General features: G+C 39.1%; 4 protein-coding genes and 6 pseudogenes across 6 annotated transcripts; 5 read left to right on the forward strand and 5 right to left on the reverse strand.

Annotated features, from left to right (window-relative positions):
- The first annotated feature begins 557 nt into the window (after positions 1-557).
- CUNH12orf56 (chromosome unknown C12orf56 homolog) lies at positions 558-83,460 on the forward strand. The gene is given in 20 exon segments (XM_045829351.1): positions 558-596; positions 4,206-4,380; positions 4,383-4,516; positions 28,640-28,727; positions 28,730-28,798; positions 36,043-36,115; positions 50,250-50,275; positions 50,278-50,318; positions 50,321-50,408; positions 50,411-50,461; positions 50,464-50,642; positions 55,308-55,358; positions 59,566-59,594; positions 60,528-60,672; positions 63,117-63,223; positions 63,835-63,926; positions 71,119-71,228; positions 71,912-71,924; positions 80,984-81,161; positions 83,295-83,460. Coding segments are annotated over 20 exon segments (1,815 nt in total). The 3' UTR covers positions 83,422-83,460.
- LOC123812971 lies at positions 29,548-30,008 on the forward strand (annotated as a pseudogene).
- LOC123812508 lies at positions 52,023-53,540 on the reverse strand (annotated as a pseudogene).
- A 31,395-nt stretch (positions 83,461-114,855) lies between the features above and the next one.
- KICS2 (KICSTOR subunit 2) lies at positions 114,856-142,262 on the forward strand. 2 transcript variants are annotated; one of them, XM_045829932.1, is made up of 3 exons: positions 114,856-115,153; positions 121,989-122,271; positions 139,012-142,262. In XM_045829932.1, the coding sequence occupies exons 1-3, from the start codon at positions 114,919-114,921 to the stop codon at positions 139,826-139,828; spliced, it is 1,335 nt and encodes a 444-aa protein (XP_045685888.1). In that variant the 5' UTR covers positions 114,856-114,918; the 3' UTR covers positions 139,829-142,262. The 2 variants fall into 2 exon arrangements, with proteins under 2 accessions (XP_045685888.1, XP_045685889.1); XM_045829933.1 differs by lacking the exon at positions 114,856-115,153 and adding an exon at positions 115,164-115,709.
- Positions 142,263-145,490: 3,228 nt separating this feature from the next.
- On the reverse strand, positions 145,491-146,003 carry LOC123812560 (annotated as a pseudogene).
- A 25,025-nt stretch (positions 146,004-171,028) lies between these two features.
- Positions 171,029-434,912, reverse strand: SRGAP1 (SLIT-ROBO Rho GTPase activating protein 1). 2 transcript variants are annotated; one of them, XM_045829578.1, is made up of 22 exons: positions 434,015-434,912; positions 316,769-316,964; positions 310,978-311,140; positions 289,587-289,649; positions 264,208-264,390; positions 263,584-263,712; positions 243,586-243,807; positions 241,407-241,508; positions 230,766-230,963; positions 230,176-230,260; positions 223,851-223,878; positions 219,531-219,564; positions 216,387-216,447; positions 216,154-216,231; positions 213,935-214,069; positions 194,960-195,065; positions 191,861-192,085; positions 189,188-189,267; positions 181,693-181,873; positions 180,369-180,503; positions 179,890-180,229; positions 171,029-175,686 (listed from the first exon to the last, which is right to left on the reverse strand). In XM_045829578.1, exons 1-22 carry the CDS (start codon positions 434,079-434,081, stop codon positions 175,309-175,311), a joined length of 3,189 nt encoding a protein of 1,062 aa, XP_045685534.1. In that variant the 5' UTR covers positions 434,082-434,912; the 3' UTR covers positions 171,029-175,308. The 2 variants fall into 2 exon arrangements, with proteins under 2 accessions (XP_045685534.1, XP_045685533.1); XM_045829577.1 differs by lacking the exon at positions 219,531-219,564 and adding an exon at positions 220,073-220,175.
- On the forward strand, positions 398,558-399,451 carry LOC123812509 (annotated as a pseudogene).
- Positions 434,913-450,298: 15,386 nt separating the features above from the next.
- On the reverse strand, positions 450,299-466,638 carry RXYLT1 (ribitol xylosyltransferase 1). Its single transcript, XM_045829573.1, has 6 exons — positions 466,328-466,638; positions 465,298-465,453; positions 461,342-461,444; positions 454,915-455,229; positions 453,689-453,859; positions 450,299-450,727 (listed from the first exon to the last, which is right to left on the reverse strand). Exons 1-6 carry the CDS (start codon positions 466,494-466,496, stop codon positions 450,310-450,312), a joined length of 1,332 nt encoding a protein of 443 aa, XP_045685529.1. The 5' UTR covers positions 466,497-466,638; the 3' UTR covers positions 450,299-450,309.
- Positions 466,639-485,599: 18,961 nt separating this feature from the next.
- Positions 485,600-489,118, reverse strand: LOC123812561 (annotated as a pseudogene).
- Positions 489,119-562,767: 73,649 nt separating this feature from the next.
- Positions 562,768-564,910, forward strand: LOC123812910 (annotated as a pseudogene).
- The last annotated feature ends 11,806 nt before the right edge of the window (positions 564,911-576,716 follow it).

Genomic DNA, 576,716 nt, shown 5'->3' on the forward strand with positions numbered 1-576,716 from the left:
AATCTAAAAAAATGAAACAAATGAATAAACACAACAAAAGAGAAACAGATCCATACATATAGGACAATGGTGGTTGCCAGGGGGGACGGGACCAAGGAATGGGTGAAATTTAAAGATAATTAAAGTTTAAAAACTGACTATAATAAAAGGAAAAAAAGAAATAGTTTCATTCATTCTTTGAGAATTTGTTGAATGCCACCTCCCTCATAAAGTATTTCCAGATTTCCTCAACCAGGTTTTTTTGATTATTTCTTTGATGTTGATTTTTTAACCACTCTTATGTCATTAATATATTTTAATATGTTCTGTTCTTGTTTTGTATTAAATTTGTGTGGTTATCTTACTCACCTATTAGTCAATTCCTGAAGGCTTAAAATGTATTATCTTGATTGTGTTTATGGGTAATAACTTCTGGGTAAATATTTGTGAAATGTATTCAATTGAACCAAAAATAATATAATTTTTAGCAGATAACTACTGAGTCCTGTATCAAATTCTTAGGCTTCATTTCAATGCTTGTTAAGCTTAGTGCCATTGTCACTAAAAGCTCATTCATGATGGGTTTCTTGGCAGAAAGAAGTCGAAAAATAGGTCGGGTAAACTATGTTTATTGGTTGTAGTCCATTCGTTGGTTTCTCTGAGAGAAAGTGGGTGTGAAGCAGAAAGCCTGAGGCAGAATAGAGCATTGCAGCATTATTTAATAAAAGAAAGAGCTTTTCTTTTTAAAATATCTTAAAAATTTTTATTATAAAGTGATACATACATTTTATTAAAATTTGAATATTCCATAGACATTTAATGCTGAATGTGAAAAGTCCTTCACAGTCCCACATCCCCCAAGAAACAGCTTTTCTTAATCCAAAGCACCTGCATGGTCCTTTTAACTTCATTACAATGCCAATTGATTGCTAACTGTAGATATTTAAATGGTCAATATACATGAATAACAAGTAGAAACAGCAAGAGATTCCTAAATCAGACACTATAAAAATTCAGGTTCTATTTACCTACCACAGATTTCAAGTATCTTTCTAAGCATGCCGTCTTTAGTCTCAAGTTGAGAGATGGGACATTTGGGGTCCATAGAGCCATTGAAAGGTAATTCTAGTTTGAAATCTTTACAGTGTTCTTATGACCTATGGCCCACTAATCACTTCTCTACCAAAAATGCAACTAAAAACAAGTAAAAATGTTTTGTTTGTACGTGTGTGCATGTAGATTAGACTTTTGTCATGCACCTTAACTTAAAGTTTAAAAAGTTAGGCTATGTGCAACAAAGAAGAATTTGGTATTACTTTCTATATGGGAAACCAAATATATGTACCAGAAAATCACATACTTGTTCAATTTATTTTTAGAACACTTATATAGTGTTTATACTCAGGTATACTCTGTACTCAAGTACCTTTTAAAGTACTTTAGAAAAATTGTTAATTCTCATAATAACCCTATGGTGTTGGTACTATTACTTAATTTTACAGATGGGGAAACTGAGGCACTGAGGGATTAAAGTAATTTGTTCAAGGTCATTTAGCTATTGAGTGTGAGAACTAGAATTGGAACCCAGGTCATCTGACTCTGTGCTTACAACTGTCCCTTCAAACTAATTGAATTGACTTAAGGCTAACTCCATTCTTTGGGTGAAAGTTCTCCTGCTTAGGGAGAGAGCCTTAGGGGATTAGTTCCAGGTAAATAATATTTCACTTCTTTTGATAGTTTTATCAAGAAACATCTATTAGGTGCTTGATTATACAGGATATGTACCAAATGCTTCTTGAGTTTGGACAGACTTAGAAGAATAAAGAGGAAGTTCCATCTCGGGTGTATTTGTTAACTTTACTAAAAGAGAAGGGACTATGGATACTTTGCATGTCTATAGTGCTCTTAGAATTCATACTCATTGCCTTTGCTCCTCACATGAACTCTTTGTTGGCAGGGCAAATATTAGTAGTTTCATTTTAAGGATGACAAAATTTGAAGCTTGAAATTGTTCAGTGACTGTCCAGATAGTGAGCAACAAGGTCAGCACTCGAATCCAGTTTTCCTGACTCCAAGTTCAGTAATCCTCCTCCTGTATTAAAGTCCTTTCCTGCAACCTGAACTTTGCTGTTTCGCTGGCCACAGTGCAGAACACCAGGTGCCTGGAAACCAGAATACTGCCTTCTCTGAGTGCCACAAAGTTAAAAGTTTAACCGAGGCCATTACCCACCAATCCCTATGTTAATTCCCTTCATGTGCTTCATCTTAACCTTTGTTAAACCTATTGCCCTTGTTACCAGAAGCTCAATTTTGATGGGCTTTCCAGGCAGATAGCTCAGGTGCACTCTTTCCTGCAAAGTCTAGACATTCTGTTTCTCTTAGTCCTGGGTATGAAGCCTGAGAGACACCTAACAGCGGCCTGGGGAGAGGCCTTTTCCCTTACTTGGGCCTCAAGTTCCACCTCTGATATAGCCATTTCTGTCATTAGCTCTTGTGAGATGTGGCTATTTGGCAAAGCACCTTTGCCTTCTGTTGGTTTGAGGTAACAAACTCTGTCTAGAGTGGTTTATACAGGGAATAGTCTTTATTTTAGAGGAAATAGCCATGCTTGTTGAGTTCCCTTTTCGTTCAGTTACGAAGTTCTGAGAAGTCAGATGTATGATCAGATTCTAAGAAAACTTTAAATGTTAGGTCATTTAAGATTTTTATCAGCAGGTGGCACTGCTCTCTTTCCTCACCAAATAGTCTCTCCCAAAAAACACTTGCTTTTTCTTTGTTGCTTTTGAATTCCTTAGGCTTGTTTAGCCAAACACAAACATTTCTTCTGAGTTCCCTTTTGTAGCAATTTAGTCTACAATATCTGTTTATGCGGTTTAATTTATTTATACCCTCTCTACGCAAAGGATTTGAAATTGCTTACAACATACAGTATATAAGGAAAAGGAAGATAGAACTTGCAATAAAGAATATATAATTTGATTCTGGGTTGTGGGTAGCTGGAGAAAAAAATACACACACACACCGTATTTTGTCATGAATAATGCACACTTTTGCCCAATTTTTTAGGGAAAAATAGGGATGTGCATTATACATGCACAGCGCTGAAATGTGGGTGTGCATTATACACGGCGAAATACCAGGCCTCTGGGTAATGACTGTTTTAGGATTTGAAATTAAAATGAATGCTCTCACCTAAGATTAAGCAAGTTTCTGTTGTATTCTTCTCATCTCTCTAACCTATTTTATAATATTATTCCTTTTTAGCCTGGTTGGCGTAGCTCAGTGGATTGAGCGCGGGCTGTGAACCAAAGTGTCACAGGTTCAAAGTCAGGGTACATGCCTGGGTTGCAGGCCATGACCCCCAGCAACCGCACATTGATGTTTCTCTCTCTCTCTTTTTCTCCCTCCCTTCCCTCTCTAAGAAATAAATTAAAAAATCTTTAAAAAAATTTTTAGAAAATATAATATTATTCCTTTTCTATCAAAACTAAGCTGTTCTTTTACCACCCTGCAGCCTGTGTAAGTGGCTGCGTAATTAGCATTTCTGAGGCTATAATTTTCAATTTTTCAAGATGCAGGCCTAACCCATTCATTCATTCATCCTACACAGATTAAGCTCCAACTGTTTCCAAGGCCTTGTCCTGGCTATTGAGACCACAAATACACCCATTAGGTAGTTTTGGCTGTGCCCAATTTATGATAGGATTCTCTTCTCTCAGAGAGTTTGTAGCTGGTTGGAGAAAGAAGACCTATGCTCATACTCATTAAAATTAGAGAGCTATTGCAAGCAATGTTATAATCAAATGCTAAATCAATAGGGATCTAGGATTGTTCTGCCTATATAAAAAAAAATGAATCGGTAAATTTCATCTCATTCAAGTTTCTAACGGAAAACCAGAATGAAACCGCTGCTTCAGTACAGTAAGGAATGGCACGGTCCGCAATGGCTGGGGTTATTGGGATGGGGGCACTCTGGGCGGAGGGCCCCACGCAGCCCTGACGCTTGTCAGTGGTTAACTGGAAGGACCAGCAGCTCACCACCACCCAGTCCCCGCCCCTGCCTCCACCGCACTGTTGTCGGAGGCTGGGGCAAAGATTGCTGGGGAGGCCTCCAGGGAGCCACCCTGCCGAGTCGAACTCCAAAGCTGGGGGCCCAATTCCCTGCACTCGAGGTGAGGGGCGGGTGGCAGGGGCTTCGTGGAACACGCGGGTTCCACCAAGGGTAGCGCGCAGGCGGGGCCGGGCTAAACGTCCAAGGTTCTCCGCACTCCGCCCCTTGGTCCTGCAAGCCCAACCCGGCAGGGTCCAGCTTCCCAGCGCGCTCGAACAGCCACCTGGACCCGTTCCTGCTCCAGCATCTGGCGCCCGAGGTCTACAACGCCAGCCGCGTCTAGGAACCATGCATGTGTTGTCCGACTCTGAGAATCACTCATTAAAGTACTTGGTCCTCTGTTACCAGCTCATCTACCTGACCGAGACCTCACCCAAGTCCAAGTGGCAGGCCGTGGTGCTGCAGGAGGTTGTGGCCATTGATCTGGTGAGCAGCGTGGGTGGGCAGGCGGGTTTGTGAGAAACTCCTTCTTCGGCCCGCGCCCCGCCCCAATTCCAGCCCTCCTGCACCCGGGAAGGAACAAGAGGAGGAAGACTTTCCTCTTCCTCCCTGGACTCTGGAACTCTCTTTAACTTTCTTCAGTACTAGCAGCCACATAGGGAAACTGTGGATTGCTTGTGCACTTCCTATACAGATGCCTTGCCCATCTCATGGTGTGTGCCGGTCATTCCTCCCAAATAGGGCTACAGATTTGAGAATATAGCCCCCTATCAAAAGTATGTTTTAAAGTCATTTGTTCTTTCAGTACGTACCTAGCCTGTACCAGGCACTGTGCTACACACTTGCGGATGCAAAAATGAAATAAGTCTCCTTCCTAGAGGCGGAAAGCCATCACCCATGCAATAAATGCCGTGCTATACCTGTCTTAAGTGCTCTCGTGCCTTGTTTACTTGTTTTTTTAATCTCCAGCACGTACAGCCGGTTAAGTGCTCAATATGAGCGAGCGAATGAATGGATGCATTAATAAGATGCGAACAGGGTGCCTGACAATCTCAAGCGGGTCACTTGATCCAAACTGCGCTCAGGTCACGCTGGAAAAACGTCCTTGGCAGGACTGTCACCAGGGTGGAGCCTTGAAGGAGATACAATCTGGCACAGCCACGCCTTGTCCCAGTTTTTAGTGTGCTACTACTGTATCCCCTTTGCTCCAGGAATAGATTTACCTTACAAACCAGCAACAGATTGGAAGCAGGCTGTCTTCTCCGGTTACTGTTTTTCCTCCCTTGGCTCTGTTTGTTTGAGCTGCTCTCCAGGTGTGATCTTTTTCCACTGGGGACTGGCGTCTAGCCTTGTTTATTTTCCCCTCCACTGAGTGTCTGTGTTCCCCCAGGGAGAGGTCAGTCAGACTCTTAATGGGGCTGTTTTGCCAAGAGAAGCAGAGCTTGTGTGGAATAGTCTGTAAGAAGAGAATAAAACTAATGAAAAATTTTTTTTCTCCACTTAAAGTATCTCTGGGGGATAATATCTCAGCGCAAATTTATTCTTTTTTTTTTTTAAACCAAAATGTGGGAAGTAAAACTGCCTTTTCCCCTACTGTCACTATTTCTATTATCTTGAACTAAAATAAAAAATATTGAATTTCCTTTACTAAATTTTTTTAAATTAAATGCTCAGCTTCTTCTTGTGTCTGGCAAACATTTGTTGTTTTGACAAAAAGTAATGATTTTAGGATTTGGTTACTCTGCCCAACAAGAGACAGTCTGCACACGCAGTAGTTGTTGTGTATCTTTCTTTCTGAGCTGCTAGAATCTGAAAAGTACAGTGGAGCTCCGCGGGCGCTCCTCAGCCAAGAATCCTACAGAAAAGTTTACCAGTCAGTATGGTAATACTTCACGTACAAAATTTGCCTTTCAGGCAGATAGATGATTGTGTAATGTCTGTAAAGGTGTAACAAAATCTAAGATTTCAGCACTGCTGATAGAGTTTAACTTTGGGTGAAGTTGTGGTCGGCAGATTAATGACCCCAAAAGATTGCCCTGGGACCTGTGCATATGATAGATACATTACAGAGGGGAACTAAAGGTACAGGTGGAGTTAAGGTTGTTTGCTAATTAACTAACTTTAAAATAGGGAGATTATTTTGGATTATCTGGGTGGGCCCAAGGCAATCACAAAGTCCTTAAAAGTGGAAAAGCGAGGCAGAGGAAGAGTCAGCGGCAGAGTGATACAGCATGAGAAAGACTTGCTGCTTTTGAAAGTGGACGGAGGCCACAGGCCACGGGATATGGGCAGCCTCTAGCAGCAGGAAAAAGCAAGGAACCAAGTTTGTGCCTCCAGCAGAAATGCAGTCCAGCTGACGCCTTGATTTTAGCCCAGTGAGACCCATCTCAGACTTCTGCACTACAGAATGTGAGAGAATACATTTGTGTTGTTCAATGCCACCAAGTTTGTGATAATGCATTGCAACAGCAACTGAAAATTAATACAGTTTTCCCTATTATGGTGCTTTAAAATGGGTAATTGTTTTAAAAAATATTGTTTTAGTGAGAAATAAATATAATCATGTCAAGCACAAATTCCTTAACAATCATTTTTTCTGAAATTTAATAAAATAATTCCGGGGTTATTATTATATTTCATGGCTTGTACTAAGCTGCATTGGATGTGTGAAAATGGGTGTTATGGAATTGCTTTATCTGTTATCAGTTAATAACCATAGAGGTATTTGACCATCATCCCCCTAAGAACACTATGCCCTTACTTAATACCACAATGTATGGAATTTCCTGCTTTCTGGGTTATATCTCATGTAGTTGTCCTCCTGTCCACGCTAACAAAAGGCCAGAATTTGGATTGGGTACAAGTGAGATTTCCTTTGCATCAAAGATCAGCTTAACGTGCACTTGGAGATCTCAGTAGGCATTTGATGGTTCATCCCCTGAATGAAAGTTTCTACGGTTGCTTGGGCAGAGCTTGTATAAAAGGCGGGCATTTTCCTTAAAAGTTACTTTTGGAATTATTGTCTAGAGTTCTGCTCTTGTGGCATACATCAAAACACTATTCTTTACGTGCTTCTAAGATTAGACACATTGTTAGAGAACCAAATATCTAGAACAGTCTGTGAATTTCCTATGGGTTCATTCCATCCCAATAGCTACAGAGAAGAGAAAATCTCTCAGTTCCAGCAGCTCCAGCCTCAGTGTCTTGCCTTTCTCCTTGTCCTTTCATGGCTGCCTCCTCATTGAATATCTGCTCTCCAGTTATCCCAGGCTCCATGTGGCTTCTTGAACAAACAACAAAGGTACCTTTTACAGCCTGGCCAGTTCGCTTGCAGTGTTCATGCCCTCCTCCTTGTTCAAGGTTGTTCAGATCATCATATTTACAGTCCTTTTTCTCCTCTTCCTTTTTCTTCTCTTGTTCCTCCTCCTCCTTTAAAAAATGTCATAAACATTAGCTCAGAATGGTCCCAGGCTTGCTGAAGAGACCACTGTAGTTTGCCAAATGATCCCTGCTTTCCCCACTTCCATAATCAGATCCTACACATTTTCTAGGCTAAGCCCAAAGTCATTCTTTCTTTCTTCAAATCGCTTTTCCTTGACTGAGCCCATAAATGGCAGGTTTTGGGGTCTGTTTTGTTCATTTCTGTAGCTCTGGTTCCTAGAACACTGCCTGGTACAGATAAGACACTCAATAAATATTTGTTAAATATTCAACACAGTCTGTTCCCTGTCTCTTTTCTTTCTGAATTTATTACCTGCAGTATACACTTGGGCATTTTATACAACATTTGTATTCAGCCTTTGCTTTCCACCTGTGCATAGACTGGGTCAAGTTTGTTAACCTCTATCTGTGCCCCACGTCCTCATCCATAAAACGGAGATAACAGCACCTTACTCAGAGAGGGTTGGAAGGAGTAAATTAACAAGTGTAACACTTAAAACAATACTTGGCACATGATAAGAGCTATATACATGTTAGCTTAATTAATAATCTTTATTCATATATAAGAAGTCAATTAAGGCTCCCCATGGATCTGTTAAGTTCAACATTATTATCCCCTTTCCAAGGCAGGGCATTTAGCTTTAGGAAATTTAGGAAAATGACTTTTTGAGCATTTATTATATATTAGGTGTTTTGAAATACATTATCTCATTTATTCTTCTCAAAAATCTGCCCAGTAGGTCTGACAAATTTATTGCATTCAGAAACAAAATTCCTGATCTTCACCCCAAATGTGTTCATGCCTTAGCTTTTCCTGTTTTCAGAGATAATATCTTCCATTGTCTTTAATTCCGTCCTTCTCTCCCACCTCCAACATATCAGTACATCCTCTTTTTAAAAATGTATTGAGGTAACACCGGTTAATAACATTATATAAATTTCAGGTGTAGGTTATAATTCGATGTCTATATACTCTATTGTGCACTCACAGCCCTATGTCTGGTTTCCTTCTGTTACCGTGCATTTGACTCCCTTTACCCAATTTACCCTCCCCCCACCCCCCTTTCCTTCTGGTAACCACCATTCTGCTGTCGGCATATGACTTTGTTTTTGTTTGTTTTGTTAGCTCATTTGTTACTTTTTTGTTTTATATTCCACATGTGAGTGAAATCATTTGGTTTTTGTCCTAACATTGCATTTAGCATAATACCCTCAAGATCATCCATGTTGTTGCAAATGGCAATATTTCATCTTTATTATGGCCGAGCAGTATTCCATTGTACGTATACCACATGTTCTTTATCCATGCATCCATTGATGGACACTGAGGTTGTTTCCATGTCCTGGCTGTGGTAAATAATGCTGTAATGAATATGGGGTACATACATCTTTACATACTAGTGTTTCCATATTTTTTTGGTAAATACCCAGAAAGGTCATTGCTGGATCTCATGATAGCTCTATTCTTACATTTATTTATTTATTTATTTATTTATTTATTTATTTATTTATTTATTTATTTTTAGAGAGGGAAGGGAGGGTGATAGAGAGAGAGAGACAAACATCAATGTGCAGTTGCTGGGAGTCATGGCCTGCAACCCCGGCAAATACCCTGACTGGGAATCGAACCTGCAACACTTTGGTTCGCAGCCCACGCTCAATCCACTGAGCTATGCCAGCCAGGGCTATTCTTACTTTTTAAAGTAACTTTCATACTAGTATATCCTTGTCCAGTGTAAAGGAGAAAAAAGTTTTCCTCAACACTTTTAGGATCTCGGCTGGGTCTCTAAACCAACAAAGATAGATTAATAGGAGAAAAGCATACAAATTTATTTAATGTACATTTTACACAACATGGAAGCCTTTATAAGGAAACAAAGACCCAAAGGAACAGTTAAACCAGTGCATTTTTATACTGGGTTTGATGGAGAATGAAGAGTCATGGAAAAGTGTGAGAGCACAAACAGGGGGATGAGCCAAGGTTACTGAACTGGGGAGGCTTAGCCAGCCTGTGTGGCGTGGATTCCCCGAGGCGTGCCTGTCTCACAGATGGGATGTTTCTTTCCTCTGGGCTTGGGGAGGGCACCTCCCCCATGCTTGGGGGAAGGTCAGAGAAACTTTCTGCACTTGCCTTTTTCTCAAATTCCTTCAGCTTAAAATATTCAGTATGCCAAGGTGCCATATTTTGGGGTCACATGTCCTGAACCCTGTCACTTGTCTTCCAAAATATATCCAACTATGACCTTTGTTATTATGCCTTTTCCTGGTGCCAGCTGTCCAACCCCTTGTCTAGACTATTGAAATTGCCCCCAAGTTGATTCCTCTCCAAATAGCAGCTGGGATGATCTTTTTAAACATAAATTATGAATTAAATTATGTCACTCTGCTGTTTCAAAGCCTCCACGAACTTTCAAACTCTTTATTGCCTGTAAGAGCCTCCATGATTTGACCTCTCCATCTCAGAGTGACCTGCCACCACTCTTCTGTAAGCTCTTTGTGCTCTTCTTCCACGCCTCGGTGCCTTTGCACTTGCCATCCCTCCTGAAACACTTGTCCCAGATCCTCCGAGGGTTGATTCCTTCTTGTCAGCTGTGTCTCCAAGTTCAGCATCACCTCCAAAGGGATGCCATTCATGGTCACCTCGTCTGAAGTATCATTCCCCCATCACACTTATTGTATCTTTTTGTCTTAAAGCACTGATCAGTATCAGCATTATAAGATTAACCTTGGTAATGATTTATTATCTCCATGAGAGCAGGACCTTGACTGTCTTGTTCATTCCTGTGTCACTGGGCACTATTTTCTGACACATAGTATATAGATGGCCAATAATTATTTGTTAATTGGAAGAATTAATAAATGAACGAATGGATTCTCAGGTCCATTGTACAGGTTACCTCTTAGAAAGGGAGATCATATTTCATTATTCCCAGTTATTGAGGGACTCTAGAGACAGCTCATCACACTGGCCAGAGTCACACAACCAGTTAGTGGCAGAGTTGGAATAAATTCTCACTGGTCTCCTGATGCTCAGGTTCAGATCTGTCTTGCTGCTTTTCGTGTTTGCATGATGTGATCCCTGTGCTGTTTATCCGTGTCATGCATTATGAGAGGTAATAAGAGTTACATAAAATGAGGCCATGTTAGGGGTGCTTCTTCTTTAGCTTTCTTTCTCTATTTGGATTCATTTGCAACATTTCAAAGCTCTCATTGTAGGAGGCAGTGATAAACTCTTATCAGTCATTTTGGCTTCTTAATATTTTGTTTGCATATAATAGTTGGGATATTGTATTCAAGTCTTGAGAAACCCCACGAGGGCAGGCATTTGGTCAGTTTGATTCACCTTTGTGTCCCCCGTGCCTGGAACAGCCCCAGGCTCTCAGTGCTTTCACGTCACATAGAGTCTGTCATACTCCAGCTACTGGTCCACCGTAAATCAGCAAGGGACTGTATTTATCCATCGTAGTCACAAGATAGGTGATACTTAGTCACATATTTTAGTATCTGAGGCTGTATGTCAGTACATGCTTGCTTAATCACCACGGCAGGGGGAAATTAACTCAGCAAATTAGCTACTGGGTTTTAAGCTTCAACCCAGAGGTAACACATATCACTTCTCACGTTTCATTAGCCAGAGTCAGGCACATGCCTAACTTAAAAGGGGGCATTCTGTGTCATTCCATGTGTCTGGAAGACAGAATAGGAATCTTTGTGAACAGCTTTAATGTCTACTCAAATTCCTGACATTCTATCGAGCATTCACTACAAGCCACCCAGCTGCTATTCTCAGTACTTAATTTGGAACTTCTTTATCCTTATAATAACCCCAGATGATACTGCTAGCTGTTTTATGGATAAGGAACCTAAAGTACAGAGAATTTGAGCAGTTTGCCCAAGGTCATTAAAAAATGGCAGAATCAGAATCCGAGCCCAAGTCGTCTAGCTCCAGAGCCGGTGCTCTGAGACTCCAGGCTACGGCCGCCTTGGCACATGGTATCCATTGACTGACTATCCAGAAGACTCTGGGCTCTTTGAAAGCAGAAACTCCTTCTTGTATTTTTTATGTTTCAATTTTGCACTCTGCAGTAGGAACTAAAAAATAACTATGATGAATTGAACTGAATAAATTAGAACCTAGATAATCAACCACTGAAAGCTAGGGCTCTTTTATTCTTTGACATTAAAGCTGATAAGGGAAATCTGAATCAAAACTCTGAAACCAAGACTAAAGTATGAGGTAAAAATGGAATTGTTAACAAAATATTGGAAAAAAAGAAATAAGGGGTATCCCTTTGCCTTTTGAAAGTAGTATTTTAATATAAGTAAGAGTAAGTCAGTCCCAGTTGCCAATATAAATATGGATAAAAATGATATAGATACATAGATAATGACATATTACTCTCAGAGGTTTAGTCAAAGGAGTTAAGGACATTTTCAGATAAAGCCTTAGTCATTTGTGGCAATAAAAAAAAAGAGCATTCTCCTCTCTCCCAAAATGCCCCTCACTGCCACCATCAGAGGCAACGCTGGACTGAGCGCACCTTGGGTCTGGCTCAGTGTTGCGTTATTGAGGCTCTTAACCATCAAAGGTCACTAATTATAACAGATATCTTTTGGGTACGTACCTTGTTTGAGCCATGAGCCAAACACTCTAAATGGATTATCTCATTTAATCTTATTAATTCTATAAAGAAGGTGATATTAGCTCTTTTTTTACAGGTGAAGGACCGGGGCAGAGAAAGGATAAATACTCCCACAAAGTCCTGTACTCAGAAAACACCTGAGCTGGAACGTAAACTTAGGTCTTTTTTACCTCAGAGCCAGCATTCCAAACCCACTGTGCACATAGGAACAGCTGGTCTCCTGTGAATTTGTGGTATTTCTTTCAAAGTTTTTAGGCTTTGCAATAGGGACACCATAGTTACCTCAACACGCAGATAGCATGGCTCCTGAGCATTGGCTGTCAGGAGGGGGTGAAGTGATAAACGCCTTCTTCATTCTCAAACACCACATCTCTGTAGTCAAGGTTATTGTCCTTCGGAACTGAGCCTGGTGTCATTGCTATTGCTGATGAGATTCAAGGACAGGTTTGCCCGAAAATACCCTGGTGGGAGCAGCATCCTTTTCACAGTGCCAAGCCTTGAAAGCTTTTTTCCTGTTAGTTTTTCTTAGCCGTAGCTCTTGGCCCTGAGGCAATGAATCGTCAAGCCTAACACTGAACTAGTCTAGGGAGTCTCCAATATTATGAGACAGTGTCCAATTCTCCAAAGTGCTAATTCCTTTTGGAATATGTGGGTGGATCATTCATAAGGGCTATATTAATAGATTACAAAAATAGCTCATCTACTCAGACTTCCTTAGGGATTGGCATGCTCAAGGAGACAATAATGGGGAAAAAAAACACCTGGTTGAGACAGCAATGAGTTTGTTAATTATGACAGTGGAAAAATTTGCAAAATGCTAAATGTAAAAATAGCTTTTACTTTGGTTTAAACATATGTACAGCATGACACAGGTAATTGCTAATGTTGTTTAATTAGAGAGAAAATCACTCAAGATACCTTCATATATTCATTGGTTGCTTCATCAGTTGATCCAAACCTTTGGGTTTACCATTGGTCCTTGTTCAGATTCTCTCTGGCATACTCTTGGAAAGGGTAATTCATCAAACTGTAGTTTGAGTGAATTAATTTATTACTTGCTTTTCTCTCTTTGTTGGAGACAGTTAGAATTAGAGCCTGATTTGCAGAGAGGAAGTTCAGTCTTGAAAGGACCATGGAAGCAGAAAAATACAACACAATTTAGCTCTTTTGGGGCCTTCCACTATCTCCAAATTTACCTCAACTACATGAGGTGTGCATTCAGTTCTCCCCTTTTCACTTTTCCCCAGGTTCATGTTTTTTCTCTCTTCTATGCTGGGCAGTTCTATTGAACAGATATTAGATTTTATATGGAGCATTCTACCAGTGTTTTGATTTACCAGGTACTATAAATATATAAATGAATAAAAAAATGGTACCTGCTTTTAAGTACCTCATAATTTAGAGAGGAAGGCAAGCAAATAAGAAAGAAGAAAAGTAGTTATAAGCAGATAAGTATAATGAAATGTGAAAACAGATATAATAAACAATATGATGAAAAACCAGAAGAAGAACGAACATATTCTGTTTGGGGAAATGAATGGAAAAAGGTTCACCAAAGAATTAATTTTTGATGTTGGCCTTGAAGGAAGAAGAATAGGTTCCAGACAGAAAAAAGGACAAGTGGATTCCAAAAGGAGGGAATAGCATATGCTTAACTAACTTTCTACAAAATGTCTAAACCCACATCAGTGGAACCAAGTAGAGCCCTGTTTTAGTGAAGACCACATAGCTTTTTCTGTCTTTAGCTATCTTTTATAATTTGCTCAAAGTAGGATCCTATCCAGAATCACACATTGCATTTGATTGTCATCCTCTCTTTTGTTAACTTTTTTTACGGAAAAATTTCAAGCATAAACAAATGAGAATAACAAGTATAATAATAACTTGCCAAATGCCCATCACCAGCTTTGGTAATTATAAGCATCTAGCTGATCATGTTTTACCTATGTTCCATCCAAGTTTCCCCTGAAGGATTATTTTAAAGCAATTCTCATATTCCCATGAGGAGGATGTTGTTATGCTTTATGTTGTCCCAAAGGTTTCTTAAGCTCTCCTCATTTTTAAAAAATTCCTTTTTCTTTTTGCTGCTGTGCTTGGATATTTTTTCCTACCTTGTCTTCCAAATCACTGATTCAATCCTCTGCTTCATCTAACCTACTGTTTATTCCTTCCAGTGTATTATTTATCTCAGATATTGCAAAATGCCTCTTGCTGACTGGTCCTTTTTCATGATTTCTATGTCTTCTTTTCATGCTGTTGAGTATCCTTATAATCATTACTTGAAACTCCATATTTGACAAATTGCTTGCCTCTATTTATTTTAGTTCTTCTAGTGGAGAACTCTTCAATTTGGGGCCTGTTTCTTTGTCTTCCCATTTTGGCTGCTTCTATGTACTAGGTAGATCTGCAAAGACTGTGGTGCAGACCTATGTCAGATGCTGCCTGTGACTGGCCCCGGGCAACCTGTTTGGAGCTATCAGTGATCCACAACTTGTGGCTCCTTCTGCTGGGTCTGGGTACATGTAGAAAGAACGACACTGCACACCAACACTGGCTTTTACTGGCACTGGGACAAGGGGAGGATCATCTAAAATCTCAGAGCTTCCAGACATCCACCTTTGCCGTTAGGCTTAATCAGTAATTTAGCCTCTAGCTGTACACAGAAGCCTGGCTTAAGCTCTACAGGGTGGGGCAAGAGTGATTTCTGCAAGTGGAGCTATTGCTTCCCCGCCTCCTGCCCTGGCTGATACCACTTGGAGGGGAGTGCTCTGCCTGAGAAAGATGGCTTCTGCAGGATGGGGAATGACTAAACAAAGGGATCCTAGCAGCTGTTCCTTCAGTTCTCTCCCCAGAGTCACCAACCCCAGACTCCTCAAACATCTCTAGTCCACTCTGCCCTTTCTCTGCTGGAGCCCAAGGTAAATAAATGGCTGCAAATGAAATTTTGTGCTTTGGCCCTTTAAGAGGTTCTCTGTGTCTCTAGCTGCCTCTCTGTGGTGGACAGAAACCCTGCTACTTTTCACAGCCAGATGTTATTTGGGTTCCTTTCCCAGTTCTGGAGCTGTAGGCTGGGGAGCCCAGCTTGGGGTTTAGACCCCACACTTCTCAGGGAGAATTATTCTGACCCCTGAATTATCCCTTTAGAACTTCAGCTACTGCCCATGGGAGCCCAACCAGCCCTCTTGTGCCTCTTCCACACTCTACCAGTCTTGCTGTGGTGAAGTGGTTTCTTCCGAAAGTCCTTTGTTATCAGGCTTCTCTCCAGCTAGTGTCCATCTGGTTATTCAGGATGATTTTAATTTAGTTGTAACTCCAGTTTTGTCCTGGGAGGAAGTTAGTGTAGCTTCTACTTACTCTTCCACCATCTGGGGTCTCCCCTTCAAAGCAATTCTCAAACATAGTATTTCATTCATAGACAGTTCAGTGTCTATTTCTAAGAAATAAGGGCAGTTTTAAAAAAGTAACCACACTGTCATTATCACACCTAAAAGAATTAACAATAGTTCCTTGGTAATGTTAAATATTCAGCCAATGTTCACATTTCCCCACTTGCTCAAAAATGTCTTTTTATGGTGGTTGTGTTTGAATTAGGATCCAGATGATGTCCACACATTGTGTTTGTCTCTTAAATCCCTTTTAATCCATGAAAAATCTTTCTTCTTTTTCATTTTTTTTCTGTATCTTATTTGCTGGAAAAGTCATGACACTTGGCCTAGAGAATTTCCCACATTCTGGACCCACCCAATTGTGACTCTGGAATCTTTTAACATGTTCTTCTATCCCCTGTATTTCCTGTAAACTGGGACGGTAGGATGCGGTTCAGTTTTGTTGGCACGGATACTCATAGTTGGTGCTGTGTACTTCCTATTACATCCCATCAGTAGTCATGTGCCATCCTGTGCCTCTTTATTTGTTTTGGTCAGGCAGGCCTGTGGGTTGTTGTATGTCTTAGATCCTTTTTAAAAATTTTTTTTTGGGAGAGAGATGGGTGGGTGTGGGTAGGGGGTTGGGGGAGAGAGAAAGAGAGACAGACAGAGAGAGAGACATCTATTTGTTGTTCCCCTTATGTATGCATTCATTGGTTGATGCTTGTATGTGCCCTGACTGGGGGTCAAACCCACAACCTTGGAGTTTGGGATGACACTCTAACCAACTGAGCTGCCTGGCCAAGGGCTCTTAGATCCTTTTGTAACTGAAACTATCACCCCTCCCTCCTGCCCTCTTTTTATATGATTTGTTAAAGAGATGGCCCAAATTTTTTGTAAACTGTCTTTCTTCTGGATTTGCTCATTGTTTCTTCCTGCTGCTATTTTACTCGAGGATACATTTTTAAACATTAAAGTAAAATTGACATGCAACACTATATTAGTTTCAGGTGTACAACATAACAATTCAACATTTGTGTACATTGCAAAATGATCATCACAGTAAGTCTAGTTATCATCTGTTCCCATACAAAGTTACAATTTTTTTTTTGTGTTCAGAGTTTTTAAGATTTGTTTTCTTTTTTTTCTTTTTTGTAGGCATACTGTCATGTCTTTATTGGCCAAAACAAATCACATGGCTAAGTGCAGAGTCACCTTTTTTGTTTGTTTTTTTTTTGTTTTAATTTTATTTTAATTATTGTTCAAGTACAATTTTCTATCTTTTACTCCCACCCCAGCGCACCCACCTAGCCCTCCCCACCTCCCTTCCATTTCCACCCACCCCTAGTTTTTGTCCATGTGTCCTTTATCCTTGTTCCTATAAGATTTGTTTTCTTAGCAACTTTCAAATGTGCAATATATTGCTATTGATTATAGTCACCATGCTGTACATTATATTCCCATGACTGATGGGCTTTGTATCTGAAAGTTGAAAATACATATTTTAATCAGATGTTATCATAACCAAGTCTTCCCTTGTTTGGTGTCACTTCTTAATAGAGAAACTGATAGTTTTGTAAATTAAACAAACAAACAAACAAAAAATCCAACTTCCCACTGACTATGTTTAGGCCATGTGGTAAATGAGGGGATCAGAGCAATTCAAATAATAATCTCTCAAACCCTTACTTTCTAAATAGGAAACAACTGACATCATGAAAGTCAGGTTTCATCATGCCCTCACGGACACTTCATTTAGAATTTTCTTGAACAAGGCAGTTAATTGCATGAGTCGATGCTTGTGCTGAGGTTTGTTATAACTCTCAAACTCCAGTACCTTTTAATCTTTTTAAAACATGTTTCTGGATTTGGTTTGTAAGCATTTTGTTGAGGAATTTTACATCTGCATTCACAAGAAATATTGGTCTGTAGTTTTTTTTCTTTTGGTGTCTTTGTCTGGTTTTTGTACCAGGATAATACGGGAAATGTTTTCTCCTCCTCTACTTTCTGAAAGAGTTTTGAAGGATTTGTGTTAATTCTTTAAATATTACATAGAATTCAACAGTGAAGCTATGCCTGTGGTATATATGTGGTTCTATACCTGTCTTTGTGGGAAGTTCTTTTGATTACTAATTTAGTCTTTTATAGTTCTCTTCATTCATATATATATATGTTTTATCCTCACAGTAGGACATTTTCTTATTTTTTAAGATCTTATTTATTTATTTTTAGAGAGAGAGGAAGGAAAGGAGAAAGAGAGGGAGAGAAACATGTGAGAGATTGACCAGTTACCTCTCACACCCCTCCAACTGGGGACCTGGCCCAAACCCAGGCATGTGCCCTGACCGTGAATCCAACCTATAACCTCCCAGTTCACAGGCCAGTGCTCAATCCACTGAACCACACCAGTCAGGGCTAGGACTTTTTTAGAGAGAAAAGCAGGGCTTGCTTTTAGAGAGAGAGGAAGGGAGAGGGAGAGAAACATTAACATGAGAGAGAAATAGCAAACAGCTGCCTTCTTGTACATGCCCCGACTCGAACCTGCAACCCGGGTAAGTGCCCTGATCAGAGATTGAACCTGCGACATTTTTCTGTCAATGGGACAACACTCTAACCAACTGAGCCACAGTCGCCAGGGCTTCATATTGTTGTTATAGGTCTCTTTATATTTTCCGTTTATTTCTCTTGAGTTAGTTTTGGTAAGTTATGTCTTTTTAGAAGTATGCCCATTTTACCTAGGCAGTCTAATTTGTTGACAATCAACTGTTCATAGTATTCCCTTAATCTCTTTTTATTTCTGTAAGGTTGGTAGTAATGTCTCCTCTTTCAATCCTAATTTTAGTAATTTGAGTCTTGGAGTCTCTTTTTTTTTGTCAGTCTTGTTAAAGGATTATCAATTATGTCGATCTTCTCAAAGAACGAACTTGATTTTGTTGATTTTCTTTATTGTTTTTCTGGTCACTATTTTATTAATTTCTGCTCTAATTTTTATGTGGGAGTAATGAAGCTCCAACTATTATTGTTGAGTTTATTTCTACCTTCAATTCTTTCATGTATTTTTGGATTCTGTTCTCATGTACATATGTATTTATAATTGTTATAACTTCTTAATGGGTTGACCCTTTATCATTAATTTATCACACAGGTAATAGTTTATATATTACGTGCCTATTGACACAAATCTATAATTATTGCATTACACAGTTGTCTTTTAAATTACATGAAAAGAGTTACAAGCAAAAAATACATTTAACTGTCTTTTATTTTTACCTGTAGTTTTCATTATCAGCACTCTTATTTCTTCATGTGGATGCAGATTGCTAGTGCCCTTTCATTGCAGCCTGAAGAACTCTATTTTGTATTTCTTGTGGATTCTTTGGGATATAGATAGTGAATTATAAGGAATGTCCTTAACAAAATGCATAGGTAAATTACATATTTACATAAATATACTGTCTTCCCCCCAAATCAGAACTCTGCAGGTGCTCTTTGGAAAAAAAAAAAGCCCATCTGGTTCTTCCTATGCAAGTAAATACATTTCCTGAAATACAGTCATGAGCAGAGTTAAGTTTTAATATCTGAAGATTATAATGTAGCTTTGTATTTATATATGTGTGTATATATACATGTGTATATTTATTTCAAACTAAAAGAGATTATAACCAATTCATTGTACCTGTGAGGAAATCAAAGCCAAAAGAGATTAAGTAATGTGACCGAAGTCGCACTGCTAGCTAACATGGAGGCCAGGCTAGAAATTGGACTTTCTGACTGCTGGTTCATAGTGTTTCCCCGGCATTCCACATTTCTGTCCAGGCGCTGACTGTGATGACTGGGTTTGGTCACAGTGTACTTCATAATCAGGGCACAAAATTCGAGGTGGTCTGTAAGATCTGACCTGGAATAACTGACATGGGCTGATCAGGCTGCGGCCTGCCTGAGGGCTCTCCGCCAGGACGGGTAAGTGCCTTGCAAGTCAGAAACCTGACTTTCAGGTAATTTTAATCCTGATCTTTGCATATTAATTTAAGTTCATTTTTAGGCTTTCTTTGTCCGGGGTTCTCTTTCATGTTACTGAACAATCCCTCTTTGATGTCAATCAAGCCTTTGATAGACATGGTAGGTGGGCAAGTCATGAGCATGCACAAGGAATGAGAGCTACCTGGGCAAAATGGGTCACTCCAGTAATTAGAAAATTTAGAATTTTTGAGGGTTGTGTGATATTTGTTATCTACTACTCATGTTTGTAGAGTCTTTCTCCTTAAACATTGTCTCATAGTGGAGATACAAAAGTCCACCTCCTTGTAACATTTTTCTATCTTGTAATGGAAGCAGTTGTGTTTTTAGACCCACAGCATGTTAGTTTTATGGTATATGTGTGTTTTCTACTTTGTGTGTCATAAATTAAGAGCAAAGGCTTCATCCTGAATCTCTGATCTGCTACCTCCTCATGTTACCTGATGGGTGACACTGAGTGAGTCTGCCTAGGGCCACTCAGTGTGGTGTGTGTGTTCTTGACTTCATGTAGGAAAGATTTCACAGCACGAGTCCAGGTGACTATCAGGGTACGTTTATTAGTGTTGGGACAGTAAAATAAGGGAGAGCTTACCAGAGAAGAAGCAACAGGACAGCCTAGACTGGGCTGCCTTAGCTCACTGGGAGGTCAGAGAAAAGGGGGCCTTGGAAACTGATTCAGGGGATTACCCGGGACAAACTGCCCACTGCCTGCAGCGGTGTCAAACCCTTTGGCGTCTCTGGGCCACACTGGAAGAAGAGTTGTCTTGGGCCACACATTAAATATAAAAACACTAATGAAAACTGATGAGCAAAAAAAAGGGTTTTAGGTAAATTTACGATTTTGTGTTGGGTCACATTCACAGCCATCCTGGGCCATGTGCACCCTGTGGGCCATGGGTTGGACACCCTGCTAGAGTTTAGGAGACAAGTGTCTGGGAAGAAAGAAGTGGAGGAAGAAGAGAGGAAAGGGAATGGCTCTGGCTGCACTGTGCTGGATCCTTTGTCTTCAGGCTTTTCTCTCTTCCTTGCAGGCATGAGTCCTAGGGGAGGCCTCAGGGGAGGGTTTCAGCAGAATATGCACCAGCTCTCCAGGTGTGCCCTTTGAGGGTCATGGTCTCCTCTGATTGGTCAGTGGCAGGACAGGGGGTGGTTAGTTATTGCAGTTGGTTCTGGTTTTGCTGCTTCTCTGGGCCTGAAGCTAAAATGCAACCGAGGCCTAGATGTTATCTCTAGGGGAGGGGTGAATCTTTTTTCTGGCTATAAGTTGCTCAGCCACTGTGTTCAGCCATCTGTCTCAGTTTCTCTATTCAACTTGCCAAGAAATTTTCCTAGCTCCTTATTATCCTGTCTCACTAGCAGTGGATCCCTGGAGAGGCCACTTAACTCTCTGAGTTCCAGGTTCCTTGAAAAATGGGAGTAGTTCTGACATATGGAGATGTTTGAAGATTCAGTAAGATAATTCCTAGAAAGCACTTAAAAGAGCATGTAATAAGTGTTCGATAAGTATTGGCTTTTATTATATTCTGCGTGACAGTATTTGAACATTTAATTTCTTCCTCTTCCCCATATTCACACTGGACTCTCTACAAGGATCAGAATCCTTATGAGACCTTTGAAAAGGAAGGATGGGCAGGTGGGCTGGCCCCTTTCTCTGACTTATAGCTTGAGAAAGCATGAGGTGGTGCAGTGCCCTCCAGAGGCAGGACCAGTTTTCTGAGCAGCTGGTGGCCTTACGCCTATGTATGGCTGTCCAGCTATGTAGGAGGATCCCCAGACTGCCTTCATGCTTGAAGATTCACTAGAAGGAGTTACAGGTGTCAGAAATGTTTTGTAATAGTGAGAGGCTATAGATTAAATTCAGCAAAGGAGAATACACATAGGATGAAATCCAGGAGGAACTAGGTATCCAGGTGTCCTCTCCTAGTGGAGAAGCATGGATGTGCTTAATTTTCCCAGCAAGGTGTTACATGTGCAAGGTGTTACCAGTGAGGGAATCTCACCTGAGCTCAGTGTCCAGAGTTTTTATTGGGCGTCAGTCATGTTGGGGTGCAGGACCTGCATGAGCGACCTCAGGGACTCAGACTCCAGTCTCCTCCCACATCTCCACCCTCACCCCCTGAAAAAGCAGGTACTTACCACAAATTACATTTTCAGACAAATTTATCTGATCAAAATTTATTTAACGGGTAGAGCATGGCCCCAGGTGTCAGACATACAACAACACTTTTATCAGGCAGAACCCAAGGCTCAGAGGTTATCTCCCAGGATCAGGCCAAGGGCCAGTCTAAAGATAGGCCTTTCTCTGGAGTCCAGGTCTGAGCAATCCAGGTGGGTGGAATTAACCCTTTCTTGCACACCTACATAACCATTTAACTTCACAGATTGAGAAAGGTGTACCTGGCAGGTAAGCCAGCATAGTTTCCTTTTCTTCCCTTTCATACAGGTAACATGGTTCTTAAGATTTTTCCCAATGCCCAAATTTTACTGGGAGAATAGCAGTTGGTGTAAACCAACTCAGCTCCAAACTACAAGTTATGGGATTATATAGTACACACCTTTCTCAGAAGCAAAGAAAGTCAGGTCAGATATTAGAAAGTGCTATAACTTAGAGTTTTTATAATATTGACTGGGAGGGAGAACCTGGGAGGCCATTTGCAAATAATTCCAAGTTCCCTAGCCCCAGTTTGTAATGACAGAAAAAGTTACCATTTATTTTATTGTTTTAAAAGATTTTATTTACTTACTTTTTTTAGAGAGAGGAGAAGGGAGGGGGAAAGAGAGGAAGAGAAACATCAATGTATGAGTGATACATGGTTGCCTCTAGCACACCCCCAACTGGGGACCTGGCCTGCAACCCAGGCATGTGCCCTGACTGAGAATCAAACTTGCGACCTTTCAGTTTGCAGGCTGGTGCTCAATCCACTGAGCCACACCAGCCAGGGCTAAAGCTATCATTTATATTATTGGGGCAGTACAAGTCCTGGGTCAATAATGATTTCATACAAATATATTTTTAAAAGGTGATCTATCAAATGTACAAATAGTGTGATGTAATTGTATTATGAGTTTTTAATGTCAGCAAGTCATAGGAAAAAGTCTGTCATGCATCCTGATTTGGAGTTATGAAGTTATTTTCATGTAGATATTCTTAGTTATCATTACCTATGCTAGAAGTTGTCTGGGTACAAACAGTTCTTTCTCCTTTGATAAATAATCCTGACTTCCGGCCAAGATGGAGGCATAGGTGGTCGCACTGTACCTCCTCACGCAACCAAAACTAAGGACAACAAGAATTTACAAACAAAAAACAACCAGAACAGAAAGAAATAAACTGAACAAAAGTCGTAATACCATACCGGTAGGAGGGGCAGAGTCGGAGGCCTACGGAGAGGGGTCGAGGGGTACCGTCAGGAAAAAGTGGTGGCTGGCAGACGCAGGCACGCAGGGTTCAGACGGCAGTTAGCGGACCCCAGAAGCACAGGGGCAGCTGACGGACCGGTGGCAGACCCTGGGTGAGGGAGGCAACAAGCAGACCCAATGAGGTGTGCAAGGCAGCTGCACACATTCGTGTGCAGACAAACTAAGCGAAAATGGGCAGCGACACAGACCACGCAACCCAGGGACCCAGTGCCGGGAAACAAAGCCTAAAGGCACTGACTGAAAACTGTGGAAGTTGAGGCCGGGAGATTCTTTCAGCCTCACAGGAGGCTTCTTGGAGAAACCCACAGAGTCTGAGAAAGTACACAAACCCACCCGCCCAGGAGCCAGCACCAGAAGGGCCCAATTTGCTTGTGGGAAGTGGCAAAGGGGACTGAAGTCCTAGAGAGAGTGGAGCAGGCTCCATTGTTCCCTCTTGGACTCTGCCCCCACATACAACGTCACAACCCATTGACTGAGGTGCCCCGCCCTGGTGAACACCTAAGGCTCCGCCCCTCATACGTAACAGGCACGACCAGACCAAAGGAAAAAAATAAAATAAAATAAAAAAGATGGCTCAAACAGAGTTAAAACCCCAGAGCCAGTTTTTTTAAGCGACCAAGAAATAGCCAACCTATCAGATGCACAGTTCAAAGCACTGGTGATCAGGATGCTCACAGAATTGGTGGACTCTGGTCATAAATTAGATGAACAAATGCAGACTACAATAACAGAAATGAAGGAAAATGCACAGGGAACCAATAGTGATGGAAACAAAACTGGGTTTCAAATCAATGGAAGGGACCAGAAGGAGGAAAGGAACAACCAAACAGAAAAGAATGAAGAAATAAGAATTCAAAAAAATGAGGAGAGGCTTAGGGACCTCCAGGACATCTTTAAACATTCCAACATCCAAATTATAGGGGTACCAGAAGGGGAAGAGGAAACACAACAAGTGGAAAAGTTATTTGAACAAATAATAAAGGAGAACTTCCCCAATCTGGCAAGGGAAATAGACTTCCAGGAAGTCCAGGAAGCTCTGAGAGTCCCAAAGAGGTTGGACCCAAGGTGGAACACCCCAAGGCACATCATAATTACATTACCCAAGGTAAAAATGAAGGAGATAATCCTAGAAGCAGCAAGAGATAAGGGGACAGTTACCTACAAAGGAGTTCCCATCAGAATGCCAGCTGATTTCTCAAAAGAGACCTTACAGGCAAGAAGGGGCTGGAAAGAAGTATTCCAAGTCAGGAAAGGCAAGGACCTACATCCAAGATTGCTCTATTCAGCAAAGCTTTCATTTAGAATGGAAGGGGAGATAAAGTGCTTCTCAGATAAGGCCAAGTTAAAGGAGTTCATCATCACCAAGCTCTTATTATATGAAATGTTAAAGGGACTTATCTAAGAAAAAGAAGATAAAAATATGAACAGTAAAAAAAGACATCAAACTCACAGTTAGTAATAACCATACCTAAGACAAAAGCAAACTAAGCAAACAAATAGAACAGGAGCGGAAGCACAGAAATGGAGATCACATGGAGGGTTAGCAACAGGGAAGTGGGAGGAGGAGAGAGGGGGAAAAGATATAGAGAATAAGTGGCATGGACAATAGGTAGAAAATAGACGGGGGTGGGCAGGAATAGTGTGGGAAATGTAGAAGCTAAAGAACTTATGACACATGGACATGAACTAAGGGGGGGAATGTGGGTGGGAGGGGGTGGGCAGGGTGGAGGGGAGTGAAGGGGGAAAATGGGACAACTGTAATAGCATAATGAATAAAATACATTAAAAAAAGAAAAAAGAAAAGAAAATAAATAAAAGAAAAAAATAAAAGAAAAATAAAAGAAAAAAATAATCCTAAAAACACAAATTCAATGCTATATGAAACAATGCATAATCCTAATTTATTCCTAACCCTAATAAGCTAAGAATTCATTTACAAAATAGAATTAAACTCACAATATTTAAAGCTTAAGACATAAAGTTAGAAAATTATAAACAAATTAGTTCTATGGGACCATTACAATATTATCTATTTTATCTACCTACCTACCTATCTGTGCTTTGTGCTGAAATGGAAGCTTTGGCTCTTGAATTTCTTAAAGGTGTCTCTGATGTAAATGCAATTTTTTCCAGACAATACCATGGCTAAAATACATTCTTAGCAAGGGACTGAGTTCAGCTATGTCCCTTTATACAGCTTTCTTTTCTTCCTTCAGGCGTTGACAGTGTATTCCTTGGACTAAGTGACCTGGCCCTGTTCACTGATGACACTGGAGCTTTCTAGTCAGGAAACTCTTTGCCCCAGGGATGTATAAATTAACCTTGCTTAGCTCTCATGTGGTCCTCTCATGCCTCACAAGCATGCTGTGGTGTGGTTTTTACAAAAGGATTTTGATTGATAGAGAGAGGGAGAGAAATCACCTTCCTTATTTTAACACTTCACCCTTATAATTTGAGTCCAAGTTGAATGAAATGTTTTCAGTTTTGTTCTGTCTACTTAAGTTACTCTGTAGCCATAGGCTTTGCACCTGAGGTTATGACTGTTAGATAAACCAACAGGAGAGATGGCGGAGGTGAAAAGTGATGGGTCGTGGATCATTTTGGCACTACCACTATTCATAGTTACTCTGTTATCCATCATTACCGCCCCCCCCAGCTGTGTGACAGTCACAAGTGTCATCATTTACCACCTCCCTTACTGTGATGGAGGCCTCGTAGTGTGCATAGAAACAAATGCCTTTTTAAAGTTAGGTTGCTGTAAACAGTCTTCATATTAGGTATTGTCCTTAATGCCCCTCTCTATGTTTAATTCTCTGATGGCAAATTTTCAGAGAAGAATGTGCACATTTTTTTTAATAGAATTATTTTTTTTAAAGATTTATTTATTTATTTATTTATTTAGAGGGGGAGAGAGAGAGAGAGAGAGAGAGAGAGAGAGAGAGAGAGAGAAACATCAATGTGCGGTTGCTGGGGGTTATGGCCTGCAACCCAGGAATGTACCCTGGCTGGGAATCGAACCTGGGACACTTTGGTTCCCAGCCCGCGCTCAATCCACTGAGCTACGCCAGCCAGGGCTAGAATGTGCACATTTTTGTTTATGACTCTGAGATTCCAGGATTGCCAATTGAAATACTTTCTAAAATATTAGCCAAACAACTATCTTTATCATAGTATGTAGATGATTCTTAGAATTAAAATAAATAAAAATTAAAATTATATACTTATAATCTGTTACAAACAAGACAGCAAGCCCCAAATGAAGTCACCTAAGCTCCACATTGCTTGACTGAGATTTAATGATGATTTCAGCTTTCTCAGAAATGGAACCCTAAGCCAGTCAGTCAGGAATCACCTTGGTACTGGTCTGAAGTCCATGTGCCTGATGCTTGAAAAGGCCAAAACTCAACACATCAGAGCTGGGGAAAGGAAAGGTTTGAGCAGGTGCCAGCTGAGAAGATGGGAGCTTTGGTGGAGTCTCAAATCCATCTCACCAGGGTTCAGGCTTCCTTTACGTCAAAGGGAGGCGGAATGGGAGGGGTGTGTTTGTAAAACTCAAGCGGAAGCAGAATTCCTCTAATGGTTAGAAGCTGTTAGCCTGAAGGTCATGGGACCAGAGCAGCCTGACAAGATGGAGTCAGACAGAGACCCAGCATGTCACTCTGTCACCACCGGGTGAGCACGTGGCTGAGCTGCCTGAGAGGCCCTGGCCACCCTGGAAAGGAAAGCAGCCTTGCAATAACCAAACCAATCCACTTGGTTTTTTTTGCCTAGTATAATGTCCTTGTTCCCACTTCTTGTTGCCTATAAAGGCCTTTCATTTTGTAGGGGTCCTCAGCGCTCCCTTCTATCTGCTAGATCGGATGCCGCTTGATTCAAATAAATTTTTGCTCAAATAAACTCATGCTTTTTAATATGCCCCAGTTTCTCTTTCAACAAGTCTCACCATCCAGAGCTAACCACAGGTAAGCACACACATAAGAAAACTTGGTGTACAGCACTCCAGACTGTGTTCTGTGCATTGACACACACGGAGCCACACCACACACACTGTTTTATAATCTCTTTCTTTTACATTTTTATTGTATTTTTTCCATTGCCATAGCCTCTTTATACCCCCTTCCCTCCACATGCACCACACTGGTGCGCATGTCTCCATGAGTCCTTTTACTTTTGCTTGATCCCTCTATGCCCTAAACTACCCACCCCCTTAGCTGTCTTCCTGCTCTCCATGAATTGGTCTCTATTTTGCTTGTTAGTTCAGTTTGTTCATTGGTTTCCACATATGAGTGAAATCATCTGGTATTTGTGTTTTCTCTCACTGGCTTATTTCACTTAGCATAATGTTCTTATTTTTACTTTATAGCATAACATGGACATTACCATATCAATGAATACAGAAAAAAATTTACATGACTGCTTTATATGAATGCCACTGTAGTGTATTTCAGAAAGGTATTCTGTCTTGAATGACAAAACTAACCAAATTTAATGATTACAGCAGCTAAAAAGAGGTCTGGCTCTACTTCCTTCCAAATAATGGAATTAGCATAATTTGACTGAAACTCTGACATAATTAATCCAGATCCTTGATTACTGTTTGGATTCAACCTGTTTTCATAAGAAAGACTTCTGTCTCTCCCCAACAAAGTCCCCACCTCCGACTAGTAGTAGAGCTGTATTCTTAAACTGTTTCTGTAAAATTGGCTTTGGACAGACTGTCTTGCCTTCTAGTTCTAGTTCCACCACTTACTAGTTTTGTGAGGTTAACTCTCTGAACCTCAGTTTCCTCATTGTAAAATGGGGTTGGTAATAACTATCTCATAGACTTGTTGTTTTATTATATATGATGGTGTGCACTATGTTTTATAAATTGTAATTATTATTCAAATTATTGTAAATACTTTTTTCCCTCCAAAAGTCCTAATAAAAAATTTGACTCAGAAATATTTACTATTTATTTGCATTCAGTCTTTACTTAAAGCATACTTTTCACCAAATCAATACTAAATAGTCTTGGAATCACAGCCAGTGAGACTAAAGTCTTTTTTTCTTTAAAGATTTTATGTATTTATTTTTTAGAGAGAGGGGAAGAGAGGAAGCAAGAGAGAGAGAGAGAAACATTGATATGAGAGAGAAACATCGATCGGTAGCTTCTTACACAGGGATCGAACTGCAACCTAGGTCCGTTCCCTGAACCAGAATCAAACCCACAACTTTTTGGTGCACGGATGACACTCCAACCAACTGAGCCAGGTGAGAAGGGATATATTTGAAAATTTTTAGAGGGGAAGGGAAGGAAACATCAATCAGTTGCCTCTCACTTGCCCTCAACTGGGGACCTGGCCCACAATCCAGACATGTGCCCTGACTGGGAATCAAACTGGTTCTCAGGCTGGCACTCAATCCTCAGCACTCAGTCCACTGAGCCACACCAGCCAGGGCAAGGGGAGGGATATATTTTAACAAACAAAAACTGTTACTATTTATTTAGCAATCTTATGGTGTAGATAGTATCTTGGGTTCTGTTGCTGAGCACATTTTTAGTAAGGACTAAAACAAATAGGGGAGGAAATAGGAAACCAACAAGAATAAGGAAAAGTTACCAGGAAAAATAAAAAGAAAGAATGCAGTTTAAACTTGACCTAAGCTTTGGGGAATTTCTTATCCCACAAAACATAAGCAGTTTGTATTTGTCTTTAGTCAACTCAACTTTTTTTTTTCAGATTGATGGTTACCCAGAATTTTTGAGTCCACAAGATAGAGAAACTAACCAACACATTCATATAGTCTATTCACCTCTTTTGAAAAAGAGTGCGAAAAATCAAAAGTTCCCAGGAAATTTTTGTTACCATTTCATCACACCAATGCTAACAACGAAAAAGGTATGTAATATATTTCTTAAAGTAACACAGGAAAAGATACTTTTCTTTATGAGACAAAAAAAGATAATGTTCTTTTTTCCTCCCCAGCTTTACTGAAGTATGATTAACAAATAAAAATTGTATATAGTTAAGGTATAGAGTGTGCTGTTTTGATATCTGTATACATTGTGAAATGGTTACCACAATCAGGCTAGTTAAGATACCCATCACCTCACACAGTTGTGTGTGTGCGTGGTGAGAACACTTGAGATCTACTTTCTTTGCAAGTTTCAAGTATATGGTGTAATGTACTATTATTAACTGCAGTGACCATGCCGGGCATTTTGGTCTCCAAAGCTTAATTATCTTATACTGCAAGTTTGTTCCCTTTGACCAACATCTACCATGTTTCCACCCCCCTAAGTCCCTAGTAACCATCACTCTGCTCTCTGTTACTATAAATTTGCCTTTTTTAAGATTCCACATAGGTGAGATTATACAGTATTTGTCTTTCTGTGCTTGACTTATTTTACTTAGCATATCTTTCAGGCTCATCCATGTTGCGGCAAATGACAGGATTCTTTCTTTTTTAAGACTGGATAATACTGCATTTTGTGTGTGTACCACAAAATACAATTCATCTGTTTATCCATTCATCTGTTGCTGGACACTTAGGCTGCTTCCATGTCTTGGCTACTGTAAATAATGCCACTGTGAATATGGGAGTGCAGATATCTCCTTGAGATAGTGATTTTAGAGCCCTCCTTCCCAGCATGGCACAGTTGGCCAACATCACTAAGCGAATCTCCTACAGCTGGAAATGCTCCAGAACCAGCTGGACCAAGAAGTGGGGTTCTTCTCCACATCCACTGCTCAGCTCAGGGTGGTACAAACCAAGTATGTGGAAGCCAGGGACTGTCTAAACATGCTGAACAAGAGCAACAATGGGAGAGAATTATTCGTCCCATTGATGAGTTCTGTGTGTGTCCCTGGGAAGTTACATGATGTGGAACACATGCTCATCGATGTGGGAACTGGCTACTATGGAGAGAAGACAGCTGAAGATGCCAAGGACTTCTTCAAAAGGGAAACAGACTTCCTCACCAAGCTGATGGAGAAAATCCAGCCAGCCCTGCAGGAGAAGCGCCGTGAGTCAGGCTGTCATGGAGATGAGGAGCCAGAAGATTCAGCAGCTCACAGCCCAGGGGCAACTTGGGCTGCCAAGGCTTAAGACCTTGTTTTGGAAATCTGGCAGAGGGACCCTACCTCAGGGGCCTGGGACTTTGTGGTGGGGAAGATTAGGATTTTGTGTGTAATGCTGATAAATGTTCCAGGTGGGGGAAAAAAGAGTGATTTTATTTCCTTTGCATATATACCCAGAAGTGGGATTGTTGAATTATATGGTAGTTTTATTTTAAATTTTTGAGGGGCCTCCAATACCAGTTTCCAGAATGACTATACATTCCCACCACCAGGGCACATCCTTGCCAACATTTATTTCTTGACTTTATCATAACACGAAGTCATCTGAACAGATGTGATGCTTCACTGTGGCTTTGATTTGCAATTCCCTGATGATTAGAGACATGGAGAAGATCGTGGTCTTTACAATGAGGATGAGCTGACCAATCCATCAGCAGCAGCATGGTGCCAGGGCATAGTCTGCCATGAATAAGGATCTGTAGAAAGGAAGGGAAGAAAGAAAAGGATGGAAGGAAATGAGGGAGGGAGGGATGGGTGGGAAAGAGAAGAAGAAAGAAAAAAAAGAAGAAGAGTGATGCGTGGGTCCCCGGCCAGCAGTGACCACGGAACGCTGTGGGTGGCTCAACGAAAACATGCGAGAAAAAACACACATGCACAGAGACAAACTAGTTTCTGTGGGGAAGTAGGGACGAAATGGCCACCCCCTCTAGTGGGGAGCGCACGGATTTACAGTCCATACCTGCTTTTATTGGGCTCATTTTGCATAATAATTCAGGTAAAGTACAGTACTCATTAGTGGGAAGTAAGGAACCATAGAAAACAAAGAACTCTGCCTGTCTATTGAGTCGGGGTCAAAGAGCTGTAAGACTGAGGAACAAATTAACTTCCTCCTAAGACCCTTCTCATTCAACTGAGAGCATTCTAAACAAAGAAGGTTTCACAGTAATTTACATGTTCTTTCTTAGGCCTGATCACCCCGGGGAATCGGGGAATCCGCACTTCTCAGTACAGAGCTGCACCACCCTGTCATTGTTTCAGGCTTAGGTGGAGACAGGGAACTAAGGCAACTGGGAGACAAGGAGGTTTTTTCCCAGACGCTGAGAACTCAGGCTATGTCAAAGCCGAGGAGCGAGGGTCCATCACCCCCTTTTGCTGCAGCCCCCCAAGTCCTTCTTTTGGGGGGTCCCCCAAAGTGATCGTGCCTGTATTAGGTCATTCCCCCCATGGGGAATCTTACCCGTCTTTGGCTAACCGACCAAGCTTTTTGGGGTTCAGTTATGAATAAAGCAGCAGAAGCAGCATTCCTGCCAGGAAGATAAGCTTTTGTCTCCTCCTGGCTTACGGTTCCAAGGGCGTTCCCTTAGCCTTAGCCTAGGCGGGGGTTTCAACTTCTGATACCAGTCAGGGTGGTTCCCAACAGAAGAGTGTTCACTAAATATTGGTTTTTAAAAAATGAATTAGAATTTGCATTCCATTTAGTTGGTTCTTGTTTGATTTTAACAATCTTATTAACACCATAGACTTGAATGAAAAAACCTAGTGAGGATGTGCGGGGGTGACGGGAAAGACTGTGCCCCTGGCTCAGGGAAAACTCCCGCAGTCTTCGCTCTGGACCTTCTCACCTGCAAGGGAAGCCACAAAGTCCTGCCCTGATTATTATGGTTATTAACAGTATTCACTCAGAAGTATTTGTTGGGAATCTGTTCATCCAAGAATGATGATACATACCTACATAAAAAGATTTTTAAAAATCACCTTCATATTTTGTGTTTAGAGAGCTCCACAATGGATACAGGCAATTTTCCTGCTGTACCTAAGGGGCTAGAAAATCAGTAGCTGGGTGGGGAGGATGAGGAGTCAGGGGCTCACCTGGCTCAGCCGAAGCTGCCCTGCTCTTGTTTCACATTTGGGGCTTTGCCTACATGTTTCTTGTGAATTTGTTTTTAAAACTGAAAGATGAATGGATGAAAAAAAGAGTGCAGTTCAACATTACAGTGTTTCCTTTCAAGGTTTTCTTTTACATACATGTATATAAAAGATATATGTACATAAAGGAACCCTTTAGGGTATTGATCCCCATATTTAGTTGTTGGTAAAAAGCAGAGAAAAGAGCGTGGACTTTGGATTCTGAAACCTGGCTCTCACCTTTCCTGGCTGTGCGACCTTCTGCAAGTCACTTAACCTTTGTGAGCCCCAGTTTTCTGGTCTTTGCTATCTTCACAGGGTTGGTGTATTCCAGGAAACAAGGCAGGCAGGGCTGGGCACACAGTGGGAAAGCAGCTAAGACCTCAACTGTAGTGCAGAAGGTGAAGGGAAGAATGAGGTCCAAGGTGGCTGGCTGCTGGGTAGAGGCCCTTCCATTTCTGGCATCTGCCCAGGGCAGCCCGGCCATCTCGCCAAGCCCATTTCCTCCTCTCTGGACTCCACTCCAAGGCAGACTCACAGCCTCTTCAGTACTGAACAGGCACAAAGTGTGAGCAAATTGTGCAGTGTTTGTACACTCACAGACGAGCACTTTTCCACGCTGACACTCTGTGGCGTGGCAACTGTCTATAGAAGCTGTCATGATGAGCAGACTTATTAGATCCCTGGGTGCTCCCCAGGTCTCTTGTCACACTAATTAGGACATCTAGCTGGTGTTGGTTGTCTTAAATGCATATTTATCCTTGTCCACAAGCATAATTATTTTTGGCCTTTTCCCCTCCCAACGTGTATAAGAAGACAGAAGCCAATTACAGGTAGAAATTTTATGAAATTTAAATTCCTAGAAACTCTGCAAATTTTGTTAAAAGCAGTGAAGTTTTTTAAAAAACTTATTGGGTGTTCATGGACACAGTTATTCATAGAATTACACCTCTCCCCACCTGGTTTGTACTTTCATAAGGCCCTGTCACACAAGGACTTTTGAAAACACAAAACTGCCACTGTCACCAGGAGTCACACACAGCACACGTGAGAGGGTAAAACACACGCCCCCTTTCCAGCATGCCAACGTAACATGCTCGGTGCATCCTGTTCTCCTGGTTGCCTGTTCCCTGGGTTAGGGACCGCTGTATACAGATGACCCCTATGGCTCGTTAGACATTCTGGAAAACGCAGTCCTGAAGCAAGACATAGGCCCAAACCTGTGTGACCCCCCACTTGACAGCAGTCATCACTAAGGTCGTTAATTTTAAAGATGCTGATGTCATGCCTAGAGTGGCAGCACGTATCAATGATGGAGCATTCAAATATTGACAATTATTAGGACTGACTGTGGCAAAGGTGCTTATGCTCTGAATAGCTGGATCATCTTAACAAAGGAAGCTCAAAATCACAAATAATTTATCATAAAAATTCTTAGTTTCATTATCACACTTTTACCAGGATTCCTAATTAGGCCCAAATCTTCTGGAGAAAAAGAAGCTTTTCTCAGCAGCATGCACATGTGCTCGTATGGGCCACAGTTATCACTTTGAATTGTGCTTTTTATGTTTAGATGAAAGAGGATGATTATTAAATTCTAAATGAATGGTGCTAATGGGAGCAGAGGGACAGTGGTGAAGTGTATGAGTAACTAAAACTCTAGAATGAATTGGGTTATTAACCCCTTACTTTCAGGCACATTCTAGAACAGCACTATCCAATAGAACTTTCTGCAGTGATGGAATTGTTCTATACATATCTAGTCAAATTATGTTTAATATACAGTAGCAATCAGTTACCTCTGGCCGTTGAACATGAGATGTGCCTAGTGTTACTAACTGAATTTCAATTAAATTAAATTTAAATTTAAATAGCCACAGGTGGCTAGTGACTACCAAATGGATCACTGTAGCTCTAAAATCAGAAAAAAAGACCTTTAAGGATTTAGTGGCACATTTGGAAAAATTGCCATAAAGTGAAATAGACTAATCCCCAAACCAGAATGAAAAATAATAATTTAATAAAATGTGAATTGAACCAAAGTTTGTGTGTGTGTATAATTTTTATTTTAAACATAAAACATAGACATTTTCTAAAACCACTGATGTGGGGGTACAACTAAAAGAACAAGGCGCTGATATGTCTCTCAGCTTTAGTGGATAACTTCTACACAAGCTTGGCACTCTCCCCTTGGGAGATAGGATTTAAAAAATATCATTCAACTTCCTGCAGTTAAGAAGGCAGGTGCATTGTTTTTGTAGTGTTGCTTCTAAGAGTGTTTCTCAGCTGATCAGCACTACTGAACGTGCCATCAGATACACATTGTGCTGCGCGGCTGAAGGACTTCATATGCAAGGTACCAAAGAAGAGTGTAACTGCTGTGTGCACACTAGAAAATGCACTGGCAGACACCTCTGCTATCTGCTTTCTCTATTCAGGCTCTCTTGTCAGTGTTGCTTCATACCTGTCAGCTTCTGGTTATTGGTGTCCAGGAGACCAGACATTCCACTCACTGTAGAAACAGACCTCGAGCCATACTTCATTTCTCAGTGGAGCACACAGATGAACCTAAGGTTCTCCATACCATTGTTACAAATAAAAATTTAAAGCTATCATAAAGAGAGGCAGGCACATTGACACTACAGTTGTTTTGTCTCAACATTTTAATGACCTCACAAAAAAAGAGCAAGTTCAGGGTGGTTATTGAATGTGGATGAGGTTAAGTTCTAGACAACATAAACCTAGGTGCAGCTTGTTACTTAGGTAACACTGCTTCCACATAGAGAAGCCTCAGTGATCACTCCCTCCTTTCCAGCAAACCGTCATCAGTGATGTGCTTTGTGTTGCTAGTCCTCCTCTAAGTAGCTTGTTCCCTGGGTGAGGTATTGCTGTATACCCAGGACCCCTGAGGTTCACGTACCAGAAATTCTGTAATAAGTGGTCTTGAAGCAAGAGATAGGCTTCAACCTGTCTGGCCTCTGGACCACATGTGCTATGTTCTACTTAATTCCAGCAGTAATCTAAGGCATAAAGTCTATCACATTTAGTACCTGTATTTGTGAAATGCCTACTATTAGAAGTGTCTTTGATGACGGGGGTCTTAAACACTAATGTATCAGTAAAGGTTCTTAGCTTGCAGGTAGGAAAAAAAAACCCTGACTCTGCCTATCTTAGTGCCAAAGGGAAGCCATTGGAAGGATTTTGAAATCTCTCAATGAATCAAAAAGGGAACAGAAGAGCCAGATAGTAGGATACCAGAAATCAGGGGCCTGTTCCAGGGACTACGGCGGGGGCCTTCCAGGGTCCAGCCAGCTTCAAAGACTCCTAGCTCTGCCTCTCCGGTCCGCGTGTCATGAGTCTAGGTGAGACACTGATGGGTCCAATCTGGGTCAGCAGCGTACCCCTAGACTATTCATCTATGGCTAGGGCAGGGGTAGGGGTGGATCCAGGTTTTGTGGGGACTAAAACTCATTGAATGTGCAGAGCCCCCTTTAAGAAAGAGAGAACACCACACACAATGACTGTAGCACTCCAAAGAAACCCGGGCAGAAGAAATCACAAATATCAAGTGCCTGTGGTCACTCCCCAAGAGGGGAAGTGAAACCGAAGGAAAGTTGAAGTGGGAAGAGCCTGTGGTCTTAAATGATTGTGATTGAAATGTCTTTCCTTTGCATATTTTATGAGAACATTTGACCATGTAAACACATGGTTAGGGCCTCTCCTAAGACTTGGGAGGGAACTTGTGCAAGTGAGGGGCACTGAAATTTAATCACCATTAGTTTCATGGAAGGGGCAATCTCTTTTTTAAAGATGGGGGCACCTGTGGTAACTGTAGGAAGAGAGAGTTTCTCCAAACAGGAAGGTGCTGGGAAGACAAAATGACAGATGACCACACCTTGACCCCTTCAACAGTCACCTGCAACTGCGGCTTCCTGAAGAACACTTTTTATACAGCACCAGACCTTTTGCCTCAAATCCCCAGGTGGTTTTCAATTCTGATGAGCTTACACCAGACTTCAAGGGGGCTACACTGACCTCTTAGGCCCAGACTAGAGCAAGCCTTCGTGGCCTGCACCCTCCTTCTTTCCATAGGTGCCATCCCATCTGGCATTGCCTGTGGTTTTAATGACTAAAACCATTTTGTGTTCCCCTTTTAGTCAAGGAAAAGAACAGTGGCTCTTTCTTTTGGAGAGGCAACGAGCCTAAAAGTCTGGATGAATCCTCTCTCAGGTGAGATTGTTGTTTGGAGTATGTTTTTAACTTGCTAACCAAAATTTATTTTACATTTCAATTTGTTCATTTTTTTAATGCTTTTTCTCTGCTAATAGCTTTGGATCAAATTCTGTTTTTATCATATATGTAATAATAAAGAAGGTATTTTGACAGAACTTGCTTTAAATTCAAATAGTAAATAGTAAAGTATAATTTTTCTCATTTAGTTAAATAGTAAATAGTAAAGTAAATAGTTAAATAGTAAAGTATAAATTTTCTCATTTTAACTGAATATATAGATGTCAAAGCAAATAACTGATTAAAAATAAATTAAGAAAACAGGGACTTCTGGCCAAGAGGGAGGTGTAGGTAGATACACTTTGCCTCTTCACAAAACTAAAAGAAGGAAAGCAACAAATTTTAAAACAAAAAATAAGCAGAACTGCCAGAAAGTCGAACTGTATGAAAGTCTGACAACCAAGAAATTAAAGAAGAAACATTCATTCAGATGGGTAGGAGGGGCAGAGACAGGAAGCCGGGGCAGAGAGGACGTGTGGCAAGATAGAGACTGGTGGACCAGGCAGTCCCACATTTGCATGCAATAAACCAGGAGCAAAACTGAGGAGTGAGACAGACTGTGCAACCCAGGGTCCCAGTGCAGGGAAATAAAGCCTCAAACCTCTGGCTGTAAAGACCTCTAGGGGTTGCAGCATTGGGGAGACTCCCAGCTCACAGGCAAGTACATTGGAGAGACCCACAGAGCCCTAGAACATACACAAACCCACCCACCTGGGAATCAGCACTAGAAGGGCTCAATTTGCTTGTGGGTAGCTGGGGAAGTGACTGAAAGCCTGCCAAGAGCCAAGCAAGCATCACTATTCCCTCTCAGACCCCCCCCGCCCACACATACAGCACCACAGCACAGCAAAGTTGGCTGGCCTGCTCTGGTGAACACCTAAGGCTCTGCCCTTACAATGTAACAAGTGTGCTGAGACAAAAAAAAATTGGCCCAAATGAAAGAACAGATCAAAGTTCCAAAAATAGAACTAGGTAATGAAGAGATAGCCAACCTATCACATGCAGAGTTCAAAACACTAGTAATCAGGATGCTCCCAGAAATGGTTGAGTATGGTCGCAAAATGGAGGAAAAAGTGATGTCTGTGCAAAGTGAAATAAAGGAAGACATACAGAGAACCAAGAACGAGGGAAGGAAACTGGGACTTAAATCAATGATTTGGAGCAAAAGGAAGAAATAAACATTCAACTAGAACAGAATGAAGAAACAAGAATTCAAAAAAATGAGGAGAGGCTTAGGAACCTCTGGGACAGCTTTAAACTTTGCAACATCCAAATCATAGATGTGCCAGAAGAAGAGGAAGAACAAGAAATGGAAAACTTCTTTGAAAAAGTAATGAAAGAGAATTTCCCCAATCTAACAAAGGAAATAGACTTCTAGGAAGTCCAGGAAGCTCAGAGTATCCCAAAAAAGGTGGACCCAAGGAAGCACATAACAAGGCACATCATAATTGCATTATCCAAGATAAAAGATAAGGAGAGAATCTTAAAAGCAGAAAGAGAAAAGGAGACAGTTACCTATAAAGGAGTCTCCATAAGACTATTAGCTGATTTCTCAAAAGAAACCTTGCAGGCAAGAAGGGGCTGGGAAGAAGTATTCAAAATCATGAAAGGCAAGGACCTACATCCAAGATTACTCTATCCAGCAAAGCTATTGTTCAGAATGGAAGGACAGATAAAGCGCTTCCAAGGTAAGGTCAAGTTAAAGGAGTTCATCATCACCAAGCAAGCCCTTTTATACAAAATATTAAAGGGACTTATTTAAGAAAAAGAAGATGATCAAAACTATGAACCATAAAATGACAACAAACTCACAACTATCAGCAACTGAACCCAAAAACATAAAAACAAAACAAACTAAGCAAACAACTAAAACAGGAACAGTATCACAGAAATGGAGATCTCATGGAGAGTTATCAGTGGGGAGAATGGGAGAAAAGTTACGGAAAATAAGTAGCATAGATGATAGGCAGAAAATAGAAAGGGGGAGATTAAGAATAGTATAGGAAATGTAGAAGCCAAAGAACTTATATGTATGACTCAGGGACATGAACTAAGGGCAGAGAATGTCGGTGGGAGGGGGGTACAGAGCAGAGGGGAATAAAAGGGAGAAAAAAAATGGGACAACTATAATAGCATAATCAATAAAACATACTTAAAATTTTTTTTTAAAAACCACATTTATTGAGCTCTGGTTCTGTGTGATGAATACAAAGATAAGTAAAGCATAGTTCCTATCTTTGAGAAGCTGATTCTAACCAGGATACATGATGTATGTATAAATAAAGATAATAGAAAGTATACATGCTGCATGTCATGAATAAGCTTGGGCAATTATCAAAGAGATTTAAAGAGGGAAAGGTTTATATTCAGTTCTGGGGAGAAGTCAAGATGCCAGATGACAGCTGGTGAAGAATATAGCAAATGGAGGTGGAGAGAATAGTAGAAGCTAAGAATGAGGCAGAAAAAAATGGACTATTTATTAGGAAAGTTAAACAGTCTAGTGTGATTTAAAAATACACAGGGGTCTTGGTGTGCATTCTGAGTTACCTATGATTTGCAATGCAAAACAGAACACTTACTAGTCAAGCCTGTCTCAGCCAGTAAGTGTTTCTGATGTTTTGGCTTCAAATATAATTAGAACCTCTGAAGCCTTGAGAACCCTGACAGGAACACAGAGACCATTTTTAAAAGCTAAAAATGGTAACTTGATATAAAGTTAGAGAGTAAAATTAGGCCCATATTTTGGAGGGTCTTAAAAATCCAGGTGAAGATTTTACATGTAATTTTATAAGTTATTAGAAAAACTATTGAAAGTTTTGAGTGGGAGAATATGATAAAAATCACTATCTCAGAAAATAATCTGACAGTTGCGCTTAAAATGGATCGAAGCAGGGAGAGACCAAAGATTGCTGGGAAGTAATGGGAATCGAATTGGGCTAGTGGTAGTAGAAATAAGAAAAAGGGAATAGATGGGAGAGATACTTCAGAGGTAGAATCCACAAGACTGTCATTGATTAAACATGAGAGAGGAGGGGAGAGAAACCCCTGTGGTTTCAAGCTCAGGTGACTGTGAGGTGATGCCTTTCAGAGAAATAAGGATGTCAGGAGGGATCAAGTCCAGTGCTGGTTTAGACAGGTTAAGCGTGAGGTCCTCCTCTGGTGGAGTTCATCTGGCAGCTAAATTTTTAGTCTGTACAGTGGGAAAGAAGCCCAGGTATAAATTTAAAAAGGAGTTTCCTGAGCTTCATAACTCAAAATATGATTCTATTACACACTTTTAAGTATTAGACATTAGAAGGAGGAGGGGAGCACAGGATTCTAAGAGCTGTGAGTCAAGAGATACACAGGCATGGGGAGATTAACCCATGGTGGGTTGGGGCCTGGAAAGACAGGTCACGGCAGGCAGAAAGAGCCACGTTAGGAAAACATTGCACAATGCTGTAAAGGAAAAGTGAACTCCAGCTGGGGAGTTCTCACAGACCTGTGGTGTACCACGCCGTGCAGTAACATGGGCTTTGTCCAGTGTATGTTCTCTCAGTCTCACCTTCTCTTGCTGTTTTATCAAGATGATCTACAAGGCCTCTTCTAAATCTAAATTTCATTACTATAACATCCTTTCTCACCAAACATTATTTTGGGTTTAGGAAGATTCTTTTTGCTACTGAGAACGCATCACCCAGAGATGCTTTACAGAATTTTAACTTTATAAGCAACTATCCTGGATAAGAAAATTGATGGAAGATGGTTACAGTAACTAACTTTCTTAAAGGTTTTTAGAGTTTAAGGAGTTAGCTTTTAAAAATGGTCTCTGTGTTCCTTTCAGGGTTCTCAAGGCTTCAGAGGTTGTGATTATATTTGAAGCCAAAACATCAGAAACACTTACTGGCTGAGACAGGCTTGACTAGTAAGTGTTCTGTGTTGCATTGCAAACCACAGATTAGCCCAGCATGCACACCAAGACCCCTGTGTAATGCAGGCATTGGGAAGGAGACCAATGGCCTGTATAACCGAATTCCTTCCACTAAGGTTTCTCAATGGGGTGGGACCATTCCTTGCTCTGCAGAACAGTCCCCCACACTTTGGCACTTGAAATTCTCTGGCTCTTGCCCACTACTGCCCAGTAGTGGGCTCTTTTGTCCACTAAAGGCCAGTAATGTTCCCCATTATTGTGGCAACTGAAACACAGCACCACACATTGTTGCTAGCTGACAACACACCCCTGCTGTTGCTAGCTGACAACACACTTGTAAAGTTCAGTGCATTTCCCCATCCTGCGCTCTTTCTCCCTTCTCTGTGCAATCCTCTCTCTAGCCTTCCCCAGTAGGCATCCTTGCTCTCCCTATAAAATCCTGCACTTGGGCTTTTATTGACACCACAGTGTGAGAACTTAATAACACAAATTTAAACTGGTCCCCCTGGTATTTCCCCATGGTATTTCCATTTTAACAGGCATCAAAGCCAGAAATGCAAGGAAAGCTCTGTTAATAGAATTTTGTTTTAACAGCTTTTTTTTGAGGTATAATTTACACACAATAAACTGCACTATTTAAAGCACACAATATGATACATTTTTTTCATATGTGTACGCCAATGAAACCATCACCACAACCAATCTCTTATCACCTGCTTCCTGCACCAGGACCTGGAAGCTTTTTTAAGTCAGTAACCCAGGGCAACTGTTAGTTCTCGCCTTTTCCCACCTCTCAGAGTTCAACTCTCTTAAGCTGTTTGATGTTCAGTGTCTTAAAAGCTGTTTTTTTTAATATATTTTTCAAGTTCTTGGTTGTTTCATGCGGGAGGTATATCTAGTCCTTATTATTCCATCTAAGCCTGAACTAGACGAAATCTAGTAGGATTTTAAGCTTATACCAGTATATATGGAAAAGGATTTGGACTGGTATTGGGTCCTTCCTGGAACCAGTGATGGTTCCAGAATTTCCATAAAAGAGATTCCATAAAAGACAGTAGCAAAAGGAAGGACCAGAGGACTCATTTACTTAGAGTGCATGCTTATTCAGAGTGGCTTCCAGCTCTCTTCCCTTTGGTAGGCACAAAGGCACTATTATGTTATGTTTTGTAGTGTGTGTGTGTAGAGTATATAAAAATATATATATATTTCTATATATTTGTGGTGGCTTGCTCGGGGTGCGGGTGGGTGGCAGTTATTGGAGGTCCTAGGGAGTGAGGGGCATGAAAGCCCCCACCCCTTGGCCTCTGCCTTTGGAAGCCTGCTGTTTTTAGGCCAGTTCAACTCACCAACTCCAGTTCCAGACTACAATAATGCAGGTAACCCTGAAGCTCAGACGGACTCCAGTTATCAAAAATTCATGTATGCCTACTATGTTGCCTTTTACAAAAAGATAAAACCACAGCACTTTTAGAAAACTTTCTTAGCCAAGTTAAGTATCCAAAACAAGGTTAGAGAATCAGTTCGGTAGGAGAGCTTGTTTCCCCACGGGCTCCTGCTGTTTGAGGTTAGAGTGGCTATGGGGCTTAGACTTGTTTGAATAAGTCAGAATCTGGGACACGGTTGCTGCTTCCTAATGTATTATTACTGCTTTGAGATTAGTCTGTGCTCTTAACAACGTGCTGGCTGGCTATGTGAGAAGATGGCCCAAAACATCTGAAGTGTGGGAATAAAGTCAGCCTGGAATAATGGCAAAAATTCACGTTTTTTTTCCCAAGCCTGGCCTTGTATCACAATCTCTCAAGGGCTTGTGAAAAGTTCAGACTCCTGAGCTCTACCCTGGGCTACTAACCCTAAACTTTAGGATGGGACTCAGTAATCTGGTTTGGTAGCCCCCTAGGTGCTTCTGTTGGTGAGCTAGCAAGGTTTGGAAATTTCTGGGCTAGGTAGTCAGTTTACTCCTGGATTATAGAGACTCCTGAGTTCTTTCTACACCCATAGCATATCTCTAATCCATCAATTTTCTTCTGTTCTCCACTGCCAATATCCCAGCACAAGCCACTGTCATCTCTCACCTGGGCTAGCAACACTTCTAACTATCCTCCCCTCCTCCATGCTCCATATTTGCTATGGTCTGAATGTCTGTGTACCTCCCAGATTCATATGCTGAAATTTGAACCCACCACAGTGATGGTATTAGGGGGTGGGGTTTTGGGGAGGTACTATAATCAGGAGGGTGGAACCCTCAAAAAAAGGCATTAGGGCCTTATAAAGAGGTTCCTGAGAGATCACTGGCCCCTTCCACCATGTGAGGACACACTGAGACAGCACCGACTGAGCCAGGAAGAGGGTCCTCACTGGAAGACAACCATAGCACCCTGATCTTGGACTTTCCAGCCTCTACAACTGTGAGCAATACATTTTCTATTGTTTATAAGCCACCTAGTCTGTGGCATTTTGTTACAGCAGCTCTCGCAGGCTAAGACAATGTCTCTCTGCCCTCTCCTGAATCCATTATTCATTCTAAAGCCAAAGTGCTTAAAATCTTCCAAGGGTATAACACTGCACAGAAAATAAAACTTTTTACATGTCTAGACAATTCTGTTAGACATGGCCTTTGCTTACTTCTCCAGTCACTTCGCCCCTTGCTCACCACACTGGCTAGAGCACCTTGAGCTTTTCCCAGCTTGGGGCCTTTGCACTTCCTTTCTTCTCTTAACATGGCTCACTCTTTCTCATCCTTCAGGCTTTCGCTTGAATGCCCACATCTTGGAGAGGTCTAGCCTGATCATCCAGTCTACAGCATGCCACTCTCCAACAGGTTTTCTTTAGCACTTTCATGAACTATAATGACATGTTTGTTGATTATTGTCTGCTCACTAGGATGTAAGCTACACAAGGCCAGGGACTTTGGTATTCTTGCACACCAATATATTTCTAGTGCTTGGCCCAGTTCCTGGTACATAGCCAGTGCTTAATATTTGTCGAATGATTCATCATGTTCTTGACAACCTAGCCTTACATTACATAGTCTTTGGGGAACATAATTTGATCTAAACCCATGCAATAACAGACCATGTTTTGAAAGGGCTGATGCACTTTCATTGTTGTCAAGTGCCGTAAATTATTGGTTTCTGTGAGGAGGGATCTCTGCCTTTCTGTTACGGGCCACTAAGTAGAGTTCCCAGCATGGCCTTTGTAACTGGAAGTACTGAGGTTAAGGCATTGCTAGTGATAGCCATCCACATGCTCTTGGACTCAATATTCTTTATTGCACACTTTGACATAAAATACTATATAATTTGACATATAATTTTTCTAGAGAACTCTGATAGTCTCATTCTTTTCTTCCAATTTAGAAAAATAAATGAGATGGCTAACTGATTTTTACAGTAATTGTTTTAGGTTATTGTGGAAGGAGTCCTAGATTAAAAAGGGACTTTATTGGAATTATTGGGGACCACTCATGTAATTCAACATTCATTCAACAGATGTATATACAGGGGTGGGCAAAAGTAGATTTACAGTTGTGAGTATGTGAAACACAGAGTTTATTCTTCTATTATTATTTATTCTTACATTAAATATTTTTCCACATGAACAACTGTAAACTTACTTTTGCCCACTGCTGCAGATATAGACCTAAATATAGATACAAATGTAAATCAATCTTTCTATCTATAGTTTATCTGATCTGTCATATTCTACTTGCTGGGGCTTTGTGTTTGATTTTAGATATAGGATGGTGAGCAAAATTAGCAAGTTAGAGACTGCTTCATAGGAATGCAGGAATGGTAAGAATGAAGCTGGGATTAGGCACAGCTCGAACTTTGTCTCCTCTGATGTCTGCGGATCAGCTTCATCTTCTCTCACGGAATACAACGTGAACCCTGGGACAGCAGGTGAAGCCGCCGACACTCTTTAGTTTGCTTTTCACAGCTCCCACCACGACAAAGGCTAACTTGAATCAAATTTAAAAATCTTGGGAAAGTCTCTGTTGCTCGGCTTGAATAAATGACTCACTGCTGAAAAATATCCACCATAGCCAAGAGGTCAGGGTCTTTAAAAACATGTCAGCTTTTGAGTTCTCTATATGTGGGTGGGAGGAGTAATTTCCAAAAAAAGAGGGGTGAGAAGGGAACTAGGTCTACTACCCCAGAGTCTTCTAGCACTGTCATCTCCATAATTAGACATCTCAGTCAAAGTGTAACAAAAAGTACGCTAGGATAGAAAACACTAATTAGGCCGAGGACTAAAGAGTGTTATCACACACAGAACTTTGAAACAACTTGGAGGTATGAAGTTTTAGGTTTAATTATGAAAAGCTGCAGGTCACAAAAAAGATGTAGTTATCTTGAAACATCAGAATTTTTATTATTTTTCAGGGTAATAGTTAAAAAGCCTTTTTCACTAAAGGGATAGAAAACTGACTAGTGATCTCTGATATGAGATTCTCTACAGGTTTCTCTACATTTAAGTGTAGCTCTTCATTAATGGATACTCATATGCATTTTACAAAAGAAAAATCAAGTAAATATCTCATCAAAATGTTCTTTTAGTATCAGTATATAGTGACCTACTTAAGAGTTCCCCAAAGCTAGAGGAAAAGAGATTGCTTATGGCTTGCAAGTGTAAAAAGAAACAGAGGAAGATTAAGGTAAGCAGGATACTTTTATAGTGCTGGCACAGAGTAAGACATATAAATTTAATTGAACTCATCTTGATACAGAGAGATCTGATCAGATTTCTGGGGAGAAGTAGGGAGGGGCCGAAGGAGGAGGCAATGGTAAACAGTCTAGATGGGATTGGCTAAGAAAACTGAATGCCCCCAGAGCACATGGAATTATGGGTGAGATCTGAAATAAAAGAAGGGCTCTGGGGCAGCTGGCTCAGGCTCTCTGGCTCCCGGACTGGTTGGCTCTGGCTCTCCAGCTTTCTGCCTCAGGGATCCCTGGATGATTGTGCTGCAGCAGCCTGTATTTCCCAGTGGAAGGTATTTTGTATGGGAAGGAACTCTGGACACAGCCTAGGACTGAGCTGGCCTGGCAGAGGGTGGCAGAATTATTCTTCTCTGGGTGTTCTGGAGGGGACCACCTCTAAGGCAGAAACCTGCCATTCTTTCAAAATTGTGAAGCTTTTGAATAAAGACTCCATTCCTTTATCACCAAACCTTTGCCTCTGGATTTTTGCCTAGAAGGTGGTGGTGGGCAGCCAACCCCAATTGCTCAGTCCAGAACTGCTGGGCTCATACCCCCCAGGGTGGATTTCGATCTGCTTATATCCATCTATAGCCTCGATTGATAGATTTAGCTAATGAACATTTAAAAGTAGATTATCTGATCATAGGGCATGGCATGTAGAGGAATGAGCTTCTAGAAAAACTCAGCTGTTTAATAAACAGAAGTAGAGCTGACCAGCTTGGCATCCTTATGCAATAAGAATGTATTACAATTGATTATATATTGTTAGCAAAACAGAAGGAAAAAAACAACAACCAAGAAGGTGAGCCTTACATTTTTTTCTAAGAAGCAGCATTTCTTGGTAGGCAGTAGAAAAGGGGAGTTGTGTCATTCCTCTCTGCATAGTAGATAAACATACAGGCTTTGTAGCCACATTGGCTGCCTTCAAATCCTGACTCAGCCTTGGGCTAATTGAATCTTCCCAGGCTTTCCTTCTTATGGGTAGGATGGAGCTCAGAACAGTGCCTCTCCCACAGGGATGATATGTAAGGGCTAAATAATGCATGTGCTTAACTAAAGTGCTTAAACTGTGTGTGTGGCCCTCAGTAAGTCCTTACCAAGACGTAGCTCTTTCATTACTGCTGGTTATCAGGAAGTCAGTCACTGAGCAATAACCTGTGTGACATTCTCAGAATCCTTGCTCAAGCCTTGGGACAGGATGACTTTCCTCTATTCTAATCTTACTAGTAACACTAGAGTTCTTAAAAAATGTAAATATTATTGTGCAATAACTTGGCATGAGGCACCATCTGTATTAGTTTTCCAAGAATTTCTTATGCATTAGTTCTGTTGGAAGACTGAGACCTGTGTTTATGTAACAAACTATAAGTGTAAGTAATTCGAATCCAGAATGGTTAGAAACTCAAGAAAAATGATTCAAGGCCTCCAACAACTGTTCATATAATAAGCTGGTCTTGATACTCCTCAAAATTGACTCTGGAAACATTAAATAGATATATTTTCTTACATATAATTTGTTCATAGTTTATCATTATTAAGATATTTTCATTATTAATTACACATTTATAAAAATACAAAAAATATTTACTGAGCATTGGGGTAGCATTCATATTTATTTTTCTTCTCCTCACTCTCTTCCACCCTCTTATTCCTACCCTCCCCTTTCTTTCTTCCCTTTTCATTTCCCTGGGACATATATTCAGGAGCAGAATTGCTTTGCACATTTTATATATTAACCTGCTTGTTGGTTTTAGATATTGAAAGTATCTCCTTCCATTTTGTCAGCTACCTGTTACCTTTGTCTGTGTGGTGCCTCTTACCAAACAGATTTTTAGTTTTGGGGTAATCAGATTATGGTTTTGATTCTACTCAAGATGGAGTGAGTATTCTTTACCCCACTTCTCCCCATGAATGTAAATATACTGAATAGAATGCATATTATAGTTGATTGCCTAATTAAAAATATAAAAATAAAAAAATCAATATTCTCCAAAGAATTTAAACAAGGCCTAGAGTCAACGACAGCTATAAATTTTCCTCTAAATTGTTTTAGTTAAGTCATGTGTATTTCAGCATGTATTGTCATTCAATTCTAAGTATCTCTTAATGATTTTTATTATTTTCAGCGGTCTGATTATGATGTGGCTGGTATGGGATTCTTTGAGTTTATCTCATTTGGAATTCACTGAATTTCTAGAAAATAGAAGTTTATGTCTTTTGCCAAATTTGGAGAGTTATCAGCCATTATTTCTTAAAATATTTTTTATTGACTACACTGTTTCTCCTCTCATACTAGGACTTTGAAGACATGAATATTAGACATTTTCATATTGTCACATAGTCTCCTGATAGTCTGTTCATTTTTTCTTCAATCTTTATTCTCTGTGTTGTTCAGAATGCATAATTTCTATTCATCTGTCCTCAAATTCAGTGGTTCTTTTCCTTTGTCATCTCCATTCTGCTTACTGAGACCATTTAGTAAATTTAAACATTTTTGGTTATAGTAATGTACTTTTCCCTCCTAAAATCTTCATTCAGACCCTTTTTATATCTTCTGTTTCTCTGCTGAAACTTTCTATCTTTCCATTTGTTTCAAAGAGGTTTCCTTTTATTTGTTGAAGCATGATTATAATGGTTACCTTAAGTCTTTGATAATCCCAAGTCTTTGTTATCTTAGTATTGGTATCTATTAACTGTCCTTTTTGCTTTTATCCTCACTGGAGGCCATTTTTTCTTTGCTTTTTTAGAGAAAGAGGAAGGGAGAGAGAGAAACATTGATGTGAGAGAGAAGCATCCATTGGTTGCCTCTAGTACACGCCCATTCCAGAGATCACACACAGCTGTACCAGGGATCACTCATGCTGGGACTGGGGCCTGAACCCACAACCTAGGCACTTGCCCTGACTGGGAATTGAACCTGCAGGCTCTCAGTTGCGGGATGCTGCTCCAACCAACTGAGCCCACTGCCAGGGCTTTATTGTCTTTTTCTTCATAAGATATTGAGATTTTTCTGGCTCTTCAAATGTCAAGAAAGTTTAGAATGCCTTTGGGACATTTGAGTACTATATTATGTGACTCTATGTCACATGAGCATGAAGAGTTTGGAACTGGTCTCTGTGAGCCTCTTAGTGCTTAGATGCTTAGATATCTAAGAATTATTTTCTGACTTTGAATTCTTCCATGGAGAGTTGCTTATATATTTCCACTTCTGCTTTAGTAGCATTTTGATGGGGAATTTTTTATTAGGAGAGCTCAAATTCTAGATCTTGAGATCTCAGTCTTTATGACTTCTTATGAATCATTGTTCTCTATTCTGCTTTTTTCTTATATTTCAACATATTAATCTGATTATCTTTTTCAACCTTATAGGTTTTTAGCTGTCCATGAAACAAAACTCTCCATTTTCATATTTAGTGAACGTCTTTCTTATCCTTTTTAAGAGTTTCTTAAATAATTACTTTTTTTCTAATTCACCATTTTTCTTGATAGAGGCAATATGCTAGCATATATATACTTTTTATTCTTAGCTGAACTTGTACCTATCAGGTTTTTCTGAAGCTGTTCAATTCTGCATTTTTGGACTCTGACTTTTAACCTGATGTTTACAGCCTCAAGGAGTGTGTCTGTCTTTGATGCAGAGGGGAAAAGGAGAAAAATGGTGCATACTTTTGATTTTGGAGTTTTCTTTCCCATTTCTCTCATCTTTTTCTCCTTTGTGACTTTTTTTCTCCCAAGAGATGCATAATCAGCTCATTAGAAAAACACTTGACTTTTAGCAACTCAGTTCTATAAATGTAAAGTTGACACATGCAAATTCAAGGTTCTAGAACTCTTGCTTGGTAAAGAACTACTCTTTAATCAGACTGGTGACGAGGGTACTATTGAATTTCAAATGAAGGGCACAGTGTGGTTTTGTGACTTGGCTTGCTTAACTAGTGAGGCTATAAATGGCCATGGCTGTTTTCTTTTATGCTGCCACAAGGCAATCCTTTTTAGAAACTCTTTTAAAATCTCCAACACAATAGATTTTTCCTACAATTGAGAAAATAACAGTCCATTTAAAAAATAGTGAGACTTTCTGTAACTACCTGAAATCATTTTGCTGATTTGTCACATGAAACATGCTGTGCCTACTGTGAACATTGTAACATATTTTCATAATATTATCTCACGTAATCTACGTACTGGTTATTTAATTCTCTTCGATTTCCATGGAGAAAATCTTAGAAAATATTATCTTCAAGAATAGAAAAACGGTCACTTTAAAGAGGACTGGAGTATGTGTCATCCATTTCAGACTAGACATATTCATTTAACTGAAAATCCTAGTGTGAGCCTCTTATGTTCTTAGATACTTTTATAACACTGTTACATAATAGAGTCCTATGAAGAAACAGGCTAATGTAAGATAATTATGGCTGTTGAAGGGGGGAAGCTTGACCGGCCTGCGTGTGTGTGCACCTGTGCACATGCAAAATCAGTGGGCAGGGGAGCTGAGGGTTGGCACTCAGCACAGTTCATAGCACTATACAGATAATGAATGAATTTTATACCTATTTAAAATTAATTTAGGAACTAATAAAAATTAAATGGCTTCCACTTTCATGGCAGTTACAATCTTGTAAGAGAGACAGATACTTTAATACAAAATGATAAACCAGCAATTTCAGGCAATATAGGATAGTTATAGATGGCACTTACTGAGTGTTTCCGGTGTTACAAACACATTGCATGTATATTTTCTCATTTAATTCTCACAGAAACTGTATGAGGTTGGTGCTGTTATTGTTCCTGTTTTAAAATTAGGAAATTGAGGCTTAGGTCAACCAAAGTCACATAACCACTGAGTGGCACAGCTGGGGTGGAATTTAGATCTAATCATGCTCTGCAATTGCTTCCTTGTGCTGCAGAGTAGAAATGGGTGGTGGGGAGCTAGAGAGAACAGGGACAGTAAAAGGTTGATGCTGAAGAAAGTACTGAGGCTTCGGGGATGCTATTGGCAATATCAGAAGAGTATAAGCAACAGATGCATCAAAACACCATTAAAAAATCGCTCTTCGTATCTCCATATGAATTGTTTTTTCTTTGTAGGATCCATTGGAAATGCACAATGAAGGTAGTAAAATCAGGTTTCGGAAATAGAAAGAAAAGTCCTTTCAATGGAAATACTGGGCCTCGTGAAGGACAGGCACAATACTTTAGATATAAAAAGTGTTTCTTTAAATGACTTTGGGTAGAATTTTATTTCTAAAAACAGAAAAGTGTACCGCACAATTGTGCCGTATCTCCCCTAGGTCAGTGAGCAAGCAAGTGAGATTACATTACTCCTTTCTCTTAACAAATTTCCCTTTTATGTGAAAACATTTACTTTCGGAGTTTTAACTGCTCCAGTCGGGCCACTGGTTTCTCCATGTTCCTTCCTATTACATTCTGAATATCATGTTTAATGCTAACTTCTGCCTGACAGGAAGCACCAACAGAGCAGCACACTGTCCACGGTTCAACTCTCTGTCCTCCTTCAGACCTATCCGTTCTGGCCAACGTGCCTTTCGACCCCTAGCCGCCCCCTCCAGGAGGAGCTGTCTGTCCACAACCGCCACAGGCAAGGCTGTCAGAGTGCCATCTTGTGCAACACAAAAGAACCCCAGGGACTTTCAGATCACAAAGACTCTCTAAGTGAAATCCTTTCAAGTGCAATGGGAACGGAAACGAGTTTTACTTAGGAAATTCCTCCCTGGCCTCCCCTTTACAAAGCAAACCAAACCTAGAGAAGAAAGAATCAAAATTTCATTTGTACATTATTTCCACAACGTCATCAATATTTCTGTACTTAAAAAGTTCATGGAACAATTATATTATAGTAAGTTGTCCTGGTAAATTAACCTTGACTTGAGTATTGTTTTTTAGGGTAGCCTTCCCTGCTCTACCTTCCCATTTTGGAAATTTAGCCTTGGAATTTAATAATACCATGAAAGACAAAATGCCCCGCACAATTAGGGAGGTGATTTTATTCAGTTATTGCAACAGGGAAGATGCTCACTGATGAGAAGTGTCTGTCCCACAGAGCAGGAGACGGTCCTGGGTCTTACAGAGCAGGTAGAAAAGGGGGTCAGCAGTGAGTTCCATGAGAGTCATGAGGAAGGAGACGGGTCTTACCTTGGGGTATTTGTGAGCAGGGTGGGCTTTTGCAGTCAGCCAGGGTGATTTCTCAACCATTTCTGCTTTCAGAGAGCACAGAGCTCAGATAAAGTTTGACATTGTCAAAACGTTTCCCTATTTTTTAGCTGTGCTACTGAAAGTAGGTTGATGGGAGTCACTGCTGTAGGATCAGATAGTTTCACTGAAACCACCTCTGGAATGTCCCTTTTAAATGAGGAAACTGAAGCACACCCATTTTAAGTGACTGACTCAAGTTTAAGGGCAGAGTCAGAACTCCCAGGTAGGGATCTTTTGTATTACAGCAGGCTCAGTTTAAAAATAAGTAATTTATTCAAAAATGAATATGATCCTTTTCAGTTATCTTCAATAATACATAATTTTTATTATCGATCTTTTAACATAAGAACATTAAGAAATACCAGAGGCTGTTTCCACTCTGAAGAAGCTAGGAAGCAGGCTTTTTTTATAAATGGCTAAAAATTGTTGAAAGATTGTAAGACAACTCTATTTTTTGTTCACAGCACAGTTAGAATGTTTAATGTTTAAATTAAATGTTAAATATTTAAAATTTCTCTCTAAAATTTTAAACAGCTTTCTCCAAATTAAGAATGTAAATGAACCATAGAAGGCAAACCCTTGTCTATTAAAAGAAGGCTTCACATGTTCTAACAGAAAAACCAAAACTTAATCGACTTTAAAAAATATATCTAAATATCTCAAAATAACTGCTTGTACTTCCCTGAACTAACTCTTAGTTTTAAATACAACTTTTCAATCCTGCAGCAGAGGCATGGTTGAGGCAAGTCAGAAAGACTAACTCATAGTCCTTCTGATAATAAAAACTATAACAATAACTAACATGTACTGCTATTACCCAGTAGGAACTGTCTGATGCTTTAGATTTTTTTTTTAACTAAAATGATGGTTTTCAATGGGAACCAGAGATATGGTCACAATTACATGGTAATGCAAAATTACACAGTGCAAAACCCCGTGTGTGATCAGGAGTTGGAAGGTTACAAAACAATGGGGCTAACATTGGGTACAGAAGAAAAGCTATCCCAGAACCTCAGGAGGCAGGCTAACATGGCCTCTCCCTGCATTCCCGTCTGTGGTCACCCATCTTGTCAGGGCCAAAGCCACTTCTGTCCCCATCACCTCACCCCTTCAGAAACCCCATGGTCCCTGCCTCGGCCTCAGTAGCCACCCCAATCACAGCCCCCTCTGCCATCACGATGATCCTCTCCATAGCTAGCCCCCCATATGAGAGCCTCCCAGTGCTCTTCCTGGGCCATCTGGTTGAGGGGCCTTACACTGGTTGCATTCATTCCTTCAAGAGACGTTCATGTTCTCACATGCAGGATTAGGACACATCCAGTCCCCAGCTTGCTGCAGTCCCCCATCGCCACCACCTCCACTGGGGAGTCCTCCCCAGCTGCCACCACCTCCATGGCCCATGGGCTCTCCTTGCCCTCAGCCTCCACAACCATTGCCACCAACCCTATTGGAATCTGCTTGCCAACTAGCAAATACAGTTTAATAGGATTCCCAGAGAACTCTTTATCATCAAACCAGTCAACAGTTGCTTTAGCAGAAGGTGAGTCACCAAAGGATACTGCTGCCTCTCCACTTCAGCTTGCCTGTTTCCCTGTCTGTACGGATGAATCACAGGCTGTCCTGTTTTCATGTTTGTCTTAATAATACCAATCTGCTTGAAGTAATCAGCCACAGACTCAATTGTAATGTTCTCGCCCAGGCCTTTCATGAAGATGGTGGTGTTCGAATTATCCTGTTCAGAGTCATGTCGGGATCCTTGCTCCCAAGGGCCACCAAATACATTGAAGCCACTACCATCCCTTCCACCCATGCCACCTCTGCCTCCATGGCCACCTCCATGATCTCTGGGTTCATTGCCACCACCGCTGTGTGGTTATAATCACCACCATAGCCCTGGCCTCATCCCCCACATTCCTGCTGGCCACCCCTGTAGCCACTATCACCACCACCACTCAGGTCCTGATGGCCATAACCACCACCACTGCTGCCACCACTCACTGAGGACTGATCTTGGCCACAGTAACCTCCACCACCCCATCTGCTACCTCCACTGCTGCTGTTGTTCCTGTTCTGCTGTCCATAGCCCTGAGGAGGACTGCAGGAACTTTGCTGCTGTGTGTAGCTATGCTGCTGTCTGCCATAGCCAGACTGCTGACCACAGCCCCCATTCGGACTGCTTGTAGTTGCTGCTCTGAGAACTGCTACTGTATCTTCCCGAGTGCTGCTAGGAGCAGGCCGCTGGCCACAGACAGCCAGGATAGGACTGCTGCCCATAAGACGACTGAGAACTCTGGCCACTGCCACAGTCAGCAGTTGAGCTCTATCCTCTGGAGCTGACTGAGTGTCATAGCTGTTCTGTGTCTCTCCGTAAGAACCATCACAGGTGCTCTGGCCACAGCCTGAGTGTCCACTGACTGGCTGTAGCCACCATAACTCTGCTGTCCACAGGGCTGATTGCTCTGCCCGGAATAACCCTGCCCAGGTCGGGTGGGGTAGGCCCCAAGCTTTGAGATGCTTGTTGGGTATAGCCATTTAAGGCCATGTTGGCGCACACACCTGAGGCTTTCTGTATATTAACTCATTCGATACGCACAGCAACCCAATGAGACTGCTATTCTCCTTTTATAGATAAGGACATTAAAGCACTGAGAAATTAAAGGATTTATATGCAAGTTTGCACAACTAGTCTAGAGCTGGGATTTGAACCCAGACAGTCTGATTTTTTTTCTTCCTGTGATTACCAAAATAAATGTGGGTGGAGGTTTATTACTTGATACTATAATATAATATTAAAAATAATGTTCTATCTTTAAAAGATGGAAAATGAGTAAGCAGATATTTCACATATAAATGACAAGTCAGGTTAGCATTAATTTTTGTAAGAAAAAATATTAATTCAATATAAACACTTAAAAGTTCTGACTTTTTGTGACATGGTTGAATTTTTCATCAGGCTGGCCTCCTTTGGTTAGTTTTAGTGATGTCTTCATAAGTTTTAGGAAATTGGGGGAAAAATTCAAACTGGTCAGACTTATCTTAGTTAACTGATCTCTTGTGATCTGGAATGATCTTCCACATTGAGGCAGGGAAGTGCTCCTGGGAAAAGGAATTGGACATTTTAACTCTCCTTATATTTTCAGTTAAAATTAACCTAAATTATCCAATTAGAAACAAACACTCATGGACTTCAAGGGTTTCCAAAGAGTTGAGTCTCCTTCAGCAACCAATTTTATTTGTAACTTTTGCCAAATTAATTACATCTAGGTTGTTTAGCATCTCAAATTCTACAAAGATTAAATGTGGTGATTCTTTGCCCTTTATATGTTGTGAAGATTGCTACTAGAAAGCTAAAGAATGAAGGGATATCCCCTAATTAAAATGATAGATTTAGGGCAACATAAACCTTTAGAGAGGAAAAAAAAGGCAGCTTTTTTTTCTTCCAACTTAGAGCAATGACAAAGTAGTAAGAAAAAGCACATATTTCCTCTACTACCACCCATTCTCACCTACCACCCTACTTTGTTAAGGAATAAGGTAGGAGGTAAGCTTGTTTGGAACAGAAAATCAGCAACACTTCAAAAATTTCTTCTGAAATAATCTGTATGTCAAGCCTCTACATAAACAAAAGATTACTTCGAGAACTTGCTGAACACTACATGATCTTTTGTTCTGAGGACCCAGAATGAATGGGGAATGGTAACACTAAAGCTTTGAGGAAAAAATATCCTCATTAGTGGGGGAATAGTTAAATTACTGGATAACTACCAGTATGCTATGGAATTCTAGGAAATCGTTGAAAAGAATGAAGTAAATCTATCTACACAGACACAAAAACTGTCTATCATGTATTAAGTGGAAAAATGTTCCAGATTAATGTATGTGGTATGACTTAGCTAGTATTAAATTTAGTGTAGAATATATTACCTAATATTTAAATGTTATAAACATATGTGTTGTAATTAGTATGTTTTAATATGCTTGGAAGGATATAAACCAAAGTGATAATAGCAAGGTACTTTGAATAGCAGGCTAGAAGGAGTAGAGGGAGACTGGGAACTTTTACTTTATACATATCTGTACTGTTTGAGTTTGATAATTTTATTTTTTAATACTTTTAAGCATAAAACTATTAAAAATTATATAAGGAAAGAATTCCCTCTGGCATTATTAAACACTGGAAGGAGTTACACAAACAAATCATGTACTATAGAAGGCATTAAAGAATAGATCTATGATAATAACTAAAAGTAGGGAAAACTGAATTTCAGTACACAAAAATTCTAACTATTTCCACTTTTCCCTCTTTCAGAAAGCTACTCTTTTACAAGACCCCCTATATGTTAGTGAGCTCAGTCCTGCCGTCTCTAGCCCATTCTCCATTACAACAGAGGACTCTTTCGGAAGCACAGAATCTGATCCTGTAGCACAGAGCTGACCATGTAGCTCCTCCCTTGTAGCCTTTGAATGGTTCCCCAGCCCTCGGAGGAGGTTCTAAACTCGTTAACAGCTCACACAGATCTTCCTCGTGTCTTTTCATTTTTTCCATTTTCAACTGCTGTGTCCTCCCCACTCCTGCCTTACACTCCTGACCCAAATAAACGCCCTGTTCTCAGAAAGCTCCCTGTTCGTTTCTCCTCTGGGCCCTAACATGCTGGCCCTTATTCTAGAACCCTACCTTCTACTCCTCTTCCCCATCATGAATTAACTTCAACTGCAGCAAGTCTTAACTTACTATCTCTTTCTCTAAAAATAACTTCTCAAAACTAAGTTAAGAGAGGCCCCTCCATAGCATCCTGTGCTTATACACCACGTAACACCAGTCTGTATTAGGATTATTACTTCAGTATGTGTTGTCTTATTACACAGTGTGATTCTTAAGGGCAGGGACTTGGTCACTAGCACATAGAGGCTGCCAATAAGCCTTTATAGAATGAATGAATGAGATAAAATAGAGTTAGGGGACAGATCATAAAGGGCTTCAGGGCTTAGAAGTTTGGATTTTATCCAGATTTTGTTGTTCTGTTAGGTTGTTGTCACAGTCAACCTTATATTGAAGCAGTTACTTGTGATGAGACTATCTCTTCTGGTAATCATGAGCCCCTGGAAAGCAAACCGTACCTCTTATTAATTTTTGTATTTTTCTTACTTAAACAGTGGTCTGCACATACTGAGCATTCAGTGAATTGATGGCATCAACAATTTTGATATTAACTTTAAGTTATGGTTCAGTTTTAAAAGGTTGTATATTGGGGGTCATGTGAATGAATTAAAAGTAAGATTGTTTTAAAAGATGCACATTCATTTCCCACTAAAGGAACCAAAGCTCCTGACAGAAATAACTGATTCTGGATCTGGAGCAGGAAGTACACAAAATGAGTCTGAAACAGTGTGTGCTAGAATGCAAAGCGTAACAGAACCCCGCAGCACAGGAGCCCACATGAATAGCCAAAGATGGAACACTTGAGTACCAGAAAAAATAATGAGTGAGATGGTTGAAGCACAATAAGTATATATAAATTTAGAAGTATATAATGATGCACTATAGAGAAAAAGTCCTCCCCACACTTCCACACAGAAAGAGATAAAAATGTATTGAACTCCAAATTAGCAAACCTACAAATTAGCAAACAAATGGGAAGAATTAAGCATTTATCCTGCCTTTCCTGCATGAACTGTAATTAGTTCCGAGTAACCAAGCAGCACGAATTAATGAGGGAAAATTCCATTTTATAGAATTCCAGCTAATGAATGTGGAAGGTTTAACAGAATAAGAAGGTTGCCTTTTTTGTAACTCCTAACCAAATGATAGATTCATGCAGCAATTCTCAATGGATGAAACCATTCCACAGGAAAGTGAAGCAGAACTTCAAGTCAGGGGATTAGTTTGTAAATGACTAAACTCATCGATCAATCCTAGCATCACTGAAGTGGGACAGCCAGATTTTTGTGCCTTTTGATTTGATGTAATATGAAATGCACAGCACTACTTACGAAGTATCTTTGTTAAAACAATTAAATCTGAACCTGACTTTAAAGTGTGGGTATGTCAGCCTTAAAAAGAAATGAGATTCTGACACATGTGACAACATGGATGAATCCTGAAGAAATGATGCTAACTGAAAGAAGCCAGGCATACATAGAAAGGCAAATGTAGATTCTACCTATACAAGGCAGCTAGAATAGGCAAATTCATAGAAACAGAAAGTAGAATTGAGGTTAACATGGGGGCGAGGGGAATGGGAGTTACTGTTTAATGGGTAAAGAGTTTCTGTTCAGGAAGATGAAAAAGTTCTGGAATTTGATAGTGATGGTTGCATAATGTCATGAATGCACCTAATGCCATAGAACTGTACACCTAAAAATGATTAAAATGGTATATTTTGTATTATGGATATTTTATGCCAAATTTTAAAAAGGTAGGCATGTGTGTAAGGGAATTGATAAAACATGACCAGCCAAATGTTGAAAATTATTGAAGGCAGGTGATGGGTATGCAGGGTTTCTTTTACAATTTTCTTAATTTTTGTGTATGTTTGAAAATTTCTATAGTAAAAGTTTTTAAAAGACTTAGGAAACCTATCAAGCAAATATAATAAGTATCCTATTTATTTCTTAATTTTAACAAAGTGAATATAAAAGATATTTTGAAGGCAATAGAAGACCTTTGAATGTGGACTGGGCATTAGACAGTACCAAGAATTATTGATAATTGTGTTGGGTGTGATAATCATGTCTTTGTAAGAAAATTTTTGTTTTATTTTGATATGTAGGGGTTAAATAACAATGTTTGTGATTTCCTTCTTTAAAAGTATGATAATAGAGATAGTTTAGACTTTCTACATGTTTTCATATCTCATTCTGAAAGAGTACTAGTTTTAATTTTGGTGCTTAAAGTGATTTTTAAGCTAATTGTATAACGAAATGGGAGCTAACTTTGTATATATGTGGCCTGAAATTTACACCTGAAGGCAAGAGGGAGAGTCCTGCCACTGTCTTTCTGCAGGAAAAGCATATTTCTTGCAAAGTTAATTCCTGTGAAGGCAACATAGTGAAAGTACAGTGACTTAACATGAATTCTCAGGGACACAGCGTATGCACAGGATACACATGAAATGGTCTTCACTTGCAAGGCACCTTCTGTTTAAAAGAAGTAAATATTTTTTAGGTTTTCAAATTGGAACTCTGTCACAAAGATGAATTCTGTAACCTAACCATTGTGACATACACACAGTGTGTCTGAGAGAATGCATGAAAGCCTTTTCCAGTTGTAAAGCATGATACAACTTTAAGGTATAATTTTATAAAATGACTGGGTAAAAAATGAGAAAGTATAGGCAAAATAGAGCTTATCATTAGATCAAGAATCCTTTTGTTGCCACATTATTTGGATGGTGTTTTCTAGCTGATGAAAATGTAGAATACCTGTTAACATGAATATGATTTTTCCTTATTCCTCAATTGAAATTAATGGAGTCTTCTGGCAGTGACTTTTTAAATCAGTCAAAGGAAGTTTGTCATCTATGTAAAGCAAAAATAATCTGAATGTTCAAAGAAACCATGACTATATTTAACTTTTCTGTAGAAATATGGACTCCTGAATGTACTTTGAACTTATAATGTATATAAGACTTCAGTTTATATATGAATTGATTTTTAGTATGAAGACATTACTCTGCTTTTTCTTATTAAATTTGTTTTGGCCTTGTTGAAAAAAATAGTTTAGTATTACACTCTATTATCATATGTGCCAAAGGATAAAAAGTTTGTTTCTAAGGGTCTTAGCAAATTGCTGACTCCTATTGGGAAAGACTAGAAAATGAATTTCAAAATAATTCTGCTGATATTGTAATTTTTTTCTGAGCTTTTGCTTTTCTAAGTTATTTTGTTTGTGAAAACTACATTTTTGCTGTTTTTCAAGTTCACAAAGAATAGAGGGACTTTATAGCTCTTTTTAAAATGCAATGTGGTAATAATTAGAAGTGGATATATAGGAAAATGGGATATCAGAGTTCATTCCTACTTTATTTAGCTACTATTTATTAAACACAGTGTTAAGCACATGTGGTAATTAAAGTATCAAGACAGCACAATGGGACAGGTTTTATCATCATCCCCATTGTATAGGCGAGGAAAGTGAGGCAGAGACCAAGCAACTTACATATGGTTATTACTAAACGAAGTAGGGGCAGATCTAGGATTCTGATTAGCCTATTTGATCCACACCCCCCCCCCATGCTTATAATCATGTTCTTCTGCCTGTATAATTGCTATCACTGAATTTTTAATGATTATTTCTCTTCCCATGTCTTCACTAGAAAAGAGACTGCTTTAGGAGGTCTGAATATTTTTATTTTTCTTTTCTTCTTTTTAAATTTTTATGTATGTATGTATGTATGTATGTATGTATGTATGTATTTATTTTTAGACAGTAGGGAAGGGAGGGAGAAAGAAAGGGAGAGAAACATCAATGTGTGGTTGCTTCTCATGTGCTCCCTACTGGGGACCTGACCCATAACTGAGGCATGTGCCCTGACTGGGAATGAAGCCAAAGACCCTTTGGTTTGCAGGCTGGCACTCAATCCACTGAGCCACACCAGCCAGGGCTGAATTTTTTTCTTAATAAGAGAGGATTATTGATTGGATAGGGTAGAACATTTTAGTTTTTTCTTTTACTTTTTTTCAATGGAGTGGGGCAGTGGGCAAGAACCAAGACTCCATATATATAGCTGGTTTCAAGATTTGTGAAGTAAGTGGTAAAAATATTTTTAATTCAATTCAGAAATTCTAAGAAGTTTCCATTAACCTGCACAGAACATGAAACATCTCTTCTACCATTACTTTGCACCCTGCTTTTCTGAATCACTAGTTGTGTGAACTTGGACAGGTTACTTAGCCTTTCTGACATTTTATATGTGCAACAGTACAATAATTCCCAGCTCAGCCCCTTACTGGTGAATGAGTCAGTGCATGAAAAGTACCCCATTTGGGGAAACATGATGGACCTAGAGGGTAGTTCACTAAGTGAAATAAGTCAGGCAGACAAAGACAAATACCATATGATATCACTTATATATAAAATCTAAAGAACAAAATAAATGAACAAACAGGACAGAAATAGGCTCATAGAACAACTGATGGTTGCCAGATGGGAGGGGGTGGGGGTGCTTCATGAAAATGGTGAAGGGATTAAGCTGGTAGCTACAAAATAATCACAGAAATATAAAGTACAGCATAGGGAAAACAGTCAATATTGTTGTATAACTATGTATGGTGCCAGACACTAGACTTATCAGAGGGGTATCACTTTGTAAATTATATAAATGTCTAATCACAATGCTGTATACCTGAAACTAATATAAAATAGTATTGAATGTCAACTGTAATTGAAAAATAAAATAAAATATCCAAACAGGAAAAAGACCCATATTAAAATTCCATTAGTAACAGTTTTACATACCTGTCAATAATTGTTGGTATTCCTCAACTGCTGTTTCTTATGATTTTTACATGTTTTCTTGTGTTTATGTAGATTTGAGGAGAAAATTAACCATTTCAGTCAACTTAAATCTGAACTTTTTCTTAAAGACAATACATTAAGGAAGATACTTTATTTAATTATGGAACTTAAAGTAGCAGCCCAGAAAAACTTTATTTTGGAGAGGCTTTTCTGGAAAGTATGTGTCATATTTTTAACCTTTTAAAACTTGTTTCATCTGTTATCAAATGTAGCATATTCAAGGATAAAGTAAAAGGCTATATAAATAAATATCACCTTTGTGTTTTGATGCTGTATTTTACAATGTTGATTAAATTTAATGCAATTGTGTCTTAACACATGAAATGTGATGTAATCAATGTGTGTGTGTGTGTGTGTGTGTGTTGGGGTGGGGGTGGAGAGTAGATGAGAAGAGAGGAGAGTGGTAGCAAAGATCATAGCTCACATAGTTTGGTTTCACAGAGTCAAAGAAGAGAGGTACCCTGGCTGGTGTGGGTCAGTGGATTGAGCACTGGCCTGTGAACCAAAGGGTCACAGCTTTGATTCCCAGTCAGGGCACATGCCTGGGTTGTGGGCCGGGTCCCCAGTAGGGGGCGCACAAGAGGCAACACACATTTGATGATTTTTCTCCCTCTCTTTCTCCCTCCCTTCACCTCTCTAAAAAATAAATAAATAAAACCTTTTTTTTTTTTTTAAGAAAAGAGTTGAATAAGAGGGGGAACTTCTGGCATGCAAGGTGTATGAGTATAGACAGTGGGATGAGAAAGTGGATTTGAAAAAGTTTTACATGTAGGCCCCCCTACAATAAAAATATATCGTACTTTAAAAAAATTACCTTTTAGCATAGGACTGCTATTTTTAAAAAGGTGACCCCTGGAGAGTCAATACAACCTCATTTTCACTCAGTGAGTTACAGGCTTCTCTGTAAGACTTCCCTAGTTTCATTTGCAGTTTCAGGTGAAAGGTATTGAGAAGCCCAGGTAGTGCTGGTCCTGGTGCCAATGAGGCTAATTCTGGCCAGTGGTCTCATACATAGTTGTTATAATTTTAATGAGTACTTGTGCAGTGCACAGCCTCCCCAATCATACAGGACAGTCCTGGCCATTTCTTAGATTCTAAGTGTTTCACATGTGGGATGACCAACTGTCCCAGCTGACCATCCCATTCAAGATTTACATTTCTATCACCCAAAAGGTTACTTTGTGTCCTTTAGCAGTCAGTTACTCCCAACCCAGTCCTCAGGCAACCACTGTGCTTTCTATCACTGTATGAGCCTTGCCTGTCCTGGGATTCCACTTACATGAACTTGTACACTCTGTACTCTTTTGTGTCTGGCGTCTTTTGGCATAATATTTTTGAGATTCTCTCATGTTGCTGCAGGTAGGTGGGAGATATTTTATGAGAGAAAATTCCTAAACTAGTGAGCAAGTGGGAGATAACAATTGGTCTTTAGTAAGACTTGTAATGTGCTAAGTACTACTCAGGCTTTATAAATATTATGTTATTTAATCCTAACATAACATTTAATCCTAACAGTTCCATGAAGGGATATTATTAAGCCCATGGTAGAGATGAAGAAGCTGAGTCACAGAGTGAGTACACAAGTAATTTGCCAAATGTAGTACAGCTAATCAGTAGCAGAGCTGGGACTTGAACTCAGGAATCTGGCTCCAGAGTCAGTGTGTTAAACCACCATGCTATGCTAATTTATTAGGTCTCTGGGTAAGCTCAAGCACTTCTGATGGGCCTGGTGTACATCTTGCTCCTCCCCTGCTTTTCTCTCTCTTCACCTGCCATCCTCAGCCTCTTCTCATGCCCTATCACCTAAACAAGGGCACACATATCCCCGTCTAAACAAAGAATCTAAGTTGTCACTATTTTAAAAAAAGTTCTAGGGGAAAAATGAATAATAGGAATAGAAAAAAGAGAAGCAATTACATTATATTTCTCATTAGTACCAGCTTGTCTGATTTTATGGACTAGTGCTCATTTTCATGCTTGATTTACCTCATGAGACTGGATAGGAATACAAAAACTTGGTTCCCCACTCTTAAGTCAGTGTTTATTTTGGCAGGAAGGGCAATGTGCATTTCCACTGTATTAATAGAAGTTAATATCTGATAGAAGTTACTGTCATTCTGCACCATCTTCATAGGCTACGGTAGTGCTGTCTATTTATTTTTGTAATAGTAAACATTTTTAAATAAGAGCTTATTTGGTCTTGATTTCATTATATGTTCACAAAGTCCAAACTACTTTGGAAGGGCAGGAGTTATAGTATTCCCCATTTAATATATTATTCTAAGGTAACTGAATGGCTTGCCTGATATTATACACCTACTTCTGGATAATCTTCATTCAGTATTAATGATTGAGGTGTGCCTAGAAGGTATCTCCCAGTCTCACTCTCTAGACTTTAGCTCTTGCCCTGTTCACCAGGACTGTGGTCTCCTGATTTTAAGTAAAAGTATGTTTTCAACTTGGGTTATGCTAGTATTAATGAGAGATATTTAAATCATTTCCTTGTCAAAGAAGAAATTATTTCTTTTTATTTTACTATGTAATCATAGCGAGTTTTACCAACAGACCCTTTACTTCATCTTCTTTCCTGCTTGTTTGCAGACCAGTGACCTTTTCTATTTCCTAGTGAACAAACTTCACGAGTACTTGCCAGAGTCTAGGGATAAGAATGTACTTCAGAATAAAAGCCAAAGAGCTGATGAGCTGGTGTAAGTACTAACTGGATAATCATAGATATTTTTTCCCTGTGGTGTTAAAGTTAAATAGAAGACACTAGACAAAATATATACTGCTTTAATGATTAATGGTGCTTCAAGTTTCCTTCACATAGATTTTTAAAAATAGTATTCATTTTGTTCTAATTTTGAAAGAAAGACTACACAAGAAGCTAGGAATATTGGCTGTCCTAAAGGGGAAAAATTGGGTGTCTGCAGGAAAGACAATTTTTATTGTATTTTCTTTATTGCCTTTGGAATTTTGAGCCAAATATTACCTACTTGAAAAAGTTAAAATTACTTTTAAACAGTAGTGTGTGGTTATTGTAAAAACTTTGGGAAAAATGTAAGTACAAAAAACAATATGAAAGTAACTTTTAATCCTGACATCCATTCAACAAACATTTCTGAGTGCTTACTACGTAACACTCACAGGGTAGGTGCTCCACCAATGCTGGCACTTTGATACACAGAATTTCCTTCCTGTACTTTTCTCCACATAGATATCTGAGTGCAATTCTATCAAGAATTACTGACTTTGCGGAATTCTGAACTTGTACTGAAATCATGCATTTTCATGCTTTTTTTCCCCCTTTGTTTTCTAGGGAGTGCACTGAAATCATACAGACTCTGGGACTGATGTTCAGAGAAACCAAAACTGAGTCATCACATCTGAACACATTGGCAGCTAAGTAAGGTCTATTAGAAAATAGAAAATATTGGGACCTTGTAGTTGCAACCTATTAACTACTCTGTTGAGTGTCTTCTAAGACTCATAGCTTTCTAAATTCTCTGTTCAGTCTCCTTATAAGTATATTAAATTCTTTTGTCTCTCCACCTCCTTCTGTGATGAGCAGATTAATGGGCACATACTGAGTTCTCTCTGTCTTTCTAGATTATTGAGGGCGCAAAGACTTTCTTAGCATAATTTTATCTTTTGTTATTGTCTAATGAACTTGAAAAAGACCAATGACCCATGGCACATTAAAAGCCAGAGGGGTTCTCTACTAGAATTTTCCAGAGTACTGTATATCCACTGTAGGGTAAGTGGAGGCAGCTGGCTTGTTCACCCAGGTGTCTGGGTAACTAAGGGGAGCAGTGTTCCCATAGCCTTGAAAGGGCCTGCTAACTAGTGTTCTCATAGCCTTGAGACTGGGTCTTATAAACTGTTCCCATAACATAAAGTGGGCTCACATGCGAGGAACTATTATTATGTTATGTAATATTCTGGCAGTTTTCCAGCTTTATTCCCCTCTAGTACTTAAACAGGTAGGGACTCCCTGCTGGGGGCGATGATAATGAGACACACACAAGGGGACAGGTGCCACGATGGGTGCCATGCAGGGGAGCAGGGGCCATGACATGAGACATGCAGATAGACACACAGCTTGTAGCATGCATGGCTCTCCCACCCATGAATAAAGGCATGCCAGACATCCCAACAGTTCTGTGAACATTTTTCCATCTGCACAAATATCATGAACCTGTCTGGCCTTGAAGGGTGGCAACACATCCATACAACAGAAAAATTACATTGCAAAGGCAGAAATTATAGTAGCTTCATTTAATATATAATAATGTGACCTTGGAGTGAATGATGCAGAAGGGTTTATTAACATATAGCATAAGCTGCTCTAATAAAGATACTCTAAAATATGTGGCCCAAAGAAGATAGAAATGTAAATCTATCACATAACAGTCGAGAGTAGATAGTCAACCTTTCGTCCACAGGATCAACCAGAGACCTAGGTTCCTTCTCTTTTGTTGCTCTGCCATTTTCTGTCAGGCTATCTTTGACCTTATGATTAAAACTGGCTTATCTACTTGATTTCATTATATCCTGTGCAGTGAGAGGTGTGGAGAGAAAGCAAATTTCTTTTTTAAGCAAGACATGTTAGGGTTTTGCTTATGTTCTAATGGTGAGAACTTCAGGTATGTGGCCATAGCTAGCTGCAAGAGAGGCTGGAAAATGTGTCTGCAGTTGCACAGTTATGTGCCTAAATAAACTTTGGATGGTGATGGGGACATCTATAAATAAAAGGAAGAATGCATGAATATATAATAAGGGGATCATAACATTCTTTGTCACAGAACATGTGTGTTTGTATGTTTTGCATAATTTCTGCTTGTCCTTTTATAGTTAGTATTTTTGGCTTTTCAGGCCCTATAGTCTGTTTCAATTACTCATTTCTGTCACTGTAGCACAAAAGCAGCAATAGACAATACATAAATGAATGGGCACAGTTGTGTTCCAATAAAGCTTTATTTACAAAAAACAAGCTCTGGGCTATTTGGCCTGCAGGCCAATTTGTTGACCCCAGCTTTAATATAGGAAAATTCACTCTTGTTATTTTCTCTGCATATGTCCAAGATAGAAATTCAAGATTATTTCTAATATTGCTATCCTCTTCCACAGTGAAATTACTGCTAAATCATGTTACTCTTTTTGTGTCTCTTTTGGTCCCTATGTTTCTGTATCCAAGTTGAAAAAAGAAAATCACTTACTAACCTCTGCTATATAGTGCTGTATTTTAATTGTTCTGTCTTAACTTAGTTTGACCACATCAGCCCTACTATATCAAGTTTCTTTCCTGATATGACTAATTCATCCTTCAATACATATACTATATTGCTGTAATGAGTGTGGTTGTAATACTAACTTTTCAGCCAATTTTCATATGCAGAGGGTCATGTTATCCATAGCATTACTAACACAGTAAACATCTAATATAAGCATATTAGTCTTCTATTGCCCTGTAACAAATTACCACAAACTCAGTAGCTTAAAACAATGTAAATTTTTTATCCCATAGTTTCTGTGGATCAGGAGGTCTGGGCATTGTTTAGTTAGACCCTCAGCTCAGAGTCTCACAAGGCTTGAAATCAAAGTGTCTGCTGGGGTTGCAATCTCCTCTGAGGCTTGGGGTCCTCTTCCAACTCATTTGGGTGATTGTTGGCAGGATAAATTTCCTTACAGCTATAAACTCATGCTGGCTTGCCTCTAGGCAGGAGAATATCTCTGAGCTCAGGGAAGGCCTAAGCTCTTTTAAAGGGCTCCCTTGATTAGATCAGGCCCATTCAGGATAATCTTCCTTTAATTAAGCTAACTCAACTAATTAGGAACCTTAATGAAATATGCAAAACCCCTTTGCCTATCATAACAATCATATGAGTGATACTCTAACACATTTACAGGGAAGGGTTTGGGTTAGGGCATATAAATGGGCAGAAATCTTGGAAACCCAGCAGAATTCTGCCTGTCACAATATCATATAATGACTCCTGAGGCTATGAGTTTGCCTTTCAAAGACTCTATTTTAAAATATAATACATTCAAAATTCTTACATTGGAAATAATAACAATTTAAGCAATGAAAGAATCAAACTGTTTGCACCATGTTTTAAGGCTGTGATGTCAATCCTGTAAGTCTTTATTTTCAGGCTGAAACTACCATTTAGATTACACTTTCTTTTACCAGTTATTGGCCTTGTGGATTTTAAATTGAGTTGGCAGAAGGGAGAGATTACAAATTAAATTCCAGTTGAGCAAATAAAAAAGCATTTAATCATTTCAGTTATTTTCCTCTATTTTTTCATAAGTGCAGATTTTATTAGTCCAACCCACTTCCTTGTATTCTTCTTGAAATGTACCATAATCCTTTCATGTTTCAATATTGTTATGATTGAATTCATATATTATCACAGCAAGTGAACCAGTTTTTGAGTATTCCTTCCCTTAGCCTTAGCCATATGATACTTTGAAAAGAAGGTGTTGCTGAAAATAAAGGACTGAAATTAAATATAACAGTGAATGGAATGTCAGTTCAAACTTAATATCAGGAAAAGCTACTAAATGTAGTGTTTTGTTAATTTTGGAAGGGTCTTCTAAGAGTAAAATTGGCCATTTTTAAATAGCTGAATAAAACATTAGCAAATATCCTGTAGGACATATCCTGCTTTTCTTTTTTGAGAAATGTGCTGATGTGATTCTTCTTTTCACAGATGTGAGAAAACTCGATTTGCTTTTTGAGTTGGAGAAAGGAGAATTGCATTTAATTAGGATTTTTGTTAATCATGAACTTCTAATCATGGTAATGCTTTTAATGATTGTAAAAAGATGAGGAAGCCTTAAATATTAATAAACAAGGACTGTTTATAGTCCTTTACTTCGTTTTGAAAGGAATGCTTATGGTAAGAGGATTTTTATACACTCCTATTTGCAATTCTTTTTTCTACTCCTACCTATCAAAGCTGTTCTTGTCCTCAGTTAGGCAGCTGCACTTCTAGTGATCTGCTTTCAGCACCTTCCAAGCATCCATGGGTTGTTCTGCACGTATGAAGATGGTATTACTAATCCAGCTCCTCAGAATGCTCAGTCTGAATGATGATTTTTTTAAAAATTTTCAGATCATATGGCATGTTATTCAAACACGTAAGTTCATTTAAGGAATTTATGACTGTACATTAGTGAACACACACTACATTTGAAAGCAAAAGACCTGTAGTTTAATATCAGTTTTACTAACAGCTAGTGGCCTTTAGTGGAACAGTAAATCTCTGAAATGCTTGTCTAAAAAAAGGGTTGTAGAGTCAAAACACCTGTTGTCAAATAAGCATTTTAAGAAATGCTTCAGCCCTGGCTGGTGTGGCTTAGTTGGCTGGAGTGTCATCCTGTGAACCAAAGGGTCATGAGTTTGATTCCTGGTTGGGTCACATGCCTGGGTTGTAGGTTCTGTCCCAGTCAGAGCATGTAGGAGGGGCAAACTATCAATGTTTCTCTTTAACATGGATGTTTCTCTCCCTCTCTCTTCCCCTCCATTCCCCTCTCTCTAAAATTGATGAGCATGTCCTCAAATGAGGATTAAAAAAAAAAAGAAAATGAAATGTGTTATACTGTTTCTTTGTCCTGGAGATATACAGTGCATGCACATTAGCATATTGAAGCCTCTGAGAAGTCATGTAGTAAAGATATCCAACAAACTTGGTTGAATCAAGTATTTTCTCACCCCTCTTATTTTTAAACATTTAAAAAAATCCTCACCTGAGGATATGTTTTATTTGTTTTAGAGAGAGAGAAAGGAAAAGAAGGAAGGGGGAGACAAAGAGACAGAAACATTGATGTGAGAAACATCCATAAGCTGCCTCCAGTACGCAACATGACCTGGGGTTGAACTAGCAACTTAGGTATGTGCCCTGACTGGGGATTGAACCTGCAACCTTTTGATGCATGAGACTATGCTCCAACCACCAGGCCAGGACTCATTCCTTTTTTGAATACAATATATTTTGACTATAAAGTTGTCTGAAATTTAATCCATAAAAAGCCCTTTGGAAAATACTGCTATAATTGGAATCACCCAAATTTCCCTTAAATCCACATTTTCTAAGCTTTCCAAGTTATGTGAACTTTTAGAACTGAACTTGCTCTGAGCCAAAAGATCAAGAAATTATATTTTCACTTAAATGGCTTATCTCTGGACATTTGTCTACATATCTAAGGATCCAAAAATTTAGTCAAGAATGGTCTTCAGGTACAGACTTCTGGTCAAGATGGAGGCATAGGTAAATATGCTTCACCTCTGCATACAACTACAGTAAAAATTATGACTAGACTATAAAACAAATATCACCCAGATTCATTGGAAAATTGAGCTGTATGGAAGACCAGCAACCAGGGATTTAAAGAAGTCACAGTCATCCAGATGGGTAGGAGGGGAGGAGACTTGGAAAGCATGGTGATGTGGAGTGGCTCAGAAAGGCGAGGGAACAGTCAGTCCCACACTGACATGGGGTGGATAAAAATCAGGAGGGATACTTTGGGAGTGAGTGATCCCGAACCCAGATCAGACCATGTAGTCCAAGGTTCCAGATCCAGGAGAATAAGTCCCCATAAATTCTGGCTGTAAAAACCAGTTGGGGTTGGGACAGTGGAAGAAACTGTGGGATTCTCAAGGGATTCCTCTTAATGGGACCGAAATGATTTCAGGACTCACACAGACCCACCCCTTCTGGGATCCAGCACCAGGGCAACAGCTGGAAGGGCACCAGTGGCATACAGGGAGGAGGGGAGAAAGTGAAGTGACTGGCAACAGGGCAAGTGCCAGGAGACAGCTTCCTCCAGGGCAATCTCCAGAGGCCAAGCAGCAGCATTGTCTTCTCTCTGAGCCCTCCACCCACATAGAGCCACAAAGTGGTGAAATGGGTTGCCCTGCCCTGGCGATTACCTAAGGCTCCACCCCAAACAATTTATAGGTACCCTTTTTACAGTAGGCCACACTGCTAAGACAGAGAGTCAAAGCAGCTCTACCTCAATACAGAGAAACAAACACAGGGAGGCTGCCAAATTGAGGAGGCAAATAAATATGGCCCAAATGAAAGAACAGACCAAAACTCCAGGAAAATAACTAAACAAAATGGAGGTAAACAACCTATCATGCAGAGTTCAAAACACTGGTTATCAGGATCCTCAAGGAACTCACTGGGTACTGAAACAGGTTAAAAAAGACCCAGGCAGAAGTAAAGGTTGCATTAACTGAAATAAAGAAAAATCTACAGGGAACCAACAGTGAGGGAATGAAGCTGAGAATCAAATTAATAATTTGGAACATAAGGAAGAAAAAAGAATTAAAAAAATGAGAATAAAATAAGGAGACTTTGGGACATCTCCAAATGTACCAACATCTGAATCATGGGGGTGCCAGAAAGAGGAGAGGAAGAGCAAGAAACTGGAAATGTATTAAAAAAATAATGAAAGAAAACTTCCCTAATTTCATGAAGGAAATAGATATGTAAGTCCAGAAAGCACAGAAAGTCCCAAACAAGCTGGACCTAAAGAGGACCATACCAAGACACATCATAATTAAAATACCAAAGGTTAAAGCTGAAGAGAGAATCTTAAAAGCAGCAAGAGAAAAGCGGATAGTTACCTTCAAAGGAGTTCCCATAAAACTCTCAGTTGATTTCCCAAAATAAACCTTGTAGGCTAGAAGAGGCTGGCAAAAAGTATTCAAAGTGATGAAAAGCAAGAACCTATAACTTCTATTACTCTATCCAGCAAAACTATCATTTAGGATTAAAGGGTAGATAAACTGCTCCCCAGACAAGGTAAAACTAAAGGAGTTCATTATCACAAGGCCATTATTATGTAAAATGTTAAAGGGAACTATATAAGAAAAAGAAGATCAAACCTATGAACATTAAAATGGCAACAAATGCACAACTATCAAAAACTGAATCCAAAGAGCAAATTAGGCAAACTAAGCAAACAAGCAGAACAGGAACAGAATCATAGTTATGGAGATCATTTGGGGGATTATCAGCTGGGAGGGGGAAGGGGAGAATGGGGGAAAAGGTGCAGGGATTAAGAAGTACAAATTGGTAGGTACAAAATAGACAGGAGGATGTTAAGAACAGTATAGGAAATACAGTAACCAAATAACTTACATGCATTACCCAGGAACATGAACCAAGGGAGGGGACTGCTGAAGGGAATGGGGGTCCTGGGTGGAGGGAGACAAAGGGGAAAAATTGGGACAATTGTAATAGCATAATGAATAAAATATATTTTAAAAGAATAGTCTTCAGCCCTGGCTGGTGTAGCTCAGTGGATTGAGCATGGGCTGTGAACCAAACATCGCAGGTTCGATTCCCAGTCAGGGCACATGCCTAGGTTGCAGGCCACGGCCCCCAGCAACCACACATTGAGGTTTTTCTCTGTCTCTCTCCCCTTCCCTTCCCCCTCTAAAAATAAATAAATAAAATTTAAAAAAAGAATAGTCTTCAATACTTTGTATTTTTAATTATAATCATATTCAGTGTCTACAAACTTGGCTTCATTGTTTATGTTTTCAGACTTTACTCATTAATTGCCTTTTACTTATTTTTCAAAGGAACACTAATTAATCTCTTGGTAATATTAATTAGCAAGCCTCAGATTCCAAAATCTTGTCCTATCCAGTTGGTGGTTGAGTCTTTAGTTGAGATATCTTTGGATGTTGAGGTGAGATGAGAATTTTGGCATCAATTAAACAAGAATATAGGGTCCCTGGCTTCTTATCTTTTAATGTGGACTGTGACATTGTAGAATATAGATATATAGTTAAATCAAAGAATAACTTTTGTCATTAACCTCAAAACTTAATATATCAATTTTATATGAATTATTTCCCTTAGTATACATATGTAAGACATGTATACTAAGGAAAATAATGAGCATTCTATATATATTAGATAAATCTGTTTGTCTCTATACAAAATAGATATGCATTGGGTTGACCAAAAAGTCCATATAGTTTTTTCCATAAAATAAAAGACACATTTTTAATTTTAACCAGCTGTTATTGTTATTTTGGCTATTTGGCTATACCTATTGTTATAGCTGTTATGGCTATTTTGAGTACGTCAGCTATCTCCTGCATGGTAGAACATTGATTGTTCTCAATTAGTGTTTTGATTTGATTGCTGTCAGCTTCAGCTGGTCTACCCAACCATGGAGCATTGATCATCCAGCAAGAAATCTCAAGCACGAAAACTCGCAAACCGCTTTAGACATGTTTGATCAGTCACAGTACCTTCTCCACACACTGCACAAATCTTTTATTGAGTTTCAGTTGTGTTTTTACCTTTCTTGAAATAATAAAGCATAATATACCAAAAAATACTGTGTATTTTCTTGTCTTGCAGGGGCTGGGTACAGGTGGGGAAAAGGGGTAAAATGGGGGCCATCTGCAATAGTGTCGACAATTGAAAAAAAAAGTTAGTGCAGTAGTCCAGGTGAGGGATAATATGGACCAGAAGGAAGTCTTGTTTGACTCCCAAATAGTACTAGGCTTTCTTTCTAGAGCTCTCCTAACTTCCTATAGTTTTCTTCTATAGCTCTTACCTCATTTTGCCACTATGCATTTATTTATTTGGTTATTAGATTGATGTATATTCCCCACTAGATTGTATATTTCACAGGGTAGAGGCCATGTCTCTGTTGTTCTCCATTGTATCCCCAACACCTAGTACAGAGTCTGGTGCATATTTGCATAAGTATGCAAGTGAAGAAAGAAAAGGGATGGCTGTTATAAAGAGAAGAGATTCCAGAAAATTTTGGGAAACTGAATTGATAGATTGATGTGGAAATAAAGCATGAAGATTAGATGATTTTAGATTCTGGCCTGGGTGTCAGATAACAATTGCAACAAGAAGAGGAGATGCTGTATTTCAAAGGGGAAATACTGAGATTGGTTTGAGGTTGATTGATTTGATTTGGCTACGGTATTTCCATATGAAAATATCTAGTGGGCAGAATAGACAGGTCTGTGTTTCCTGTTTTTGGATTTGCTGACCTTTTGCACCTGGGCTATTACTACAATCATGAGCAGATCATATAAATTTTGTTCTGAGGTCTAATAGAGTGGGAAATTTTTAAACTATTGCTCTTTCTGGCAAAGAATATTGTTAGGGAAAATGTGTTGGCCTATAGCACGCCCACAGACACAGTTCTCATCCGCCAAGCGGCCTATGGGCTAGAAGACATCCTCAACAGTTTTTGGAGTTCTTGAGAGCAACAAACTGTCTCTATATTTACCCAGATCATAAAAGTTATAGCACAAGTTGCATGTAAGCCTAAATTTCCAAGAATCTCCTATCTTAATTCTAGTGAGCATATTTTTACTATTTTGAAAGAAAGTAGAGCAATTGATCTGAATGATTTTGCAAATCAGTGTGCATTTTTTGTATTAGTGTTTGGTGGGACATTGTATCTTCTTTCCCTAACCCACTTTCTCAGACATTATTAAACATGTAGTCTTTTTTATGAGAACCACTTTTTTTTTTGAGAATGACTAAACCAAAGAAAACAGGAAAATTAACCACACTAATTTATACTTTCAGTTAGCCAAAAATTCTTTTATAAGTATCTAAAAGGAACCAGGAGAAATTACCATTTTTGGCTCTGCCAATGATATTGCATTGATTATTATCTAAAATTCTAGTGACAGGAGCTTATCCTACAATATAGCTATAGTTACAGCTACAGCACTTTTGTATAAGATACTTCTTGTTTTTCAGCAGATACAATATACATTTTTATTATACATATTATATTGTGCAGTTATTATATATGTGTAGTATATCATTATATATTATGTGACTACTAATATACCTTTAAAATGCTTGTATTAGAGAAGGTCTCCAAAACTGGTTAACTCAAATGATAAGACTTCTGCTCTTAAGTATTCATCTAGCTTATTTTCTTTTAAGTTTATTTTTTTATTTTAAGTATATTTTATTTACTATACTGTTACAATTGTCCCCATTTTTCCCCTTTGCCCCCCTCCACCCAGTACCTCCCTTCCATCCAGCAATACCCGCTTCCTTAGTTCACATCAATGGGTCATGTGTGCAAGTTCTTTGGCTTCTCCATTTCCTATACTATTCTTAATATTCCCATCTATTTTGTTCCTACCAACTATGCTTCTTAATCCCTGTACCTTTTCCTTCATTCTCCCTCTTCCCCCTACCTGCTGATGCCCCTCCAGATGATCACTATACCTATGTTTCTGTTCCTATTGTGATTGTTTGTTTAGTTTGTTTTTATTTTTTAGATTCAGTTGTTGATAATTGTGTTTGATGTCATTTTAATGTTCATAGTTTTGATCTTCTTCTTTTTCTTATATAATTTCCTTTAACACTTCATATAATAATGGTTTGGTGATGATGAATTCCTTTAGTTTTACCTTATCTGGGAAGCACTTTATCTGCCCTTCAATTCTAAATGATAACTTTGCTTGATAGAGTAATCTTGGTTTTAAGGACTTCTTGAAAGAAGTATTCATCACTTCTGGCCTGCAAAGTTTCTCTTGAGAAATCAGCCGACAGTCTTATGGGAACTCCCCTGTAGGTAACTAACTCCTTTTCTCTTGCTGCTTCTAACATTCTCTCTGTATCTTTAATCTTTGACATTGTAACTATGATGTGTCTTGGAGTGGGCCTCTTTGCATCCATCTTGTTTGGAACTCTCAGTACTTCCTGGACTTGCATGTCTATTTCCTTCATCAAATTAGGGAAGTTTTCTTTCATTATTTTTTTCACATAGATTTCCAATTTCTTTCTCTTTCTCTTCTCCTTCTGGCACCCCTATGATGCAAATGTTGGACTTCTTGAAGTTGTCCCAGAGGCTGCTTACACTATTCTCTGTTTTTTGGATTATTTTTTCTTCTTCTTGTTCTGCTTGGTTGTGTTTTTTTGCTTCCTTATGTTCCAAATAATTGATATCATCTTGGCTTCATCCACTCTACTGCTGTTTCCTTGTAAATTGTTCTCATTTCAATTACTGTATCCTTTGTTTCTGACTGGATATTTTTTATGCTGCTGAGGTCCTTTCTAAGTTCCTTGAGCATCTTTATAACAAGTGTTTTGAACTCTGCATCTGATAGATTGCCTGTCTCCCTTTTGTTTAGCTCTTTCTCTGGAGTTTTGATCTGATCTTTCATTTTGGGTCACAGTTTCTTTATCTCCTCATTTTGGCAGCCTCCCATGTGTTTGTTTCTATGTATTAGGTAGAGCTGCTTTGACTTCATTGTCTTGGTAGTGTGGTCTAATGTAGTAGGTGTTCTGCAGAGTCCAGTGGCACAGCCTCCCCACTGGCCAAGCTGGGTATTCAAGGTACACCCTTCATGTGGGTTGAGTACACCCTTTTGTAGTTGAGCCTTGGTTGCTGTTGGCAGATCAATGCGAGGCATTTACTCAGGTCAGTCAGCTGCAAGGATGGGTTGTGACCACTTACCACCAACCTCTGCCCTCTGTGGGGGATCAGCTGTGCAGGGGCAGGGTGGTGGTGCTCTGAATGGTCTATACTGTCCACTTGGTGGACTGGCTCTGAGGTTTCCCAGGTGGTGCAGGTCAAGGTCACCCCGATCTGTGTTCTCCCCTTGGACTGCCCTTCCTGACCTATAAAGCAATCTGAGATGGCTGCTTCTTGTGCTGGGCTTCGAGATTCCCAGGCGAAGTCAAGCTGTGAATTTAGGCTGGCTGCTGCTAATGCCTGGCCTTGGGGTACTTAGCAAGAGGTTCGAGGATTGAGGGCTCACTGAGTCTGGCTATTGCTTGTTTGAGAGGATTTAGGAAATTCTGAAGCATGAGTCAAGAGCAACCATTCATATGGAAAAGCAACTTGGGTGGACCCATAAGTTGGGTGGGGCAGAGTCTCTGGGGATCTGCAAGACAGAGCAGTGTTAGCCAGGTTGATGCAGTCTCAGATACGTTACCAGCTTGCCAGTTCTGTGGGAGGAGGGTTTAGAAAAGCGACAATGGCCTCTGCTTTCCCTAATGCCAAACACTTCAGTTTCTCCCTGTGTGCCACTGGTGCCTTTCAAGGTGCTACCTTGGTGCTGGAGCTAAGAGGGAGTGAATCTGAGTAAGTCTGTGGTCAAGAGGAAGCATAGGCAGACATGGCTCAGCGCTTCCCACAACCACATCAAAATTACAACTAAAATATAGAACAACCATCACTCAGAAAGACTAGAAATCAAGTTGAATGGTAGTCTGACAACTATGGAGTTAAAGAAACTATATCCATCCAGACTGGTAGGAGGGGCACAGACTCAGAACAGGCTGGTCTCTCACCGATGTGTAGTAGGTAAAAATTCAGGAGGGATATTTCAGGAGTAAGGAGTCTCAGCCCCACACCAGGCCCACCAGTCCAGGGTTTCAGTGCTGGAAAGCTAAGCCCCCACAACTTCTGGCTGCAAAAAAACAGAGGGGTTTGAATTGGTGGAAGAAACTCCTGGAGCCCAAAGCTATTTCTCTTAAAAAAAAAAAAAACCCACACAGACTCACCTACTCATTCATTCTGAGTTCAAGGGCCTGGGTGACAGTTTGAAGGGCACCAGTGGCATAATGGAAGAGGCTGAAGCATCTGGCATCAGGGCAAGCAGAAGCCATTTTCCCTTTTCTGAGCCCTCCACCCATAGAGCCATGGAGTTGGCTTGTTGCTGCCATATTTGAACTCCATTAACCTGACTAACACTGTTTGACCTTCTTGGGGGTCCGCAGAGACTCAGACCTAACCAACTTACAGGCCCACCCAAGCTGTTTTTCCATATGAATTACTGGTCTTTGCTCCTGCTTTACAACTCTCTAAATACTATCAAACAAGCAACAGCTGGCCTAAGTGAGCCCCAGGCCTGGCATTATTAGCAGCCAGCTTAGATTCACATCTTTGCCTCACCTGGGAATCTCCAAGCCCAGCACAAGTAGCAGCCATCTCAGATTGCTTTATAGGTCAGGAAGGGCAGTCCAAGGGGAGAACACAGATCGGGGTGACCTTGACCTGCACCACCTGGGAAACCTCAGAGCCAGTCCACCAAGTGGACAGTATAGACCATTCAGAGCACCACCACCCTGCCCCTGCACAGCTGATCCCCCACAGAGGGCAGAGGTTGGTGGTAAGTGGTCACAACCCATCCTTGCAGCTGACTGACCTGAGTAAATGCCTCGCATTGATCTGCCAACAGCAACCAAGGCTCAACTACAAAAGGGTGTACTCAACCCACATGAAGGGTGTACCTTGAATACCCAGCTTGGCCAGTGGGGAGGCTGTGCCACTGGACTCTGCAGAACACCTACTACATTAGACCACACTACCAAGACAATGAAGTCAAAGCAGCTCTACCTAATACATAGAAACAAACACATGGGAGGCTGCCAAAATGAGGAGATAAAGAAACTGTGACCCAAAATGAAAGATCAGATCAAAACTCCAGAGAAAGAGCTAAACAAAAGGGAGACAGGCAATCTATCAGATGCAGAGTTCAAAACACTTGTTATAAAGATGCTCAAGGAACTTAGAAAGGACCTCAGCAGCATAAAAAATATCCAGTCAGAAACAAAGGATACAGTAATTGAAATGAGAACAATTTACAAGGAAACAGCAGTAGAGTGGATGAAGCCAAGATGATATCAATTATTTGGAACATAAGGAAGCAAAAAACACAACCAAGCAGAACAAGAAGAAGAAAAAATAATCCAAAAAACAGAGAATAGTGTAAGCAGCCTCTGGGACAACTTCAAGAAGTCCAACATTTGCATCATAGGGGTGCCAGAAGGAGAAGAGAAAGAGAAAGAAATTGGAAATCTATGTGAAAAAAATAATGAAAGAAAACTTCCCTAATTTGATGAAGGAAATAGACATGCAAGTCCAGGAAGTACTGAGAGTTCCAAACAAGATGGATGCAAAGAGGCCCACTCCAAGACACATCATAGTTACAATGTCAAAGATTAAAGATACAGAGAGAATGTTAGAAGCAGCAAGAGAAAAGGAGTTAGTTACCTACAGGGGAGTTCCCATAAGACTGTCGGCTGATTTCTCAAGAGAAACTTTGCAGGCTGGAAGGGATCTGCAAAAAAATATTTAAAGTTATAAAAAGCAGGGACCTATAGCCAAGATTGCTCTACCCAGGAAAGTTATCATTTAGAATGGAAGGGCAGATAAAGAGCTCCCCAGGCCAAAAAAAACTAATGGAGTTCATCACCAAACCATTATTATATGAAATGTTAAAGGGACTTATTAAAGAAAAAGAAGATCAAAACTATGAACAATATAATAGCAAAAAATACAAATCTATCAATAATTAAATCTAAAAAATGATGGGGGGGTTGTGGTAGGTGGGTGAAGAGGTGAGGGGATTAAAAAGTATAAATAGGTAGTATGCAATACCCACAGGGATGTAAAGAACAGTATAGGAAATGGAGTAGACAAAGAGACTATATGCATTACCCATGGACATGAACAAGGATGTGTGGATTGCCTAAAGGGAATAGGGGTGCTGGGTGGAGGGGAGCAAATGGGGAAATATTGGGACAATTGTAATAGCATAAATAATAAAACATAATTAAAAATATGATTATGTTATCACTTGCTTTAAATCACTCACAATAAATAAAGACATAATGAATAAAGACTAAATTCCTTACTATGTCCTATAAGGCCATGCACATTATGGTCCTCCAGCCTCACCTAATCCCTCACTCTCCCAGCTATGTGGGTTTTTTACTCACTGCCTACCCCAACACCCTCAACTCTTTCATAGGACCTTTACCACCTGTCTGTCTGTCTGAAATACTTTCCCCTCCCTTTCCCATCTAGTTAACTCCCACTCATCCTTCAGGCCCCAGTAGCCCTTCTTGGGGTGAACTGGGTGGATGATTCCCTGACTTCTAAGTCAGATTCCCCCATTATGGCACACATAGACATAGCATGGCACTTTCTTCCCTTCCTCCATAGGACTGTTACCACTGAACTTCACATTTGTTTGTGTTATTGCTTGTTTCTTCCTATGGTAGCCATTAGTGCCTAAACAAATTCTGGTTCTCTGTTCTTCCAGACACAGCATTCCAGGAATGCACTTCCCTTCCTTATTGAAATTAGGTGGGTCTCTGTTCTTGCTTTCGCCAATGGAATGTGAACAGAAGTAGCCTGTGTCACTTCTTGTCAGAAGGTTTAGGAGATAGTACATGCTTCCCTGCATTCTTTTTTTTCCTTCTGGAGTGGTGACTGGCAACATTCCATATGGTTCCAGGAACTACAATGAGCAGAATGCTGGACCAAACCATTAGGGACATTAAGTATGAGAAAGTAATAAGCCCTTGCTGTTCTAAGCAAAACTTGATATTTTGTGATATTTGTTACCATAGTCTATCATGGCTGATATCTTTCTCCCCCAACAGACCCCAAGTGCCATGAAAATAAGAGCTTTGTCTGTTGTGCGAGGCACATAATGAATGTGCAATAAAATAGATGCTGAATTAATTCTAATACAGGCTTTATCCATTAATCTCTTCTCATCTCCCCAAACTTAGATTTCTTTTATTCATCCATGTATCCATACATTCAATCAACATACATTTAATTAGAAATCTCTTCAAAAGGTAATAATTCAAACTAAATTTTCATTGCTGATGGAGGATTGGACATGAGGTAATACGTTTTCTTTCTATATACAAACCTGCCTCCATTGACCATTCGGGCGCTCCTGCTGTCAGCTGTCTTTCTAGAGTGACGTAGAGCCTGTCCTATGGAATCTAGATTCTCATGCCAGATCCCTGTGACAAAAACCTGGCTGCAGCCAGAGGAGGGTACACTTGTCAGTAGCATAGCCAACTGCTTTATTTGGGAATTGAGCCCATGAACCTGGCTCCTTTAGCAGCACACAGTCCCTAACCAGTCTCATGCTGACATTGAGGAGTGTCAAAGTTATAGTAATTCACAGCAACAGAAGCTTATGTGTGCAAGATGCAAGATGCTTTTTTTTCTGTGCAGTACAGACCCTAGCATCTGAGTCGAAGTGTGAAATTTGGGGTCCTAAGGACTCCAAACAATAGGAACATTTCTTTATCAACCCCTAGGGTTGCTTCACCAAAGGACTGAAGTGAGTATGAGGACAGTCTGTGACCAAAAAGCATGTCAGGATGAAGGTTGGCAAAACACACCCCGCCCCAACACTGTGGAAAGCTTCTGTATTAACCCAGTTCTGAAGAGTATGGGCAAAATTGACTACCTGGGAGAAATGTGCAAGCAAAGAAACTTGGAATCATTGAATATACTTGCTTGTCGGTCAGTTCTGGCTGATTATCTTACTTGGTTAGAGCAAAATGCTAAAAGTTAAAAATCTGGTCCCCAAAAGGTCATTGCTTTGTCCCACTGCTCCAGGCTCTCTAACCTCAATCTGTGTTTGCCTGACACAGTATTTACTCAGGATGTGTAAATGGATGTGGAAAACCTGCTTCAAACCACCTGCCCTACTTAGAAAGGGTCAGTGGCTAGCTACATCAGTAAAAAAGGTGATGCATTAATTGATACTAACTTAATGGATGTGTAGTATGACTTGCTGATAGAGCTTGAAAGAACACTAACATTCTTTTCTGTTTTTTGTAGTAGCCTACATTTATGGATAGTGGTTTGAAAATATACCCCCCTCAGAAGATTTATAGAATCCATGGTTCTCGTTTTTTATTTTTTTTAATATTTGGTTCTGTTGTGAATGACAGCTTTTTGTGTATGTGAGTAGAAGGAACCCAGTAACTTCACATTGTTGCTACTTTTTCCACTTTAATTTCTCCCTGAGAAATGATAACACAAAGTGCTTTAGATAAAAACCCCAGCTAACAGTGATATCACCACCACTTGCTTGTTTCAAGCCTGGTTTTCTTTGTGTTTTCACTTGGTATTTCTCAATGTGTGGTCCAGAGAACAAGTCCATCAGAATTGTTTATGGCAAATATCTGGAGGAGAGGGATTCTGTGTGTTTAGTGAGTTGCATAGGTGATTTTTTTTTGCATAGGTGATTTTTATGCACGCTGAATTTTGAGAACCACAGCCTTGTAGGGACCATCCTGGGAAGCCACAGTCGTGCGGTTTTCACAGTAAGATAGAAGAGAAACCATCTTCCCTACTAGTGCAGGAGGCCACAGACCTTTCCAAGATCCCCTTCTGTCCCCACTTCTGCTTCCAGTGTTCTGTTTCCCCTTTGGAGCCAAACTTTCTTGACAGTCAGTACTTGTTCTGATCCTGCTTATAGGGGGCAACTGGTGAACCCAACTGGCTATAGTCTCGCACTCTGAGTACCATTTCAATGAGAAACAGTGCAAAGGCACTGGCATAAGGGTGGTGAGGGCTTCAGCCTCAATTTCTAGTCGAGCATCCAGCTGCAATAGGTGCTCTTATGGGTGGCATGCAGCCTCTGTGTAACTGCATTTTCCTTGTCTAAGCTACTTTTGCGGCTGGTGTTGTGAAGCAAGTGGTGAAGGGGCTTTCAGCTTCATTTCAGCTGTTAAGTCCCAGCCAAGCAGTTCTGTTGTACCAGCAGTTTTACATCCTCAAGAGTCGCCTGCAGTACAGCAAGACTTCAGCTGAGTATATTAGGAGAAATGACAGAGAAGAATTCAGGTAAGAAGTCTAAATCTAACCTGCAGTAAAATCCATTCATTTCTAATATTCATGCAAAACTGCAACATGGCCAAATATTTAGAAGATTAAGTGACAATGGGAAATTCCATTTTTGCTTTTAATAATATCTCAGTTTGATCTGTAGTAAGGTAGGATTTGGGGGAGCTCTAAGAACCATTGCCATTTGAAATATATTCCCAGGTCAGAAAAGACTAGTGAAACATCAAACTCTCTTTGATGAACTGTTTCTCACCCGTTGTCTTTATTGCAACCAGCATCTCACAGAAGTTGTAATGATTTTAACATGCTGTGAGAATTAAGAGTAACAAACCCCACTGATAAGGATGAAAAATTATGGATTGTGAATTCAACTGAGTCACTGGGGAAGAAACTGATAAAGGAGAAACAATGAATGAATGCAGTTATTAGATTTTTGTTTGTTTGTTTTATTTCCCCCTCTTACTCTCCTCAGTCAGGAGGCAATAAGAAAGAGCAGTTGTAGCAAGCCTTGGTTTCATCAGCCAGCTTGTTCTGCATGCAGCTCAGGGGTTCCTACTTCTATTTATAGGCTGGCAAAGCCAAGTGCACTTAGCTCTACAGCCCTGCATCAGCTCCTATCAAGAAAAAAAAAAAAACAGGTTGTGTCTGACTTAAGATGGAAAGGGTACAGCAGGCATAGCTTCACTACCAGTTTGCATAGAGACATAAAAGGATGTAGAGATAGATATACATTATGGCCTTAGATTGGCTTTAAAAAAATTAGCCCAATTTGTGGATTCTGTTTTTCCTCCATGTAGTTTTACAACATAGGTTCCACTTTGGCTCCTATAAAAGGGCTTTCCTTGGCCTGCTCTGAGTTGGTCCAAACAATCCATTTTTTCCTCATTTTTTGAGGTAAAATTCATATATCATGAAATTCACCGTTTTAAACATTTTAAAGTGGCAATTCAGTGGCTTTGAATACATTTTGCAATGTTATGCAAGCACAACTCACTACCTAATGGCAGAACATTTTCACTGCCCCCAAAGAAACCTGGTACTCATGAAGCAGTTCTCCCCTCCACCAGCCCCTGACAACCACAAATCTGCTTTCTGTTTCTATGGAGTTGCCTATGGTGGACACTTCAAATCAATGGACTCATGCAATATAAAGCCTTTTGTGTCTGGCTTCTTTCACTTAGCATAATGTTTTCAAGGGTCACCCATGCTGTAGCATGTATCGCATAACCCGATTTTTAAAAATGACTTACCCACATTCAAAGATCAGAGGTACTGGCAAAAATGGCATCATACTTCTGCATGACAATAGTTGGCCGAAGCTCAATAGCAGCTACACTCTTGGGTGATATTGCACAGTTTAATTTGCCACTGGCTCCTCTTTCTATTCTTTATCTTAACTTTACTCCTAATATGTTACCTGCAGGCATCTAGATTTGTGACCTGTGTCTTAAACTAGTGATTTTCAGCTTGCCATGCATTGAAATCACCAGAATGACTATTTAAAAAAATGCTAACACCCAGGTCTCACATGTAGAAATTCTGTTCAATTTTTCTGAGGCAGGGTCTGGACATAGACATTGGAAGAGAAAGACTCTCTAGGTAATTCTAATATGCACCCAGGGCTGAGAACCAATGTTTTAAGTCATCCCAGGGAATGGCTAAAAGTTTAATCACTCTTGTCCATTCCCCTGGCCTGTCTTATGCTTTTACTGAGGCCACGGGGATGAACCCTGCTCTTCTCTCTTGACTTGGTCCTAGTAGTCACCACAGTTTTGACTCTTTTATCCAACTCCCCCTGTATATTGCCTGGGAAACAAGAGACAGGGGCCTCAGCTCACACTGCAGGGAGGACAGTCCTGGCTTTCTTATTAATGCTTTCATGACTGATACATCATTCATGAAATTCACTTTCTTGGCTGAAGTGAAGTACTTCAGTGAGCTGAAAACTACACATCTCAGAGATCTCCTGGGTCACAAGTGGGGCAGGTTGGAAGGCTGAGGATGTAGGCTGTCTCGTGGTTGAGAGTCCCACACTCAAGTGCCCTACACCAGCGAGTCTGTGCATACTGTTGCAACCAGTGTCAAAACTCTTTTTTTTAAAGCCCCCTATTTTGTTTCTTTTTATGATTGCAGGTACTGTATTCACATGCCAGCCTTGGGAAAAAGGCTCCCACTGGGTTATCCTATTACCCAGCCTACCACTCAACTTTTTCATGAAGTTCTGAAATTGGTTGAACAGAAACAACGTGTGAAATGTTAAAAATTCAGTATAAAATGTTAATCAAAAGTCAACTTAATATTTATGAGAAACATTTTTTGATTTATTTAGTATCTGGCTAACCCCATGTCCTATAAACAAAGATTGTATTTCAATGTTCCATCAACCCCTTGCTAAGAGAAGTCTTTAAAGTTTTTTATGTGTCACGGAAAATAAACTTTAATACATTGCCATAAAGTGGTGCTAAAAACTAGTGTTTCTCTAACACATAGTTTCTAAAGATGTAAAAAACTACAAAGGAAACAGAATTCTGTGGAGAGCAAATGGAGCAAGTGTAAACTAATGAGTTCTGTGGGTGTAATGATGGGAGTGGCGCGGGGCCACGGAAATACCCAGAGATAAATCATTGTGGGGAGAACCAGCCACAAAGCGGTCATTAGAGAAATGCTGAACGGGACGACACTCTCGTTCTCCACCTGTAAACATTCTAGTGACAGAAGTGTTCATGAAGAATGAGCAGAACACAGGCATGAGGAATGTCAGTCCCTCATCCATCATGGAGGGAGAAGCTTAGACTTTCTTCAACAAAGTTAAATGCATTTGCCACTGTGTTTCAGGGGCCTCTGTGCTAATGTGAGCAGTCGAGTGGAGTCTCTGTGCAAGAACAATTGTCTATAAGCACTTATGATCTCCCAACCACTCAAAAAATGTCTTTACTAATCTTATGGCAATAAACTAATTTAATCCACCAAAAATTTAACTTTGATATCACTGTGAGGTATTACTGAATTTGGGCTTTGAAGAATTTAGCATGACTTGAGGGAGTATCAGAGATAAATCCAGCTTGAAAGAAAGAACTCCCAAGCCAGATTTGCCTGTGCTGTGCAGTGGAGACCGTTAAACTCACTCAGGACATCTTATTTCTGGTTCTGCCTCAGCCACTAAGCAGTTGTTTGACCTTGAACAAGTCAGGTAACCTTTCCAGGCCTCCTCTGCTATATAGAAGGATGGGAGTAGAAGTTCTCCGAGCTTTCTCGCAGCTCTAATATTCTCTACCTGTTATAAGACACTTCTCAACACCCTATAACATAGTAGTGCATTCCTCTGCCATTCTGGCTTAGTGGATGATTTCACATTGATTCCAAATAATCCTGCCTTCTTCAGACCAAACATTTCCCTTTCAGCTGTTGCCAACATCACCCTGCATGCTCTCCTAGCCTTCTCCACTACCCCCCATTGAGGACTACAAGTTTTCTACCCTCCAACCTGGGGGCACAAAGGGGAACAAAATGGTGTTTATGAGTGTCCTGGGCTGTGATGTGGGGGATTATTCCAAAGAGATGGTCAGTCAGAAGAATATGAAAATATCCTTGGGAAACAGGAAAGCAACACTTCAAACTGGACAAATGGTGGGCAGTGGACTGATTACTGGTGAATGGTGGAACCAAAAAGAGACAATGAATCAACTCAGCTCTGTCAGCTTCTAAGCAGTGCCCCCAGCTGTGGGCTCTAGAGAGGCCTGGGGGTTTCTCGCCCATGTGCCTTTTTGTCAATGTCATCCCTTCCCTCCCACTGTTGTGTCTGCTTGAGGACCCACCTCATCTAATCTCTGGGGCAAAAGCTCTGGACCTGAATCTTTCTATGTCGGCTCTTTTGGTTGAATATTTGTCACCTTGATTTTCTTATGGCATATGTCTATTCATTTGTACAGTCTGGGATAGAGGTGGGGCAGAGGGAGCCCAGAAATTAATACTTTGAAGGGTTATCCTTTCACAATTCTTTTCTGTTGTGCTTTTGCACTGTGGCCCAATCCAAGAAAATCACTAAATAATCCATCTCCATTAGTGATCAGATACATTTGATTTTCTAAATATTGACTTCAACCACAGAATAATTATTTTTCAGGAAACCTAACTGTAGAAAAATTTTGAATATGAAAATCGCATAAATAACAAAGGATCACCAAGAAGATAAGCACATGGAGCCAGTTTTCAGTCTGGGCTCACGTCTCTGGACTCTGACCACCTTTGCAGCACAAGCATTGATTGCCCTTTACCACAGCTCCACCAGGGGTAGTCACTCACAGCAGGCAGCTCTACCATTCAAAACAAACAAATAGATGTATTAAGGGGTAAGAACGTGGGTATTTTGAGGCCAAAATGGTTGAGTTTCAGTCTCAGCTGCACACTACTTTTGGACCTTGGGAAGTTACTTAACATCTCCAAGTTTCAGTCAATACAAAGATGATAATATAACCCATCCCATAGTGTTGTTAGGAGATTTAAATAGAAAGGTTGCTAAAGCACATAGAATGGTATCTGGTGTGTAGTAAGGAATCAGGAAATGGTATTCATTATTATGATTATTAAGATAATACTGACGCTGGCTGAGAAATTAGGGGTTAATAAGCACTGCCCTTATTTTTTGGACCAATCTGGAGACTCAGAGAACCCTTGATCTCTATAGCATTGAAGAACACATTCACTTAGTTACTAAGTTGAAAACCCAGTTTTCTATCAGCAGGAGTGTGATTTAATTGACAAGTGACTATTTCTACTGCTCACAGCCACGAAGGACTGTTGGCTCTAATTGACATTGTCAGTGAAAGAGGTATGTGGGAAGTACTCTTCCCGAGGGTAGGCAGAAAGCTTTTTAGTCACAAACTTTTTTCAGCCTTTGACCTGAACAGCTAATTACTGATGAAACTGAAGCAGCCATTCTGTACTTACAGAATTCCTAATAGATTCACAGGTAATGTGAGAGGAAATAAATGAAGAGTTTCTTCATTTTACTGAAATCTAGATAATCTACATACTCTGTAAAGGAGGAAAGGTTGATATTTCTATAGTTGATAATCATATTTTACATGTTTCCATTTAACTCTCGCTCACTGGTAGTACCACCTTCGATTGTGTGTAGGAATGCTTGGGAGCACAGTAGTAAATGTGCTATCAGACATTTGGTAAAAATGGTCGAAGCTGGTTAACAGGGATACGCTCCAACTTGTGGCATTATCTTTTCTGTTTCTGAGGTTAGAATCACTTGTTTTGTATTTAACATATGTGATAAATATGGAAGGGAAGCTGGAAATTCCTTGAAGGAATGAATTTGATGGGAATTTTTGAGAGCACTTTAACAGTGTTACCTCCCTGCCTGATTTCTCTTTGTTCATTGCACTTACTTCTAAAATGCAATACCAACCTGTAAGGTCCACTTGGATTTGGATCCGGCTCTCTGTAGGAGGGAGACAGTCAGCACTTCTCCCTCCAGTCAGACCAAGCACTCTTCTGTCTGTACAGCTGTGTCTTTTGGATCCGAAGTTTTCCTCATTTTGAGGAAGGCAGCATGACTCCACGGCTAGAAATCTGGGTAATTGTAACTTGTGGCTAATGGTACAGATGCTGTGTCATAAATATCTCGTTCTGACCCTTGCCTGCCTACGTACTCGTCATTAGACTTTTGGCAGGTAGTTATATTTGCCCTCTTTCAGAACTTTAGTTTTATCAATTAAAAAGCTTACCTTGAGGGTCTTTGTGAATATTCATTCATTTTTATGTAAACAAATAGTTCTATGGCTAGTATACAGGGTCCAGCACAAATAATGCCCCCTTTTTTATTATAAAATCTTTTATTACAAAATCATAACCATGTAATTCTGTAACATAACAATATCACATTCAAGTACACTATATGACACTTCAGGTGAAACATCTGAAACATCCAAATTAAAACTATAAATTAGTATGCCCATATTATTTACCCTACCAACCACACTCAAGCAGGCCTTACTTCTGCCGGACCCTATATATTGGGATGAACCATATGGAATTGCAATTTTCAACTTCAAACTTGTCAATATCCATAATGTCATATCGTTCAAACAATAAAACCCCCTCCATAAGTGGTAGCTATTATATTAACAGAAACACTAACTTGCTTAATGAACTTAAACTTTAAATACATATCCTTTAGCCTAATATCCCAGATAGTATGGCACCTTGTTATAACATGGCTTATTCCTGCACAGATTAAAATAAACCTTAGATCAAATCATATAGTTCAATTACAAATTATTGAGTGGGCACAACATACTTAAATATGTTCAAAATGGAATTTTAAATTGTCTTGATTGCGTTCCCCAGCAATAAAACTCTGTTCCTCTACCAGTCTTCATGTCAGTAAATGGTACTTCGTCCACTCCACTGCTAAAGCCAGACTACCTCCTTTCTCTTCATTCCCCAGATGTAATACATCAGCAGTGCTTATTAGAAATTCCTTCAACATGGATTGGTAACCCACTGATTTCCCATAATTACTGTTACTACCCTCATCTCAACCTCCATTACACGACTGCAATAGCCTATTTAAGTGACACTGCGTTCACCCTTGACACCTACAGTCTTTTTCTAAGGTGAGCAGAGTGATCTTTCGAAGAAGAAAATCAATACAATTTCTGATTTAATGCTTTTCCATTGCTCCCCATTACCCAGGACAGAACCCAAAGTCTTTACTGTGGCTGTCAAGGCCCTGCACGACCTGGCCTCTGACTACCTGGCTCTGTGATCAGACCCAGTCATTCTTGTCTTCACTCACTGTTCCCCAAACGCATTGGCCTTTGTGGTTTTCCTTCAGGTGAATACCCCAGCTTCTTTCAGGCCTTGGAAATTTGCACTGACAAGTGCTTTCCCTGCCCCAATATTCAAATGTGACTTCAAAGAAAGCTGCTTTGATCACTCCGAAGTATTCTCCTACCCACCTACATCACCTTATAATGATTAAGTTTACTTGCTTATACTTTGCAATGTAAGAATTTAAGAATATAAGTTCCATGAAGGTCTGGCCCTCATTTGTCTTGTTCAATAGTATTTCCCCTGGAATAGTGCCTGGCACAAAGTGCCTGTTTTTTGTTTTTTTTTATTAAAAGATTTTATTTATTTATTTATTTATTTATTTATTTATTTATTTATTTATTTTCAGAAAGGAGAAGAGAGGGGGAAAGGAGAGAAACATCAGTGTGTGGTTGCCTCTCACATCCCCCCTACTGGGGACCTGGCCCACAACCCAGGTGTGTGCCCTGACTGGGAATGGAACTGGTGACCCTTTGCTTTCCAGGCTGGCACTCAATCCACTGAGCCACACCAGCTAGGGCAAAGTACCTCTTCTACACTGAGTGAAGGAATGGCTGAAGGAAACCTATAGACAGAGACCACAGAGAAGAGCACCAGCCAGTTGCCACCTCACAGCAAAGTCCTGAGAGACCCAAAGTGAGACCTGTACAAGAGCCACCCAGCCAGTCCACAGTGTTGTGGGATGTAACAAAGGAGTGGGTTTTTCAGCTTGACTGAGGTAAACCTGACAAACAAAATTGTAAGATATTTAAAGTGTACAGTGCACTCACACTGAAAAGATTTCCCTCTGCTGAGTTAATCAATCCAGCACCTCGCATATTCATCTGTTTTTTTTGTGTGAGAACATGTAAATTCTACTCTGTTAGCAATTTTCAATTATACAATACAGTGTTATTAACTATGGTTACTGCATTATATAATGGATCTTCACACCTTATTCATCTTATAACTGAAAGACTGTACCATTGAAAAGTGTAAGAAAGTACCAACCTTTCCCTATTTTCCCATCCCCTAGCCTCTGGCAACCACTTCCTACTCTGTTTCTATGAGCTCAACTTTATAAATAAATAAATAAATAACTTTAAGCTTGTAAGTTTTGGAGTGGTTTAGTAGATAGCAATAGATAAACAAAACAATGAAGAACACTCATTTATTTTAACTAAAATCGTGCAACATTAAATCAATATTAGGGGGATTCCAAATTACATAACTTACCACCATCAGGTCTCTAACCAGCCTATGTGTTTTACTTGTCCACGTATTCTTTCAGCTAATTTTTCTACATTGTTAAAATCACAAATTTCCCCTTCTGTCACTTTAAATGGACTCAATACTATTCCACAGAATTCTTCTAGTCCCTTTCAAATGGGGCGGATATATAAGTTTATTTAGACACAGCAGGGTCCCCACTGTCACTGGCCCTGTCATGGAGGGCCGTAGGAATCACACAGTGCAAACAATGGCAGACCATTGAAGTGTTGGTATACCCTCTACACTGCTATTGCTTCTTCCCTCAGCCCTTCCTGTCTTCCAGCCAGCCCCTGGAAGGGACTGGTGGGTTAAGTTAGAAGGCTTGGAGGAGACAAGTCTTTGAAGATTTATGTGAGAGATTACTGGCTTCTAGGTTTGGGGAAACGTTGAATCAAAGGGGTTTCTTTTCTTCCTATATTTTTTTGTGTCTTTTTCCTTTCTCATCGCCTTCTTCCACTTGGAAGGTGACTTTGACTCTGGAGAACTAAGAGGGGCTGTTCATGGGGCAAGAGAAAAGGAAGCAAGATTGGCTTAGCAATATTTGTCCCAAGATTCTGAGAGGCAAAGAGGACCTTTGAGTTTCCTTCTAGGTGGCTCATTCCTTTGAAGGTCCCAGAGGGGGTGTGGGGGTTCAGGACAGAAATTGTGCCTATACATAAAGATACTGGATTTGACCAAAGCATAACCCCCTTCTTTCTTCTTTCTACTTCTGGTGGTGATGGCAGCAGAGTACTGGTGGTGGTGACATTGACTGGATTTTATTTGTTTTGGCAGCAAAGAGGGCAGTGGAGGAGGGAGAAGGAGGGTTTAGGTCCAGGGATGCAGGGCCCCTATGGGTTTTTGTGGGCTATCTTGTAATATCTGCTAGTATTTGTAACACTGTTTCTAGAGGGAAATTATTCTTTCTTCTGCAACCTGACCTAGAAATGAATTTTGAAAGGATACATTTATAAAGGGGATAGAGTATTTTACTTCTGTTAGCAACTGTAACCACCAGAGGGCATAGTTGTATTAGGAAGACAAAGGAATAAAAGCAAAACTGCTCCAACCAGGAGCACTGATTGATCTCAAACTTTTAAAACTCATGCAGAATTTTTCTTTTTGTTATCATGCTTCTTTAATATGAACCAACACAAATTTAGATATAAGAAAGATCCTGTTCTCTTATAAAATCAACACAAAATTATAATTTAAAAGTTTATAAAATTAAGTGCAAATTAATATCATTAATGTCATACATCATGTTTTGCCGAAACTCCACCTCCCCTTGCAAAATGATTACTGCAGAATGTACAATGTAGGCCCCTAAGTTCAGTACCCTCTGTTATCACGTTCCACTTTTCCCTTTCAGAACTACTACATGTCTCTCATTAAAAGGCTATGATGACCTTTGACTTTCACTTGGCTGGACCATTTTACTATGTGTGAATTCTGCTCCTGTTCTCTTTTTGGTCAGGGACAATCAAAGTTCTCCCACTTAGGGACAAACAATGGATCAACATAAACAGTGCAAACACAAGCATTTCACTGAAATGAAAACAAAACTTTAAATTTACTAAGGAACCCCACAGACTTTCAGCTGAAATCTAGACCCTAATTTGATAGTCTCTGCTAAAGGAAAAGAGGCTCAAAATGTTTTAAGTATGGTGACTTATCATCACAGTCTCCCTCGGTGGATTACGCCTTTTCTCTCCAGTAACCCATTTCATTTGCAGAAGTGTCCTCATTTGAATGATCAAGTACAAGGTTATATACTCTGGTTATCAGCCAGGCCTGGTGTGGAGTTTTAGGATCAGGGAAGACCTGTGCCTTAACAGTAAGAGTTAGGAAATGAAGTTAAAGTCTTTCACAGAAGTTGCATAGGCTTCTCTTAGAAGCTTATCTAGTCCAATATGAGTGAAGCTTTGGGGGTTAAACGAAACTTCTGACATGTTATAATCTTTCTTTGTGACTCGTGGGCCTCAGGGATTCACCACACTCCCCACACTCTCAAAATACCACCTCAAAACACAGGCCAAAAGAAAGGAAATTGAAGTGAAAGATTTCACCACAAGTAGCATCCTCTGATATCTGAGAGTATGTAAGGTCATTTTAGGGTAGGAGAAAAGAAACTTCTGAAAGTGTCACATTTACTCCAAAAAGTTGCAGGTCAGGACAGCAGTTGTGTAGCTGTGTAATGTGATTTGGTTAACACTGCGCAGTGGCAGCTACACAACAAAATGATTCCTCACCACCACGTCTCAAGACCAAACCCAATAGCCAACAGGACTTCAGATGCTTCAGGGTCAACAATAATGAAAAGATGCTATAAAATAGTACCTCTAAGAAGACTGAGGATGATTTCTCTAAGAAACACATAAAATATTCTGAGGGAAAGTGAGTGTTTGTGTATGCCTCCTGAACCAAATCTACAAACTGAAATTTGCTGATACTGGTCCATTGAAGTGATACTAATAAGAGGATTATGGCAACCTTGGGTCCTCATTCCTTCAGAAGATGACTATTATTAGCATTATTCATATTTATCAAGCCCCAATGGGGACAAACTTGTCACAATAGACAAGGAAGGGAGAGGGAAAAAAATGTACCATATGTCCCTGGCATATGTGTCAGGGGTACTCAGTGTGGGAAAAATGTCTTAAAAGTGGTTTGTCAAGGTTTAGCAAGTTTCATATGACTTTCAAGGATTGCACTGTGCCAGAGAGAAATCAATTCAATTCAATAAAATCAATAGGTACCTCTTCTTAGTTGGGTACTTAGGGTATACAAAAATAATGAAAGTTGGATCTCCATACTAATAAACTAAGTTTTCCAAGCTAAATTATTTTGAGTACAACCTTCAAATTTTTACCATATCATCTATATTTTTATTTACTCAACATTTTTCTAATATCATTATTTACTCAATTTTCTAATGTCTCTACCCACATTAGCCATATCTTAAAGAGTATCTTGGAAATCATTCAGTTGATGTTCTAGCTATATATTTTTAAATACTTGTATGTACATATTTTTAATGGATATTTTTAAATAAACACAATTAAAATTTTTTTAAATGTCTTTTCCTTGGACTATCTAAAAGAGTCCACTCTGGGAATGATAATAGTAAGGAATAATCAAAGAAAATATTTTACAAGGGCAGACTAGGTCAGATATTAGAGGTACAAAGAAAGTGTTTCAGGAAATCATAGGAAGAAAAGTATTATTCTTTTTTAAAAAATATTTTATTATCATTTTTTTAGAGAGAGGGGAATGGAGGGAGAAGGAGAAGGAGAGAAACATCAATGTGAGGGAGAAACATCAACTGGTTGTCTCTGGCACGCACTCCACCGGGAACTGAACCTGCAGCCCAGACATGTTCCCTGACCACGGGACGACGACCAGCCAGCTGAGCCACACTGGTCAGGGCAGAAGAGTGTAATTCTTCCTAGGTGTATCAAGGAAGCCTACTTAGAAACTTTAAAACTATCTAAGTCTGCAATACTTTGTTAAAACCAAAGAACAAAGCAAAGTGTTAAGATTTGACAAAGTTTGGTGGTGAGCACACAGATATTCCTATATTAGTCTCTTTAGTGCTCTGTATGCGAGAAATAGTTCACGGTAACAATAATGAAGTATGTCTAGGACTTGGCACAGAGAAATTCTCTCCAAGTAGTACAGAAAGTGTGAGTGGAAGCACAGAATGCTGAAATTCAGGCTGGGTGTCTGGTTCTATTGAAGGCGAGTCCTAGAAAATTAAGATGAAGTCAGATCACGCAGGACCCTGGCTAAGCGGTCCTGACTAGGAGGTCTGCAGGTACAGGAAACCCTGGGGGGTTTCAGAGCAGCAGATCAGGAGAACTCTGGGACACATTTGCAAGATGGGGAAGCACAGATTTGGAAGGATCTTACAATACTGATTCAGGTAAAAATATGGTGGTTTACCTAATCTGCCTAACATCCTGATTTGCTCCCTTGTTCTGCCTGCTGGTTTTCTGTATTTATTTTTTAAGAATCCATTTCCACTGGGCAGTGGTATTTCCTCTTTCCTATCCCAGATCCTTTGTAGTCTTATCCAACTATGTTGTAGACCAACTACGTTGTAGACCAGGGTTTGGTAAACTTTTCCTGTAAATGGCCTGATAGTATAAATATCTCAGGCTTTGCAGGCCATATGGTCTCTGTTGCAACTATTCAACTCTGCTATAAAGAGAAAGGTAGCCATAGACAATATGTGATGAATAGGTGTGGCTGTATTCCAATAAAACTGCATTTATAGACACTGGAATTTAAACTTAAGAAACTTTTCATGTATCAATAAGAAATCAATATTTTGAAAAAGATCAAGTAAGTCATTAAGACTATGAATACATCAAAAACAGAAAAGTATTGCCCTGACTGGTGTGGCTCAGTGGGTTGGGCATCCTCCTGCAAACCAAAAGGTCACCGGTTCAATTCCTGGTCATGGCACATGCCTGGACTGCAGGCTGGGCCCCTGGTTGGGGGTGTGTGAGAGACAATTGATTGATGTTTCTCTCACACACTGATGTTTCTCTCCCTCTCTTTCTCCCTCCCTTCCCCTGTCTCTGAAAATAAATAAATAAAATCTTTAAAAAACAGAAAAGTATTTTATGACTAAGTATTATAATATAAATTAGAATAAAGAGAATGAAAAAAAGAAGGACCAAGGTATGATTAAAAAAGGAGGAAAGGGGCGGGGGAAAGAGGGAGGGATAAGACAGAAAGGAAGTAGGCAGAATCACAGCTGTATTCCCAGAGGAGTGTGGTGAAAAGACAATTTTATTTAAAATAAAAACTGGGGAGGGCTTGAATGGAGAAGCATTTATTTCAGAAATAATACTTTTAAGAGACTTGGAAAGTTCCAATCCAGGACTGCTACCCATACACTAGTCAGAATAAAGATTATTCCAAATTCTGTAAAGGACAATTTTGTCCAACTCTGTATCTTTTGTCTTAAATCCTTAAAATCTGCCAAATGAAGTATTACACACCTTCCTCAGGAGGGCTAGGAGTTTCAGGAATTAAAGCACATAGCAGTGTTTCTGCTTTCAAGACAGCAGCTTCTCAATTCATTTCCAGGCTCAATTCTGGGGTAATTTGTGCTCCAGCTCCTCTCTCTTTATGCCTTGCAGGTGGTAATTTAAAAAAAATGGAAGGCAATATTTGCTTTTATCATTAGGTGTCAAGAAGAGGTCATTTGTGGAAAGAAATGTTTAATATGCAGAAAGCACAGCCTCAAGGGTCTCCATGAAGACCTCTGCCTCACATGTAAATGGATGAATGGATGGAAATGCCACCTGTTAGTAGTCCAGGCAAGATGACAGCAATGAATGATTATATGAACTAAGAATTTAAGGATACTTACATACTTACGGAAAAAATACTCAAAAGATCTCTGAGGAGTGCAAGATAAGAACTGTAATCATGCTAATGATGTCACTAAAAGGATGAAACAAGTCCATGATCACTTAAAACACAAATGGTGATCTCCATGATCACCATTGAGAGCTGCAATGTCCTGCAGAATTAACTAGAAAGCAAATGTTGACAAAAGTACAATTTCAATCTATTTTTGGAGTTTGAGTAATGCCCATAAATGAGAATAACATTTAGATTTTATTAAGAAAAATGATAAAAATTTGCTGGGGTTTATACTATAGCATTAGCAAACTGATTACTATAATTAATGTGTCAACTGTATGCTAGTCACTGTAAAAATTAATAAGCCCAGTGCCTGTCTTCAAGATATATGTATATATCTTGAGAGAAATGAAAGTTAACCACAAAATAATTATAAGTTGGCTGATAATAAACAAGAGGTTCAAATTTTTAAGAGGGAGAAAAAGCTTATATCTTCATGAATCATGAATAAAATTTTCACAAAGGAGAAAGGAGAAAACTGCATTTGAAAGGAGAAAACAGTAATATTTTCATCGTCTGGGACACTAGAGAGGAGCATTCCAAACCCTGGGCATGGCGACAGCAAAGGTAGAGAAGTAGGAAAGCAGGAGAGGTGTTTAGGAAACTGAGTAGCTATTTTGCCAGAGTGCAAACTAAACTCTAGTTTCTCTTTTTTTTGGAAGAGGAGCACAGGAAATAAAACTGGAAAAGTGGGTAGGAATCAAATTGTGAAGAGCTTTGCATTCATTCCATCATTCAGCATTCACGGAACACCTGTGCCTGGCATTGTGCTGAGCCCAGGAGCCAAAATACAGAAAGGAGACTTGAGTGTTAAAACCACATTGCCCGTGTAGTCATAGATTTTCACAGAGACCTAAACATTCTTTTCATAAAATGAATTCACATTAATTGTCTGCTCCCCAAATTTCACATTAAATTTGTCAAGTTTATCAACCGTTGGTGGTCTGAGTCCATGTGCAGAGGGGGGCCTTCTCCCTGCCTCACAGGAGTTCAAAACTAATTTTGAGGAAGAAAGAAACACATTTGCGGCCAATTATACTTTCAAGTTACACTCTAGTACCAAGGAACTAGGTCAAATTCCTCAGTAGGTTTGGAAGGGTTTAACCTGTTCCTCTCTGAGCATAGTGACTTCTGCAGCTCCTTCCACAAGAGACCAGTCCTGCTTAGTTTGTCCCAGGGAGGGTGGTATCACGAAAATCACGTCGTAGTGGTCGACCCACTGGAAGGGACAAATTTCGGCTTTCTCAACTGGAAGCTACTGCTGAAGAATTCCAAGGACAAATTCTTGCAGCTGTTTTCAGCCTTGAACATGATTAGAATATCAATCTCTCAGCTGGAGGTGGCACACTTTGTGGATCTGCTGGAACTACAGGAACCAGATATTAAGGGGTAAACATGGATGCCACGGCCATTAAAATAAAGAGGGTGTGCCTACATTTAAAGACCTTTAAAAAGAAAGTGGAATTACAAAACATTACAAATAAAAATGGAAGTCATTTAAATGCAGAGCAATTATATAGAGGACAATTAAAATGAAATCTAAGAAGGTATTAGGAAAAAGGCTGTACATTACCATTAACTTGAGGAGTTATAATAAGGAGGTTTTCCAGGCTGAGTGTTAATTTTGTGTAAGGTGGGGGCTTAAAGAGCTTTCTCATTTTGAAGCCTGGATCTGGGAACTCCCTGTCCTCGGGGTTTCAACTCAGGCCTGACATCGAACACTCCAGGGACTGCTGCCAACCTTGTCTTGCACCCAGAAAACAGCACTGCGAGTCCCTGAACAAAGCTTCCAGACTTTGGAATGGCCTCACTGATGAAAATGAATTTACTTATTTTTCTACGACCACTCACATATTAGTTTTCTAATAATACAGTGTCTCAGAGTACCTAAACACCTCAACCTGAAATCCCTGCTGGGCCAGTCCAATCAGAAGCATGACCTAGTTCTGATCCCCTAGGCAAATACATGTAGAAGACATTTTTTAAAATCAATTTCTGCCAGCTGACTCTCTCTCTATAGCTTGGAAAGGAAGACATAGTAGGAACATCATTCATTTAATTCAGTCCATCAGTATATATATTTGTGTGCCTGATATATTCCTAATACTGTACTTGATGCTCATAGGGAGAGAAGTGTACAAGGCTAACAGTCAGCAGTGCAGGATCAACACAATTAAATAAAGAAAGGTATAAGACAGTATATGATTAGTTGAGAGCACTCTCCTTTGTGTGTGCTGTGCTAAGAAGGCACCCTTGTCAAACTGCCTTGCTACCATGGTGACAGTTACTAAGAAATGCATAGATCCGCATATGAACAGGTTACAGAGTTCTGTTTTGTTGTTGCTGTTTTTAAATATGTAGTTTTTCCAGCCAGATGAATAATTCTTAATATTGGTCTCCAATTTTCTATATGGATACTCTGTATTCAAGTCTTTAAAAAAAACTGAACCAAGAGCATGTGGACCCATCATGCTGACCAGGCACAGTCTGGGGGTTTTCTCAGTGCTTGGGGATTGGCTTTAACCCTTAGGTACAGTGTGGAATGACCTCAAGTGTCACAGGCTTCTAAGTTTGTCCAATCTTTTAATACACAGGTATGATTCCCCAAGGTTACCCCAAGGTCAAGAAGGAATTCTTCACCATCTCTTGATCTAAATTTCTGTTTTCTTCTCTCTTGTGGTTCTCTTTGCCCCACTCATCCAAATTGTGACCTTTGTCCTCTTCTCATTTACTCCCCAAGCATCACTATATGTGAGTGGTTGTTTATAATGGACTGTTATTGAAAGTCTGGGAGTAATAATAAAACACAGGACAGGAAACATAGGTACCCAAGGTTCTTTGCCCATTTTCAACATAGGAAATTTTACTGTATTTTCTCCTGGCCCTGCCTGCTGCTATTTCGCTCAGATTTCCTCTTCTCCATCTCTTTTCTGAGTTCTTCAGATCCAAATCTCTATAATTTTATTATTCCAAGCAATGAAATTCTTGTTGTCAAACTCTACCCCGTATGGACTAGCTAACAATTCCCAAGGCCTATGTTTCTTTTCCTCCTCCAAGAAATTTTCATTTACTCTAGCGGTAAATTTTGCTATTCCCCAGAACGTAAACTAGCAGCTAAAAATAGCTATTTTTAAAAGATATTTTCTTTCCCTGTTCACATGCTTTTTGACTTAGCTTTCGAAATATCTTGCATTGTGCATTAAGTCATTCATATGTTTAGGGAGAATTTTAGTTCCTTTTTTTAAACTTGATTCTCTAAAAAGTGATTCCTCAAAGATTCAGAAAAACTATGACATGATTTGTGACTTTCAAATCCCTTTATGAGAGATAGGGAACAGAATAAAAACTGGTTCCCTGCAGAAAACTCCCTACTGGATCTGGCATTATCCACAGGCCAAGACCCTTTCACATGCATGCAGCATAGTTTTCATAAAAGACACCTTTCTTCATTCAGTCACAGGAGTAGGTCCTTGTACAGTAACCACAGCTCTGCTGTAGGGATAAGGATCTAATCTCTGACTGCAAAAAAGTTCCCAAAGGTGCTGAGTGCTGGTTTCTCTGGGACAGCCCTAAATTCCAGTTCAATGTCACCTCCGTACGAAGGTAACGTGACAATAAGCACAGATTCTTATGAAGATGGATGTTTCCCCTTAGACACACCTCAATCCCTATATCTATAAACACACCTCTCATGAGCCTGTTACATAATATTGAGAGCACCAGATTAGGAACCATGGAAAATGTGGGGGAAAAAAAAACAATATAAAACAAAATCAAGATCCTACAGGAATGTAGAATTTGAAGGGTGAGAAAACGCTTGGTACATGGAAGTAATAATTATAGAATTAAAAACAAAATAGAATTCATTCACAGAGGCCTAAGCTTTTAGAACTAGAATTATTTTTAAGATCATTCACTGATGGTAGAGAACATTGGAGCTCCAAAGGGTTAGTATTTACCTGAGATTACACAGTGAATTAGTAGCAGAGCCAGAAGACACCACCGGTCTCAAGAGCTTTGTCTGCCTTGCCATATATAATAACTATTAAGCATCCATTCTATGCAAGGAAGTATATAGCTGGAGAAACACATGAAAAATGCCTAGCACAATGTCTGGAACCATCAGCTGTCACCATTATCACAATCATCATCATCATCATCATCATCATCATCAGCAAGTATAAATTATGGTATTAGCCAGACCTTAATGTGAGTCCCAGCTCTGCCACTTACATGTAACAGTGAATAAGCTACTTCCCTTCTCTAAGCTCCAGTTTCTCCATCTATAACATAGTAATAAAAATAGTGTCTACTGACTTCCGGCCAAGATGGAGGTGTAGGTAGACACACTGTGCCTCCTCTCACAACCAAAATAAGGACAACAATAATTTAAAAACAAAAAACAACCAGTACTGACAGAAAATTGAACTGTACGGAAATCTGACAACCAAGGAGTTAAAGAAGAAACATTCACCCAGATGGGTAGGAAGGGCAGAGTTGGGGAGCCAGAACAGAGGGCTCGAGGTGGGGTGGCGGCTGGTGGACCTAGCGAGGCAGTGGACTGTAGAGGGGTGTGGCCCATCCTGTCCCACATTCGTGAGCAGATAAACCAGGTGAAACTGGGGAGTGGGAGAGACCATGGGACCCGGGGTCCCAGCAATGAGAAATAAAGCCTCAAAACACTGATTGAAAACACCTGTGGGAGTTGAGGTGCCAGGAGAGACTCCCAGCTTCACAGGAGAGTTTGTTGGAGAGACCCCCAAGGTCCCAGGATGTACACAAACCCACCCACACAGGAATCAGCACCAGAAGGGCCCAATTTGCTTGTGGGAAGCAGGGGAAGTGGCTGCAATCCAGCAGAGAGCAGAGCAAGCGCCATTGTTCCCTCTCAGACCCCTCCTACACCTACAGCATCACAACCCAGCAACGGGGGTGCCCCACCCTGGTGAATACTTAAGGCTCTACCCCTCACTATGTAACAGTCGCGGGCAAGACAAAAAAAACTCGCCCAAACGAAAGAACAGATCACAGTTCCAGAAAAAATACAAATAGGTGATGAAAAGATAGCCAACCTATCAGATGCACAGTTCAAAACTCTGGTAATCAGGGTGCTCACAGATTTGGTTGAATTTGGTCATAAATTAGATGAAAATATGAAGGCCATGCTAAGTGAAATAAAGGAAAATGTACAGGGAACCAATAGTGATGGGAAGGAAACTGGGACTCAAATCAATGGAGTGGACCAGAAGGAGGAAAGAAACATCCAATCAGAAAAGAATGATGAAACAAGACTTCAAAAAAATGAGGAGAGGCTTAGGAACTTCCAGGACATCTTTAAACATTCCAATATCTGAATTATAGGGGTACCTGAAGGAGAAGGGGAAGAACACAAGTGGAAAAGTTATTTGAACAAATAATAAAGGAGAAGTTCCCCATTCTGGCTAAGGAAATAGACTTCCAGGAAGTCCAGGAAGCTCAGAGAGTCCCAAAGAAGTTGGACCCAAGAAGAAACACACAAGGCACATCATAATTACATTACCCAAGATTAAAATGAAGGAGAGATTCCTAGATGCAGCAAGAGGAAAGAAGACAGTTATCTACAAAGGAGTTGCCATCAGACTGTCAGCTGATTTCTCAAAAGAGGCCTTACAGGCAAGAAAGGGCTGGAAAGAAGTATTCCAAGTCATGAAAGGCAAGGACCTACATCCAAGATTGCTCTATCCAGCAAAGCTTTCATTTAGAATGGAAGGGCAGATAAAGTGTTTCTCAGATAAGGTCAAGTTAAAGGAGCTCATCATCACCAAGCCCTTATTATGTGAAATGTTAAAGGGACTTATCTAGGAAAAAAATGATAAAAAACATGTACAGTAAAATGACAGCAAACTCACAATTATTAGCCACATCTAAGACAAAAACAAAAGCAAACTAAGCAAACAACTAGAACAGGAACAGAACCACAGAAATGGAGATCACATGGAGGGTTATCAACAGGGTTTGGGAGGAGCAGAGAGGGGGAAAAGGTACAGAGAATAAGTAGCACAGATGGTAAGTAGAAAATAGACAGGCAGAGGGTAAGAATAGTGTGGGAAAAGTAGAAGCCAAGAACTTATAAGTATGACACATGGACATGAACTACAGGGGAGGAATGTGGGTGGGAGAGGGTGTGCAGGGTGGAGGGGAGTGAAGGGGGGAAATGGGACAACTGTAATAGCATAATCAATAAAATATATTAAAAAATAGTGTCTACCTAATAGGATAGTTGTGAGGATTTTATATTCACTCATTTAAGTGTGTATGTGTATATATATGGAAACTTCACACATTAGCTTTTCCATAGTATTAATTAACCTATATAGGTATACAGAGTGTCAAATAATGACACATATATAGGGTATTGGTGGAGCTTTTCTTTCTCATATCAAAAAGAAAGCCAGAAAGTTTTACTGAGCTTTCACTGTATGCAGATACAGCATACGAGAGTATGGAACAAGGAAAATAGGAGAAGAAAGTCTATTTAGAAAGCTATAATATAGGAACTATTTATTATTTTCAACAAATATACACCAATTACTTTCCACAATGATAAATAAGACTGAGTTTCTGCTTTCAAGGAGTTTGCAGTCTAGTGGAGGAAGAATCCAGGCTATTATGATATGGAGGGATATACACATTGAAGAGCCAGAGCTAAGAGCTATGGAAGCTCACAAAAGGGCAATTCACCCAGTGAGGTTGGATGAAAGTAATGGAGTGGCCGGGGTTTCTCAAATAAAAGAATAAGGAGATGGTCAATGATGAGAAGAGTTGGAAAGAGCCTAAAGCCACAAACCAGTGTGGTTTGGTACTCTGAACTGGCTCTCAGCATCCATTCCATACCTGTAGTGTGCTTTCTTATACTGTAGGGGCTAAAGAAAGAAAAAGCACAGTTCTCCACCTCCCTGAAGTTGGGGTTCTGTTTGTGCCAATTAGAAGCACTAGGGAGGTGGATCCCAGGCTAGAGTCATCTGCTTTGTTTCTGTTGGCAAACTCAGCGTGGACACACCAAGGCAGTCTCAGGTGCAGCAGTGGCTTCCTGGTGCTTGGGTCACAGCTACAGTGATATAAATGTCTTTGAACTCAACAGTACAGTGGAGTCCACTGACTCCCCACACTTCTGATTATTGTAAAGGTAGCAGCTGCCCGGTAGACCAGTCCAGCTGTCTTGTCCTAGGAATTATTCCTAGAGGCCCTGCTAAGGGACCTTCCCTTTAGCCTTTGCAGTGAATTTATAAGATCTTGATTCCTTGTATTAAATACTTTTTCCCTAAAATTGTGTGTTTTCTATACTGTGTAGCTAATGCACTAACAGAATACAAAAAATGCAAAATGTGCCATAAATAATATAGTTCGCAGGGGTCAGCAAACTTTTTCTGTAATGGGCCAATCAAGTAAATATTTGAACTTTGTGGGCCAGTTATATTCTTGATTTCTTTTCCCTCCTGCTCAGTGTTAAGTATATTTACATTGTGGTACAAGCATTTCCAGAACATTTTCATTTTTGCAAAACTGAAAGTATATACTCCTTAAAGAACAACTCATTTCCCTCTCCTCCCCACCAGGACCCTGGCAACCACCATTCTACTTTCTGTCTATAAATTTGACTACTCTAGATACCTCACATAAGTGGATTCATACAGTAATTGTCTTTTTGTAATTGGCTTCTTTCACTTAGCATAATGTCCTCAAAATCCACGTTGTTGTATGTGACAGTATTTCCTTCCTTCCTTCTTTCCTTTGCAAGGCTGAATAATATTCTATTGCATGTATATACACCATTTTCTTTATCTTACTCAGCTTTTAGGGACATTTGGGTTGCTTCCAGCTCTGGGCTATCATAAATAATGCTATTATGAACACGGATGTGTGGGTATCTCTTTAAGATCCTCTTTCAATTCTTTTGGATATATACCCAGAAGTGGGATTGCTGGGTGATATGGTAATTCTATTTTGTATTTTTTGAGGAACCACCACACTGTAATGTAAAATGGCTGCATTTTACATTCCTACCAACAGTGGTCAGGGGTTCCAATTTCTCTACATCCTTGCCAACACTTGCTATTTTCTTTTTTTAAAATTCTAGTTTTTCTAATGAATGTGAAATAATATCTCATTGCGGTTTTGGTTTGCTTTTCCCTATGATTAGTGATTTTGAGCATTTTTTCATATATGGTTGTCAGCCACTTGCATACTATTTTCTTTGCTCATTTTAAAGTCAGGTTGTATGTTTTTTTGTTGTTGTTGAACTAGGTGCTCTTTACATATTCTGGATAGTAACACTTTACCACACAGATGATTTACATAGGTTGTTTTTCTCTTTGTTGCTGACGCCAGTCCAGTTTTAGTCTGGGCTCACGCACAGAAGTCTAGTCTAAAGCAGCTTGCAGGTGAGCATGGGCAGATCTGGAGCCATCTTCTATCCTGAAGGCACTAGTGGAAAGGAGCTGGAGCATCTTCATTTTGGACACTTCAGGTCTTATATCCTCTGATTCCCTATGATATTGAAAAGCAGTGCATTCTTTTACTTTGAACCAGGACAAGCCTCAAGACTGGGTGAGTAAGTGGGAGTCATAGAGGTAGAGCCACCAGATTTAGGCTTTGCGTTGTCAAGTGTCTGCCACTAGAAGGCTGAAATCACACACACTTTCAATATTTATTTTTCAGTTAAACCCTGTCCTTTCTGTATCAGTGGATAATGAATACCATGGCAGGGTGCATTTGCCAAAACATCCTATTTGAAGAAATAAGATTCTGATTTATAAAAGATCTAGTTCCTCCTCTAACTACTTGTCTTTTAGAAGAATTTAGTAAGTCTTATGCGCACTATTTTTCTGGTCCCCACAAGCAAAAGATAACGGGAAGGGTAAGGTAAGAACAGAGTTGCATTTGGTTCTCTGAATTAGAAGAATAAATGTTGGAAATGCAGGATATTAATTCTCTTCCTCCCTGACTTTCATGTTAGGTTGTTGCTGTTCAAGTATTTATGTACAATGATGTTCATTACTGTATTACTTCTAACCATGGATGTCAGGGACAGTGGCATTTATAAATTACTTGGGCTGTAAAAAAATAGAAAACTCAAACACAAGTAGGTTAAAACAATAGTTATTTTTTTCATCATAACAAGAAATCCAGAGACTGGTAGTTGCTGGCATTTTTTAAATGTTCAATGATCTCAAGGCCAAAAGCCTTTAATTTTCTTAACTTTTCCCTGATGGATGAAAGATAGCTAATACCACTCTAGACATCTAATTCCGTACAAAGAAGAAAGAATAGGTAAGAGATGATACCAGTTTTGGCTGTCCCATTCAATTTAGAAGGCAAAATTTCTTGGAACTTCCCCCTCAACCTCAGAAATCTTCAGTTTACTTCCCAATGGCTGGAATTTACACCACCTTGGGTTGTAATTAAGGCTAGGAAAATAAAATAAAGGAAGATATTTGGTTTTTCCCATCCTGGAAGCAGGCAAGTGAGACAGAAGTTGGGAACTGGTGTTAGTTTACCACATTTTAGGGAGTGCCACAATGAAATCCAGGAAACAGAAAAATATCTAGGAATACAAGATTGACTGAGTATGATGTGCCATATGAATCCCAGGTTGCAGCACAGAAAAATACTTAGCTGCATGCAAAATTATTCATAAAATGTTGTCAACTAAAAAATTAACATATGAAACAATAGATAAGAAAATGCCAAAAAAAGAAAGACATCAAATGTGTTGGGGGGGGAATAAGTTTAGATAAATTTTAAAAATTTAAACAGATATATGCAAAAAAGAAAAAAAACGACTGTAACTTACACTCTGAAAATGATTACTTTGGTTGGCTTCTCCAGAAAACAGAGTCTGAGGCAGAGATTTGCATGCAGGTGGTTTACTGGAGAGTGCTCTCAGGAATAGCACCTGTACAGAGGTAGGATTGGGCAGAGGAGGATGGTAAACTGCAGGGCAGTTGTCACGGATACTTTAAGCAGTCCAATGGAACTTCTAAAACTGGATGTCCCAGAGTGTCCCAGTTGAGAGACTGTGCCTTTGTACCTTCACAATTGGCCAGTCACTGGATTTGGGCTGCCCCTAGGGAGGGGTTATAACCTAGGGTGACGCAGTTTCTTTCACAGAAGGCCATTTTGGAGAGAAATTCAACTGTGAGCCATCAGCAGCCAACATTCCTGGCAGCTGTATCTTGGGATCTGGGCAGCACACCACAGCATCCACTAGAAATGTCAACAGTGATTGTCTCCAGTTTTGGAATTAAGGTTAGTTCTCTCTCTCTCTCTGTCTCTCTCTCGGTTCTCTTTCTCTTTCTCTCTGTCTCTCTCTCAAATATTTTCCACGTTTTCCATAATGAATATTGCCCTAAGTATTAAACGAGTTAATTCATGTAAAGCACTCTAGAACAATTCCTGGAATTTATTAAATATTCAATAAATTTGGCTATAATTATTTTTATTTAGAAATATATATACATACACAAAATTTTAAAGAGTAAAACATGAATGTAGACGTTGTCAAGAAAGTATGAAATAGAATTAAAATAATAACAGATCTTGCTGTTCATTTTGGCTTATTTTATCTGTGAAATTCTTTTTTTTAATTTCTTATTTATTTTTTACTATATGACATTGCGTTTTTTTTCCAGCATTGCCCGATAGGATTTCCTCTGGTGATGGAAATTTTGGTACTTTTGCCATCCAATACAGTAGTAGCCACTAGTGGCTTCTGAGTTTTGAAATGTGGCTAGTGCAAATGAAGAACTGAAGTTTAAATTTTATTTGGTTTCAATGCATTTAAATGTGAATAGCTACATATTGCTAGTGGCTACCATATTGGACAATGCATCCCTGTATCAATAATTTGGCAATGGTTAGAAAATAGATTTAACAATCTTTCTCTCTTAAAGTTTAAACTACTTTCTCAACTCACTAAGATAATCCCCTAACCATGATTTCAAGATCACATTTATTCAAGATCATATTTAGATGTGTAGAAAAACAAATAAAATAGCCCTGGGTGATGTGGCTCAGTGGATTGAGCACTAGTCTGTGAACCAAAGGGTCGCCAGTTCAATTCCCAGTCAGGGAATATGCCTGGGTTGCAGGCCAGGTCCCCAGTAGAGAGCATGTGAGAGGCAACCACACATGGATGTTTCTCTCTCTCTTCCTCCCTGCCTTCCCCTCTGTCTAAAAATAAATAAAATATTTAAAATAAATAAATAAACAAACCCTTAAATGTTTTTTAAAAAAGTGTTTTGGGTTTGTGGGGTTTTTTTTTGTTTTGTTTTTTGTTTTGTTAGAGTTCTCTACATGTAACAGGAAAAATGTTGGGTTGGCCAAAAAGTTCATTTAATTTTCTCCATATGATGGTTCTAGTAGTGCTTTAATTTCTTTTGAAAAAGTTTTGTTAGATTGTATTGTGGTAGTTGTCATATCAGTGTGCATTAAAAAAATTATCAAAATTGGTGAATTTGGATTCAAGATGGATGCCTAGTAGCTAGAAGCTCCACTCACTTGCTCCCAAACCTGGACTGGTCATGCAGCTAAACCACAGAGTAATCAACTTGAAAATCCAGCTGAGAGTGAGAGCTTGTGTGAGTGTGTACATGGATGAGTGTGTGGGACATGTGTGTGAGTGGGCAAGAGCCTGCCTGCCTGTCTGCAGGGCACTCGGGAGGGCGGGGGGGATCTCCAGTTGGATTAGCTGCCACCGCTGCTGCCCAGCCCGGCACTTCTGGCTGCACAGATTTGGGGTGTGAGCCATTTTGAGGAATTTAAAATATCCTTCTTGGGAAGAAGTGTCCTGAGTGACTGCACCTCAGTGCCCAGATGTATCTCTGTGCCTTTCACCCTGGCAGGCCTGCATACTCCACTGCTTCAGGAGCCAGGAGCAGGGGACTGCAGTACTTACTAGGGTGGGGGCTGTCGCCTCCCTGACCCTGGGGCTCCATAGCATCTGCAAATGGGACAGAGTCTGATTGAGGAGGCTGTGGATTGTCTCAGGAGCTGTGAGCTCAGGGGTGGGGTGGGGGCAGAGAGATGGCTGGGGTGATGCTGGATGCAAAGACAGTATGGCAGGAGCAGGCCTGCCCTCGTCTGAGACTCACTGGAGGGAGCAGTGAGAGCACCCTGCTACCACCCTATGCTATGGTGTTGCTGCTGGACTCTTCCCAATGCCATCAGGGAAAGATCCAGAGAGAAACTTTATCTAAAACTGTCAGAGGCTCTGGCAGGCTGTGGTCAGCTCTGACTGAGAGAGACTTTGTGCTTTTGCCGGTGGGGGATCACACGGAAAACAAGCCCTACAGTATGGGGGGGCACACAGAAATTCTTTTAAAAGAGGAGCTGAGGTGAGACTCAAGACTTGACAGAGATCCTGTACTCGTGTGTGCACATGCACACACAGCTGCTCTGCCAACAAAGAATCCAGTGATAGTGTTATGCTGAAGGGGACTGTGGGACTTAACTCAGCATGGCTGGTGAGCAGGACACTGTGCAGAGTGGAGAGTTTGGGGCTGAGTCTGCTTGTGAGAGCGTGGGTAGGCTGGGGACTTGATAGCCAGGCCCTGAATGTCTGAGATTCCTTGTAGCTAAGCAGGTCACCTAAAGGCAGATGCGCCCAACTCCCACCTTCAGGATTACTCACTCTGCAAATCTGTGAGGCCACGCTCAAGAGCCCCCTGCTGGGTGCATATCTGCAGGGGAAAGAAGGAAAAGCTCTGAAAAGGCTCTTTCTTCTAGACACTATGAGCTACACTGTTCCTCAGGCCCTGATCCTCTGAAACCAACAGGGCAGAGAGAGTAGAGATGGGGGTGTTCAGGGCTCCACTCAGCCTATGCACTAGACGAAGTTGCTGCCTGAGGTGCCCCTTTTACACAGATTGGCCCCTCACAGGAAAAGGACAGCTAATTCACCAGAAACCACACATTATTAGAAAGGATCTGGGATAGATCAAGACATGTGGTGAGGGGGCTGGGAAACACTTCTACCACCTTCCCTGAAAACAGAATAGCACCCTGCCCAGGGGTCATGGGGCAACCAGGGTTCCCATCCTCCTGATTGCAATAGAGGCCCCCTCTAGAGGCCAGGTGGAGGTGGTACTGGCAGTCCTCTTGGGTCATTAAATGAACCACTCCTGGGCCCAAGGCTGATGGAAAGCTGGCAGGATAGAACAGTGGGGACCAGCCAAGCCTGAAGGAGACAGCTGCAGACTGTGGATCACTTATAGTCTCCAACAGGGCTAGACAAGGACACCATCTGACATTACCAGGGGTAGATCCAGAAAGAGAAGACAGTGGTAAGCACAGGACTGCTGAGACAAATTCCACCATGGTCTTCTTCATTATTTGCCTTATTTTGTCTCCTGCATAGCTTTTTAATATTCATTATTTTTCCTTCAAGTTTGTTCCTGTTATTTCACTAGTTTTTAAAATTTTATTTCAAATCTCGTATTTTGTTCCTTCCTTCTCTTACTCCATTTTGCCTTCTTCCTTCCTTTTATTTTTAAATTTTATTTTTTTCTTGCTATGACTTATTTCTATTCCACACTTACTATTTCTCCCCCTTCCAGCCTTTCAAAACCATTTTTTTTGTCATTAGTCATCTCATGTTTTTTTTCCCCATTCTTAAAATACCTTTATTCTCTTTCTTCCTTATTAATCTTTGCATGTTGGTTGTTGATAGGGTGGTTATTTTTGCATTTCTTCAATTTTATTCCTAGATCTTCATTATTTTTGTATTTCAAATCTCAAATTTTTCTGTTCCCCCTCCAACTCCATTTTGCTTTCCTCCTGCCCTTTCTCTTTTTCATTTTAAATTTTACTTTTTTCCTCTGTTAGCCCGGTTTTCATTCCTTACTCTTATTATTTCTTCTCAAAATCACATTTCTTTCCTTTAGACATCTCATAAGCTTTTTCTTTCTTTCTTTTTTCCTTCTTATTTTCATTCTACCTGTATTAATCTTTGCTCATTTGTCATTGATTTGCTGCGATAGGTCATTTTCCCCAATATGTTTCCTACTTTTTCCACTATTTAAAAATTATTTTAAACTTCATAATATATTCTTCCATTTTCTTACTCCATTTTGCAATCTTCCCCACCCTCTTCTTATTCATGATGTAAATTCTATACTTCCTTTCTTTCTTTGCCTTGTTTCTATTCTCTATTCTTATTATATCTGACCCTTTATCCTCTCAAAATAATTTTTTTGGTTACTCATGTCATATTTGTATTTCCTTTCTTATAATAAAAACACATTCAAATATATGGAGACTGAATAACATGTTATTAAATAATGAATGAGTTAACAATGAAATCAAGGAAGAAATCAAAAAGTATCTGGAAATAAATGAAAATGAACACACAACCACCCAAAACCTATGGGACACAGAGAAGGTAGTCCTGAGAGAAAAGATCAGAGCAAGGCAGGCCTACCTAAAGAAGACAGAAAAATCTCAAATAAATAACCTACCCTACATATCCAAGAACTAGAGGAACAACAACAAACGAACCCCAGGGTGAGTAGAAAGAAGGAAATAATCCAGATCAGAGCAGCAGCATTAAATGACATAGAGCCTAAAAAAACAATTCAAAAGATCAATGAATCCAGGAGCTGGTTCTTTGAAAAGATAAACAAACTTTATAAACATTTAGCCAGACTCATCAAGAAAGAAAGAGAAGGGACCCAAATAAATAAAATCAGAAATGAAAGAAGTTACAACCAACACCACAGAAATACAAAGGATTGTAAAAATTACTATGAACAACTATATGCCAAGAAATTGGACAACCTGGGCAAAATCCAGCAATACATTAAAAAGATCAAACACCATGATCATGTGGGATTCATCCCAGGGATGCAAAGATGGTACAATATATACAAATCAATAAATGTAATATACCACATACACAAAATGAAAGATAAAAATTACATGATCATATCAATAAATGCTGAAAAAGCATTTGATAAAATCTAGCACCCTTTATGATAAAAAACACTCAGCAAAGTGGGAAGAGAGAGAGCATATGTCAACATAATAAAGGCCATATACAAGAAATCTACAGCCATCATCATACTCAATGGGCAAAAACTAAAAGCTTTCCCACTAAGATCATGAACAAGACAAGGGTGTCTGCTTCCACCACTCTTATTCTTCATAGTACTGGAAGTTCTAGCCACAGTGATCAGACAAGAAAAAGAAATAAAAGGCATACAAATTGGAATGGAGAAAGTAAAACTGTCATTATGCCCCCTGGTGTACAGAGGGCATTTCTGTACACCAACTATGAAATATCAGAAACAGAAACTAAGGGAACAATTCCATTTACTATAGCAACAAGAAAAATAAAGTACCTAGGACTAAACTTAACCAAAGAGATAAAAGACTTGTACTGAGAAAACAATAGAACACTGAAGAAAGAAATTAAGAAAGATACAAATAAATGGAAACATATATCAGGTTCATGGATTGGAAGAATAAACATCATTAAAATGTCCATATCTCCCCAACCCAAAGCAATCTATAGATTCAATGCAATTCCTATTAAAATGCCAATGGCATATTTTACAGATCTAGAACAAATATTTCAAAAATTTATATGGAACCCAAAATGACCATAATTAGCCTCAGCTATCTTGAGAAAGAAGAACAAATAGGGGTCACAATACTTGATATCAAACTACACTACAAGGCCACTGTAATCAGAATGGTCTGGTACTGGCATAAGAACAGACACATAGGTCAATGGAACAGAATAGAGAGCCCAGAAATAAACCAATGTCTCTATGGTCAATTAGTAGTTGACAAAGGGGACACAAGCATACAATGGAGTAAAAATAGCTTCCTCAATAAATGGTGGTGCGAAAATTTCACTGGATCATGCAAAAAAAAATGAAACTAGACCACCAACTTACATCATACACCAGAATAAACTCAAAAGGGATAAAAGACAAATATAAGTCATGATACCATAAACATCCTAGAGGAAAACATAGGCAGTAAAATTTCAGATATCCCACACAGTTATATTTTTGCCAATATACCTCTTAGAGTAAGGGAGGTAAATGAAAAAATAAAAAATGGGACTATATCAAACTAAAAAGCTTCTGCACGGCTAACAAAACCATCAAAATGAAAAGGGAACTCATTGTATGAGAAAACATATTTGCCAGTGATACCCAGACAAGGGTTTGATCTCCAAAATATATAAAGAACTGATACTACTTAACACCTGGAAATCAAACAATCCAGTCAAAAAAACTGGGCAAAGGATCTGAATAGACACTTCTCCAAGAAGGACATACAGATCACCCACAGACATATGAAAGGATACTTAGCATCATTAGCTATTAGAGAGATGCAGATTAAAACCACAATGAGATATCACCTCATACCAATCAGGATGGCCATCATTAATAAATCAACAAACAAGCGCTGATGAGAATGTGGAGAAAAGGGAACGCTAGTACAATGTTGGTGGGAATGTAGACTGGTGCAGCCACTGTGGAAAACAGTATGGAATTTCCTTGAAAAATTAAAAATGGAACTGCCTTTTCACCCAGCAATTCTACTTCTGGGAATATACTGTAAGACTCCTGAAACACCATTTCCTAAGAACTTATGTACCCCTATGTTCATAGTGGTGTTATTTACAATAGCCAAGTGCTGGAAACAGTCTAAGTGCTCATCAGTAAATGAGTGGATGAAAAAAACAACTGTGGTACATTTACACAATGGAATATCACACAGCAGAAAGAAGGAACTCTTACCCTTTGTGACAGCATGGATGGAACTGGAGAGCCTTATGCTAAGTGAAATAAGCCAGGCAGTAAAAGACAAATACCATTATGATCTCACCTATAAGTGGAACCTAATCAAAAAAACAAACAAGCAAGGAAAATAGAACCAAAGACATGGAAATAAAGAACAAACTGACAGTGACCAGAGGAGAGGGGGCAGGGGGATAAGGGTGGAAAGAAGGGGAAGGGACAAGTCAGGGAACATGCATGAAATGACTCACAGACATAACAACAGGATGGGGATTGACTATAGGAGTGGTGGTGGGCTGGGCAGAGGAGGGCAAAAGGGGAAAAACTGGGACAACGTTATCAGAATGATAATCAAATATTTAATAAAATATGTAATAAAGTGAGAAAGAAAAAAATTGGTGAATTTTTGTGCAGCCATTTTAATATTAATGATGGAAGAAAAGGCACATTTTAGATATGCTTTATTATTTCAAGAAAAGTTAAAACACAACTGAAACACAAAAAAAAAGATTTGTGTAGCATATGGAGAAGGTGCTGTGACTGATCAAGTGTGTCAAAAGGGGTTTACAAAGTTTCTTGGTACTATTGACATTTTGGCCAAGTAATTCTTTGCTGTGGGGGTGTCTTATGCATTGGAAGATGTTTAGCAGCACCCCGGGCCTCTACCCACTAGCAGCCAATACCAGGAGTTAGCCGACATACTCAAACTATCCAAATCAATAAAGTTATTGGAGAAAATGAAAAATGTGTCTTCTATTTTACAGAAAAAAACAAACAAACTTTTTGGACAATCCAATATTTAGTTAAAAGTTGGGTGCTACAGGGCTACATAATACATTGCTAACTGTACGGTATTTTTAGCAAAAAATCTGAAAAGGAATTGAAAGAGGTTGTTCCATAGCAAATGTCTGGTAAGCCAACTAACTCACCAGACATGTGAGAGAGCCACCTTGTAAGTGGATTCTCCAGCTACAAACAAGTCTTCAGATGATAACAGCCCTAGTCAATATCTGACTGCAACTTTAGGAGACTGAAATACGAATGTCTAATTGAGCTGCTCTTAAACTCCTGACTCACAGAAATTGTGAGAGATAATATATGGTTTTTATTGTTTTAAGCCACTAAGTTTTGGAGTTATTTGATATGCAGGGATAAATAGCTAACATATCATCAATAACATTTATTGGTGCTGTATAAAGAAAGTATCCTGCTTGTGGGCTGAACCATATCATCATTTAAGGTAACTTGTTTTATAACTTTAAGGTTTTAACAGCCTGACATCTCATTAACTGTGTATCTTTTTCTATAAAATTCTTAGGAGACAAGAAGAATCAGCCAATCAAATATTTAGTAAACATCTATTAATTTCAAAGTATTATTCTAGGTACTCTGCTTATTAAAAGGTATGATGCTAATGAAAATAACAATAATAGTAACAACAATGATAGGTATTATTAAGCAGCTACTTTGTCTTAGACACTGTTCTAGACACTGTACCTGTATTCTCATTTCATCTTAATATATACTGTATTGTCAAATGTTTTTCTGAAGGGTCACACCAAGTTATACACCCATCTGCAATAATAAGAACAGTCTCACTCTATGTTTACTAGCACTTAAAAACAGTTTAAAAAATATGATAGGTGAAAAACAGAATAGTTTAATTTGCATTTCTATGATCGCTAGTTCTTAATATGTTAACCATATTAAACCTTTGTCTGACATATTACAAATAGCTTTTCCCCAGGCTGGTATAGTGTTTTCCTGTTATTTTTATATAGTCTAGTCAATCTCTTCCTTTGTAATTTTTTCTAATTTTATAAATAAAAGGTTATTCTCTATCCCTAGATAATTAAATTTTCACTTGTACTTTTTATAATTTGTTTGTGGTTTAGTTTTTTCTTTACACATATAATTATTCTTTGTTGCAGAATACAGGATAAAGGGATTTTTTTGCATAATCATGTCTCCTTCACTATTAATTGAATAAATTTTCCTTCCTCCACTGATTCATAAATCATGGTGCCACCTTTACTATCTAAGGAATTCTTATGTTACTTGGGTATGTTTATGAGCTTGATAATCCTCTTTCATTACCTGTTGGTTTTGGTGCTAGCACAGGGTTTGTTTGTTTTTTTTTTTATTGGCTTCTACTCTCTCATTCATAGCCATCACATTCTCACCCTGGTAGGGTGGCTCAGTCGGTTAGTGCTTCCTTTTTCACCTTTATAATACATAAAATTCTGCCTTGTGTCACAGTCAACAGGGTTGATCCTACCCAATTATATTCTTGAGAGCAAGGAATAGGTATAATATATACTCCCATTCATTATAATTAAGCTATGGGATTCGCATTAAAAGGCAGTAATGGCAAAATAGCTCTAGTTTGACAAAGAATGAAAAGAGAAAATTCTCTCATTTGTTCAATAAACATCACTGTGCTATCCATCATGGAAAGATAATAAAGGTGAGTGAACCTTATATTCTGTCTTAGGGAGTTCACCACTTGGTAAGTAAAAGGGACATGTGAAAATACAGGTGATTAAATACCTATAGGTGTGATTAGGTAGTATAAATACAGCATGTACAAAAGAAAAAGGAAAAACTCGCTGAGTACTAGACACACCTATATGCTGGGTGTATGGTGTTTTTTAAATGTGAAAGGAACTTGTAGTTAATCTGAATGACGAAGTGCATGAATTCAGATCTTTTAACGGAAGTTACATTAATTTATCCTTCATACTGAGACCTTTTTAAAGATGCCGAACGTAGTTTAGGGAGTATGGTCAAGCCGAAGCTGTTTCCTTAGCACGAACCTATGACTAGAACGGGATACAGGTGAGAATACACCCTGAGTTTGTGACTGGGTAAAAATTAGACATGTTGATAAGATATAAACCGCCACCTACGTCAGGTTTCTAATCTATAAGCCATGAACAAGAGGTGGTTTAAAAGCTCTGACGACTGACTCCTTGTCACGGTAAGTGAGCATAGCTCCACCCAGGAGTCTCACAATCTCGCCCCGCCCCTCCGGTCCAAGGAGAGCCAAGGCCAGATGTTTGGCTAGGAACTACTGACGTCATGTAAACGTGACGTCATCAGCACAGACGCAGTCTCACGGGAGGGGCCTCTGAGCTCACCTCAGGACGCGGTCAGCTCCGTGGAGCTGCGAGTTGGCCACCACACTTCCTGCCCTGAGGTTCGGAATACTCAGATGTGCGGGAATTGAAGCGCTGAAGCTGCTTAGGAGCTGAGGAGCCACCACTTTCTTCCTTGGCTCTGACCCGCCTCCTCTCTGAGGCCCAGGCGCGAACTAGGCAGCGGCGCGCTCGCGAGCCCGCCGCTTGCGGCAGTCACGAACACGCACGCTTGTGCGCACGTTCCCTGAGAACCCGGAAGTGCGAGGGAGAGCACAGCCACGTGGGTGGAACTGGAGCGCAGCTCGCATGGGGGAGTCTATCCCGCTGGCCGCCCCGGTCCCGGTGGAACAGGCTGTGCTGGAGACATTCTTCTCTCACCTGGGTATCTTCTCTTACGACAAGGCCAAGGACAATGTGGAGAAGGAACGCGAGGCCAACAAGAGCGCGGGGGGCAGCTGGCTGTCGCTGCTGGCGGCCTTGGCCCACCTGGCCGCGGCCGAGAAGGTCTATCACAGCCTCACCTACCTGGGGCAGAAACTAGGTACCTCCGCCCCGCCTCCCCGTGACCCTTGTTGAGGAAGGAAAGGGGATCTATTCCCCGGCTGGCAGTGGCTTGGGTTTCCCGTTTCTGTCACTTCTAGTTGCAAGCTCAACTAGGCACTCCCAGTTCTCCTCCCACAGTTCCCTTCCTTCCCTCGGCTTCCACAAACCCCGCCCACCGGCCTCTTCTGCGGATAGATTGGCGGATGGGGTGGATGCTCTTTGCAGGGCTGTGCCCCAAACTGATGGATGTCTCTGTTTTGCCCACTGCATGGATTTGGTGCCGTAAATGAGAAGTTAAGCAAACTTTATGTCCTCGCTCTTCTAACCAGTAACACTGCGGCCAGAGAAACAAAACTTGGCAATACAATCTAGTTAGAGTTAATGAACACAACTGTGTGGCCTCTTGAAAGGTTAGGGACCTGAGAGTTACAGATGTAGTCCTATCCCCTCTTCCTAGGCCGTTAATAAATATTTAACGAATGAAGAAGTAAATGAATACGGGACAGGAGAGGCAAGAAATATGCCTGGCACTACTAGCAAGAGGGAACTTACAGGTAAAACAGTACACTCTTATCATCCCATGATAAATCTTGTCCTTGAAAATAAAATGCAACAGTAGATTCAATTGATTTTTCACTGGTAGAAACAGTCTAAGTAGATCAGAAGGAAATAATATATGTGAAAGCCAAGGGCTATATGCATACAAGGTATTACTGCTTATAATTATCAATAATAAATATGGATCCCAGATCTTTTACAGTTGTTTACCGTAAGTACTTTGGTCTATTTTAAATCCTTAATTGTCGGAGGCACAGATTCTGGTGTGAATGAAGGACACAAGTATACGCTATAGAATAGTGTAAAATTGAGTGCAGATCACATTTTGATTCTTCTTCACTGCCAGTTCCTTATATTGCCTGAAGGTGACCATGTGTGTATATCTACCTTTCAGTAAACATTCAAGGGGCAAAGCTTTCTGAGATCTAAACTTCTGCCTTAGCCATTCAAATAAGTTGTTACTTAGTATGTTGATTTACTGGCAAAAACTGATCAGATAGTTTTCACTTTGTGCATTTTTTCTTTCCCTTTTTACAGTGTCATGTCTCACAAATTTGCCATTGCTGTTGCAGTGTTATTTTCCTTTCTATAGATTGGCAAATGGTGTATGTGCTGTTGTGTGAGTAACAGAACCCAAACCAAAATACCTGCTTTTGAATTGTCAGATTGTGTTGTATCCATAATTTATAAAAAAGCTGTACATGCATTACAATTTACATATATATGTAAATGGGGAGGATTCTGATTGTAAAATTGAAGGTGGGTAATTTTCTGGCAGTTTTAGTTTTTATTTATTTTTATTTATTTTTAAATTATATTTTGTTGATTATGCTATTACAGTTGTCCTGATGTTTCCCACTTTGCCCACCTCCACACAGCACCCTCCACTACCTCAGGCTATTGTTCCACCACTGTTCATGTCCATAGGTCATGCATATAAGTTCTTTGGCTACTCCATTTCCTATCCTGTATGTTACATCCCATGACTGTTATGTAACTACCTATTTGTACTTCCTAATCCCCTCACCTCTTCACCCATTCTCCCCAACACCCCTCCCATCTGGCAATAATCAAAATATCCTCCTTATCCATGGTTGTGTCTCTGTTATTCTTACTTGCTTAGTTTGCTTTTCACATTTAATTGTTGGTACATTTGTATGTTTTTGCTAGTTTATTCTTCATTGTTTTGATCTTCTTTTTCTTAAATAAGTCCCTTTAACATTTAACAGTTCTTCATCACACCATTATTATGTTAATAACATAATATTAAAATATTATAACATAAATTACATAACATAACATAAATTATTAACATAATAAGGTGTAGTGATGAAGAACTCCTTAGTATTTTTTGTCTGGGAAGCTCTTTATCTGTCCTTCAATTCTAAACAATAGCTTTGCTGGGTAGAGCAGTCTTGGCTGTAGTTCCCTGCTTTTCATGACTTGGAATATTTCTTGCCAATTCCTTGTAGTCTGCAGAGTTTCTTTAGAAAACTTAGATGATTGTCTTATGCGAACTCCTCTGTAGGTAATTAACTTCTTTTCTCTTGCTGCTTTTAAGATTCTTTCTTTATCGTTAACCTTTGGCATATTAATTATGATGTGTCTTTGAGTGGGCCTCTTTGCATTCATCTTGTTTGGGATTCTCTGTGCTTCCTGGACTTGCATGTCTATTTCCTTCATCAAATTAGGGAAGTTTTCTTTCATTATTTTTTTAAATAGATTTCCAATTTTTTGCTCTTTCTCTTCTTCTGGCACCCCTATGATGCAAATGTTGGACCTCTTAAAGTTGTCCCAGAGGCTGCTTAATACTATCCTCATTTTTTTTGGATTCTTTCTATTCTTGTTCTGATTGCTTGTTTTTTGCTTCTTTACGTTCCAAATCATTGATTTGATTCTTAGCTTCATCCATTCTACAGTTGTTTCTCTGTAAATTGTTTTTTATTTCCATTAGTGTATCCTTGGTTTCTGACTGGATCTTTTTTATGCTGCTGAGGTCCTCTCTAGGTTTCTCGAGCATTGTTACAACCAGTGTTTTGAACTCTGCACCTGAGAGATTGCTTATCTCCCTTTTGTTTAGCTCTGTTTCTGGAGTTTTAATCTGTTCTTGCATTTGATCCATGTTTCTTTGTTTCCTCATTTTGGCAGCCTCTCTGTGTTTGTTTCTATGTATTAGGTAGAGCTGCTTTGACTCCATGTCTTGGTAGGGTGGCTTAATGTAGTAGGTGTCCTATAGGGTCCAGTGGCACAGCCTCTCCTGTCACCCAAGCTGGGCCTTACATGTGGGCTGAGTACACCCACCTCTTGCAGTTGAGCCTTGGTTGCTCTTGGCAGATCAACGGGAGGGATTTCCCAAGCCAATCAGCTGCAAGGACTGGCCGTGACCACTGACCACCACTTCGACCCTCCATAGAGGGTCCTCTGTGCAGGGGCAGGGTGGTGGTGCTCTGATGTGGTCTGTGCTGGGGTTTACTAGGTGGTGCAGGCTAAAGTCAGCCCCTACCTGTGTTTTGCCTTGGGCACTCTGCTTGAGCTATAAAGCAATGTGAGATGGCTGCTACTTGTCCTGGGCTTGGAAATTCCCAGGCAAAGCCAAGCTATGAATCTAAGCTAGCTGCTGCTAGTGCCAGGCCTGGGGCTCACTGAGGCCAGCTGTTGCTTATTTGATAGGATTTAGGGGAGTTGTAAAGCAGGAGCCAAGACCAGCCATTCATATGGAAAAGCAGCTTGGGTGGGCCCATAAGTTGGGTTGGGTAGAGTCTCTGGGGATCTCTAAGGCAGTTCAAACAGTGTTTGCTAGGTTGAGTCTCGGGTATTGCAGCAGCTTGCCAGCTCTGTGGGTGGAGGGTTTATAAAAGAGCCAATGGCCTCTCCTTGCCTTGATGGCAGACCACTGTAGTTTATACCACTGGTACCTTTCAAGCTGCTACCCCAATGCTGGAACTCAGAGGGAGTGAGTCTGAGTAGGTAAGTCTCTGTGTGGGTTCTTTAAGAGGAACTGTTTTGGGCTCTAGCAGTTTCTTCCACTGACTCAATCTCTGCTGGTTTTTGCAGCCAGAAGTTAATGGGGACTTATTTTCTTGGCACTGGAACCCTGGACTGGGGCACCTGGTATGGGGCTGGGACTCCTTGCTCCTGAGGTATCCCCCCTGAACTTTTATCCACCACACGTAGGTGTGGGACTAGCCTGTTCTATGTCTGCACCTCTCCTACCAGTCTGGATGGATGTAGTTTCTTTAATTCTGTAGTTCTCAGACTTCATTCAACTTGATTTTATAGTTGTCTATCTTACATTGAACTCAATTTCTGAGGGTTCTGAGTGATGTTTTTTTCTGTGTTTTAGTTGTAATGTTGACGTGGTTGTGCAAAGAGTTGAGCCATGCCTGCCTATGCTGCCATCTTGACTGGAAGTTAGTTTTTGTTGTTTTTAGAGTCTCGTTCCTCATGAAGTGTGGTGATTGATCTCAGGCCATGATTCTTAACTTTTTTTTTTAGCTTATCTATGATAATTTAATTAACCTGTCGATTTAACTCTCTGAAACAATATATATGTAATACAATTTTGTATGTACTCTGAGAGGATTCATTTGGATTTCCTAAAGTATATTTATGGACCCCTGTTAAAAAAAATTTGGAACTTCTGGCCAAGATGAGGTGGAGGTATATACACTTTGCCTCACTGCACAACCAAAAGAAGGACAACAACAAATTTGAAAGCAAAATTTATCCAGAACTGCCAGAAAATCAAACTGTATGGAAGTCTGACAACCAAGGAGGTAAAGAAGAAACATTCATCCAGACCGGTAGGAGGGGTGGAGACAAGCTGCTGGGGTGGAGAGGATTCACAGCAAGGCAGCAGCTAGAGGACTGGAGCGGCAATCCCACATTTGTGTGCAGATATACTAAGAGGAACAACTGGGGAATGAGACAGACTGAGCAACCCAGGGTTTCAGCACCGGGAAATAAAACCTCAAAACCTCTGACTGAAAAACCCCTGGGGGTTGCAGCAGCAGGAGAAATTCCCAGCCTCACAGGAGAGTTTGTTGGAGAGACCCACAGGGTCCTAGAATGTACAAAAACCCACCCAACTGGGAGTCAGCCCCAGAAGGGCCAATTTGCTTGTGGTTAGCGGGGGAAGTTACTGAAAGCCAGCCAGGAGCTGAGGAAGTGGCAAATTGTTCCTTCTTGGATCCCTCCCCACATACAGCAAGGTGGGTAGCCCCACCCTGGGGAATACCTGAGGTTTTGCCCCTTATTATGTAACAGACATGCCAAGACCCCCCTGCCCCGTGCCAAAAAAAATGGCCCAAATGAAAGAACAGATCAAAGCTCCAGAAAAAATAACTAAGCGGTGAAGAGATAGCCAGCCTATCAGGTGTAGAGTTCAAAACACTGGTAATCAGGATGCTCACAGAAATGGTTGAGTATGGTTGAAAAATACATGGAAAAAATGAAGGCTATGAAAAGTGGAAGAAAGGAAAATGTTCTGGGAACAAACAGTGAACGGAAGGAAACCAGGACTCAAATCAACAGTTTGGGGCAGAAGGAAGAAATAAACATTCAACTGAAATAGAATGAAGAAAGAAGAATTCAAAAAAAATGAGACGCTTAGGAATCTCCAGGATGACTTTGAATGTTCCAACATCCAAATCATAGGGCTACCAGAAGGAAAAAAACAAGAGAATGAAAACTTACTTGAACAAATAATGAAGAAAAACTTCCCCACTCTGGCAAAGGAAATTAACTTCCAGGAAGCCCAGAGAGTCCCAAAGAAATTGGACCCAAAGAGGAACACACCAAGACACACCATTATTAAGTTACCCAAGATTAATGATAAGGAGATAATCTTAAAAACTGCAAAAGGAGACTTACCTACGAAGGATTTCCCATAACACTGTCAACTGATTTCTCAAAAGAAACCTTGCAGGCAAGAAGGGGCTGGAAAGAACTATTCAAAGTCATGAAAGACAAGGACCTACATCCAAGATTACTCTATCCAGCAAAGCTATCATTTAGCATAGAAGGGCAGATAATGTGATTCCCAGATAAAGTAAAATTAAAGGAGTTCATCATCATCAAGCCATTATTAAATGAAATGTTAAAGATACTTATCTAAGGAAAAGATGAAAATTATGAACAGTAAAGTGACAATAAACTCACAACTATCAACAACTGAACCTAAAAACAACAAAAACAAACTAAACAGCTAGAACAGGAACAGATTTACAGAAATAGAGATCACATGGAGAAATGTAGGTGATTGTGTATTAATATAGAAGGAAATGATTCTCTGCCATTTGACCCTTTTTGATTGTTGAAAAGGATGTATTTGGCCCTGGCAGGGTAGCTTTGTTGTTTGGGCATTGTCCTGTGCACCAAAAGTTTGTGGGTTCAGTTCCTGACCAGGGCACATTCCTGGATTGTGGGTGCAAGGGCATATGTGGGAGGCAACCGATTGATGTTTCTTTCTCACATCAGTATTTCTTTCTCTTTAAACACACAGATCAGTAAAAACATGCCCTCTGGTGAGGATTAAAAAGAAAGAAAAAGAAAAGGATGTACAATATTTGGCTTTATATTTTACTGATTTCCTTTGAAAACCCTGAGTTACAGCAGCAGTTATTTATAATTGCTTGTTGCTCTTAATGACTCACAATGTGCTGCTTATTATGTTAAAACCTATTTTGTCAACTTTGTCAAGAGTACTAAGTTTTCCTTTTTTCCCCTGAGATCCCAGTAGTCTGTGTTCTTGTGTAAGGGAGAGATAATGTGTGTTTTCCATTTTGTGGTTTGAAAGATAAGATTAAAAGTTGGCTTAAAAGATAAGATTCAAAGGAAAGTGCAACTCTACAGCAGAAATAAAATTTTCTGATTTACCAGGAATAACAACAGTGTTTCATAATCAGGTGTTCTCACTTGTTTTAAATATATTTATGTGGAAGTAGGACTTTTTATATCTAGGTTAATTATTCTCTGAAATGAGTCTGAATCCTCATTAAAGTGCGGTGGGGGAGAGTTGGTGCATGGGTAAGGAAATCAAACACAGGTCCCTTGCTACACTAATGAGTTGTATCAGGCATGGTTTAACTTACTCTTCAGTGAACTTATCAACTGCAAAATATTTAAATCTCAGTCACGGAAGTCATAGAATATGGTAGATGAAAACTCACTGAGCTCAGGAGGTTCAGATCCTTTCCTTTTGGGTGCTGGGAGGTGTTTTGTGCTTCTGGTTTCTCTTCTTTACCTGTCATGTGCTTATGTTATTTGCTTTCCAGGGGGCCAGTCTTTCTTCAGCAGGAAGGATTCCATTCGAACCATATATACTTCCCTGCATAATGAGCTGAAGAAAGTGGTGACTGGCCGTGGTGCCCTGGGTGGGAGCGCTCATGTGGAAGAACTCCTTTCCCACCTGTCAGAGCAGCTTTGCTTCTTCGTTCAGGCTAGGATGGAGATTGCAGACTTCTATGAGAAGATGTACACCCTCAGCACCCAGAAGTTTATCAGTGCTGAAGAGCTCGTTGGCCTTTTGGACACCATCCTCAAGAAATACAGCTCCAGGTCAGTGTAGGTGAGGAGGGAGGGAGGGGAGGAGGGATAGGATGTGGCGGTCTCTGAATCCCACACAGACCCTACGCTTTCACCATACTTTTATGAAAATTTGCAATGAAAAAACAAAGGAGAATAGCCGTGTTAGATTTTGTTCACATGAATTAATCAACAGGAATACATTAGGCACCTTTATTGGGCTTAGTTAACCCCATCCTAAATAGATACTTCTCTAAGCAATAGCGAAAGACCAATAGTGAAATAACCCTTTAAGAGATGTATTATAACTGATTTTGGTGTTTATGAAAGAGTTCATACAACAACAAGAGTATTGTATATAAAATAATGTGACTTTTTAACAAACCACTATTCAACTAAATGCCCCTTCAAAGTAATCACCTTGTTGAATAATCCACTTACTCCTCTTATGTACCAGTTACCTACACATGTTCGAAGCTCCTGTATAATTGCTTTTGGTGCCTATGGCCTCATTTTGGCTCCTTTAAAAAATTTTATTTATTCATTTTTAGAGAAAGGGAAATGGAAGGGAGAAAGAGGGAAACATCAATGTGTTGTTGCCTCTTGCACGACCCCCACCGGTGGCCTGGCCTGCAACCTGGGCATGTGCCCTGACTGGGAATTGAACTGGCAACACTTTGTTTCATAGGCTGGCACTCAATCCACTGAGCCACACCAGCCAGGGCTTGGCTTTGTTTTAAATTTCATCATAGTGGAGGTAGGTATCAGTGCTTCTGAGCAGGTCATATTTAAGGGTTTTTGTTTTTTTTTTTTGATGGTCAGAAAATTATTTGTATCCAATTTAATTTTTTTAAAGAAAGATATTGATTGACTAAAAAACTTGTATTTGAAGAAAACTGCTACTTACAAATAAATGAGACTAATTATAAGGTATTTCTCACTGCCTGATCCTAAAGGCGATACCAAAGGAATTTAAGAAGTGTTGTGAACATCACTGATGTGAATAACCCAGTTTTATTTTTGGTTCTATGGAGCCTGGCCTGCTGTCTTGCACTTAGTAGGTGCTGAGTACTTTTGTGATGGACTAAGTGGAAAGTGATTACTTTGAAGGATACCACTCTTTTGGATATATGAGTTCATACATGTTTGCTTAAAACAGAAAGGTAGATATGTTAACTTACATTCCCAAATGAAGGATAATACTCATCTGACCAATGGACTGGGGAAAGGAGGCAAAGTGGTGGGGAGATTAAGAGGCTTCATGGAGTAGGTAGAATTGGAGATGACTTTTAAGGGCAGGTAGGGTCTGGAAGACAAAGGTAGGAAAAAAGGGAGCAGATGCTTTAAGACAAGAAGGTGATTTCAGAACACTTAAAGGCTTCAGAGGTTCGGTACCTGCTGGGCTCTCTTCCTGAAATACTCTTGTGTGGCTATCTACTCATCATTTAAGCCTCAGTTCAAATGTCAGGGAAGCCTTCTCTTTTTATCTTACCCTTTGTCACTATTCTGTTCCCTGATTTATTTTCTTCACATTCCTTATTGCAATCTGAAATTACTGTTATTTGCTCAGGGTGTTTTTTCTCACAACTAGAATGTGAATTCCATGGCACATAGTGGGTGCCCAATAGCTATTTATCAAATAAAAAAGTGAGTAATTGGTAAATAGCATGGAACCATGAAAGGTTTTTGCCTCCTGGAGTGTTGTGTTCTCATCTTTATCCTGGACTGATTACTAAGGCACTGGTATGGGGGATGGGATGGGATGGGATGATAAGGGGAGAGCGGTTGTAGGAGGGAAGGTTAGCTTAGTAGGCCAGCGCAGTAATCTGATCAGCATAGTAGGGCCTCATGGTTGCACAACAGTGGGAAAGAGATGAGGACAAGACAAGTCTGTAAGTCTTGGCAACAGGTGGTGGGAGCAATGAGAAGTTTCTGTCCAAAGTGATTCAGAGGTTTTGCACCTCCAATGATACAGTCATTTACAGGATTGAGAAGTCAAGAGGGACTGGCTTAGGAGGAAGGCAGTAAGCAAAATTTGGAGCAAGTTGAGCTTAAATTGCTAGCAGAATTTTAAAGAGATTCAGTAGGCTGTTGGGAATGGGCATGTAAAGTTCACATGAAAAGGCAGAAACAGAGAAGACAATTGGAGGTTATCTGTATAGAGGACTAAACATTGTTTTTTGCTTTCAAAACTAACATCAGCGTTTCTGTAGTCACAGCAGCGATTGATTTTTAAGCTCTTGGGAAAAGGGGAAGTATTTATATAGAGCTGTTTTGAAGAAAACTAGCACATGTTGAGCAATTACTGTGTGCCAGGCACTGGGTAAGACCCTGTATATGATATCTGCTTTGAAGTATAGGTGCAGATAGTTTTCCTTCTGTGGAGTCTCAGAGAAGTTAAGCATGCTCCAGAGTCATGCAACTTATGTTTGAACCCACTTCTCCATGACCACAGAGCTCATATTCTGTATGCATTATTGCTGTGTCAAATAGTGAGATGATTTTGATCCAGTCCAGATAAATGCTTTATCTATTGATAATTTTGCAAGTCAATAAATAAGATCAATTTTATTTATTGAATAAATAATAAGACAAAGTAAGATTATGAAGTAATAGTCTGTCACAGTAAGATGAAAAACAGTGCAAGCACTTACTATGTTCCTGCAAGGAGTACAAGTTGTGTGCCGCATATAATCATGAAATGTACATATTCTCTCTGAGCACAAGGTAGTTTGGTTAATATATTATTATATGCTTCTTTTATAAAGTATTCTCCTAAATTTTTTATTTTGAAATTTTCTTTATCCTCACCCAAGGACATGCTTATTGATTTTAGAGAGGGGAAGGCAAAGGGAGAGAGAAGACAAGAAGCACCAATTGGCTGCCTCTTGCACATGACCCGACTGGGGAACAACCCACAACTCAGGCATGTGCCCTGACCGGGAATCAAACCCATGACTTTCGGTTTATGGAATGATGCTCCAACCAACTGAACCACACCAGCCAGGGCTATTTTGAAATTCTGAATCCCACAGGAAAGTTGCAAAAATAGTATAACGTACATAGAGTTATAATATGACCAGTAATTCCACTGCTGGGTATATGCCCAAAGAAAAATACAAAATGAAAACATATGTCTACACATGAAAATTTTGATGTGAATGTTCATAGCAGCATTACAGATAGTAGTCAAAAGGTGGAAACAACCCAAATGTCCATCAACTGATGGATGAATGGATAAATAAATGTGGTATACTCATACAGCAGGGTATTGTTTGGCAAATAAAAGGAATGAAGTAATGAAATATGCTACAACATGGATGAACCTTGTAAAATTGTGCTACACGAAGGAAGCTAGTCATAAAAGATCACATATTGTATTATTCTGTTTATATGAAATATCCAGAATAGGCAAAGTCATAGACCCACAAAGTAGATTACAAGTTTATAGACACAGAAAATAGTTGCCAGGGGTTGGAGGGTGGGAAGGGACAATGGGGAGTGACTGTTAATGCGCATTTGGGGGTCATGAGACTGTTCTAAAATTAGAAAGTGGTGATGGTTATACAACTCTGAATTTATTAAAACCATTGAATTTTATACTTTTTAAAAGTGTATGTTGCATATTTGAATTAAATACTAGTAACACTGTTACTGAAAAGAATTGTACAGTGAACACATATCCTTTACCTAGATTCACTATTATTAAAATTTTGCCACACTTGCTTTATCTCTCTTTATAAGATTTTATTTTCCTGAGTTTTTGGAAGTCAAATGGAAGCATAATGACACTTCACTTCTAAATACTCAGGTTGTACCTTCTAAGAACCATACAAAACTATAATATAGTTTCCACACAGAAAGTTGAACACTGGTTTTTACCATCATCTAATATATAGTCCATATTCAGATTTCCTCAATTGTCCCAAAAATGTCCTCTATAGTTGTTGTTTTCATTGTCCTATATTTCTCATCTTATATATGAGGTCTGTCTAGAAGGTATCCAGCCATGTAATATGAAAAATAGAGACATTTATTGAAGAAGATACAATACAAGAAACAGTGGAGTGTTTCTTGTAATGAAAACTTGGGATGACACTTCATTCCAAGTAGGCACCTTTGGTCCTCACACAGTTCTCCCAATCACCATCAGCTCCTGATCCTATTTTCCTGAATCTCATGGACAGTCTGAAATCCCTTCCCTTTCAAAGGTGATTTTAGTTTTGGGAAAAGCCAGAAGTTATAACGTGCCAAATCTGGGCTGCAGGGGGCTGAGTCACGTGGGTGATTTGATGTTTCACCAAAAACTCTCTGCACGAGATGTGATGCATGAGCTGGCATGTTGTTGTGATGAAGCTGCCAATCACCAGTTGCTCATAGCTGGGGCCTTCTGAATTTGAATAGTTTCTTCAGAGGAATATTCAAGTTTAAGACAAAATTTGATGCAGATTTGTTGCTTCACTTGCTCAGTTGTTTCAAATGCGACAGCCACACAGTACACATGCTCACTCAACAGTATCTGCTGCCCCCACTAACTAGTGCAGTGAAGTCGTTATTGTCCACTCATGTGCATTTACTTCATTCTCCTCTGTTGCCAGGTTACATCAATGTTGTGTAAACCATTCTTGTTATATTAACAATGGCTGGACTTTTTATGGACAAAAAGATCTTATATTTTAAATTTTCTTTTTATTTATTTTCAGTAGATGGTACAATAAAATGACTCAAAGTTTATAAAGTACAAAAACAATGTATAGTGAAAAGTCTGGCTGCTGCCCCTGTCCTGTAGCTACTTAAGTCGCTTCCTATGAAGAAGCAGTGAATGTTAGCAAGTTCTTCCTGTTATGCCCAAGAGATATATACTCATATATACATTTTCTTTTTTAAACAAATATTACATGTGTACAAGTTTTCTGTTAATAAATATATTTCATTCTCAAATATGATTAGTATATATATTTTTTAATGAAGTAATTGTTTGAAAAACAAAAACTAAAGTACAATTGGGGACATGATTCTCAAGGGGAAGGGATCTCATGTGGTGACTGCTAAATGCTAATGTGAAAGTGGTTTGCTCAAACATCTTGGAAACTTGAGGAAATACTCATACTTGGGCCCTTCCTCTTTTTCCCTAGAGGATAAAATTTAGTGATTCTGGATTGGGTGCTCAGATATTTGTATGTTTTAAAAAGTTTCCTGTGAAGACTTCTGGCCAAGGTGGAGGCATAGGTAGATTCACTTTGCTTCCACACACAACCAAAAGAAGGACAACAGCAAATTTAAAAATATCTAACCAGAACTGTCATAAAACCGAACTGTATGGAAGTCTGACAACCAAGGAGTTAAAGAAGAAACATTCATCCAGACTGATAGGAGGGGCAAAGACAGGCAGCTGGAGCAGAGAGGACATGTGGCAAGGTGACAGACTAGGCAAGCGAGGCAGCAGCTGGTGGACTGAGCAGTCCCAATTTGTGTGCAGATAAGCCAGGAGAAACAACTGGGGAGCAAGATAGACTGCACAACTCAGGGTTCCAGTGTGGACAACTAAAGCCTCAAAACCTGTTGCTGTAAAAACTTGTGGTGGTTGCAGTGGTGGGAGAGTTCATTGGAGAGAACCACAGGGTCCTAGAACATACACGAGCCCACCTATCCAGGAATCAGCACCAGAAGGACCCAATTTGCTTCTGAGTAGTGGAGGAAATGACTAAAAGTGGAGTGAGAGCCAAGCAAGTGGCATTGTTCCCTCTCTGACTCCTCCCCCCACATACAGCACCATAACACTACCACATGGGTTGCCCCGCCTTGGTGAGTATCTAAGGCTCCATCCTTACAATGTAACAGGTGTGCTAAGACAAAGAACTAGGGCCTAAATGAAAGAACAGATCAAAACTCCAGAAAAAGAACTAAGTAATGAGGGGATAGCCACACTATCAGATGCAGAGTTCAAAACACTGGTAATCAGGATGCTCACAGAAATGATTGAGTACAGGTGCAAAATGGAGGAAAAAGTGAATAGCCTTCCTTTTGCAGAGTGAAATAAAAATATACAGAGAACTAACAGTGAAGGGAAGGAAACTGGGGCTCAAGTCAACAATTTGGAACAGAAGGAATAAATACATATTCAAGTGGAACAGAATGAAGAAATAAGAATTCAAAAAAAATGAGGAGAGGCTTAGGAACCTCTGGGACAACTTTAAACGTTCCAAAATCTGAATTATACGAGAGCCAGAAGGAGAAGAGGAAGAGCAAGAATTCAAAACTTATTAGAAAAAGTAATGAAAGAAAACTTCCTCAACCTGGTGAAGGAAATAGACTTCAGGAAGTCCAGGAAGCTCTGAGAGTCCCAAAGAAATTGTATCCAAGGATGAACACACCAAGACACATCATGATTACTTACCAAAGATTAAGATAAGGAGAGAATCTTAAAAGCAGCAAGAGAAAAGGAGAGAGTTACCTGCAAAGGAGTTCCCATAAGACTATCAGCTGATTTCTCAAAAGAAACCTTACAGGCAAGAAGGGGCTGGAAAGAAGTATTCAAAGTCATAAAAGGCAAGGACCTACATCCAAGATTATTCTATCCAGCAAAGCTATCATTTAGAATGGAAAGGCAGATAAAGTGCTTCCCAGATAAAGTAAAATTAGAGGAGTTCATTATCATCAAGCCATTATTAAATGAATTGTTAAAGGTACTTATCTAAGAAAAAGAGGATCAAAATTATGAACGGTAAAATAACAAACTCACATCTGTCAATACCTGAACCTAAAAAACAAAAATGAACTAAGCAAACAACTAGAACAGGAACAGAATCACAGAAATGGAGATCATATAGAGGGTTATCAGCAGGTGGGGGTGTGTGGAATGGGGGAAAAGGCACAGGAAATAAGAAGCATAATTGGTAGGTACAGAATAGATGGGGGGAGGTTAAGAACGGTATGTGAAATGGAGAAGTCAAATAACATGTATAACCCATGGACATGAACTAATGGGAGGGGGATGCTGGTGGGAGAGAGGGTTCAGAGTGGAGGAGGATAAAAGGGAAAAATAACATGGGACAACTGTAATAGCAAAATCAATAAAATATTAAAAAAAAAGTCCCCTGTGATCATGATACATACTCTGCATGAAAAATCATAAAAATAAGAGAAAGATGCCAATGCTAGGATACACTGAGTATTCAGTCTTACAGATATGTGTACGTGAGTGTGTGTGTGTGTGTGTGTGTGTGTGTACATATGTGTGTCTCCTAGGAATGATTACTATGATGTAACTTTTTCATTTTTTTATTAGATTGGTGATTTGTCTGTTATCTTGGAGCCTTTGAAATATCCCACTTCCCAGAGGCTTGAGAGTATCTATTATTTCTTGCAATGCTTAGATTGCATTTTTGAAACTCTTTGGGCAGTACTTGGCTGTGCCCGTCAGCCTTTGGGCTGGATGCTGATGGAGTCTGATGGAGCTGGATTGCAGAACCACATACAGTCAAGGGGGTTTGCATTCACAGTATCCATCTTCTGTTCCTGCTTCCTTTCTCTAATCATTTGGGAATCACTGATCACAGATACATCCTAGCCTGAAAATGGTCTGAATTAGAGGCTGTGGGTTAATTTGAACAACATAAATTCCTTACTTAAGAAATTCTGAAAAGTTGATAATCTGTATAATATATTTATTTTCTTTGGGAAGTGGGATTATTTTTGGTATAAATGAACATGATTCTCCCTTTGCCAGAGTAACTTCCTTTTTTCTATAGATTTTTTAATTTGGCATCTGTGCTACACCAAACACATTTCTTTCTTTGTCCTGATGTTCTGGAGAAATAATTCATATTTTGGAATTCTATTGTATTGAATGAGTTAATCCCTTTCCCAAAGGACCCAATTTATCTTTCAGGGAAAGCTTATTTGCCACAATATGTCTGATCCATGTCAAAATACTTGTAAGAAATTGTGTGAATCATCTTTTAAACCATGGAATGCTTTACTATTAAAAAATTAATGAGCATGATATATAGCATGGAGTCTAAACCTCAGCCCTGATTTGAGATGCAGATCTTGTGTGAGTTATTGTGATGTCCAGTCTCCTTTCAGAGATGAATGGAAAGCATGCTTGGTTTTTTTTCTCTGCAAGCCAGTTGTATTCAGAATAGAATGGCGTTGAAGGCTTCCTCTTTTGGTAAACTTATTACATTATTATACAAATACAAATTCTTGTTTAAGAACCACAGTCATTTATGATGCTGCATTTCAAGTTGAATAATTAACATTACTCACATAAGAGGTTTTGTGTGCCTTCTTGAAGAAAAAACATGAATTTAGTTTATTTAGAACCAGAGGCTCCACTATTCTTTGAATACTCCTCAGGAGGGGTAGAACTGTTTGTTTTTTTTTTTCCAAGGAAGCATCAGTGAGCAGTTTTTTTGAGTTGGTAGAATTTGTTTTGACTTTATTTGTACTGTTTTATACAGTGAGCGTAAAAGAAAATTCTGGCTAATCTTTTTGTTTTGTGGTTAAAACAAAACTGGAAGATAGATTTAATGCAAATTAATACTTACTCTCCTAAATCAAGAATATAATTTTAGCAAATGATGCTTTAAAGAAGTCAGCAATTACATATGTATTCTAAACAGCTTTTTAAAATCCCTCTGGTATGGGAATGATACACCGTTCTGTGAGTTTTATTCTTTAATCATAATTTTATAGCTAGAATTTAAAGAACATTTTTTTTTTAGTTACATTTGTTTGCATTTCTGATCTGGATGCTTCAGATGACAGAATTCTCACCAAAGGCAGAACTATGATATATTTAGGCTTTATGCCTTTTTTCCTTTAGAAAAAGATTTGTGATTATTAGGCTGTTAATGAAACAGTTGTGTGTATAGTTCAACAGGGTTAATTGTCGCTCACTGAAAATTTCATAAGCAAAACCTACAATAGCACATTTTCTGTGAGGTGCATTCTACTTAAGGCACCACATGTCAAATCTTAACAGTGCAGACTTAAGGCCTTTTGTGATCTTCCCCTGGCCTATCTTTTCAAATCCATCTTTAGGTCAATGAAATGCCTCAAATTGCAGCCAAACTCTTAGTAAAAAGGAAGAAGACTCAGAGAAATCTTTGAGGATTTTAAGCAGAAGCCACAAAACAGTCCATAATCGTATATGTTCCTTATTTCCTACCTTGGTTCGTATTATTTATTTTGCTTAGAATGCCGTTGAATTTGTGGAGGAGGAAAAATGTCTTTTTTCTCTACCCTTATGAGTTCTCAACTGGGGTCCTTTTGACAAAAGACAGATTAACAGGAGAAAAGCGTATGAAGGTATTTAATATAAATTTTATGTGACAGCAAAGCCTGCGTAAGAAATGAAGACTTGAAGCCATTAACTGTGTTTTTATGCTTGATAATGAAGACTGGAGAGTCAAGGAAAAATGTGCTAGGATGAAAAAGGGGGTGAGCTAAGTGTAGTCAACTGAGGGACACAGCAAGGTCTGTTCGTTCAGAGTTTTCTCTGTGTGCCTTTGTCTTTGGAGATACGACGCCCTTTCCTCAGGATTTGGGGATAGTGCCTTTCACTTGAGGGTTTTATGACCCAATTCAGGGGAGGGTCAGAAAGTCCTTCCTGCACATGTAGTTCCCCAGATTCCTTTAGCTTAAAATATTCAGTATCGAAAATACTAAAGATTTTGCTTACCGTGGTTCAGTCATCAATGTATTTATTTTTAAGTATATTTTCTTGATTATGCTATTACAGTTTTCCCAATTTCTCCCCTTTTATCCTCCTTACACCCTTCACCCTCCAACCCTCTAGCATTCCCCACCTTAATTCGTGTCCATGGGTTATATATATAAGTTCTTTGAGTTCTCTGTTTCCTATACCATTTTTGACCTCTTCCCATCTATGTTATACCTACCAATTATGCTTCTTCTCCCCTGTATCTTTCCCCCCTATTCCTCCCTTCCCCCTCCCCACTAAAATCCCTCCATGTGATGTCCATTTCTCTGATTCTGTTCCTGTTCTAGTTGTTTGCTTAGTTTTTGTGTTCATCGTTTGTTTTCTTTTAGGTTCATTTGTTGATAGTTGTGAGTTTGTTGTCATTTTACTGTTCATAATCTTGATCTTCTTTTTCTTAGATAAGTCCCTTTAACATTTCATATAATAAGGGCTTGGTGATGATGAACTCCTTTAACTTGATCTTATCTGGGAAGCACTTTATCTGCCCTTCCATTCTAAATGAAAGTTTGCTGGATAGAGTAATCTTGGATGTGGGTCCTTGCCTTTCTTGACTTCAAATATTGCCTGTAAGGTTTCATTTGAGAAATCAGCTGATAGTCTAATGGGAACTCCTTTGTAGGTAACTCTCTCCTTTCCCTTGGCTTCTTTTAGGATTCTCTCTATATCTTTAATCTTGGGTAACTTAATGATAATGTGCCTTGGTGTGTTCCTCCTTGGGTTCAACTTCTTTGGGACTCTCTGGGCTTCCTGGGCTTCCTGGAAGTCTACTTCCTTTGCCAGATTGGGAAAGTTTTCCTTCATTATTTGTTCACATAAGTTTTCAATTTCTTGCTACTGTTCTTCTTCTCCTGGCACCCCTATAATTCGAATATTGGAATGTTTCAGGCTGTCCCAGAGATTTCTTAGCCCCTCTTCATTTTTTTGAATTCTTGTTTTTTCATTCTGTTCCTGTTGGATGTTTATTTCTTCCTTTTGTTCCAAATCATTGCTCTGAGTCCTGGTTTCCTGACTGTCACTGTTGGTTCCCTGAATATTTTGCTTTATTTCATTTTGGATATTTTTCATTTATTTTTTCATTTTTTAACCAATCTCAATCAGTTTTGTGGTCATTTTGATTACCAGGGCTTTAAATTCTCCATCAGATAGGTTGGCTATCTCCTCATTGCTTAGCTGTCTTTCTGAAGCTTTGCTCTGTTCTTTCATTTGGGCCATATTTCTTTGTCTCAGCGTACCAGTCTAGTTTTTTCTGTTTGTTTCTTTAATTCCTTGGTTGTCAAAGTTCCATGCAGTTTGATTTTCTGGCACTTCTGGTTGTTTATTGATTTTAGATTGGTTGTTATCCTCCTTTCGGTTGTGCAAGGAAATGAAGGGTTTCTACTTACACCTCCATCTTGGCCAGAACATCAGTCATCAATTTAAATGGAGGCTGCAGGCAAGAAATCAAAGCACAGCTGAGGCTAGTAGGGCAGCAGTGGGAGAACTGGGAAAAGATCATCGAGAGCAAAGATGTGTCATTAGAGACCCAGGCTAAGATCCACACCTTCACATTCCCAATAACTATGTACGGATGTAAAAGTTGGACAGTGAAGAAGGCTGAAAGGAAAAATATTGATTCACTTGAAATATGGTGTTGGAGGAAAGATCTATGGATACCCTGGGCCATCCCTGGACTTAAATTCTCCATCGGATTAGAAAGACTTAGTAATCTTAGAAAGACTAAGTAGATCCTAGAACAAATTAAGCCTGGAACATCACTGGAAGCAAAAATGAAAAAACTGAAGCTGTCCTATTTCAGGCACATCATGAGAAGGCAGCAGTCTTTGGAAAAGACAGTAATGCTGAGGAAAATAGAAGGCAGCAGGAAGAGAGGAAGACCAATTGCAAGATGGACTGACTCTGTAAAAGAGGCCGTAGGCATACACCTACAGGAGCAGAGCTGTTGAGTATAGGACATGGTGGACATCACTCTTCATAGGGTCACTGGGAATCAGCTGACTCAACGACATCTACCTCTTTTAGAGTAGCAAGTTCTGAATTCTATCACATTGTCCTATCATGTATCATTTAGCTATTACCACAATCATTCTGTATAACCACCAACCCAAAATTCACACTTACAGGCTTGCAGGTCTGTTTTGAGTGTTGCTTACCTGGGCTAATCTTATCTGGGTAGCTTAACACTGTTGGTTTCACTAGGCTTGGCTTATTACTGTGAGCTTTGGGCTTATTCTGCCCCACAAGTGCTCATTCTGAGCCCAAGGTTAGAGGGAAAGCAGCTATTCAGTGGCCATGGCCAAAGTGCAAAAGACCAAGCCCAGCCAGGCTCATTTTAAGCTTTGCTTGCATCAGATCTGTTGACATCCCTTTGGTCAAAGCAAATCACATGGCCCGGTCCATCCATAGTCCAGGGTGGGAAAATATACCACTCCTCAGGTGGGAGCAGCTCCAGAGATGTTGCGCGTGGGTCACCGGCCAGCAGTGACCACGGAACGCTGCGGATGGCTCGCCGAAACACACGCGAGAAAAAACAACACATGCACAGAGACAAACTAGTTTCTGTGGGGAAGTAGGGACGAAATGGCCACCCCCCCTAGTGGGGAGCGCGCTGCTTTACCGTCCATACCTGCTCTTATTAGGCTCATGCTGCATAATAATTCAGGTAAAGTACAGTACTCATTAGGGGAAGTAAGGAACTATAGAAAACAAAGAACTCTGCCGGTCTATTGAGTTGGGGGGTCAAAGAGCTGTAAGACTGAGGAACAAACTAACTTCCTCCTAAGACCCTTCTCATTCAACTGAGAGCATTCTAAACAAAGAAGGTTTCACAGTAATTTACATGTTCTTTCTTAGGCCTGATCACCCCGGGAAATCCGCACTTCTCAGTACCGAGCTGTACCACCCTGTCATTGTTTCAGGCTTAGGTGGAGCAAGGGAACTAAGTAACCAAGAGATAAGGAGATTTTCTTCCAGACGCTGAGAACTCAGGCTATGTCAAAGCCAAGGAGTGAGGGTCCATCACCCCCTTTTGCTGCAGCCCCCCCAAGTCCTTCTTTGGGGGGGCCTCCCAAAGTGATCGTGCCTGGCTTAGGTCGTTCCCCCGTGGGGAATCTTACCCGTCTTTGGCTAACCGACCAAGCTTTTTGGGATTCAGTTATGAATAAAGCAGCAGAAGCAGCATTCCTGCCAGGAAGATAAGCTTTTGTCTCCTTGCTGGCTTACAGTTCCAAGGGTGTTCCCTTAGCCTTAGCTAGGCGGGGGTTTCAGCCTCTGATACCAGTCAGGGCGGTTCCCAACACAGAGACACGTGGCAAAGGGTGTTGAATCAGGGGTGATTATCAGTTGGGACCAGAAATGTAAGCCTTCATCTTCACATAGCTAAATCCTACCTCCGCACACCCTCCCCTTTTAAAAAACTGATCCTATGTGCTCCTTAAGCTTTATGGCTCAGTTCAAATACTCTCCTCTATGGCTTGCATAGTAGGAATTGCTCCTTCTTTTAAACTGTTATTTGATTTTACCTGTCGTTAGAGATGTGTTACTTTCTATTTGTTTCCATGATAAATACCTCCCTCTAGCATGGGAGGTCTTACAGGGCAAACTTTTGGCTAATTCATCTTTACAGTGCATTCGTATCTAAAAACAAGTAAACTAAATAGTTTTAAAAGAGGATATTACGGATATTTTTATTGTGGTAAAATTTACATAGCATAAAATTTACTCTTTTAACCATTTTTAAAGGTACAGTTTTGTGGTACTTTAGAACATTCACATTGTTGTTACAGATTTATTTTTAATTGGGCTTCTGATTTCTCACATGGGACCTGCATACTTCTTTTGGAAGCAACTCTTTTCATAGGGATTTATAAAGGAAGGAGTATGTTTGTATATGTGCACTCTTGCTTTTTATTTTTGTTTATTTATTTTGCCTTTTTAAAAAGCAGATGTTCTCTGTAAATACTTGTCAATTCATTCTGTATCCAGACTCATTCAAGCATGTCGCCATAGCTGAAGTGTATATATTTGGGTTACAGCAATTTAACAGATCCCCCTATAGTGTGAGTTGTGAATAGAATGGGTATGAGGCACACAGTGGAGTGGAAATGATACATCATAATACTGATCTCAAAGTCTTGGCAGAGTAATTTTAACATGTATTTTTAGCTTTACTTAAGAATGAAAAATAGCGGTGACATTCACTTTCATCCCCACATTTAGCATGTAAGCACATTTAGTATATATTGTTGGAAGAGCTTGTTCAGAATTCTGTACAAGCTCTGAAGGTTCGTACAGAGAATTCATGTTCTTTCAAGGAGAACGTTGGGTATAAATGATGATTTCCAACTGGAAATAGAAAAATAACTTAGAATGTTGTTATTAGTGGTAGAATTATATCCAATCACATGCCATTTTCTGTTATTAACAGTTTTACTGTGTTTACACCGCCTGATATCCATGGCTATAGAATATTGTGATACTTAATGCTCATTATGTGTTAAGGGGTCTCAGCCTTTGGGCCAAGGGAGTAGGAGCATTTCTTACAGTTCAAAGATTTTGAGACATGCTATTGTGTGTGTGTGTCAGAATTTCTAAATGTTTATTCAGAAGCATGTCATGTTTGAATAGCCCAAATTACTTAATTAAGCATATGCGCTAGAGGATTTGAGGTCTGTTTTATTTTTCTGATTCTTTGAGTAGGTTACTACGCTAGCCCCTCCACCCAGTTTTTAGTAATAGAAAAAAGCAGTCTGTTGTTGTCATCATGTAAATAATACATCCTGTTGATCATGTGATAATCAGTTCCTATCTTATGTCTAACCTAGCTCATTGAGGAAAGAAATAAAGTGGGAGTATGGGCTCCCTTCATCATAATCCCTTTAATTAGTGTTTAAATACATTTGTAAGATATACTAGGTATATCATAATATATACTAGATATACTTGTGACATTTTTTCCTAACTGTTAAATTTATAACTAGCATTTTCCCTTTCCCTGGGGCCCCAAACTGAGCTGTATGAGAAGCTTTTGTCCTTGACAGTGAAGCAATCACATTACATGGGCTCAGGACTGTAAATCATCTCCTGTGTTGTCTGAGGCATAAGATACACTCAGGAAACACTGGATCCTGCCCACACCTTTGAAATGGGGTCACTTACTGACATGATAGTGTACACAGACAACCCTAAAGATTCCACCAAGAAACTACTAGAACTGATAAATGGATTCAGTAAAGTAGCAGGATACAAAATTAACATTCAGAAATCAGTTGCATTTTTATATGCCAATAATGAACTATCAGAAAGGGAAATTATGAATTGGGCTCGCTTGCTAAGATGATTCCTGCAGCTGTTACAGAGGCTTTGGATCTTTATGGGAAAGTGTAAGGGCTTGATGCAGGCTCCTTGAGAAGGAGGGTGCTCCTGACTAGGCAGACACTGAACTTCCCTGGGCATTTCTCAGAAGAAAAGACTGAGCAAGAAAGCTGTGAGTGCTCCAGACAAGAGAGGAACCTCCTCAGCCGTTCCTCCCCCGTTGTTACAGAATTTCATTTAGATCGTAAGCAACAGGCAGAACCAATGAGGCAGAAACTAGGATTTAAATCTTAGCACAGTTAGCACATATACCAAATTTCTACTGTGTGCCAGGTGTTGTAGAGATAAAAGAGTGAAAGAAGCAGACAGGGTTTACTTCCCTTCAGGTAACCAGATGCCCCAGTTTGTCTAGCACATTACATGATTAAGCTACTAAAGAGGAAGATAGGTATTAAGAAACTAGAGGATATAATTGGGGGACCTGACCTACTCTGGGGGTAGACAGCCTAGAGAAGACAGTTCCAAGGAGGTGACTCTGAAGAGGAGACTTGAAGCATCAGAAAGAAGTATTGATGAAAAGGGGCCAGGCTCTCACAAAGACCTCAGGGTCTTTGCACTTAGCCCTCCTCCCCTCTGCCCAGGAGGGAGGGCACTCTCACATCCTGTCCCCTGTCCCCTCGGTATTGTTGTTAGTGAAGTAGAACATGTTATACAAAAGCAGGTAGCAATTCTGTGTCATACAGTTAACTTAGTGAGTAGTAGTAATCCAACTAAAAATATACATATTATTAAGTATCAAAAATATGTTGTACATAGTAAGAGTAAATAATAAGTTAAAGCATTTATTTGTGTGTATGTGCTAAGTCACAATATAAAGTGTACCTCTAACTGTAGATCATGGTCAAAAAATTTTTAAAATATTTTGTCTGGAACAAGTACAAGTGAGATCACACTACTATCCTGACCTTCTTTGCATTTCTAATTACTTAATGTCTAGAGAAAGTGAGAAGAACAGGAATGTGGCTCAAGCTAAGAAGGGACCAGATTATTCAAGCCTTTTTAAGGATTTTAGATTCTGCCGTAAGATAAATGGAAAATGAATTGTTAAATTTTTTTTTGTTTAGCTACTATTTTATTTGTAACTGTGATTAAATGTAAAGAGAATTTGGGAAGTGGGATTGAATAAGGGCTTTCTGGTAAATGTTCTATTCCTTTAATAAACATTTTTTGTTATATACTGTGTTTCAGTTATAGGTTTTACTCTATTCCTAAATGACAAGTAGTTTTAATAATACCTTATATAGTTACTGTAAATATCAAATAAGTTTAGTGTGTTATGTGCACACTCAAGTGACCTTTTCATTACTTGTGCATCTTTAGGAACACACCCTGAAAAGATGCCTTGAGTCACACACTTACCAGAATAAATAAAGTGAGTTAAGAAAGAATTATAGGTAGTTTCCATGTATTTGAAAAGAAGGTGGCCTCTACTCTCATTTTTTTTTAAACATCAGACTATTTCCATCGGAGAATATGGTACTGACATAATTCTGAAATGGTAAAGTTATGTCAAAATGAATTTTAAATAAGTCAACATGGAATCCTTCCATTTTTCCTTCCCCTGCCTCCAAATGTAATATTATTTGTCTAACCACATTTTTTTGAGGGTGGAAAATGTCAACATAGAGTGATATTTCCACTTACATTCTGTGAATTTCCCTCCCCCCCCTCAGATTTCACCACCCAATCCTCAGTCCTTTGGAAAGCAGTTTCCAGCTGGAAGTGGATGTCCTGAGTCACCTCCTGAAGGCCCAGGCTCAGGTGTCAGAGTGGAAGTTCCTGCCGTCGCTGGTTAACTTGCACAGCGCACACACCAAGCTGCAGACCTGGGGCCAGATCTTCGAAAAGCAGCGGGAGACCAAGAAACATCTGTTCGGAGGGCAGTCTCAGAAGGCTGTTCAGCCCCCACACCTTTTCCTTTGGCTGATGAAACTCAAAAACATGCTTCTCGCCAAATTTAGCTTTTACTTTCATGAGGCTCTGAGCCGACAAACGACTGCTTCAGAAATGAAAACGTTGACTGCCAAAGCCAACCCGGACCTGTTTGGAAAGATTTCCAGCTTCATCAGGAAATACGATGCTGCCAACGTGTCCTTAATCTTTGATAACCGAGGGTCTGAGAGCTTCCAGGGTCACGGCTATCACCACCCCCATTCTTACCGAGAGGCTCCTAAGGGTGTGGACCAGTATCCAGCTGTGGTGTCCCTGCCCAGCGACAGGCCCGTCATGCACTGGCCCAATGTCATCATGATCATGACAGACCGCGCGGCCGACCTGAACGGCTTGGAGAAAGTGGTTCACTTCTACGATGACAAAGTCCAGAGCACCTACTTCCTAACCCGCCCAGAGCCACACTTCACCATCGTTGTCATCTTCGAGTCAAAGAAATCCGAAAGGGACTCCCACTTTATTTCCTTCCTCAATGAGCTCTCACTTGCCCTTAAGAACCCCAAAATTTTTGCAAGTTTGAAACCTGGATCCAAAGGTTAGCAGGTTATTTGTGCGAAAGGCTTTCAAGATAAGAACTTGTGTTCTTAATTGCTCTAGTTATCTATGGTCGTCTGTGATTAGAGTTTCAATCCATTCATGCTTCTTTCAGACCTAAATTAAAGACAGATCATCCCTAATTATGTCACATGTTTTATATACAGTTAAGGCCAATTGAAGAAAGTATCCAGAGAGTGATCTAGGAAGTGGTCATGACTACCGTGTATCTCCATGAGATAGCAAAGTACTCCCTGTATTTTCTTCTGTTTTCCTGTATTTCATGTAGACTGAGTATTTATTGGCCTTTAATATTTCTTTCCAGGTATTTTATATTCTAAATATTGTATTCTAGTGTCATTCCAAATGCCCTTTCTCTTCCCCTCCTACCTGGAGGAGTAATTGGGATAAGAGGTTAAATGGCCTTTATAGAATTAAGAACTGTGTGTTTCCTATCTTGTAAACTAGCCAATTAACATGAAGCTATGTTTTATGATTTTGATCTATAAATGAATATTTTTGATGCCAAAATTAAAGTCTTGGTGAGAAATTTCTACCAGTTATTAAAGTTGGAGGTAAATCAGAGTAGTAGGATAACATTAGGTTTTAACAGTTCAGAAGCCCTTGTGGCAACTTTAATAGCCATGGGTTCTTTGGGGTGATCTGCACACCTAACTGCATTTGGTTTTGTCCTTATATATGTTTGAATTCTTCACACTTTTCAAGTCAGCATAAGCTGATATGTGTGATTCTTTACTCTTCAGCATGTTATCTGCTTGGCTTTCTGTTTATCACCTGTCTGCTGAAGTGTATGTTCACGTTTGGCTCCACCCCTGGTTGTGTTTAGGCTGAAACAGCATGCAGTCTTGGTTTCTCAGCCGCTCTTAGACATTCCTGCGACTTAGCCTACTTTTATAAAAATCAAAATGGAATCACTGCACTGGCTAAAAATCAATTGCGCATTCAAAAGACCTCTTCATAGTTGAGTCATCACCTTAAGTGCATCTGAACCTGAGATTCATATCTGTCTCCTCCAAATATTTTTAGAAGTAGTGCTACACCTTAACACGTGCTGCCTCGCCCCTTTCCTTCAGTGGATGTTCTTGAGGAAGAAGGCATAATGTGGAGACCTGCACTTCTACCTTATTGATTCAGAATAAAAATAAGCCACAAAGAGTAACTGAGTTGTTATTGGATAGTTCCTTCAAAGCTTGTGTGTGGTATAATAGTCCAGTCAGTCCTGTTTCTCAGGAGTGCACAGAGCCGCCGTGTCACTAGGCGACGGCAACAGACACGCCGGGAACATCGGCGGAGACCTCCGGGAACATCGGCGGAGACCGGAGGAGCCCTCCCTCGAGTTCTGGGGGCGGGGCTTTCCCGCCTCACTCTGGGTTACCTGGTGGAAGAGCCCACTGGCCTATTTTCTGGGGAGAACACATGTTTTGTTTTTCTTTTTCCTTTTTTTTTAAGTCATATGATTTGTAAAAAGCCGGTTTGCTTTAACTAGAAAGTAGTGATTTATACCTGCATTTTATTCACTCAGATGCTATAAAAATCTGAACAGATTGTACAACTTTGACGTTACATAAAACATTGAAAACAATTGGAACTGAAAAGTTAAATCATTTTTCCTCCTTTGTGTGTTTTGCTAAGCTGAAACATATTCATTGGTGTGCATGTATTTTTTTTGTCCTAGATAAAACCACCATTAGCCTTAATGATATGGTCTCTCATGTACCTGAAAGAAAATAATGTGAAGAGTGTAAATAAAACATATATATAATACTTAAATAATTACTCCTCGCCTAGAACATATTTGAATTGTGTATTTATTTTTAAACATATTTTGGTTCAAGCCAAGAAACAGTCCTTTTACTCTGAGATTTGTTGCCTAAATTCAGTATTGAAGTGACCTGTAAAGTCTATGTTTTGCTAATTGGAAGAGTAAATCTGCATATTTTCCATAGATTGTTTATTTTGAAATTTGTTTCTAAACCACAACCTGATCAATTTTCAAGGATGACTGAGAGTGTGTTCCGTCAGCACCGCGTTTACTGGTGAGCCCGTCAAGGAGGCCTCTGGTCAGGACGCTCGCCACTGTCCTCTCTCAGGTCCTGCTGTACTATGGCATCCGACGATGTCTTTTTAGGGAGTGTGTGAAAACAGAGCCTAATTTGTAACTGAGGAGACAAAATCCCTTATATAATCACTTTGTACATTTGGACATACTGGAAAAAACTTACTTTCAAGAAAGAAGATAGCTGGCACTTCACTGCGCTCCCATTAGATTCACTCAGGTGACCTTTAAAATCCTATGTCTACCCTTTGATCTAGCAGCAAAATCGCAGTTTTCTTTCTTTGCAAGTCGGCCTCTGAACTAGACTTCCCTATCTGTAACATGGGGGTAAGGAAGTGTGGGCTCTTTTTCCAAGAATGTATGTAAGAATGGGTCGAGATCATACATGTAAAAAAGGCTCTGGAAACATACTTGGGTTTGAAAGCTGTATAAATAAAAGGTGGACCACTCTTTCCTTAAAGTCCACGCCTCTCCTGTTCTCATCTTTCTCTTCAGGTCTGTGGCAAACCTGTGCTTAGTCATTAAGTTTGAACAGTACTTAAAGAACTAGTTTAGAAGAGGAGGCAGATAAATGCTTAACCAACCCACCTACTCTTCTTAATTTAGAATCTTTGTGATTCTTTGTTCCCAAGGTTTTATGGTTGGTTGATAGCATCATTTCAGTTCTATATTCAAACTGATATTTGTGTGTGTGTGTGTGATCTATGAATCACACTGAGGGAGGTGTGTTAAAGTCTCCAGCTGTGGTTGTGGACTTTTATTTCTGTCAACTTTTTGCATTTTGTATTTTGAAGCTCTTTTATTAGTCCAATATACATTTATAATTTTTCTGTCTTCCGCATGTACTAACCATTTATCATTACAAAGTTTCCTGCTTTATTTCCACTACTACTCCTTGCCTTGACGCCCATTTTTTATCATCCTTCCAGCTTGCTTGTGCTCATTGCTTGCATGGTATGTTTGCATGGTGTGTCTTTTTCTACCCTCTCCTCATCTGTTTGTGTCTTTATTTTCAAAGTGTCTATAGTAAGAACTAAAGAGAGAAGACTGATTAAAAAGAGCAGTAACCAACTCTGTGCTCTCCAATTGAATAATATCCGCCTTTTGATTTAAGTAGTTTATGTCTCCTATAGTTTTTTTTTTTCCACAGTCAAAATTTTGCTGATGGTATCTTCAAAACATCATTTAGCATGCATGTCTACCCTTTTTTCCCTCTTTATATTTGGAGTTAGATCAAGACGTCTGATCAGCTTTCGTTTAGTGTAGTTTTGTGTTGTAGTGTTGTGCATTTCATGAGGAGGCAGCTAATAGTTGGCATTACCTAGATCAAAATGGTGAAATGGAGAGACTTCCCCTCTGTTCCTTTACCTTGAAGAGCAGTTTGTACAGGAGTGGCTGGATGAATGCTCGGTTCTTATGCCAGTTTTTAAAATAGTGAGTTACTTCCCTTACACCTTCCAGAGATACCAGGGAGTTATTTTTTAATGTTTATGAATTTGTGAGGATTTCTGCCTCTTAAGATTTTACACTAAATTTGTGATAAAGCAGCCATTTTCCCCCTTGCCACAAGACACTTTTATGTAAATATGGCCTGCCCTTATTCTTCATGGTTAATTTTCTCTCTTGATTACTATTGATGATTTTTTCTTCCCCCTTTCCCTCCTTTTCTCCCCTCACCCCTCTTCTCCCTCCCCCCACCTTAGTTTCTGATATCTCCCTCAGCAATTTCACTTCCGTCCCTTCTTTCTGGTGCCTCAGGGAGCCAGGACATACCCCAGTGGTCTCTGACCCAGTTTTGGAAAGTAGCATCAGAAAGTATTTCTTTTGATGATTTTACAAGTAGCCAGTCTTTCCCAAGCAGCCACGGAGGAGTACACTGTGGGGAAAAGTTCAGTATTAACACAAATGGGGTGACCACAAATGAGCTCCTCCACGTCACGAGCCCCGAGTCATTTAGCCAACTACAGCCAACCTGCGCCGTGTGTGTGGGTAGGTCATTGGGCAAGAAACCTGCTCAGAACTAAAGTCTTTGCAAATGTATTTTCTACTAGAAGTTTTAATATTAAGTAAAAGATCATTCTTGGTCTATTTGCTATCATTCGTCTGTGTAAAGCATTACATTAACTTCTGATTTTATTTTCCCTTCAAGTAAATGTTTAACAAAATAGATTTTTCTTCCCACCTGAGAAAGAAAAAATGCGGCACATGACTCCCGGAGGAAGCCCTGTAGGTCGAGTCTAGCAGTTCCCTCTCTGTTTTCCCATCATTTTCTGTTACCAACGCAAGTACTCCATGGCCGTTTGCCTGGGTAATTTTAAGCTGCTTCTCCAGAGAAAATGAATCAGAAGAACTAGGTTTCTGCTTTTGGAGACTTCTCTTTAGATCATGTAAATCCATAAGGCTTCTTTAGTGCAAGTATTTCAACTTGTCTGTGTATTTTTTTCAATCTGGTTTTGATTTCTTAAAAGAAGTCTGTTTCTGGGATACTTCAAATTTAAAGCCATGTGGTACATGTGAGATATCAATGCTGACAATGGAGAGGCAAATGGGGTCCCGTGTCTGCTCTGGGCCGCACTCTGATGGAGGATAGCTTCAACTTGCAGTGGCGATAGAAGGAAAATGTAGATGGCACTTGACGTTGACCCAGCAGAGAAAGATGGTCATTCAGACTTCGGCTAACTTTGTCCCTAGGGGCGTGAACTCTGCTTTTGCTGATCTTAAAAACTATAGAGAAATTCCAGAATCCAGTTAAATCTGGAAATCCGATGGCTCATTTGATCTGAGATCTATAATAACTTAGTTGATCCAACTTTTAGATTAGGTGTGGACTTATTTAATTTTTGTCTGACGAGATAATGGCAGTTCACAGCACCCCTTGACCCTTTGATCTTAGCCCCAGTCACCCCAGGCTAGGCAAGGGTTAGAGAGGTCCCCAAAGCAGAAGTAGACAGAGCAGAAGAATGACACTTTCTCCTATTCAATATTCATGTAACAATGACTAAGCATCGATGGTGCTAAGAGGGGTGACGGAAGTCAACTGGAAGAAACACGGAGTCTGCTGGGTTGGTGCTGGCAGCAAGGCGCGCTCCAGGCTGGCCGGCCGGGAGCTCTGAGAGCTGTAAGTAGAAAGGCAATGAGTACTCTTCAAGTTTATTTTACTTGCACGCCTCTCTAGTTTTGGAAAAATCATGATACCTTGATGGGTTCTCTTTTTAAAATCTGAAATCATCATTATATTTAAATCATTTCAAAAGATACATTTTATACAGTTTATCATGTATTATAAATATTGACATTAAAATTCAAATGTTAGTTCTTTTCCATGTATCCAGTGAAATCTTGGTACAATAGAGTCTTGATAGCCATCATTTTCCATATTTAAAATTATCTTAAGCTTTGTAACAATTGGAAATATTTTATCACTCCTCTTTTTCCTTGAAATCTAGTCCACTTCTCCCATTGAATTTTGTCCTAATATGATTTTTTTTTTGCTTAAAAGTCTTATCGATCACCCTATTAAACACTTCACAGCATTATATATAATACATATATATGTTTTTACTTTTATTAGTATTTATTTTTATGCTGAATTTACTCCTGATTCATAAGCTTTTGTTTCTTCAGTTTCTTCTGGGATATCGTTTTCTTCTGCACAGCCTCCTCTTCCAGTTTAGGAACAATCTGCTCTCGTTCAGCAGGAGCCTCCCATCGTGTTAGGAAGGGCTGCTGTGTGAGGCAATCTGCCCCTGGGCTCTGTGAGTGCCGCACTGCATCCTGGGAGCTTCATTCACCTGGCTGTGCTCAATGACCAGAGAATCGGCATTTAAACCCTTAAATTCAGCATTACTCTCTGCATTTTTAATCATGTGCAGCAAAAACTCAGCACTCTTTTTGGGCCACTGGCTCTGCGTCCAGCCCCACAGTTTGGCCTGTGCACACCTACCAACTCCCACCATTGTATCGATGGAATGGGACACATTGCGTCTTTAAAGTGACATCTGTCAGATACTTGGTGGTTTTTCAAACATGTATACCGTTGGTGGCCTGGGCAGTTTCATGAGTGTTCTTAAGTGAACATGAAGATCTGAACCTCTTGATTTGCATAATTTTGTGGGGTTTTATGGGTCAAGTGAATAGCGAACCTTTTTCAGAGGTCACCTCTGGCTGCTTTCGGGAAGAGCTAATATTTACACTATATATACTATATGTCCTTTCCATTCCATAAGGCTCTAAGAGTTTAATGACCAAATAGCACATGTATTAGAAATCTTATCTGAAATACATCTTTCAATGAAATGAACAGGTGCAATGTTTATGGTGACCTGATTAAAGAAATTGTCAAATTTTTCTTTATATCGGTACTCTGGAGTAACACCTTATGTTAAAACTGTGAAGGGTCTGAGGTTTCACAAGTTGGCGTGCTCCGGGGTCACACTGCATGTTATCAGAGGACACAGGACGGCACTCGCAGCACTGACGCTGAAATGCCACCGGTTTGCCTGAGTTCCCTGAGCCCCAGCACCCTCGGGGCCACCGTGGATGGATCCAGACGGGCGCCTGCTTGTGCAATAGGTTGCACTTCAGGAGAGGAATTACAATCTTAGGAAACTCAAATATTTATAATGGTGAGTAAGCATGATTTCCATTTGCTGGGGGGAGACATTATTCTGGACAGTATGTTTCCTAGGGTGGCCATGACAAAGTACCACAATTTGGATAGCTTAGAACAGAAATGCATTGTCTGCTGGCTGGAAGGACGAGTCAAGGGGTTGGCAGGGCCACCTTCCCTCTGAGAGCTGCAGGGGAACCTTTCCTCTCCTTTCCAGCTGCTGGTGGTTTGCTGGCAACTTTTGGTGTTCCTTGACTTACAGCTGCATAACTCCAGCCTCTGCCTTTGTCCTCACAGGGTGTTCTGTGTGTCTCTGCCTTCGCATGGCTGTCTTCTTATAAGGCCACCAGGCCCACCTCACCCCAGTATGACCTCATATTAGCTACATCTGCAATGACCCTATTTCCAAATAAAGTTACATCTTGAAGTCCTGGGGTTGAAGACTTCAACATCTTTGATGGCGGAGGACATGATTCAACCCACAACAGTAAACATATCTGCTCTTTGCTCCAGAGAGAGGGGACACTGCATTCTAACCATGCTTGCAAGGTAGTCTAGAACTAAGGGCACCTAGTGCCTTGCTCTCAAGACCTGCAGAAACATGAGGAACCCATGGAAAATTGTTTCCTTATGTACCATGTAAATTTAAGGGTGGGAAGAGAGTTCATTTTTATGTGGCAGAGGGGCAATTATTAAGGAAAAGGTAGGAAGAAGTAGCTTGACTTGCCAAAGTCACCTTCACAGAGATTCATTTTGGGAAAGAATGCATACAGAAGCTGAGGATCTGAAATTGAGTTCATTAAAACGGTCCCTGTTCTTGTACCTCTAGGAAATATTCATATACCCCTGGTCCAAAAAGCCCAGTGTAAAGATCACTTATTATGAGAGACTTGGAGGTGCACCTGGGTTGCAAGTTGCCACACCCATTGAGGCTCGGAGGTGTTCTTGGTGTTGCAATGCCCCTTCCATTTTCCTGGACTTCTCTGGAGGAAAGTCTGTGCAAAAGATCACAGTTAGGCTGAGCACTGACCTCAGGTAATTCAAATAAGAGTCTCTGCCCTTGCTGAGGTAGATGCAGACCAGGAGTGGGCAGTAGCAGCTGCAGGGAGATGGAATCCAGGAATTGCAGGGTGTGGTTTGCAGCAGAGCAGTGTCAGCCTGTGCAGAGAGGGTGTGGGTTGGTAAGGAGGCAGACCTGTGGCTGACACAGCAGACAACTGGGGTGATGTCCTGATTCCCAGAAATCGTGAGGAGAGGCATTTGTCAAGGCCCCAGAGATCCTGCAGTTAAGCAGGATGAGGGAACTGAAGTTTTCTTAGAACGGGAATTAATAAATACATGTGGCCTCATTTTGCACTTCCTTTGGCAAGGTCCGGATGTGCCAGCTAACATTTTTGACCAAATTGTATTTGGCTAACCTGATGTGGAGTCAGTCACACAGTCCCGCAGTAAATCATTAATGCAGACACAACGACTTATTTGCATAACTTTTTCAGCTGTGCGTTTCAATAACAAGGGCAGTTTATAAGGCAGGTATTTGTAACCATCTGGCTTGGCAAGTACCCTTGTCCTTGGAAAGCTTGAGAAGGTGATTCTTCAAGTATTTTTTTAAATGTTATTTTCAGTTTTAAAACCAACCCACATCTCCAGCAGCAATAATGTCCCCTTTTATCCGGAGCGCAGTCTCTGCGGTCTTGTTTACTTTTTAAAGGGACGGGTGGCTGAGGAAAGGAAGAGGGGCTTCCTGTTTGTCTGCAGGGACGTTGCTTCCAGGGAAGGGGGCCTGCCGCAGCTAAAGAGGCGCTGGCTTCAAAAGAGTGCACAGAATCGTCAGCTTCACTCCCTACAGCGGAGAATTGTAATAATGAAAAACTGTCCACTACTAAGCTGCCAATAATAAAATTCTTCCTGGGGAAAGTATCAAATGTTTGGAAGAAATACTTTGAGAAGACAGTTGGAGTAGAACTGGCCTGGTTACCAGCGAGTGGGGTATCCCTTTGGCCTGCCCGAGGAAGAATTGGGGTGGGTGGGGGAGGGGAGAGAAGGGCCTTGCTGATGTAATAGAAAGGGGAACAAGCGGCTGAACCCTGCCTAACGGAGTGAAATGGACCCCTAGTGCCCAAGGCTCGCAGGAGGAAGATGCCTAACCGGAGGTCTTTCAGGATGTTAGCTGAGAGGATGCAGTGTAAACCTTCACTTTCTCCCCCTATGGAATCTTTAGGAACTTGAATATATTTTTTGGAGGGGTTACTGAGGGAAGGAACTTCAAAGGCGGGGAAAAGGACAGCTAACATCTAAGTTGCGTGTCAGTGTAAACAATATTTTCTTTTTTCCTCATTCTGTTCCGTAAGTGACAGGAAGAAAGGAGCAGCACCATGCCCGCTGACTCTGATGAGATGGTGATAACGACTTAACGCTGACCATCCATACATTACACTGGAAGGAGGGAATGGAAAAAAAGGCAAAATGTAGCCAGTCTCCTATTTTCTAGCTTTGAGGTATATATGACAAATAAATGTTTCTTAGCTTACTGTGAAAATCACCTTCTATGCACAAAGATGGCATAACTTTTAAATTTCCCAATCTTTGCCTCTTCTATTTTTTATCACTTCATATACATCCCATGGAAAGCACCCTTTGTCTTAATTACCTGGAATCAACAAATATTTAGGGAGCACCAACCATGCACTGTTAGACAATGCTGTAGTTCCCTGGTGACATTGTCACCATTTTGGTATTTATTTTGTTTTTGAGCCTGGTAGATTTCAGATAAAAATTTTTGGACCTTCTTGGGGTCTGAACTTTCTAGAGAGACTCTATCAAAAGCAACATAATCATAAAACCTTTCATGTGGCAGTACAGAGACTGGGAACAAGAGTAACTTGGAACCAGCCAGCAGAGGGCAACCCTAAAGCACAGCTCCTGAGCTGGGGACTCCTTTCTGTCCTGGCCAACTTCTGTGGACGGTGGAAAGCTGAGCAGTACAGGAGTTATTATAAAAATGCCCATGTTTAGTGTTAAAATTTGGGGCTTTAATGACTGCTCTTGTAGTGACAGGTATTTAGGCAAGACTTGGTTCAAGAGATGAGTCAGAAACTCCTGTCATCTGCATTGAATTTTGACCAAGAAATTCCAAACTCTTTCCTCATCTGGTGAGTGTGTGGTGAGCTTCTACTGACTCAGAACCACTCACAAATGACTGTAATCTTGCTGCTGCTTCATGACTGAGAATTTTTTTGTTTTGTCCTGAGATTCCCGCCCCTTCCAAAATTATCAAAGAGGGCTTACTGGCTTGGAGTGTTTAGAAGAGTGAATCGAGACTCAGTAACTCCTGAAGTTTAGTGCCATAAGTCCATACGGACTGTTTTCACAGACATCCTGTAGGAGACTCAGCACTTGCCCTGCTCTGCTTGGCTGCTGGGAGGTTTCCTGGAGCAGCTCCTGTGCCGGGCCCTCTCTGAGAACTCGGGAGTCATCACAGCTTCCTCCCAGTCACCACAAGTGCTGGTCCTCAGAGCAGTCTGGGTTCCGTTCCTTCCTTCGTTACCCTTGTTACTTTGCTCACTAGCCAAGCCTGGATTAGAAATTTTGTCCGTCCACTTCTGCTTCTGTGTATTCCAGTCCATCCTTCTTACCTTTACCAGGCAATTACTTTAAAATCCTGATTTGATTGGGTTTCTTCTCCTCTGGCTCTTTCCTCTTTTTTAAAAAATTCTTGATCAAACAGCTCCCCACAGTCTGCTGAAAAGAGTACAGTTCTGATAGTCAAGTTCAGACTTGTTTCTTTTTTCTCTTCCACTGTTTCCTCAGGTGTCAGTCAAAATGGAGCCCTTGCCCTTCTCTGTATTTTCTCACCTCTTGGCCTTTGCTCATGTTCTTCCTCCAGAATTCTTCTAGTTTAGGGTTCTTAACAGCTTTTTATGATGGATCCTTTTCAGGCTTTTAAAAAAAATCCTCACGCAAGGATATGTATATTGATTTTAGAGAAAAGAAGGGAAGAGAGGGAGATAGAAAGGGAAAGAGGGAGGGAGAGAGGGAGAGATATATTGGTTCAACCCCCACCCCATGCAGGCACCCTGACCGGGGATTGAACCTGCATCCTAGGTATGTGTCCTGACTGGGGACTGAACTTGCAACCTTTCGGAAATGCTACAATATTTTAAACCTCCATGAAAGAACAAGTGTCTTCTTTCATTCATAAGACTGTGAGCCCTTCTAGGGCATTAGCCTTATCTTGTATAGTTGACCCTTGAACAACACAGGTTTGAATTGCGTGAATCCACTTATATGAGACTTTTTTACATTGATCCACATGGTTCAAACTTGTGTTGTTCAAAGATGAACCACAGTTGGGAACCCATATCTGCCTGAAGTCGGTGCCCCTAATCCCACACTGTTCAAGGATCAACTGCAATTTGTGGAAAGAAGGAGTGAGAAGGAAAAGGAAGAAGGACAAACTCCAATGGAGAACTCCTTATTAGGGAAATTTTTTCAGCAGCATAGAAATTAGCTATGGGAGGGAACACCTAGTTTATTCACTTTATTCACCCTTCCTAGGTGCCACAGGTTGAAATGGCCTTTATCATGATGATAAAAGTTTGAACAAAGTTGGTTACATCCTGGGTCCTCCAGCCCAATTTCACAGAGATGTCTGCTAGCCCATGGTAACTGCAGAGGAAACGGCCTCATCCAGGTGCCTGGTACGAATGTTGTATAGGTCAGATCCCTGCGGGCTGAGGGTGGGTCTGAGTTTTCTACAAAGGCTTCCACACAGTGCTTCGATCGTCGAAGACAGAACGAACCCACCGGGGCCCTTAGTACAATATGGCTTGTCCGTACCTGATCATCCTATCCAACGAGTAGCAGCAGTTGAAGTCAGACTGGGAGGAGATACAGAATTAGGTTAAATGCTGACTTACAGGATCCTGGTTTCATCCCTGTACTATTTAATTCTTTACACTCTCTTCATCCCATTTTCTTCCTCTCTCCCTTCCTTCCTGACTCTATGCTTCTCCTCTCCCTTTATCCACTTGAATCCGGTGACTAGGTTAGCCATCCAGAGGTTGCAGGCTGATCTACAGGAGCCTGTTTCCTTCCAGACTGGAAGTTCCGAGACTAAGTAATTGTGTTGTGGTTTTGTTGGTTCCTAAGCTTTGAATCTTACCTGTTTGGCAGATACTATATACCTTTGTGCAGAACCTAGGGGTTCAGCTGAAGCCTGTCTCTGCCTTGCTGTGCTTCTGTGAATTGTGAATCTTAGTTATTCTGTCACATTCAAGTGGTGAATATAAAAGCAAAACAGTATTAATTACCAGTGATGGTGATACACATTTCTGTGTAGTGCTTTTCAGTTGTAAATGACTTTAAGGAGCCCGAATGCAGTCTTTTAATATTAGTCATTCGGTCTGTGTTATTCCTCATCGGGGTCAGAGGGTTTCTCTCAGATGGTAAACTGGGAAGAGCCCATTTTAGTAGTTACTGATTTTTTTCCCCTATGAGGCACAGTCCTGAGCTTTTTACTTTTTCTTTGTGGATTACATCTGTTCTTTTGGTAATAGCTATAAATCAGTTTCTGTTCCCATATGTGTATTTTAAATGAATTTATCCTCTTATTGTGGCTACATAGGAAACTACTATCACTAAATTCTTTCCTAGGAGGGAAAAACTGAAATTTTCTGAAGGCTTAGAACAGCTGTGAGCATAAAACACCGGTTCTCACAGTGGCACCCTGCCAGGTAGTTTGGCAGATTCTCGGACCCCTCCTTCCCTCCTTTCCTGAGGTGGTGGGCTGACAACGGGAACTAATGTTTACTGTGTGCTTCCTATGTGTTCGACACGATGAAAAGCAACTTACATGCTTTATCTTAATCTTTCAAACATCATATGTGGTAAGAAACCAACGAGTCCTGTTTTTTAGGTGGGGAAACTGAGGTACAGAGTAGTTAAGTAACTTGCCCAAAGTTATACAGCTAAGAAGGAGGCAAAGCAGGGACTGGAATCTGCTTTTATCCAACTCTGGGACCTAAAATTCCTAAAACTCCTTCATACTGTTCAGTACTCAGGGATGAGTGAGGCAGTCCCTGCCTTGGAGGCGGTTACAATTTGACGTTTCAACTCAGCGAGATGCAAGCATTCAGGGGAACTCTGTCCCACACATGCGCCTCTCCCTCTGGTCACTTTCTAAACACTCTAGGTGAATCTGTACACTTCCGTGTGTGTGCCTGTGGTCGGGATCCTTACAGTGTGAGACTGTAAGTACTGAGTGGCTGGGTGTTAACACCTCTTTTTGCCTAGTATTGGGTGTAGGCAGTGCTTGAGGACTGTTTGTTTAGTTGAAAATTCTCTGTATTCTAATCCCAAACCAAATTCCCCTTCTTACAATCCCCAAACAAAACCAAAATAATTATTTTCTATGTGTAGATTGGAAGTAAAATCTAAGGCAGAGATTTTCAACTGGTATGCCACAAGAATTTTTAAAACATGCAGTACCTGACTATTTAGTCAGGGGCACTGACGTCTTTTCCTGTAGGTTATCCAATTAAAAACGACAACAGCCCACACAAAAATAGTCTGGTGTGAATGAATCAAAATCATACTTATTTTTTTTTGTCAAATTGGCAAAAAGTGATTTTTTTTTGGTGTGCTGCAAAATTTAGTAATTAGTTTGTGTGTGCCAGGAGATGAAAAAGGTTGAAAACGGCTGATCTAAGAATTTACTTTTCAGTAAATACTGCAGTTTGAGTGCAGCCTTATCTCCCACTTGCTTGCCCGGCTTTCTTTGGGCCTCTGGACATCCCATGCTCTCACATTCTCTTCTTCGTCCCCCACCCCAGGCTGCCCCCTCACTCCTTTGTCCTCCAGCCCGAAGCTCAATCACCACTTCCTTGGGAAGCCCTGGATCTCTCTACCCAGCCTTGCTCAGTCTCCTTCGGCTGAGGGATCTTGGGTTTCTTTTCCTCACAACCCTAATCTCAGCTATAAGCAGATGGCCATTCATTCCTGAGTGACTCCCTCCTTCTCTGTCCTGTAACCTTCCTGAGGCCAGGAGGCGAAGCTGTTTTGCTGAGCTTTGTATATCCAGTCTTTAGCTCGGTGACTAGAATGTAACATGCATGACTGGAAGTGTCAAGAAATGTGTGGGTCGGGGCTCTCGCATTATGCCCACACAAAATACTTCCACTCTTGGATAGAGACATTTACCATTGTTTCCACCTTACGTAATATGTAAATGTAAGCTCCATAAGGGCAGGGCTTATTGTCTGTTTGCTTATGTATTTCAAGCATGTGGTAGAGTATCTGCCAGGCAACAAGTGCTCTGAAATATTTGTTGAATTAATAAAGGCATCTTGAGAAAACTGTATTCTCACTGAGCTGCAATATTCAGTTGTATATGTAAACCCAGATGCAGGACCAGTTCCCTCCCTTTCTTTCCCAACTTCCCACCTTCTAAGTAGATTGCACTTTCAAGCCCCTTGCTTTAGAAACATTGATGTTGTCCACAGGTAGGTTCTCACTATATATTTTATGAGAGCTCAGAGCAGGAAAATATCAAGGAAGTTCCCTGAGAATACATGCCTAGCAAAGCGTGGTCCAAACTAGAGAGTAGGCTGCGGGGAGAATAGATTTCCCAAGGTGTCTCTGCTTCCCAGAGCAACCCAGAAATGGTTTAGAAATACATAAGCAATTGTTTTTTGAGCAAGCACCAGTCAGGGATATCAGGTAGAAATGTTTTTCTTTGAAAAGCTCAACAACTTTTTGAAAGGACAGTCTTTTTAAAACATTATTTTTGTGTCATAAGTAGTTTACGTTTGTATATGAATAGGAATGCTGCCACCTGCCTGTGTCCTCTCCCTCTGTTTTTTATTTATTTATTTTTTTTTTACAGGAACATCACTCTCCATCCTTAAAGGTTCCTTGCAGTTGAGTTTGTCAGTGGCCTCATTAAATAAAGGCAAGAGGTACAAGATGGGGGCGGGGCCTAGGAGGACAATGAACTCAAGCCTTCCCCTTAGCAAACTCAGGTATACCTGGTTGTAGAGAGGGTGGTTACCCTGCTAGGCAACTGAGGGCTGAATGAACAGCTGAACAACAAAGGAGAAAAAGAAACCAAATATAGAAGGCTGGGAAGCTTGCATAAGCCCTTTGGGAGCTGCCAGAACTCTTCTGACCGGAGAAGCCAGTGAACAACATTGTTTAAGTCCTCTTCTGCTCCCATAGGGCCTGATAGGGCTGCCAGAGCTCTAGGCAGGTGCTTTGCCTACTTGCAAGATCACCAGCATTCCCAGATACATTGCCTGGAGACTTTTGCCTCCTAACAAAGGGAGCCAGCAGGAACTCCAGGGCAGTCACCACACCCTTTTGGCCTCCCTGCCTGGAGCCACTCCAGCCCCTTAGGCTAGTGCTCTCAGCCCACAGATGCCTGCCTGGCTCCAACAGTCTTTTCAAAACTACTACCAGGCTCAGAAAGCCTACTTGGGATGACTTTCTCTACAACAGACAAAAGAAAGACTCTATATAGGAGACTGGAGAGCTGTGGGAGCTCTCCAATGATTGCTGAAATCTCTGGGGTCAGAGGTGCCAGGAAGCACCATTGTTTGCATCACCCGTAGACCCCCATGGGGTGGGTGTGGGCTCTGTTCAGACACTCTGGCCTACCTGTAAGTTTGCTGCAGCACATTCCCGGACACTGTATCTGAACCGCTCTCACCCGGAACTAAAGAAGCAGGCAGAATCGACAGGGCACTATTACCTGCACCTGGCCTCTCTCCACCTGGAGCCAGGCTGCGTCAGTAGGCCAGTGCCCTGCATGTTGCAGGCGCCTGTTCACTCCTACTGGCCTGCCAAATCCACATGGCTCACACAGAGGCCGATTTACAATCATAGAATGTCAAACAAAATGATAAGACAGAAGAATATCTCAAATGAAGGAACAACAACAAAAATCCCCACAACAAAGCTCTAACAAAATGGAGATAAGTTCTTTATGAGAACAAAATTCTCATAAAGAATTCAAAGAAATGGTTATATAGATACTCAACAAACTTGAGAGTACATAGAGAAACTTAGGGAGAACTTCAACAAATAGTTAGAAAGTGTTAGAAAGAACCAAGCAGACCTGACTATGAATGAAATGAAATGAATGTAACTGAAATGAAATATACATTAGAAGGAATTAACAGCAGTTTGGATCAGTGACCTCTCAGAGAGACTAGTGGAAATTAACCAATCAGAACAGCAAAAAGAAAAATAATTTTTTTAAAAGAATGAGTATAGTCTAAGGGACCTCTGGAATAACATCAAACACTCAAACATTCACATTAAAGGGATCCTAGGAGAAGAAAGAAAGAACAGAAGCTTTATACAAAGAAATAATAGTTGAAAACTGTCCTAACCTGGGAAAGGCAACAGACATCCAGGTGTAGGAAGCACAGAGTTTTCCAAACAAGATGAACCCGAAGAGAGCCACACCAAGACACACTGTCATTAAAATGGCAAAAGTTAAAGAGCCTATCTCGAAGAAAGCAAGAGGAATATGGGTTACATACAAAGGAGACCCCATAAGGCTACCAGCTGATTTCTCAGCAACATTACAGTCCAGAAGAGAGTGGCAGCATATCTTTAAAATGCTGAAAGAAAGGAACCTAGAACCTAGGATAATTTATCCAGCAAGCTTATCATTCAGATTTAAAGGAGAGATAAGAGTATATTGGACAAGCAAAAACTAAAAGAGTTCACCATTTAACCAGCTTTAAAAGAAATGTTAAATGGTCTTCTTAAAGTAGAATAGAAAAGGCCATAACCAGAAATAAGAAAATGAGAAAGAAAAAAAATCACAGCTAAAGCCAAACATTTAATAAACAGAGACTCAGACACTTAAAAAGCTACTACAGAGGTCAAAAGAAAAAAACTATCAAACTCAATTTAAACTACAATACATAGTCAGGAGATATGCAACACCAAAGAGCTAAAACTGATATCAATAACACAAAGCAATGGGGAAGGAGGGGTGTGGTAAATATGTAGTCCTTATAGAATCTATTCAAACTCAAACACCTATCATCTTAGAATACTATAGATTTAGAATAACATGTATAAACCTCATAGTAGTCACAAACCAAAAATATACAAAGATAAACAAAACTTAGAGAAAGGAACCCAAACAAAACACTAGAGTAAACCAGTCGACTACAAGGGATGAGATCCATAGAAGATGAAAGGAACAAAGGAGGACTGTAAAAACAACCCACGGACATTCCCATCGATAATTACTTTAAATGTAAATGGACCAAATGCTCCAACAAAAAGACAGAGGGTGGCTGAATGCATTGGAAAACATGACTCAACTATATGCTGCTTACAGGAGACTCATTTCAAGTTGAAAGACATACAGTCTGAAAGTAAAGGGATGGAAAAAGATATTCCATGCAAAAAGGAATGAAAAGAAATCTGGGGTAGCTATACTCATATATATATATATATATATATATAAATAAAAGACAAAGAAGGACATTGCATAATTAAAAAGGAGTCAATCCAAGAAGAAAATATAATAATTATAATTACAAATATCTATGCACTCAACATAGGAACACCTAAATATATAAAGCAATTAATAAGGAGCATAAGGAGAGCAATCCACAGTAATACAGTAATAGTACGAGATCTCAACACCCCACTCAAAACGATGGATACATCGTCCAGACAGAAAATTAGTAAGGAAATAATGGCCTTAAATATCACATTAGACCAGATTCACTTAATAGACATTTTTAGAACATTTTATCCTCAAATTGCTGAATACACATTTTTCTCAAGTGCAAATGAAATATTCTCCAGGATAGATCACGTATTAGGCCACGAACCAGCCTCAATAAATTCAAGAAAATTGAAATCATATTAAGCATTTTTTCCTGACCACAATGGCATGAAACAAGAAATCTATTACAAGAAGGAACCTGGATAAAACACAAATATGACGAGACTAAGCAATGCTCTACTAAACAACTAACAGACCAAAGAGGGAATCTAACAGGAAATCAAAAACTATCTTGAAATAAATGAAAATGGAAAGACTAATTGCAAAACTTACGTGAAACTACAAAAGACCCTGAATAGCCAAAGAAATCTTGAGAAAGAACAAAGTGTGTGTGTGGCGGGGGGGGGGGACCATGCTCCCTGATATCAAACTATACTACAAACTACAATAATGAAAATAGTACGGTACCACCATGAAAACACATTTATAGACCAATGGAATAGAACAGAGAGCCCAGAAATAAATCCTCACTTATATGATCAATTAGTTTACGACAAAGGAGGCTAGGATACACAATAGTGTAAAGATGGGCTCTTCAATAAGCATTTTGGGAAAACTAAGCAGATACATGCAAAAAGTGAAATTAGACTAATTCTTACATTATATATAAAAATGAACTCTAAATAAATTAAATACTTCAATGTAAGACTCAAAACCATAAAAGTCCTAGAAGAAAATATGGGTAGTAAATTTTGACATTGCTCTTAGCATTATCTTTTTTGATATGTCTCCTTGGGCAAGGGCAGCAAAAGAAAAAAAATAAACAAAAGGAACTGCATCAAACTAAAAGTTTTTGCACAGTGAAGGAAACCATCAAGAAAACAAAAAAAGATGACCTACTGACAGCAAGAAGATATTCACAAGCGATACATCCAATAAAGAATTAACATCCAAAATATGTAAGGAACTCATACAACTTAACACCAAAAAAATCACTCCAATTAAAAAATGGGCAAAGAACTTGAATAGACATTTTTCTAAAGAGGACATACAGAGGGCCAATACAGATGATGCTCAATATTGCTAATCACTGGGGAAATGCAAATTAAAACCAGAATGAGATATCACCTCACACCTGTCAGAATGGCTATCATCAATAAATCAACAAATAAGTGCTGGTGAGGCTGTGGAGAAAAGGGATCCCTCTTTCACTGCTGGTGGGAATGCAGACTGGTGCAGCCATTGTGAAAACAGTCTGAAGTTTCCTAAAAAAATTTGAAAAAGAGCTGCCATAAGATCCAGCAATTCCATTTCTGGGCATTTATCTGAAGAAAACAAAAACACTAATTCAAAAAGATATATGTTCCCCTATGTTTATTGCAGTGTTGCTAGTAATAGCCAAAGTAAGGAAGAAACCTGGATGTGCATCAATACATGAAGAGATAAAGAAGATTTATGTGAGTGTGTGTGTATAAAGTAGAATATTATTTAGCAATAAAAATTAATAAAATCTTGCAATTGTGACAACAATTGGATGGACCTAGAGGGACCTAGAGGCTCCCAATCAGGGAGCTTCTCTTTAGACAAATACTATGCAGCTGGTTACTATGGCAATGATGGAGTACAGTTGTCATCCCTTAGTACAATGTACTAAGTGAGATAAGTCAGACAGAGAAAGATAAGGAAAATGGGAAACAGAGCATGTACTATATAGCACAGCTGGGATTCAAACCTGTGAAGCCTGAATGCAACAGCCAGGCTCTTATCCATTATATTGTACTGTCTCTTCTGTGTTGGAGGTTTTCAATCATAACTATATTCTAAAATAACAAAAGAAAAAGGAAGGAAGGAAGGAAGGAAGAGGAGCCACAGCACTTCACACAGGGCCACGCTGGGAAGCACCAGAGCTGGTCACAAAACAGAGAGGGGGAAGTGTGGGCAAGAGCCTCTATTTTGGCTTCCATGGGAAGGAATGGATGAGAAGGATGAGCAGGCTTAGGATTGGCTGCTTTGAGCCATTGTAGTGGGTTCTGGAGTGTAGCAGCTGTCTCTAGTATGAAAGCCCAATAGAGGAGGTGGTGGGATGTGTGGGCTCTGGATTGGTGAAAAAAATGAAACATAAATAAATAAATAAGACAACTTGTCACTAGCAACCAATACCTAGTTTGAGCTGTGGCTAGTGTGACTTGTTGCTGTCACACAGGGGACATCATAATCAGCTGCAAGGCGTGGTGAAGGGTGTGCCTGTCAGATATTACTGTACTTCTGCAAAATCAGAAACCAAATCATCTCAAGTTTAGCAGTGACATGTGGGAATACAATTATTAGACACTCCTTGAAACGGTCTCTTTTCAGTATAATCACGTTTGGTTTTAGGGGCTCACATTGGAGAACTGAAACACTGGAAGACCAGAAATAGGTCAGTGTGATTTCGGAGCAGCCTTTTCAGTGTTGTCGTGAGGCTCCTAATGGCTTCCTGTTGGTCTCCCAATCAGGGAGCTTCTCTTTAGACAAATACTATGCAGCTGGTTACTATGGCAATGATGGAGTACAGTTGTCATGGCGATGCAATTTTGGGGACCAATTTCTTTAAAGGAGGTACATTCATTAAGCCTGGTCTTTCCTTCTTGCCTTAAAACTTGACCATATTTCATAGTACTTTTAAAAGGGGTTCATTTTCAAACTCTATGATACAGTTCAGGATTTACATTATCTTCTCTTATTCTTAGATCACATGGTTTAAGTCTTTTCAACTCTGTGATGAGAATAGACACCCCCCACACAGAGTATTTTATGGCTCATATTAAAGAGTGATGCTGCAGAAGCTGGGTTTCTTCTTATCACCCCAAAAAGTTTCTGCCAAATGCCACTGGATTCCTCCAAAGTTATTCTGGTGTAAAGTAGAATACAGTCAAAATAAGTACAATGGGCTGTAAATCATAAAGGGCATTTTTCCAGCTTTATGGAGGTACACCTGATGAATAAAAATTATGTGTATTTAAGATGTAAAATGTGATAATTTGATATAGGGATCCATTGTAAAGTGATTACTTCACAAACTAATTAGTTTGACTTCACAAAATCAAACTAATTAACACATCTATCACCTCACAGTGTACTCCTTTTTGGTGGTGATAACACTTAATATCTACTCACTTAGCAAATTGCAAGTGTGCAATACATTATTACTGTAGCCACCAGACTGTACATCAGACCCCCAGACCTCACTCGTCTCATCGCTGGAACTCTGTGCCCTTTGACCAGCATCTCCCCGTTCCCCCAGCCCGGCCCTGGCAACCAACAGTCTATTCTGCTTCCGCGAGTTCCGCTCTTTAGATTCCACCTAATATGAAAGACGTTTTCATTGATTCAACCCAATCACCTATTCCTCACTGATGTCTTGATTAGAATCACTCTTTGAAGCAAATTATTTGGAAAAGCAGCAAAACCTGGTTCTGTGTGTGTGTGTGTGTGTGTGTGTGTGTGTGTGTGTTTAATGTCTGTTCTTATTTACTTGCTAGTTTTAGAAAATCTCAGTTTTCACTGGACTCAGACTTAGAGGTAGAAACTCTCAGATTGGACAGACTACGCCTCTTGGCAATCTGTTCCAGGCATTTTTCTTTGGCCTCCTTCATTTTTTTAGCCAAGAGTTTAGCATATTCTTTGGCCTCTTCCTTATTTTCTTAGTGGTATTGTTTCTTCAGAGCAACATGTCCATGTTTGTGTTGCAGGGTGTGGAGTAACAAGATGCTGAATACTGGGTGCTTTGGTCCTAGATTTCTCACCTTTGTTTAGGGGCTTTCTCACAGCCTCCTGGCAAACATCATCCAGTTTGGAGAGACTGAAAGTTTGTGGACCCTGTCAGCTCTTCCAGGCCCCATGCGGCGAGGCACAGTAGTATCAGTAAGACCAGGAATATCCTTCTCTTTTTTCCCCTACAATGACCAAGCTGAGAACACTGAGATTGGCATTCACAATGCAGCCATAAACAGAGGAGTTGTGTTTTCTGTCTCCAGTCCTCCTGGGTCTATCACAGGTCTATCCCTTAGTAGCAAGTGGACAGGACTGTGGGTCAAGACCCCTCTTTTGTGGGGAAATCTTCCTTGTCATTCCCACCACTGATTTGAAACACAAAACCCTTCCACTCTTCACCCAGAGAGAGCATCGGCAGCAAATTTTGTGGTCATGCGTTTTTCATAAATGTATGAAGTTTGCATTCATTGTTTACTTCAGTGAGTTCCTGGCCACTTCATCCTGAAGCAGCTGACGGGCTGGAGTGCCACAAAAAGAGCAAAGCCCAGCTCTCACTCCGCCCCCGTGCTCATGGAGGTTTCCTTCCTCTTTGTTTAGAGTTCACTGTGTGGGTCATCGATGGGAAGCGTATGTTGTTCACATGTTGCATGGATGTGATGAGGCTCTTTTTTGACTGCTCCCAAAGAACTAATTTAGCTGCTCATTTCTGAGGTTCTGGAAAAGAGTGGTAATATTAACCATTTGGCTCAATTTGGGGTTGATTAGAGAATTTAGAGAAAATATATTGGAACAAGTCTAACTTCGTGGACCTCCCGATTTTTGAGATTACTTTTGGTATATGAACCTGAACTCTGAGGAAAAAGCTTTTTGGTGTAAATTTATATTGAAAGTTTGCTACTATAGAATTTGCACATGTTATTTATGAAAGTGATTTCAAGCTCTCTTGTGCAGGAAAATTCCACAGAGAGTTTATGAAATGTAGGTTACTGAACCCCATTCCTATTAATTCATATTGGGGGGTGGAGTCTAAGAATTTGTATTATACACAGACATCCCAGGTGACCTGGAGGTAGTCTGTGGTGTAAATGGCATTAAGTAATTGAAGTGGGAGGAAAGTGTTTATTGGAATAAAAAAAGAATTTCTCACTTTCCATGCTTTTTTCTTACAAAAAAATACAGCACCAACATTAGCTTGAATTAAAGCACAATTATGACCTCTGCAGGAATAGAGGTCATTCTGAAAATCACAGACTTGGCAGAGACTTTCGGGAATCATCAATGTCATTTGTCTATCCCTGGATATTAAAAATAAATTATGCAAGTAACACGGGAAGCTCAAAATGCTCAAAGCAAAGTAGGTATTGAAGATGTCTGAGGAGGGTCCAGAGCCCTTTCTTAGCCTGGGCATCTGCTGGTTCTCTGACCTCGATGGCATTCTTTCCTCTGTACATTAAAATCATACTTTAATTTTTTCTCTTATTGTAAAATGAGTAAATGTGTTATCAATACTAAAAAACAAAACACATAAGCAGAAAGGGAAAATAAGCGATCACCTGTAATCTCACCACCTGAAGGAACTATGGTTAAGAATTTGGTGTCTGCAGTGTCCAAACTCGGGCTTGGGACAGACACCCAGCTGAAACTACCCTGAGTTGAGAAAAGGAAAGGTATTGGCTTATGAACCCGGTAAGTCCAAAGCCATATACAGCATTTGGTTTTAGGCTTGTCTGCATTCAAGGGCTTACACAATATCATCAAAATTGGGTTGCTGTCACCTTTTCTTCCCCCCTGAGGTGTTTTCTTCTCCTTGTTCCAAGGAGGAGAAGAAACTGCACTGTTCTCAGGCAGGCTCGCTGACAAGCGCGCCTGCAGTTCCAGGCTTACATCTCACTGGCTCGGCAACCTCAGGGACAAGAGAGAAACTATTTTCCATCAGTAAAACACAGCCCTAGGACTGATCCTAATTTGGCCCATGGCCCACCCTCAAATCATTTAATCTTGTGAGAGGGATGGAGTATGGTGACGGGGTAGGATTAGGTCATTTTGCCATTTACACATTCAACTCATCATGTCTGTCAACTCCCCACCTCTATACAAATCTCCCAGCCCCCTGAGAAGAGCGTCCAACTCCTCGCTGCGGCACAAGCCCCTGCATGATCTGGCCTGTGGTTCACTTTCCTGCTTCACATCCTCCCTCCTTTCCTTTCTCACTCTGCTCCAGGCCCTGCTAGATTCCTTGTTGTTTCTCAAACATTTCAAGCATGCCCTGCCCCCCGGGATTCTGTATTTGTTCTCTCTGCTTAGGAAATTCTTAGAAATTGCTCAGATGTCAGTGTGGTTTGTCTTCTCACCTCACTAAGTCGTTGTCCAAAGAGGTTTTCCACGGTCCCTGACTAAAAACAGCGCTCCTTGTCCCACTCTACCCTGCTTGACTCAGTCGTGGCGTTTACTCTGGTTATAATTAGGCAATAAAAATCCCATGACCACTTAAAGCTATAAACACAGCCTTAGTTCACTCATTTATAATGTTAAGTTCCATAATATAAATAATATACACTTAAAATTCAATTTGAATTAACATTCTCCTTCCCTACTCCAGCTGGGATCCCTCTCCTGGCTGTTTGCTTACTACTTCCTCAGCACTTAGGAATCCAGCTCCATTTTTTCAAGGTTCTGTCCTTGTCTCCAGGCAATCCTCGGACCAAGACGTAAGATGACACTCACTCCGCCTTCCCGTGCATAGAGCTTGGCCTGCATCATGTGTCCCTGGCCCTGCCAGACTTCGGAAGTGCAGCTGGCCCTTGCCGGCGCCTCGCTGTCACCTCTCCATTAGCACCGAGCCAGGCTGCCTATGCCTCACCCTAATGATCTCACAGGGGAAGTCCACCCACTCCACCGTGTCCCTCAACTGCAGGACATAGACTGATGTATTGAACTTTCGGGGTTTCCAATGATGGCCTACCCACTGGAGCTGGGGAGAGGACCAGGTATCTCCTATTTTCTCCTTGGAGAGGAGCTCACAGCACATACCCACTTTTCTCCAAAATTTCTCTTCCTAAATCATTCTCTAATACTCATTTTGACACATTACTAGAGGAGACTGAGGCATTCGCCAGCTTTTAGTGAAATCCTTTGAACATTTGTACATTGTTTGGCCGCCTAGGGTAGAATGTGTTCGGTCCCTCGGAGAGCTCCCATTTTCGTACCCTGGTACATAAAACACAGCCCGGTAAGAGCATAAAGGGGACATTGGGAAAGTGCTGTTTCTAATTTTCCTGTAGAGTAAAAATAATTTAAAATTTATTTAATTTGCAAAGGTAACAGTCACACGAATCATAGACACAAATGTGCATTAAAAAGTACTCCGCAAGGGTCTCTTTTCCATCTCCGTTCGCCGTTCGCCAGTATCTGCCGCTCACGCTGCCAGGCAACGCCTACGAGCACTTTTTCCTGTGTTCCTCCAGAGTTTCTTGATATAAACAAGTGAATACAAGAATGCATTCTTACTTTAGCTCCTGCTTACACACAGGTGTCAGTATACCACATGCACTGTTATGCACTTTGCTTTTGATTGTATATATTGAAGAGCTTCCCATGCCAGGACTTGGAGATCTTCCTCATTCTTTATAGCCGCAAAGTAATAGTCCACTGTATGAATGTTCTGTAAGTTATTTAACCTGTCCTCTGTTGGTAAGTACTGAGCTTGTTTGCAGCCTCTTGTTATTCCACATGTTGTAATGAATGACTTTACGCACATATCATTTCCCCGTGTGTGAATGTATCTGTAGGATAGCTTTGTAGAGGTGGAATTCCTGGGCCAGAAGAATGTGTGTTTGTGATTTGGACCATTGTTGCCAAATTGCCCTGCAAAGGGGAAGAATAGATTTACATCTGCTCAGTCAGTATCCAGGGTGTTAAATTCAGCAGGGTTGCGGGGGGGGGGGGGGGGTGGCTTCTTCGCACAGCTGACATTTGAGCAGCAAGCTGAATATCAATAAGGAGACAGCCAGGTGGAAATCTAAAGGAAGCTCGTCCTAGGTAGAGGGAGCGAGGGGAAAGGTCTGAGCCAGAAACAGCGCAGCATGTTGGAGGAATGCAGAACTGCCAGCGTGGCGGGGCTATCGTGAGGGGGACGGCGAGCAGGACAAGGTAGAAGGGTTTGGCGGAGCTGGATCATGTTGACCCAGGTTGGGAGTTTCGATTCTATTCTAAGTGGCATGGGAGATCGTCGTCTCGGGTTTAAGTGAAGGATGAGGTGATGTGTTGTCCATTTTAGATTATCGACTGCTTTTTAAAAATGCCTTTGTCGGTCTCATTGGAGCATACTGAATCCTAAGTGCAACATAAACATCCATCCTGAAAGCCTCTTCTCAGCAGAGATCTAAGAAAACTGTGATACCCATGGGATTAAAGGCAAGCATACTTTGGTGAAGTGCTAAGAGCTAAGTAACACCATAGATCCATAGTAGGTACGTTAAAAACAAAGGAAAAGGAAACGGGTGTTCACAGAAACAGTGAAGGCCTAGAACCATTCGGAACTCAGTCTCACCACCAGCTGCCTGCAGATGTTTTTATCGTTCATTCCCTGAGTCCCCTGCTCAGGAATATGGCAAAGATACTCCCGTCCACGAAGAGCTTATTTTGACTTGAGCAGAGTTCTTCCCTTTGGTTCCCATGAGCCATGATATAATGGCAACGGGACAACTAGAAAACTCAAATGTTAATGAGTTATCTTAATCTATCTTGCAGAGTTTAAAATAACATTAAATTTTAAGTCAACTCTCAACTCTCTAGGACTTTCCCTGGGAATAGCTGGAAATAAGAAAATTTCTCTTGTTCTCAGTTGGACAAAAGAGCAATTAATCACCACCAAATAAACGCCCAGGGAAAGGTACTAGACCCGGATATGGGACATGTATTTCTACTGAAATGTTGATTTACTCCTCAGTGGTTTGGATATCTCAGTCATGGGCCAGCATGCGCCTCTCTTTGCATCAGCGTTGCCCATCTCAGGTCTGCTGCTTCAGAAGACACTGCTGTCTCCACCCCTGGGTCTGGTGAGAGCAGGATCTTTGTCCAGCGCTGTGCTTTGGGCATAACTCTCAAAGGCCAGCAGCCACTCAGCGGTAGCGGCCTCTCTGCCACACTGTGCATTGCCACCAGATGGAGCGGGACAGCCTCTGCAACCCCCGAGGTACTTGGAAACAACCAGGAACTTCCAGGGCAGGGTGTCCAACCCGCGGCCCGCAGGCCACATGAGGCCCAGGATGGCTGTGAATGTGGCCCAACACAAAATTGTAAATTTACTTAAAACCTTTTTTTTTGCTCATCAGTTTTTATTAGTGTTTGTAATTCTAATGTGTGGCCCAAGGCAACTCTTCTTCCTCCAGTGTGGCCCAGAGACACCAAGAGGGTGGACACCCCTGACTAGGGGGAGGAATGAGAGCCTGGAAGGGAACAGACGGACTTCTGGAAATCGACTGTGACTGGCAGTTGGGGGTCAGGGCCCAAGCAGTTTAATTTTAATGATGTAATAAGGATGAATTACACCATCAAATTGGATGGCTTAACAATGACCTTCTCTCTTTATTGTAACCAATATTTTCACATCTAGAATTTCCTGGTAATTATTTCATAGAAATTTCCCGTCATACTGCATTGTGAAGACCCAATTATAATATCTTCATTCTAAATATATTTCTGAATTCCAGTAGACTTATACAACTCATGACCTGCATTTGACCTACATATAAATTCCTGTTTTGAAATTTTGCTTATTTAATGTAAATTATTCCCAGAGCCCATAGGTAATTTTTTCTGGCACAGTATCAGATACATCTGAATCTCTTTTTCTCCACATAGATCACTGGGGACTTGTTGTTTTTCTTCATTAACATCCTCTCATTCCAAAACAAGCTACATTATAGCTTTTCTTTTTCCAGGTAGAAATGTATGAGACCTTATGGATGGTCGTTTTACTTATTCATTTTGGTCAGGTGTTCTATTTATTCAAAAAGCATCTGTTGTTATGTATTTTGCTTCATACCATGCTAAAAAAGCTTTCCCCACTTTTGATCATCTTTTTCTCTTTGTGACTCAATGGACTGAGTGCCAGCCTGCAAACTGAAAGATCGCCGGTTCCATTCCTGGTCAGGGCACATGGCTGGGGGTATGTGATAGGCAATTGATCTTTGTTTCTCTCTCACATCGATGTTTCTCTTTCTTCCTCCCTCTCTAAAAAAAATATTTAAAAAAAACCCCTAAAATACCTCCAAAATAAAATAGAATCTTTGTCCCACTGTTTTGCTCCTAAGTGCTTTAGTGGTTAAACCAAATAAAGCAAGGTCAAGCCTGGGGGGTGTCTTTTCCAAGCCATGTTCTCCTGAGATAGCAGATGGGATGCTCGCTGACAGTCCTCTGATGGAGAAAGGTGCCGTGTTGCCACTGTTGTGGTCTGCAAAACTTGGGACATTCTCCCTGGGTAAATAGTGGGTCTGGACTAGAATTTACCTCTTTAACATTTAGGGTTCTATTTATTCTACCCTCAAAAATAACTATTTTAGCTTTATAGGTTTCCCCCACTATCTGCAAGTAGAGAGTTCCTACAAAACCTTTCATAAGGTGAGATGGCGTCAAGTGCAGAAGCAATTGCCATTAATTTACATGGAATTTTTGAGAGTTCCCAGACACAAAATTCAATGCATGTTTTTATTTTATTTACCATAATAAAAAGCTGGATTACATCCAGTTTTACACTAAGGTAACACCCTTATGAGCTATTTTAGGCTTTTCTGATATCTTGGGACACATCTTGCTTTTGGATGCATGACAGAAGTTGAGATGCAGCACAGAAACAACATTCAAAGCTACGGCGCTTTGATGCGGAGGCACTGTGTGCAGCTCCTGGGAAGGCACTTGGTGAGGCCACTCCCGCTGCCTCTCGGGGTGCGCTCTGCCTCTATGTCAGCTCTCTGCAAAGCAAATGCTCTTTTCGTTTTTCATCTTTTTTTTGTGAAAGTGAAAATGCTCTTCAGATTTCTCTTGGTTACTCAAAACAGGTAGTAATGTAGGTCGTTCATAAAAAGGAAGTGGCGTAACACAAACATTTGAAAAGAGGAGGATACCAGAATTAGGGAGAACATACTTCCTGAATGTGTGCGTCAGTCAGGGCTTTCAGCTGCAAGCAGCAGCAACCAACTCTGGCTGGCTCAGCCAGGGAGGATTTTGTTAAGAGGCTAAGAGGAGCTTCTGCTTAAAGGTGGTGATTTGAAGGCACACCTTTACTTCTGCTACCTCCCAATAACTTTCTCATTGACAGTAAGGGCATAAAAAAGACATAAGCCCACATGTTAAAGAGAACGAGAGGTAACAACAGGAGGGTCTCTCTCTCTCTCTCTCAACACACAATTGACATCCAGCCAAGTCCCAGCTCCCCAGCAACTCTTGCTGAGGACTGACCTTGATAAAATGGCTATTTCTTTGATTTTTTGTTGTTGTTATTGTAGGAGGCAAGCTTTCTATCTGTTATGGAGAAAAAGATAAATGGATAGTGAAGAATGGTAAACTCACTGTGATTATTTCCCAGAGATATGCTGACCATCTTTTCCAAAGTCCAAATGGGGACAAGCCCTGGCCAAGTGGATCAGTTGGTAAGAGTGTTGTCCCAATACACCAAGGTTGCAGGTTCGACCCCCATTAGGGCACATACAAGAAGCAGCCAATGTATAAATAAATGGAACAACAAATCAATGCCTCTCTCTCTCTCTCTAAAATCAATAAATTAAAAAAAATCTAAATAGGGATATATGGCCGATGGGATGGACTTTGCCATAGTTTTTGGCACTTTAGATCAAGCTTGGGGAATTTTCCACTGTAGGAGTCCCAAGTGCCCAAGGTAGCAGCCAGAAAACCCCATTTTTTCCACCTTCCTAATATTCTTACAGGGTGCTGGCATAAGAACAGTGGGAGATGACAGCCAGACACACCCACGGGGGACTCTAATTCAGGAGTGAGGAATCCAGGTGTGCACTGAACAGGGGGCTGAGGCCCCGTGCACTTCAGGTGAGCAGGGCGGGAGATGCAGGACCTGGGGCAGGGGGGCTTTCCCAGAAAAACCCTGTAATTTGATTTGGGTGTTTGGCCCTTGGGGCAGCCTCTACATCCATCTTCCAGGAAGGCCTTCCAGTCAATGGCTTAGTTCAGTCATTCCATCAAGTTTTGGGAAAACATGTCTTTTAACAGATGGGTTTTGTTTTATTTTTGGTTCCTTTACTTGTCCACATTTAAAGATTTCTGCATACTATAGCCAAAGTTTAATCAGGAGATACTAAAATAAATATAATACCAAGCTATACCACAGTGAAAAATGGAAAAACAAAAACCTACTGCTATGTGCAAGAACACAGACAGCCCTCAGATGTAAATTTCAAGAAAAGAAGCCACACACAAACCTATACATTGTGAGTCCATTGTAGACAGTTATAATGACAGGCACAACCAGACCTGCTTCTCATCAGGAGATTGATGAACTTTGGAGAGGCACAAGATTAGATTAGCTTCTGGGATGCTGACAATGTGCGATTTCTTCATCCGGGTGCTGAATACATCACTGTGTTACTTTGTGAAAACTCTTGTACTAACGACCTGGGCACTTTTCTGTGTATATTTAATGCCAATGAAGTTTTTTCCTCTTGATTTACATGCTTTTTTTTTTAATATTTTATTTATTTATTTTATTTTTAGGGAGAGAAGGGGGGGAGAGAGAGAGAGAGAGAGAGAGAGAAACATCAATGTGCGGTTGCTGGGGGTTATGGCCTGCAACCCAGGAATGTACCCTGGCTGGGAATCGAACCCAGGACACTTTGGTTCCCAGCCCGCGCTCAATCCACTGAGCTACGCCAGCCAGGGCTTGATTTACATGCTTTTTTACTTCATATCTCTTGTCACTATTCAGTCCAGCACCTTGCTAATACAATTTTATGAAACTACTTAACGTGTATTGCTAGTCCTCTAAGAGTTAGTTGTTGTTGTTGTTGTTTAAGTCTGAAGAAAAAAAAATACCAATACCTTGGGGGAATTCTAAACATAGCATATACCTAAGGATTGCATTTCAAAGTATTCAGATGAAACCAAAGATGAACTTGACAAGGTTTCCTATGCCAAGGAGTCCTCAAAGAGATTTCAAGCGGGTGAGCATTTAGAAGGACCGCCCTCTCAGCCTCTCACTGGGCCCTCCCAGTCCTTTTCCCTCCTACACAGGAGTCTCCCAGCTCCAACTCTGAAAAGCCCTGGCTTCGTGGTCAAGGGCCTGTGCATGAAGCCTCATTTTCAAATTCACAAACGAAAATGAGCGTGAGATAACATTTTTTAAAACATGTAGTTTCACATTATTTAATGCAACTTGGTTCTCTGGGGGGTAAATAGTGATTAGAAAAAGAAAGGAAAGGAATGAAAACATCACGGAGAATCACACAGGAAACCCGAAGCAGACAAAGCCAGCCAGAACTACCTTATTTATTATAAAGATACGCCGTGAAGAACAGACCTGACTGTATACTGAAGCCTGGAATGGTACATGCCAAAATGTACAGTACTATACATAAAAGTGCACTGTCACAACGGAGTAACAAAACTTTTCTTTCCTCCTAGAACTGTAAAAGCACTCCCCTTTATTTTCACCTCGGAGACGAGGGAGTATAACGATGCGAGGCAGACCAGAGTGCAAAGGAGAACACGAGGGCCAGGACGCAGCAGCACGTGGGCGGAGAGGGAGGGCCGGAGGCGAGGACGCGGGGGAGAGTTACTGTGGGGAAGGCCTGGTCACAGCCCCGGGAAAACAGAGCGTGATGACGGACAAGGATGCAAGATGGGGCAAAACTGAGCACCAGAGGCACAGGAAGGTGGAGATGGAAAAGCTGGGAGAAAAAGGAGGAAGTTTCAACACTCAAATATTCAAATATGCGGAGGGGGGGCGGTCAGGGGGCGGTGGGAGGGTTGGTAGGGAGGGGCAGAAGAGGACGGAGGTGGGCGGGGTAACAGTGAAAAGCCAGGCTAAAACTAAAATAGAAAGGCACTTTCACATGTACATACTACAGATGTACATTGACACAATTAGGTAACAGTCACAAGCAGGAAGCTACCAGTACTGCAACTGCTCAAAGGACGGGAAAGGACGACACTGGTTGAATTAGGTGGGCAGGGGCTGTCCTTGAGCCCCTAGGCAAGTAGCAGTCTCTCCTGTCACACAACCGCTTAACTATACTTGAAACGTCTATAGTACCCATCCCACGACACACTGGACTTGGATGAATGCTCTAAGGGGGGCATTCACAAATGCACGGTTTATATATTCTCTTTTACTAAACATTTTCTATGCTAGGCATTGTGGAACCCAGAACAATTATATAAACATACAAAATTCCCTACATAATTTAAAGATACAGGTAACCATCTCAATTTTACCACATAGACTATTTTTTAAGAAAGTGTACTAGGGTGAGTGAGAGCTCCATTTCCAGTTTACCGATCTGAGTGATGCTGTGCGGAAGTTGCCCTGCACCGAGCCTGGCTCCCGCTGGTGGCTGGGTTTTCAGTTCAGGGGACGATGGGGTAGGAAGCTTCCTTCACACACGGGTGGAGCCTTCACTTCGAAGCTGCTCTGTGGCTCAGGGCCTCTGCAACGGGTAACGCAGAGCAAGGCTCAGCCCCACGTGCACTTCCTGTGTTCACGGCGGCTCACCACTCCGGCGGGAATGAGTGCCACCCCGATATGAAGTCTTCTCACCCCCTCCACAGACCCACGGGCTCTTAATTTTGGATGTTAGAGGCTGTGATGATCAGATTAAAGTTTCTTCAGTTTGTAGATCCCAGAGGCTGTGTCATTCCTAAATGCTAAGGAGACTACTACTCTCCTCACTTTCTTCTCCTCCTTCATTAAATTATAAGCCCATTTTTGGAAATGGCAAAAGTACAAAGACTGAAAACCGAACTGATACCCCCTGACCTTTCGTGCTCTATGTCCACTGACCCCTTGCCACAACCCTGGCAGTGGGTTTAGGGGGACGCTGCTGCAAATGATTCTGTGGACAGTTCAAGGGGCACCTAAGTCCTATTACATTGCATGAATACGTGCAAAACTGTTGAACAATAGCTTTACAAGGGGCCATTCAACATTTTGAAATAACTTAGAGCACTCATCAGAGAACTCATCATGTGTATCAAGTACCTTTTCCTCCACACTAATCCACACCCTGACCCAAACTTGATAAAGGCCAACTTGGTGAAACTCCTTCAGTGAGCTCAATGGAGGGGACGTGAACATCCAGTGACATGAACTGTGATTACATATTCTTTTGTGAGTGGAATCAGGTCATCTCTGTAGAACCGGCATTTCCCCATCATCAACATGACCCCGTTCCCAAACTGCACAGGAGGACTGCCAAGGTCCCAAAACTGCAGGCATTATCTCTCCATTCCCTGTGCCTTCCCCCGACCCTGCTTGCGCTACATCTGTGGCGGTAAGGCGGGCCACGTGCCAGGTAAAGCCTCTAAGCTGCTGCAGCTTTTAATGAGCTGAGCAGGTGTGAGTTTGGATATTTTGTAAAGTGGCCACCTTGTCTTATGCCTGGAATCTGAAGACTTTTACAAAACAGTAAGGGCAGGTGAGTCCCTACTGAGTCCTTACTCACCATGAGTCACATCCTTCCCTGGGAATTGGGGGAAAAAAAGCCTCAGGATGACAACAGGGGTTTAGAGGGAAAAGCTAGAGACAGGTAAAGTGAGGAAGCGATGGGGCAGTTATTAGAGCTGTTTCCCAGAAGGCACAGCCTCTGAGGCTCTGAGGGTTCAGAGGAGCGAGTCCTCGGCCATCCCAGGCAGCTGAGTCCTGATGTGGTGGTGGAAAGGCCACCCTCATTCATCACTGGTGCAAACAGGGAGGAGACATGGGGAGGATTACCAGGGGAAGGTCTGAAGAATTGAGCTTGGGGTAAAACCTGAAAAGTTATAGTTAAAGCTTATAAAAGACCCTCCTCTCCCACTTTTTGATACCCTTCATTAACATATTACACATCCATCAAAGATGGAAAATGGTTTCTAAAAATCCTTTTTAATTTCTAAAAGAAATTTCTTAAAGTTTCCCTTCCTCCTCTATTACTTCCACCTTTGTTCTTTGCTCCTGTTCCCCCACAGAGTGACAGAGAGTTAGAAACCAAAGTGGAATCCAGAAAAAACTGGGAGATTATTTAGGAAAGTTTAAATTTCCTAGGGAATCTGGGAAGAGTGTTTAGAAGGGTTAGTGCTGTTCGCAGTTTCGTCTTGGCGGTCCCCTTGTGCCCCAGTTGCTGAGGGACCACTGACGCCCAAGGGAATGGCGAGGGGCTGGACAAGATGCTGAGCGGGGCCTCTTTTTCAAGATGGGCAAAAAAGCTGGTTCTGAAAATTAAGAGGTTTAAAAGCTTACCATTCCTGGAAAATACCATTCCTGGATAGGGGGAAAAATTCACTATCTGATACATGAGTGAAATTAGGCTTTAGGCAAGCAACCAGCAGTGTGACTTTGAAAGGTAACTATCTCATTAGTTTAGTCTCTGTTTGCGTTAGAATGATCAGCCTAGCAAACTGAGGTAGATATCAAAGTCATGATCTTGACTGCGGTCCAGATCCTCATCCTTTCCTGCATGCGGCACTCACGAGTGGGTTGATAAAGTCCACACTGTGTAATTCTTAGGTGGGCATGCAACTGCCTGGAAGTTTGAAACCAAATTTAGAAGGAAATCAGTGGTGGTCCAGAGCGGTTAGTTCTGGCCATCTGTTTATCTTAAAAAACAGAAAGGTCTCTTCATGAGTAAGTTCAATGACAGACTAGATTAAATGCTCACAGGTTTACAGATGATAGAAGCCACTGCTGGTGGGAGAGGGGTGATTTGTACCTTAGTGAAAACGACCACATTCAAAGCAACCTTTTTAAGATAGAAAAAAATAAAGCATAAATATGGGCTAAAGAAAAACTGCCTATATGCATGGTGTCAGAGAAAGAGGGCCCTCACGGGGCCGGGTGACTGTGTTAGTTACACAGAGACCACATGTGAAAAGAAAAGTGAAGAAAAAAGTGGTCACGGCTCCAAGGTACAAAGTTGGGAGGAAATGATCCTGGAACCATGAGGTGATCCTCCCGCTGGGGCCGGCACAGCTCCCACGCCGGTACCATGGCCCGTTCTAGGTTGGCTCAAAGAGGCAAGAGGAGTGGAAAGGCGGGCGTTCGATGCAGGATCATCCAGACTCTGCAGCAGGCTCAAAGGAGCCAAGGCCATTCGGGCAGGAGAAGAGAAAGCTGAGTGAACAGAGGACCTGTGTGCATCTGCTGTCTCCATTCTCATGGAGGAGAACACAGGGGTTTAGGGAGCTGGAAACATTGTCTAGGCAGTTATAACCACAGATCTCAGAAGGAGTTTGTGGAGTAGTGTAACCAGAAATTCTTTAAAATTAGACTGTTCTAGTCCTTCGTGAATGCATGGGATGGAGTTGGAAATCTTCTGGGGCCCGGTTAGGCCCATAGAAGCAGTCATATCGACAGCTCTGGAGGACTGTCTCCCTCTCTCTCTCTCCTTTCCCAGGTTTAGTTCAAGCAGTAACTATAGAGGTTTTACCTTCTTCTGCTAGTCTTTAACCTGGACCCAGGGAAATGACTTACTGGGACAGAGGCAATCATCCGATCATTCCGGCTGTGGGCTGAAGTGCCCACTGGGCATGTCCGTCCCACTGTGACAACCGCAAGTCTTTAGCTTGAGCTGAGCCCTGCCCCCTGCATGGAATCAGAGGTGCTCACTGTCAGCTACCACACGCTGCCATTATGGCCTTTCAGCCATTGCCCCAAGTGCCACAGACCAGCGCCGGTTACACTCCAAAGCCTGGGGCTCAGATCCTCGTGCCTCCGGACTGACGTTTCTGACCTGCCCGGGGCCACCCGACCCCTGAAACACTGCACAGTACAATGCGGGGGGTGCAGCGGGGTTGCCTTCATCACACATGGTGCAGCATTGAATTTTCAAGTAAGTCTAAGTGTATCTATTGTCTTTAAAATGACGTATGTCCAGTCATTTAAAAAAAAGAAATTACAAAATACAAATGCCCGTGTTACCTTAGCTAGTCTTGGATGTTACATTTGAGAACATAGAAAAGCCAGATCTCCAGTTATAAGCACAAAACTAAGGGAAGGTATGGATCATTGACGTTTGTCACTAATCCATTTTCTTTTTTTAATCACCTCCTTGTCTGACCTTGCTCAGTGGTCTTTACATTGTGCAAGACTTGTCTGTTGGACCCTGGGAAGGAGGTGCAGGTCCTATGGTCGGGTTTGTTTTTGGAAGAACTGCAGGTTTCGGCCTTAGGGCTGGAGGCTTCAGCTGCACGCCCATTCTGGGCGCCACCATAGGTTTGAAAGTGCTCATGGTGTCACTGGAGGAGCTAGTGCTTCGTCGAATCTGAGGCTCTGAGCTCCTGAGGGCAACGCTGTGCAAAGGGCTGAGAGATTCTGTGGAGGTGGCCGGGGTGGGAGAGTTTTTGACTTGTTCTAAGGTATCCAGAACCACGTCCGGGGCGTGCTTCGCCGTACTCTGCCTTTCCAGTTCTCGGAGTTCATTCAAAGCAGTGTTCATTGTCTCTTCAATATCCTGTTGTAAAATCATTAGAAAGAGAGAGAAAACAAACAGATAATTAATATCAATACACAGAAGCCCAGAATTTCATTTCAAAGCAAACAGGCCAGCAAAAGCATGAATGCTTTAACTTCACAGCAGGTAGAAAGTGTATGAACATAATGTCATCTCATGTAATTATTTTGACTCTGAATGTTCAGGAGATGAAGATGCAGTGGCTCATGGAGCCATTTATCAAACACTTGCCATTCTAAGGTACCAGGTACTTTCTGGTGGTTTCTACCTTACATGTTGACTTTTTATATAGAATTCTACTTCACTTTATGGTGAAAGGTAGCTGAAGTTCAGATACCATAATAGTTTCTCAAGAAGTAAAAGTGAATTGCAAGAGAAAGTCAGGTTGCTCTCACTCATTCAACAAATAATTGTTAAGCACTTCCTATGCACTTGGCTAATTCCTAGCAGTTCTTCAAAAATCAGTGTAAGCGTTCCCCGCATGGCCATGACCCCTGGATCTCAATGGAAATGGTACTTCCCGCAGAGGGCATGTTTGTAACACGGTGTGTGTGTTTAGATGCCACAGCAACAGGGTGGCATTATTAGCCTTGGTCGGGCAGGGGCCAGACACGCTAGCTATCTTGCAAGTGTCCTACATAGTTTACATGCAGTAAAGTGTCCCACGACTTGTTCACCTTTTGAATGTCCTCCAGAGTTATGTGGGTGAAAATCCGTTTATACTAATCTGAGCCTAGAACCTAATTCTTTTTTATATGTAAACATAAAATATATATTTTAAATATTTTATTTATTTATATTTAGAGAGAGGGTAAGGGAGGGAGAAAGGGAGAGAGGGAGAGACACATCTATGTGCTAGAGAAACATCAATTGGTTGCTTCTCACAAGTCCCCAACTAGGAGCCTGGCCCACAACCCACGCATGTGCCCTGACTGGGATTTGAACTGGTGACCTTTCGGTTCTCAGCACGGCACTCAGTCCACTGAGCTGCACCAGCCAGGGAAACATAATATTTTTTAATGGTATTAAGTTTTCTAGGAATACAGTGATCACATAAATTATACTCTATTTTGATTGGGACCACTTAAGAAAAATCACATCATTGATAGAAATACCTTTCATGGAATTTGAGTTAAGATTAACTTAAGACTTTCACATCAATATGTATTTTTAAACATTTTTTTGTTTAAAGATTTTATTTATTAATTTTTAGAGAGGGGTGAAAGGAGACAGATAGACAGGGAGAGAAGCATTGATGTGAGTGAGAAACATCAATTGGTTACCTCTCAAATGTGTTCTGACCGGGGACCAAACCTGCAACCCAGGCATTCCACCAGGAATCGAACTGGCATTTCACCTTGCAGGATGACACCCAACCAACTGAGTCACACTGGTCAGGGCTCAATGTGTATTTTTAATTGTATTTTTGGTAATTCCATGTGTTGGTGAAAGGATCTCACTATTTCATTTGTCTTCTAGTGTTGTTAAGCATTAACTGAAATACATTTGTTTTAATATTTACTGCCTTTTACTTTTCCTTTATATTATATTCAGATATATATATATATATTTTTAAATTAGGTATTTTAGCTATCAATTTATTTTAAATACTAAAGGGGAAATTACAAAATATTTTGTTTCAAAATATGGAGTGTGCTCCTTCAATGGATAAATGGATAAGCAAAATGTGGTATACACGGACAATGGAATACTATCTGGCTTTAAAAAGGAAGAAAATCCTGCCACATGCTACAGCACAGATGACTCTTGTGGATATTATGTTAGGTGGGATAAGCCGGTCAGAAAGGACAGATACTGCCTGCTTCCATTTACACAAGGCGGTCACACGCACAGACGAAGCAGAAAGTAGTGTGGTGTTGGCTAGGGGCTGGGGAGAGTGGCAAGAGCAGGGTTGTTCTTCAATGGGTATACTGTTTCAGGTTTACAAGATGAAAAAGTTCTAGAGATCTGTTTCACAACAAGGTGAATATACTGAAGCATACAGTTAAAAATGGTTAAGATAGTAGACTTTACACTATGTGTTTTTAGCATCCATGCACACAGGAAGTGGAGTGTTGTGTGAGGCAGGCTGAGTGGAGGAGCTCTCCTTCCACTCCCCTGGAGCATAACCCCTGACGGCCCCGTGCAGTGGCAGCAGATTTCCGCGTCTAACTCCCTCCCTAGACTGGAAGCACCTCCAGGCTGCGGCTGGCTACTGATTCAACTTTGGGTCCATAAAGCCTAGCATAGGACCTGGCATACAGAAAGTGCTCAATAAAGGCTTGCTAAATGAATAAACCAAAACATGATGATCACATATGGATGTTGCAGTTAAAAAAAACTGCGTCAGGGATTCCACTGATTTGTTTAATGAAAGAATTTGCATATTTTTTTTGTACGAACACCATGATGGCAGGCTTAGTTGTCCCCCTGGGAAATCTGGAGATGAGCGATGGAAAGATAAATAAAGGACACAGCTGAAAGCCATTTCGTGAGGATGACATCACTTTTCAACTGATTACTTTCATATGTGACTTCCATTTGACGCTAAGCATATGGATTTGTTTTTATAACAAGTTTCTGCCCCAGAGAGAATGTAGAGAGCCTTGTTTATCTGTTGAGCTTTGCTTTTATGACTTACAGTGAATGGATTTCCTGGTTTTAGAAGCAAAATGGTTGAACAGACCTTATTAGATGTTCCCACCCCCAAGCTCCTAGCTCCCTGTCTCTGTAGCCCAAATCCTGCTTCACCTGTTTGTTGTAAGCAGCGACCTTACAGCTTTCTGAAATGGTCAGTCAGCTGCAGTCAAACATCGCTGGCTCTCAACAGGCCTCAAAGGGTCCTGCATAGATACCACTTCAAATAGAGAAAATCAAAAAGGTCAAAAGTCTTTCGGATTTTTGTTGAAAAACTGTTATGCGCTTAAAACTGGTTTAATTAAAAAAAAACACATATTAAACTCCTTACACAATCTTATTTGCTGTCCAAAATTCTTTTTACTTAGAACACTGAAAATATCTTAGAAATGTGTCATATCAATACAGTTTTCTTGGGTGCTTTTTATTGAAAATAATGCATCTTTAATACTTCCCCATATTTGTTCCATTCATTTCTCATTCACTTTCTTTTTTGTTCTATTTAGTTTTAAGCTTCAGTGATAGCTGCAAACTACTTTAGATTACTCGAATGGCAAAGTCTGAATCTATTCACCTCCTTTGTCACTGACTATACACACACTTTTTTCTTAATCCTCACTCAAGGATATATTTATTGATTTGGGAGAGAGGAAGGTGTGGTGGAGGTGAGGAGGGAAGGAGGGATGGAGAGAGAGAGAGAGAGAAAGAAATTGATGAGAAAGACACACACTAATCGGCTGCCTCCTGCACGCGCCCTGACCGGGGACTGAACACGCAACCTGGGTATGTGTCCAGATCGGGGTTTGAACCTACAACCTACTGGTGTATGGGACGATGCTCCAACCAACTCAGCCACCCAGCCAAGGCTACCCAGCCAAAGCCATGCAATTTTTGACGGCTATGCTGCAGAAAGAACTAGAGGAAAAAATGGTAGAACTATGGGAAAATCAATTGTCCAATAATATTATTTTACAGGTACTTTTACTTTTGTCCATTCTAATCATTACGGAAAACTACAAAGCCCTCCTCTGCAGTCCCTGTTGGGAAGCAAAGACACATGTGCATTCGAGAGTGATGCAGTATCCAGACGTGCTGCTCTTCAAACAGCCAGCCGTTGTTTCTCATGTCATTTATTGACTAATCCATCACTTCCTATACTAAATGTTTTCTGTTTCTGGGCTCTCCACTGGGTTCCATCAATTTGTTTGTTTTACTCTCTTCAGCATGCATTTAGGGTCTGATAGGGCTAGTCCTTCCTCACTATTCTTCTTTGCAGAATTTCTCCGTCTGTGTAGCAATGATACACTTGAATGCCCTGGGTCCTACATTTCTGCCGTGACTCTGTTTAAGTCAATATAAACCTAATGTACGTGGGCCTCTCCAGTAACAAATGGTTCTTCAACAGACCCTTAGTGAGGCCTTAAATTAAAGAATGTGCTAATTTCCTTCCTGTTTTCATTAGCTGGTTCTACACAAAATACATGGCTACAAAAAAGTAAATCCTACATAACCCCTCCTTCATACCCCATATACTTAGCAGGCACTATAGCCCTAAAAGCATCCTACCTGAGCGATGGTCTCTGGGTCAAGTGGCTTGTGGTCACTGAAGCCTGAGTACTGCCCCGACGATGTGGACCTTCTAATAGGAGGGCTGTCGATCTTCTTGAGGGAGTCATGCCGGCTGATGTTGGTCAGGCTGCCGTGGCCCGGCCGGCGCCTCCTCTCCGGACTGTCGTTGTTGAGGCCACGGCTCTGCAGCAGGCCCCGGGGGTGACTGGCCAGGTTTGGGGACCCCAGGTCAATGGAGGAGTTGGAAAGAGCATGTGGGGGGTGGAGGGGACAATGACCATCACTGGTTCTACCAGGACGTCTTCCTGGAGGGGGCGGTTCTCCTCTTTTTCTTTGTCTGGACACAACACAGAGGAAGAGAGAGAGGAGGAGAGCTTATCACACTGGGTAATACTGCACAGACGCGGGGACTGTGGCTCCTCACCGCCCGCAGGAGAGGAGGGCATTCGGGAGCCCGAGGATCAGACTCCACCTACCTGGCCGGATAGCCGTCAGGATGTCGGTCTGTCGGGGAGTTCATGTCCTTGGATGAAGACTTGTCTTCCGTGACTGGCCCACTGCTGGCCTCGCTGTCAGCTTTTTGGCTCAGAGTGTCTGAAAACGTATCATCCCTGAAATAATGAGAAGCAAGAATAAGAGTCTTTTGTTAGATAAATAGGAGGAAAAAAAGTGATGGCTTTTATGTATGTAAGTCTCTTATTAATGTAACCTTTTTCTTTTCATTATGAAAATAATACAATTTCATGGCAGAAAAAGTGGAAAAATTCAGATATACAAAAGAGAGTAAAATAACAGTCACCCATAATATAACATCCAGAGACAACTATGGTTAGAACTTGAGAAAATACCCTTTTACACTCTGAAAACTGCCTGGGGCCCAAATCCACAAGGACGTGCACATACGGGCTGGGCAGAAGCAGGTTTACAGTTATGAGTATGTGAAACAGAGTTTTCCCTTGAATTATTATTTATCAATTGTTGCATTATTTTTCATGTGAACAACTGTAAACCTACATTTGCCCCACCCTATATATGTATAGTATATATGTATAGTACATTATAGATGCTAATGTTTATATACTTTGGACACATATGCCTGATCTGTATATACACACAATATTTCTTGGATTCTGAGGCACACATTTGAACATTTCTAAAATGAGGCTGAATCATTTGTTTACCTTATATGTTTTATGTGGTACATTTCTCTCTTCCTTTCAAAGCTGCTCTTAAGCTGGTTTTGCATGCGAACACTATACTCACTGAATAGGCTTCTACTACACGTATCGCTTTGTCGCCTGCTTCTTTCACTTACATATTACGACCATCTTCCCATTTCTTTAAATAATTTTGAAATTAGAGCTTCCTTATCAGCAAAATTAAGAAAAAAAAGAAGAGGAAGCTTGGAGATGATACTTTTTAAACTTTAGGTCAGTATCTTCTCTTTTGGGAATGTGGAATTGAAATAGTAGCCAGACACCCAAAGGAAAACTCCTCTGTTTCTGGATTAGCAGTGTCACTTCAGCTCTCAAAATTACTCTCTGCACAGGTTCTAAGAATCTGAAAGCTTCAAAAGGCATCTCTCACTAGTCCTTGCTCCCAAGCTCCTGATGGAGTTTGGGGAACGAAAACCTAAAGTTCTGTTCTCAGGGATCCACGAGCAAGGCGAAGAATGGTGCCCAGCTCGGAAGTGTTAGCTCAGTTCCCCCTGCTCTTTCCTCACAAGCCCAAGGGCAGTGTGCGAGCAGAGCTGGGGTCTCCTCTTGGGAGCACCCTGGCGATCCATGCTGGACTACTCACATGTCCTGCACCACTATGTACTGGTGAGGCACAAGCCCGTCGATCCCGTTGTGCCTGCCTTCCCACCAGTCCTCGGAGGCACGGTGATACAGCAGCAGGGATGCGCCCTTCTTGAAGGACAGTTCTCTGGCAGATCGCCCAACGTAGTCGAACTTGGCTATGGCTTCTATTGGCTCACATTCTGCAAAGAACACACCAGAAAGTGGTGAGGGACAGGGTTGTTGGGAAGGCGTGATACACTATCTGCAGGCCCAGATGAGGCCTTAGAAACAGCACAAAGCTATTTTAATATCCAGACAGAACAAGGGAATAAACAAATCATCAAGGAAGAGAAAATGAGGGTGTTGAAAAAGATATAGAAAAACATTCTTTGGCTGTCAACAGTTTTTCAGGCAAAGAAACTCTGAACATTAGATCTTAATTTCCCCAGCCTCTTAATACAGATACAATGCTAATCTAATAAAAATATTTTAAACTTTGCAATGTGATATATAAGATCTCTCCTTGGGTTGTGATTTCCTCTACAATAGCTCCAATATTTTTTTGACATTGATGGAGTTCCCTTGCAACATGTTAATCTCATTTATAATGTGGAAAATATCACTATCCCAGAACACAAGGAAGTCTATGTTCTATTTGCTTATTTAAAAAAAATCAAGTTTACTAAAGTGGCCACATTAAATACCAATTGAATACACTTAGTTTCCTTGTCTACTTCTTTCACACTATCAAATCCTCAAACTGCCACCAACGGTAAAGGCAACTTCAGCAACAGACTCTGGATGTGACCTACGAAACAAGCATATCTTACAGCTGTCCAGTACTGTAATAACTAAAAGACCAGAGTCGAAAATCCTATTTTCTAAGATCAACAGATATCCAAGGGAATTACAGTGACTGGAAAAAAGCCCATCTCAAAAGCCCAGCTACATACTGTAGGATTCCATCTGTGCAGCATGTTTCAAAGGACACAGTACTGAGATGGAGACTCGATTAATGGTGCCCAGAGGCTGGGGTGGGGGCGGCAACAGAAGGCAGGCAGTAGCTGTGAAAGGGCAGCACGGCCACCCTCGCGGTGGCCCTGTTCTTTCTGGTGGCTGCTGTCATGGTCCAGCAAGTCTGTACCTGTGATAAAGCCTTAGAGAACTGAACGAACAACACACACACGGGTGTGTGGAAACTGGTAGAATGTGACTATATGGTGAATGGATTGTATCAGCGTCAGTTTTGTGGTTGTGACACGATACCATAGTTGTGCAAGGTAATGTGACCGCTGCAAGAAACTGGGTGAAGGGTATGTGGGATTTCTGTATTATTTCATACATCTGCAGGTGAATCTATAATAATTTCAAAAGAAAAAGTTCAAAAAAGATATTGAATTCTGGGCCTAAAAGTGGAATTTCAGCTCTGATCTTATTCTGACACAAGTATCAAAGGCAGATGAGCAGACAAACTAAATTAAACAACTACAGGAGGTGCTTGTTGTGATTCGGCTTACTACAAAAAGCCTTTCCATGTGGGGTAGTACGATCTCTCTTCCTCTCTCCCCCTATCGCCCCCCATCCTCTTCTCTGTTGTCAGCCACAGGTGAGTAAACTTCTCATCAATCATCAGCAGAACTAAAAAGGGCCAATGCAGGCGGTGTATAGAGAAATAGACCTATGCTACGAGCAATACCTCATTTGCTAAAAACTGCGCATGTACTAGTTCCCAAATACTCTAGAATATATATGCATATATAAGATTAAAACCTACCTATCTGTCAAATACTTTCTCAGGAAAGTGTCTTCTGTTTCCCTTGGTAACAAACCTTTCATTTAAAATGGTTTATTTTTCCCAAAGTTCACTGCAGCATCTTCAATGTCTGTTGTACTTATATGGAATAACTGCCCAAGAAGTCCTTGGCTACCCAGCTAAGCTTCTTTCTCACTTGATAAATCAAAACATTCTCTAGGACATATAAGGTAAAAGCATAAACATCAACAAACATATTGAAAAAGCTTAGGATTTGTCTTATCTGAAGGGCCTGAGTGAATTTCAGCTATACATTTAAAGAAAAGACAAAAAATGCCCCATCCTTTTGCTAGGAGGTAATTTTTAAGGTGAATAATATTTCACATTGCAGTATAATCTGCATGTAGTAAACTTCTCAGCAAGGTATGTGTAAAAATAATTTTAAGACAACAATTTAGTCCTTTAACAACTATCACTTTAGATCATATGTTAAGACTCTGGCATTCTCTCTTAAAATTATATTTTCTTTATTAAAAGAATATAAATAGCATCTTTATTAAATATCTACCAGTCTGCTTCATAGAGGAGGCATATAACTTTATATTCAAAGAGGCTGACTTTTTAGTTTGTTTTAAACTTGCAGATGCAGAATAAATCCTGGTTTATCTAAGATAACAGATGCCAAATTTTTTTACTGCAGTTCTCTTTGGGGAACACAAATAAACATATCCATGAGAGAATGAAGACATGCCAATTTATTAAAAAAACAAAACAACTTCATAAGCCCTGGCCAGTTGGCTTGACTGGTTAGAGCAGGGTTCGATCCCCAGCCAGGGCACATAGTAGAGTCAACCAATGATTGCATAAATAAGTGGAACAACGAATCGATGTTTCTCTTTCTTTCTCTCAAATCAATAAAAAAATAACTTTATGATATGTAATTTGTAAATTCCTACGTGAACACTCCCATGTATTAAAATTTGGTTGAAATAAAAGTGAAAAGATACCAGCCCATAAGATAGTGTACAATCCATACACTTGTCAGTGGGAAATGAAGAGAGACCATTAAAATTCTTTCATGCCATTCATTCATACACTGTCAGTGTTGGCCACGGGCCAGTCAAGACTATTTAATAGGTATGTACATATTTTATCATAATTTCACAATCATAACCTCTGTGCTCAGTCTTTCTTTCTTTCTTTGTTTTTGAGACAACTAGCAACAGGATTATCAGTCTTTGCTTCTTTAGTTCAAATGTAGAGAGGTTATGAGAGAATGACCAGATGAATCAGAAAGGCATTTTATTGGTAACCCTCTTACATTCTGAGCAATTTCATTTTTTTATTTTGACTCTTTCTGCTCCCATGAGAGTCATTTCACAGTCAGGTGTCAATCATAAGCTATTTATACACATCTTAGTCTAGTCACCATGGAGCAAATCAATCTCAGGGCACAGCAACGCACCACAGGCCTTTCACAGAGAGAGCACCATGGCCCTTTAAGGGTAGGCAGAGATTCTGTAGAATGCTGCTGTTACCGATAACAATAATAATAACAGTGTAATATGACAGATTCATTTTTCTGCATGGTTATTACAATTTTGTGCAAAGGGAAATAAAATTTAGCGGAGCTGACCTTTTGGCTGCCTGGTGCTATCAAGTCTTAATTTACATGTCTTCTAATTTTACACAAAATGCCAGTACATCACACTTTCTCCATGGGATCTTCCTGTCCCTGACACGTACCCTCCTAGATATGCTGCCCACTGTCCTGGCAGATGATGGCTTTGTTCTGTGACAGCCTGTCTTTTGGAAACAAAAGCTATTGTCTCTAGTGAAACCATGACAGAAAAAAACAAAATAAATACCTGGGCAATCAAAAAGATAATCAATACTCTAGTTAATTTAGTTACAGGACTTTAGGGGCTGGCTGTGGGGAAGGGTGGCTGTCCTTTGTAAGAATGCTTTTCTTTAGCAACATCAGGTGAACACGATCAAAATGTTATCGAAAATACACGGCCCTCAGCAAAGCTCTTCTTTTACAGGCAGGAGGTAAGAACAACTGACAGATGGTGCGGCGGTGAGACTGATGTTTGGGACGAGAGCCAGGCGGCTTTGTCTTGGCTCCTCCTGCCCCTGGGGAAAGCGAGGAAACACTCAACAGGAGTCATCCGTGAAAAAGGAATGAATCATGTAAAGAAACAAAGAAACTGAAGACAGAAGAATAAATGGTGGCTGAGGTAGGACTCAGAGACTTTCAAAAAGAACATCACAGCTCTCACTTTAAAGAATATCTTCTAGCCTGAGTTCAGAAAATATCAACACACCCTACCTTTTTTATTTTAAAAATATTTTATTTATTTTTCTTTCAGAGAGAGAGAGGAAGGGAGGGAGAAAGAGAGGGAGAGAAATGCTGACATGAGTGAAAAACATCAATTGGTGGTCTCTTGTATGAGCCCTGACCGGGGACTGAAAATGCAACCCAGCCATGTGCCCTGATTGGGAATCAAACCAGTGACCTTTCGCTTTGCGAATGACGCCCAACGAACTGAGCCACACGGGTAAGGACAACTTATCCTACTTTTAAAAACACCAAGAAACTTTCCTTTTGCAGCATGGGGTGGGCACACTAGACACCTTGATTATTACCCTCTTGCTGAAATCAATGAAAAACATTGGATAAAAAAACCCCTACAACGGCATTAGTAAGCCATTGTAACAGTAAGGAATACCAAAGACCAAACACTGAATGGAAGTGGGAATCCAGGGAAGTAAACAGGACACTAGAAAATGTGAGTCAGAGTGTGCCTCGAGGGCATTTTCCCTGCTTGGTTAACTCCAGCTTTCATTTTATACAAAAGATTAAGGCTAGGGGCTGCTTAGTGTGGAGAATCTCAGCTCCTCACCACCCCCCACATCTCTCAGCACCACAGTGAACTCCTGGCCCTCTGTACTTCTCTACAGATTGTAAACGCCCCACCCCTGTTCCTGCCCCTGATTTAAGGAAATCATCTATCTCAAACCTTGGACCAAATCATGTCTGAGAATTACAACTACATTCCAGGCCTTAGGCAGGTTTGCAGATTCAGTTCATGCTAGCTACCTGGGTGGTCTGGAAAACCTCAAGCTTAAAATTCAGTGTGGTCCCAAGCTGATGGTACCCCAGGCAGAAGTAAATGCAAACCCTCTCTGGAAGAATTAACCTTCAATGGAGCCTAAAGGAACTCTACAAAGTTCCAAAAATGTGTAAAAAGACTTACAGATTATACTGGAAAATCAGACTCAATGAGCAAGAGCCAGGAAGACTGCAGATATTAGAATGATCAGACATAAGATCTGAAACAATGGAAAGGATTAATATTATGAGTACAGAGCAAGAGACTATAAAATGTGACCAAGCAGCAAATACAAAAGTGAACCCAAAAGAACAAGTAGGAAAAAAAAAAACCCAACGAATGAGTTTAAAGCATATTAACCATAGCTGAAGAAAGAATCAAAGGATCATGGGTACAGCTAAAGAGGTACTAAGAGAAAAGTGACAGCTTTATATGCTAATATTAAAAAAGGGTATGAAAAGTAATGTTAAACATTCAGCTCAAGATGTAAGACAAAGAAAAAAATGACCTCTACAGACAAAAGTATAAAAGTTTATTGGGAGACATGTAGTAACTAGATATATGTTTGTGGACCAGAGGACTGAACATCATAAAAACATTAATTCTCTCTATATTAATACATGTATTATCCATGTAACTGTAGTCGAAACCCCAACAGGTTTTTAGGGTTTTTTGTTTGTTTTAAGAACTTGGAAAGCTGAGTCTAAAAATTATGTAAAATTGCAAAAAGGCCAAGAATTATTCAGAAGGACAGAGTCGGGGGTGATGATTCACCAAATATTAAGGTCTACTGAAAGGCATCGAAATTAAGACAGTGATGAAGGGGTGGATCAGTTGACCAGAGGGGAAAGAACAGAGACCAGAACCAGACTCACACCCTGAGGGCCCCAGTGTGTGACAGGAGTGTGGAGCAGTGGGGACAGTACAACTGACGCTGAGGCAGCCGGGACGACGAGGGTGGATCCATGTGGAGAAAAAGAAACTGCCGCACACCTCACACCGTACCTCCAACTAAATTCCTGGGAGAACGAAGACCTATGTGTGGAAAACAAAAAGATCTAAAAGAGAACATGGAAGAATTCTCTTGATTACTTCAGGGCACGGGAGGATTTCTTAAAGTAGACACAAAGTGAAAGAACCTTTAACTCCTTTAAAATTAAGATCCTCTCTTTAGCAAAAGTCATAGTAAGCACATGAAAGAAAACCTACAGAACAGAAGGTATTTGTAAAACATAAACCCAATGAGAGACCCAATCCAGAATCACAATGAACTCTTACAAATGAGGGAAAAACCCTCCAAATACAAAAACAAAGCCAAACCAAAGTAAATCAAGAAAAAAAACCCAACAACTCAGTGAAACTAATGGGGCAAATGGGTGTTCATGGGCAAAAGACTTACTAGGAATTTCGCAAAAGAAATCTAAACACATCAAAATGAGTGTATCTGTATTAACCATGTTTTTTAAAATTTTCTGTATTCTGACATCCGGGGCCTTGTTGACCTGCAGGGACGGATTGTCCTCCCCAGGGTCAGCTGGTTCCAACAGGAAGGAAACAGCTCACCCAGAGAGTGCACTTCAAATACAATCCAACCATCTGGAGCTGCACCCAACCACCTCCTGCCTGGGGCTCTCACATTCCAGGTCACTATCCACCTGTCCAGATAACCTCGGGGCCAGGTACCAGACAAGGAGAGACAGTGCCTCTGCCCCAAGAGCCTTTCAGACCTGCTTATCTGGCCTCTCCCGTTCCTGTGGAAACCACAGCAAAGGCTCTGGCTCAGCTGCTCCCTCTCCCTGCCTTCTGACAGACCTTGTTGCTGCAGTCCTGTGGCCACCCAAGGTGTGACGTGGTCCTTCCTCTAGGGAACTGTCAGAAACAGCACCTTCAATGGCAATCATCTCCTGACCTGTTTTCTTTACTATACCCCAAATTTCCTATTAACACACTGTATTTTAAAACATCTTCATTGGTAACCACAGAAACTCGAATTAAACTAAGTGTTGATGGATGTGCACAGCAGAAATGCTGATACACCGCTGGTGGAACTGCACCTCATTCCAGCCACTCTCAAAAACAGTGTGGCACATCTAGCAAGGTTGAAGACACACTTACTCCTAGGTGGGTCTATCCCAGAGAAACTCCTGTATGTTTGCAGTGGGATGGATACATGTTCAAAATATTCATAGCAGCACTGCCTTTAGTGGCAAAAATAGATAACACCCCACAAACTCATCAGTGATGGGACAGATAAATACAATAAAACATTCTACAGAAAATTAGATGATCATAAGTGTACACTACGATGTGGATGAACCTCTGGAACGTAACACCGAGTGGAAAAAAATAAGGGAAAATATATACAGTATGATTGCACTTACAGAAAGTGCAATACAATAGAAAATGAAACAACAAACCATTTAAACACACAGACATGCAGTGGTTGCGCGTGTGGGTGGGGAAGGCCATGGGATATGGGGAGTGATGGCTTTTTTCTTAAACTTGGTGGTGATTCCAGAGTGTTCACTGTAACGTTATTCTTCATACTCTGCACACACTTTTTGTTTCTACTGAATTCTTCATTTAAGCAATTCTTTAAAAAGATATAAAGACTAGTGTTATGACGGCATGACCCCGGGGCGTACCATCTTCACTGGTGTGGGGCTCCGTGCCAGCGTCCTGGTCCACTTCCTCCAGGGTGCCGTGCTCACTGTACGGGCTGTCGCTGTGGGGCGGAAATAGAAATCCATGTGAAGCCAAAGTGGAAAGAATTTCAGAAATGAACAATTGCTACTGCAAGGCAAAACAGAAGACTTGGAATGGCAGGACAGTTACTGGGCAGCCTTTGAATGGAATGCTGGAGCCTCCAACGAGTATCTGGTCCTGTGGGAGGGTGTGTCTTTGGTCTCTGACACAAAGGTCCTTTTACAAGTCTGTAAAGACAAAGTTAACTTGCAGACAACTTGTAGTGTTTACAAATAATTCTTACCCATAGAAATGAAAGTGTGTTGCGTTCTAGGGGAATATGACTTTTGCCCTATGGATGTACCAGTTTTTGTAAATTCATTCCAACATTCCTCACTTCATATAAATTGTTGGCTTTGAATAAAATGATTTCTTCTTTGAATTGATTGTATTTTTTCCATCTTTTCTTGACAGATGTTCACCATATATTTGTGTGAGAGTTATGATTTGATCCTTCAAAAAAACGTGCCCTTTACAACTACAACCCCCTCTCCTCAAATGCTTGCGGATAAATGGAACGTGTATTGGGCACAGATACAAACCTGACTTTACTGTTAAAACCCAATTACACTGTTGATGTTGGGTCACAAGAGTAACTACAGTATTGCTGATGCCCTGTTTGAACTGAGCAGTGCCCATGGAGAGCACTACGTATGGGGAAAGACATAGGCAAGCACGTGTAATGGCTGCAAGCCTCTTTATTATGGGGCTTTTATTCTGTAAAAAAGTAGCAACCACAAAAAGTCTAAGAGTACAACACATCAAATAATACTGATCAGACATCCACATACTTATTTATCTTCTCAGAGCCAAGCTCAGTCAGTACATAGTTACGTGCTCAAGTAAATATTTTTGCACCTAATTTCATGTGTAAAATTGCTGGATAAATAGTAGAACTGGCATCTGTCATACTTGTTGTTAATTTGGAAAGCAGTGCTTCTAGAAAGAGTCAACTCTCAGTTTTCTTAATGCATATGACCACACTGTGTTTTAAGATGTTACTGAGGTTTCAGTAAAAAAATAAGTGTATCTTTAGTTACTTAAGATCTTTCAGCTACTTATCCTACTTCTACTTAATCCCTGGTAAGGCAACGGAAACAGCGAGTTCCCAGGAGGGTGGAGAATGAAGGTTTAGACAAGTTTATTGCCAGCTGCTCCCACATCTGAGCTGTGCAGGGCAGCTTCTGAAATAGGCTGGGAGGTGGCTCCTGAGTGGGAGGGGCTCATGTGGGTTTTGGAATCAGACAGACCTGGGACGTCTCCAGTTACCATCAAGCATTGGCAGGCTCCTAGGTCTCTCTTAACTTACTTGGTAGAGTGATTGTGAGGAGTTAAAAGGTCATATGCATTGAGTAGCTGGCACGAGGTAGGGGCTCAAGAAATCATAGCTACTTTTATTGTATGTGATTTCCTAGAAACTGGAACCCACATATCAAATAGTGAACATATACCTTTTAGGGTTTTCTATCATTGGTAGTATTTCTATCATTGGTAGTATTCAACACACTCTCCATTTTTTATCACTTTAATGAAATGTGTCTACACTGCTGTATTAAAAAAAAGTGATTACCAGAGGGAAAGGGGGTGTGGGGAGGTATAAGAGGGTAAAGGGGGTATAAATGCTGACTGAAGGAGATTGGACTTGGGGTAGTGAACACATAATACAACATACAGATGATACATTATAGACTTCTATACCTGAAACCTATATAATTGTATTAACCAATGTTGCCCTGATAAATTCAATTAAAAACAAATAAATAAAAAATAAAACATGATAAATTGTTATCCTAACAATATATTAATGTAATAAATTTGCTCAAAATAACCACAATTGTTTAGAGTAATATTAGTACAAATAAAAATACATTTGGTTGATAGAGCCTCTTTAAAAATGAGAATTTTGAAACCACTTTATATAGAATTAAAACTATTTCAGAACGAAAATAAAATCTGTCAATTCCAAGTTATCTTCTCTTGATGTAACAATAAAAATTAAAATAGCTCTATAGAATATCAAAACCTTTATTCTCTAGAAAAGCCATGGTAAGGAGGATGTATGTAAAAAGACCATCCTTGGGGAAAAGGAAGGGAGGAATACGAGTTTCTGTAACAAGAAGCCAGTGTTGTTGTGGGTCTGGGCATTCCAGTCCAGCTCAGGTGCTCCTACTGCTGCTGCTTTTTTGTCAATAGGAAGCAATGGCAGTTTATACTCAATTCTTTTTGTTAAAAAGCTGACATCTAGAATCCCACACAGTGCCCAGGCATCAGGACCCAGGTCTCACAATTTGGGGAGAGCTCCTCACCCTGGGATTCCAGCCCTCCCTTGGCCGTTACACAACTCACATTGGTGGGGAACCTGGCGACAAACCATTATTCCACTGCGATCTACTGCAAGTCAGCCCTTGACACAAGGGTTTGGAAAGGAAAGGAAAGGAAAGGAAAGGAAAGGAAAGGAAAGGAAAGGAAAGGAAAGGAAAGGGAGGGAGGGAGGGAGGGAGGGAGGAAGTTAATTGGTACCTATACTTTCATAATTTTCCCAGGAGGAGGAGGATTAACATTTTTGAACTTACCAGTAGTCATCTCCAGCCATACATTTCTCATAAACAGGGCCGTCCAGCTCTTTGGCATCTGGGAAAATGGTCTCATGGTGGATGATGATGGTTTTGACAATTTCATTCACATGAGCCTGGCAAGACACTTGATCCTGTATTTCTGGGACGGGCATCAATGTTGGGCCAAAGCAAATGGCCAGGTTATAAGGGTCCATCATGTTCTCATCACTGTATTGTGAAAGACTTGGGCAGGAAGCAAGGCAGGGTTATAAAAGAATAAGGGGGGAAAAAGAAAATCAATGTTTCGTAAGATATTCCATGTTCCAAAACACAGGGATCTAAAACATTTTCTGTTTGTTGTTGTTATTAGAATAAAACAATACTCCATCTTACTTTACGTTGGCTCAGAAAACACTGAAGAAAATAAGACTTACAACCCTTCAGCCAGATAGAAACTGAAAGGGAAGTGTAAGTCCTACTTACTTAATTAAGTGGTATTTTTCAAAGCCACAAGAGAACTTGAGATAATCTCTACTACGGTGGAAACGGGAATCCACTGAGTCTCATTGGTAAACATAATGGTCAGGCTCTAAGTGCAGCTTGCAGAAATCTGGGAAGGACAGTAGCAACGCCACAAAGCTTTGCTACTAGGGGGAATACTTTTGCTACTGGTTTTGAATAGGGGGAGATCTTTAAAACTGGTCTCCCCCTATTCAAAACCATCTCAGACTGCAGTCTTCTCCTATCAGTCTTGAGGAAAGCCTGGAGGAAAACAAAGCACCTATTCTTTGTAACCACTGAGAGCAAGCAAACAACTCCAAATACCGGAATTTGCTTTTGGGTAAGAATACCAACATGAAGAGAAGGGGAGAAGAACCCTCAGTTCTCGAGTTCCATTTAAAGCTGGGACACTACAGACTTTTGGGAGATTTCCAGTTGTCTACTACTAATTTCTAAATTCAGTTCAGTGGATATTCGTAAGATATTTTCCACAGGTGACTCAAAATAAGCCAGCTCTTTATGCTGTGTGCCTAACACATGACCAAGGCACCGTTCCACCTGGAGATGCTATCTTTCAGTGTATAAAATGTCAATCTTGAAATGTAAAATCCCCCTGCACAGATGACAAATGGAAGGAGAAAGAAGATACCAAACTCCCTTTGTGAGACAGTGACAGACACAAAGAAACTGAGAAACCACATGACATGACACTTTACCCTCTTTTGGAAATAAGATAGCCTAGAAAAGAGAAAACACAAAAGCATAATTTCCACAGCCAACATATGTCTTTCCCTTCTGCCACTTCTCAAACATACGATCTTTTAAAAAAAAGTTCACAGTAACAGCCACGCTCATGTTACAGATCATCTTGAAAATGGATGCAGGGGGGAGTAGTGAGATTCAGAGTAAGAATGGTCTAATTTTCAAAAGACAAACTTAAGCTCCATGGGGAAAGTCAGTTAATCTTTCTGGGTCTTTAATTCAGTGCTGGCTTAAAAAGCGAAAACTTGACATAAAAATGTTATTTATGTATGTTTTGATTTCACAATTGAAAAAGAATAAGCAGATTCTCTTTTCAAAATTCCTGTCCCGAGCACCCTGCCCTGGGGGCTCCATCCTGTCCCCAAAGGAAGGCAGGTGCAGGGAGCCAGGGGGCATCTTTGGGTGGAAATGCTGGGAGCAATTCCAGCTGCCTGACCCTTGTCACACTGGCCATTCTTAAGCGATATGTGATGAGTTAGATTCAGGTTTCAAGAACTTCATTGATTCACAGCCTGCTTTCCTGGTCTGTTGTGGGTTATTGGTTCACAGTCAGCTTTGTTCAGGTGTATCGGGAGAATTGGACAGGGCAGCGGGGACAGAGAGGACCTGCAGGAATGCACGGCACTCCGTACCAGGGAATAGGAGGCACCGGCAAGTAAAGGTGAAAATGGCAAGCCTTCAGATTTTACAACTGCCTGGGTGACTAGGCTTAATATAAAAAAAAAAAAATGTTAAAAAAAATGTTTTTAAAAATTTCAGTTACAGTTTACACACAAAACTATATTAGTTTGAGGCACACAACACAGTGATTAGACTCAGTAGGCCTATTTTAAGGTGAAAATTTATGGCTTCTATTTAACCTAAACATAGTTTATACCCACTCCTCTAGATGCTGCTTGTTTCCAGTGGTGACTTCTGTACAAATGGGTCCTTTCTGTCATTTGTGGATGTTTCAGTTCCATTCTGGATAGTTCCCTGTCAGTACTTCCCCAGTGTATGCTACCAGGTTTGTAGGGTCAGCCTGAGTGGGCATGATTTTGGGAACAGTCAACAGGGTTGTAAAAAAAAAAAATCCCCATGGCTTTGGAGAACTCAAAGCCTCTAGTGAAATGAGAAGAGAACACATCCTAATTTTAGGAAGGGAGAAGCCATGCCAGGATGAGAAGGCAAGTCCCCAAGCTAGCTGCCCTGGATTTATTTGCAATCGCTTAACTGAAACACTGAAGAGCAAGGAGACTCTGAGATACAACTTGGGGAAGATATGCTTAAAACAGAGCCCCTGTATCAGTACTGAAAATCAAACTGCTTAAATTAAAAGCGGTTTCTTCAAAAATAAGCAGTGATTTTTAAGACTTCTGTTACATTTTAAAAAGAGGTTTTAGAGATAACTTTTGCTTAAAAAGGTCTCATTATACTGAATTTGCAGAAATTCTTTTCTGGGTCTGTGTATAAGCCTCTTCTACAATTCCCCTCCTTCCCTGACTACAACGTTAAAAACCACAGAAATTTTCTGCAGTGAATAGGTGGCTTACCTCATTTTGACAAAAACATTCATGACATTCATTAGCTTTGGATGAAAGTTTGAAATACACATATTTCACCAAAAGTGTTCTTTTTAGTTATATTTGTATAATTTTGCATTTTTGACCAGCTTTTCCACACCTTTCATCTATCACACGATGACCTTGATGTGATGAGGGAAAAGGTCCCTTCAGTCTGTATTCAATCATCTGGTGCTGTGCTGATAAGTGAACCCAGCGTACATTTTACATTTTGCAGAACCCAGGAACAAAGACAGTGTTCAGAGCTGTGCCAGTAGAGTTAAGATGGGCATTTTGGTATTAGGGTACTTACTGATTGAGGAAGGCAAAGAGGTACCTCATCACTATAAGGACCGACCTGGGCAAGGTCAGAAGGAGCTTGCGGATGTGAAGCGCCCTCTCATAGAGATTATCGACTCCTGCAGACAGAAGCGGGCATGGTGAGGATCCTTTCACTTGCCACATTTAAAGCACAACACTGTAGGACCAAATTTTACATGTGAACATAAGCAGTCCTCGGACCTTGGGTGAAATGTAGCCATAACCAGCAGAGTGAGTAAGTGACCAGTCTGGGAGTAACGCCATTCCTGAAGGCTTCTCCTCTGACCCACCCTCGCTCCCTCTGACTTCCATGGTCTCAGCCTTGCACAAGTCAGAGTCTTCTAGATTTAAAAATAATTTTTCACTTGCTGCTATTTCTAGATCTTGCATCTGATAAGGTTTCAACTCCTTTTTCGCTCCATGTTAACTAGATTACCTTTGGGGGATGTTCTCCTTCACCCCATTATTCATGGATTTGTCATACATTTATTTTTCTGTTACTATGATTCAGGCAGTCCCTTCTCTGAAACTACCGTAGTATTTTATTTATATGATTTTTACTTCGCAATATATCATTTCATCAATTTTTAAACAAAATATTTTAGGAGAGCCTACTTGGTTTTAAGCACAGAGTTAGGCATTAGGAGTACATCAGTGATAGGGTTCCTGCTCTCACAGAACGTACACCCTGGTGTTTCCAGCTATTTATTCCCTTATCCTGCCTTCCCTGTAGGATGGTGAGCTCTCTGAAGAGAGGGGTATCTGGGACTTTCTAGTATCATTTTACCTCTTTACCAGGAATATATATTGTCCAAAGCATCTCAGTATTAAAGTGCTTATGATCAACAGCAAAAAGGTTCCTGTTAATAATCCATTATCTGCATAATGGTCTGTATTTTACAGTGTATTTTCAGATTCATTACCTAATTTAATGTGGAAAACAATACTGTGCAATGGGCATGGCATGCACTGTCATCCACACGTAATGGACTGGGAAAATGAGAACTGGGGGAGTGGCTTATCCAAGGTCAGCGGACTAGAGGGGCAGAGCTGGGACTAGAACCTGTGTTTTGTTTCCTAAGTCTGGTTGTCTTTCTTGGATTTCAAGCTATCTTTATGAAGTACAACTTTGAACACATCCAATAAGCACACATATGAGAAAAACTTTTCAAAAAAATTTAAAGCTTACTATAATTTCTTATTACTACATTTATTCTTTAATTGCTCTTGGGATATTCATGTATCCTGCTTGAAAGGCTTTAGCTTCTGACAGTATAGCCAACTGAATCTCTTTCCACTTCTCAGATTTCCTTTTTTTTTCACCTCCTCCCATACACAAATGAAGTTTTCACTCCCCAAGGATCTCTACCTGGTTCTCTTTAACAGCAACCTCATCCAGCCCCAAGGTTAGGGTACCACTCTTACGGAGATGGTTATCTCAGCTTCATTTTTCTTACTCGTGTGGGACATAATAAGCCTTGTTGTTTCTACCCCCCTGAATATCTATCTCCATGCCATTTCCTAATTGAAATCTTTATTATTTCTACTGGACCATCACAGTACTCTCCTTGACTCAGTTTCCTATTCTAATTCTTCTTAAACCCAGGGTTCTCAACTTTGACTTGGAATCACAGAAGGAGATTTAAAAAATGCTGATGCCCAAGATTCTTCTATGCAGCCCAGGCTGAGAGCCACTGCCTCACTTACTCGTGCCAAGCACAGGTCCCCGAAATCTCAAGTGCTGACCCCACCTACTTCCCACTTATCAAACCACCCAGTTACCTAGGCATTTTATTTTTCTATCTGCATGGCTGAAAAAGTGAACAGTGTATTAGGAATGTTCTCATTTAACCATTGATGAATTTGCGAAACAACAAATAATTGATCAGTATCCTTGGGACAAATCACTTTCATTCCCATCGTTGAGTATGCCACAGCCGGAACTATTGCTGTCAATTTGTAGAAAATGGAGTTTTGGAAACTCTAATCAGAAAGTAAGTCAAATATGATCATCCAATTAACATTCCTATAACACTTTGAACTTTTCAACATAAACCTATAATTAATAATAATGTGATTTCAGTAATATTGAAATAAGTACATTTATATCCTGACTTAATTTGTAAAGTATTTCAGAATGAGAAAACTATAAATGAACAATGTAGGTTACGGGCACATCTGTTGAATTTAAGTACTTTGTTTAATTTACTTTCCATGCAATGATCTTGATTTTTTTTTCTGAAAAGCAGGAATAAAGGGCTTTAAAAAAAGTTACTAAACAAGGATGTAAATTTACTCAGGCCACAAGAACTCAATAATGAAATTTACCATTGTTTCCACCTAGTTCAGCCCTAGGGTCTCAGTAGGACCAAAACACATCCCAGAGTCACCTGTGTGTCTCCCACAACAGCATCACGGGCCACTCAGCAAACCCACATTGCAGAGAGAGGAGCTGAAATACCCACAGAAGCAGTAATGTACAACTCACTGAGAGTTTAATGGGGAGGGGAGGAGGGGGTCATTTGGCATCTATAAATGCTATATATTTAGGGATAGCTAGATTACTGTTTCATTATCTAAAATTAAATCATTAAAAGGTTATTATCTGAAATAACTGATTTTTTAAAAGAAATGACCGTTGCTCCTTTCAGTTAATATAATTTAGCATACCTGTATCTAGAAAGTCTATCTCAACAAACAAACAAAATCTCTCAAAGGTGAAATTATATATACAAAGAGTCATTCTTAAAGGTATACATTGAAAAAAAGAAGAGTATACATTGAGATTTACTAGCATTTATTCCCTTGGTCATTAAAAATTGTGTGTGCATAAATGACTTTACATTCATGTCTCAAAACAAAGCAGTCACAAAGTTTAACATATTAATGTAAATAATAAACTATAAAGATGAATTGTCCCATTAATGGTCCCCTGAATGGCAATATCTTCTACTCTTTTCCAGCCACTTATAGAGCCATATAAAGGTATAGTTTAAAACAAAACAACAACACAAAACTCTGCCATTGTTTACTGAGGATCTGGGAATATTTCAAGAGTTAAGTGTACTGCTTCTCCAAGCTAATCCTCAGTGTAAGGTTATGGTCAACTATCAGCTAGAGGTTCTCAGCAGCTGGAAACTAGCTTTGGGGTCTTAAAGAAAAAAGAAAAGGAAAAGAAAGAATGCAAAAGGAACACGTTTCAATGCATTGTTGATCTTTAATCTTCGTCAAATCCCATAGGGTGCAAGTCATTTTCAGGCTAGAAGAGGACACAGGCGTTACTTTCAAGGGGCTTAATGTGATTTGAAGGTCCTCTAGTTTCTTTCTCTCAGTTCTAAATTTAGTTCCCTTACCTCATAAAGACAGTTTCAAATTTTATTTTAAAAGAATTGGGGCAACAAATATTTACATATCAACTCCATACCACCATTATTCATAATAGCCAGAAGGCAGAATAGCCTATATGTTCATTGATGGAAAGATGGAATATATATTTGATAAAATATTATTCAGCCTTAAAAAAGGAATGGCATTCTTATATACACTACAAACTGAATAAACCTTGAAGCCATTATGCTAAGTAAAATAAGCCAGACACAAAAAGACAAGTATTGTATGATTCCAGTTATACAATGTATCTAGAATAAATTCATAGAGACAAAAACCAGAATGGTGCTTGACAGAAATTAGGAGAAGGGAGAAATACATAGTTTTTGCTTAATTGATACAAAGTTTCAATCTGGGATAACAAAAAATATCTGGAGATGAATGGTTTAAGGGCCCAAAACTACATTAAAAACAGTTAAAATGATAAATTTTTATGTTATGTGTATTTTACCACAATTAAAAATAAAGATTGGGAAAGGGTACTACGAGATGCAAATGAAAGATTTAAGAGAGAAAAGCAACAGGAATGAAAGACACGTGACACCAAAAAGACCAGCTAAAGTTCAGTGAGTCAGGCATACTTTCTCTGCACCTACAGTAAACACAAATCAAAGCAAACCGGAGTGGCTGGCGTTCCTGAATTAGTAGCTAATCTCTCTGTTGCAAAGACGTCAGAAACCACGATGGCTGTGAGCAGGACTTGGGCATTACCTGACTGGTTGCTCAACAGGCTTGCAGCATGCACCCCTCAGCCATCTTACTCTGGCACAAATGACTCATTTAGTCTCCCGAGTCCAGGTTGCTAAGGACACTCTGATTAATGGGCATCCCTGCTGACTGTGAATTTGGCAATTCAGGTCTTTCTTAATTTTAAGCTGCATGAAAAGATAGATCTTTCCTTCCCTCCAGGAAAGTTGTCAGTGAGGAAAACCAGTGTTTCACTTGAATTTCCTTTATGCTGGGCTTTGTTTCCACAATTCAGATCTTATGTAATTAGGTAAAAGTAGCATTCATCCAATCTTGGTCATGTGCTCTAAGCTCTGCAGGCTAATTTATGTTCCTTTTCTAGCACGGCAAGGTTCCCATGTCAAAAATCCCAACTTCCCAGCGTGGGGGTTTGACAGCTCTGTGTAAATGCATGTGAAAGATTCCCCACAAAGCACAAGATGCTTAGAAAACGGCAAAAAGTTCAAATGGCCTTTATTGGAAAGTACTAGTTCTTCTGTGGCACTACTTGCATAAATATTGGTTGACAGAAGACAAATAATAAATCACAAGATGCAAATTTAACCTCAGGTATGAAGACAGAGAAGGAAATTAATGGCCACCTTTAAAATGGTTTAAGAGCTAGCACACAAACATTTCTGAGCTCTACAGCCCCAAAAGCAGCATTCAAGGTGAATTTAATAGGCTGGGCAGTTAGGTTCACTGTTAGGTTCTAATAATATCAAAGAATTAAATAATTTGTGTATATAATAGTGAGAAAAACGAAGAGCTGTTCTAGTACATCTGGATGGATCTTAGCCTAGTCTTGAGATGAGATACCAGCTGCTGTTCTAGATAAGGAAGGAAATGCTAGCAACTCTCACTAACTATTAATAGATTGACTTCTGTGAATTAAGCCATTGTGCTCTTTCCTAGTTAATTAGTAACACTGTAAAAATATATATATAATGTTTCTCCTTCTGCTGAATTATCATGTTATAGTAAGTGAAGAAACTGAGTCTTAGCCTAGGAAGCTTTATCTATTCAGTTCAGATACTAAGCCTAGAAAACATTATTAAGCATAAAAGAAAATTGTTATAATACATCAAAAAAATTTAGAGTTCAGAGAGAAAACTGCCATGTTTGCAATGAAGCTGAAATAGTTTTTAGTAACAAAAACATACACTAGAGTACTAGAAAAAGAATTCAAAAGCTTTTTAAATGAAAAAATTAAAACAAGCAAATAGATTTATATACTAAGAGTCTCATCATAGTATTTTATATCATTGTAAAATTCCTGAAAACAATCTAAGTTTCTAAAACTATGGAATTTGTTAAATATAATAAAAAACATTATATGGCAACTAAAATCTGTATTTTGAAAATATTTACTTACATGGGGAAACATTAATAATATTAAATTTAAAAGTGGTTTATAAATAGCAAATATAGTATGATAAAGTTTTTAATGACAGATTTCATGAGATATAATTTATATATCATGTAACTCACACATTTAAAGTGTACAATTCAAGAAATCCAAGATGGCAGAGGAGTAAGTGGAAGCTACATTAACCTTTTCCAGAACCAAACGAGTTACAACTAAATTGTAGAGAAGTCATCCTGAATAACCACCTGAACACTAGCTGGGAGAAGCCTTATAACCACGGACAGAGAGAAGAAACCCCTTCACCACAGTGTGACTGGTAGAGAGTGTACAGGAGCTGTGAGAGGGCAGGCTGGGCTCCCATGGGCAGTAGCTGAAGTTCTGGAGGGAATTTCAGCAGCCAGGGTGGGAAGTTACCCCTGAGAAGTATGGGGTCTAAACTCCAACCTGGGCTCCCCAGCCTACAGCACCAGAGCTGTAAAGGGACCCAGATAACAGCCAATAATGAAAGGAGCAGAATTTCTGTTTGCCAGAGAGAGATGGCTGGAGACACTGAGAGCATCTTAAAAGGCCAATGCACAAAATTTCATTTGCAGCCACTTACTCTGGGCTCCTGCAAGGGAGGGCAGAGTGGACTAGAGACACTTGAGGAGAGTCTGGGGCTGGTGACTCTGGGGAGAGAACTGAAGGAACAGTCACCAGGATACCTGTGCTGAGTCATTCCCCATCCTGCAGAAGCCACCTTTCTCAGGCACAGGACTCCTCTCCAAGTAGCATCAACCTGAAGGGAAGCAATAGCCCTGCGTGCAGGAATTATTCTGCCCTGTGATGCTTCAGCCAGGTTGCTGATTACAACTTAAGGCTATATTTCTGATCAGTTTAACAACTGAGACTGAAAATACAAAGAAGCAGCCAAAAGGAGAAAACAAAGAAACAAGCCCCAAATAAAAGAACAAGAGAATTTTCCAGAAGAACAGTTAGTTGAAATGGAGGCAAGCAATTTACCAGATAGAGTTTAGAGTAATGATTATAAGGAAAATCAACAGCATGAAAAAAAGACAGAAACCATTAAAAAAATGACCAGTCAGAAATAGAGAATGCAATATCTGAAATAAAAAAACACATCGGAAGGAATAAACAGTAGGTCAGACGAAGCAGGGGATTGCATTAGTGTTTTGGAAGACAAGGTAGAAAAAAGCACCTAGGCAGAGCAGCAAAAAGAAAAAAGAATTTAAAAAATGAGGAGAACTTAAGAAACATTTTGAACAACATGAGACAGAACAATATCCACATTATGGGAATACCAGAAAGAGAAGGGAGCAGGCAAGGGATTGAGAACCCATTTAAAGAAATAATGACTAAAAACTTCCCTAACCGGGTGAAGGAAAAAGTCACACAAGTCCAAGAAGCTCACAGAGTTCCAAATAAGTTGGACCCAAAGAAGCCTCCGTCAAGATACATCATAATTAAAATGACAAGGCTTAAAGACAAGGAAAGAATCCTAGAAGCCGTAAGAGAAAAGCAGGTAGTTACCTACAAGGGAGCACCAACTAGACTGTCAAGCTGATTTCTCAACAGAAACATTTCAGGACAAAAGGGAGTGGCGTGAAATACTCAAGGTGATGAAAAGCAAGGACCTACAACCAATGCTACTTTAACCAGCAAGCTTATCATTTAAAATTGAAAGAGAAATAAGGAGCTTCCCAGACGAGAAAAAGCTAAAGGAGTTTGTTAACAACAAACCAATACTGCAACAAATTTTAAAGGGCTTGCTTTAAGAAGAAGAAGAAAAAGCAAAAGAAAAAAATGAAAATAGCCAAACAACAAAATGGCACTATATATATACACATATCTATCAATAATCATCTTAAATGTAAATGGCTTAAATTCTCCAACCAAAAGACTGGAGATAAGATAACTGAATGGATAAGAAAACAAGATCCACATATATGCAGCCTCCAAGAGACCCACCTCAGATCAAAAGATACACACATACTAAAAGTAAAGGCATGGAAAAAGATAGTTTGTTCAAATGGAAAGGAAAAAAAAAAGCTGGGATAGCAGTACTTATATCCAACAAAATAGACTTTAAAACCAATGCAACAGTAAGAGACAAAGGACACTGCATAATGAAAAAGGGAAGACTCCAACAAGAGGATATAACCCTAGTAAACATTTACACACCTAACAAAGGAGCACCTAAATTTCTGAAGCAAATATTGATGGACAGAAAGGGAGAGACTGACAGAAATACACAGTCAGGGTTTTGACACTCCATTGATCTCAATGAATATATTTTCCAGGCAGAAAATCAACAAGGAGACAGTGGTCTTAAATGATACATTAAATCAAGTGGGTTTATTTGGTATCTTCAGAGTATTTCACTCCAAAGTAGCAGAATATATGTACTTTTCAAGTGCACATGGAATGTTTTCTAGGACAGACCACGCTAGGACACAAAATAAGTCTCAATAAATTTAAGAAGACTGAAATCATATCAAGGATACTCTCTGACTACAATGCTATGAAACTAGAAATAAATCACATGAACACTGAAAGACACACAGATATGGAAGCTAAATAACATGTTATTAAAAAATGAATGGGTCAACAATGAGATCAAGGAAGAAATCAAAAGAGGACTTAGGCCAAGATGGAGGCATAGGTAGATATACTTTGCCTCCTTGTACAACCAGAAAAAAAACAAAAAACAAAAAAAAACAAACAACACATTTAAAAACAAAAAATAACCAGAACTGCCAGAAAATTGAATTGTATAAAAGTCCAACAACTAAGGAGTTAAAGAAGAAAAATTCATGCAGACAGGTAGGAGTGGCAGAGACAGGCAGCTGGGGTGGAGAGGACATGTGGCAAGGTGGCAGCTGGTGGACCAGACCAGGGCACACAATGCTGCGGCTGGCAGACTGGGTGGTCCCACATTTGTGAGCAGGAACAATGGGATGTGGATAGACCTTGCAACCCGGGTTCCAGTATGGGGAAATAAAGCCTCAAAACCTCTGACCAAAAAAATCTGTGGGGTTGAGGCGGCAGGAGAAACTCCCAGTCTCACAGGAGAGTTCATTGCAGAGGCCCATGGGGTCCTAGAGCACACACAAAAACACCCTGCTGGGAATCAACACCAGAAGGGTCCAGTTTGCTTGTGGGTAGTGAAGGAAGTGACTGAAAGCTGAGCAAGCAGCATTGTTCCTTCTCGGACCCCTCTCTCACAAACGGGATCACAACACAGTGACATGGGTTGCTCTGCCCTCTTGAATACCTAAGGCTCTGCCCCTTGCCATGTAACAGGTGCACTGAGACAAAAAAAAAAATGGCCCAAATGAAAGAACAGATCAAAGCTCCAGAAAAAATACAACTAAGCGATAAAGAGATAACCAACCTATCAGATGCAGAGCTCAAAACACTGGTAATCAGGATGCTCACAGAAATGGTTGAGGATGGTCACAACACAGAGGAAAAAGTGAAGGCTGTACAAAGTAAAATAAAGAGAACCAACAGTAAAAGGAAGGAAACCAGGACTCAAATCAATGATTTGGAGCATAAGGAAGAAATAAACATTCAACCAGAACAGAGTGAAGAAACAAGAATTCAAAAAAAATGAGGAGAGTCTTAGGAACCTCTGGGACAACTTTAAACATTCCAACATCCGAATCATAGGGGTACCAGAAGGAGAAGAGGAAGACCAAGAGATGGAAAACTTCTTTGAAAACACAATGAAGGAGAACTTCCCCAATTTGGCAAAGAAAATAGACTTCCAGGAAGTCCAGGAAGCTCAGAGAGTCCCAAAGAAGTTGGACCCAAGGAGGAGCACACCAAGGCACATCGTAAGTACACTGCCCAAAATTAAAGATAAAGACAGAATCCTAGAAGCAGCAAGAGATAAGGAGACAGTGACCTACAAAGGAGTTCTCATCAGACTGTCAGCTGATTTCTCAAAAGAGACCTTACAGGCAAGAAGGGGCTGGAAAGAAGTATTCCAAGTCATGAAAGGCAAGGACCTACATCCAAGATTACTTTATCCAGCAAAGCTATCATTTAGAATGGAAGGCAGATAAAGTGCTTCTCAGATAAGGTAAGTTAAAGGAGTCAAGTTAAGTCAAGTTAAAGGAGTTCATCATCACCCAGCCCTTTTTATATGAAATGTTAAAGGGACTTATCTAAAGAAAAAGCAGATCAAAAATATAAACAGCAAAATGACAACAAACTCATATCTACCAACAACCAAACCCAAAAAAACAAAAACGAACAAAACAAACAACTAGAACAGGAACAGATCACAGACTAAAGATCACAGGGAGGGTTATCAGTGGGGAGGTGGCGGGGGAAGAATGTGGAAAAAGGTACAGGGAATAAGCATAAATGGTAGGTACAACATAGACAGGGGGAGGTTAAGAATAGTACAGGAAATGGAAAAACCGAAAAACTTACATGTATGATACATGGACATGAACTAAGGTGGGGGAATGGTGATTGGAGAGGGGTACAGGGCAGAGGGGAATAAAGGGGAGAAGAAAACAGGACAATTGTAATAGCATAATCAGTAAAATATATTTAAAAAAAGAAATCAAAAGATACCTTGAATGAAAGGAAAATGAGGACACAACAATTCAAAATCTGGGGGACACTGGGAAAGCAATCGTAAGAGGGAAATTCATTGCATTACAAGGCCTATAACAACAACAAAAAAAGAAGCTCAAATAAACAATCTAACTTCATATTTAAGGGAACTTAAAAAGGAATAACAACGTCCAAAGAGAACAAAAGGAAGAAAATAATAAAGATAAGAGCAGAAATAAATGAAAGAGTCTAAAGAAATGATACAAAGGAGCAATGAATCCAAGAGCTGCTTCTCTGAAAAGATAAACATACCGAGAAACTTTTACCCAGATTCATCAAGAAAAAAAAGGATCCAAATAAATAAAGTCAGAAACGAAAGAGGAGAAAAATCAACACCATAGAAATACAAAGGACTGTAAGAAAATACTATGAATAACCATATGCCATCACTAGACAACCTGGATGAAATGGATAAATTCCTAGAAACAGACAATCTTCCAAAAGTAAATCAGGAAAAATCAGAGAATCTGAATAGACAGTGAAAATGAAGCAATCATTTAAAAAACCCTCGACAACCAAAGCCCAGGACTGGATGACCTCACAGGTGAATTATATCAAACATTCCAAGAGGAAATAACATGTATCCTTTTCAAACTATTTCATAAAATTCAGGAGGAGGGAAGACTCCCAAACTCATTTTATGAGGTCAGCATTATCCTAATTTCAAAACCAGATAAAGACATTACAAAGAAAGAAAAACTTAGGCCAATATCCCTCATGAACATAGATACTAAAATCGTCTGCAAAATATTAGTAAACTGAATATAACAATGCATCAAAGAGATCATACACCATGATCAAGTGGGATTTATTCTGGGAATGTAAGGTTGGTGCAATATTCATAAATCAATAATTGTGATTTAGTACATAAACAAAATTTAAGGATAAAAACCACATGATCATATCAATAGATGCATAAAAAGCACTTGATAAAATCCAGCACCCATTTATGATAAAAATGCTCAGCAAAGTTACATTACAGGGGCTATACTTAAACATAATAAAGGCCATATATGACAACAAAGAAAACCCACTGCCAGCATCATACTCAACGGGCAAAAACTACACGTTCCTGTTAAGATCGGGAACAGACAGGGATGTCTGCTTTCACCTCTCTTATCCAGCATAGCACTGGAAGCCCTAATCACAGCAATCAGACAAGAAGAAATAAAAGGCATTGAAACTAGAAAGGAAGAAGTAAAACTGTCTTCACCTGTAGATGACATGATACTGTACATGGAGAACCCCAAACATTCCATCAAGAAACTACTAGAACTGATAAATGAATTCAGCAAAGTAGCAGGATACAAAATTAGTATCCAGAAATCAGTCACATTTTTATGGCTGATTACACCATACCAACAATGAACTACCAGAAAGGGAAATGAAGAAAACAATCCATTTACAATTGCTACAGAAAGAATAAAATACCTAGGAATAAACCTAATCAAGGATGTAAAAGACTGGTACTCGGTAAATTAGAAGACAATGAAGAAAGAAATTGAAGGAGACACAAATAAGTAGAAGCACATGTCTTTTCATGGATAGGAAGAATTAACATAGTTAAAATTTTCATACTACCCAAAGCACTCTATAGATTCAATGCAATTCCTATCAATATTCCAATGACATATTTCACTGAACTAGAACAAATATTTCAAAAATTTATGTGACACCACAAAAAGAGCTCACATAGCACCAGTGATCCTGAGAAAAAATAAAGTTGGAAGAATCATGACATCTAATATGAACTATACTATAAGGCCATAGTAATCAAAACAGCATGGTACTGGCATAAAAACAGATACACAGATCAAAAGAACAGAATAGAGAGCCCAGAAATAAACCTGCACCTTTACAGTTAATTGATGTTTGACAGAGGAAGCAGGCACATACAATGGGTTAAAGATAGTTTGTTCAATAAATGGTACTGGGAAAATTGGACAGATATATGCAGAAAAATAAAACTAGACCACCTTCTTATACCATATACAGGAGTAAATTAAAAATGGATCAAAGACTCAGATGTTAGACCCCAAACCATAAAAAGCATAAAAGAGGGAAAAATCTTGGACATTGCTGGTAGCAATGTTTTATCAGATATACCTCCCCAGGCAAGGGAAACAAATGAAAAAATAAACAAATGGAACTACATCAAACTAAAAAGTTTTTGCACAGCAAAGGAAATCATCAACAAAGTAAAAAGACAACCCACAGAATGGGAGAACATATTCGCTGATACATCTGATAAGGGGTTGATATCCAAAATTAATAAAGAACTTACAAAGATGAACATGAAGAAAACAAAAAAACCCAATTAAAAAGTGGGCAAAGGATCTGAATAGACACTTCTCCAAAGAGGACATACCGATGGCCAACAAACATATGAAAAGATGTTCAACATCACTAATCATTAGAGAAATGCAAATTAAGACCACAATGAGATATCATCTCATACCTGTCATAATGGCTGTCACCCATAAATCAACAAACAAGTGTTGGGCAGGATGTGGAGAAAGGGGAACCCTTTTGCACTGCTGGTGGGAATGCAGATTGGTGCAGTCAATGGGGAAAACAGTATGGAGATACCTCAAAAAATTAAAAATGAATCTATCTTTTGACCCAGCAATTACACTCCTGGGAATATATCCAAAGGATCCCAAAACACTAAGTCAAAAGAACATAAGCACCCCTTTGTTCATTGCAGTGTTATTTATAAATGCCAAGATATGGAAGTAGCCCAAGTGTCCATCAGTAAATGAGTGGATAAAACAACCATAGGACATTTACACAATGAAATGCTACTTGGCTGTAAAAAATGAGAAAATTTTACACTTTGCAAGAGTATGAATGGGCATGGAGAGCATTATGCTCAGTGAAACAAGCCAGTCAGAGAAAGACAAATACCATATGATTTCATTCATATGTGGAATCTGATGAACAAACTGAACTAACAAGGACAATGAGGACAGACTCATAGATAGAGAATAGGATGAGGGCTAGTGCAGGGGGAGGGACTGAGCAATAAGGAAAAAGGACTCATGGACATGGACAACAGTGTGGTTATTGCTGGAGGGAGGGGGCATAAAGGGACTAAGTAGTAACAGAAATAAAGTCAATAAAGATTAAATTAAAAAGTGTACAATTAGATGGTTTTAGTATATTCACAGGTGATCAATCATTACCTCAATCAATTTTAGAACATCTAATGACCTCAGAAAGAAATCTCATATCCATTAGCAGCCATATGACATGATACAGTTTTTATTAAAAGTATGTGACTGTGGTATATACATATAATGGAGTATTATTTGGCAGTAAAATAAAGTACTAACAAATGCTGCAATATGGAGGAACCTTAAGACATTATGCTATGTGAATGAAGCCAGTCACAAAAGATCGCATATTATATAATTTCATTTCTGTGAAATGGCCAGAATAGGTAAATTTATAGATAGAAAATAGATTAGTAGTCACCTAGCCCTGAGGTTGGTGGTGGTTATGAGTAAATGGGAAGTGTCTGCTAACGGGTTTCTTTCTGGAGTCATGAAAATGTTCTAAAATTGATGGTGGTGATGCATGCATAACCTGTGAATATACTAAGGTGTACCACTGAGTTGTTTATCTTATTGGATGAATTTTATGGTATGAGAATTGTATCTTGAGAAGGTGCTTTCAAAAGTGTACAGGTATATGTACAGAAAAAATCTGGAAAGACATTAAAAAGCTGAACATTATGTTTGTGTAGAGGAATTATAGGTGATTTGTTTTTCTAGTTTATTTTCTAGTTTTTCTACAGAGATCACACATTAACAGCACAATAAACGATTGCTTTTTTTAAAAGCACTGACTATTTGATAATTTTAATGAATTATTTTTTAGGTATGATAATGGTGTTGTGGCTACGTTGTACATACACATATATATAAAAAAGAAAAGAATCCTCGTCTTCCAGAGATATATACATACAGGTGAGGTGATATGATATCAGAGGGATGAAAGGGTACAGGTGGGAAAATTTTGTCCAAGAAATGAAAATTGTTAAAGCTAGGTGACAATTTATACTGGGGCTCATTATTTTTTTCTTTATCCTTTTGTAAATGTTTGAAATTCTCTGTAATAAAAAAGTCAAGAAGAAGGTCGATTTTGAATACAATGGACAGTACAGTTCTACTCTGGTTTAAAAAAAAGTTGAGTGTGCACACAAATAGAAGAAGAGCAGAAGAAAATGTAACACAGTGCATACACACCAATGATCCTCTTTGGGAAGTGGCATTTTGCATGACGGTATTTTCATCTATGTGCTTTTTTTGTGTATTTTTCAAATATTCTACAGTGACCATGTTGATTTTGTGATAGGTAAAAAAATCACCCCCTAAAAATGTTTCCTCATGTTCAGAGCAGTCACCTAAATAACACACACTGTAATGTAAAGTGAAGTGCACATGTTTCGTCTGGGCTCTCAGCTCTCAGTCGGCTGGGAGAGACCATGAACTGCTTGAGTAGCTCTTCTAAGCAAGTCACTTGGACTTTTGCCCTAGGCAAGCTCAGAGCCACAATACACAGATATTCTAGAAGCTGCCCAGACTGTGTGGGCATAACCATTCACAAAACCATTCACAAGGTGGATGGTTTAAAAAAAAAAAGTCAACCCTTGGGTGAGGAAATGAGGTGCCACCAAGTTTGCCACTTCAAATTTAGACTGCATCTGAGTTCATCAGGTCTTCAGATAAGCAATTTTTAAAAAGAAATTTGCAGTGAACTGGAAAGTGAATAGTGCACATTGAAAGAAAAAGAAAGAGAATGCTAAGACCAATTATCTTTTACTATCAATACATATACTGCCAGCTTCCAAAGAATATGGTATTTAGGTGCGTAAAAATGGCATAATAACAACTCATAAAAAAAATCTTTCTCCAAACAATCCAAAAATAGGTAAACAAAAAGTAAGAGGTGCCCCAGAGGTTTATGTAAACTCTTAGAAAAGATGAAAGGGGAAGATTTTTCTGTACAAAATACCTGTCACATGCAATTACCTTGTAAGGGGAGGTTAAAGGCAATTATGGCAATTCCAGGAGACTATGACATGAATAAAAACAATCGATCTCCACAAGAGCTCTCTCCCCGCTACAACTTCTAAATCTTTGTGTTTCTATCACATACTAACTTACATTGCATTTATTTGTACATATCTTATCTCCCCTATTAGATTTTTGGCCTCTTGAATGCAAAAATGAAGTCTTTGAAACTCTAGAAAGTTTTGTACATTATAGGCAATTAATCAATCATTCAAACCATCAAAAGTATGTAATATCAATGAGAGAACATAATGATGAAGGACATATACCATTCTCAAAGATTTTATTGAAAAACCAGGAAAACTACAGACACATCATGGTCACATCAGTAAGAAAAAATCCTTACCTCGAGATGTCAGTAATAGCCAGAAAGTCCCTCTTTTTAAGAGATCAGATTTTGGAGGAAAAGGGGTTGTGATATATAGTGCCATCACATGTTCTTGAAACTATCCTATTCTGCAAAAGTGTGTACTAAAAATAAGAGAACTTATAGGTAAAAGTAGGACTGGGACAGACTGCTGAACACCTATAAAAGTGTAACTAGAACACTAACGAAAACATTAGCAATACTGCTTAAATTACTAGCACAGTTAAATCCCTGCTGGTGTGTGCACTTAGCGTCCTCATCAACACCAAAGCCCAGGGCTGCTGCCTCTCTGAGATAGAGGTCCTGAAGGGTCTTTGTTTCCAATGGAGACTATTTCCATAAGGTCTAACCCAAGGATTATTAATCCACTGAATTTCATTGATTCCCTCCATTGTTTTAGTTAACACAGGGATAAATGTCTTTGCAGCTTCTTTGCACTCGCAACATTTCAGGTAAGGCACTGCTTGCATGAAAGAAAGATATTTCTGGAGATTTCTCATTTTTTCTTTAAGTCTTTGCAGATTGCTAAGCCTAACTCTTTAATTGTGGATGACTTGTCTTTGATTGTTACAAGACATTTAATATGCTGGACAAAGTCATCCTGGAACCAACACAACTTTTGGACTATACTGACATCGTTTCTAAATGCATGAAGTGATAATGTTTAAAAAAAAAACCCTCCCACATATTTAGCTTAATGGACAAACTGGTAAGTGGCTAACCCAGGTATTGGCATCCGTGACCCAAGTTTATAGTAGGAGTAGTTGTAACAGCTGCAAGGATGACAGCTAGTAACACTTATTGAGGCTTACTATGTGCCAGGCATGGAGTGTCTCATTCATTCTTCACACAGACTCTTAAGAAGTAGATAAAGAAACAGATATTTAGTAAGATATAACCAGATATTAATCTCTGTCCAAGATTGCAAAGCTGATAAGTGGTAAAGCTAGGATTGGAACCTAGATGTTTCTGGCTCAGTGGCTTCAGCTTTTAATAACCACAATGAAATAATATTTCTCATCCAACAAAACTGTGAAATAATTTTACAATATAACTGACAATGTAGTCCAGTGTTCTTTATCCAATTGGTACATATATAAACATTGATATGATGTATGTACCTAGAAGACCTCTAAGCATTGTAGAGTGCTTATTATTTTTCCAGATTTCAGCTTTCTGGCTGGGACGTGAGGGAAATCTTTGGACATCGCCAGAAGAGAATTCCAGAAGTGTGATACTTCCTTTTCAGTTCTTTCCAGCTGGGTCAGAGGCCCACTGAGATGACTCAGATTAGGCAAGGGCCTTGGAATGGACACAGACACACTTCTGAAATCCAAACAAGACATCCGACTGTATGGGGTGGGGGTGAAGGTAATTATAACCAAGGAATTCATACCCAGCGAGAGCCAGGACTTTAGGTATGGGTGCCAACAAAAGAATTTTAGTGAAATTTTGACTCTTCATTTCATTTACATTTGATTTAATAACCATGAATTATGTACTTACTATGTGCCTAGAATTTAACTATGCCAAGTGTTGAAACTACAAAACTGAATAATTCATCAAGACCCCATGGGCCTATGGATGGAGCTTAATTAGAGGTGTTTCACTGAACAAACTGCCGGGCGCTTTTCTTGGCACTTTCTATGTATTAACTCATTTAATTCTCACAACCCTATTGATGCACATGAGCTAATATTCTCCCTGTTTTATTGCTCATGAACCTGAGGCGCCGAGAGATTAAGAAACTTGCCTAAAGTCACACAGCTGGTGAGCAGCTTGGACCTAAGATTTCTTTCTGGGCTGTTTGAGTCCAGAGCCTATATTCTTAACCTTTCCTCTGAACTCTCTCTAGCAGAGGGCAACAGAGGGGTTAAAAACAACTGTGATGTAGGGGGATGAGAAAATTATAGACATAGGTATACCGTGGAACATTAATAGAGTGCAAAAAGGACTAATTCTGCTTTGGGGAGGATGATATTCTGGGGGGAGCAGTTCACAGAACAGAATTCTTCCTCTAGATCAAACAGAAGAGGATCTATTTGATCTCTTTTCACATCTGTGCATTCATCTCCTGCTGCCCCTCCTGGTTTACTTTATATTTCAACAATAGCAAGCTGTGAGCATACCGTTTCCCACTCCTATGCCTTTGCCTGTGCTGTTTCATCTGCTGCACACGTCCCGGCAGATGTCAGTGGCGACAGGTGAAACTGTGGGCAAAGGTGTGGAGGTGGGAAATGGCCCAGCATGCCTGCAGTTTGCCATTGCTGAAATGTAATGTCAACTGGGCAGGGGTGGCAGGAGATAAATGCACAGAAGTAGAAAGAGATCAGATAGAGAAAGAATTCTATTCTAGGAACCGCCCATGCTAAGGAGGTTGTTTTTAGGAGGGCAACATTGAAATAGGTTTTAAACAGTGATAGAACCCAACTGGTCTTTCCAAAGCTAGTTGCAACATGAAACATGGAATGATGTGGAGGGTGGGGAGCTAGGGCAAAACCGAGAAGTAAGAGACCAGAACAACAGTTTCAGGGAGAAGATGGTGGTGAGAATGGGGAAGGAGGGCTGGGTAGAGAGATTTTTTGAGGCAAAGTCAATAGTACTTGTCGATTAGGTGTGAAGTTGGAAAGCTGGGGTAGAAGGTTTCCTTACTAGAAGAAAGCTTGATTCTAAAGGAAGTCCTCACTAAGGGATTTAAGTTGGCTTTAGACCCTTGCCTGGGAAAATGGTCTTAAAGGAGTACTGCATTTTTAGATGTATGGAACGAAAGTGCAGTTAATACCAAACTGCTGATATTCTCTTCACCGTCCCTCCTGTGGTGTCTGAAGCCCCCACTGAGGAAAACGGCAGTGCTTCACTCCCCTGATGATTACTGGTTTCATAATACATCGTCCATGGTCCCAGTGCAGCTCTGCCTGTCAGCTGGGGTGCCCACTGACGGATAATCACCACCTGGCGTTTCTGCACTGTAAGGATGATCACTTATCTCAGTTCACCTTACTTCTTTAAGTAACATCAAGATAGATAAATTACCCCACTCCTAAGACTGGTGGAGAAAACCAAAAGCCAAGAAGAAGTTGTATTTCCATGCTTGTGACTTCCTCTTCTCCCTTAGCTGGTTGGTACCTGCCTTACTGCTTTATTTCAGACACTAAGTGGGAGGCTCTTGGGCTCTACAGAGCCTGAGCAAGTTCAGGAGCAAAGCCCACTCAGCTGAGGGCCAGGCCACAGCTGGGAGGATGACTCACGCCAAATCCAGAAAGAAAACACATGGCCTCAGAAACCTGGTGGTAATGGGGCAATGGTGGGGGTGGGGAGGCTATGTGGGCAGGGGCCACTGCCTCTTCCAGGAAACTGGTTAGTGAAACAGTTCTAGTGGAAAAAGACTAAAAATTAAAGTCTACTTACTGATACAAGAAATCAGATCATTAAATCTTTCCTTAGGAAAGAGGGGGTTTTCCAGCCCACGGAAATAGAGCTTCAAAACACCAGCAACTGAGTTAATATCATGGTTACTCTGGTCATCAGCCAAAGGATTTTCACCTAAAAAAAAAGATATGCACAGCATTTCATTTTCTGCCTCTGAGCAAAAATATGCTTTTACACATATACATGTGTGCACACACACATTTCTATATATACGTGTATCTTTTAATTATACTTTATAAAAGATTATATGGTACTAAAATTAAAATAATTGGTTTAGATATGCCACCCCATGATTAACTTAAAATAGTTGACTAAAATAAAGCTTTTTAAAATCTTATGCTACCAAATAATCCCTTACAAGTTACCAAAATCTTAAAATAAAATATTGTGGGATTTAAAATTTTACCCAACTTTTTTTTTTGAAGTTAAAATCTGTAATCTTAGTTTGACATGAATTCAAATACTACATTCTGTGTGTTTTAACCTACTGGGAAAAAGACACAGAATGTATATAGGTCTTTCTGGCTATTCTGTATGGATCAGCAGAATGTATCAGAAATATAGGTTTCACCTGATTGTGAACACCTACAATTAAATTAATAAGTGTTTCCTACAGTGGAAGGTGGTATTCACAGCATCTCTGAAAGCTGCCTTCAGCAGTGGAAGATTCCAAAGGCCAACAGGGCAATTTGAAAATGTACCTTTAACTGTACTAAGGAATTTGTATAGAAAGCAGAAATTTTAAAAATGTATCACAAATATGAAATTTTAATATTCCTTTATGGTAAGCAGTTTTAAAATATTAGATAAGTAGCCTGGCTAGTCTACCTCCCTGAGAAATTGAGATAAAATCCTTGAGTTTAACCTAACATTATGCAGACTTAAATCCAACTCCGTTTTTTTATTCCCAGGATGGCTCTTCTCTTCTGAAGTTCACAAAATTATACATAGCATTTTAATTTTTTTTCTTTTTGCCTCTTGGGGCAGCTTATTTTCAAGGACATGTTTGTTCCCTTTTCTCTGCTCCTAAGGTAGGAAATCATTAAACACAAATTTACCAATTTTTTTTTTTTGTCCAATGTGAGAAAACCTCACCCAAAGAGATCACAAACAAATAACAAACATCAAGGGAATTTCCGAGGAAAAGGAATGATGCCTGTGGTGGCTGGCACGGGAACCGAGGCTTCACTGCGTTTCAGCTTACCCCGATGTGGTCAATGTCAGGGCCTGGAACACTCAGCAGCTGACGGGGGAGGCCGCTCGGCGCTCCGCATCATATCAGTCTGGGCATTTGGAACAGGGAAGCAATCTGGCTCCAAGTTTACTCCTCAACCAAGGTTTCAAAATTTCAAGGGCTCTCTGCCGAGCCTGGGCCACAGGAAATGGCACCGAGAGGAGAAGGTGGTCCTGTCTTCGTGCCGTGATGCCCCCCACGCTGTGCTCTCCACTTGACTTCCATGCAGAGCAGGGAGGTGCAGATATACCCAGATCATTATAATTGGAGAGCATTAATAACTAAGAGCCACCCTTAAAGAGTTCGGTATTTCATGCATCACACCTAATCCTCACACCAATCCTGGAATTTGCAGATGAGGAAACTGAGGTCAAAGAAAGAGATGAGTAACTAGACCCAAATCACACAATTAGTAAATGGCAGAGTCTGATTGGATTCTATGTCTGCCTGACTCAAAAGCATGTGGTTTTGCTATCATAACATGCTAATTAACAGTTTAGTAGGACGTATGTGACAGCTGATTGTGAATAGGAGTAAGGAGCCAACTGGTCACAGGGAGGGAGTGTGGGCATGGGACTGAGGGGAAGGAAAGAATTCCTAACGAAGGAAACAGACACGAACCTGGAATGAGTCACCTCAGACAACTGCTATCCAGGCCCAGAGCTGTTCCCGCCACTCTCCTAGGACCCTTCCAGTGCTGCCTTAGACACACACGCTGGGGGTGATCATGGCCATTTCTAACCCTGGACACAAATCTCATACACTTTCCTAGACTTGATAATGAAGTCACATAATTTTGGCTTCATTTCTCAACTATTCTAAATAAATTCTTACCTCAATATCCAAAATGAAATAAATGCAAAGAGAAAGGTTTTGAAGATACAAAGGATGAGTACGCCACTTCACTCTACAGAAAATGATGACTTTGTACATGACTTGCTTAAAGGTTTAGACATGCAATTACCTCTCTCAAATGAGTTTTTAATGTCGCTGACTTCCACCTGGGAACCAGACACCCTGAAAATCCCCTGGTGCTGAAGACCTAAGGAGAACACAAGGGAGACAAGGTGAGAGACCCCCTTACGCCCTCTAGGTCTCCTGTTCCTCAAGAATTAAAGGTTAAGTAGAAAGATACATTTACTGAAATATTCCTAGTGATTACTTATTGAAATAAAAATTCCATAGTTTATGGCTTACCATAGAGATTGATGAACCGAATACAACTTTCCACAATAAGGGGGATAATCTGTCCTGAGTCCTGGGTGAAGAGACAGAAGCCAGTTAACTGCGAGGGAGAGGCATAAATCACACCTAATAATACACCCACAGTTTAACTACAGGGAGTGCAGGCTCTGATCCTCTTTCAGATGATTGTTTCCAAATACACTCTCCTCCCAATATTCCACAAGGGTCAACTATAAACTTATATTTAACCAAAGGTATATTGCAGTTCTGGAGCAAACCAAATTAAATACATTTAAAACAACCCTGATTCAACTTAACTTGGCTGTGCCTAGAGATGGCAAAGCCAATTCGCCTTTTTTATTTACACTTAGGCATACCTACCAAGATGAATATATGAATCGCTCATTTTTTAAAAGGTTATTTATACAATTAACCTAATGGACCTGAGAAGAACTGTGTATTCTGACTGCAGCATCTCAGGACTGACTGGCTGTCCTGGTCACCAAACACAGCCTCACAGCCACCTCAGGACCCTGTCTGTGACTTCCCAGAGAGGTTTACATGTTTCCAGGCACACGATGTGAAAACTGCTTTATAGATGCTTATAATATGTAATGTATTTATTTAATTTGCACCAGAACTTACATATCCTTATAGATTTTCCCTTGTTATTTTTTCATGTTTTACGGATTTAAAAAATGGCACAAATGCACATCCCAGGAGATCTCGTTTTCTTAGGAAGGAACATTTTTTGCCATTTTCTCCCACATCTTGTAATATAGTCAGAGCACTACACTGAACAAATGTGAATACTAGAAATGCTTTAAAACATGTATAGGATGACAATGAGACAATGGAGCTGAGAAGGTCACAGTTAAATATGGATCGACGCCATGCACTCCACGTAGGAAAAGAAGGTTACTGGCTAGGGAGTTATTTTTCATGTACTTTCAGACTCTGCTCTTTCAGAAATTAGATTTTAAAGGAAACATGGAGGTTTGAACTGATTAGCTGACATTAGGTGCTAATTCATGAGGAATTTTATTCTAAAACACAAGAAGAATCTGACTGTCAACATATTAGAACAATTCAGAATCCACTAACCTTTCCAATTAAGCCACATAGGAAAGATTGGGAATAACGTGGTTCAGCAATTTAAACTCTTTATTGTTCCTAGAATGGGTAATACATGACTTGAAGAAGAGTTTTATTTTAGGTTTTGAGACAATCTAATCAGTGTATAAACCAGTGAATGGTTCAATTACTTCTAGAGCCTATATTAGATTTCTCTGATAGTTAATTTGTTTTAGAAATGTAAACTTTATTAATTTCTTAAAGAAAGTCTTTAAGAATAAAAACTCTTTTCAGTGTGGACTAGTTGACAAAAGAATGACAATGTAATTTTATCAAAACCTACTGAATATGCGAGGGGATTTTTCTTTAAGATACAAATATGTTTTAGGGGAAGTAACCTTTATATGAACAGTGCATGTAACACTGTAAAAGAGCAACAAATATTTAAATATAAAGTGATGAGAGGAGAATATTAGTTTGCATCTCTGGTAAATTTAGTGTTAAAACAAAAAGAAAAATAAAGAATAAAGGTTATTAAAAGGAAAATGTTTGCACTAAAATAGCTCTAAAGAAAGATGTCTTAGGTTTGCATATTACTTCAAATATTTTTACTTTTATATTTCCTCAAGTAATTGCTAATCTTTTAGCTATTACCAGTATTTCTTTCATTCAGATATAATAAATTCTGGATTAAAAAAATGTGTGTGTTTTAATTTACTTTTGTGGGTGCCATATGCTCTGGTAGAATACTTGACAAGAAGTGGAACAGTGAGCACTGCTCACCTACCACTCAAAGAGGCCCTGGCCCTTTTGTGTCTGAGTTGTCCCATGGGAAAGAGAGGAAAAATGGTTTTGCTCTTGCTGTCTCACAGTGACATTGTGGGGACCTCAACTGATGGCACACTTCCTAGAAGGGCGGGGGTCTCTGGGCCTGCTCTGTTAACCCTATCAGCAACGATTCTATGATGTGCCGTCTGGGAGAGGGAAGGGCTCACATCAGGGAATTTCCCATGATAACTGGGCTACCCTTGCTTTAGTGCCTAAATTCAGTTAAACTGTTCTTAAGAAAAAATCTTTTAAAAATACAATACGTGCTTTTCTATTTTCTTAAGCAGTCATTCTCACACTATGTTATCAGACAGAACAGAATCCTCCATCTGCTTTTCTGGGCTTTTCTACACTCTCCCTGCCGGCCTGTTCTGCTGCTCACCGCGGTGCTTCCGTGTCATTGTTCCCTTCTCTCCTGCTAATCTGTCCCTGCTTGTAAGCCCTGCGCTGGGAAACCAGAAGATCAAATTTGATAATAATCTTGTATTAAATTAGAGCCAGTAAGGAGGCTCTTTTGAGTTTAAGGCTTATGGCAGTGGATTTGTGATCGCTATTTAGGTGTTTAGGTTGTCCAGTGGCCTTTCACTTAATTCTAGGGTGAGGGCCCATTTTTAAGGCCCCGAGAGGTATTCAATATCTCTGTGCATGTGTGTATCTGTCTGTCCATACACATACTACGTGTGTGCACACATTTCACAACCATTAGTTTACCCATTCAATAAAAGATGTCTTTAAAGAAAGTAAGCTATCTGTAACATACTATTAAGAAAGTAAGATATCTGTACCATATTATTAAGGGAGATTATCAATGATGTAGTTTCCTATGTAAATTTAGTCTTCAGAAACACTGCAGCCCAGGTCATAAAATGTTAGCTATGAAAGGCTCATTATTTATATATATATATATTTTTTACATGAGGGTACATAATCCAATACTAAATGTGCATTTGGTATTTAACATGGACTTTCCTTAATAAAAGCCTGTGACTCAAATTTGGTCCATTCGCCAAATACAGAATATAAAAGCTACAAGTTTATCCAGTTTTACTAGAGAAGACTATTCTTAAATTAGTGTTTGATTTCTACAATTCCTTTCTAAGGAAAGCCTATTCATAAGCCTGTCTGATTTCTCACTGCAAACATTTTTCTTTTAAAGACCTTAAAAAAACCCAACTGAAGCCAAGCATGACTCTGATTTGGAAATGACGCCAAGAGTGAAAGCAGCCGTGTCCTCGCTCGCCTGCAGCACTATACCTGATGTCGCGCGTGCGAGTTCCTTCGTCCTCGGCTAGAAGCATTACGGAAATACAGGGTGAAAAAGAAGACAGAGTAAACACAGCAGAGATACAAGATATAGGCCACAGGATCTTACGATTTATCCAATATAATGAATTCCTCAAGTCAAGGGAAATACAACTCGTGTTGAGCTTCAGAGCTACCGCAACAATAGGCTTCAATTATATATTCTGTGCCATCTCACTTGCACAAGTAAAACCAAAACATTTTATCAGGTAGCCTTTTTCCTTTTTGTACAAACTGTGGCTTTTTTTTTCTTTTTAAATAAAGAGGGTTTTCTCTCTTGCCAGCATAAGAGAAACCCACATTTATTTCCTCTGCTGAAGGCACTCAAACCAAATATTCTTTTCTGACTTCAGGAAATATTATATTGATTTTCTGGGAAAGCGAAGAGCCCCAGGACAGACTTGGACATAATGACCTGCCTCCTTTTATGAGAGGCTGAGACCATTATAGTAAGAAGCATGGAGATCAGCCACCCAGATGGCTGGAGCCAGTACCTTGACGAATGTTTCCAAATCCCCATTAAACAACTTAGCATTATACTGTGAGCGGGGTCTGGACTTCCTGTGTTTCTGGGGCTTAGGGGGAACATTTGGAGGCCTAAGGGAAGGGAATATAATTACTGAGCATGGCAGAAATCAAACAATAAACAAAACACCCATAGGTGACGTCAAAATTATAAAATACTAATTCTGTGTTCCTTCCCCACCCCTACCCACGGGGAAAATAGTCCTTCCCCTTCCCTGCTGATTTACTTGTACTTACGTATCAAAATCATACAAGCCATTCATTCAGACCACTTTTTTTCATGTATGTTGTAGCTGACATTTATTTGCTAGTTTGTGTAAAAATGAAAAGCATCACCAAAGGGAATGGAGAACTATTTGGCCAAGTGTTACAAACCAAAATTTGTGTTATTTGGCTTACAAGCCACACAGAAGGCAGGACGGGTCACGAAAATTAGGGCTGATAGATCCTAATATGAGAAATTAACTATCATATTTTTAGTTACAACATAATTCTCCAGTGCAAATAACATCACATCTGTTCAGTATCCCCCAGGTATAATAGGATTTGATTTGCTACAAAAGTAACTATTAATGGATCACAGGTGAAAAGACAGAGTTGGGCTTCAAAGCTATTTCTTGTACAGATTCACATGAATTATTATTTTTTTTAAAACAAACTCTTTCATCACCTAAATATTTGTAGAGTATTTGAATGGACCAGTTCATTCTGTTCTGAGTTCTCTCCATCTCCAGCCTGTTTGCTTTGATGGCTAAGCCTTTGGGCGCATGTGTATCAGGTGAGCTATGTACCATATTTATAAACTTTGCAGTATCTTGCTCTGTAACTGGCCAAGTGAAACTTTTCTGTCCTCTCCCTTTACAGCAAAGAGGCTCAGGATTACCTGATTCAACTTCTACAACTGTGCTGAATGGAATACATGGAGGAAGAGTCCCAAGATCTCTCTCTTTGGACACTCCAACGTAAACTTCTTAATTGGAAGGCTTATGTGAGGATGTATATCACACTTGGAAATTAGGGAAAGCCCTTCTTTAAGCTGCAAACTCTCTAGGAAGAATTACCTTTTTCAAGTTCACTGAAGTTCAGAAGGGCCAGTTTGGAAACAAAATCTGTTACTTATGGGGAAGCCTGCCCAGCTTCATTAGATGTTAGTTATCACTGCAATCAAGAGCAGCAGGAGAACTAAGTGTGCTGATGCAGCCTTCCACAGCCAGACACTAAGACTCTCCAGCAGGTGGGCTTATATGACTAATGCAGGCATGCAGCAAGCAGCACCTGAAGCCCCACTGCGCCTGAAAGGTAGAAGGAGCCTTTGCAAATGTCCAGAAGCAAATATGGAGACTTCTACCAGGCAGTATGTCATAATCTGCTGCTGCTGAAATCTCTGAAATCTTTATACACTGAATTCTGTGCCATCCACAGAAGAAAGGGCCTGGTAGAGTTAAGAAAAGAAAACACTGCCCACCAAGGACTCTAACTAACCACATGAGCTTGATTTTATTCACTCTTTTCATTATTTTAGGAGTATTTTAAAATGTAGGCTTTATTTTTATCCATGGCTGGTGAGGGCAACAGGTCAGAAGACAAACTGTCATTGAAAAGACGGTTGCTTACTCACAGTTCTCAAAGGGAGGGGCATGCCCACATGAGCAGCCACCTGGGCAAGTGGCAGGGCTGGTCGGGGAGGGAGGGAGTGAAGGAAAACTGGTCAAGAGCCTTTGTTGTGGATCCCATTGGAAAGAATAGACAAGGCCAGGTAAAAAGGTTTAAGATTGGCTAGTTGGAATAATTTTGGTGGGCTCTGGGGCATGGGAAGTGTCCCTAGTGGTCTGGGACCTGGCCTTTGGGTGATTTGGGAAGGGGAATAGTGGCCCTGAGTATGAACGTTCGACGAAGGAGGTGGTGGAGGGGGCGGGCTCTGGATTGGTTGGTTTGTAAACAAAAAGGCACACGTGCAAGCAGGTCTGTCGCTATCTCTAGGAACTCACTGGCCCCCCAGGGGCAGTCCCATCAGAGTCAGCAAGACTCCAAGATACTAAAGCATCAGTTAAGAAACTAGAAAGCGTGGTTATTAAAAGGTCCACCAGAGCTTTATATCTGATGATCTCTGGAGCAGCTGACAAAGCTAAGATGGTAAGAACACAGGCTCATTTTGCCTGGTCACCGATTCATGGGATAAGCAAAACTGTAGCTGGAGCAAAACCCCTAGTGGCACTGGACAATTGTTCCCGCATGACTGAGAGATGCCCCTGGCTGGGGCTAATACAGGGATATCTTGAGTTTTCTACCAAAGGCCTGAAAATTGCTTCTCTCAATGGCTCTAAATTATGAGGCAAATGTGAAGATACTAATGTTGTGAGAATGACTTGAAATGAAAAGAAACTGCCTGAGTGCTTAGCAAAGTCATTTCCCAGGGCAGAGGTGGCTTATCAGGCAGACTGCTGGGCTGACAGTGGTTCGGGCTCTACTGTGCACAATGCACACCAGGTGAGCAGGCGCAGGGCCATTACTCAGGGTATGACTCACTCTGGGTGTGTGCCTACCACACAACTTCCTGGTGCTCTGGCTGCCAGCGGAGGCTGTCCTTGTGCAGCAGAGAAAGCTCCAGCCAGAGGGATGGGAGTATCTAGCCAGTGCAGCAGGTACTGCTCTCATTGGAAGTTAATATATTTGCATTCCTCCCTTTTTGGCAAAATTATTTCAAAGTGCCTTACATTAATTATAAGTTAACAACAGGTAAAACAGTTGACAGTGCAAAGAAATACTAAATGTAAGAAAATCCCCATAAGCTGCATATTACTGTGCAGCGGTGATATTCCTTTTTGTCCCTGATTCAGGGAAGAAAAACCGCAGTATTTTTGTAAAGTTTTGACAAGTCAGTAGCTGTATCTCCCTGTTTGGTTCACCAAAAAGTAAGAGAAGCTTCCTTTTGAATAAACTGCCCAGCAGGAATATTACAGATCCTTGAGGATCAACTCGCCAATTACTGCAACAGGCACCCCAGTGTGCCAAATGCCTCTCACCTCAAAGAGAACTCAACTGTAAAAGTGTCAATTCTTGCTATGCCAATTAGAATAATTTCTTACTGTTGCACAAATGTGGATGCAGGAAAATAAAAGTTGCCATAAACTTTCCTCAACCCACATCAGAATCAGCTTCCAAAAAGGCTTTTCTCTCTCAGCACGAGTTTTACAATCCTTCCATGAAGTTAAAAAAAAAAAAAAAAAGAAATGAAATGCAATATGGTTGCAGTCGTTAAAAGTTAAACCTTTAAAGTAAACCAAAAAGGGGTAGAGAGCAGAGATCCAAAGAAGACTTGACACAGCTCTAACTTTCACCTGACAGGAGGGAAAGCAGGCGCAGGATGTAACTAATCACGCTTTGCATTTGCTAACACACTGGATATGCACACACTATTGCTGGTTAATAAAATTATCAAAAGTCTTGTTGGACTTTTTCTAGAAACTTAAAAGTGTTTTGAATTAGACAAACTAAACCCATTCAATTTAGGTCTTTTTTTTCTGAGTCTCCTCATTAAAGAACTTTACAATTCCCTTGGGAAATCCTCAGATCTGCCAGCCAGAGCAGATCCTATTTTGGGAGAAGCTCAAACATTTCACGTTACTGTGTTTTGTCAAGCCAAAACTATCTTCCATGCTTGTTAACAAAGTATGTTCAAAGGCTGCTTCTTATTAAAGAAAAAAGTGAGTGAGACACAATATGAGTTACAATAAAAGGTTTTCCTACCTTGTAGTCATATACTCTGCTCTATGACCTGCAGAAAAAAATTAAAATAGAAATGAAATTAGTAGAATGCATTTGGTAATATTTTATATCATCTGTCCATTATTTCAAGATGAGGGTAGCATAAAATAACAGGCAAATAATTCAAAGCAAATATTTCATAGAATCTATACATAACATCTAATAAATTCTATGGATTGTAGAAACACGTTTTACTTGGCAATTTGAAGCAGAGAGGCAAATTATTTATTTATTTATTTAAACAAGAAGTAGCTGCTTGATCTAACTATAAGTTCAAGGATGAAATGCAAACAAACACATCCCAGAATGTTAGTTATTCCCTCTGTCTTGACTGACACCTCACGGGGAAGAAGTAAGGGTTCATACAGGATTGGGAGAACTTAATTTCCTTTAGATTAAATTGCGGTTCTTTCTATAATATGAAATTGGAAGAGAAGCTGCATTTTATAATCAGAAATGACATTTGCAGATATTAAAGTAAAAAGGCATTAAATTTATGCTACATTCTACCAATTTGTGAGCTAGAAGTTCTCAGTTATTTAAAACAAGAGGTTCTTCTTATATAGTCATACTTCTTGACTTGTTTTAAATAACAGCTCCGTACTTTTGTGGTGTTCGTAGAAGCTGTGCCAATTTCAAGTTTAAATGTGTCTATAGTTGCTGTCTGCTCTTTCTTACATTTAGGGTGGAGCCGTGGGAAGGGGTGTGGGAAAGTGAAGCATTCAACTGGCTTATTTGCAAAACAATGAAATGGTCCTCAAACAGTCTGCAGGTACAGCTGGCAGCAAGTGGTCAGGTTGTGGCCCAGACAGGTGCGCCCAGCCCACTGTATCATAAGGCAGTGACTCAGACTTGCAGGGCAAGGGCAGTGTGACAACAGTAGAGAAAGCTGGCTTATTCAGAATGGTGAATGAACCCTCCCAGGCTGCAAAAGAGTCTTTTACTGTATTATCTCCTTTTCAACAAGTAACAAAGTTTTTTATTCACATCTATTTACTAAACAGGGGGTGATGTTTAATAACAGAAGATACATTTCTCAACACAGATCCAGGCCACTGTTAAGTGTTGGCAGAATCAGATCTTAGCCATGACTTGGAGTGGGGGTGAAGGGATAGGAGAAGAATTAGATCTTCCCCCTGCTACCTGGATCTACCTATCATTTACCTGTAAGTCCCCTCTTTTTGCTGACCTTCTGCTATTTTTGGGGAAAAGAGAAACAGAAGGTGGACACCTAACTCCAGAATAATCTATAGCTATTCGTAAGTGGGAGAGAAGGTCCACCAGAAAGTAGAGACAGCACACTCCGAGTTGAGCGTAGCATGCGGTACCTATAGGGTCTCCTTCAGCAGGAACCTGGCTCTACAGAGTGAACGGGCAGAAAGGAGGCGGGGCTGGCGATTAAGGTTTGAGAGTCTTTACCATCCACGTTGTGTTGAGGCCACGGGCCCGGCTTAGATCACCCAGGGTGAGTCACTAGAATGAGTAACGGGCTGAAGGCAGAGGAACTATCTGGCCTGTGCTGTACTGTATTCTGTCATGGTGCCTATTTTGTTATAGCATAACGGTTTGATATAAAATATATTAGCAGCAATGGTAAAAACAGCAATGATAGCTACCGTTTCTTTAGATGTGGTTCTAAGCACTTTCTATATATTAACTCACGATTTTCAAAACAATGTTACTAAGTAGGCACTAGTATTATTCTTATTTTACATGAGAGGCTGGGCATCTTGTCTATGGTCATGCTGTTAGTATGTGGCGGGTCTGGAACTAGGGTCCAGATTTGTTTGAATTCTGGACCTGAGCTCCCAAGCCATGTTATAAACATGTAAGTTTCTCCCCGCACCCAACACTTTGAAAGATCCTAGAAGAAAGGTGGGGGTCATGGCTGATGCCTCTGCTCCATATTTGCCTCTATGAAGTTTTAATACTGAAGATTAAATAAATTTAACCAATTATTAAACAAATTTAATAAATATGTATAAAATTAAATGTAATAACACAACTTAATCACTTTCAAGTAATTCAGTGATAAAGATACTAATAATTCCTTGAAAATGAAATGCTTTGTAACTTTGAAATTTTGCTATTTTTGTTCAAATATCCCAACCAAATATTCTCTAGAGTTAGAAAAAGATCATATATAAAATGGCTCAAATTCATTTTGCTCTGTCTGTCCATGGTTAATAATATGAGATAAAGGATTAAGAACCCATAACAGATGCATTTTGATTAATGAACCAAGAGCAAGCTTTGCAAAAGAACTATCATTCATAGTATAACTGCCATCACATCCGTTTCTTTCAACTAATAGTACTGAGTGTGTCTCAACTGATGAATGTTTCATTTTTTAATCAGTATCATCATTAATAGATCAATAACACATAAGCTTAGAAGAATCTGCTTCCCAGAGAAATGTGAAAGCTTCCAGTGGTCTGAAGATTAGATTTCAATCATTTTCTTTGTAAGGTTACTTAATTATTAAAAGCAACAGACAACTCATTACTCCTTTCCCCCCAATACATGTTGTTTGGAGGGAAAAAAAAGCCTCAGGATTATCTTGTTCTTGATACAAACACCTAATTTGACTACTCATTACAATTTCACTTGAGAATTAGGAAGTAAATTATTTTTTCATACTCAAATGTATTTTTTTCTCCACAGTATAAAAGGGTAAACCAAAATATAGTTTGGTAGTAGTTTGAGATTTAAAACACCCCAATTAAATAAAATATTTAAAATGTGTAAAACTCAAACTGAGCGAAGGTCCTTAATGAATGATTGATGAGCACTCCGGGCATTACTTCCCAGCCTTTTTCTACCTTAATCTCAATGACTGCAGGCTTTTCTGAAAAATAAAAACACCCAATCTTTTTACAACTATGTTCTCTTTTGAAAGTATATTTGCACTCCCACTTAAAGACAGACAACCTGGCTGGCGTAGCTCAGTGGATTAAGCTCAGGCTGCAAATGAAAGCATCCCAGGTTCGATTCCCAGTCAGGGTACATGCCTGGGTTGCAGGCCACGGCCCCCAGCAACTGCACACTGATGTTTCTCTCTCTCTCTCTCTTTCTCCCTCCCTTCCCTCTCTAAAAATAAATAAATAAAATCTTTAAAAAAATTCAGACAATGAATTATGTAAGGATAACCTATTTAACGCCTTTGTCAGAAATCTCGTGCGTGGTGCCAGAAATAACATAGCACGGAACTCCGCGGCCAGTGTCAGGTGACCCGTGTTCTGCAGAAACTGCGCTGATGTTTACCTCCCCTTAATTCCAAATGGTGCACACAAAGAAGCCAATGTGGACATTAAGCTCAGCTACAAAAGAAAAAGATTTCAGTGTTCACTTACTGAGCTGAATGTAACTTCCTCAATTTAAAATTCAATGCGCTCACGAAAGGATGTGACGGGGTTGCTGAAGGGTAAAGAAGATGATGGCGACTTTGGTCTTAACAACTCATGATGTTTCTTTCTATCTCAATCTTTTTCAAAGATTTGGAATTCTGAATTTTGATGGTGCTACTTTAAGAACCCAATATCGTTGCTCAGAAATGTTGTAAATCAAAGGACTTGGCCATGGGTAGCCTGCCAACAGCGAGCAGAAAGACAGGCCAAACACATGTCTGCAGTTACAGCTTCAGCTGTATATGATCAACTGCGAAATCCCTGGGTTAAGCTCTATTTGTTTTAGTATGAAGGCAGTTTTTGGAGTAGTGAGTCTAGTATAATTTAGAGACGTGATTTCTATATAGGAAGTCAGGGCTCTCCCCAAACACACCATTTAATCCTGTGCTACTACTTTATTCAGCCAAACCTAGACTTGGATTTTTTCATAAGGGCTTGTCGTTGAATTATCTCACTGTGGGACAAGCGCCATGAACTTTCCTAGTGTCTTTTGGTGGGAGCCTATTAATGCACGGAGAGCCAGAGGCTCACAGTGGTCGAGCTAAAAGGTAGGGCGTGTTCTTTATGCTCAGTTTTTCCCCAGGCAAAGCTGCCAGTGTCAGCCCCAGGCAGTGACCAACGCCTGGTGTGCTGCCAAGCCTCCGCGTGGGCCAGGCTCGGGGAGCAGAGAGGCCTGCCACCAGTGGGCAGAGGCTAGTGTGCCCGCTGCCACTGGATGAGAACCAGCCAGTTTCCCATGCAGAATACACCTAGTCTCGGGAAGGCCTGGTACACCTGAACACAGCTTATGCCACCAGCACACGGAATCATTGAAAGAAATTCCAAGATAAAGAAATCCCGCCTTAGAGTTCACAAGGTACAATAGAGCTTTACACAGTTCAGCAGCTAAAGACAGAATCTGGAGCACAGATTCAACAAACTGGCTAAAAATGTAGCCCTAAATTGGCTAAAATACAGCCCTATCTAATAATGGCATGTAAATAATATTAACCACCGGAGAGTTCTCTCCTAGAAATGTAAGGGAATCTATGCAGAATGAGTTCCATAAAAGTTTCAGAATGAGATCCCAAGCGTATTAACACATATATCTGCATGCAGAGCCAAGAATGAATTCACCCACTGCTTAATTCCCTCCAACTCACAATTTCTAAAGTGGCGTGCAGTACTGCAGGGACGGGCTGTGTGCCTAAGAGCACTGATCTACACTTGTGATAATTTATGCTTCAGGACTGGCAACTGGCCTTGGGGGCATCAGTGAAATACCAGGCATTTGTAAAAAAGGGAGAAAAGTGAAAAAAGGACCTGATACTATGAAGGGAAAATGGGACACAAATGCTGGGGGAGAACAATTCAGACTAAAAAGGTCTCTTTTTGTTATTGAAACGCCTGTTACAGAAGAGCTGACAGACTAGTATAGAGAACATTCATGTACCCTTAGATTTCCCGATTGTTAACTTTTTGTCACATTGGCCTTATTTCTCTCTCTCTGCTTCTTGGTATCTTATCTCCTGAACCATTTGGAAAGTAAGTTGCAAACATTATGACACTGAGCAAGCATTTCTTAAGGACCTTCTCCTTCATAAACATTCCACCATATCTAGGGAAATTAACATTAATTCAGTAATATCATTTAATAGTCTACATTTAAGTTTTCCCAGTTCTCTTTAAAATACCTTTTATAACTGTTGTCTTTTGATTCAGAATTTAATGAAAGTTCATACATTGTGTTTGGTTATTTTTTAAGACACTTTTTAGTAGTATAAATGTTAATTTTTTTGGAAGTGAAATTGGCCTTTTGTCTTAGAAGTTGGCATCCTAACTGTAATATGTGGAATCTTAGGTCATGATGACCTTTCTCCATGTATCCATACCCTGAGGGTAATGGGTCCTTTGGAGAAAGCAAGGAAATAAGATAGAAAAATTTCTTCATGGGGAAGGAAGGTTCTAGAATGGGAGGAGGCAAGAGTTTATGCCAAAGAGAAGCAAACTGTTTTTGGCCTGAGCTGCTCACACAACTCAGTTTCCTCATTTCCCACTCCCATTCATACTTTCTTACACTTTTTATAACTTCTAGCAGGATCTAGTGTGAATAAAAGATAATTAAAGTTACAGACTATGAGGCATGTAAGACAGGGACTTTGCTAATATTTATTTTTTCCTTTAAATTTCCTGTAGATGAAAAGAGAAGCAGTAACATTTACATAGTCCCCTTTGACTATAATCCTTTTCCCCCTTCAGTTTTCTCATTTGTAAAAATGGGGAAATTTATTGAATCCAGTTAAACATACAGCTCAGAACACTGGTATTTCACTGATGCCCCCAAGGCCAGTTGCCAGTCCTGTGTTAGGACACAGAGAAAGCCTGGCTTGTGTAAATGGTAACTACTGTTGTTGTTTTTACTATTATCACATATAACAATATATTTAGTTAGATTATTTCTTAATTAAAACCAATGCCAATGGAAAGAAAAGAAGTTGCCCAAACTGGTTGAACTGTTTTCTAGAGTCCAAAAAGGCATGAGATAGGACGAAAATACTGGCCCCCTAAAACAAAAGGGGTGGGGCTGGAGGGGTGGAAAAGCCCAGGAAGGGAAGGAAGAAGTGACGGGGGTGGGGGGGCAAGTTCGGCTCCTTCTGACTTCTCTACTGTTAGCAGCCCACCGCTCTGAGGAGCCTTCCTCAGGAGCTCTGGGTTGGCTACTTAAGTCTCCCAAGATTTCACCAAGCTCATGAAGAAAATAGTTCCGGGGAGAACTTAGGTATCACAGAAACCGATAAGCCCAGTCTAAACAGTGTCCCGAGTCTTAAAGCTTAAATGCACAATCCACACACTTCATGGAATATATATACATGATACAATATATAATCCATATTTTCCCCCATCTATTTCAAATAACTGACCTTCTCCAAGGGTCTTCTGCAACAAGTCATGTTTGGCTTGAAGTTTTGTGATGAGATTACTACCTTCCAAATATTCTCTGAGTTTCTGCCAAAGGAAAGATTAATTTTTAATTAAAAAAAAATTCAACGTCAAGGGACTTCCCACAGGATATCTAAACTCCACTCTAACTTCTAGCTCCTAGAACCTTGCCACTCGAAGTGTGGCCTGATGCAGGTCAGCAGCAGCAGCCACCAGTTGGGAGCCTATGGAGGGGCAGACTCTCAGGTCTCTCCCTCCCCAGCCCTACTGAAATCACAACCTACATTTTAACAAGCTCTCCTGCTGACATGCATGTCCATCCAAATTTAAAAGTTCTATTTTAGCACAGTCCTGTGTAAATGTGTTTGCATATCAGAATTACCAAAAGAGTTTTTAGAAAGTACTAACTCTTAAACCCTATCCCTAGGCCAACTAAATCAGAAACTCTGAGGGAAGACAGGAGTCCATACTTCAATAAAGAACCCCAGGTGATTAGAACGGGACTCCAGAAGCAGCATTTGGGGACCCCAGATCTGAGTCCTAAGGGTGGCTGGGGAGGCAACAGACGCACCATGAAGTAGAACTGCTCAGTCTCCTGCTGGTTTGCTCTTCTCTTGGCAATGCTGGGCTTACTCAGGTAGGTCTCCGAGACAGTGGACTTCACGGATTCTGTGGAGCGACTGTGCTGGAAACATTCAGAAACATCATAGTCTTCGATGGTGACCATGTCTTGTATCGTCTGCAAGGTGGCTTCAGTTGTCTTCTTAACCTGGAAACAGGAACATATTTCTCACACTGTATGTATTTTGTAAATCCCACAAACATGCAGTGAGAATCCATAATGTCAGGCAGAGATGAGAGAGACAGGCAAGCAATATCCCATGTCACTGATATAAAAAAAGCAACCTTTTTCAAAATTATCCTAAGGAGGACATCACTTTATATTTGAGTTCTCATAAATCTCATGTATCACTGGGTGCTCTCTCAATTACATTTTTTAAAAAAGATTTTATTTATTTTAAGTATTTTACTTATATATTTTTAGAGAGTAGGAAAAAGAGGGAGAAGGACAGGGAGAGAAACATCGATTGGTTGCCTCTCCTACATACCCTGACCAGGGAGCCAAACTCCCAACCCAGACATGTGCCCTGACTGGGAATTGAACTGGTGACCTTTAGCTTTGTGGTACGACCCCCAACCAACTGAGCCACCCACAGGGTGGCCTCTTATTTTAATGTAATCAAGTTACTGATCTTTTCCTTTATTAGTGCTTTTTGTGTTACTTAAGAGATATTTTTCCTACCTCATGGCAATAAAGATAGTGTTCTACATTATCTTCTAGGAGCTTTTTAACTTACCTCCAACATTTATTTTCCACAATTAGGCTATACTCCACTTTGCTTATCAAAGTCTAATGTAAATCGATAACATTATCCTTTTTCCCAGATAATGTACAGTTTAGAACACCTATCTCCATTGACTTTTCCTGAATTATATGCTGTTTTTGTAATGTACTATTATATGTAAATATTTATGTATGTTTAAATATAAGACAATATATTTAATGTTTTACACATATATAAATGTTGTTACATACAGTCAGTACTCATTTCGTTTTATCCACATATTTTATATTCTTTGATCCTACTCCTTATAATTTTAAGAGCACTCTTCCTTTAGAAATTCATTCTAGCATGAGTCTGTGGTGTTGAACTCTGTCTTTATTCATGTGACATTATCTCTTATTTCACCTTCATTTATAAAAGATATTTTTCCTAGTTGGCAGTTATTTACTTTTAATACATTAAACATATCACTGTACTTTCTTGTGGCTTCCATGTTCCTGATAAATGAGAAGTTTGTTGCCAGTCTATTACTATTTTGAATGAACTTTGTTTTCTTTCTCCATCTGCTCTTAAACTTTTCTACAGTTTCACCATAAGGTTTCTATGTAATAATTAAAAAAAAATTCTACCTGGAACTTGGGGGGGGGCTTCTTGAAATGTGTGATTTTTTTCGTAATCTCTGATAAACTTTCAGTCTTTATCTTTGCAAATATTGTCTCTGCTTTCTTTTTTATAATTTTTCACTCTGAGTATTTAGTTAGTATGCTAAATATCACTGTATTCTCTATATCGCTTACTCTTCTCTTCATATTTCTACCTTTTGTTTTTCATGCTGCATTTTGATTATTTTTTTCTGGTTTGTCTTCCACTTTGATAATTCACTCTTCAGCTGCATCTAATCTGTGGTTAAAACCATCCACTGATTTATTAATTTGGGTTATTATAATTCTCAGTTTTAGAACTTCTATGTGTTTTACTTTTGAATGTGTTATTTCACAGGAAGCAGCTCTTTTGTAGTTTGTTTCTAAAAATCCCAATATTTGGAGTTTCTATAGTAACATGTGCCTAGTTAAACATGTACTTTGCCATGTTTAACGTGCTCCTGTGTACAATGCACACCCACATTGTACGTGTTATACATGTGATTATCATACCAATTACTGTACCCATGCTAAGTAGTCAATACACCCATGTATAATGCACATCCTTATTTTTCCCTCAAGTATTTGGGCAACAAAGTGTGCACTATACATGCATGGCAAAATACGGTATGTCTCTGTTTTCTTGTGTTTCTTCTGGCTATCATGTGTTCTTGTCTCCTCATGTGCCTAGTTATTTCTGCTTTGTACAATTATTTGAAGTCCAGAGTTTATCATTCTCCAGAAAGAATGTCTGTTTATTTTTCCAAACCATTAGGGTTATTAATAGTTAAGAATCATCAGATTTTATTTCTGATCAAAATATCTGACACTCTTCTTTTTTACAAATATATGGTTCCCTGTGTCATGGGCTTTAGGCTTGGCCATGCATCTTGTCCTGGGTAGTGAAATGTGAAGAAACCAGATGAGTGACTCAGTTCATCATTACAGGAAGCAGACATATAAAGATCATTTAAACAAAACCATACTGCAAGTTATTAAAGTCACGATTACATATTTATTGGCTAAATGAAAAGACTCATCACCCCGGAGGCGAGATCAGCAAGGTGGCAAAACAGGATGTGCCCCACTCACCTCTTCCCACAGCAACAAAAATATGGCAGCCATTCACGGACAAAAGTGCATTTTTGGGAGCTCTGGGATCCAGGTAGGAGCTTGCAAAACCTGGTGGAGTCTAAGACTGGGAAGGGCTGATTTCAGGAAGCAGGCCTGTGCCCAGGTGGCAGGCTTGCCAACCATGATCTTTTACAAACCCAGAAACAGCCCTGTCCCCTCTTGGGCTCAGCTACAGTTCTGTTTGGCCTTGGTTCTGCCACCAACTTTACCAATGGACCCAAGAGGAATCCCATCCACCTGGGCCTTAAGTAAGAGGACTGCTGACCTTGACATAGTTCCAGTTCTTCTTAGCCCTGGTGTGGGAATAATTCTCCTCTGCCCAGGACTTGCCAGAAGGCACACTTGTCCATGTTCCTGGAGGCAGACCTGTTGATTCTGGTCCAAGAGCAGATCTTGAAGTTGTGCTGTAACTCTGCTCTTGCCCCTCCCAGCCGCAGTCCAGTAGTCTTGCTCACCTAAGGGCCTGACAGGAGACATGCCCAGCCATGCTTCCAGAAGAAGACCCACCAATCTTGCTCTGGCTGTAGCTCTTGAAGTGGCTCCATAGCTTGGCTCCAGACAAGCTCAGCTGCAGTCCGGAAGCAGTTCGCTTGAAGAGGTTCCAGGGAGGAGACATGTCCGCCTATGCCCTGGATGCAGGCCTGCCAACTTTGGTCCATTTGTGGATAATGAAGCAGCCCTGTAACTTGGTTCCAATACTTCTTAGCAATGACCCATGAGCAGTCATGCCCACATGGGGACCCAACAAAAGGCAAGCTCATTCGTACTCCTAGTGGCAGGCCCACCAACCTGGGTGCAACACTGGATCATGAAGCATCCCTGTTACCTGGCTGCAGTCCTTCAACACAGGCTCAGCTGCAGTCTTAAGCCAGTTCTGCATGCCAGGGTCACGTCCAGTGGCCTGGAAGGTGCCACACCTGTTTGAGAACCTAGTAATACACCTATCTGTTGGACCAACTGTGGCCTGATGTGGACTCCTGACCCAGTACCATCCTAACTAACTAAAGTCTTGGAGGAAGTACCATTAGCCCAGGGACTGGGCAGGATCCACACCCACCCAAGCCTTTGGGGCCACCTATTGTAGACCCTACTGTGGACCCAGTATCTGCCAAGTAACTTCTTGTCATCGTCAACACCACTGTTCTTCTTTTCTCAGTTCTTCCTCAGAAGCAAGAGTGGTACATTACGGTTAAGTCTGGAATTGTCAGGAAAAATAAAAGATGTGGCAGAAAACACCAGACATGATGGCTGGGACTATGTATTATCCCATGGGATGTTCTTGACGAAGAGTAACACTACCTTCTGACACACACAAGCCATGTTAATAAGTCACAAGGGGGAAGATAATGAGGCAAACATAAAACAGCTAGTATGAAATTTGTAATGACTCTCCATTAGCTGCAGGAAAACATGGTTGGGTTTAGTAGAAGGAGAGGCCAGAAAAGCGTGAGAAGGGATTACAAACAACCCAGAGAATGTACTGCACTGGAGGCATGCCCGGGGGGCAAGGACTCTGAGATTATGATCAAAAGAACCCAGTGGGAAAGGTGACTTCTGTCAGCTTCTGTGGATGGGTTTTTTGCCTTTTTTCTCCCAGGACACTGCAATCAATGGAGAAAACAAGAAAGGTGACTCGGTGGTTTCATTCTCCAGACATACTATTGGACTTCTAGGGCTGCTGTAACAAGGTCCCACACACCAGGTGGCTAGAACAATAGAGGTTTATTGCCTCACAGTTCTGGAGGCTGGAAGTCTGAAGACAAGGTTCCTTCTGAGGGCCGTGAGGTGGAATTTGTTCCAAGACTGCCAAGACTGTTCCAAGACTGCTTGCGATGGCCAATTCTAGGTCTCTTCCCATTGTCTTCTGTGTTTCTGTGTCTAAATATCCCTTTTATCTGGACAGAGTTTTATTGGATCAGGGGCCGCTCTATTGACCTGTCTTCAGATAATGTCATATTATGAATTAGGGTGTTACCATGTGATTTTTGGGGGAACACAATTGAGAATACACCACATTATCTATAGCAGTGATTTTCAACCTTGTTCATCTCATGGCACACATAAACTAATTACTAAAATTCTTCGGTGCACCAAAAAGAAAGTATAATTTTGATTCATTCACACTGGATGGATATCGTTGTGTTGGTTCTTGTCATTTCTTTATTTGACAATCTACAGGAAAAAAGGTCAGTGCTCCTGACTAAATAGTCAGCTATCGCATGTTTTAAAAATTCTTGCAGCATGCTGGTTGAACACCGCTGTCTTAGCATTGTGCCTTGCACCACGCGCCTGGTGCAGGCCTACTTGTCCTTTAACACCCATCAATCTACTTGTGCAGGTGACCCCCAGGAGTGCCTTCCCTTCCTCACTTATCTGCTTACTCCTTGCCATCACTGACCTTGGATGTATGTTGATCACAGTAGTGTGTCATTTCAGATGTGTTAAAAATTAGCAGAAGGGGATTGTACACACATGCACACACAGAGAGATTGGATAAATGCCATAATTAAGTAGCTGAGGATGCAGACACTTCCAGGCAGCACAGGCCACAGCAGGCAGGAGCAGAGTCATGGCCTTCCCTCACTTCTGGTACCCAACAGGAGGTGCAGATGCTAGTGACCCTGTCTATGCTGGCCAAGGTGTTATCTGACCTGGAAAGACAGGCCATCTTGGGGAGGGGTCTACCACCATTCCAGAGGAATTCACATTAATTATCTATGTACTTGCACTTAAGGGGATGTTTATAAACACCAAACTTTACTGATTTTCAAAAACATTCATTCTCAGCAATGACACACCTTAATCCAAAGATCATTGCCCATGGCTCTACGAACAACATTCGGCCTTCTGCTACATCTCACAAAGTGTGTTTTCCTCAACTCCAACTTAATGACCCACTGAGTGGACGTGATACTGAATGTGGTCTGAGGAGCACAACGCCAATGGTTGTGACACACAGTCTCATGAGCACCCACCACACTGTTTACAGTACTATGTTTTCAATCGATAAAGGGAACAACTTGAGGTCAGGGACAGCCTCCAAATCTTTATATCTCTAGTCACTAGCACAGTGCCTGGGACACAACAGGCTCTCCGAAAAGTTCACTGAAAGAATGGCGGAAGTTGAAATCATCCTCCTTTCAACTCCACAGATGCCAAAGAAATGTTTGGCACACACCAACAACATGTGGTTTCTTTGCTGACAGTCCTTGTGGTCTCTGACATCTTCTTTGGGGGGTATGCTACCTCATGACTCACATTTACAGCTTTTCTATAACCTCTCCTCATTCTGCTTGGTATCCTTCTGGATCAAGGCCCTCCCTGCAGTGAGTTAAAGCTTAGCTGAAATGATACACACCTACACATACTTATATACATTGCTTCTAAAAATATGTGTTTTCAGTGAAAGGCGGCTGATTCTGTTTTCAATTGTGGCCAAGATGATGCTATCATTTAAGAGGTAAGTGGCAGTTACTTCTTACTTTGGCTTTTCCTGTACCCCTCATCAGTAGAAGGTTGCAGGCATTAAGAAATACTTAAATAAGTAAAAATGAAGTTAAAGCCACAGAAACCATCAGAGACGGCAATTATAAGTTGGTGGTTATCAAGCTCCATCTTATACCAAGTATCTGGTATAGAAGAATCTGACAATTGCTCGTAAGGGTTTGACCACTGATTTATATGACTTGAGATTTTACAGCAGCCTTTGGTACTACAGGAAAACTGGAAGGAAAATGTAATTTTTCTATGGTATAACCAAATCTCTTACTTCCATAAATTACCCATGCCATAAAAGCAGTACCAAATATTTGTCTAAAATCTTGTTCATTATTGTTGAAAATATCCTGTGTAAGGAATATATTTTTGGAACAGTCTGTGAAATACTCCCTAATATTTGAAAACTCTTGGTGGAACATTTTAAGTGATGTTAGGAAAATTTACGTGGGGCTATCAGTTCATTAAATCTTGTTGCAAATTAATTGAGGAATCACAGGCTTCTGTCTTTTCCATTCCTTTCAGGGATAAATCTATAATGTAAGGGGGACTTATTTTATGTGTAAGGTTTTAGTCATAGCACAGAAGTGACATGCTTATAGAACTCTATTTTCTGGACCAACTATTGGGACAAATGGTCTGAAAATGGGACAAGCTACTTAAAACTCAGGCTGTGCTAAAAAATTGAAAGGCATAATTTCTCTAGTTAAGCAGTTCATTTTCACTTCTTTCCTTTGCAGAGTAAAGGAAGGAAAGAAGAACCTGAGAAAAGGGAAATGCCATCTCTGGGGAGTTACTCCAGAGACTGGCTTTGGGAGAAAAAACAGGAATGACTCCTAAACTGAAATCCCTATGACAGAGGTGAAGAGTGAACTTTAAGAAAGTGGACAAGACTGTGTAACATTAGATTGGAAAGAGTTTGGAAAATGTTTATGGGCAGGAAGGTAGAAATGATCATTTAGACTTAGGTTGCTTTTAAAGTGTTACCTTTTGAAGTGATGTTTATTAATGTTTCAAATGAAAAGTTATTCTTTGAAGAAAAAGAACATAAAAAAATTGGGAATAAGTTGTGCAGAAAGCAGGCTCTGCTCTATTTCTATGTGCACAACACCTGGTGGACAGTAGTGTTTGTTGACTGGCTGACTGACTGGAAGTGGGAATCTCAAGAGTGAAGTACCAGTGATGCAAGTTTGCAGCAGAATGAAACAGAAAGCTCATTTTAAAAGGTTCAGCAGGCAAATGGAAAGTTGTAATGTGAAAATAAACGTCACAATCTATTATGAATCTGCAACAACCACAAATTTAATCAAGTCATTCTCAAACTTTTCTTTCAACTTTTAGTATTTATGAGTATATTGAGCTCATTTCACAAATGCTACTGCTCTCTATTCTTTAAGGCAGGCGCTATGAACTCAAATATCTTCAAGAGCCAACGGAGTAATGAAAATGAGGCAAGTGGGCTGAGCGGGGAGCATGGCAAATGCAGCGAAGACGCGGTGTCTAGGGAAGCATCTATTGCTCAGTTCAAGCAGGTCATCATCCTGCAGAAATGTAGGTCTAGTATAACAAGTCTTTCTAATTTTTTAGAAGCTAGAAATCAGTATTTTTATTTAAAAATTTCAACAAATTTTGTACTCAACAAATATGTACTCAACAAATTTTGTACTCAACAAATATGTACTAAAATTATTTAAAAATTTCAATTTTTAAATAACAGCTAATTTTAAAAAATCAAGCACTGTAAAGCAAACAAAATTAATATGCCTAATGGGCTCTTAGCATATGAACCCTTCTAAGAAGGCTTTCTACAGCTTCAAATAGTTCCTATTGTTTGTTGTTGTGTAAGGTTTGGTGAAAAGGTTCAGGTATTTACTGAACTGCACTGTCCATTCTTTTGTAAATTTGGATGAAATTCTGTCTCAACTTTGGTCTTTTTACAGCAGTCAGAATTATTTGTAGGTAACTGAACCCCTGCTAATAGAATTTGGACTTTATGAGTGTGTATATTTTTGGGCAGAGGCAGAGAGTTATATAGAATTATATATGTTTCCTACTTGTATTGAGTATATTTTGGTTTGATACCAATGTGTCAATTTTCTGTTCTATAGTGGGAGGTTGAGAGGCAAGTTCTTCATTTACAGTTAAGTGCTACACAGGACTCCAAAATCAGCAATGGCTGCTCCGTTGTTCCCAAGTTATGTCTCTTATATTTCACATTGTATGAATGACTCCTTACAGCCTGGTCCTTACGCTAGACAGATGCAACTGTGACTTGCTCATCTCTGCACTCTCCGTACCTGGCCAAATATGTGGAGGGTAGAAGTTGCTCAACAAATATGTACTGTGCTGAACTGAACTGACCCAAGAATCCAGTCACCTTAGGTGGGCTCTCCAGGCCTCTCATCACATGACTTCAGCTTCACCCACGGCTCATCCCCAAGGAGAACCTGGGTGATAATCAAACTGCTCTGGGAAAGCAAGGTTCTTCCAGTATCTTTTCAAGGTACCTTAAAATATGTTGAAACATGTTCCTCCTTCTATATCTATAGAAATCTACTGACTGTCAAAAATCTATTTTCCAAAAATCCAATTTAAATCTTACTTTCATTAGGAATCCCATTCCACTACAGTAAATCTGTTCCATACAACAAATCATAAACCACCGGTCATGCTCACAGGAACTATCAAGACAAACCAATTCATTTGTTTCTACAGTGAATTTTTTCAAATTAACCCTCAGGGAGTGCTATCTGTCTCATCAGTTTATATAGACACTGGGCTTCTCCAAATTTATGCCCAAAGGGACATACATAAAATGTTACAAACTCAGAGGCCTGGGGAGGCCAGAGAGGTAACATGAATGCAATGTAACACGAGTCCAATGTAAGAAAGTCAGGAGCTGAACGGCTATGACGAGGGAATTTAGCCCAGCTCTCCCCTTCGTGGGGCAATGCAGGCCCAGAGTCGCCGTCTGCCCTGTTTTTAATAGGCCAGAACCGCGGGAGCCAAATGAAACAGGTCTGTGGGCTGCCAGTACTGACTCTGTGTGTAGCACACTATTTTCCTAGAGTTTGGAGAATTTTTCCAATTAAAACAGCAGGAAGACTTGCATTAAAAAAAGTAGAAGTCACATATAAACTGTAAGTTCAGTAGGATCCAGTAACTGTATTAGATGAATATTTTGTGATGCCTCAACTCTGAAACACTTCAAGGAGAGTAAGAGCTTTCCTTCGGAAAGGCTCATTTGTGGGGCTTTACAGAGATCAAAGTCCTAACCCCATTGGTTACATCTTAAATACACATGTTTGAATAAGGGATGGCTTGGTTCTTCTGGAAAGGATGGAAGCTGGAAAGCTGCAATGGGTTTTGACCAAACTATACTGGTCTTCAAACACATTAGTCTTTTTTTTAATACAAACACACACACATTCCCATAGCTCAAAATGTTCCAGTGGGATTGAAATAAAAGAGAGCACTAAAGTGAATTTTGATAAAATTCATTGCTTTTTTTTCCTGTTCCACGTTCTTTACTTTGGGGAATTGTTTGTCCCTAGAAAGAGATGTTTCTGTTGGGACTGTTAATCAAAGGGCTCTCTGAGTGGGTCTAGTATCTAGGCTGACCATTGAGAAAATCCCATTTCCTGGGATTTAAGGGCTGGTTCAGAAGTATGCATGACAAGTCAGGCCCATGAAGGATCCTTTTTCAGAGAGAAAAGTGCTGGAATGGGTGAGGTGGCAAGCTGTAGGTACCATGTAGTCCTGGCTCTCCCAATACATGGCAGAGGGGAGGAAACTCCTACCCACACACCTGAAGGTATCACTTCAAAGTGATGAAAACAGAGATTCTTGATAATATCATCTGAACACTGATTTAATATGACTGCAGGTACTGAAACCTGATCAATAAGTAAACTTCCAACACATAAATTTGATTTGGTCCCTATAAATTATAACTCAGAGCCATGATAATACAAGAAACATTTATGATTCATATTTTTATTTAAGGAGAACATGGATCTAATTAAATTAATTTCAGAAAGAGGCAGCTGAATTGTATGACTACTTCCTGGCTCGTCATATATTTATAATTCCCATTTTATTGTTCCATATATTTAAATCCACTAATGTCAACAAACAGTTTCTGTTCTTATTCAAGTACTATTTTAAAATGATTTTTGTACTCATTGTATCAGTAATGCCATGTTTAGTCCCAAAAACCTACAGAATACAAAAAACATAAAAAGTGCTAATTTCAAAAGTTATGATTAAATGAACACACACGTCAAAAGTTCCGCGCCACACATTATTGTATATTCTTGGACACACAGGTTGAATTTGATAACCTATCAAAACAATTTTTAGTGTGAATTATAGATTCCATGTGTATGCAGTGAAGCCCTGGCAAAGTATTCATCTATAGAAGAATACAGAATCTGCATTTATCCCCTACAAAGAGTATTTTAGGAACCCTGATTTAGCTGAAAATGCATGATGAAGTGATTGCATTTAGAATGTTAAGTATGCCTAGGTTGTATGAAAATGTCTTCCAGTTGACATTAGAGTTCAGATTACTCGTGGGGCAGAAAGCACGCTCACCTCCTCATTCTCGATTTTGAGAGTGGCCAGTCGGGACTGCAGCTGCTGGTACCTGAGCATGAGCTCCGCCTGGACCGGCTGCTGAGCGCTGACTTGACACACCTGTTGGGGAACCAGAAGCCACAGTTACAACAGGGAACCATCGAGCAAGCCTCCAGAGGGATGGCTCTCCTATTTAAACACTGCATGAATCACACCAATCCCAAGATTCCAATTACATATCTACTTTTAATAGCCTCCTCAAAACCTCAGCTTTAAATATGAACTGGTTATGTAAGTGGGAAGAGCAGAATGCAGCTGCGTGGCCTGGACACGACTGGAAAGAGAGCAGCTGCAGAACCCTCTAAGAACGAGGCAGTTGCTGGAGACAGAGCTCTGATGCTGATGTCTCACTCGTGGAATTCTTAATGACTGTAGGGCAGATGACAGAGTGCGAAGAGTGGTCCAAATGGAACATCCAGGCACACCGGGGCAGGCAGCAGAGCCTGCTGCTTACAGCCCGCTGGGTAAGTGTGGTAAGTTACTAAGCCTTAGTGTTCTTATCTATAAAATGGGCATAATAAGAGTTCCTATGCCACAAGGTTGTTATAAAAATGAAATGAGATAATGTACACAAATTCCTTAGAACACTGCCTGGAACAGTAAAACCTCAAAAAAATGTGAACAGCTATTATTAACATCTTTCAACCAAGGCTTGTCTTGCCAATGCCAGGCAAACGGCGTGAGTCACCATGAACTTCAAGAGGCCACTTATCCTACACTTTGTCAGAAAGATATTTTGGCCATGTTCTCAATGATAAATAAGGTCAAATTAGAATCTCTTAATTATATTAAAATTATGCCAGAAACAATTTCTTCTTCTCTTTCTTGTCATAGAAATATTCTCAGCAGATGAAGACTTTCTTTTATGGGGTCTCCAAAACATTACAGAGATTATTGCTCCCTGCTGATGCAGGCCATTAAAAAAAAATAAAAAAGGCAACAGACTTTATTAAAATAATATTAGTTTTAAAAAAAGGTAAAAATTATTAACCCAACTGAAGTCACTTGTCTGTGATATTTTCATTGTACAGGGTGGGGTAAAAGCAGGTTTACAGTTGTTCATATGGAAAATAATGAAATAATTAATAAAAAAATGACACAAGAATAAACTGTGTTTCATGTACTCACAACTGTAAACCTGCTTTCCCCTGCCCTGGATGTTTAACATATCCACAGTCAAGAAATTAGAAGAGCAACCCCTTGGAGAAGCAAGTCTGGGCAGCACAAGCCACTCGCCCGTCAAATTCACATGCTATTGGTATAAAAAATGGTCACTGTTTCTAATCGAGTAATTCACTCTATCAAATCAAGCAAAAATAAAGTTAGATTAGAAATGAACAGGTACAAACATATATATTATAAGTCTTCACATTAGGTGTTTCAGAAAAAATTATGGCATTAAAAAAATCTGCCTTGGGTATTATAATTACATTTAGTTTAAAAAACATACTGTCACCATGATAAGCTAAAATTGGATTTTTAATGTATGAATATTGCTTTGCACAGCTGGGACATCAAGTGTTATATAGCATGCTCCATTAATTGGCTCGTCTTGTTTTCCCCAGTCCATAGACAATAAAATATACAATTGTAACTCATAAATAGTTTCAATGGATTTTCTTCCCTTGAGAAAATAGGATAGAAAGGTAGATTCATATAAAAAGATATCATTTCTAACGTTTACTTCACCAATTTGAAGTCAAATGGAATATTAAAAATGTTTTGCATTTTTTCCCTCTCTCCCATTTTCCTGCCATTTACAATTACTTTTCTTTATGGGGATCTTTAAAACAGGAAGACAAGAAGTCTTCAGACAGATTCCACTGGGCCAGCACAATGTTTTGTTCTGAATTGAAATTTGAATATTTTGAGGTAGAGGAAGAAGTTTTTAACTAACTCAGGACAGTTCCATGCTTACACCCAACTGAGCTGCACAAAAATCTGTTTGGCCTGTGCAAGCATCTGATTATTTAATCCTTGCTTTAAAAGGTGACATCAAAGGCTGATCTTAATACTATGTAATCCCATGTGAGGGCAGGAGAGAAAAAACTGGGAATTCTTACAACTGTTGGGTTACAGCAGGTGACGAGCAATGGAAGTGAGGAGATAATTCATTAGTTTTAAAACCATTACTAACCTCATCACCTAGGTGAGACTGAAACTCGAACTTCATTGGTGGGCAGAAGGCAGCAGGGTACATCTCCATGAATCTCTGCTTATCACTCCTGGGCTCCAAATTGTCAACCGCATTCTCAATAATGTCTAAGCCTTCATGCCTGGAGGTTTCAAGGTTATACTCCGCAGAGAGATATGTTCTTAGGGCTCTGTTCAGACTTGCATGGTAGCCAAGATCACAGCACTTGAAAATTAAAAGAATACCATATGAAGGGATTGAGAAGTACAGATTGGTAGTTACAAAACAGTTCCAAGGATGTAGAGTGCAGCACAGGAAATACAGTCAATACTATTTTAGTAACTATCTATGGTGCCAGGTAGGTACAGGAAATAACAGGGGGTACACTTTGCAAGTATGTGGTTGTCTAACCACTATTCTGCACACATGAAACTAATACAAAATAGTATTGAATGCAAACAGTAATTTAGAAAATTTTAAAAATTAAAAGAACACCATATACAAATATTACTTTGAAAAGAATAAAAACCTAAACATGACAGCTACAACTATGAAATTCTCAGAAAAAAACAGGTAAACCTTCATGACCTTACATTAGGCACTGCTTTCTTGGATATGCATCAAAAGCGTAAGTAACAACAACAAAAAACACATTGGATTTCATCAGATTTGAAGACTTCTGTACTTCAAAGGGCACAATACAGTAAAAAGATAATCCACAGAATGGGAAAATAATTTTTTTTGCAAATCATATATCTAACAAGGGATTTGCATCTAATATATATAAAGAACCCTTACAACTCAATAATAAAAAGACAACTAACCCAGTTTAAAAATGGGCAAAGGGTCTGAACAGACATTTCTCAGAAAGGGATACACAAATGGTCACAAGCATATGGAAAGGTGCTCAACATCTCCAGTCATCAGGGAAATGCAAATTGAAACCACAGTGAGATACCACTTCACACTCATTAGGATGACTACAGTCAACAAGACATAAAGACAATTCTTGGGGGAGATGTGGAAAAATTCGAAGACTTATACACTGTGATGGGAATGTAAAATGTTGCAGCCACTTTGCAAGAGTGTGGTAATTCATCAAAAGATTAAACAAAGGGTTAACATATGAGCTGGCAATTCTACTTCTAGGTATGTATACAAAAAGTAAAAACATTATCATACAAAACTGTACGTGAATGTTTACAGCAGCTGTATTAATCACAGCTGAACAGCACAAACAACCTAAGTGTCCATCAACTAACGAATAAACAAAACGAACCATTATTCAGGCACAGAAAGAAATGAAGTACTGATGCATGCCACAATATGGATCAACCATGAAACACTGTGCTAAGTGAAAGAAGCCAGTCATAAAAGGCCACATATTATATGATTCAATTTATATGAAATGTCCAGAATAGGCAAATCTGTAGACACAAAAGGTAGACTGGTAGTTGCCTGGGACTAGAGGAGGGAGGAAATTGGGGAGGAATTGCTAAGGGGTATAAAATTGCTCTCTGGGGTAATGAAAATGTTCTAAAGTTGCCTGTGTGATGGATACACAATTCTGTGAATATACTAAAAGCCAACTGTAGGTTTTTAATGAATAAACTGCATGGCATGTGAATAATATCTTAATAAAAGTGTTAAAAAATAAAAGCAAAACCAAACATTAAAGGAAATAATGAAAAAATATCATTCAAGTTGTCCATGCCAATTGTAGGTTTTTAATGAATAAACTGCATGGCATGTGAATAATATCTTAATAAAAGTGTTAAAAAATAAAAGCAAAACCAAACATTAAAGGAAATAATGAAAAAATATCATTCAAGTTGTCCATGCCAATTGTAGGTTTTTAATGAATAAACTGCATGGCATGTGAATAATATCTTAATAAAAGTGTTAAAAAATAAAAGCAAAACCAAACATTAAAGGAAATAATGAAAAAATATCATTCAAGTTGTCTGTGCATACTAAGATTGATACAATGATTTATTGAAATCTTTCTCAAATGCAACCATGCTAAGTGTAATATTTCAGATTTGCCTAATTTACTGAGGACTCAATAATAATCTGTACTCTTTTAGAAATGAGAACAGTTCTGAATCTGCCAAACAGTCTGGGAATGCCTTATTTCTTATCCCTAGAATAAAATTCTTAAATAAGAAATGGTTTAATCTCCAAAATATATAAAGAACTTACACGACTATACTCTAAGAAGACAAGGAATCCAATTAAAAAATGGGCAAAGGACATGAACAGACACTTCTCCAAGGAGGACATACAGAAAGTCCAAAGACACATGAAACGATGTTCAATATCGCTAGCTATCAGGGAGATGCAAATTAAAACCACAGTGAGGTACCACTTCACACCAGTCAGAATGGCCATCATAAACAAAGCAACAAACAACAAGTGTTGGAGAGGTTGTGGAGAAAAGGGGTCCCTAGTGCACTGCTGGTGGGACTGCAGACTGGTACAACCACTATGGAAAGCAGTATGGAACTTCCTCAGAAAACTAAAAATGGATCTGCCTTTTGACCCAGCAATTCCACTGCTGGGACTATATCCTAAGAATACTAAAACACCAATCCAAAAGAACCTATGCATCCCAATGTTCATAGCAGCACAATTTACAATAGCTAGATGCTGGAAGCAACCAAGATGCCCATCAGTAAATGAATGGATCAAAAAACTATGGTACATTTACACAATGGAATTCTATGCAGCAGAAAGAAAGAAGGAGCTCCTACCCTTTGCGACAGTGTGGATGGAACTGGAAAACATTATGCTAAGCGAAACAAGCCAGGCAGTGAAAGACAAATACCATATGATCTCACCTTTAACAGGAACCTAAACAACAAAACAAAGAAACAAGCCAAATATAACCAAAGACACTGAAATAGAGGACAGGCTGACAGTGACCACAGGGGAGAGAAGAGGGAATTTCAGGGGACAATGGGAAGGTTTCACGGGAACAAATTTAAAGGACACATGGACAAAAACTAGGGGGAGGGTGGTAATGGGAGGGAAGTGAGGAGGGTTGGGAGGGTGGGCTGGATTGGGAGTAAAAGGGAGAAAACTGTACTTGAACAATGATTAAAATAAAAAAAAAGAAATGGTTGCCAAAGACCTCTTATTAGAGATAAAATTTTATTTGTATATCTAGAAATAAAAGAGTTTTAGGATTCTTGAATCTTCACTACCTTTAATTTGTATTTATATTCACTTTTTCATGTTGCATTTCAAGAGACTAAAATTGATAATACATATATAGCTCTAAGACTAAAATTGATAATATATATATAGCTCCGTATAAGATCGGTTATAAATTACTGACAAAATTTACATCTACACATAAAAGCAATATAAATCTTTTAAAGAGGAAACAAGTGGTTTTAAAGATACAAAACCAGATCATCCCTATATTGTTCAATTTGATTGAATTCAACTCACTAATCGGCCATCTATTAGGTGCCTGGGAATCTACTAGGCTCCAGTAATATGAAGACTGGAACACAGTAAAATATCATCTCCATTTGTAAGGAATTCAAACACAAGCTGTTCATTAGTCTGCTACTCAGAACAGTAGAGAGGCACAAAGGAGGCAAACTTTGTGTAAAGGATGCATCCATCAGGACATGAACTATCAGCTCTGCCTTCAGGAGGTACAGATTTAATCACTGGCCTGTCCTTAGAAATCCAATGTATTTCATTTCACCCTCGCCCTCCAACCTCAGAATTATTAAATTTGGAGTTTTTACATAAACATATTATAAACATATATATATATAACATATAATAAATACATTATAAAGATATTATAAAATCTTGCTGATCAAAGTGTGGTCTGTGGACCAGCAGCATCAACATCACCTGGAGCTGGTTAGAAATGCAGAACTTGGGCTCCACCCCTGACCTACTGAATTAGAATCTAAAGTTAAAAAAAAACAACCCACAGGTGATTTATATGCACATCTAAGTTTGAGAACCACTGCACTCAAACAATAAAATAAAAAGGTCCCATAATATTGTGTTTTTTTTTGTGGGGGGGGATGCTTCCCCAATCAGGCAAGAGGATCGACTTGATTAAAGATTTGATTTTAAAAAAGCAGAAAGTAACTGCCACATCACAATTACAAAGACAAGCAAAATACACAATTGCGAAATGTAGTAATCAGTTTAATCATTAATACATTTCCAGTGGAATCAGCTACACTCAAATAGAGAGAATGATTTTCAGTTAATTAAAAAATTCTAGTCTCAGATGCGCAAAGTCCACTTTTATTCCTCTGGTTCCTCAAAATCCATAAAGATTCTGTGATGCAGTTTTATACACATCAGAGGGACTGAAAAATTCTATCATTTAATAAAACCTCATTTTATGAACACATGAATTTGTAAAGAAATGGCTTTATTTCTTTGAGATGTACCAGTGCTTCAAAGCACCCTACTCTCCTGCAAGAAGACAGATTCAACTTGATTGTAATGGAGAATAACACACCAGCTGCTTTATTTTATGAGTACTGATCCCAATGGGACTGAAGAGAAAATTGATATTGAGAAGAAAGAAGCAAAGCCCTTCTACTCTTCCCCTACAGAAAACAAATCTCTTTCCCACAACTTAAAAGAGAGGAAGAGAGGAAAAACAAAGGAAGAGGAAGAAAAAAGAAAGAAATGAAATCCCATCTATCCAACTGTGTGAGTTAGACCTCTGAAAATACATACTAACTTTTCATTATTTCCAGAATGCACTAGCAGTTTATTCTTCAGATTTATAAGGATGGCTTTTGACAGGGGTGGGGTGTTTGTGGGCAGGGTGGGGTGGGGGGGTGGTAAACGCCAAGATTATAAAAGCACCGGTGCATGTTTCCACAGCCAGGTCAGCCAGGTGGATCTGGTAGGTCTGGACCCCATCAGAGACTCCTGATTTCACTGAGGTTTCCCAACAGGTTGGGGAGAGGCATGCACGTGGGCTTAGTAACCCATCCAGGGGCCTTGCCAGGTGTCTTACGGACTTTGACTGCTATGTTTAGGTTTCTGTGGTGAGTTTTGATGTGAAGTTTCCTTCTCTGACAGCTACGGGGCTTATCAGTCTGTAAGGTCTCTTAATTGGCATGATTTTTTAATTTCCAATATGCAGTGTTTTCTCCAATCTAGGTTTTTCAAGCACCCTGAACATTAAAAGAAACATTAAACAGGAATAAAACTCTGATTCAAGGTCTCTGGCAACAACAGGGCCCAATACAGAATCATCTTTTTTCTAAACTGGAAGCTAAAATGATACTGGATATGTTAAGATTGAAGAGCTTTGTTAAAAAGACCTAAAGTAATTCTATGGAGCTTATGAATTATTAATGATGATATGAAAAGCCAGCTTTTGCACAAAGAGTTGAGTTATAACCCAAGCACATTCAATGCTGAAAATACGTAAGATACCAATAAAATAATTCATGAAAACAAAAGTGTTGCTCCGATGGATTAAAAAACCCTTCTGACTGGATACATTAAATTATGGATTAAAACTGGAGAAAGAAAGAATGTTGGAAGAAGAAGGGTGTATTATTTTTAAATATCCTAAGAGCTGCTAAGATAGATTCCACTAGATATTAGTGTAAATCACTAAGGTAGGCTAATTTTCTTAGGTGAAAGGTTGCAATTAGTAATGAAGAATGAAGACAACATCCAGGCATTGGAGACTGTGATAGATACTTCGTGTTGTCCGAAAGGCTGAGAGGTCAGCTGAACTACATTTTGTGGGTATGATGTCAGGTGAAACTGGTACCAGCTGTTCTGGGAGATAACACTAATGGCACGAGAAGCCTTAGTGGGGTAAAAGCTTGGTGGTCCTAGATGGGAGTTACCATAATGGAACAGGCCCTACACACATGTAGCTAGTAAGCAGCAATGTCATTTGGAGGACAGCCCTGGAAGTGCCTAGAGGGCAGCCACAAGGTCCTGGGTAACTCCAGAATTAAGCAGTTGTCATGAGAATGGAGAGGGAAGAACTCTTCTGCAGAAGTATTCTACCTGAACTTTATCACTCCTGCCTTTGTCTAGGAGGCTTCCATGATTTTTGTCCTGGGTCCCCATCTCTAGCTTTTAGTAAACTTGACCTTGATGGTTCCACAGCTATGGGTATTGGGTAAGGACTTGGTCTACCCTTTTTCTGAATCTTTCTGAAGAATGGTGTAACCCAAGCAAACTGAAGTGCAAAAACAGCTCTCACATGACCATGGGTAGTTCTGAAAGGACCACCTCTTTAGCTATTCAGCACCTCATCCTAAAACCATAAACACATTTTTGCTAGACATGGGCATCTTGGAACTGGATGTAAAATGGAACTGGATGTCTAAATTTTTACAGGCAGCTTTTACACATCCGCTTTCATGTCTGGGTTCCTGAAGGTCCATCAAGAACTGCAATTTAATTCTTGTTGCTGTTAGTAAAACCTGTCTTGAGTTTCTGTCGAACAACAAAAAGGTCAAAATGGTACATCTATCTATGTGAAGACAAAGTGGGGAATGGGAAGAAATGAGGTCGCAGGTGCCTGTGCCACTGAAGAGGCTGGACAAACCACTTGTTGCCTAATGCAGCTCCCACCCACATGGGCAGTCACTTCTCTCAGAGGAGCTGCAACCACAGACTCATTTGGGCCCAGGCCAAATCTCTGTAGCTACTCTGAATCAAACCACAAGAGGAGAGAACACAAATAAAGCAAGTCCAAATAAATACAGGTCAGATGGTAAATGCTATGGAGAAAAGTCAGAGGAATCGGGAGTGCTAGGTTGGAGGGGTGTTGCTCTTTTGTATAGGGCAGCTGGCAGGTGTAACATGAAGAAAAAGAGGGAACCAGTCTTGCAAAGCTCTGGAATAAAGAGTGTCCTACACAGAAGTAGAAAGGCTCTGGGCAAGAGAAAACTTGGTGGGTCTGAGGAACAGAAAGGCCAATGCACTTGAAGCATGGTGTCCTAGGAGGAAGTTGCAGGAACGACACTGAGTGACAGGTAGAGGCACCACTTCACATAGAGTCTTGGTGAATAGTTTGGATTTTATTCTAAGGGCAATGGGAGGCCTTTGTAAAGTTTTAAAGAGATTGATAGGCCTGATTTATGTATTTTAACACTTTGGCTGATTGGGAAAAGAATGGGTTATTGATTGGAAGGTCTCAGAGGAACCTGCTTCCTAAGAGCAGGCAAGAGGAGAAGAGGCTTTTGTCTAGGAGAATTGGAGTGCAGGTGGTGAGAAACAGCAAGGCTTGGGATATTTAGGAAGTAAAAAAGAGAGGATTTACTGATGCATTTATATGTGGGGAATGAGAGAACTGGATTTTTCGGTTGTTCAATGGATAGAAAGTGGTGCCATTTTCTGAGGTGTAAAAAAATGGTCAGGAAAAGTTGTGTGTTTGGAGGATGATGATGACAATGATGAGGCAAGAGGATATCAAAAGCTGTTTGGAGAGCCTGACATATTCAAGATGCCTATTAGACATCTGGTTAGAGATGTATAGTAGGCAGATGGATACACAAGTCTGAAGCCTGGGAAGGTGATCAAGGCTGGTGATAAAAATCTAGGAGCCATCATATAGTACTTAAGGCAAGGGACCACGAGATAGACAGCCAGAGATCACACCTTAGGTGCTGTGCAATATTCAGAGGTCCAGCCAAGAAGGAAAGCAAGCAGGGAAGCCTGAGAGGGAGCACCCTGTGCTACCAGTGGAAACCAGGAAGATGCAGGTTTTGTTAACAAGGCCCACAACATCTCTCCTGGAAGAAACTCTAAAAGCCATCTACTTCAGCTGCCCAACTCATTTTGGTTTTTAAATACCCTTACTATCACTAAGGGATAAAAACATGCATAATCAGTTTATATGATAACAACACCATCCTAACTCATTTAACATCATCCCTCTATAATCTTCCTAAAAGAGCTCAGGCCTAATGGGGACAACAGTATTACAATTTGGCAGGCTTTCATGGGTAAATCTTAATACTATTATGTATGGGGGAAAGTCAAACTAATTAAGAAAATGTAAATTCTGAGTAAGTTTGTTTTTTGATTAAACACATGTTTCTAGAGACAAAAAGATAAGGCTAAAAGCTTTAGGACAGCTGATTATTTAGAAATGAAAAAACAAACATGGCATGTGCTATATGATATAATCTAATTTCAGTTTCATTCTGTATAAATGGTTAACAAAACCCGACAGTTATCTGCACCCAGAAAATCAGCTGGAGCAGGGGGTTATTCTATGGCAATACCCACTTTCATGGGGAGTGCATGGAGACTGTGATGCCGTCTTGTATGAATAACAAATGCTTTATTATTACTGGGCAGGTGCTCTGGGACAAAGCGCAGATGGGATTTTACTGTTGAGGACTTGGTTTCTCTGAATGTCTTTCAAGGGTGGTAGGTATGGAACTAGACTGAAAGAGGCTATATATTATCAGTTCTGCAATCTTAAAACCAGTTGTTTGAAGAATTCCACACATACGGAATGGTGAATTTGATTATACAAATCAGAGATTCCTAACATAATGGCTTGTACTCTCTTTGCAAATCATAATTACTTGAAAATTTCAGCAATCAATTATAAATATTTCTTGCCTGTATGATTTTTCTTTTGGTGATAAATCCTAACTCTGACAGAATAATTAGCTATAGTCTCTTTTGCACTGAATGCTGGGGCTCTTAATGACCACAACTGTGAAATCTATTGTTTACAAAACTACAATCTATTTTTCCCCTATAATTATGCCTTTATGCTCCCAAACTGATTAAATTTCCTTTGGTGAATTATTTGCAACATATTTCTTACAATTCATACTTATTCCTTAAAATGACATAATAAAAATTTGCAGTGTGAAATTAACTCTGTTCCACTTCCCATCTGATTCTAAACTAAGAGACTATTACTCCACAAACTAAATTTACTTTGGACCTTCTTCAGAGAGAGAGATGAGATGGAATCTTAATAGTCTTCTGCTATTAAGATCCAAAGTGACACTCTGGATTAATTAATACTCTATTCATTCCATAAAGCAGAGGTCAGCAAGCCTGTGTGAGCCCAGTCCAACCCATGGCCTGATATAGTAAATCAAGTCTAGTTGCAATACAACCACTTTCATTGCTTAATTATTACCTATCTATAGCTGTATTTGCACTAGAGTTAAGTAAGGACAGAGAACATATGGCTTACAAAGTGTAAAGTATTCACTATCTGGACACCTACAGAGAAAGTCTGTGAACCCCTGCTCTAGAGCACACTACCAATGCCAGTACACCATGAGCACTCCCAGTTACCAGGCCCCCTCTAATATTCCAGTACATTTCTGCCCCAGCATTTCTGCTCTGTATGCATCCAAGAGTCGATTGCATAATATTTGTGCTACTTACGATTTAATTATAAAGTAATTAATACATTAAATAAGTTGATAAAAAGTGATAAAGAAGTTATTAGAAAGACAGGAGTAAACAAAATTATTATAAATTAGGCAGAGGTATGTTAATTGTGCAACATTATAAAAAACATTGTAAATATCTGGAGTATTTTTTGTTCTACATTAAAGAACTCAAAATTAGAAATCATAGATAATACACAATGGATGTGGTCTGTGTAAATGAAGACCACTCAGTACTCCATACAAAAGATAAATCATAATATTTAAAAGGCTGGCAAGTGCAAGTACATTGGTATGCCTTAGATTAAAATATTTAAGGCACGCTTTTAACCATTTTTTAAAAATAGCTTTCTGATTTTTCTTTTTAAAATACAGAGTTGGGCAAATGTAGATTTACATTTGTAAGTACATGAAATACAGAATTTATTATTGTATTATTTATTAATTATTGTATTATTTTCCATATGAGCAATTGTAAACCTACTTTTGTCTCACCCTGTATAAAATATGCCATACTTATAGACAAGTGCAAAACATATACAACTCCCTTTAAATAAAAAAAATATCACTGATAGTTCATAAGTCTCCTAAATTTCCCCTTCTCAATCACTACCCCTTCCCTTTTCCCTAGAGATAACTCTACCCAGAGTACTTCAAATTGTCTAAACCTGGTTGGGTATTCTATATTCAAATATTTCCAGCAAAAATAAAAGAGTAAATACTTGTTTAACAATTGAGCCATATTTTCTTCAGTGTATTAACCTTAATATAGTTAGTTATAACTTGGTACTTGTTGGCTTCAGAACTCATCAAACCCTGTACTCAATTCATTTCAATGAGAAAAAAATGTTTCAGCACTCGGTGCTTGCTCAGGACTTGTTGCACTTGCTAGAACTTGTATGAATCACGTCAGTGCCCTACAGAAGAAAATGCTTCATTGTTCAGTACTTGTGGGTTTCCGCACTCATTGTGAGTTCTGGAATGAATTAATGACGGGTACTCAGGTATCACTGTATCAATAAACTTTAGAGGTTGGATATCTAATACTTTTAATTTGGACTTATCAAGTAGTTCATTTACTTTGTTTATAAAGTGTTATCAGCGATAGAGTTAATCATAAAATTAATGTATTGATCATAAGGAACAATGAAAAATTAAGGTTTATTAAAAATAAATTTCAGTAGAGATCCAACAACCACTATTTAGAAACAGAAGTGCTTCTACATTGACAGCTATTTCTCAGAGAGAGAAAGAGAGAGACAACCTTACTAATTCAATCTAATATTGACAGGTAAAGATGAAGTTTACCTAAAATATATAAAAACTGGAATTATTTAAAAAAAATCTAGCCCTGGCTGGCGTAGCTCAGTGGATTGAGCACGGGCTGGGAACCAAAGTGTCCCAGGTTCGATTCCCAGCCAGGGTACATTTCTGGGTTGCAGGCCATAACCCCCAGCAACCGCACATTGATGTTTCTCTCTCTCTCTGTCTCTCTCTCTCTTTCCCCCCCTCCCTCCCTTCCCTCTCTAAAAATAAATAAATAAAATCTTTAAAAAAAAATAATTTCTAAAAAAAAAAAAAAACCTTAAAAAAAATCTACTAGCTCACCTCCAAATATATAAAAAAAATTTAGTTTATCAAAATGTTCAATTATTAAAGTTTTTAGATCTGTAGTAATTAAGAAGATTCCATTAAATAGGATATCAATAGTCTATATATATATAAACTGATAATCTGAAGTGCCTGAAAATATTATTCCTTTTTAATTTACATGATTAATTTGTACTCTAAGAAAGCATTTTGCTTCCTTTATAGATCAGATGTTGCTGAGTTTCAAATTCGCAGATTTCCAATTTAATAAGATCCAAATTCAAGAGATTTTAGAATACCCATATTTTGTTGCAAGGGGTAAAATTTAACTGTATAATGGAATAATGAGTTATGTCACCCTGTGCTAATGATCAACTTTAACATCACTACTGGTGTGTTAAACAGATAATGTTACATATCTACATATGATGTAGCAACATCACCTGCGATGTGTTCTGGTGCAAAGGGATTAACTTGAATTCATGAAGCCTTTTATAAAACTCTGCTTTGTAAGAAATGTGGGGAACTGAGAAACAGGCTAAATGACACCCCAATTAAGAAATCTAGAAGCTAAGATGTTTTAAGAAACAACTATGTCTCTTTAACAAGGGATTTGGCTAGATAAAAAAAGACCGAAGGAACACATCACTCAGATGCAATGTGTGATCCTGATCCTAAATTGGGTCTAGTCTAGACACACCAGCTGTGAAACATTTGGGGTCAAAAATGGGAAAAGGCTATTGTTATTAGATGAGAAGGTTTTTTTTTGAAATGGAAAGATGGAGATCAATGATTTTAAAAAGTAGAATAAAAAGCTGTTTGTAAAATATAATTTCATACTCTTCTGATATAAAAATGTCTATGTGAACACACAGAAAAAGTCTACATTTTCAGTGGTGATCTTGGGGGTAAGAATGTGGCCACTTTATTTTTGCTTGCAGTATTTTCTGGTTTTCTACAATGAACATAAACTGCTCCTGTAGTAATAAAAAAGTAGTTTTAAAATACAAATTCTATGAAAAATTATGACTATTTATATTAATAAATCCTTAAATCATGGTCTATCACAAAATTTAGACAGGACGGACACTGAAATGGATAGAAACCAAGGGAAAGTAAAGGTGTATATAAAAAAGGGTCTCAACTTGAACTCTTTGATTATTTATAATGATTTGATTTAACGAAGATACATTTAGTATTTTTCATGTCATTTCACATACAAAATGCTATGCATTAAAAATTTGCCCTGACTTCCAGTTAAGATGGAGGTGTAGGTAAACACACTCCTTGCACAACCACAGAAAGAATTATAGCTAGATCTCAAAACAAGTAACACCCAGAACCATCAGAATATCAAGCTGTGTGGAAGTCAGACAACCAAGGACTTAAAGAAGCCATGTTCACCCAGATGGGAAGGGGGGACAGAGTTGCAGAGATGGGCAGATAGATAAGGAGATGCAATGTGGTGTGTAGAGGTGGCAGCGGCAGTAGAATGGAGGGTCCCCCATTCATGTGTGGTGGATAAAAATCGGGAGGGATACCTTGGGAGTGAGGGATCATAGCCCCAGGCCAGACCATACAGCCCAGGGTTCCAATGCTGAGGAGATAAATCCCCTATAACTTCTGGCTGTAAAAACCAGTGGGGGTTGGGGCAGTGGAAGAAACTGCTGGGTTTTCAGGAGACTCACTTTAAAGGTCCTGCCCAGACTTAGAATATATGCAAATCTACCCACTCTTGGATTCAACACCAGGGCAAAAGCTGGATGAGTGCCAGCTGCATACAGGAAGTGGGTGAAGTGATGGGAAATGGGGTGAATGCCGGGCAAACCTCCAGAAGTCATTCAGCGGCACTCTCCCCTCTCCGAGCCCTTCCCCCACAAAGAACCACAAAGTGGTGAAGTGGGTTGCCACTTCATGACAATCACCATTCTGGTGGATTACCTAAGGATCTACCCCACACAATTTATAGGGGCTTTTTCCTAGACAGGGAGTCAAAGCAGCTCCACCTAATACACAGAAACAAACAGGGAGGCTGCTGAATTGAGGAGACATATAAATATGGCACAAATGAAAGAGCAAAACAAAACCCCGGAAAAAGAACTAAATAAAACAGAGATAAACAACATAGCAGATGCAGAGTTCAAAACACTGGTGATCAGGATACTCAGAGAACTCACTGAGTATGGCAACAACATAAAGAAGAAGTGAAGGTTACCCTAAGTGAAATAAAGAAAAATCTACAGGGCACCAACAGTGAAGGGAAGGAAGCTGGGAGTCAAATCAATGCTTTGGAATGTAAGGAAGGAATAAACATTCAATCAGAACAGCAAGAAGAAAAAAAGAATTAAAAAAAATGAGGATAGTATAAGGACCCTCTGGGACATCTCCAAACATACCAACATCCAAATCATAGGGATGCCAGAAGGAGAAGAGAAAAAACAAGAAATTGAAAACTTATTTGAAAAAATAATGAAAGAAAACACTTCTAATTTGGTGAAGGACATACAAGTCCTGGAAGCACAGAGAGTCCCCAAACAAATTGGATCCAAAGAGGACCACACCAAAACACATCATAATTAAAATGCCAAATGTTAAAGATAAAGAGAGAATCTTAAAAGTAGCAAGAGAAAAGCAGCAAAAGAAAAAGAAATACCTACAAAGGAGTTCTCGTAAGACTGTCAGCTGATTTTCTCAAAAGAAACCTTGCAGGCAAGAAAGGACTAGCAAAAAGTATTCCAGGTCATGAAAGGCAAGGACCTACATCCAAGATTACTCTATCCAGCAAAGCTATCATTTAGAATGGAAGGGCAGATGAAGTGCTTCCCAGACAAGGTAAAGCTAAAGGAGTTCATCATCACCAAGCCATTATTACATGAAATGTTGAAGGGACTTACTTAAGAAAAAGATCAAAACTATCAACATTAAAATGGCAACAAATCCACAACTACCAACTACTGAATCTAAAAAACAAACTAAGGAAACTACCAGAACAGGAACCGAATTATAGATATGGATATCATTTGGAGGGTGATCAGCTGGGTGGGGGAGGGGGGGAAGGTAGGAAGATTAAGAAGGATAATTGGTATGTACAAAATAGACAGGGGGATGTAAAGAATAACATAGGCGATGGAGAAGCCAAGGAACTTATGTGCACAACCCAGGGACATGAACTAAAGGACTGCTGGAGGGAAAGGGGGTACCGGGTAGGGTGGGGACAAAGGGGAAACATTGGGTCAACTGTTAATGGCATAATCTATAAAATATATTTTAAAAAACCTAAAAGGTAAAAAAAATTGCCTTGACATTTTCTCACTAGAGGTATGGCAACTCTCCTAATTATTATTAGATAGCTCAGTATTAAAGGTATTTTGCTAAATAAGCTCACAAAGCATCAAGGATTCTAGATGCCTTTGGATAATAATCAGTCTGTTTCTTTTCACCAGGAATGGTCAATTATGGTTTTTAGGATCACCGCTATATATACAAATTGAATTCCTATTAAATAAGTTGCCATTTTAGAATGTACATAGTCACATCTGATTGCCTTAAAAGTCAACCAATAATTTTCACTAAGAGAATATGCAATTTTAAATATGACAATAAACCAATTTCATATCTTTTGTTTTAAAATTCATATTGAAGTTGTATTATTTGAGAATTGTTCATATTTTAAATTTAAGGCTGATCTTTTTTAAAAGCCCAACTTTTTTAAAATTGAAAATTACTTGCTATATTTAACTGCTATTTATCTATATCAGAGTTAACCGGATCTGGAAGTTAAAATGTCTGAGTTTGAAACCTACCATTTATGAGCTGTGTAACCTCAGGCAAGCTATGTAGACTAGTTGAGCCTCAATTCTTTAAATCTATAACATGGAGAAAATACTACTTACCTCACTAGACTGTGATGTTACATGAGATTATGCTTAGAAACTTGCCTGTTACATAGTAAGGGCTCGATGCATATCTGTGACAATGATGGTGACTCTCTTATAATCCCGATGTGCTATTTCTGTCCTTTATATCACAGTAATGTTGAAGATGCTACTCTACATCTCTACACAGATGCCCAATAGGTTTCTCAATTTTACTAGACAAAACTACTGCTCTCTCCCTTCAACCTGCTTCTCCCTAGGGTCCCCATCTCAATAAAAGTTACCACCATTCACCTCAGTATTTGGGACCTGAACGGAGGAGTCATTATACCCTCCTTTTCACTCATTGTATCAAATTCCTACTAGATCTATCTTCAATCTATTTTGAATCCAGCCACTTCTCACAGGTGTGTCACTAGCATGCAGTCTAAGCCAACATCACCTCTAGCTCGGATGACTGCAAAGACTCTAGGCAGAGCTTAGTTTTCACTCTCGTCACCACCTGAGTATATTTTCCACTCAGGTGACAGAATGAGTCTTTAAAATGTAAGTTAGCTGATGCCACTTTTTGCTGCGAATCCTTCAACAGCTTTCCATCACACTTAAACCAAAATCTAAAGCCCCTTCTCTGTTGAAAAGACCGTAAGTGACAGTGCTTCCACTTACCTCCCTTCTATCACTTTTCTTTTCACTCACTCAGTGCCAGCCATACTGGCTCCTTTGCTGCTCCTTCAGCATCTTGAGCTTGCCCAAAACACCTCTGCCTCTATTCTTTTAGCCTTGGGAGTCCTTTGTATGAGAGATTCCTTCCCCAGATAGCCATGTGGCCCCCCACCTCAATCTCTTCTCAAATATTAGGTTTTTCCTGACCACATCAAAAGCAGCACCCCTATAGATGTTTTATTCTGCTTCATAAACAAATATACTGTCACTACTATATGTGTGTGTGTCTGTGTGCGTGTACATTTGTTTGATTCATTTATGAACTAGCTTGTATAAACACCATGAAACTGGGGACTTTGTTTTGCTCATTGTTGGGTCCCCACTGTCAAGAATAGTACTGGGTACTTTTCAATACATGGAGAGTTCTACTCATGTTAAATTGAGTTGGTTTAGCCAAGTACTGCAACCACTAAAGTATGCCTTAGAAAATAAAGTAAGCAAAGCAGTTACATGGAATTAGTTCTCCTATATTCCATATACTTTGCAGAATCTGTACAGATCTAAGTCTGATAATAAAAAATTATTCATTTTTATTTAGGAAATCTAGCAGTAGTGTAGCAGGAAAAAATGCTTTTATTTTATCAGAGTAACTAGAAGGAAATAAATATTTTTTAAAAGTGTCTGTATTTACACAATGAAGTGATTAGTTACTTGACTGAAATACTTGTAACAAAAGAGAAAAAAGTTTTCCCTGGTTTTATGTATTACTAAATAACACTATATAAATAAATTATGATATTGTGAGATAAAATTAGTTTTAAGACTCAAATAACTTAGATGCCTTTTATTTCTTCTTCTTGTCTGATTGCTGTGGCTAGGACTTCCAGTGCTATGTTGAATAAGAGAGATGAAAGCAGATATCCCTGTCTTGTTCCCAACGTAAGGGAAATGCTTGTAGTTTTTGCCCACTGAATATGATGCTGGCAGTGGGTTTGTCATATATGGCCTTTACTATATTTAGCTAAGCTCCCTCTGTTCTCACTTTGCTAAGAGGTTTTTTTTTTAATCATAAATGGGTGCTGGATTTTATCAAATGCCTTTTCTGCATCTATGGATAGGATCATGTGGTTTTTATCCTTCATTTTTTCTATGTGGTGAATCACATTTATTGATTTGTGAATGTTATATCAGCCTTGTATTCCCGAAATAAATCCCAGTTGATCATGGTATATGATCTTTTTGAGGCATTGCTGTATTTGGTTTGCTAATATTTTGTTGAGGATTTTAGCATCTATGATCATCATGGATATTGGCCTATAATTTTCTCTTTTTCTGTAGTGTCTTTATCTGGTTTTGAAATTAGGATAATGCTGGTCTCATAAAATGAGCTTGGGAGACTTTTCTCCTATTGAATTTTATGAAATAGTTTGAGAAGGAAAGGTGTTAGTTCTTCTCAGAATGTTTGGAAAATTCTCCTGTGAAACCATCTTGCCCAGGACTTTTGTTTGTTGGGAGTTTTTTTGATTACTGCTTCAATTTCACTAGGTATAAGCTGCTTGTTCAGATTCTCCAATTCTTCATGATTTAGTTTTGGAAGATTGTATACTTCTAGAAATTTATCCATTTCATCCATGTTGTTAATAGTTGACAGGGAATGCAAGCACATACAATGGGCCAAAGATGGTTTGTTCAATAAATGATGTTGGGAAAACTGGACAGATACATGCAGAAAAATGAAACCAGACACCTCCTTATGCCACACATAAGAACAGGTTCAAAATGGATTGAAGGCCAGAAACCATAAAAATCCTAGAAGAAAACATAAGCAGAAAAATCTCGGACATTGCTCATAACAATATTTTATCTGATGTGTCACTGCAGGCAAGGGAAACAAAGAAAACATAAACAAATGGGATTTCATCAAACTAAAAAGGTTTTGCACAGCAAAGGAAAACATCAACGAAATAAAAAGACAACCCACAGAATGGGAGAACATATTCATTGATACATCTGATAAGGGGTTAATATCCAAAATTTATAAAGAACTTACAAAACTCATAAAAAAAACCCCAACAAAACACAACCCAATTAAAAAATGGGCAAAGGACCTGAACAGACAACTCCCCTGCCACAGATGACATACAGAAAGCCAATAGACATAATGAAAAGATGCTCAACATCACTAATCATCATAGAAATGAAAATTAAAACCACAATGAGATATCATTTCACACCTGTCAGATAATCAATGCCAATAAATCAACAAACAAGTGCTGGTGAGGATGTGGAGAAAGGGGAAACATTTTGCGCTGTTGGTGGGAATGCAGATTGGTGCAGCCACTGTGGAAGCAGTATGGTGATACCTCAAAAGATTAAAAATGAAAAAAATGGACCTGCCTTTTGGCCCAGTGATCTCACTTCTGGGAATATATCTGAAGGAACCCAAAACACTAATTTGTAAGAACATAAGCACTCCTATTGTCATTGCAGTGTTATTTACAATCTCCAAGATAATGGAAGCAGCCCGAGTGTCCATCAGTAGATGAGTAGATAAAACAACTATGGGACATTTACACAATGGAATACTACTCGGCTGTAAAACAAAGAAGAAAATTTTCCCCTTTGTGACAGTATGGATGGAATAAGCCAGTGAGAGAAAGAAAAACACTAGAAAGTTTCACTCACATGTGTAATCTAGTGAACTAAATAAGCAAAACAGGGACAGACTCCTAGATGGAGAACAGATGACAGCCATTGTGGAGGGGAGGGGGTGAAGGGATTGAGGAAAAAGGACTCATGGACATGGACAAGGACAACAGTGTGGTGACTGTGGGGAGGGGAGTAGTATAAGGGGGCTAAATGGTAATGGAAAAATACAATAAATTTTTTTTAAAACCTCAAATAAAGTCACATCAAAGTGTTAATGAATTAAAAATAATTTCCTTCCTTAACAAATCTTTTGTAAGATTCCCCAGCTGTGGCTCTAAAACAATAGGTAAATTCATGAGACTTAAATTCACCATGAAATAAAGTTGCTTTAACCTACTGCATGTCTAAATTATGACAGATACTCCAAACCAAAGAAAATTATTCTCTAACATGAAACTATTTAATCCAATCACTAAAAACCAACATACGAGTAAAGTTCCCATGGATAACTCTCTGAACCTCTTTTACTTTATCTGTGCTTTTCTTATGACACTTCACTTTTTTGTTTACAGATGTAGGCATTTTTGGACACAGGGTTTTTTGTCTGCTTCATCTTTGCAGGCTCCTCTGCAGTGTCGGCACAATGACTGGGGTCTCAGTACACATCTTCCGATGAAAGAATAAATAATGGAGAAGGTTGAAGTTGAGGAATAATGGCAGTAATCAGAGCAAAAATATAACAGTGGGTATATACTCGCAGAGTTCTAAATGGGCACAATTACTGCTTTTCTACAACAGAACCATGAGTGAAAAGTACAGAGTGGCGATTTTCTAATGTTTTCACCTCATGGCACACATAAACTAATTACTAAAGTTATGAGGCACAGCAAGAAAGTATTTTTGGCTGATCTGACAAAAATAAGTATACTTTAAAAAATATTTTATTTATATATTTTTTAGAGAAAAAGGAAAGGAGGGAGAAAGAGAGAAACATAAGTGTGAGAGAGAAACATCGACTGGTTGCGTCTCACATGTGCCCCCACCGGGAGTGAATCTGCAGACTGCAGGGCACGTGCCCCGAAGGGAATCGAACAGGCGATCCTTCCCTTTGGGGACAACACCCAGCCAACTGAGCCACAACCGCCAGGACAGGAATAATTTTCATTCATTCACACCAGACAGCTATCATTGTGTTGGCTGTTGTGAACACAATCGAAGGGAAAAGAGGCCAGTGACCCCAACTAACTAGTAGGTAGTGTATGTTTTAAAAATTCTTGTGGCACACTGGTGTACTGTAGCATACCAGCTAAAAATCGCTGGTATAGAGTTAGATAAATCTGTAAAAGTGGTTTATGCACACTATTTTGTTTCACAGTATTTATCACAACTATACCAAAACAATTATTTGTGTCATCATCTGATCAACATCTGCTTTTTCCACTTTAAATCCCAGAAGGTAAGAACTGTATAGGGCTTTTCAGAGCCTCAGCATCTCACAGCAGTAGGGGCCCAATAAACGTGTTCTGAATCAATGAATGCAGCTGGGGGCTGCATATTCCCCTTCCTAGCTGGGCTTACCAGGTGCTCACAGCTACACAGAGTCGAGTAATTTGTTTTCTATGGTTTTAGAATGTATCTTTTTTCACATGCCTCTTACAATTGAGTGTCTTAGTCTCATGTATGGTTTAATTAGTAGTATTTTTTCTTTCTGAGTATTACATAAAATAACATTGTTTTAATGAATGATGGTGCTTTAGAGTCAGCAAAATAGTTACTACTAATTTCACTCTAATATGAAAAATATAAAAACTTTAAGTACTTACATCAATTAAATCTGAAAGATCGTGAATATAATACTTGAAAACTGAGGCATTGGTTGCTTCGAGGGTTAGGAGATATTCATTCCGCGCCTTAATTGACTTTAGCTTATTTTCTGAATACTTTGCTTGTCTCTGGCAAAGAAGATCCAGGCATTGGGAAAGACAACAAAGTCATTTTTAAACAAGACAGAAACATACATGAATTTCTATTAATCTAAACAATTTATTCTACATCTACAAATGACCTTTGAAGTCCTTTGAGAAAAGTACATTTCAAATCTGATTTGAATAACAAACTAAAATTACCCAGCTAGGGGGAATAACAACAATGTATTTGGGCTTTGGGCCCATTTGCAATGAAATTTCTTTGTTAATATTCGAGTTCTCTACATTGTGTATTGAATACTTGGCATTCACCACTAAATAGTATCCAGCTGTTATTACATGATTTTTATGTTTCTTAAACATTTTGCATTCCCTTGGGAGAAAATTCATGCCATTTCACAATAATTTACAATCTGTGTCTATCAGTTGTTGCATCAGTGTTCTTCAGTTTGTCACCTCAAATGAGGACAGTAAGTTACCTCAAGTGAGGACAGAAAGACTTGGCAATCTATTTTTACTTACCTTTTCTTTCATTTTTTCGATTTTCTTCACAGAGCTTCGCCGCTGATGTCTCTCTTCTAGTCTGATATGAAAGACTGGATCGCCGGATCTCCCGATTTGCTTTTCTTCCTGTTTCTCGGCCTCCTTCAGCTTGCTCTCCGCACTGATGCTCTCTGCATGATACATGTGGTACGTTTTCATCACCTGCGAAATGTGACCCAAATTGTTAAAAGATGCCTGTTTGTAACTTAGAGTGTAAATGGAAACCATTATCTAACACATACGTTAAAAATATCACCTTCCAACTTTTGGACTGTTAGTAAAATAGATGAATTATGGAATACTGCTTCTACTTAAAGCAAACAGAAACATGCAAATTAAATTTACCTGCCAGAAGAGGTACTTAGGGGACAGGCCTTGATGAAAAAATGATTTAGAGTTTTAGGCATGCTTTCAGTGTACTTGAAAAAATACCTCAAGCTTAAAAGTGTTTCTCTAAAATCTCCTCTGCGCTATTAATTTGCAGAATAAATCATTGTTCATGGATAAATTTTTGTCTAACCTTGGATTTATTTTAAAAAGCTCAAAGTTAGTATAGCCCTTACTAAATTGTATTGCTTAAAATCTACTTGTCAAAATACAAAACATAAATAATAAGGCTCAGACAACTTAAATATAAAATATTGTTTTTCTGACCACAAACTAATAATTTATGTTTAATGTAGAAAACATACAATAGAAAAAGAAAAAAAGGAAAGGAAAAGCAAGCAGGGGTAACCACTGGTAAAATTTTGGTATATAGACTTCTAGTCTTTTTCTTATAAAAATATGCACATACACACACCTCACTTTGAAATGACATATATCATTTCTCCTTTTAAAAAACTGGGACCATATAGTATTACTACTTTTAATGTCCTATGTCCTTTCTTCACTTAATGTTTCAGAATATTTTCTTACATCACTAAATATTCTTCTAAAACACAATTTTAAGGGCTGTATAGTATTTCTTTATATGAGTATACCATAACTTACTTAACTAATTTCCTATTATTGAACATTTTAGGATATTTCAACTTTTTGCTTTATTCAATTCCTTGATGTATATACCCTTTTTCTCTTAGAAATGATACTCATAATTTGCATTTTAATAAATTTAAAAATAGAACACAAATTTTTGCATGGTATCCTTTCTACATGTACTGCAAACTTATACAATGACTTCTTATACTAAAAAATTTGGTTATATTTAATAACAGAAATATTAGTTCACAAAATTGTGTCATATTTCCTAGGATACATTTCCAAAGGAAAATTGCAGGGTTAGAGAATAGGCACATTTTTGAGGCTTTTGAAAATGCCTCCAATTTAACACTCTGCTAATTTGAAAAAAGAATCTCTCTATAATCTCTCAAAGCGCTTTAGATAACATATGCTTAACATTTTCTCAAATATTATATTATTCATTTTGTACCACCATAATTAAACCTATATCTTTTTAAATTTTATTTTATTTTAGTCATTGAAACTTATTATATCTTGATATCATCTCTTCTTAGATAAAGAAGAGTAATAGATTTTCAGAGAGTTTACTTGAAAACCAGAGTCTTCCAATAAAATTTCAATCTGCTTTTATCTCCAGAGTCAGACACCTGGACCATGTCTGAAACCTGTTTGTTTTCAGCACAATTACAAGCCTTAAAAGAAGCAACATGTGTCAGGTGTGAGGACTCCAGAGCAACTGCACCAAGGGACACACCGGGTTTCAGCCCCCAGGTAACGGTGGGGGCACGTTCTCTTAAATTACGTTGGATTCTCGCCCATACAAGATAGGTTGTACTTCATTTATACATAACCAAGACAATTCTGTGATTAAGGTACAGTTGTTCAGAAGTTGAGATCAATGTAATGTTTTGAAGTAAGGAACTTGATTTTTTTCACTTCAAAATGAGTTGTAAAATAGCCTGGGTACCGTAAGCACCACTGGAATAAATACATTTACTTAGGTTGAATCATTTGAAATTGCTTTTTTTAAAGTTATTTTTAAAAAAGGGATAAAAATCAGCATTTTAATGGTTTAATGTAATATACATTCTCAGTATAAGTACTTTGAAGAATAAAATATGGGGTTAATGAAGAGCCTTTACTTATTTTCATAAAATCTGATGATGATGTCTTTCCTTAAAAATGTAAACTAGCAAATTAAGTGGACGGCGCTGCTGACCAAGAACAAAGTAAGTGCTAACCTATAAACTATGGCAGCTTTTTCTAAGTGGTGTGTAACTGCAAAGTTGTCTGTTTTTATTAATTATCAAACCTGTAGGGGGGAGTTTGATTGGCTACTTTGGTTTAAAAGAAAAATAAAATAGCATTAGGAAGCAGCTGGGCAGCTGGGGAATGAAAAGGGAGTCACCCTGCAGCTGGGCAAACAGCGATGTCAATGAATCTACTACACACCTTGCATTTCTAGGCTTGGCTCTGTTTATATTCCCTGCCAAAAGCAAACCCACATACCATTTGGGTGCTGGTTCCAGTTACATCTTTAAATAAGAGGGTGAAAAAAACAATCTTTCTCTCTCCCCCTCTCCCACTCTCTCTCAAACATACACACACACACGTTGCTCAGCTGTCAGTATTCTTCTTGTTCATAGGAAAGAAGAAATGAGAACACGTGACTCCCACCATAGCTGCATGAAAAGGCATCCCAGACAGCCGTGGGTACTCAAGAAATCTTTTTAAAAAATACATCACAAAGAAAAGAACTGATCTCCTGACACTTGCTTTACTTAGATGCTGAGGACTAGTGGAGCGTAATTTGCACAAACTACGCCTCAAAAAGAAAGGATCCCAAGCTGGCTGCCAGCATGGCATTTCTTATTAACTAGTTTGGGTTAAAAGGAAAACATTTGAGTCTCACCTGACATTAGCAAGAAAAGGGTGTAAATATCTCATGTAGTTCAGCACAATAGCTGAGGATTCTTTACCCAGTGAAATGTCTTTGTTCAGCTTTCCAATTTGACTTAGGGTTTCCACTATTCTCTGAAATGTTAACAGTTAAAATGAATGAATTTTTAAAAGTTGGGGAGAAAAACACTAAAAGCTTCTTTGAGAACTCTAATTGCAGATGAGTGCAAGTACAAACTGCATTATTTAAAAAGCTGTTGACAGAAGTTTAATGTATTCTGTATATAAAATAAAATAACCGACAGTTCTCTTTTTCTGAGAAGGAAAAAGCTTTCATTTTTTCAAAGGGGCATTTTGAATACACACAGCAAAGAAAACAACAGGTTCTCCATCAGCTTAATGCAAACACAAGCGTTTGCATACCAAATGATGATAGGCTTATATCCATTTAAATGTACTCCAATAGCATATTTCCCTGTTTGAAATCTCTGCTAAAACTCCATGCATAATTCTCTATTGAACACATTCAATTTACCTTTCTGCTCTGGCTTTCCTTAACTGCAGGAAGGATATAGTCAAGTAGAAGGTGACTGTACCATGGATTTCTTTGTGAGACTGCAAAATACTGACCCACCTATATAATGTATCTGACACCACTTTTGCATGTTAAATAAAAAAAAACCCTCTATAGTAAATTTCAATATTCTGCATCAAGAAATCATGTATTTGAAAACTATCCATGTGTTGGCGAAGATCAGTGGATTATGGCTATAGGTTCTACTGTCTGACTTCTGGCTCAGAGGTTAGAAGACATGGTTCCAGAAAGGGATCTACCAGTTACTAGATGTGGGGAAATTATTTAACACTTCTGCTCACCTTACAAGGTTGTTGTGGATGCCAACTGTGCCTGCGTATGTGCAATTTCAACTTTACTTGAGTACTTACTATATATGTGCATATGAGGCCTGTCCAGAAAAAATCCATTGTTAAAAGAACAAGAAGAGTTTGTACCATACTGATGTAACCAGCCAAGGAGAGTGGATGGAATGCACATGCATAAACAATGATGACTTCACTGTACTAGTCAGTGGGAGCAGTAGACACTGTTGAGTGAGCATATGTATTGTGTGGCAACTGCATTCAAAAAGACTGAGTAGGGCATCGAATCTGCATTAAATTTTGTGTTAAGCTTGAACATTCCTCCATGGAAACTACTGAGATGATTCAGAAGGCTGCAGCTATGGGCAACTGGTGATTGGCAGCCTCATCACAACAATGCACTGGCTCAGCATCGCATCTCATGCAGAGCTTTTTGGTGAAGCATCAAATCACCCAGGTGACTCAGCTCCCTAAAGCCCAGATTTGGTGCCCTGTGACTTCTGGCTCTTCCCAAAACTAAAATATCCTTTGAAAGAGAAGAGATTTCAGATTATGAGATTCAGGAAAATATGATGGGGTAGCTGATGGCAATTGGGAGAACTGTGTGAGGTCCCAAGGTGCCTACTTTGAAAGGGACTGAGGCATCATTGTCTTATGTACAATGTTTCTTATATCTTGTATCTTCTTATTTTTTATATCACATGGTGGACACCTTCTGGACAGATCCCATTTATGTACATTATTTATACCATTAATATATATGGACACTGAGCTGTGCTGCAAGGAGCCTGACTCCTCCAAGGGACCACACGAACCTCAGTCCCTCCCTCCAGGTTAGTCTGCTCTGCTGAGCCATGTGTTTGGGGACTTATTTTAGACAAGGGTGGGAGGCAGGAACTACCCCTAAGAGAGCACTCATTACACAGCCTGCCAGGATCTTTACACCTGCTATCTGGAGTCTTCTTGTTTTTTTCTACACTGAGCCAACCTTGGTGATGAATACAGCCTCTGAAGCCAGGCAGACCTGGATTTGAGTTCTGGTGCCACCACTGACCAGATGAAAAAGTTTCTTAATTTTCTTGAGCTCCAGTTCCTCTGAGGCAATGTTTGGATCAAGTCAGAGGATGTATGGAAGCACAACACAGGGCTGGTAATTCTTATTCTTGACAGTTTCTAAGGTCCAGTGTCTGGGGCCAGGCTGAGTGGCTTTATATCCAGGCTCTTGGCAAAGAGGCACAGGCTGCTGTCTCCCAAAGGCAAAGCAGCTGGGAGAAAGAACTAAGGAACAACAAAGCAGAGGAGATGGAGGCCCTTCCTGCTATTCCATATTGCAATGTGGGCTGGGGAAAAGCCAGTCCTCCAGGGAGGAATGCCCACGAGTTGACTGCACAGATACCTACATGTTCATAAAACACGCTACCTGAATTCACACTTTGAAAGGGCCTATCTGCAGTGTACCTCTCATAGTTAGGACCCTTTCAATGTATGCTGACAGATACTGTGAATTGAGTGGACATTAGCCCAGGTTCCAGGGAGCAGTGTACACTGATCTCATTTATTCATGTACCCAACAGCTACTCAGTATCCCTAAGCCAGGCATTGCATTAGAGATGAAATCCCTACCCAGTAGGAAGACACAAAAACAAGCCTACTCTTATTGTAGGACAAACAGGAAGGGGTAGTCACTTATTTCAGGGAAGGATGAACTAAAGCTGAACTTCCCTGAAATAAGTGACTAGATGGAATAAGTGGTAGATGGAGAAAAATTCCTAAGCTTCTTTTTAATCAGCTTTTATTTAAGTCTGGGAGCTCGCTTGGGGAGAAAAGTGTAGGGGACTATGTTTTATTTGCATAAAGAATATAAAGACAGGAGAAACCAACCCTCAACATTAATGCACTGCCCAAAACTACTAATGGATGTGTCAGTACCCCCCATCCCCTACCTTCCACCTAAGGCCTGTGAGTGACACTTGTCTTTTTTATTGTCGTTTGTGGCATCAGGGCAGAAAAGATGATCCCTGAGGTTGCTCCCAATGATGACCTTCCATAACCTATCTCCTCTTCTTAGGCTCACATGGCTCTCCGAAAGTCAATGAAAGCAGAATTTACAAAACAATCATATTTGCAAAGTAACTTTTACAAAAAAATTCACTTTGAGTGGTAGTATACTGGTGGTGAACAGCTTAGACTCAAAAACAGACTGCTTAGGTTTATGTCCTATCTGTACAGTTACTTGCTGTGTGATCTTGGGCAAGGAACTTGACCTTTCTGTACCTCAATTTCCTCACTGTAAAATCAGCATAACAACATTACTCACTGCATAAGGTAGTTGGAAAGATTAAATGTGTCAACATATGTAAAGAACACAGAAAGAAAGAGCTTGACATATAAAAAGTACGCAGTAAATGTCAACTACTGATATTTGGAAAGTGTGCCATAAAATAATTCATTTTATTAATGGGTAACGGCTCTGGCTGGTGTGGATCAATGGGTTAAGCATGGGCCTGCAAACTGAAACATCTCCGGTTCAATTACTGGTCAGGGCACATGCCTGGGTTGCGGGCCAGGTCCCTGGTTGGGGGTATGCAAGAGGCAGCAAATGGATGTTTCTCTCACATATTGATGTTTCTCCCCCCGTCTCTGAAAATAAATAAATAAATAAATAAAATCTTTTTTTTTTTTTTAAAAAGGGTAATGAATATCACAGAACAAGAACAAATATTCCAAAAATTTATGTGGAACCACAAAGACCCTGAATAGCAATCTTGAGAAAGAAGAACAAAGTTGAAAGAAGCACATTACCTGATATCAGGCTATATACTATTGATATAAGGCCAGAGTAATAAGAAAGCACAGTACTGGCAAAACACCAGACATACAGATCAATGGGACAGAATAGAGACCCCAGAAATAAATTCACGCCTTTTATGGTCAAATAATATTTGACAAAGGAGGCAAGAACATACAGTGGGGTAAAGTTGGTCTATTTAGTAAATCATGTTGGGAGAATTGGACAGATACATGCAAAAAAATGAAACCAGACTACCTTCTAACATCATACACAAGAATGAACTCAAAATGAATTAAAGACTTAAATGTTAGACTTGAAACCATAAAAATCATAGAAGAAGACAGGCAGTAAAATCTTAAGCACTTCTTGCAGCAATAGTTTTTCTGATATATTGGCCTCAGGCGAGGGAAATAAAAGAAAAAATAAACAAATGGGACTACATTAAACTAAAAAGTTTACACCACAAAGGGAACCATCAACAAAATGATAAGACAACACACTGAATGGGACAACATACTCAATGATACATCTGATAAGGGGCTAATAACCAAAACTTATAAAGAATGTATAAAACTCAACACCAAAAAACTCTCCCAAACAATCCAATTAAAAAATGGGCAAAGGACCTGAATAGACATTTCTCCAAAGAGGACATATGGATGAACAATTGCCATATGAAAAGATGCTAATGTCACTAATTATCAGAGATGTGCAAATTAAAACCACAATGAGATATTACCTCACACCTGTCAGAATGGCTATCATCAATAAATCAACAAACAACATGTGTTGGCAAGGATGTGGAGAAAAAGGAACCCTCTGCACTGTTGGTGGGAATGCAGATTGGTGCAGCCACTGTGGGAAACAGTATGGAGATACCTCAAAAGATTAAAAATGGAAAATGCCTTTTGACCCAGTGATTCCACTTTGGGATTATATCTGAAGAAACCCCAAACACTGATTTGAAAGAATACACACACCCCTATGTTCATTGTAGCATTATTTACCCTATCCAAGATTTGGAAGCAGCCCAAGTGCCCATCAGTAGAGGAGCAGAATAAAAAGCTGTGGTACATAAACAATGGAATACTACTCAGCCATTAATAGAAGGAAATCTTACCCTTTGTGACAGCATTGATGGGCCTGGAGAGCATTATGCTATGTGAAATAAGCCACTCAGAGAAAGAGAACTACTAAATGATTTCACTTGTATGTGTAATCTAACAAACAAAATAAACTAACAAACGAAACAGAAACAGGCTGAAAGACACAGAGAACAGACTGACAGTTGTCAGAAGGGAGCAGGGTTGTGAGGCCTGGTGAAAAGGTGAAGGGATTAAGGGAAAAAGAATAGCTCACAGACACAGACTACAGTATGGTGGTCGCCAGAGGAAAAGGGGGTGGGAGAGGTATATAGAAGACAGTAGAGGAAAGGTAAGTGGTGATGAAAGGAGACTTGACTTGGCATGGTGAACACACAATATGATACACAGATGATGTAGCACAGCCTTGTACACCTGAACCCCACATAATTTTATTTTCCAATGTCACCTCAATTAATTCATTGGTTGACTCTTTTGGGGAGGGAGAGAAAAGAGGGCAGTGGAGAGGGAGAGAGATTGATTGACTGATTGATTGATTGATTGATTGACTTGTTGTTCCACTTATTTAGGCATTCATTGGTTGATCCTCTATGTACCTTGACTGGAGATCAAACCTGTAAACCTGGCATATCAGAATGACACTTTAACCAACTGAGCTACCTGGCCAGGATACCCTAATAAATTCAATAAAAATAAATTAAAAATTTTATAAGTACAAAAAAATGAGTAATGATTTTCCATCACTGGAAAGATGATCATTTCTAATTATCAATATTTCTATTTAAGTGTATGCTAAAAATTTTAACAAAGCTCTTTAGGATGAACAGTTAGATGAAGATGAACAAATAAATATGAGATACTGCCTTTCTATGTAGACAGTAGGTGGTTTATCAAAAGAATTTGAGGTATGTTATGACTCCACTGAAATGAAATCAGCGAAAATAGAGAACACATATGCATAGGAAGGGAATATGGCTAATGAAAATCACAAAAATAGTGATACCCTGTTTGGTGTAGGGTGGAAGATTTTGCTTCAGGATTAATTGTACAGAGCAACATTTTAATGGAAAGAGCTCAGGTCTATGAAAGCCAATAAACCAGGATTTTGGTTGCAGCTTTGCTACAAAATAGCTTTATAACCTCAGCCCTTCTGACTCTCCACATGAGTCTCATCTAGTAGAGATAACATGACGACATGAGGTCTCCTTATGGCAGCGGTCCCCAACCTGAGTGGCACCAAGGACAGGTTTCAGGGAAGACAATTTTACCACGGACTGGGGTTGGGGGATGGTTTCAGGATGATTCAAGCACATTACATCCAAGCTCACCTCCTGCTGGGTGGCCTGGTTCCAGCAGGCCCGGAACAGTATAGGTCCATGGCCCGGAGGTTGGGGACCCCTGCCCCACAGGACCAAGATTAGGGGAAGAATCAAATCTAACTATGAACCTCAAATACCTTGAAAAGTGTAGGACAAAAGAAAAAATAGAAAGTAGAGGCCTGATCATAGAAGGGAAAATGAACTGTGTAACTAAAAGGCTTCTTTGCAAGAGAATTTTAATATATCGCTCTGAAAAAGAATATTTGATGAAGCTCTGAGGAACTAAGATAGAATGGCATTAGCAGTCTGTCTGAAAAGAGCAATCCATAATATCATTCCTGTTTTTGTTTTCTGTGGGAGATTTACTGTTTTCTTCTTCAAGAGACAGTGTTAATGGGGGGAACATTCATGTCCTAGATATCCAAGGGTGTGAGTCCTCAATCTACCATGGCCCTGACCATGTGATCTTGCAGCAGGGCTGCATTTAACTCAGCTGGCCCACAGCTTCCTCATCTGTAGAGAAGGTGGTTGGACCATGTGATCTCTCAGGCCTTTCCCATCTCTGAAATTCTATGAGTCCATGATTTCAGAAATTAATCTTGTAACAACTTAATATCATCAGAATTTACTTTTGGGGAAAAATATTGTATATACTATACTTCTCAGAGACTAACAGGGTTGATTTTTTTCAGTGCCGGGGTAAATGGCAGATGAATTTTAACCTAAAGGAAAAACCAATGTCACAACAAATACCGGCACCATATTTTGCTGTGTATGGTACACACCCATGTTTTTTATGCCTTATACATGGGATTATTATACCCATGTATAATGTGTATCTTTATTTTTCCCTCAAAAATTTGGTAAAAATGGTCTGCATTATACACGGCAAAATATAGTATATTCAGTAACTCCTGCTTCTGTTAACATGAGGCAACAAATAGTATACCATGTTATTTTGAAGATACAAAGTTCCTCCTAGAATTCTCTACGGGCACTGAGGCCATAACTCATTGGATCTGTTGCACAGAAAATATCCAGAAATGAAAAATGTCTGCATGGTCTAACATACTGTTACATCGATAAATCTTAACTGGGATATCTATCACTCTAGTGACTTTAGCTCTCAAACTGATCACTGATCAATTAAGTGTTCGTTAAGGAGGGAAACCCAGGAACTATTTGATAGGTACAGGGTTGACACACTTATGGACTTGCAACATGCTTTTATATTTGACTATTATATTTAAGTTAAAGTAGGGCATTAGTCATTGTTTTCAAAATGCTAAATTGAGCAGTTATTTTTAAATGGCAATACAAAATTGCAATTAGTTTCACAATAAAATTATTTAATGAAAGTTTAATTTGTCAACTATAATTGAAAAAAATGATTTAAATAAATTTTATCACAGTTAAAAAAGAGACACTGCTTCTGGCAAAGATAGCAGCGTAGGTAAACACGGTTCTCCTCATTGCACAACCACATCAAGATCACAGCTATAATACAGAACAACCATCACTCAGAACCAACAGAAATCGAGTTGAATGGAAGTATAACAACTACAGAATTGAGTCCACACACGAACGTACTCAGACTCACTCCCTCTGAGTTCCAGCACCAGGTAGCAGCTTGAAAGGCACCAGTGGCATACAGGGGGAAACTGAAGTGTATGGTATCAAGGCAAGAGCTGGTGGATAGTTTTCTCCCTACAGAAAGATGGGCAAAGGCTAATGTCCCTTTTCTGAACCTTCCCCTGTGGAGCTGGCAGGGTGGTATCATATCTGAGAGTCCATCAACCTGGCTAACACTGTTTGCCCCGCCCTGGAGATCTCCAAAGACTCTATCCCATCTAACTACAAGCCAACTCAAGGTTTTTTTTTGTCATATGAATGGCTGGTCTTGGCTAATGCTTCACAATTTCCAAAATCTTCTCAAATAAGCAATAATCCACCTCATACCACTTGCTAAGTTGCTCCAGGCCCAGAACCAGCAACAACCACCCTAGCTAGATTCAGAGTTTGGTTTCACCTGGGAATCTCCAAAGCCAGCACAAGTAGCAGCCATCTCCAATTGCTTTATAGCTCAGGCAGGGTAGCCCTGGGCAAAACATGGGGGGTGAGGACTGACCTTGGCCTGCACCACCTGGGAAACCCCAGAGCCTGCAGACCCAGTGGACACCTAGAGACCACAATGGAGCACCAAAACCCTGCCCCTGCACAGCTGATGCTCCATGGTGGGTGGAGGCTGGTGGTCAGTGATCACAGCCAGTTGAATGGAGCTGGGTAAGATACTCCCATTGATCTACCAACAGAAATCAAGACTGAACTATAAGAGGAGGGTGTACTCAGCCCACATGAAGGGTGTACCCTGAGTATCCAGCTTGGGTGATGGGGAGGCTGTGCCACTGAACCCTTCAGGACACCTACAACATTAGGCTGTGCTACTAAGACAGGAAATCATAGCAGCTGTACCTGATATATAGAAACAAACACAGGGAGGCTGCCAAACTGAGGAGACAAAGAAACGTGGCCTAAATGAAAGATCAAAACTCCAGAAAAAGAACAAAAGGGAGAAAAGCAATCTATCAGATGCTGAATTCAAAACACTGGTTATAAGGATGCTCAGGGAATTAGTGAAGAACTCAACAGCATAATAAAGATTCAGTCAGAAACTAAGAATTCACTAACTGAAATAAAGAACAATTTACAGGGAAACAACAGTAAAGAGGATGAAGCTGAAAATCAAATAAATGATTTGGAATACAAGGAAGCAAAAAACCAAGCAATCAAAATAATGAGAAGAAAAAATCCCCCCCCCGCAACAAAAAAATGAGGATAGTGTAAGCAACCCGTGGGAAAACTTCAAGAGTTGCAACATAGGGGTGCCAGAGGAGAAGAGAAAGAGCAAGAAATTGGAAATCTACTTGAAAAATAATGAAAGAAAACATCCCTAATCTGGTGAAGAAAGTAGAAATGCAAATTCAGGAAGCACAGAGAATCCCAAACAAGATGGATGCAAAGAGGCCCACCCCAAGACACATCATAATTAAAATGCCTAAGGTTAAAGACAAAGAAAGAATATTAAAAGCAACAAGAGAAAAGCAGTTAGTTACTTACAGGGGAGTTCCCATAAGACTGTCGGCTGATTTGTGAAAAGAAACTACAGGATGAAAGGGATTGGCAGGAAACATTCAAAGTCATGAAAAGCAAGGACCTATAGCTAAGATTGCTCTACCCAGCAAAGCTATCATTTAGAATTTAAGGGCAGATAAAAAGCTTCCCAGACAAGAGAAAACTAAAGTAGTTCTTCATCACCAAATCATTATTATATGAAATGTTAAAGGGACTTAAGAAAAAGAAGATCAAAACTATGAACAGTAAAATGGCAAAAAATACATATCTACACTCAACAATTGATACTCAATAATTGAGTCTAAAAACTAAGCAGTAAAGAAGAACAGAGACAGAATCATGGATAGAGACAGAGAACATTTTGATGGTTGCAAGAGTGGAGGGGGTGTGGGGGGAATGGGTGAAGAGGTAAGGGGATTAAGAAATACAAATGGGTAGTCACAGTATAGCTATGGGGCTGTGAAGTACAGTATAGTAAATGGAGTAGCCAAAGAATCTCTATGCATGACCCATGAACATGAACAATGGTTTGGGGATTGCCTGAGGGATTGGGGGGTGCTGGGTGGGGGGGGGGAATGGTGGGTGGGAACTGGGACAACTGTAATAGCATAATCAATAAAGTATAATTAAAAAATAAAAGTTAAAAAAGAAAAATGATTACTTTATCCTATAGAGGACAAATTGTTTTATGCCTTATTGAAAAGAAACTGTTTCTATTTGTAATACAAGTAACTTGTATTTATTGATCTTAATCTGTGCTAGCTCTGTTTCCAGCAGTTACCAGAGGCAGTTTCTGATTGAAGTCTTTGAGTCATAGACAGGGGTTACTTGTTTTGTTTATCTCTAATGGACTCTTGACAAATCATATTCAGTGAAGTTTCTTGAGTCCCCTACTATGTATTACAAATAGACCTTGTCCTATTTGATTCCATTACACTGCAATTACTAGAAATCCAATTATATGTTATTCTTTATTGATTTATACTAATTCATTAGCTCAAAAGGGTACTTTTTTCATGATGGCAATGAACAATTTCATGTAATCTCTGCCCACTTTGCAATTATTGGAGATTTCTAACATGAAGTAAATGTCATTTTTATCCAGGAAATTCTAATTTTACAAAAGATATTTTCCTTTCTTGTCTCTCAAGTCCTTCAATTGTAGTTGGGTAAGGAGAAAGTGATAAAAGCAGTTTTTCAGAAAGTCCTGCTTAATACTCCCTCTATTTTCATACCAATGATTTGCTAATACTGTGACAAGATCAAAGTGGACAGAGTTCCCTGCACAGGCAATGTGGTTTCATGCATCCTTCCCACCCTTCCTTTACTTTTAATTTCAGGTGTGAGCTTCACCAGGGAGCCTCCCTCCCCCGCCCACCACACATACACAGAGTGGCTCTGTGCTTGCATGGAGCTGTGGAGATCTCGGTCTGGCCTAGCATTCTTCACTGTGTATGGAAATACCTCACCAGTCTAGCTCATTGATGACAGGGCTGTGTGTCTGCCACTGATGCTATCACTGATGCATTTCTAGGACCTATATCTTTGTCGAAAGGCACCTCCTGGCCATTCAGTGTGTATTATTTAGATGCAACAGAGATGATCCTGTAACAATTTTAGAGTGGAGGCAACAATGCTTTTAGTGTTTTCCATTTTACTGCTGTAGCAACAGGGAACAGATTCTGAAGTTTGGGACAAATGCTGAATAACTGCATTCCGTAAATGCCAGCACCTTACATATCACAATCTTTCTCCACGGACCTGCTGGGAAGCCACCCTCTGAAGATGGAAAACCCTGTCTTAAAAAGACAACCTGTTCCATTTCTGAAAAGCTCTAATGCTTAAACTCAGGAATCTTATTGCCTGGGTTCCAATCCTTGTTTAGCCTTTTAGCATGTTATGTAGTTTTCTCCCCTCTAGTTAGAAATGAGAATAGTAGCCACAAATGTCAGGCATGAGCAGTGCTAACTGGCACACAATGAATGCTACTGCAATTCATAAAACACCTGACCCTTCCAGCATGTCTTTTAAGCCCACACAAAGCCTTGGCCCTGCCAGAGCTCACTTGTTTATTCTCACACACCTGAGAAGCTGAGAGCAGAGGGATGGTTTTGTTTTATGGATCAAAAAAATGGAGCTGGAAAGAGATTTAATCTTTGCCCAAGAAGTCAACAGAGAAAGTCAGTGAGAGAGAAGATCGTGCAGAAAGTCCTTATTTCAACAGGGCACTGAGATACACGTTTACTGAAAAAAGAAATACCCAAGGGTTGGCACACGGAATACACATTAACCAGGCCACATGGAATACAGTGGCAACAGAAGTGGCAAAGGAGCAAGGAGCTGGAAATGCTGAGGGGAAAGCTCATGTATAATGAAAGCCCAATGGATTCACTAGAATTTCAAAGTCACCTGCAGTTTCAAATACCTAATTCTTTTCAGGGAAATGTTTCACATGTCTTTGACATTACATGTGTATTAGACATTTGAATTATAAGGCTGGATATATGAAATACTTAAGCTGAGGATATGACACTTGAAATCTTAAAATCTTAAATACCTGGAAAGCCCTACAACCCCTAGAATTGCAGCATCAACTAAAATGGAAAGAATGATATAAAATCCTTTCCTTTTAATGAAAGATGATTTGGAATTTGATACATATACCTCATTTCTCAAATCCAATACTAATCTTTGTATTTATTAAGGAGGAACAGGAGGTGGAGGAGGAGCTGTTAAGCTGTGCAAGAAAGATTTTTGGGGTAGATGCCCATTCATTATTTGATGCCTGTATTCTTTTTTCAGCATTTTATTATTGTAGTTTACTTTTATTTAAAAAAATTTTATTGTATATTTTTCCATGACCATTTAGTGCCCTTACTAGCCCACCCCCCACTGCAGTCAACACACTGTTGTCTGTGAGTCCTTTTTCCTTTTCACGCAGTCCCTCCACCCACTCCCCTCCCCTCCTCTCATGGCTGTCATCTGCTCTCCACCTATCAGTCTGTCTGTTTTGCTTGTTAGTTCAGTTTGTTCATCAGATTCCACATGTGAATGAAATCATGTGGTATTTGTCTTTGTCTGACTGGCTTATTCCACTTAGCATAATGTTCTCCAGACCCACCCATACTGTCCCAATGGGTAGTTTTCTTTTTCTTTCTTTCTTTTTTTTTACAGCCAAGTAGTATTGTTATGCAAATGTCCCATAGTTGTTTTATCCACTCATCTACTGATGGACACTTGGGTTGCTTCTGTATCTTGGTGATTATAAATAACGATGCAGTGAACATAGGGGTGCTTACGCTCTTTTGAACTGGTATTTTGGATTTCTTCGGATATATTCCCAGAAGTGGGAACACTGGGTAAAAAGGCAGATCCATTTTTAATTTTTGAGGTGTCCCCCTACTGCTTTCCACAGTGGCTGCACCAATCTGCATCCCCACCCACAGTGCAAAAGGGTTCCCTTTTTTCTACATCCTCCACAACACTTGTTATTTATTGATGCATTGATGATAGCCATTCTGAGAGGTGTGAGACAATATATCATTGTGGTTTTAATTTGCATTTCTCTGATAATTAGTGATGTTGAGCATCTTTTCATATGTCTATTGGCCATCTGTATGTCCTCTTTGGAGAAGTGTCTATTCAGGGCTTTTGTCCATTTTTTAATTGGGCTTTTTTTTGACGTTGAATTTTGTAAATTTTGGATATTAACCCCTTATCAGATGTATCAGTGAATGTGTTCTCCCATTCTGTGGGTTGTCTTTTTATTTTGTTGATATTTTCCTTTGCTGTGCAAAACCTTTTTAGTTTGATGTAGTCCCAATTGCTTACTTTTTTCTTTTGTTTCCCTTGCTTGGAGAGATATAGCCAATAAAATACTGCTATGAGCAATGTCTGAGATTTTGCTGCATAGGGTTTTTATGGTTTGGGGTCTAACGTATAAGTCTTTGGCCCATTTTGAACTTACTCCTGTGTGTGGTGTAAGAAGGTGGTCTAGTTTCATGTTTCTGTATCTGTGAGTCCAAGTTTCCCAACACCATTTATTGAATAAACTATCTTTAGCCAATTGTATGTGCTTACTTCCTCTGATAAATATTAATTGACTATAAAGATAGTTGATTTTTGGGCTCTCTATTCTATTCCATTGGTCTGTGGGTTCATTTCTGGGCTCTCTATTCTATTCCATTGGTCTGTGTCTGTTTTTATGCCAGTACCATGCTGTTTTGATTACTGTGGCCTTATAGTATAGTTTGATGTTAGGTAGTGTGATTCTTCCAACTTTGTTTTTCTTTCTGATGCATGTATTCTTGATAATCTCATTTTGGTACCTGTTTTTTCCTTTCTCTCTAGATATAGCTGCAGGGGGGAATTCTATGAATATGGCTTGTGTTCTTCCTAATTGTATGTCTTGGTTCACATTGCTCTTTTATTGTTGAAAGCCTTCCTGCATCCTCTCAGTCTCTCCTGTTACTGAAATCCTGTCCATTTTCAGATATTTTCCCCTGAATTTTTCTCGGTCCTCAATGTGGAATTCTCTCTTTGGGTCTCCAAAGCCTCTGCCTAAACCTCTCTGTTGGAACATAACTGTCTGCCTTATGTTATAATCACTGATAAAAAGGGGGTTCTGCCTGGTCTGAGACTTCCTAACCGTGTGACCTTGGGCAGGTACTCAACCGCTCTGTATCTCAATGACCCCATAAGACTGTTGGAAGAATTTAAAGACCTAATTATGTAAAGTGCTTAGAATAGTACCTGACAAAGGTTAGCTGTATATTTAAATATAGAATAATAATAAACTAAGTCAAGTACTTTAATTACCCAATTAAAAAAATCCTGATTAATATGTCTGTTACTAAAGTATTCTAATACCTTAAAAGTTGTAAGAAACTGTATTTCAGATTGCTATAGTTTGCATAATACAGTCTGTCTGGAAAAAGTCCCGACATTGTTAATATAACAAGAATGGTTTGTGTGACATTGATGTAACCTGGCAGCCATGGAGAGTGGGCTGCAATGTGTGTGCGTGAACAATGACAACTTTACTGTACCAGTCAGTGGGGGCAGTAGACGCCATTGAGTGAGCACATGCACTGTGTGGCTGTCACATTAAAAAATGAACGAGTAGAGCAATGAATCTGCATCAAATTTTGCATTAATCTTGAACATTCCTTTGCAGAAACTATTCTGATGATTCAGAAAGCTTTCAGGGATGATGCAATGAGTACAGTACAAATAAAAGTGTGGCACAAATGCTTCAAAGATGGTCAAGAATCTGTTGAGTGATTCACCTTCTGGAAGGCCTACAAGAAGCAGAAACCTGAGAATGTTGAATGTGTACAGGCTGCCATCAACAAAGACCAGTGACTGACAGTGCAAGAACTAGAAGCTAATCCAGGAATTCCAAAAACTACTGTGCCTGAGATTTTGATGTGGGACCTTGATATGAAATTGTTGTGGCAAAATTCATTCTGTGGCTTCTGCTAACAGAGCAGAAGGAACAAGTGCTGTAATTGCTAGTAACTTGATTAACACCACTACCAAAGAACTAGATTTCCTCAAGAAGGTCATAACCAAAGATGAATGGTGGGTCTACATGTACGGCTATGGTGTGGAAATGAAAGCTCAGTTGTCCCAATGGAAGTCACCTGGTTCTCTGTGCCCAAAGAAGGGACAGAAAAGTTACAGCAAGATCAGGACCACATTAACTGTGTTTTTGATTGGGAAGGTTTTGTCCATCACGATTACAGGCCAAACAATTAATAAGGAGTATTGCCTCAATGTTCTTCGTTGATTGAAGAGATACAATACGACAAAAACGGTCACAGCTATGGGAAGCTGGTGATTGGCAGCATCATCACAACAAAGTACCTGCTCATGTATCACTATCACATCTCCTGCAGAGTTTTTTTGGCAAAACATCAAATCATCCAGGTCACTCAGCCCTACTACAGCCCAGATTTGGTGCCAGGTGACTTCTGGCTTTTCCCAAAACTAAAATCACCTTTGAAAGGGAAGAGATTTCAGACCATTGATGAGATTCAGGAAAATACAACAGGGCAGCTGATGATGATTCCAACAAAGGATTTTGCAGAGTGTTTTGAAAAGTGGAAGAGACACTGGGAGAAATGTGTGAGGTCTCAAGGTGCCTACTTTGAAGGGACTGAGGCATCATTGTCCTATGTACAATGTTTCTTGTATCTTCTTCAATAAATATCTGTATTTTTCATATTATATTGTCTGGGTACTTCCTGGATAGACCTCGTATTCTTTGGGAAGGACTCTTGATATGAAACATTCTCTAGAAATTTTTTGTTTTTACTAAACTATACTTTCTAACACTTTCTTTTTTATAGCTAAGCCAAATGAAATTTTTTTCGGTTCATACAGTTCACTTCTTTGAAAAGACAGTCTTATTTGTAGTTCACAAGCACCAATCATAACTAATTCTCAAATTTCTAAGAGAAAATTAATAATTAGCAGGAGGTCCTAAACAACATCTACATATAAAGTTTTTATCAAACAGTTGTCATCACAGATCCCTGCAATGGGAATTTTATTAATCCCAATCATTTTGGTAGGAAAATGAAGCCAGGTTAAATTAGCTAACCTAGTTTCCAATGCCAGGCTTTGTCAACACCATGATCAGAATTCAGAAGTTGGCTGAGAGTTATCTAATCCCAACACCGCTCTTTCTTTCCATCTAAGTGGCTGGTAATAAAACCAGGGCAAGGATATACAGAAACACTTCATCAGCCTGGGATCTCTAGAGTGCTTTAAAAAAGAAGTTTTCCAGGTGGCATCACAGAGAATGCGGTATTCCAAAGAAGTTTTCAATTTGGGAGTTGTTTCATATCCCTTCTGCCTTATTTCTCTTTGTTCAGTGTTTTGTTTTAAGACCCAGACCTCTTTGTAGTCCATCTCAAAGGAGTGTGTTTTCATTTTCACAGAAATATGTATTTCAAATACTTAAAATGCCCTTGAGCTAAAATAAATACTTAACCAAAAATAAAAATTAAAAACCTCTTTGAGGCTCAGAGAAAAACCTTCTGATAGGAGGTGGCAAGTATCTTGGGCTCTTTCAAAATGGCTTTTCAACCTTGCCTTGGGCATGTTTCTGCGTTACAGAAGAATGCATCAGCTCCCAGTTCTTGGGAGGCTCACACAGCCAGCCAAAAAAGCTTTCTTCGGCAGTCCTCTGAGATGCAGTTTTCAAGGAAGGATTTGAAATAATAAACAGTGTCTTTCCTCCCACCCCCCCTCTAAAAAATAATTAGCTTTTTATTTTAACATTTTAAAGAGATATGTGGTTCAAAGATTCATAAAGGCTAGAGAGTATCTGTGTGCATTTAGCAACCATGTTTCCCAAATGACTTCTGTACAAGATGCTCAACAGCCTCTGGCTTTGTACTGGGACAACTTCTGTTCTCTAGGCATTGAAATTTGTTAGGCAAATAGGAGCTAGAGGTCAGAAGGGAAAAACAAGGTGAATGGAGTATCCAGTAACGGGGTCTTACCAGTAACCACTGTGCACGAATACACAGCTAAGCAGGTGGTGTTGACACATAAACACTAATGCTAACTGAGGGACTATGTGTTAAAGAGGCACCCCAATTGAACATATCCTAATATAAAAACGGAATGTACAAAGCCATTTTTCTTTACCCATATTGTAACCCCTATCAATAGTCTGGAAAGCACAATCATGTTTTCACGAGTGTCAATCAGGGCATGCAGTTTAAGAATTTTGCCCATGAGTTTTACCTATGAGATCCAGTTCCGCCCTTCCTCCCCTAGCCTGCCTTGCATATCCTTCCCTAAAGCAGCTGTCCAGTAGGGAATTGAGGGGCCCCAGGGCAGGACCTGGGTTTAGGTTTTAGATTTACTGCCTGTGTGATCCTGAGCTAATTATTCTGGGTCCCAGTTCCCATGTGTTAACACTGGGATTAGGAATACCTCCCCCATAGGGCTACTGCAAGAAAGGAATGGGGATAATGTGTTTGACTCCTGGTAAGGGGTAGATAAATCTTCATTTTCTCAGTTCTTTCCTCTTAATTTAATGGAACTTGAGGATGGATTACCTCTTGACTGTGGCTTAGCCATGTGTGTCCCTGACGTATAGAGAGTGTGATAATCAATTACACATAATTAGCAATCAATTTCATGTGGATTTTATCATGTCATCTGTGTTAATCTCTATTAGAATTTGCTTACTGGTTTTTAAAATGCCAAACTTATGCTGCAAGGCTAAGGCATTGTAAAGAAATATTAATATATGACAAAATTATTTTTCTACTAAAATCCACCATAACCTTTTGAGATTTTGGTATTAGGAGACAGGCTTAACACTTTACAGCACTGTCTGATGATGAACACTATGACAGAATGACGAAGAAAAACTTTGTTTGGAATGTTCCCTCCAAACTTTCATGTCCCTGTGATCAACCCAATCACAGCCTGTTCACTGGTACTATCACTTTGGTTTTCTTAGGAGAAGTTACTTTCCCGTTTCTTTTCACATAAAAGTAACATATACCCATTGTAAGGAAAAACCATATATATTATCTGTCATTACTGTTAGTATCATCCCTGATCTCCACCTTTACTCTGAGAGGCAGAGAAGGAGCTGCTACCTTCTCCTCCCCACCCCACCGATGATGACAAGATGGCACCAAGTGCTGACATTTACTAGGCATCCATGCACCTGACAATGTTCTGAATGCTTTACTATCTCATTAACAAGCTTTATCTTTCCTTTTAGCACTTATACCTGCCGTACCATTCATTTATTTGTTTACTGTCTGTTTCTCCTCACTGGAATATAAATACCTTGACAGGAAGTATATGGTCTGTTTTTATTCACAGCTATATTCCCCAGAACATCTAAAAGTGCCTGGCACAGTAGCAGGCATTCAAAGACTGTTTATAGAATAAACAGTCTTTGTAACTATGTGGGTGGGCCTCATCTAATCCGTTGAGGCTCTGAAGGTCTGAAAAGAACAAAAGGGCTGAGTAAGAGAACGTGCTTCCTCTGCATTACTGTGTTTGAGGTGAGACATGGTCTTCTCATGCTTTGGGCTTGAACTCAGGCTAGAACTTACACCATCAGCTCTCCTGGTTCTTTTGAATTGGAACTATAACCTGGCTCTCCAGCTTGTGACTGCATCCATTTCTCCCTCCCTCTCTCTCTGCATGTGTATATATATCTATATACAATACATTTATATAATACATAAATATATTTTCATCCTATCGGTTCTGGGGAACACAGACTAACACAGATGCTCAGGCTGGCTAAGTAATCTGAAATTCAAATACAAGTTTGTTGTCTGCCAGTCCATCATTTTTGTTTCTTAAAACACAATACTCTGTTTTCTTAACTCTACTTTGATTCTCTTTCAAAAGTTAAACTCAAAAGAAGTTAATTAGTGGACTAAGAAAGAGAGTCTGAGGATCTCCCTTTTATTTTTTAGTCCAATGAGTTCCATCTGTTAGATCATTTAAATCAACATTTCTAAGTCAGGTTACCATTGAGCACACGTTCAATTTTTCACATATGCTTTTGTTAAAGAAACTAATGTCGTTGACAAAAAAAAAATACAAGTGAGTAGGTGATCAACTGTGTAAGTGCTTTGTGTTGTTAGGGAGGCATTAATATTTAGAGATTTTTGTCAGAAAATGGTTTCCCAAAACTATGGCACAGAGATAAAATGACAGTAAAGGGCATGGGCTCCCGACCTGGACTTGAGCTCCCACTCTGCTACTTGCTGAGAGCAACCTGGGGCAAGCCTCCCTGAGCCTTGGTTTCTTTTTCTGTAAAATGGGGATAATGATAGTAACTACCTCACAGAGATACTGTGAGGATTACATGAGATAATGCAAGTACTGTGCTTAGCAAAAGAACTAGCACACACAAAATAAGCATGCTACTCTTACAGGCACAGCTAGTTCCCTACAAATACCTCCCCTTCTCTCTCAAATTAACAGAATCCCCAATTTTTAACTGGTTAGCAATGAGCTGGCCAGCTAATAGACTATAATTCCAGGCTTGCACGCAACCTGGTGGAACCTTGTTCTAAGTTTTGGCCAATGGGGCATAGATGAAAGTGTTATATGAGACTTTCAATAAGTCTCCTTCAGAGACAGGGGACCTGCCCTTCTTTCTTTTCTCCACTTCAGGAATGCAGATGTATTGGCTGTAGCTCTAGGAACCAACCTGAATTATAAAGACAGAGGTCACAACTAGGTTTCTCTGAACAGGGATTAGGAGGAGCCTGATCTTGGATGGCTTTATAGAACCTCCACACCAGACCTAGGCTGCCAATCTCTGAACTTCTTTTATGTGAGAGACACTATAAATCTCTATTTTGCTTATGATTTTATTTTGAGTTCCTGGTACTCAAAGCCCAATTAATCCTAGTTGCTGTGGCTGGCCCTTATGGTCTCAGAATCCAACTGGATGCTTTAAACTATTATGAGGCCCTGTTTCTGCAAATAAAGGGAAGGTTGAGGGGGAAAAATATAGGAAACCCCTCCTCTTCTTCCAAATGGTGCTGGGATGCCACTATCCCCTCCTCCCTGCTCGTCGGTCCAGGTCTTCATGCCTGATGCACACAACCTGTACTCAATGAATCTGAAAAACTTGGTTCATTCTAAGGTATAGTGATCTCTTCTTATTCTTCCCAGGTACCTATATTTTATTTAAGGCAAAGCTTTTTGACATAATGCTTGGAATAATCAATAGGCTTAAGGGAGAAATATTTTGGGGAAAAGAAGTCCACACAAAAGGCTGCTACCCACCACTAAGGTTGACTATAATTTAATACAAAAGCTCTCCACTGGTATAAGGAAGCTCATGTACTCAGAATGTTCACTTTCAACTCCCAAGGAGTATTTCAGAACTGACAGAAAGTCGGAATAAATATCTCTCTGAAAAGGGAATTAAATAGTACCCTCAATTCCCTGAGGCTACTTACTTTATACCTGTTATTTTAGTAATCATTATTAAATCATTAGTTGCACGAATTCTGTGCGTTGTACAACTCAGAAGGTTATTTGTTCATGACAAGTCAATGGTTGAAAAAGAAATCTAAACTACATTCCCCTAACTCCTGGTTCACTATTCAAATACTCCTTACATTTTCTCATTTTCTGAATGTGAACTGAGTATGCATAATGGGTAGATTTCATTTGAACAAGACAGAATTTGTATATCTGAATTTAAAGTGTAAGAGAAACCAAATGTCACCTTTCAGTGTAAAAGGTGTCTGTAACACGAAAGTGTTTTCTGGGCAAAATATGACCTCTGACCTCAGCTGAGTGTGCTCTCTGGTTAAAGAAAAATTTTTTCCCAAGAACTCAAAGTGCTCTACAGGCTATCTGATTAAAAACTCATTGCTTGTCTCTTCTACCCTTATTCCTCAACTGATTCTGAGAGGTTAAATGGCTCTGACAGGGTTATTCAAACTCTGGTGATCAGTTCTGGAGCCTGGCTCCTTCAGGCTTTCAGACTAATATTGATGAGAGTTTTGAGGAAAGATCAGCTTACTTGACTCAACTACATGTACAGTCTGCTAAATATCTAAGTCCACTTGATAGGCTGAATCAAGTAGACTTCTCTCACTGAGATCAAATTTTACACATCTCTCGTTGAGATAAAATTTTTATAATATTCTACTGACTTCTCATAGTAAATTATCAAGTTTATCTTTGTCACTATTGTTTTAACTAGTACTACTAGTTTCAGACCCTAATCCACAGGCTCGTCTCTGATGCCATGACAACAACCAGATTCATTTTTTAAACAATGCTCAAGCAAAGGGAACCACAAGGAAAATGCCATGAAGCCCTCATCTTAAAAGGGTTCAGTGGAAGATGACATTCCTTCCCTGGACATCTTGGAGGCACAACGCTCATTTAACTTTTAAATCCTAAATCCAGATTTTCTAGAAATGGTTGATACCTTCGGTTGTTAAAAATTAATAAGTCACAGGCTAATAAATGGCCTTTATAATCAAATATTCTACTTCAGTAGGTATTTTAAAAATGTGGATATGACCTTATAACATGAGGCTTTTGCATGTAAAGTTAAAAGTTTCTGAAGGAGGAACTAACACATAGAAACTGTCAGTTAAATTCATAAGTATATGTTACATAAAAATATAAATGTATCACACATATACAAAAAATTGGAACGTGAATTTTATAAGAATATCACAAATTTTATAAAAGTTTAAACTATGGGTTCTTTTAACTAGCTAGTCTCAATGGAGCATTAGAAATACTAATTCATAAAACTGCATTTTACACACATTGATTTTTAGGAAGAAATGGGATTTGTAAATCGAGGAACATTTTGATACTAATTTTCAGGTTTAATTTGCCTGTAAAGGAAAATTCAAATAATCCTGTGCAATGAAAATGCAAATATCTATAGTCAGATCAAATTAATATTATTCATTTCTCATAATTTCTCTTTTATAAAATAAAAACTCATTCAATTCCTCCAAAACAAATTTGTATTTAATAATATGATCATTAAATGTAAAAAATTTACTTAAGCACATGACTAATTCCAACTTACAGGCTCACTGGTTTTGGTTTTCTCAATAAAATAATTTCAAATTATTTAATTTCTCACGACAATATGCAATAGCTTGAATAAAATTTAAATTCACAAAAGCAAATCATTGACAAAAAAGATACCTCCCCCAAAAATAATTTTAATAGAGTAAACCATTAACTAAACAATTTAGGGTGGTAATGGCAGGGAAGTGGGGAGGATGGGAGGGAGGACTGGATTGGGAGTAAAAAGGAGAAAACTGTATTTGAACAATGATTAAAAAAAAAACAAAAAAAAAACCAATTTAACTGAAATGGGGTGGTGGTGAGAAATCAAAGTACCAGAATAATCAAATCCCAGAATGGCTAATTTAAGAATGGCAATGATTTAAAATAAAATATTTAGAACTGAATGTATGTACATATCACATATACTCCAACCAATTAAAAACATGTCATATTAGAATACCTAATAACCTAGTTTTTTACATGTGATAACTGCATATACATATTTACTTGAATGCATTCTCTCCAAATTGGAGGGAGTGGCAAAAGAATATAGTAGTACGCATCTATCTGCTTTGTTCATCATTTCAACCGAACAAACATCTGTCAACACCCTAGCTTGGAATGAGTTCTAATAAATGCAGTAGTTCTACAAACCATAATTCCAAACCAAAGATTCTTTCAAAAGAAGAAAGATTATGTGCTTACCGTGTACAGCTCATTAAGAACCTTCATTAAATCCTCATGAAGTTGGAATGCAATCTCTTTGCTCTGTAATTAAGATGAAATTAAGAAAGAATATTTAAAAATGTAATAGAAATTTATTTCTAAATTATTTACATCTTAAATCCACTGACCAAAAATAGAAGAATGTAATATGTAACACAACAGAGGGCCAGCATGCCCCAATCTTTGACCAAATGGCCCTTTCCAAATACTAGAGATATATACCAATGTTCACCATAAGCTGGACGGAGGTAAGAAAGTGACTGAACAATCTAAATGGCTCTCTCAACATCCAAATCAGACTTTATCAAGAAGAAAAAAAGAGAGAAGCCCTGGCTGGTATGGCTCAGTGGATTGAGTGCTGACCTCGAAAAAAGGTTGCTGGTTTGATCCCATTCAGGGCACATGCTAGGGTTGAGGGCCAGGTCCCCAGTTGGGGGCATTCAAGAAGCAACAGATTGATGTATCCCTTGCGCACTGATGTTTCTCTCCCTCTCTTTCTCACTCCCTTCCCCTCTTTCCAAAAGTAAATAAATAAAGTCTTAAAAAAAAAAGAAGAGAGAGAAAAAGGTAAGTAGGGTAAAGCATCGTATTTGCTCAGAAGTTGAGTTGCAGAACTAAAGTCATTACAAGATGCAATCCTGCATCCTGTCTCCCATTTTGGTATTGTCACAGAGAGTTTTCTGCAGGGTGATTCCCAAAAAACTAAGTTAGAATCCAAAAGCGAAATTAATTCTCACTTTTCAAAATAAGAATTAATTAGACTGACTATAATTTAAAGCACTCCCAGAGCAATGAATGAGGTGGTAAGGCCACTTATAGTCCACATACTTTCACCTCTGTGTTTATTATAATTACTTTCATTAAGACAAAAAAGAGTTTTACTCTTCTACTCAGTTGGTAAATAACAGCATTTAAAATAGTCTTCTCTAGGTTAATTCTGAGAGTTTCGTAGAAGAGTATCTGAATATTTTTTTTCAGCCAAATCTGTAAGCAATTGTAAAGAAAATCATAAATCCATTTTTTTTCTGTTTTGGGTTCATTATGTAAGTCAGCTATAGAGATTGGAAAAGAATGTGCAGAGGGGCTTAATTTACAGTTTGAGACACTAACAAGAACACTCACTGGTTCATTTACATGTGTGCCACTAGGCTGTCACTATTAGGGGTAAAAGGTCACATCTTTATCAGCTCTGTGACCCCGGTGTCCTTCACCGTGCTTGGGCACAAGGCCAGGACGAGGATGAGGCAAGTGAAGCATGTGGGGTGTGGAATTTAAGAAGGCACTTGCCCTCACCCTGGTCCAGGGCATGCTTGGGCTTGTAGGAAGCTTCCAATAAACACTTGCTAAGCGAATCTGTAAACGAGCCGAACCACTGTGTTTGTGCAATGGCTGAAGTAGTTACTATATTTGCTGAAGGCCTGGCCGCTGGTGAGAAGGCAGAAAGAAAAGGCCCATAGACCACTCCTAAGAAAACGTTAGGGCTCGATGAAACACAGCCCAGCTATGAACACGAGGCCATTGCACTGGGTCAGGCCTCCCTCCAAAAAGGCCGCATGTGATGAAGCGAAAATTCCTGTTAGATAGATAGCACAGTGTGGGAAGATGACATCAGAGCACCTCCTGAACTTTGAGAAATTCAAACTTGTCTATGATAAAGGATGCTGCTGTTTATCAAGCTCCAGTGGCTTCTAAAATCTCTAAATTGAAGTTAGAGATTTTGTTTGTTGTGTCCCTGTTATGTGAAGAGGTGGGTTAAGAATCACTCAAGAGTGAAAGCAAAGTCACAAGTGAGCAAATGAGGCCAACGGAAACTCATTTTATTTCCCCTAAATCTTGGTTATTCTGACCACTGTATATTTAAACTACGATCTCCTATGACTTCAGCTTGGTGTTATTTCGATATCAGATTTCATTCAAGGATTCAGGCCACCAATTCAGAACTCTCAAATGGGATCAAAGGCCAGCAAGTAACTGCTCAGCTACCATATTTCAGGTAGCAAATCCAAAATGAAAATATTTCTTGTCTAAGTCTTTAGAGCAAAAACAAAACCAAAAACCCCTTAGGTCCAATTAGCCACAAGGCAAGAATATTAAGGATCTGATTAAAGACAGGTTTGGGTGATAAGGGCTCTCCATGGTATCCTCGGTCAAATATTTTAAAACAAACCACAAGATTCTTTGTATATTTTAGATTTTACATCAATTCAGGTAAAGAGGTGGAAGAAATCTATCACAAACTGTTCTGCCAAGCATACTCTTACATTTTTCTTTCACTTTTCCCCATACATCTTGAAATACAAAAATTTTGCCTGGAAGGCGATACAGCATAATGCTTAGAAGGACTCTGGAGTCATAACGGTTCTTAAGTCTCAAAGACCTTGACTTCCCTTGGGCCTCAGTTTCCAGATCCATCAAATGAACACTGTCCTTGTACCTATCTCATCGGGTCGATGAGAGCATTAATCAGATGGCACACACAGAGTACTGAGAATGGTGCCTAACACACAGTAAATATCCTGTAAATGTTATAAGTATTTACTAGCCCCTCCAACACTGTTTATAATGGCAACACCCTTGAGTGAGAAGGCCACGTTGTATTTTTTTTTCTTTTGGTGTCTGAACACTTAATTCCATTAACTTCCCCACAGGAAGTGCTCGGCAGATACAGGCTGATTTGATTTTGAAGTCCCTTGCTGTTGCTCTGGCCTTTAGATCCTCCTCTGAGTGACTCCTGATTTGTAAGGGCCCCCAGTATTGAGTTCCAGCCCTTGGGCATTTCTTACACCCCTGTTTCCTTGCCATATTGTACACTAAATTTACCTATGTTCCATTTTCGTGGGGATCCTACCACGAGTGGTACTGGATGAACTAATCCAACATCCACTAGAAAATGAATAAACCCAGAGTCGAATACCAAGCCTATGTCTAATGGTCTATTTATTGCCACTTTTGTTTCAGATGCCTCAAGCCAGTATAAGATATATACAACTCGGGAAAGAGACCCTGACTGAGCCAAACCCGTGGGAATTTTTGATTTTGTGAAAAGCTGGGGAGGAGCTCCTTTCAGGTAAGTCCCCCAGCTATCTTCATGACTTCCTGCCTATTTGTTAGCTTTGAATCACAATCCAAACCCTCCAGGTTGTAGTAAATAACTTTGAAATTAACCTTGCCTTCCCACCACCACCCCTTTTGTCTGCAAAGGCTGTTAAAGAACCGGACTGGGCCCTGAAGCACTACTTCATGTGACTGAAGTGTGAAACATAAATCCACACACTCTTGCATTCACAGATGCTTGGGCTGGACACAACATCACTGCCGGGGTCATGGTCCCTGTCCTTGGGCACAGAAAGAATGAAAGGATCATTTCATGCTGACCCCCACCCCAACTTTAAGCATGTCTTTAATTGATTACTGTAACAGTGAAAAACAATCCTTCTTCTAAATGCTACTCTACACTCCCCCACAAAGAAGCGATCTTAAACCGAAACCCTCCTGCTAGGGCACACAGCTCGCTGGCACACTAACTAATGGACTGAAACCCTCTAGTTAGCAAATATCTGGATTGTCGAAAATCCATCCAAATTCAGGAGGTTAAATATGCCTCTGGATTCTATTTCATTACAATTTGACAACAGTGAGAGTAGACCCTTGACCCCTGAACAAGAACTGCAGAGTAAGGAAAATGATAGGGGCATGAAGGAAAGAAAGCAATCAATGCTCTCTTTGTACAAGAGAAAAAAGTAACTTTATGAAATGATATATGTCTGAAATAAAGTATTTTTTATGTTACCTGAGATAGGCTGGTTAAATTTACTTATGCACAGAAAGGGGATCCCCTTCAACAGCTTCAGGTATGGGGTTGAAAAGGGAAGAGTTTTCCCCACCTATTAATATAAACCTTGTTCAAATTACGGTAAAACTTCTAATTCATTTCAATGGGATTCTGGGATTCTGACCCAAAAGGAAAAAAACATGGTTAGAACTTGTTCTTCTTTTTTTTTAAGACTTTATTTATTTATTTTTAGAGAGAGGAGAAGGGAGGGATGGAGAAAGAGAGGGAGAAAATCATCAGTGTGTGGTTGCCTCTTGCGTGCCTCCCACCAGGGACCTGACCCGCAACCCAGGCATGTGCCCTGACTGGGAATCCAACTGGAGACCCTTTGGTTTGCAGGCCGGCACTCAATCCACTGAGCCACACCAGCCAGGACTAGAACTTCTGTTCAAGTGACATTTATTGAATGTTTCCAATGTGTAAACCCAGAGTTGAATACCAAGCCTGTTTCTAATTTTTTACTACTTATTGTCTTGATATTTCAGATACCTCAAACATAAGTACAAAATTAATAGTCCCAAAGTTTTTATCTTTTTCTATTGTAAAAACAAATTAAGTATACTTAAGAATATTGGAAAAGTAGGACAAAACCACCACCATTATGATTTGATGTATTTGATGCAGAATCTTTTTCTACTCTTTTTTCAGTTGCCATAAAATTTTCCATGTATTTATATAATTTTCAGAACCATCATTATAATTAAATTCATCATAACTATCCAGTGACTGTATATTAACCATTCTTCTATTATGGTTTTCAAAGTCCCATTCTTTCCCACTAATCATTCAATTATTTACATGTATTCATTCAATCTCATCAATACGTCTTAACACTCTGAACTACTATCACAAATGCTGATTTAAAGGCTTCTCTTGCATTTTGTATTGTTTCCTTAATACAAATTCCTAGACATGAAATTACTAGGATAAAATAATTGACATTTTTAAGACCCTTAATACATATTGTAAGAGTCTTCAAAGGGTTATAGTAAACTTATATCATTCCCAGGACAACAGGGTCACTGAAGTCATAATCTGGGGCTCACCCAAGGCTTGCTTCTGCTTCTTGAAGAAGTCACCGATGCTATCTATTCTGGCTGATCCATTTTTCTGTATGTCATTAGAATTTTAAAAATAAATAAACAAAAATTGAATTATGTTCTTCCTTTGATTAAAACCCATCAAGCCCTGGCTGGCGTAGCTCAGTGGATTGAGCACGGGATGGGAACCAAAGTGTCCCAGGTTCGATTCCCAGCCAGGGTACATTCCTGAGTTGCAGGCCATAACCCCCAGCAACCGCACATTGATGTTTCTCTCTCCACCCCCCCCTTCCCTCCCTAAAAATAAATAAAATCTTAAAAAAAAAAGTTTAAATTTAAAATCAAACTGCCTATTTTTAAACTATCTTGTTCCAGTCTGTGTATCAGTTAAATCATTTGGTAAGACCTCAGTTATATCAATGGCAACACAAAGATACCAACAGTCTACGCCACAGTTTTATTGGGGTGGTCCTTAATAAACACTTAACACAAAACCTGGCACACAGTGAGTGTGAAACTGATACTATGCATTATTATTATTATGCTCAGAAACCTTGTTTCTTTGAGAGCAAGGGAGTCCATCCGAATCATCTTTGTATTCCAGGGGCTTGCTCTGGTGCCTGGCACACTAGGTGGTCCATATATGTTTGTGGGATGAATGGGACCCAGAGTTGAGCAAGGCATGGCTTTCGCTCCCCAGAGTTCATGGTCTCACGGAGGAGCCACATGTGCCCACGCAGCTTTCTCTACAGAGCACTGTAACAAGGGCTGCACTGGATCTGCACTGGATCTGCACTGGATCTCGGTTTCTGCAACCCTGCAGGCTTGCTTCCTGGAACCTCGCAGAAAGGAGATAAAGAAAGGCAGATCTAGAAGCATAATAATACAACAAAGGAGTACCCTGAGCAATCAATCAAGTGATCTCTGTGGTTGGATTAAATGACCAATTCAGAGGGCCTCTGGCCTCTGACAGCAAGGTATTTTTAAAGTCAATCTATTGTGATGACTAGTCAAGGAATCCTGACCTTATGCTGAGTCGCAGTGGGAATAAAAAAGAAAAAGGAAAACCAGATTAAATATTTAATGAGAGGGTTTCACATAATTTTAGTGTCTCACAATTGGTGAGTTTCAGATGTAAATTCTAGTTAAAGGGGTCAGGCCATACTCCCCCAGCATGTGCTTTTAAGTCCAAAGCTCCTGTTCATGTGTCTTTACAATAACAGATTCCCTTGATTCATGTAAACTCTGAAGACAGAGTCGACAGCATCCTCCAAAACGCCTAATGGAAAGGGCTGGGTCGGGCTTAATGGCCTGAATGAAGCTTCTGGATAAGATTTATAGTGTTTCTGCACACTTCCCTTCTATATGTCAAGGGACGTGATTTTGTACTTATTAAAATATGCAGCCAAATACCAGCAGATGGAATTGGCCTCATCATCTACTTCATTCCCAAGAAAAAAATAATCAATGTCCTTTCAGACAAAACCCCATACCACTAGAAAACTTGGGAAAATGATAAGGAAACATAGACATGGGGGAAACCAGAATTCCATTTTTGAAACAAGACAAAACTTGATCTGAAAAGAAAATATCTGGGGCATCTCCTAGAACATTTACTAAAGTAATTGCTAAGCAGATGCGGCATTTGGCATCCAGGTGAAAAAGGGTCTGCTGCTGCCATGCTCAGCCTGTGAGCAGTCCATCCGAATGGTGCAAAGTCGCAGAAAGCAGAGCCACTCATGACCTCCCAGGTGGTACAAAGCACTTGAACAGACAGGTTAAGCAGCTCATGAGTGAAATTTAAAATCCTACACGAAGGAAAGTAGGTGGCACAAATATTTTCGTTTTCAGCTTGCATTTCTTTAACACTTTAAGAAACGCAATTTTTCATACTAGGGTTTATGTCTCTACTCAAAATGGTGATAAATTAGGAAATACCTTTTCAGTATCACTAAATGGATAATCACTTAGCCATAAACTTGCGGTGGCTGATGTAAACAAACTTATCCAATTAAAATCAGAATGTGTTATCAAGCTCTGGTTCAGACTATTTTTCAATATGCTAAACTTTACAAAAATTTAATAACTCAACTTTATTGACAATTTCTTAGTAGTATTCTAACAATATATTTTCTTTAGTACAGTGAGTTTTAGCTGGTATGCCCCAAGAATTTGTAAAACGTGCAATACTTATTTAGTCAGAGGCACTGACCTCTTTTCCCTTAGATTTTTCAAATTAAAAAAATGACAACAGCCAACACAATAGTACCTGTCCAGTATGCATGAATCAAAAGTATATCTATTGTTTTTGTCAGATTGGCAAAAAATGTATTTTTTTGTGTGCTGCAGTAAACTATGATTATAGTCTGTGGTGAAGGCAAACTAGACCATGTTGTGAAGAACACCCATGACTTTAGTCTTCACAGCACTTAGGTAAGAAACATTCCGGGACTATTTACACAACAAATCTGTAAGTCAGGGATCTGCTCATTTAGTGGTCATCCATTGAATCAGTAAGAAAAGGCTGACATTTGTTGAGATACTGATAAAAGTTCATTCGTTCATGTACTCACTCATGCATTCCCTCATTCATTCTTCCAGTTTTTATGAGTACCTTCTAAGTGCCGAAGATAGAAAAGTAGCCTTATAGTCTAGTGAGAGAGGTAAACAAAACAATTTCAATACAGTATGATTTATGCTCATTCAATTTAAAGCAAGCAAAGTTTATAAATATGAATCAAATCCAAATATTAATAAACTAATCAACTATCAAGAATTTAACCTAATTTAGAGGCTTCCTTTAAAGGTCTATATTTAGCCTAATACTAATAGCACCATCTCAGAGCTGCTTAATTGGTCTATGGAATTAACAATGAATTTAAGTAAAGGAAGCCCAAGGAATAGAAAAAAAAATTTCCATGGGGTAAGTCATACCCTTGTTTCATCACATGAAATTACCCTTCATTTTTCTAAATACTGATGTAATAACCTGTATGTATCAATTTTCATATCAGTATGTCTCAGGTAGTCACTTCAGTATAATTCAAGACTTAATTTATGGAAAACCTAATTGTATATGAGGTACTATACCAAGGAGGGTAAAGTCCATTCCAGAGAACAATGCAAAGCTACAACCAAGCAGGACACTAATTCTGAGCTAGCCCTGGCTGACTTCAGACTGCACACAAGTGTTAGGTCTTCCTATTCGATCTTGTAGACTTACAGAGCTAGCTAATCTAAACCATCTTCTGTAAGACAGGTCTTCACATATTTGAACACAGCTATTGTTCTCTAGCTAAGGCTTACTTTCTCTGTCCTAAATATTCCCAGAAACTTCAACTATTCCTTATATGACACAGTTTAAAGAAATGAGAGAGTTGCGCTTGCTTCCCAGATAATTGTTCATTGTCTTGTAGCTAGAAGTATTAAAAGGGAACTCTCTTTATACTTCAAGGGGTGGAGCTAAGCTCTTGGGAGGATCAGGAGGCAAGACATACCTCCCCCCCAGTGACTTGCAGTCACTGGCTGTTTTGTGAAGGCAGTCCAAACCTGTCTGCGTAGTTACTGTAAACCCAAGAATCTTGGAATCATTGTTACATTCGTCTTCTTCCAATAAGCTGAACAGCCATCAGCTAAAGGAGTAGAAGCCTTAAGAAAATCTGATTAGGATGGACTAAATAGCAACATTATGGTTTTAAACAGCCAAAGGACCTTTTATAGAAGACCAATAAACATCTGATTTATTCTTAATCCACGTGGGTGAAAGCTTTTGAAAACAATATTGTTACAAGTATGGAACTGCTCTTGAACCATCATTCACAATAGAGGAAAATATTCACCCAGATTACTAATGAAACAGCTTCCTCACTCGGTTCCTCCAGACAAATTTCTTCCCATTCCAATTTCCTCTTCACAATACTTTAGAAAAACAAGGCTGATTACGCCACATCCCTGCTTAAAAATCTCTCTTGGCTTCCTGCATTGCTTAGATGATAAAATACTAGTTCCTTAAGCTGAGGATCAGAATTCTTGCCCTACCTCCCTAACCTGCCTCTCTGGATCTCAGATAGCTGTTATCCAATCGTGTAGGGTTCACCAGGCTCCAGGCTACACTCCTGCCCACAGTGGGCTGTGTAACTGAGGTGCTCTCATGTATCTTTACAACTCTCCACTGTTACAAGGTGAGCAGGTGGGGCCACCAAGAGCCCCATCTACACTCATCTTCTCAGAACTCCAAGCCTTTCCTTTGCAATTCTCTCTGTATAGAAGAATGAATATCTCTTAATTCTTCTGCAAATCTCACCAAGTTTTAAGACTTTAATCAAATGCTACTCTCACCATGAAGCCTTTCTCCATTTTCTTAGGTGGTATTACCAGTTTATAATGTAGTTTGACCGCTGCAATTCCTTTCTTTTAATCACTTAATTATAAGCTACTCTGGTTACCAATTAAGGATTTGTGTCTTACTCACTTTTGCGACCTTAGCACTCAATATAGTATATGCTTGTCACATAACGATAATCAATAAAGGTTCGTTAAATGAATAATGAAATAGAATGTTTTCTCTGTTTTGGAAAAGAAAGCTGATCTCAGTAAGGCTTAGGGAAAAAATGAAAAGGGAGTAAAACGAAGTTACAGTGGATTTGGCATGACTCTTCAGTGGAATTATAAGATGTTGCTAAATAATAAAAGATAATAATTTTAGTTGACCCTTGCAATCTCCATCTTTAGATAAGCTAGAGAGACAAAATTTTTATAGGCATGTTTATTATACCCAGTGCATTGCCAATTATCATTCTCTGTTCAGTTGAAACTATCAAATTTTTAAAAGTAAAAATGGTGCATGTATTTATTTACTATCAATTATTGAATATTGCTGTTTTTTTCTCAATCTAAATAACTCATATATACCATGTCAAAATTTTTCTATTTTTACCCCTGGTTGGTGTGGCTCAGTGAATTGAGTGCCAACCCGCAGACCAAGGGGTTACCAGTTCAATTCCCAGTCCGGGCACATGCCTGGGTTGCTGTCCAGGTCCTTGGTAGGAAGTACATGAGGCACAACCTCATATTAATGTGTCTTTCCCTCCCTTTCTCCCTCTAAAAAATGAATAAATAAAAACCCTTTAAAATAATCTTTAAATTTTCTTATTTTTGTAAGTTTCTATGTTGAACTGACAAAGTATTTAGTCAGTAAAATATGTTTCTGTTTAACTACTTATCTAATAATGAAAAAATATTTTTTCTTTGAGAGTTTAAAAGGTACTAACATCAATCGATCTTTTATGATATTTAGTATCTCAATACAACTGTGCATTTTTGGGTTGTTATAACCCAAGGTTTTCCACATATTCCTTAATTCAAATGTTTGCTATATGTGTGGTATCACTTAATACGGCATTTATTGCAGGTGCTGAAAATCTTTCAGAATCCTGCCAGAATCAAACATAGCCTTTAACTGGTAAGCAATGTTGGCTAGCAACCTGAATGCTGTTCTCAGGTTGCTTTAAACTTTGATCTTAAATGCAGACACCTAGACATATGGTAGGAATGTTCTCTCCTTATTAGTTCTTTTCTTAAGACTAAAATTTCCTTCTTGGATAAGAAGAGTGGGTATAAATTCAGTGGTATATATAACTCTTTTTGGTTTATTAAGTCCTGATCATTTATATTGAGTTGGCCAAAGAATTCATTTGTTTTTTTCTGTAAGATGGCTCTAGTAGCATTTAGTTGTCTTTAACATCATTCAAAACAATTTTGTTACATTGTGTTGTGACAGCTGTCTTATCACCATACATTTAAAAAAAATCAAAATTGATGGATTTTTGTGTAGCCATTTTAAAATTGAAGATGGAAGAAAATAAGCAACATTTTTGGCTTATTATGCTTTATTATTTCAAGAAAGATAAAAACACAACTGAAATGCAAAAAGAAATTGGTGCAGTGTGTAGAGAAGGTGCTATTACTGATCGAACATGTCAAGAGTGATTTGTGAAGTTTTGTGCTGGAGATTTCTTCCTGGGAGATGCTCCACAGTCAGGTAGACAGTTGAAGTTGATAGTGATCAACTTGAGACACTAATTGAGAACAATGAACTTTCTACCATGCAGGAGATAGCTGACACACTCAAAATATCCAAATCAATAAAGTTATTGGTGAAAATGAAAAATATGTCTTTTATTTTATGGAAAAAGCTAAATGGACTTTTGGCCAACCTGATAAATAACTGAACCTAAATAAACCTGGTGCCGAACAGTATTTTTTTACTCCTCTTTAGGGCAACTTAGGGTCCTGGTGCCTTATAACCTACTCCATGCTTGTTAATTTACTCTAGAGTTATAAACCATGTGATTGAAAACAAAGTCGAATTGGAATATTTCTTTTTAAAAAGCTGTTTAGGCGAATAGAGGACTCAATTTGAGTCAATAGTTCTCAGCTAGGGTCAATTCCCTATCCCCAAGGGAATATTTGTTAATATCTAAATACATTTTTGATTGTCACAATCGGTAAGATACTATTGACATTTAGTGGGTAGATAAATCCACATTCATCCAGTTATTGTCCTCCCATAATTAACATATCGATTTTCCTCTGCCTGTTTTCAATATTTTTTTATCTTTAATTTTTAGTGTGATTATAATATGTCTGGTTATGGACTTCTTTGAATTCATCTAGTTTGAGTTTTGCTGACATTCCTGAATATGTAGGCTTATCTCATTTGCCAAATCTGGGGAGTTTTCTTGCAATAATTTTTTTCAAATATTTTTTTCTGCACACACTTACTCTCCTCTCCCTCTCCTTCAGAGACTGCTGACATGGATGTCAGGCCTTTGGGTATTGTCTCAAAGGTTACTGAGACACTAATTATTATTATTTCAATCTTTTTTTCTTCTCTGTTGTTCAGATTGAACAGAAATTAGTGAGACTCTTCCTTCTGATATTTCCAGTCTGCTACTGAACCCATTTAATGAGGTTTTTCCATTTTGATTACTATATTTTTTCAGTTTTAAAATTTCCATTTTAGTTTACATTTTCTATTTCTTTGCTGAGACTTTTCTATCTCCCCATTCATTTCAAGAGTGCTTGCTCTTACTTCTTGGAGGACATCTGTGATGGTGTCAACAATAAAATAAATAAAAGGCTTTATTAGAGAATTCCAACATTTGTGTCATTCAGAATTGGTGTCTGTTGACTGTCCTTTCCCATATGAGTTGAGATTTTCCTGGTTCTTTGTACGCTGAGTAATCTTGGATTGTATTCAGGATATTTTGAATATTATGTTATGAGAATCTGGGTCTTATTTAAACCATATGTAGAATTTGATTTTTTTTGTTTTATCAGGAAATCAACCTGGTTGGATTCAGGATGCAAATTCTGGGCAGCCTTCGATGGGTTGTAGTTTCAATGTCAGATCTGTTCCAACACTGTTAGAGCACTATTTTGATCTGTCTTACATGTTATGATCTAGTGGCCAGTCTAGATAGAACCCATGCAATGGTCTATCCCTTAGTTCAGTTCTCATTGTCATTGGTAGGTGTACTGTTAAAGATAAGACTCAAACCTGTACACCTCATGGGTGAGCCCATGAGTTAAAAATAACTTTATAGAGTTGCTTTATAAATCTTCACCTTTTCTGTAATCTCCCTAGTACTTTTGGGTTTCCTGGGATATATCTTTTCTGATTTCTCTCTCTTGGGAAGTAGACTGTATGTGATACCTTTACTTAAATCCAGACCTGCCAATCAATACTGGATCTTGCTAAAATGTCTTGAACTTTCTGTTTGTGTATCACACTCATCTCTGGTTTCTAATATAGGTGTAAGTATTCATTATTTATTCATTCAATAAATATTTACTGAGCATCTACTCTGTGCTAGTCACTGCTTCAGTGCACAATACAAGGTCCTTTCCCTCAGTAACTTACTTCAAATTTGAGGGGAAACAGAACGTGGATAAACATTAAGTAAACACAAAATATGTCACATACCTCGCCTCCATGCACAGCGATAGCATAGAAAAAAATAGAAGTAGACTACAAAACAAATACCACCTAGAACTGTCAGAAAACTCAGCTGTGTGGAACTCTGACAGCCAAAGATTTAAAGAAGCCACATTCATCCAGATGGGTGGGAGGGGCAGAGACACAGAGAGGCGTGGAGAAAGTGGAGAGGTGGAGCGGCCTGGAGACATGGAGTGGCACAGAGATGGGGAGACACAGAGTGGTGCAGAGATGGGATTTGGCAGTCCCATATCCACATGTGGTGGATAAATAATGGGAGGGATACCTTGGGGGCAAGGGATCCCAGCCCTGGTCCAGACCACCCAACCCAGGGTTCTAGCACCAGGAAGAAGTTCCCATAACTTCTGGCTATAAAAACCAGTAGGGGTTGGGCAGCAGAAGAAACTGCAGGATTCTCAAGAGACTCCTCTTAAAGGGCCCACAACAGACTCAGGAGTCATGCAGACCCACCCCCTCTGGGGTTCAGGGCCAGGGCAACAGCTGGAAGGGCCCTAATGTTGGAAGGGCATATGGGGAGAAAGTGCAGTGTGAGTGCCAAGAGACAGCTTCCTCCAGGGCAAAACTCCAGAAGCCAGGTTGCAGCACTGTCCCCTCTGTGAGCCCTCCCCCACACTTAGCAACAAAACAGTGACACAAGTTGCCCCACCTTGGCATTACCTAAGGCTCTGCCTCATACAACTTAACAGGTGCTCTTTTACACAATAGGCCATGCTACTAAGACAGGGAGTCAAATCAGGTCTACCTAATACACAGAAACAAACATAGGGTGGCTGCTGAAATGAAGAGACAAAGAAATATGGCCCAAATGAAAGAACAGAACAAAACTCCAGAAAAAGAACTAAATGAAATGGAGATAAGCAATCTATCAGATGCAGAATTCAAAACACTGGTTACCAGGATAGCCCAGGAACTCACTGGGTACTTCAAACAGCACAAAAAGGAAAAGGAGGCAGGGTATTTAGACTTTTACTCAGAGTGTAGTAGGAACCAATAGAGTGTGCAAAGGAGTATTGAAATCTGCTTGAAGTTAAAAGATTGTTCCAGCTCTTCCTGTTTATCTATTTGATTAGTCATATCAAAGACAACTTAGGAGGTAAGGCAGTTGGAGCCCATGTGCAAGCTGCCATGTTGCTCAGAAGTTCCCTGGTTTCAGGTTTGTTTTTTTTTATTAATCCTAATACTGTACATGCAAAGCATATTTTGCAAGTGCACTTGGAGAACAGGCTAATTCTCCATTAATAAGCAGCACTGGGCCTGAATTAGTTCATGGGTGTGGTTTCCCCACTTCTTTTCAGTAAGCACTGACAGGTGTACTCTGAGCCAAGTTTCTTTAAGTTTTTAATTTACAATAAATAATTGTTTTCTTATGTGTCTTATACCATATGTTCACTATAAAAAAATCAGAAATTACAGATAAATAAACAGGATAAAATTAAACTAAGAGATATCCATTTAAAATAATTCTGGTCCATATACCTCCAGATTTTTTTTAACCATATATAAGTTTCAAGTGATTTTCAACAACTATTCTCAATACAACTATGGGCTTAACTACTCACATGAGTGCTGGTACCACCATGTCATGCTGCATGACAAAATGTCCAGTTTAGCTGACATCAGATTTTTAAAAATTATATCATTTTCCAAGGTGACACACATATATAATCTTAGTGTCCTCTTTAAAAGTCTAATAAAGTTTCTGAACTGATGGTGCATGCTCTTATCTAGTAACTCACCAGCTGCATTTACACCCAAGTAAGTCACCCATGTCCTGCTGTCACTTGGCAACACCAACAACTGCTCTCTGTTAAGCACTTACTAAGTGCCAGCCACCCTGATAAGTAATTTATAAACACACATTGAAAACATTTCCTAAAATATTTAAAAAACCTGTATCATTGTAAGAAATGAGTGTGGAGTAGTGGTTTTGATTTATACAACTCAAGACAACCAGCTAGTAGGGTTAGCTTGCACTATTCTCACTTATTTTTCCAGGCCCCATCAATAATTAAGCTGTCTCTTGAGGACACCATTTAATTCTTCTGCTACACTGCACTAAAATGCTTTGAAAAAGTTCCTCCTGTTATATTATTTACTACTGTTGCATCAGCGTACTAAATCACATGTGGTAGTTTTCTGCTAATAAAATAGTCACTTTATTTTTCAAAGGACAGATACTCAGTGGTTAATCACAGCCATGGCCATCTTTACTCCAGAAAGGCAAAAGGTAAGAATTTCATCAAAAGCACAAAATTCTAATGCCACCCTTTGACCTAATAATTCTACTTCAAGGGATGTGGTGCTAAAAAAAACCACAGATGTGCGAAAGATTTAGCTGTCCAAACAACAGAATGATAACATGGCCATGCAGACAATAAAGCACTATACAAGCACGAAGTACCCTCTTTTAAAAGATTGTTTCCAGACACGGGAACAACATTTTACATGAAAAGGGCTGGTTCCGGAGCCATATGCAATGAAATCTCAATTCTGTAAAACACATATAGATGTATGTTTGTGTATTACACATACATGTTTATCATATAAACACTAAACACAGATAGCCCAAAATATTTATAGTAGGTTGTGTTTATGAGTAATTCTTATTTTCCTTTTTATATTTTTTAGTGTTTTCTAAATTTCCACAGTGAATATATATTTTTATATTAAAAAAGAGATAGGCTCTTTTTCTTTCATATACAGACTAGTAGTTTTCGAAATGTATGGACCTCTCCTTCAAAGCAGGGTTGGAGCCTTAGAGGCCTATAGCACACTTGCACGTTTTACTAACTTACATTAAAGCCTCTGTCTGAACATTAGCTTACTTTAAATGATCTAACTGGAAACACAGTATTTCCCCCCATGAAATGTCTTTGTTTTCTTTCACATTGGGGTATTTAAGTAGAATATGATTGGTTTTGATCAAAATAAAAAATAACTACAATTTCCAAATCTTCCTAGTAATCTGTCATCCTTCCTTTCAAATTAGGCCACACAATCAATAATACCAAAGTGGGTTAATTTAATTCCTGTGAGTCTGAATCTGATAGCCTATGGCATTTATGCCAAAGTAGGGTAATTCTCAGTGGCTTGGGGCCAGTCTCTGCGGCTTTGAATCCATGCCTATAACCTATAATGCAGATGACTGCCTGATTTTGCTGCCTTATGCAGAACTATTGTTCTTCAGGATTTTCATAAGAAATAAATAGGGCCAAGAACCACAGTGTCCCAATTCTCAGAAATTCCAACCTATGCATTGAGTAACATCTCCAGTTACCACCAAAAAGAACGTTAAGAGTCATCATAACTATCTAAGACGCACAGGCAAAGATAAGAATATATGCGAGTCACCCTGAGCCTTTTGCTCCCTCATCCTTGAAATGTGGATTATAATACCTGTTCACTAGGCAGCTGTGAGAATGTGTGAGGTAATGGGTAAACAGTGCAGAGCACAGTGCTCGGCACACAGTTAAAATTTAGTAAGTGGTGGCATAGTGACGCCATTATTACTGGTAAAGAAACAAAATCAATTGCACTTGTGCACATATTCATGCAAACCCAGGAAGGAAAAAAACAGTAATTTTAAAACAATCCATGGGGAAATGATGGACTTCAAGATAATTTAAAACACACAGAGATAATTTAACATGTTCACATGCTGTCATTTTATGGTGCTCTCTTAAACTACATACTTCCATTAACATCCTCAAAATTGGTAAATAAGATCATAGGATAAGGTGCTTAAATAAAGTGATTACTGCCAGCTGGCTGTGGTTTTCCCTGCGACTGTGACTGCTGACATTAATTACTTTGTGTGTGTGTGCAGCATGTGAACTGCACGTTTTCTGGCTACGGCACCAAACCAGATGCAGAACACTCTTTTTCAGCATGAGTCATGGAAAGAAGGCAGCAAGATCTCATCACTCCAGGCACAGGGCTGGGAAACGGGGCAGGAGTCACCCTATCAACCCTTGTGTTTTGGGAGAGGAATGAGAACTGATAATGAAATGAACCCACATGTACAAGGAGTCTCTGATTTCTGACCTTCTCCTAAAATGGCAAAGCAGATCTTAAGAGTGCAAAAGGAGAATCTTACTCTATCCATGCTTACGTTGTTTCTACATAACGAAGGGTCTGGGGCTGAACAGCTATTACTGTTGAGTGAACAAAGAAATCAATGATGCCTCCAAGTTAAGGCTCCCTATATGAAATAGCTTTGGGGGAACCGCAAGGCACTGGGGGTGGACCAACATAGGTATTTGTTATTCTCTGATATCCAACTAATAGTTGAAATATGAGGAACAAAATTTTAACTCAGCTTCAAGCAAGGATGCTGTGAGGAAGGCCTTTTTTGGAGTCCACTTATAGATATGTGTTGGAATACAAATTATGGGTTCATAGTAAGTGACAAACAAATAACTTGTGAGGATCTGGATGTGATTATCACAATTGTGCCACAGATTCTCCTGAGACTGAGGACACATTTAGTATAATGTCTAATGTAATTTCGCATTACAAGATTATCACTAGTGTGTGGAGAAAGTGTTCACAATATAGATAAATATAAAGGCAATAGCTCAAAGTTAGGATTTATTAAGTCCAGACACTGGGCTAAGCAGCTTTCCGTGTATGACTGATGAATCCTCTGTGCAATTATTTGAGATAGGTTATTAGTCTACTTTACACACATGGGAACTGAGGCTTAAGAAGTTTACAAATATTGAATACTTTCAAGTCCACATAGCTACTAACAGTGGCAAAGCTAAGATTCACACCGACAATATCTGACTTCAGAGCCTAAATGATGAATCACTGTTATTCTGACCAACAGGCTTCCTTTAAACTCTGAAGGTCTAAATCTGAAATAATCAATATTTAAATAATTGGGCATTGTTTTGGTTTTAAAAAACCTTCACCTTTTCTACCTGTTGAAAACTTTCTGTCAAGTGGATGCAGCTATTTCTATAACTGATTCTGATGTGATAAAAATTTAAGTCTTGAAGCTATTCCCTATACCTATGCACAGAACTATGTGTCTTCTTGATTACTATATCCATTTGGTTACAACAACATTCCTGGAGTTATCTGCTCCAAACTCTTTATTTGACACAACAGTTTGGTAAAGGATTCTCTATGGCTGACTGATCTGAGCAAGATACAGCTGTGTAAGAGGCTGAACCTGCCAAGCACCCAGCATCTCTCTGGGTCTCCATAAAGACCGGAGCATTTCTGAGAACGGAGGAAGTCTTAAAATCCTTTCCCAAGAAGAACAGCAGCAGTATGCTCACTGACGGCTCCAGAGCAGCTCTAAATGTCACTTCCTCCTGGCCCTGATCGTTTCTTTCTGTTCCAATAGAACCCTACACTGGAAGAGGAACTGGAAAAGAGGAAGGTTGGAGATGAATTAAAAAAAAAAAAGTGGAAAAGACTAGTCTTGCTTGTCATCCAAAGGGACTTGAAGACCTTGGGACTGGGTAGATGTGGGTTTTGGCTTCCTGTTCTTTCAGATCACAGATGTGTCCTAATGGGCCGACCAGGCTCTTCAATAACCTCTGTTCTTTCCCTTTCACCCTCTGCCTCTCTTGTTCTTTCTTTTTCCAGTCATAATATACACGGAGAGGTTGGGTGCATAGTCTGCTGGGTTTGCTTGAGGAAGGTAGAGTTTTTTTAAAAATTTATTTTATTTTATTTTATTTTTAAGATTTTATTTATTTATTTTTAGAGAGGGAAGGGAGGGAGAGAGAGAGAGAGAGAAACATCAATGTGTGGTTGCTGGGGGTCATGGCCTGCAACCCAGGCATGTACCCTGACTGGGAATCGAACCTACGGCACTTTGGTTCGCAGCCCGCGCTCAATCCACAGGAAGGTAGAATTTGATACCTATAATTGTAATGACTGTTAACTTTCTAGTAGTCAGCAATGGTCAGGAGAAGTCCATTCACCTACTAAATGCCAAAGTGACCTCTATAAATCAGTAGTTTCCAAGGACCTCAAATCTTTTGAGTCCCAGAAGATCTGGATAAGAAGAAACTTCTAGGGAGCGAGCAAGGAAGCGTGTGTGTGTATGTGTGTGTGTGTGTATTATATGTTCTCCAGACCTATTCTTCAAGAGCCAGGAACTCATCCCAACTACTGGGAATACAGACCACTAAGTATTGAACTTACAGTTGATCCCTCTCTGAGAATTACTCTCCACAAAAGGGACCTGCTTCATCCCAAGATTACTTGGCCCTTCCCCTAGGGCAAATGAAATCCAACGACTGCAAAACAAAGACGAGGCCCTTTGTCTGAATATGAGACAACCCCGAGGGCCATCCCAGTTCCAGAACTTCTCCCTCTGCCCAGTGCTCCCTTCCCCGCCCCCTTAGAGAGTGCACAGTGCTCTCCTAAATCTCTGGAATCCCCTCCGAAGGTCATAATGCAAGTAAGCAGAAGAGCTGGCATTGAAATCCAAATCCATTTGACTCTCAGCTCTAGGTTTCTATTAACTTTGTCAAGGCCTCGACTTTGATTTACAAAATATAAATTGTAACAGCAAGACATACAAAGTCCCTTTTTATATGACCGTCCTTTCTAGTCTCACGTCCCATCACTAATGCCCATATGACCCCTGCTCCAGTCACATCAAACTCTTTCCTTTCTCTGAACATGTCACGCTCTTGCTTTCCCTGGAACAGCTCATCGTCCTTGTCTGTCTGATGACCACGTCCCTCTCCTACAGGTCTCACTATTAGTGTTCCCTTTTCTGTGAAGAATTTCCTTCAAGCTCCCACAGTTCTGCATCATGGCAACTGTTACTGTTGTAATGAGTCCCCTACAGGCAGGGACATGCCTTTTGACTGCTTCTGCAGCCAGGCATTTCAAAGATGTTTTGTTAAATAGATAAATAAATAAACTCAGTTGAGGTGCTTGTCCCAGAGGCCCTGGCTAAATGGCTGCCAGCACCCCCATGACTGTGAAGTATATAGCACCATCCAGATTTGTACAAACTGTTATCTCCTTGAACAGAAGGCCTAGTTTTTCTTCAGCTATATGGCCTCTCCAAGACCTGACACCATCTCCTGCTCATAGAAGGTACTTGAAAACAAAAACAAAATCAAACAACTGACCAAATAAGGTCTTGGATGAAAGGGCTGATATATGAGAAACATACTTCACTTTCATGGCCCAGTCTAAACTATTTTTTTTCCATTTCTACTTTAAAGACATACAGTATATTCCTGTATTTATTTTCTTGTTAATTAATATGCTCTTAGTTCTAATTTTTTAATCCTCACCCAAGGGTATGTTTATTGACCTGGGGGGGGGGGGCCACCACTGATTCATTGTCTCCCACATGTGCCTTGACCAGGGATCGAACCTGCAACCTTTCGGTATATGGGATGATGCTCCAACCAACTGAGCCCACATGGCTAGGGCCTTAGTTCCAAATTTATAACATTTCTCCTTTGTTTGAAACATTTTTTCCCCAACTATTTACTAGAGCAAAATGATGGCATGGAGTTCGCTGAATTCCATTTCTAGGTCAGAAATCAAATCTAATATGGATACATCAAAAATGACTAAGAAGTTTTCCAGCTGGCCTGCTTAACACTACATCTTTGTTTTAAGGGGCCCCTTTGAAACATAAATATGTCATTAATCCACAAGCTGGATTTTTTCCCACTTCATGAAACTAATAATTATTTACTTAATAGAGGTACAGATACTGGTATAGGCACCGAACACCACCAGTAAGTACAAAGCTGAGGTGGGGGTGGGGAGAACCCTTGTCCTACAAACATAAAAACTGAAAGCCATTCTAATTGGGCAAGCAGCTTCATTCTCTACTCAGGAAATGGTCCGATTTTGTTATTATTCTCAACAAAAATGTTCCAACAACAAAAATTGCTGAGAGCTGGCTAAGACTAGTAACAATGATAAGAAGCCTTAAAAGCTAAGTTTCTTCTTCCTTGTAACAATAAATGGATTTGGGACGGAGCAAGCTCTTTGGTATGTGAGGGACAGAATTTCCTGTGCCTGTGGAATTTTCTCCATGTCACCCTATCACCGCCTCCGCTGCTGGTCTGGTGGGAGTAAGAAGAAACTGTGATAACATGTTCCTGAGAGAGCAGCACATCTGGTTATCTTGTTCTTCACAAGTCTCTGATCAGGCATGAGCCCCAAACAGAGGAATGAATTTTTTCTTCTGGTCTGTTTTTTCACAACTTTGGGCAGCCTATTCCTAAGGACAGAGGTGCAATTGGTAGACACCTCTCATGTCCAAGTTTGCTCACACTGCTGAGGTCACAGACTCAGTGGTTTAACTCTACAAGTATGCTTGCCCAGGCTTCACTTTTAATTAAAATATTAATTCATTTTTTAACTTAATATTTATTGAGTCCAATTAAGCAATCAAGGCACGAGCTCCTTCTCAGTCATGGTTACAGGCAGAGCAGTTACGGGAAAGCACAGTATGGCAGGATTGATGGAGGGTACCTTTTTAAACATCCTGGTGGAATCCTCGCTTATCTGCATGAACCTCATAATCACGTTGTTCAGATAGATGTCACTCAAGGTTGCATGGTCTTTGCTTTCTCTCCTCACTTGGTTCAGGAGCAAATACCAGCAGTTCACTGGAGACAACAAGTTTTGGTCTTTCCTAGGGAAGTGAAGAAAGACAGAATTAACATCAATTTCCAAGTTGCCCTAGTCAGCTGAGGGAAGACACCGAAGCAAACCAGCAGCCACAGGAGACAGGTTTTATTGCTATTCTTTCTACTCTGGGTATTGCTCACACCAGGCTACCCAGCAGGCAGCAGAACAGCCTTCTAGGCTGTGATGGAACAGAACCAGTAATTTCCCAGGTTTGAAAGAAAAAACTTGGACCAAGAACACTGGTCAAAACCCACTCTCCGGACAAGGGCCACAAGGCCCTACCATACAGAGTACTCAGGCAGTTTCAGCTTTAAACACTCCACCAAAGAAAGCTGTTCATGTTCACATAAAAATCTATAGACCACTGTCTCACAGACAGACTGTGGTTTGCCCCTGCACACAAAGTCTGTTTTCAATGCTCAGCCTGTTGTTGGAAAAGAGATTTGGCTAGGTATGCTTGCCATGGAACATAAATTTGAGGGCTATTTATTAATCCCCTGATACATAACCTCCAGTCTCCCCCAAAGAATCAAAACTTTACAGCATGTCTCAAGGCTTGTGAATAGAACCAAGAAGTTTGCTGGCTTATAACTTGCCACATGTCCCATGTAAGCCCATTAAAGTATTTCAGCTTTCTGACTACTCTTTGTTTATTTTAGATACTAAAGCTAAAAGTAAATAGAAACTACAAAAAAGGCTTGTAAAAAAATCTTAAAGAAAAACCCTGAACAAAAACAGTGACCAATTGGGATGTTACTACTTAAAAAAAAAATCAAAGTACAATTTTTATGTGTTTATTTGTTTTGACATTAAAATCTAACTGTGAAATGGTAAAGTGGAATAGAATGTTTATCCTGACTAAGAAACACAAGTGCCATTTTATGAAACACACTGTCCTCCTATTATTCATGATCATTTATAACTCTGAATATTATTTAAATTAGGAAAAAATCATTAAGGGGGATCTTTCTGCCAGTAAGTCCCTCAGATTCAGGATTTAACACTGCATTAAATCAAAACCCTCTCTGGAAGAAGAGAGGAAGTGGAGGATAGAGGTAGGAATGGGTGTAGGGGAAGAAACCCCTGATCTAGAGGCTCAGCACTTGTACCCCCGGGGGAAGCTGCCCACTGGCCCAGCTGGCACACTAAGAATTACTGCCTCCACCTGGAAAACCCCATTTTTCCCTCAGAGCACTCAGGCAAAGGGCAGTGGTTCTATGGCAGACAATAGAGCCTTTCCACTGACATTCTCTAACCACCCAGCCCAAGAGGGAAATGTTACCTTATTATGTTAACTTCTACATATATCCTTTACGTTGGAATGGTCCATAAAGTCTTGGACATCATTTCATACTTTTTTGTTTTCTGAGTGCCCTGATCACAGTAAGCATTAATTGTTATTTCATTCATTGAATAAATACTTGTTGTTGTCTTAATAATAATAGTGGCAGTAGTTAGTAGTAATAGTAATAGCATCTACCATTTACTGAGAACTTACTATAAGAAGCAGGTCACAGGTCAAGAGGATGGAATACATATCGATACTGTCTAGGTTCAGTTCCCAGAACTACCACTTACTAGCTACATGATCTTGGCCAAATTCTTTAATTTCTCTGTGTCTCCATTACTTCATTTGTAGAATAGATAAAATAACAGTACTTCTCTCATTAGATTATTATGAGAATTATTTAAGTTAATACATTTAAAAATGCTAGCCAGAGCCCTGGCTGGCATAGTGCAGTGGACTGAGCATGGGCTGCGAACCAAAGTGTCGCAGGTTCGATTCCCAGTCAGGGCACATGCCTGGGTTGCAGGCCACGGCCCCCAGCAACTGCACATTGATGTTTCTCTCTCTCTCTTTCTCCCTCCCTTCCCTCTCTAAAAATAAAAATATTAAAAAAAACCCTCCATTAAAAAAAATGCTAGCCTAAATGCCTTAGATCCATAGTAAGTGCTATATAAAGTTAGCTCTTTTATCCAGAGGCTGGTCTAAAGTCTACACACACTGACTCTACTTAATCCTTACAGCACCATTTAAGGCAGAGATTCTTTACATCCCCTCCATCAAGGACAGAGATGAGCTAAGCAAGGCTCCGTGATTTGCTGAACACCAAAGCTAGTGCCAGAGAATCTTTTTTCTCATTATGTTTTCTAATTGAATTTATTGGGGTGACATTGGTTGACAAAACCATACAGGTTTCAAGGGTACAACTAAACAAAACATCATCTGCTCACTGCATTGTGTACCCAACACATCAAGCAAAGTCTCTCTCCATCTCCATTTATCCCCCTTTGCCCACCTCCACCTACCCCACCCTGTTTTCCCTTTGATTATCACCACACCATTGTCTGTTCCATGTATCCATGCCTCTGTTTCTATTTTGTTCAATTTATTTTGTTCATTAGATTCTACATTTAAATTAGATCATATGGTATTTGTCTTTCACCACCTGGCTTATTTCACTTAGCACAATAATCTCCAGATCCATCCTTTGTTGTTGCAAAGGGTAGGAGCTACTTCTTTCTTCCTGCTGCCTAGTGTTCCATTGTGTAAATGTACCACAGGTTTTTGATCTACATGTCTACCGATGAGCCTTTGGGCACATTTAGAATAACCACAACTTGGATATTCTAAATAATGCTACAATGAACATAGGGATGCATATATTCTTTCAAATCAGTGTTTTGGGTTTCTTTGGACAGATTCCCAGAACTGGGTGTCAGGGAGTCTTTGAGTCCAGGGAGGCTGCTCCAACCCCTTCTCTTTGCACTATGAAGTGGCAATGTTAGATCAAGGGTTATTCTATATAATAAGCACCCCCAAATTAAATAAGAGCTAGACTCTAAAAGTCCAGCTTAAATGATTGGTAAAGTTACAGCTGAAGATTTAAAAATTGTTTGTGAAGAGGAGAAGAAATACAGTATGTAGACCCCATGCCAACTATCAATCACATCAAGAACTCTGTCAAGTTTCTCATTTAATGGTCATAAAGTCTCATTGCGCAAGTTAGGAAACAAAGGCTCAGAGAGGTTAAATAACTTTATGAAAGGCACACTGTAGAGTCAGTATTCAAATGGGGCCTGTCTGACTCTCCACCCCCAAGTTTTCTGTGATATAATTGACATACACCTCTGTATCAGTTTAAGGGGTACAGCATAATGGTTTGACTTACATACATTATAACATGATTACCTGTCTGACAGTTTAATAAAGCCTGTCTTTGGGTTTTTTCCTAATCCTGGTTTGTCCTTTATGTAGACTTACTATCCATCTATCTCCAGAACCATATTCAATAATAAATGTATTCAGGTCAAAGAAAATCCCAAGTTGCTTACCTTTTGAAGAAAACTAGTGAATAAACCAAGAGAAACAGACAGTGGCAACTTTCCACTAAGGGACTAGACTAAGGCGCATGGGCCTGTGCATATTTTCAGTTCATAGCCAGTTACCCAGTACAGAACACAGGAGGTGACATTCAAAAGTATTTACTGAATGGATGAATGAACTGTCTTCTTATTTGCAATCACTTTAAAAAGGAACAGTTATTATAAATGTGAATATAGTACTGGCTCCGGTCTCCTCTTTCTAGCTCCAGTCTCTATACATTTAGCATTTGTTTGCCCTGGAAATCATCACTAAGCTTTATTTCTACACTGGACCAATGTTAGAGGTTAAAGTCATAGGGGAAAAGGGCGGTGGCGGAGGGTGGCTCAGTTGGATGGAGCATCATCCCATATACCAAAAGGTTGTGGGTTCAGTCCCTAGTCAGGGCACATACCTAAGTTGTGGGTTCAATCCCTAGTTGGGGTGCATATGGGAGGCAACAGGTTGATGGTTCTCTCTCACACTGATGTTTCTCTGTCTCAGTAAACATATCCTCAGGTGAGGATTTTAAAAATGTATTCCCTATGCAGAGTAGTTTTACATTTGCTTCTTCAAAAGAACCCCAAGGATAGTTCCCACCTCCTACAAGCCAACAGTGAAGGCAAAGACAGGCATCTCTGAATCCCTCTCCAGTATGGAGTTGGGCTGAGCAGACAGGCCTCCTTGTAGTCGTCCAGTGTGGGTAGATGGATGGCTTTCTGTTTTACCATTTCACTGAGATAGTAGTTCTATGGGTCCTGATGTTAGGGTGGGGTGCAATATGATAGGGTTGGTGGTGGGAAATCCACAGGCAGCTCTTTACCTTGCGCAGCCCTCATCTTCTGTTCCCACGTGGGACTAAAGAGTAAATACAGCTGCCAATTTGGTTTTCAGTTCCCTCTTCCTTTTCTCATCCTTGGAAATTTCCCTTACTTTCCTATGAGTTCAGTTATATATTTGAAAGAATGTCTACTATATTTCAATCAGAATTTCTGGGAGTTTTGCGGCAGAAGGGTTTTTCAGATTACCCAGTCCACTGCATGTGCAGAAATGAACGACTGTGCTGCCTTTCTAATATCTCCTAAACAAGTCTACTTCTACCTGCAGTGCTGCTAGTTCACACCATTACTGCACGCGCCCCTGTACGGGCTCCCTCTCTCGATGACAGTGCCGCGCTTATCTTATCTAGGGTCTTCGTCATCGTTTTAAAATGCAGGTCTGAACTGGTCATCTTATGACTTAAAACTCCCCAAAGGCTTCTCATGCCCGCAGGATGGAATCCAAACTGTTGAGTATGCTCTACAGGCCCCATGACCTGGAGAAATCTTACTTCTCCCAGGACCTGTCCTTGACCTTCCCTTCCCACCTTCACTGTGGGCAGGCTCTCTGTCAGGTCAGCCTACAACACACTGAGCTCACCCCTGTGGTAGCACCTGTGTTCGCTACTGGACTTGTCTGAACACTTATCTCTTTGTCTCTAGAACTTATTATAAATTTTATTATCAGAAAACTGTGTGGGTATTTTTTAAACAAATGAAGTACAATTAATATGAAGTTTCATTACACTCCATCCTAAGTACTTTACCAAAGACCCTTGTTTAAGTCAGTCTCAACTGCATGACCACAGACATGATGGGCGGGGAGGGTACTAAACTCAAGCAACTCTTACTGCTTGTTTTCATATAAAATCACTGCAGAAATCCTGAGGTCTCCGCTTCAACAATCAGATATTTAAAATTTGCCCATCCAAACATATACCTGTGGTATATACCAGCTTCTAGTTTTCTGTAATCAAGAAGCTGATGCACTGGCCAGGCAGCTCAACTGGAGCGCTGGTCTGACCCGCCAAGGCTGTGGGTCTGACTTCCGCTCAGGGCACGTGCAAGAAGCAACCGATGAATGCCTAAATAAGTGGAATGAATCGATGTTTCTCTCTCTCTGCCCCTTCCTCTCTCTCTCTAAAATTCATTAAATAAAAAATTTTTAAATGTTTTAAAAAAAGAAGTTTATAAAGAATATAAACTTTATAATCTCCTGGAATATAAAGTTGCTCACAAATATGTATTTATGGGAAAGAGAAAAGTGTGAATGCTATTAATTTAAAATGTGATAAACTGATGCTCATAAATGGAGATGGTTGCTTTCATCTACAGGGGTATGCCAATCAATCGCTTATGAGACAAAAATGGAAAGTACTAAAACCAAAAAAAGGCAGTGAAAAAGGAGGATATCGCCTTGGGAAGGTGAATCTGAGCAAGTGTCTCTTACTTGTACTGCTGATGATCCTTAGTGCTTCTTGTTTTCGCCATGAACCTTTCTGCTAACTTCTCTAGGTTCCGAGAATATTCTGTCTCAATTTCGGCTTTCTTCCGGAAGAAATCTTGCAGGTCCTGCAGGAGCTGAACTCGCATCTCCGTTTGCTGCTCCAGGCATTTTTGTTGTTCTACCAGTTGAGCTCGAATTTCTAAGGAGAGAAGAGAATCCATCGGGTGATTTCACGAAAACTACTGAGATGTGCTGGTATGTGCAAGAGCACAGCCACGAGTCCTACTACACATTAGCTCTGTATTGGACCTTTATGAGACTGCTGTGTCTGGGCTGGCTCTCTAAATAAGGTGTCTGCTGACACTTTAAGAGAATGAGACAAGCCTCTGGAAAGAATGTAATAAATTAGAACGGAAACATGGGTTACATTTGCAATGCCACAAACATGCATGGAGTCATGAGGGAAAAAATTAAAGCCTTTCAGATAACAATTCATAACATGTGACATCTCTGGGTAGCTGAGTACATTGTAATTTTTTCAACAGCATTTTACCTCAACTACCCCTTTTGCATTTGAGTGGCAAAGAAGTGAGCATCATTTCTTCCAGACTCTGAACCACCACATATCTGCCAGTTGGCACATATGGACACTGACATCTGGTAATTTTTATTTAGTGCATAAATTTCTAGTTTGTAAAACACATAGCTTCAGGGTTTGTAGGGATGCTGTGCCTAAAAATAATTCCTTCCTACATCCAAAAATCTATTCATAATGGGGCAATCCTCGGATTCCACTTTACTATTGTGTTCATCAAGGGCTCTTCACTGTTACACATTGTTCAAACTAACAGCCTTATCGACACATAATCCTAAAATGAATCTTTTGACAATTTTAATACATCAGGAATACAAAGGTTAGTCAGTTAGTGATTTAACAACAACAAAAAAGCAGAAGTTATCAAGTAAAACTGTCTGTGAAAGATTGTAACAATGAAATGTGTTTTGGAAAATGAGATACAGTAACTAATGACTACTAATTTGTTTTTGTTCTGAGATCCAGGGCTAACCTCCAAAGGCAAGGATATTCATATTGGAAAAACCTCTTTATTTCATTTTTCCAGTGCATAATCCTTAAAAGTGAGGGCTGAATCTAATTCAGTGGAGTTAATAGAAATCAGTATCCAAATAACATCTCCTCAATTTCTATTATTTTGCAATAAAGCACAACTGAGCTGATGATATAAATATATGCATACACTTGCCCATATTTAATGAAGCTCACTAACAGCATGGTGGTCAAGTTCTGAACAGGCAGTCAGGAAATTTGCTGAATTTAATAATCCCTAATAATAATGAAATACTATTCTACACCTTACTGAAGTTAAGTACTAGTATATTCCCATTTTACAAGTAAGAAACTGAGGTTTAAGGAGATTAAATAATTTTGCCTATGGACTTCAGCTAGTAAATGGCATCCCCCCATGACCTCTAACCCAGGTCTGCTGGTCAGATTAATAAAACATTCCCCCCCCAAAGATATTTATTTATTTGTTTGTTTGTTTGCTTGCTTATTTTTTAGAGAGGGGAAGGGAGGAAGAAAGAGAGGGAGAGAAACATCAACGTGTGGCTGCCTCCTACACACCCCCTACTGGGGACCTGGCCCGCACCCCAGGCATGTAACCCCGCTGGGAATCAAACGAGCAACCCCTTGATTTGCAGGTTGGCACTCAGTCCACTGAGCCACACCAGCCAGGGAAGATTAATAAAACATTTCTGCCTGCCTTCCATCCATACAACATGTTTTGTGCACCTGTAGTGGGCCAGGTTTGTATACTGACAAAGAAGATTTACAATAACTATAAACAAAGGTCTCTGCCCTCAGTAAGGTTACGTTCCAAGCAAAACCATTCCAGGGGAAACTTGGCAGAAGACAGGAGAGTATTTCTCAAGTGTCCTCCCTCAGTTTCTCCACTTTTAGTTTGGGGGATCCTATTATAAATCTCATAGAAGTGTGGCAAACACATGAGTGAGGACATTATTATAGGCATTTAACTACCATGAACAGCATCTAGTTTTTAGTCAATCAAAGTAAGTGTTTTTCAATACAACATTATTATAATCATGTCTGCCAAACTCTTTCACCCATGAATACAGAACTATTTTTGTTTCAAAGAAAAAAAAATCAAGGGTGGGAGTATTTCTCATTCAGAAATCCCAGTAAGGCTTTCAAGATTTAGTAATTTTAGCACATCTTGCTGTGCTAAGAGAAAAAAAATCAGTCGGCTTAGGCTGTCAACTAGTTTTCTCTGGTGTGTGTATATGTTGTCGAAGCTGCCTTAGTGCCGAACAAGAAATAAAAATGGGACTTCCAGTCAAGATGGAGGTGTAGGTAAATACATATGAAATAAGAAAAAAAATCTACAGGGAACAACAGTAGAGTGGATGAAGGTGAGAATGAAATCAATGATTTGGAATGTAATGAAGAAAAATGCATTCAATCAGAAGAGGATGAAGAAAAAGGAATTAAAAAAAATTAGGATAGAATAAGGAGCCTCTGAGACATCTCCAAACGTACCAAAATTCGAATCATAGGGGTGCCAGAAAAAGAAGAGGAAGAACACGAAACTGAAAACTTATTTGAAACAATAATGAAAGAAAACTTCCCTAATCTGGTGAATGAAATAGACATACAAATCCAGGAAGCACAGAGTCCCAAACAAGTTGAACCCAAAGAGGGCCACACCAAGACACATCATAATTAAAATGCCAAAGGTGAAAGATTAAGAGGGAATCTTAAAAGCAGCAAGAGAAAAGCAGGGAGTTACCTACAAAGGAGTTCCCATAAGACTGTCAGCTGATTTCTCAAAAGAAACTTTGCAGGCAAGAAGGGACTGGCAAGAAGTATTCAAAGTGATGAAAAGCAGGGACCTACATCTTAGATTACTCTACCTAGCAAAGCTATTATTTAGAATGAAAGGGCAGATAAAGTGCTTCTAAGACAAGTTAAAGCTAAAGGGGTTCATCATCATGAAGCCATCATTATAAGAAATATCGAAGAAAACTATGTAAGAAGGTCAAAACTATGAACATTAAAATGGCAACAAATTCACAACTATTAACAACTGAATCTAAAAAACTAAGCAAACAATCAGTACAGGAACAGAATCAAAGATATGGAGATCATCTGGAAGGTTATTAGCTGGGTGGGGGAAGGGGCAGAATGGGGGAAAAGGTACAAGGATTGAAAAGTATAAACTGGTAGGTACAAAATAGACAGGGGGATGTTAAGAACAATACAGGAAATGGAGACGCCAAAGAACTTATATGCATGACCATGGACGTGAACAAAGAGAGGAGATTGCTAGAAGGAATGGGAGTACCAGGAGAAGGTGGGTAAACTGAGAAAAATTGGGATAACTGTAATAGCATAATCAATAAAACATATTTTAAAAATGAAGTCTCTGAGAGTATATCTTATCAAAATTACACAAAAATTAAATGGCTTTCTTCTTCAGTCTTATTCAATAGTCTCTTGCTGACTTCCATCAGGGTTCAAAATCAAAAAGTAGGGGGTCCTGAGAAGGAAGACTATTTAAACAGTTAAAACCTCATCCTCCTTTTGCAGGGAGTAACTGTTTCTTCATGGTATCTGTAATTTTCTAATCAAAATAATACACTGGCAGCATTTACATTAGTGAAAATGTGGAGGGACAGAACCTAGAGTATTGCTGAGGGAAAATAAAGCATGCTCCAAAATCTGGAGAAGGAGAATCCATCTGATTATATCTTTAATTTAGAAAAGTTTAGGAGAAATGAGGAAAAGATCATTAAAAAAAGATCATAAGAAAAAAATCAACATTAAAGTACTACCATAAGAAATGTGTCATCAGGAAGAGAAAAACTTTGGGTTCCTCACATCACAATCAGAGCCACGAGGCGACGCAATACAGTAGGTCATCTCCCTGCACACACGGTGTGGCTTTATTAACATGGCCTCACTAGATCTGAGCCAACCTAATATAGCACTGAAAAATGGAAAGGTTTTTGAGTAAATGAGTGAATCCAATGCTTGTTCACATAAATTTTGGTCCGCTGCTCGGGACATATGAAAGCAGCCCGAGGTACTCTGGGCCCCACACTCTCAATCCTCACGATGGGACCATGTGGGGCCACAGAGCACAGCACCACTCTTAGCCCTGGCACCACAGAAACGTTAGGGCTGGGACAGATGAAAACACCACACTGAGGGGTGAATTCTAGAGAAACTGTGAGCCTATTGCTGTAGAAGGAATTATTGTTTCCTTCCCTTTTGCAGATTCATCAAGGAAACTCTTTCAGGGCCCTTTCTACATGATAGCTCTCTTGGATTAGTATTGACTTGCATCATTTCTTCACACTCAAGCTTCTTATTAATTTACCAAGCCATTATTGCACTCTTATTTGTATTAGACAGAATCTTAGGCACTGGAGTTATAAAACTTTGTAAGATACAGCTTCCTTCAGCAGGGAAGGCAAATCCTAATTTGATAATACCAGTGCACTGAGCTCAGTGCTAAGATAAAGGAATGCACCAGGAAGGTACGGAAAGAGGAGCTGATTCAGACCATGGACAAGCTTGGAAAACAGAATGCCCTGAAAGATTAGTTGTAAGATATACAGTTGCAACCACCAAGAAAATGAAATGCAACCTGTGGAATGGGAGAAAATATTGGCAAATCATGTACTAATAATAAGCAACTTATATCTGGAATAGGAACTTCTATCTAAAAGGAAAAAAATTGAATAATATGAAGTAGAATGGTGTTGGGGCCATTCTACTAAATAATAATAATGGCTTTTTAACAGGGCTAAAATTTACTTTTTAAAAAATGACTATTATTTCATTTCTATTCTACCAGAGAATGAATTAACATAAATAATCCAACATAATAATACACAAAAAGTGTGCTTTCAAACTACTCAATGAATTTAAAAACAACAACAAAAAAACACTTCAGTTCCTCTATGCTATAAATACCTACTGACTAATACTTACCAAACAAAATTGAACTGAACTGTCTGGGAAAGGACGAAATGAAGGCATTTCTCACTACTGCTCCGGTAAAGGGCAATCCTTACTCTTAAAATAAATGTATGTGAGGCCACAGAATGAGGCATCTTTCATGGAAAGACTAACTCCAGACTGGCCTGTTTCTCTAATATGTTACTGAATGCCCAGGACTAGAACATAAAGTTAGATTAGATATGATACTCATGATTAGCAAATAAAACCACAACATTTTAAAGCATCACAAATCATCTCAATTATCTCATAGTCTTGTTTGGTCAGATGTTCCTTTTGGTATCAAAAAAGTCCACATTCTGTTTGGATGTATCAGTACTTTTACTCAAAGGATATAAGATGTTTTCTCAACAGACGGAAGAGAACCACTGGAATGTCTTTAAGAAGAACCCAATGAGACTCTAACTGGTTCTATCAATTGTTCACATGCTCTTCGCTCCTATAAAAATACACACAATCTTGCCGCTGTTGAGTAGCTGAACACCAGACACAAACTTTTGTGAAATATGTTCCTTAAGCTAGAAATTTGGAGCAAAAATAAAAGTTCATAAAAGTGAGCTCTGACTTTTCTTCAGTGAATGGAATGAATAAGAAAAGGGCATGTCTTTATTTCTCTAGAAATCTGAACCCCAGACTTAGGCTTCTGTTGCATGTGCACAAAAATCAGGCCGTATCAGGATGGACCCAGGCTGGAGTTACAGTGCTACCCATTACAAGTCATGTGACATGTGGAAAATCACTTAACCTCCCAAAGTTTCATTTTGTAAACTCACAAGGACTAGTGAGCATTAAATGAGAGACATAAATGAAAAGAATGCTGTAATCTGAAAATCACTAGGAAATAGATGGAGATGTTATTATTACTAGTATCAGTAGGCTTTCATTTGAAAAATATTTACCGAATATTTCCTTGTGCCAGACTCCTTACTAGTAGCTGTAAATGATAGACTGAAAGTCAGGAGCCCCATCCTCAGAGAGGAGACAGGCAATGGAAACAGAGCAAGCTAGTGACCTTCAGGGTATTCATGTCTGAATGTCAAGGAGCATGAGAAGTATGGGTTGTGGGGGGAGTACCAAGGTCAATTAATATTGGAATTGAAATGTTTAGACATACTGGGTTTCATAAAAGATATTACTGACATTAATTTCACCTGTTCATCTGTTTTTGTTTTTGTTTTTTTTACTTTTTTAATGACCACTAAGGAAAGTCGAAAGTTTGAAATGTGGCTCACCTGTAGGATATCACTCCTCTAGAATGTGAGTGAACTGGTATCTCAGTGTCTCCTAAGTGGAATCTGAAATGTGGACTTCGTATCAGAAAAGGTCTTTGAAGAGTTAGCAGGCTTGAGCAGAAGACAAGACTCATGCACAAAGCAAATGTGGGATGGAACACAGAGTACCAGGACACCAATTTCAGTTAGAAGTGTGACCTTGGAGGAGTAACTATCTTTGTGGAACTCATGTTTCTAAACTGCAAAACATCACTAGTCATACCTGCCATATTCTGCTTCCAAAGGCAGTGGGAGGCTTCAATGGGATAAGATGTGAAAACACTTTCCTGTTATGTAAAGCATTGTCTTAGCCGATTATCATAGAATGTGTCATGAAAAAAGGAAAGAGGTCTACATTTGATGGTATCAACTACACAAGCTAGAGGACTTTCAAAAAGGAAAGGGCACAGACCAACTGGGGTCATCATCAGGAATAGCTTTACGGGGGGTGGCCCTGTACTGCCTTCAAAAGATATGTAGGATTTAGAGGACTATGCAAATCTGGGAAATGAAAATATAGCTCCTTAAACTAAAAATGATATTTTTGATACCCTGGCCCAAAGGAGTTAGGTTCTGGGGAAGGAAGTTTGGGGTGGCTGAACATAATGTATGTAACTTCCAGGTAGTGCCTTGTAGAAAACATAAGTCCCTAAAATCTTTTTCTGCTTTTGAATTTATGATATCACTGATCACTTTTGCAAACTAAATGACACAGACACATATGATATCAGGTGGTTTCCATTCTACATTCAAAATCTTGGCCTCATCCTAGAACTCTAGAGATGATCAGCCCATTTGTGCAGAGTGGAGTTATTTATGACAAAATCTGTTAGAGTTTGTAAAATAAGATAAGAAACTGTCCTTTCAGCACAGTTAATCTTCATTGTTTTGGAAGTGAAAATAAAGTCAATTTCACATTTCTGATACTTACAAAGAGACTGTGTCCATTTTTCTATCTAAGTTTTCATTATAATACCTTGATTTGAAATGATGTTAACCTTAGTATTATTTTAGAATAAAGCTTACTACAAAAGCATCATTTTTCATAGCTTTTGTAAAAAGCTGAAAATTATATTTTGACCTAGATAACATTTTTAGGTAAAGTGTGAAAAACAAATTTGCACTTTTTTTTCAGATGGATATCCAGGATAAAAGATAATAAATTTAGGTTATCAATTATTGCAGTTTAACCACACTGTAGGAAAGGCCAGCTTAAGAAAGTACAGATCTGAATGATTCACTATAGTGCTTTTGTTTAGAATGCACAAGAGGCGGGATTTCATTAACTTCCCCATCATTAAGCAAGGACATTTAATACCCTATTAGTAGATTGATTTTTACTAAAAGAGAAAAGACGGTGTGTGGAAATCATTGATCTGTACAGAGTACAAAGATTTACACTTTAGAATGGCTGTGTTACTGCCAAAGGTTCAAGCTGTTCTCTAAACGTGGACTTTCTTTCCTGATCTAATTTGACAGGAAGGCTTGTGAATTAAACATAAAATCTTGCACATCTTTTTCTCCGAATAAGTTTTAAGAATGAAAAACTTTGGAACTAGTTTAAATCTTTTGTACTGAATTAATTGCAAATTGAAGTTCTTTTCAAATAAAAGCTATTTCCTTTATTGCAGTAATTACAATTTCAGAGTGTCTACTGGAATACAGTTTAACCTCCCAAGCAATTTACCATTTACTTTGAACAGGAGAATATTTATAGAGTCCCTGCTAGGCTCCAGATCCTGTGATAAGTACTTGATATAGCTTAGCTCATTTAATTCTTACAGTAATCCTATTACACGGTGTCTCCATTACATAGATGAGGAAATTCAAGCACAGAGAAGTTAAGCATTTTGCTCCAAGTCATACAATTAATAAGTACTAAAGCTTGAATTCCTATTTAGGTTTATCTGACTCCGAAGTCCATAATACAAAATTAAAATGCTCAACAATTATAAAAAGTATAATTACAGAAAGCAAGCCAAGTGATCCAATAATTTGTTAGAATGTAGCTAGATGCTGTAAACTGTATGACTACTAATGGATCAAATAAAAGTTGAAATACCAAGTGTCTAGCATCATTTAGAAAAGTGATGATTGCATTTCCACCTATTAAAGTAAGAAAGCCAAAAGACATCCCTCCCCCCCAAAAAAAGATTCAAATTTTTTTTTAAAAAACTAGCTAAGTGGCTAATGCCAATTCCCCAGTATTTCTGGAATATCATGATGCTGTGGCTTTAAGGGTAACTGTATCTAGGTCAATTGCTTTTGTTTGAAAATCAGCATTGTACTATTACTATCATGTATAATTACAGTAATGCCTAGAACTATATAGATTACAAATTACTGCCTTGAAAACAAAAATTATGCCTCAATATTCACATAGCATCTAACATTCAATAACTCTCTTTGGGAAATGTGTGCTTCAGTCAAGATAGTGACTTATCAAAATGCTTACTTATTCACACATGGACTTAGGACCCAAATTTTGCTAATTCATAAAATGGTTTTCCTTTCCCCTCTTCCTGCAGCCCATCACCACCACTGCCCCATCACCACTTATTCATTCTTTGCTCCATGTGGTCCTTCTGTCATCCAGCCCAACAAGGTTTTCCCATAAACAATGTCCCACTTGGTCAACAGTGGGAACGAACTCCAGTTAAGTGCACTGAATGTCATAATGTTTTAAACATTTCTCAAACACAGGTGTATTTTATATGTCTACATCTACCATAAGAGATCTTCCTCTCAGAAAGCAACAAAGGAAACACCCATTATTTCACTCAATTTTCTTTAGAGTTCTATTACAGACTTTGGCAACTTCATATCTTATTATGATTTAACTACAGTTCAATAAATGAGAGCTCAAATAACCTCCAGCTCCAGGTGAACTAAAACTCTGGCTCAGGAGTGGATAGAAGGGAACTAGGAAGTACTCTAGTTAACATTCACTGCACAACTGAAAGCCACAATCTGGACCACAGAATATACACCTTCCAAGCTTTAGGCTACAAAACATCACCCTGGTTGGGTAGCTCAGTTGTTTAGAGTGTTGCCCTGATACACCAAGGTTGTGGGTTCAATCCTGGCCAGGGCACATACAAGAATCAACCAATGAATGCATAAATAAGTGGAATGACTTATCAATGTTTTTCTCTCTCTCTCCCTCTTTGTAAAGTCAATTTAAAAATTCTTAAAGAGATGGCAGTTTTAAAAATCAGCTGTATATGTACTATTTTAATAATCAATGTATATATGGCAAATATATGTAGTCTATTTATATAAATGATATATACATATCTCGTGTGTGTGTGTGTGTGTGTGTGTGTGTGTGTGTGTGTGTATCTGTATTGTAACATTTTTCAGGCCTAAGCAAATACTTAATATCAGCTGGCTTTGTTTAAAAACCAGAAATATTCATTTCTTCATTATTATTTTATCTCTACAAAAAATGTCCAATTCAATAGACCACTTATGTACTGGGTTGGTCAAAAAGTTCATTTGGTTTTTTTCTATAAGATGACTCTAGTAGGGCTTAGTTGTCTTTTACTTCACTCGAAACATTTTTTGTTAAGAGTGTATTGTGACAGCTGTCATATGAGCATACATTAAAACAAACATCAGAATTGGTGAATTTTTGTGTAACCATTTTAATATTGAAGCTGGAAGAAAATGTACAACATTTCTTGGCATATTATACTTTATTATTTCAAAGAAGTTAAAAATGCAACTGAAAACCAAAAAAAAAAAAGATTTGTGCAGTGTATGGAAAAGATGCTGTGACTGATTGAACAGGTCAAGAGCAGTTTATGAAGTTTTGTGCTGGAGATTTTGCACTGGACAATGCTCCATGGTCAGGTAGACCAGTTGAAGTTGATAGTGATCAAATCGAGACATTAACTGAGAACAATCAATGCTATACCATGCGGGAGATAGCCAACATACTCAAAATACCCAAATCAGTAAAGTTAATGGTAAAAATAAAAAATGTATCTTTTATTTTGTAGAAAAAAATCATATGAACTTTTTAGCAACTCCATATTAACAAAAACATAGAGGTGGAGCAAAAGTAGGTTTACAGTTGTGAGTACCTGAAACAGTTTATTCTTGTATTATTATTTATTAATTATTGTATTGTTTTCCATATGAACAACTGTAAACCTATCTTTTGCCCACCCTGTATTCTATTTTATCTTCAGATGTGAGCCAAACTCTGTAATAGAAGTGTACTTCCAGTTCTATATCCAACTTTCATCCACATAATCTGAAAAAAAAATTCAGTGTTTATTCAACAATGTTCACTCAGCAAGTGAACAGTGAGGATCGAAATGCTTATGCTACTCATCTGACAAATACTTACTGAGCACCCTACAGGTACTGGACTCAGGAGAGACAAAGATAACTACTGCTTTTTGCCCTCAGGGTCTACCACATTGGCTCCTGGTCTACAAACATGAAAACAAGTAACTATTACTTTTATAATGATCATCATTTATAATGTAATGCATAAGACCTATAATGGAGCATGAGAAAAGTACTGTGAGAACAACACATAAGAAGGAGCAACAAATTCTACCCAAGTAAATCAGGGAGGGCTCTGAAGCGACACGTGAGCTAGCAGCTAGGTAGGACTATGCCCAGTTGGAGGTGGGCATGGGAAAAGTATTATGGGCAAAAGGAGTGGCGTGTGCAAAGGCCCAGGGGTGTGAGTGTAAGTTCAGGGTCATTACAGGGATGACACTTTGTCACTTTCTGGGGGCTGATAAGTTAAGCAGGGGCTGAGCCAATTATTAGAAAACTAAAAATTAAACATTCTGTAAGGGACAGTATCTTTATTCAGCCCTCTATTCATGTATTATAGGGAATGCTTCAATTTATTTAACAAATTAAAAAACAAAAGCATATTATTTACTGAAAAGATGGCTGTAGACCTATGTTCTAATTGATGACATTATCAGGAAATGACATTTCCTGCCAAATTTTGACAAGAGATTTAAAAAAAAACTGTTTTATGCTAATTTAGACAAGAGGGCAGAGCCAGCTATACTCAATAGACTACCCAGGATATGGAATGGAAGTGCCGTAATGTGACCAGGATGACCCTTAATTTCACTATAATTAGACCTAACTTTTAAAGTAGCTTAAAATTACAAATTATTTAAAACACCTGTCTTCTTCCACACTTACTTATTTTGATCCATTCATCTTTCAATTTACTTTGAAAAGGTTCACTTCCTAAAAGATATTGTGTCTTTTAATCTTTACAACCAAGCAGTTCAAAAATACTCAAAGAAGAGGCTGACAGCTCTGGGTGGGGGATTGGGGGTGGGAAAATTGAGCAAAAAAACAAAAAGGACTCAGGGACACAGACAACAGTGTGGTGATTGCAGGGCTGGGGATGGGTGGAGGTGACAGGGAATAAGTGGGATAAATGGTAATGGAAAAAATACAATAGAAAACACTAAGGTAAAAATGCTAGCATTTTCTAATCTTATACCTCATTATGAACTCTATAGGACCTCAAATACAATATTAGCTTTACTGCCTCTGCCACACCCACTCTTTTACATAGCTGCTCTTCTCTGGAAGAGACTTGTTTTTAAACACAATCGGATGCATAAACAGCTCTAGTGCCTTGTTCAGAAATACAAATCCTCCTCCCTACACATCCTGGTACCACTTAGCTTTTCCCCCTGCCCCCCAATTATGCATCCATGATCTAAACATTGGCTTTTAATGGAATCCTTTCCCCCCTAGCTCTCTGCCCACACTATGTACCCCCTCTATTAAATTTCTGTATCTTGGGTAAGAGGCAGAAGTATTACAAAGATGGAAATAGAGGGGATGGACTGAGAGACTGGGAAAGAGGGAAGGCTGGGGCAGGAATAAGGTAGAGGGAAATACAGCTTAATGAGGAAACAAAAACACGAATCAAGGAAAGCCAAAGGAGTAAGACAGGGAAAAGGAGGAATATGTGAGAAAAACGGGCAGTTGAGGAAAAGAAAACAAGTGCAGTATAAGTGACAAAGGTCGTCAGGAAGTTACTGAATCAGATCTGGGCGCTGGAGGGGTTCTGAGAGCGCACTGGTCTCCTCATACTTGTCTTCAGCCTCTTGGTTTTTGAAGACTACATTTTGCTTTTTAACAAAGACCAGACATCAAACTCCAATCTTGGGCCAGCATGAAAATAAAATTTTCAAGGACAACATAAAGAACAATTTCTTTTTCTCATTATAAGCAAAGTGTAGGTTGTTCAGAGTTATAAGATCCCCCACACTTCCCCACCCACTGTCAAACCTAGGTGAAATCAAATTGGTCCTAAATGTGTAACTTCACTATTAATGGAACTTGCCATAAGAAACATGCACATTCTTCTTTCACAGCACCCTAATTCTACGCAGCTCTGAGACCAAACAGTAGGAATTCTTTGTTTTCCCTCTATTTTCACAGTTAGGTTTTGCAGCTCCTTGAGCATTTTAATTATCTTGGCACCTCATGGGTAGAGTGGAAAAGTGGTCAAAAACAGGTACGGTCCCCTCAAAATTTTTGCACCATCTTCCTTCTCTGAAAAAATGAGCCCAATTCAGCAGGACCAAAAGCTTTCCACATCAACGCACAGTACAACTTTTTTCCCTTTGAAGTTTAGATGTTTCTGGCAAGCACCCACACTACTTGCAGGCACAGCCGATGTTCTCTTGGCTGCCGGCATGCAAAAAGCTGCTGAATGGATGCCATTGAGCCTTCTGCCACTCCACCGGCTCCTTCTCCAGCACAGGTGCCAAGTATCCCTGAGCGTGGGCAAGCAACAGTCTGCAGGGCACTTCAGGCCTGTCTCCTGGACTAGGGGTCTCCTGAATGCCAGCAGTGATGAAGCAGAGGATGCATGCTTTCTTTTCTCTGGTTACAGGGTTGGCTTTCTGGGATCATCCCAAAGGCAGAACACTCTGCCCAAATCCAATGAAACACTTTATGCCATTCAACAGTCCCCTGCTGAGGTACCCATAATAGCTACTTATAGTCTTAAGACCTACGCATGAGCATTATATAGACAGCAAATTCAAATACCTTTGGAGGCCACACAAATCCCATCAACAAATGAGGCAGGCAGGGAATAAAATAACAAGGGACAATAATGACTGTACTTAAGTCAATACTTTTTAGCCACCAAGCTACAGATCACAGGGTAACTGGGTCCAAATTGATTTTAATAGAGAGGTCTGAAATCTTGATTTTTAGGTAAAATGTCCAAAATTTTAAATATCAGCAATTAGTTAAATTAAGACAAAACACTGAACAGACCATATAAAACCCATGTTCGGGTTAGATTTTTGCCTCTTAACTATCATTTTGCAGTCTCTGACATGGAGAAATTCTAAGTTTGTTAGACAAAATTAATATCTTCTTCAGTTGTCATAAATACAACATGAGTGAAACAAAATCAAGATCAATAATAATTTGGGGAAATCTAATGAATGAGGCAACAACATAAATGGTGTGTGGAAATCCAATCAAAGTCACTTAGGGTGACATATTCAGTGAGTGATATTTTCTGGCTTTTAAGTGAATTTATTTGTAATCCGGATGCCAATGGCTTGACTTATTCTAAACTTCTCACACTGGCTTTCTCGGAATTGAAAATACTAGAACAGTTTCTCCTCCTCACCATCCTCTCCTGGGACTCATACTATGTCTGGAAGATGATCTGAAGTCCAATTTCATTGGAACCATTTCTCAAGATGAGAACTTCTCGCACTGTCTCAAGAAATCAGAGAAAAAGTACTTCTGTTCCCAGTGCTGGTACAAATCCCATCAGCCATCGTGGCTACAGAAAACTCCCGTAGAGGCTCTACAGGATAATGATTCCAACTGACTTTCTGTATCTCTCCTCTTTGGACACATGTTAGAGAAACAGAAGAATCACAGAATCTGAAATTTACAACAAACCTTACAAATCATTTAATCCTCTCTGGTGATCAAACTGGCCAAGTCTATTCCTCTCCAGAATTCACTCTCTTTCACCCAAGAGTAGGCTATACTCCCATCGGGAAACTCCAACCCTTAGAAAGGTCTCCTTGAACTGAAACAAGAACGCATCTATTAGTTCAACAAAAATGTATCAAATGCCAACAATCTGACTCATGGTAACTGATTTATATATAGGTGAGTAAATGGGACATCCCTCATCCTCTGCAAAGAAGTCACTGAAATACTTTTTAAATTAAATAGCAAACTTCCAAAAGACTACTTTTTGTGAGTAAATGCACACAGAGTAAGAGACTGGACAAAGCCAACCAATCCAAAAGCTCAGTTGTCTTATGACAACTCCTGGGGACTAAATACAGAAAAAATTAAAAGGAAGGTTTAATAGCTATGGGGAAGTAGTTAGGAATACTCAAATATGAAACTTCCTTCAGAATTAACCTAACATCTCTTCCTAATCACTGAGAGCCAAAGGCTAAAAGGAAGACAGTTGCCAAGCTCATTACTCACTATAATAGGAACAGATTTACTCACCCATAATCTTCATACCTGGAGGGATATGAAACCAAGTTTCAGAATCACCACCTGTTTTCACTTAATAAAACTCTTACCTTATTGGTACTTGTACCCTTCTTCTGTTGTGCTGTCTTAAGCATAAAGCAAGGAAAAGATACTCAATCAAAACTCTCTCGGCTTTCCCTACCCCATGTTTGCCCAAGTAGGAAAGTTACAAGTCGGTAATGCTGCACTCTTTAAGAGTTACACAGTGTTTGAGTGTAAATGTTTTCTTCCATTAGAAGTTAAATACAGTTCAGTTTGCAAATTTGTGTGTCTGTATGTGTAAATACACACAAACACACACAATTTTCACTACCTAAATAATAATGATCAATTGAATAATAACATCCCAGTGGGCGTGGGCTCCCAGTGTGACCACCCACAGGGAAGCAGTGGGAGGGAATGTGGGAAGCGTTCTACTGGAGGACAGGATTCTGAATGCCCATGACTAAAACTGAACCCCACATCAATTCATTTCCTCCTTTCCCGTCTCCACACCTCTCTGTTGCACTTCACTGAGGTCTATTCTCAGGTGTCACCTTCCCTGAAATGTTTCATCCAGTTATCAGTCCAAACTACATGGACTAGCCTCAACCCCCACCAGTCTATCCAGTTACTAAAGGTATTTTTCTTCACATCATTTATCATTCCCTGACTAGTATTGACTAAATTAGCCATTTTTCCCCCAGAATGTAAGCACCATGAGCACAGGGAAGTTGTTTTATTCATTGTGAAATCCCAGTACTCATACAAAGCAGAGCATTAGTGGGTTTTCAGTAAGTTTGTTTCTTCAGCAATACTATACATCTAGCATCCATTACTAAGCACTGTGACAGGTGCAAAAGGACACCCTTAGACCAGAGGAAATGGTGCCCCTCAGCTACTAAGGGGTCCTAGGGACCAAAGGGATGCCTTCTTGCTGATCCTGCCCCACATACAGAGTATGCTCTAAATTCCCAGTCTATACAGCCTGAGTCTGCTTGCCGGGCTTGCCCAGCCTCAGCTCCAGATCCTCCCAAGGCCCTTTGCAGTGAAGAGCAGAGTTGGGGGATGAGGATGAAAAGAGTCAAATCTAGGTACATATGCATAATCCTTGTCCTAAGCAGTGCTGTCCGACAGAGTAGCCACTGTTCCCATGTGGTTATTAAGCACTTAAAATGTGGTATGCCTGTTGAACTGAAATTTTATATTTTTGTATCTAATTTTAAAGTTAAATTTAAATAGCTACCATACTGAACAGCACAAGTGTAGTGGAAAAGAAAAGTCAATGATTCAGAGCAGGTCTGTATTAGTTTCCTATGGCTGCTGTAAGAAATTACTACAAATTTGGCTCAGGACAACACAAATATATTCCATTACAGTTCTGGAGGGCGGAAGTCCAAAAGAATTTTTAGGGGCTAACGCTGAAGTGTCAGGAGGGCTAGTCCTTTCTGGAGGCTCTGGGGGAGAATCCATTCCTTGCCTGTTCAGAGATTCAACAGCCTGACAACATACCCTGGCCCTGAATTACAAGCACACTCCAATCTCTCTCTGTTTCTATTTTCACATCCATCTACTCTCCCGCTCACCTCCCTGCTTCCCTCTTGTAAGAGCCCTTGTTCTTAAAATAATCCTTTCTGATGATCCAGGATAACTTCCCCATTCTAAGATTCTTAATTTAATCATATCTGCAAAGTCCTTTTTATCATGTAGGATAACATTCACAGGTTCTGGGAATATAAGTATCTTTAGGGGACCATTATTCAACCCACCACAGGTTACTGTGTGCTATAGGAAGTAAAGAGGCTGAAAGCAAAATGGAGAGCCACAGAAGAGCTTCCACCAGGAAACAACATGAAAATGGTCACTGTGATCACGGCGTGACTGGAAGGAAAGACTGGAGGTGAAAGGAGTAGAAGCCTAAAACCACATAGTGGTGGTAGGCAAGGAGAAGAAATAATGAGGATAAGAAGAATTAAGGAGGCAGAACACACAGAGCCTTGGTCTCAGGAGATGTTGGTGGGAAGGACAAGGTGAGTGAGAACTTGCATGCTTACCTCTCAGAATTCCAACTGGTGATTATGATTATTTGTGTCATTTTCCTGTCTATCAGTTAGCTTAAATTGATTCCACTAATGAACCAAGTCATGAGGGCATTCTTGACAATATGAGGTGCTATAAAAAAGCTGATCCATCATACAAGATAGCACTATGGAAAATTTCCATCAGCTCTTCAAAGATGCAGATGCATACATTCTTCAAGAAGGCAAGAGAGTCAGTCTGGCTGCCAGACGGGTTTTGTTTTGTTTCTGTCATTTTAGCCTAATGCTAAGGCTGTTCATCAGGGTTTTGGAGTTTTTCAAAGATGTAGTGCAAAGGGCTTGCACGTTTCAAAGCCTAAAGGTAAATCTGGTGGATTCCTCTGAGTACAGTATAGTGATTAAGCCTGTGTAGGTGGGCTTTGATATCTCACAGACCTGAGTTCAAATACTAGTATATAGTTTTGTGACCTTTGAAGAACATATGTAATGCCCTGTATACCAGTTTCTTCATCTTTAAAGGAGAAATAATCATGTACAATAATCATGCTATTAGGGTTAAATAATACCCCATTTTATGTCCAGTGCAGTATAGGCAGTCAATAAAGGCAATTATTATTAACTGAAAACCTTGTTTGAAAGAATCAATCAGAAAAACATACTAAACAGTTAAAACAGACTCACACACAAGTAGGAATTTTCAAATCTGGAAAGAAACACATCAGTAAATCCTCATAAAATAACTATGGGCAATCTAATGACATGGATTTAAATCTTCAGGATAAATGCCAACAGAATTGAATTTCCTTAGTTTCCGTCTCAACTTTAAATGACCCATCAGGCTTCACTGTTGTTTTAAGGAACATAACAAAAATCACAGTAAGCTTTATCAATTATCCTGGCATCGATACTGAAGGAATATATATATATATATATAAATTAGATATATAAATTTATATATATATAAAAATTAGATATATAAATTTATATATATATAAATTAGATATATAAATTATATATATATATATATATAAATTAGAATTTGGTAATCACAACTATTTTCCCAATTTTCTGGAAGCAGCCACAGGATTAGGATAGATGGTATTAGGTATTTTGACAAAGATGAAGTTGAACAGATTGCTTCACATTAAATTTTGGATTTGCTAGGGTCACGTTTTGACTGAAGTGGCAAAGTAATCCCCATTTTCTGGTAATGAAAAAATACCCAGTTTTGTAATGGACAAACGTCTTATAATTGAAGAGGGCCTACCTACAGTATGATACATTTATTTCTGTTGTCCTCTTGGGGCAAGACACTTCACCTAAACCAACATGGCAATTACCCACCTTCAAAGCATGTTTCAGATAAATGACTAACTTCCTGAATAGACAGACGCACCATGAACCTGACAGGGAAAGAGGAGGTGGGGGAGGGGAAACCGGAGCTTAAATATAAGGAATTATTGAAAACCAGCATTCTGTTGACAAGGCCTATCTATAGTAAGGTGTTGTATGTGATTTTTTAGGACTGGATTCAAATTCATAGTTGTGTTTTTAAAAAGGTAATACCCACAGAAAGCAGGTCAACAAACTGCAATACAGGAGACCGAAGTAACACAATTTGGCCAACTGGCCTCCTATGTGCAAACCCCACTTACCAAAGGACAGCAAATTAAACGCTGATCTTCACTGTCCATAAACAGTATTTTAAAAATTATATCCTCTGGACTCTACTTCACCTTATTAAGCACTCAGTGAAGTTGCTCATAAAGTCAAGGACTTTATGTCAAGTCACTCAACAAGGACGATCAATCATAGTTAATGGGCATGGTGCAAACCAGCCTGCAATGCTTCAGTGACAATTTCATCATTAAGAGCAAGCGTGGGATGCAGCCTTCTGGTGAGGAAGGCTCTAATTCCTAAGTCTTCTGGGGAGTGAGAAGGGAGTGATGGGGAGTGAGCAGAGGTACCCGTCAAGACAGCTGAGCACATCTGCAGAGGGAAGGTGGCAGCGTAACCCTCTGGGGCTCTTCACAGTTTCTGAGAAGGAATCCAAGGGCCGTAATGATAGTGCTGGGTGCCAGGGTGTTTTAGCTGTCACATGCCTTACCCTTGACAAGCATGTTTTGAACCATTTTAGTGACACTTTAGGAAAACACAGCCCCTATACTATCCTGGCATAAATGTGGGACTAGAAAGAAAGGCAGGCTCAAAACCCTGCAAACAGGTACTCAGAGACTGTTCTGCATCCCCTCCACCACCCGAGACTCCACCCTCTTTGCTGTGGGGGTCATTCTCCGGGGGTTCCATCCCCTTTGTCCTCTTGGGGTTCACACCAGCTACTGGGTATTATTATCCAAGACTCAGTGCCCACTGAGTCATGCAGAATGGAGATGCATTACCAACCAAACTGAGAAACCACTTCTGGAGATGTTTTTACATCGCATGTCTCATTCAAGATTAAATCAAGCATAGCTCCCTCAGTAAACCTTCCAAGAAGAAAACTGATGTGAGGATAAAGAACACACTTGGATGCCAGCAGACAAGTAACAAAGACGAGCAGACGGGCACTGGAGCCGGTCTCCACCCGCCCGTCTGTTTTACCTCACACCCATATGCTCACTCTCAGTTCCCATATGGTTCTTCCTTCTCAGTGTGGAACTGGAGGTGGGGTGGAGGCACGAAGGAGCAAAAATCTACTTTGTTTCTACAAAACAATGCTGCCACAAACACTAAGTCCTAGAACACAGCAGACAGAGAAGTCAGGTTAGGCGTGGGCCCCTGCCAGGCTGTGGTGTGCCCTGAGCCTGGCTCCTTTCCATCTTCACTTGAGGGTCAAGGACTTCTGGACATTCCATCACAGGCACAATTATGGGCTCTCTGGGGCAGCTGTGGGCATTTTCTCCTGTTCATGTGGTTTCCTGCCTGAGGCCTAAACTTCAACAGCAGACTGAGAAACGTGAGTTTGCCAAAGATGCTGACACCCAGAAAAGCCACCTTGGCATGCTCCTTACCTAGACCAGGTCGGGAGACAGTGGGGGCTCATCTGTTGCTCCATTTGACCTGGCTTCTTTTGCTTAGCATGATGATTTCAAAGTTTATCCATGTTATTGCATGTACCAATACTCCATTCCTTTTTATTTCCAACAGTATTTCATAGTATGGAACACAACATTTTATTTGTCCATTCATCAGCTGGTGGACGTCTGGGTTGTTTTTACTTTTGTTATTATGAACAATGCTGCCACGAACATCGGAAGGCACAATGTTTTGCCAAGTCCCATTATCACTGAGGATTTGAGCTGCAGGTGGCTGCCCGCTGGAACAATAGATAAAGCAGGGCCCCATTGTTACCCTAACTGGTCAAAGTAAGGAGTAGGCCATGGTGGCTTTTCTAGGGAAAAGTAGGTTTACTTCTGAGTGTGTGAAACACAGAGTTTATCCTTGTATTATTATTTATTATTTACTTGTGTTATTTATCTTATTATCATCTTGATCCTTACTTATGGTTTATCTTTTAGGTAATGATGGCTGGTAATGTAACCAACAACCAATGAAAATGGACACTTAAACAAAAGCCTGCTTTTTCCCACCTCTGTATGACATGATTCTAGTCATGTGAACTGCCCGATACAGGCAAAGCTATAAAGCAAACTAGAATAGTGGTGCCTTGGGGCTGGGAGTGCGAGTAGAAGGGGTGGAGATGATGACTACTGCATACAGGACTTCTTTTAGGAATGATGAAAATGTTCTAAAATGGACTGTAGAGGTGGTTGCAGAACTCCGAATATACTAAAAACCAATGAATTTTACAGTGTAAACAGTGAAATGTATGGTATGTAAATTACATCTCAATAAAGCTGTTACAAAAAAAAAGTGTGCTTGTTCATTGATTCTCAAAAGGCAAATTTATACCCTATCAGTTAAGGAGTCCTGGCTATAACCTGGGGCTGGGTGGTGGGAGCTTCCTTACATTTCTGTTCTTTCAGGAGAAACATTTTTTAGCTTTACTTTTTAGAGTAGTTTTAAGTTCACAGCAAAACTGAGCAGAAGAAACAGGTAGCTCCTATATTCCCATGCCCTCACACAGGCATAGCCTTCCTGTCAGCATCACTCACCAGAGTGGTACCGTGGTTAGAGTCCATGAACCTACTACACTGACATGAAGCAATCATGCAAAGTCCATAGTTTACAATAGGGTTCACTCTCAGTGCGTGGGCTGGGACATGTTTAATGAGATACATCCACCATTAAACTATCATACAGGGTATTTTAATACCCTAAAAATCCTCTGTGTTCTGCCTATTCATCCTTGTCCTGACTCAACCCCTGGCAACCACTGATCTCTTTCTTACCTCCACAGTTTTGCCTTTTCTAGAATGTTATAGTTGGAATAATACAGTGCACAGCCTTTTCCTTCTTCACTTAATAATATGCATTAAAGGTTCCCCCATGTCTTTTCATGGCTTGATAGCTCATTTCTTTTCAGTGCTGAATGATAATTCCTTGTCTGGATATACCACAGTTTATTTATCCATCTCCCCACATCTTATAAAGAATTTCAACAATTGCCATTTTCTGGTATTCAAGAGAAATTTCTGGTTAATCTCCTGGTCTGTAATTAAACATTCATTTTCAAAAATTTCAAGCATATTGCATGTTTGCACAATATCATAGCATTTTTAGTGGTTCCCATTTCTTACGAACCTAGGTTGCCTAACAGTATGAATCATTCCAATGTCATGCAAATAGGCTAACAGACATCAGTAACTTGTCACACTCACATACATTACACAATCAGCAGCTATGTCATAACAAACTCCAAAGCCCATGTTCACTTCGGGAGAGTCTTTTTAAAGAGGCTCACTGTCTTAGCTAGTCCTCCACTTTCTTTAGATGGAAAATAAAATGTTCGTTCAAGGCAGTGATTTATAATTAGCACTGAACATCTTCAGATGATCTTAAATAAATGATTCCAGGTAAACTAATAGTCATCAAAAGAAATGAACTTGCTAGTATTCTATTTTCAGTTTTTTTCCTTACCCCAACTCAAATGTCCATGAGCAGCTTGTTATTTTAACTCAAAGACAGCTCAGTTTCAGGTATCTCTTCAAAAACAAGACAATGAAAAAGAAATTGCCATCCTTTCTACCACCTGCAGAACTGTCATCCTTTCTACCACCTGGTCTGATTTTATGTCTCAATGAAGTTTCTCTTCATGTTACATTTTAACTTACTCAATTCAGTAGATATTTATTAAGCCCCTTAGAAAGAGCTGAACATGGGTGTTAAGTCTAGCTAAAGTAGGTATTTAGAAAGAAAGGGAAAAGGAAGGAGGAAAAAGTACTGCATTAACATTTGTTGACACCTGACACACAGCACCTCAGCATTAAAACAACCTTGGAGGCAGTTACTGTAATCACCATGGAGGTAAAAAGAATAAAGGCTCCAAGAGGGGAAGTGACCAGGTCATCTTCTGCACAAGCTACAGGACCTGGCAGCTGCCCCCACCACTCCCAGTTACATAGAGTTGGCTAAGTCACACATAACCTACCAAAAAAAAAATCTGGATCCACTTAATAAAGGTATATTCTCTTTCTAAAACGTAAAATGTTTCCATAATTTCTATAGATAGTTATACAACTTATCTGTTACTAAGTCCAAAATGACATTCCCTCCCACCCCACCCCTGACAGCAAAAGCCTTTATATGAGAAAATTAGGAACATGCCTAAGTGACTAAGTGTCTGTAATGTTAAGGAAATTCATCTCCATACCATCAGCATAAACATTCTGAAAATCAGGCTAAAAAACATTTTTTAATTCTGATAAGATGAAGAGCCATAGTGGAGAAGCTTTCTAAGTTTAATCTGTAAACAAAATGTACAGGGCTCTTAAAAATATCTGCCAAAATTGGGGTAGGAATAGTATATGAATTTTGATAAACGGGACTGTTTTCAGATCAGGTTCACTGCTGTGGCTGCTGGAACATATTATTAACCCAACACTGAAGGTGAGGGCAGTGGTTAAACTGGTTTTAATGGTATGGACTGGTCCATTCATAAACACAAATTAAATACCTACCATGTGTCAGCTACTCAGATGAGACACCTGAGATAAAAATAGGACTGGTAATGGATTCCTCCCTGATCTCTAGGAGTTCACCTAATTAAAAAAACAACCACAGATAATTGTTATACAATAGGGTAAGGGCTATGGCAGCAACCAGCCAGATGTGTAAGAAAACACAGATGTTAGGCACCTAATACAGACTCTGAATACGGGGGATGCGGGATAGGCAGGTAGGTCATTCTAGAGCAGATGACACCATGGAAAGAATATTCAGGAGTGGCAGTGTGTATGGAGTGCGAGGTGAGCAGAATTGCCGTTGATGGACAGGGGAGATGCCTGGCTCACAATGCTGGGCTGGAAGTCAAGGAAGCATTAAAAGAAAATACTAAAGATGTATCACCAGCTCTGACCTGACAGCTGACCTAGCCATGGAAACCCTCACTGGAGCCTCACTAAATCAGACCATATCCGGGACTCTTAAAACCTCTCCCCATGAAAAGATACTGGGAATGACAACCTCAGATAGATACCTATCAACTGCTTCAAGAAAGTTCCTGTACCAGGGACATATCAGCTACTTTCTCTGGTCATCATCGAGCAGATGTACTCATGCCACCAGCACAGCAGTGGAAACCGTCTCTACGTCGACGTTTTGCCCATCATATATATCACCCAGAAGTAGGTCATGAAATGAATTCTGTGGGTTGTGATGAAATCGTTTAAGACAAAATAAAATATAAAATATCAAAGAAAATATTCAGGAATGGTTCACTGTTTGGAATGAGAAATCCCATGTTAGGCTTCCAACACATCTCAAATGTTTCTGCTACATTTACCAAATGTCAAGTAATGCTATGGATTGTGAGGGTTTGTGCAGCTTTCACCACTACCTCATTTGAAAACCCAAAGACTTTGGTAAAGATGGTGAGCCTCACGGTGAAGGAAGGGCATGGAGGGGTTCAAAAGGAGTAAGCCTTTTTGAGACTAACAGGCTGCCGCTGTGGGAGAAAACCACACGCCTGCCGTGAGCTGGTGACATGGGGCCACCTGAGGAAGCATGCTCTCTACATAAAGCCATTATCATGCAAGGAAACAAGGTTGGAATCTAACTAAAGTCAAGAAGTAGTAGTTGGGTTCCACAAAGCACAAAGGCTGGCAGTATTCACACAATTCCTTGAAGAGGGAGAAGTCAGTAAGAAAACTATACTTTGATACAGGGTATCACTAAGAATAAATCTTTCAGGATGAGGATTACAAGGAAGGGATAACTGTGGAGTTCTTTTCTACATTTTTGAGAATCTAAAAACATTTCTCTCTGATACCTGAAGATGCCTTCAAAAAAGGTTAAGTAGAGGCTCAGGGCAGGCAGACAGAAGGGAGAGAGGTTAGTAGGTTGAGGGCTTTATTCCTTTCCTTCTTTGAGATGATATGTCTCTCTTTCATAGGAAGTTTATTCACATTCAAGCCAGCTGCAAAACAGTGTTGAGAGCCAAGTTCCTATTGCCAAAGTTCACTTGTCAGAACGGCAGCCTGAGGTCTGATAACCAGTTAAAATGCTCAACACAATCACTGCCTTTTGGTGGAAAACAGAGGCCCCATTGTTTAGAGATACATTTTCAAGTTTAACTCTTCTAGAATTATGAAATTCAAAACAAGAGCTATTAGGTTCAATCAGTATCAGAGTGTAGGGAATTTTTTTGTGTGTGTATTAGTTTGGATTCCTTTCTTCTTTTATTCACAAAAGAATAATTGGATTACTCTGGTAATGGTCAGAAAAATAGTAACTATGAGTACATTACCAACTGTAAAACTGTTTCAAAAGCATACAATTCCATGCATGTGATCTGTCATATTTCTAAACTACATTATATCCTTTAAAATGAAAACATCTGATCTAAGTCCAGAAACCAATGGCAAAAAAAGACTGGCCCAGCAACTACCATAGAATGAAAGAGTACTTACAGAAGTGGAAGGGAAGAAAATATTCTCCATGTGTACCAAAGGTATATTTTGTTAGTATTAAATATGCACTTGTGGAAGTTGGGTAGATTATATTCATTTATTCATTCAATAAACATATGCAAAGTGCCTGCCGAATTCCGGCACTGTATCAGGGAGGCACCATGGTATACAAAAACTAATGCAACACAGTTTATATATTCACCTGGCTGCAATCCTGTGAGTAACGTGAACAGAAGCAGATATAGAATAAAATAAAACAAAGTGTGACAAGTGTCCTAAGTTATGGGAAGTGAACATATCTAATCTGTATCAAGAAGGGCAGGGATGGACTAGAGAGAAGGACTGTGGGAAGCACTGGCCTACCTGCTGAGCAGACAAACCTTACTCTGAGATTAATGAGGAGTCAGTGATAGTCTTCAGTATGGGGACAACTAACACCATGGCTGCAGGTGTTGTTCAGGAAAATATTTCGCAGTTCACGACAGGAAGAGAAAGAGATGGGGAGGGAAGAACAGTTAAGCAACTAGTCTATTCCTCCAAGTTAGAGATATTAAAGTCAAAATGAGGATGTGAAAATGGTAACTAAAGAAGAAAATGGTACCCAGGTCTTCTTCATTGTGTTAGTAATTCTTTTACATTGGGTAGACCTCCATTTCCTTATGTGGCTGAGGGCAAAATGAACAAAATAGTACTTTCCAGTTGAAATGACTCCTTATATTGCTAAGGTGATATCTGCAGAATAAAGTAGAAAAACCATATGACCACCTTTATAGATGCAGAAAAAATCATTTGAAAAAATTTAGATCCATTTATTATAAAACTTTCAGCAAACTAGGAACAGAAGGAAATTTCCTCATTCTGATAAAGGCATCTATGAAAAACATATAGCTAATACTATATATAATGGTAAAAGACTGCATGCTTATTTCCTAAGATTATAACCTCTTGCCACTTTTAGTGCTTCCAGTCCACATTGAACTGGAGGTTCTAGCCAGAACCATAAGCTGATGCTAAAACTAATGGGGAACTAAAAAGGACCTAGAACAGCCAAAATGATTTTGAAAAAAAAAAAAAAAAGTTGATGGATTTACCTAATTTAAGACTTATCACAAAGCTACAATAATTTGAAACATGATATCAGCATATAGAGGTATAAATCGGTGGAACAGAATAGAGTCCAGAAATAGACCCACAGATATATAATTAATTGGTTTTTGAAAAACATTCAATGTTTAATGAAAAAGCTTTTTAACAAATATTGTTGGAAAAATAAGTATCTACATATATTTAAAAAAAACTTAAGCCCTTAACTAACACCATAAACTAAATTAACTCAAAACATGCCCCAGACCTAAATGTGAGAGTTAAAACACATAACTGTAAAAAAGAATAATAGAAATATTTTAGTGACCTTGAGCTAAGGAAATGCAAACTAAAATAATTAAATACCATTATACATTTAATAAACTGGCTAAAATTTATTTATTTAAATATATTTTATTGATTATGCGATTACATTTGTCCCATTTCCCCCCTTCACTCCCCTCCACCCTGCACACCCTCTCCTACACACATTCCCTCCTTTAATTCATGTCCACGGGTCATACATATAAGTTCTTTGGCTTCTACATTTCCTATACTATTCTTAACCTCCCCCTGTCTATTTTCCACCTACCATTTATGCTACTTATTCTCTGTACCTTCTCCCTCCCCCTCCCACTCCTCCACTGATAACTCTCCATGTGATCTCCATTTCTGTGATTCTGTTCCTGTTCCAGCTGTTTGTTTAGTTTGCTTTTGTTTTGTTTTTTTTAGGTTCAGTTATTGATAGTTGTGAGTTTGTTGTTATTTTAGTGTTCATCATTTTGATCTTTTTTTAAGATAAGTCCCTTTAACATTTCATATAACAAGAGCTTGGTGATGATGAACTCCTTTAACTTGACCTTATCTGAGAAGCTCTTTCTCTGCCCTTCCATTCTAAATTATAGCTTTGCTGGATAGAGTAATCTTGGATGTAGGTCCTTGTCTTTCATGACTTGGAATATTTCTTTTCGGCCCCTTCTTGCCTGTAAGGTCTCTTTTGAGAAATCAGCTGACAGTCTGATGGGAACTCCTTTGCAGGTGACTGTCCCCTTATCTCTTGCTGCTTCTAGGATTCTCTCCTTCATTTTTACCTTGGCTAATGTAATTATGAGGTGCCTTGGTGTGTTTCTTCTTGGGTCCAACTTCTTTGGGGCTCTCTGAGCTTCCTGGATTTCCTGGAAGTCTATTTCCTTTGCCAGAATGGGGAAGTTCTCCTTTATTATTTGTTCAAATACATGTTCAATCTGTTGCTCTACCTCTTCCCTTTCTGGTACCCCTATAATTCAGATGTTGGAATGTCTAAAGATGTCCTGGAGGTTCCTAAGCTTCCCCTCATTTTTTTGAATTCTTATTTCTTCATTCTTTCCTGTTAGTTGTTTTTTTTCCCCTTCTGGTCCACTCTGTTGTTTTGAGTCCCATTTTCCTTCCCATCACTATTGGTTGTCCGTGCATCTTCCTTCATCTCTTTTATGGTAACCTGCATTTTTTCATGTAATTTGCGCCCAAAATCAACCAGTTCTGTGAGCTTCCTGATCACCAGCGTTCTGAACTGTGCATCTGATAGATTGGCTACCTCTTGGTTGCTCAAAAGAATGAGCCTTGGGGCATTGATCTGTTTTTCTGTTTGAGACATGTCGCTCCTGTTACTGTAAGGGGCGGAGCCTTAGGTGTTCACCAGAGCTGGGCACCCCAGTCGCTAGATTGTGACTTTGTAATGTGGGGGCAGGGGTGGGAGGGAACAATGGCGGTAGCTCCATTCTCCTGGGATCTCAGTCCCTTCCCTGGGATCCTGGGTTGCACGCTCTGCCCTGGTTCACAATCGCAGCCTCACTGGGTCCGCCAGTTGCCGCTTGTGTACTCAGGGTCCACCCACTGCGATCTTGTGGTCCCCAGGTGGCTTACGCGCTCCCGGTTGCCTTTTGCATCCAGTTCTCCCTGTTCTCCGGCTTCATGACCTGAGCCCGGCTGCTGCTCGTCTCTGCCTCTCCTACCAGTCTGGATGAACGGTCTACTTCAACTTCTTGGCTGTCCGACTTCCATTCAGATAAATTTTCTGTCAGTTCTGGGTGTTATTCTGCCTCGAAATTGTTGTTGTTCTAATCTTGGTTGTTCGTGGAGGTACGGTGTGTCCACCTATGCGTCCATTTTGCCGGAAGTCTTGATAGGAGGTATTTTCAATTGAACAGGCTCCTTGCTTTGTCCAGATAACTTCAGAGCCTTGAAGAGATCAGGCTGTGGTGACCAGACAGAGAGGCTGTTGCAGAGGCTGCTGTGTGTCAACCCAATGATCCCACTCTGGCACTGAAGTGCCCGCTGCCCTGGCCGCCGGGTGTTTTGGCTGTGGAAGGCTCACAGCCGATTTCCTCCCCAGTCATTGTCCTTGGCTGAAGGGAGTAACCTCACCCAAGATTCAGCCCCTTCCCTCAGGCCATCCCAGCTCCAGAACTCCCCATGGATGAGTGCAAGCTTCTTAAGATGTGCTATTTCCAAAGCACTACCCAATAAACTACGAGCACACAAATCTCCACCTGTTTCCCAGGGAGCGAGGCCTGAGACAGCTCCCCAATGCAGCGTAATAAACAAAGTCAAAATGTGGGTGACAGCACATGGAAGGGCTCAAGATTGAAAAGAACAATTTTTTAAGTTGGTTGGAAAAAAGGAAAAGCTTTCCAGAAAGCACCATTTTCAAAGGAAAAAATAACCAATCATTATTATAATTGACACACAATAACAACAAAGCCCACAAAACTAGAGTGTACACACTACACAGTGACAGTCTCCCATCACATTCTGACATCCATAGAGTGATGGTGAGGGTAGTGACGCTTTGAAGAGCCTGGGTCCATACACTGAGTCAGCTGAGATGTGGAGGGACTGGGGAGAAGATGGCTATTAGGAACTTAGCTGAACACCTGGAATGACAAAGGGGAAAGGAGGAGAGGAGAGGGGCATTTGTCCCCCAAGAAGAATCATCCATTAATATTAATGGCAATAAAGAGTTAAAAGTAAAAGTGCTGAATCCACATTTTTGCTTTCTTTGGGGAAGAGGCAGGGGCAGAAAGAGGATGTCAAAGTAGGGGAATAGGAAGAACTCTGTTTGCTTTGTTTCCTGCGGCTGGATGGGGGCGTGGGGGGCTTTCCTGAGGCTCTGCCGGGAAGTCATTGGTTGTGTCTGCATAACCAAGAAGTGGACCAGTGGCCCGACCGTGTCACTGCACAGTCAGAGAGGATGAGAGACAGCCTACCTAGGACATGGCACTCACTGCCTGGGTAGGACAGGCGCAGCCGGAGGTACTGTGTTGCTCATTCACCCAGCATGTACCTGCTCCTAAGCAAATCTTCCACTACTACTGCTGTCCCAGGGTTCTTTTATGTGATGGAACACTGGTAACAATAAGCCTCAAAATTTTTTCAGATTGGGTTATTTCTTCATACACTATCAGAGGCAACTAGGGGCCATCTACTGCATGTGTAGTTATGTGCAGTGAGGAGAGCCGAATCTGTTTTCCTAGCAAAGCTTCATACTCACGGCTGTTCATGTGGCCCAACTCTACGCAGCAGGGGCAGAGCACAGGGCGGTCACAAAGCTCTGGCTTCCAACCCTGCCACTTACAACTGTGCAACCCTGGCACATTACTTAATTTTCTGGGCCTCAGTTTCCTCGATGGTAAAACGGGGGACAAGCACACCTTCTTGGAAAGACTTGTGAGACCTGAGGTAACGTGTGTCTCAAACACAGTTGGCTACTAACAAAATGAGAAAAATGTTTACCACTCATTCCTGCTTACTAGCTGAACTCAATCCTCACACCTAACATGTATATACACATCCAACTGCCAGAGGGTTACATATCTTTATCTATATCATATTAAATCCTGGTAGTGATATCTTTACTGAACTATAATTCATGTTCTTGGACCTTCTTTCTGGGAGTAGATTTGTTAAATGTATTCATCTCATTCATTTCATACGCTTTCTCCTTATAGCTTCAGTTACCAACCATGTGCTGCCGGCACCTAAATATCACCTAAATGTTGGCCCAGATCTCTCTGCCCAGCTGCATCTACTTTTTTGATACTTTCATGCAACTCAAATTCAACACATTTCAAACCAATCATCTCTACCTACTTCCAGCACCTATAAATCTGCTTCTCTTACTTCTCTTCTAGTCCCAGAGAAGTCATACAGAACAGCTGTTAAAAAGGTGGGCTCCAGAGCCGGTCGGCCCTACTTGGGTTCAGATCCTGGCTCTTACTACTTACAGGTTGTTGAATCTTGACAAATTATTTAACCTCTCTTTGCCCCAGTTTCTTCAACTGTAAAGTAGAGAAATAATAGTGCAAATAGGATGTTAAAAGAGTTAACATGTTAACACATGTATACACTTAGGAGCCTGAGACAGAGCTAACAGCTTAATGAATGCTAATTATTATTACTATTAACTCACTTCATGGAATATAATAAAAGACTTTTCTTTGATGGTAGAGATCATGTATTTCTTATTCATCTTTGTATGATCAGTTCCTGGTACAGTGCCCTGCACATATTAGATGTTCAATACATTTATTTTAACTGAGAAAAAATTTTGGCAGCTTATTGTAAAATTACTATGAGACTGCTGATTATTTTGTTGAATGAACAAATGAATATACAGAAATAAGTGCTAAGAAAAACATAGTTTCTCCTGATGCTTTGGCACGCTTCCTTCCACCAGACAATGAGTGATACATTACTCATTGTTCCTCCCTTTCTGAAACTTTCAAGAAACACGGAGTTAAATCTGAGACTCATTTGTAGTGACTAGACTTAGCCTAGGCTTCCTGGTACCTATAATTCCCCCAGTTACTTTAAGGGGCTCTTTTTCTTTTTTCTTATTTTAATGCTTTTATTGGAGGCTGGATAAAATAATTTTCAGATGTACTCATTTATTTAAAAAATCTGTCTAGCTACCTAATGAGCTCTTTTATATGTTGTGCATTGTGCTAAGAACAATACCGAATGGATGAACAGTGGAAAGAGTGCATGCTGGGAGATGACATCAAGGGAAGAAACAGATGGAAGGCAGCATGGGGCAGTTCAGAGGACAGGAAAGAAGGTGGGCTCAGAGGAGAAGGAAAAAAGCAAGAGCAGCCGGCCAAGATGGAGGCGTAGGTAGATATACTTTGCCTTTTCGCACAATCAAAAAAAGGTAAATAACAAATTTTAAAACAAAAAATAACCAGAAGTGCCAGAAAATTGAACTGTATGAAGTCTGGCAACCAAGGAGTTTAGAAGAAACATTCATTCAGACTGGTAGAAGGGGCGGAGATACACAGCTGAGGCAAAGAGGACTCATGGCAAGGTGGCGGCTGGTATACCAGGCAGTCCCACATTTGCGTGTAGATAACCGAGAGGAACAACTGGAAAGTGAGACAGACTGCATAATCCAGCATTCCAGCACAAGAAATAAAGCCTCAAAACCTCTGGCTGATAAACCTGTGGGAGTTGTGGTGGTGGGAGAAACTTCCAGTTTAACAGGAGAATACAGTGAAGAGACCTACAGGGCCCTAGAACCTACACAAATCTACCTACCTGGGAGTCAGCACCAGAAAGGACCACTTTGCTTGTGGGTAGTGGAGGAGGTAACTGAAAGAGATCCAAGAGTTGAGCAAGCTGCATTGTTCCCTCTTGGACTCCTCCCCACATACATCTCTGCAAGGCAGCAACATTGATTGACCTGCCCTGGCAAATACCTAAAACTTCATCCCTTACAACTTAACAGCTGCACCAAGACAAAAAATTATGGCCCAAGTGAAAGAACAGATCGAAGTTCTAAAAATAGAACTACATGATGAAGAGATAGCTAATCTATCAGATGAAGAGTTCAAAACACTGGTAATTAAGATGCTCACAGAAATAGTTGAGAATGGTTGAAAAATAGATGAAGAAGGCTATGAAAAGTGAAATAAAGGAAAATGTACAGGGAACCAACAGTGACAGGAAGGAAACCAGTACACTAATCAACAATTTGGAGTAAAAGGAAGAAATAAACATTCAATCAGAACAGAATGAAGAAACAAGAATTTTTAAAAAATGAAGAGAGGCTTAAGAACCTCTGGAACAGCTTTAAATGTTCTAACATCTGAATCATAGGGGTGACACAAGGAGAAGAGGAAGAACAAGAAATGGGAAACTTCTTTGAAAAAATAATGAAGGAGAACTTCCCCAATCTGGCAAAGAAATAGGCTTCTAGGAAGTCCAGGAAGCTCAGAGAGTCCCTAAGAAGTTGGACCCAAGAAGAAACACACCAAGGCACATCATAATTACATTACCCAAGATGAAAGATAAGGAGAGAATCTTAGAAGAAAAAGGAGAGAGTTACCTCCAAGGGAGTTCCCATAAGACTGTCAGCTGATTTCTCAAAAGAAACCTTGTAGGCAAGAAGGGCTGGAAAAGTATTCCAAGTCATGAAAGGCAAGGACCTACATCCAAGATAACTCTATCCAGCAAAGCTATAATTTAGAATGGAAGGGCAGAGAAAGTGCTTCTCAGATAAGGTCAAGTTAAAGGAGTTCATCATCACCAAGCTCTTGTTACATGAAATGTTAAAGGGACTTGTAGGAGACCATTCTGCGTGGCGTGGACTCAGCTCCCATTTGATGATGCACAGGACCCATGTGCCCACAGATAGGTTCTCCCATGGGGAATCAGGCCTGTAATGTTCCTAGGCCACTTTGAGACTTGCTTTTGCTAAAACTCCCTCACCCTGAATTGAGGCAGCAAACGTTTACTGCAAAGTAACTTCCTAAAATCCATGCTAAACCTTCCAAGGACGAGTGTAACTGGTTCAACTACTTTTCCCTTTTCATTTGCAAATATCCTTCTTCTGTGATGTTATTTGTGTCACTGGCTCCTTTGTTTTCTGTAAAAGGTAACCACCTAAAGCAAACCTGTGCATACTAAATGAGGACCATCATGTAATGTGCCAAGAAACCCAATAAAGGCCGGTCACGGCAAGGACCTCGGCTTTTGCTCCCCTTGAGAGAAAAGCCATGCTTGCCCTTTTCCTCCACAGGACTCGGTAGTCTGTGTGAATGTCTCATGTCTCACCCACAATATGGTGGACCCCACAAGCTGGGGTCCACATTAGGGACTTATCAAGAAAAAGAAGAAGGTCAAAAATATGAACAGTAAAATGACAACAAACTCACGATTATCAACAACTGAACCTAAAAACAAAATAAAAAAACTAAGCAAACAACTAGAACAGGAACATAATCATAGATATGGAGATGATATGGAGGGTTATCAGTGGTGAGGGGAAGAGAGGAGAATGGGGGAAAGGTACAGGGAATAAGAAGCATAAATGGTAGGTACAAAATAGATGGGGGGGGGGCTTAAAAATAGAATGGGAAATGGAGAAGCCAAAGAACTGATATGTATGACCCATGGTTATGAGCTAAGGTGGAGAAATGCTGGTCTGAGGGGGGTGCAGGGAGGAGGAGAATGAAGGGGAGAAAAAATGGGATAACTGTAATAGCATAATCAATACAATGTATTTTTTGAAAAAGCAAGAGCAGGGTGGACTAATAATGCTCAGTGGCAAGTTTCAGTGATGCCGATAATGGCTCAGTAAGATGTTTGTTGAGGCAGACAGTGAGTAACTATGACACTCATCACGAAGTGAGAAAAACTCTTCTGAAGATCCAGCCCAATTAGGTCAACCGACAAAATCACAAAGGCCCCACATGGACTAAAATAACATCTGACCAGAAATTTGAAGCAATGAATAAAAAAGCATGTCGTCTTACCTAACAAACTATTACCAAATCTTCCAAATAATAGGAGGTGGCTTGGAATAAAAGGTAACAAAGTTTTACTTCAGAATTATATACCTTATTTAGATTTCTATGTTATTAATGTAATTGCTTAGAAAGTTTACATGTCATAATGTGTACAGTTATTCTGAAGTATGTCCTTTCTATTTAATGAAAGAACTAAAATAGGTGTTTTTCTCATAGTGTAAATGACAGTTGTGTGGACTGCTACAATTGTCTGTTCATTATATTGATGGCCATAGTGAATTTTTCAATTATTTCTTTAATTTTTTTTCTTACTTGAGTGCAAATAAAGGGAGCTTAAAGAGGGAGAGACTTGCAGAATTGATGAATGGGTTATAAATGTACAGGTTTTCATGTTCTTTATTCAAAGAAGTTCCCCTAAGGTCATTGTTAACATAAATTTACTCTTATTTTACATAGAATTCTAATACAGTACACTCAAATCTGATTTACAAACCTGTAATGGAGGCAATAAAGTCAAGAAGTGCCAGCAAGAGAAGATAACGTAATAAAAAATAACATAATAACATTCCTAAGAAAAGCAGACAGAAAAGCTCAGAAATCACAATCAGGTGGGGTCATCCCTTTCAACAGAATCCAGGCTCACTGACATCAATAATACTCCAGGGAATAGCATTCATTATTTTCAGCAAAATTCAAGATATTAGGCAAAAAATTACTAATATGCTACAAAAAGCTTTACACTCAAAGGAATCAATGCTTTTGCTTTTTTGTTTTGTTTTGTTAAACTTACGTATTGGAAGGAAGGGCTGAAATTCCTCCTCTATGAAAAAACTGGGACACACCAAGGACTTTGCAAATAGTCACACAATTTCCTGCTAAGGGCCAGATTTGATGAAATTTAGGTAAAATTCTGAAATAAAATCCCACTTTTAATTTTAGGGAAAATCATGAATTTCACCTCTTATCTATTTAGCTTATTATATTAGCTACAGATCAGCACAAACATTCTTAAAATAACATCACTGACATCATTCTTAAAATAAGTTACTAGTTGAGCTGACAGTCAAATCCAATGGACCTGACTAATTTTTTTTAAACCACAAAAGACCTAGTATAGAGGTTTCTAGTTTAAAAATAATAATTACTTCATTTTTTGGCATGATGACAACAGCTAACAGCCATTCCTTTTTTTTTTAAATCCAAACAGAAGGACAAGAGATTACAGTTCATCTTAACAGATGTACGAAACTGCAAAAGGGCAAACAGTACGAGTAAAGGTATTTGAGGGAAAGAAAGGTAAGTAATTTAATATGTATTTATCAGGCATTAACTCTGTGGCATATATCTTATTTACCACAATGAACTTATCTTTCACAGACCAGCAACACGAGATGGTACCAAAGCGTCACTACCATTCCAAGCCCATTAAGCTTCTGAGAGTCTCTGGAGAACACCTGGAAGAAATGATCACAGCCCCTTTCTAGGGCAAAACTGCCTCTTATCAGGTCACGGGAAGGTGGGGTCAACTACTACAATGACAATGGGTCTGGTGGCTTCCTTAGGCAGCCTCCAATCCCCATGTGTTGACTGTGCATAATTCATAGGGGCTGCCACATGCCATCTAAAGCAGGTGCCCTTGTGAGCCTTCATGGTGACACTTTGAGGCATGTTGCCTTCAACAATGAAAACACTGGAATGTGAGACACAAACAGAGGCACAAACAATTTCCCTAAACACTGTTTTTAAGCTGCTACTGTAGTTAGTGGTCGGCTGAGCATGGAAGAATGCAATTAAGAACAATTAGCCATTCAGTTGCACTCCCAGACAGTTTTCCTTGTGGCCTATATTTTAAACAGAAAGCCAAGCTTCCAAGCAGAATAGTCAACCATCCTGCAAGCGAAGGAAGTGTAAAAACTGCCTCCTGTTTCCTGGCAGACCTCAATTCCAGACAGTGCTCCCCCACCCCACTTACACATGGCCCTCCCCTTCCTCCCAGGACAAGCATGTGCAAGCTCTTTGGCCCTAGCTCTCTGGGGTTTTTTTGTTTTTTGTTTTTTGTTTTTTTAAGTAGGAAACATAGATAAGCAGCTTTGACAGAATATCAGGTTGGGCAACAGCAAAAAAGAAGCTTGGAGAGGAGGATGGAAGGAGAGTGTACATTCATAGAAAGAAATAAGAGGAGAACAGAAAAAAAAAGGAAAGTTTCTCTTTCTAGAAGAAAAAATGATTAGGAGGGAAGGGAGTAAGCTCATTGGACTTGAGAGCTGCAGGGCCTTAAACGGATATTTGAGTTCAATCTCTCCTTGTCATGGAGAGGAAATAAAAGTTTAGAGCCATTAAGCTACCTTCCTGGGGTCATAATGCCAGGCACTTAACATAATTAGAGCTTCTCTAGCTATAAGCACCCTTGGGAGAAAACGCTATCTTAACACTATGAATAATTATCCTTCTGAGAAATATGTTTTCCACTTCATGGTTGCTGTGAAGTGTTCAGCATTCCAGGGAGTATGGGTGTATTTTTCTTAACTCATTTCTAGCTCCCTTTTATGCCTTCTTTTTCCCTCCTTTCTTCTAGACCTTCCTTTTAATCTTTGTCTTCTAGTAGTTACAGATTCTAGCAAAGTCCCTTAAGCCCTTTTTGGAACAAAAAGGGTATATTATATTACAAATATCTCATCCTAGCATTTGTCCTTCCAAGGAACATGCTGTGTTTCACAGGCTCGTGTATTCTCACTGGAACTCCTGGAAGGAGGTCAAGTGTAACTGCTCTACTTTACACGGTCACATGAGAGTCTGAGCTCAGTCTTGGGATTGGCACTCTCATACTTATTCCCTTAGAATATGCTTCCTCTTGAGTGAAAATGAATTGAAAACTCAGTTCAGATTTCTATATGTTTTTAAAAACTGTATTTTGCTCACATTAAATTGAGAAGTACATTCTCAAACCTTATGCCTTTAAAGAACATTTTTGCTCAAATTAAAGACATTTCAAGCTGGAAAAAATGTAATACATTTCTAAAGGAATTTCACAAACAGCAGCAGAATGTGCCAAAGTGGTAAAAATTAGTATTTCACTCTATTTCCATATGTTCACAAATAGCATAATAATTAACACCATCTTTTAGCTGTTCAACTGCCCAAGGCATCATTTTTATTTTTGACAATATTACCTAGAAAGGCGGAAAAAGAGGAATAAAGAAAGTAATAAGTCTTTTTTTTCTACTCAATTTCTTGTGAGGATGGAGTTGAGGTTGTATTTAAGAGTTTTCAAGCTTCAGGACACAAGAAACCAGGAAGTAAGAACACACTATGGCTCAGCTGTAACAGGTGACAGGTGAGTACAACCAGAGCTCCTTTTAAGCCTGAAGATTCTCCTCCAAACCAGGGTGGCACCTGCTCATCCCCATCTGCAAGGGCTCTTAAAGGTCCCTACATAATTTATGTAGCTTGAGGAGACGTGAAATGTGAACTGACTAAAATGTAAGCATTTAAATTTAGAGGCAGAGAAGGCACCAAGCCAGCCTTTGGCATCCAAATACTTGTTTAAAAAAAAAAAGAGACAGGCCTTCCGTGAGGCCCTGCAGCTTCCACCTCTAATGTCCTGTGCGTCTCCACTGTTGTGACTCCTTTAAGAAGCTGCCTTCTCAGGCCACTCCACCAGCTTTTGCTCCTCCCGGTGCACTCATCTCAGTAGAAAGCATTCGATGACCCTCTCTGGAGACTATTACACATTGCTTAGTCCACATGTGTGGTGTGCTAATGTGCAAAATACTCAACTTACTTTCTGGCTGACCTGGTGATCCGGGGCGGCCTGCTGCTGTGCAGAGCAGTCACTGGAGATTCCAGGTGCACCATGCCTAGGGGCGCTTCTAGCACCAGGTGCTGTTTCCACACACTCTAAAGGAGCATCTGATACCAGGAAAAGCAAAGGCTGCTGACACGTGTAAAAAGAATATAGAAAAAGCAAGTGCTATGACTTTCCATTCAGAGTGAACTCATTTTATTAGTTATTAGGGAGAACAGTTTTAGACAAGCTTCCTGGGTGTTTATAGAATACACTGCATGTCTCATTAAGAACCTACAAAAGGCTGTTTATTGTTCTCATGCTAACGGTTCCTATATACAGAAAAATAAAAATGTCAGAACTTTCCTGTCTTAGTCCTAAGGGAAATCAGTATTTGAACAGGATCAAATTATTCAAATTCAGCATCCCTGTTTAAATTAATCTACCATATGGGGTGCAGATGTCATGGACAGGTTTTTTTATTTTGATATATTTTTTTAAATTATTGACTTGAGAGAGAGAGAAACAGAGATGGATTTGCTATTCCACTTATTCATGCATTCAGTGGTTGATTCCTACATGTGCCCCGACTGGGGATCGAACCCACAAGCTTGGCATTCAGGATGACACTCTAACCAACTGAGCTGCCCGCCAGGGCATGGATGAGTTTCACTTGCACTAATTCATAAAATAATGACAAATTTATTTTGAGGTGTAAGTAATGCAAAATTACCCACACTAAAAAGAAATGTTCTTGATGGTTTCTAGATTTCTTTGATTCCAAGTTCTATGGTAGATTATAATATATAAATTATATGGAACAATTTAGAAGTTGTCACCAAGAAGAAAGGACTTTTAAAGATCCTCTTTTTTTCCTTCTATATGATTGGGGACTCTGGGATACTGTCCTCAACATCACAGCTGTTCCCACTTATATAAGAATGAACTCTTCAGCCTGAAATTCTTAGGTCTTTACAATCTAATCCCAACTTAACTTTCTGACCAATTTAATAATCACTCACCATCAAAGTGTATCATCCACTAAAGCCAATATGAGACTTCACGAGCCAAATATCACACATTATCACTTTCTACTGGTTGCTTTTCCTCCCCCTCCTCCACACTGGGTTGCTGGCTCTAGAACGTTGCTTGGCCAGAGCAGGCATTTAGTTCAAAACTGATGAACTAATGATAAGCACCACACCTCTTCATTTGCATGAAGAAGTTTTTCCATTTGAAAGGGCACACAGAAGGTAGAAAGGTTTAAAATTACCCTACTTGAATTTGAACCCTTAGACAAGTTATATCTGCTTAATTTTAGTTTCATTGTTAGTATATGGGAATAATTAAGGTTAATTTTATGTGTCAACTTGCATAGGCCAGGATACTCAAATATTTGGTCAAACACTATTTTGGATTCTTTTGTGAGGTGTTTTTTGGATGAGATTAACATTTGAATCAGTGGACTCTGTATAAAGCAGATTATCCTTCATAGTGGGGGTGGGCCTCACCTAATAAGTTGAAGACCATAATAAAACTAAGACCAACCTCCAAGCAAGAAGAAATTGTGCCATTAGACACATTTGGACAGAAGCTGCAACTATTTCCTGAGCCTGCTCCAGCCTTCCCCAGTAGATTTTGGACTTGCCAAGCCTCTATATTCCTATGAGCCAATTCCTCAAATTCAATCAATAAGTCAATCTCTCTCTCTTTCTCTCTCTCCACATACACATGCATCCTGTTGGTTCTGTTTTTCTGGAGAACCTTGACTAACATATCTACCTCACAGAGTTCAGATTAAAATCGATATTGGATATGAAGAGATTAGCAAATTGTAAAATTGTCGTATCAGTGAGGATGTGTTCAGCCCAATTGGCTTTAAACAGTAAGAAAATTAAATTATAAACATATAAGTAGGAAAGAAGAAAACTATTTCACCTAAAGCATAGTTGCTGAACAATGGCATTGATGCCCCTGGTCCCTACTTCCTCTACATTCTACTCTCCCAAGTGTGGTTCCTCTTGCGCTTACAAGAGGTTCCTCTTCTTCAGCAGCTCCAAGTGCCACCTCGGGCCAAAGTACACAGACAATAAAGGATCTTCTCTCTGTGTCTAAAAAAACTTCCCCCAAAGCACCTGAGCACACCTCTCTTCACCATCTCACTGGCCAAAACTGGGTCACATGTCCAACCTTGAACCAATTCCTGACAACTGGAAAGGAGCCATCATAACTGAACAAAACTGGGACTTTGCCAACAAAGGAAGGAAAGGGAAAATACATGCAGAGGAGACAATTGGCCTGCTGCAAAAGTGACATATAAATTGAAGGAACCATCATTATTATGGTACTACCCACTCTTCAAGACCCAGCTAGTGTCCCAGTTGTTTGGTGGGTCCCCGATGCCCAAGCCCGACTGAGTTCATTCCTCTGGGTGTAGAGCCTTTTCTGTCTGTGCCACATTTGGTACTCACACATGCTGTTGAACAGTTCACTTTTTAAATATTTAAAAATTATGCCAGCTATACATGTTCATGGGAAAAATTTCAGAAATACACAAATAAAAATCATTCCTAGTTTCAGCATGAGAGATAACCACTATTAATATTTCAGAATATCTTCCACCCTTTTTTTTCTACTTATGTGTGTTTATATATATGAGAGAAATGTCTCCTTTTTGGTACAAATTTTCCTGGCTTTTCAAACTAAAACTGAAACTCAGAGGGCTGGATGTCGGGCTTGTTTCCATCCCACATACAGTCACGGGATCTCTAAAGGTACTTGCTAGTTTGATCACATAAAAAAAAGTTTAAATAAGCTGTTCTTTTTCTTTGGGGGGATTGAGGAGGAAGATTTAATAAAACAACATTCCAAAACACATACACTAACTCTTCAGATTTTTTTTTCTGCCAAGACTTAATGAGAAACCTTATTAAGCTTTTTGGTAATTAAGATACACTGTTTTCTATGAGTAAATATTGTTTTTAGACAGAGAGTATTGTGTAATTCCCCTGATGTTTAGCAATTTCCTTTATATCAATAATTAAACTATCCCTTCATTTAAAGATAAGACACTGAGTTAGGAAGGATAAATATAATTTTAAGAAGCATTATTCTCAGATAATTCACTTTAAAAGAGGTAAGTCCACTAACACTGTTGTGTAAATCACTGTTTCTACACACTTAATTCACATTTTCAAAACACTGGGATAAGTGGCTATTTGAAGGAAATATAACATAAATATTACAAAAATAAATAATCTAATTTGTCTGCTTTTTGACCTCTGATTTTGCTGAGGATTTTTTGAAGGCACGACTGTATGTGGCATGAGACCCAGATGACAAACCTTCCATTGTGGAAACCTTCCATAGGAGTTCACAGGCTAGTTCTTACTTAACAAAAAATAAGTTGCTAAACATCTGTGTGCCAGACCGTGTGCCAGTCACAGGTGATTGAGTGCTGTGCCAAACACAGGCTTGCCTGGCTCTTGTGGTATCTACAGGTTGGTGAAGACCCAAGGACGCTGCTGAGAGGATTTATAAGAAATTTAAGGCTTTTGTCCCAGTAACAATCCCCAATGACAAAGCATCTGGTGTCACCATCTTTTTGCCTTTCTATTCTCCATCTTTACTAATTAAACCAGAGCAAACAAACAAGTCTGAACTGAAACACAAAGAATTTAGATTAAAATAGTTACTGAGAAAATGTGGGGGTGAGGTGGTAAGTTGAAAATGCTAAAGGATGTTGTAGGGCCTCCTCAGGAAATGCATGAAAATAAGTAGAACATTCTGAAAGTCCAGGAGGAAAGGGACATGCAGCGGCTAGAATGACCCCTCAAATTCTCCCTTCTATCCTTGTTAGTTAAATTATTGCAGTTAATTATCTTCAAGGTATCCAGGAATCTGCCGGCCTACACATATTTATTGGAGGGGTCTGTGCTCAGATCTTGGAAGAATCACAGCACTAAAGGGCAACATAAGCTTGAAATAATAATGCATGGGAATAGACAGAAATATAAGAATTGTTGGAAGGTGGGTTATGAACATAGCAAAAAATGAAGAGCAAAGAGTTCTGAGTTTAGAGGAAGGAAGGGCTCCAGCGGACCACTGCATATTGCAAGGACTTGATGATAATGGTGGGATCCCTGCTTGGCTTCTTAGGACCGATGGTGGATTGGAGGCAGGAAGCTGCTCCAAGCAGGCAGAGTGGCTCTGGGAGGCCAACCCAGTGGAACTAACTCCAAAGCAGCTGGCAATATGGGAATGGGATTCGGGAGCTCAGGCCCGGGTTTACTGACTGACTCCTGGGCACAGTGGTGACTGCTGAAGCAGGACAACAGAGAGACTTTGAGAGTGTACATGCCTTGCCCAGCACAGTTTCCATGAGAGCAATAATTAACTGACAATAAGTAGAAAGAATCTCTTCCCTATCTTTTCAGGTTAAAATTTCCTACCCTCATGATGGCTACTATGTCTTAGGGCAAAAAGACAGTATTTCTAAAGGCTTTGGATGCAACGTTTCTACCTTAAACTTTACTTTTGCATGAAGGTTATTTCGAATGGCAATGATGCCTTTTTCCTTGGATGCCTTCCCACATATGCCAAAATTACTTGTATTTACAATCTGTGGCTTTACTTTGTGAAATATTCCTTGACCTTGAGCTTCCTCTAATAAAGCATGATCTCCATCTTTCTGAATACCCAGCACTTGACCTGACCTGTAGTGTGTCACAACTTATCTTGCCCATTGTACGTGCAATAATGTCTGCTAATAAATGAGTAATTCCAGTGATTCAAGTAGAAACCCACTCAAGTGATATGGCTCATTCAATAAGGCATTAACACAACACTTTGTCCACAGGCAGGAGTGGGCGTTCAGTAAGTATTTATTAAAGGAAGGAGCAAAGACAGGAAAAAAATTTTCAACTAATTCAAAAATATATAATGGTAGAACAGAAATGCAATCAAACAGGAGAAGTGTCAACAGTAGATTGTGGAGGAAAAAATTTGAAGCAAACTAATTTCATCAACTGATCAATGGTACTTTCGCATTTCCTTTCGTTTGCTCAAAATTAAAGCCATTTTAATCTATTTTAGAGATGGTAGAAATCAAAGCTTAGAGTGGTTACAGAAGTAGGCTCTCATTTCAAGTATATCCCTCTACCGTGGTCTATCACTTCTTGCCCATTCATGATGAATTTTTGAGTCAAACGTGAATCATCTGCCAAAAACTTTTAAAAAAAAACAAAACCCTAACAACATTACCTCATTATTGATGAAGAATACACTACAATAATTATATGAGACTTCCTCTACATGACGGGGTTCTTTTTCACCTAAAACAAATGATGGGGGAGGGTGGAGATACACTGGCTATCCTGAATGCATTGGGATTAAGTTGTTAGAATCATAAACCAGTTATGATTTATGATTCATAACTAATCATAATTCTGGCAACTAATTATCAGTAAGAGGGATGTGACCATAAAAAATAACAGTTATATAAAGAGAAAGAAATTAGACATTTGTGCAAACACTCTGCTTATCCTCATAATTGCTTGTCTATTAGTCTAGTGCCATACGTGGCTTTTAGTGACATTCTTGAAACTTGATTTTTTTTCTTTTCATCCCAATGACTATGATTATCTTTTTCATTAACACAATCTCAAACAATTCACTCAGTGACTCACAACAAAAGGTAATTTTAAAAAATTATTTTTATTTATTGATTGATTTGAAAGAGAGAGATTTGTTCTTTTCCACTTATTTATGCATTGAATGGTTGATTCTTGTGTGGGCCCTGCCCAGGATTGACCCCACCACCTTGGTGTATCGGGATGATGCTCTAACCAACTGAGCTACCTGGCCAGGGCAAAAAGTGAGGTACTTTGATTTCTTTCTTCAGAGTCACTAAAAAGATGGTGTAACTTATTTCCATATTGACTAGAGATTCTTGTCCTCCAGCACTGCCTGCATTCACAGCTAAAAAGAGAGGAAAGTGACATCTACATTGATAGAGCTCTGAATAGAAGGCCCAAGAGCCTCACAATTTGCATGTTGGATATTTTCAAGTTTCTATGCTGTGTCTCAACTTTGAGCAGTGCTTTTCCTTCTCCAGCACTTTAGATATATAAAGTTTTCCCGGTGAGGGAAGGAAATGATTTGAACAAAGAAAGAGGTGGTTTCAGGGCCCCCTCCTGAATATTGAGTTTTCTGTATTTCTCCTTGGAAATACAAAAAAGTGAAAATTCAATTATTCTTATGGAAGTTTATTATTAAATTGATCTTTTCAGTTTTCTCTGGGAAGATTTTCAATGCTTTTGGAAATGAAGCAAATAGAGTCCATCTCTATGTCACAAAGTGCCATAACTATTGGAAATTTGAGAATATCATTATAACACATATCATTACTCATCAAAATGTAGTAAAAAAGAAAAACCTAAAATATTGCTATGGTTTTTAACCTTATCTACAGATTGGAATCACCTGGGGAGCTTTAAAAAGAAACTGCAATGCCCCGATGGTGTTGCTCAGTGGATTAAGCACCGGCTTGCAAACCAAAGTGTCACTGGTTTGATTCCCAGCAATGGCACACACCTGGGTTGTGGGCCAGGTCCCTGGTTATAGGCATGTGAGAGGCAATTGATTGATGTTTCTTTCTCACATCAATGTTTCTCTCCCTCTCTGTCTCCCTTCCCATCTCTCTAAAAATAAATAACTAATTAACTAACTAACTAACTAACTAACTAAATAAATAGATGGGAAGTCTTCCCTGGCAGATTCACCTATGAATTTTTGAGAAAATATTTTTTAAAAAAGAAACTGCAATGTCCAGACCCCACTCCAGCCCAAATATATCAGAGTCCCTGGAACAGAGCCCAGATAATTATTTTTAGAAAGCTTCCCAGGTAATTCTCAGGTACAGCCAGAAATGAGAAGCTTGGAGGTATCACCATGAAGATTAGAGTATCTTATTTTTTAATTTTATTTAACAAGAACTTAAAGGAGGGACTTCCAGTCAAGATGGCAGCATAGGCAGACATGGCTTGTCTCTTTGCACAACCACATCAAAATTACAACTAAAATATAGAACAACCATTACTTAGAACTATCAGAAATCAAGTTGAATGGAAGTCTGACAACTATGGAATTAAAGAAACCACATTCATCCAGACTGGTAGGGGCACAGAGGTGGAATAGGCTGGTCCCACACCCATGTATAGTGGATAAAAATTCGGGAGGGGTATCTCAGGGGTGAGGAGTCCCAGCCCCACACCAGGTGCCCTAGTCCAGGGGTCCAGTGCCAGGAAGATGACTCCCCACAACTTCTGGCTTCAAAACCCAGTGAGGATTGAGTCAGTGGAAGAAACTTGTGGAGCCCCAAGCAATTCCCCTTAAAGACCCACACACAGACTCACACACTTACACTCATTCCCTCTGAGCTCCAGCACCAGGGTAGCAACTTGAAAGGCATCAGTGGTACACAGGGATAAACTGAAGTGTCTGGATCAAGGTGAGCAGAGATCATTATCCCTTTTCTAATCGTTCCCCAAACAGAGCCTGCAAGCTCATGCCATATCTGAGGCTCTATCAACCTAGTTAACACTGTTTGACACACCTTGGACATCCCCAGAGACTCTGCCCCACCCAACTTAAGAAGTTGCTTTTCCATATGTACGGCTGGTCTTGGCTCATGTTTCACAACTTCCTAAGTCCTGTCAAACAAGCAATAGCTGTCTTTAGTGAGCTCCAGGTCCAGCACTAGTAGCAGCCAGCTTAGATTCACAGTTCAGCTTCTCCTGGGAATATCAAAGCCCAGCACAAGTGGCAGCCATCTCAGATTGCTTTACAGCCCAGGCAGGGTGCCCCAGACAAAACACAGTGGGGGCTGACCTCGGCTTGCACCACTTGGGAAACCCCAGGGTCAGCACAACCAGTGGACAGTCACAGACCACATCAGAGCACCACCCTGCCTCTGCACAGATGATCCTCCATGGAGGGTGGAAGTTGGTGGTCAGTGGTCACAGCCAATCTTTGTAGCTGACTGGCCTGGGTAAATCCCTCCCATTGGTCTGCCAACAGCAACTAAGGCTCTACTACAAGAGTAGGGTGTACTCAGCCAACATGAAGGGTGCACCTTGAGTATCCAGCTTGGGTGATAGTAGAGACTGTGCCATAGGACCCTACAGGACACCTATTACATTAGGCTACACTACCAAGACAAGGAATAATAGTAGCTCTACCTAATACATAGAAACAAACAGAGGGAGGCTGCCAAAATGAGGAGACAACGAGATATGGCCCAAATGAAAGAACATATAAAAACTTTAGAAAAATTGCTAAATGAAATGAAGATAAGCAATCTATCAGATGCAGAGTTCAAAACACTGGTTATAAAAATGTTCAAGGACTTAGTGAAGACCTCAACAGCATAAAAAAGATCCAGTCAGAAATGAAGGATATACTAAGTGAAACAAAGAACAATTTACAGGGAAACAACAGTAGACTGGATGAAGCCAAGAATGAAATCAATCATTTGGAACATAAGGAAGCAAAAAATAACCAATCAAAACAAGAAGAAAAAAGAATCCAAAAAAATTAGGCTAGTATAAGCAGCCTCTAGGATTTCTTCAAGTATTCCAATATTCACATCATAGGGGTGCCAGAAGGAGAAGAGAATAAGCAAGAAATTGGATATCTATTTGAAAAAAAAAAGTAAAAGAAAACTTGCCTAATTTGATGGAGGAAATAGACATACAAATCCAGGAAACACAGAGTCCCAAATAAGTTGGACCCAAAGAGGACCATACCAAGATACATCATAATTAAAATGCCAAAGGTTAAAGACAAAGAGAGAATCTTAAAAGCAGCAAGAGAAAAGCAGTTAGTTACCTACAGGGGAGTTCGCATAAGACTGTCAGCTGATTTCTCTAAAGAAACTTTGTAGGCTAGAAGAGATTGGCAAGAAATATTCAAAGTCATGAAAAGCAGGGACCTACAGCCAAGATTGCTCTATCCAGAAAAAAATGTCATTTAGAATCGAAGGGCAGATAAAGAGCTTCCCAAACAAGAGAAAATTAAAGGAGTTCATCATCACTAAACTATTATTACATGAAATGTTAAAGGGACTTATATAAGAAAAATAAGATCAAAACTATAAACAATAAAATGGCAAAAATTACATATCTATCAACAATTGAGACTAAAAAACAAAGTAAGCAAATAAGAAGAACAGAGACAGAATCAAGAACATGGAGAATGTTTTGATGGTTGCCAGATGCGAGGGGGGTGGGGAAGAATGGGTGAAGAGGTGAGGGAATTAAGAAGTACAAATGGGTAGTTACAAATAGCCATGGGGATGCAAAGTACAGTTTAGGAAATGGAGTAGCCAAAGAACTTATACCATGAACAATGGTGAATGGATTGCCTGAAGGAGTTGGGTGGGCTGTGTGGAGGGGGGCAAATACGGGAAAAATAGGACAACTGTAATAGCATAATCAATAAAATATAACTTTAAAAAAGAACTTAAAGAGCACTAACAAGTAATGTAACTCATTTAATTCACATAACAACTATATAAGGCAAACACTAATTTCAGTCACATTTGACTGATGAGAAAACTGAAGCAGGCACTTAGACAATTCACCAAAGGTCTCAGAAGCAATGAGTGGGGAGAACCAGGATTTGCTTCTTGGCAATCTGGCTCCAAATCCCAGGCTCTCGACTGCTGATCTGGCCTGATTCTCCCAAGAATCATCTATAGTGATTCATCTAGATGAAATGATTCATCTAGATGAATCATTTATTCATCTATAATAAACTGCATAAAACTTAGGCATTCAATTCAATAAACTTTGACAATTGTATGCATCCATGTAACTACCATCCAAAGCAAGATTTAAGACATTTTCATGGTTTTGAGATCCATTCTTGTTATGGTCCCCATATCTCCCCTTTGCAGGTCATGGTCGTGTGTATATACCAAAATTTATTTACCCAATCACCTGTTGATGAACATTTTGTATTCGTTATTTCCATTGTTTGCTATTACAAATCAGGCTGCCATGAATATCTTGTTTAAGTATTTTTGAGGATATATGTTTTCTTGTGATTATACACATAGGAGTGAAATTGCTGGATCATATAGTTAATATATGGTTAACTTTATAAGAAGCTGTCAAACTATTTTCTGAAGTAGTTGTACTTTATCCTCTCTACAGAATATGTACCCCAGAGTGCCTTTTAGAAAGAGCACATTACAGTTTTCCAAGCATTCATCCAGAGGGTGAAGTTTGGTATTCAACAACAATTCATTATTTGACCACCACCACCCATCCCCCAAAAGAAAAAGAAAACCTAAACACCACCACCACTACCACATTTATTTGTTCTACAGCAGAATATCCTGGTGGGTACTTAAAAACATTGGTTTTGCTAAACATCAAAGAAAACAAAACAAAAGAAAAAAACCCCACTATATATAGTATACTCCCAATGACAAATACTGTATTTTGCTGCATATAATGTGCACTCGTGTATAAATATGCACCCACAGTTTGGGCCCAAACTTTCAGGGAAAAAAACTTTTGTTTTAATTTTTAATTCAATTATTTATTTATATTTAGAAATAAAAACCAATTATCATATTCCAGGGTATTATTTTGCACAGATATTGTTATTGCTTTCTATAGTTCTACTTTTAATATATAAACATAAATAAAAGATTTATAAACATTTATATAGATACGGAATTAATACTACCCACGTATAACACGCATCCTTATTTTTCCCTCAAAACTTTGGGGAAAAAATGTGCACACTATACATGGCAAAATATAGTATATGTATATATTTCATGTTCTTCACTTGAAGATTCACAATCCTTTGTAGTATATAAATGACCATTGCCTCTGAGAAATCTTGTAATAAAGGAACAGTAAGAAAATCGGTAAACTGATTAATCATGTTTAACTCAGCTGTCCCCAATTCTCAAAGATAAGAAATACAACGCAGATTATGTTGTTCCCAATGTTACAGTGTTTGGGGAACACAGAAGAGAGTAATCGCCTGAGTAGATTAGGTATGAGTTCATGACAAACATAATATTCTATATGGATCTTGCTGGACAGTAAGGTTTTAGACTTGTAGAAATGGGTGAAGAGAGTAGAAATGCTCTCATTCTGAATTCAGGACAGACTGTGAACTAAAGGCCAAAGTGGAAAGTGTGAAGGGCATAAATGAGAATTCTGTCAAAAGAACTGAGTCATTGCTGAGTTAAGGGAGAGTGGAGTCACACATGGCAATTTGCAGTTTCCCTTGTAAATGTGTGATCGCTACCGGTTCTGCTACAGCAGTACTGTTGACTGGCTGTACTGCTTGCTGGTCAGCAGCAATAAGAGTGGCGATCACTCAGTCAACAATTACCTTACCAAATACCTAATCTGGGCCAGCAAGGAACTACTTTAGGCACTGGGATAAAGTGATAACTACCAATGCAGTGTCTGCTGTTGTGGATCTTGAAGTGCAAGGGGTAGGGGGAGGTGGCTGCCTACAAAGGGCAAGTGCTGGAACTCCAGACTAGGAATGGGTGGCTATCCAAAGTCCCCTGAGCCATAGGAGCAGAATCTAATCTGTTCAATTCAAGAATTCCAGAAAAAAATACTAACGATACATAAAATTGAAAAGTGTATGAATATAGTCATTAATCCTCCATTACTATATATTTGGGGTGGACAGATGAGGTGTGTTGAGATGAGGAATTTGACATGAAAAATATCCAGATAGCGACGCTTGGGAAACAAAAAAGGGTTTGGATGACAGCTTTGAAATCATTAACATACAGTATGACAAATGGAATAATTTCAATATTATTGACTAATCTTTTATTTAAATCATATGAAAACCATGATCATATTAGACTCTGAAAACAAAAAAAGCCTTCCCAAGAAAAAAGGCAGAGCTCAGACTCACGAGGTGGGCAAAGTCGGTCTAGATTCCAGTTGCACCTCTTGCAACTTGGGTGACCTTGGCCAAGAATCATAACCTGAGCCTCACTTTCCTCATGTGAAAAACTGGGATGATATCTGTATTCACATCTTCCATGGGAATATTAAGAAGACTGAATAAAAGCAAATAGTACAACGCAAAGTACATACTAATACTAACAGCTTAGCATCTCTTAGCTATTATTATTTATATCAAAAAATCTACATTTGCTTTTTGTTAAGACATTAAATTAGAAGGATTTGGGAACATTAAAAAAAGTCTACATAATGATGATGTAAAGAGGAAAGACTCATAAACCAATGGCACAATATCAAAGTACTATAAATATACATTATTCAATAATTTCTTAAATGTGAAAAAAATTTAAATTTGGTGGAAACAATGGAAGGAAAATCCTCTCAAAACTTCAGCCATGCTGTGGTCCTTCATGGTCCAAACCAATTCATCTTTTGCCACAAATAACCATCTTACTATTAGCACGTTCAGTATTTCCTACCAAAATTATTTGTACTCCTTTTCTTCTCCCCTTAACTTTCCTCAATTCTCTTTTCTTCCTTGCTCTTATTTTCTACTTTCATTTCTAATGTGTTGGTGACTGTGGAAATTAAGTAACAAAATTTCTTAGTACATGTTACAATAGTACTTTTGTGAAAATTAAAAGCAAAAATTCTCAGCTAATGTTAGTACTTTCCTCAATTTTTCTTTGCTTTAACATTTCCCCAGAAAATTTGAATTCTAGGACATTGAGAGTGATAGGATGATGTCACCTGTAAGTTTTAATTTCCGCACTGCAGATACATCTTCCTAACTGATATAATCTTAACAATGAAGGCTTCTAATGTATGAAATGTTAGCAATTTTTCTTCTTAAAATTTAACTCAAAATGCATCAAAATTAAGACGCTATACATCCCATTTATTTTTCCAAATGATCATGAAAAAATGTAAAGCCCTAGCATGCAACTGTGTAGATGTGAGCCTAAATTGTTGATGTTAGAAGCAAAGAGTTCATGATAAAGAGTAATGTCAGCAAAAAATTCACCTTGAATGTGGGTTCTGGTATGATATGCATCTAAAGCAGACTACCTTGGTCCTAGGCAGCAGAAGGCAGGCCAACTCATTCTGAAAGAGCTTCCGCTACTAAATCAAGATCCAGGCAGCAAATCACACCTACTATGAATCATCTGTCCTTTTATAAGCACTATGGACACATAATTATGGCCAACATGGAGTGCAGTGCCAGTCACCCCTCCTGTACCATGCCAAAATGATGCCACTTAGGAGCTATAAACAGCCCTTAACCAGATGGCATGACTTGGCTCAAGTGGTGATCTCATTTTTTTAAACAAAAGTTTTAAAATAATTCATTCTTACTTCAATCATTTATTTGGCAAATCTTTATCTCCTCCCTACTGTACACCAGGCACTGGGAAGACAGTGCCTAAAAGTGAGAAGTCTTAAAGACATTCACATTTTTCTTATGTTTTATGTCCTCAAACAAGTTGGTTCTCAAGGACCAAGCCACAAAGCAAGCACACAACATCCAAGAAGATGTTTCCTCTGGGAGTTGCCCAAACTGCTCCCTCCTTGATCCTCAATAAGAAGTGGTACAGGCCAAAAGAATAAAGGCAGGAAGCCCCCACTCATGTAGGCAATGAGTTCATTAAAGGTGTAAGTTTGCTCAGTTCTGTACTCTTGTTCTCAGAATGACAGCAAATATTCCTTTTTAATGTCATACAATAAATCATTTATTACTGGCATTTTTAAAAACCCTGGCACTTCTTGAAAAAAAATGTTCATGCAATGCCTAAATTAGAGGATTTATTAAAATGTGGAGTCAGGGAACATAGCATAACCATGAAAAGTTAATAGAGAATTTGTTTGTGATCTGCTTAAATCTTGATCAAATGCAGCACCAGGTTGGGGTGGGGGAGTGCCTTTAGAAACCCAGTTTATCTGTACCTCAGACCACAAGAAGAATGACACCCACATTTTCTCATGCTTAATCAGAATAATGTAACAAATTGAAGAACCTCAGAAGTAAAATTAATATGGCAATAAAAAGGTTTGGTATAGCTCACACTTTCTTTGTCACAAATCAAACTGTATAAATGTCTTACAAGGTTCAAGTGTTCAAGTCCCCAATTAATTAAATTCCTCAAGAGCCAATGGCAGAGCCCTAGCTGGTGTGGCTCAGTGGATTGAGCATTGGCCTGTAAACTGAAAGGTCGCCAGTTGGATTCCTAGTCAGGGCACATGCCTGGGTTGCTGGCCAGGTCTCCCAGGTTAGGGGTGTGTGAGAGGCAACTGATCAATGGGTCTTACTCTTCCTTCCTCCCTCCCTTCCTCTCTTAAAAAAAAAAAAAGCCAATGGTACAGACTTTAACCTTTTCTCAAGTGACTTCTTCCTGAAATTAACAAATCTTGACAGTCATCTTGTATACTTCTTGTATAAAACTAAGAACCTCAACTTCCGGCAAGATGGAGGAATAGGTGGACACACCGTACCTCCTCGCACAACCAAGATTAGAACAACAATAATTTACAGTTATAATATCACTCAAAACTGGTAGAGGATTTATCTGAATGGAAGTCGGACAGCCACGAAGTTGAAGTAGACCCGTACATCCAGACTGGTAGGGGACGACGAGCCGGGAGGGCGCGGGGCGGCCACGGGGCTGGCGCGGGGCGGCGGCTTGCGGAGGTTGGGGAAAATTTGGCACAAAATTGGCGCAACAGCCATCCGGGGCGCAAGAATGCAGTGGTGATCCCTGAGTACGCAAGCAGCGGCTGGGGGACCCAGTGAGGCAGCAATTGTGGAACAGGGCGGAGCTCGCGGCCCAGGATCCCGAAGAGGTGTCAGAGCCCAAGAGAACGGAACTACCGCCATTGTTCCCGCCCGTCCTGCTCCTGCCCCCGCCCCCACATATAACGTCACAATCTAGCGACTGGGGTGCCCAGCTCCGGTGAACACCTAAGGCTCCGCCCCCCACTGTAACAAGAGCGACCAGACCAAAAGGGAGACAGGGAAAGACATAAGACATGTTTCCAGCAGAACAGATCAGTCCCCCAGTACTCATCCTTTTGAGCGACCAAGAAATAGCCAATCTATCAGATGCACAGTTCAAAACACTGGTGATCAGAAAGCTCACGGAACTGGTTGACTTTGGGTGCAATTTAGATGAAAGGATGCAGGTTACCATGAAAGAGATGCAGGAAGATACGCGGAGGAGAGCCAATAGTGAAAGGAAGGAATCTGAGCCTCAAAACAATACAGTGGACCAGAAGGAAGATAGAATCAACCAAGCAGGAAAGCATGATGAAATAAGAATTCAAAAAATCGAGGAAAAGCTGAAGAGCATCCAGGACACCTTTAAACGTTCCAACATTTGAATTATAGGGGTACCAGAAGGGGAGGAGCAACAAGTGGAAAACTTATTTGAACAAATAATAAAGGAGAACTTCCCCAATCTGGCAAAGGGAACAGTCTTCCAAGCAATCCAAGAAGCTCAGAGAGCCCCAAAGAAGTAGGACCCAAGAAGAAACACACCAAGGCACCTCATAATTACATTAGCCAAGGTAAAAATGAAGGAGAGAATCCTAGAAGCAGCAAGAGATAAGGGGACAGTCACCTACAAAGGAGTTCCCATCAGACTGTCAGCTGATTTCTCCAAAGAGACCTTACAGGCAAGAAGGGGCTGGAAAGAAATATTCCAAGTCATGAAAGACAAGGACCTACATCCCAGATTGCTCTATCCAGCAAAGCTATAATTTAGAATGGAAGGGCAGATAAAGTGCTTCTCAGATAAGGTCAAGTTAAAGGAGTTCATCAGCACCAAGCCCTTATTTTATGAAATGCTAAAGGGACTTATCTAAGAAAAGAAGATAAAGAAAAAAACATGTATAGTAAAAGGACAGCAAACTCACAACTATTAACAACCACACCTAAAGCAAAACCAAAAGAAACTAAGTAAACAACTAGAACAGGAACAGAACCACAGAAATGGAGGGCACATGGAGGGCTAGCAGCAGGGGGGGGGGTGGGAGGAGGAGAGGGGGAAAAGGTATAGAGAATAAGTAGCATAGAATGTAGGTTGAAAATAGGGGGAGGGCAAGAATAGTACAGGAAATGTAGAAGCTAAAGAACTCACAAGTATGACACATGGACATGAACTAAAGGGGGGGAACGTGGGTGGGAGAGGGGGTACAGGGTGGAGGGGAGAGAAGGGGGGAAATGGGACAACTGTAATAGCATAATTAATAAAATATATTTAAAAAAAAAATAAAACTAAGAACCTCAAAGAAGACTATTACCATAGTGTCTTACTTAGTTTAACAAGGGAGGAAGTTATCTTGATTACATTATATAATGAAGGAATTTTAAAATGGGCATTTGGGCCCTGGCTGGCATGGCTCAGTTCACTGGGCATTATCCCACAAAGCTAAAGGTCGCTGGTCCAATTCCCAGTCAGGGCACATGCCCAGGTTGCAGGTTCCATTCCCCATCAGGACACATGAGAGACAACTGATTGCTGTTTCTCTCTCACACACTGATGCTTCTCTCCCTCTCTTTCTCCCTTCTCCTCTCTCTCTAATAAATAAATAAATAAATAAATAAATAAATAAATAAATAAATAAATATTTTTAGAAATATTTAATTAAAAATGGGCATTTGGAGGTAGATGATTTTGATTAAAGAAACAGAATGAGGCTATTAAATACTATCTTCATTATGTACCCAAGTAGCTATAACCTCAAATTTCTCTCCTTAGTATAAAATCAAATGAAATTTCTTCAATAAGACTAGTTAAAAATATTGAGAGAACTGCTTCTTTATCTTAATCACCCCTTAAATTAAAATAAACCAAATTTGGCTATAAAAGTATAAAAAATATTTAGAAATCTTTGTAAAATGATGTTGTAAATAGGAGAAAATACATTTTATAGTAACATGGAAAGGAGAAGAAGAATGTTACCTCCCAAAGTGGGATGGTTTGATCCCATTTTAGGAAAATAATACATAGAGGCACTGATAAAGAAATGGTAGAGTATTACAAAACATTAACATCGAGTTTACCTCTAAGTGATAGGATTAGCATTTTAATTTATGGATTGGTCAATATAAAATTTCAGACTTAGGTAGGTGAGTCTTACAAAGAGAAGGTGACCATGTTCTTTACTTCTGTGCCACTAGTGAGTCCTCCTCAGTGCAAATGTCCTAGAGTGGATGCCCTCCAATGCTCTGCTGGTCTCCAGTTACCTTGTGGGTCATTCTGGTAAATCTGTGTTCTAAAGAGGAACTCACTGAAGCTGAGTTCCACAGCCCAGAGCAAAGGTAACCTGAGTGACATAAAGGAGAGGAGTAGATACAGACAGAATTGAATACAGAAGAAGTTCTTAATTATCACGTAAGTCTTCAGGAAAGTATGGACCAAGCGGCCAATCTTGGGTGTATGCCCCCTTTTAGTAACCAAACAGACCTACTCCTATGGTTGACTACGAATTTGTTCGTTCATTCATTCAGCATTGGACTGAATCCCTTCTCTGTATCAGGCTCTGTAGTATTAGAGCTGACTACAAAGAGCTCACAGTTCATTGGGAAAGACAAACAAATGCCTACCATGTTATATATGCCCAGCATGTTACAAAATTACAGAGCAGGGCTCTTGATCTAGCTTGGGACAACTGCAAACTGTTGGGTGATGCTGGAATGTGAAGGATAACTTAAGACATGATGAGAGCTGATGAGGGAAAAGTAGTCTGAGGTAGGATCCTGCAGGCATAGTCTACCTTGATAAAGAATTAAGACTTTGTGTGAATAATGGAGACTGTTTGAAAGATTATACTAGTGATGTAAAATGCTTCTCTGATGTGCAAACGGCATTCTTAACACAAACAAATTCTATTAAAGTGCTTATTGGTCACTACTTTATATCCTGCTTTATATCTGGGCATTTGCTCTGGAATGATAAATGGAATATTTTCAGTTGAAGTTTGTGTCCATAAATTTTTTAGACTAAATTAGAAATCAAGTTCCTTATATTAAGAAATAATTGATTAGTGATTTCATTGACATTCAACAGTAATGCAGAGCTGTGACTACTAAGGAAGTCTAAAACAGAGCTGGTATACTTTCAAGTGAGTTTGAAAGAGTGAGCTTATCATAAGTGAAAAAGGCCTTAAAAAGCCTAAGATATCAATTCAGATACTGAGTAAGGCTTCCCCCTGCCCTTTTACTGATTCACTCAACAAATGTTCAGTAAATGTTTTCTATGTAGCAGGTGCTGTGTTGGACACTGAAGATACAACGGTGTACAAACGGTGTCTTATGGGCCTCAAAGAATTTACAGTTTAGGGAAAGAGAGGGATATTAATAACTATGCAAGCACTGCTCAGCTTCAGAACTTGTCAAACCCTATACTCATTGCATTTTGACGAGAAAAACATGTTTCAGCACTTGGCGCTTGCTTAGGACTCATAGAGCTTGCTAGAACTTCTATTAGTCACAATGCTGCCCCCCAAGAGAAAATGCTTCATTGTTCAGTACTTGTCAGTTTCAGCACTCAGCATGCATTCTGGAATAAATTTACAAGTATAGAGGTACCACTGTATATAAATATACATTGTGATAAGTGCTATGAAGGGAAAGCATGAAATAATATTCTTTAAGAACATTTAACAGGGAAACCTAACCTAGTTGTAGCAGGCAGGAAAGAGTTGTGGGGAGGGGATGCTTATAGCTTCTCCAAGGAAGCATCCTGTGAGTTAAAATCTGAAGGATGATGCTATGCATGGTGAGAAGAGGCAGTATGCCGGGAATAGGCTCTGCAAAGGTCCAGGAAGGGAAAAGGACAGATGCCTTTAAGGAACTAAGAGAGGCCCAGAGTGAGCAGCTAGAGATGAGACCAGAGATATGAGCAGGGGCATCTTATTAATGGCCCCTCTGCCTTCCTTCCCAACCTCATCCATCCACGCTGGCTTACTTCTCTCTCATCACAACCGCTCCTTCTTCTCCTTGGATACCATAAGAGAGCCTCTGCCTCTCAAACTTTGTTCTATCACCAATTTGCTTGCAAGGCTTGCCTCTCTCGCTTCATTCAGGTTTCAGCTCAAAAATCACCTCCACGGAGGCTTGATCTCATTAGTTACTGGGGAAATGCCATGGAAGACTATATGCAGTATTACCTTATACCCACTAGACTAACAAAAATTAAGAGGTCTCATAATAACAAGTGGATTAGCTGGAACTCTTAATCACTTCTGGGTGGCAATGTAAAGTGGTATCACCTCTTTGGAAAACAAATTAGTATTGTCTTGTGAAGTTGAACAATGATCTAGCAATTCTACCACTGGGAATGTCATGGAGAAACTTATGTACAGGTACATCAGGAATCTACCCTAGCTGGGTGGCTTAGATGGTTAGAGTATTGTCCTGAAATGACAAGGTTGTGGGGTTGACCCCCACTCAGGGCACATATACAAGAAGCAACCAATGAATGCATCATTGAGTGGAACAAGAAATCAAATTTTCTCTCTCTCTAAAAGTCAATGAATTTAAAAGAAATTTAAAAACAGGCACATACAAGAATGTTAGCAGCACTGTTCAAAGAACAAAAAGCTGAAAAAACTCCAAATATCCATCAATGGGGCAATGAATTGATTGGTTTTGCACATTTACCCAACAGACTAATTCAGCTGTTAATATGAATGAACTGCAGCTACGTGAAAATGTGGAACAATGATACTATTTTTATAGGGCAAAACAAATAAGTGAAACTAAATAACATAGTACTTATGGATATTCTATAGAAACTGATACACACTAAAGTTAATGGGATGTTTATGATGACTAAAAAATTTTTAGCACTTCGTCTATCACAAATTATTACTATGCAAGAACAATATAATTTCCCTCATAAAAGATTTTCCCCCCTTGGTGGCTATGAACAATTTGAATCCTTTAGGGAGTTTTTCTGTGACCAATTTCCTCCACACCCAATTTTAAAACAAGGAACAACTTGGAATCTTACAGTTACTTCTGCAGTTTGGTCAGACTACAGAGGTATGCTATGGAAGTCTTTTAACCACCAAACTTCTAGTGAGGATGGCACAATATAATCTTGCATATGCCCTAGCCCCCAGATTAGGAGATCAGCCAGATGAGAAGAGTAAAAATAGCACCTGCCATTTACTGAAAATTTTCTCTATGCCAACAACAACTACAAAAAATGTAGACACATCATCACACTGATTCTTCACAACTACTTCAGGACTCGGTATGTATATATGTACAAGAATTCTAGAAGGCAGGCTTATTGAAAACTGTTTTCAACTTTGGGAATGAGCAGGTTCTGGAGTGGAAATAATATTCAAATAGTAATTAGCAATCTGGAGAATACACTTGCACTATTAGCTATAATACATCCTTTCAAAACAAAACAAAAACACAAAAAGCAGAAGCTGTCTTTCACATCATAAATGATGCATTATTTTTGTAGTAGTAAAACCCAGGGCCTCTATTGCTGTGAAACCCATGGGGTCCCTTCTGAAAATTACTATTGAAACACCTCTTTCTCACAAGGACCAAACTCTGCAGTGCCATGGGTTCCCAGTGCTCCCAGCATACTCCCAATAAGTTAACTCACCACATTTTCCAGCTGGACTATAGCCAAGGACCCAGGATATCCCTCCCTCCAGACACACCATGCCCTCTTAGCTCTAGGTCCCTCTGGGAGATCAGCTCCAGCTCTGTTCAGACTACAGATACACAGGACACTCCAGGGGTTCCAAAAATTTGAGAGAATCTGAGATTAATAAGAATCCCAAATGGTGCCAAGTAAGAAAGTCAGTGGTTCCCAATGGCCTGGCCTCCTGATTGTAATCAAGCCCCTTTGTCTCCAGTTCCAACTGCTATTTCTCCAGAATCAACCACATGGAGCTCAATGTGGAGGAGAGGTAGGAAGGGGGAAGAGCACAGGGCGCTTAATTGTTGTCATGGCCCACATTCTGACTACTCACCAAGTCTACTGGCCTGCTTGTAATTCCCAAGCCTGGCGTAAGTCCCAAGGCTTTTACATCATCCAGAGCACCTTATCATCCCCTTCTTGGCATTCAGCATAGCCACTCCTGACTCTTGCAGTTTTGTCCCGAGTCACATGTCCCCTGTCATCTCCCTCTAGCCCTCTATGCTCAGAACACCCTGAGCACGTTTCCTATACCATGTAATTACTGGTTTTGTTTTTATTGTATTTTGTCCACCTCCCCTTTAAACTTTTAGCATCTTGACACCACAGATGACAACTGCTTTCCCAGAGTCTGACACAAAATTGGCTGGGTGGCTGCAGATAAGCGGTGTGTTCACTGACTGAAGGAACTAAGGAAACCATGGCTCGTGGTGGGCAGCACATCCTTTCTCACCATCTGCCCCTGCAGAACCAGTGGATGGGAGGATTAGAAACAGGTGGTGTCCCTGCCTGGTTAGTAATGAGGGCCTTACAAAAAAAACCCTTTGGGGAGCTTTGCTTCCAGCCCTACAATTTATACTTACATCTTTTTCAGTAAAACAATAACCATTACTATCACCTATGACCAAAGCTTGCATTAAATCCTCAGGACTTCTCACTTCATTAATATCCAAGTTTCTGAATAGCCCTTTCTCTCTTTTTAAGTTTAGTGAAAGGCTGCTCACAATGTTTTGGGTAGTTTCTGTTCTGAGAGTTACTCTTTCTCTTCAGGGTAAATCACATTTGGATTTCCTTTCTTCTTCTAATAAATGCTGTTTAAAAGGCTAGAGGCATTCAAGGTGAAGAGAGAAAGATACATCTAGAAGTTGTTAATCAATATGGGATTTCTCTGGGCGCCTGTGTGACCTCAGCATTTTTCACATTTCCACAGGTCTCCTTGGAGATGGTTGCTATGATTGCGCAGTGTCCCCTGCTAAAATCTTCAAAATGTGGATTGTTGCCTTTATTCTCTGCTGCCTCCTCTTTATTAGCTGCTTTTCCCTCACACATAGTTTCTTTCTTTATGAATGCAATCTGCTCATATATTTTTTATCACATAATATTCCATACGAACAGAATACCCCCATTCTTTTGGTTCCTCTGGAAATGCTGCTTCTTCTTTTTTTTTGGATTATAACATTTGGAAGAGCATTAGGAATACCATTTATATTTTTGTTTCTTGGTTCTCTAAAAGTAAATTTTTCACAGAGCAATCCACCCTGCCCACCTCTTCTTTTTCAAAAATACTGATCTGCACTGCAAACAACAGAACACTGACCATGAAAATACCCAACTTGGTTGATTCTTCTTACGTTGCTTTCTTTATAAGCTCTGGACTTGGAATATCTGAAGGTTAACTGTCAAGTGTATGAAACTTTTCACCCGGACTTGTGTGGCTCAGTGGGTTGGGCATAGTCCCACAAACCAAAAGGTTGGCAGTTCGATTCCCGGTCAGGGCACATGCCTGGGTTGCAGGCCAGGTCCCCCATTACAGGCATGAGAGGCAACCCATCGATGTTTCTCTCCCTTTCTCTCTCCCTTCCCCTCTCTCTAAAAACAAACAAATAAACAAACAAATAAATAGTCTTTTAAATGTATGCAACTTTTCTATTTCTCCTTTTGACTAAAGTTAATGTAAATTTATTTGATTCTTCATGCATTATTCATATTTCAAATACCTCAATTATTTCATGACAGCTACTTCTTATAAATGTTTAAGAGGGAAAAGAACCTGAAATGCTGTAAACTGAAACAAACTCTAAGCAAGGACGGCCCAGTGACCAGGGAAAGCTAACATGCAACATCCAGAAGCAATCTCAGCACTCTCCTAAAAAGATTAGATGCAAACAGGAAACACATCTAGAAGGAGAAAATGTGAATGGATCACAGAGAATTGTTTTTTGACAGAAATGAACAGAGTTTCCTTCAGCTTCCATATTTTTGAAAAGGAGCAACTCTGGGACAAAGACTAACATTTAAATCTTCAAAGGAGGGAATCTATGAGCAACAAGATCATACGAATCGGTGGCCATGTGTCACAAAGACCTTTTATTAGTGCAAATTATACATAAAAGAATGCAAATCTCGTTTTATTCATGTGGAAAAAAATAGTGTTACTCAAATTTAGGATAGTAGTTTCTATTTCTAACAATATTAAATTGCAGCAGATTTTATAAGTGCTTATACAATAGAAATTAATTCTTCTGGACCTGTTTTAGACATTCCTTAATATAGAGGGTTAAATCATCAGGAATCTGTGGAGCCTGTGAGTTGAATCAAGTTAGGTCACTAAAAACAAAGAGAATAAACAGCTAGAATTCATTCATTCATTTGTTCATTAAATCAACAACACTTCATGGACACTCATTTTGCAGCAGGCACTATGGCTGACATTTGGGATATACAAGTGATCGTGGCCTGTCTTCACCACCCTTCAGGATTTAGTGGAAAAGACAGGGCAACAGGCAGGTAACCACAGTACAATGTAAGTGCAATGATGGGAACAGAACAGCATAACTGAGTCTTTAAAAAGGGGCAAGTGCTGGTATGAAACACTTTGGTGAGAACTGCAGTTTCATTGTCCTGCCTGCCAAATGCATTAGTGTTGACACAAAAACACTGTTCACAGAAAGACGAACCTTGCCCTGAAGGTGCTGACAGCCTTACACACGGGACAGGGAAGAAAAGAAATGACAAGGACTTCTCAAACTATCCCAGGGGAAGGGTCGGTCTTTGAAACATTTAAATCCTTCACAGAGTGACACTTTGTAAAGTAAATTTTTAAAAACTAGAAAATAAAAATAAAGAAATAAACATTTTAAATGTTTCACCTTCAGTTTTTGTACTTATTTCACGGAGGACCAGCGACGCGCACCACAGTCCATGGACAAGCAGTGCGACGACAAACTGCAGTGCTAAATAAAAGTGTGTAAGCTTCTGACACATGGGGGGAAGCCATCAGTTTATGGGGAGAGGGGTAGAGGCAATCTAAGGAAAAGCTTTCTAGAAGATGTGACCCTTGGTCTGTGTCTTAAAAGAGTAGGATTTGCCAGAAAAAAATACAGGGAGGGGTAGAAAGAACAGAATTAGAAAAAGCAAGAATTTCTATATAATTGAGTAATTGGGGAAGGGAAGAGGCCTGCTAGGAAGGCTCTTACTGGAGTACTGGAGTACTGGAGAACTGGAGTACACACCCCATTTGGTGAGATTTCATACAGAGGAATGAAAAAAGGAAACAGCTGATCCCCTGCTGAGTATTTAAAATATTATTATAAAAACAACAACTCCAGGGACAGTCACAGTGAATTTAATCCCCCTGGGAGGGGCCCATTAAATACCACCTTATATTTATATGAATTCCTTTTTTTTTTTTCTGGAGCTGGCAATGCAGGGCTCAGACTAACTCTAAAATGCTGGAGAAAAATTCCCATCATGCCAGACCTACAGAAAGTTTTCAGCTGGGAAGGGATAGGGTTTACAGTCTTCCTTTTATTTTTTTGTTTTTATTTTTCTATCTCTCCTTGCATATGGGCAAAGCAGTAAAGAGCAGCTCTGGCTAGTGCTGACTTTTACTGGCTCATGACCTTGGACAATTTAATGGACCCTTCCAGTTCCCTCAGCTCTAAAAGGGCAGTGACAGTCCCACCTCACACGGTTTCCATAACATGAGGATTAAGTGGGTCAATACAAGTAAGGCACTTCTAACAGTACCTGACAAACTATAGGTGATAGATAAGTGTCACTGAATTATTAATATTACTAAAAGTAAAAGGAAATGGAAACGGACAGGTGGACAATAGCACTCTTTTCCCCCGCCTGAGTCATTCATATAAGTATCCAAAAGTAGAACCAAGTAGGCTCCCTAATTCTAACTGTGTAATCATCCCCTATTTCTCCAACATCACTGTAAACCTAAACATGTATTACAGGTGGAGAAAATAGAGCTAATTATAGGTCTCTGGGCTAAAATGACTAAGGAAAATCAATAGAGAAGAGCTTATTTTCTGTCCAGATCCTACCTTAGTTATTCCTAAAATTAGAAGCCAGTAGTTTTGGGTTATTGAAAGACACTTCCTCTGTGAGAGGAAACCAGAATGAGACAAGACTGTTTAGGCAGGCTTTATTTAAAACATTCAGCACCTCTTAGAAATGTAAAGTAATCAGGGTGATGCTTAAATATTTTAAAGTCTGAGATGGCTGTCCAGAGTTCACTGAGAGTCGGACGACAACTGGAGACTATAGAATAAGCACCGTGGTGCCACTTCACACAGAGGCTTAAACAAGGGGATGTAGTAATTTGGGGTCAGGAATGTAGGAGTTTATCTTAATTTAGCAGCTGTGGAGCCTGCAGCAGCCAAGTTAAGTTCTACTGAAGTCTTTTTGGAAAGATCAGCTTAGGGCACAAATGTCTAGACAAAACACCACCACTACAGGGATGGGCGCAGAGGCTCCCCAATATCAGCACAAATTCCAGAGACAGAACCAGGGCTGCCTTAGATGTTGCTGGCACATCAGTAGAAACAAGAAGAAATCTAGAGGCCAAAGTGTTCTATGGGCCACCTTAAGGATACAAAGGACATTACAAAGCCATTCAATAGGCATTCAGTATCGTAGATAAAATTGTTAAGAATTTTTTTCCTTATACTTCAAATTTATTGTCAAGTGAAATGTTTCTGAAATCTACTCCTCTCTTCTCTGTTCTCCAAACACTTCTACATCTTCACCCTGGGGCTGTCAGGACAAACTCAGATCTCTTCAACCCCTGAGGAGGCCCTTTAAGGCCAGATAGGCTGATCCTCCACTGCTCCCACTGGCCACAAGGCTGACCTACAGGAAATCAGTACAAGCACTGTCCTTTAAAAGCAAAAAACTACATTGGTTTTACCTTTACTTGCTGAGAGAATATAAAAGAATAAGAGAAAATATTATCATGGTATCGATAACCATGACCAACTGCCTCTCCATTCCATATTTGCTTTCGTTATGTTTTTAACCTCTTAATTGTGCTTTGCCACATGTCTTATAGATACCATTAAAGTATTTCTATAAGCTTCCGTGTATTTTTTCCTTAACAACAATGTACCATGACTTCAATGTGCTTCAAAATACCCCTACATTACTCTACCTGTAGAGAGAGGACTATAGGCAAGCATGTTAATGCCTGCAAGTTCAAAACAGGGCAGAAGAGGACAGGAAAGGAAATTGTGCTGTACTCCGTATGCTAAGTTTCATAGTAAAATACAGTTAGAAGGACAGTCAACCAAACAAAATGAAAAAGTAGTTTATATTTCAGTAACCTTATGGTAGGAATGAACGCAGAACACAAGGCACAGATATATTTAGTTAAAATACTTGGGCTGCCAAAGATGGAAGAAAACAATTCCCTGATAATAATACACGACAATATAAAATACTTGCTAAGTAGTACTCATCTTCCTGAAATTATAAGTCTCAAGACTTACTGGATTTTGTTTTTTGTTTAAATCCTTGCTCAAAGAGATGTTTATTGATTTTTAGTAGGGGCAGGGAGAGCCAAAGGGAGAGTGAGAAACATCAATTAGTTGCCTCCTGTTCACACCCCAAGCAGGGATCAAACCCACAACATTTGGTTAATGGGCAATGCTCTAACCAACGGAGCCATCCAGTCAGGGCCCCCAGCTGGATTTTAGACTTAACCTAGTTTATGTCATTCAATCATCCAATGAAGCACTTACAAAACATCTACTGATTATTAGCATTGCATTTGACTCCCTAGGATAAATAAGATAAACAGAATATGCAAACCCTTTCCTACAGAAATGTATACTCTAATGGTTAATTTTGTGTCAACTTTGATAGGCCATAGTACCCCAGGAATTTAATCAAACACTAATCTAAGTGTTGCTATGAAAGTCTTTTATAGATGTGGTTAATATCTACAGTCAGTTGACTTTAAGTAAAAAAGACTACCCTCTGTAATGTAAATGGGCTTCAATCACTTATACCTTAGATGCAAAAACCAAGGTTTCCCAGAAAAGGAATTCTGCCTCAAGACTGCAGCACCAATTCCTTCCTATTTTTCTAGCCTACTGGCATGCTCTACAGACTTTGGACTTCCCAAAATATATCCTATTGGTTCCGCCTCTCTAGAGAACCTTGACTGATACACACTCTTATAAGCAAACAGTAAATGGGAAGAACAAAGGCCATGACTAAGAGTGCACAGACACTCAGATAATTATACTATTTTGCTATTTCCAGCAAATAGTATAATTTCTGTAGTGAAGCCAAGTGCAAAAGACAGCAGGAACACAGGAGTACCTGTATTTGACTGGGGTAGTCACGGAGAGTCAAAAATATCTCAAATTTTAAAGAGGATACATAGGAAATTTATTGCAGGAAAAGGAAAAACCGTGCACAATTAAGAAGAGATGTTAGATTGCAGGTGCATCTGTTGGCGTATACAGCAGAAAGACAGCATGAAGGTCAGAGGACAGAGTGGGCTGCAAGTGGGGGGGCTCTGCCCCCCCATGAGAATGGCACAGTTCTGGAGGACAGGGCTTGGATCAGCTCACGCCCTCATGCATTTCAGAGCAGTTCGATTAATTTTGTTGATTTTATAGATATTTTTAATGCTACTGGATTACTTTAGATTGTTGTTGTAAAGATAATGTAGTTAAAAAGAAGTGGAATAATTTCAGCAGTGTGGAGGGACACAAGATCAATATACAAAAATCAAATTTTATTTCCACACATTTACATGAATCATCTGAAAACAAAATTAAGGAAACCCCATTTACACATTTATGGAGTAAAAAGAATAAAATATTTAGGAAAAACTTAACCAACACAAGTACAACACTTGCACACTGAAAACTATAAAACACTGTTGAAAGTTATTAAAGAGATCCAAATTAGTGGGAAGACGTCTTGTGTCCATAGATCCAAAGACAATATTGTTAAGAAGGCAATAGTCCCAAACTGATCTACCAGATACAAAGCAACCTTTATCAAAGTCTCAGCCAGTCTGTTTTTTTGCAAAAATTGACAATCCTAAAATCCATATGGAAATAGAAACAACAGAGGATGGCAAAACGAACCAACAAACAAAAACCCAACTTGACCAAAGCTGGAGGACTCATGCTTCAAAAGTTCCTGCAAAGCTACAGTAAACACAGTGTGGTACTGGCATCAGGAGAAACATACATCAATGGAATAGAACTGAGAATCAGATGTAAGCCTCACATTCATGGCTAATTGAATTTCAACAGGGGTGATTAGAAAACTCAATGAGGAAAGGACAATCTTCAACAAATGTGCTGGACAACTGAATATGTACATTCAAAAGAATTTGGACTTCTACCCTATGACTTAAAGAAAAATTAATACCAAACAGATCACAGGCCTAAATATAACAGCTAAAACCATAAACTCTTGAAAGAGGACATACAAATAAATATTTATGAGCTTAGGTGATGCAATGGTTTCTTAGATATGACACTAAAACCAAAGTGACAAAAGAAAAAATAGGTAAATTGGACTTCGTGAAAATTGAAAACTTTTATGTCTCACAGAACACCATTAAGAAAATGAAAAGACAACCCACAGAATGGCAGAAAATATTTGCAAGTCATATATCTTACAAGGGATTTGTGTTACAGAATATATAAAGAAGTTACAATTCAACAATGAAGACAAATAGCTCAATTTAAAAATTGGCAAAGAATTTGAATAGAGGATATCCAAACAGCCATTAAGCACATGAAAGATGCTTAATAACATCACTAGCCATCAGAGATGCAAATCAAAACCAAAGTCTGGTAATAACAAGTGTTGGTGAGAATGTGAAGAAAATTAGCACCCTTATATACTGCTGTTGGGAACATAAAATAGTGCAGTCACCTTGGAAAACACTGGCAATTTCTCAGAATGCCAAACATAGATTAATCATGACTCAGCAATTCTACCCCTAGGTATATGCCCAAGAGAGCCAAAAATGTATGTCCATACAAAAACTTACACACAAGTGTTCATAGCAGTATTTCATAATACTTAAAAAACAAAAAAACAAAAACCCTCACTGTCCATCGACTGATGAATTGATAAACCAATTTGGTGCAGCCATATAATGGAATACTACAAAAGTGCCTACTGATACGTGTTACAGCACAGGTGAACCTTGACAAGATACGCTTAGTGAATGAAGCCAGTCATAAGATCACCTATTACATGATTCTCTTTATCTGAAATGTCCAGAATGGACCAACTAAAGAGACAGAAAGTAGCACAGTGATTACTAAGGGTGGGGTAGGGAGCAGCAGAGAGGAGAGCAGTAATTGAGGTGACTGATAATGAATGGTTAAGGAGTTCCTTTTGAAGTTGTGTGGAAAATGTCCTAACCATAGATTGTGGTGACACTATAATATACTAAAACCAGTGAACCACTTTAAATGTGTGAATTTTATGGTATGTGAAACATATCTCAATAAAGTTGTAAAGGGGGGGCAGGAAGCAGTTAGATAATCAAGGTGGATTAATAGAAGACATTTTAAAAATAGTGAAGATGTGTTAAATAAAGGTAAGACTATACTAGAAAAAGGAGAGAAAAAAGGAAAGTGAAAAAAGGAAAAGTGTGGGAAATTGATTCAAGGTGAGTCTCTGTGGCTACTCTCTGCGCTCAACCCCTCAGGGATAAACAGACAGCCCAGCCTCCCAGGAATCTGATTTGAGCAGTTACACTGGAACTGAAGGCATGTGGAGTTGAATTATGTGAATGCCAGCATCCCACGGCCACTGTCCTTGAGTCCTTATAACTTTGTTCCTCAGAGCTACCCTGGATGCTGGTTGTTCAACTCTCCTTCAATTCTGTCTTCCGTTATTAGAATTCCAATAAATTCCCCCAAAGCTTAGGTTATTCCAAATCAATCTGTTGGGAAGAGACTGATCTTTTTTTTTCTCTTCTTTTTAAAGATATTCAGAGAAGTTTGGAGGATATATATAAAATATATGGCAAAGTGCAATGTATAAATTAGTTTCCTTTGAAGAACTGATACAGAATAAAGATTCCTTCAGGGATTCACTTAATTATACTGATGGATTACTGTAACAACTTGTTCTAGCTTTAGTAGGCAGAAACCAAGGCATAGTGTTCATTATGCATTTAAGCAAACCATATAGAGAGATATAAATATTGTTTTATCTAACACTTCGGGGGGGGGGGGTAAGTCCTGTCACTAGGATACTGGTCATTAAGTCTTAACATACTTACACAGTGTTTCTGAAATGTTAATAATGGATGGACCCCTTTAATACTGTAAATAAGGAATCCTGGAAAATAATTCTAAAAACCTCAAATTGAGAAATCTTGTGTCATAATTTTAGCTTCATGATGGTTATTGGTACCAATCTGATTGTAAACACGAAAGTAAAGGTGACTGGAAACAATCCAGTGCCCGTGACAGGGCAACCAGATAAGCAAAATGTAAAATCCATATAATGGAATGCTCCTCGGCAATGAGAAAAAACGAATACTGGCCCATGCTACAATGTCTGATGAACCTCAAAAACATTAAGTGAAAGAAGCCAGACGCAAAATAACACATACTGTTTGATTCCTTGTATATAAAATGTCAAGAAAAGGCAAACTTAGAGAGACAGACAGCAGATCAGAGGCTGCTTAGGGCTGCGACTGGGATAAGGGATTATGTGCACAAAAATGTAAGGGGACAATTTGGGGGTAATGGAAATGTCTTAAACCTAGACTGCAGTGACAGCTACACAACTCTATGTAAAGTTACAAAAGTCATAGAAGCACACACTTATAAAGGGTGAGTTTTATGGTAATTATACCCCAATCAAGTTGTTTTTCAAAAAGTAAATGTGAGGCAACAACCTGTTAGGAGGTGTTCAACATATAATCCAAAACATGCCATTTTAAGATCACAGAGAAAACTTTTAAAGTATTCAAATTAAAATTTCCATAAAATTTTTGGGCCTCAGAAAATATCCTCACATATCCCTGTATGGTTATTAAGAAAAAATTCCCCCAATGGTATAAGATAGTCTTAGCAAAGTTTTCTGGGGACCTAATTATTTTTATCCCTTTCACATGTACACGAAAAGACAAAACAAACGAAAAATCAGAAATGTATGTTTAGCTGATGTTCTTTCTAGAATGGCTTATACAAAGTCCTATGCCTTTGTTGTATTTTAATTTATATGCACTTATGATTTTAAATGTAAAAATGCATGTTTTTCAAAGTAACATAGTTCTATTACCTTTGTACAAACTTTTTGTTTAATCTATCAGCTTCTCTTTCTCTTCTAGTATAAATTCTAGACCCCTCTCTAGGTTACAATATTAACCCTTTGCTTGTTGCAAATAGTAAAACTAGTTTTTTTCAATTTGTTGTTTGCCTTATTTTATTTTGGTTTCTTTTTTTCTGCATGTAGAAGTTATCAATTTTGACACAGTTGTATCTGTCAGTCTTCCCAGTTTTTCCCTATAGTTCCAGGGCTGCAAGTTTTCATTCCTCCATGTGCCTAAGTGATTCTCATCTTTTAAAACACAATGCACTAAGCATACTATGCTGATGACTCAGGCTCATCTCCGTAAACACTACGTGTTACATTTTGCTGAACTACAGTTCCAATACAGCAAAAGGGCTTACTGAGAGGTATGTGGGAGTGTCTTCCCAGGCTGCCTGTGGCTGAAATCCTTCCTGTGCTGTCATCCTGTTTGCTGTTACTTCTCTCTTCTGTCTGTGGGTCTGCTTCTATAGCAAGCACCCTTTCCCATGTGCTCACTCCACTGTTCAATGAGTTAGGAAGCAGACTTACAGGACTTGGTAGGTTAGAGCTCTGTATAAATCAAAGCTGGTGTTGGAGGTTTTGAGTAGAGCTTTTAGACTCCCCCATATGAAAACTGCATGAGCTCTGTCTGGTGCATCTACTTGGCTTTTTCAAAAGGTGCTGGTCCTTTCCCAAGACAGTTAGACCACCTACTATTCCAGAGTTGGGACTTCTCTTTGCTCTGCTCTCATCAACTAATGAGAATAACAGTGGAGTTATCAAATAATCTGGACATATGCAACTACTACCCTCTCCTGTGCCCAGACTTTGATAAATGATCATAATACTTTGTTGTATAAGTAAACATAGCATAGTTTAGAATTCTTTTTGGAACTGAGATACAACTGACATATGTTAGTTTCAGGTGTAAAACAATGATTTGGTATTTGTATATACTGCAAATGATCACCACAGTAAGTCTAGTTAAATCTATCACTTACAATATTTTTCTTGTGATGAGAACTTTTAAGATCTACTCTCTTAGCAACTTTGAAATATATGATACAGTATCAGAATTCTTTTGATAACCATTTAGTAAGACACTTACAATGTCACTTAAGTTAAAACCCAGAACCAGAGGCAAAGCAGGGATCCTCAGATCCTTAGGCAGTGTATGACTGTACATGTAACTATTGCTCTTACTTTGTCAAGAATAAATACTTTTAAAAGCTTAGCAGGGTACGTCAGCCAAATGATCGTGGAAGTGACATACACCCCCTGTCTAACCTACGCTGGGACAAACAAAATCTACTTTTTCAATCTTTTTGCTTTCTATCCTCAACACCTGGCTTCTGGCTCATGGTCTCTAAACACTGCTTCAGTACCTGCCATCATGTCCACATTCCAACTCACAGAAAGGGGAAAGAGTGGAGAGCACAAGCTTTCTAAGGACATAGCACAAAAGTTCCCATGTCATTTCTATTCACATCTCAATGGTCAGAACATAGTCACATGACATAGATAGCCACAAGGGAACACATGAAATGGTCTTTAGAAGGTGTGTATCCAGCTAAAACATGGGAAGTTATATTTCTAAAGAAGAAAGGAGCATAAGTGTTGTTGAGCAAAAAAACCATGGCAATTTTAGCCACAAATGATTAACACAAAATTCAGAGTAGGAGTTATCTCCCATGGGAGGGAAGGGAATACATTCCAGGGGCTTTAGGAATTTTAATGACATTCATTTCTTAAGCCAGATAATTACAACATGGGGTTTAATTTTTCACTGTTCTTCCTTTAAATGTGTATGTATAAAAATATTCATTGTGTACATTTCATAATTATAAAAAACAGTTGTTGAAGGTAATGGTGCATGGAATTTACTATGCTCGTCTCTCTACTGGGTACATGTGATAAATTCTAGAATAAAATGTTTACATACACACACTTTATATACATTTATATACTTTCGTCTGAATATGCTCCCAGACTCACAATACTTTTTTTTTCATTGAAATAACACTGGTTAATAACATCATATAAGTATGAGGTGTATAATAATTCAGTATTGACATGCACTATAACATGCCTACCACCAAAAGTCTAGTTCCCACCCATCACTACATAACTGACCCCCTTTACCCAGTTTACCCTCAGCTACCCTCTTCCCCTCTGGGAACCAATAATCTGTGTGTATATCTACATGTTTGCTTTTGTTCATTTGTTTCTTTTTAGTTTTACATTCTACATGAGTGAAATCATATGGTTTTTGTCCTTTCCTGTCTGACTTATCTCACTGAGCATAATACCTTCAAGGTCCATCCATGTCGTTGCAAAGGGCAGGATTTCACCTTTTTTGTGGCTCACTAGTATCCTATCACACAACACTTATTAAAAACCTACTTTGTAAAAAAAAGTACTGTCCTAAATGTTGTGCCACATACATAAATACAGTATGTATAGGAGAAATAAAGGGCTATATTATCCTTAAAATGTTTATAATCTAATTGCTCAAGACTAAAATAATACTTTATACGATGGAGTGACCAAATGAAAAATATGGACAAAATCCAGAGAAAGGAGAGATCAGTGTGGTGAAGAATGAGGTTGCCGTGACCCTTGGAAATAAGCAAATGTGACAAAAATAATAAAAATGGTTAACAAAAATAACAATAAACACGTGAACTAATTTTAAGCAATTAGATTTACGCAGGCCTCTTTTTAAAATTATTTTATTTTATTTTTGTTTTTAATTGTTGTTCAAGTACAGTTTTCTGTCTTTTACTCACATCCCAGCCCACCTCCCTCCCATTTCTACCCACCCTTGTGTTTGTCCATATGTCCTTTATACTTGTTCCTGCAAACCCTTCCCCTTTTCCCCTGAAATTCCCTCTTCTCTCCCCTTTGGTCACTGTCAGCCTGTTTTCTATTTCAGTGTCTTTGGTTATATTTTGCTTGTTTGTTTGTTTTGTTGATTAGGTTCCTGTTAAAGGTGAGATCCTATTGTATTTGTCTTTCACCACCTGACTTATTTCGCTTAGCATAATGCTTTCCAGTGTGCAGGCCTCCTCATGAGGCTATGATTTGTTTCAAAGTTTAGAAACAAGTTAAATGCAATTTCAGGGAACAGAAAATAAACTATTGGTCCACTTCCACAGGTTAAAATCAACTTTGCTACTTTACAACCCAATCTGGCCCATCACTTTAGGGAAGACTCCGGGCAGGCATGCTCTGTCGCTCTCAAGGGGCAGCGAAGCACAGCTGCAGGCCTCTGCCGTGAGCTCGCTTCGGTTTGGATGTCCAGTCCATTTGCACATACAACTGCAATGCATATTTTTATTACAAATGGCAAGACTCCTCCAACCAATTTGAAGCAAAAGAACCAAGTAGTGAGGCTCTTTTTAGCATTCCTTTTGCCAAAAAGTATGCCTAAATTTAAACTTGTTTTTCTCTTAAAAAAATATATATATATATATAAAACAATATCTAACAATGGTAAATGTGAATATTACAAAAAGCTTAACTAAGATAATATCAATATACATTTATCAGTTCTTATCTGTTGCTTTGAGCCTTGACATATCATTTCAAATGATTCTGATTGAATGATAATTTTTGGTTACTTTAATTGTATAATATTTATGTAATATAAATCTTTTAAATATTTTAGCAACACATCTAGTTTAAAACTCAGCATGACTTCAATTTTAATTTGAGGAAATATCCCATATTGGAACAGTGACTAAAGTGCCCAGTGAAGCATCTGCTTCAGCTGGCAGAATTACATTTTAAAATCATGAGAAAAAAAATACATGATATATTCAAGGAAAATGCTCCCATTCAAGATCATACTATGTTTTGAATGAATCCAGACTGCATAATCTTCCTTTTTTTATTGTTTATTCTATTACAGTTATCCCAACTGTTTTCCCCTTTGCCCCCCCACTCAGCTCACCCCTCCGTCTCTCAGTCAACCCCCACTCCATTGTCCACACCCATGGATCATTCATACATGTTCTTTGACTAGTTCCTTCCTTTTCTTTCCACCATTCCCCCCTCACCCTCCCATCTGGCACCTGTCAGTCTGTTCCATGTTTCCATGTCTCTGGTTTTATTTTGCTCATTAGTTTATTTTGTTCATTAGATTCCAACTACACAAAGAAACTGAGGAAGATACAAATAAGTGGAACCACATATTGTGTTCATGGATTTGAAGAATTAACATCATTAAAATGTCCATAATACCCAAAGCAATCTATACATCCAACACAATTCCTATTAAAATACTAATGGCATATTTCACTGATGTAGAACAAATATTTAAAAAATTCATATGAAACCAAAAAGACCCTGAATAGTCTCAGCAATCCTGAGAAAGAAGAACAAAGTTGGAGGGATCATAATATCTGATATCAAACTGTATTACAAGGCCACTGTAATCAAAACAGACTGGTACTGGCATAAGAACAGACAGATCAATGGAACAGAATAGAGAGCCCAGAAATAAACCCATGTGTCTATGGTCAATAAATACTTGACAAAGAGGGCACAAGCAAACAATGGAGTAAAAACAGTCTCTTCAATAAGTGGTGTTGTGAGAACTGGACTGATACATACAATAAAGTGAACCTAGACCACCAACTTACACCACACACCAGAATAATCTCAAAATGGATAAAAGACTTAAATATACGTCATGATACCATAAAAGTCCTAGTGGAAAACAGCAGTAAAATTTCAGATATCTCGTGTAGCAATATTTTTCTGATATATCTCCTAGAGCAAGGGAAATAAAGGAAAAAATGAACAAATGGGACTATATCAAATCAAAAAGTTTCTGTATAGGTAAAGAAACCATCATCAAAATGAAAAGGGAATGAGCTGTATGGGAGAACATTTTGCCATTGATATATCGGACAAGGGTTTGATCTCCAAAATATATAAAGAACGCATACCACTCAACACACCAGGAAGACAAATAACCCAATTAAAAAATGGGCAAAGGACCTGAATAGACACTTCTCCAAGGAGGACATACAGATGGTCAATAGACATATGAGAAAGTGTTCAACATCCCTAGCTATCAGAGATGCAAATTAAAACCACAATGAGATATCAGAATGCATCATCTTCTTATACATTAGAAGTGGCAAGTATTGAGCTGATTGTATTAGACTAGATTAGATTCTGTAACTGCGAAACCAAGCTCTTAATAGACATAGGTCTCCACTAGGTCTCCACATTTCTGAATGAATTAAGACTTCCAATAAGCTTCCTTTCCAGCACAGGAAATCCTGTTGGAGTGCCCCCTGCAAGTATGCATCATGCTCATAGCTTTTCACATTGCAACCCTAGCTGTATTTCACAGGAAGTTCTTCCTTTATTCCAATAGTTGGTAGGATAAACTTTGGCTAGCTCAGCATATATTGAGCTCTGCTTTCTTATCACAGTGAAGCAGCTGTGCTTAGGATGAGACACAACCATCTCTCATGCCCAGACCTTCTTTTTCTCTGTGTTTGAAATACATTCAGCTTCAGGTGAGGAGGACTTCTGTGCCTGATTGTTCCCTGATTTCTATATTAATATCTAGAAATACCTTTGAAAAATATCAAGGGAAAAAAATCTATTCCCTCCCCCAAATCCAAATGCTAACCAAAATGAAATCCCCAGAAAGATTTGTATGATTAACTGTGTTCCCAAACTGAATTCGTGGCTCAGAGAAAAACAAACAAACAAACAAACAAACAAACATGAAAATGCCAATGAAGTCTAATGCAGAAATGTTTTACTAAGTAGAGAGGCACCATCATTTCAATAAGCCTGTGGGAAATCATGCTATTTTAAGACACCTGAAAGAGCAGGCAAGGTAAATTGGGGTTATTAGCAAAGGAATTCTTGAGAATATGTTCAAGGTTTACTGCCTAAAGAGAGGCTCACTGAATTCCTTCTACTTTTTTTTCACCTCCTGCCATAGACAGTGCATGGATTTCGTTGATGACAGTGAAACCATCCCTTTGTTCCAAATAACCAAGCCATAAATCCTACAGCAATAGTAAATGTGAGACCATAGTTTGCATGTCCAAACATTATTCTGCCAGATACTGCTCTAGTACCCTTGGTTTTCATTAGTAGTATCCCCCCCTAAATCTGGCCGCATGTATTGTCTAACTCCTGAGGACAATAAAAGAGCTCTGTAATACACCTATCCCAAAGTAACCTCACAGGATGATCTGATCATAATTTCTAATGGCAGGTTGTGGTGAGTAGTCAGCCACTGGCCTGTAAAAGGTTTTTCTTTACCTTAAGCAAGCCCTGTCCGTTGTTTCTGTGCATCTAGGTTAACACACCTTTGAAACGCCTCTTTTCAGACCCCTCCTTCAACACTGTGACCGTCCTTAATAGAGCCCAAAATCTTGTTAACTGTCCAGTAATCCAATCCCTGTGTTGCCTGCTCACACTCAAATGTAATCTTCCCTCATTTCAAATGCATAAAAATCCATCCCTAATTTCAAATGCATGAAAGACACTGAAACTGTCAGTCTCAGAAGCATTTGAGATCTTGCTTCCTTCCCAGTAACTGTCATCACTTTTGGCTCAAATAAACTCTTATGAAAATTCTTTACACATTTGGGTGTTTCTTACCTCAAAAGACTTATCTAGTACGTGTAGAGCTTGAAATAAAACTTGAGCCAATACTGGAAATTTGGAAATGTCATATAAACATCTCTATTTACTAATGTATTTACTTCAGGGCAGGAACTAGCTGAAGCTTAACAGTGGATTTGGCCCACCGGACAGGGCACGTACGCCTTCTCCAGATCAGTACGGTCCTTTCCTTTCTCTACAGCCTCTCACACAGTAGGTTTTATGCATGGGCATTACCTGCCTGTTTCTCATAGGCATTTATGTGACTTTGAGACACTCTGTAAAGGAAAGGGGAACACAGAAAAAGAACCAGAAGCATGTTGCCCTGAGTATTGTAAGAAATCCCATCTCTTGTAAATCACAAAACTTTCAACATTACCTCTCTCTCTGAGCACTAAATATCTCTACCTAGATAGACTTTGTACTCTTACCAGAGAATTCAACTAGAATACTCTGCAATGTATTTTCTATACTAAATTTGTAATGTCATCACCTATTATTTGCAACAATTTACTGAGCACTTACTAAGTTCTGGGCACTAGACTAAGTACATGGGCACAAAATCATTTAACCTCTACAGTAACTCTATGGCATATGATGAGAAAACAGGTTAGAACTGCCAAGGTCTCACAGTGAGGATGTTTGGCATAGCTGGCAAAACAAGCTATTTTCAGAGCCCATGGTCTTAACCAATATACTACACTTAGCTTATTAAAACAAAACAAAACAGACAAACAAACAAACAAACAAAAAAACTAGACCCAGTGAAGAACAGACCTGAGGAAGAAGTTTGGCAGAAGGCAACGTCTTATCTTATCAGAGAATAAAGAGAGGCATTCATTAACCTACTGTGGCACAGTCAGAATTCACCCACAGAGCAGATTAATCTAAGATGCCACACAAACCCTTAATTCCCTGTGGAGCAAGCAAAGAGCAAGCAAAGGGCCAAAGACTAGCCAGTGCTAATATTTTTCAATAGTAACCAAGTTAATAACCCCAACTTCTACCTTTATATAAGCACTTTAGGTGTAACATGAAGCATTTCACAGCACTGTAGCATTGTATGATACATAACCTCATTTAACCAAAAGAAAAACAAAGTTCTGTCTAGATTAGAGGACCTATTTGAGATCTTACAGCTTATGACAGGGTGAACGGTGAATATGGAGTTCCAATTCAGGTCTTTGAAGTCCAGGTCTAGATTCGTAGTAAGTAACTCTGCCATGAAAGGGACAGGACAGTGCTGGCCAATGCAACCTAAATGTGGTTGCATGCTCGAGGAACTGAATTTTTAAGTATGCTTATTTAAAAATAATTTTTATTTATATTCAAATAGTTAACAATGAAGAGAGTGTGTCAGATCCCACAGGTTAAGGGTTCAGTCCTACAAGCCTGCCCCATTATAAATCCAGTTTGCAAATTGCAAAACCAGGATTCACCTGGGCTCCTGAACAACTGGGTGTAAACTGGAGGACCCCAGGACCGCCATTACATTTAAACAGGTAGTGACTAGTTGCTACTTGTGGTCTTGTGATTTATAAGAAGAACATAATTTGGTCTTTGCCCACAGGTCTTGGCACAGAGCTTCTAAAACCCTTGGAATTCTGAAGTGATAAGAGCAATAAAGGTGAAAGGAGTGTCTTTTGTTATTCAAAACAAGTCCCTTTCAATCACACCTGGGATTATGTTCAGGAGGTGACTTTAGGGATTACAACCCCATCCCACACCTCCTGGGAGCAGAGAGGGGCTAGAGGTTTGATTAATCACCAACGACCATTATCTAATCAATTGTAACTAGGTAATGAAGCCTCCATAAAAACCCAAAAGGAAAGGGTTAGGAGAGACTGCAGGTTGGAGAACACAAGGAGGGTTTGGGAGGTTGGCGCACCTGAGGGGTGCACTGAGCTCCTCATCCCTTTCCCCATACAATGCCCCATCTGGTGTTCCTGAGTTGTATTCTTTTCATAATAAACTGGTAATCTAGTTAGTAAACTGTTTTCCTGAGACCCGTTCTAGCAAATGACTGAACCTGAGGTAAGGGTTGTGGGAACTTCCATTTTATACTGGTTGATTAGAAGCCCAGAAGACTCCCCAAGACATGCAAGTGGCACGTGAAGTGGGGACCGATCTGGGGGACTGAGTACTTAATCTGGGGCAAGTCACTTAGGCAACTTCATTGGCCTTTGCAGTTTTCTCTTCTGTAGAATGAAGGGGTTGGCCCATTCATTCCTAGTCAGTTTAGCTGTCAAATATGTCATGGGCTCTCAATAAACCTTCTATTTAATAAGTGTAGCTGAGTACAGCTTACAATAATAAAATCGGTTCTGGAACCTTATTTTATTCTTTTCACTGAAACCCCTGCCACCTTGCAGAGTTATTAATACAGAAAAGTACATTTTGATCTTATCTCTGCCAGAAATCCTCCCCTGCTGCTCACCACACATATATTGGGTTGGCCAAAAAAGTTCACCTGATTTCTTCCATACAATGACTCTAGTAGCACTTAGTTGTCTTTAATTTCATTCGAAACAATTTTGTTAGATTGTATTGTGACAGCTGTCATATCAATGTGCATTTTAAAAAGTCTTATCAAAATAGGTGAATTTTTGTGCAGCCATTTTAATACTGAAGATGGAAGAAGATACATGACACTTTTGGCATATTAAGCTTTACTGTTTCAAGAAAGGTAAAAATGCAACTGAAACACAAAAAAAGATTTTTTACATCATATGGAGAAGGTGCTATAACTCACTGAACGTGTCAAAAGTGGTTTGCAAGGTTTCTTGGTACTGTTGATATTTTGGCCAAATAATTCTTTGCTGTGGGTTGTTTTACGCATTGGAAGATGTGTAGCAGCACCCTTGGTCTCTACCCGCTAGAAGCCAATAGCGGAAGACAGGCAACATACTCAGAATATCTTCAATAAAGTTATGGGTGAAAATGAAAAATGTGTCTTATTTTACAGAAAAAACTAAATGGACTTTTTGGCCAAACCAAAAATGCAGGATTTATAATCCCTACATTTGCAAAGCCTGGTTTTCTTATGATAATGGACCCAGCACTGTTTGTGAATCTTCAATCTACTTATTCATTCATTTCAACTTGAAACAAAAGCCTCCTCCCTTTAAGCCCCAAAATGACACCCTGTTTTTAGTTGACATATACAACATGTATTTTCCAATAAACTAAACAATGCCTGATTGGGGAGTGGGCAGGGAAAGCAGCATAACACAGTCAAAATAACCGTAGCAGCAAAAGCCTGGATTCACTTAGCAATAGCTTGGATATACAGCACAGAGTTCAAAGATCATAATTTTGTACTTGGGTTTACTATGTTGTTCTTCTTCCAAATGCCTACGTAACCAAACAGTGCAGCTCAATCTCAGATGATATGCAATCAAGGAAAATAATGGGCCGTGGCAAACAACTTCAAAGCCTTGGCACCACTTAGGTTAATAATATATAATTGCTACAATTTCTTTTAGCGCAGTACTTTTAATTAAATGCGCTAAAGTCTCTACCTACCAACTTATTTTCAACCACAGGCAGCCATTTTGCACCCTGAAATGAGGCATGTGGAATGTGCCTTCTTAAAAAAATATGTCTCTGCTCAATCACATTCCTATAATATCAGCTTAGAGCAAATATACAGGCTCTTCCTAAGCCCACTTCCAGAGACAGGACTTGAGGACAGAGTGAGCTGCGCCTTTACAGGGCTACACAGAGCATACACCATGGCCTCGTGAATCAGGTGCAATAGACTTTCCAGACTGTACCCCCATGGAATGAAGAGAAAATCAAACCACCAAGAAAACAAATGGCCACAAGAAGCAAAAGAACATGGAAAATTAAGGAGTTGGAGAAACAGCAATTTTATTCTATTAATATATGTATACAGAATATAGAAAATACACCAAAAACTATCAAAAAATTTTTCACTCCTAATACTTAAAAGAGGGAGAGGTGAACATTTTGATTCAATATTGTCATGACTTAAAGGCATTTGTTTAGAATAGTTTTCAATAATTTTCATAATAAAATTGGCAACAATAATTCAGTGTAAATAGTGAGTCAGTTTACACTTTTTATGACTTCAATATTTTTAGGAGCTGTTTCTCTCTAGTCCTATTTGAGACTAAATAGCAGGATTTCAAAATATGGCAGTGGTCACCAGATAAGCCAAAACCCCAACATTCGAACATGGTTGCCCCTGTAGTTCAAGACTGGAGGTGGGGGGAAGGGATGGCTGCTTCTCATTATAAACTTGTTTGTTCTATTTTATTTTTTAATTATATGCTCTGTGACTTTGATAAGTTTTTCTAAATGTTACAAGACTGAATTCTGGGGAGGAGCCTCTACAACAGAATTTCTGGAATAATTTCTCCCCCTACAAACTTCACAGCTACACCACACTTTTTGGAAGGAGGGGACACAGATTTACCCCCTTTGCCAATGTTTTCCCTGAATATACTAACACACTTCAAATGTTATCCCATCCATAGCTTTGATCAGTTCAACAAAAGAGTACCTCTCTATCAACAATATGTGAAGGAATTTACTAGGTGTTATAGTCAATGGAACAAGAGTGATCCCAGCCAACTATAAGCCCTCCACTGACTAATAGAAATACAGGCCAGACACAGAAGGGTTCAGAGGAGGGAGTGACCCCTGTGATGGGGGTAAAAGATAACCTCAATAGAAATGAGTGAACCTTGAACCATGTGGTGTGGAGATAGTGAGATGAACAGTGTGAAGAGTCAAGGGAGTGGATAGGTCCCTATCTGGGAGCCAAGAGACAAGAAAACTAGGACAGGGGGGGCCAGCAAGAGAGGAGGTATGGGTTGTTAGAAAACTCTTCTCTGATAATCACTCAGGTGTGGAGGTGCATGTCAGGGGACTTGGGCATTGAGGACATCCAGCAGAGAGGTATCAAAGGCTGCCATGAGTGAAGGAGTGGCCCAGAGCCAAGTATAGGAGGGTCACAGGAACAAAAGAGGGCATTACATGTGAATCTTCAGGGACAGCAAATGTGCCTTTGTCCCTCTGTCACTCACTCACAGACTCCTTTGTTCCTTCCACAAATGTGTGTGAACTCTGAGGACCCACTTTGCACCTGCTCTTCCCTGGGAGCTGGGGTCACAGGGGTGATGAGGCTGCAGTGTGGGTGCAGTTCCCTTGCACACAAGGAGACAAAGGGGTTGCAAGGCAGCAGGAAGAACATGGGGGAGGCCTCTAGGGCCACAGAAAACTAAGTTTAAGAAAAGAAGGAGCCATGGGCAGAGATGAGGGTGTGCTTTTCTTGGGCTCTGTCCTGTACCCCCATTGATCCTCTCCATTCATGGCCCATCCCTGCTCCAGGTGCAAATGTGGTTCTGAGCAGAACTGGGCCCAGTGCTCCCCAGGGTCTGCTGTGGCCCAGCTGGGTATGAGCACCACAGAGGGCTCTGGCAGTCTGGGATACCAAGGCCAGGCTTCATCCTCCCATGAGCTCTCCTTTCAGCCAATGTGAGACCCTGCAGAGTTACATGGCAGCATTGCCTAGTGATGTGGAAATAGTCTTGTCCTCCCTGGTAAAAATGGAGACAAGTGTTGTGTGCCTGTATAGTTGGTGTGCTGTCAATTCTCTTGGGCAGAATTTTCAGTCAGTGAAATAAAGTTTTCATGCCATCAAGAGCTCAGCACTAGTTTTAGTAAAATGTAAAGCTCCTATCAAGTTTTACCCTGTGGTGGAAGAAGATGAAAGCCCAGAAGAAGTGCCTGGTACCCTGGACACGTTAGCCCTGTCGTTTGGTCTATCTTGTGCTTTGAAGCAAACCAATCTGAAAAGGAAAAATCTCCATGTTCTGAACAAGATGAGCTGATGTTTGTGATACCACAAGAAAAAGCCAGACTCTGTAAACAGAAACTAAATCCATAGAGACACAAGTGAAAAAAAGCTACAATAAACTTAACACTATTAAAAGCAACAGAAAAATGCCTCAATATCTCCATAACCGAGTCCTAGAGTCTCTCTGGAAAGTCAGATCAAGACTGGGGGAACGTGTGTGAGAGGTTAAAGGCCTGGCAGCTGCCTGAAGAGAAGAGGACAGGTGATAAGTTAGAACTGGGAGATGGAGAGCATGCCAAGGATCAGGCCAGTGGGGCCAGGAGGAAACACAGTGATGTTACAAAATTAAGCGTGCATTTCAACAGCCAGAATAGGGAGAAAAATCAATTCTACACCAACATTTCTAAAAGAGAAGACACAAAGCAGACCTGACAGATCATCTTAAAAGCTTTCAGACTGGGCAAGCCTCCATTGAAAATGCACTTTGAAATCATCAAGCTTCAGGCCTGGGCCATGGTGGTGGGGCCCTCCATGGGCTGCAGGGGTATGTCCTGGACAGCAGGACCCTGCACCCCAGTTTGGGGGTTAATTCAGGAAGCCCTCGATTTCCCAGGGATTAATTCTGGCAGAGGGCGTGTGTCTGCATTATCTAGATTAGTGTCTCCTGAATCCTGGGGTCTCCACACTTGGAAGTCATACATGTTAGATAAGAAGTGTATCCTGGGTGGGTGTCTTTGTGTAATCCTTGCTGAAAGGTGTTCAGCAGTAATCCTTGTTGAAAAGGTGTCTGAGGGATGATTCTGGGTCTCCAGGTTTTAAGAAGTGAATCCTGCAGGCAGTGGGAAGTGTTTTAGAGCATAAATGCTGAAATAACCTTGGGTTTAAAGTTGAATCTGAATTAGAGACCAAGTATGCCTCCCAAAAACGGCCCACCATCTTTCAAAATAAGAAGAGGGTCCTGTCTGGAGAAACTGGCAAACAGAAGCTACTGTGATACTACAAGAACATCAGTCTGGGTTCCAAGATACCCAAAAGGGCCACTGAGGGCACCTGCATTGACAAAAAAAAATGCCCTTTTACCGGTAATGTCTCCCTCCACCTGAGGGTGCATCTTGTCTGGTGTGGTGAACAAGATGAAGATGTGGAGAAGCCTTGTCATCTACCGAGGATACCTCCACTACATTCAAAAGTACAACCACTTTGAGAAGTGCCACAAGAACATGACAGTGTACCTGTCCCCTGCTTCAGAGCTGTCCAGATCGGTGACATTGTCATGGTGGGTTAGTGCCGGCCCTGGAGCAACACCGTGCACTTCAACTGCTCGAGGTCACCAAGGCTGCTACCAACAAGCAATTCCAGGTCTGGGACTAGATATCTGCCCACTCCCTCAAACAAAATAAAGTTGTTTTCTCAACCGAAAAAAAAAATCTTCAAGAAAGGAAAACAAAATGACTGAACTTTGCCAAGAAGAAACAGAACTTCTCATGCTATTATCAGACCATGACTTGTAGCAAGAAGGGGAATGTTCTAAAGCAGCTGACAAGATGGACCATGAGGATAAAGAGCTGGAAACATTAAAAGCCACTGAAAGGCCTTGAAGAAAGACTGAAAAAGGGCATTTCTTCTTTTCAAAGCAGACTCTGTTCTTTGAACTAAAGCTCACGATCACTGGGTGAGGGCATGGAAGGCTAAACAAAACCTTCTCATTTTAAGACAGGAGGCTGCAGAGCTGAGACAACTCGGCAGCTATGAAATTTGCACTCCTAGAGGTGGATCCTTGTGCACCTGATGATCCAGGTGGCACACCTGCTCCCATCCCTGGCTACTGACTGCTGCTCCTTTGAGACAGGAGGGTCTCATACCTTTCCCTCAGAGTCCCTCCGTGGCTGCCAAGCCTTTTTCTCCCCCATCCATTGTCAACTTTGACATTTCCAATGGACCCAAATGGCACATTTATGGCAAGAGGATTTCCTTTTGCTCTTTCAAAAAGCATGGATAACCCCTACCTGCCACCTCCACCACAGGCTGGCTTCCTATCAAGGTGTTCTTGTTCTTACCCCCCACATATGGGCTGGGTTTTCCCCTGGATACCCCCCTGCAAAAACTGGAAGTGAGCCACATTTTGGGGGTCACTAGGCCTCCACACTGAACCCACTATTTAAAATCCTGACACACAGAAAGGACCTGATATCATTTCTCACCTTACTTGCTCCTTTGAAGTATTTTTGAATTACTTATATTCAGTAAAAAAAATCCTCCTTTACATAAGTGTTTTCCCCTTTTGTTCAAAATGCAACTTGATGTAAATTTTAGATAGTTTTCAGTGAAAGGAAATAGTTTAAATTATTCTCATTATATCATACATTTCAGAAAATGAAAGCAGCAAATCTGAACTGGATGAGCCAGACACTATTCCCTCCACACCATGTTCTCCATGAGCAGCTCAGCTACCAAGCGCATCTGAAATGCACAATGAGTTTCTTCCTGCTGACGGTTCCACATGGCACAGCAGCAGGAGAAAAGTGAACAGTCCTGGTGGGCCCCCATAAACCTTAGTTGGTTTAGAAAATCTACTCAAATAATATGGGAGTCAAAACAAACAATAATATGCAACTATTGCATATAAAAATCATAGTGACTAAGGCTCTCTATAATTTTTAATGTATGTATTCAAAAGTATTTTCCTCTACGGGAAATGTCCAGATAGAGTTGTACCTTGCTGAATGCTGAGCAAGCCCTGGGTAGGGCTTTGGTAGCACAAAGACATATTCTGGTACAAGAGGCATTTTTACAAGCTCATCAATTTTGTATATGCAGAATGGTCATAAACTTTTAGTCAAGATATTTATTTATTAATTTATTTCTAAGTAAAAACCTTTCACCATGACTGGTGTATCTGCAGGTTCGATTTCTTGACAGGGCACATGCCTGGGTTGTGGGTTTGAGTCCAGGTTGGTGCACATTCAAAAGGCAACCAATCGATGTTTCCCTTTCTTTCTCCCTCCCTTCCCCACTCTCTAGAAATAAAAATTTTTTAAACCTTTTAAAAACTTTCAATTTGGGAAGATATTTGGTCATAAGAATAACAGCATTTTCAATGACATATATGCCAGAGTCTACCATATGGAACACTTCAACAAAAAAAAAAATTTAAAAAATGGTTTCCTTCTAACATCAGGTTAGACGACTTACCTAGGTAAATTTCATTTGCTACTATGACAATGTGTTCTGTTTCAAGAGAAGCTTTGGGAATAGCCTGAGGGACAAAGGGCAGCCCCAGCTGTAACCAGGAAACGGTCCTGGAATTTAAGAAACTGACTTGGGTCCCATCACACCACCATTGGCCCTGCTGAGTCTTTCATTCTGCTTTGAAAACTTCACAAAAATGAAGACATTCAAGGTTACATTAGGAAGGTTCCTGCTGGCCTGACCCTAAGTGGAAATAAGGGTAGTGGCAGGTGGGCCAGCACGGTCTGCTGGGCAGATGTCGGCTTGGCAGGCTGTCACCCTGCTCGTGACGGAGAACTGATCACATGAGGAACCAGATCTGTACTTTCCCTGGGTTGTAACTGTATATCTCTACACCCGATTCAGGAACCAGCCATGACCTCTGGGGATCCCCTGAACAGATCACAGAGGAAGTTTCAACAGCTGACTTCCCACTGATCTTGAAAAGCTCCTTTCTGAAATGTCTACAAATTGCCATGGACTAAGAGTTCTGAGAGAACTGTTCTGGGTCCTGTGGAGCTGTGTCTAATTAACACGTGGTGGCTCAACATAAAACCAAGAGACCTTGTTTATTCTTAGCCAGCCAGGAAATTAGTTAATTTACACAGCAGTTTCTTGATTTTAACAAACGTTTTGAAAATAAATTCAATAAATTTGCTAGCTATAATAAAAAACTTACTTAGATTCAATATGATTTTTTACTGCCTCTAATTTTGAGCAATTACAGTGAATAGTAGATGCTTGATCTTTTAAATTTTTTAATTCTGAAAACCTTACAGCAACATTATAAACTTTGGGAAGTGGAGGGGAAAAAACAGCCATCCTTAATTTTAACACTATACTATAGCTCTTACTTATCTATTCATCTTAAAATGCAAAATTTACTTATGTTCATGCTGTACATACAACTCTATTTTCAATTTTTCATTTACTTTCTGTACTACTAGTTTTCATAATATTTTCTAATACTATTCCACTGAATTAAAACTTTGTTTAGTATGGTTTACTTATTATTTTTGCTAGGATTTTAGTGATTTATTTTAATAAGCTGTAAATCACCTCAATGTAAAATGTTTAAAAGTTAAAATTAACTTTTATTTCAAAAAGGATTCCAGAATGAATTAACATATATAAAATGGTTAAATGTGAAATTAGCACTCTGCACATAAAAGTAGTTTTCAAAGACAACCGCTATTTGTACATACTCTGAAGGCAATTTCTTTTCAAAAGTGTTTCCATGCCCCAAGTCATGAAAGGCAAGGACCTACATCCAAAATTGCTCTATCCAGCAAAGCTTTCATTTAGAATGGAAGGGCAGATAAAGTGCTTCTCAGATAAGGTCAAGTTAAAGGAATTCATCATCACCAAGCCTTTATTATATGAAATTTTAAAGGGACTTATCTAAGAAAAAGTAGATAAAAAATATGAACAGTAAAATAACAGCAAACTCACAATTATTAACAACCACACCTAAAACAAAAACAAAAACAAACTGAGCAAACAACTAGAACAGGAACAGAACCACAGAAATGGAGATCACATGGAGGGTTAGCAACAGGGGAGTGGTAGGGGGAGAGAGGGGGGAAAACATATAGAGAATAGGTAGCATAGATGGTAGGTAGAAAATAGGGGGAGGGTAAGAATAGTATGGGAAATGTAGAAGCTAAAGAACTTATAAGTATGACACATGGACATGAACTAAAGGGGGGGGAATGTGGGTGGGAGGGGGTGTACAGGGTGGAGAAGAGTGAAGGGGGAAATGGGACAACTGTAATAGCATAATCAATAAAATATATTTTAAAAACGTGTTTCCATGCCAACAAATAATCTACATACATTAAGAGGCAATACTGAGTGCTAAAGAAGTACTGGCACAACTAAGTGCTTTACATGAATTAACGTATTTAATCTTCACAGTAATCTATGCCTCTGTACTATGATTACCCCCAGTTTACAAATAAGGGAAGTAAGGCTCAGAGAGGTTACAGAACTTAAACAAGGTCATACAACTGGATGGAAACCCAAACATCCTGACCCAAAGCCAGCATTCAGTCAATGTGCTATGAACTTTACTGGTCCCCCAAATAGCACCCTAACTAACTGCCAAAAATCTGATCTATTACTATAGGCTATCAACTTATGTTTGGCTAAGTTCTTTTTCCTTGTAAATGATTGTTACCATGCAAATAAAATTCTGATATCCTTTTCTATCCCCATCTTAAAGTGACATTATTCCACATTCGCATCAGAAACATCCACAAATGGTTTACTGTGATGCGTCAATGATCTGCAGTATCCCACGTAAGCACTTTGATACATTCCAGCCCAGTTTATGTTCACACATCATTGTGTCTACTCCAAGAAATTACTATCTATAATCTCAAGAGCTCAATGCCATTGAATTTCAGCTAAGGTAAGGTGTGGCCCTGACAGTTTCCAGAAAGTCAGTGTGACAGCTTGGAAGGTGGTAGCACTGCTGTTGGCTGCTTTACTACAATGCCATTTTATTACACAATCAGCACCAAAAAATGAGGGAGGAGAAAAAGTCGACTTCCCAAAATACACAGTGCTTGTTCTTTTGGATTATCAGCATTGAAAAAGTGCTGATAGCAATGTGTTGTTCTGGAGCAAACCCCTCCTCTCTGTCCCCCAAGCTGGTTATATTTTCGAGAGGGACCCTAGCAAAGTGAAGAGCATGCAGATAAAGGATGTCAGGCTGGTGAGAGGCCTGGACAGCATCGCCCACTCGTCCGTTCACACATCAGTGCATTTTCAAGTTCACAGTGAACAGGCTCCCTGCCCGTTCGTCACTTACTAGCATCTTGGCTATCAGATCCATTACCAGGGAGACAGAGACCAAATATGCATATAACTTTTATTACAGTATATTATAATCGTCCTATTTATTATCAGTTATTATTAATCTATTACTGTGCTTAACTTATAAATTAAATTTTATCATAGGTATGTATATGCCTTACATACATAGGAGTAAACATAGTATATATACTGTTCAGTGCTATCCACGGTTTCAGGCATCCATTTGGGGGGTCTTGGGACACATACCCCGTGGATAAGTGGGGACTACAGTACTATATATTTAAAAAAGCATCAGTTTATGAGAGATTAGGGGAAAAAAAAGTAGTCTTTCAGTATGAGTAGTATGGGAGGCATAGCTCCAAAAGGAACAAATAATGTAAAATAACAAAGTTTTTTAAAAATTATGTAGCCCTCGGGATAAGATGAAAGGATAAGAACCTCACCCAAGGTTCTGAGACCTACCATTGACTGGGTTTATCTTTTTCAGGTCCTGAGCCCCACATTTTGAGTTCATGCTCATTCAATCCTCGTAGCAACCCAACAAGGTAAGAATTACCACCATTTTACCAATGAGAAAACTGCGTCCTAGGAAGCTACACCATAAGCAAATGACTTGCAGCTAGGAGGGGGCAGAACCACAAGGTGAAGCTACCTAACTGCAAAGCCAGAATGTGATGCTGTCTCATACAATGCAACATGTACAAAATTATGAATAAAAAGGTACAAAATCTAATCTCTCAAGCATTCAAGGTATTCACCATCACTCCACCCTGTTCCAAAAGACAAATTATCATATAGCTTCAACAATCAAAAGTTGACAGTTTATTCTTTTAGGATAAAATATATATATGTTTATATATAAAAATACAAAAAGAATAGAAAATTACAATACTGATTTAGATTTGGATAAACTAAATAATAAACGACTACAACTTTGAAGGCAAGGATTTATCTCTCATTACAACAGAGAAAACACTCAAGTCTACATCTGTGTCAGGGTGGGCAAACTACAGTCCCTGCATGGGCCAAATCCAGCCTACCGTCAGCTGTTTTTTTTTTCTTCTTAAAAAGTTGATAAATTGATTTGAGAGAGAGAAAGGGAGAGAGAGAAAAATATCAATTTGCTATCCCACTTATTTATGCATTCCTTGGTTGACTCTTGTATATGCCCAGACCGGGGATCAAACCTGCAACCTTGGTGTACTGGGGACACTCCAACCAACAGAACTACACAGAGAGGACCAGCCACTTTTTATAAATACAGCTTCACTGAATACAGCGGTGCCTATTAATTTACATAGTATCTGTGCCTGGTCTTAGCAGCAGTGATAGAGCAGAGTAGTTGTGAAGAATGTAGGACCTACAAAGGCTAAAGTGTTTATTTCCTGGCTCTTCTCACAAAAATTTGTGCTGACCCTCGCTCTATACCAGTAAGGCGGCCACCAGCACAGTGACTCAATCAGGTGAGCCCCAATGTCATTTTAGGCATTAGGATCAAGCATCTGATTTATTACAACTTCTCTAACATTGTTATTAGACAAAGAGAGATGACATGCATTCTAAATTTTGTTTCTTTGTCAACTTTTTGAAGGAGAGGGTACCAACTAGCTAATTCTTCCAAACGGGGATGATAGGAAGGCAAAGGCTTTAAAGTAAGTTTGCAACCTATAACCTAAAAAGGCTCAAGTATCAACTGAGTAGTCGCCTTGTATGAGAACCACTGATGACCCCAGGCATACATTCTTCCCACACATTTGTGAGGATTTCGGGTAATCCTCCCAACAACCCCATGAAAGTAAGGCCACTGATAAGAACGATGGTGACTAAGCTAAGTGAGTTGTGGGATGTAGAATTTGTTCTCATCACTCAATTCTATTCTAAAACTCTCCCCTAATTCTCTCTAGTGTCCACAAAGGACAGCAATATAGCAAATTATTACCCTAAATTAATCTAAATTAATCTCAAAATGTAAAGTAACCAGATATACCCAAATTGTATTAAAGGAGAATTTGTTAACATTTGAGGGAATCAAAATGAAGTAACGAGATATTTGTAACATTACCATAACCTTTGAAAACAGTCTTTTACCCACTGACGATTTCATTAAATGAATGCATGTTTTTGTTTCAACGAAAGACTGGGAAAATGTGACTGAGACACATCTTAATTACAGGCTCTTTTTTTCCTTTTGGTTTTAATATGAACTGTATTTTCCTATTAGATTATATTTTCCAGAAGAAAAATAAGTGCTTGAATCCTACTGAAGGGAAAAATACCTTTTTGTATGTTCATGCTTGCAAAGAAGAAAGCTTTGGCAGAGTGTCAAGTTTTCCCAAAACACATACCACTAAATGTGTACAGATGACAAAATTAAAGAGGCATTCCCATCCGTTAGTTCTGTTTTCAATGTCATTGCTCCTTTACGGTGAACTGCTCAATTTCAAAGCCAGGTTCATATTGTTTTTTTAAAAAAGGTTCATTAATAATTTCTAAGCAGACAGGGATGCAGTCAACCAAAATGATATAAACTCTAGTGAGAAAACATAGTAAATTGTACTTGATCCTGAAAAGTCAAAATACTCTAGTTAGTTATCTTTGCATAAACAATAAATTAACTGAATCATGTTTGTCTTCATAGTCAGTTTTAACACACATCATTCTGTTTGTCACAGAATTTTAGTCAGAAATACTTGTCCTTTAGGATACGGACTATGGCTAAATGGTAGAAACATCTTGAATTTTGTAGTATTTAAACATAATTCTTTCCCAACAAAGGGCTGTACAATTTTTGAAATCTGAGTTCTATAAACACTGTAATGTCACTGTTAAACATATTTTCAGAGTCATAAATATTCAAATTATGTAATAAATATAGTACAAGTGGCTGATAAAATCAGCTTAACATTCATTTACAGTAGTTTAGCAGGCTTTGCCAAATAACAGGCTATGAGGTTCTGATTGCATTAAACTTCCTGATTATTCTTTTCTTTTATTTCCTGTTTTTTTAAACTTATGTGTGTTCACCACCCCAAGTCAAGTCTCTCCTTCCATCACTATTTATCCCCTTGTTACCCTCTTGTACCCCCCAATTATTCTTTTCTATCCTATGTTCTTTCAACACTATTTCTGAGATTCCAAGTCACCAGGATTTTAAGGTCTTTTGAAGTTCACAAGGTCTATGGCTCATGATGTTAAAAATTTCTCCAAATGTCCATGTTTTCTGAGTTCATATTTCTGAATTGCTAATATTTCCAAAACAAGTTACTTTCCAATTCTGCAATTTTTCCAGTTTAACTCAGTACAACTGAGGCCTCTGGTAAAGGGTTCTTCAAACTTTTTTGTTAGTTTCATGTAAATAAGGGCACATTTTTTAAAAAGCACATTACTCTCAGTGTCCTCTGGTACACTTAAGATATATTTTGTCTCAGGGAGATACAATAAAACATGATTATTATACTTTATACAGTAAACATTGCTGTCAGCACATTACTTTTACTGAGTTTCATCGGCTATTTTCAAAAACAGCAGCTGGTAATTCTTGCTAAATTTCATTACTCCCTCAGCTTTGTATATTACAACTTGTAACCAACTACAGATTTAAATTAGTCCTTTTATAGAATCATGGATCTTTGTATATCCAAATACACTCCTACTGTCCCAACCAAAAACTTACCAGGCTATTACAAGTGGCTATTCTTGCTTAAATTTATAACTTTAGGATCAGTCTGAAGTAGCTTTGTCATAATCTTTTTGGAGTTTATTGTGTCTTAAATTTGAAAACTATAACTTCCGGAAAAATTTTAAAGACATCTCAGTGCCAGATTGTCATAAAATATGCCAATAAACCTACTTCTGGTTAAAAACATACTATTAATTTAACACAAGCAATTCCCTCATTCGCATTCAACACTCACAGAAACACAAAATGTTAGCTGTTCCCAGTTAAGAATTTTTAACAGCTTTCTCACTGGTGACCTTCCTGCTAGGAAACCATAATAATAGAAAACATTTTAAAATTTGATCTTTGAGAGTCTGAACAATTATTTGTTGAACACTTAACTGTGTGCCAGGTACCATGTTATATGCTGCAGGAAGACTCTGTATGGCAGATAACGGACCTGAGTTAATGAGGACAGATATTAAACAAATGGTTACACAAACAATTCATTTCAACTGGAGTAGGCTTAAAAAATAATTTTCTTATTATAAAAGTAAATCTCACACCACCAGTAAAAGCTTGGGCTTGAGAGCTCAGGGTGGGGCGAGGCATCATTCCAGTGCTTTACCTGTACTCATTCATTTCATCATCAATGTAATGCATACCTGTTACAGAAAACTTTGGCCCTGGCTGGGTAGCTCAGTGGATTAGAGCATTGTCCTGATACACCAAGGCTGGAGGTTAGATCTCCAGTCAGGGCACATACTAGAATCAACCAATGAATACATAAATAAGTAGAACAACAAATTGATGTTTCTCTCTTTCTTTCCCTTCCTCTCTCTCTAAAATCCATGAGTAAAAACAAATAAATAAAAAGTAGAAAACTTGGAAAATACATAAAGATTTGTATGTATTTTTCTGCTTATTATCCTAAACAGAAAACTTGGAAAATGCATAAAGATTTTTAAGTTGCCTGCCTCGTTTACTCAGAACTAACAATTGTAATATTCTGATGTATAAGGCATTTTAATCACCATAGATTCCTCCCCCCCCACACACTCACTTAATGGTATGTCTCAAAAGGTTTCTCATCTTTGAATACTTGTTGGAGTCATAATTTTAGTGGTTCCATAATACTCCAACATTTGTGCATGCCATAACTGACTTGATTATTTCTTGACTCTTAGATCTTTATTTACATGGCTTAAAATTTATTTATTTTTTTAAAGAAAACTATGATTATTTCCTTTGGATAGACTTCTAAAAGTGAGATTACAGGGTCTAACTGCAATCCACAAAGAGCGTATCCATTTATACTCCCTGCTGAGGAATTATGTTTATCAAATCACACCCTTAACTGCATCAAATATTATCCTAAACAAAAAACTTCCGGCTGAAAAGTACTATCATATCTCATTGTGTGTGGTCCACCTCTGCAGCAAACCTCTCTCAGCCATGGTGCTATGGAACATATATTTAAAAAAAAATTAATTACACTAAATGACATTAATATTTAGAAACCCTCAAGTGGCATATATTAGACATATTTTTCTAGAACTTAAGGAAAAGTCAGTAAGTCTGGAGCTCCCTAAGGCAAACCCTTCCGGCCAAAGGCAGGACATAAGGATTTTTTTTCTCGGTTAAACTCATGCTGAAGCATCTAAATGCCAAAATGGTGGAAGAAACCTGAAGATGAGTGACTCAGCATACAGAAAGAATGGATTTATAAATAGTGACTAAAGTGAAATAAAATGAAGAGGGGAGCATTCAGTATAGAGAAGAACTGGTCACAACAAAAATTAGTTACACGAGCAACTCCACCACAGAGGGAAGAAATACACCGAATGCATAATGCATCGTTCCCGGATGATTCAGCACAACTTCTGGAAAAAAGTCAAAGCTCTAACCGGAGATATCCTCACCCATACTGTGTCTGGCCTTGAATTCTTCTCTGCTTAATATCTCTGTGGAGACCAGGAAGTTGATAAAAAATGGCTGCAATGGATAACAGACTCCCTGTACAACTGAACTCACTGGAGGAAAATTTTAAAACAAGAGATGTGGGAAGATTTTGCAGAAATGTGTTCTGGGGCTAAATCTGAAGAGGAGATCTGGAATTGTGGAAGTGTATATCTCATAAGTACCTTGGACTATATACATTCACTTAGGGTCCGTGGCACTGCCTCCATCACCAAAGTGTCAGGGAACAAAGGAAAACATGCACTCCTTAAGAGGGAAAATTCTAGGGAGGTCCAAAGTGCTATTAACATCCATACAGTATTTGAATTATTTGTACTGTCCCTATATAGAGAAAGACACTCAACAGAATTCTGTATATTTTTTGGAAAAATTTTTTTTCTGAATTTATGTATTTTTCTCAAGTGTATGTTTCTGAACTAAAAGATATAGCAGGAAACTCCTAAGATATATTAATAAAACTGCCCTCACTAAATTTTAGCAGAGATAGCAATAAGTAACATTTAATAGTCAGAAGATAGCCAGTAAGTCATTATGAGCACTGTGCTATGGACCAGTAACACAGTGAGAAGTTCCCCCTGGATCCCAGTCCTCGGAAAGCTTAGTTTGGCAGACTAAATGTACACTTAAACATGAACTAGCAGTTGTCAAGGGGCTTTCACATTATCGCGATTTAAAACCCCTGAAAGTGGAAGATTTCTCAGAATAAAAATAAAAATGTTATTTTTTTCCTCCAGACAAAACATAAAAGGAATGAAGGAATAAAGAGAGTAAAATGGAATTGATCCTATCTCTTCAAATACTTAATTGCAAAGACACACACATGCATTTATCACATAACTCCAGGAAGAAAAAAATTCCAAATTAAAAAAAAAAACACCTACCCTCATTCCTTTCCCATTTAATACCAACTGGCTGCAGTGCAGTAAGGTAATCCGTGTGAAGTCATGCAGAATTAAATGTTTACAAAGGAGTCAATGCAGGCCTAACTTTTTTTCTCAAAATGGAAATAGCTTAAATTTATTTCTGATAATGCCTCTTTTCATGACTTTTGAAATAATTAAATAAAATTCTTTTTAAAAATCAGGTAACATTCATGATTTTTATGAGATAACCAAAATGAAAAGGATTAAATTCCAAAGTAACTTCCATTACTTCCTGAAAAAGTAAAAATAGAACTATCATATGATCCCACTTCTGAGTGTATATCTAAAGGAAATGAAATCATTATCTCAAAGACATCTGCACCACTATGTTCAGTGCAGCATTATTTGCAAAGACATGGAAACACCTAAGTGTCCATCAATGAATGGATAAAGAAAATTATACACACACACATATGTTAGAATATTGTTCAGCCATAGGAAAAAAAAAGGATATTCTGTCATTTACAACATGAATGGATATGAGGGCAGGATGCTAAGTGAAATAAGTCAGACAAAGAAAGACAAGTACTGCCCTAGCTGGTATGGCTCAGAGGATTGAGCACCAGCCTGAGACCAAAGGGTTGCCAGTTCGATTCCCGGTCGGGACCCATGCCTGGGTTGTGGGTCAGGTCCCCAGTGGGGCGGCACATGAGGAGCAACCACACACTGATGTTTCTTTCCTTCTCTTTTCTCCTTCCCTTCCCCTTTCTCTAAAAATTAATAAATAAAATCTTTAAAAGAAAAAAGAAAGACAAATACTGTATGATTTCACCTATATGTGGATTCTAAAAAATCAAACTCTTAGAAACAAGAGATTAGAATGGTGGTTGCCAGGAGCTTGGTGGGGAGGAATGGGGAGATACCAGCCAAAGGGTACACATTTCCATTTACAAGATGAATAAGTTCTGGGGAAGTAATGTACAAGCATGATGATACTGTATTATAGTTAACACTATATTGCATACTTGAAAGTTGCTAAGACAGTAAATCTTAAAAGTTTACCACACACACAAAATTTTAACATGTGAGGTAATGGATGTGTTAACTAACATTACTGTGGTAATCATTTCATTTTATACACACGCACACATGCACATATAATGAAACATACACCTTAAACATACACAAGGTTTTATGTCAATTATATCTCAATAAAGCTGAGGAAAAACAGGATAACCTCCATTAACTGATATAACAGAACTGAACTACCTATATAAAGTTAAACAAAGATAATTATTTGAATTAAGATAGGAAAAGCAAGTAAATTCACATTTGTTGCACAACTAACTCTAAGCCAGGCTTTTATAATGGCTTTACAAGATTTACCTAATGTAATCTCCCCAACAGTGCTCTGAGATGTAAACTGAGTCTCACAAAGGCAACACCACCTTGTGCAAGGTGATATTACTAGAAAGTGGTGGAACCAGAACTGAAACTCAGGTCAGATGGCTGCTAGTGTTTCAATGCCTCCTATACAAAATATGCAAATTTGGCATGACCAATGTTTATGGGGAAAATAACTAAGATGCTCTTCCATGGGACTCTAATTTCAACTGCCTCATTTTTTAAATCAGAACAAACACATGCCTGCCCATTCCAGAGGAGGGCTGTGAGCATCAAGTGTGACTACGCATGCATGTGTACTTGTTCCCATAAAAAACCACACATGATGTTACTGACTCTGAAACTATATTCAGGGAAGGAAAAGGACAAATGTGTAGTTGCTTGCAAATAGGGAAGCAAACTGCACCTTGTACAAGGAAGAGCTTTGTACCAATGACATCTGTCCAGACTTCCTTGTGAAAGACTCGGCTGCCTATCTCTCAAAGCGTTCAAGCAAGATGACTACTCATCTGTCTGAGACTCTGGATGAAGAGGAAGAAGTTGGATTAGGTGGCCTCGATGTCTATTCCACTTCTAACATTCTTCAATGCCAAGAACAGCTTAGAACAGAATCTTTCACATAGGAAAGAAATATATTTCCCCTTTGGTACCTCTATCCCAACTTCAAAGAAGTTTTGGATTATTCTGCAAAGAAAAAGACAAATGGCTCAAAGAGAGAGGAAGAAAATGATCACCAGCTAAAGCGGAAGTATAGGCGGTCATCTTTTCTCTTCAACTATTCCATCTTTCCTGCCACAGGCTTACTCTCCTCTGGAAGGTCATTCATCTCTTGGGTATGTTTGGATCAGCAGCCTCCACACTTTTTTGATGGTATATCACATTTAAAAAAATGAACATAATCTCAATGTGTTTCCATTTCTGTATTTATTAGTTATGTATGCACACTGGTATGTTAATATATTTTGGATAGTATACACATACACACACAGTTTTAAAGGAGACAAAAGAAACATCATATTTTCTTCCAGTACATCACTGTGTATCTTCTTCTCCCTTCTGCAAACTTATCATTCACTTCTTCCTCCCATGAGTCATCAAGTCCACTCCGTTCCACCTCTCATGTTTCCTTCGTATCTCTCAACACTTCCATCCCCAGGTCAAAGACAGAACTGAAGCCTTCGGTATGCCACTCTGCAGGACTAGAAGTCTTTTACACTGGCCTCCCTGCACTCAAGGCTCCCCACCCTTGCCTCTGACCATACCACCCCCAATAGCTCCCCACAGTCCGCAGACAGTCTAAATTGCTGAACGCCACAGACAAACATAAACATTATGGTGGTCACCTCACTATGTCATCTCTGGCAAAAGAAACTTCTCTCAATTTTCTGGTCTGGAAAATGAAATTAGCCGTGTCTACCCCAGTGTTTCTTGTGAGATGCACACAAAATAATGCCTGCAAAGTACTGTTACCCTGCCAGGCCCACAACACCTGCTAGCTATTTTCAGTGTTACTTTTCTATTCTTATCTTGTTACTCTATTCAAAGCATTTAAAACACCAAGCTAGTAATTCCTAAAATGGAAGAATGTAGAATCACTCGAGGAGACTTCCCTTTACCCAGAATGCCTTTTCTTTCCTGGAGAACATCTGCTCATCCATCAAGGCTAATTCGAATGTCTGTCCCATGAGTCCATACGTACTTTCCCAGGCAGAACTTTTTCCTGCATAACATTCCCATAAATTTAAAACACCTCTGACATAATATATAGCAAATCTTCTCCATCTCTAAAGCCAGCGCATGATCCATAAAAAAACATAGGCTGTGTTTCAATAGTTATTAATTCAATAAACTCTACCTGAGCAACTATTATAAGCTAAGGCGGGTGCCTTAAAAAACATTTACCCCTGGGGTAGATGATAAAGGAGGTATTCAATAGCTGTTTGTTGAATGAGTGAGTGAATGAATGAATGAATAAAATTTAATTTCTGCATGACTATAAAAGAATTTAAATCAGTGACTCAGAATCAAATGTTTCAATTTTCTTAATAATATAATGGAGGCACATTATAAACACATTTAATTTACTGGAATTTAACTACATGTCCATATTTACTTGGAAGGGACTGACAGACAAAGGGAAAAATCTTATTTTCTTCAACATCCTTTTGCTCTTTCAACTAGATCTTGGCCATATGGAAGCATGAGGCCATATTCTATAAACAAAGAGAGATTTAATTTCTGGATTCTGAGCTTTCATGGATGTACAGTAGTTCTTGATAACGTGATGACTTGGGGATTTTTCAAGAATATAATTTTGTTTAATTTTTCTCCTTATTGTTTCATTTGAGATCCTAACCCTCATACAAGTTGCAATTCCACTGTAACTACTGCTATAGGAATTTCATTGACTGCCAGTGTACCTAGGGTTTTTTTTAAAATCAAGAGCTCTCATGAGACATAATATAATTACCTATTACAGAAAAACTCTCACCTTTACACTAACTGGAATTAGCCATAGCCCACAGAACAATGCACATCATTGTTCCACAGGTAGCTGTCAAGTCTCTGGACTGCCCTAAGAGTTGGTACAGACCATAGAAAATGGAGTCGTGCTATCAAAGTCCTAAAAAAGAGTGCCCTGCCTTATCTTCCTTTTCCCTAGTTCAAAAACCCACGCAGATTTGTAGGGAAATTGTACCTTTATTCCGTGAGGGCTCATCACGTCCCCATTTTAGTTTCCAATTTACTCAGGTGTGACATGTAAAGGCTCTTTATAATTTGCAAAACACCCAAATTAAGAAGGGGCGGTAGCAAAGCAAGAAGCAGGGGGCTGCATACATTTTCTGCAGTCTTAGTTTACATTGCCATGATCTGATGTCCATATACAGGAATTGAGAGTAATTCTGCATCTAAATTGGCTAACTTAAGGATGTTACAAAATTGCTTTGATTTTTATAGCAATGGTTCCCAAAGAGTGGTCATCAACCCACAGCATCAGCATCACCTGGGAACTGGTAAGAAATGCAAGTTATAGGGCTTGGAGTGGGGCCCAGCACAATGGTTAACCAGTCCCTCCAAGTGATTCGAATACATGCTAAGTGGTTCTACCAGAAGTTCTACCACCACTCAAAGAGGAACAACAGCAACTTAGCTTACATAAGTAAATTTAGAGAGTTGGCTAAGGAGATACAACTTCTTTCCCAGGAGAAATCAAGACAGGAAGGGGCCTCTTCACTTGGGAACCAGCAAGGTCTTTCAGCGGGAGTAACAAAGGAGCTGAGGCAGCGATTTTTATTATCCCCAGCAACAGGGCACTATATTTAGCAAGTGTTCCAGTTTAGGACTTTTTAAATATTGCTCCCCTAAAATGCCTTTTCTACTGCATACAAAGGGGCAACTCCACCATGAGTTTCCTCATCAAGTAATCCATTGAGCTAATCATAAGGCAACAATTTAATGTCAGCACACAATCACTGAACCAAAAGCGCTTTTATTTGAATTCATATGAACTCTTATTAAGACGAAGATGGCAATTATTCTTCCTAGCTTTTTGAAAGTTTAAAGAGAGTGACTGACATGAAATCTAAGCATTTAACTTTTCCTAAGCATTTACCTAGCTCTGCAGGCTGGCTGGAATACAGGTTTGAACCCTGGTGGCTCCACCTTTTAGTATCTATGTTGGGGCAACTACAGGTTTCTAAGTTCTCCCTATAAATATGAAAATGACACCAATATGACCTCTCTCAAAAGCAACACACTGTAAACGTGAGCTGCTGGCACTGTAGACAGTAAGAGTAAAAACTGCAAGCAACATTTACATGATAAACAGGCACTTTGCATCAAGTCACAAGTATCAGTCTGGACCCAAGCTTTTCTCTGGTTCATTAACAGGGGAGACCAGATCTTACTCCAAAACAATCAAATTATAAAGACTTGAATGGCAGAGTGAATACCTGTAGGTAAACACAAAGGAGAAGGCGAAGTGAAGTTACTGGGAGACTTGTTGACAGTGAGCTGCCGACCAAGGATGTGCAGTATGTGTCTGCCTGGGGTGTTCTTTGGAAAGGGCGTTGCCATCCCTGCGCTGCCATCCCTCGGGGGAGGACAGAAACACACACTGGCACTTACACATCCCACAGATATTTCATCGCTGGAAGCAAGTGAGAAGATTATGCCTTTGACAGTGGCTGAAATAACTGAAATCTCGTCACTTGTTTGGCCGATGACCTATTTCTGGCAATCCTTAATGAACAACCAGTGCAGTTCACGGTGAGTAATCTGCATCTATAGCAGCAATCACACACACAGAGAAAATAGAAGTCATTAGCTGTTGAGGTTCTCTGACACTGATGATGCAAGGAATTGTAACAAAATGTCTCTCTGAGGCTAATGTCCTAGGAAGGCAACCAACACAATTCTTTGAAGATTGGGCCCAGCATACCTTCTGGTGGTTGGGTAGATGTCTCCCATTGCTTTTCCAAAGAACCATTAAAATCCCTATGTTCAGTGTTTGCTTTGTAAGATTTAAGTCTGTTAAGTAATTAATTTCTCTGGAGATCAGTGAGTTTTAAATTATTTAAGAAAAAAATTACTAATTAAGACAACAGTGTCAAGCAGTTGTAAATAATAACAAGAATAAGAAAAAGCTCACTTTCATTGGGCTCTATTTGCTGAGAGTGGGGCTAAGCTATAATCTCATTTAACCGTCACAACGATCTTAAAAATAGATACAATCATCATATGCATTTTCAAATTAGAAAGCTGAGGTTCCAAAAGGAACCATCATTTGAACTGGATTTATTTAAAATATTAACCACTACACATGTTGCCTTCCTAAAGGAGGCCTAATCACTGAAACTGGTGAAGATTAAAGTACATGGGTGACCAATGGTGAAGGTTGCCACTATTCCATTTGAAGGACAATCTTGTCTCTAAATCAACAAGGAACAAGTGACAGTGACAGCTATTAAAGGGATAAGGCAGATCTTTACATAGTTCTACAGAACGGTGCAGTCCAATACCACTCAAATGAAGACCAGCGGACTGTGTATGGCAGATCCCCAATGAGAGATCATGAGCTTCTTTTAGAGCCTAAATCATCACATCACTAAGCACTGTTTAGTTTGGCTGACATTCTTCCATAACAAGACCTTCAGGATAAAGGAAGCTATACCATGGCTTACCTTACCTCCTGGTAATAAACAGTGCGCTTAGCAACACTGGTCTACAGGCCAACTCTGAGTAGCCTGGTATAGGTGATATTGTTGAGAAAAAGGAAAGTCTATATTACCCATTCTGCAAATGATCACGTTTGTCCAGTGAATAAATATATAAATAGTATATGCAGACAGAAATTATGCCACTGGGAGGACATATTCCAATCCATTTCAGGACTTACATTTTTGCCTAACCCATTCAATCCTTTGGCCCGCAAGTTTTTCATAACCACAAAAGTTATATGTGTGAGATTTTTAAAAACAAAAACGTTTTATTTTCCTACTCTTACTAAGTATTGTTTAAATTCATTAAACCCCATACTTTATTTGGATTTCCATAGTTTTTACTTAATGTGCTCTTCTTGTTCCTGGATCCCACCCAGGATGCCGTGTTGTAGTCAGCTCTCCTGTCTCCTGCGGCTCCTCTTGGCTACTAAGTGTTTTGTAACCTAAGGCTAATTATTATTGCTTCAGAGCCAGAGCTCACATACTCACATTTTTTGAGCACTTACTGTGTGCCAGACAGTTTTTTGGTTCAACATTCCACCTGTCTCAACAATGCTCTGAAGTTAAGTACTATTATTACCCCCATTTCACAGGCAAGGAAAGGAAGGCAGGATGAGCGTTAGTAGTGTGTCTGTGGTTAAATGGCTGCAGGCTGGCTGGGCCAGGATTCAGACCCCAGCAGTCTGATTAAATTATGCCATTAAATGATTTCACAATTTAATTCGAAGACCACTAGAGGAAACATGAGAAGCTTGACAGAAAAGACAACTGTGTTGACCCAACTGTAGGAAGTGGAGTTCCCAGCTTCAAACGAGAGAGATGTATTTGTAGATTAGGTATCTGAAAATCTTTCAAACATGGGCTTGTGGTGAAACATTTGAGAGTTCCCATAAACATTTTTAATACAATGAGAATAGAAGTTCAAATGAAAAGGAGCAGCCATTTGAAAAATCATTCATTAACTCCTTTTGTAGTAACACCAGCACCCCCTTTATCCTCAGGGCAGTTGTTCCGAGATCCACAGCGGATGCCTAAAACCTCGAATAGTTCCAAACCCCATATATACTATATGTTTCCTATGCATACCTACTTCTTCACTTAAAAGAAGTACTTCAGGGCTTCTCTTTGGCATATCCAAGTTGCCAGCATCAATACTCATGCTCATGGGGCCACCATTAACTAAAATAAGAGTTACTAGAACACAAACACTGTGACACTGTGACAGTGGATTTGACACTGAGATGGCTACTGACTACGGGGTGGAGAGCATACCCAGCCTGGATGCACTGGACAAAAAGATCATTCACCTCCTGGGCTCAAGGGGCTGGACACCCCAAAATTTCATCACCTACTCAAGAGCAGCACATGATTTAAAATGTATGAATGCTTTACTTCTGTTATTTTCTATTTAATATTTTCAAACCACAGCTGACCACAAGGAAACCACAAAAGCCAAACCACAGATGAGGGGATATTGTAATCAGAAACCTCTCTTATAAATTCTCTTTGTTAGATTCTTAAAATTTATCAGTCTTCTGTGCCTTGTTATTAGCAAGGAATGGGCCCACTGTCTGTAACAATGAAAAGAGAGGGGCAAACTGGGTGCGGCGAACAAGTGAGGGCACATTAAGTGAGCCAGGGGATTAGCCAGACGCCCGGTGGGCCCTTCTGACCCACCTCTTTTTTGGTCCCCGTCCTCTGAGGGCAGGGACAGGCAGCGCTGGATCCCACCGGCATGAGCACACTTCTGGCTCTGAGTTCTCACTTTTTCATGGAGTTTACGGATGATAATTTGACTGAACTGCTCTCAATTGCGGGCATTCACTATGAATACAAGAAAAAATCATCACCAGAAAACTTCCGTGTCAAAATAATGCTATGCACATTTACAAATGTAACCGCAAGATGAGCAGACTGACTTCTTGCTTCCTCTCTTTGGAAAAGAAGGATTGGCGGCTTAATTCCTTTTTTTACAGATGCTAATTTCACAGCCACTCTAAAATTTGAACTTCCTCAGACGAGTACACCCTCTGACTTCAGATAAGCAGACAACTATTGTTCTATCTTAATTGCTGGAGGTCTGAGGGAGGGGGCTGTTTTTGTAAGCCACACCTTTGGAATAATAAAAGTGAAGGGCAAAAGTCCAGAGGTCTTCCACAGACCAGCTGAGGAGGGAGACAGAAATGACAGCACAGAAACTGCGACATCAAGCACTATGAAAACTGCTGGAACCTTTGTAAATGTTCTTGTTCTGCCAGGTCAACTATGATGCCAAGATGGCTGGAGGATGCTACATCTTCCACGGAGCCCTGAATTATTGTAGGTTGCTGCAGGTGGCTTTGGAGTAGAACTCCAAAGTGTAAAATGTAGGAGCAGCTCCACAACAAAAGGAGAGTTGTCACCTGCAAGCTGCAACAATGAAAGACCAGACCTGAATCTTCAGCAAGACCCTAGATTTCCCATCAGAATCTCAGATTAATCAGGAAAGTGTGGATGGGGGGTCTGGGGGGAAGGGGGCTGTATGGAAACTAACCTCACAGATGATCTAATCATAAATTCCTAACTGGGCATCTCATGGTGGGTTCTCATGCCCCAGGCCTGTAACTTCTTTAGTGAAATGTTTTAAGCCAGCCCTGCCCATTGTTCTTGGGCAGCTAGGTTAACACACCTTTGAAACACCAAACATTGGAAGTAATATCCTTCAAGGGAATATTAACCCTCACAGAGCACACAATCTTGTTCACTACCCCGAAACCTGATCCTGGCCTTGCTTCCTTCCTTACATTCCCTCCTTAATTTCAAATACATAAAAGAAGCTGCAAAACTGTTATTCTCCAGACCATTTGAGATCTTACTCCCTGGCATATGACCTCAGGTTGGCTCAAATAAACTCATAATAATTGTTTACAGGTTTGGATGTTCTTACATCAATGAGAGGTTTTCACTGGTCCTCAGTACACATTTCCACCCTTAAAATCCACACATCCTGGATTTTTTTAATGTGCAGACACATATCTATGTGTAAAGAATTTAAACTCTCAGTGTAATGTTATTTACTCTCTTGTATGTGTATCCTCCTCAGTGTGTGGATCCAGATCCCTATAATTCTCTTCATGAAAAAAAAAAAACCCACTTATTTCTCCCGTAGTAACTTGAACTATACTCATAGAAGCTAAAGGGTTCTCTTGCTAAAACAGAATTCGATATTGGATACATTAAATATAACTGCATGAAAGTCACTAAGAGAGTAGATTTAAAAGTTCTCATCACAAGAAAAATATTGTAACTATGTCTGGTGATGGATGTTAACTGGGCCCATTGTGATCATTTCACAATGCTTACAAGTATCGACTCTTTATGTTATATACCTGAAACTAGCATAATGTTACAGGTCAATTATATCTCAATTTTAAAAAGCATAAGGTATTGACGGGTTAAAAAAAAACACTGAATATAAGATCTCTACTAACCACAGGATAGTAAATTTAGATAGGTAATTCTACATGACCCTTCTGATTGAAACTATTGTACAATATTATTTATTTTTTTAAAATTTTGTTTATGGATTTTAGAGAGAAAGGGAGGGAGTGGTAAAAAGAGGGGAAGAGAGAAGCAGTGATTTTTTCATTCCACTTATCTATGCATCATTAGTTGATTCTTGTATGTGCCCTGACCGGGGATGGAACACGAAACCTTGGTGTATTGGGATGATATTCTGACCAAGTGAGCCACCCAGCCAGGGCCTAAAATATTTTTAAAAATGTGATTTGACTCACAACACCAACTTCACACAGGAATTTAAAAATTCTCCAAACTAAATAAAGTCAGTATAAAAGAGATCAAATGAGAAAAAGTGCTATGAGGAAGGAGATGGGAAGGGCCAGTGGTGGTTAAGCCTTAATATTCCTAAATAGCACACACAGTCAGACAAAATGTCACCTAGAAAAAAAATTTCAAAAGATCAGTATAACCAGACCATATTCTATGATAATGGGATTAAGTAAGAAATTGGTAACTAAAAGATAACTGTGTATTCCTGGAAAACTTAAAACACAATTTAAACAGATCATGAGTCACAGAAAAAAATCACAATGCCAACTAGAAAATGCACAGAACTGAAAGATAAAAACATGACACACCAAAATTTGTAGAGTGAAGGTATAGCAGTAGAGGGAATTTTATTACCTTGCATACTTACATTAAAAAATAATAAAAATAAAAACTTGGAAAATAAATGAGAACTTAAAAAAAGAACGCTCATCAAAAAAGTTAAAGAAAGGGAATAACAGGGAGAATAAGCTAATAGAAAACAAATATAAAATACAGTAAACCAAGAAAGCAAAAACCAGTTCTTTAAAAAGACTAATACAAGACATCCATGTGGCAAGGTCAGTCAAGGAGATAGGTGAAGACACACAACTGTTATTAAGAAAGAAAAGGCACAACTGCAGGGGCTGCAGAGAGTAAAAAGATAGGAGAATGCTGTGAAGAGTTTTATGTCTGTTAATCTGCAAATATGTAAATTTGGAAGCAATGGTAATTTTTTTCTTGACAAAATCACTAGACATGGATAAACTTCAAGAGTTCTACTAAACACTTGAGTCAGATAATTCTAATCTTACATGAACTCCAGAGAATAGTAAAAGAGCAAACAATTCCCAACTTCAAACACTATTATTCTCAAATCATATTGTAATTACTTTTTTTGAAAAGATGTACTAAATTTCCCCACATTTTAAAATGTAATTAAAAATGTGAAGGCGACTTCTGGCCAAGATGGAGGCATAGGTGGATGCACTGTACCTCCATCCACAACCAAGATTGGAACAACAACAATTTAGAGGCAGAATAACACCCAGAACTGACAGAAAATTTATCTGAATGGGAGTCGGACAGCCAAGAAGTTGAAGTAGACACGTTCACCCAGACCGGTAGGAGGGGCGGAGATGAGCAGCCAGGTGCGGGTGGCGGCACATGTAGAACAGGGAGAATTGGGTGCATGAGACAACTGGGATCGCGTGAGGCATCTGGGGCGCGCAAGATCGCAGCGGGTGGACCCTGAGTACACAAGCAGCAGCTGGGAGACCCAGTGAGGCAGCGATTGTGGAGCAGGGCAGAGCGCGTAATCCAGGATCCCAGGGAAGGAACTGAGCTGCCACGGCGCACGGAGCTACCGCCATTTTTCTCTCAACCCCACCCCCACATACAACATCACAATCTAGCGACTGGGATGCCCAGCCCTGGTGAACACCTAAGGCTCTGCCCCTCACAGTAACAGGAGCAACCAGAGCAAGAAAAAAAAAAGAGAGAGAGAGATAGCTCAAACAGAAGAACAAATCAATGCCTCAGAACTCATCCTTTTGAGCAGCCAAGAGATAGCTAACCTATTAGATGCACAGTTCAAAACACTGGTGATCAGGAAGCTCACAGAATTGGTTGATTTTGGTCGCAAATTAGATGAACAAATGCAGGTTACCATAAAAGAGATGAAGGAATGTGCACAGGGAACCAACAGCGATGGGAAGGAAACTGGGACTCAAAACAATAGAGTGGACCAGAAGGAAGAAAGAAACAACCAAACAGGAAAGAATGGAGACATAAGAATTCAAAAAAACAAGAAGCTCAGGAACCTCCAGGACACCTTTAAACATTCCAACATCCAAATTATAGGGGTACCAGAAAGGGAAGAGGTAGAGCAACATATTGAAAACGTATTTGAACAAATAATAAAGGAGAACTTCCCCATTCTGGCAAAGGAAATAGACTTCCATGAAGTCCAGGAAGCTCAGAGAGTCCCAAAGAAGTTGGACCCAAGAAGAAACACACCAAGGCACCTCATAATTACATTAGCCAAGGTAAAAATGAAGGAGAGAATCCTAGAAACAGCAAGAGATAAGGGGACAGTCACCTACAAAGGAGTTCCCATCAGACTGTCAGCTGATTTCTCAAAAGAGACCTTACAGGCAAGAAGGGTCTGGAAAGAAGTATTCCAAGTCATGAAAGACAAGGACCTATATCCCAGATTACTCTATCCAGCAAAGCTTTTATTTAGAATGGAAGGGAAGATAAAGTGCTTCTCAGATAAGGTCAAGTTAAAGGAGTTCATCATCACCAAGCCCTTATTTTATGAAATGCTAAAGGGACTTAGAAAAGAAGATTGAAAAAAAAAAAACAAACCATCTATAGTAAAAGGACAGCAAACTCACAATTATTAACAACCACACCTAAAGCAAAACCAAAAGAAACTAAGCAAACAACTAGAACAGGAACAGAACCACAGAAATGGAGATCACATGGAGGGTTAGCAACAGGGAAGTGGGAGGAGGAGAGAGGGGGAAAAGGTACAGAGAATAAGTAGCACAGATTGTAGGTAGAAAATAGACGGGGAGGGTAAGAATAGTATGAGAAATGTAGAAGCTAAAGAACTTACGACACATGGACATGAACTAAATGGGGAGAAGCAGGTGGGAGAGCGTGTACAGGGTGGAGGGGAGTGAAGGGGGGAAATGGGACAACTGCAATAGCATAATCAATAAAATATATAAAAAAAGCAAAAAAAGAAAAAAATGTAAAGGCATACTCTAACATACCTCGTGGGTCAAAGAAGAAACCATTCATATAGTAGCAGAAAAAAACATAAAAACAAATGTATTATGTATCCGACTTAAGAAAATAAATGATAAACCCAAAGAAAATCAGGAAGGTGGTAGTAAAGATAAGAGCAGAAATCAAGTGCTGACTGTTGTGGCTCAGTAGGCTGGGTGTCCTCCCACAAACTGAAAGGTAAGCTGCTTTGATTTCAAGTCAGGGCACATGCCTGGGTTGTGGGCCAGGCCCCCAGTAGGAGGTGCACAAGAGGCAACCACACATTGATGTTTCTCCCCCTCTCTCCCTCCCTTGCCCTAAAAATAAATAAATAAAATATAAAATAAGTATTTTTTAAAATAACAGATCAAAATGAAAAGAAAAAGTCAAAAAAAGTCAAGACCTTTTACTATTCATCAAGGAAGAGACAAGACAGAAACAAATGTTTCACAATATTTTAAATTCAATACATATAAGCCACTTTTTAAAAATATAAGAATTTGATCATCAATATTATGTCAATATACTTGAAAACATACACAATAGATAAATTTCTGGAAAGTATAACTTTCCAAAGAAGAAGAAATAGAAAGACTAATCCTATAACTAATGAAGAAAATAACTTCTGATTAGTAGTTGAAAAGTTCTTCACACACATAAAATAACTAGACCCAAATAAAACCATAAAATTTTCAAATAAAGGAGCATTCCAAAATTTCAAACTCTTTCACAAAATAGAGAAGCAATACTGTCCAATGTATTCATATATAATTTAGATATGAACCCAAGTATATGGTCAGAAAGGAAAACAGGCCTATTTCATTCAATTTAGAGATAAAAAACAAATATTGACAAACTGAACCCAAATATATACATATGATACAATGATGAAAAGAGGTTTAATTCTGGAATGCAAAGATGCTTTATTATTAGACAAGCTATAAATATTACTCATATTAACAGATTAAAAAATAAAAATTCTATGAAATACAAGAAATATCACTTAGCCTGATGAAGAGTACCTATAATAAACCAAAAGCAATCATTATCCTTTCAAAGGAAGAGGAGCCTAAAAGCATTCCGTTTAAGAAGACAAAAAAAAAAGCCAATATCACCACTTTATTAACTTTGCACTCAAAATTCTACCTAGGGCAAACTACAGGAAAAATAAATTAAAGCCATAAAGTTTGGAAGGAGTAAATAAAATTGTCTTTATTTGCAAAAAAGTCTTACAACAAAAGTGTTTAAATTTATTAGAAATAATAATAGACAAGTAAAGTGGCTGGATATAAGACCAACATGTAAAAATAAACTGCATTTCCATATACTAGAAACAATTAGAAAACAGGAGACCTCATGGCCCTGACTGGTGTGTCTCAGTGGGCTGGGTGTCATCCTGCAAACCAAGAGATCTCTGGTTTGATGCGAGGTCAGGGCACATGCCTGGGTTACAGGCTAGGCCGCCCATTAGGGGTGTACGAGAGGCAACCGATCCATGTTTCTCTCTTTTTCTCCCTCCCTTCCCCTCTCTCTAAAAATAAATAAAATTTAAAAACCTTTTTTAAGAAGAAAGAGATCTCATAAACTTTAGTAATAAAAATTGTAATATGTCATTAAATAAATCTAAAAATATAAGAAATATAAAACTTTAGAGTAAGATATTTTAAAAACAACTAAATAAATGGAGCAATGTTCATGAGTAGGAAGAATATCATGTAGATGCCAATTCTCTTTGATTTATAATTTCATGTAGTTTCAATCAAAATGCCAATGAGGTTTCCACGGAAGGAAAAACTGATTCTAAAATATATTGGAAAAGAAAGCACCGAGATCACCAAGAAACTTTGGAAAGAATATAAAGGGGATTTGGCCTACCAGATATAAAGACATTATGAAGCTATAGTAATTAAGATAGTGTAGTGGGTGCAAGAATGTATAAATTAACCAATGAAACACAATACAGCGTCCAGAGATAAACTCACATATATATGAAAATTTGATCAGGACACAAGTAGACCACTTTTTAAAGGAAGGGACTAGTTAGCAAATGGAATAAATAAAAATTTGGCCATCCATTTGAAAACATATCCCTAGTTCACAATATGAAAAACAAACTTTAGATGAATTAAAAAGTAATGTCAAAAGCAAAATACTCACACACACACACACACACACACACACACACACACACTCTCCCAAGTGTTGGCTGAACTCAAAGCAAGGAAAAACCAAGGTATATCACTGAGTTGTAAGCAAACAAGAAGTATGATATTTTCCTGTAGACAAATTCAATTATCTAAGGTTCCATCCAAAGACTAAGTTCTCCTTGGATTTACTTTACCCTGCTCCATTCTGAGGGAAGGTGGAACTCAAAGTGAAATCCCTGCATTAAACCAGGAAACCTCTCAAGGGGCGGGTGTACCGTGGTCCAAAATTATAGGAAGTACAACCTATGCTAAGTGGGAGAAACAACTGCAAGTTCCTTGTGACATGCAATACAGCTTGGAATGTATGCGTAAAGCTCGGTCCGCCCAGGCCAGCACCACAACAGCGACTGCACACTGTTAGCATTCAGTAACTGTTGGATGCTGTTATGATTATTGTAAACTTTTGGCTTCACAGAACATCTGACTTGGGGAAGCGACATTTTCTGTTACTTGTCAAATGACACATAAAACTGAGGTCTGATTAGAATTTCTCCTGCTGCTGAAATCACACCACCGGATGTGGCAGGAATGTACCTGGCACAGCTATGTGTCCACTTGGCTTGTCATAACCATGGTCTCTTTAAAAAAAAATGTTATGAGATATTCTCCATACCATAAAATGTTCTTCAAAAACCACTGTTAACGACTGTGTAACATTCCCTATGTACAAGTTAGTTAACCATTCCCCGCTGGAACTCAGTTAACTATTCCCCACAGTGGGACATGTAGACTGTTTCCAGCTTTGTGTCTTTCTAAAGAAGTTACACACAATTTTAATTCAATTTAATTTTGTGGTAATACTTCATTGGATGGATACTCTAGACATTTCTGAGTGATTACTATATTAATTTATACTATTGATAATTTAAAAAATAAAATGGAATAGGCATTGCAGAGAGAGTCACGTAAAACAGAGCCAAGAGGCTACTCGGGAAGCGGGCCCTGTGCACACCCTGCCTCAGTTCTCAGGGCTGCCGTTAAACAGCTAAACCTGCTGCTCAACCTGCTGCTAAACTCAGCTCAAGGCCCAGCCGCACGCATCCTGGAACAGCTACCACCCAAACACATTCAGACTTGACTTCCTTTTCGTAGTTTTCACCTCCCCAATTTGCATCCTGGAACAAACCAATCCCTGGTAATCTAGTCAGCAATCCTTCATTTGTATGAAAGAATTTCATTTTGTGGATTTTGTCTTACAAACAAACCCTGCTTTTCCTTGTTCTCTGCAGAGAACATTTTCATTTGCTACCTGAATGTGTCTCTTAGATTCAAATCCTTTAAGATGCCAAATAAACTTTTTATTTGTTTTATAGCCTCAAATCTTTACTGATTAATGCTATAAAGAAATAATAATCCAAAACTATTATTCTATTAATTCAATAAATGTTTAATAAATCCCTGTACCAGGAGATACATAGATAATTTTTAATACCAAAGTGCTGTTATATGTCTATTATATCTCAATATAGCTGAAAAAAATCAAAGTGTTTTCTAATGAAGCAGAAGCAAATAAGTAGTTATAAGTAAAAATTTCATTTCTACATTAATCTTAAAGGAAAATCTTTTTCTGAAGACTATGAAATTAAGTCAGTGACTTTAACTGATATAATAAGAATCCTTTCAAGCACAGATAAATAAGATCTGTTGACTGGACTTCAGTTTTCATTTTCCATGCAGCAATGCTGACCAAAAAGTAGAGAAAATTTAACACCAATAAGCAAACACGTGGCAGCCCAGGCCCAGGAAAGGTGCTCTTAGGTTCTACTACTATACGAAGATAAAACACATTGAGGGCATAGGTAAACAAACAAAATGAGACAAAGAAACATGACCTAAATGAAAGAACAGAACAAAACTCCAGAAGAAGAACTAAATGAAATGGAGATAAGCAATCTATCAGATGCAGAGTTCAAAACACTGGCTATAAGGATGCTCAAGGAACTTAGTGAAGACCTCAACAGCATAAAAAAGATCCAGTCAGAAATGAAAGATACACTAATTGAAATACAGAACAATCTACAGGGAAACAACAGTAGACTGGATGAAGCTGAGAATCAAATCAATGATTTGGAACATAAGGAAGTAGAAAACAACCAATCAGAACAACAGAAAGAAAAAAGAATATAAAAACAAACAAAATCGAGGATAGTGTAAGCAGCCTCTGGGACGTGGCATTTATCACAAAAATTCAAGATTTGGCCACTTTGGGATCTATTCAGGTGACAGATTGAAGATTATACCTTTGAATTTCAAAGAGTTTATCTAAGTCAGAATACAACAAGCAGCAGAGATATAAAAAACCCTAAGTTAAACAGAGAACAATTGCTAATTTTTGTTGACTGTTTATTACATGCTAGGCCTGTCATAAATGCTTTCTATAAGTCACCTTACTGAAGCCTCAAGAAGACAAGGAGGCAAGCACTACTATCATTAACTCCATTTTACAATGAAAAAATCATGGCAGGGCTGGGTGGCTAACACCGAAGTTTTTGCTCTTAAACACTCTGTCCTATTTCTTCCCATCTCAAGATATCAACAGGAGAGCACATCTATCTAATGTCAGTAAGAAAGTAACTCACAGCCGACACACAAAAAAACACAAATAACCAAAGAAATCTCTTCAAGTAACTGTCTTTAATCACCACTTCTGCCCTCAAACTAAAACAAAAATAGATGGAGTGATCAGACATACAGCTTAGTCCCATTTCTTTATTCTAATTCTTAGTTGTCTGAATTGAAGCAAAGACAGATAGCATGAATGAAATAAGGGTCTGTTTGGTCAATCCACAAAGTAAACTCTCAAATCGGAACCAGAGTTGAGGGTGTGTGGCTTCCAAACTGGACAACATAGCACAGGAATAAGCAAACCCAACTCCATGGTCAGAGCTGAGGTTTACCATCCTTAGTACATTCTCACCCTCACGGTGTTTCAGGGCATGCTTTTGCTCAAAAATTTCTCCAAAACTATTCCTTAATATTTTTTGAACTCCACCTAACTAATCAGATTTTCTGGGCAACATAAGAGGGCTTATTGCAATGGCTGCAATTAGGCTGACCAAAACACCAAGCAAGTTGCATTTGTACATATTCTCCATTGTTTTTTTTCTCGATCTGAAGGCCAGCATGTGAGGCTGCTAGATGGGCACTATGGTTTCTTAAAATGATCCTGGTTTAAAAAAAAACAACAACTTAGTTATAGTTCATCAATTTAACTCACTCTTCCTGTTAACAGACAAGAGTTGCTATTCTCTCTTAGGTCCAAGTATGATTCCTTCAATGAATATGAAGTCAAAATAGGGTTCTATCTCTCTTCTACTTTGTGAGGATTCTAAAAACAAACCATTACTACTGAAAAGCAGATGACTGGGGTTCTAGTCCTTAGTTAACTGTGCAACTCTGGCATTATGCCTCCTGTAAATGAGCGAGTTGGACAGGAAGTGCTTAAAGTCCCTCCCAGATATAAGGTTTTAATTCATAATTTAAGTTGTTGCTGTTTTCTATTCACGTTAGATGAGAGAACGTTAGATGTACACGCAGGTCCCATGTCAATGACAACAGCACTTTTCATTTCCCGATTAAAGCCTATTGCATGACATGGGGTCAGTTCAAATCGAACTGGCATTTCCTCATGTTCCACCTGCTACCAAAATGTACTGTTTGTAGTTCAGGCAGCAAAGTAGTCGAAGAACAACAGATTTTCTTGGCACTTCCTGTACATATAGCAGTGTAGGTGAGTATGAGATTATTCCTAGGAAAATACTGCAAAAAATAGCTGTCGACTCTTAGCAACTAACAGTATGCATTATTAAAAGCAAACACAACTTCCCATTTGTGCATCCTACCTCATGAAATGTTTTTTGGTACTTTCGGCTCCCATACATGAACCAGTATTTTTTATAGTGCTCCACAACATTTCTGGGCAGAATTCAAACATTCATAGATCACTAAAACCTACAGATAATCCTCAAATCTTCTGTTAGCCACTTGGTAACAATCTTCTCATTGTTAAGCTTTTTGCCAGAGATGCTAACAAGTAGCATTGTCAAATGGTTTGTGTTTCATACATTTTTCCAGACAAGCTTGCTTTTTAAGGGCCCGCACAAACAAGACATTAATTTCTCTGGATTCTGAATCTTTGGGAAGTTGACCAAAATGCATAAAATGGTTGGTCTTTTTCTTCCTTGCTAACACACTCCTTTTAAATTATTGCTTGTGGTCCTTTTGTTCCTGATTTAAGCCTATCTATCCTTTTTAAAAAAAGATTTTATTTAGCTCTGGCTGGTATAGTTCAGTGGACTGAGCACCAGCCTTGGAATCAAAGGGTTGCCGGTTCCATTCCTAGTCAGGGCACATGCCTGGATTGCAGGCCAGGTCCCCAGTAGGTGATGCATGACAGACAACCACACACTGATGCTTCTCTCCCTCTCTTTCTCCCTCCCTTTCCCCTCTCTAAAAATAAAGAAGTATGATCTTTTAAAGAGATTTTTTAGTTTATTTTTATTTTTAGAGAGGGGGTAAGGGAGGGAGAAAGAAGGAGAGAAACATCCATATAAAAGAGGTTGCCTCTTGTAGGTGCCCCAACTGGGAACTGAAGCTGCAACCCAGGTATGTGCTCGGATGGGGAATTGAACCAAGCACCTTTTGCTTTGTGAGGACAACACCCAACCAAGTGAACCACACTGGTCAGGGCTAAACATATCTATTCTTTAACTGCATGTATAATTCCTAATTCTCCCTCCTGTTACAATTTTGCTACACTTTACTGAATGTGATTTATTATTATCCCTATTATTTTTAATCCTCATCCAAGGATATATTTATCGATTTTAGAGAGAAAAAGAGAAACAACAATGGGCTATGCCACACCCCACGCCCCCAACCTGTATGCATCCCGACCAGGATTCAAACCTGGAACCTTTTGGTGCGCTCCAACCAACTGGGTGCCAGATAAGGCACCCAGCCATATCCATTATTTTTATGTATTCTCTATTGCATCACATTTTAATTCCTTGACTACTCTAATACTACATAGTGTTTGTGAATTCATTACAAAAAAAGTAAAAGCAAAGATGATTCTCCCCAACACATGGCAGCTGAGAGAAAATGCAAAAATGTTTGAAAATTTTACTAGGTGATTAAAACAACTGACATCACATCTTTGATTGGGCTCAAAGATCCTTAAGACTGAAAGAGTCCAAACTTCTTATCTTATAGGAAAACAAAACAAAACCCAGAGAGAAGCTATGTTACTTGCCCAACATAAGATCTCTAACTGGATACATTTGTAATCTGACACATAAAATTACACAGTAGCACCTAAAATGGTCCTTCTAACAGCTGAGAAGAGCTCCATGAAGTGTGTTCCCAAAACATGTCCAGGAAGCCACAGAGGCAAAATCCCATATCTGGAGTCATTCCTTTAGATCAAAACATTATCTCAGAAATACTGAAATAAATGCAACTGGTTTAGGGAAATGGGAAAGAATAAGAAAAAACAATACTTTGGAGTACTAGGTTCGGTCAGAAGGTAAAAGAATCACACATAATCAAAAATGACTCTTGAAATCACCCATACCCCTAAATCACCCAGAGAATCCAGTGTCTGTGGCTTTATTCATTGAAAACAGACCATTCTCTTCTCCTAATGAGGCCAACGCAGCCAGGTTTTCCTCCTGCAATACAATAGGCCACATTTCTTTTGTTTTTCATCAGATGAAATAGCTGGATAGAATTAAAAGTTGGCTGTTCCAGAAACACCTGTCTTTAAACACTGGACTAACACTCTGCCAGAGCAAGACATTCAGCCTTAAAGATGAACTCAGGAAATGAAACAGAAGACCAGAGTCCTGACTCTCATTCTGTTCTTATTAAGCTACCTGCTTTCACTATGTAACACAGCTGGCCTCATGCACTATGTACCTGTCACTCCTCTCCCACTCTCCTCTCAATTTTTCTATAAGTAGAGGTCAATTTGGGCCGTTAAACACAATCTGACTTCACTGTGTTACCCTACTCCCACATTTGCATATGTATATAATGATCTGGGGTAGACTTGAGATGTGTAGGTACTGCAAAAGAGATAATTAAAGTCTGGACACAGGCCCTCATGAGAAGAGCAGGTCAAACGCAGCAAAGAGTCAAAAAGCAGCCCAAGGACTCCAGGGTATACAAGTGAGGAGGGTTGAAGGGAGTAGAGAGATCACTTTTTATGAGACAGAATTTGTTCCAAAAATAATCTTCACCATGCTCATAATTTGTCCTTGTATTCAGTTTGACAAGACACATATAAAACTTTGCAACACATCTCATTTGATTGAGTTTTAATTAGCGTAGAGGGTCTATACTCTCAAGCATATAAGTAACCATATAACTATAGAATTCACACTCTGAAAGAAGTTAATCATGAGAATATTTTTCAAATAAGAACTTGATCACAGACAAACAACCTTAGAGCAGAAATAACTAAACCAATACTAGGAAGTTCATGCAGCAGCAAAGCCAGACTGCCACCCATGGAAGACCTGCCACAAAAGAGCCACGTGGGAAAACTGCACAGAGGAACAGTGATGATGAACAAGAGTTCTACCTGAGAATGAAAGGTTTTAAGCTGTGTTGGGCTCATTATGAAAAGAAAGGCTATGCTCACTACAAAGTTTACCTGTCTCTAAAGAAACAATTACTTCCCTGTTTAAAAAAAATGTCCATGTCAATGGAGCCAGTTCCTGTAACTATAAATTATCTTAATTACAAGCAGATAAAAATCTTCCTGAGCCACGTTTAGCTTAACTCCACTGTAGGGGTCGGCATAAAGGAGACAGGAGTCCCTGGCTTGCACACGATGAGTTGGTCTAAACCCAGACTCGGGTGATAGAGGGTTCCCCCACCAGGTCCTCTCACAGGACTCCAGGCATTTTCACAACTTGGGCACACAAAAGAACACCCAAGGCAAGTAACAGGAACGCCTTTCTCGGCAGCCCTTCTCTGACACTGTAGCTGTACAAACACAGGTGTTTCCAAAGCAATTTTAATGAACTTTGTATCAAATATTCCAAAGAACAGTAGCCACCTCAGCATTCCATCCATTGTCTCAATAGAGAAAGCTACCCTTGAGACCACGAAAGAAAAAAAAAACAATAAACAAAGGTTTATGAAACACTTCAACAGCCACATAAAATACTTGTTCTAGAGAGCAATATATTTTTCAAGCCACAAAGCACGTTAAGCAAAAATGTTTAATTAACCTTAATTGGGTTCCTCATTTGACAATGTAAATGGATGGAAACTACTACTTAAGTATTCAAACCTTCATTTTACATGCAAGTGGCTTCCAGCAAATGATAAAGCAATATTCCAGTGTGAGTGTGAAAGATGGCAGTGAATTCTGGTCCTCCATAAAGGAGGAGTCAGATTCCACCAGTCCCCGGTTGGGTTAACTGCCAGGCTTCCAGGGAGTTGTTTTACAAAAGGGGGCCTCGCCCTAATAAATTAAGAGTGGACAGTGGAAATGTCAAAATTGCCTGCACTCAATGAAGCTCTAGACCACTTTGTGTCCAGACTTCAGAAAAATGACTCCTTAAAAAAATGATGTTGTGACAACACTAGCATTTTAAAAGAATAATAAGGATGACGATGATGATGATAACTGGGAGGCACTAAATGGGCTGCCTGCCGCCGGTGTAAGTTGCCCAGCTGAAGGTGGTGGTTAAGTTAAAGCCAGTTCTCTCCCTTTTGGAGGTGCGCGCTGGCAGCCAGGGAAAGCCACCGGATTTCCAACTCCCGGTGGGTTTGACGGGACTGAATTAGGACTGGGATTGGCTCGTAGGAAGACCCGGGTGGCTCAGCCAGGGGCTTGAACTGTCCCTCGCAACATTCCTCCAACGCAGACCCCAAGTTACAAATGCAACTCCCCGAGAGCACAATGACAAGAAGGCACACAAAAGGAGCAAGGCGGCCGCTCCCATCCTTACCTTTGACTTGACTTTCATATTCGGCTATGATCTCTTTGTCCTTTTTGAATCTGCTTGGAGTGGACATTATCCAGCTGTTCTGGGTTGGCTTTCAATGGGCAGGTTCGGTTAGGTGGTCACAAAGCAGTCTCCTTGCAAAGGCGGAGAGTTAGACTCCCACACGCCGGGAACCCAGAGGCAGCACCGACAGGCGGTAAAGGAGGGCGGAGAGGAGGAAAAAGGGAGCGAGCCGACTACCAGATTAACCCGGGCGCTGGCACCATACTCCCCGTATAGAACTGCCGTCGGAGATCAGCAGGGAAGCCCGCGGCTCGGAGCCGGAGAGGCCCGGTGCGCAGGCAAACTCCAGCAAGCGAGTGGCGGGGGGCGTCTCCCTGCTCACCCCCACCCGGAGCCGGGCCACTTCCTCTACGACCGCTGGGCGGACGCGGGGTTCGCGCCGGCGCTCCGCACCATTGTTAGAAACCCGCACTGTGCGCTCCGGGCAGGGACTGGGCCAGCGCGGGAGGCCGGGCGCCGGGGAACGCGTTCACCACGGGCGCAGCGACCCTCCTCCCTTCCAGCTCCAGACGCCGGCTCGGCGCTCAGTAGTCCCTCCGGGGCTGGGGATGCTGCAGCCGCGCCCGGCGCCCTTCCGTCGGCAAAGGTAGTTGCTGCCGCCCGGGCGGACAGAAGGAGCCAGTCCTACAGCCAGTTCAGTTGAACACAGGAGGGCGGCTGCAGCGCCGCTAGAACGCGTCCTGGGCGCAGCCCCGCCGGAGTTTAGGTCTCCAGAGCCCGCTCCGCGAGGGGCCTCTGCCTCCTTGGCCAACTGGCGCCGAAGCTGCCTCCTTCTCCTCCTCTCCCTTTCCGCTGCTGCCCCCAGGAGGCCGCCGGCGACACTCGCACCGGGAGGAGCCGCGCCCCCAGTGGCCGCCAAGTTGCCGGCGCGACCACAGCCCGCGGCTCCCAGCGCCCAGCGAGTGAGCTGCGGGTGGCGGCGGCTGCCGGGCGGGCCGCGCGGGACTAGGAGAGGTGGGGCGGGGCTTGCGGGAGGGGGCAGCGCGGTTGCCCCGGCCATTCTCTGTCCCCGCCCCTCCGGGTGAGGAAACGCCGGGCTGGCCGGGAAAGATGGATGCCTCCTGTGGCCAAGCGCAGCCCCGCCCCGTCCCTCGCGCTCCCTCCGCCGTGCTCCGCGCGCGCCCGATTCGCATCCCCAGCACCTGGGAGACCCCTTCCCAGACTGAGGGACTGTTTTTGGCCGAGGGTGGTAGAGCTGAAGGGGGTTCCTCTCAGACTCCATTGCAGAAACACAGAGTCGGGTGTCTCCATGACAGAAAGGATGTGACCCTGAGATGTTGGACCCCCATAGGAAAACTGGAGACTGAATGGTGACCTATGTGGCTCCGAAAAATCAAAGGATGGCAAATCACCTCAATCGAAGTTGAAAAAATACCTATCTCGAACACAGAATTTTCCTCCTCCTAGAAGTAAGTCGGGGAGCTAGGATGGTAAGAAAGGCGGGGTGTGGGAATAAGTCTCACCTAGGAGGTCACTAGCTTTTTGACAGGACACATTTGCCGCTTGTGGCCTTTCCTGAACTCCTTTCAAACCCCTCTCAAACATTATGGGCCTGATTTATCAAAGTGATGTGTCCAAAGGCGTGCCCAGTATGAAAATGTTTTCCCTGCAAAATCTGAAGAGAGTAGGGAATTTTAGGCTTTGATCATCCATTCCTGTATCCAGAGATAAACTTTCCAGTTCTTCCTGTGGACCGAACACCAACCTAAGAGCTAGGGATTCAGTGATTCGGACCCTGCCCTAAACCATCTCACGGTCTATTGTGTAAGTAAATAATTGCAGGCAGTACAATAGTGCTGTCGGAGAAATACTCCCAGCTTTGGGAGCCCCGAGGAAGGAGAAATGGACTGAATAAGAGATTTGGGGAGAAAGGCTTTCTAGAGTAGTGGTATTTGAACTGGATTTAATGGACGAATAGTGAATAGTTTGCCATCCCAGAGAGTTATGGATTGCATTCCGCAGGGAAAAGGGGGCAGAATACTCCACACAATTGTAAATGGAGTTACAAGATGTCCTCTGCTAAAATACTAGATCTCTGATAGATGAAAAATAGTAATATATATGCATGTTTCAACTGATAGTTTGTGCATGTTGTTTTTAATTGTATGGCTTCGAAAAAATTAGCAAATCTTTTTACTCTATAACAACAGAATAGAATGTAAGAAAAATTAAAATTTTAAGGGTTTTTTTCCATTTTGCCACACAAGAGATTTACTATGGAACCCTGAATACCCTAATTTCTTGTGTAAGAGTGTAGGGTAAAGAGCCAGAATATTGAAAGCAGAGGCTGGAAAGGAAGGTCAGGGCCAGCTGGGAGAGGCCTTCTGTGCTGAGCTCTTGGACTCAGTTCTGCAGACAGCAGGGAGCCTTTTAAGTGCAGAAGTGTCATAATCACACAGATAACTGTTGGCAGTGTGGAAAAGTGGGTTGGGCATGGGGAGAGAGACATCAGAGGCAAGCATGGTGCTTTGGTGGTTACTGTAGCTAAATCTATATGTGATTTATATCATCCATCCATGGTGCTACTGGAATTTATTTTATGTTTGCATTCAAGAAGTGCAACTTATTGTTATCTCAGTTTTAATCTTCTTTGAAAGAAAGCTAATATTTAACATTCAGGAACAGTATCTTAATTATATTTGATGTCATCATGGTATCCAATAAGAGTCAATAAATTTTTTTGAATGTTAATGTCTCAGTAATAGTACCCACTATTGCATTGTTGCTGAGGAAAGCATTTTGCATACATTCTTACAAGAATCCTACAAGGTGGACAGCATTGTCCTGATTTTACAGATGAGTACCTGGAAAGTTCAGTAAATGTGTAAAGGCCTGCCTAGGCCAGAATTCTAGTCTGTATCAGCTTGCCTCCAAAGTCAGTTTTCCTAATTTTCCATCCTGCCTCTTCTGAACTTATGGTCCCTCCAATCATGTGAAACAGGTTCACCTACAGTGAAATGTGTGTGAGTGATTCATGGTTTTCCCTTGGCGAAGCTCTTCAGATCCAGCCATACAGTCTGATTAACAGGTCAGTTATTCTTTTCATAGTTTTCTCTTTTTCTGGTTCTCCTTATCTTTCCCATATTTAAGAGTCCACTTCGCCTCACAAAACTAGATATGAAGAATGCTTCTGACTTAAAATCCAGAGAGCCAAGGGAGAACCAAGTTTGGGAGACAGGCAACTGTGATTCTAATTCTGTGACTTTGCTCCACCTTGTGGCAGCCGTTTTCTTAGTTATAAAACTGGGATGGCTATTTGCACTTTGCCCCCTAAAGTTTCCACCCCTGCCACACTCCCACTCTTTAAGGGACATGTTGTGAGAAATTTGAAGGGCCTCACGGCAGGATCCATACGACATATTGATCCACCCTTTTGCTAGTGTTTTTCTTTCAGAACCACTTCAAATTTCCAGAAGTAGAAATTACTGTACCCTCTGACCATATACCCTGGAGCAGGTAGGGATCCTTACAGCCACAAAGTAAACCATGCATCATACTACAGATTCACTTTGGCTCAGTGGTAATTTAAATCATTTTTTAAAAGTTAAATACAGTCCTGGCTGGTGTGTCTTTGTGGACTAAATGCCAGCCTGCGGCTTGTTTCCCAGTCAGGGCACATGCCTGGGTTGTGGGCCAGGTCCCCAATAGGGGGCGTTCGAGAAGCAACTACCCATTGATGTTTCTTCCCTTCTTTTTCTGCCTCCCTTCCCCTCTCTCCAAAAATGCCCTGGCTGAGTGGCTCACTTGTTTGGAGCGTTATCCTGTACTCGAAAAGTTGCAGGTTCAATTCCTCATCAAGGCATGTACCTAGGTAGTGGGTTTGATTCCTGGTCAGGGTGTGTGTAGGAGCAGCTGATTAATGTTCCTTTTTCACATCCATCTTTCTCTTTCTCACTCTCTCTGTCCCTTTTTCTCTCTCTCTAAAAACAATAAAAACGTATCCTTGGGTGAGGATTTTTTTAAAAAGTTAAATACAAACACATTGAAGATTCAATGCCAAACTCACACAATTTTTTAAGCTATTGTTTCAGCATCTAAGAAGTTCATGATTGAGATGAGCCATCTTTCTACTTTCCTTTATGTAAGGGATTTGTTCTCCTCTAGCCATTGGGATGGAAAAGTGGACATGGCCCTGCCAACGTCCTACATTTTGTTCTTGGATCCAGCCAGAGCAGCAGAACAGCAACTGTTGTGCAATCATGTCTTCTGTTGTGCAGTCATGTCTGGACTTCTTGACCCCTTGGCTTCTCAAATGCTTGCAGCAGTGCTTTCAGAGAATTGCATTTTGGTACCATGGGCTGGGGCAGTGTGTTATAAAGTGTGACCTTACCATTAGTCACCTACATCAGAGTCACTTTGCAGTCTGCTTAGAATTCAGACACATGGGACCTCCTCTACACTTAAAGCCATACTTCTCAACTTTCATGTGCCCACAAGTCACCTGGGAATCTTGTTAAAATAAGGTTCTGATGCCTTCTGGAGTGAGGTCTGAGATTCCGCATTTCTAATAATCTAAGCCATGCTGATAATACTGCCATTAAGACCATACTTTGAGGAGCAAGGACCCATAGGGTCCAAATTTTGGGTGAGGGGGAATTCTCCATTTGATTCTTCTGAGTCCGAATCTTTGCCCGAGGCCAAGGGGTAGTAAAAGAATATCCTTACAAAAGATTTGCTGCATTTACTCAAGTAATATTGACCTTGTTAAGATTTTTTTGTTTTCAATTTAATGTAGCTCTAAGAAACTGGACTGTTTTCTCTCCCAAGATAAAAATTTTGTTTTAACCTTTTCATAAAATAGAGATAATAATTGCCCAAATAGGTTGTGGTAAAGAGTAAATGCAAAGTGTGTAGAAAGGACTCAGTGCCAAGCTGCACACATAAGTGCTAAGTAAATGTTGGTTGTACTTGTCATTGTTGTCATTATTTTGGTGCAGCAAGTTAACTTCCAAAGTTTATAGCAAAACTTTGGCAATCTTGAAGGATCTTACAGCATGTTTATCTGTGTTTTTTATCTCATTGTTTAAACCTCCTATCTTAATTGAGAATTTATTTGGTCTTGATGGGTTTGTTTTGTAATTTGTTAGTTTACTGTGTCTGCATTTCCTATACACTACCTTGAATCATTTATAGAATGATGTCTATAGTCTATTCAGTTCTAATCAATAAATATTTATTATCTATTAATGTAACAGAGTGAAATTCTTAGTCTTCTGACTCTGTCTTGTTCAAGCCTGCTCTGTTCCCATGCCCTTCAGGTCAATAGTTTCTGCTTAGTCTTGCTATAGACATGCTACCCATTAGAGGAATTCTGCCTGCAGCTTGAGCAGAAAGGTTTTTTTTATCTCTCTCAGAAACCAGAAAGTGCCTTTCCCAAGGACATAAGGGAAGCATGTACAAAAATCTTTGTTTATCACAGATTTACAGGAACCTCATGACCAGACTCACATCAACTGGAGTCCATCTTCCTCGGACCCCTGCTGGCACTCAGATGTCTGCAGTCGTTAACCACCTATTGTACCTTCTGTTTTCCCCTTCCCCTGACATAAAAGAAGCCTAAATTTTGTACTTTCTTAAGATGGACTTGAGGTACCACTCAGGCTCCCATCTTCTTGGCTGCTGGCTCTCCAAATAAAGTTGCTCCCCGTGCTCAGCACCTCTCACTCAACTTACTGGCTATTGTGCGGTGAGTGGTATGAGCTTGGACTTGGTTGTACTAAGTTGAACTATCAGACATTGCTGACATTTGGCCATTTTCAACATAAAAGATGGCAATGCCATATGAATCAATGAAATAGAACACCACACTTTACAATGATGTAAACAAAATTCAACAATTAGAAACCTACTTCCAAACATTCAAGTGAAGGCTCAGTTGAACCTTGCCCAGATCTAAAGAAGTCCCACTCACTCATAGGTTGGATTAATCCAGTGTGAATTGCCAGGTAGTCAGTCCAGAAATATTAACTATTGTTTAAAAAAAAAACTTGGCCCATAATGTAACAACAGCTTGTGGAAATGGACTGTACAAATAACTCTTTCCCCTTTTCTGGCATCAGAGTAGTAAAGAAAAGCTGTCAAAAGATCTTGCCAATTTCATTCTGAAAGGTTTCCTCTGGTAGGGAAGAGTGTAGGATGCCACACGGAGGGTGAGTTTAAATGAGGCCTCGGGGCAATCAGTGCAACAGATGTTCAGGAGAGCAGTAGGAAAGAACAGACAGAAAAGAAGGAGGTGAAGAAACTAAAGGTCACAGGGATAGAAAAAGCAAAAGAGAACAATAAAATGAATGATTCTTTTTAAATGTTCAATTGTATCATTTAGTTCTCCACCCACCCCGCAAAAAAAAACTTGTCTCTGATTTTCAAGAAAACTCTTTAAAGCTAAAATAAATCAGGGCTTTTAAATACCTTTAATTTTCTTTGACTAAAATGGCTTTATAATATTTTTGATCAACTGCTCAAAATCACCTGTTTCATTTTGTACAAAACAGCAGTAAAGCACACTTTGCTGTGTTCACTCTCACATCCATAATTTCCAGACTCCCACACATAACTCTCTTCTCATCAGAGTTACTATTTTTTGCTTTGAAATCCTTCTACAACTTCCTGTGTGGCTGCTGCACAATATAAGCAGGATATGAATATTCAATGAGCACATCTTAATGAAAGTATTAAGCCCACCACTTCTAAAAAAATAAAAATAAAAGATGGTATTATCACTCAGTGGAAAACAATCAAAGTTAGTCAAGAAATGGTAGCTGCAATTCATTTGTCAGACTCAAAGATGGTTTAGTGTGTGGAGTCAGCTCCAACAAAAGGATTTATTATTCCAAGAAATGGAAATTTTCTAATGCTTATATTTTAGGAAATGAATGACAGAATCCTCCTTTCTTGACATTACACCTTGGCAACATACATTTTAAGGTTGCCTAATTTTGTCACCTGTCTGAATACAGAGTCATTTCTCACTTTACATATAGATGTGCTCCTGGTGTGGGAACCAGGGAAACCTGGGTTGGTAAGTAGAACTCTGTTTAAATAGAATGGAGACATTTGTTATTTAAAAGAATCCCAAGGTGTAGTCTTTTGTAAAGCAAAGAACATCTTTGGAAAATGACTATTCTCTGTTCTAATGTTTTGGTATAAATTTGAACTTTTATGTATTAGGTCTTTCTTTAAAGTGGTAGTTCTTAAACCAATCAAAACCAGTGCTGTCTTTAAATTTTTTAAATTTATTTGTGTAGTTTGTGTAACAGTTTTAAATTTACAGAGGGCAGGGAACATAAGAGAGTATAAATAAATTTTGATCTATTCACGTAATGGAATTTATTACAGCAGTGGTACACTAACAATTATACTTATACTTGATAAATGATTCGTATAAACATGATGTTGAGTAAAAATGACAGAAACAAGTCCTAAAGGACCACACGCAAAACAAAACCACTTTTATAAAGTGCACAAACATGTATAATCAATAGTATGCATTCAGACATACATATATATATATATATAATTTTTTAAAAAAGACAACAACATTATAAATGAAATTCAGGGTAGTGGTTACTTCTGAAAGGAGGAAAGAGGCATCAGAAAGGGAAGCATGTTGGTAGATGCAACTTACCAGGTGGTGAATTTACAGATGATAATTATAGCATTATGCATCATAAGTATGTATATATATATGCACATATATATGTGTGTATGTGACTCTATTTTCATTTATTTGTTTTACTTTTTGCTGCATATATATTTTTAAATACAAATTAAAAATAAAAGAAAGGGGAAATGAAGCTGAAGTCATTCAGCATTATTAAGGTTTATTTATTTATAACTCACTAAAGGTCTATTGAGCAAATTCTACATGTGGGCATTGTTGTAGGTGCCAGAGATCCAGTGATGACAGGAGACAGATAAGGGTCTTGGAGGCTTACATTTTAGTGAAAAGAGAGAGGGAGAGAAAGTTTTTCTTCTCCTGGATTCAGTGGTTTGAAATTCTTAAGGTTTGCTTCTATCAGGAGATCCATCCTGAAGCTGAAGCCCAGAGACACAGGTGTGGAATCGAGAAGTGCAGTCATAGCTAGGGCCATGGTTTGAAGCTCTAGGCAAGTATGTACCAGATTTCGCCCAGATTGCTGGACTTTTGTTCCCATGAGCAAGCAGATTCCCTTGTATGGTTGATGTTGTTCTTTAGGCTGGGTTGAGATGAGTTTTCTGGCGTTTGCAAGATAGCAAGTGTCCATGGACTCAGCCTCGTTGCCAGGGGTGGCATTGCTGACTCAGGAGATGTGCTGATTAATTTACTTCCCAATGTGGCAGCTAGTTTATCATTTTCATAGAGCTTTCATATCCCATATGAGTAAAGGGGGTCAACTATATGGTGACAGATGGAAACTTGACTTTTGGCAGTGAACACACTATGGTATACACAGATATCAATTTATAATGTTCTACACCTGAAGCTTTTATGATTTTACCAACCAATGTTACCTCAATAAAACAAACCCAAAACCAAAAAACCCAAACTACCTTGTAACAGAAAAGGACAGGTGAAGGGACTTGCATATGGTCATCCACTAGTGGAAGTCCCTGGAACTTGAACACAGGCCTCTGGACCCTACATCCTGAGAATTTTCTGTTAGCCCTTAGGGACCAAAGAAGTCAAGTTCACTGATACAAAATTCTCCCAGTACTGGTCAATTTACATGGGCATTCTACTGAGAGTGTAATGGAATTGCATGCTCTCATTTTATTTTAAATGATGAACTATTCCACACATACAGAAAGCATAGGGAATAACAAAATAAATATCCATGTTTGCTTTTGTCAAGCTTTATCAAATCTAATATTGCTGTATTGCTTTATATCTCATTTTCTCACTCTTTTTTGGAAGAAAGAAACATTGCTATATCACTAAAGCTCCTGTGTATTCCTCTGCCAGTCTGTCCTTCTCCAGAGGCATTTTTACCTAAAATCTGTGTGTTATCTTTCACATGCATGCTTTTATACTTTTAATACAGGCATATGTACTCAGAAGCAGTATGTAGTACCAGTGTTTAAAATACATAGCAGTACTGGAGCTCCAGTGGCACAATCAATCAGCACACAGTACTTACAGAACATGTAGCACTACAGAGCAACAGAGCAGTGACACTGTGGCCCCACCCTGATGAATACCTGAGACTCTGCCCCAGACAATTTAACAGGTGCCTTTTCTACAATTGGCCACACTACAAAGACAGGGAGTCAAAGCAGCTTTACCTACCACACAGAAACAAACACAGGGAGGCTGCCAAATTGAGGAGACAAAGAAATATGGCCCAAATGAAAGAACAGAACAAAACTGAAGAACTAAAGAAAATAGAGATAAGCAACCTATCAGCTACACAGTTCAAAACACTGGTTATCAGGATCTCACAGGGTACTTCAACAGCATAAAAAAGACACAGGCAGAAATAAAGGTTACACTAAGTGAAATAAAGGAAAATCCACAGAAAAACAACAGTGGAGGGGGTGAAGCCTAGAATCAAATGAACAATTTGAAACACAAGGATGGAAAAAGCATTCAGTCAGAACAGCAAGAAGAAAAAGGAATTAAAAAAAAACAAGGAGAGGCTTAGGAACTCCTGGGACACCTTTAAATGTCCCAACATCTAAATCATGGGGTACCAGAAGGAGAAGAGGAAGAGCAAGAAATTAAAAATTTATTTGAAAAAATAATGAAAGAAACCTTCTCTAATTTGGTGAAGGAAATAGACATACAAGTCCAAGAAGCATCCTAAACAAGATGGACCCAAAGAGGACCACACTGAGACACATCATAATTAAAATGCCAAAGATTAAAGATAAAGAGAGAATCTTAAAAGCAGAAAGACAAAAACAGATGGTTACCCACAAAGGTGTTCCCATATTACTGTCAGCTGATTTCTCAGAAACTTTGCAGGCATGAAGGGACTGACAAGAAGTATTCAAAGTGATGAAAAGCAAGGACCTATGGCTTAGATTACTCTATCCAACAAAGCTATCATTTAGAATTGGAAGAGCAGATAAAGAGCTTCCTAAGCAAGGTAAAGCTAAAGGAGTTCATCACCACCAAGCTCTTATATGAAATGCTAAAGGGAATTATATAAAAAAAATAAGATCAAAGCAATGAACATTAAAATGCAATAAATTCACAACTATCAATAATTGAAGCTAAATAACAAACTAAGCAAACAAGCAGAACAGGAACAGAATCATAGATATGGAGATCATTTGGAGGGTTATCATGTGGGAGGGGGAAGGTGGAGAATGAGGGGAAAGGTGAAGGGATTAATAATTGCAAATTTGTAGGTACAGAATGGACAGGGGGATGTTAAGAACTGTATAGATAATGGAGTAGCCAAAGAACTTATACACATGACCCATGGACATGAACTAAGGGGCGGGGGGAGTATTGCTGGAGGGAATGGGGTGTTGGGTGAAGGGGGGAAAGGGGGAAAGTTCAGACAACTGTAATAGCATTATCAAGAAAATATATTTAAAAATAAAATAGGTAATGTTAAAGCAATATAGTGTTGTTTTAAAACTTTATATGAATAGTATTATATAGTATACATCACTTTTTAATTTGCTGTCTTCTATTCATATATTATTTTTGAGATTTGTGGTAGGCAGGAAAATGCCCACCCCATACCTGGTGCTGTGCCACCCTATGCCGGGACCCCTAGTCCCAATCCTGGAACCTGTGAACAGGTTACTTTCCATGGCAGAGGGAAATTAAGGCTGCAGGTGGAATTGACCTTAAAGGAGGAAGATTATGCTGGATTATCTGGGTGGGCCCAGTGTAATCACAATGGTTTTTCTAAATTAAAGAGAGAGGTAGAAGGGGGAGAACCAGAGACAGGGCAGCGTGAGAAAAGCTCAGCACCATGTTTCTGGCCTTAATGTTGCAGGAAGGATGCCATGAACCAAGGAAGGTCAGTGCCCTCTAGAAGCTGGATAAGGCAAGTAAACAGACCCTCCCATCCAGCCTTCAGAAAGGAACCCAGCCCTGCTGGCAACTTGATTTCAGCCTAGTGTGCTCCATTTTGGATTTCTGACATCCAGAAATATAAAGGTAAAAGTTTGGTGTTGTTTTAAGCTACTAAGTTTTTGACAATTTTTTAATAGCAGCTGTAGAAAATGAATACAAGATTTTTATATAGGCTTAATTTATTCATTTTAACTGTGATGTAGAATTCTATTGTACATGTTCTTTGCCTATTCTCAAAATTTTATTTGGGAAATTCAATCATGTTACTGCATATACTTGTAGTTTGTATAGTTTCATTAGTTTTATACTGAATAATGATACCACATTTCATTTCTCTTCTGTTGATGGACATTTGTTTTCAATTTTTTTGCTGTTATAAACCATGTTGCTATGAATATATTTGTTTTTTTTCCTTATGCACGTGGGTAAGAGTTTCCTATAGGGCGGTGGGCAGATAACCCTCAGGGATAATGAGCGTTTACGTGTGACTAAGTTTTCCACTTAAGGAGAGTGGAACTGCCGGACCGCAGGGCTGAGCATCATTAGCTTTAGTGCATGTGCTGAACTGCTCTCCAATGTGGTCGTACCCATTTCAACTCTTCCAGCAGAGCATGAAGGTGCCCAAATTTGACTTCTAAATTTTTGCCAATACGATGAATCTAAACAGGTATCTCCTTTTTATTTCAATTTGCATTTCTCTGATTACTAGCAAGGATGAACATGTTTACGTGTGTTTACTGGCTGTTTGTCTTTCTCCTTCCTTGAATTGTCTGAGTAATGTGAAACAATGCAGGAGACACACTTGCTTGTACAGGATGTGTGCCTGTGAGCATGTCATCGGGTCCCCATAGGCTTTGATGGTTGTTTAAGCAGGACATATTCAACTTCCACAACGTTAAAGTGAAATGTACACGAGGAACTAATGCATGTATTACATTTGATAAAATATAAGTAATCATATTTGTCTTTTCACATTAAGAATAATTTAAGAACTATTCGAGTTCTGAGAAACTCCAACACTGCTCTTTTGACAAACACTTCCTACTTTTTGGGTTTCTGATTGTGCAAACTTCAATAACACAAACCCATCTTTCATTAAATAATGAACACATTCTGGATTCTAACCAGTTCATTTAAAAAGAATGAAAAGCTCCTAACAATGGATGTCGACTTGATTCTTATCTTTTGTCAAGGAAAGAGACTTGACAAAAAAATCATGCCTGGGCGGTAGTGGCCAGGTATTCTGTTCAATGGTTCTAAAATGCAGTGTGGGAGACAATCGCTCACTCAGAAAGCCTCTCCGTCCAAAATTCAATAGCATTTTTTCCCCCAGTTCCATACACTCCTCCCTTCGGTTGAGAAGTAACAGAAGCAAACTCAGGAAACCATGGGTTTCACCGCTCCCTCTTCTGGACAAAGCGGAAATCGCACCATGAATGCCATCCATCTTCCACTGCTTATTACGATGAAAATTTTGTTTCTGTATTTCTACTTTATAACTGAAATCTGTAAAAATATATGTGTAAAAAATTCAAAATGATATAAATGGTGGGAAAAAGCAGGCTTACAGTTTGTATGGAAAATACAAATAATGATGATACGAGTACAAACTCTGTTCTGAGTACTCACAATTGAGAACCTACTTTTTCCCCACCCTGCATTTTATGTGTCTACCTACTGTTTCACATCCATCTGCTACAGACAGAACTTTACAGGTAAGCACTTGGTAGACAACTTGGATTGTCTTCCTTCTCTCTTTTCTCCTAAGTCTGTGTGACAATAAAGCATTTTAAAATGTTATCAACTGATAATTTATTCTTGATGATGTCTTTTCCTTATATACTAAGTATTCTCTATGTTTTAATCCCATCAATGTAAGAGACATCGAAACCTGTACAGAATTTTTATAAAAATTTACTTGAGGCAGAAGGCAAACCTGGAAGCAAGATCTCAACAAACTGAGGAGAATGCTTCCTAGAATGACTGTTTCACATTTACTGAGATTAAGAAGGATTGAGAGGAAATAGGTTTGTACGTGTGTGTTTTGGAAGAGGAATAAACACAGGTTTAGTTAGATTAACATGCATTAAAGATATCTAAATGGAGCTCAGAGTCATTTTAGGACCAGCAACACATAGTCAGATGCCAAACAACTTGAAGCACAGTGGGGCTCTACTTCCTTCTGAGGGTACTCAGGAACTACCACCCCCATGAACTGATTTCCAGGGATCCCTTCTGTGATGAATTCATTCTGATAGAAGAAGACGACTGAAACCCTTTGCCTGCACAGTCAGTGGTTCTGTAGCTCTAGAGGCAGTTAACTTGCTAGCCTACCACCCTGGGAGCCTCAGTCTCCTCCTGAGCTGTTGCGCCCAGAGGGTCTCAGGCTCAGCTGATTTTAGAGGGGGAAAAAAATGCTGCCTCCATGTCCCTTTGCTGCTACTGAAAGATGCCACTAAATCTATATATCCTTTAAATTCAACTCAAGACAAGTCTGGAAGCTTTACTCTGGGACAAGCAGATTTTTCTCTGAATTCCCATAGATCTTTGTAAATATATTTACTGGAATTCTTAGCACAAGTATTCTGTAATTTTTATATAGTTCTTTCTACCAGGGCAAAACTAGTTTTTCTTTAATTTAATTTTTTATTCTTAACATTTAGGCAAGTTCCTAGTACATAGTGTATGTTACAAAATATCAGTATTTAATGTATAAGTGCATTCTGCTGCCTGGTTACTTCTTGAGCTGGAAAATTATCTGGTGTTGATAGAAAAGCAGCCTGTAATAGTGGAGTCCCACTCCAGCATTGGTCTCAAACTGTAGTTCTGGTTCACTGAAGTTTGAATTCAGACCTGGATATTTTTTCTGGAGCCTCAAACTTCATGGACTCCAATTTTGTAACAGAGACCACCAGAAGTAGTTAGGCAGATTTCCAACTAGTTCTAGAGGCAACTGATGGCTTAGAGTTGGCCTCTTACTAAGTTACTCACAAACTCCATATGGTAAGAAAGAATGTGGGAGGACATGAGAAAATTTCTTTTGATGTGACTCACTTGTCTTGCCCCATGGTCTTGACATTTCACAGGCTCTGCTGGCAAGAAACACCTCAATTCAGAAAGCATTCCTTGAAAGGATTATGGGCAACAGCAAGTACCACATAAAGAGAAAGATGATCTAGTCTTGGTGAAATACAGTAGACTGTGTTACAACCTTGGACCTGGCAGCACTCCTGTTCCAGGAAAAGACAAAATGGGGACTCAGAGATGAAGTGCAAGGTCATAGTTTGGGGTAGGCTCTTTTGGTTTAGAAGTCAGCTCAAGTAACCAGGAGCGAAGAGGGATGAAGGTTCAAGAAAGGAGATAATTCTGAGGATACACAATGGGGAAATAAAAAAGCAATCTCGCCCTGGCTGGCGTGGCTCAGTGAATTGAGCGTGGGCTGCGAACCAAAGCTTCGCAGGTTCGATTCCCAGTCAGGGTACATGCCTGGGTTGCAGGCCACGGCCCCTAGCAACCGCACATTGATGTTTCTCTCTCTCTCTTTCTCCCTCCCTTCCCTCTCTAAAAATAAATAAATAAAAATCTTTAAAAAAAGCAATCTCAAAATTCACACGCACAGGAGCTGGAAACCCATAAGGCACCGTCACAGCAGCTCTAGGGCAGATTTTTCTCGCTGAGCTTGTTCCTGGCATCTTTGCTTCTCTCATAGCCCCTATATGCCTTATAGCTCCTCCTCCACTGCATCCTTTCAGTTGCTGCTCCTGCAGTTGACTTCGAGGTTCTCAGTATTTCCTAGTTCACAAAGGCTTTCAATTAGCTGTCTGCCTCAATTATTATTATCTTCTGGTACTAATGTTCACGGTCATCAAGAAGCTTATTGACAGGGTACCCTTGAATAAAATGTCCATAGTTGTCACTTGAAGTGTGTCACAATGGAGGAGAGACACATAGTATAAAATGGCTCCTTACATGTGGCATATTAGCAGGGACAGTTTCCTCAGAATTGAATAGGGTTGTGGTGGGCTCCATGAGTCTTCACTATGACGTTAAGGTAAGGTACTTCATCTCCAGGCTGCCAGACCTTCTGATGATGTGGAGATCCCTGTGTAAGCTCCAGGTCCATGAACTTGTGGGAGAATTTATACCTACTGAATACCTATGGCTATTCATATAATGAGACAAAAAAAAACAAACCCATCATTCACAGTGATGTTAATCCTCTGGTTTCACAGAAATTAAGCCACGGGATTCCTGAGAAAATAGTAAGCCAGGCAAAGCAACAGATGGAGCCCATCTTTCCCTCCATCCTCTCAGGAGCCCAAGGACCTAACATACAGACCACTCATTGGCCTGAACCCAAGTCACTGCTGTCCATGGGCACCAGCCAGCCTTTGCATGAAGCCCTCTTCTGAGCTGGCTAGTTTTTCTCTGTCCTTGAATAACAACTTCTGTAGAGTTTAGGCACTAATTTTCTAGTTCTAACTGCCCTGGGCCATGGTTTGTATGGATTATGACCAATTTCTGCATCCAGACACCCACCTCAACATAACCCAACAAAGCCCAAGTCACCTAGAAGTTTAACTCCACATGATTTGTCTACGTACATTTCCAACATGGCATGATTACTCCCAAATTATGTAAATGAGAATGTGATAAAACATTTAAACTTAACCTTTAACGAGTAAGGAATGAAAAATGAATTAGAAGTTACTATTTAAAAAAAAAGAAGTTACTATTTATTTATTTAAAGTTTGCTACACATATTGGGCACTTTATTCATTATTTTGTTTCATATTTACAAATTACCCTATGAGGTGCCATTATCTCTATTTAAATAGAAAGGAACTGAGACTCAGAGCAATGAGGTGGCTTCCTCAAGGTAAACAGGTAGTAGGTGCAGAGGCAAGGTTTTAACTTGGGTTTTGCCTGCCTCCAAAGCCCCATCTTTCCACTTACACAATGCTGCTCCCCTAGAGTGGGTTTAATTGGTGAAAGGAGTCAATAAATACTGAATCATTCAACTTTGTAAAAGTGAGTTGAGTAACATTTTAGCTTCATTTTCAGGAGTGGCCCAGCAAGCGGGTACTTGGTCAACCATGACAGACATACCTAGGGTCAACCAGGGCACCGTAAAGAATAACCATGACCCACCCACACACATACCCGATGTTAGAAATGATTTAAAAAATCAGATCTTAGCTCAAAAAAACTAAGTTAATAGTTAAACTTTATTGTTCATTAAAAATGAACTTTCTAAAATATTAGTAAATCTCATTTTTAGCTCTGTTTTGAAGTGCTGATACCAGTGAAGTAACATTTTTCTTCTTTGAATTTTTTCTTGTAAAATTATAGTTTTTTCTTTTTCTAGAACAACAGGAAGTTCCTTCCAGTTCTTAATAAAGATGAAGGGGGCGCCCATAGACTTGAGCAACTGCAGAGGAGCATTATGGGAAACAGAGGTATTTCCACAGCTGCCAGCTGTCATTACATCTTCCACCACAGGGACGGAGCCATAGGAGCAAGCCTCATATATCCTATAACATTCCGTGTTTACTCCTACTGGGCACAATGTGAGGTCACTCTGAAGCAAAGCTTTTTGATAATTCTTAAGGCTTTCATTTGTTTCTTGGGGCTGCCACCTAGAAAATAAGAAAAACAACTGTAGTTTTCACTTTACTAAGCATAACTTTTATGAAAGAAAAGATTTTACCTTTTAATGTCAGTTACAGGCAATGATAAACCCATCATAGAGACGACGGGCAGAAAAGATAAATGAAATCTTACCCAAATAGATTTCTTGAAAATATTTCAGATTTTGAAAAGTTTACAGCTACACATTTAAAAAATCCAGTGGTCACCACAGAATTTCTGAATGAATGTTAATTCAGCCAGTATTTTCTGAGTCCAGACCTTCTCTCTCCCTCACCCTCCAAACTCCTGCCCCCTCAGAGCTTACAGTCTAGATCTACTGGGTGAAGACAGGTAGCAACCAAGTCAAGTCAGTAAATTATTTAGAAGGTGTTAAGTGCTGTTAGGAAAAATGAAGCAGAGTGTGAGGAGGGAGTTTCTGAGGAAACTGTTGCAATTTGAAAACAGGTGCTCAGGGAATATTTTATTACAGGTGCATCTTGAGCATGGAGTTGGAGGTGAGGGAGCAAAATATGCAAATGTCTGGGGTGGGGGGTGAACAGAGTGCAGAGGAAGCACAAAGGCCATGAGACAGCATGTCCTACACACTCAATGAACAGCAGGGAAGTCAGCATGGATGAAGGGGAGTGACTGGGGGGAAAGGTGGAGAAGGTGAAGTCAGAGGATCCTATCATGCAGGGTTTGGATCACAGGGGTGACTGACCTCATGTATGTTTATCAAAATCATTCTGGCTGTTGTGTTAACAACAGACTAAAGGGGGCAAGGGTAGAAGCTGAGATGCCCGTCAGAAAGCTAGATGTTCTCTCCTGACTGTTCCTATGTTCTCAGTGAAATAACCAGTAGGGTCATGAGGTAAGAGTGGTTTGGAAGAGAGAACGAGGTATAAAACAGTCTTTGAAGAGTGTGGAAGTATACAGAGGAGGGAAAAGGATGATTGTTGGGCGCTTGAGGGTCAAGGTCATGCATTAAAAGTGAAATTGATTGGCAGCTTTCTCCATGTGTGTTTGGTTGCATGGGTATAGGTATGGGGCAGGTGAGAGCTGGATTTAGGCAGAGTTAGGGTTTGCTAGATTAGGGAACTAGGGAGCTGAATGTATATCCAGTCATGACTGACTACAACGTGTAAGTGGGGTAAAGAAGAAAATAATGAGGTGAGCAAAAGAACAATGAAAAGGAAGTAGGAACAATAGGCTCTAAGTCCCAGCTACACTTTAGGAGATTATTACAGGGAACAATGGTTACAGGAAATTATAGGAAATGGTGGTTACAGAGAGAGATGCTGGAACTTGAGATTGTGGAAGAGAAGCAGTATGTGTGTGAATAAGGTCTAGAAATAAAAACCATGATAGTAAATAGCTGAGGTCAAGTAGAGACCGGATCATGGAGGAGAGGAGGTAAAGGAACTGTGGGACCAAGGTGATGGAAGGACCATCTATGTAGATCTGGATCACCAAAGGGAGACTGGAGTCATATCAGAGAGGGAGAGGGCCAGGAACGAAATTCTTCAAAGAATTAAGGAGATAAACCCTTCAGGGTCAGAGTATGATTTCAGAGAGGAAGAGGAATGGATGGTTTTGTCTGCTGGCATGAGATTCAAGACTGGAGGCTTCAGGGAGGGAAAAGGGATGTGGTCTGGGAGCAGCAATGAGAAGCAAGGAGGACATGTAGTTGATGATCTCCTGGCCCATCACTATAAGAATTGCAGGAATAATGCTACTGCCACAAAAAATGTTGTCATTTTAGACTACCCTCACTCATTCTATGCCAGGCACACTGTCCCTTGTTGTTGCTCAACCATAAGCATGCTTCTGCCTTAGGCTCTTTACCTTTGCCGTTCCCTCAGCCTGGACTGCTCTCTCCTAGACACACTCAAGGCTCACCCGTGCACCTTCTCCAAGCCTGTGCTTAAATGTAACCTCTTTCTAGCACTTGCTCTGGCCATTCTCAAACAGCAAATGTTCTACCCCTGATTCCTGGTCCTCTCTATTTCGCTCTTCTGCTCAATTTTTTTTACGTGGCATTTATTGTCTTCTGATACACACTACATTTTACTGGTTTGTCTCCTCCCACAAACATCTAAATCCTAAGAGGGCATGCACTATGATCATTTTGTTCAATGCTGGATCCCTCACAGCTAAAACAGTTTTGGGCACAGACAGTTGCTTGATAAATATTTGTTGACTGAATGGATATAATATGGTTACACGAATAGCAGAGTTGGGAATTATGTTTTCTAGAAGAGTGTGTCTGCTACAATGAATACATTTCTAGATGTAGAAGGACACTTTTTAGCCATTAGTTCTCTGATGACTCTGCTTCATACACACAAAACTGCACTGGATTTTTTAAAGACAAAATAATTCCAAAATTTCTTCTTTCATTTCATGAACACCTGTTTCATGATTACCATGTACAAAGAAATGGAATAAAGTCAACCCTATTAAATCAATGCATGCATCCATCCACTGCCCCACTCAGCCTGGCCTGCTTTATGCAAGGTCCTATACTGACCTGGGGATTCAAAAAATAATAGTAAGTGGTCCCTGTCCTCAGAGTGATGCCAGGTTCCTGGAGCTATGAGGAGTACTCCATGCCATTAATGGAACACTGACCTGGTCTGCAGAACATCTCAGGATGAAAGTAAGGCCTTATTGGCATATTCACAATTTCCTGTGTGTCAAGTCTGACTAGCAAATATTGAGCAAGCCCAAACAACTGGCATTTGCAGTTACTAGTGTTCTTCTTCAAGACGCACTATAGCTATTGGAGATTCTCCCTGTTTTAAACGTATACAACCCCAGTTCTTCATAGCTTTAATTACCAATCCATCTCCTGGGGAAGGACTGATACACTCAAAAGTGGAGTTAACAATGTCTCTTCGGAAACCTGCGCTTCCACATAAAGCAACTCTCAGACTGGAGAACAAAGTTGAATGAATCAAGTAACTTACTGTTCTCTCACTGAAACCCAACAAAGCTTATCAATTTCATCTTGTTTCAAAATGTTCATTAGTGCTTGTCTGGATGAATTTTCATAAATAGTTCCTAAGAAATTACATAAATAGGGTCTTTCATTGTGCAGCATTGACCAACTTGCCTCCACCACAGGAAAATTCCTGTATCTGTAAGAATAAGCACATATGAGTTAGCAATATGTGACAAGAGAACTGGCAAAATTCCCATAACCCGACATCTTAGCATGATGATGTAGAAAGAAGAGATCTAAATTATGATTTTTTAAACCCCAAACTGTAATTTTCCATGCTTACTTTGGAAAAGTCCTGGAATCTACTGACTTAAAAAAAAGATTCTCACAATGACATCTTTTACAAAATTGCTATAGAGATTGTGTGCCAAAGTGCCTTGTTTTTTACATTCTTCAACTTTTATTAGACACCTGTACTTGTAAGGCAGGTTGAATTCAAGACCTTAAAAGTATAAATACCCTGCTACATTCACGAAAAACTTAGGCTCTGAGGATAAAGTAGTGAACGAAAAGACACAAAATCCCTGCCATCAGGAAGTTCATGTACAGTGGCAACCCTTTTTAAAGCCAACTTACTCTTAATAATAATAATAATAATAATACTCCATTAACAGAGAGATTAAAAATAAGTTTTTCATTTTAAAGAAAGACCTTATATGTGACATATTGAGAAATCTTAATTATTAATTAATTCCTTTTTAAAATAGAAATTTGTGCAAATTCAACCAGTCTTGGTGGCAGATCTGATCATATTATTTGCTTCCAGGCCCAAGAGTACAGTGTGCTTCTGACTTAATATTGCCTTTAAGGAAGGGTTTTTTTTTAACACTATTAGTTATAGAGATTTTATAAAAACTGTTTTAAGAAGTCCTGTTTGTCTGCCATCCTCTGCTAGTCATCTCTTTATGGAACTGCTGATAAACTTAAAAATTCATCTTATGCCTGGCAGTTTTAAAACACCAAAACATAATTCATCTGCCTTTTTTGTAAAAGGCTAAATAAAATACTCTAAAAACATCATTATTATTACTGAAGCACGAGACCAAACTGTATTTTTGTCTATGGAAAACATCGCACCTGGCTTCAATGATCTCAAAAGAACTACGTTTATTGCAAATTTAAACCACAATCTTCCTGGTCTTGAAATTCAGGTCTGAAAGTCTAGAGTCAGGTCTAATGTTTTGTACTTACGTTGCTACTCCTAAAGGCCATTGAAAAACATCCATGTAATTAATCCAGGGGCTGTCATATATTATGAAAAGCAGCTCCACAAAGCCTCCATTTCTTTTGAGGAATTGCTTGATCCACTCATTGTTACAATGTTCATTTCCAAGCAAAACAACAGCAACATGCTGGATTTTTTGAGTTTGTACTAAATTTTGTACATAAAGTAACCACTGGGTGGCATAAAAGACCTTTGCTTTCTCTCTCCCATTTAAAATGAGTACCACGTTATTCACATCGACAGAGAAGTACCCTGGGACTACAGCGGGACCAGTGATGAAGCTGTCAAAAACAAAACAACAAAACAGGAGACAAAAAAGAGAATGAATATATTTAGCACCATGAGTTTCTAATCATTTTATATAAAATTTACAGGGAGATTTAATCCATATTCTTTCGAGAAACATAATTTCTATAATATAAATTCTTTTGAACAAATTTGGATTTTGGGGCTTTGCTGTAGATTAATCAGCCTTGGTTGCAGACAGATCAGCTTGTAGATGATACTCGGAAATATGGTACCCACGCCCCCCTTTTTAAACCACAATCAAAGTAAGTGCTGGCTGGAATTTGAGCATTAAGCAAAGAAAGGCAGTTGAATATTGTTTAACCCTCTGTAGTTCATACTGGAAAGGTGTTTAAGCCAGAAGCTCCCACCCCCTTTATGGTGTGAGCTGCTATTATACTGTCTATCTGAATGAAATGTCTGAATCAATGGATGGGAAAGTGTTGATAAATTAAGAAATGGAAGATGGCATTATAAACATTCCATGAAGGTTAAGTCTCAAAATATAGTATTAAAAAAAGCAAGTAGCAGAACACTCATAAAATATGATAGTTATGTAAATTTTAAAGTAAATTCAGAAAAAATTTATGCTTATATATCTATTATAGGTATAAATATAAAAACTTGAGTGGGAAGATACACACCAAATTCATGACAGTAGTTGCCTCCGAGGAGGAAGGAAGAGAAAAGGGCCTGGGGAAACAGTACAAAAACAGCTTCACTTTTATTGAAAGTATTTAATTCTATTAAGAGGAAAGTTGAATATCTGAAGCAAATATGACCGAGAGCTGGACTGTGTTAGTTCTGTGTGGTTGGTAAATGAGAATTTGTTGTATTACTCTCTATTCTTTAAAGTATTAAAAAACTGTCAAGAAATAGACATATTTCATAATATTTTCTTTCATCTTACCTGCTACTCACAACAACCAATACCACTGAAATATTTTTAACTGATATGTATAAAATATAAAAAATACCACTTAATCTATCTTAAAATTAGCCACAATGGTCCTAGATTCTTTACAATTTGCTGCATTTCTTTATAACCTGCTAGAATCTTTTAATCTTTAGTATAAATATCCTGAAATCCTGTTTTTATTGCTTGTAACTTGAGGAAATAAAGACTAACATTTATTGAATGCCTTTTATATACACAATACACAGGCATTTTGCACACGTTATCATTTAACATCCACAACAACTCCAGACTACATTAGTTCCTTGTTTGGCATTTGAGAAATCAGGCTGAAGTTGCTAAATCCATGACGACAACACTGAGTTTAAAAAAAAAAAGTTTTTAAAGATTTTATTTATTTTTAGAGAGAGGGGAAGGGTGTGAGTAAGGCAGGAAGAGAAACATCAATTGGTTGCCTCTCGCACACCTGCAACTGGGGAGCTGGCCTGCAACACACGCTTATGTCCTGACCAGGAATCAAACCCACAACCTTTCCATTTGCAGACGGACACTCAATCCACTGAACCACACCAGCCAGGGCTGATATAATTGTTCTAACTTATTATTTATTGGGTATGACTTTGAGGTATAAACCATTTTTCAAATAATATATATCTATTTATTGTTTTATATAAGCATGTAATAGATTAAAAACACCTGTTCAGTATTTTACAGTTCAATAAACACTAGCATAAGAGTACATGTTAAATGTTATATTAAGTGATATAGAATAAAATTGCTAAGGTAGTTCAAGTGAAAGGGGAATCAAGGGAGCAACGTAAAGGTTGAAATGTATTCCAGGAAATATAATATGAACAAAGGCAGCGAAGCAGATAAGCTTGTGATCCAAGGGTGTATGTGGAGAATGAGATTACTTATGGGCAGGAGAACTAATTTGGATGGAGATTAGCAATGGGTACTAAGGATGAAAGGAGGTAACAGTTGTAGAGCGCTTAAGACAATACTGATCACAGAGCTTCTGCTCATAAATGTTAGCTACGACTCTGTGAAAAAGCAGGGAACAGTATCATATCTGCACTATCATCTTAATTACTGTATTTTTCAGACCATAAGACTTATCTAGGTTTTAGAGGAGGAAAATAGGAAAAAAAAGTTGAAACAAAAATGTAGTAAAATATTTAATAACATAAATAACATAATATTTCGCCAATGTAAATGTAAACAGAACTTGACAGCAGCATTAACAACCATTATTCCCCCCAAATTTGGGGGGGGGAGTGCATCTTACAGTCCGAAAAATACGGTATATAACAATGTACACAGAAAAAAAATGAAGTAGATATACAGATATATGCCTGCTTATGGAAATTACAGGATTCTGAAGGCAGTCTTCAGGGAATAGGCAAAGGCCATGGAGCAGGAATAAGATTCCTCTTAAGAAATTAAAAATAAAGTTGCCTAATAAAATCAAACTGTAGGTCAACATATGATGGATCTGAATAGAGATAGGCAAAGTTCCTTAAGAGACAGAATGGATCCCAGGGTAGTTTGTAACCTATTTGAACACATTAACATAAAGAATATATCAATTTCAATAGTACAGCTAACTGAATGTTTCTTAATTGCAGGGACCAAAAAGAGAGAACCCAAGCTCTGCAGCAAAAAACACTTAATAAAATGTTTGAATAATCACAAATTTAGACATGATTGGTCCAGTAAATTTTTTGGTTAATGTTTTTCCAAGACCTGGTTTGAATGTTTCTTATTAAAGTTATCCTATGTGGGTATTTTATTTTGAAAGGTATAATAGTTTGTATAGTAAGGAGGAAAATGTACCAAAATTCGTATTCTTTCTCTTGAAGATTTCTTTCAACCACCACCCCCCCAGCCTTTTCCTAATTACAATACTTAATTCCTCATTTTAACTTAAGTGATCTTTCTAATTCATAAGCTGTGTTCTTTTTGAATACCATGCACTGAAGTTAACCTGATGTTAAAAGAGTTTGCAATAAAAAAATCAGCTTAAGGCATTTAATCATTTCAAGTGAATGCTGCATCCTATAAAAATAAGTTTGAGAAACTTATTTCATTAAGCTTTGCACATTTTGTTATGCCACATGGATTCCCTTCTGTTTTGAATGGTTACTGAAAGGTTGTGAGTGAATGATTAGTTTATTTACATTCATTTGCAGCAATTACACAAGAATTTGAATTTTGTCACATTTGGGTTTGTTCGTTCCTGTAAATGATGATACAGTCACGTGAGACTTTCTGTCATGGTACCCAAAGTCACCATTTAGTCCTCTTTAATCTTTAAGGGTTTCAATAAAAATTGTTCACTCAAAATAAAAAAAAGAATATATCAGTAGGCATTGGTGAGGAGGTATGTGACGGAGAGATAGTAGACAATAATGGAAACACAGAAAAAGGAGAACTGAAACGGAGGGAGATGTTGCAGTACCAATTGAATAACAGTAAAAACAATAAAACGAATAAAAACAAGACTTCTGAGGTGATTATTATGTGCCAGAGACTGTTCTAAGCAATATACAACTTTCAATTCATTTAATCTTCAAAACAACCCTGTGATGTAGAATCTACTATTGGCCTTATTTAAACTTAAGGACATGCAAGCACAGAGAGGATAAGAAACTTGCCCAGGATCAGATGGCTAATAAGAGGTAAGGCTACAGTGTGAACTGCGATATTTGGCTGTAAAGGCTGTGCTCTTACAACTCAATCACACTGCGACACTGCCCAGAGGTGACAGGGCTTCATGAAGCTCTGTTCACTGTGCCCCACATGTACATGTAGTCACATGCTGAGGACAGACTGTATATTACTGATCCACTGGTGAACAACGAGTCATTTCTTCCCTTCTGAAACACAGTTTGGAAGTACTTCATATTGTTAAACCCCATGTTTTGATGCCATATCTAATCAAACAAGCCTCAAATGATTGGGTATCAATTGCAGGCTGCCTATAAGGAAAGAATGTGCTGGTCAAGTCAATATAAGCATGTGAACTAATAGTTCTATTCCAGTCTAGCTATTTACTTGGTATTCTGGATTATATTCTTTGGGCCTACAAATTCATAAGAATCAGCATTCATAAGTCTGATCAACCCTGGAATACTAATGATGTCATTTTTATTTCTGCCTCAGAATTGTTGTGAGGCTAAAAGTTGATGATACAAGCTCCTTGTAAACTAAAACATGTATTTAAACAAAATATATTACACTAATTTACAAGTACCCTGATAGGACTTAGAAACTCTTTCCATTTATTTCTTCAGGATGACCCATTACTTCTGATTCACTTTTGGTCCAATAATGATCAATGTGTTGGAACATTTAAGTTTGTTCTCATGTAGTTCAAGTCAACTCAAAACTTGCCATTTCGTACTAGTTTAGTGAAAATAAGTCAGACAGAAAAACTTATCCATGTGATTTCACTCACATGTGGGATATAACACCAAAAACAAATGAACAAGCAAGAAAAAGAAACAAAAACTCGTGGACACAGGCAACATACGGTGGTTACCTGAGGGGAGGTGCTAAAGGGTAAAGGGCTGAATATGTGGTGATGGAAGATGATTTGCCTTTGGTGGTGGGTGCACAGTGCAACATACACATCATGTGTCACAGACATGTGCACTTGGAGCCTTTATAATCTTATTACCCAACGTCACCCCAATAAATTTAATTAAAAAAGAAAAAAACTTTATTAATTTTGGATAAATTAGGAACACTACTTTTCATGAGCCTAAAATTTTAGTAAATTGTTTCAGAAAATCTTCCACAATCGTTAACTTCTTTGAATACACAGTTCTCTTAAATCCTAAGAGAATATAGCATTCCTATTTGAACATTAACATAAAACTTCAGGTAAAAATTTCAGAAGGGAAAATTGCCCTTTGGGAATTAATGCTGTTTGCTCAAATCCTTTAGAAACGTTACAGTAACAGTATATACTAACTTTTCTATAAATTTCTAAGAATTTTTCTGAAAATTGTACATATTGTGGGTAGAACTATTAGACTAATACTCATAACACATTTACTTTTAAAATATCAAAATATTAGATATACATGCATAATACACATTTACTTTCAAATACACAAATCCAACTATTGTCAGTTAAGGACTATCTATGAACTCTTGAATGGAATTATCACTAGAAGCCTGGAAATGAAAGGGAAAATAATCATTACCAATGATGATATGAAAAACCTATCTACTTTTCAAGAATGATTACTTTGAAAAGATTCATGCAATAAAATTGCTTTCTATGTGTATACAAAATAAATAAAAAATTAAAGATGCAGCAAAAATTCAAATAAAATTGAGATTAACTACAACATAACTTTTCCTCTTGATTTCTCTAAGAAATAGAATCCTAATACAATAGAGTCTTTGGTTCACATTTTTCCCTCTAATAATATAATTTTTACATGAAATAAACAATTTAAAATAATTATTTTTATTTTTTGTTTCAATAAAAAGCAAAGTCTAATAGAAATAGAATTCTTTCACGATAACATAATTTTCCTAAATAAAATCTTAATTCTACCTATTAAAAACCTTTAGAAATATGCCATCATAATTAAAAGTTTTATAAAAATAAATGCTCAAAAAAGTCTTAACAATGCCTTGGTTTTATTGAGTGTAAAAAACAGATTGCTAGTATTGCAGGAAAATGGTAACTTACACTATTAAATCATTATAGAACTCATACATGAAATGTTTTAATAAATAAAAATTTTAAAACTCATAGCAAGAGCTTTTATACAACCTATTATTATAAAAATATGTGAACAAAACTATTATATGAAAGAGAAAAACTGAAAAAACTTTAAGTTTATATATTATTCCTCTAAGATATGAAATGTTAAATGCTTATCAACTAATAAATGTTACAAAATTTGGAACATGAATTTTTTCATGTAATAAGAAATGTTTAGATAAAAATGAAATAGACACAATCAAAAGAGGAGTATTTGTACTTAATTACATAAGAAAATGTTCAAGATAAGCTTTAACTATGAATATGTATTCACGAGATTCATTTCTTTATTCTTTATAGGTTGAAACGGAAATATTTTCTACAAATATAGATTCTTCTTATTTTTCTTCTAGTACTGGCATAAAACACTGGCCACACAGCAAAGGTTAACGTTGTACAATAATACCTGTAGTGTGTTCTTCCTACAACTGCATTTCCTTCTCTCCACTGAGAGGTCACATCAGTGGGATCAAGTAAGCCTTCAAAAATATGCTCCCAGAGATACAAACCTGGTAATTAAAAAAAAAAAAAATTTACTGTCTGGTCTACTCTGGCGTATGAAATGAGCTTATGTTCTGCTCTTTTATATCATTTGATTAGGACACCAAATTTTTTTTGCCTTGGTTCCTTGGCAGGCAGTGCTACCAAGCAATAGCTCAAAATCATTGGCACGGCAGCTACAGCAGAATGGACAGAACTCAGAGGCTGTCAGTGTGAAGTGTGGCAAAGTGGGTGACAGACAATAACCGCTCTTACTCTAAATTTGAGAAATGCCTATTTATCATTGGACTTTTACTACCTATTTTATCCTGAAATGTGCTGTAGTACTATGTAAATTACTACAGTAAGTCCTCACTTAACCTCTTTGATATGTTCTGTGACTTTAAGTGGATGGGTGTAAAACAAAACCAATTTTAGTTAGGCTAATAGATATAAACAGGAGTTAAGTTCCTATGGAAGCTCATCAACATGACAATACAACTTGAATTAAAGGATGTTAGGAGGACCTGCTGCATGTGATTAGAACTGTTTCTATTTTATAACAAGCTGGGAGGATTCACTATTTTGTGCTAAACATAATCAGAGAAGCCCAGTATGTACATATCCCTTCAATATCAAGGAGATATCACCTCCTTCTCACTTGAACACACATCTCTCACTGCTTGAAGCCCTCTGCAGACAAGTGCCATTGCACCTTTTCCCCTTAGGGCACCCTCTGCTGTTTTGCATGATTTCACTTGAATGGAAGCTCTGAGTAGAGGAAAGCAGTGCCACACAATGAAGAAATCTGGGAACCCTATTTTAGTTACATTGAAAGATGAGTTTTGTTTCATGCTCGTAACATCCCAGAACTAAAGGACTCACACACACAGAGTTCTAACTGCAGTAGGCTGAATAGGGGCCCCCAACTCCGAAAGGTCCAAGGATGTAGTATCAAGAACCTGTGAATATATGTTATGTTACATGGCAGAAGAGACTTTCTCAATGTGCTTAAATTAAGGATGCTCAGGTGGGGCAATTATCCTGGATCATTTGAGTGTGCTCTTTGTAATTACAAGGGTCCGCACAAGAGGAAGGCAGAAGGGTCCGAGTGAGTGAAGAAGATGTGAGGATGGGAGCAGAGGTCAGAGTGATGCAGGGCTGTGAGTCAAGGAATGCGGGTAGCCTGTGGAAGTGGTAAGAGATTCTGATTCTCCTCTAGAGCCCCCAAAAGGAATAAAGACTTGTGGACACATTTTAGTCTTCTGCCTTCAGAAACATAAGATAATAAATTTGTGTTGTTTTAAGCCATTTAATTTTTGTTAATAGGGTACAGATGCTATAGGAAACTACAGATTATGTAGTTATAGATTATGGGTACCTGGAAATGGAGTACCAATGTAATAAATATTTAAAATTCGGAAGTGGCTTTGGAATTAGGTATGGAAAGAAGCTTAAAGAATTTTAAGGAGTATGAGGGGGAAAAAGCCTAGATTAGATGGCCTTGAATAAATTATAGGTAGATATATGGATGTTAATGACTCAGCTAGTGAGAACACAGAAGAAAGTTCAGAGCACAGTAGGAAAAAACCTGTATCATCCTAAGGAATACCTAAATCATAAGCTGGTAGAAATATGTATGTTAAAAGCATTGCTGGTAAGGGCTCAGGAAATGAGTAACACGACATTAGAAAATGGGGAAAAGGGAATCCTTGTTATACAGTCATGTACCACATAATGGTATTTCAATCAATGAGGAACTGCAGTATGTGACAAGATTACAATGGGTCTGAAAAATTTCTATGCCTAGCAATGTCATAAAGTCATAGTATAACACATTACTTGTGTACTTGTAGTGATGCTGATGTAAACAAAGCTTCTGTGCTACTAGTTACAGAAAAGTACAGGGTATACTTTACAGTAGTAGGATATACCATTTAGGTTTGTGATATTTGCACATGGACAAAATTGCTTAATGACACATTTCTCAGAATGTATCCCTTTGTTAAGTGGCACATTCCTGTAAAACAACAGAAAGCTTAGCTGAATTGTGTCCTGAAGTTATGTGGAAAGCAGAATTTGTAAACAATAAACTTGGATATTTAGCTGAAGAGATTTCTAAGAAAAGTGTGAGAGCTGTGGCCTAGTTTCTTCTTGCTGATTACAGTAAAACATAAAAGGAAAGCGAGATTGAGGGAAGAAGTGTTAAGTAAAAATGAAACAGTATTTGATGATTTGGGAAATTCTCAGCCTATTCAAATTGTAAAGGACGTGAAAACTGAGGAGATTCACTGTCAGGAAAGCATGTTCTTGAAAGAAGGCCAAGGATGTGACTTGATATCCTTTTGGCCAGTGCCCCAAAAGATTAAAAAGATCGTATTTAGTCAGATAGAGGGCTCTTTGAATATATTAGATGTGTAATTAATGGATCTTTTTCAGTAATGTTAGCAAAAGCCTGAAGTAGAGAAGGGATTGTCCAGGAAAGACCTGTGGAGGAGCTCGTTTCTAACGCAACTAACCCCCTGACATACACAGAAGACCCACAAGGTTCTTGAGAATGTTGTCTCAGCAGAAACACTGGCAGTTGGGACTACCAGGGACTGAGGGAGAGAGGTTGAAGTGAAGAAGGCTATCTTCGGGAAACAGACTGTAAAACTACTGATCTGAAAATACATTCCAACTCTTCATGAAAAAGGGAGGATGACTACGAAGGCAGAGCTGAAGGGCCAGAAGCAAAGCTTTGAGCCACAGATTATCCCCAGGCCTTGAAACCTAATGGCGTTTGCCTGGTTGGATTTCAAAATTGCTTGGACCAGTGACTCAATTTTACTTCCATTTTTTCCCTTTCAATGGGAATGTCTATACCTGGTATGCTATTACTGTGCTTGGGGAATAGGATAGGTTGATGAAGGTAGAGTTTGACTAAACTCATCCGGTCACTTTGTGCTTACTGGATTAAAAAGAGAAACATCTAGAAATATTACCACTTGTTAAGATGTAGATTCAATTAAAAACTAGAAAGAGGAAATGATCATTTAAAAGCAGAAATTAAATATGAGACTTATAAAGAAAAAATTGTTAGAAATTGATGATTGGAGGCCTACTTCTGGGTACCTGAAATTTAGAGGTCAGTAGTAATCTTCAAGGATGTATATTTGCATGCAAGTGTGAATGAATTTATGAAACTCCATGGGCCAGGCTTTGTCCCCTGTTTCCTTTCCTCTCCTCTGGTACTTTCTATCCATACCCCTTACTGCCCATATAAATCCAACTCATTTTTAAAGGCCAAATAAAGCCCCTTCTAATTCAATTCTTTCTGACTCTTCTAAGAATTGAGGGCTCTATTCTCTAATTGAGCACAATATATAAACTTGGAATGCTAGGCTACTCAGAGGAAAATGCTTTCGTGGGCAATTAATTTTAATCAGCTACATACTATATCCCCTTCTTGGACACTGACAACAAATATTGGCTACAAAAGGCTCTGCGAAATCAATAAAGAACCTGGTTTAACTTTGCGTAGTTCAATGTTTCGGCCATCAGAGGCAGTGGCCACAACTTATACTTGTGTATCAAGTACAAATAAACATAGATTCATGACAATTTAGTTGACATACGCATTTAACTCTAATAATGCTTACACAACCCATTCTTTGTATTGACAAATCAACTTGTGCTTGGCTAAAGACCAACAATAGAATGTGTGTGCCCGTATTTATGCAGATATTGCCTATCAAAACGGAGAAATGAAATATTGAAAAATGCATTATTTTAACAAGTGATAAAATAAGCTATAAATGTATTAAAATGAATTGAATCTACTATTAATAAAGTACATTTTGTGATGCTTTTTACATGTGTTAGCTGTACACATTAACTCACCAATGGCAGCTTTGCCCCAGATTTGCACTCGGAAGTCTGTTTTCCCTTTTGTGGATTTATTTAATATTTGAAGGCTAGTTTTAAATCTGTGTTGCTGTTCCTGTTTTTCATCTTCTTCCCAAGGATTCCATTCTTCACTTCCCAAAGTAGATGGTTCTGTGTTTTGAAAACAGTAACAGTGTTTGTAAGCAAGGTAGAACTGGAGTTGTAAATTCAAGCCATTTAAATTAGATATTAGAGAGTTCTCATTTCACCCTAACTTTAATTTTTCAAAGAGGCAATGCAACAGAATTTGGACTGGTTAAACATACATTTAAAAAAAAAAAAGGAAATCAGAATCTAATTTTTCTTAACCCTTTACTCTGAAAGATCTGAAGAGATAAAATTATCTCTCCCAAACAAAAACCTTCTAAAATAACTGGATAATATGTATCAAGTTACAAGTTTAACTTTTGCAATTCTTTATAGATTGTATATACGTAACCTATACACAAAAATTTGACTTAAGAATAAAGTGTCCAACGGTTTACAATACTACTGCGCGAAATTCTGAAAAGGGAAGAGATGAGCGTCTGTCCCATCCTGACGTAGGGCAAAATACAGGCCAGGGGACCAGTACTTGGAGGTAAAGGGTCCTGGCCCTCCGAAATCGCTGCATGATTAGAGGGGGGTCTTTGTTTCAATAAGGAAATAGGTGTCTTACACCCAGAAACATTCCCGCGAATCTGGCATTTCGTGACAATGTCTGGTATGTTTAAGACAAGTTTCAAAGGTGTGCACGTCCGTCAGCTTTGAGGGTGGTAAGTGGGGACAGCGTGTGGGACTAGGGCGGCACTGCCCTCCAGTCCGGCGCCCACGGCAGGTTACGGACAGCTGGAGCAGGAAAAGCGCACCGTGGGGCCCCAGGGCAGCCCCGGACCCGAGCGGGATCCCCAGCCACGAGGCTCCGCTCCGCGCGGGCCCCCACTAACCCCGCACCCCCGCGCTGGAGCCCGCAGTCGGGGACCCGCGCCACTGCTTCGTCTCCTACCTCGGCCGCGCCCCTCCCGCGCCGGGGCCGCCCCCTTCCTAGGGCCCCGCAAAGACGCGGCCGGTGCCCGGCGGCTGCGCCCGAAAAAGACGTGGTACGCGGCGTACAGCGAGAAGAGGCAGTACAAGGCGATGAGAAACGAGCACAGCCGTTTCCGCGTTAGCCGCATCCCACTCAGGCTTCCTGTGAGGCCACTGCCGCCCAAGAGCGGGGTCGGAGGAAATGCCCCTACTCAGGGCCCAGGCCCCAGGGGCTTCAGGGACAGGCCCTGGCGCTGGCGGAGGGAATCATCACAACTGGCCCACCTTTTACGCCCCGCCCAGGCCTCGTCCTTCGTTCCTCCCGCGTCAGAGCCCAAAGCTCAGGCCCCGCCCACAACCCCGCCCATAGCGTCTCCCAAGCCCCTCCCGTAGCTCCTCCCTTGGCGGGCACTGACGCCCCGCTAGCCTTTGATTCCAGAATTGGGCTTGGAAGACCGCCCAATTGAAGGCACAGATCGTGTCAATTTTTGTTTAACATGTAATCCCCAGAGTTTAGCATAGGGTCCGCAGCACTGACAGATGAATGACTTTAAATATCCATTAAAAAAATTATGTGGTCATAGAGGCAAACATTGTGAAAGTGATTAATGCCTCTCAGAAATGATTAGAACGGTGAACTTTGTGATATGTACACCTTACCATAAATAAAATATTTTTGAAGGATATTTTATTGGTTATGTTATTAAGTTGTCCCAATTTTTCCTTCTTTGCCCTCCTCCCCTGGTACCCCATTCCCCTCCAGCACTCCTCTCCCTTAGTTCATGTCCATGGGTTAGGCATATAAGTTCTTTATCTTCTCCATTTCCTATACTAGTTTTAACACCCTCCTGTTTATTTTGTACCCACCGATTATGCTCTTTAATACCTGCACCTTTTCCCCCATTCTCCACATTCCTCTTCCCTACTGATAACCCTCCAAATGATCTCCATACCTATTTCTGTTTCTGTTCTGGTTGTTTGCTTAGTTTGTTTATTCATTTGTTTGTTGTAGATTCAGTTTCTGATGGTTGTGAATATGTTGTCTTTTTAATGTTAATAGTTTTTATTTTCTTTTGCTTAAATTAGTCCCTTTAACATTTCATGTTATAATGACTTGGTGATGATTAACTCCTTTAACTTTACCTTGTCTGGGAAGCATTTTATCTGCCCTTCCATTCTAAATGATAGCTTTGTTGGAGAGAGTAATCTAGGTTGTAGGTCCTTACTTTTCATTATTTTGAATACATCTTGCCTGTCCCTTCTTGCTTGAAAATTTTCTTTTGAGAAATCAGCTGACAGTCTTATGGGATCTCCTTTGAAGTCAACTCTCTGCTTTTCTCTTTCTGCTTTTAAGATTCTCTCTTTACCTTCAACCTTTGCCATTTTAATTATGATGTGTTCTCGTGTGGTCTTCTTTGGGTCCAACTTGTTTGGTACTCTCTGTGCTTCCTGAACTTGTATGTCTATTTCCTTCATCAAATTAAAGAAGTTTTATTTCATTATTTTTTCAAATAAGTTTTCCATTTCTTGCTCTTCCTGTTCTCCTTCTGGCATTCCTAAGATTTGGATGTTGGCATGTTTGGAGATGTCCCAAGGTCTTCTTATACTATCCTTGCTGGGTTTTTTTTTTTCATTCTTATTTCTTCTTTCTGTTCTGGTTGAATGTTTATTTCTTTATTATTTTCCAAGTTATTGATTTGAATCCTGGCTTCCTTCCCTTCACTGATGGCTCCCTATAGATTTTTCTTTATTTCACTTAGTGTAACTTTCCTTTCTTCCTTTATCTTGTTGCTGTACTCAGTGAGTTCTCTGAGCATCCTGATCACCAGTGGTTTGAACTCTGCATCTGATAGGTTGGCTATCTATCATTTATGTTTCATTTAGTTCTTTTTATGCAGTTTTGTTCTGTTCTTTCATTTGGGCCATATTTCTTTTTCTCCTCAATCTGGCAGCCTCCCTGTGTTTATTCCTGTGTAATTGGTAGAGCTGCTTTGACCCCCAATTTGGGGTACAATTTTTTGTCACTTGTGTCCAATATTGTTCAAGTTGCCTGGCAGTCCTGGTAGCCAGAGAGCTTGTGAGACAGGTGTGGAATAGCCATTAGAATAGTTGCTGCACCCTGACTGACTGATTCAACTCTCTACCCTGATGCAGAGTTCTCAATAGTTTTGGATAAAGTTTCCATTCCCTCTGTTCACAAAAATTTATGTTTCCTGAATTTGATGCTCTTGAGGTAAGGTCTCTGTCTTTCAAAGTGACACCATGGGTAATTTGATAAGGAGAATTTTATAACTGGGAGGAAATTTAGGTCCAGAGAGATGAGGTGACTTGACCAAAATTGTTTGCTTTGTTAGTGGCTGTGCTGGGACTAGAATTTCTGCATCTGTTCTTAGTCCCATGTTTTTGACAGTATAGTAGCTGCATCCTTGCTCCTCATCTCATCTTGTTTGTTTTTTTCTTTTGCTTAACAATATCAGATACTAGGAATGAACTCAAATCACATTTGGTGAAATTATCTTCCATGTGTACAAAAGGAAGAACTATTAATCATTTAATCATTAGGCTCCAATATTGATAAGCCCTAATGCATATGGTTAGTTGCATGAAAACAGTACACATTTATTAGAAGTCCACAAGTACAAATTTCTTGTGATATCTGGCCAAAATTCTATCCTAAGTTTAGCAAGGTTTCAGTAATACTGTAGAAATGTATTAACTACTTTGAGAAATTTTTCACAGCTTGGCCACAAGCCTTTGTTTCAAACTATTTGTAAGATACTTTTAGTACGGTTTGGCCACCTAACAACCAATAAGTCTTTAAATAGATCTTAATAAATTTATAAAAATTATTCTCAATAAGATACGTTTTTCTTTTCTATGTAATTATCATGGTGACAAAAATAAACTACAGAAATTTATTGACCTTGGGAAACAGTAAGCAAATTGTAATGTTTTTTTAAACAACTAACCAAACAACAAATAGTCAAACAAACAAAACTAGAATATAAAGGTTAGAAATGGCAGAACCGGGAGGTGAAATTGAAGCTAAATCAGTAAAAGCTGATCTGTGCAAACATCACTTCTTCTGTCAATCTTTCTCTCATTTATGCCCCACCCTCCACGGCCTTTAAGCTCTATGCACAATTTCATCACTGCTGTAACATTTCATCACAATTTTTTGTTTATTTATGTCATGTGATCCACCAATTTTAATCAAAATCCATTTAGAATGATTACTTTTATATCATAAATGTTGTAGGTATCTGTGGACCCTGTTTTACCACAAGCCCTCTGGGTGGATACCATCCTGGATGATAACCACAGAGAGTGATTCATGACATTTAGAACCTATGTGGCTCATCTCTAATTTAATTTACTACTGACTTCATTATATGTGCTGTTTTTGTAATATTATCATCAGCTTGAAAAAAGAGTCTACTGAAGGGGCCGAGATGTAAATATGTTTCAATTTCTTTTACTGCCATTTATTTAAACCTTTCTATATATTTTGCTCTCCTTATTTTAGTGTTTGCAGGTATGTAGACATTTGGTATACTCTCCTTCCTAATTTTGAGTTTCCAACACAAGGCAATCCAACAAAACAGACACTTTGATTAATATTGCATATTCCGTAGTCTGAGGTTTACTTGTATTTTTATAAACTCTACCATGTTTATTTTGTACCAGGGTTATTGCTAGCTACCTCAGAAGGGTTGGATGACATCCCAGCTTTTTTTTTAGGCCCCTAAGAGTTTCTAAGCATAGAAAACACTTAGTCCTTGACAGTTTGGCTGCACTTTCCAGTAATATTTGTTGAGCCTAGAACTATGGGGTTGGCCAAAAAGTCCTTTAGTTCCATAAAAATATGGAACTAAATGTGTCTTTTATTTTATGGAAAAAATAAAAGACACATTTTTCATTTTCACCAATAAATTTATTAATTTGGATGTTTTGAGTATGTAGGCTATTTCCCATGTGCTATAATGTTGATTGTTCTCAGTTAATGTCTGGATTTGATTGCTATCAACTTTGACTGGTCCACCCAACCATGGAACATCATCCAGTGAAAAATCTCCAGCATGAAGCTTCGAGAACCTCTTTTGACACATCCAATCAGTCATAGCACCTTCTCCTCACTACACAACTTTTTTTTTGCATGCCAGTTGCATTTTTATGTCTTGAAATAATAAAGCATAATATGCTAAAAAGTTTCATAGGTTCTTCCACCTTCAATATTTAAATGGCTACTACATGAAAATTCACAAATTTTGATTTTTTTTAAATGCACACTGATATGACAGCTGTCACAATAACAAAATTGTTCTGAATGAAGTTAAGGATAACTAAGCACTAGTAGAGCCACTCTATGGAAAAACCAAATGAAATCTTTGGCCAACCCAATATTTTTAGAGGTAATATTTTAGTAACATTTCATTGGTTTATTCATGTCTATACTACTTGAGTCTGTTTTGGCAATTTTAATTTTCCAAGAGAATAATGCACTTCATTGTGATTCAAGCATATTCAGATATCTCCCTTTATTCATTCTTAATTTAATTTTTTGTTTTCCTTTTATATTAGATTTTTCAGATTTTATATTTTATAGTTAATTTGATTATTTGATTTGTTTTCCCTCTCTCTTACAACCATCTTTGAATTTATTTATCAGTACTTTTTTATTTTGCAGTTACTACATTGTTCATTATTTTGATTGTTTTCTTTCTTCTCTTTTTCTTGATTGTTTGACCTTTTACTGAACTTTTTAAATTGGAAAGTTGGTTTAAAATTTTTATCATTGCTTTCAAATAATGAAATTATGGAGACCTATTAATATACCTCTACAGCACTGGTTATATTCTGAAATTCAGTGTTTTTGCTCTCTGCTATTTGGGCTTATATAATATGGTAGTTATTATAGGATATAGTGTGATATTTTGATTTCCAAGTGATAAAGACTTGATTTGGCTTTTTAATTTTACCAATGTGATGGATAAAATAATGTTCTGTTATTTTTATTATCATTTTCCTGGTTAATATTCAGTTTGTCTCTAAATATAGTTATTGTTGCCCTGGCTGGTGTGGCTAGGTTGGTTGGAGCATCATTCTGTAACTGGAAGGTTCTGGGTTCAATCCTGGTCTGGGTGCATACGGGAGGCAACCACCTGATGCTTCTATTGCATCAGTGCTTCTCTTTCTTCCTTCCTCTCTCCGTTCCTCTCTCTCTAAAAGCAATGGGGAAAAAATATCCTTAGGTGAAGATTTAAAACATGATAAAAAATGAATATAGTTATTTTTTACTTTCTTGTGTAAATTGTTTGTTTTGTATAGTTTTCTATTATCTTTTACACATTTGATTATAAAACTTCTTTATTTGCTTTATATAGCAATCAATTGTTGTTTGTATATATTGCTAAAGTGTTATTCCAGCTTTTGGCTGGTCTACTGATTTTATTTATACTACCTTTTATTGTAAAGACATTCTAAATTTTAATATAGCTAAAGTTATCAACCTTTTCCTTTATAGTTTGGTGTGTAAGTGTGTGCAGATGTGCATGTTTTAAGAAAAACTGACCTGGATAATTCTGTTGGCATGTTAATTAAAAATGTATTGAATTCATAGAATAATTTTTCACTTGTCTCCATAATCCTGAGGAGCAGGGAAAAAATGAAATGAACCAATGTCTTTATTGCAAAAATAATCTGTACTTTAATCAAAGACTTTTTGAAGAAGCATATTAACATGACAGAACTGAAAATGATCCTAGTAACTGAACTGGCATCTTAATCTCTGCATAATAAAACTAAAAAAGAAAAAGCCAGAAAAGCATTCTTTGAAACAAACTACAGCTCACTATCTATAAAAGGGCAGTTCTTTAATACTTTTAATTTTAGTTTAGTTTTGTTTTATTTTTATTTAATGTGTATGTTATTATTGAAAATTTTATTTTTATTAAAATTATGTATTATTAATGTATATTTGAGTAATAATATTTTAGGAATATTTATTGTTAATTTACACTTTTACTCACTATGGTTATAAATGTTTTGCAGTTGAAAATATAAATATACATCATTTTTTGAATTTGAAAATATATATACATGTATACACACATCATTTTGTATTTTATTTGAAAATATAAATATACACCACCAAAAACAACATACTTCTTGTCCCTGTGCTAATCACTTTGGGACCAAATTATACTTTCCTGGTTTTGACAACCCAGTACTGGGATCAGGCCAATCTAGCTTAGCTACTTAGTCCAGGAAATAATTGCTCCCAGAGCTTAAGATTGTAAACCAACTGAAATAACTTACTTATCAAGAACTTACTTCAAGGTTCTAGTTTCACTGTGTTCATCTGTCCAACACAATTATATCATAAATTTTACCCAATCGTAGCCAGCTGCCTGCCCTCCAAGACTCACCTTAAAATCACCTAGCCCAGGTCCTAAAATCCTGCATGCATCTTGTCTTGATTTTCCTCTTCTGAGACATCACTCAGTGTCTATGAGACTGTGTCCTTTTTTACTGCAGTAACTCTCATAGTTTTTATTGATCAATAGTTTTCACTGAGCAACTGGTTCTTCGGGTACTCTTTTGGGGGACTCAAAACTTACTTTTACAAACACTGTCATCAAACACTGTTGATATCTGTCATATTTGAATGTTTGTAATTTGTTCTTGTGACTTCATCAGGCAAAGGCTGTTACTTTTTTTCTGAGGGAGTTTCATTTGTTCTGGGTAAAGGACAAATGACAATTGCCCTGGGACAATTGCCCTGGATTGCAAAATGTTGCGCGTGGGTCACTGGCCAGCAGTGACGACAGAACGCTGTGGATGGCTCGACGATAAACACGCGAGAAAAAACGTGCACAGAGACAAACTAATTTCTGTGGGGAAGTAGGGACAGAATGGCCACCCCCCCGGTGGGGAGCGCACCGATTTACAGTCCATACCTGCTTTTATTGGGCTCATTTTGCATAATAATTCAGGTAAAGTACAGTACTCATTAGGGGGAAGTAAGGAACCATAGAAAACAAAGAACTCTGCCGGTCTATTGAGTCAGGGGTCAAAGAGCTGTAAGACTGAGAAACAAAATAACTTCCTCCTAAGACCCTTCTCATTCAACTGAGAGCATTCTAAACAAAGAAGGTTTCACAGTAATTCACATGTTCTTTCTTAGGCCTGATCACCCCGGGGAATCCGCACTTCTCAGTACAGAGCTACACCACCCTGTCATTGTTTCAGGCTTAGGTGGAGACAGGGAACTAAGGCAACTGGGAGACAAGGAGGTTTTCTCCCAGACACTGAGAACTCAGGCTATGTCAAAGCCGAGGAGCGAGGGTCCATCACCCCCTTTTGCTGCAGCCCCCCAAGTCCTTCTTTTGGGGGGCCTCCCAAAGTGATCGTGCCTGTCTTAGGTCATTCCCCCCTTGGGGAATCTTACCTGTCTTTGGCTAACCGACCAAGCTTTTTGGGATTCAGTTATGAATGAATCAGCAGAAGCAGCATTCCTGCCAGGGAGATAAGCTTTTGTCTCCTTGCTGGCTTACAGTTCCAAGGGTGTTCCCTTAGCCTTAGCTTAGGCAGGGGTTTCAGCTCCTGATACCAGTCAGGGCGGTTCCCAACAGCAAAAATGCCTTTAGAGGGTGGATTTTGTTTTTAATTGAGTTTCAATAGATTAGGACCTAGTTTCCTTTCATTTTATTGAAGTATAACATATAATGGAGGTATTTATTAAAGTATAAGAGATAATCTCCATATAGAAAAGGTCAATATCATAAGCATATAGCTCCATACATTTTCACAAAGTGAACCGTTTCTGTCACTCTCCCCAAGAAGAAACAACATTACAAGCACCTCAGCAGCCAGCCTTGGGCCCCTTTCAGTCAAAACCAACCCCACCCTGCAGCAGAGGAACCACCATCCTACGTAGTTGGGTTTTTTTTTTTCCTTTTAGGTTTAGATTTAAATTTAGAGATTAGGTTTAGGGTTGGATTTAGGATTTGGTTTAAGTTTAGGATTAGGGTTATGTGTAGGGTCAGACTTAGGATTCAGTTCAGGTTTTGGTTACTGTTAGTTTTATACCATCCTATCTTTTAACACTGTTGATTAGATGTGTCTGTATTTAAACTTCATGTAGTTTTCTGAATGGCTTCTTTCATTCAACATTGTATTTGTGAGGTTCACCTGTATTTTATATGGTGTTGTTGATCATTCTCCTTGCTGTATTTCAGGGTGAGAAGATACCACAATTTTTTTATCTGGATTAACTTCAATGTTATTTTAGTTTGTGGTTCTTATTCTAAGCAAGTCTTGTACCTTTGGATCCCACATATGTGACTGTAGCAGGCTTTAGATTTTTATTTTTTCTGGGTAACTTTGCTCTTCTTCCAAGTTTCTGAGCAGCCAATAAACTAATTCACAACTTTCTAGGGCTATGGGCAGAATACCACATTTTTTTCTATAGATGAGATAAACTGAATTCTAGATTTTATGCAAGAGGTTTAATTTTACTCCTTGATTCACACAGGACTGAAGTTGTAGCACTTGTTCTGTGGGGACATATCTGATATATATTAGTTAATAACTACTCTCCATTGTGAATTATTTTTTATCACCACTACATTATCCTCTTTATCACATTCATTTCTTTTTTTGATTTAAACTCTACTTTCCCCAAATTGATATTTCATTATCAGCTCTCTTTTTGTTTGTTTACCATTTAAATTGTCTATGCCTTTATTTTTACTAGTTTTGCTTTATTGTACTTTAGGTTTGTCTCTCAGGTAGCACATAGTTGGTTTTCACTTTTTGACTAGTATTTTCCTCTCCTTATGGGACTTTAAACCTTTCCCAAGTGTTGTGATAATTGCTGTGTGTGGTATTCTCCTATATTTTGTTAAGCTTTATATCTTTTGTGCATGTTTGCTTTTTTAAACAAATCTTTTGCTATATGAATTTTGTCTTCCCCAACAATTGGCAGGGAATTCTGTAACTAGTTTAATTAATTTTATAATAGTTTTTGTAAGTTATTGTATACAGAAGAGAACTTGTAGCTTCTATTTCTCCAAATATTAAAGTAAAAATTAAGTGACATATTTTGGTCTGTTTTTTTACCTAGTCTTGGTGAGGATGACTTGGGTTTAGACCCAGTTGCTGTTAAGTGACTTATTTGATATTCTACATTCTATTTTTCAGTGCATGTGTTTATCAATATTTGGATCAGTGCATTACTGTTTACCAATATTTGCATACCCTCCTTAGAGGAGAATTACACATTCTTGGCCTGTGGATTGATTTCAGATGTGACCACATGACTCATGTCTGCTAATAAAATGTTGAGCAGACACACTGTGTGGCAGAGGCAGGCAGAAGCTGAGAACCAGGATATTCTTTGCCATTCTCTTTTTCCTCTGCCACTACGACTGGCATGTTCTGGCTGCATCTCTGTTTTTTTCAGTGGGATGTTATCAGTAGCTGGACCGAGGGGGCCATTATGCTCAGACCCCACTGTTGACTAGCTATGGACATGGGCTGTGCGAACAACTAACCTCAGGTTTATAGGTCACTAAAGACTTTAGAATCATTTGCTACCTCAGCATTACTTTGCGTCTACAGACTGATACAATCATGTTTGAAAGAGTGTTCGACAAGAGGTTGGGAATGAGTTCGTCTCCAGAAAATTAAACTAATAAAATCTGTCCACAATATGGTGATTTATCTATTTTGGTAGTCAAGAAAGAGATTCTTTGTAAACATGTTCTGGAATGTCCTGGAATTGTCCTGGGACAAAGCAGTTCTGCTTCACAGGAACAGAAATTAGTGGTCTCCTGAAGAGTTACAGTTAGGCCATTGAGAGCCAAGTATTCAACAATGAAGAATTTTGTCTTTATCTTGAAGGTATCAGGAATCTGGTAGATAGTCTTAAGCACTCATTTATTCATTCAACAAATAAGTATTGGACAATGACTATGTGCTCATCACTATTTTTAGTGATGGTACCAGCTGTGAGCAAAACAGAGTTTCTGCTTAAATGGACCTTCTTTGTGGCAAGATGAGAAGTCATGTCCCTGACACGGTGGCAATACCAGCTCAGACAACTCAATAGTCTCTGATAGGATTACCCTTGCTGATTGCCTTAGAAGTTAATATGGAAACATTTTGATCAACAGTTTGTGGTACAATTCATTCCACAAGGATGTATGGAGATATGTACAAGACATGTAATACAGTTGGCCAAGAAAAACAATATCTAAAAGAGACAGGCCAATTTTCCACTTTAAACTAAAAATATTACCAGCTTGAAATCTATCTTGTGATTAAAATAAATAAATAAGAGATCTGATGAAAGAAATTGATATTATCTTTGTAACAGAGTTTGTGCTCTTTGCTCTGACAATGTAGTTTTTTAACTTAGCAAAAAGAAAAATGTTATTTAATAGAAATGGAGTTGTTCCAGGAAAATCTCCTGAAAATTCTTGAATAAAACAGTGCTGTCAAGATGAATTATTTTATCAGGCAGAAGGGAAACTGTATTTAAAGAAAGTGACAGAGGAGGGAGCTGCAGATATAATTTTAACTATGTGAATGCAATAACTATTAGACATTTTTGATGTATGTTTCCACTCTTTAAATCTTGTCCATCAGTATAGCTTGCCTGCAAAGCCTTAGGTACAAGGGAATCAGAGTCACATTTTAGGATTTCTAGTTTTTCCAACTAAAAGGTAAGTGGATAAGACCTGTTGTAAGCCAATGTACAACTTCCACGCTTTTGGATAGGGCATGGAAGACTGGGACCACAAAAGTAGGGAATTTAACTTAATCTTATAAAGAAAATGGTTCACATATATAGAGTGCTTATGATACTCCTGGAATAGTTTACACCACTTTTGTATAGATTATCTTGTTCAGTCTTTTAATAATCCCCAATTTATACATGAGGAGACAGGGGCACAGGTTGATTAAATTACTTGACAAAGTTACAGAGCCAATAGTTTGAACTCAAGAACCATATTCTTAAATACCACATGACATTGTTTCTTGGGAGCAGAAGGAAGGTAGGGTACCTGGAGGTGGTAATGCCTCAACTAAGTACTAAGACAGAATAGTAGTTTTTCAGGTGAGAAAGACACGAGGGGCATTTTTAGAGAAAACTGTGGAGATACAATGGACCATGACTCTCGCCAGCTCAGGCTGTTCTGTTACTGAAAGCTTTCCTTTGAGTCCTCCTAAAGTTTCAGTCAACTGACCGTTGTTCCTTCAAACCTTTTTATTATAGCAAATTTCAAACACACACAAAAAAAGAGATCAGATTCAGTTTGATTTTTGGCAAGAATGCTTAATAGGTGGTACTTCTGATTGCAACAGAACAGAAAGCATATAATGGTTAATTGTTTTGCTGCATTTTTAAGATCCATTACATGGACTCAGGTGATATTAGCCTGGTCCATCTAACAGAAGGCTCCAATCAGCATCGTTCCTAAAAGCATTGTTGGCATCTGAGACTGGCATAGGCCGTATAGGGAATCAAAGTTATCCAAGCATGCCAGACTTATGGGACCAACTTATACCTGTTGATTATGTTTTTTTCCTGAGACAATTTCCTTCATCTTTTGGCCAAGGACTAGTGTCTCTTGCTTTGTTATAAATGACTCCTCCTTCAAATGTTAGAGTGAACAGGCCATCTCCGAAATTTATAGATAAAACTTCATTGCATATTCAAAAGTTGCTAAGAAAAAGAGTTCATAACAGAAACTAAAGATGTTTGACTATGTGTATGTTTGCCAATGCCAGTCATTTGAAATGGGTCTTTTTAGTCACTACTGCACCAAGCTGTAGAAGCGATAGAATGTAAGGACATCCCTTTGTTGATTAGCTGCTTCAGGATTACCAGAAATGAACATATTTGTAAGAAACCGTAGCCCCGGCTGGCTCAGTGGATTGAGTGCGGGCTGCGAACCAAAGTGTCACAGGTTCGATTCCCAGTCAGGGTACATGCCTGGGTTGCAGGCCATGACCCCCAGCAACCGCACATTGATGTTTCTCTCTCTCTCTCTCTTTCTCTCTCTCTCTCTCTCTGTATCTCCCTCCCTTCCCTCTCTAAAAATAAATAAATAAAACCTTTAAAAAAAAAGAAAAAAAAGAAACCTTGAACTTGCCTGCTTTGGGTCTTTTTGTCCTGCATCAAGGGGAGATGAGATAAAAATATGCTCTGCTGTTGTTTTGTATGATCTGGAGTTTCTTTGAAAGATAGTCGACCTAAAAGTACAAATGATTTCCTCATTACTATAACGATACATGTTCATTATATAAAATGAGATTATTTATAACTATCAATTGGAGACAACCACTATTTAATATTTTTGGTAAATTTCTAGTCTCATTTTTCTAGTACATTTCCTCCCAGTTGAGATGCTTCTGCATGTAAAGCACTTGGAACAATGCATGCCAGGGAGCAGATGTTCAGTAAAGATTAGCTACTGTTATTGTCCTGTGCTTTTTAAAACCCTACCTACTTCTCACTTTATCTGATAACAAAAATATGTCCTCATGTTATACCCAATGCCCTATAAATGTATTTGAAGCTATGAATATCCACTGTGTAAATATAACACAACTTATTTACTTGTTCTTTATTTTTAGATGTTCAATCACCAAATTTTATTTTGTTGTAAATAACATCATAGTAACAGTATACTACATGTATAATCTGGCTTCCTAACCTAGAATTTTTGTAGTATTTAGCGACCAAACTGATACTTATGCTCAGGGCATTATGTTCATATGGCAATAATTTTCTTAAGTGAGAATTACTTATTTTAGTAGCTCAGTCTCCTGGGATGTAATCTAATGGTAGCAATTCCTGAATAAAATTTTCTGAGCAGCCAAAAATGACCATTTGACCCAAACACTAAACCTACTATATACAGCGTCTAAGAGAGGGCACAGGTGTTTTTCAGAGCCTACTTATGCTCCATTTATGTGCAATTCAACCACTTTTTCAACTGATTTCCTAGCCTTTAGCAAGTGAAAAGTAGGAAATTAGAAGGCAATTTTGAGAAAATCTACCAGAAGAGGCACACTGGAAACTGAAAGGAGTAACTATGTGCCAAAGGAGAAGAAAAGATTGTAAATACAGAGGCAAGAACTCAAAGGAGAAGAACATGACTATGAGGCCAGCACATGTCAGACGAATGTAAATTCACATAAAGAAATTCTTTTTCCTTGATGGTGTAGTAGTGAGGCATCATTAAAATCAATATATATTTGTTAATTTATTTACATATCTCTGTCAAAAGTAAGATTAGAAATTCTACATAAAGTTTTTCTGAATCTCAAGCATAACATGTTATTTTATTTTTTAGTTTTTCAATTGCACTTTATAGCCAGTATTATTTCGTATTAGTTTTAGGTATGCAGCATAGAGATTAGACAGTCATATACTTTACAAAGTGTTCATCTGATATTTCTGGTACCCACCTGGCACCACACATAGTTATCACAATATTATTGACTATATTCCCTATTTTGTCCTTTACATTCCTGTGACTATTCTGTAACTACCAATTTGTACTTAATCCCTTCACCTTTTTCACCCAACCACCTCTACCCTCTGGCAACCATAAGTCCACTCTCTGTGTCTGTGAGTCTGCTTCCATTATGTTTGTTTGTTTTATTCTTTAGATTCCATGTGCAGCAGCTTCACCAATCCCTCCCTTTTGAATTCTGACAGGACTCCCACTTGCCTGCTCTGCTGCCTGTGAGAGCCTGGGGATCCCCTGAGGATGTCTGTAAGGAGGGTTATTGATGATGGGGGCTCTATATTTCATGCCATGACCCTGAAGTAAAGATCTTTTATATTTTTCCTTCTTCTATTGAAAACTTTTTTCTCCAGTACTTGGAGGCCGATGAAGGAATAAAGCAATCTTTTAGAAAAGTGGTATTTCTAAATTTTGTTTCAATTTCTAATTAGCCCTGAAGCAAACTATCTGTTTTAATGGAAACTATTGGGAATATTGATTTAGAGTTTTAAAATTTAAACTCAATCTCAATTCCCCTGAAGATGTAAGTCAGGAGAGGAGGGGAGTTATAGTAAGAAATTCTGTCCTTTCTGCCACTCATGTGTATACATCACACTTTTCAGAACCACAAGGAGAATTGGAATGAATTATGTAACAATACATTTTTTGAATGAACTTTTCCATGGGGATACAAAACAAAATGTGGAAACTTTTAACCCTGTCTTTAGAGAAAATGAAGTCATTTCATTCATCCACTTTGTCTACATAAATCAAATAACGTTTTAGGTACAAGAGATGAAAATGCTTGTCAGAGCAACCCAACTAAAAAATGGGCAAAGGACTTGAACAGACACTTTTCCAAGGAGGATATATAGAGGACTCAGAGACACATGAAAAGATGCTCAATATCTCCAGCTATCAGAGAGATGCAAATTAAAACCTTAATGAGATACCACTTCACACCAGTCAGAATGGCCATCATAAACAAAGCAACAAATAACAAGTGTTGGAGAGGTTGTGGAGAAAAAGGGAGCCTAGTGTACTGTTGGTAAGATTGCAGACTGGTACAACCACTATGGAAAACAGTATGGAATTTTCTCAGAAATCTAAAAATGGATCTGCCTTTTGACCCAGCAATTCCACAGCTAGGATTATATCTTAAGAACCCTGAAACACCAATCCAAAAGAACCTATGTACCCCAATGTTCATAGAAGCACAATTACAATAGCCAAGTGTTGGAAGCAACCTAGGTGCCCATCAGTAAATGATTGGATCAAAAGACTATGGTACATTTACACAATGGAATTCCATGCAGCAGAAAGAAAGAAGGAGCTCCTACCCTTTGCAACAGCATGGATGCAACTGGAAAGCATTATGCTAAGCGAAATAAGCCAAGCAGTGAAAGACAAATACCTTATGATCTCACCTTTAACGGGAACCTAATCAACAAAACAAAGAAACAAGCAAAATATAAACAAAGACAATGAAATAGAGAACAGTCTGACAGTGTTCAGAGGGGAGAGGGGAGGGAATTTCAGGGGAAAAAGGGAACGGTTTACAGGAACAAGTATAAAGGACACAGGGGCAAAAACTAGGGGCAGGTGGAAATGGGAAGGAGGAGGGAAGGGCTGAGTGGGTGGGCTGGGATGGGAGTAAAAGATAGAAAATTGTACTTCAACAACAATTAAAATAAAATTTAAAAATAAATAAATAAATAAATATGTTTGCCAGAAGCCTTTGTAAGAGCAAATATCTATTAAATTAAAAGTGACAATTCTGTTGTGACTGTGTTTTGAGTTATTACTTATGTCTCCAGTGGGCCTACATAGCTTTGTTATTACTTCTTTATTAGTAAATAAAATCAGTAGAAGTATAAATGTATAGAAAAATTACCTTTATGAATTATGAAGAACATTCTAATTTATTAGGATAGGGTCTGCCAACAAATATAACAAGAAGCTACAAAGTTAGATTTACTTACAGCAATTTCCCTAAGACAATTATTTGATTTGACTTTTAAATATTTTAAAATTCTATTACTTTATAAGGTAGGGGAAATAACAGAATATTAATGTACCTTCTTTCAAAAATGAAATATTAGTGTGTAAATTTTGTTTTTATGAATTCATGAATAAACTATAATGAAAGGCATATTACTATTTTGATATCTGTTCAAGAAAGGAATATAGTCTGTGTTAGAGAAATTAAAGTAGGCTGCTAGAGAATACATTTGACCTGAGACTTTCTTGGATTTGGTGACAACAGAGATGAATATTTCACTTTTAGTTAAGATAAAAAGCTTTCAAAGTCACACTTGCTGTTATTTCAATAACAACTTTTCCAGAAGAGCATAGACTAATGCAGTATCTTGCTTTCACATAAAGTGAAATATTGTTATTAAGATGTCTGAATTTTCTGAGTGGCAATGCACATTAAAAGTTAACATTATGGAATCTGTAGTAAACAGTTACTAGAACCCACCATTCCAGAGATCCCAAGTTATTCTTCTCTCATAGAGAACAAGTAAATAATGATCAACAAGTAGAGGGCACACTTCTTATCATTGAACTTGCATGTGAGTAAAGAAAGCTGGGAAGGATGCTCTGTCTAAAAAGAAATATGTAGAGTACATCATTGTCTTGCAAACTGATAAAAACCTTTTGGGTCTTTATAATCCTCAGTTTTATTTTTGGTTGAGGTCATTAATATCCAATATTTAAAGATATGTGAGGGTTATAGGCCTTCTCTCCAGTCCATCCTCTCTACCTGTGTTATATTACAACCAAATCATGTACTGACATGCTAACAGACACTTGTTAGTAGACAGATGTAAAACAGCCCTGTAACTTGTTCTGTACATTACATGAAGTCCTAGCTCTCTATTTCTTTTCTTGTTTGTTTTTTAATTTAGTTAAATTTCTTGGGGGTGACATTGCTTAATAAATTATGTAAGTTTCAAGTGTACAATTCTATAATATATCATCTGTATATTGTGTTTTATGTTCACCACCCAGAGTGAAAATTTCTTCTGCCACCACATATTTGACTCCTTTTATTCTTTACTACTCCCCCCACCTCCCTTTTCTCAGGAAGCCAAAATACTGTTGTCTCTGTTTCCTTGGCTGTTTCAGAAGCACTGTGCAGAAAATGTTCACCGAAGGCAACCATCGGTGGTTGTATGCCAGCAGCAGGACTGGGCTGTCCTATTTGAGTGGTGACAGAAATCATCCAGCGTGAGGAATAAACTGTTACTGTGTTAGGCCATTGATTTTGGGTTTACTTGTTATGCTTTGGTGTACCATGACTATATGCCACTTTTTACAGATAAGGGTGGGCACTGGTCATACTGTCTTCATTTATTAGAGTAGGGGGTGAGTCATTAGAGCTCCATGAATTATGTACCTAAAGGACTTGGTCAAGTACGAAGGGATGTGTGTATACACTTATAGTAAATATTGATATGTGTCCCTCAAATCATACACATATTTATTTTACCTTAGGAGTAGTGTAGCTCATAAATGACATTGATGAAAGTATTCCAGAAGATATATGTGACATCTGTAGTGAGTTTTAGAATTGTCTAGAAAAAAGGCTGCATTAAAAAAACCTGAGTGCTAAAGAAATACTCTGAATTTCTGATATTCTTTTACTATGTAATCTTCACTTCTTCCTTGAGTAGTAGGAAAGTGATCTTAGTTAAATATAAACAAACATTTTACTACTCAAAATGTTGTGCCTATCCTATGATAGCCCATTAAACAAACTTTATTTTCATTAAAATTAAAGAATTAAAAATGACCAGAGAGATGAATTGAAAAACAATACAAAAATAATGGTAGAACCTAAGGCTCTATAAACTGTACTTAAACTGACAGTGCTATCATTATATATATGAAATCCTTTTATTAACATTTTACTTTAAGAAGATGGATGCTTAAGTTGTATCTTGATTATTAGTAATACAAAGAATTTGGTTGAAACCCATTATTTCTTGTTGGAGTAGTTAACAAGAAATAACCAGAGAGAGAGATACACTTGAAGTGATGGGGAATCCAGATTAAGTAAAAATTTCACTTTGTTCTTTAGTGTATTTAAATATTTTATATGTGACTTTGACTATAATTAGAGCACATACTATGCTTCCTGAGTCGATGGATGTGGGAGGCACCTAACATGGCCTCAATAATTCTGCCTCCTGATGCCCATGACCTTGGTAATCCTCTTCCCTTGAGTGTAGACTGTCCTAGTGACCTAGATTGCAAAAAGACTCTGACTTTCATCTTCCTCACCTGCTCTTGCTCTCTCACTTGCTCTCTCTGATGGAAGCCAGATGTTATGTTTTAAGTCAGAAATGTCCTGTGAAGAGGCCCTACTGAGAAGCATGGAACAGAGGGAGGCCTCCAACCAACAGCCCAGGAGGGACTGAATCCTGCTAATAGCCATGTGAGTGAGTTTGGAAGCAGATCCTTCCCAGTTGAGCCTTTAGATGATGGTAGTGCGAGCCAACACCTTCACAGAGAATGTGAGTCTCAGGGCCCAGCTAAGCTGCACAAACATTCCTGACTCACAGAATTATGAGTTACTAATGGTTTTTTGATTGAAGCTGCTGCATGTTGGGGGTAATTTGTTAAGTAGCAAGAGAGAATGAATGCAATGGATAAAAATGTAGATGCAAAGGTGAAGATTAGACAAATCTAAAAAAAGATAAATCAAGGCTGTGATATTAAATGTAAATAAAAAATCTCTTTCTTTAAATTATTTTCATATATCAATGATGCTTTAAAGAGTAGGTAGTGACTACCTGGAACGTGACTCATGAGGGCATAACTTGATGGTCCTGAAGTTGTGAAGAAGCCTGGGTCGGGCAACAAGTGAGCACATCACTTGCATTTATATTGCCTTTTTGTTTTGTAATTCTTTGAACTGTAAGTGATATTTTTTAGGCCAGGTCATAAATGCTTAAATCCATCTATTTTTCATGTCTATAAAGATAAATTCTAAGAACAAATATTATTGATCATATGATTTAAAAAACTAGGTAAAAAGAATTAAATTAGGTCTCATCATCTTTTCCTGTGAAAGTAATAATGGAAGTGTTGATATTTCACTTAAACATTAATCTATTGCTTTTGACAGCAACAAAGGGTCTGAAGAGAATGACTCCAATGTGTGGATGTTGTCTCATTTCAACAAATGTTAGACATCAGATTTAAAGAATCCTGTTGTATTCTGTAGAGGTCTAATACTTCTCACAGTGTAAGTCTGATGGTTGCTAGCTTCAGACTATGCCTGCTACATTATCTGGTACAGCTACTGGGTATTTTTATGATTGAATAATATTTATATTAAGTTCTATAGTAACATGTACAACCTGACATTCAATCTGTTAAACTACTCAATCCTGTTCATAAAATTTAAGCAATGACTGATTACCACATTCAGTTGTACAATCATTATAATACAAGTAATTGATAAGTTTGTGCCACTAAATAATTGATTTTAGAAGCCTGTGAATAATAATCAGAAAACGACATTTAATATGATTAGTTTCTTAATCACTGTATTGTTGGCCATTCAAGGTGTTCTAATGGCTAAGAAACAGTAGTACCTCTGATGAGGATTAATACAAAACTGCTCCTGGGAAAAAAAGTGAGAAGATGCTATTAGATATTAATGAACAATTTAGAAGAGATTTCTAATTTCTAGCCTTGACAAGATGTAGACTTCATTCCATCAAGTTTTCTGGAAAAAACCCAGGCCCTTGTTCCATCAGATTACCTGTGGAAATATGGCTGTCAGGATCCAAAGCCACCTGGACTCTCTCAGATCCTTTCACTCTGCTGCTGCTGAAGCTCCCTGTGTTGTGTCTCTGGATCTGAGCAGAAGAGCATAAGTTAGTTCACTTTTAGTTAACCAGCTGACTCTAATAGGAATCTTGTATTCCCACAACTTGCTAGGTGTTAGGCTTGTATTTTATTTCAATCAAGGGAAAGACAATATAAAGTAGTAGCATATTCTTGGCAACATATGGCTATTGTGGCATTGCTGAACCCACTTCTCGCCTACATGCCAGGGGAAAACAGCATTCTCCAAGGAAATGCACCTACTTCTTGCTCTCACTAGTATTACTGATCTAGAATACATCTTGCTCTAAATGACCTTGTCAGAAAGTCTGTGCCTGTGACTGACGACTATGGCACTTCTATCCCTGTCTCTGAGACTGGAGAGTTTGATGAGGCTATCAGGAAGAGGCATTAACATGTGTAGGTAATGAGAGCAGACAGGCCCAGATATATCAGTTTGTTCACAGTACTACACTTGGTTGGAATCCCATCTTTATCCTAAAAGTACCATCAGGGAAGTAGCATTTTGTGGAAATGGTGTAGAACTGGAAGTCAGATGTAATTCACATCCATGATATGTCAATTGCTAGCTACATGACCTTTAGCAAATTGCCAAACATCCATCCATCTTAGTTTTCTAATATGTAAAAGAGTATTAACTATATATACCTTATAGGATCAAGTTATATATAGGACAGTATATTTTATTTTTTAAAATTTTATTTAGTGATGAGAGAGAGAGAGAGAGAGAGAGAGACTGAAATTTGTTGTTCCACTTATTGATGCATTTATTGGTAGTTACCTGACTGGAGATTGAACCCGCAACCTTGGCATATTGGGATGAGACTCTAACCAACAGAGCTACCCAAACAGGGCCTAGGGACAGTGTATTTTAGGCATGCAGTGAATTTTAGCTCTTATATATAATGGCTCACCTTGTGAAAAAATGGCTGACCATGCTTAGCTCCTTATGATCATTAGAAACTAATATTTGCGTAGTGCTTTGAGGTTACAAAATGGTTCAAAATCTACTTCCTTACTTGCTATAGCAGGAGAGAAGGGTCCGAGTCATTGAGTAAAGTGCTTGTCACAGATAAAATGTGGCAGAGTTGGGACCCAGAAGCCTATTATCTGGCTCCAAATTTTATATTTTACCACAATAAAAATCTGCTTCTCAGAAATGTATTTCTCTTCTGCACATCTATGAAATATTGTTTTTATAATTCATTTGGCATTATTACCCATTGCTTTATTCAGTAATTTCTTTTTGTGGATCTATATTCTGTTTTCCCAGTGAGTTAGGAGCAAGCACCATGCTTTTTGAACCTCTGTAGCCCACTCAATGTCCTAGCTTAGTGCTTGCTCTCAGAAAACATTAACTAAAAGAAGATTGATATACCAGTGGGGGCTTTTTCATTGTAAACAGCAGAACTAGATGATTCTGACTCATTTAAGCAAGAAGAAATCTATCAAAAGGCTCTCATGGGCTCATAATTTAGGGGAAGCTGAGAAACAGGTTCATCCAAGGTTGGTGTGGAAATAGAAGTATCACATTGAGCTTATTATAAGAAAAGTGTGGTTAGGACCCTGTTACCTGGGGAAAAAATCAAAAGTTAGCCATCTTCAATTTCTATGTTGTCCTGCTTGAGAAGCATATTTCAGGGAGAAAGTATTTGAATGGCCCATTGTGGGGTGTTGGTCTGTTCCTTTTCAAGGAGAAGCTAGGGCATCTCATTACAGTCCCACCAGTCCATATCCAATGGGGTAGAGTTAATTTCTGAAAATAAAATTTGGTGCTGTTAGAAGTGGGGAAGAGGTACTGGGAAGGTATACCCTCTGCCCTCAAAAACATGGAATCATGCCCTGGGTGGTGTGGCTCAGTGGACTGAGCATCAGCTTGCAAACTGAAATGTTGCAGGTTTGATTCCCAATCAGGGCACATGCCTGGGTTGCAGGCCAGATCCCTATTTGGGGGCATGTGAGAGGCAATTATTTGATGTTTCTTTCCCTCTCTCCATCCCTTCCCCTCTATAAATAAAATCTTTAAAAAAACCATGGAAACAGTCCACCACAAGTTGAATTATTTCAAAAAGCCTTGGTAATTGTTTTCAATTTTGCATGGATCCAAGAAAATAGGATGTGAATAGTGAATGACTGGATTTATAAAGCTTAATTGATTTATTTAAACTTTTTTCAATTACAATTCACATTCAATATTATTCTATGTTAGTTTCAGGTGTACAGCAAAATGGTTAGAAAATCATGTACTTGTTCTACAAGAATGTTTAAAGCCTGCAATACCGGACTATTAGTCAGGTGCACTAAGGGTCTTTTCCCTTAGAATGTCAAATAAAAAAATGAAAACAACCAACACAACAATAGCCATCCAGTGTGAATGATTCAAAATTATACCTATTTTTTGTCAGATAGGCAAAAAATATATTTTTTGGTGTGCACAGAATTTTGGTAATTAGTTTATGAGTGCCAAGCGATGCAGACAGTTGAAAACCACTACTACTGACAACTCTAAGAGGTGCATATTCTAGAATTAAGTAAACTGGTGGCATTATGGAAATACCATGCAGTCTGAGAATATTAGGGTGCCACAGGTGGGACCATATTTCTACTTCTGTTATCAGCTGATGCTCAACTCCTGCTTTCTCCAGTTGAACTTTAAATAAGACTTTCACAGCCAGGATAAACTTGCTTCATTTTTTCTCACCAAGTAAACATTTTCAAACTTGCCTTTACCAGAGGGTGACCAATTTCTAAATCTTCCAAAGCCCATTGTCTTTTTTTATTATTCATTTTTCTTTTTCTTTAAAGATTTTATTTATTTATTTTTAGAGAGAAGGGAGGGGAGGAAAAAGAGAGGGAGGGAAATACTGATGTGCAAGAGAAACATTGGTTGGCTATTTCTCACCCCCAATTGAAGACCTGGCCCACAACCCAGACATGTGCCCTGACTGGGAATTGAACTGGCAACCTTTTGGTTCCCCAGGCAGGTGCTCAATACAGTGAGCCACACCAGCCAGGGAAGTTTTCCTTTTTGATGTCAGTTCCCTTTCAGAATTTATTCCAGGGGCTGGTGGCTGGGGCTGCTCACTCTTTTGCATATTGTTCAGTGGCCTGGGAACAGGATGTGGGACACTGGTTGCCTGCAATTGCTTCTGCTTCAGATTCTAAACTGGTTTATGGCTGGAGATAAGCTTTTGGGCTTGTGAAGGAACTTACTGGGAGGAATTTGAAGGACACAAGACCCCCTGAGCCTGGCCACTATTTGCAGTTGACAGATGCTAAAGAGGAAATTGCTGAGTCACCAGAACACATTTTGGACCATCACCAGGTAGAATTGTAGTCTTAACAGGCTCTGACATACAGTTTTCTTTAGATTTGTCCATGGTGTATGTCAGCTCTGGCCTCTGACCCAAAGTTGCTGAGTCCTCTGGAGAGCCAAGCCCTCCCCTGCTAGAAATCTTTGCATCTGATACTCTAGACTTCCATATCCCCTCTACATGAGAGTTAATTTTCCTGGGGCTCTGAGCTGGAAAAGAAAAACATTTGCAGTATATTTCTTCTAATGCAAAGAGAGCAAGTGATTTCTGCTTGATGGGGATTTCATTTCTTCAGGGGACCAGGTTGCCCACCCTGTTAAGCACTTCAAGAAAATCGTCACATCCAATACTCCTGACAGCTACATTAATTTTGAATTTTAAAACCAACCTTTGTTTAGGGTTCCTTTTTGTTTCCATCCTGATAGACAGTTGTATTCAAAGACCATTGAGAGTGTTCAGAACAAAGACTCTGAGCTTCAGTAAAAGGTAATTTATTGTACTCTTTTACACATTTACAGGAGAACAAAATGGGAGGGGGGAGAAAAGGAAGAGCAGGTTTATGGAACTCATTACTGACTCTTGAATGATTTAGTAATGCCAACAGAGAAACAGGCAAGTCCTAGAACTTGAGAATTTGTGTTCATGAAGCTGTTCTACTTCAGGGCTGGTTTCCTGAAGGTTTTAAATATTCTTTTTTAAAGTATGTCTGGTGAGTAGAGTGAGAGCCAGAAGACCGGACTCTTGTTCCCAGCATCAGGAACCTTCACCCTGGGTGAAGGTTCCGTCTGCCTTATCTGCTCACGGGAGCTCCCCACCTATTTGCTCTGTACTCTGGCCCTTCTGCCTTGACAGATGGTTCTTATTTAGCACTGCACATACCTTTTCTTTTCTAGGCACTCACTTTCCCCAACCTATAATTAACATTTTTGATTAGTGCTTTTTTCTGTCATAGTTTTTAATGGTTTAGAGAAGTTAATACATATATCTCCCCTAAAAGAAACAGTACACATCCCATCCAAAGAAATTATACAGACGCACACACAAACACATGTTGTATGGGTTTGTGTATGTATCCCTCAAAGGAAAAGAATATTCCATTTATGGATCAGGAAACTTGAGAACCTGAGGTTAAACACCCAAGGACATAGCTAGACAAGGATGATCTTGGCATTTGAATCCAGGTAGAGTAGATGCCTGGCCTTCCTGGTTTGAACAATGAACATTTACTTATTACCAAATATTGGATGAAATATACCTAAGGAATAGGATCTAGAAAAAAAAATTCCTATAGAATTTCTATTTTGTATTTTTCACTCTCTCATTGTGTAGGATGTATCTTGGATCCTTAAAACCACACAAGTGAATTAAATGTAGAAATGTATCCCCAGGAAATGAGTGCTTAGAAAGAAGTCTGGTGCCTACTCGGAGGTTTAACAACATGTCAAAAAACTCTGAAAAGAAAAGTAGCATGGCACATGCTGCACATTCCCCTGTCAAATTCTTTCTGTCACTGTGTGGACAGTTTTACTCTGTGATTCCAGGAAATATCTACTCAAATGGTTCTCTCATTGGCAGCTACAAATTATAACAGATCTGGAAAGCTTCTGAGAGAACCTTGTTAATGGAAATGATCTTTTAAAATTAAGATGATTTACTGCCTAAAATGAAAGCACAAGCCTTAAACACATGACTTTGAATTATAGGATTTATCAATACCACTAAGAATTAGACAAAATTAGATGTATTACTTTGATAAAGAACTAATTTTCTAGTAAGAGAGGCAGAAATTAGGAGAAGATTGTTTTTCTTCCTGTAAATGATTATGCCTTTTACACTGCCACACAATGCACAAGAGCTGGATAAAATGAGTAAGCTTCATGGCTTCAGTTCTTTTTTCTTAGCTTAAGTACATTCTTAGAATTTACATAGAGCCCCACCTGTAGGCAAGATTAACAAATAGAAATTCTTTTTTTTAAACTTTTTTATTTTTAAAGGTTTTATTTATTTTTAGAGAGCGGGAGGGGAGGGAGAAAGAGAGGGAGAGAAACATCAATGTGTGGTTGCCTCTCATGTGGCCCCCACTGGGGACCTGGCCCACAACCCAGGCATGTGCCCTGACTGGGAATTGAACCGTCGACCCTTTGGTTCACATCCTATGCTCAATCCACTGAGCTACACCAGCCAGGGCAACAAACAAAAATTCTTTACATAGGAAACATGACAGATATTAGTGGTATTTGATACATTCCTTATTAAATGTTGTATTCAATATATGTTTATTGAACATCTATTAGGTGGATGGGACAGTGCTAATCTATGTGGAGGGAACACTGAAGGTGTCTACTCTTAAGGAGCTTACACCATGGATGGGGAGATGATAGTTTCATACATGGAAAACTCGATAATGGAAAGATGGCACTAAAAGGGCACATGATAGTGAATAATGAGAGATTGAGATGAGAGAGAGATTTCCATGGACAAAGGTAGCCCCTCCCAGAAGATGTCTTGCAGAACAGTGGATTTGATTTGAGGCCTAAAAAAGAATACAATAAGAATAGGCAGGACACAGTAAGAGAAAAAATTTACAAAAAGTCATAGATATGAACAGAGTAAACCCACCATGGGAGAAGTAGAAGAGAGGAATACAAAGTCAAATTGTGGAAGGGTTGTAGGCCAGGCTAAGGAGTATAAACTTTATATGACTGCAAACCACTAAAGATTTTTAAAAAGAATAGAACATGTTAGAAGTAGTATTTTATGAAAACTAACTCATATTGAAAGCAGGAAGACACATTAGGAAGCTTTAGCTCTAATCTTGGGATAAAAGTGGGCCTGCATTAAGATGGTAATACAGAAATAGGAAATCATTTAAAAGAGATGTTCAGGAGACCAATCTTTGGGTGGTGAGCACACAATGCATTATACAGATGATCTATTACAAAACTATATACCTGAAATTTACATAATGTTTTGACTAATGTTATCTCAATACATTTAATTTGTTTATTAATTGTAAAACATGTTTATAGGACTTTATTAAGAATGATAAATAACATAAAACAATAAAGACCAACATGTTTCTGAGGTTCAGACCAGGAACAGAGCATGTTCCATTATTGACAGAATTGTTGAAGGCAGGAGAGTGATCCAATATTGGGGAGGTAACAAATTCAGATTTGATACATAATTGGTTAAGGTGATAGTAGAATATATGTGTTTTCCTGAGACACTGCATGCTATGTTTGTACATGTCATGACTATTTACATTTACTCTTTTAAGGAGACTTTGGTAAATCCTGTTTGAAAAAGAAGACATTTTTATGTAAATCATACACCGCTTATTTTCTAAATTTTGGGTTTCTTTTGTTGGTTTTGAAAGCAGCACACACTGATGATGCTGACTGCCATCTGTAAGAGCTGAGAGGAACTTCCCTAAGCACCCCACCATGACCTAGACCACTTACACTGTGGCCCTGGTTCTCAGATTGGCCCTACACTGGAATCACCTGGGGAGTTTTTAAAACTATACTGATGCCTGAGGTCCACTTCCAGCAATTGTGCAGTCATTCCTTGCTATATCACGGTTCACTTATTGCAGCTTATTGCGGGTTACCTGAGATACAGTGAAGCTGCAATAAGTGAACCACAATATAGGGAGGTATGGCTGTATACTTTACTGGTGAGTACCCATATAGAATTTTATATGTTGTTAAAATTATGTAGGTTTAAGAGTATAGAAAGTATTTAAGAGCATATGAAGTGTTTATAAGAGTGTGGGAAAGGTTTATAGGAGTGTGGGAAGGGTTTATAAAGCATTAAAATATATATAAATATAAAATAAATATAACCGCTAATTCGCAGTCTCTGGAATGTAACTCCCGTGATAGGTGAGGGATCACTGTACTTTAATTGGCTTGGAATATGCCCTGAGTGTCAGGATTTTTAAAAGCTTCTCAGGCAATTCTCAAGTGCAGTAAAATTTGAGAACCATTAATTCACAGCTAACCACCATGGGGGAAAAACATTTTCCTGTGGGCTAAAGTCTAAAAGTAATCAATATGAGCTTAATGAGTATTCAGAGTAAGTTTAAGATAAATGATCCCTATGTCTGTTTAATTCCATTTGCTCATTTTTCAAAGTTAGAATCAGGGAGGAACACTGAGCATTGAAGGTAGCCCTCTATAATTACATAATTACTTCAAAGAATTTGAGAGACAGTGGCCACCAATTCTGTAGACCCCTAGGCACTGGGTGGCACTCAAGGCAATGAGATGGGAAGAACAAGTTATGACCAGGAATGGGACTCCTGCAGATGAGTGCCATCACCACACACAATCCACTCCTGGGAGTCTGCCCTGCTAGCCTGTTAACTTCTCCTCTGCCCAAATGGACAGAAACTGGAACATAATATCCAGCCATGGTGGGTGCATAATTCCACTACTGAAATGCTCAACACATTTCTGTGCTGAATTTCTTCCCCTTTATCTGTTAAAAACAAAAATAATTGAAAAAACTATGGATTAAAATGTCTTGCTATATTTATAATTTATCCCATTTTCTATATTATTTACAGATAAATGAGATTCCAGATAATTTGCCATAGCATTGAAAGCCCTGTGGATTGCTAGCTGCTAAATAGAGTAGATAAGGCACCTATGGAAAACAATTACAAACCACCACTGATCTAATTGAGATTGAATTAGTTGCCCCATGGCCACTGTAACTTTATGAACAAAATAGAATTAAAAATGCAGAACAGTATTATATAATATGAAGGCTAAGTCTAATGAAAAAAATTCTTCAAAACACACCGTTATCTCACATACAGACATCAAAGCATAATCAACAGGTACTAAAATTTAACTGAGAATTCTGCTTATTAACAAGAATAAAAAGTTGTTTAAATATAATTATTTTAGGTCAGTTCTGGCTAAGTTTACAAGATGATAAATGCTACATTCCAACAGGCAATGTGAGGTCACCAATATGACTTAGAGATGGACAAAAACTCATTTCATGATGCTTCAGTGACTCTTCCAAGTGAGATTACAAATGGATTGGAAGATTAGAGGAGACTATTGGGAGAGCTTCTGTTTTCCAGGGTGGGTCCAGAATCATCCTCTCAAAAGGCAGAGGTATGCATGCATGCAGACGTCCCTTCAGCTGTGGAACTGCATTCATCCTGTCCAAGGGATGTGAGAGCAGAGGAACTGAAAAGTGGAGGTATATGCCAGATCCTAGGGGGAAGGGACAAGTTGTAAGGGACCGACCAGAAAAATCACTTTCATTCTCAGAAAGAGAATGCTGGTGAGATTACCTGTGGCTGGCTGCCAGGAAGACCCAGTGCAGGTGCTCAGTGAGAAAATCAATGGTGTCAGCCAAGAAAGATTTTTCCTGTTTCCTTATTTCTCCTTTAAATGACATGCCTCTGATGGAAATAAGCTTGGTTAGCAGTCTGCCTGAAGAGAAAGAGCTGGTCACGTCCCCTCTTCCTTTTCTAGAGGTCCAAACTTAGGGAGAAGATGCTTAATCTTCAAAGTTTAGAAGTTTTGGACTATTTTACTTCATTGAACATATGAGTTACTAAACAAAGAGTATATATTTGCCTAGAAGTTACTGAGAACTCCTTGTTATGTAAGAGTGACCAGAAAAGTGGTGGAACTTGCCCTAAATTTGTCCAAGGTCAGGGAAATACCTAGTCCCACTGAAAGGCAGTGGGAAAAATGAAGTTGATTTTTGATTAGATGTCATGATGTTGGCTTCCTCAGTTCTAGGGCTATACAGGCCTGCTAGACTGCAGGAGAGCTGCTGCTACCAAAAGATCAACTGCACAAATGGAAATTCCCTACTGGAGAGTCACTTGAAGGAATTAGAGTGGTATTTGAACACTCTCCCTATCCATTCTCCACTGGTTCCAGAGAAAAGTAAAGAAGATACCCGCCACCCATTCAACTCCATGGTGGGTTCAGTGATCTCTGAGCACCACTTGACTTGGACAAGCTTAATACATCATTGGAAAGCTGGCTTTAAGTAATACTGGCTGTCCTAGAACAGGTGGTATTCTCTTCCCTTTTTCTTGATATACAAATTGGAATGTCCACTGAAAAGAATCTTCTCTTCAGGGAGAAATGACTTTGTCAGAGATGAGGAATGATTTTGATCATCTAACAAATATGGTGTCTAGTCTCTGAAGGGAAACAGATGACTCCAATGTTGAGAATTTCAAGTCAGGTAGGAGTGTAGAGGCCTCCCATGGCAGAACAGTGGGGAAGATATATTTTGGCCTCCAATCATACTCATACCCTGCCGAACACTCGTAAATGCAGTCCTGGAGGCAGGAAGAGCGAAAAAGAGGAGCTATGCAACAAAGGAGAGTTGAATGCAACTTTTGGAAACTGAATCTTAGTATTATTATTTTTAATTTAAGAGGTGAGACATTTTTGAGAAAATATTGGATACTTTTTTTAAAGTTTTTATTTACTTATTTTTAGAGAGATGGGAAGGGAGAAAAAAAAAGGAGACAAACATCAATATGTGGTTGCCTCTCAACGTCCCCTACTGGGGACCTGGCCTGCAACCCAGGCATGTGCCCTGACTGGGAATCTTCCTGGCCACCTATTGGTTTGCAGGCCAACACTCAATGCACTGAGCCACATCAGTCAGGGCTGGATTCTTTTTAAACCTCATCCCTGCAATTCATAGTTTAGTTTTATGTCTTAGTATTCTTGGCTTTCTATGTCACAGGCTCAAAAGTGCATGCTGTTAAAAAAATTGCATGCTATTTTAACTTTAAAAAGCTCTTCTCTCAGTACCATTTTTGTTTCAAATTGTTTTCTCTAGCCAGGGACATATAATTCAAAAGTAAATTATTGTCAAGCTCAAGTTTTGTCCACAGTTTTATTACTCTCATATCTTATTTGACAAGTGATATCTTCATTGCAAAGACTAATTAACTCAGAAAGTCTAAGCATATCTATTTTTTTTGATTGCCCTGAAATCTGGAATTAGCCTCAGGCCTGATTTAACCTGAAGTTTATTACTGAAATTCCTAATTACCATTTCAATTTTATCATTATGAACAATCTATAAATTATTTAATTTAAATCAGTTCTATAAATGCCATTCCATTTCTGCTGCAAAAGTTCATTTATTAAAGATTTTAGGGGACTTATGGCCAAGATGGAGGTATAGGTAGATATACTTTGCTTCCTTGCACAACCAAAAAAAGGACAACAATAAATTTACAAACAAAAAATAACTAGAACTGCCAGAAAAATCAAACTGTATGGAAGTCTGACAACCAAGGAGTTAATGAAGAAATATTCATCCAGACTGGTAGGAGGGGAGGAGACAGGCAGCTGGGGTGGAGAGGACTTACAACAAGGCAGTGGCTGGAGGAAGGGCGTGGGGGAATTTGGGAGGGGGGAAGCCACAGCTGGTGGACCAGGAGGTCTCATGTTTGTGTGAGGATAAAACAGGAGGAACAATTGGGGAGCAAGACAAACTGCACAACCCAGGGTTCCAATATAGGGAAATAAAGCTTCAAAACCTGCAGGGGGATGCAGCAGCAGGAGAAACTCCCAGCCTCACAGGAGAATTCATTGGAGAGACCTACAGAACCCTAGAATGCACACAAACCCACCCACCTGCAATCAGCACCAGAAGGGCTCAATTTGCTTATTGGTAGTGGGGGAAGTGACTGAAAATGCTGAGAGCCAAGCAAGCAGCATTGTTCCCTCTTGGACCCCTCCTCCACATACAGTACCAGAAAGCAGCAAAATGGGTTGACCTGCCTTGGTGAATACCTCAGGCTCTGCCCCTTACCATGTAACAGGCAAGCTGAGACAAAAAAAAATATGGCCCAAATGAAAGAACAGATCAAAGCTCCAAAAACAGAACTAAGTGATCAAGAGATAGCTAACCTATCAGGTATAGAATTCAAAACACTAGTAATCAGGATGCTCACAGAAATGGTTGAGTATGGTCCAAAAATAGAGGAAGTCATGAAGGCTATGCAAAGTGAAATAAGGAAAATGTACAGGGAACCAACAGTGAAGAGAAGGAAACCAGGACTTAAATCACTGATTTGGAGCATAAGGAAGAAATAAACAGTCAACCAGAACAGAATGAAGAAACAAGAATTGTAAAAGATGAGGAAAGGCTTAAGAGCCTCCAGGACAACTTTAAATGTTCTAATATCCACAGAGCTGCCAGAAGGAGAAGAACATGAGCAAGAAATTGGAAATTAATTTGAAAAATAGTGAAGGAGAACTTCTCCAATCTGGCAAAGGAAATAGACTTCCAGGAAGTCCAGGAAGCTCAGAGAGTCCCAAACAAGGTGGACCCAAGAAGCCCACACCAAGGCACATCATAATTACATTACCCAAGATAAAAGATAAGGAGAGAATCTTAAAAGCAGCAAGAGAAAAGGAGACAGTTACCTACAAAGGAGTTCCCATAAGATTATAAACTGATTTCTCTAAAGAAACCTTGCAAACAAGAAGGAGCTGGAAAGAAGTATTCCAAGTCATGAAAGGCAAGGACCTACATCCAAGATTACTCTATCCAGAAAGCTATCATTTAGAATGGAAGGGTAGATAAAGTGCTTCCTAGATAAGGTCAAGTTAAAGGAGTTCATCATCACCAAGCCCTTTTTATATGAAATGTTAAAGGGACTTATTTAAGAAAAAGAAGATGATCAAAATGACAACAAAATCACAACTATCAACAACTGAAGCTGAAAACAAAAACAAAACCAAAGTAAGCAAACAACTAGAAGAGGAACACAACTAGAGAAATGGAGATCACATGGAGGGTTATCAGTGGGGAAGGTGAGGGGAGAGAATTGAGAAAAAGGCACAGGGAACAAGAAGCATAAATGGTATGTACAAAATAGACAGGGAGAGATTAAGAATAGTATAGGAAATGGAGAAGCCAAAGAACTTATATGTATGACCCATGGACATGAACTAAGGAGGGGAAATGCTGGTGGGAAGGGTAGTGCAGGATGGAGGGGAATAATGAGGAGAAAAAAATGGGACAACTGTAATAGCATAATCAATAAAGTATACTTAAAAAAAACAAAGATTTTTAAATTTCAGAGGTTTGGTCAGAGACTTTCATATAATACCTTTTTTTTCACAGCACCTTTCAAAACTTCCACCAATTTTTTTTGGTAGTTTGTAGTGATCTTTGACATATATATAGTATTAGCTAACATCATGATAAATTATGATAAATTATGACCAAGTATTTGAGGCCCACTTGACCCACTTAATAACCTTGATATAAAGCAAAGTAGAATAAATTTCCCCTTTACTATATTCTATATTTTTATGTAATATTTTATAGCCAACTATTATTATACTGGATTTATGTCAATTTTAGGAAGGTATTTATTAATAAGATATGCATAAAGAAGCTTTTTATACTTTTAAAACCATTACCAACACTCATAATTTTACTGAAATGTAAATATAATCATTTCACAGATTTTTTTAAAGCAAACTTTTTTTCTCTTTGGGCTTAGATTTTCTTATAATTCTTCTCTCTGCACCCCTTATATCACCTCCTCCACCCACTCCCAGGATAATCCATATTAATAACTCAGTATGAATCACTCCCATGAATCCAATGTATCAATTTGCAATTTTCTTTGCTCTCACATATATACATACACAGGATTTCCTCTCTCTCCAAAAATATGATTTTATGTATAGTTTTCTGCTTCTTGATTTTTCAGTCAATAATATCTCTTGGAGAATTCTCTGATTTTTCTGATACATCTCTTGGTTATTTACAAGGGTTTCATAATATTCTGCTATGAGATGTATTTCTAAACTATTTGTCTATTGATGGGCTTTCATTTTGTTTCCATGCTTAAACTCTTCAAGTAAATGTTGTAACAATGATTTCTCTAAGCATTTTCTCACAAACTGGTTGTTATGTCTGTGGGATTGATTCCCAAGAGTGAAATTACTGTGTTAAAGGGTATTTGTAGTTTTAACTTTAATAGAGCTCCAGAGAGCTTTCTTTAAAGGCTGAAATAATTCAAACTAATAGCAATGTATGGGAGTATACCTTTCCCCACACCTACCAGTAATAAGTTCTATAGCTCTATTCAATATATTTTTCCTGAGCTCATAGGTAAAATATGGTATTTCACTTTAATTTGAACTTCCCCAAGAACTAGTAGGTTTGAGCTTTCCGTTAAAGGCTCAAAATTTCATGCATATCAAAATATATCTAAGTCTTTATTGTTAAGAGGTGATATTATGAAATATTGGCGTGGTTTTTTGGTACCTTCAATTTACTCCTTAATTTACTCTTTCATCCCACCTAAAGACACACAAGTTTATAATAGAAATAAAAAGTATGAAAAATACTTGTCCATTTTTTTTTCCTTTGACACAGAAAAAGAGATATTTGCTTTTCCTGGCCTGAGATTTAAACAAATAGAACCAGAAAGGAAGCAAGATAATTAGGCTTGACTGTGGATCTTTGAGAAGTTGGCTTAGAATTCTGGCTCCTCCTTTTTGGGTCAACAGCTCTTTGTGAGGTGATAAAGCCCTCAGATGTCTGGCGATTTGAGGACAGTACATCAGCATCACTGGCAGAGGTGGGGGAACCACACACAAGCGGTGCAGTAGGAAGCCTCTCCTCTCCCACGTAAACAGCCCAGTGGTACCCAGTGGAAGGGGCAGCAGTGACTTAGGGAGGAAGAAGGTTCCCTGGATTGCTACTGCTTAGTGGGGGAAAGCTCTTTTTTAAGGACACCTGGGTTATTGACAAAGGCCCTCCAAGCAGTTTCTCAGGCAGTCAAGACCTTGGCCGCAGATATAGTAAGTCCTCACTTAACGTCATGGATAGGTTCTTGAAACTACAGTAAAATGATGTGTAATCAATTTCACCATAGGCTAATTAATATAAACAAAAGTAACCACAGCACCTCAACGATGTTGTAACAAAACAACATTGAACAAAACGTTATTGGAGGACTTACTGTATTTCTGAAGGAAGTCAGAAAGAAGAAAACAGTGGAGGCCGAATGATGATGATCTGGAGCAGGCCTGAGCCCCTTCTCATGTGAGGCATTTTTGGCAGCTCTGTAAAGGACTGTGATCCCACAATAGCAAATGGACACATGAACTAGTAATATGGCCACGATTTAAAATCTTTGGACTAGTGTTGTATATGGAAAGAAAAGATAGAAAACTATTGAACTTCACTAGCATTCAAAGAGATTAAAATTTAAACAGTGAAATATACTATTCTTCATAGTTCAAATTGGCAGACACTGAGCAAAGATGATATTTAATGCTTTCAAGAGTAGACTTATTTTATACTGCTGCCACATATCTACACTGGCATAACTTTTTTAATGGCAATTTGAGAATATATAAAAAGTTCCATGTTATAATTCAATAGCTTGGAATTCAAGGAATTAATTAATGAAAAAACACAAAGACTTATCTTCCCAGAGAGATTCATTACATTATTTTTTTCAGAGCAAAAAGTAGAAATAACCTAAAAGGAACATAATAATATATTTTTCTCTTTACATTTTCTTATAGTTTCTGAACTTTTTCTAATAAGCAGGCATTTATTTTATAGAAGGGAAAAGTAATAATTAAAAACTCATCAGGCAGTTCAGGTGTTAATATAAAAGTGCAATCAAATACAGATCACTTCTGAATCACATGGCCGTGACCTGAATGACTAATGTATGTCCACTGCCAAGGCAAGATGAAAACACTGTTCTTCAGGACATGGCATTGTTTATTCAGAAGGACATGCCACATAATAAATTTAATTTCAGTAATCACAATAACATTAGAGCCATTTTCTACCTATCCAATTTTCCATCCACAAAATTGTCCCATTTTAACTGTCTAGGACATTCAGATGCAATGAAAAAGTGTTTCTTTTCTCAAGTATATTTAGCAAATGTTTTTGGATCTCCCATGAACAACTTATGTTTAAAGAAAATGAAAATGCCCTGGCCAGGTAGCTCAGTTGGTTAGAGTGTCATCCTGATATGCCAAGGTTGTAGGTTCGATCCCCAGTCTAGGCACATATAAGAATCAACCAATGAATGTATGAATAAGGGGAACAACAAATCAATATTTCTCTCTCTCTCTCTTTCTTTCTATTTCTTCCTCTCTCTCTCAAAAACCAAAGGAAAATTAAAAACTCAAAACAATAAGTTAGAGTCTTACCAAAAAAGGGGAAGGGGGACTGAGGGAAGGGAAACCTATCTTGATATTTAAAAGAAACATAAATAAGAGAGGGACTTGTAAGGAGTAAAACTATTTTAATGTCTTTATTTTTACTTAAAAATCATGATAGGTACAGATTCTAAAACGGCATATAATTTCTATTTTATATGAATGATGTGAGTACTTTTAATGTTGTTGGACTTAAGAAAAGTATTAAAAAAAAGAGAAAGGATTCACAAATCTGTCATTCACTTCTAAATGTTTCTCAAATCCTTTGCCCTTTTTCCGTTTTTTTTTCCCCATCACCACTAGTCCAAACTACCTTGTGTTATTTGATCAGCTTAGTGGTTTCAGCTGTGCATCTGTGGGCACCATCGTGAACTGGTTCTTTGTGATGCATATAGACTGGTGCTTTCAGCTAACAGATCCAATCAATTAAACTCTGCTCAGAACGTTTAAGTGGCTCACCTTACTCTAAAGATAAAGGTGGCATTAATCAATGTGACCTACAAAGTCCAAAATCTTTCCACTTTGTCTTTCAAGCAAACCTGAGCTGTCAGGATTTATCCACCATAAGATTTTTTTTTCTTTCTAGTAACTGATAGCCAAGGCTGTTAGCAGAATCCAAATTGGTAAACAAACAACCTACCTATTGAATCCATTTGTAGATTGTTCTTGCTTTTTTGCACCTTGAAAACACATCATTCTGAGCCCAGTTGTGAAACTTTTACTGATTTGTGACTTTATAAAAACCTCATATATAAAAGGTTCCAAGACGGCTGCAGAGTAGCTAGAAGTTCCCTCTACTTGCTCCCAATCCCACACCAGCCTTGCAGCTAAACCACAGAGCAATCAACTTGAAAATCCAGCCAAGTGTGAGTGAGGGCATGTGTGAGTGAGCATGTGTGTGGATGAGTGTGCAGGTGCATGTGCAAGTGTGTGAGTGCCTGCCCGCCTGCAAGAGCACTCGGGGATGGGCTGCTTAGACTCTCCTGGAGGAGCTGCTGCCACTGCCACAGTTGCCACCCAGACCAGTGCTTCCGGCTGTGCGGCTTTGGAGCAGGAACTATTTTGTGGAATTTTCAATATCCTCCTTAGGGAAACGAGGCTGCTCCACGGCACCTGGACTTGTCTCTCTGTCATCTCCGTACCCGCCAGGCTAGGCTGCATACACTGCCGCTGTTCAGGGCCAGGGTACGGGGTACTGCAGTATTTGTTGTGGAGTGGGCTATAGCCTCCCCAGTCCTGGGTGCTACTGGAACTGCGAACAGGACAGAGTCTGACTGAGGAGGCTGCGGATCAGTCCTGGAGCTGGGAGCACTGAGGGTGGAGAGAAGTGTTTGGGGTGGCGCTGGTGGCAGGGACTGTGGCAATAGCACAGCGGTGGGAGGGCAGTGGCAGGAGTCCAAGCTGAGATTCAGTGGAGGGAGTGGTGTGACTGCCCTGTCACTGACCTGTGTTATAGTTTTGATGCGGGACTCTTCCCTCCCCTTCCCCACCCCATCAGGATAATATGAGACTTAAGATGATGCACAAATATATATATTCTTTTGATTTGGGAGAGAGGCAGAGGCATCAGTGTGAGAAAGAAGTCGATAGGTAGCATCCTGTACATGCCGAGACTGAGGATCCAACCCACACCTAGGAGCTTTCTCAAGGCAGAGGCAGGCTGGTAGGGGCTGAGCCCTTTAGTCAGATGGAGGAAAGTTCCCACCAACAAATGGGCCAATGAAAAATCAGGTCCCAAATAAAACAGGAGAGTTCACATAAGCCACACAAAGGACAATCTTAGAGCACCCAGATCAGGAGATCAAGGAGTCTGTGCCTTGGGGGCTCTCTGCTCTGGGGAGAGATGAAAACCACTGGAGAAAAAACCATTATCTTTTTTTCCCTTAAAGGGGCAAAACACAGGTCATGTGTTTGCAGCTACTCACCCTGGGCCCCAGTGAAGGGAGGGTGGTGTAGATTGGAGTTGTGTGAGGAGAGTCTGGAGTGGGAGACACAAGGGAGAGTCTTGGGGGCAGCGGCTGTGGGATTTTTGGGCGGGGATATACCTGGACTTCACAGTAGCCATCTTTTCTTGAGAAGAGCTAGCCCCTCCCAGGGGAAAAGCAATTACCTTATGCTGTGCAATACTGCTTCCTCTATCCTCTGGAATTTCCTTGCCACAACCTCTGAAATACTGTTCATTCCACTCAGCAACTTTTTGGGGGTTGTTTTTTCAGTATTATTTTGACTTGGTATTGTTTTGTTTGATTTTTTTTTCTTTTCTGTCATCCTGCATCTTAGCCTTTGCTGAAGAAACAGCAACATAAACAGACTCTGGGGATGTCAGAGACTGGCTAGAGGGTGCAGCCGATCCAGACACTATCCTGGAAAACAGACTGGTACTTCCCCCTCATGGGAGAGCCACAGAAACACCCTCTTGGTGTCCAGCAGACCAAAAATCGGCTCTGGAAGATTACTAGGGGCCCTGCCCTGCCAAGTACAGGGAAATAGTCCTGGACAGACTCAGACCAGTGGCTCCAGGGAGAGGGGACAAATCCACTACCTTCCCTGAAGCTTGAAAAGCACCTGTCACGGGAGGTCCAGGATTCAGAGATGCCTATTTCTACCCAAAGCCCTCTCAGAAATACTCAGAAATAGGTCTGTGACTGTGCTTTTAACACCCTACTGTCAACAATGGATAGATCTTCCAAATAAAATCAATAAAAATATTGCAGAATTGAGTGATGCTCTAGATCACATGGATGTAATTGATATTTATAGACTATTTCACCCCAAAGAAGCAAAATACACATTATTCTCAAATGCACATGGATCTTTCTCAAAGATAGACCACATGGTATGACACAAAACAAGCCATAACAAATTCAAGAAAATAGAAATCACCCTAAGCTTCTTCTCAGATCACAATAGCTTGAAACTAGAGACCAACCTCAACAACAACAAAAAAACCTCCCCCTCAAAATCATTCAAATACATAGAGATTGAATAATATATTATTAAATGATGCATGGGTTAACAATGACATCAAGAAAGAAATAAAAAATTATCTGGAAACAGATGCAAATGAACTCACAACAACCCAAAACCTATGGGACACAGCAAAGGCATCCTTGAGAGGGAAGTCCATAGCAATACAGGCCTACCTAAAAAAATGGAAAAAATCTCAAAGGAACAACCTAACTCTACATCTACAAGAACTAGAGGAACAACATGAAACAAAGGCACAGTGAATAGACAGAAGGTAATGATCAAGACCAGAGCTGAATTAAATGACATAGAAACAAGAAAAAAATAATTCAAAGGATCAACAAACCCAGGAGCTGGTTTTTTGAAAAGGTAAACAAAACAAACAAACTATTAACCAGACTCATCAAGAAAAAGAGAGGAACCAAATAAACAAAATCAGAAATAAAAGAGAAGTAACAACTCATACCACAGAAATACTAAGGATTGTAAGAAAATACTATGAACAACTATATGCCAAGAAATTAGACAACCTGGGAAAAATGGATAAATTTCTAGAAACATACAATCTTCCAAAACTTAATCAGGAAGAAGCAGAAAATCTGAATAAACCAAGAGCAACTAGTGAGATTGAAGTACTAATAAAAAAACTACTGGGACACTAAAGCCTTGGTACACATGGCTTCAAAGGTAAATTTTACTAAATACTCAAAGAACTAACACCTCTTCCCAAACTATTCCAAAAAATGTAAAAGGAGAGAAAACTTCCAAACTCTTTTTTTAAAGTTTTATTTTAATTGTTGTTCAAGTACAATTTTCTATCTTTTACTCCCATCCCAGCCCACCCCAAACTCTTTTTATGAGGCCAGTATTATCATATTCCCCAAACTAAGTAAAGACACAACAAAGAAAGTTACAGGCCAATATCTCTGGTGAACGTAGATGCTAAAATCCTCCACAAAATACTAGCAAACCCAATCCAACAATACATTTAAAAGATTGTATACCAGGATCAAATGGGATTTATTCCAGAGATGCAACCATGGTATAATATTCGCAAATCAATGAATGTGATATATCACATACACAAAATGAAAGACAAATATCACATGATCTATTAATAGATGCTGAAAAAGCATTTGATGAAATCCAGCATCCATTTATGATAAAAACACTCAGAAGAGTGGGAATAGAGGGACAATATATCAACATAACAAAGGCCATATATAAAAAACCTACTGCCAACATCATACTCTATGGGCAAAATCTAAAAGCTTTCCCCTTAAGATCAGTAACGAGACAAGAGTGTCTGCTTTCATCACTTTTATTCAACATAGTACTGGAGGTCCAGTGCTCAGACAAGAAGAAGTACAAGGTATCCGAATTAGAAAGGAAGAATTAAAACTGTCATTATTTGCAGATGACATGATAGTGTCCATAGAAAATCCTATAGTCTCCTTGAAAAAACTACTTGACCTAATAAGTGAATTTGGCAAAGTGGTAGGATACAAAGCCAATATTCAGAAATTGATTTTTGTACACCAACAATGAACTATCAGAAATAGAAACTAAGAAAAAAATCCCATTTACTATAGCAGCAAAAAAATAAAGTACCCAGGAATAAATATAACTGAAGAGGTAAAAGACCTGTACTCAGAAAACTGCAGAACAGTGAAGAAATATTGAGGAAGATACAAATAAATGGAAACATATACTGTGTTCATGGATTGGAAAAATTAACATCAATAAAATATCCATATTACCCAAAGCAATCTATAGATTCAATGCAATGCCTATTAAAATACCAATGACATATTTCACAGATTTAGAACAAATATTTCAAAAATTTATTTGGAACCAAAAAAGACCCCAAATAGCCTTGGCAATTTTGAGAAAGAAGAACAAAGTGGGAGGGATCACAGTACCTGATATAAAACTATGAAGTCTCTCCAGAAAAAGTATAACCATTGTTAATATAACAAGAATGGTTTGCATGACATTGATGTAACAAAGCTACTAAGGAGAGTGGATGGCATGTATAAGCATGAACAATGCCAACTTCACTGTACTAGTCAGTGGGGGTGGTAGATGCCTTGAGTGAGCATATGTACAGTGTGGCTGTTGCATTCAAAATGAGTGAGTAGAGCAATGAATCTGCATCAAATTTGGCATTAAGCTGTACATTTCTTTGCAGAAACTACTCAGATAGCTGCAGGAGGCTGGATCTATGGGCAACTGGTGATTGGCAGCTTCATCACAACAATGTACTTGCTCATGCACCATATCTTGTGCAGAGTTTTTTGGTGAAACATCAAATCACCCAGGTGACTCAGCCTGCTTATACCCCAGATTTGGCACCCTGTGACTTCTGGCTCTTACCAAAACTAAAACTCACATTTGAAAGGGAAGAGATTTCAGACAGTTGATGAAATTCAGGAAAATTTGACGGAGCAGCTGATGGTGATTGGGAGAACTGTGTGAGGTCTTAAAGTGCCTATTCTGAAGGGGACCTAGGCATCATTTTCTTTTGTGCAAAGTTTCTTGTATCTTCTGTCTTTTTAAATAAATGTCACTATTCTTCCTAGTATGTGCCTGGATACTTTCTAAACAGACCTCATATATCATGAGGCCACTGTAATCAAAATGGTTTGCTACTGGCATAAGAACAGACACATAGACCAATGGAATAGAATAGAGAGCCTAGAAATAAACCCTTGTCTCTATGGTCAAGTAATATTTGACAAAGAGGGCATGAACATACAATGGATTAAAAATAGCCTTTTAATAAATGGTGTTGGGAGAACTGGACTGTTAGGTGCAAAGAAATAAAACTAGACCACTAACTTATACCATACACCAGAATAAACTCAAAATGGATAAAAGACTTAAATATACATCATGATACCATAAAAGCCCTTGTGGAAAACATAGGCAGTGAATTTCAGATACCCCACATAGCAATTTTTTTTGCCAACATATCCCTTAGAGCAAGGGAAATAAAGGAATAAATAAACAAATTGGACTACATCAAATTAAAATCTTCTGCATGGCTAAAGAAACCAGCATCAAAATGAAAAGGGAGAACATATTTATTTGCCAATGTTACATCCAACAAGGGTTTAATCTCCAAAATGTATAAAGAACTTGCATGACTCCACACCAGGAAGACAAACAATCCAATTTAAAAATGAGCAAAGGATCTGAATAGACACTTCTTCAAGTAGAACAGATGATCCATAGACGTATGTAAAGATGTTCAACATCACTAGCTATCAGAGAAGTGCAAATTAAAACCACAAAGAGCCCTGGCTGGCGTAGCTCAGTGGATTGAGCACAGGCTGCGAACCAAAGCATTGCAGGTTCGATTCCCAGCCAGAGCACATGCCTGGGTTGCAGGCCATGCCCCCCAGCAACTGCACATTGATGCTCTCTCCCTCTCTCTCTCTGTCTCTCTCCCTCCCTTCCCTATCAAAAAATAAATAAATAAATCCACATTTTTGTTAAAAAAAAATAAAACCACAACAATATATCACCTCACACCTGTCAGAATAGCTATTATTAATAAATCAAAAAACACGAAGTGCTGGCAAGGTTGTGGAGAAAAGGGAGCCCTAGTGCACTGTTGGCAGGAATTCAGACTGGAGCAGCCACAGTATGGAATTTCCTCAGCTAAAAGTGGAACTGCCTTTTGACCCAGCAATTCCACTGCTGGGAATATACCCTAAGGATCCTGAAACACCAATTGAAAAGAACATATGTGCCCCAACGTTCATAGCAGGGCTATATACAATTGCCAAGTGTTGGAAACAGTCTACATGTCCATCAGTAGATGAACGGATTAAAAAACTGTGGTATATTGACCCAATGGAATAGTACTCAGTAGAAAGAAAGAAGAAGGAATTCCTACCCTTTGTGACAGAGTGGATGGAACTGGAGACTATTACAGTTAAGTGAAATAAGCTAGTTAGTGAAAGACAAATACCATATGATCTCACTTATAAGAGGAGTTAAATGAAGAAAACAAACTAATGAGCAAAACAGAACCAGAAAAGTGGAAACAGGGAACAGACTGACAGTTGCCAGAGGAAAGGGGGTGGGGCAGGAACCACGGAAATAAACAGAAGGGTTAGTCAAAGAACACATAGGAATGACCCATGGACATGGACAACAGTGTGAGGATAGACTTTGGGAGCAGGGGGCGGGCACACTGGGACAACTCGAGCAGAATAAACAAGAAAAAAAGTAAAAAAATAAATTTATAAAACCCCCCATATATAGAGAATAAGTCCTTATTAAAATACTTGGCTCTAAGTAATTTAAGTCTTAAATTCAGGAAGAATGACATTAGATAGTGGGTAAGTTTTAATTTTTTCCTTTTCTTCAGATCCTCAGGCTGCTAAGTGTTAATTAAGCCACACACATTTAAAAAAGATTATTGTTCATGCTATCTTAAGTAAGCCACTTAAAATTTAAAAAATTAATTGTGTAAGCTATTACAGTTGTTATTGTTTTTTCTCTCTGTCCCCACCTCCACCCAGCCCTACCCTTTCCTCTCCCCTGAGTTCATTTCCACATTGTTGTCCGTGTCCATGGGCTGTGTGGTAAATGTTCTCTGGTTAATCCCTTCACCATCCTTCATCCTGTTCCCTCCACCCCCCACTTTCCCACAGCTGTCAGTCTGTTTTATGTACCTAAGCTTCTGTTATTATTTTGTTCATTAGTTTGTTGTGTTTATTACATTCCACATATAAGTGAGATTTAATATGGTATTTGTCTTTCAATGACTGTCTTAATTCACTTAGTATAATGTTCTCCAGGTCCATCCATGTGGTTGCAAAATGTGAGTTTTTCTTTTATACTGCTGCTTAGTATTCCATTGTGTAAATGTACTACAGTTTTTTATCCACTCGTCTACTGATGGACACTTAGGCTGTTTTCAAATCTTGGCTATTCTAAATAGCGCTACTATAAACATAGGGATGCACATATTTTTTTTTGTAGTGTTGTTTCAGGATCCTTAGGCTATATTCTCAGACTTCTAGTATTTTCAAACTTCTAGTATTTCCAAAATTTCTTTGGAAATTTTGCAGAGATTTCAGTCTTATGAGTCTTATAAGCAAAAAGTTAATAATGAGAATCATAACTAAAATTTATTGATCAGGCACTATGCAAAGGGCTTTGACTCATCATCTTGTTTAATGTAATATGGCCCACACCAATTGCATCCTTTCAATCTAATCAAATTCATTTCAATGCAACATTTATTGAGCCTTTCCTAAGTCATGTGCTGGTTACCAAAAGGGAAACAGTAGGTTTCAAACATGCTTCCTGTGTGAATTGGTTCCAAAGTTGATGATCTTTTCTACTTGTATTCTTTGTTTGCTTATATTTCAGAGAAAACAACAAATTCAAGTCAAATGCCTGCCTCTAGGCCACACAACTTTTAAGGCCTGGAGGTGGGAGTCAAATTCATTTTAGTATACACCTTCTCTGACATTTTGACTTCTAACAGTTACCAAAAATAGTATCAGAGTGTGCATTCTATTTTGTAGTTTCAGTCAATAAGGTTTCACTTATCTTTTCATGTTAGCATATATGCTTCACAAAAAGCTTTGTAAGTAATTTTTATACAAAAACTCTCAATTTGAACACATTAAACTGTTACCAATAAAGCTTTTATATTTTTAGTTAAATTCTAAATATGTATCTGTTCTATTAAAATTCTGTAAGAAAAGGTCATTGTTGCACTCTGCTTATGCCAACAAAATACACAGCTGATGATAATGTAAGCATGAACGATGACCCCATGGGGCAAGTGGAATGACGTGAAGGAGACCACAGCAAAGAGTCAAAAATTAAAAAAAAAATCAGTAAGTTGCAGCATGCACATATTTAGGAATCTAGAGGAAATAGAAAACAGCCCAGAAGAGTGGTTCCCTGTAGGGGGTGGGCAGCGGCAGTAACTGAAAATGGTGTGTGGTGGAAAGAAGAATTGCTGGTTTTGGATGTACTTTTGGTGGTATTCAGTTTTAAAAATCTTGTGTAACAATTAAAATGACCAAAACTATTTTTAAAGATAAAAGAAATCTTTAATATTATTCCATTGACTATATAAACTATTTTCAAAGTTATAACAGACTGGAATAGGAAAGAACTCTAAGTTCTTTCAGGATGAAGAGCTGAGAATCCTAGTTAAGCACTTAGGTAACTTTTTTTCCATATCCGCCAAGTCAGTTCATTTCTCTCTCAAGGGAAAAGATAGATACTCTTAAGTGAAAATGATTTCTTCAAATCAAGCATTATTTCATAATTCTTAATCTCTTCCTGACATTTGGTGACCCAGGAACTACAGAAAAAGAATCAGTGTAGGATGGGTTCTATTTTGAGATGTCTTGATACAATTCCTGTGATTCCTCTTTCAATTTCTTGAGTGGGACTTTTACACTTGTTAAATTCAAGCACGTGAAGTTTAATACTTCAATATACTCAAATATACATATATTTTAATAGATACCCTGCTTCAGTAGGCACTATTTACAAAATGCTCTGAAGGACAAGTGAATTGTCTTCTTAATCTCAACATGTGTATTTGTAACTCCACTGGTAAACAGATACCCAATTTTATAATATCGTATCACCTTGGTCTTCTTCATCTCTAACTTACAGAAATGAAATTTAGTAAGAAAAAGAAGATGCATTAAAAATCTTGCTCTGTTAGATAATATTTTTTAGTAGCTTGAAAACATACGTGCCACAATAGTTTTTGTATTTATTTTGGTCTGGAGTGGACAGAGCCCAAATAGAGTTATTAGTATCATTGTGAAATTTTGAAATAAACATTAAACATGAACAATCCAGTATGGTGGACAATTTCATATCTCCATGGAGAAATAGCATGCAGTACTAAACATTACCACTCCAATACTGTTGGCACTCATCGCCGTTCCCACACAGTCTATTTCAAGTTTTCTGTTCCCATTTCGGCTTTGGCTAGGCTGCAAGAGTGTCACTTGCAGGCGTAATAAAATATTTTAAGATTAGCTCACTCCTGGCTGGCCTAGCAGGATATCTCTTTAACTAGAATCTCAGATCACTGTGACCCACAGATATAAGAATTTTTAAGTTTCGTATTTTCTTTCAATAAAAATGTTTTAAAAATATAAGTATATTTGGGGTTTTCTGCATGCCTATTTTTATAACCAAATGTGGCAAATTCCGTTCTCATTTTTGGTTTTGTGTTGCCTATGGGATCATCTTAGGTGATGTTGATTACATGTTGGTGGGGGAATAGACTCCTCATCACAGGGGTCAGTGAAGATATTCTTAAAGTAAAAGAATTCTCAAGTTTGAGGTGTACTGGTCCAGCTCATTAGAAGTGGGGGCAAAGCTATTGCTTTCCATGCAGACCACTGCTTCTTTGGAGAGAAGTCTGTGAACTGATAAATATTTTATCATACATTTTTGGGAGACATTATCTTCTCTAATAATTTTCTCAAACACATATTTTTATTGAGCCACGTAATACTGCCTTGATTAAAATATGGATATCCACATGCAAAGAATGAAATTATACCCTTGTCAGATATCACACATAAAAATCAGCTCAAAATGGACCAAAGACTTAAATATAGGACCTGAAACTGTAAACCTCCTGGAAGAAAAACAAAAAGCCTAAACTATTGTCCACTGACTCTGAAGAGGCCTTTTGCCTGTAAACAGAAACCCTGGAAAAGGTTGATTGGCTTCACAGAGAGAAGTTTGGGTGGAGGGAACAAAGTATACTTGCAAGAACAAGTATTTACTGAACGCCCACCATGAGCTGGGTGTGTAGCAGTGAATGTAATCCTCAAAATCTTGCTCTCATCGATCTTTAACCTCATGGGAGGCAGATGTGAGTATAGCTTTAATGACCGACAGTGGAGGCTAGACCCTTTAAAATTGAAATATCGTCTGTTTATTTGCCGGTTAGAAATAATTACAAAGCAACTCTGGTTTGGATACCTAAATTGGGTAATAGATTGCTGAGGTTTCATATCTTAGTTCTTTTTCTTCCAAAGTTAATATAAAGTATTTTAATCTTATTCCACTCATTTTTTCTTTAGATTCTTTTCTGCCTAATCTTGGAAAAGACTTGCTCATTTGATTGAATATTAGAACTATTTTAAAATTCTATTGGTACACTCTAATAAACATGAAAAAGGGTTATTAGGAAGAGTAAATCAGTTTTTTAAGTTTTAAAAATTAAATTGAACTGACAGATAAAAGTAAAATCTGTGTCAAGTTGGGGGATAAGATGGTTGAAAGAATCAGCCTTTCTCATTTAAAAAACAGGAACTGGAAGACTTGTTCAGAATTGAAAGATGAGTGATGTTCCTTTCTTTCCAATAATTTTTGCCTAATACTAATAAAGGCTTCTTTGAGGTGGATTAATAGTGTAATATACATAAAAATGACAAACAGGTATTTAAAAAGTAGTTCTTTCCCACTCATCATTTTTCAAATAGCTAGTTCCAGTATCCCATGGAGCGTTTCTTTTTAGAAAACTACTGGGTTTCTTAAAGTTCACAATGATTTTTTCCCTAGTTGTTCAAAGAACTCAGTGACATGACCCCCAGTTGCCTCAGGTCTCAGTGGAGACCAAAGCAATCTCTATTTTTCTTCCCTGTGTTGAAAATTAATAAAATATAACTCCCCCATTTATTGTACTACTTTTCATTTATTACAGAATCATTTTTATTTTCTAGAGTGATGGGCCATTCTCTCTGAACAAATGAAACTAAATAAAGACTTTTTGATTCTGAGAAGTATGAAAGAGAATGTTGTTCTTCCTCATTTGGCAGTCGTTATTAATGCCCTGGATTTAAACAATACACACATTCACACAGAAGTCTCTCAGAGTTATTGACAGACTCTCCATTTTTATATCATAATAGGACTTAATTCAATTTTCCCAGTGTCTGTCAGTATTTCTCCAATTTAGAAATGTCCCATTTGATACATGACATTAAGCTGTGCTGTCCAATGTAGTAGCCAATAGGCACATGTAGCTAAATTAAAATTAAATAAAATCAGAGATTCATTTTTTCAGTCACACTAGCTATGTGTCTAGTGCTCAATAGCCACATGTGTCTAGCAGCTGCCATACTGCAGAGCACCGTTATAGAACATTTCCACAAAGTTCTATTCAACAGTGATGACTAGAGGATAACATGATTAGTTTTTTAAGGCAGTGGGGGGAGGTAGTAAAGGGTGAAGGGCATAAAATGTATGGGGATGGAAGAAGTTTTGACTTTGGGTGGTAAACACACATGCAGTATACAGATGATGTACTATTGAATTGTATACTTGAAACCTATATAATTTTATTAACCAATATCACCCCAATAAATTTAATAAATATGTTTTAAAAATCAAGACATTATTAACTACTTTTCTTGTTCCCTCCATCCATGGTGGACAGATCTACAAAATCTGTACAAAATACATGAATAAACTTAATAATACAGTTATAATAATGTAAGTTGTGTGAACTCTATCTGATCATGAGCTATTCCATTTTTATCATGTGTTGAAAAGGTCATGATGACTAATTTGATGAAAATTAACTTTCCATCAAAATAAGAATCAACAGAGATGGTTTTCAGCAATGCAACTGACAAGAAAATTAATAGATCAGAGACCTCAGATTTCTGATAAGGAAGAAATTAGGTTGAGGTATTTAATAAAAAGAGTAAGCATCATGTCACATAAACTTTCTATCCCCAAGGGTTAGTGAGCATAAGAGTGGTTTGCAAAATGCTTGCTGATACTGAAATTTAGTGCAAATATTTACAGGATCTTCAGGATCTTAAACTAATTGGGATTGAAAGACATGGCTGTAGTAGAGAACAACCCTGGTCTTTCACTATCTGTTCTCTCCTTTTCCTTTTATAAAAGACCCTTCACATTTCAGTGGGATACATGGTAACTGTGTGGGGGGTCCACCCACAGAGCACTGCCCCCCCCCCCACCCTGCACTCACCTGCTGCCACAGATGAGAGTAAATCTACCAGGACATGATCTGCTTGGGGAGGAAAGGTGGCCAATCTCTCAAAGGAGAAGGGCCAGGATCCTGTTCTTCAATGGGCTTTTATTGGGCTTAATTTGCATAGGAACACAGGGCATATACATAAAGCTCATTAATCATTGTCAGGCAGTAATGATCAAACAATAGATAACATTCAAAGAACTCTGAGGGCTTATTCTGAGTCGGGGTAGCTAAAGGGCCATAAAATTTTGGGGGAAACAAATTCATTCTATGCTTGAACCCTTATCATTTAAATTGAAGATATTAACAAAGCAGGTTTCACAGGATTTTATGCATTCTTTCTTAGGCCTGATTGCCCCAGGGAACCCACCCTTGCCAATACAGGGCTGCACCCACCTCCAGCATTGTTTTAGGCTTAAGTCAGGCAGGGGAAATAAGGCAGCCAAGAGATCAGGAGACTTCTTGCAGTCAGAATGAGGACTCAGGCTATGTCAAAGCTGAGGGGTGAGGTTCCATCACCCCTTTTTTCTATAGCCCCTCACGTCCTTCCCTGAAGGCCTCTTAGAGACCATGCCTGTCTCAGGTCACCCCTCCCTTGAGGAATCTTACCCATCATTGGCTTACCAATCATCCTCCTGGGGCCAACCAGGGTGAAGTAAAAGGGGGCAGAGGTGGTGCCCCTACTGTTACTAGAACAAACAAGGGGGGCCTGGGACAATATACTATTATTGAAAGAAGGCCCCGGGTCCATTATGTCTGCTGCCCGAGGAAAGACGTCTCTCAATGCCAGAGATTTGTGAAAAGGAAAGGAAATGTTTATTTAATGCTGTACAGACTTAAAGTAGTGACGTAATGTCTTTATCAAAAAATCCTAAAGTCCCTTTTAAAACACCCACAAACAGACACAGTCCTTCCTTCCTTCTCCCTTTGCCCAGTCCAGAGTACCATATCTCCTAAAGCTGCGGGGGTCCCTACTCTGGCGAAGGCACATGGTCTTCTCTCCCCGGACCACGGGAGTCCCCACTCTGCCAGAGCCGCGTGGTTCTCTCCCTCAGGGTTGTGAGAGTCTTCACTCTGCTAAAGCTGCATGGTTCTCTGTCTCAGGGCTGTGATCCTCTCTGCACTTCCACAGCCACATGGTTCTCTCTCTCTCAGGGCTGCGCACGGTTCTCCCTCCAATGGCTGCTGCATCTCGGTTTAAATCCCGGTGCCAATCTTCCTCTGCAGCCCAATTTCCGACTCCTCCTACTCTTGGCCTCACATGCCAGAACTCATACCCTTCCAGCTTTACTGGACTGCCATCATGAGTCTGGGCAGGTGTGGCCCCAAGTCCTGGAGCCAATCATCTCCAAGCTCCCCTGCAGGCACTGTAACTCGGGGGCCTGCCCCCTAGTTATGCCTTGGGGTGGAAGTTACTTCCATTCCCCTGGCTCAGAGCATGGCCACAGCTATTTAACATATCTAAGCAACCAGCCAAAGGCTAGAGATATGTTAAATGACCACACCAGAGGTTAGCTACAAGGCTGTTGCTATGCGAAACAGCTTTCAAGGCCCAGCCTCATTTGTCCCTTCCCCCAACCCACTCCCTGGGGTGGCGGTGGGGGGGGTGGTGAAGACATCCTAAAATCTCCTAGACACCTTGAGTTCTGGACCCCATTTTAAATGCCCATTTGGGGTCCCCCCTCTAGGCTGCACCCTGTAACACTACCAGGAAGATAAATTTTGTCTCCTTAATGGCTTATGGTCCCAAGGTCTTTTTATTCAGCCTTAGCCATGGGGGGTTACAGTTTCTGAAATCAAGCAGGGTGGTTCCCAGCAGGTAACCAAGAATAAAAATTCACATTACTAGCCTTCCTTGCAGGTAGTTGTGGCATCTAAATTTTGTGAATAAGATGCAAGCAGAAATGATATGTGCAATTTCTCTCTTCTCTTTTTCTGTGTGGTCCACCATGGGGGTGAAGATGACTCAAGTACTGGCAGAGCAGCCAGAAGGAGGGTGAGTGAGGCTTTGACACAATATTATTTCTCAATTGCTCATGCTCAGATCCTTCCATAGAAGATAAACACACCTCTGTCTTATTTAAGTCACTATTATTTTGAGTTTTCTTTTTTTAAAAGATTTTATTTATTTATTTTTAGAGAGGGAAGGGAGGGAGAAAGAGAGAGAGAAACATCAATGTGTGGTCACTGGGGGCTGTGGCCTGCAACCCAGGCATGTGCCCTGACTGGGAATCGAACCTGCAATGCTTTGGTTCACAGCCTGCACTCAATCCACTGAGCTACACCAGCCAGGGCTATTATTTTGAGTTTTCTTTAACAGTTAATACAATAGAAGTATTATAATAATCAACACAGTACTGGAGTATTGGAAGAATAGAATAGAAAAATGTTCCCATGTAAAAAAAATGATTCTACTTTCACTGTTGCACGTGGATTATATTAACCAGTTTATGAATAAACCCATTTCATCATGTGCAGTTTCCTGTGCAAAGGTCTATTTCCTCTTCTATCAAGGTTAATGGATTCTATTTCCAATAATATTATAGATGTAATTGTTTTATAATTTGAAAAGTCACTCTTACATTTGTTATTTTAGTCTTCATACAAGTTCTATAAAATACTACCATTTCCTTAATTTTATAGATGAGGAAACAGACTCAGAGTTTGAGTGACTTACAAAGTACATATAGCCCATAAGTGGTGGGGTCCCAAGCTCAGAGATGAAATCCACTGTAAGTCCAACTAACATGTAATTATATTTGCATTATTTATAGGAAAATTTATTATTTAAATGAAAGTGTTATTTAATCAGTGAAAAATAGGAAAACTTTCTAATGGGGAGATGATGGCTTCTATCCCAATAGCTGGTGTTCCTGAAAAGGTTTCTTGGAGAGCTAGTGACTATCATAAAAGGGATTCTTTGTTAGTTGTTCAGAGCAAGCTGCAAACTTTATTTCTCTCCTGAAGATTTGCAATTCACATGTGTATATTAAAGGTCCTCAGAAATCCCATAGTAATGAGGCCTTTTAAACTTCAACTTGGACTTGATCTAGATCTAATGCATTTACTACAGAACTCCCTTTTCATGTATACATGAAGGCAGAACATTCTTTAGGAAGTTCTGCCTTACTACCAGGCAGTTCAGTTTCAGCTAGAGATGTATAATAGTGGTCTAAAACTTGAAGGCATTTTTAGAAAGAATGAGTTAACAAGTTTCTTAAACCACAAAATTATATGCCCACAAAGGTGCTTGGGGATTTGAGGTATGTGGGAAGTAGACAACTCAGTCATTCTTAGACTTTTACAGACTCCAATTCTTAGAAAGTCCTTTTTATGGATTTGGCAATCCAAGTTACTCCTTAGGGAAGTCGTGTCTGCTACACATCCCGTTCTGGATTATTAATCTTTTTAGACTTCTCTGACTCCAGACAAGACAAATGGGTTTAAAGTTACTTGCTGGGAAAGCCTTATAATTACATGTACATTATTGAAGACTATGAGACAGGACACTACAGTGGTTAGAAGAAATTTTAAAAATTACAAAAAAAAAATCTACCAGTATCACATATAGAAAGAAAATGAAATGACCACTTATTCCTCTCAAAATTTCCCAGAGAAATACTTAGTAACTTTACTTTTGATTTTTAGTTACTTGATATTTATTATTTACATATTAGATTGTTTGTCACCAAAGTAGCATGAGTTTCTGAATGCTTATATTAGATATAGGATATCGAAGCCAACCTGGGTATTAAACAAAAGTAAAGATAAAATTAAACTATTACTATTTATTATTTTCATTAGCTTTAATGAACAATACATGGCAATAGCCCTGTTTATTAGGGCTAAAGACAGGACTGTGAACTGTTCCCTGGAAAGTTTGGATTAGGCTTACATATTAATAAAAATTGTCCTGATTCACAATATGATTAAGGGTTCAAAGAACTAGTCAAAGAGCATGTATGAATGACCCATGGACATGAACAATGGTGTGGGGATTGACTGTAGGAGTAGGAGGTGGGCTGGGCAGAAAAAGGCAAAGGGGGAAAAATTGGGACAACTAATAGAATAACAATAAAAAATGTAAAGGAAATAAATATGACTATTCAATGAATTGCTTAAAAACCTGATACAGTGCCTAGAACAAATTGCATGCTTGCTGAAGTTTAGAGCATCCCCTTTTCCCATTTTCTCCTGTTTTTGAAAATTGTCTTGTATATTTTTCTTTGGATTACGTGCCGTAACAGTCGTTTAAATTAAATTATAAAATAAATACTTTTTTCACTGATAGCATCAATACAAAATTGAGGTTAAAAAAATTCCCTTATTTCATAAACATCTTATGTTTTTTTCCCAAGGTGGTTGTGTTTTAATTTTACACTACTTTTTGAGAAATTTCTCCTTGTTTTAGAGAATGGACTCATATTTTTCTTTGGTATAGTGTAGGAGACCATTCTGTGTGGCATGGGCCCAGCTCCCACTTGGAGATGCATAGGACCCACGCCCATGGATAGGTTCTCCTGTGGGGAATCAGGCCTGCAATTTACCAAGGCCACTTTGAGACTTGCTTTTGCTACAATTCCCTCACTCTGAATTGAGGCAGCAAACATTTACTGCAAAGTAACTTCCTAAAATCCATGCTAAACCTTCCAAGGATAAGTGTAACTGGCTCAACTACTTTTTCCTTTTCATTTGCAAATATCCCTCTTCTGCGATGTGATTAGTTGCATCCTCTCCTTTGTTTTCTGTAAAAGGTAACCACTTAAAGCGAACCTGTGCATAGTAAATGAGGACCATCATGTAATGTGCCAAGAAACCCAATAAAGGCTGGTTACGGCAAGGGCCGTGGCTTTTGCTCCCCTTGAGAGAAAAGCCATGCTCGCCCTTTTCCTCCACAGGACTTGGTAGTCCATGTGAATGTCTTGTGTCTCATCCATAATGTGGTGGACCCCACGAGCAGGGGTCCACATCAGTATAGGTTTGCTTATTTGAAGAAACATTTAAATTAAATTATCATGAAAATTTATTTTTCTTCATAGTATTCACATGAAACTAAGGCTGGAAAATTTACTTCATTTCACCTATACATTATGGTTTCTTCTGAGATATTTTTTATTTTATATTTCTTTTTTAAAATTTTATTTTAATTGTTGTTGCAGTACAATTTTCTATCCTTTACTCCCATCCCAACCCACTATTTTATATTTCTTATACTTGTGGCATAGACTGAGTTTATAACATATTGGAGACTTCAAACATAAAAGTTATTGAAATAAAACTAGACAAGTATATATATAATTAAAAAGCTCTTATGAATATATTTATCCTCTAAAATTTCATTTTAGTCCTTTGACTCAAAATATAAAGCTTCCATTGATGTGATAGAGGAACTCACAGTTTTAGGATACTTCAGTTTAATATTTCCTCATAAAAAATACAACCAACAATTGAGAAAAATTTTATGACAGCATGGATGGACCTGGAGATTATTGTGCTAAGTAAAATAAGTCAGTTAGATAAAGACAAATACCATATGATCTCACTTATATGTGGAAACTAATGAACAAACTAAACTGATGGACAAAATGGAAGCAGAGGCACAGATACATGGAACAGACTGACAGCTGTCAGGGAAGGGATGTTGGGGAACTGGTGAAAGAAGGTGAAGGGATTAGCCAAAAGACATATATGTATTACCCATGGGCACAGACAACAGTGTGGAGATGGCCAGAGGGAAAAAGGGGGTGGGGCTAGGTGGAGGCGGACAAAGGGGAAGAAAATGGGGACGGAAAGAGACTTTGCTTGGGGCGATGGGTGCATGAATCAGTGTGTAGATGATGTTTCATTGGGTTGTACACTTGAAATCTGTATTCCAATATTTTCAATAAAAAATAACTTTATAAAAAGTAAAAAATTTAAAAAATGGGGTGAGAATGACTGGAATAATTAAGTTAATCCATTTGATATACTTTAAAAGTGGACAGTAAAATAAGTGCTGAATTTTAAGATTTAACATGTAATTATCTGAGTAATCCATTAAGATAAAATTATTCTATGTGAGAATATCCAACTCATACCTAAAATAGCACTTGGTTTATAACAACTAAACATTGTTGGAAAAAACTACACAACTATGCATTATTTAAAATTCATTATCTCTGAAATTTTGACATTCCTCTAATAAATTTACTTTTGTAGTCTCACATGACCCTTTTACATTTTCTCCTTTTCCACAAGTCTCTCACATTCTTTTCCTCTCTCTCAGCTGATGAGTTCATCTTATTCTTCAGTGAGAAAGAAGTAATCAGGTGAGAAATTACATCATCTTTCCAATGGCAAATATGTCAACCTACCAGCATGTGTAGCTGCTTATCATAACTTCTCTCTTGTTACAGTGGAAAATTGTCCTCACTCTTCTCTAAGCTCTCACACTCTAGTTAGATCCTATCTTGTCTCACTTATATGAAACAAATGCTCCTTTCTGCATAAAATTCTCCCCCTCTTTGCTTTATTCTCTTGTCTTTCCTCATGTCTCTATTCTGCCATACAGTAAAACTTCTCAAAATGTGGTCTGCATTTGTTGTCTTTTTGGTGGCTTCCTATTTTTTTCTCAGCCTAATTTCATTCGGGTTTCATGTCACTATTGCACTGAAATGATTAATGACTGTGACTTTAACCTCCCCACTTGTTCATCTAATGCATTATCTCAAAGGTAACACATCCGAATACACTTATTTATTTCCTTCATATGAGACATGCCCCTTAAAGGGTGCTTTAAATTTTAGTTTAAATTGAGATATGATTAATAAACAGTTAATTTTACAAATACTAATTGTATAGTTTCATATTTATATGCACATAGATTTTTGTAACTTTCCAATACAAAATACAGAACATTGTCATCAATCCAGAAGGTTTCTGCATGCCTTTCTTCCTGTCAGTACTCCCACGGGTAACCTCTATTATGACTTCCATCATAAATAGGTCACCCTGCTCTTCTGTATACATAGAATCATACAGTGTGTGCTCTTTGTGCTAGGGCTTCATCCCAAATAACCTGTCTGAGGTGTGAGTAGTACTTTCCTAATAATGGTTATTATTTAGATGATATGTTTTTTTATTTTAGAATCTTTTAATTTCATCTATTTGTATCTTTATGCTTAAAATGTGTTTCTGGAGGTGGTGAATAATTGGGTCTTTTAAAAAACCCCATCTGACAATATCAATCTTTTAATTAGATATGTAATATATTTAGATAGATTTTATGTAATTACTGATATGGGTTTATGTTAACTAATTTGTTTATGTTTTCCCCCATCTGTTTCTTTATTCTTTTGTCTCTTTTCTTCCTTATTTTGAAATAATCAATGCTTTCATTCCATTTTATTTTCTCCATTATCTCTTCAGCTGTAGCTATTTTTGGTCACAGTGAAGTTGCGCTGTTCTAGATGGTTCTAGAAGTTGTACTCTTCTAGAAACACAGGGCCACTTGAATTTAAATTTACATGAACAAAAAATTAGATAAATGTAAAAATTCTATTTCTCTTTGTGGATGGTTTTATGGGGATTATAATATTCTGCAATGGCATATATGAGAGCAGACACCAATAGCAAGAAAAATCTTTGTGCTCACATGAGTTTAGTTTCAGTTCCATCAAAACTGGAAGTGACAAAATCTGTCCTTACCTTCTCCAGTTTCCCTTTCTGTTCTTCCTCCCCTGGTTTTTTCTCTGAACTCTTCTCCATATCACAAAGAATGACCCTTGTTAAGGCTTTGTCCTGAGTCCCCGTCTCTCCTTACTCAACACTTCTTAGGTGCTCTTTATTTACCCCCACAAGAAGACTGTACATTATATTTACCCAGAGTCATGGCTCAGGGTCTTCTCTCCACTGGACAGTCACCTGAATGTCCCACTATCAACACATTCCAGAATAAAAGCATCACCTTCTGTGGGTTTCTCCTCTTGTGTCCCAATCTTGCATTGGGACTTTTCTTTTCTTTATCTTACTCCAATATTCATGATACCCTAAGATTTCTGTATTTATTTCCAAAATATTCCTTAAATGTGTTCTCTCATGTCCAGTGCTCATAATCTCTCATCAAACTATAAAAGAATCTCCTTATTTAGGAAACCATTTTTTTAATGAACTTTGATGCTCTAGGAACTTTCTCCAAAAATGCATTTATTTTGCAAACAGTTTTTCCAGGGTTATGTTTTAGAACTCTAATATCATCATGCCACTACCTAGAAAATTATTTCATCTCAGTCTCCTCAGTGGTAGAATATAAATAATTATAATATCCAAGGTATAACATTTTTATCTGATAATTGAATGAGGTAATCAATGTAAAGCACAATACTTGTTCATAGTGTATACTCAATAAATAGTAGCTACAGTGACTATAATCATTTTATCTTTCATTTCTGGCTCCATCCTGAATGTCATCCTCCCTTGACAAGTAAAGAAATTAGGGTTAAGATATTAAGTACAGAGGTAGCAAGTCCAAGTTCACATAGCTAAAAAGACCCACAAGAATACAAAATCACAATCCCTTACCACCTCTGCATGCCATATCCCTTAGTGTGCGAATGATATTTTAAAGAACTGGCTGAACCTAAATTTCCCAGGATCACTTTCTTACCTTTCCCCCAAAACCTCTTTCTGCAATCTCATGAACAATTCTTGTCTCTGTTCACAGGGGACCCTACATTATTCCTAAATATGTAATGAATTTGCTCCTATGCTCCTTTGTCTCTGATGTTCTCCCTTGCCTGCAGGTATGCACGTCTTTTGAATCTCAATGCCATTGTCATCTCCTTCTCCAAGCTGTTCTAATATCTCCTTGCTCTCTGCTGCTTCTTTGCCTCCTGCTGCCATCCTCTTTAAACATATATGTAAGACAATAATTTATCTTTCCAGTTCACTGAGTTTCTCCGGGGCTCAGATTAGAATTTACTAACTTTCAATCCCGTAAGACCGGGGATATGATTGGTACTTACTCTGTGTTTCTTAAAAGAAAGAATAAATGAGTTAATGAAAGAACGAGTGAAAAATATGTATTTAAAGGCTTTTGAAGTTGAGAGAAGAAGAAATGGGAGTTGGGAGAGAAGCATTTCACATTTCCTGTGTGTTTTCTGTGGGGTCTCCCGCTGGGCCAGCTGGTTCAGTGAATCTGCTGGGATCATTAGCACAGCCCGCCAGTGCTGCGGGTTACATAAGACTCTTCCGGCCTTTGTTTCTAAGTGGTTACTTAAATGACTCTAAGGAAGCTGGGATAGCTTTCCTGGGTAGACCTTATCATACATTTTCTTATATCTTCCCAGGTGACTGCTTACTTGCTAGGAAGCCAATTGTAAAGGCAGAGCTTACATGGGCTAAGCGACAACATGTCTTTTAAGTAATTAGAGTCTAAAAACTTCCAGGATACATGTGCATATATTTTTGCCTGGACAGAAACTAAAGTGTTTTCTGGCGTGGTGAACAGAGACATGCAAAAGAGGAACACTGGGCCATGGGACACAGGATAGTTTTAAGAAAAAAAAAGAAAGAAAGAAAGAAAGAAAGAAAGAAAGAAAGAAAGAGTCAAGGAGAAAGCTGTAAAGCCATAATCATGACTGGCTAGCAAAGAGGACATCAGACCACACAACTGAGGACAACTCAGTGATATGAAATCAAAATATGAAGTATGAAGACAATCCACATGAAGAAAATTTAGGAGTAATTAAACTAGACAATGCAGATATTAAGGAAAATGGACTTCCAGAAGTGGCAAAACATAAGCAATTTAACAGGAACAGTTTGTGCAAATGAGCTTGTACCCCTAGTACTGTGGTATATAAAAAGCAATTAAGATATGTTATTATTCCACTTTATTTTTCTCTCTTTGGGGATAATAATTATGAGACAAATCAAAAAGATTTTAAAATCTCTACGCCATGCCAGGCAGTTTACATAAAATATCTTATTGAGTTCTCTCAGCAGTTTATGAGATTATGATTATTCCTGTTGGCTCAGGGTGGTCAAATAGTGTCTAAGATTCTGGGGTGAAGTAGTGGAGTGGTGATTCAAAACCTAATCTGACCTCAGATTTTATCTGTTAACTCACTGAGCTACCTGCCAGGATCTTCCAGAATAATCTCATTATAGGACGTCTTGCCTATGTTTTGGTGCCATTGCACTAAATCCAAAGATAGAATGACAGTGGTGTTCCTAAGTAATGACACGGTTACATTAGCAGTCATGGAACATGTTTTTTCCTTGAAAATATTTAAAATTGAGAGAAGCACTGTGAATATTGTAATAGCACTCATGTACTCACAGAATAATTATGAACTACCATATTTTATTTACATAATTTTTTTCCTACAAAATAATACAGATTAAGTTTAACTTTTTTTTGTTCTGCTTCCATTTTCCCACTCTCAGACCCACTTCCATTTATAGGAAAACACTACATTGGGTGAGTTACCGATGGCCAGCCATTTGCTAAAATTCCTGCTCTTTTCATAGTTTAGAGTTGTCCCTGGGAAATGGCCATCACACCAGTGTTTCATGTCCATGTTGGTCTTCTGGGGAGGTGTGGCCTTACGGCTATTTCTCACCAAAGAAATGATCAAAAGCCACTTCTTGCCAAAGTTTTTAAGAAGCGTGTTCCCTCTATATCTCTTTTCCTTTCTGTTGGCTGGATGCAGAGGACGAGGTCCTAGAAGATGTTTGAGTATAATTTATTTTGGCTGTTGGAATTTAAAGGTTGATGGAGTCTGAATCCCTGAATCACTTCATGAGGTAATATGATAGGTGATGACAAGAAAAATTGGTACTGTTTCATGAGCAAGAAATAAATTATTAGGTTAATCCACTGAAATTTTGGAATTCTTTTGTTATATTACCCTGATTAATCATTCTAATCAATTACCTAATTGACTGTCATATTTTATTTTTGTAGATTTATTGGTCTGATTAACCTCTCTAATTAATCTCATTTAATAGATATATTATCCTAATTAATTACTCAAATTAATAGAATATTTAGTATTTTATACACATATTACCCTTACTTTAATTAATACAGATGCTTTTCTAAGTAATAAATTTTTATGTTGTGTAGATATTTATCAATAAAATAATTTTTATTTTTATCTTTTTAAAGAAATAATACATAAAAAGATAACCTGGCCCTGACCAGTGTGGCTCAGTGGCTGGGTGTCATCCTGCGAAGTGAGGAGTTGCAGGATCAATTCCTGGTCAGGGCACATGCCCGGGCTGTGGGTTAGGTCCCCAGCTGGGGTGTGCAGAAGAGGCAACCAATCGATGTTTCTCTCTCACATCGATGGTTTTCTCCCTTTCTTTCTCCCTCCCTCCCCCTTTGTCTAAGAATAAATGAAATCTTTAAAAATATATATAATATGAATATAGAGCTGTGAATTATTTTTTTTCAGAGAAGACTAGGTTTTGAAATCTTTCTATGTTGATATAAAGAAATATATCAGTATAAAAGTAGATAATTTCTCTTAGCTGCTATATAAATTGTGTTTTATGAATATAAGTTACATTAGTTATCTATTCATTTTTGATGAGCATTTAAGTTGCTTTCTCTTTTTTTCTTCTATTTTGCTATTATAAGCACTGCCACAGTAAATAGCTTTCTAGTTTCCTTGAGCATAAATGAAAGAACCATTCTAGAACATATAACTGTACTTAAAATTACATTTTAATGTTTTATGAGATATTGCCAAATTGCTCTCCAAAGTGGTTGTCCCAATTTCTGCTATGTGTGGAGTGTTCCCGTTCCCCACACTCTCACCAGCACTTCAATGTCCTCCACCATTTGACCATGAGAAATGGCATCTTCTTGTTGATTGAAGTTTCAATTCTCAAATACCTGAGCACTTTGTCAGGCCATTTCTTGTTATCATTATTACCTGTTCATATCCTTTGTCCATTTTCTATGGGGTTTTCTATTCTAGTAGATTTTTGAAGTTTTAAAAAATATTCTGTTTATGAATTTGGTTATTTTCTGCCTTTTTGGTCTCCCACTTTCAATTTATTATGTATTTTTTGAACATACATTTTTAATTTTGATGTAAAATTTATCAAGTATGTTTTTATTTTATTTTATTTTTTTATTTTTTTTAAGATTTTATTTATTTATTTTTAGAGAGGGAAGGGAGGGAGATAGAGAGAGAGAAACATCAATGTGCAGTTGCTGGGGGTTATGGCCTGTGACCCAAGCATGTACCCTGGCTGGGAATCGAACCTGCGACACTTTGGTTCGCAGCCCGGGCTCAATCCACTGAGCTACGCCAGCCAGGGCTTTGTTTTTATTATTATTATTTTTTTTTTATGTAAGACCACCTTTCTTACCCCAGTATCATGAATTTAATTTTATATTTTATTCTAATGTTTAAATTGTTTCATCCTAAGTATCAATGTAGCTGAGACTTATTAAGATAAAGATCTAATTTTATTTTTTCTATGCAGTAAACCAACAGTCCTAATGTCATATATTGAAGAGTCTTCTTTTCATTTATTTATAATGTTATCCCTACCACTTTCTAGCTGTGTAATTTGGTCAAGTTATTTAATGTCTTTGTAAAGTTGGAATAATGATGATGATGATGATGATGATAACTTCCTTATGGGCTTAGTGTAGTAATAAACTATATATATAGTACTAAACTATATATATAAAAACTATATATATATCACTTGTATGATAACTGGCATATGGCTAGTGCTATGCATTTATTGGTCATTATTGTATAATGTTATATCAACAATATTCTTTGGAAGTAGGCATGTACAAAAATCTTTAAATGGAGGGTGTACAATTTTAATAGCTAGTGTATATTTTCACTATCTATTAGCCCAACTGAAAACTGGCCCTTTCAAGAGTCAGCCACTTTAGACTTGCTCTACTCATTTGACATAAAGAAATCACATTTGACATGGGTAATATGCATAAACTACACAAATATCTTTTGTGTACAGAAACATGGTAAACATGACAATTTCTTAAAAAAATAATTATTGACTTAATATTCTTTAGCATGAATGAAAATGACAGTGAGATAATGTCAAAATGTCAGCTCTTCAAGCACTAGGGATACCACCAATTAAGTCTGAATTTGAGAAAGTGATGGAAATTGCAGACGGAGAGGGGAGACATGGGCTTATGATGACTTATGGATGATGAGAAATGCAAACAGTGATAGACACTAATCAACATCAATGAAAGTTAAGACAAAAGCTGAAAGAATATAAGACTGGTAGCAGCCAAAGCTCATTGCTAAACTGTTTCATCACCGGCCACAGACATAATAAGGGCCGAGGAAAAATTTGAACTCACATTTGCCTGACTTCAAAATCTGAGTTCTTAACTATATTAGATCACCTCTTGTGTATAGAATATGTACAGCATATGTACAGAATGTGAAAAATCCATGAAATGAAGTGTCAGAAAGATTTAGATTTGAATCCTGCCAGTGCTATTATTAGATCTGTGGTCTTGCCTAGTTACCTTCTCACTAAGTTGGGAAAAATAATAGCCATCTTCCTGCCCTCAGTGGATGGAAGAATTAAGATAATGTTTGTGGTGCTTCTGACATGTCCAGGTGCCTAAGCAATGTTAGTTCCTAGCTCCTTCCCTGGGAAATCATAGAGTCTGTATGATTTGCACTTAGGTGAAACCATCCTCTGCTCCTTTGTCTGAAGTATTTCTACAGAAAAACTACACTCATTTCATTTTGTACCCTTTTGGAATAAAAACTTTCAGTAAAAGGAAGGATGACTTTGTGCCTCAGAAACAGAAAGAACAGCCTTATTCTGAGCACATATAAGCACACACATGTGCATGTGCACACATATCTGGTGTCCTAGATACAGTCCCTGCAGCTCAGCCCCAAGGTTCTGTCTCTTCATCAGAACATGCCCCAGGTTATTAAAATGCCAGGCCAGAGATGATTCAAACTTTAGCAAGTATCAAAGATTCTAGAATAATGAGAAAAATGTCATGTTATGCTTATAATTCAATTACAGGGACTAGCAAACAGGTGAGGAAAGTAGTTGAAGGCAAGAGAAGGTTCCCCTGCAGACCTTTGAAAACATGATTTCTAAACTCCTTTTCAGACAAGAGTGCACTTGAGGGGATGGGTCTGACTTAGGTCACAGGGAGCCCCAGTTATATATCACAAGGCAGGGTGATCCAAGGGACATATTTTTGAGTGTAAAGCCAAGAGGATAGTCTGAATATTGTATTAGTGCAAAAATTCTAGGCAGGGAGACAATCCAGTTTGGGAAAATGGCACAGGAATTGAGCAAGTGGGTCCATGATGGAAGGGAAGAGGTGGAGCAGTAAACATATCCTGAGTACTGGAGTGTGTGCACACAGAGCTCTGTGCAGACAGGATGCCAGGGGCATCTCAGTCACCTAGGACATGTACGGCCACTGGGCGAGGTGCCTCCTGCACATGGTGCCATAAAATGGCATGAGAAATGTCAGCCCAATGACAGTGTTCTGGAGAACACAGAGCACAGACTTTCAGAATGGAGAACTTGTGAAATGGAACAGCAGAATGTTGGCAAACTGTTCCTGGAACAGTGAGTGCATATTCTGAAGTAAATGCAATTATCCAGACAGCAGTAATGAGATGTTGTGGGTGTTAAAATGATTTCGGAGCCTGCTTCGTTTTCAGTGGTATTCTTTTCAGTATTATTTTTAACAAGTTAGTCACATCACATTTTCATGTCAGAGTTGTACTTTTTGTGCCCAGCAGGTGTCAGTTCACAGCTGGGACTTTTTAAGACATTTGTTGGCAGCATTGTGCCATTTTATAACCACAGCTTTTTTCAATTAAAACCCAGCTTATTCATATTCAGTGTACATTTCTGTTTTTTATTTAGGAGCTCCGTGAATTGGAATTGGAACACTGTGTGTGTGTGTGTGTGTGTGTGTGTGATCTTTAGTTAAACACAAAAAGAATGCCTTTTAATATACACCACATCAGTAGTTACACAAGAGTTAGGGAAGGGTTAAACGGTGAAGCCTGGGGCCTGGCCACCGGGGAGGGTGATTGAGTGCTGTCAGAGAGTGTCAGTGTGTCAGTTCATGTTGCAGTTCCATTTGCCAATGGGGCACCAAAATGGATTTGCTTTTCTACTAAAGGGTTTGGACCGTAACTTCACTCATCAATTAAGTGCATGCAGAAGATTAAGAAATTGATAGGAAAAATTTTGCCAAGAGTCAGGAGAAAATATGCACCCTTTAAGACACAAGGGAAGAAAATTTTTCCTAACGTGAAAACTGAGCAAGTACATCATTAGAGACAGAAAACAAGGACCCTGATCTCCATAAAGCAGGAACCACATGAAACGTATACAAGGGGAATCAGCAGGAGATGGACTATGCAAGAAGGAAGAATATAGGCTGCATCAGAACAGAGACGAATCTTCTATATGCGACTCACATTCTGCTGTATAACATTCAGGGTAGTTATTTAGTAAAAGTAGGTATATTTCTTATTTCACAGTGTGGGCTTAGCCATCCTCACTAATCTATTATTTTCATTAAAATTTCAGAGAAACAAGTCCCTCAGGCTCAGATTGGGAAAAAAAGTATTAGGCCAGGTTATACTCTATGTTGCATACTAACAATCACATATGTGCCCAATGGCCATAGCCAGCCAGGGACTTTTTGATAGCATTGAGCAGTATCTTTCATATATCAGAAGGCTAAGAAAGGGAAAAACCCTTACTGTTCTGCTCTACCAAAGTGAAATGTGCCACAATTATTATGCTTCTGGAGTCATCCTTGATTTTGTTCATTCCCTCATCACCCACCACCTATCTATCAGCAACTCTGCTGCCAGTGCGCAGTAGGAGGCAGTGTTCCCCCACACTCATAAGATCCACTTCAAAAGTATAACCCAAATTGAGCACTTCTTGATAATTCTGCTGCTACCATGCCTGACCAAGTGATCCCACAGCAGCCCCCGAAATGGTTTCCTGGATGCTGCTCTTGCCTTCCTTCTATAGTCTTTCTTTTTATATTTTTTACAAGCAAGTCAAAGTTTACTTTGCATTAAAAAATTTTACATGAAATTGTATGCATTTAAGGTTTACAGCATGTTTTGATGTACATAGTGAAATAATTATTACACTCAAGCTGATTAACTTACTCATCTTCTCACATAATTACCACTTCGCGTGTGTGTGTGTGTGTGTGTGTGTGTGTTTGGTGAGAGCACCTGAAACCTCCTCTTAGCAAGTTCCCAGTGTATACCCCTATATTTTTTCACCACACAGCAACTGAAGTGGTTAACAAAATAACAGTCATATTGTGTCACTTCCCTCCTAAAAATCTACTGGTAGCTTTTCATTATAATTTTGAGTGTAGCTCAAACTCCTGGTTCTAGTCCAGAAGCCTCTTCTGTCCAGGCCCCTCCCTCTCCTTGATCTCTTACCCTCTTTTCCTGGCTCACTCCTGCTCAGTCAGCAGAGTCTTCTCTCTGTCCTTTGACCATGACATACCCATTCCCATCTTAGGACATTAGTACCAGGTATCTTCTCTGTTTGCAATGTCCACTTCCAAGACCTTTGCACAACTGTCTTCTTCCCAACATTCATGTCTCAATGGAAACCTCGCCTCCTCTGAAAGTGCTTTCTGTATTTGCCACATCCATGGTAGCCACAGGCAGCACACCCACTCCTTGTCTCACTGCACAGTTCTGTTGTCTGCATAGCAATGATTGCTATAGAAAATTATTCTATTTTCGTACCTGTGTTTGTATCTGTATGTAATTGCTGTCTGTTGCTCCACTCCCTGCACAGGATACAAGATTTGTGAGGGCAGTTACTTTGTCTGTCTTCTGCATTATATCCTAGTACTGAGGACAGGGAAAGACATATATAATACAATGTGCCTGGCAGATAGTTGAGGCTTGATCAATACTTGAGTTTTATCTAGGATATATTGATATAACGATGTAGGAAATTTTACTCTTTTGCGGGGGAGCATAGTATTTGTTTGAAAGACAGTCTAATAAGTTATTGCTATGGACTGTGAGACCCCAAGGATGTTCTTAAGCAATAAAAATCAGTTGTTTAGTTGTTACACATGAAGCAGAGAAGGATTCACTTTATTCTTGAAAGGAGAGAGAAGTAAAGCAAAAGGACTGAGAGAGAAGATTGAAAGTTAAATTGTCCATAATCCTGTTCATCTTTTTGGTACCTGCGTATGTTCTCTTTGTGCTTATAAAATGCTTGGTAGAAATGGTTTTAATGCAGAAAACAGTAAAGAGGTCTTTTAGACATCTGAATTGACACAGAATGCCAGGACTTGGAGGTAGAAGAAGCCCTGAAAAAAAAAATCTCAGAAAGCTAATAAAATCTAGAGAGAAGGTTCATGCTTGACCAGGTCATGGATTTGGTGGACATCTAGATATACTTCAAGTACCTGGTGGCAAAGGGCCTGAAATAGTACCTAAATTTCATTTATATTTTTCAAATGCTGATTCTAAAACTAGTTCCACTGTCTGTTTCCAGTGATCAATTACCAGTTCTGTCACAGTCAGAGCTTGCAGGCAGTTGTCTATTTTCACAGTAACAGTCCCTAAGAGGAGGCAATGCTCTCCTGTACTCTTAACCACTCATACTTGTCTTTCAAAGCACATGTTAAAGCTCCCTCCTTCCTTCCTTCTGTTTTCTTTTCTTCTGTTTTCTTCTCTTCTCCTTCCTTCCTTCCTCCCTCCCTTCCTTCCTCCCTCCCTCCCTCCCTCCCTCCCTCCCTCCCTCCTTTCTCTTTCTTTCTTTCTTTCTTTCTTTCTTTCTTTCTTTCTTTCTTTCTTTCTCTCTTTCTTTCTCTCTTTCTTTCTTATCATGTTTAGAAACTAATATCTCTGGTTATTTCCAGAGTTACAATTTTGAAATGCATCTAATAAAAAAGTAAATATTTAGGAAAGCATTTAGTAGCCATAAAAATAACAAACTTATAAGTAAAAAAACCCCACATATATTTATTTTTAAAAAAATATTTTTATTTATTTTGAGAGAGAAGAGAAGGGAGGGAGAAAGAGAGGGAGAGAAACATCAATGTGTGGTTGCCTCTTGTGGGCTCCCAAGTAGGGACCTGGCCCACAACTCAGGCATGTGCTCTGACTGAGAATTGAACCAGCAAACCTTTGGTTTCTAGGCCAGCACTCAATCCATTGAGCCATACCAGCCAGGGCCAAATATGTTTCAAAAGCCCTTCTTGGTTCTGAAGTTTAGTGAATGAAAATGCACATGCATATTTAAGTGTATGAAATGTATAAATATGTATTTGATGAGTTTTTTGGAGAAGATTTTTCCAATGCATTTTAGACTGGAGAATGGAGAGAGAGAGAGAGAGAGAGAGAGAGAGAGAGAGAGAGAGAGAGAGAGAGCGCACAATGTGATACTGTCAGAGTGTGGGCACTATGCTCCCCCTGCCCTCAGTCACGAGCCTTGCTCCAATAATATTTTAGTGCTAACACAACAGGAACTCAGTTTATCTGTGAAATATCAGTTTAAAGCAATTTTCCACCCTTGGACATGGTCGAGTTCATCTAATGCACATAAGCATTGATTTTCTAGGTAGGAGCACGGGGGTGTGATTACTACAAGTGCACTAAAATCCATGAGACTTCCCTCTCATTCTCCTCTGTGTTCCCAGTACCTGGAAGAGTGCCTAGCATAGAACAGGCACTTATTAAATATTTTTTGAATAAATGAATAGGATTAGGGAAAAACTTTCTTTAGTCATGGATTATAGTGGTTGAAGAAAAGAAAACAGGATCCACTGTCCAGATGGATTTTGGTATCAAAAACCAATTCCTTTACTACAGGTTTTATTTCAGAGAGAGACCATGTCATTTCCATGGAGGCAGAGAGCACAGAGCTCCTTTTGAAAGGGAACGTATAAGTGAGAAGAATATTCTAAGAGAACGGGAGCTGAAGTATGAGATGTGTGTCACTGACCTTCACTGACCTTGTGACTTCACAAGGTCTTTCCTCCATAGGGGTCTGTATTCAAATTTCTTCTAATAAAGGCACCAGTCATATTGGCCTACCCTAATGATCTCATTTTAACTTAGTCACCTGTTTAAATACCTTATCTCCAAATACAGCTGTACTCTGAGATACCGGAGATTAGAACTCCAACATACAGTTGAATTTAGGGGGACACAATTTGGCTCATAACAATAGGTATTTATGAGCTTCTTTTTGGTCAAACGTTTCACCTTTTTACTTTACTGAACTTATTATAACTATGAAGTTGCCAAAAATATTTGGTTTGAATTGAAAATATTCTTCTATCTGCCCCACTGGCTATGGAAAACTAGAATTATGGTCCAGAAACAGTCAAATGGCTTCTTGAACTTAACTGTCTTGAGTCAAAACACATATTCATCCTATAGTTTGGGAATTCTTCAGTTGCATTACAGCTCTCCACTGTAAAGTGTGCAATATAATAAAACTTACATATTGCCCATGCAAACCATAAAGAACAAACTTGAAAAATTAGCTTTCAAATGCATATAAGTCTGTTTTCACATTTTTATTTCTCTTTAAGTGAAACATAAATTTTGAGCTTGTTCCTATTCTGTGGGAAAAAATAATCATTTCGATATATAATGGACTTCTGAGTATTGAATGTTTTTGCTTTAACAATTGCTTTGCCAATTCTGACACGCTGAGTGATTTATTTCTATTTGAAAAAGGATTAAATATATCATTATGATATAGAAATGAATTTGCTCTGAATTTTTCCTGCCATTTGAGTTCCTCAAAAGAGAATAATGAAAATCAGGATCTAATCAGTGTAGGCCAGCTTCAAGTATCTTTTCAATAGAGTTTTGTATTTGTGGGCACAACAAGCGGGACAATAAATGCATAATAGGAGCTTCCTAGCTCATATTAGAGGCACAATGGACAGTTCATGCCAATAAAATTTCCATTAGTTTTGAGGTTTTATAAACAATGTTCCTTAGAAGTATGGATTGGCTCACAAGCCATACATGAGATAGTCTTCTTTATGAAACCTCTACAATGTATTAGTCTTCATTAATGTACTTACCACCTTATATATGTTATGCTTCCTCGGGCACTTACTAGGTGCATGTCTTGCTTCTCCTCCTCCTTCCTTACCATAAGCTCACAGGGCCAAAACTTATCCTCATTCACCTCTCTGTCCTTGCCCTAGGATGACAATGCATCCTCAGATAGCACTGTGTGCTCTTTCTATTGTAGCAATTAACATACCGTTTTATGATTCCCAATTTAAATACCCATCTCTTCCTCCTGTTTCCACCCCACCCTGCTATTGTCCCTGTGTCCTTTATACTTATTCCTGTAAACCCTTCATCCTTTTCCCCTGAAATTGTCTCCCCTCTCCCCTCTGGTTACTGTGAGCCTGTTCTCAATAAATTAAAAATAAATAAATAAATAAATAATTACCCATCTCTGCTACTGTACTGCAAACTCTTGAGGACAGACATATTCACTCTTGCATAGTGCCTGCTACAGGGTAACAACAGTGAAAGTCATCATTTTATTTGCTACACACTCACTCTAAATGCTCTGTCTATAACAACTTGGAGAGAATTTTTATTATTCTTGCTTTACAGATAAGGAAAGTGAAGGTTAGGAAGGGTTAAAAGTTTACACTAGGCTCTTCAGCTAGTATTGTCAGGATTAACAGTGAAAACCAAGCATGTTGTGCTCCAAAGATCTTGTTCTTAATTCACGATGAGCCTGGGTACAAACACATAAAGGAATGCTGGTGGAACTTTAATTTGGCAATGTAAATTTAACAGCCTATCACACACGTATCTTAACCTTGTTACTTGAACCAACTTATATCTATTCATAAAGAGACTAAAATATCTCATAACAATAGCTTGTTTTTCTCTTGAAATATAAATTGTTTTCCCTTTTTCTGATACAGCGACTATTTTTTTAATTAAAATAATTCAGAACATCACTCATATGATAATGCTATCAGCTACCATTTACAGAGCCTCTACTGAAGATCATTCTGTATTTGGTTTTTTTACATGCATTACTTGTGAAATGATAATGGTTGTTCAATGTTTGCCTTTGAGAATAGAGACCATGTATTTCTCATTTATCCGTATTCCTGCCTCCCTTTTCCTCCATTCAGTAAGGTGGGGTTAGTAGATGCTCAATAATTATTTCTTGAAAGAATCTGCCAGACATTTAAGTACATTTTAATATTTAATACTCACATCAATCTGGGGATGTTATTATAGATCATGCAAATTACTTGCACAGGGCCACAGAGTAAATGGCACAGCTGGAGTCTCACCTCATCCTGTTTGATCCTATTGCTCAATCTGGTGGGTCACACTGCTCTCACCAGCAGGCCCTTCTCTGTGATGTCTTTTCAAAGCAGAATTCATTTTCCATGAGTTCATACTGCATATGATGTCACAATAATAGTTGTAGAATGTTATTTTACCTCTCAGTTGATATCGATTGCTATGGGGCAGTGCTGTTTTTGAACAGTGTATTTCTGGAACTACATTTCCTAAGACACTTTGTTGACTTGTTCTTGAGAATCATGGAGTAGTTTTAGAGGTTACTTGTTTTAAGTAATTCTATTTTACCACTATCATCAACAAAATATCTGATTTACAAGGTAATTCCCTCAAAGTTATATATAACAAGCACAGAGAAGAAAACAAACAAAGAAAAGGGAAATTGATGGATAACTAGGATTTTTTTTTTTTTACTATTCCAGCAAAGCAATAATTTTGTCTGCAATAATCTGTCTTAACAGATATTCAGTATTGGTATAAATTTCTGGAAGGAAGGGTACTGCAAAATTCTGGAACAGATGTGATGGTCCCCAAATTGCCAAAAATCAGTTAAGACAACCTAGGCTGCTCTGAGTTCTCCCCTGCTTTGAGATAATGCTGACTTCTCTGATTAAGTGCCATGTGGACAGGGAGTGGGGGCACTGAATCTGCACAGAAGGAACTGTTCCTCCTCCCTCCTCGCTCCCTTCATCCCCGACACACAGCAGCTGGTACCCGGATTTTCAGCAAAAGCCTTGAGGAGCTGATTTTAACTGCCACACCCACTGACCCTTGGAGAAATCCAAGTAAATAAAGAGTAAGTTAAAAGTAATACTGTCTTTGAGTTTTTATTTGTTTCTGTTTGTTCATTTGTTGCTTTCAGTTTTATATCCCGCATATGAGTGAAATCATATGGTTCTTGACCCTTTCCATCTGACTCATGTCACTTAGCACGATATTCCCAAGATCCTTCCATGTTGGAAGACGGAAGAAGATTTGACTTTGGGTGGTGAGCATGCAATGAAAATATAGATAGTATATCATAGAATCGTACACTTGAAACCTATATGATTTTATTAACCAATGTCACCCCAATAAATTTATTTTTTTTTAAATAATACTGCTTGGTGCTTCTAAAATATCCACAAGTTGTTCTGGAAGCATCAAGATGAGCCGCTGAAACTAAAAGAGATCTCGGGGACAGATTTCCATCAATCAGCAGCTATTCCCCAGATAAAATAAGCTTGGCCAAGAGAAAGATGTTGATGCCAGAAGAATGAAATTGAGTGAAGTAAATATTTCCCTGTGTTTCTCACAAGAAAATTAGGCTCATTTCCCATAGGAAAAAAGGCTGTTTTATATAGAACCTCCAGAAAACAGCAAGTAACTCTCTTCTCTATATGATAATAATCATCTGAGGTTCTATTGTTGGGTTATTTTAGAAATAGAAAGTATAAAGAAAATGTCTTTTTTTTTTTGCCAAACAACAAGCATAGTTTTTTACTTATACTGTTCTTTTTCTCTATCACTTCAAAGGGATAATTTTAATTTCTTAGAATACTCATTCTGAATATCATTTAGTCTCACTGTTCAGCTTTAAGAGAAGAATTTCCAAATTTCTATCTGCATCCCTGACCATTCTCATAAGGTCCAGATTCCTATTTTTAACAGAGTGCTTCAATTGTACATCAAGATATCTCACTGGGAGCATCAATTCATTGCATCTAATACTGAATTCCTCATCAGTCACCCAAACCAGCTCCTCCTAAAGACTTGCCCATTCATATTGACTTTGCCACCAAAATGAATCAGGTTGACTACCTGAGTCTCATCTTTTACTCATCTTTCTCACCCTGACATCCAATCAGTTCCCAAGATTTTTGTTACACCCCCATTAGAGCTCCATTTTTTTGAGCTGTGAGACCTTAACTTGAGAAGTTAAAATAAGTCTTTTAACCTCTTTGGACCTCAGATTCCTAACCTGTAAAAAGAGGATAATAACACTGCTGCCTAATTGGGTTAACTCCTTGAAAGGAGTCAGTGACACATAGTAATTTAGAGTGCATTACCTGAAACAAAAGAAAGAGTCTAATAATTTTTTTTTTACTTTTCTGCAAGCCTCTACCTAAATCTAGCCCTACTATTCCTCAGCAATATTAATTCAGTGTTTCTTAACTGGTTTGCTTGCCTTTTGTTGCTCCATATACAGATCAGTCCTACATTCTGTGGAAGAGTATAGCCCAAATCACATCACATTCCTAATTAATAGTCTTTCATCATTTCATTGACTGAAATATTAATGAGAATAGAGGCCAAACTACTTTGCCAGGTATTAAAAATTCCGGTATGATTCTTGGATTTTGGTTCTATTTCATGAGTCTCATAGGTCAAAGTGAACCTCTTTCTCTTTCAAAAGTCTTTGTTCCAGCCATGCCCTTTCTCTGGCAGGTCCTTTCTTCCATCAGCGTTACTCAGTTAAAGTTTTCTGTACATTTAATGTATATCTTGATAAATAATGAGCTCCTTAACAGAAGCTATCTTTTTCTCATCTTCCTATTCCTAGTGCTGGTGGTGCTATTGATGTGGACTTATGTGTGCATTATTCACCTGAAATGTTTGCTGAATACATTGTTTCATTTATTAATAAATTAAAAAAAATAGACAAATTTCCTTTTATTCCCCAATTGCTTTGAAAAAATTGATTGTTGGTCATTTGTTTTTCCACCCACACCACTCCCAAAATTATTAGCAGAAAAAAATTGATGTTTCCTTAATGGAAACAATAACTATGAAATTTCCAGTATGTTTGACTTAAATATTTAATAGGATTTTAAAAAGATTTTATTTATTCATTTTTAGAGAAGGAAAGAAAAGAAGAAAGAGACAGAGAGAAATGGAGAGAAACGTCAATGTGTGTTTGCCTCTCACATGCCCTCAACCAGGAACCTGGCCCACAACCCAGGCCTGAGCCCTGACTGAGAATTGAACCAGCCACCCTTTAGTTCACAGGCTAGTACTCAATCCACTGAACCACAGTAGCCAGGGATGACTTAAATTTTTATTACATTTTCATTCAAGAAGTTTTCTTTTCTGGGTTTAATTTAAAAAATGCAAATCTAAAGCTTTAGCCATGAGCCACAGTTAATTTTAAAATTATTCATAAGACTTTGTTTTCTTAATTTTAAAAATAACATGAGTAGAACCTCAAGGTTATGATTTTAATTTCAATTCAAAATATTATGTCTAGAAACTGTCACTTATAATATACTTCTTTACTTTCCCTCCAGCTTCCTAAGGTACTATTTCTGCTTTCTTTTTTGAGCTTTAATTTAAGTGTCAGGCTTTAAAACATGTTTATAACAGATGGTTAACTGCAAAGAGTCCACTGGACATTTAGAAATCCTGTTATAATTACATAGCTTATTAGTATTTATTGAGACTAACAGTATGCAGAACCTGCTAGTAACCACAGATCAGAGAAAGTAAATGCCAACTGTAGGCTCTGTATGAGGCTGAGATCCTCCACATATAATACTTTGAGCTGTTCAGAATTAAAGAGTAGAATTCATTTAAAATCTTTCTTTTTCTTATTAGATTTGGGTGTTCAAGTTCTTTCAGAAATTGGAAAACTACTTGATAGCTTAGGTAAGATATACTGCTGAAAAGCTGTAAATTAATCAGTTGCTAATTTCACAGCTTTTGGGGTGTAGTTTCATTAAAATTAAGTTTCAACAACACTTACATCTTATGTGTTTTTTTCCGTCTTTTCTAAAGGCTCACCATCAGAAACAGAGTACAGAGCTCAAAATTTTAATGGGTTCTCATTGGTAAAAAATACAATTCCAATTCCTTAACTGTTATGTTTGGTCAGAGATGACTTTTTCATTTTTTCTCCCATAATTCCCTCTTTTTACATGCTGTTCTTTCACATCAAATTTTTGCAGACCCCTGTTGTTTGTTTTTTGAGAGAAGGGGAAGGAGGGAAAAAGTCAGGGAGAAACATCAACATGAGAGAAAATCATCAATCGGTTGCCTCATGCATGCACCACAACGGGGACTGAGCCCATAGCCTAAGAATATGCCCTGACAGGGAATCAAACTGGTAACATTTCGGTTTGTAGGACAATGCCCAACCTACTGAGTCACACCAGCAAGGGCTATATGTTGGACTTCCTTAGCCTGTGTTTTTGCTCATTAATCTCTTTACTTGGAACTTACTTATTTTTTACTCATTTATTTGTTTACTTAATTATTTAAAAAATGTTTATTAGCTATTTTTATGTGACAGGCACTATGCTACAAGAGTTAATCACAAAGAGTCTAAGACATATATAGACCCTGCCCTCATGAAGCTGATGTCCTAGGGAGGAAAACAAACAGAAAATAAATGAAACAGTAACTGAAATCAGGGTAAATGCAGTGCAGGAGACAAGTAGCTGGAACTAGAGGCTGTCGAAGACGGATGGGGGAGAAGCACTACAGATAGAATGGTTAGGGAAGGCCTTTCTGAGGAGGTCACAACTTAAGCTTAGATATAAAGGTCTAGGAGCTCATCAATTCAAAAGGAAAGTGTTCCCAGGACAGGAGGAACATCTGAAAAACTCAAAGACAGGAATGAGAGTGGCACATTTATTCTAAGAACTGACAGAATAAATATGGCTCAACTCCAGTGAGCGATGGGAGAGAGGTATAAAGTGAGGCTAGAATACTTGTAAAGTTATGTTTAAGAACTGAAGTAGGGAAACCAGTTGAAAGACTATGACAATAGGGCAGAAGACATGACTCAGGCTGTGGCTACAAAGATGAAGCAAAGTAGAACTATTCAATATGTACTTGATTTTGAAAGGAAAAAAATCAAGGGACTTGAGTTAGTGTATGTAGGGAGTGATGAAAACAGAAATACAAGATGGTTTTTAGACTTCGAGATTAGCATCATGGTGGAGTGAGAAGATTACTTGAATCTCCCTTTAAATTTACAAATAGTGGGCATTTATAATCCAACAAAAGTTCTCCTGCTCAACACACAAACATGCTTGCGAGACCTACACATTGCAACATCTGAAGGTGGGCATACTGGGACTTGCTGGGGAGGCAGGGCAGGGGCAGGAAGAGGAATGGTGTTAATGGATGCAGTTCCCCAGCTGCTGCGGCTCCAGCTAGTGTGGCAGCCGTGGAGGAGTCAGGGTGTGGGACGATCTACCAAGAAGAAGACATATCATTTATTAATATGTATGCATCCAACCTAGAAGCACCAAAATACATAAAGCAATTTTAACAGACCCAAAGAGAGAAATAGGAAGAGAAACAATAATAGTAATTATTGTGTTACTATAATAGTATTATACTATAATAGTATCATAGTATAATAATAGTAATCCCCTCCCTCCCCCAAATCCTTTGCTTCATGCAGCTTTTATTTTAAGGGAGGGAAATAACATTTATTACTACCTTATATTCTATTATATGTTTATTTATTTTCTCTTTCTTTCTTCCTTTAATAAGTTTCATGAGAATGGGCACCTTATTACTACTATTCTTCCTAATGTACTCAGGAGAGTATATGGTATATAGCATAGTCCCAATTCATATTTATTGAATGAATGAATGAATAAATGTATGAATAACTTACTTCTAGGGTTATTTGTTCTGAAGCTTAAATAACACATGGGAAGTGTTTAAAGAAAGTCATTTTTTATAAAAATATGAAAAGAGACTGTAAACTCTTTTAAAATATTGCTGAGGGCCAGACCTGCACATATAGGCATTCACATCATATAAGACCATTACATTTTTGACACTTCTTTATAAAATAGGTTATATTTTTAGACTTTTTTCTCTAACCCATCATATTGAAAAAAAAGTTCAGTCTATAAACTTTATTAGGCCCATGAGGCTATATAAATTTTGCTCCCCCAAGGAATATATAATCCAACAGGAAAGATATGCCTTTCTAACGGGGGTAGAAAGCCATACGCACCTTAAGTGGTTAGAGAGGAAATGCTCTGGGGGTTCAGGCTGAGCAGTGATATTTCCTTTTGGAGGATGGAGTGGGTGTGTCACTACAGTCACTTGCAAAAGAAAAGCTGGTGAATCAACTGGAATTAATATAAGACAAATAACCAATTATGGAATATTAGGGAAGGAATACTCTAGTCCTGTTCCTTTCAGTTAACCAATGCAATTTTTATTAACTACCCTGTCCAACCTGTGTGATACCTTTGGCAAAGGAGGTAAAAAAAGGAGGGGTGGGGACTAGAAAATGTATGGGCTGACTCAGGAATGCTAGCATGTAGCGTGAAGCGCTGTGAGAAACCAGAACAGATCAAAATTTATAGGTGAAAGTTTTGGGGAAGTTCACAGCTTGACGACTTCATTGAACATCGAACAGTAGTCTAAGAATTTTAAATGGAGTTCATGCATAATCACAGTGAGTGGTTTTGCCAGTGAATGTGCTCTGGCTACAGACTGTTAATCGTTAACAAATATTTTGTTTGATTGACTTTTAAAGGGCACTTAAATCTGCAACAGAGCCTAAGTTAGAACTACTTCTTGGTTCTTAGCCCTACATTGAGATATATTTTGTGTAATTGTTTTCCAATTTTTAAAAAATTGAGCCAGCTTAGATAGACATGGGTACCATCTACTCAACACATACTTTACTCCAGGAACTTGAGCGCTATGAAAATGCCATTTTTAACTTACAGCAGTGCAGAGGAGGCATTCCAGTTCACATTTTTTTTCAGATTAGAAATTGAAGGATTAAAGTTTTTATCTAATATCACATGGTTTGTAAGCCAGAACATGAGTCGAAATAGACATGCTATACAATAACATTGCTACCAAGTTGATCAATATACATTTACTGAGATCCTACTATGCTGAAAGCACTTGACAAGTCATATACATACTGGCAAATCCTCTGCTGCCATGCAAGCCCAGCTGGCTCTTCAGCTTAGAAACTTACCTATTGGGTCAGTAGGCTGTATGAGGCCAGGGGCTGCACTGTCCCCCTGGATTGACTCATATGTGTGTTGGCTTCCAACATAGCCCTCTCTCCCTGCTTACTGAGCAAGGAAAGAGAGCAGTGCTGTTTTATGTTATTCTCAGCCAGAACATACAGGTGATGTTCATTGGTATTAATAATAACTCACATTTATTATCTGCCATGTGTCAATATTGTTCCTAGAATTTGTGTTTCATTTTCACAAGAACTTCATAGAGTAGGTATTAATATCACCAGCCCCCTTTTATATGAGGACACTGAAGTTTGAAGAAGTTTAGTAACTGGACTAAGATCATACATCTGGTGAGATGGAGTAGCATTTGAATTCAATAGCCTGGTTCTACAGATTGGGCTATAAATCACTCTGCTCTACTTCTCTTAGCAAAAGAAATCTAGATGAAGGCAATGAGGCTTCTCAAGGATAAATCATTATTAAAGAGACCAGATACATCCCACCTTGATATTCTAATGCCTGATATGTGCAGAACTTTTACTTCCCTTCCCTTTTCTTTTCTGTATTGTTTAATTTTATTCTCAAATTTTAAAATCCTGCAAATAACACACCAATATGTCCTTGCAAATATTTATTATTGCAAAGGTACCTAAACAGTTAATGCTCCCTCTACAACATTTTCTGCCCTCTACCTCACCCAGCAGTGCGGCTCCATTCAGAACTTCTTCTAGGAATACCTGTACTTATACAATCATATATTTTGGGGTTTATTTTAGTGTACTCATGTTAGCACAATGTAATCATACAACATGCATGTAATATGCATGAGCCCCCAGTCTACCTTGAGGCTCTTTCTATGTAGGCATACAAGATCTGTCCAGAAAAAGCCCAGCCCTTGTTAATATGATGAGAATGGTTTGCATGACATCCATGCAACCTGGCAGCAAAGGAGAGTGGACTGGAATGTGCATGTGTGCATGCTCACCCTTGAGTGAGCATGTGTACTGTGTGGCTGTCACATTCAAAATGATTGAGTAGAGCAACGAATCCACATCAAATTTTGTGTTAAATTTGAACATTCGTCCACAGAAACTATTTGGATGATTCAGAAGACTGCAGCTATGGGCAACTGGTGATTGGCAGCTTCACCACAACAACACACCTGCTCATGCATCACGTCTCATGCAATGTTTTTGGTGAAACATCAAATTATTCAGGTGACTCAGATCCTTCTACAGCTCTGATTTGGCACCCAGTAACTTCTGTTTTTTCCCAAACTAAAGTCATTATTGAAAGGGAAGAGATTTCAGACTGTTAATGACATTGGACAGCTGATGGTGATTAGGAGGACAGTGTGAGGTCCCAAGGTGCCTACTCTGAAAGGGACTGAGGTGTCATTGTCCTATATATAATGTTTCTTGTATCTTGTATTTTCTTCAATAAATGTCTTTGTTTTTCATATCACATGGCTGGACACCTTCTGGATATACCTCATATATTTACCTTCCTCATTCCTTTGGACTACTCTGCATATCCAAATATAAATGTATCATACGAGGGGGGACCAAAAACCCCCAGAATTTATAAAAAATTGTGTATTTATTCTTACATGTGTAAACTTCAGTCACCTTCAAAGCACTTTCCATTTGATATAATACACCTATTGAGACATTTTTTTCCACTGCTCAAAACTGTCTTTGAACTTATTGATTTTGGTGCCATTTAGTGCTTCTGCTATTTTTTGTTTCACCTCTTCCACATCGACAAAACATTTCCCTTTGAGCACTTTTTTTTATGTGGGGAAATTGAAAAAAAAGTTGTTTGGGGCAAGATCAGGTGAATAGGGAGGGTGGGGCATGGGGGTCATGCCATTTTTGGTAAAAAATTCTGAACACTCAGTGTAGTCTGAATAGGTGTGCTCATAAATCACCCACCATTAAATGGGCAAATGCATGGAAAGAGTCTTCAAAAAAAAAATCCATCAAAGCCAAATGCAGCCTCTCACAACAATGTCATCTGGTACACTGATACAGATGGGTTCCCAGAACACTCACCTAGCAGGAGAAGCCTGTACTAGAATGTGCCTGACCTCCAGAAGATAATTTTGGTTTGGGGGGACCCCCATAATAATTCATTAAACTATAATGAGTGAGTTAATTTATGCACAATTTTATATTTATTATACAATAAAAAGTTACACACCAAATATACTTTATATATTTATTATACTTATTTATATATTTTATATTTCTTAATTTAATATATATCCTATAGGTATATTTAGATATTATACTTTTTTATTATTTCAGTGAATGCTGATATAAACAAATATATAAATTGTGTGTATATTAATTATTCTTTTAAATAGACACTTAAGAGTAAAATTGCTGGGTCTGAGAGTGCAGTAGCAAATTTTAATTGAAACCACTAATTACCTGCCAAATAGGCAGTAGCAACTGAACACACACCAGTCATATTTGAATGCATGTATCCCCACATGTCAACACTTGTTATTGTCTGTTTTTTAGTGTGCTCATCTAATGGCCAACAATATAGCATTTTTATATGATTTTTGTTAAGTTGAATATCTTTTCATGTGTACTGGCTGTTCCTTTTTCTGTCTTTGTATCCTTTGCCCATTTTTCTATTGCTTTGTTTACTCATATTTATAGAGCCCTTATATTTTCTAGATATTAACTATGTATTTCTTAATATGCTGTCAATATTTATTTCCATCTGTTGTTAGTTTTTAATTTCTCAGCTTTACTGAGGAATAAATGACAACTAAAATTATAAGATATTTAAAATATATTTTAATTTTACCTACACATAAACACATACTCTTCTTACTTTTTAAAAGATTTTATTTATTTATTTTTAGAGAGAGGGGAAGGGAGGGAGAGACAGAGGGAGAGAAATATTGATGTGCAAGAGAAACATTGATCAATTGCACCTCTCACACCCCCAACCAGGGACCTAGTCCACAACTCATGCATGTGCCCTGACTGGGAATCATATGGGTGATCTTTTGGTTTGTGGGATGACACCCAACCCCTGAGCCACACTGGTCAGGGCACACTTTTCTTATATTTGTCCAGGAATTTGTATAGGGTCAAATCTATAAGTCTTGTCTTTTAAAATGTTGGGGTTGTTTGTTGCTTAGAAGAAATCCCACTACCACAAATTAAAACATCAATTTAAAATATTCTTCAAATATTTAAAAACTTCAATTTCATATACATATGAATATATATATATATATTCAGATATATATATATATATGTATATACACATATATATATATGAGGTGAAGTGCAATCATGCAGACTTTACAGTGTTAGAAACCAATGCAAGAGTTCTCCTCCTGACCTCAGCATTTGGGATTACAGGGTAGTTTTGAGCATCTCAATTTATGTGCACATTGGAGAGTCCCTCCTCTGCCACAGGCCCAGACTTTAGCTCTCCTAAAATCGGCATGTAAAATATAATGGTATGTGGGCTGGTTTTTCTCATGTTATTGGAGTGTTGCAGTGTGCCAATGACTGCTTTCTTGAAGTGGCCAGAAATACTTTCCAGCAGAAATTGTTCTCTTTTGATCTGGGAACCGTGGGAAGAAGCATGGCTCTGGGTGGCTGTCACAGTTAAACTGATCTGAGGATGGGTTCATGAAAATGGTTTGAGTAATGGTTTCAAGGGGAAACCATTACTCAAATGGGCCCAGGTACCTGGTGGAGGTAGTCCAACAATTGTTAGCTCTGGAAGGGATCTCCTGTGTCAGGTTCAATGGCTGTAATTTTCTAAGTCTAAAATTACAAATGAGGAAACAGGTAAGAAAGCATTGTCTGTCTAAGATCATCCAGCTGGAAGGACAATGATAAAAATATTGTACTGCTGATGCCATAAACAAAGAGCTGTGTTAGGCTTAGCAACAAACTCTGTGGCTTGCTATGTTGACGTTTCAGCATTTCTGACATTCAGGACATATTTCAACCTTCGAGGTTATTTAGAATCCCATCCCAAAGTATGAAAAGAACAAATATAATCCTGTAAATGTCCCTATGAACTCATTCTGTGATAGAAAAGTCCTTATTTTTCTCATACCCTACAGGACCACAGATTTCTAAGATTTTTTACCTTTTTAAAAAATTGTATTACTTATTCTTATTTTCAAAATACTATCTTCTGCAAGACCTCACTTGATTCTCCTTTTGCCTCCAAATTAAAATAAATATCAACAAAGAAATAAATAAATCAACAAATAAACAACATCCTCTGCTTGGGGGTGGGGGTGGGTATCACTAGAACATACTAGTACTGCTTTTTCACCATTCCACCTCCTTAGATTTTTAATACAGTATTTTTTCCCTTCAGGCAGCTTGTTCTCTCAGAAAAACCGTAAGGCAGTGCCTGGCAAACTGTAGGAAATCAGTTAACTTAAAGATATATTTGCCCTTTCATAAATGTGTTTATTTATTTATGAATAGGTGATATTTTTACCAAAGGATATCCTATAAAAAGTTAGCTTCAACCTTGTCCCCAATCCACTCAGTTTCTCCTCCACGGGCCAACTCCTAGGCAGACACCTAGCAGCTGACTGAGAACTAGTGTGTGCCTGGCAGTTTCCCGGCTCTGTGATCCTGGAAGTCCCACTCTGGCCGTTGGGAGCTAATCAATAATTATTTGAGTGTTTTTTTTTAAGTTTTAAAAAATTACAACCCACAGTAAGAACCATATTTAAACTCACATATTTTAAATTGTTACCAAGCAAACTGGGGCTTGGCTACTTGGTTCCTTGATATATGATCCAACAGTTAGTATTAAAGGAAACAGGTTTTTATTATCAGGGTTGCAACCTCTGAAGGGCCAAGAGCACTCCTGCTTAGAGCCCCCTTTCCCATAAGGCCCAGAGCCCCTCTTGCTTCCCCAAAGGCTATAAGCCAAAACCATGCCCAGAAGATCCCCATATGCTCCTCTGTCCTTAAGCCAGTCCCACAAACAGACCTCCACCCTCTGTGGAAGGTGCACTCGTGGGTCTCAGAGTTGCCATCCTCTTGCAGCAGCTCACTCCTTCAGGGTCTGGGGTGTGCTGTTCTCAGCCTCCATGCAGTGGTTCAGGAAAACATGTGCCGTGTTACACTTGGTCATGGTGAGGTACAGGAAAGCACACATCCAGCGAGAGTGGCTTTTCTATACCTCCTTCAGTGAAGCAGAACTACCTCCTCTCTCACTCCAGACCACATGACTGCTCCTCTTCCTCTTTCTGCCCTCCCTCATTTATTTTATTTTATTTACTTTATTTTATTATTTTATTTTTTAACACTTTTTTATTGTTGTTCAAGTACAGTTTTCTGCCTTTTCCTCCCCCCCCACCCCAGCTCTGCCCATCCCCCTCGGGTTTCCACCTGCTCCTTGTTATTGTCCATGTGTCCTTTATAATTGTTCCTGCAAACCCTTCACGCTTTTCCCCCATTATTCCCTCCCCTCTGGTCACTGTCAGCCTGTTCTCAATTTCAATGTCTTTGGTTATATTTTGCTTGCTAGTTTGTTTTGTTGATTAGGTTCCTGTTAAAGGTAAGATTATACGGTATTTGTCTTTCACCACCTCACTTATTTCACCTAGCATAATGCTCTCCAGTTCCATCCATGCTGTTGCAAAGGGTAGGAGCTCCTTCTTTCTTTCTGCTGCATAGAATTCCATTGTGTGAGTGTATCACAGTTTTTGGTCCATTCATTTACTGATGGGCACTTAGGTTGCTTCCAGCACTTGTCAGCCCGCCCTCATTTAAATGCTCAGCCCAGAACTTCCCGTGTAGCCTCATATCCAGCCCTTCCTATGATGTATTAGTATCCACCATTTTCCCCAGTTCCCCCATGTCTTTTACCTTCTTTTGGCTGGCATCTTTAGTCAGAGCTAAAGTCCCAGTGATGCACAGACATCCAGGGTGGGCATCTGTCCCCTGCCTCTCACGCAGGTGCTGTATGAGCTCCCCTGGCTATGTCATAAGTCCCTGGGTGTTTTCACAGTCACTACACAATTCACCCTGAGCAGCAGTCCTCTTCTCTTCAGGAAGGCAAGGCTGTTAACTTCCCATCATCATGCAATGTACCTTAAATGCTATATCAGTATCATCTGCTCCCTCTTCCCCCCAATCAAGGGTTGTGGGGGATACACTCTACACCCTGTTACAAAATAACATAATACATTTCAGGGGACGATACTTACTCTTGCTACATAAGACATAGTGCCATATTTCTGTTCGGTTTAATTTTTAAACTATCTACTAAACATGCATGTATATATTTTGTCTCCCCAACCCAATTCAATTTTAGAATATTTCTTATCTTGTCATAAAATTTAGAGACTTTTGATTAAACATAAGACTGAATACTCAAATTCGATGGAGCTCCATAAAAAGCTTGCATCCACCCTGCACTGTGATAATGGAATTTAAATAAAAGGGCAAAACACAAGGGCTAAGAGGAAAAAATAGCAACAACCCTTTAAAAGCTGGATTGTAGATGGACAAGTGATAACAGATTTAGCTCAAAGCCTTTTCCTGGGAAAAGCCCAGAAGTTGAATGTTTTCTGCTACAGAATCTCAGACAAACTCTGGAAATTGAGTCCCAAGTTGTCTCTGAAAGAAGTGCTCAAATCCAGACCTGCATGACTTCACCAAGGTGGGACCTCAGAGGCTGCATTCACCAGGAGTGTATTACTTTTCCATCCAGGAATTATCTACCTGGGTTGAAGGTAGGGCACAAAATGGATCAGACTCTTTATACAGAGATGTCCAAAGAATCTCCTGTTTTCTGCTCTACTTCTTGTTCCTGCTTCACCACAACTGCCATTTCCCTGGAAGTTCTGTGGGTTCTGTGGGACTGTCTCTCCTCAGCTTTTTGCTCCAATCCACACCTTCTGACTGCAGCTTCCCCTCAAGCTTCCTCACCAACGCTCTCCACCCACCTTCTGTCTGAAAAGTGGGTAGAAAGCCTTTGTTAGCTAATAGTTCTCCTTTTTTTGCCTTGTGTTTTTCTTAAAAATTTATTATCATTGCTTTTGTTATCATTGCTTTTTGTTACTTTTCATTTAATGAGTATTTAGAAAGGAGTCAGGTAGCAACAGGTGCTCATACGGAGTGGGAATTAGATAAGTTTTTCCTTGGTTACTATCTGTGCATACAAATGAATATTGGTAATATATATGCAAATTATAAAGCACAATGTTTAACCCACCCCCTCACCTGAGAATTAGAACATGGACAATTCTGGTGAAGCTCCCAGATGTCCCTCCTCAGCTGTGTCTCCCTCCACTCCAGAGGCAACCATTCTCCTAGACAGTGTGTTTACTGTACTTCTGCTTTCTTTGATGGCTATATCACATATGCATTTTGCTATTTTGAAGGTTTTATAAACATTGAATCATGTATAATCTCTTGTGACTTGCTTTTTTCATTGAACATTTTGTTTCTAAAATAATCTCTTTTGATGTGAGTAGTTGTATTCTTTAGTTTTCACTGCTGTGCAGAGTGGATACACGGCCATTTATTTATCCACTTCCCTGATGGTTGGTCATCTCAAATGTCTCTTTCTTTTCTTTTTTAAAAAATCCATGAACAATGCTTCTATGAACATTCTTTTATGTACTTTCTGCTGCAGATAAGAATTTCTTTGGCTTAGGAATGGAATTATTGAATTGTAAAATATGCACATGTTCTTTTTTACAAGATAATGCCAAAGTGTTTGCCAAAGTTTTTTTTTTGCCAATTTACACTTCTAAAAATAACTTCCCATTTTCCACATTTTTGATAAAACTTTGCATAGTCAGGCTTTAAAACTTTTCTTATTCTCCGGGGCATACTATGGTTCCCCATTATAATGCATTAATTTTTTTAACTTTATATTCCTCTTTAAGTATTATGTAATACAGAAAAGTACATAGACCCTAAGTGTACAACTGGATAAATTTTCACAAAATGAACAGTCAGATCAAGAAGCAGAGTATTATAAGTACTCCAGTACCTACTCCCATGCTTCTTTCAATTCACTCCTCCCCTAATGGACCACTGTCCCAGCTTTTATCAGCATAAGTTAGTTTATGTATATACATTTTTTTTTGTGTATGTCTGGCTGCTTGCTTCAGCATAATAGTTTTGAGATTCATGTATATTATGGCATGTGGTATTAATTTTCATTCCCAGCAAGCTCACAGTAACTCCACTCCTTCCTCTCTTTTTGCTCTATGACTCAACACATTTGGGACATGGAGGTTTAGAACTGCTGCCCTGAGCAACTTTAAAATCTGAGTTCTGTTGTCTTGTCCAAAGGGGAAACGTAGACCGGGAGATGAGAGATGGAGCAAAAGAGATTAGATGCCGGACAAACACAGGACCAGAGTGGGAAGAATAGAGTAGGAGGGCCCAGCAGAACTTCTCTCAATGGTCTGGGAGTGTCTGAATCTCTTAGCCATGCTGGTGGTCAACTTGCTCTAAGTAGAGCAAGTTGGTCGACTTTTATTCACTCGCTGTGTAGGGTGCTGAGGACTGAGCAGTACACAAATCCCACCCTCAAAAAACTCAGAGTATGGGAAAGATTACTGACACATAAACAAACAAGTAAATTGCAATATAAAACAATAGGACCTATATGGTAAATGTAGCATCAGAGTGGGGGGCGGTGGGTGTCATCTCTGGTTGGGGGCCAGTGGTTCAGAGAAGATTTGTCCAAGGAAGTGCCTGTTGCCTTAGTTATTACAGTATAAGGCTGTGTTTGCTATGTGAACAAAAGTATAAAAACAGTAGAGTTTCCAGGCAGAGAATAATGTGCAAAGGAATCACATCCAAGAAAGCATGTTTAATTATGGGATCTAAAGTCTTTCACTAAATAAGCAGCAGAATATGTAGGCACTGAAGGTTGAAGACTTAGGAAGAATCATGAAGCCCCTTGAATATCATGGGAAAGATTTAGGACTTATTTTTTTTAAGATTTTATTTATTCATTTTTAGAGAGGGAAGGGAGGGAGAAAGAGAGAGAGAGAGGAGAGAGAGAGGGTGAGAGAGAGAGAGAGAGAAACATCAATGTGCGGTTGCTGAGGGCCATGGCCTGCAACCCAGGCATGTGCCCTGACTGGGAATCGAACCTGCAATGCTTTGGTTCGCAGTCCGAGCTCAATACACTGAGCTACACCAGCCAGGGAATTAGGACTTATTTACTAAACCACTAAAGTATTCCGTGTAAGGAAATACCATTTTTGGATCAGTGTTTTGGAAGGACTGAGGAGGATTGATTAGTGTGTAGAAGACTGGATGGAAATTTCTTGCTTACGCCATTCTTGCTCTGTTTTAGGGCCCACATGATTCAGATTCTTGGGCTAAGTGTCCTTCTCAACAGATGTTTTTATTTAGGACTTGACAATACAAAATGGCTTCTATTAGGGAATGTTGATGAAGGAAAGATAATGACTAACATTTAAGGGTCAGGCCTAGGATGTAGATTGGATGACTGAAGAGTAGGTGGAATGAAGTCTTAGGAATCAAAGAGATGAAGAAACTCTTGAATTAAAGATGAGTCAGCACCATGGGCACGGAGGACACCCATGGGAACAGCAGAATTGAGTTCAGGAGGAAATACTGCTAGTTGGGTGTGAGAACATTAAATGAATGTGAGGGATTGATCAGCAGGAAATTGACAGTGACAGGAAGAGGTGTCATAACCTATTAGCACAGAGGAAGGTTGAAGGAAGATAGCTTTCTGCCCAGAGTGGGGGTGGGAGTGGGAAATGATCTAGAAGAGATACTGGGCTGCTAAGCAATTGCCAACATAGCTCTGAGTCCATGATCATGGTGTATGGGAGGACGGGTTGCCTCCATGGAAGAGGGGACAAGGAAAGCAGGTTTGTTGTGGGAAACTCAGGTTCTATTAAGGTAAGAAATGAAGAAAATATTTAAAAAACAACTATTTATTGTTTTTCTTTCATTTTTAAAAATATTTTATTTATTTATTTTTAGAGAGAGGGGAAAGAAAGGAGAAAGAGAGGGAGAGAAACATCAATGTGTGGTTGCTTCTCAAGTGCCCCCTACTGGGGACCTGGCCCAAAACCCAGGCCTGTGCCTTGACTAGGAATTGAACTAGTGACCCTTTAGTTTGCAGACCAGCACTCAACCCACTGAGCCACACCAACCAGGGCTGTTTTTCTTTCATTTTTATGGTTAATTTTATGTGTCAACTCGAGGGATGTTTTTAGGTGAGATTAGCATTTTTTTCAGTGACTTTGAGTAAAGCAGATTGCCCTCCAGGGTGTGAACAGGACTCATCCAATCAGTTAAAGACCTAAATAGAACAAAAAGAGTGCCTCCTGCAGTCAGAGTGAATTCTCCAGCAGACCGCCACTGCACATTATCTGTACCATGGACTTTCCTGGGTCTCCGGGTCTCCAGCCCACCAGCCCACCAGTCCGCACTGCAGATTTTGAATCTACCAATCTCCATAGTTAAATGAGCCAATTCTTATGATAAAATTCTCTCCCTCCATATGTGTGTGTCTGTACACATCCTTTTGGTTCTGTTTCTCTGGAGAACCCTGACTAATACATTCATCTTTCAGATTTTTTTTTGTACAGTGTTTCACATAATCCTCAAGAGATTGAGGAATGAAGAGAGTTTGTTTACAAAGCAGCAGAGGTTCCTGAGGTCAGAAGGCAAACATTTTAGAGGGTAGCCAACTAACTCTTTGGAATAAGTGACAATACATGGAAACTAGGAAGTTTGTATGAAGAGAAGACTGTGATATTAAAATAAATTATTATTCTTAACACTGGACATTGCAAACCTCAGGAGAGCCTGAAAAAATTACAAAGAATATGTAATCTAGATGCTGCTTGCACTTCGGGAAAGCGCTCCTGTCTGCCTCTGGTAGGACACCTCCAGAAGCAACAGGACTGAGACCTCTCCCCTTGGCATAGGTCCTGCAGTGCAGCAGGGCCTAAGTCTAACAGGCTCTTCAAAAACCTTTGACTCAGTGGATTGAGTGCCAGCCTGTGAACCAAAGGGTTGCAGGTTTGATTCCCAGTCAGGGCACAAGCCTGGATTGCTGGACACATCCCCAGTTGGGGGTGTGCAAGAGGCAGCCACGCATTGAGGTTTCTCTCTGATTCTCTCCCACTCTTTCTCCCTCCCTTCCCCTCTCTGTAAAAATAAATAAAATCTTTAAAAAAACAAACCTTTGGCTATTTTCAGAACATCAAGTTCTTTGGGCCACTGAGGAAGACCCTCCAGTGGTTTACTTCCCTGCTTAAGTCCCTCAGGGTAGAGGAATTAGGTGTCTATACCTAATAGCCACAGACAACAACTGTCCTGTGGCGGTTTCTCAGTTTGCCTGCAGCAAGGCTGTGGCAACCTCTCCTCTTCCCATCAGTTTTTATTTCTCTAGGAAATGTGACTCACTGCAGTCAATTTCAGCCACACTGGTGATGAAGGGCTTGTCTTTCAGGGTCTCTCAACCTACTCTACTGACCCCAAGTTTTCCCTATGTAGTCCATCACAGTGCCTGAGATTTCTGCCACTAGTGATCAGTTTTCAGTGGCAGAAAAAAACAGAAAAACAAAAAAATCAAAGAAACCTTCCTGCTGTCTACTCCCCAAGACTGTAATAAATAGAAGGAGAGAAAACAATGAGCTGGAGGGGATGTTTGATTATACCTAATTATCTTATTTCCTCCCAAGGCCTATTCAGAGAAGGAAGAAACTTATTATTTGCCACAATTATTATGTTTTCCTTTTGTTAACAAAGTTTAGTAATGCTTAGTAATAAGGATGACGTTTCACCTAGGTGTCTCTAGTATTAAGAAGTCATCTGTTATTCAAATTCATCTTATAGCGATGCATTTTACTAATAATACTTCTACTTCTATGGAAGTGTATAGTGTCATCATCAATATTATTAAAACTTTCTCTACACCAGGACAATGCAGTTCATACATCCCAATGGGACTGAAAGAATGCTTTGCGAAGCCTCACAGAAACGTCTTCTCATGTGCACATGCACTTGCTCATATCATCATCAGTGTCATCTGTGTCCTTCCTGCTGCCTTGCTGCTGGCCCATCATTTTCAGGGCTAAGATAGTATAAGTCACTATTAAAATGGAAAAGATGAAAACCCAACTCATTAACAATTTGTAAAACCTTAGTAGTGAGCAGGTTTAGCAGATGCAATCAGGAAGCAATCAGGAGTCTGAAGGACCGGAGTGAATGAGTGTACCCTTTGCTGAGGAACAGAATGGAAGGACATCCAAAGACTTCAAGCTTGGAGTTGTTCCAGAAGACAGACAAGATGAGGTCCCACAGGAAGGCCTCTGGGAGCCAGAGCAGCATGAGCACCATACCCTTAGTGGGGTTTCTGCTCAGCAGGAGGTTCAAGAATGTTGGAAGAGATGGAGCTAGAGTCTCCATAAGAGAAATTAGAGTGACCCTCTTCCCTGTTCTGCCCAGGTCCAGAGGCTTCATTAGCTTAAAGTATGAGTGTCCTGGAAACAAGAACAGCAACTCCCTTGGAACGGAGGACTTGGTTCTGAAAATCCTTTTTGCTGTGATAGAGATAAAACAGCAAAAAGTCAATATAGGCACTGTAGGTAAAGGCAGGAGATATGCACTCTTTTAAAGGTTTGAGTTGGAGGTTTCTGAGACAGAGAAAAATAGAAACTGAGAAATAAAAATAAAGGGGTAGAAAGAAATGAGACAGACATAATAATTCTAATGGCTAGGGGTATTTTGCATGGCTGAAAGAGATCAAGAGAAACAGTGAGATGGAGGAGAGGAGAGGAGAGGGCAGGGGAGAGGAGAGGAGAGGAGAGGAGAGGAGAGGAGAGGAGAGGAGAGGAGAGGAGAGGAGAGGAGAGGAGAGGAGAGGAGAGGAGAGGAGAGGAGAGGAGAGGAGAGGGGGAGGAGAGGAGAGGAGAGGAGAGAAGAGAGGATTATTTGCATAGATCTGAAGAACACAGATAAAATCTAAGCAACTAAGAAACTTCTCAGGCATAAAAAGTCTCAGGAACAATACATTTATCTGAACAGAAGGCCAGAATTGACAGGATGGTCATTTGAGCAAATGAAAAGGACTACAGGGTGTTTTGTGGTGTATCAGCCCAGGAAGAAAATAAGCAGTCATCTGTTTGATATTCTCTGCTTGTGACTCATCTAGTTCTGTGATATGAGACCTCTTCTTGGAAAACACTCTTTTAATTTCATACGGTTTTTGAGTGAACTTCCCTGATCTATACGGATAAATAATAAGAAATAGGGGAAGAAACTACTTCAATTTGTTGTACTAAATTGTGGTTTAACTAACTCTACTACCTCTTATTTAGTGCAAGCATATTATTTTGGCAATGTCCCCCTCCATAACCCTTTTAGCACTAAAAAAATTTTCAGAATAGTTCCAGAAGTTATCCTATTTCTCTTAATTTGGAACCACAAACAACAATTATAGCTATTACATTGCTTGTGTCTTACCCTCATGCTTAATGATACAATTACCTTTTATAGAACATTCGTTCGAGGAAAGCCCAAGACTTAGCCCAAACACTGAATTAGGTGAATTAAACAGGCATGCAAAGATCTAACCCAAAGGAGACTATGGAAGGGATTATACCAGAAAAGGGCTAACCTGACCCCCACCCCATAAAAAGCATGGTAAATATGCTCATCGAAAGTTGGCATAACCAATTTAATGGACAGAAAATATCTTATGATTAGACAGAATCACAGAGAATCTAGAAAGTAGAGGTAAAAATAACTCAGAGTTAGAAAGTTAGGAAGCACTTAGGAAGTGATTTGTCACAGCTGCCTGACTTTATGAAGATATTTATACTTGGCATATGAGGAACCAGGGTTCTGAGACCACCCGGCTAGTTCATGGCCAAGGGAGAATTAAATCCTATGTTCCCATCTTTGGTACATGTTATCTAGAATTAATAAAATCTTTAAAAATATTTATGATATTTTAGAAAAGCAGAGTCAAAACCCCAATATATTAAATGAGAGGGTTCAGAAGGGAGATTCAGGGAAAAATACTTTTATCAAAAGAATAACTTAGAAATTTATGGCTACATGGCCTAGTTCAGGAGACCTTGTAGAAAAATCATTTTCTTCAATTAAAGTGTGGAAGAGGAGGAAGGCAATATTTTTGAAAATAACTTTTCATGATATGTATTCATCTTTCAAAGTTTTCTTCTATATTATTTCCCCTAAGCACAAACACCATCACAGAAGCACAGTGGAGTACTTCACAAACATCAAACACTTCAGCATTTCTTTTCTCCATTACAGCCACATTACCACTGAAAGTTTCCCTGCATCATTGAGGCAAATTATGTTTCCCTCTCTCTATATAGCACAAATATATTTAACTCAAGGCACATATATATTTTATATATGCATTCAGTTTATATATTTTAAAATATTACTGGTGTTCAAAGTGAAAGAACACGGACCAAAATGACAAATTCTCACTCTGGCTGCTGTAGTTCAGTGGACTGAGCCTGGGCCTGCCAACCAAAATGTTGCAGGTTCGATTCTCTGTCAGTGCACATGCCTGGGTTGCAGGCCAGGTCCTGAGTAGGGGGCATAAAATAGGCAACTGCACATTGGCACATTGACATTTCTCCTCTCTTTCTCCTTCCTTTTCCCTCTTTCTAAAAATAAATGAATAACATCTTTTTAAGAAATGACAAATTCTCTTTCCTGTTACACTGTAATAAAAACATCATATTTTACCCTGGCCATGTGGCTGGTTTGGTTAGAGCATCATCCCATGCACCAAAAATTTGTGGTTTCGATTCCTGCTCAGGGCTCATACCTAGAAATTGGGTTTGATCCCTGGTCGGGGCATGTATGGTAGGCGACCAATGGATGTTTCTTTCTCTCTCTCTCTCACTCTCTCTTCCTCCCTCTCTCTCTAAAAAAAAAAAGTCAGTAATAAAAAAATATACTCAGGTAAGGATAAAAAAGAGTCATCAGGTGGTGAGGGACAAATATCATATGATCTCACCTTTAACTGGAACATAATCAACAAAAGAAAAAAGCAAGCAAGATATAACCAGAGGCATTGAAATTAAGAACAACCTGACAGTAACCAGAGGGGATGGGGGAGGGGACAGAGGGGAGAAGGGTTTTTAGGAACTACTATAAAGACACTTGGACAAAACCGAGGGGGGTAAAAGCAAGAGAGGGAGGTAGGTTTGGCTGGGGTGGGGGGAAAATGCAGACAACTGTAATTGAACAACAATAAAATAATTTTTAAAAAATTCATCATGTACCATGTGGTAAAAAAAAGTCATCAAATTTCTTCTTTGTTCAAAATGAATTTTAATATACAGGGTCTGACACTAATAATGATACCTTTTTATTATAAAATCTTTTATTACAAAAATTATAAGTGTATAATTCTGTAACATAACAATATCACACTCAAGTATACCTTATGACAATTTAGGTAAAATGTTCAAATTAAAACTATAAATTATTACACCCATATTATTACCCTATTGACCACACTCAAGCAGGTGTTCCTTCTGTCAGACCCTGTATTAAGTAAAAGTAGATAGGATAATTTTTTTCTTTGTCTTAGAATGAATTTCATATTTCCCTTTTGGGAGCTTTGAAGTGAATTTTCATAAGACTTACTGTAGACAGGACAAGATAAGATAATGTACAAAACCTTTATCCTTCACAACTCAAAAGACTGGAATTGACCTAATATTATAAGACTAAGAAGACGTAAAATGATTTTCTGGACAATTGTGATCCAATAGAATTATAGGACTTGAAGCAACTACAAAGACCATCTCTTTACCCTTACATAGCATTAAACTAGACTTGAAGCATTTTGATTTAAATGAAGAAAAATACATCCTACACAGAGGTAATTTTCTTAAATTTCCAATTGGAGCTGAAGCACCTAAGCAAATTTTAAACAGTGAAAGGAAATAAATACTGCTTCTCAGTGGAAATTTTAGTGGACTAATAAAGTATCTCCATGAATAAGTTACATTTGCTGCTTATTCAAGATGTCTTTGAAACAAGGTGATAAACCAGGTAAAATTTATCTTCTCTTCCAATGATTCCATTTTTAAATCAAGTTGAATAAGAGTTTTACTTTATGTGATAGAACATGAAAGAAAACCAGAATCTGATTCTTGACAAAAATCTCAGGCATCAGTTAATATAGCTTGCATTAATATATTAAAATTCACAAAATAGTTCTTTGAATTTTTACATCATTTCCTTCTCAGGCATCTCTCTTCTTGATAATCTCATCTTGGTAACATAAGAGGTATATAATTTTACCCATTGTATAGGTAGAAAAATGAGGTACAGAGAGGTTAGATGTTTTGTTAGAACTGATTCTAGATTATAGTATTTTCTTCCTAATACACAATTTCTTTCTGATAAGGAGTGGTTTCCAAAATGGAGACGTAGGGGCCATAGGCTAATCTAATGTGTGTGTGTGTGTACACAGACACATACACACATGTATCTCACATTATGCATCTTTTGGATGACTATAACTGAACACCCTGCTAAGGTTTTTGTGCCCCTAATTACACTAGTGGTTTGTTTTTCATTTAAGAGAAGTCCAAAGGATTTTAAGGTTTGTGATAAAAACAAAGACTTGTCATAGTAAAATCAGAGGTGAGCGTAGGGAGAACTAAGTCAGCACAAGGTTGGGACTGTCAGAACTATGCCCCATTCCGAACAGCTTACACCATAGGAGTCTCCACCATGTTCATTCTAGGAGCCGATGTACTGAGGAGCTCATAATTCACAGCAAGTAAGGTAGTAAATGAACAATGAACAAGTATCCTCATTGTGATTTCAGTTACAATTGGATTACAATTTAATACAGATTTTAATTATACAACAAAGCTAATTTAAAATAAACTAAATGCATTTATGTAATTATTAAGAGACAGTGAATTAAAATTGGCATTTTTGAGGAGTGAAGGCTGGCTGGGTAATACATCTGCAGTGAGATTATTTTGAACTTGCCAATAAAGACTCGAAGTTTGTAAAGACAATTTAACATATTCTACATTTGTGAACAAGCAAGCATCTTCTGTATTGGTATCATAAAGTTAAAATACAAATACAGATTGAATCTAGACATGGCCAAGCGGGATAGACTTTTTGTTACTAACTTCAGCATTATTGATTTGTTTTTCAGCAAACTACATTTATTACATTAAATTAATATTTGAAAATTGATACACTGAACAAGTGAAACTCTTGAGAAGCACTACTGGTCTTCCATTGTTTCTTAAAATATATTTGGTGGGGATGGACTTTCCCTTCTGTGAGATGATGCGTGAGACCAGAGCTGGCCCTGTAGCACATCATAGTCCAACCACTCACTCAAGGGTAATAAAAAGTCCTCTGGCGATTTTAAGTTGCAAATGCAGTCCCCATTTTTAATTTAAAATGGTGTAGTTCAATGTATCAGCCAACACTTCAATCAAGTCAAAAGTAAGACCTATAGTCAACATATATAACCCACAAACGGCACACATACACTCTGCTAGTTGAAATCAGCTATAGGCTGTAGACATGAACGCCTGCATGAGGCAGGAGGAGATGGCAGGAGGAGATGGCAGACTCTTCACTCCTTCCCATCCCCTTGATCTCTAGCTTTCTAGAATGAAAATGAAGGAGGAAACCTGGTTCAGGAAAGTTCTTACTTGTCTGGTGGCTTTCTGTCAGAAACTGACATTGGGATCTTGGAGGCTGGCTTAAGTTTAACCTGACCTTCTTAGTCTCCCAGGACTCTTTCAGGCCTTCTGCCGGGCCCTCCCTTAGCCTGGATGGTGCCTGTCCATTGCCCTTGGTGGACAAAGGTCTACTCGGTGCAGACTGTCTTCGCTGGAGTGCCCTTACCCTCACAGTTGGTCCCCTTTCCATGACTTAAAACGCTTTCAGTTCTGTTCCTTCTCCCACATGACCCGCATCTATTCCATGAGTGGGGGCGGGGAACACCTCATATTCTCCTTTTACTAACAATAAGTGTCACAATGGTTACTTTCCAAACTTGCCCTTCACTCTCTGCCTGCCAAAGGTGATTTTAGCTTCCTTCATCTTACTTCAGGAGCCAGTTTGTGAAGTTCTTCAGTACAGGGAATGCTTTTCAAGTGCAGGACAGGGCAGCACTGCTTTGGTGATGGTTAGGGGAGGGGGCTGGAACCCAGACACAAAAGTAGCTTTCACCAAAGCAATTGGTCTAGATCAGTGATTTTCAAAATGTGCTACAAGAAATTTTCAAACATGCAGTATCTGACTATTTAGTCAGGGGAACTGAGTTCTTTTCCCTTAGATTGTCAAATAAAAAATGACAACAGCTAACACAACAATAGTCATCCAGTGTGAATGATCAAAATCATACCTGTTTTTTAACCAGATTGGCAAAAAAAAATATTTTTGGTGTGCTGCAGAATTTTAGTAACTACTTTATGTGTACCATGAGATGAAAAAGGTTGCAAATTGCTGTTGTAGACCTTTTTATTTAATTGCACCCATGGAAAAGGAGAATGCTCATGTGAACTGTCACAGGAAACTGGAAGGAACTTAAGGGCATTATTTCAAGATGTAGAATTAGAAAAATGGTAATTGCTTAATTTGTATAAGACTTGTTTTCATTTTTAAATCATTTTATTTTTTAATTGCAGTTGACATACATCATTATGTTACTTTCAGGTGTACACCCAGTGATTAGACATTACATAACTTACTAAGCTATCATTCTGATAAATCTCACACTCATCTGACACCATACGTATTTACTAGAATATTATTGACTATATTTCCTATGACTATTCTTGTAATGACTGATTTGTACTTCATTTTAATCCTCTCCTGAGGGTATGTTTATTAGTTTTAGAGAGAAACAAAAGGAGAAAGGAAGAGGGGAAGGGAGAGAAGGTGAGAGAAGAGAGAGAGAGAGAAGAGAGAGAGAGAAGAGAGAGAGAGAAGAGAGAGAAGCATTGATCAGTTGCCTCCTGTACATGCCTTGACCAGGAATCAAACCTGCAACCTTTTTGGAGTATGGAATTATGCTCCAACCAACTGAGCCACTGGGCAAGATCCAATTTGCACTTTTTAATCCTTTTACCTTTTTCACCCATCCCTCCCCCCAACCCTCCTCCCATCTGGAAACCCTCAGGATGTTATCTGTATCTACGAGATTTTTTCCGTTCTGCATGCTTGTTTTACTTTGTTTTTTAGATTCAGTTGTTGATAGATATGTATTCATTGCCATTTTATTGTTCATATTTCTTATCTTTTTTCCTCTAGTTGTGTGGTAGGCATAAGGGTTATGCTGACTTTATTTGCTTTCTATGTTGATCCATTCAGTGTTTTGAGAGTTGTGTAAAAGGGGTCAGATTTTATGTGCCTGTCATCATCTTATGGAAACTGAAAGCTTCAATTATCTTTGAGAAGAAAAACAACTTTACTCTAGAAAAATCGATTGTTAAGAATGTATGTTATCTCAAGTCATTTCCATACCCTTGTATACCAATATTTTTCTTTGAAAATCTTCAGGGAAAAAGTCATTTTAACATGAATAAATCAAAACAGACAGTTTTATAGTTGTTTTAAAATGCGATTTCTCTCACCCTGTTTTATACATACCTTTTTATTTGGTCTAATATACAAAATGCTGAAAATCACCTGATATTAATTGATTGTGATTCAGTGTTTGATGAATTTGGGTGTCACCCATTTAGAATGAATCAGAATTGAAATTCAAATAGCTTTGTTAATTACTGATTGCCCTTGCATAAGAAAAGAGACAGAGACCACCTTAAAAGCTGCTTTTCTCTGGGGAATATGAGAGATGAAAATGCTAATACAAACCATAAAACTTTATGAGTTCATTTTTTCATTGTGCATTTTTAGTTTCAGTGTAATGCCAGGCTCAGAGTGCAATTTTCCTTAGAAAGGACAATTTTCCTTGGAAAGTGCAATTTTAAAGCTATTACTATAGCTAGGCATTATACGATCTTTTCCAAATTTAATTCCATACTTAGTGTATGCTAAAGATCTGCTGATATGAAAGGAATTTAATTTTGAATTTTTGCAGAGTCTTCTTTAAAACCCATTACTCATTTAAACAACAAACTGAGCTTCTGAGACAAAGAGAAACAAAATGGCAGCGTGGAAAGGGGAGCATCAGGGTCAGACCCCAACTGGGGTTCCCACTGCTACTGCTGCTGCTGCTGCCGCTGACCATGACACTGGCTGGAGGTTTGGGAACCTCTTCAGCTGAAGTGTTCTGTTCTGTTGTGGGTGATAAGGTGTCTTGCTCCATGGCACCTCCAGGGCCAGGCCTGTCAGTGACCTAGCCCTTGAACACCTACCCTGAGGAGGGGGAGTTGCAGCATGTCAGAGAGGTTTCAGGCTGTTTTCAATTTGTCAGTTTCTGGATGATAGAGTTGATTTAAACTAGACCAAATTGGAATGTGAATCTGCATGTCTACAGGCATATTACCAATGTGATGAGCAATACGCTTGCCATCTTGGTTGACAGCATCAGCTGCCATTGGCTGAATTGAGACAAGAACAGCTCATGTCCCTGATGTCCAAATGTTACAGGGTGCAGCCAAGAGGGGGGACCCCAAATGGGCATTTGAAATGGGGTCCGGAACTTAAGGTGTCCAGGAGATTTTAAGATGTCTCCATCCTCCCATCCAGGGTGTGGGTTGGGGGAAGGGACAAATGGAGCAGGGCCATTGAGAGCTGTTTTGCATAGCAACAGCCTTGCAGCTACCCTCTGGCGTGGTCATTTAACATATCTATAGCCTTTGGCTGGTCGCTTAGATATGTCAAATAGCTGTGATCATTTCTGAGCCAGGAGAGTGGAAGTAACTTCCCCACCAAGACGTGACTGGGGGCAGATCCCCCAAGCTACAGCACCTGCGTGGGAGCTCGGAGAAGATTGGCTCCAAGACATGGGGCCACACCTGCCCAGACTCAAGATGGCAGCCCAGTAAAGCTGGAAGGATACGAGTTCTGGCATGTGAAGCCGAGTGTGGGAGGAGTCGGAAATGAGGCTGTAGAGGAAGATTGGCCGCAGGGATTTAAAACCCAGACGTGGCGGCCATTGAAGAGAGAACCACGCGGCTTTGGCAGAGTGAGGACTCTCCCTTCCCGCAGCCATAGGAGAGAGAACCATGTGGCTTTGACGGAGTGGAGACTCCTGCATCCCAGAGAGAACCGTGCTGCTTTAGAAGGGAGAACCACGCGGCTTTGGCAGAGTGGGGACTCTCCCCTTCCCGCAGCCCTGAGAGAGAGAACCACGAGGCCTGGACAGAGTGGGGACCCCCGCAGCTTTAGAAGGGGGAACCACCACCTGGTTTTAGCAGAGACCCCGGCGACTCAGCCGAGGGTGCCGGGAACCCAGGAGGTCTCCCAGTCGAGATGGAGGACTAAGAACCAGAGGACTTCCTGAGCCATGGACTTCGTTTTCCTTTCCTGAGATACGGTACTCTGGACTGGGCAAAGGGGGAAGGAAGGAAGGACTGTGTCTGTTTGTGGGTGTTTTGGGGGACTTTGGGATTTTTGATGAAGACACTGGGTCACTACTTGAAGTCTGTATAGCATTAAATAAACATTTCCTTTCCTTTTCACAAATCTCTGGCATTGAGAGATGTCTTTCCTCTGGCGGCGGACATGACGGACCTGGGGGCCTTTTAAATAATAGTATATTGTCCCAGGCCCCCCTTGTTCTGTTCTGTAACACAAATGCATCTACTCTTCCCTCTAAGTCTGGTTAAGTCATTCTGGAGTGACATCATGGACTCTGTCTGCACAGAGCTTCATAACCTCTTCATGGACTTTTAATCTAAAGGCTGATGATGGGAAAATTGTTATACTCCAGTCTAAGCCAGAAATCCAGTATGCAGCACAGTTGGAGAAGGAGCCTACAAATTTGAAAAATATTATCGCTAAGCAAAGTGTCCGCAGAATTACCAACGAGAAGTTCACAAGCACACAGGAACTATCTTGACATTGTAGAAAGTGATGGCTTTGTAAGATGCCTCTCTCTTGACTCTGGATGGGTTTTAACCACAATCGTGTCTCTTGGCAATGGTATTGCTCTGGATTTGTTGTGCAACTGTTACAACAGCCATGGAGCAGTATGTTCCCACTGAGCAGCTGAGTATCTATGGTGACACTGAATTTGTGAATGAACAAAAGCTAAACAGATATCCGGCTTCTTCTCTTGTGGTTGTTAGAGCGAACACTGAAGATAGTGAAGAAGCATGACCTCTACCTACAAAAGTAAATCTTGCTCATTCAAAAATTTAAGCTTTTTAAAAGAAAGACAAGTGTAATAGATATTTAAATTTCCATTTCTCATAGAGCTTTTAAAAGTGGTGTCTTTGGCTACAGTGCTTAAAAGTCACTATAAAGTGAAAATAAAGTGACCTGAATCTGGGGTGCGGGGAGGACAAGGGAAAACCATTGCTTATTTGAAAGGAAAATCACTTGACTCGAAGTGAAATAAAAAGATGCTTCAAAATGCATGTAGCTCTTTAAAAATAATATATTTTTAACCTTAATATAAACTTTAATATTTAAGATTAGGTTTGTTCAGAGATTATTTTCATACAGAATAACTGCCAATTATTTTCTAGCACCTTTAATAATAGCCTTAACACATTAAAATATTTAGAACATTATCACTACAATATAATGTTCCATTTATATTACCTTCTCCTCCAAGAAAATCAGCATTTCTGTATCATAGAAGAAGCTGTCTGGTACACTCTAACAATCATCCAACAGTTCAAGTCAACAGAAAGCTATCGACTCATATTAAGTGTGAGGTGCTGCAAAGGACAGAAAGGCAAATGCAGAATATGCCCCACTTTAAGGAGTCTACAGTTGAAAAGGAGATGATCAAGGACATAAAAAATAGTTAAAAATATATGGATGTGAATCTTACTACTAAAGGGAGAAATAACATATTAAGGAGGTACAAAACAGATACAGATCATCTCTGAAAAGGGAGATGAGGAAAGGATTTAAAGAGAAGTAGGCCTGCCCCTGAGGTCAAAGGTCTACGACAAGCAAATGGGACTCTTTCACAAAAAAACTGGGGGTGTGTTTCAGTCTGCTATCTGCTCTGTGCCTTAGTGGTGGTGGCCAGTCAAGAACTATTTCCCCAGTTGGTACAGTCCCATGGGATCCAAGAACACAAGCACTCCTGGCCTCCAGAGCCAGGTGATCAAGGGGCATTTTCTGGGTGGCACTCATGGGCACATCCCAGGATTTTCTTATACCCCACTTGTGGAGAGCATGACCAGTAAAATGGCATTGGTCTGGTCAAGATAGCATAAAGTGTGCAAAACAAAATGGAGTCACTCCTGTCAACCAAGACAGCTGCCAGACAGCTATGACACTTTGGTTCAAGAGGGAAACTAGCTAAGTGGTGCTGGAACATCTGGCAAGGAGGCAAACCTAGGATATCTGTACACATAGTGCTGCTCCACGCCACACTGATCTCCCTTGGCATCGGATGCCAGAGGCTCTGCCCTGCTGGACTGAGGACTTTGTCCACCCTGCTGTCCACCTGGCTCCAGAGATCCTCCCTTGCAAGACGCTGATGACTCCCCTGCCCACTGCGCTGTCTCCTGGACCTGCAGACTGAGACTTTGGGACTCGGGTTCATTATTCCCCTTTGATTGCTGTGTGTCTATTATATTTCTCTTAGATTGTTAGAGTGTGAGCAGGATATTAACGTATACTGATGTTCTATTTTGAGTGAACCTGCATTCAATAAAAACTGAGGAACAGCACAGTTACCTTGTATGATTCTTGTCTATTCTTTGGTGTCTGGTTGCTCAGTAGGCAGCTAGCCAAGCAGTTGCCTGGCTGACTTATAGGAAAGACTATATCATGAACATATGCTCGTGATGACCCTTCATGTCATCTCCATGTTTGAATGTTTTAGAACATTATCACTACAATATAATGTTCCATTTATATTGCCTTCTCCTCCAAGAAAATCAGCATTTCTGTATCATAGAAGAAGCTGTCTGGTACACTCTAACAATCATCCAACAGTTCAAGTCAACAGAAAGCTATCGACTCATATTAAGGGTGTATCTCTATCCAATTCAGGGAAGTATTTTCTCCTATGCACAAGGGATTTCATTTTCCTACTACACACACCCTCACAGTAATTCTCTGACAATAAGTTCTTTTTTGTCTCCACTCCATCTCCAATTCAGGTAGCACTTAACTGGTCTGAGTTTAATGTCTCAGGAAAAAGATGGGTTAGGAAAAAGCAGAAAAGGAGTTTTATTTAAGCTGAGTTCCTAGTCTTGGCCCTGAAGGAAACAGAGAGGGCTCCAAGTGTAAGCAAGAGCCTTGGAAGACCTTGAGATGGATCAGGGAAGACTTGTCATCCCACAGCCAACATTTCCAGGGTTGGAGAAGAGGGAGGGTCAGAGGAAAAGGGTAGATGAGGCCAAGTGTTGGAGAGTAGGGCCCTGAATAGGGCCCTGAACTACCTCCCTCCCATCCCATGGTGGGAATTCTCAGGCTCAGGAAGTTAGGGGCCTCAGGTTTGTTTGTGGTGTTCCAGAGAAGAAAGGATCTGGGCCCCCTTCTCAGAAGAGCCCTAGGAAAGATCGAAAGAAATGGCTGGAAGTCTGTCTAGGCAGAAAAGGCCCAAACATGCACAGAAGCTGCCACATGTTTCTTGTGCTTATAAGGGTGTTAATTCCTCCTTTTCTTAACCAGCAGTTGCTTATTTTTGTGTGCAGTTCTCTTCCTTGAAAGGAGATACAGTTTCAAGAATTCTCAACTCAATTGTGAGGCTAATACATATACATTTGGAGTCAGAGAGATGATACAAAGAAAGTACCATCATACAAGTTCAAAATAAAATCTCATAAACCCCACACAAAAAGCTCTTAATTCTCTAAATCACTTTCTATAAGGTTGAAATTTAATTTCACTTGAGAAAGAAGACAAACCTTTTGTTTAATTCTTAGAGGAAGCAGAGATGATCTCATATCTTCCTCTAAGCATACTAATTAGCACTTAACCAAAATTTGAGAGGAAAGAAAATCTTAACAATCCCTTTCTATAGCAACCTTTCCTGACTTCTCTGCTCTTCTGCTCATTCGCCCTGTCTAAAGGGAGGTGAGTTCTTCTGAAGTATTGTTATCCCAAATTTTTGTTATGTTGCTATGGGTGAATGGATAACTATTTACAAAAGACAACTATAAAATTTTTTCTTATTTCCATTTTTACTTCTTGCTTGAAAACATAGGTTTATGACAATTGTGCAATGTGCCTGTGGAACATGCATCACCATTGCCCCGGTTGCAAACTTTACAACAGTTTTTGTCTGTTTTCACACTCAAGACAAGGCAATCAGTCAACGGAGGACTTTTATAGCCCAGTGGAAATTCTGTTGCTTTTTTTTCACATGGTCTAAATCCCAAGTGACTCAAAGATACTCCTTTTTAAATTACATCTACCTACTGAAGAACTAATTTTGTTGCTGACCAAAGACATGGACAGTGTCATGGAGGAGGCTCATGATTGGCTGTAGAGTGAACCCTGGAGAAAGGGTGTGTATGTGCTGTAGAATCCACCATTTGTGTCTCCAAGGAGCTTAGAGTCTGCTGAGACCAAGTCTACATACTGAAAGCACTTTGTGAGAAATCGGTATTAATTTTTTTTAATGAAAACTAAATGAAATCACAAGGTAAATAGCTGAAGGAACAGAGAATAAGAGTGCTTTAGATGAGGTGATTTGAGGGGGATCTCTGAGCACTGTGGCAAAATAATTTTTAAACGTTTCTGCCACCCATATGCTCCGGAAGATATCTGAGTGGTGTCAAGGAGAATTATACAGTCCTTTTTGAAAGGCTTCATATTCTGGCAGAACATTGCTTACTTAAGATTGGGTAATTAAGATTGAACAACTGAATCTGATCCAAAGTGAAGAAACACACTGCTATAATTTTTGTAAGGTTGTGACTTGGGTGAGTGAGTATATATCTTTCAGGCCAGTTAATACCTCCTGAGTACTCTCCAAGTTAATGTTTTTCCTTGGAATTATCTTTACATGGAGATGGTCCAGGTCTGTGCGTGTTCTGTGGCTAAGTTCTTCTTGTTTTCATTTTTTTGGAAATAAACATTTTTTGGGTGAATGCTGTTTAATGCACACAATAAATCCAATGGGATGGTGGAATTTGGAATTTGCATGTTGAAAAATGAAAAAGTGGCTAAAAATGAAAACAGATGAACATGGCATGATTGTGATTATTATCTTTTTCTGAGGTTTATACATTCTGTTTAATGGCTGAAAAACCACCCAGTGGGTCCATTTACTTGGAATATGATATAATGCTTAAGAGTATGCATTTCAGTTCTGACCCTAAAGAAGTTTCTTCAACACTCTGAACTTTGATTTCCTTATAACAATTGGGAAAATAAGAATATTTACCTCTATATTATTTATCTCTAAGTTATTGTATGAATGAAATTAAATAATTCATATAAAGCACTTAACAAACTTCCTGGCATATAATTAGTGCTCAAAAACATAATAATAATAAAAATAACATCATTATTGATGGAGGGATACTAACACTGCTCATCCTGTGTATTCTTGCTTCTCATCCTTTCTTCACACTATTCCTCCTGCATAGAGTACCCTAACCCTTGTTTTTGGTTCACTTAATATTCTAGGCATTCAAAGATATGCTGAGGTTCCATTGTGAATTTTTTTCCCAGCTGCTTTAGCCTGATTTCTTTTTGGAACTCTAATTGGATTTTCAATCTCAAGTGTGGTAGTTAAATGTAAGAAGCTGTACCACCTGGGTTTGAATCTTGGCTCTGCATCTGTAAAACAGAAGGATGAATTAGAGGAGAAAGGATCTCTCTAAGCTCCTCTTGACGTCTGGCATTAAAAACCTAGCACAGGGAATCTTAAGACATGGCACTCAGTCATGAAAGGAAAAGTTTTCTTGTTCTGTCTAGTCAGGGTATAACTTCTTCCTATTTTCATGAAGAAACTGAAAAAAATCCTTTGAACTATATGTTCAAATGATATATTTTTTGTCAGTATGTATTGCTGATTCTGCTATGCTAACTTTAATTGTATGGATACAGAAACACTGAAATCATTTCTGATTGTCAGGAGAATATTTAAGAGAGTTAGCCTATTTTCTTTGCTCTAGAAATGCAAAGTAAACATCATCTTCCAAACTTATCTCTGGGGTTTTCACATCTAACTATACTAAGACTTTAGTAATGTCATATGAACTCCCGAGAAATACATGTTATTCCAAGAAAAGTGAGGTGGGGTCTCTGTAACTTTATATGTCTGAAGTATTGAAAATATTGTTTATCAAAGGATGTTTTCACATATATAGATATTTGATATTGGATGTATTTTTAAATATTCTGGGGAGGAATAATGCTAAGTAGAGTAAAATATACCCAAATGATGACTAATGATCTTGTATCAGTGTCACCAAAGAGAGAGCTATATAGTAAAGGAAAACATCTTTAATTCCAAGGCAGACTGTACCTGTGATTTGCATTTTTATGGGATCCTTAGAATACTGTGTCCTAATTGTATTTGTGGGAGTAGATTGTAATATGAGTTGTTAAACTCTGAACAAAACAAAGAATAAAATCACTCTGAACTAAATGTGAGATGTAGAAAAACCTTATCCAGAAAAATATCTCTGTGTGTTCCCCATGCACTCCTGTGAAGACTGACAAATGAAACCTGGTAGACCATTTGGCAATAAAAATGGTTAAGACAAAAAAGAAAATACAGGAGTAGAACAAGCCTATTACATGGCAACTTAATTGGCCTAATCCAAAGGAACAAGCCAATATGACTCCAGAAAGCAGATTCAGTAAGTATTATTTAAAGTTGTTTCTTTTAAGCCAACAACTCCTAGGAAACTTGGGTTAAATAAATGAGAATAAATAGTGATAAAAAAGGGAAATCAGATCAAAGAGAAACATTGAAAACGAGGTTAGCTGTAGTTAGATGCACTTGGAGACACTTCTGCTCCATGGATTTCAAGGTTAAAGAGAGTTCAGCTTGTAGAGCCCGGCATGATAGCAGTCAATGACCACTAAACATGGAGAGACGGGTTTTTATTTTGCAGCCCCTGTGGGGACCACAGCAGGGCTTGGAGTCCAGCTGGGCCCACTTCACAGGTATGTTTCATCCCTTCAAGGAAGATTAGCCGAAGGGATAAGGACAGAAAGACCACAACAGCAATGCCATCCTGATGATTCCCTGTAAGATTCACCACATTTCTGCACTTCAATGTGAAATGGTTTTGCTGAAGAGATAACATGTGCTTACTTCTTTTGGAGGTAGGTCTTAGATTTTATTAATGTATGTTTTGTCTTATTTAGTGTTTACCCTACACTGTGAAATATTCTAGTCATTTTGGAAACAAGATACACGCACAATTCCTCCCCCCAGGAACAGTGTAGTGGAACGCATTGAACAGGTGGAAAACAAAGCAAGATGCTAATTTGTGAAGCACAGAATGAAACATTCACAAAGTTACAGCATTTGATTGGGGATGAGGTGACAGGGAAGCTTTCAGGGAAGAGTCATGATTTGTGATAGACTTCAAATGTCATTTCAACACTGCGCTAAGAAATATACAGTGATTAGAAAATCAGTAACATTGTCTCATGCTTATTATTTCCTGATTCCAATTCTTTGCTCATGATATTCTTTCCCAGGTGGAGTATTGCTCCTGTCAATGCAATCACTTTTTTCAAAATCTGGCTCAGAGCACACTTCTGAAGGAAATCCATCCTTCTAGTTCCTTTGTACTTTATTATTTTCACTTATTACATTTGACTGTGCTATTTGTCATTTTAGCTGTTCTTGTGTCATTGGCTAGTAGGGTGTGCTGTTTTTGCTGAACTTAAACTACCAATGAACAAAAAATCTAGCACCTTGTTCATTTTGTTATCTGTTGTTACTATTTTCCTTTTGCTGTTTTTGTGCCTAGAAGGTTGCTTGTCTCATGTGAATTTATTATTCTGAACTTTTCAGTTTCTCCCTCTTTTATTTTTATTTTTTTAAAGATTTTCATTTATTTACTTTTAGACAGAGGTTAAGGGAAGGAGAAAGAGAGGGAGAGAAACATCAATGTGTGGTTGCCTTTCATGCACCCCCTACTGGGCACCTGGCCTGCAACCCACACATGTGCCCTGACCAGGAATCGAACCAGCAACTTTTTGGTTTGCAGGCCAGTGCTTGACCCACTGAGCCACACTAGCTGGGGTAGCTTCCCTCTCTTTTAAATGAGGACTTACATATTTTCTGGGTTTTTCTTGCTCTGTTCCCTTCTGCCACTTGGATCTAAACTTTTACTTTGTCTCTGCTGTCCCTAACTTGCTCAATATTTTTAAATCTGCTTTTTTGAAGTATAATTGGTATATAATAAGTTGCAAAATTTGATGTTTGACACATTCATACAGTGTTGTAACTGTCATCACAATCATGATCTAGAACATTCTGTCACCCTGAAAGTTCCCAAAATTCCTTTTGATGGCATAGCAGTTTTTGATGTGATTCTGTCACCAGTTTGTTTGTTTCTAAAATTCTATACAAATGGGATTGTACAGCATGTAGTCAGTCTGATGTTAAAGCTCATGTTCTTTACCTGCACCTATTGCCTCTCTTTAAAAGACAGAAAATGGTGAAGTAGTTGAAAGAAGTTGAAATTGAACACATTGCCCAGGATTGCCTCTTGGCTGCCAAGAGAATCCAATTAGTCTCCATTCAGACCCAAAAGCCTTATTAATAATCAGGAAATTAAAAAATTGGGGCAACTACTATTAATAATCATAAACAACTGAGACAAATCATGGGGATCCACAAAGGAGTAAAATATGTTTCCTGCCTTGTAGAGCTGACTGCTAAAAGGAGAGATAGGACAAGAGCAGAAATTACTCTAGTATGCCAGAGGGAGAGGCGACACAGATGAAGCATTCTGGGAGATCAGGGGAGGAAGAAAGAATATTTAACTAGAGGATTGGAAAAATCTTTTTAAAAAGATTTATTTTATCTTGAACTTGAAAAATGATGAAGGTTTCAAAAACAAGAATGTTGTGGGGACTTTCAGGGGGAGACAGCAACCTGGGTGTGGACACAGCATAATTGTCTCCCAAAGATGTCCGTATCCTAGTGCCTGACACCTGCAAATATGTTACCTTATATGGCAAAACATTCTTGGCAGTTGTGAGTAAGTTAAGGCTCTTGGAATAGGGAGGTTATCCTGGATGGACCCTATGTCATCACAGAGGTCCTTAAGGGATGTAGAAGGCCAGCATTACAGGAGGAGATGTAATGACAGAAGGAGAGAGAGAGAGAGAGAGAGAGAGAGAGAGAGAGAGAGAGAGAGAGAGAGAGAGAGAGAGAGAGAGAGAGAGAGGGAGAAATTCCTGAAGTGCTGTATAACTAGCCTTGAAGATGGAGGAAGGGGCCATGAGCCAGAGACTGCTGGGCCTCCGGAAGCTGCAAAGGCACGGAAATAGATTCTCCCCTCTAGAAGGAAGAGCCTCTAGAAGGAAGGCACCTCTGCTGACACCTTGATTCAGCCTGTAAGACCCATTTCTGACTTCTCACCTCCAGAGCTATAAGGCAATACATTTATGTTTTTAGGCTCCTAAGTGCTAATTTGTTACAACAGCAATGAGAAAGTAATACAATGAGAAAGTACAGCTTTTTAAGGAAATAGTGAGTTTAGATATAATCTAAGGTATTTGTAGGGAAGCATTGGGAAACGGCTGAATTTGCAGGTTGGAAAAAAGAGGATGAGATCTTGGCATACAATAAACACTCATAATATTTGTTAAGTGCATGTTTTACATGTTATTATGGCTTGAACTGTGTCCCCTTCAAATTCATATGTGAACGTCCCAGCCTGCTAGTATCTTAGAATGTGACCTTACTTGAAATAGGATCCTTGTGGATGTGATTAGTTAAGATGAAGTCATATTAAAGGTCGGCCCCCAATCCAACTGGGATTTTTATTGAAAGGGAGAATATGGACATAGGCTCATGCAGAGGAGAACACCAGGAGAAGATGAAAGCAGAGATGGGGGCAATGCTTCTAACACAAGCCGAGGACACTGAAGATGGCCAGCGAGTGCCCAGAAGCTGGGTGAGAGGCATGCAGTGTATCCCACTTCAGTCAGTGCCCTCAGAAGGACCCACTTGCAGACACCTTGATCTCAGACTTCTAGCCCCAGAACTATGAGATAGTTATTCTGTTGTTTAAGCTACCTGATTTGCTAAGCCAGCACCAGGAAATAATACACACGAGTATATTTAGAAAAAAATGGGGAGACTTGTGAAAGGATTAAGACTGTGACTTAACCAATTAATTGGATAGTGGTATGTGGCATGGTTTAGAGAATAAGAAGTCATGAGCGCTAAAATGGGAATGCAGCAGAATGGAGAGAACTTTGAGTTAGCAGAACAGTGCATTTTGGTGATTAAAATTTCCAGACCTAAAGTCATAACACACAAATGCTTCAGAGGACCACAGGACAGAATATGTGAAATCATGGCTGCCCTAGAAAACCCAGTCTGTGTCAGCGGTTCCCAAGTGTATTACACAGAACACTGATTCCACAAAATGCACTGAAAAACATTTTCCCAGCCAAATAAATAAAGAAAACAATATTTTTAAGTATTATAGTCTATGAGGAGTCTTGCAAAAAAAATCAGACTTTGCATGATTGAGAACTTCTTGAACTTAAGTGAACGTGCAACCCTGTTTTTTGTAGAACCTCTATTTATATCCACGGAGTGTTCTTGAGTCATGTTGCTCTAGTTGTGCCTCATTCTCCAAGATCTCATTCCATGTGGACCAGTCCTGTGACATGAGGCACATGTGGCTACTGAGCTTGGGAAATCTGGCTAATCTGAACAGAGATATGCTGTCGGTGAGGATATACATTTGATTTCAAAGCCTTAGTATAAAAAAGGAATGTAAAATATCTCTATTTTCATACTGATTACCCTATTAAAATAATACTTTAGATATACTATGTTAAATAAAATGTTACTCAAGTTAATTTTACCTATTTCTTTAAAATGTTTAATAAGACTACTAGAAATGTAAATTTACATGTGGCTATAATTATATTTCTGTTGGACAGCACTGCTCTCACCTATCATTTTCGCCTGGTGCTCTCTCTGATTTCTAGGCAGTCTTTAAGAACTGTGAAGAGTCTTGAGGCTTTATCCCATCTGCATTCTAACAAGTTAGCCTGACACAGTTTCAAGGATGCTGGTAGAAGACATGAAACTCATGGATCAAAGATAAAAGATGGTTTATTATTTATAACAATAGCAGTAGCCAGAATAACAGCCTTTTTTTTTTCTTTTTTTGCATTAGTTCCCTGAGTCCCAGTTCCCATCGGCAATATGAAAATACCTGCACACCTAAAGGGTGGCATTACAGGAGAACCCTCAGTTTAGGAAACCCAAATTTAATTGACAATAATCAGTTAGCGTGCCTAGCCTTTGCTCCAAAGGGATGCATTATCTTTACTGTACTGGATGGTAAGCATGTCTCTCCTTTGCTCTGGAAGGTGATACTGTATCTTCTAAGACTGTAAGTAAACCTGCACTTCCCTCTGAAAAGAGACACTCTGTCTTTGCTACACAACTAAGGTAACCTGGAACAAAGAGCAATCACTGCCTTGCTCACAAGATGAAACACAGTTCCTCTGTTTCTGCAACTCAGTTATTATATCCAAGACCTGGTGACTAAGAACAGATGTGGAAATGAAGACCACTCTTTGACTTGTAACCTATACCTAAGAAAGTAAGGTGAGGAAACCCTTATATCCAGGATAGCCATGAGAGAATTTCCTTCCCCAGTTTATCAGAGCATGTCACAGTCTAGAAAGGGTTTTGCTTTTCTTGCCACGTTTTCCCCTTCCTGGGCAAAATAAAAGGTAATCTCTGGCACTCAGACAATCTTCCTGGACCATCTAGTGTGTGTTAGAGCCAGAACAGAGAGCTCAGGCAGGCACAGAGCCTGACACTCCTACCATCATCCATCTTGGTTTTTACTATTCGTGTCTTAAACATTTACTTTTCCTATATAATAATAAATACAATATTATAGTAATAAAGCACTATATATATAAAATATGTAAGTCAAATATATAATAAAGAAAATATTCATAAAACTTATACAGCCAAATATATATCATTCATCTTTAAAAATTCTTAGGGTAGCAGACATTAAATTTAATAATAATACCATTGTACAAAATACCTTCTATAATCAATTTCTGCATTTTCAGTATCTTGTCTTGATTCTTACCAATGATGGAAAGTATCCTTTGGTAAATGTTTAGGTTTTTATAAACATCTCAAAGTGATTCACAGCCAAGTCTTGTGACTAAGTTGAGTAATATGGCAGGGTTTTACTACTTCTTAAGAAAACAAAGTATGATGTTAAATCTCTGCTTTAAGTTGCTTATAAAGTAGTTATAAGGCAATTTCAAAAAAATTAACTGAGTAAAGGCAATATTTCCTACATAATTAAACAGCTTTATAAAGTGACTGATTTGAAAGTATATGCCCTTTCTAATTGTATAAATGTTAGTAATAGTATTTTGAAATTATTTTTTCATTCAATACCCATGCAGCATTCTCTGTGTGTGTATTAATAATAATAGCTGATAGTTATGGATCACTTCTGCTGTGCTAAATACTTTATATGTATTAATCATCAAAAATTCTCTTTACAGGAAGAAAATTGAGGCACAGAAAGTTTTAGTACTGTATTTTTAGGACTATAAATGCACCAGACCATAAGATGCACCTAGGTTTTAGAGGAGGAAAATAGGAAAAAAATTTTTGAAGCAAAAAATGTGGTAAAATATTTAATGACATAAATAACATAACGTTTCACCAATGTAAATGTAAACTACATTTACCAGCCAGGGAAGCTACATTTGGACTATAAGATGCATCCCCACTTTCCTCCCAAATTTGGGGGGGGGGAAAGTGTGTCTTACAGTCTGAAAAATATGGTAGCTTGTCCAATACTCAGCTTGTTTGTAGCAG

This window comes from Phyllostomus hastatus, unplaced genomic scaffold, assembly GCF_019186645.2.
Source record: "Phyllostomus hastatus isolate PE091 unplaced genomic scaffold, TTU_PhHast_1.1 phas_scaffold_93, whole genome shotgun sequence".
In the NCBI taxonomy this organism is placed as follows: domain Eukaryota; kingdom Metazoa; phylum Chordata; class Mammalia; order Chiroptera; family Phyllostomidae; genus Phyllostomus; species Phyllostomus hastatus.

Bases quoted from the DNA above. Each gene is read 5' to 3' on its own strand.
- SRGAP1 (XM_045829577.1), bottom strand. From the start codon at position 434,081: ATGTCCACTCCAAGCAGATTCAAAAAGGACAAAGAGATCATAGCCGAA. The intron at 241,509-243,585 runs GTTAGTAATGGT...GTTCCCCAACAG, and splicing joins AGTCTCACCTAGGTGATGAG to GTGTGTCAAGTCAGCGCTCA. The intron at 180,504-181,692 runs GTGAGTAGTCCA...TCATTATTTCAG, and splicing joins TACATAGTGGTGCAGGACAT to GGATGATACGTTTTCAGACA.
- KICS2 (XM_045829932.1), top strand. From the start codon at position 114,919: ATGGGGGAGTCTATCCCGCTGGCCGCCCCGGTCCCGGTGGAACAGGCT. The intron at 115,154-121,988 runs GTACCTCCGCCC...TTTGCTTTCCAG, and splicing joins CTACCTGGGGCAGAAACTAG to GGGGCCAGTCTTTCTTCAGC. The intron at 122,272-139,011 runs GTCAGTGTAGGT...CCCCCCCCTCAG, and splicing joins CTCAAGAAATACAGCTCCAG to ATTTCACCACCCAATCCTCA.
- RXYLT1 (XM_045829573.1), bottom strand. From the start codon at position 466,496: ATGCGGCTAACGCGGAAACGGCTGTGCTCGTTTCTCATCGCCTTGTAC. The intron at 465,454-466,327 runs GTAGGAGACGAA...TTCAAAACACAG, and splicing joins GCGGGAGGGGCGCGGCCGAG to AACCATCTACTTTGGGAAGT. The intron at 455,230-461,341 runs GTATTATTGTAC...TGTTTTTGACAG, and splicing joins GTAGGAAGAACACACTACAG to CTTCATCACTGGTCCCGCTG.